This window comes from Saimiri boliviensis, chromosome 14, assembly GCF_048565385.1.
Source record: "Saimiri boliviensis isolate mSaiBol1 chromosome 14, mSaiBol1.pri, whole genome shotgun sequence".
Classification (NCBI taxonomy): domain Eukaryota; kingdom Metazoa; phylum Chordata; class Mammalia; order Primates; family Cebidae; genus Saimiri; species Saimiri boliviensis.
Genome location: NC_133462.1, coordinates 59,791,988 through 60,360,822, shown reverse-complemented (window position 1 = coordinate 60,360,822; position 568,835 = coordinate 59,791,988). Strand labels below are relative to the sequence as shown.

The window sequence follows — 568,835 nt, the reverse complement described above, 5'->3', positions numbered from 1 at the left end:
TTTCATCTTTCTGTTTTACATTCTGGTACTCCAAAGTGTGTGGGTCACAGTTCTGCTCTCTGGTTAGAGAAATAGATGAGAATAACTCAAGAATCCATCCAACATCTTAATGAGCATGGAAGCAAACTGCTGTTCACTGTTTTCATTATCATGGGACCAGCAGAGTTCTGGGTCTTCAACCTTATACCCGGCACTAAGAGGGGAGCCTCCTGAAGGATGAGGTGCAGCCCCTACCCTCAGAGTGCCTCCAGTCTAATATGGACACCCAACACACACGAGAGAATGGGGCCTGGGACTTGTAAATCAAAGCATGTAAAAGAGTGTATGTCGATAAACATAGCGTGTGCTTACCGCTTCAAAGAGATCATAATTGGGAGGATTTTTAGTCCCTACTTAGCAGCCTCTGAGTTAATAGTGTTTGTGTGTCCGCCATCCACACCACACACATGTACACACACACACCCTTCCCCTTTCCAGAGAGTGGAATGATGCAAAAACTGGTCCCAAGGGTGAGAAAAATGCAAAGTAACACCATAAGGAGCCAGGCGGAGAGAAGAGCGCAGTGCTGAGGCCTGCACAGAATCAGTGTGTTGTTTTTAACAACGCAGTGGACCGCGGGCCTGGGGAGTGCACCAGAACTTTTTACTAACTTTAAACCATCCTCCTCTTCTCTGTGAAAGTCAAACCTAGAACCCTGGAGGCACTCTATTGCCTAACAGTGAAAAAGGCATCTTTTCTCAGTAAAAGCAACAATATGGCCCCGGTGAGCTCCAATGTGGGACAGAGAAGTTAGATGAATCTTGCCTCTGTCACTGCTTGACTGGGCTCCTGGCTTCACAACAGGCTGGGGATGCAGGGAAATTTGGGCAGGGGAGGACGTTTCTCTGTACGGGATCCGTACACCCCTGAGTTTTCCCTAAACTTCTTGTGGCTCCCCTCCCCCACCACCATCCATCCCCTCAAGAACTTGGACTTAGGGTGGCCCTACTATTAAATACCTGCTGCAGAACTACCATCCTCCAGCAAGAAAGCAAAGGAAGAGGACGGAAGCTACCAGGTGGTCTGTCTTGTTCACTATCATACTCACAGAACAGAGCACAGACCTGACCCACAACAGATGCCCTGTACGTATGCTCCGAATGAACAGATGATTGAACGAATGGAACTTGTGAACTACCCACCAGATGCCAGGCTCTGGAACATTTTCCCCTTTAGGCTTCTCATTCTCATAAGAGTTTTCCATTTTCTTAGTCCAAGATTCAGAGAGGTTAAGGGATTTACTTAAGACCGCACAGTTACGAAGTGGTAGAGCCAGAGAGGTCTGATTCCAGACTGCACATTACACAGGCTCTTGTCACTGCACAATACTACCTTTCCTTGGCTCTAGAACCATTGAATACGTGGAAGTCCACCCCAGAAATGGGTCCTTCCTCTTGTAACAAGCAGATCCTAAGGAGACACTCTTCCTCATTCACATATAGTCATATTTGTTCAATGCAATCGATATCTCTTCATCACTTGCTATAAGCATGACACAAGACTAGGTACATTAGGGACACAAAGGGGAGGAAAAAGCTAAGCCCTGAAGCTGCAGCTTTCCCAGGGTTTACAATCTAATGTCAATACCAAATCATTGTTCTATAAGGAAAAGACTCATCCCTTTTCTTGGGGGTACTTCTATCTCATTTTTATCACAAATACGGAATAATTTTGCCAAGCTGCATCAGTAAAACTCTCAGAGATCTGGGATCTTTGATTTGAGGGTAAAACCTGCATGATAAGACACTCAAGAGAATTTGGGGAAATGGGTGCTGCTGATTATCTGTGCTTGGTGTATTGACACCATGAGCTGCCAAACATCCCTGCTCAGCGAGTAAGCTGAAAGACAGAGGAGGCTTCCACCTACGTTGCGCTGGCTGCTAGAAGCTTAGAGCCAAATGTGCGGCCCACCAAAGCACGTGTTCAGAACTTTCTGCTGCATGTGATTGCAGTCATCTTATTCCTGGCTTTGCTTCTAGTCTCTGTCTCATTTATCTTGGTGCCTCAACCCTACCCCTTTCTAATTGCTAGGTTTCTTGTATCCGTGGCTAACAACATAGGCTTTGGATTCAGATTGCCTCGGGTTGAATTCCATCCTCAAGCTGAATGATCTAGGGCAAGTTATATAACCTTTCTGTGCATCAATTTCAACTCAATAAAATGAGGATAAAAATATGTATCTGATATCCAATAAGGTTTCTATATGGGTTAAGTAAGGTGATGTATGTAACGGACTAAGTATTACAATAGGTAAATGAGCAGGAGAGAAAATTAACCATACATCCTTCTTTTGCAGGTATCCCAGCAGGACCTACAGGCAGAAATTGATGAGCATCTCCATCTGACTGTGGGAAGAAGCTGAGTTAATAGACAGACGGTTCGGAGATGAAAGTTGGTACCTGAGAGTTAAGTCCTTAGGAGACCAGTCATGGATGCTGACCTAGGAAAATAGATGAATCAAGGCTTCACCCAGTGGCAGGACCAGCTATGAACCAGCCAGTTGATACGCTACAGGTAAGTGGGAAGTGGCAGACAACAGTGACGGAAGTAGATCAAGCCAAATTTCCATGTGCTAAGGCCACAGTGAGGACTCAGTTGGCTACAAGTGTCCGTCAATGGCCTCCTGAAAGCATGCCCAGGTCCAGGGTCTGAAAAGGATTTGGTGCTTACTAGGAAAGATGCTTCTTCACCCTGAGAGCCAATGGGCAGGTCTGGCCCACAGGCTGAGGACGAGGATAGTGGCCACAGAGGGGAGCAAAGAGGCTGGAGGCAGAGGGCATAGACCCCAGAAGGACCATTCCCAGCAAGAAGTCAAGGAAGTACAGTAGGAAGGGGGCTGGGGCACTCACCAGACCTGAGAGGGGGATCCACCTGTCTCCCCTTAGGGAGGAGTCTGGGCACCTTCCTTCCCAGCTGGTTTCAGATAAATGTATCAGTCAGGGTTTTCTAGAGAAAGTGTGTGTGTGTGTGTGTGTGTGTGTGTGTGTGTGTGTGTAGGAGGTGGAGATTTTAAGGAATTGTCTCGTGCAACTGTGGGAGCTAACAAGTCCGAAATCTGCAGATCAGGCTGTCTGTCTAAAAATTCCAGCAGAAGTTAATGATGCAGTCTTGAGCCCAAAAGCATTCTGGAAGGAGAATATCTTCTCCTTGGGAAACTTCAGTCCTTTTCCTTAAGGCCTTCAACTGTTGATGAGGCCCAGTCACATTATGGAGGCTGAATGGCTTTACTCAAAGTCTACTGATTATAAATATTAATCACATCTAAAAAAATACCTTCATAGCAACATCTAGACTGGTACTTGATCAAAAAACTGGGTGCTATCATCTAACCAAGTTGATACATAAAATTAACCATCACAGTGAAGAAAAGACAAGTCAGTTCATTCATCAAACACTGAAACTAAATGAGGTTCCTGTGAGCCGTGAATCTATTCACTTCGGCGATTTCTTGTCTGGTTTCTTTTACCCTTTGTCTCCGAGTAAAAGATGCTTTTGAGAGATCCTGACCATTACTGGGTAGCCAAAGAAGAAGAACAGACATCAACAGGTATGGAGGGCCCTAGAGAGGCAGGGAGGGTTCTGGCTTCAGATCAGGGAAGTGGATGACTCTTGGACTCATCATGGGAAATAATAAGAGGGAAAATCTGGAAGCCATCCCCTGTCTGGTTTTGTTCCCAAAGTCATTAACGTCTGAATTATCCTAGCCCATTTAGAAAAGCCCCCACCTAAGAAGCAAACACCATAAAACCAGTAAACAACAAAAACATATGGCTGGTTATTGAATCCTCCCAAATCAGGCAGTATTCCAGTCTTCCTGATCCATCTCCCCAGCTCCTCTCTCTTTGGTTCTCCCATCTTCATGTGGCTCCATTTTGCAGCCTCTGATGGCCATCACAGGTGCCCCTAACTTTGATGGCCCATTTTAGAAAAGCTCACCTGGAATTCTCTTTTTGCCTCAATCGTTATCATCATCCTCTAGTATGCCGCAGCATCGCAAAGTACCCCCAGCCCCACATAAGAGTCTGCAGTGTCACGTGCTGGAGGATAGGAAGGGAGCCTCCCCAGCCTCAAGTACCTGACTTCTCCTCTGCCTGGCACTGACTCTGAGTGACTTTAAAGGCCACAGGATCTTTTCAGAACTGAGACCCAAGTGACTCCAGTGAACCCTGAGCTTTGGGGGTTGCGGGAACCCAGCTCAAGCCTCTCCTCATGTGAGGCAGCCCTTGCTTGTCATTTCAAATCCATTTCCCTATTTGAAGGGTACAGATGCCGAGGGAGAATGGAAGCACACATTGTCACTCCTCTCGGCCATTTCCCCCCAAAATTTTTCTTCCACCTTAAGGAGTATCCCTAGTTATTTGTTCACTTAACTAAATCTTTAGCAAGTCACTTATATGCTCTGCTCTGTGCTAAGCAGAAAGGTCCAGGACGACCTCTTACTCTTGTGAGCCTCCCCGGCTGCGATGTTCATCTGGTAGCAATGATTTAGTGTGTCTATCGCACTTTTACTGTGTATCCAGCACCGTGGTTGGCAGACATGACTCCTATGAAAGATAGAGGAAACAGCTAGCATTCACTCCCATTTTAGAGATGGGGAAACTGAGGCTCGGAGAGATTATATAACAAATCCGAAATCACAAAGAAGTCAGTGACATCCTGAGGATTTGACCAGATCTTCACAAGCTGTGGCGTCAGTGGCCGTGAAGAAAGGCCCATTGCTCTTTGGGGATCGGGATAGGGCTGTCCGCTGTTTCATCACACAGTGCTCAAAGCAGAATGGCCCTTACTGCTCACAGCCAGCCTGTGACAGCAGCACTAGCCCTCAGACCTCTCCCAGCCAGAGCTAGGACAAGACAGAAATCCACGAGACTCTTGGAGAGGTGGGTCCTGCTGCTGAGTCAATGTCCTCAGCCGTCGGCCCCTGCCACCGGGCCTGTCTCCTCCTAAGGCCCTATCTGCTCATAAACCACTTGAGTGGCCTTGGCAAACTCTTTTTCTTTGCTCAATTTCAGCTTTCTCCTTCATAAATTGAAGAGACTTAGAAAAGATCAGTAGTTTCCAACTTTTTATCAAATGAAGGCTCATACAGAATCCAGCTCCGAGTGCAGTTGCTCTGGTGGAAACAGAGACAGGAAGGCAAGGCCTTACTCTCTCCACCTCCCCTGCCCACACCCCTACTCCCTGTGATGGGCCCTGTTTGCCTCTGCCCAGCCCTACGGCTCCACGGAATCCTACTGGCGCTCTAAAGTCCCACCTGGTTCTGAAAGGCTACCACCCTCCCTGTTAGGCAGGGGCCTCTGACCACGGCTGGGGTGTAGGCCACATTGAGAGAAGTGCCCAGGTCAAACTGGATTCAGTGTCCTAGGGTGCCAAGCCCCACCCTGCCCCAGTTACCCTTGCCCCATGTGCCTGTGCCTTGGTTCACTTTGAGCCTTCTGTGACCTGAGACAGAAATAGAGCAATACGGTGAGATAACTATGACAGTCCCTACAGTACACAGACTCTGCCAGAGCAGAATAACAATGCAGTGACGGTTCTGGCCTGTTCCAAGGGCAACTGGAAGGAAGGGTCAGCTCCAAGAGATGGAAACGGTAACGACATGAGGCAGGAGTTCTGTGCGAAACAGGACAGCCTTGAGGCTCAGGGGGTCCCCCCATGGCTCCTCCCCACCCATAAAATGAGGCCAAATAAGCCCCAGGGAGCATCCAGAAGCAGAGGCATGTGGCAACTCCCTAGATGGAAAGATACCCTGAGGGTTCAAAGTTGGATGGGCATGGGTCCTAATGAAGTTTTTCTTTGGGCCCTTCTTCAGAGGACCAAACCCTCCATCTCTGACCTGATTCTCTAGAACTAGGAAGCTAGTGGAGGTGATGTCCGCAGAGACACTGGCTGACTCCGTGACCTTGGGCAAGTCACTCAGCCTCTGGGGAGCCCTCCATCTCTGTGCTTTTGTGACTCCTATGATTATCAGAACATTACAAATACAATTTGCGAACCTGAGAGAGAAAGCTTCTCACAAAGAAACTCAAAGTAAGCAAAAGAAAAAGTCAAAGTCAGAAGCAGGTGCCTAGATCCCTAGCCCAAGGTTCTGCCTGCATCGATGGAAGAATTTAAGAATAATACTTTGTGTGATTTCATTTCCCATGCTCACCAAAATGATCAACCCCCCCACAAAGCAGATCTGCCTTATACTCCCACCAGACCCTTCCCTATGAATCTGTTCATGTGTTGCCCCTTTCAGACAACATTTAAAATGTGTTTTCTTAACTGGTGAATTATCAACATGATGGAACACCATAGACCATTAAAAACTGAGTGGGACAACCGTGTCAACATGTGAACATGTGAGTTTGGGGTAACTTCAAGGGGAAAAGTGGAGATGCCGCCATACTCAGTAACAGTGATTACATGGGTAGAGAAGCAACTGTGCGCACACTGTTTATTGACCAAAATTAGAAACAAATTGAGATTGTGGTTTTTATTAGTAGATATTCATGGAGTGCTCATTATTTTCAGATTCTGGCTGTCTCAGCCCTCTCAGCCACTGTTTTGATAGAAGGTGTCCAGGTCCACAGAACCCTTTTTAAAGCAAGGAGCTTCTGCCTGTCTTCCTCCTACCACTTTGCCCTCCCTTACCTTGCTTCACACACACGCGCAGGCTGTCTCCCCTACACCACCATGCAACCTGGCACCCTCAGGTAACAAGGCAAACTTGCCTGCCTGACTGGGACGAGGAAGATGCGGTTGTCCAGGGAGAGGAAGGGAGGCAGAGCTTCTACCCCCACCAAGGGTGGTATGGACCCCACCAGCCTGGGTAGAGAGGTGACCACTGAGCTCTCGCTTAGGTGACCAGCTTCAACCTCTGTCCTCACATTGCCAGATTCTGTTACGGCGGGAGCTGGAGTTGCAGACAAGTAAAGCTCAGCAGGCCTAAACCATTTTCTCCAGGGGAGGGGCTGTGGTGGTAGTTCTGGCTGAGTCAACTACCAGTGGCTCAGAAGTCATGATTGCGGGTTTTGGAATTGGACACAACTGGGATGAAAAATAAGCCGCTTTGTTGTTGGATGATATGTGGTAAGTTTCTTACTCCCTCTGAGCATCTTCTAATGTGGAAAATGTGGTTAGCATTAGCTCAGGCACTTATGGTAAAAATTAGAACTAAGGTATGTAATGTCCTAATCACAGCACAAACCAGGCAGTTGGGAAATGCAGAGACTTGTAGTGTAGCATTATGATCTCGTACACCTCTCTGAAACTTTCTGGGCCCTCACTCTTGCCTGGGGAGTCTGGAGTCTGGCAATCCCTTTCAGCCAGCATCTGGTCATGCTGAATTGAGAGGGGAGTTGCTGAATTGAGAGGATCTGGACTCAGTCTCCATTGGCCTGGGTATTTTCCGAACTAAAACCCAAGCCCTGGCATCAGCCTGCTCCACTGGAGTCCCCTGAGGCACGAGAAAGCTTCCGAGCAGAGGCTCTGACCAAGAAGCTGACTCTGCATTCGGGAAATGAATCCTGGTTTCGGAGAAAGCAGGTAGTGACTCGGAGAGCCATCTGGAGGAGTGGTACTTTCCTCTAGTACTAGGAAAGACAGGCAGTAATCAGCTCAATGGGATTAAATAGACGGCCTAGAAACAGACCCTTCTTTATACAAGGACTTAATAAATAATAAAAGAAACATTATAAGTCATTGGAGAAGGTATGAGTTATGCAAAAATTGGAGTTTGGGAAAGTTGACTAATTAAAGGGAATTAATGTTGATTTTCATCTCAGTATACACTAAAATCTCATTTAGATCAAAGAGTTAAAGCTGAAAACAACATAAGGGGGGAAAAGTAGCACGCTATTTTCCCAAATGGTAGGACTGAATAGTATAAAGATGCAAATGCTTCATGAATTAAGATATATATTTAATCCAATCCTTTTCAGAATCCCAAATGAGACTTTTTTTTCTGTAGACAGCATGGCGCTAAAATTTATCTGGAAAATACATGAACAGAAGTAGTCTTTTTTCCCCCTAAAAAACAGAGTAACTATGGTAGATTTTTCTGCCAGATATTAACATACTATATTTCCTACACCAATACGTTGTATTTTAAGTATGTGAATGAATAAATATACAATAATTAAAACAGTGTGATTGTGATAGAAGAACCAACTGAACAGAATAAGACAGCTCAGAACAGTCTGCTGTGTATATATTGAGCCAAAGGCAGCATCCAAGCCAATGGGGAAAGAAAACTTTTTTTTTGAGACAGGGTCTCACTCAGTGGCCCAGGCTGGAGTGCAGTGGTCCCATCTCAGCTCACTGCAACCTCCGCCTCTCAGGCTCAAGTGATCCTCCCTCCTCAGCCTCCCAAGTAGCTGGAACTACAGAGTGCACAAAACCACACCCAACTAATTTTTGTATTTATTGTAGAGATGGGGTTTTACTATGTTGCCCAGGCTGGTCTCAATTTCTTGAGTTCAAGCCCCCCACCTGCTTTGGCTTCCCAAAGTATTGCAATTGTAGGCATGAGCCACCATGCCCAGCCAAAAGCATTCTTTTTTGTTTTGTTTTGTTTGTTTTTGAGACAGAGTCTTGCTCCATCACCAGCCTGAAGCACAGTGGCACAATCTTGGTTCACTGCAAACCTCTGCTTCCCATGTTCAAGCAATTCCCCTGCCTCAGCCTCCTGAGTAGTTGGGACCACAGGTGCCCACCACCATACCCGGCTAATTTTTTGTATTTTTTCATTTTTACTAGAGACAGGATTTCACCATGTTGGCCAGGATGATCTTGATCTCCTGACCTTGTGATCCACCCGTCTTGGCCTCCCAAAGTGCTGGGATTACAGGCTTAAGCCAACACTCCCAGCCAAAAGCATTCTTTAATAAATGATTCAGGGATAAGTGGCTATTTGGGGAGATATCAATCTAAATCCTTAGCATGCAACATAGAACAAAATAAATTCCAAATTAACTAAAAAGTTAAATGTAAAAAAAATCAAACCTGACTGGGCAGTGGAGTCATTCACACCTATAATCCCAGCATTTTGAGAGGCTGAGGTAGGAGAATCACTTGAGCCCAGGAATTTGAGACCAGCCTGGGCAACATAGGGAGATATCACCTCTACAAAAAAAAAAAAAAAAAAAAAAATTCTAAAGTTAGCCAGGGATGGTGGTGTGGGCCTGTAGTCCCAGCTACTCCAGAGGCTGAAGTGGGAAGATCACTTGAGCTGTGGGGGTGAAGGCTGCAGTGAAATATGATTGCCCCACTGCACTCTAACCTGAGTGACAGAGCAAGACTCTGTCCCCTGATCTCAAAAGAAAAAAAATCATAAAATATGCAGAATAAAATATTAGCATGTTTATCTCAGTGTGGAGATGGAATTTCTAAGCATAAAAGCAATTGGAGAAATCACAAAGGAAGAAGAGATATATTTGGCTGCATAAAAATTCAAACCATATCTATGAAAAAAAGTCATAGAAAGCAAAAGTGAACAGCAAAATCAACCTGAGAAAAATGTCTTCAACAAAAACATCAAAAAGTTAATGTTCTTCAAATACAAAATAGCACTTATACACATAAAAAGCCCCACTAACCCCAAAAGAAAAATGTGCAAACGACAAGAATAGGCTATTCACTGAAGAAATACAGATGATTATTTAGACATACAAATAATACTGAAGCTCACTAGCAATCAATATATGTGAGGAAAAGACAATAAGGAAATACAATTTTCGCCCTGTTAAATTAGCAAATACTTGTAAAAGTCAATGAGGATTATTGATGAAGGAAGGTGTAGTATGATAATGGGCCCTCTCACACATCGTTAGAAATTTGTACAATATTTCTAGAACACAAGGTGGCAGTAAGTCTCAAAGGCCTTTAAAATATTCGTTCTCTTTGTGGTAATCATTTCACTTCCATTTTGAGCAAGTAAAAACAAGGACAAACATATATGTACATGTCTTTTATTTAAAGTAATAGGTAGAAACAAATTAAATATCTGCCAATATGGGAAAGTTAAACAAATTACAGTATGTTTACAGGATGAAATATTATATTCTGATTTAAAATTATGCCCACAAAGAATGTTTAATGATTTGGAAACCTGTTCACAGCATGTCACAGTGTGGTCTGAATAGGGCAGTGGGATTGGGTGAGAATTTTATTTCTTACTTATTCTGTTTCCCAGTCACCCTCCAAAATATCTACAACGGTAATTTTAAAAATGACTGTATTCCCAAACTCCTCATCATCCACAGTTACTTGCATAGAACAGGAGAAGGTTCTCTCCCGTTCCCTCTTCTCAGGGAAGTTCCACCCCACCTCCCAGATCCTAAACTAAATTGGTGACATCTTTTTCTCCTCTGAACTGCCCAGTGAGGAAGGTGGATGGTGACTCACAGTGTGGGCTTTGTAGGAGGCCACAAGAGCCACAAAACCCAGCACTCAAGAGAAGGAAAAGCAATCCCTAGGCTTTGCCACTGGAGAACCTACCTGGTTTCCTATCTTCGCCCGGCCAAGTACACACATGGGTCAGTGACCTTGGGACTACCTCCACATTGAGCAGGAATGTAGGCTCCAGGAGGGCAGGTTCTGTCTTGTCCACCACTGTGTCTCCGAGGCCTATCTTAGGATAGGGGATTCCACAAATATTGAATGAATGGATGCACAAGTTCATTCTTCTGTGCAGTGGATGAGATAAATCTATTTCACAGAGTGGTTTAATGTCTGTAAACAGTCAGGCCACAGTAGATGCCCCACAGAGGTTGGTACCCATGCCACGCCTAGTCGGCCACAGCAGAGGTCTCAGTGTCCTGGCTCTCCTAAAGTTAGACAGATATGCCGGAGGTAGAAACGGTTTAGCCCTGTCTCTGAGTTCTCTCAGATGGCCTGAGACACGTGGCTTTTTTTCCCTTTTCCTTCTGGTTTCCTCTGAATCGATTCTGCCACTGGTGAAGGGCAGTAAATTAATAAATAGATTCCTGCTCCCCCCGCCCGCCCCAGGACAACAAGCCCAACAACTAATTGGCTCGATATCTCCCTGTTGCTGTAACACTTTGGGATTTTTCTGGGTGAGATATAAATAAGCCAATTCTATTAATAAGCCATTTGGCCAAGGGAAGAAAATACACTTCCGAGATCCCAAGGGGCCTGGGGAAGCCGCTCAGTGGCCCATGGAGCGAAAGACTTGATTACAGGAATGAACTATTCCGCCTCTGTGTCCTCCTTCCTGCAAATCTGTACTCCCGGCAGACTCCTCTCAGGCCTGGGCAGGGAGGGGGAAGTGAAGCTTTGTTAAGTTTAAAAATTATAATTTAGATAAATCTGTGCATTCATTGGTCTGAGAGTGTCGCTGGAAAATAATAGTTAGCAGGGTAGAACCTGGTGCATTTCAGGGGCTTTATTGTCTCCTTATAATTAAGTCCTACACAGAAATCTAATTACAAATGTTCTCAATCGCCCTCCAGCTAAGTGCTAACAGAGAGGGGAGGAAGGCTCCTGGACTTAAATAACTGGATAAAAATTAATATCATGGCCGCGTGGGCTAATTAAAAGTGCCGCCTCTATTAGCGCACCTTTATGTTAATAAATGAGACTATTATTATCATATCCAAGAACTAGGGTCCTTAGCAAGTCTACTTTGTCAGCCCCGCTCTTGAAAGCCTGAGTTCATGGCCCCGGGTCTGGGCTTCTGTGGGAGCAGAGGGGCCGGCTCAATCCTCACCAGCTGTTCACTGAGGTGGGCGCATTAGCACTCGCCGTCTGGGGCGATCCTCGCACCAGCCCTGTTTGGTGTGTGTTGTGGTTCCTGCTTCACAGCTGAGCAAACTAAGACTTAGCTATTGAGTGACTCTTCCCTATAAGAGGCAGAGCTCGAATTCAAACCTGCAACCCCAGGACCCTGGGTGTAGCACGCATTCTCTTACATCAGCCCATTGGCCTGACTGTGGATGGGTTGGATGGATGGCAGTTTTTACTACGGACTGTCTTCAACATTTTTTTGTTGGCCAATTATGTATTTACTAATCCCCTCCAGTGAGTCAGGCACTGTTGTAGGTGCTGGATATGATGGTCAGCCCTGCTCTCAAGAAAGCAGGCAGATGTTTACAATGACAGAGCAAGTGCAGGGTGCTACAGAAGCGCATCAAGGAATAGCCAATCTGGGTTTGGGAAGTAGGAAAGATTTCTCAGGAGAGATGGCACCTGAGTTTGGAAGAACAAAGACAAGAAACCCAGGCCAAGAGGGGCACTGAGGGAAAGAGTTCCAGGTAAGGAAATTCGGTGTGCAAAGACACCAGAGAGAGAGTAGCTGTAAGCAGTTCACTGTGTCTGAAATATAAAATTCAAGGTATGTTGTGAAAAAAATTATACAGCTGGAGAGATAAAAAGAGCCAGATTACAGGAGGCAGGACTGTGGCTATGCTCACAGCTTGGGCAGCTTACCCCAGGGGTGACCAAGCATCTCTGAGTGGTTTTCGGCTGAATAATGTGAACAGAAGCACTTTTTGTGTGCATCTCTCTGGCAGGAGTGTAAAGGATAGACTGGCCAGAGGCCACCCTCGAAGCCAACAGCCAGTTAGGAGTCATGCAGGAGAGGTGAGAATGGCAGTGGGGATGGGGAGATGTGACCCCTTCCAGAGACAGGCAAGAGACAGAACCTACCGAACTCAGCGATTGACCACAAGTACAATGTGAGGGAGAGGGGAGCTACGTCTGACCCTGTTTTTCTGGCTGGAGCAAAGTGTAGAGATTTTAGAAGGTGGCAAAGCAAGGATGGGAAGCAGCTGTGAGTGAAAGATAGTAAGTTCAATTTTGACATAAAGAGCTTTCAGTTTCTTAGGCACATTCAATGTCTGGTGTCCAGTGAGTGGTTAGACTCATGAGTCCAGAGCTCCAGAGAAGTAATGACCTGGAGATGATGCTTTGGAAATTATCAGGACACAGATGATAACTGAAGTAGGGTCATAGATTAAATCATCCAGGAAGGGTGGATGGAGCAGCCGCACAGGACTCGATCCTTGTTTATCATTTCAGTCCTCACGTGCCATGCGTCTCCTATAGGCAAAGCACTCATCTCTCGTCACCAAGCATTTTCATCTATTAGTATAATATTTCCTTAGTGACAATACATGAGGAATGTCATGTCCCATTTCCAACCAACGCAAGACACCCTCCAACCCACAAAGAAACACGGAATTTAATGTGAGTCATCAGTATCTGTTGGCGATCGAGTGAACATGAATTGAAACCTTGGCTTGACCTCCAATTTACTTCAATGCCTGACCTATCATGAAACCAGGGAGACTGAGAAAAAGTAGCCAAGTACTTCAGTTTCACAGAATATTTACCCTAAGTCACCAGAGCCTGGTAATGAAATCCAGACTCAATCATTTTAATGTCTAAATTCCAAAAATAATGATAATAATGAATGAAATGCTGACTGGACTTAAAGAATGAAAGCATTTAAGTGAGGCAAGGGTGGAAGAAGAGGAAGGAAAGAAAAATATCTGAAAACAACATCTTGTTTTTACAAAGTAATGGGCCCACTATTTGCCATCCATCAGCTAACAAATGCAGGAAAGTCCTGATTGATAAGCACACTAAGAGATTGGGGTGAAAGTTACAATGCAATGAATTTTCTCATGATAAGGAGGTTATTTCAGCTTTCACTGAAAACCTTGCCAGAGTGTCTGGTTAAGCTTTCTTGCTCTAGTAAGATGGCTTATTTTCTGATCCTGCTTCTGGGTCAGACCTGGGGCAGGTGAGAGGCAAGCTGGGCCAAGGTAGAGTTCAGGAGGTAGTTCCCTTTTTTAAATTTCCTTTTCTTTTTTAGAGACAGGGTCTCTGTGTGTCATCCAGACTGGAGTGCAGTGTTAAGATCACAGCTGAGCTCAAGAGATCCTCCTGCTTTAGCTGCAAGACTAGCAAGGACTACAGGCACACACAACCAGGCGTGGCTAATTTTTAATTTTTTTTCATAGAAGTAGGGGCTCTCTATGTTGCACAGGTGAGTTTTGAACTCCTGACCTCAAGCAATCCTCCAGCCTTAACCTCCCAAAGTGCTGGGATTACAGATATAAGCTACAGCACCTCTAGTGGCCATCAAGACCACTAGAGGAGGGAGCCTAAAGGAGGCTACAGAAGGGGTGGAGACAGTCAGGAAGCTGGAGGAAAGGATGTAGGAACAGCAGTGGTGAATAGGAAGGAGACTGAAAGATCCCCAGTGATCAAGAATTGGCAACATCTGGGTATATTCATTATCCATTACTACACAACAAATTACACCAAAATTTCATGACCTGAAGCAACCAACATTCACTATCTGGCAGTTTTTGTGGTTGGGGAATCTGGGCATGTCTTGGCTGGATGTCAATTGCTCAGAGCCTCTCCTGAGAATTAAGTCAAGGTGGAGACTGGAGCTCTGCCTCCTCTAAAACCACACTGAGGGGTGGATGAGGGAGAATCCATGTCGAAGCTCACTTAGATTGAGGAAGGCCTCAATTCCTCATCCAGTGGGCCTCCCCAAAGGCTGCCCAAGGGTCCTCAAACATGGGAGCTGGTGATTGGAGAAAGAGGGAAAGGAAGAAACTGTGAGAGAAAAACTGGAAGAGAGCAAGTACCCCAGGTGGGAGCCGCAGTCTTCTTATAACCTAATATTGGAAGTGACATGAGATCACTTCTGTCTCATTTCATTCATTAGAAGAAAATCCATACGTCCAACCCACACCAAGGGGGAAGAGATTACACAAGTGAGTGAACACCAAGGGGCAGAACATGCTGAGGGCCACCCTAAAGGCTGCTGGCCACACTGGGGTTTATTTTCAAGATCCAAAGGTGGGACTGAGTGCCAGGTCTATTAAAAAGGCTATCAGGCCAGGTGCGGTGGCTCACTCCTGTAACCCCAGCACTATGGGAGACCTAGGAGGGTGGATTCCCTGAGGTCAGGAGTTCAAGACCAGCCTGGCCAACATGGTCAAACCTTGTCTCTACTAAAAACACAAAAATTAGCTGGGTGTGGTGGTATATACCTGTAGTCCCAGCTACTCAGGAGGCTGAGGCAGGAGAATTGCTTGAACCTGAGAGGCAGAGGTTGCAGTGAGCCGAGCCTGTGCCACTGTACTTCAGCCTGCTCCACAAGAGCGAAATTCTATCTCAAAACAAAACAAAACAAAAAACGGCTATCACAGGTTGGACAGCAGAATGTAGCACAAAATTCCTTTTTGATGGTTAAGAGTCTTGCAGAATTTCTGGACCACATCAGTTACTATTTTCCATGGCAGCAGGTGTCAAGATAGAAGGTATAGACAGCTAGTGTAACTACATATTGATTCTCAGATATTCTGTAGAAGTTGACTTTTTGAGCAAATCGTCGATGGAATCCTGACACCGGCCCTCCTTTACCCACTGACCTTTCTTTTTAAAAAATTTTTAGGCCACGCCCAGTGGGTGACACCTGTAATCCCAGTACTTTCCAAGCTGAGTGGATAACCTGAGGGCAAGAGTTTGAGACCAGCCTGGCCAACATGGTGAAAGCTCATTTCTACTAAAAATACACACACACACACACACACACACACACACACAAATTAGCCAGACGTGGGGGGGAGTGTCTGTAATCCCATGTACTTGGGAGGCTGAGGCAAGAGAATCACTTGAACCCGGGAGATGGAGGTTGCAGTGAGCCAAGATCATGCCATTGCACTCTGGCCTGGGCAATAGGGCAAGACTGTCTCAAAAAAAAAATATATATATATGTATTATTCATTTTTGTGCTATAAATTAACCTTTCCTATAAAGGGCAACAGGGCAAGACTGTCTAAAAAAAATATATATATATATATACTATTCATTTTTGTGCTATAAATTAGCCTTTCCTATAAAGGGCAACAGGGCAAGGCTGTCTCAAAAAATATATATATTTATATCTACTATTCATTTTTGTGCTATAAATTAGCCTCTCCTATAAAAGGCTACCTTCGAGTTGTCTGCATATTCTCAAAGAGCTACCTTGATTGAGAATCTTCTGGGAACAGAGCTGCAACTCTGAGAGCACAGTCAGACACGTTAGGAAAATCGAGTTGATTTCTCATGGTGGCTTGTGAAAGGCCTTTACTCTCTGAAGGAATTTGAAGAATCAGCAAGCCTAGGAGGAACGTGGGTGTGCTGTATGGTCAGGGGGACCACACACCAAGTCAGGTCTTATCCCGGGCTGCCTAGCCTGCCCTGTGGAGGAGACTGACTCAGTCCTCTCAGAATGCCTTGCGGAGACCATGGGGAGGGGGGATCCTGGGAAGGTCCATGAAAGGAACACACTGGGACCCTGGCCACATATTTCCATATTGGGATTAGGACTTTTGGGAGATTCCCAGTGGAGGATGCATGCTATAAATACATCTGCCCGTATGGCTAAGAATAACCAGTGACCAGGCCAGATTTATGGAGAGGAAATAGAGAAAGCGGGAAAGGAAAAAACGGAGGGTAGTAGAAGACAAAGAAGGGAGAGGATACAAGAAGAAAGAGAAACCAGATGGAGGAGCCCACGGCAGCCATTCCACCCAGCTCAGGGCTCAGCGACTTTACGGAGTTCCTACTATGGCCTAGGCCCGGAAGATACAATGATGAACAAAATAGACTTAGTTGCTGTTCCGTCCAAGTTCACCATGGTGAGAGTAACAGACATGGAATTGGTGCAATAAAGCTTGCAGGGGAGATGGCAGGTCATGAGGATAAAATTGTAGAGCTAAAGATATTGAGGCCAAGCCACCAGCAGAGCAGGGCGTGGCCTGCAGCCCTTCTGCAAGGGGACATGGAGGGCGAAATGAACCCCCAGCCTTCCTCACACCAAACCTGAGCCCTGGCTTTGGGCAACAGCCCACGAGTCTCATGTCAACTGCTGCCCTGCTCGCAGACCCTCCTCTCTCTTGACCTCTCACTGTGCTGTCCATCTCTCAGGACCTTGGTATTCTTTATCTTGTCCTTACGTCTTCCTCTGTCCATTCAGACTCTTTGGAAATGTCAAGGATATGACAAAAAGCCAACAGCTGGTGTTTGCCGTGGGTTTGGAAAAGAACAGTATCCTCTATTATCTAGTCTTGCAGACAGAAAGAAGAAGGAGATGTGTCCAACAGATCTCTACGTGGAAGATGTAGAGGGGCATTTGGCCTAAGATAGACAGACCCAGTGTCTGCTCCCACCTTACACATCTCTTAATGGCGCTGTCTCCCATTAAACCATGGGGGCTGACTCTCTGGGCCAGCTGCAGGGAAGTCTCTCAGCAAAGGAAGAAAATGGTAGCTGGGGAGTCTGTAGCTCAAAGGTGGGCATTGACCTCAAGCCTGCCCAGAGAACCCTACCTGTGTTAGGTTGGTGAGCTCCTTCCCAGCCTGCAGGGAGGCCAGCTATCAGCTCCTCTCCTTCTGACACTCCAAAGTTCCGCATGGACCGCTGAGGCAACTCTCTCTCCTTTCTTCCAGCCTCAACCTACTTTTATGTGTGAGAGTATCTTCCCTATGTCTGCCCTAGATCCCTCCTGCTGTTATTTCTTTTTATAATTATAAGCAGAGAGCTCGAGTCCGTCAAATGTCACAGATTCCGGAAACTGCAGCACACTGTACCCACGTGCCTGAGGGCGTCCACTGATCACACTGGTCAGTGGAGAGTAAGGCATCTCAGGTAGGGCTGGGAAGGACAGAGGGGAACCAGGGTGTGGAGGGGTCCCCAGAGGCCCGGGTGCCCCAAGAGTCAAGGGATGTATCCCAGCAGACACGTCTCCCACAGCCGAGCTCCAGTGACAGGTCTTATTAATGCACTCCCAGATGGAAAGGAGTGCGCCCTACCCCGGGAAGATGCCCGCAGTCCCAGCCCCACCAGTGGTTGACACGGAGCCACTCTCCGGAGGCCTGGTGTTGTGACTTCCCTGGCTCTTGCCCACCCACTTCCACCCGGAGCGTCAGCATGCATGTGGAGTCGTATTTTAATTTTCTGCTTGGCTCGGTAGATTGCAGATGCTCTCTCCCCAGAGCTCTGCGCCTATGCACAGCTTCCATTTGCATGTGGCTGGGATGCTCCCTTCTCTCCACTTTTCCCTGCTCAGCGAGCACCAACCTCCAACCTCCCCATCAAATGAGCTTCCAGACACTCAGAGGCTGTGTCTTCCCTACTCCTCTGCCCTCCTAATCCCAAGGCTCCCTCCTAAACCCTCAACCCTGAGACTCAGCAAGGGAACAGCTCCTCAATCCAGAAGGGGTGGAGAGGGAAAAGGCAGGGAGAGGCTGGGAAATCAAAGCCGCGGCCCTCTCCACATCCGCCTCCGCAATCACAGCACCCTCCTGCCCAGAGCTGACAAAAGCCCTTGTTAGAACCAGTGGCTCCAATGCCAGCCCAGCCTTTTGGAGCAAAGGCAGCCATGTGCTATGTTTGCCTAATTCTGCAGCTGGGCTAATTACTGTGGTTCCCGAGCTTGGGGTCCAGCCCCAAACCAAACAAATTAGGACAAAAACCACAGGCTTCTTCATTCCCCTCATTCCCAGCCAGCAATTGCGGCAGGACCCCTGTAATTGATAACCATGCAGTAAAAAGCCCACCACCTGTCCTTTATCCCGAGGACTTGGCAGCCTGGCCGACAGCTCAGCACATCCTTCAGTGGCCACAGCCACATGGAGTTCAGCACCACAGCATCCCTAAATCCCGCATCACTCCAGCGACAACCTGAGACCTGTCGTATTCCAAGACATGGCCCAGACTGGAAGAAGTGCCGCAGCTGAATGCCTGGATGGGCAGCCTAAGAGCAGGGAGGACCTGGGGCCAGAAGTGCCCACCGTGCTGGGCCAGCCAGTGGAGACTGAGCTGGTGCTGGTGCTGAGGACTGTGCAGCCAGCAGGTGTGCAGGGGTGTGGTGGGGAGAGCGGCAGGAGCTGGAAGCCCAGGCCCTCCAGATGCACCTGGGAGGAGGCCGCAAGAAACATCACAGTGGCCAGGATCACCTCCCAGCAGGCTCTGTTCAGAAATGTGGGGAAGCAGGAGTTGGGTAGCAATCAAGTCTGGCCATCTGTAGGGCCCTGTAGCACTCTGTTCAGGAGCAGAAATTAAAACAAAGATCCAGGTCTGGGCGCAAGGGAGGACCCACATACCTAGAAGGAGAAAGAGGCAAGGAAAAAGGCCCAGTAGGGACAGAGAACCGGACTCTGAGCCCAGGTGATGTGGACCTATTCTCCTCCAGCTGGAGTCTGAATTGAGAGGAAGCAGGTGCTTTGGCAGCTCTGGCCAGGAAACAGCAGGCACCCCAGTGCCAACGCTGGACAAGAGGGACAGAGCAACAGCCCAAGGTCACCTCAGGATGCCAGGATCGGTCAAGTCCAGTTAAAGGAAACAGAGAACACATTGGAACTGGATCCAAAGTGAGAGTCCCACCATGGCCACAGGAGCAGTTTTTCAGGAAGGTGCCAGAAGAGTTCACTTAAAGCAGTGGCACCAGGACCAGTGGCACCAGTGGCATCGCATCACCCAGTAACATGTTAGAAATGCAGAAGATCAAGCCTCATCCCAGTCCACTTGAATCGGAAACGCAGGCTGGGGCCAGCAATCTGTGTTTTATCAGCATTCTAGGCGAGTTTGACTCTAAAGCTTGAAAACAAAGTGCCAGGTCTCAAGGAAGGCATTCTTTTATTCAAGCAGTTGTTCTCAAACTCTACCTGGAGGATTTTCTAAAACCCAGATTGCAGATCCCAGCCCAATCCCTGATTCAGGGGGCCTGGGAATGGTGGGGGTGAGACCGAGAATTTGTATTTATGACAAGTTCCCAGGTGAAGCTGATGCTGCTGGTCTGAGGATCACACTTGCCACCAATTTAAATATCTGGAAACAAGATCTAATCCTCAGGCTGAAAGACAGCTGATCTCAAACCAGATTTCTGGGCCCAGGGGGCAAGAGGAAGCCCAAGAAGGAACCACTCCAACGAGGCAGTTGTCTTAGTCTCTTCGCTGCTATCACCGAATACCACAGCCTGCGTGGCTCAACAACAGAATTTATTCCTCATGGTTCTGGAGGCTGGGAAGTCCAAGAGCAAGATGTCAGCAGATTTGCTGTATGATGAGGGCCACTTCCTACTCCACTGTAACCTCACATGGCAGAAGGGATGAGGGAGCTCCTCTGGTCACTTTGATAAGGACACTGATCCCATTCATGAAGGCTCTACCCTCATGACCTAATCACCTCCCAAAGACCTCTGTTTCCTAATACTATCATATTCATCAACATATGAATTGGGGGTGGGGACACAAACATTCAATCTATAGAAGTAGTGCTATGGACTAAAAGTTCATGTCCTTCCAAATATAATGTATTAAGAGACAGGACCTGTGAGGAAGTAATAAAAGTTAAATTAGGCTGTAGGTTGTGGCCCTACTCCTATCGGGGTGATGCCTGTATAAGAAGAGAAAGAGATACCAGAGGCCTCTCTTTGCCACCTGAGGACACAGCAGGAAGGCTGCTGTCTGCCAGCCAAGAAGAGAGCCCTTGCCAGGAACCATACAGGTTGACAGCTTGACCTTGGGCTTCCCAGCCTTCAGAACTGTGAAAAATAAATTTGTGTTGTTTAAGCCACACTGTCTGAGGTATTTTGTTGTTGCAGCCTATGCTAACTAAGACAGCAGACTCAGAGACCAAACAACCTGATTAAATAGTGAAATTAAAATAATAGTATTAATAGAGAGATCTTCATGTATACCCCCCAAGGGGGCAACACAGATGACTCCCTTCTGGCCCCCAGCTCTTTCAGACCCACCCTCACTTTCTAACTGATACTTCTTCGTTTTCATGCCCAGACAATCCTAAGGAGGCTGCCTTGAAAATCTCTTTCTGATCCCTGCTCTTCTCTCTGTTTCTCCCACCCAGCCCCACCCAGCTCCATCACAGGCCTCCATCTCACACTCAGGTTACTGCCTGAGCCTTTCAGTAGCCCCTCTCCCTCTGCATCCATCTCCTCTCACCTCTGCCTTCAGCCCTGGCCTGGATTCGTCATCCTAAACCATAGTTAGGAGAAGCAGCTGTTGAGCAGATGAGGAGAGGATTGGCCCAGCCAGTGAGTCCCTGCAGAGACAGCAGCCACAGGTCAGGGAGGCTCAAAGATTTATTGGCTACTAAACTAGGCCAGAGAGGGTGGGCCAAGAAGGCAGCGCATAATCAAAGTGATGCTTTATGTTGCTTCATCTCTGGAAAATAATTGTTCCACTGGAACATCATTACACTATCATTTTTCTACTCCTGTGCCACTTACAGGGAAATAGAAACTCACTTTCTTCTTCATAATAAGCTGCAATTTCAATAACTCAAAAGGCCTTTTCTGAGATGGAGCCACTCTCCTACCCCCACCCTATCCTCTGATGATGCAGGGGAAGACGGGTGCCGCTTCCAAACACTAGGCAGAGAGAAAAGACTCACTGGCTCCTGAGCACAGATGTCCCTTCTTAGTGTTCTTCATGCCTGCCACTCATGTGACCAACAATCCCAGTTGTGTCCCAGGAGGCTGTACTTTTCAGTGCTAAAACCAGGTTAATACAGGGAAAACCAGGACAGTTGGTCACCTGATCTGCCACCAGCTGGGGACAAGGGAGCAGCCCATCATTCGTGTATTTAACAAGGATTTGTTAAATACCCACAGTGTTCAGGCATTTTCAGGTGCTAGGAAGTAGCAGGTTACAAAGCAGACCAAAACGTCACCATTGCTAGGTTTGGTGGTTCATGCCTTGTAATCCCAGTGCTTTGGGAGGCAGAGACAGGAGGATCTCTTGAGGTCTGGAGTTCAGGACCAGCCTGGACAACATAATGAGATCCCAGTCTCCAAAAAGTTTAAAAAAAATTAGCCAGGCATGGTGGCTTGCACCTGTAGTCCCAGCTGCTTGAAGTGGAAAGATCCCTTGTGACCAGGAAGTCCAGACCACAGTGAGTTATGGTCATACCACTGCCATGCAGCTGTGGTGATAACGTGAGACCCTGTCTCTTAAAAAAAAAAAAAAAGAAGTTTGCCCTTAGGGACCTTACATTCTAGTGGAGGGAGCAAACAATACACATGATAAATAAGGGCATTACATAATGTACTGGAAAATGACCAGTGTTGTGAAGAAACATGAAATGGACAAGGAAGGTTGGTAATGAAGGGCAGGGGATGTAATTTTTTTTTTTTTTGAGATGGAGTTTTGCTCTTGTTACCCAGGCTGGAGTGCAATGGTGCGATCTCAGCTCACCATGACCTCCGCCTCCTGGGTTCAGGCAATTCTCCTGCCTCAGCCTCCTGAGTAGCTGGGATTACAGGCACGCATCACCATGCCCAGCTAATTTTTTTTTTTTTTTTTTTTTTTTTTTTTTTTTTTTTGTAGAAACAGGGTTTCACCATTTTGACCAGGATGGTCTTGATCTCTTGACCTTATGATCCACCCGCCTCGGCCTCCCAAAGTGCCGGGATTACAGGTGTGAGCCACCGCGCCCGGCCCAAAGGGATGTAATTTTAAATAGGATGGTCAGGATAGGCCTCACTAAGAAGGTGACATTTGAGCAGAAGTGTGAGGGAGGAGAAGGAACAAGTCGTGAGGATACCTGGGCAAAGGGCATTCCAGCAGAGTCCTCCACCAGTGCCTGGGTTCAGAGGAAGAGCTTGACTTGCATATTCAAAGAGCCCCCCGACTTTCAAGGGGCTGGAACACAGTGAGCAAAGAGCAAGCAAAGAGGAGAAAAGTGGCAAGGTAGTCAGGGAGGCCACGTTGTGTGGAGGCTCTGCGGACCACTGTCGGGTCATTTGATGGTTTTTTTTTTACCTGGAATGAGATGGAGAGAGGGACATGATCCAATTTATGTCCTAACAGGGTGACTGTGGCTGCTGTGCTCAGAATAGACGATGTGGGAAGAGAGGGAGAGTACAGAGGCTGGAAGAGCTGCCACTAGCAAGGGCACAAATAAGCACGGATGGCCCCACAGGCCACGATGGTCACAGTGTAGGGAGCAGCGAAAGCTGGATTCTGGTAGAGCTGACTGGCTTTCCTGATGGTGTTTGGGTATAAGGCCTGAGAAAAATAAGAAGAATCAGCATGGCTTCCAGTACTTGAACCCAGAGAGGCCAGTGTTAAATGCTCAGAATAAATTACATCCATTTCTAAGGCCCATGCTACCCCAAAGGACATGCACTTGAGATATTCCTGGATTTAAGTTAGAGACTAAGATGCACTTCAAATAGGATCAATAAGACTCTGGAGTGTGGTCTGTACATACAGAATAGATTTTCATTCATTCCTGAGCCTGGAGTGGGTAGATAACATGGCCACACAGGTCAGCTCTCTAGCCTGCTGACTCCAGATAGCCTATTAGTTAAGAAGGTCAAACCTGCGCTTAAATTCTATGGAACTCAGTTTTCTCATCCAGTGATTGGTGTGAGAATTAAACAGGATTATCCTCATAAAACACTCAGCACAGAGCCAAAACCTTAGAAAGCGCCCCGTTCTTGGTGGAGCTCACACAGCCGCTGGTTACACTCTTAGAACGCAAGGTGTTGAATCTGACAGTGACCAGCAGAGGGCACCATCAGCAGGAGCCGGTGGAGCTGCACTGCTGGGGAGACCGGCTTACCTGCCTTGGGTCCAACCAGCTTCACCCAGATGAGGAATTGGGATTCAAGGTTTTCCTCCTCATCTCTCTCCCCACTCCTTTTTTGCTGAATTTTAAATCTCCTCTGGATTTACCTCCTCATTGCAGCGATCTCCTCCTGTGCAAAATGGGTCTTCTGGTTTGAGGTTTCCTCGGCTCAAAACAGCCCCAAAGCCTTGGCATTAGAGGAACATAACGTAAATGTCTCCAGCATCAGTCAGCTCATCCCTCCGCCCCAAAGCCCTGCAGGATACCCAGAGACTGGATGACTCTTCCAATACCCTGGGCATGGAGGAATGGAGACGAGCGAAGACAAGGTTTGTCCCGTTTGTTCTGGTCCCGGGAAATTCTGCTTCTTATCTCCTTTCCCATTGCCAAAATTACCTCCATAATATATTTTTTAATTTAAGAATTCATTTTCACTTGAAGAAAGAGGAACACTGCAGCCAGATAAGAAACTCCATCTGTCTTCAAGAAAAAGGGTCGTGGATTTGGGTGTCACGCATCCCGTAATATCTTAAATTAAGGTGCCACTTCCGAATGCTTTCTTCGTATTTATGAAATGATTATTCTACAGAGGTGCATTTAATATTGTTAAAATAATGATCATGCATGTTTAATACATCAATTTAAGTTATTATCTCCCATGCTATAAAATGCAGGATAATTTCATAAATAATTATAAAGCATTTGCAAATGGTGTCTTAATGCAAAGCGTTCTTTCTAATCCTCTATCTTTCGCAAACACAGAAATAACAATTAGATTCCTAGAATGAAAAAGGGAGGTTATGTTCTGGAATGTGTCACCTCCTCACTGAATGCAAATAAGAAGGCAGAGAGAGAGAGAGAGAGAGAGAGAGAGAGAGAGAGAGAGAGAGAGAGCAAGCTGCATGGAAACAGTGTTTCTTTCCTCCTTCTTGACAGATGGAAGATTCCTATCCACAGTATCATTATTCCAGGCCCAGGGCCCCTTCCTCTGCAGAGACTGGGGATGGAGCATTGACTCAGATAAGGAGAATTCTTTGAACTTCTGTTGTCTTTTGTGAAATGAAGAAGCTACAGGACAGAGGCCTGGCCATGTGGTTAGACTAAGAAGCACTTTTCTCCACGCACCTCCCATGCTCACAACACATACACAGGCAAAGGGCGGGCAGGGTAACCCTAGATTCCTGGCAGCATGATCCAGATCTTCAACCCTTCCAGAAGATGAATGGTCTTCTAAGTCACTAGCAGTCAAAAAAGACTTTTTTAAAAAAGCGCCATGCATATTCATCCTTCAGTCTGCCTGTAAATAACAGAATTAGAAAGATAAGAGCTCACACAGTAGGTGGGGAGTCTGAACGTTCACATTTGAAACAATTTGGTAATACTTACAGGACAAGATAGAACTGCAGTTAAATTAGCTGTTACAATTAAGCTGATGTAAAATTAATCAAGAAAGGCTTCTTGGAAGAGGTCAAATGGAGCCAGGTCAGATCAATGAAATAAAATAGATCAAAGAGAGGCTGAAGATACTGAGACAATACACGGTTCCCTTCGCACACACACACGCACACACACACATGCACACACACACGCACACATGCACACACACACACATATGCAGGGACCACCTGCTGTGTGCCTAAAGCAACTAGTGATTCCAGCAAAAGAGGTTCCTAACCAGCTCATGGGTCACCTTGAAGCTGATCCAAACCTAGCTCTGCAAAAACAAACAGCTTCCTAATTCCAGCGACTGTGTTTAAAGCCAAGGTATGGAAAAACAAAACAGGAGGGGAAAAACCTCAAAGGTTCCAACGCTGGTATATCAGCTCCTCGTCACAGTCTATTGCCACTATTCACACACCAGCAGGTCCAAAGTGAATCCCAGCTGTTGACGGACGCTTCAAATCTAGGGAAGAGGTGCATCAGGGGGAGTCAATCAAGAACAGACCCCACATCAGCGGACCAGCAAGTTGGGCTGTGTCGCGCTGCGGCCCTGAAGAGGAAGCTGCTTGCAGTCCTTGAGCTGGCAGGTGGCAGGTGCCCACTACAGATCAGAAGTGAGGCCCTCAAAGAAGTCACAGGGCTTCTCCTTCAGCCCTATCAGTCCCATAGCACAGCAGGGAAAGCCATGGGACAAGGCAGCCCGAATCCTTAGAGCTGACCAAGTTCCTGACCCTTCCGCTGCAAACGACGGCCAGGAATTTATCACTAGGAACCAATGCTAATCACACCTTACTCCTCCCATACCTGCACCCCGCCTGTCCCACCAGCCCCATAGCTTCCTCTCTTTAGGGCCTTGCCAGGTTCTCAACACTCAGTTCTAGTCCCAGTCCTGGGAACAAGTTGCTAGGTGATAGGCCATAGGCAAACAAAGTTAACTTCTCCGGCTCTCACACATGTCTCTCATCCTGTCTCTGTGGCTCCCTCGGAAATACGTCCTCTGTCTTGTCATCACGGTAAAATCAACTTTCCTAATAATGAACCCACAAAAGTAGGACATTTACATAGGCTCAAAGCATCTCCTCTCAAAATAGATATTAACTCCTTGGTGGTTTTAACATATCTCCATAAATTCTTTACTACTCTTTCCTCCAAGAGTGGGAGTTTAACTTCCATCCCCCTGAGGATGGACTGGACTTAGTGACTGGCATCTAAACAAACAGAATAAGGAAAAGGAAAATAGTAACTTTTCAGAAGAGAATCCAGACATGGTAAAGCATGCAGCTTTTCTTTCTTTTTCTTTTAAATTTTAAGTTCTGGGATACATGTACAGAATGTGTGGGTTTTCTACATAGGTATACACATGACATGGTGGTTTGCTGCACCTATCAACCCATCATCTAGGTTTTAAGGCCCACACGCATTAGGTATTTGACCTAATGCTCTCCCTCTCCTTGGCCTCCACCCCCCAACAGGCCCCGGTGTGTGATGTTCCTCTCCCCGTGTCCATGTGTTCTCATTGTTCAACTCCCACTTATGAGCGAGAGCATGCAATGTTTGGTTTTCTGTTCTTGCGTTAGGTTGCTGAGAATGATGGCTGCCAGCTTCATCCATGTCCCTGCAGAGGACAGAATCTCATTCTTTTTTATGGCTGAAATATGCAGCTTTTCTGAAGCAAGAAATCTTTTCTAGTTTATCTAGGTAATAAAGTACATCTCAGGCAGGAATTTTAGATTATTCTGGAAAATTAGGCTGAATCTATCCCAAGAGAGAACCACGCAGAGGTGGCTTCTGCAGGAATGTCACACGGATGTCATGTGCCTCCTGATATGACAGAATGAGAAGGACACTTCACCTCTGTCATATTCTTCCTAAAAACTCATCACCTCACTCAAATTATAAGAAGACATCGGACAAACCCAAACAGGGACAATCTACAAACTATCTGATTGGTACTCCTCTAAACTGTGAAAATCATGAAAAACAAGGCGAAGCTAAGAACTGTCACAGACCAGAGGAGGTGAAGGATGACTAAATGTAACATGGCATCCTGAATTACATCCTGGAACAGGAAAAAAAATTAGTGGGAGTAACATAAAGAAAAACTAGAGAAATTAGCATAAAGTCTAGAGTTTAATAATGGTATTGCACCAATGTTAATTTCTTCATTTTGATAAATGTATCGTGGTTCTGCAAGATGGTAACCTCAGAGGAAGCTGGATGAAGGGTACATTGGAAGTCTGTCTTTGCAACTTTCTGTAAATCTAAAATTATTTCAAAATAAGTTTTTGGTTTTTAAAAAAGAACTCATTGTTTTGCTCCCTCCTCATCAAAATTAAAAATGAAAAAAAACCTCCCCACCCTAACATCATTGTTTATGCTGCTTTATTTCACAAAGTCAGCACTTGAAGTTATTTCCTCTTCCCCAACACACGAGGCTCCTGTGTCCTCCGGAGCTGAGCTCCTCCTGGCCCTCTGAGCTGCCCTCCTGTTGACCCCACTCTGCCAGCCTTTTGAGGCCCGCCCCAGGCTCACCTCAGTAGCTCTCCCACACACCACACTCCCGTGGTCGGCTCTCTGGGCATTTGTTGTCCACATTACTCATTTGGATCTCAATAACCAGAGAGTCTTTTGCAGGATTAACCCCCAACTTGGAAACATCTACCACACACCCTGCCTGCTGCTTGCCCCAACAACCCCTCAAAAGTTGCTCACCCCCAGCCCTGAGCTAAAACAGTGCAGCGGTGCCTCCTGGTGACTGATCTGGAAAACTGTCTAACCCAGTGTCTCCTCCACATTCCCTAAACTCCCTTCGGAGCCTGGGCATCCAGTCCTCTGCCCCACTCTCCTTCTCAGCAGTCACCCCTCATGGCTCAGTTAATTTCGCCTTGGACAACCTCATTCCCACAGAAACATACATCCTTGTCTGTGCTGGTTTTCTTCCCGCTCTCTCTCCTGTCCAAACACCCCACCATGTCTTTAGCCTTTTTGTTACATGTGTGAACAAACTAACACCCTTAACAGACCAATAAGAACTGACCTCTCTCCAGCAAAAAGAGGGTGGGAGGAGCAGCCGTAAGTTCTGAGCAGAACTTAGATCAAATAGAGAATCAGTCCCATCGACTTCTAAAACCCTGGAAAACACTCAGAAATTCCATTCCAATTTTCCATTAGTCTCTCTCTACTTGTTCATCCTTTTGTAACCATTTTTCTTCAGAACTCCAATATTCTAAATGAAAAATTTTACCTATTTTTTGTTCAATACTATCATACTTCTCTTCTAATTACTAGCCTTGCAGGAGTATTGTTTTCTACTATTTTTCATGACAAATGCACAATGTTTAATCTATACTATGGGTTAAATAGGTTTCTGGAAGCCAGCCCGGGAGCCTTGCCAGCACTGATATCCTTGTTGTTATGGGAAAAAGCTTCAGACAACTAACTCAAATGAATTTTTGGAACTAAACCTATTTATAAGTCAGGAACTGCCTGTGCTGCCTTGGATGGTTATTTGATTGGTGCCGGGATGTAGGTCTTTCATGTTTCCCAGATGAATTCATTCCACATGCAACAAATACATATTAAGGCCTATTATGAGCAGGCCCTACATGAGGCGCAGGGGATGCGGTGGGACACAGGACCCGGTTTCATTTCTGTCCTCACATAAGGAGATGGTCAAGAAAGCAGGTAAGTCCACAACCAGATGCAATGGGATGTGGATCCACTGGGGTTCATCAGAGACATGGAATAAATACAGATGGATAGATCTTAAGAAACTTGCCCATGAAATTGTCAGGGCTGACAAGTCTCAACTCTGTAGGCCAGGCCAGCAGTCAGAAACTCAGGTACGACTTCTGTGTTTCAGTATTGATCCAGAATTCCTTCTTCAGGAAACCTCAGTCTTTGCTCTTAAGACCTTCAACAGATGAGGCCCACCCACATTACGGAGGGTAATCTGCTTTTTTCAGTCTTGATTGCCAATCTAAAAATAATCTTCACAGGCCAGGTGCAGTGGCTCATACTTGTAATCCCAGCACCTTGAGAGGCCAAGGCAGGTGGATCACCTGAAGTCAGGAGTTCGAGACCAGCCTGACCAACATGGTGAAATGCTGTCTCTACTAAAAATTAGTCAGGTGTGGTGGTGCACACCTGTAATAGCTACATGGGAGGCTGAGGCAGGAGAATTGCTCGAACCCAGGAGGCAGAAGTTGCCGTAAGCCAAGGTCACATCGCTGCACTCCAGGCTAGGCAACAGAGAGAGACTCTGCCTCAAAAAATAAAAATAACAATAAAAATAATCTTCACTCAATATCTAGACTTGCATTTGACTAAACAACTGGGTATCGTAGCCTAGCCAAGTTAACACATAAAATTAACCATCACATGGTAGAAGCTCAGCAAGCCTCCGAGCACAGAGAAGGGGACTCCTAACCCAGTGTGTGTGTATGTGTGTGTGCGTGCCTGTGTGTGCGTGTGTGCATGTGTGTGTGCACGTGTGTGTGCCTGTGTGCGTGCGTGTGGGTGTGTGCATGTGTGCGTGTGCATGTGTGCCTGTGTGTGCACGTGTGCGTGTGTGTGTGCATGTGTGTGTGCCTGTGTGTGCATGTGTGCATGTGTGTGCCTGTGTGTGCATGTGTGCGTGTGTGCGTGTATGTGCATGCGTGTGTGTTGGGGAATGGGGTGTAATGTATAAGCTGGAGCCTGAAATAGGCTTTAGCCAGTGAATGGTAGCAGGGAGACCTAGCACATCCTTTCACATCCCCCGGTGGCCTGTTGTGTGACAGGCTCATAGAATCCTACGGTGATTTTACTCAGTCCCACTCTGCAACGCAAACATGCCCCCCAGCTGCCTCGAGATCCCAGGAGAGGTCGCAGCCTACCTGTCTGCTCTGATTGCTGTCGGCAAGTTCAGCCTTGATCCCTGGGTTGTCTGCATCAGGCCAACCACCCAACTGGACAGCAGAGAAATGAACATCTTCCCCCTTTCTCTCCTTCCAGTGGGGCTGGGGGCTCCTTCCTGGCATCCACTTCACATTCACATTCAAGAATGTGAACCTCTCCATTTGACCCCTTATGAACCCAGCCCAGACAGGCCCCATGTGCCCCAGCCTGCCTGGTGGACCCCTGGCTGCCTCCTGGCCCCGAGAACCCCTCCCCACCTGCCCCTGGCAGAGGGTGTGTGTGAGCATCTGGCGCTGCTGCCTGAGCAGTCCATCAGCCTTCACACCGCTGTCACCAGGAGACGTGCTGGAACGAAAACAAAAGACGTGACAAATTTGTCCTTTTCTCTTTATAATTAACCAAAATATCACAGCATGTAGCAAAGCACGGCTCCTAATTAACAGACAGGCAAGAGGCGATTAAGAAAAAAAGGCGCAGTCCCTTCTCATCACCCCTCCCACATGCGCTCCCCCCTCCCCATGTGGCAGCCCACCCCCCAGCCACCGTACACCCCTCCCGCCTCCCCTACCCAGTAATTATATTTGCAGGAGAGAATGATATTCTGGTCAGACACGACAGACAGAAAGAGCCCAGTCCCCAGTGAGGCAATTAATATTTCACACCTGCCAAGGCAAAGTGGCAACTGCAAGGGGAGGGAGAGACGCTGGAAGGCGACGCGCATTGTCACCAGGCCGGGGTTTGCAAAAGCCAAGTAAGGACGGTCCTTCTGTTGGGCTGCGGGAATGGGCAGGCCAGGCTGGCACAGAAAACAACTCTTTAGGGTCTGCGTAGAGAGGGGGTTGGGGAGGTCATTGAACAGAACAAAGAATCTGCGACTGTACGCGCTCCTACTTTGTTCACTAACTCCCAGATCACACTCTGCACACATTCCCAGCCCTACTGAGAGTGCAGCACGTGTAACCCTAAGGGAATGGGGCGCAAGTGAATGCAGAGCAAGTGGGCACAAAACACCCACCTGCACCCCCACCCAAGCCCCCACTCCCACGGATTCATATGCCACTCGTCCTGCCTACCACCCACAGACCCTCACGCCCTCTCCAGAGCTCCCTATGGGGCACGCATGTGTGCACACACACACTCATACTTCCACACTCACATATAACCATCTCCAAGTCCAACAATCAAGTAAGAGTTACTGGCTGCTTATTAGGGTCAAGTTCTTGGAACTGAGACCTTGAGAATCTAGCATTAGCTCTGGAAATAGAACTGCCTGAGATTTCACACAGAAGAACTAACGATGCAGAGCCTGACTGGCAAGCGACGTGTGTGTGACCTAGCAGCTTCCTAGCATGCTTCGAGCACTTACCAATTGTCAGCCACGCCCACCAGCCACTTCTCATGCCTATGGAACGGAAATCGTAAAGGGCAGATCAGACTGTTGTGGTTTACGTCTAAGAAAACTGAGACTCCTGAGAATTAGGCATCTTACCCAAGTTAGAAAGTTAACAAAGCTGGGATGTAAACTCAGTTCTGTCTGATGCGAAATGTGTGTTACTTATTCCCAGCAGCCGAAAGGTGGAACGACCCAAGTATTCCACCATAGATGGGTGAATAGATGAACCAAATGGGGCATATACACACAATGGAATATTGCTCAGCCAGGCAAAGCAAAGAAATTATCACACATACTACGGCAGAGATGAACAGGGCATTATACCAAGCCAGTTGCAAAAGGATAAAGGCTGCATAGCGCTGTCTACTGCTTAGATGTGGTACCTGGAGTAGCAAATTCATAAATACAAAGTCGAATGGTGGTTACCAGTGGCTGCCAGGAGAGGATGGGGAGTTACTGTTTAATGAGTGTAGAGACACAGTTTTGCAAAATGAAGAGTTCTAGAGATGGATAGTGGTGATGGCTACACAACAGTGTCAGTGTATTTCATGCCACAGAACTATACACTTATAAATGGTGAAGATGGCAAATTGTATGTGTTTTGTTACAATGTTTAACAAAAACTTGTGTTGTTAAGTATCACGCCATGGCTAGAATCTCAGTGTGCCCCTTCCCACAGTGAGGCCATGAGATCAGTACTTAATAAGCCTCACTGATCTGTATAATGGTTATCATTCCTTCATTTTTTCACTTCTTCCATTTGTTCATTCATTCATTCAAAAGTAAACATTGAGCAGATCCCATGAGCCAGACATTGTGCTAGGCTCTGGAGACAGAGTGCTGAACATGGCATACAGGGTCTATCCTCACAGAGCTTAAATTCTAGTGGGTGGGAGGCTGGAAGAGAGACTCAAAAGAGGCCGTGCTGTAGCAGAGGCAGGAGAGGACAGTGGCTTGGATTAGGGTGGTGGTTATGGAGATAGAGAGAATAAATGTAAGTTATGTATTGGAGGAAGAATCAACAGGGCTTGCTGATAGATTGGATGTTAGAACCAGAGGAAAAGATGGGGAGAGAAGAGTAACTCTTAGGAGAATTAGAAGGGTTGGGTGAAGTGGCTCACACCTGTAATCCAAACACTTTGGGGGACCGAGGTGGGAGGATCACTTGAGCCCAGGAGTTCAAGACTTGTCTGGGCAAGACCTAGAACGAGGAGTTCAAGACCTTGTCTCTAATTAAAAAGAAAAAAAAAAGTTAAGAGAATTAGAAGCAACACACGTAAGGTGGGCAGCATAGTGCCTAGCACATAGTGGTGTTCAAAGATGGCTGCTTCACGTGTTATGAACACTGAGGGAATTCGAGATTAATCAGAGAAAGGTTTCTACAGGGGAGGACAGAGGGAAAGAGTCGTGGAGAAAGATTTCTGGAAGATGTGAATTCTCAGCCAAGTTTAAAGCAGGGGAGGGAAGTAGATTGACATGGGGGTGGAAGAGGAGGGAGTCAGGAATTTCGGGTGGGAGGCAGGAAGGAATAGACCAAACATAGGCTTGCAGTGGAACTGTGAGTCATCAGACTTAAGAATTAATTAGGGTTGTGTGTTTGAAGATTCTGCTTATAAACACGTACAGTTGACCCTTGAACAATGAGGGGTTTAGGGGCACCAACCTCCCCCCCACAATTCAAAATCCATGGAAAAGACTACACGTTGGGTACAGCGTACACTGCTTGGGTGATGCATGCAGCGAAGTCTCAGAAATCACCACTAGAGAACTTATTCATGTACCCAAACACCACTTGTTCCCCAAAAACTTATTGAAATTTAAAAAATCCATATATACCTTTTGACTCCTCAGAAATTTAACCACTAATAGTCTACTGTTGACCAGAAGCCTTACCAATAGTCTATTAATACATATTTTGTATGTTATATGTATGACATACTGCATTCTTAAATTAAGCTAGAGAAAAGAAAATGTTACTAAGAAAATCATGAGGAAGAGAAAATGCATTTACTGTTCCTTAGGCAGAGGTGGATCATCATAGAGGTCTTCATGCTGAGTAAGCACAGGAGGAGGAGGAAGAGAAGGGATTGGTCTTGCTGTCTCAGGGTGGCAGAGATGGGAAAAGTCCTTGAATAAGTGGACATGGGCAGTTCAAACCTGTGTTGTTCAAGGTCAGCTGGAATATATATGTAAGATTTTAAATGAAAATAGAACTGAATCCAGATCCTAAAACTAATTCCTGTCTCCTCTTCAGATCCACAAGCCTAGATTGGGAGATGACTTCCTCCACTCAGAGTCCCCCTTTCTGTGCACCTAAAGGAGGAAATGAAAGTTCCAAGAGGCTGAGGGGTGAAGGCCCTGGACCAGGTGGGCGGGGCTGGCACCCTGAGCCACCTCAGCATACCTGCAGCCTGCCGCCTCCAGAGTATCTTCTAAGAAAATAGCCCCCAACCCAGTGTCCATCCTGGGTTTCTCTTCTAGCAACTGCTGCCCCAGACAATCTCCCCTTCATTTTCAGCCCCCACTCTCCACTGAGGCTGTGTCCTCCAACCTGCACAGACTTCAGATGAGTGGCCTGACCCCTGGCACTCACAGCATCCCCAAACCCAACACTGGCCCACCCCCTGCATGCTGCAGTCTGTGTGGGCAGCAAAAGCTGGAAGCAGCTACGCCAGCAGGTGGGCCCTGCCGTCCCCAGCCCCATGCCATCTACTCCTGATATTCTCAGTGTGGCTGCAGACTCCTAGGGTTCCCCGAGACACTTTCAGGGACCACAAGGTCAAAATATGTTTATAATAATATTAAGACATGATTCATCCTTTTCAGGGTGCTAACATTTGCACTGGGGGTGCAAAGGCATTGGTGGGTGAAACTGTTGACACCTGCATCAACCAAGCGAGAGTGCAAAGTCTAATAATAGTCATTTTATTTTCTCCTCACCAGCCGTTTTTATTTATGAATATTCTTTATGAAGCAATAGAAATCACTAATTTTATTTCATCTCAACCCTTGAGTACACGTGTTTTTAATATTCTGTGTGACTCCCTTGGAAGAATACATACGGCATTTCTGCTGATACGCGATGCTCGTCTCACGGAAGAAACACTTGTGCAATTGTTCACGCTTTGGGCCGAGCCAGCCACTCTTTCACAGAACACCATTCTTATTTGAAAAAAACAACGGACACACTATGGTTATTAGGACTTCTGTTTTTGGTAGAAACGGGCTTGAAAATGAACAAAGTGAGCCTGTCACTTTAAGGAAAACAATTGACAGATTTGTGGCTGATGATGAAATTTGAGGTCTCATATGAAAATTAGAATTTTGGAAAATATGTGTTCCCCACCATCAACTTGATAGCTTACCAATACTAAAAATCTTTCCTGATGAGGTCAGTGGTAATAGTAACAAATCTGTTTTGGCTTTAAAAAAAATTGTATAATGAAATGTGTCAACATTTGGAAAATCTACATAATTCAGCGAATTAATAGTTTCCAAATGTCCAATGCATGATTTATATGATTATGCATGGATAAAAGAATTGCTGGAAGCTGTAGAACCACCAGTGTATTTTCGTGCATTTCATATGGTACATAAAACAAAGTGTAAAAGGTTCGTCAATAGGGTTTCAAATTCCACATTATAAATAATCTTTAAGAAACCACCACTTATTGAGTTTAAGTGTAATATCAAAGATGAATAGCCACAATTATCTGAAACAACTATTAAAAACTTCTACCTTTTGAAGCTACATATCTGGATGAGGCCAGATTTTCTTCCCATATTTCAACCAAAACAACATATTCCAACAGATTGATGGTAAAAGCAGGTGGTGGGAAAATTCTGCCAGACATTAGAGAGATTTGTAAAGACATATAACAATGCCATTCATCTCTCTGATGTTCTTTTGTTTTGGAAAGTGTTACTTTTCATAAAAATATGTTATTTATATTAATATGCAATACATTTATTATTTTATTTTTCAGACAGCATTTCACTGTGTCATCCAGGCTGGAGTGCAATGGTGCAATCACCACCCACTGCAGTCTTAGCTTCCTGGGCTCAAGCAATTCTCCCACCTCAACTTCCCGAGTAGCTGGGACTATAGGTGCATGCCACCAGGCCCAGCTAATTTTTGTAATTTTTGTGATTTTTTTAAAGATGAGGTCTCACCATGTTGCCCAGGCTTGTTTCGAATTCCTGGGCTCACATGATTCTTTCACCTCGGCCTCCTGAAGTGCTGGGATTAGAGGCATAAGCCACTGTGCCTAGCAATTTTACTTTTTTTTTTTTTTTTTTTTTTTTTTTTTTAAGTGACGGTATTGCTCTATCAATCACCCAAGCTGAAGTTCACTGGCAAGATCATGGCTCACTGCAACCTCAAACTCTGGGACCCAAGCGATTCTCCTGCCTCAGACTCCCAAGTACCTGGGACTACAAACATGCTCCACCATGACTAGCTTTTTCCTTTTTTTTTTTTCTATTTTTTTATTGCATTTTAGGTTTTGGGGTACATGTGAAGAACGTGCAAGATTGTTGCATAAGTACACACATGGCAGTGTGATTTGCTGCCTTCCTCTCCTTCACCTATATCTGGCATTTCTCTCCATGTTCTCTCTCTCTTTCCTTTTTTTGTGGAGACCAGGTCTTACTATGTTGCCCAGGCTGGTCTCGAGCTCCTGGCCTCCCATGATCCTCCTGTCTTGGCCTGTTATTTTTAAATTAATTGAAAATCGGTATTTAAATGTTTTTTTTTTTATCTTTATGTCTAATACAGGAAATACTTTGTTTGAAATTCAACCCAATTAACAAAAGCTCTTTGGAGTCCTTGATAATTTTTAAGACTGTAAAGGGCTCTTGAAACCAAGAGTGTGGGAGCCCCTGCTCTGGCTCACTGTTCCTCACCTCTATCTCCTTTTCTTGGGGCTGGGGCCCTAATGTTTCTCCTGTGTCCAGTCCCAGGATTAAGTTTCTGACCCACAATGCCTGGCCCAGATGACCGCAGCCGCCTCCAGAGATTCCATTTTGGGGTGGCCCATGAAAGCCCCAGTCTGCTGCATGTCCCACTGTCTTCATTAACTGCCGCTGCCCCACCCCCCCACCGCCCCACCACACATACGCACATACACGTAGAACAATTGATTGTATATGGAGCGAAAATCAAAAGTCTTCCTAGTGGCAGCATTTTCATCCGGGTAAATCAATCTTTTAGGCCTTATCTTCCTCACCACTAATACATGGTTATTAATACCAAAGTCATCCTCGTTGGGCTGTTGTGAGATTTAAATGAGGCATTGCATGTGTCCTAGATATTCTGCATCTGCTGATCTCTCCTCCCTTCCCCACCCTGCTCTGTACCCCTGGAGGCTTCCAGATGGGTCTGCCAGGGGCTCCAGAGGAAGAAGGTTAGAGGACTGATCACCCACTGCATGCATGCATGTGTACACCATGTGTGCACACATACATACACACATGCACACACACATACACACATGCACACACAGACGCATATGCACACACAGTTTGGCAATGCCTCTAAGGGCTGGACAGCCCTGGTCTCGTGCAGAGTAACTCCTCCTTCCCTGGTCCCTGCATGCCCAGGGATGGAACTTTGCTCTCCCCAAGGTGCCTTACCCCATTTGTGGCTTTCCTTTTATAGCCACGCCTTTGTAAATAGCGCTCCCTTAAATTCTCCTAAGTGGACTTGTCTGGGTATGTCATTTATTTCCTGCAGTGACCGTGACTGATATAGGGTGGGGAATATTGTAATCTTGGATGTGTCTGTACCAAAGAAAGACCTGTTTCTTTCTGAATTAACGTCTTCTATGACCACTGGGCACCCCCACTTCTGAGGGGTACAGGAGGAAAGAGGGATTTTATTCTTCCAGTGCAGTTTACTCTCAGCACGACTTATGCTCCAGGAACTATTCAGAGGGTTTGCAAAAGATGCCCAAGGAATAAATCCTGCCCTGAAAGGGAACAAATGAATATCCTGCACTTTCCCATCTTTGTGCCTTTGCTCACGGTGTTCCCCTCACCCTGCATGTTCTCTTTCCATCAGTCTAAACCCGCCACTATTACCTTCACTGTTCCATATCGCCAAACTATAAATAAACTCTTTCTCCCCCAAACACTTCTTTAAAAGCTCTTATCTCTTTTTTACTTGTATTATTCAATTTGGTTCAACACACATGTATCTGGTGATTATTTTATGCCAAGCCCTAGGCCAGATGCTGAGAAGTGTAAGAAAAAATATTACACAGTATCCACTCTAAGGGAGCTCACCCTCTAGCTGGGGAGACAGAAGCATGAATACTTATGAAGCAAAGGGAGAGAGGTCATAAAAGAAGTTTGTACAGAACTCTATAGGTTTTAGTTAAAGGAAACACTATGGAAGACTATATATAGACATGGGGTGATCAAGAATATTAGAAGGATGGCACTAAGCTATCAGGTGTAGGTTAGGGAAGGCTGGAAGCTTCAGCCTAATTAAAGTCCAGCACACAGGCACATCCAACATGGCACAGAGCATGCAAGCAGCCATTGTGAGGGTGCTGGCTGCATAAGTGAGCATGAGGCTATACTCATTTCCCTGCTACATCTACTGATGGCCTGCAGGGATGGTATAGATCCACCCCATGCCCTGGTGCCTCGTGGGCCAGTGGACCAGCTGAAGCATGATGTCTGATGAAAGGGCTCTAGCTGCTTTCCATCTAGAGCCACAGAGCAGGCTATAAACTGTGACAGTGGTGCCAGCATAATGCCCCAAACAGCCAGACCTCCAGGGGTCATGTGGCTGGGCACAAGCCCAGACAAGCCATTCTGCAGGAGAAAGCTGGGAAATTTGAAATGATGTAAATTCAAGATATCCTTCTCTCCACAGCTGCACAAAGTCTTGTAAACTCACTACCACAATGAAGAGGAGCAAGGAGAGGGAGAAGACATTTCAAAGACTGAGCATCTATCCCCAAAAAGAATGAGTCATTGTTTTCTGACAAGATGCTCAGTGAGCATAGGGTATTGGCGCCCACCTCCAAAATTAATCTTGGGGAAACCACAGCAGAGAAAACATGCCATGGATCTGATGATCCAAAGATAAAATGGTGAGAAGTTCCAGGAAGACCAAAGGCTTCCGAAAACTGAGAACCAGTGTGTGTGGAGGGAATGGGTGGGTGGATGAATGGGAATAGAAAAGGAGAAGTCCTAGTGGAGTATTAGTTGCTCTAAAGCTGTGGTCTTGTACCCCATCTACACACACACACACACACACACACACACACACACACACACACACACGCATACACGCAAGGTGAGCACTGTCTATCTAGAACAAGCAGCATCATAGCCAAGTCCTCAGAGATCCAAGACTATAATCACAGAAAACGAAAAGTCCTATTAGGATAAGAGCGAATGGGATCAGAAATGGACTTCTGTCTGCCCTTGGGTATTTGTTCAGCCATCCTACACCCTCTGCTGCCCCTTTAACTCTGAAGGCTGCTGGATCTGCTAAGGGAATGGCCACCTCCCAAGTCTGCTTCTTTGAAAGGAAAATGCTGGATGGAGGGTTGCACAGTAAGACAGTAGCATCTAAAAGGGATCCTAAATTGGGAAGGGGGATAGTAGGTTGCTGAAACATATCAAGAGGGTTTCTGTAGAACCAGGAGTTCTCTGGCTTGGAGCTCATTCCCTCCCCTCTTATTTAAATTCATCAGGAAGTAATAGACAAAGATTTCAGATGCTCCTTCACTACACATTACTGCCCAGAATAACTGACAGCCCCAAGGGAACCTAAGTTTACAGGCCAAATTAATTTGACCTCAAGGAATAAAACCACTTTAAAAGAAAGGCAGCAAACTGAACAATATGCATCCCATGACCAGGATAATTGAGACACATACACCAAGATTTTAAATAAGCATAATAAATAGTCTTAACAAAAGAGATGATACTAAAATATGGCACAGGTAGCATAAATTATAAAAAACAAATAGAAATATTGTATATGAATGATTTGAAACAAACAGAAGGGATAAATAACTAGGTGGACATCCCTGAAAGCAGAATTTCTAAGCTGAAAGATCATGTTGAGATGTTCTCCCATAGGGCAGCAACAGCAGGAGAACAGATAGAAAATATGAAAGCAAGGCTAACAATGTTGTGGCTTACATTTACTTACGATATGGCTATATGTAAACTGAGGTGCTAATATCCAAACAACAAGATTCCTAGGAGGAGAGGAAAAACATGGAGGGGAGGAAACATTTAAAGAAATAAAAATAAAAGACAAAAGATCTCAAGTTGAAAGGACGTACACAATGCCAAGTAGAATAAAGAAAAATCCACACCTAGAATATTTCAGTGAAACTAAGAGTATTAAACCATCAGAAGAACCCTAGGAGCAGTGGCTCATGCCTGTAATCCCAAAACTTTGGGAGGCTGAGGTAGGCAGATTGCTTGGGGACAGGAGTTCAAGATCAGTCTGGCCAACATAGTGAAATCCCATCTCTACTAAAAGTACAAAAAGTTAGGTAGGTGTGGTAGCACATGCCTGTAATCCCAGGTACTTAGGAGGTAGAGGCATGAGAAGGAGGTTGCAGTAAACCAAAATTGAGCCACCACACTCCAGCCTGGGCAACAGAGCAAGACTCTGCCTCAAAAAAAAAAAAAAAAAAAAAAAAAAAAAAAAAAAAAAATCAGAATAAAATTCTAAAAGTTGTCAGAAAGATAAAACAGTCACCTAAAAAAGGGAAGAATCATAATTTATCAGATTTCTGAAGAGTACATTGCACATAGGAAAACATTGAGAAATAAATATGTTCAAAGTATTAAAGGAAAAAGAACATTGAATCTGTAATATCTTATCCAGTCAAATTGTCACTTACATGCAAGAATGCCATCAACATATTCCAGGAATATGAGGCCTTAGAAAGTTTGCCACACAAAAATCCCATTTTGAAAACACTTTTGGAAGAATATCCCATAAAAATAGAAATAAATTCAGGACAGTGCCGAGAGATAAATATGATGGAATAAGGGTCAAATTACTTGGTAAAAATTATTGTGTAAAAAAAAAGCAATGATCCAACAAAACATAATTAAAAAGCATATCCAGATAACAAAAAGAAAAAAAAAGAAACAGAAAAAAGAATATCTATAACCCCTCACAACCAAAATTGTGGACATTATCAAGACAAATAAATATAATTAGAGGTTTTGGATTAAAGGTAGTTACCATAATAATAAAAGTAGAAGATACAACTTTTAAATAAGCATAAGAAAATTTGATCTATCCAATAGAAACCATAAAGAAAAAAATTAAAATAACCCTAGAATAAAAAGAAAATGTAAAATAACATAGCAGAAATAACTCCTCGATTAGTGGAATCACAATAGCCACACGGGGATTTAGTGCACCAATTAAAATACAGAGGCTCTGTCCAAACTTAAACAGTGTGGTCCTGCTGCACTAATAGGCAGACTAATAACGTCAGAGATAAAGAAATAGACTGAGTCCGTAAGAAACGTATTGTATGAGAAAGGTATCATATCAAATCACTGGAGAAAAGATGAACTTTAAAATAAATAATGCTAAGGCAATTGGATAACTATTTGGAAAAGGATACAATTGGAACCATACCTCACACCCTATAGAAGAATAAACTGCAAATAGATTAGATGTGTGATGCATACATGAAACCACACAAGATTAAAGGAAAACGGGCTGCTATGGTTTGGATATTTGACCCCTCCAAATTTCATGTTAAAATCTAATCCTCAATGTTGGAGCAGGGGCCTACTGTGAAGTCTTTGAGTCACAGGGACAGATCTCTTATGAATGGCTTGATGCCTTCTCACTGTAATGAGTTATCACTCTATTAGTTCCTGAGACACTGGTTGTTAACAAGAGCCTGGCACCTTCCCACTCTGTTGCTGCTTCTCTCTCTTGCCATTCTCATCATGTGATTTTTGCATAGGATGGCTCACCTCTGCCTTCTGCCATGCGTGGACACAGCCTGAAGCTCTCACCAGAAGTAGATGCTGGCATCATACTTCTCCTAAAAAGTCTGCAGAATCGTGAATGAAATAAACCTCTTTTCTTTATAAATTACCCAGCCTTGGTATTCCTTTACGGTAACACAAACAAACAAAGACACAGATGAGTTATCTTATAATCTGGCTTGTTAAAGTCTCATTATGACTCACAATTCAGAATCAATAAAAGACAATATTGATTAATACAACTATATTTTAAAAACCTTTACATAGCTGAAAACATAAACACAGTCAAAAGACACACTAGGAAAATATTAGCAATTAGCAATGTATATCACAGATAAAGGGTTCACATCCCTATAACACCAGCAACCCATAAAAATCAAGGGAACAAAAAATAATATACAAATCGTCCTTAAATATACAACAAGACAACCAGAATAAGAGAAATGCTAAATTAAAACCACATAGATACCATCTTGTAACCGCAAGATTGGCAGCATTTCAAAAGCTTCACAAAGCGTTCTGTTGACAGGATATGGAAAAATTGGTGCTCAATTTCAATGCTGGTGGGAATGCAAAATGGTAGAACTCTACAGAAGGGATTTGACAACATTTAACACAATATCTAATATTTGGCAGTATCTAACACAACTATGTATGGATTTAACCTTTCATCCAGTAAATAATAATAATTTGCTTTGAAGATCCATGTCCTAAAATACAAAACAAAATATGTACAAAATCATTCATGTTACACGTTGAATATCCCTTAGTTGAAATGCTTGGGAAAGAAGTGTTTCCAATTTCAGATATTTTTTGAATTTTGTAATATTTGCATACAAACAATGAACTATCTTGGGTGTCAGACTCAAGTCTAAAAACAAAATTCATTTATGTTTTACATATACCATATACATGTAGCCTGAAGGTAACTTAATATTTCTAATAATTTTGTGCATTAAACAAGGTTTTTCTTTTGGAGTATGAACAGCTTTAATACATGCATATATTTAATAATGAAACAATTCATCAACAGCAAAAAGAAAGTAGAAAAATTCATGAGACCTCAGAGCTGTGGAAGAGAATGGGACATCAAGCAAAAAAGATATATGTAGCAACTGACCCAGAAGGCTGCATGATGAGTGAAGCAAAGGCAAATTTGTCTAAGATAGTATTAAGTGCTCTGAAAAGAGAATGGCTGGATAGACACGCACATATCTGACTGCTTGGTAGCAGGCAGCCTTACCGTATGCTGCATGGCACGGAGGCGAAGAGACAAGGAAAGGTGGGAGAAGTGGGAGAGGGGAAGGAAAAGAACAGTATAGAACCCCAGGGTAAACAAATGAGAGGGGCAGAATTACAAAGAGATGACTCTAAAATCTTTCGATTCCTTTAAAGTGAAAAACAAACCTTAAGTTTTTAAGTATGTCAGTCAAATTCAATGAACACATAACGAGTAGCACTAGGTACGGGAATGGTGGAGACTGCGTTTTGACTGTGACCCATGATACAAAGTCTGGTGTGAGACTTTCCACTTGTGGCATCATGTTGGCACTCAAAAAGTTTTGCATTTTGGAGCATTTTGAATTTCAGGTGTTTTAATTAAGAGTCTCAACTTGGGCCGGGCACGGTGGCTCAAGCCTGTAATCCCAGCACTTTGGGAGGCCGAGGCGGGTGGATCACGAGGTCAAGAGATCGAGACCATCCTGGTCAACATGGTGAAACCCCATCTCTACTAAAATACAAAAAATTAGCTGGGCGTGGTGGTGCGTGCCTGTAATCACAGCTACTCAGGAGGCTGAGGCAGGAGAATTGCCTGAACCCAGGAGGTGGAGGTTGCAGTGAGCCGAGATTGCGCCATTGCACTCCAGCCTGGGTAACAAGAGTGAAACTCCGTCTCAAAAAAAAAAAAAAAAAAAAGAGTCTCAACTTGTAGTATTATTTATAAGTATAAAACATTGGGAACAATCTGTTATGCTTATATGAATGATAGATTAGTAGAATAGGTCATTGCATATCCATTCAATGGTATAATTTGGAGCTATATAAATTAGAAAAATCTCCAGAAATTGATTCACATCAATCACATCAGTGATTGCCAAGATATTTTAAAGTAAAAATTATAGTATGTCATATTTTTGTATGAAAGAAAGTAAAATAAGAATATATGCCTATTTTTGCAAAAGAAACATAGGAAGGATAAACCAGAAGCCAGGGAAATTAGATTTTGGCAGGGAGTGAGTTGAAACAAGAAGATGCTGAGAAAGGGAAACAGTTCTCTAAATATGCCTTTAGTTTTGTTTTACTTTTTGACCCACTAAATATTTTACTATACATGAAAATAAAAATCATTAAACGTGAGGAAAAGACCCTAAAGCTGTATAAACAGAAACAAATAAATTGACCTATATACCTTTGGTAGTTGACAAGGTGTCTATACAGAAGGAAAACATCAATCCAAGTAACTTTTGGCATAGTATTTGAACTGTACATCCTCAGGGGCATATATTCTATATAAAATAAGAACTGCAAAGAAATTTTGAACTCTGTTTTGGTAACGATATACAATAGCAGTTCCCAAACTATTCTGGCAAATGACTATATATGCTGATGTTTTTGAGAAGGCTGAGGGAGGCTAAGAACCTTTTGGAGAGAATCAGATATATTGGAAGAACAAGATACAAATAAGGAAAGGAAAAAGTAAAGGAAAAATCCTGTAGTATTAGATTGAAGTTAGAAGTGTCGGTAAGTGCACATTAATTTTTTTAGGCGTTTATTTTTCTCCATTCTTATTGAGTTACAACTAAAGTACACTAAAACTCCATATTTAAAATGTAATATTTGCTGAGTTTTAACCAGTGTATATTCAAAAAAAAAATCGCCACAATAAAGACAAAAAAATTTCCATCACTTCCAAAAACGTATTTGTGTTTTTCAAACCTGCCTGGCTCCATCTCCATTTCTAAGCAACCACTGATCTACTTTCTGTCATTATAAATTAGTGTGCATTTTCCAGAATTTTATCTAAATGAAATTATATGATATGTGCTATTTATTGCCTGGCTTTTTTCACTAAATATAATGATTTCAGATTCATCTAGGTTAGGTACAAAAGTTCATTCCTTTTTATTGTTTTTATTTCCAGGGTTGGAATGGCTCTGTTACTAGGTTCATATACATTTATAATTGCTATGTCTTCTGAATGAATTGTCCCTTTTATCATTATGAAATGTTCCTCTTTATCTCTAGTGATACTCTTTGTCTTGAAACCTATTTTAGCAGATTAAAAAATAGCCATTCTAGCCTTCTTATGCTTATTATTTGCATGGTATATATTTACTTTAAATCTATCTGTGCCTTTGCATTTAAAGTGTGCCATTTGATGGCAGCATATAGTAATGACTTGCCTTTTTATTCACTCTGTCAATCCTGGTCTTTTAATTGAAGGGTTTAGACCCTTCAATTAAAGGGTTTAGCATTTAATGTACTTATTCATATTGTTGGATTTCGTTCTACCACTTTACTCTTTGATTTCCACTTGTCCTTTCTACTTTTTTTTTTATTTTTTTGAGACAGGGTCTTGCTCTGTCACCTGGACTGAAGTGCAATGTCACCATCATAGCTCACTATAGCCTCAAACTCCTGGGCTCAAGTGATCTTCCCCTCTCAGCCTCCTGAATAGCTTGGACTACAAGTATGTGCCATCAGGCCTGGCTAATTATTTGTTTAATTTTTTGCAGAGATGGAGTCTCCCTGCGTTGACCAGGCTGGTCTCAAACTCCTGGGCTCAAGCAGTCCTCCTCCCTTGGACTACCAAAGTGCTGGGATTACAGGCAGGAACCACTGCGCCCAGCCTCCCTCTATTTTTGTTCCCCTGTGCCCCCTTTCCAACCTTCTTGTGGATTGCTTAAATCATTTTTAGTACTCTGCTTAAAATTATCATTAGCATTGCGGCTAAACCTGTTTGTATTATTTTTTAGTGGTTACTTTAGAGATTTGTGTGTGTGTGTGTGTGTGTGTGTGTACTTTCACATTCAAGTAAAATATAAAAGCTTTGCAACCATATAAAAGTCCTTTAACACTCCCTTCAAATGATCTATATGTTTTAATTGTCATTTGATGTACACTTACACATTAAAACCTCCACCAGCTAATGTTATAAATTTTGCTTCCAATGGTCATATGTGTTTTTCAAACTTTTATTAAATGTCTTATGTTTACCCAGATATTCACCACTTCTGTTACTCTTCCTTCCATTCCTGAAAACCCAACTTTCTTTTGTTATCATTGTGTTTTAGCCTCTGATGAATTTATTTTATCATTAATTGCAGAAAATGTATTCTGGTAACAAATTGACTCTGTTTTCCTTCATCTGAAAGTAGCTTTATTTTGACTTTACACCTGCAGGCTATTTCTGCTGGATGTAGAATTCTGAGTTGACAGTTCCTTCTTTCAGCACTTTAAAGATGTTGATCCTGTCTTCTGACCTTCATGGGACAAGAAGAAATCTATAGCCCTCAGAACTTGCGTTCCCCTTTATGTAATGCGTAGCATTTCCTCTAGCAGCTTTAAAGAGTCTTTCTTTGCTTTGATTTTCATCATTTTGACTAGTATAGGTGAGGTTTTCCTTGAGTTTACCCTGTTTGTAGTTTACTGAGCTTCTTGAATCTTAAATCTACAAACATGGAGTAATATTAAAATGCAAGAAGATGTTAATAGAAGCATGGAGCAGGTACAGTGAGGGCCCAAAGGAGGAGCAGTCGCTTCTACCAAGGAGGTGAATGGGGAGGGATGCCAAGAATGTATGAGACATAGAGTATGGGGCAGGCAGTCCAGGCACAGGGGACAATGTGAGAAAAACTATGAGATACGACAAATACAAAACCCAGTTCCTCAGTCTCCAGTTCTCTCTCATGTCACATCACTTTTTTTTTTTTTTTTTTTAACAGCTAGTTTTGTTTTGCTAAGTTCTTAATGACATCTTCGGGACAGGCACATTTTCTAACTCTGTCTTGTATTTTTAAGGACAAAAATAGCATTTCTCACTTTCCTTCTGTCTTTTGAGGATATCTAACACAGGCTTTTCAAATTTAAAGAAACAAAAAAACCAACAACCTGCTCTTTGGACAGCGTGTGGGAGGCCAGTGCTGCTTGTGGCTCTGTGAAGATGAAGTAATAGAACCAGGAAACTCAGGTTTCACTGTTAAAAGAGCACAAAAGCTGCCTCTTTAGACAGAACAAGTTAATTGATTGAAGCAGTTTGAGATTCTCAAATAATAGTAAAAAATCTCATTTTATTACACCTATTAAAATTAACCCTCCAAACCTTAGATGTTCATCCAGAATTAATTACTACATTTAAGGGGCTAAAATCGAGTGCTCTGTTGGTTTCTCTAGATAATTTACATATCATTACTTTACAATTCATGTTGTAACAATTTTTATTAAAATTAGTAAATGAAAAAGAAACGATATTACATCCAAGCTTATAGAACCCTAGAATCAGAGTCGCTAATCTTTTTTCTTCTTTAAAATTATAATTGTCAGTTTAAAATATATACATATGTAGAACTTAATCATTTCTTTTTAAAAAGAAAAGCATGAAACCAAAATGAGTTGGTATTTATGTTCTCATTGAGGTTGTATCAAACCCACAATCAATGCTGTAGAACGTAGAGAGCAAGAGGAAAAACAAAAACAATAAAACCCGAAAGAAGTGGAGAAAAATTAGCCAAAGTAGAGAAGAGATGGAAAGTAAAAAATACCACAAAACTAAGTCAGAGAAAGAAACACTGTTGACCTTTGTTAACCCAGCATCTTCGAAACTTACTCAGCTATGGAACCCAAAGAGCAGCCCAAGCACCAGCACTGCGCTAAGAGCTACAGGCTGGAGAACCTGGTTAGAGCCATCCTCAAACTTCAGCCGGGAGTAGCATGTGCCGTTGGTACCAAGAGCTGGGAGTTGCAAGACGCAGACTGGAACATTTGTTGGAAGTGCTCCTGCGTCCGCCAATTCCCAGCAGAGACAAGTGGCCCTGGGAGCCCACACTTCAGTCCATGGCGTTTCCTCCCACAGTCCACCTCTTTGGAAAAGCCTAAGCACAGGGAGTCTGCTGTCTCGGGGGAGGGTGGGTGCAAAGCGTTTGGTAAAACACAATCCACCTGTGAGAGTCCTGCTATTTACTCAGTCCCTAGGCATTCAGTGCACCTCCACACAAAATAGTTGGGGGGTGCATCACAAATGTGCCTTACTTGTTAGGAGGCCAGCACCCTTCTCTCCCCTGGAGGAAACAGCACAGTAGTGGATAAGGGAACAGAGATCCCGAGACCCCAGAACATGCCCATCCATGCTGGAGGCGGGAACCGTGAGCTCTTGCCATAGACTTCTGTATTTCTTTTATTCCATCTTTCATCATCCCTTTTTCCTGGCCCCTCAGCATTTCCCAGTGGTCTCCTCTGCCTGTCTTCCTGCCCCATCGTCATTTTTGTTTTCTATTTCTCTCATTGGGATCCTTCTGGTGAGCAAGGTTCCTCTGCCAGATGGGGCTCTTCCAGGACTTTCCCTGGCTCTCTCTCCCACTCTAGATAAATCCACGCACCCGCCACACTCCCTTTATCTCCTCCTCAAGCCGTCCCAAGCACAGTGACTGGAGGAGCCTTAGGAAATCCTCCAAACAGACAGGCAGTGGGTCAGTGTTTGTGTGTCCCTGTCAGTATTACCTCTGAGTTGGGAGGAGACAGGCAATTCTGGAACAGAGTCTACCAGAAACCTGGCTCCATCGCACCCCTCCACAGGCAGGAACCGGCCCTTGGGACCTTTTCTGACAGCTCTGACAGGCCTCAAGGAGGTAATTAATCCCTCGCAGCTGCCTCTAATAGAGAAGGAGCTGGAAGCAGGGGGAACAGGGAGGGGAAAGTGTAAATTTACAAAACATTATAAAGCCAAAGGAGACAGCAGATAGGGAATTCGATGAGAATCTTATTGAACAAATTTTGCTTGGAATCTCCTCAAGGGCTGGTCTGAGGAAACCAAAGTCTAGCTTAGGAATCACTGCAGAGCTGGGCTTGTGGACGTCTCTGCAACGGACATAACTCTGGAAAGAAGACAAAAGGCCAGGTGCAGTGGCTCACACCTGTAATCCCAGCACTTTGGGAGGCCAAGGCAGGCGGATCACCTGAGGTCAGGAGTTCGAGACCAGCCTGACCAACATGGAGAAACCCCATCTCTACTAAAAATAAAAAATTAGCTAGGTGTGGTGGTGCATGCCTGTAATCCCAGCTACTTGGGAGGCTGAGGCAGGAGAATTGCTTGAACCTGGGAGGCGGAGGTTGCAGTGAGCTGAGATCGCTCTATTGCACTGCACTTCAGCCTGGGCAACAAGAGCAAAACTCTGTCTCAAAAATAAATAAATAAATAAGACAAAAGCTGGAGAGAGGCATAGTCTCTGTCCCTGGCCTGGAATCCTGTGATATGGGGCTTTGAACCTTGCTTGCTAGTTCCCAAGTAGGGCCGAGGGGCTGTCTAAGATTGCAGGTGCCCAGTTTCTGGGGCCAGGGAGGGAGAGGGCAGCTTCTGAAAAAGTGGTTTCTGACAAAAAGGCAGACACACAGACAGAGAGATGGACGGGTCTCCTTCTTTCCCAGACATCCCCACAACTGTCTGGGCAGACAGATGGGCTTTTCCTCTGGGCTTTATAGATTAATGCATCCTTCTTATCAATTATGGAGACAAGAAAGTGTAATTTTCTCCCCATGTTTATACTGTTCAGGATTAATCTGCCTGTAAATGGATAATCTGTCAGCTTTCTGTGACGCTGAAGTGGGGAGGGGGTGGGGCAGGAAACAGGGAAGAGATTTACCAGCGGGTAATGCCATCTGCTTTATTAGGTTGTTTTATAAACCTGACATTCAATTTGTTCTGGAGGACTTGGTGACGGATTATTCTGTAAATTCCCAAATAATTACAATAACCAGAGAACGGGAGAAAAGGGGAGAGGGAGGTGAGTCTGGGGGAGTAGGGGCGTGCAGCACGATTGTGAGTAATGATTCCAAGGGCAACATCAACATCCGTCCTCAGCCATTACCAAGGGTGGCCGAGAAAGGCTGGGCCTTAGAGGCAGGGGATTGCCGAGAAGGGCCCGACGCCCTTCCACTCTGACTCTCATATAATGTCCCTTTGTTTTCAAACCTTCAGACACCTTGCTCTCCCCAAGATGGTGAATTCAGGTGAGCAGGGATTGCGTTATCATACTTTCAGACTTAACGATGTATATCATACTCTCTCTCCTGTCCCTGGGTCTGAATCCTGCTCCTCTCCTTACTAGCACATGAACTTGGGTAAGTTACTTAAACTCTGCCTTGGTTTCTTTGTCAAATTAAGACAATAACACAACGTACTTTCTGTGGCTGCTGTGAGGATCAAATTAGTTTTCAAACGTAAAGCATTTAAAATACTACTGGGCACACACTGAATGCTGAATACGCTATTTGCTATATCCTCATTATTTGTATGTTGATTGCACGGTGTGAGTCCAGTGCTGATGAGACAGACAGTACACTGTCAGCAGGTCTCTGATGGTTGGATCTGAAAAATCATAATGGTAGAATCAGAATCTCAGAGCTGATGGGCGCTTGGCAATCACAGGGCCTACCTCTCTCCTCCATCCTCGGCTTAAACAAGGGGCTCCCTCTAACCCCAGCACCTCGTTCCATCATCGGCCTTTCCCACCACTCCTCAGATAGTCCGCCCAAAGCCAAAGCCTGCCTTTCTCTAGCACAGACCTCCCAAAGGGTTAAAGCTGCTGGCCTCCTGGGGTTGCAAAGGGAGCCGGGAAGAGCCCCTCCACTAAAGCATAGCCTCAATTATGAGCTCCGAGAGATCATTTTTCAGCAGAATGCTATTCAATTACCCTGGGCAGGTTTATCTTTTAAATTTCTGAATGCTGCCTTCTGCGGCTTTGTGTAATCTTATTTGTGCTTGTATTGGGATGGGGGTAGGTGGGGAAAATAAGACCACAAAGCACATGTCCCAAGAGCCACCTACTTGGCACCTGTCTTCATGTCCTCAGGGACCATCCTCTGAGCTACGAGCATGTGATCATGGCATCCCATGCAGGGAGAAAGAAGGAGCGGGCTTGACAATCTCTACTGCCTGCTTTTTTTCCTTTTTTTCAGACAGTGTCCTGCTCTGTCACCAGGCTGGAGGGCAGTGGAGCTACCTGGGTTCACTGCAATCTCCGCCTCCTAGGTTCAAGCTATTCTCCTGCCTCAGCCTCCCAAGTAGCTGGGACTACAGGTGTGTGCCACCACAACCAGCTAATGTTTTGTGTTTGTAGTAGAGATGGGGTTTCACCATGTTGGCCAGGACAGTCTCGATCTCTTGACCTCATGATCCACCTGCCTCGGCCTCCCAAAGTGCTGGGATTACAGGTGTGAAGCACCGTGCCCAGCCTGCCTGCTCTTTCTGGTCAGCTCTGTGCCTTTCCAAGGACAGTAATCTGTTATCCCAGTTGGCTACTGGGTATTGAGATTCAGAGAATGAAGCCTCTTACTCTGTGGCTTCCTACAAAGAAAATGTCTGTGCCATGGGCTCCAGTTGAATAGCATACCCCCTAACATCTCAGAGTGCATTCTTGACCGTCCGTTTCACGCTATGCATTGTGTAAATATGACATAAATCAAAACTATGACTCCTCTTTCAGACGGAGAAGGGTAGATAATGAGGAAAGTCATTTGCTTCATAGAGTCCTACACGGAGTTAAGGCTTAGACGGTGTCACAGGCTGCAACTGTGTTGTCTGTCCAGACCTGATCTCCCCACTTCTTCTGGTAAAAGAACCCTCATTTCTGTGGGGAATCCATTGCCAGTGGTCTGGATGGCATGGCCACAGCCCCTCTTCAGGGATGTGCACCCTGGCATGGCCAATCAGGATTCCTCATGCCCTTGGCCACAGTAATTGGGTTGGGGTGGTCATGTGACCCAAACCCAGATAATCAGATCTTCCTGTAGGACTTTTCTGCCAAAGCTATCAAGGAAGGAGCTTTATTCTTGCTGGGGTTGGTTGTTAATCTGGTAGGATGTGAGCCTTAGGCTACTACCCAGCCATGCCTAAAGCCAGACCTACGCTCTGGACTTTCCGCTTAGATGAGCCAAAATATTCCTTTTGTGCTTGGTGATATGAGGCTATAACTATTTAATTTATAGCCTTATTAATATAGGCTATAATTATCATCTCTTTCCCATCTTCAGACTTCATCTCACAAATTCAAGGTGCTTATCAAGGAAGGACTAGGAGCCGGGGCGGTCTCCTGCATCTCAGCCAAGGCTGGATTGTACAGCTTTGTTGGACCCGCCCAGTTTCCCGATGCCTCCCTTATATGAAAACCCCCTTTTCTATTAGTATCACTGTGTGTGCTGACAGGTGTGTTTGCAAAGTTTCTCCCACCCCCCACCCCCATCCCCCACAAAAACTTTTGTTTCTATCAGTAATTGTAAACTCCTGAGGGGAGAGCAAGCAGTCATTCCTAGGTCATCTTTGTCTCTGGCAATTCCTGGTCCAAGGCTCTCAAGTCTCTCATATGACTTCTGGTGGTTTGAGGGTATTGGAGTGTTTATGTGTATGAGTGTGTAACTGGGGAGATAAGGGGATGAAGAGGAAAGGACTGCCCAAAAGCATAAATACTGAGAGAGAGAGAGAAGAAAGAAAGAGAACGAGAGAGAGAGAGAGAAAGAAAGAGAAAGGAAGGAAGAAGGAAAGAGAAGAAAGAAAGAAGGAAAGAAGAAAGAAAGAGAGAAAGAAAAGGAATAAAGATCTGAGCACAGAGGACTCCTTGACTCTGCAGTGTCTGGGAGGCTCCGCTCAGTAAGTTCTGCTGGCTTTATATCATCATTTATTCAGGCCCCACCTTCTACCAAGAGAGAACTGAAGGAATGCATAACTATGGCTACTAAGATACAGATAAGGCTGACATAAATTCAGTGTTTACTTTCTTAATTGTGTGTCCTAAATTTTCCTCCCCAGGAAAATTTGGCAGCGGGGGGAGGTTTTTGGTTTTGTTTTTTATTTTTTGTTTTAAGAGATAGTGTCTCACTGTGTGGCCCAGGCTGGACTAGAACTCCCAGGCCCAAGTCATCCTCCCGCCTCAGCCTCCCGAGTAGCAGGGGTTACAGGTGCCTGCCACCAGGCCCGGCTTCCCAGGAGAATGCGCCTGCTGCTGCCCCATCTGCACACTCCTGCCATGGCTGGCCCATGGAGCAACATTTCCCACAACAGCACGGGCCTTGGCAGCTTAGAAGCGGACAAGGGCAAAAAACTGAATAGTATTTCCCAAGGTTGGAAACAAGGCTCGGATGTCTGCCATTTAAAAATATACATATTTAATATACAACTGAGGTTCTACCTAGTGCAACCAGGCAAGAACAGGAGGTGAAAAGCACAAGTTTTGGAAAAGAAGAAGTACTGTTGTGTATATTCTCAGATGTTGTGATTTGTGTACATAGAAAATTCTAAGAAATCTAGAAGAACATGACTAATGCATGAATTTAGCAAGCATACAGGATACAAAACCAAAATGTAAAAGTCAATTGTATTTCTATATGCTCACAAAAAACAATTGGCAACTGAAATTTAAAAAACGTTTTAAAAATCATTTTAATTTTATTTATTTATTTATTTATTTTTGAGACAAAAATCTCGCTCTTGTCCCCCAGGCTGGAGCGTAATGGTGCGATTGCAGCTCACTGCCACCTCTGCCTCCTGGGTTCAAGCAATTCTCTTGCCTCAGCCTCCTGAGTAGCCTGGGATTGCAGGCACCCGCCACCACGCCCAGCTAATTTCTATATTTTTAGTAGAGATGGGGTTTCACTGTGTTGGCCAGGATGGTCTTGAATTCCCGACCTCAGGTGATCCTCCCACTTCAGCCTCCCAAAGTGCTGGGATTACAGGTGTGAGCCACCACGCCAGGCCAAAAACCATTTTTAAATTTCAAATATTTTAAGAAAACACTGAAACATTTTATGTAAATCATGACCACACTGACCCAATTACTGTGACCAAGGGCGTGAGGTGTTCTCATTGGCCAGGCCAGGGTCTTGTGCACATCCCTGAAGAGGGGCAGTGGCCATGCCATCCAGACCACTGGCAGTGGATTCCCCACAGAAATGAGGGTTCCTTTACCAAAGGCCCTGTGCACCCTGGGTGTGGGCCTGACCCGTCCATCCTTCCTACCCAGCTATCTTAGTTTTTAGGGCTACCATCCTATAGCACCATGAGCTGAGTAGGAGACAACAGAAATGTATTCTCTTACGCTTCTGGAGCCAGAAGTCCAAAACCAAGGTGTTACAGAGCCACACCTCCTCCAAAGCCTTCAGGGGAAGGATCCTTGTTTCTTTTAGCTACTGGGAGCCCCAGGAGTTCCTTCCCTTGTGGGCCACAGAACTCCAATCTCTGCCTCCATTTCCTGGTAGCCATCTTCCTTCTGTCTCTGTGTCCAGATTCCTCTCTTCTTTCAAGGACACCGGACACATTGAATTAGGGCTGCTCCACCCTATTCCAGTATGACTTACTCTCAAAGTCTCACTCGATACTCCAGGCCGGACTGCAGTGATGCAATCTAAGCTTACTGCAACCTCCGCCTCCCCAGTTTAAGCAATCCTCCTGCCTCAGCCTCCTGAGTAGCTGGGACTACAGGCGTACACCACCACACTCAGCTGATTTTTGTATTTTTAGTAGAGACGAGGTTTCACCGTGTTAGTCAAGCTAGTCTCAAACTCCTGACCTCATGATCTGCCCGCCTTGGCCTCCCAAAGTGTTGGGATTACAGGCGTAGCCACCGTGCGCAGCCCTTGACTTACTCTGAACCGCTTTACATCCACAAAAACCCTATTTCCAAATAAGGCCTCAGTCACATGTACTAGAAGATGCGACTTGAGCATATGTTTTGTGGGAGGACAGTCTAACCCATAACACCAGGTGTCCACCCTCCACTCAAGTGTATCTGTGAGGATGTTTAGCTGCACACGTGTCCAGGTTTGCCATCACACAGGTATGTGCAGTGTCCCTGCCACGCACACCTCCATGCTCTGTCTGTGTGGACCTGTGCACTGGGTTTATTTCAAACACGGAGGTTTCTTTCATGCTAATCTGGTTTGCTCTCCTCTCTGTTCTAAGACTCCTCACCTGCCTACAGGGTGCTGTGCTCATACACAAAAGCAAGGGTTTTCAATGACTTTCCACAAGTAAAGGAGTTATTTCCTGACACATTTTTTTCCTCCAATTATATATTTACCTCCGCCAGTGGGTTACTCTCAGGACTCAGGCTGACTCAGGGCATGCACACACGTGTGCACACACACACACACACTTTCACAAGGACCCCACAGTTTGTCTTGAGTGAGATAAATATATGCAAAATGCCTCACAGCATCACAACCACTAGGGTCTTCTACTCTAGAACTGCATGTACATTTAAAGGCATCAACATTAACATCTGAACATATTCTTTGCAGATTAAAAACCCCAATAATAACTCGCCCCCTATCCCCCCAAAATTACTCTAAGGGTGCCACTGACCTCCCCACTGGCAATTGGGAGCAAGTAGGAGGCAGGACTAGTATAGCCTTCTTGCCTGTCCGAATCCCAACTCCCCCAAGAAATAGGGGTTCACAGACTGAGTTTGAGGACCCGGAATTGTCCGGGCAATCATTCTGCCTGACCTAGAAGTAATCAGACAGGAATCTGAAAAGCAACAGGTCATCTCTGCCTCTTATTGGTGAAATACAGTTTATCAAAGTGGTCAGAAGGTTTGAGGCCATACATCAACCTTCCCATTTTACAGATGGTGAGACTGAGGTCATTCAACATGCCTACGCTCACGAATCCAGTGCCTCCTGCCTCCTGGTCTGGTATTCTTTTCCCATCCCTTCCTGTGTCGCTCCCTGCCCCCATCTTTTTAGACTTGGGGAACAGCAGTGGTAAAGAGGGAGGATAGAGGGAAGAGTATTCCATGTCCAAGGAAGGCTAACAGGAGAGAGCCTGTAAGGTACTCAAATCCAGCTCAGGCTTCCTCCACAACCCAGACTTCTCCCCCAAAAAGTTCCATGACATCCACTGGCTGCCCAGCCCCTCTGCTGATCTATTTAACCCAGAGACTCTGTGATTGCTCATGCGCTTTGATCCTGCAGGCGCCAGCAGCTTTTTGTTCTATTATTCACTGCAGGGCGGATGCTGAGTTGTCTCTCCTTATTACAGGCAGTGGTTGGGCTGTCCACTGCCTCCCCAAGGCCACTGGGTGATAGCCATCAATAAGTCAGTAGTGGCGTCTGGCTTTCCCTTTTGGGAAAGGGTTTTGTACCATTTCAGAATCATCATTTTCTACAAGTGTCCTTTTTTGGGAGAGATCTGGAGAAAAAAAAAAACAATCAGCATAACAATTACAGAAATCCATGTAAAGATGCTAAGAGCCATACCTTATCTGCCCAGCTGGGTGGCGGCTTTTGAAGGCGGACCCTGCCTGTATATCTGTGTGCCCTGCACAGCATCTGGCACATAGTGAGACATCCTCTAATGTTTATTTAATGACCGAATGTGTGAGTGAACATCTCCCAAGCCTCAAACCCATTCCCTTCAAAAACAAGAGGAGAAGAGGCACTGAGTATCATCAAAACTTTTAACCACCTGGCATTCTGGATAAATCTGTTTGTTTATCCACAATCTCCCCACATGCACACTACAAGACACAAGCTCTATACAGGCACTTTGTGTATTCCCAGCACCTAGAACAGTGCCTAGCATACAGTAAATCCTTGGAAACGTGCAAAAAATGAATGAACTGGGTGTCAGAAGACCTGGGAATGAATTCCAGCTCAGTCACCAGCTGGCTGAGTGACCTGGGCCAGTCACTTCTCTCTGGATCTCAATTTGCCCCGCTGTGTGGCAAGAGCACTGTGCCAGATCTCCAATAGAATCAGTCACCTAGTCTAGACACTTCTTGAAGAACATGGGACATTGTGTCACCTGACCAAGTCCATGCTGCAAGCCTTCCAGACCCATGTTCTGTCCCGGACTTCTTCCTCCACAGTCATGAGGTGCTTTGATAATCTATGCAAACGCCATATGAGCGAGTCACACAGTAAAATCCCAGGGGCCTGCAGCGAGAGGGAATGTGTGGAGGCTACAGAAAGGACTATCCTTGAACGGAATGCATGACTTCTGCAAAAGTCATAGCTTCGTTTCTGCACTTGCTCTCCTCCACCAAGAATCCAGGCACAGAAACTCTCCCCCACCCTCCTCCCCCGGCGGGTACAGGATAATGTCCATCAGTGGGATGTAGTCTGGAACTGAGAAGGGCATGAAAAAGAGCGGAGCCCTGAAGAAGCCAGCTCCTTAGCAAACCATCCTGGGGCATGCAGGTGGAAAGGCCGAGCCGGCAACGCGCACTTCCGCAAGAGCAGGGTGATGTTTTTCGTGACTCATCTTCAAACCTCGGACGAGGAAACATTCCAAGGCGACTTCTTGACACAAGAACAGGGTGGGGCGCAAAAAGCTGAAGGACAAACGCACAATCAGGAGATAGGAGAAGACTCAGGCACACCCGGCTGGTGACGATGAATCTAAAGAGAACTGTATGTACTGTGGCTCCCGGCGTGGAACGGGACCACGATTCCCACGCCAGCCTGTGCGCTCACCCCTCTCACCTAAACCTTCCCTTGTGGGATGTGCCCTTCAGATAGTTATGCTTGGGAGGGCCCTGAGCAACCCCTCCACTCCCACCCCCGCCCTGCAGAAAGCTGGCCTTTCTGGAATGGTGACTCGTCGGGGCGTAGGATGCCTCCGTGGGGTGGGCAGAAAGGGTCAGGGCCAAGGCCGGGGAGGGCCGGCGGAGGGGGCGGGCGGTGGTTCCCAGCACTGCCCTCACCTGGTGTTTACTTTCCAGGCTGCTAGCTCCTAAACAATACAGTGCATGCCGATTTGCAGGATACCTTCCGTCTAGTTTCCCAGTAAACCACTCCCACCAGGCAAACGCGCAGGGTTCCCCTGGCCCGCGCGGACCTGGAAAAACACAGCGTCTGGCTGGCCTCCCGGCCGGCCCGCCCCACCGCCTCCCGTCAGCCGCCGGCTCCCGCCCGCCGCCGGCTTCCGCGGCGTGGAAGCGGCCGTGCCATGGCGCCTTGCGGCCACGAGAGGGCAGCCGCGGGCCGCAGAAACCCGGCTGCGCTGGCCCGGCCTGCGCCTGCGCAGACCCGAAGTTGCCGCTGGCCCCGCTCCTGGCCCGCGCTTCCGGCTGCCGAGGCTGCCGCCCTTGGTGAGCTGTGGCTCTGACGTCCCGGGAGGTAACAAAGGGCGGATTTCAGGCCTCCGGGCCGGGCAGTTTCCCTCTGAGGCCTTAGAGATGCGATAGAGGCGGCGAGATGCGGCTGCGGCTGGGGACGCGTTCCCCGGCCGGCGGGAAGGCCGCGAGCCCGGAGCCCCTGTCGCACCCGCAGCCGAAGGCCCCTCCGCCGGGTCACGTCCCTCCGCCTCCTGCAGCCTGAGCAAGGTCGCCTTCCTCCTTGACAGACAGAAGTCCCCCTACCCGGAGGCCCGGGGCCTGGGAGACGGCCGTGGGAACGGCGCTGTGGACTGCGTCCTCTCACTGCTTGAAGTTTCAGGCCCAGAGCAGAAAACGACTCCAGAGCTCGGCCAGGCACCGATGAGAAGAAAAAAACACCAGGCACGGATGAGAAGGAAAAAACGGGAGAAGCGCATTGCCCAGGGCCACGGAACTTGCCAGTGAAGAGCAAACCAGGCCACGCTGGGCCCCTGCTTGGGACCCTGTCCTGGCATCCCAGCTCTTGGAGAAAAGTCAGCGCTCCCAAGGCCTCCAGGCCCACCAGCATCGTCTGGCCCTGATTGCTCTCCACCATGCTCCACGCTCCTTGCAGCTCTTCCCCAAGTCCCGGCTGCACACGTCTGGCTCCACGATCCCAGCCTCGCCCAGCCTCGCTCAGCCTCTCTCTCTGCCCAGCGAACTCTTGCTTGTCTTCTAGGTGTTGGCTTAGAAATCATTCTCTTTGCAAAGTTTTCTAGGCCTTCCCTGCACCTCTCACACAACCCTGTGCAACACTGCATTCCAGGATAGCCCACACAGAACCTCACCGGCTTGTTCACTAAACTGATCCAGAACACGAAAAGGCCCACATTAGGTCTTAATCAACACGTCCCCTACATCTGAATCCGTCCATGATAGGGACTCCATAAATATGTAATGAATGGATCCGAGCTGCCCCATGCAGTCCCCAATTTCTGGGTCCATGTAATTTTCACCGTCTTGCCCACTGGCTCTTTCACTACTGTAACTAAAATAAGCAGATGCATGGCCTAAAAGAGTCTATGTTGCGTAGCAGAGGTGAGGAAACCAAGTGTCAGAACAAGAGCTTGCTCTTTTCCAATTCCTGGGAGAATATTATGACGTTTCTTGCTTCTGAAGCCTGGAGAATTTCCAACATGACAGTCTCCCTACTTCTGTGGTCCAGAGGGTACTTTCTAACTTGAGTTATTCTCATTAGTCCACTCAGAGAAGTTAACTGCAAAACAGGTTTTAAACCATGCGGTAGGATTTACAGAGGTTGAGGGACTCCATGAGTCCACTTGAACCAGAGCAGCACGATTTTATTTTTTATGATGCAGGAATTTCTTTTGGGGAAAGAAAAGGAGCCAAGAATTCTATTAATGCTTTAAAAATGTTTCAAGTGGGAGGAGGATGTAGGGACAGGGAACTCTACTTTCTGCTGAATTTTGCTGTGAACCTAAAATTGTTCTAAAAAATACTGTTTATTGATTTCTTTTAAAAATGTTTTAGACGTCTACAGCACCAAAGGATTATAAAGTAGAGCAGCTGAAGAGCTGTGGACAATTGTTAACAACAAATATTTCCAAGGGCTGTACCTACATCCCAGTGAGGCACATATTAGGACTTCCCAACCTAGGGAGCCTTTCCCTTTCCTTTTATGTGGAGGCTATTTAGCATCACCCATTGTTTCTTCTTCCCTGACACCAGGGAGTCTGGTTTTTTAGGGAGGTAGTTAGGAACTGAAAAATGGTGGGGTTTTTTCAGAATTTGTTAGTCATAGAAAAAGTTGCTATGTTACCTATTTGAAGAAGAGGAAGAGTTGAACACTTTATATTTCTTGAGATGGGGAGAAAAGAGTGTCAGGCAGAGAAGGAGATGTGTCCACAAAAGCAGAGGTGGCAGTGATTCCATGGGAGAAAGACTCAACTGGTCATGGATAGCTTTGAAGATGGAGAAGGGGCCACAGACCAAGGGATGCAGATGGCTTCGAAAATCTGGAAAAGGCAAGGCAACAGAATCTTCCCCGGAGCCTCCTAAAGGAACAGCCCTGCTGACACCTTGATTTTAGACACACTTTGGACTTCTTACATCCAGAACTGTAAGATAACAAATGTGTGTTGTAAGCCACTACGTGTGTGGTTATCTATCACAGCAGCAATAGGGAACTAATACAAACACACCCTGAAGGAAAAAAAAAAATTCCTGCCATAGATCACTCAAGTGGTAGGAAGGAGGCTCACTGGAGAGAGGAGACAGATTGGCTAGAGCTACTGCGAAGAAAAGGCATTCTTGCAAGAGTAATAGAGGTTACTCAGATCGAACTGTATATATTCTTTGTTGTTACAAAATCAGTATGAGTCTACACCACGTGGACATATTGGTAGAGCATTTGCATGCCGTTTTACATTTTAACTGTTTGTATAGCCAATTGTATTTCCCCTGCTAGCCTGAAAGATTCCAAGATGGCATTCATCTCTGTATTCCTGTTGCCCGCTGTGGCTTCCATGAATAATACCACCTTAGGCACTTCCCACTTCCCAGAGCACTTGTGTGGCCATTATCTGTTTTGAATCTTACCACAACTCTTGTGAGGTCAAGCAGGACTGGTGGTGGCATTATCAATAGATTCCATCTTACAATAGACTGGCACCCAAATTTCTCTGACACTCAGGCTCTCCTCTCCCCAAGAGTCCACCCATTTTCTCTGCAGAGTGAATTCTAAACACATCAGAAGAAGTTGAGGCACTGCTGGCTTCCTAAGAGTCCAAACTGGGTGCTGGGGTCTTCTTCCCACTCTGAGCAGAGGAGAAAATCCTTTGTGCAACTGATAGTGGGGGAGAAAGGCCACACAACAGTGAAACCACCTTTGGTTTCACTCAAGGACATTGAGTAGTGTGGCCTAGAAATGAGGATGGAGAGGGTCCAGGTGGGGGAGTGTGGCCAAGCTGACCCAGGAGTGCCCCATCCCAGACCCTGCCTCTTGCACTATGACCCTCCTAGGGAAGTGTGGCTGAGGAGGGAGGGAGAAAGAAAGGTCATGCTTTCAGCCTGAACTTCAGGACCTGGCCTGAGGACAGATCAGAAGAGAATGGTATCCGTCACCATCTTACAGTTTTAAAATTCTTTGTACGGTGTCATGTTCTCACTTACAGAGACAGTACAGTCTCGGGAGTTAGAGACAGGTTCAAGTCATAGGTCTCCACTTACAAGTGGTGTAACCTTGGCAAGTCACTTTCCCTGGATAAGATCCCATTTCCCCATCAGCAGAATATGGCCTGCAAAATAGTTGGAAAGATAAAAATAACATATGTAAAGTACATGGAAAATAATAAGCACTCAAATGGTAGCCATAGTTATTTATAACCAAGAAAACAGAGAGGAGGAGTGGATTTCTCCGGGTTGGACAGCTGATAATTGGTGGAACCAAGATTCCAGACTGACCCCCAGAAGCTTCAGTTCCTTATCCAAAGGCCCCTCTGCTCACCGGACACGAAGTCTTATACTTCTGTAGCCAGGTGCCACCCTCCAAGGCAAATCCCTGCCCACCGACTCACAGAGAGGGAGCCCCCACCATGAACACGCTGGAAGCCGGGCGCCACACAGCTGCACACATCAGGAACCTCACGCGGCTGGAGCCTGGGGGGCCAACACGTCTCCTTTCTTCGGCCCCTGTCCCTGACTCCCGTCCCAGTGCAGAGGGGTAGTGCGGGGGTAGGGGGCAGTAGGGCTGGGGCTCCGGCCTTGCTGGTGAAGCCCCAGAACCCGTTCGATTGGGGTGAGGGCGCGGGGTGCGGCACGCGGAGCGCAGGGCGCCCCGAGTCCCAGGCTCAGACCCAACTGCGGACCCCGCCGTGCAGCCCTGGCGTTGCAAGCATGGACCGTGGGCTCGAGGCCCCGGAGGGAGGCCTTCGGCGCGGCTGCTGCCGGGTCTGCAGGGTCCTGGCGTCAGGAGAGGGTCCTGGCGCGGCGGCTCTCGGCCCGCCCTGGCCCGCGGCCCGCAGGGTTCAGACGGGGCCGAGGCAGCCAAGCCCCGCTCGCTCGCGCCAGGCGCTGGAGCCAAGGCTGACGCGCGGTTCTGAATCATGTTTGCAGGAGCTGAGCGGCCCCCAGGGCTCCGCGGAGACGTTGTGCAGGGCAGCCCGGGCCCTCCTTCCGCGACGGGGCCCAGCAGAAAACTCCGAGTCCGGGGCTCTGCCAGGCGCCGGCACTGGAGCGGGGGAGATGCCGGCTTCCCCGGCTCATCACCTCGGGATTCCACGGCACTTACGTGGGATGGGGACCGCGGACGGAAAGGAACGGCGGTTTCATTCCCCGCAAAAGAAATCCTCAAGCGCCCACGTGCACCCCCTGCTCAGGCAGGCCTCTAGCAGAGGCCCCAGGTGGGGTGTGCAGAAAGAACTTCGGAAAGCGGGCACCTGCTTTAGGAGACTGGCAAGCACAGGGAGCCCCCAACCACCTGTGCCGTGCCCCCAAGAGGGCCTTCCTACTGCCCTGATGTGCCCCTTACTGCGATTAAGGCTGTTGCGAGTCCTAAGGAGCTTTGAGTTATGCAGGGCCCTTTCAACCAACCATTCCTCTATGTACCCCAACCTGTGAAACTGGCAGGACCGGCACCTTTATTCGTTTTATAGGTGAGAAAACAAAGGGGTGGGAAAGCCGTAGGGTTCTGTGCCCGGCTGCCTAGTCAGGCTCTGCCAACCAAAGATTGAGGTCCCTTCTCCTTTCCCTTTCCTGCCAGGAGCGAAGAAGTATCCACTGTCTCTACTGAGAGGCCTCCACTTTGAGAAGTAAGCCGGTCAGCCACTGCTGTGTGAAGGGGTGTTGACAGCAAGTGACAAGGAAACAAATCTTCACAGCAGGAAAACTTACTTAAGTGGACTCCTTAGCAGCTTCCCTTCCATTTGGAATGAAGATTAGCACCACCCCTAGGCTTCTCAAAGTGTGGTGCCCAAACGAGCAGCAGAAGCATCACCGGGGAACCAGCTGGAAATACATATTAGCTGCCCCCTCCTAGGCCTACTGGATCAGCTTTGAGGGTAGAGCCCAGCAATTTTTTTTTTTTTTTGCTTGTCATATATATATAGATAGATATAGATGGATAGATATAGATATAGATATAGATATGTAAATCCTGAATGGATCAAACAGAACAATCATCACGGATGTAGGTGCCGGACATGGGGCAGAAGGTAGCTGGAAACGTATGCCTTAGGGAAGTTAAAGACCCTAGCCTCATTCTTATCTTGTTTCAATAGCTGGACCTAACATCAATAGCTTACTTTCCCATTGTTCTAGTTTCCTCTGCCCCATCTACAAACTTGGCACAGCCCACTTGCCTTGCAAGGCCTCAGTTGAAGGACGCCATGTACACACAGGCCAGTACAGCAATACTAGGCTAACTAAAAGAATCTCCTCCCCACATATGATCTTGTTTCAAGTCTGTGGCCGACTACCTTCATTGTTGTGTGCGAGGTGGTTTCATCCCATGAAAATATGGCTGCTTCAGCATAAAATAGTTAAATCTTTATAATGATCAAATATCTCATCCTACCCAATTTTACATGCAGCTGAAAAATGGCAGGCGAGGGACATAGGACATTGAGAACTTTATACTGTTAGAATTGCCACCCATTAAATGACCACTAACTAATTGTCACTAAATTTACAAATTAATGAAATTACCTACAGAATACAGCAGAATCACAGTAAAAGGACTGAAGTTTGCCCATTTCTGCTCAGGAAGTCCCTAACCTTCATATGTTGTCCTTTTGAGCCCAGTAATTTTTAAGGAGCCCTCCAAGAGATTGTCTGATACATGAAGGAGTTTTGAAAACCACTGTTCCAGAAAAGCCTACATATCGGCTAGAAGCAAGCCCTGTATTGAAAGACTGAATGTCATCACTGCTTAGGAGGGCTGAGGAGGCAAGAAATGAACCAGGAAGCCCAGAGTTAGCAGCAGCGTGGCAGGTTCATCCCTTGCAGTCTCTGTTGTGTTTGAGGCCCCATAAAATATTAGAAAGTGATGGAAACTTTAGGACTCTACATAATATTATAGTTACATACCCACTCAGCTCTCAACTGTTGTCTGACAGTACCTACTGAAGAACAGGTCTTCAACTTGCTAAGATCGATCTGGGCATTAGCTGATTCTCTGAATTGAAGGAAACAGATGTTACCAGGTCATCTCATCAAATGGAGCGCTATTGTTTGGTAGATGATGTAGTAAGTGGAGCAGACAGTGCTGTTTGCTTTCTCCTTGGCTAACAGAGGGCTGACATTGACTGGGGTAAGGGATAGAGCTACCCTGTGCTTCAGGTGGCTCCTCCCTGCTGGCCCCAGTGATTTAGGGATGGGCAGAGGGTGCAATTCTGACCAATGAGATGTGGGAGAAGCTTGCTGGGGAGCTGGTAGAGTATTTTCCTTTCTCTTTAAAAGGGGCACAGGAAAGGTACACTCCTTTATTCCCTTTTTCATCTCTGGATGTCATCGTCTGGAACTGTTGCAGGCTTCTGATACTATGAGAGAAAGCAGGCTAGAAGGACAAGTAAAATAGAGGGTGTTGGGAGGACACAGGAAACACCTGGAGCCTTCATGACATTGTTGAGCCGCTAAATTAGCCAACCCAAGGAGCCAGGGAAGTGCTTAGGATTGTCTTATGGAGTGAGATGACTTATTTTTCTCATGAAGACTGCTTTTAGTTGGGTTCTGTGTTACTTGCAGCCAAAAGCATCCTAATTGATATAATTAAAGAGACTAAAATCTCACTGTAATACCAGAGTAGAGACAGAAATCCAGCCAGGTGTCAGAGAGAGGTATCAGGAAGGCGTTCGGGATCCCTGGCCACTCTAAGCATGGGGCTGCCTCATCTTCCTCACCCATCTCAGGAGTTCCCAGTTCCGAGCTTTCACCATGAATGTGGTCCCACTACTCTCCCGTTGTCTCACTTTTTGCATCTGCTGTTTTCTCTTTCTGCCAGCTGCCTGGTTCTCTCTGTAATTTCCAATTTAAATTTCCAAGAATGAGAACTTGATTGGTCTAGTTAAACACACTGCTCCTGATAGGAAAGAGATTCCATGCCTGGCCACCTTACAGGTTGCTGGTCAGTCTACGGACCTGCTGCCCTTGGATCAGTTCCCTCCTTCTTGTCTAAGATGAGAAGAATGGATACAGGGCCTGGCCGGCCCCACTCTGCCTGAGGCCCTAGCCGAGGCCAGGGGCTGGGAAGATTCCCCTAGAAGGAAACAGTGCTCTTGGCAGGTGCTAAGACTGACTTGCCAGCAGAGTCTTTCTTAGGAAAAATGAAGTGGCAGTGCTGAGTCTACCAAGGTCAGAGCAAAGGAATCCACTCCTGCCACAGCCCCTTTCTGTTGTAGATCTGTTCTACACCCAAGAGTAAGGGGTGTCGGGCCAACATGTTTGCCTAGGTACCTAAAGCTACCCCCAAACACAGCTACCCCCATGCATCCACACAGGAAGCAGACACTGTGCCACTGCACAGAATGTGCACACCACACATGATGTTTGCATATGGCATTTTATGGGAAACTTTTTAAGAGTTGTTTTGCTGTTTGAGTCCCTGTGAAATCCTTCACAGTGCAGCACTTTGCTGGGATGTGCAAGTGGCAGCCACAGCGATGGAACAGGATACAGAGTGCAGAAATGACTGCTGCAGAACGTTTCCTAAAACAAAGGTTTTAAAAGAACATGGGACACAGCGCTGAGACGCCCAAGTATGAGAGCCTCACACTGCTCTCGCTGTGTTCTCGGCATTCTCATAGTGTGTGTGTGATTCTCTAAGAACAAGTAGTCACAGGAGTGGAAGAGGTGGGAACTGCGCTGCTTCTGTCACTTATTCGTTCTGTATCCTTAGACAAGTGGTTTGAACTTCCTGAGCCTCAATTTCTTCATTGGCAAAATGTGTCTAAGAATACTTCCCTGGTTGTATTGCCATAATCCTTGCATACGATAAGTCAGTGAAGAAAATGGTGGGCACATAATATAACATGTTAAAGCTTTCATTTTAAAAGATCCCTTCCTTGAGGCAGGCACGCTACCTTATTATTTAGAGAGAATCATGGTCAGAAGCAGCAGACTGTGGTATTGATCAGATCCTGTGATGTCTGTCACCCAGCTCAACAAATGAGGTTTCAGTGAGGTTTCAATGAGAATTCACTGAGGCCCTCATCAGAAATGAAAAATAGCTGGGAGGTGCCTTAGTGGGTGGTGGGCAGTTGGGAGGACAACACTTTCATTAATGTTAATCTGCCCAGGATATGGAGAGAAAATCACAGTAACTTCCAGAGCCCAAGGATAATGCAGTATCTTATGCTACACAGAAAGTGGGATAGGACCCAGGCCACTCAAGTTCCCCATGGAGCAGAGACCACTGTTATCAGTTAGTGATTGCTACTGAGGCAAGCCACCCAGAGCAGAAAGAGATGGGTCAGGAATGAGAATAGAATTTTCAAGATTTGGGAGCCAAAGGACCTTTGGCAGCATGGAGAAAGAGAGATTTAAGAATTCTTAGGGCTAGAGTCAGGAATGGTCTATTAGACATCTGAGAGCAACTGAAAGTCCAGTGTGGTTGTCTGAAGCCACACTCAGAGAGGGAATCAACATTCGTGTTGGAGAGGTTTTAGGGATCCCTACAGGCCTTATACGAGGGTTACTACAGCCTGTGGTGTTACTTAAGATGATGGACAAAAGCAGAGCCTGTGTTCTTCAAATAGTTATTTTCTCCAGAAGACAGAATTCTAAGATGTCCCTGCCACCCCACCCCTACCCCGCTGCTTCCCACACTGACCCTGGTATACACACCCTGCGTAATCCCCAGGACTATAAATATGATGGATTTTTCTCCTATCATTAGGTTATATTAATTCAGCACAGTTGGCCTTAAGATAAATTATCTGGGGGAGCTGGACCTAATCATCTGAGCTCTTCAAAAGCAGGCAGTTTCTTCTGGCTTGTTGTAGAAGGGGAAGTTGAAGATTTGAAGCATGAGAGGGATTTGAGGCTCCCTTGCTAGCTTGAAGATGGAGGAGACCACCTGATAAGAAATGTGGGTGGCTCTAGCAATTGAAAGCAGCCTCTAGCTGACAGCCAGCAAGAAAACAGGAATCTCAGTCCTACAACCACAAGGAACTGAATTTTGCCAAGAATAAGAATAAGCTTGAAATAGAGTCTTCCTCAGAGCTTCCAGAGAAGAGGCCAGCCTGGTTAACAGGCTTGATTTTAGTCTTGTGATACCCTGAGCAGAGAACTCAGCTATGCCATGCCAGATTCAAAACCTGCCTGGCCCGCAGACCTGTGAGCTAATAAGTGCCTGTTATTTTAAGCTTCTACGTTTGTGGTGATTTCTTATGCAGTAAAAGAAAGTGAATACAAATCAGTGAAGAACTATGTGGTTCAGAGTTAGGGCTAGAAATTTATCTGTCTTCATCAGATTTAAACTTTGGTTTTTCCCACATTTATTTCCTTTTTATTTTCTGTTAGCTTCCTTAGGCATATTTTTTGAAAACTTACAGTCTGATTACTAGGAACCAGAAAGAATTTGACTATAGCCAAGTACTAAAAAAATAAATAAATAAATAAGAAAATATGAGAAAAAGATAAGGTCTTCATCCTGCATCTTCCACTTAGTTCGTATGGTTTTGGGAAAATGACTTCACCTCCTTACATCTTAGTTTCTAATCTATAAAATAGAGATAATAATGTTTACCTACTAAGTAAACATTGTCAAATATCAAACAGATATTTGTACAGCAGTGTTCATTGCAGCATATTTTACAATAGCCGAAAGTCAGACTCAAGTCAGATAATGTATTTCAACGTGCCTTATAAAATAGACACCTGTATATATTAATAAATAAATGTGAGCTACTCTTTTTATTCAGATGGAATAACCAGCAACATGCTCAGGGCAGCAGGTGACTCAGTGGCAGTGAAAGTTTCAGCTTGAACGCCTAGAAACCGGATAGAGAGAAAAAAATGAGTAAGTACAGCCCCTGAGAGAAGGCACTGGGGAGTCGCTGCAGGGGCTATTTCTCCTCTTGAGTGTGCTTTCATTATGCAAGTAAAAATGAAAAAGCAGACTGAGAAACATGCTAGACTAATTCTCAGCCTCACTGAGAACAGAGTTTAAAATCCTTAGCAGAAAAAAAGTAATATGACCCCCAAAATGGCCAACTAAATTGCTTAGAGAGCAAAAGAAAAAAGAAAGCTGCAACAGAACACATTATGTAATGAGGACATTACACAGAACAAATGAATGGAATCAAACACCCATAAAGCAGAGGAGAAGCAGAAGTCTTGCAGGAGATGTTATCATTGGCTCAAGATTAAATGTGCCTGTGCTTAAACAATGGTGTGTGAAACATCTTAAACAGGAAAGGAATCCTTGGAAAGAAAGACTGTCAGCACTGCAAATCGGCATTTGGAAATTCACTCTATAATATAACAAAGAAAATTGGACAAGAGATGAGTGATAAGCACACCCAAGAAGGACAAAAAGATGTAACAGTCAGATGAGTTCTCTTAACTACCAACAGCATTCCAATTAAGAGGTCAGATTACAGTAGCTATACAGAGAAACACCTTGGAGAAAATTCAGAAAAGAGAAAACCAGCACCAGTACCCAATAACAACAAAGTGTTTGTTTCCTGCCTGTTCCATTGTTCATTGACAATGAAGGGGCATTTTTAAAATGTGAACCCAGGTAATAAGAAAAAAACACAAACTCAGAACTAAAAATAGTAAAATGCCAAATATAGTTGAAGAACTAATTAAACGCTTTCACAAGTACACACCATTTTGTACTCCATCTATAGATGGACAAAACTGAGAATCATTTCCAGCATGTAAGACCAGGTATCCCCAAGCCACAGCAGATCTACATTTAGGGTCTTGAGTTAACTTGACAATAGTCACAGGCCTGAGTACAAAGCTCAGCTCCTCCATTTGCCATGTGTGAAATGCTGGGCATGTTATCTAGCCTCTCTGAGCATCAGTTTATTGATCTATAAAACTAAGATAATGAGCACATCATACGGTTTTGGAGAGGATTAAATAGGATAAGGTACATAATATGGCTACTATATATAATCAGAGCTCAAAAATTGTAATTAATTTAAAAATTAATTATCTCCTCAGTTGTATAGTAAAGGAGCTAACAAAATTCTTCTCCAGAATCCTTTCTATCTCTAAAGTTTTTTGGTTTTGCCAATATTAAGTTTGGTGATTCCTCAAAAAGCTGTACAGAGAATCGCCATATAACCCAGCAATTCCACTTCTAGGTAGTTATGCAAAAGACTTGAAAGCAGGGACTCAGGCAGATATTTGTACACCAGTGTTCATTACAGCATTCTTTAGAACAGCCAAAAGGTGGAAAATACCCAAGTCTCCATTAACAGATGAATGAATAAACAAAATGTGGTATGTGCATACAATGAACTCAGACATAAATTAAAGGAAGTTGTAATACATGCTACAACAGGAATAGACCTTAATAACATCATGCCGAGCAAAGCAGCCAAACACAGAAGGATAAATATTGTGCAATTCCGGTTACATGAAATATCTAGAATAGGCAAATTCACAGAGACAGAAAGTAGAGGTTACCATGGGCTAGGGAAGGAAGAAGAGGGAGTTATTGCTTACCGGGTATCAAGTCTCTGGGCTGCTGGAAAAGTTTTGGAGACAGACAGTGGCAATAGCTGCACAACAGTATGAATGTCATCAATGCCACTGAGTTTTGCAGTTAAAAATTGTTAAATGGCATATTTAATGTTTTATATATATAAAACATATGGTTTTATATATATAAAATATATATATATAACCACATGTATATATATATATATAAAACCACACACAAAAAATCTTGTAGTTCTATCTCAGATTTTTCCCGGCAATATGGTAACATCCAGATTAGAGAAATGAATGCTACTTGCATTTTTTTTTTTTGAGATGAAATCTTGCTCTGTTGCCCAAGCTGGAGTGCAGTGGTGTGATGTCGACTGACTGCAACCTCCGTCTCCCAGGTTCAAGAGATTCTCCTGCCTCAGCCTCCCAAGTAGCCAGGACTACAGGCTCATGTCACCACGCCTGGCTAAATTTTTTTGTATTTTTAGTAGAGACAGGGTTTCACCATGTTAGCCAGGATGGTCTCGATCTCCTGACCTCGTGATCCACCCTCTTCAGCCTCCCAAAATGCTGGGATTATAGGCATGAGCCACCGTGCCGGGCCAACTACTTACATTTTTATACCTCCTGTAGTCATGAATGTAGGCTCTAGGATCAGTTTACCTGGGTTCAGATTTTCCCTCTGTCACTTACTACCGGTGCCTCCTGGAGCAAGGTACTCAAAGTGTTTGAGCCTAGTTGCCTCATGTGTGAAATAGATATAATAATAACTACAACACAGAGTTGTTAAGAAGCACCTTACATTGTGTCTGGTATGAAGCAAGGGCTTACAAAAGACAGGTTATCGCTATTCCTTGAAAAGCATGCTCAAGTGGTAGTGGAAGGTAGAGACGCTGGGGCCAAAGTTTCTATCACCCTTGACTCTGAGTTCCTAAGATGCTCCCACTGACATGATCCGAAGATCTTGATGCTCTGACTGTAGTCCCACATGACCATGAGACAACAAAATACTCCCTTAAACTCTACCCAAGCCCACACCATCCTTCCAACTTAAGGCAGAGATATGGCTCTAAGCCTATAGTAAACAGCACACACTGCTCCTAGAATCAAGTCCAAACACTTGAATAAGGAAGGGTGCTTTATGATCTGGCCTGTTTACCTCTTTCACCCAAACTCTCACCACACCTCACCTCACCCTTTATGCTCCAACCTTGCTGACTGCTTACAGCTCTGCCTGGAAGGCTCCTGCCTCACCACTTCACCTGGCCGTCCCTTCTCCATCCTTCAGGTCATCACTTGGACTTCACCTCTTCCAGGTAGGTTTCTCTGACTCACCTGAGCTGAATTAGATGCTCCTATGTGCTTGCATAATATTCTGTCTTCTATTCCCTGACATTGCATACTGGTGTTACTGCCCATCTTCATGTGTCTCTCCAATAAGACTATAAGCAACTTGCATTATTAACTATTTCATCCCTAGTATCTAGCCTACAGTGCCTGCTTCATAGAAACACGTTAGTTGCGTATGAATAAACATGAATGGATGGAATAATAGTTGGATGAATGACCTGGTATTGGTTCTATAAATTGAATCAAGTTTTGAGATGGCAGTGTCAGCTCTTTTGCCTCCTTCAGACCTTTATCAGACTGTTAGGGAACTCCTGACATTGTGTCAATATTAATGGGGAATAGTAACTGACAGCATGGGTCCCAAACAAGGAAGGCAGGGTGTTTGTTAATTTTTTAGGACCTTTGCTGAACCCAACCATCCACTTTCAAATAGATTGATATACATGGTTCCTTACCCTCTACCATCCAAACCTACCTGGTTCTTACCTTTCCTACTTCTGCTGATTACAGCATCATCTGAGCTGCTGAAATTTAAAATCCCTCTCCTTTTTTGCCTCTTTCCATAGCCCCCAATCACTATGGTCCCTCAGTTCAGTAATTTGACTTCCTATCTACGTCCACTTTTCTATTCCTACTGCTACTATTACAAAATGCCTTGTATAGGAACAAAGCTTTATTAAAGAATAAGTTTCCTCCACATTGTGAAATCACCAAGGACACCTGGGTAACATAACATCATTTAATACATCATACAGACCCAGGCTAGCCTCTTGTTTTCTTTAGCATCTCTAAGAAACCAGCAATGTCAGAATAGTCAGATTCTCATAGCAGATACAGGACCAATTTTAAATGGCCTTGCATGGGGCATTGACTTAAGCACTGCTTCTTTTTAGATATTTCCAGTACTAAGAAAACGAATTTTGCTGGTACATGTGCCTCCCTCCATAGGAAACAGGAAAGCCAGCCTTTCTCCTTTGAACCAGGGACATTGTTCTATTGTCTTGGTCAAGAGAGGTCTTAAGGAGCAATTGAATTTGCAGTTCAGCTATTGCCAGAAAGAACATTAATAATGTTAATTATGCCATAATTAAATCATAGGAACAAGTAATCATTCATCCAAATTTAAAAGGTCAGTTTTAGACAATCTTCTGCAACTAGTTAAATTGAATTATTCTGCTATTTAAATCACTTTTTCACACTTTTACTTATTTATGGCATCTAATAAATGCCTTCATCAGAAAACAAAACAAAACAAAACAAAAAAACAACAGAGAAGTTCTCTTTAAGGAGGTGTACACAGGTGGGAACGTCAAGCTCAATGACTCGTCAGACAAAAGTCACACTTTCCCAAGTAGCGTGGACTAGAGTTCTTAAGTCTCTCTGGGTATCAGTATCATGCTCTCGGAGCAGTGGCTTTGAAGTCAGGCTGCTTGGATAGGACCTTTAATTTTTCTAAGCCTCTGTTTTCTCACCTGAAAAATGTGGATAACATTTTCAGACAGTGCCTAGCATATTCCAACTTCATCCAGCTAGGGGTGTTTTATGTAGATGCATATCACATGGGTGTATGACCTGAAATGGTCAGTCTGTCTGGTCAGGGTTATAAATTGAGGTCTTAACATTCCAACACACAATGACACATTCATTTCTTTGCTATCTTGTATCTAAAGCTTACAGCTCTCATTTTAATAAACACCGGAAAAATCTGTATTGTTTAGAGGATTTGCACATTATTTACAGGTATTTAGCATGTGACCAGCGATTGTTAAAGAACCTGGTATTTGAAGAGAATTGCACATAAATTACTCATCAGAGATTCTCCAAGTTCTAATCATGATTTCAGGTCTTAAAGGAAGCACAGAATTATGATTTTTTCAGCCTTATAGAGACGATTTAACAAGTTATCAGGTTGGTATGCAAGGGCATCTGCTCTTATTTAAGAACAATATGACAACCAAGTTTGTGAATGACTCTTCTGTGTCTCGTAAAACCAAGGTTAGATATTTTCCATGTTGTTGTTCAATTCCCTTTATTAAAGGCTCATGTAATCAATTTCTACTTAAGTTGTCTGCAGCTGAATTTTATCCATCTTATTGTCAGGAAAAAAAGCTATGCAGTCCAACATGTTTAGCTTTTGCTTTGGCTGCCAGAAAGTTTACAGTCAGTTTATTGCCCATGTGTGCCAATCAGTTTAATTTCAGTGCCTCATTGCCTACTCTCTCATGTTGCTTCAGCTGTAGTCTGCAGAACTTTACTGCTAATTATCTTATCTTGCCCTATGTCTTAATCTTGAGTCCTTTCTAAAGTAGGAGGCAGGACAATTTTCAAACCTTAAATGAAGAAAGTTAAATTAATTAAACAATAGCAGCAACAACAAAAATATTGGACCAGCATTCTAAGCAAATATAAGTAAATCATTGTATAGATATTTAAGATTTCTGTTCAAAAAGGCTTAAAAGTAATAATAATAATAATAATAGGATTTTGTTTTGAGACAGTCTTGTTCTGTTGTTCAGGTTGGAGCACGGTGCCATGATCACTGCTCACTGCAGCCTCGACCTCCCAGGCTCAAGTGATCCTCCCACCTCAGCCTCCCGAGTAGCTGAGATTATAGATGCATGCCACCACGCCCTGCTAATTTTTAGAGAGATAGGGTTTTGCCACGTTGCCCAAGCTGGTTTTGAACTTCTGGGCTCAAGAAATCCACCCATCTTAGCCTCCCAAATTTCAAGGATTACAGGCATGAGCCACCGTGCCCAGCTAGGGATATTTTATATAGATACATATCAAATGTGTGTATAAGAACAAAGAAATCAATCTAGGGTCAAGACTGTCTAAGTCTGAATCCTAACTCCACTCTTTACTAGTTGTATGTCCTTGGGAAAGTTACTTATCTTCTTACTGCCTTTGGTTCATCATCCCAAACTGCAGATAAAAACAACGTCAATTAATGTTGCTATGAGGATTCACGAGATATTTAGTACACGGTAAGCTCTCAATAAATACCGACTTTTACTCTTAAAACTTCCTTTTCTTCATTTATGATAACAATGTATCCCAACAATGTTTACAAGTCCAGTATTCAAGAGTTGAATAGTAGGCTTACCTATTTTAAGATGGGATGAGGTACCCTCCCCAAATGCAATATATTGGAAAATCCTTAATTTTGCTTCCCATAGAGACAACCTTCAGTAACCTAGAGCATATAAAAATCTTTTAAAGGCACAACTAGCCAGGGTAGAAACTGCTGCGATCATGGGAGAAGGGCTCAAGGCTTCTCCTTAAGGTAAGGGCCCAAGGTAATCCTTAGGACCAGGGGAGTAAAGCCATGCAGCCCCTCCCCTGATTCTCTGCAGGACATTCTGATACACAGGGATTGGGAGCAGAGGAGGTTGGTCTCCCTTTCTTACTTCTGAAAAAAAAAAAAAAAAACTAATGAAAGCTTAGTCTGCTCTTCCCCACAAGCTTACCCTTAAGAAAGGGCCTCCACTCAGTGGCCAGCTTTCTCTAGATACGTGGTCAGAGAAGAGGGGCCCAGCAGGAGGACAGCAGCTTGAGATGCTGACCCAGTGTGGTGAGCAAGCCACAGACATCCTGGCAGTCAAGAGATGGGTTTATGGGCTGGGGGAGGGGTTGAGGGTGGAGATATCTGCTGTCTCAGAAGTCCAGTCTTGGCTCTCAACCATCAGTCACCTTTGGCAGCATCAATCCCCTCATCCCCAGCAGCAGTAACAAATGGACAGCAGCACCACCCTCTTTTGGCTCAAAATCATCAGCAATCAGATGACATGGGGAAGAAACAAACAAGCAAGCATGTGACTTCTTACGTTTCAGACATTGTGCTTAATAGTTTACATGGAAATCTTATTTAATATACTATGTTATAAACAAAACTGAAAGTATGAAAGCTAAATTTCTGCAAGTTGAGATATTTTATTCTTAGTTTACATTGTGATTTTATTACATCCTTATTTAGAGCAGTCACAATAAATTATAGTTTAATTATATTTTAAAAATATCTGTTCCTGTGTTTTTAAATATTCACTCAAGAAAATGGAATCAAAATCCCTTTAAAAAGGGCTTTTTAGACTGAGCTAGGAGTCTAACAGCTCTAGTTACCACATAATTCGAGGCTGCAGTATCCACTATGTTAAATACTAGCTACCATATGGCTACTGAGCACTTGAAATATGTCTAGTGCCATGGTGGTACTAATTTTTTTATTTGACGTAATTGTAATTAATTTATATTTAAAAGCCAAAACATTTTTCCAATAACAAAGCTTGATCCCTTTGTAAGATAACATTTCACTTTATTTCTCACATAAGATGTTATGATATTGTAGTGTATCTGTAGAGCACATGCATCGTTTCTAGCATTACATGTAAACGCATCATTAATCTAGTTGATGTCCACATATTGATTCAGTTTAAATAATTTTTTGGCTATATACTGATGTAGCACTGCAATATGTTTGAGTATTTTATGCAGACAGCACAAGTTAGAGTGACACCTCTATAAATCAGAGAAGGTAATGAAATGAAAATATTATTACCATAATTATAACATATGTTAATTAATTTTCTAGTTAAAAATAAGTATGTATACATTTTAAAATTCAAAATGAAGGCATATTATTTATTCAGAATTGCATAGAGGTGCAGAAACTAGTACTACGATGGGAACAGAAAAAAAGAGAGAGAAAGAGAGAGAGACTGGAAAAAGTGTATTGCAAATTTCATAATGAATAGCATTGCAATTTGCTAATGTGCAAAACGAGAAAGTTGTTGTATAAAATTTGTTTAAGTGTAATAAAGTAAAAAAAATTGAGATGTTTTTGGCAACTACATAGGGGACTTGATGAATTTTCTCTCAACATTCAAAAAAGAACTAAATATTTTTTACAGGATCCCAGCTTGTCATTTTGGCCAAATATTATTTTGCTTTGATTCTTACACACCACACAAACACACACACACACACACACACACACACACACACACACACACACATTTTTAGATAGAAGGATAATAAAAGAAACTATTTCAGTTATAAAATTTTTAAAGAAAATTATGAGGTAAAGACAAAAAAGATATCTCACAAAAGAAATTCAATTAAGACACCAAAAAATTGCTTATAAAATACAAGATCTTTTTAACTACAACAGAGATAAGCTGATTCAAAATCTGAAAAACGGCAAGTTTTGTGGTTGTTGTTTTTAGCTTTTGATAAATCATAAGATATAAAATATACTGCCCTATTAGTGCTTTGGGCATATTTTGTCCCTAATAACTTATTAATTTACTAATAATTATTGTCTATTCATGACCTAAAATATTGAACTCACGGCATGAGTATTTTTCAATATTTTATATCCACTGAAGAATTTCAGCTCATTATTAAAAAATTAGCTTCTAACACAACAAACAGTTTTCCATCTAAGTTAAGCTAAAAATCAGGCTTATTGGAATTGTTTAAAAAGGATTGATGTTTTCTTTATTTCTTTGTTTCACTGTATGATACATCTTAAAAACATTTATGTTCCTTTTCTGAAGCAAACTCCATGAAATGTGTCCTGGATACATTGTTAAAATCATTCAGTGCATAAATGCAAGTACAATGAATCATTACAAGTTTATAGAGCTGCTGAAAGAAATAGAAGACAATGAGTTCAATGACCTCATGCCTTCTTTGACCATGCTCTTTGGTTGGGTCATGAAAGTTTTACAAAGATTTACTGTACTGCTAATTCCAGTTCAATATCTTTTGGAAAATAAAGAAAAATTGCCAAATATTAAAAAAATCAAAGACAAAAAATGGCAGTGCAATTTAAGTTTTCACACTGATATCACACTGCATATAAATGAGCTAACCTTGAAAGTCCAAAAAAAGGTAATGCTCATCTGTGGCTTCTCTGGACAGATACAAGATTTTAAGTTGAAATGAAAACTTTTCATAGTTTAATCGATAATAATGATCTTTATCATTTTCTTATATGAGTCAATATGCAGAAGATTTTAATTGTAATGGATAGCATTACTTAAATTGGCTACCAAAACTGCAAGAAAAAGTGGGAAGAACTCATTGTAGATACTTAGAAATAGGTGCTTTTCAATCTATCAACACCATTTGGAAGTCGATATTAATAATACTGAGTTCACACAAGAGTTAGTGAATTAACTTTGATAGTTTTTAAATGGATACCTTTTGCTTTAAATGGACTTTAAAGCAATTATGATTAAAAGAAAAAAGCTGAACCAGTTTGTACATATGGATGCAAATATTAAAGAATGATTTTTCAGTTAATGGAAAACATTTTAAGTATATTTGGAACACCTTAGGTATGTGAATATAGTTTTCCAACTGTAAATTTTATAAAATCATACACTTCAACTCAATGATTTCCCATAAAAATTGAGCATCTGCATTTGGTGAGCTGTAAGTGTACATTAGTAAGAAGAAATAAATCTAAAATATCTAAATATTTTTAGATTAATTACATATTGAAAGATAGTATTTGGAGTGTATTAAGTTATTTAAAGTTATATTATTAAAATTAATTTGTCTTTAACTTTTTTTTTTTTTTGAGACAGGGTTTCACTCTGAGACTCTGAGACAGAGCCGCCCAGGCCGGAGTGCAGTGGCAATGATCTCGGCACACTGCAACCTCCACCTCCCAGGTTCAAGTGATTCCTTCACCTCAGCCTTCTGTACCTGAGTAGCTGGGATTAAACGCAAGCCAACAGCCGGGTGAATTTTTGTATTTTTAGTCGAGACAGGGTTTCTCTTTGTTGACCAGGCTGGTCTCCAACTCCTGACCTCAAGTTACACACCCGGCTTGGCCTCCTAAAGTGCTAGGATTACAGGCATGAGCCACCGCGCTCGGCCTCTACCATCCCCCACAACCCACTCTTTTTTGGTAACTTTTAAAATGCGGTTACTAGTAAGTTTTAAATGACAAATGTGACATGATATATTTCCAGGGAGCACTGGTCTGGGGGAGTCTATATATACATACAAATTGTCTCCTCAATAAATACTGCACTTAAGGGCTTTAAAAGGCAAGAAGGGGCCGGCTGCGGCGGCGCTCAGGCCTGTAATCCCTGCACTTTGGGAGACCGAGGCGGGCCAGATCCGCTTGAGCTCACGAGGTCGAGACCAGTCTGTGCAACACGGCGAAACCCCGCCTTTACTTAAAAATACACAAATTAGCCGGGCGTGGTGGCACACCTCTGTAATCTCAGCTACTCAGGAGGCTGAGGCAGGAGCATGGCTTGAACTCAGGAGGCGGAGGTTGCAGTGAGCCGAGATTGCGCCAACATAATGTAGCCTGGGTCACTCTATCTCAGAGTCTCAGAGGGAGACTTTGTCACAAGGGCAAGGAAGGGAAGAAGCCAGTCTGGGTGAGTAACAGATACGCTGACTACTGCAAGAAAGCTTTGCCCTGAGTGCGTCTGTAAGTGCTTATCGGCGCTTGCCATTGTCTTCCTGCTCTTTCCTTTTTTTTTTTTTTTTTTTTTTTTTTTTTTGAGATGGAGTCTTGCTGTCTCCCCCAGGCCGCCGGAGTGCGGTGGCGAGATCTTGGCTCACTGCAACCTCCGCCTCCCAGGTTCAAGGGATTCTCCTGCCTCAGCCTCCCCAGTAGCTGGGACTACAGGCATGCGCCACCACGCTCGGCTTATTTTTGTATTTTTAGTGGAGGCGGGGTTTGGCCATGTTCCCCAGGCTGCTCTCAAACTCCTGAGCTCAAGCGGATCCGGCCTGCCTCGGTCTCCCGAAGTGCTGGGATTACAGGCATGAGTCACAGAGCCTGGCCTCCTCTTCTAACTATGAAAGAAAAAGAAAGAGGAAGGTCACTTCTGAGCTTAAAGCCAGATTTCCTCTGAAAGTCTAGCTGGCGAGTTAAAATGCATCAGAGTCTATTCAGGGCAGCAAAGAGTAAAATAGAAAGCCCTTTCTCTAGTAAGTGTAAGTAAATAACTACGGGCTTTTGACCCAAGAACTATCAGAAGTCCTGAAGCAGAGAAAGAAAGAGACTCTAGTTTCTGAAACTCCGAAAAGCTAGGACTTTGTGGCACTGGACACTTAAAAGATTGTTTTTACGAAGAAAAACCCGGTTAGGTAAAGAAATGGTTAGAACTACAGTTGAAGTTTAATCGGAGATAGGTACTCAATTTGCCCTTCCGTGTTTTTATTTCTTTAAATTTCGCTCTAAAATATATAAGCATTATAAACAACGATAAGTCATTAATAACGACCTAACAATTTATGCTCTTATTTTGATGACCACGTTTGGGGTGTATATCAACATGAATATGACCAGATTGCTATTTTCTTCGTGGTTATGGCTGGGAAAAGCTTTTGTTTGGAGAGGGGAGTGGTGTGGAGAAATAACCCAGTTACCTAGTCACAGATACAAGGCATCCAGACGTGGAAACTGGGAGGGAACAAACACATTCTGGAGGGAGCTTACAAGCCCAGCCTTGGTGCTCTGTCTGCGTCATAAGTGGCTCTCTGCCTCCACTGCCTGGCGCCATGCCTGGCACCATGTGGGCGGCCAGCATCATTTGTTGGACTGAATTGTAAAATGAGGTCATTTCCACAAAGGGATTTGTTTTCTGATCAGAAGACTGAATGCAAACCATAAGAAAATGAATACAATGGTTTGTCTTCCTTTTTGTGTTTTTTGTATTTTGTTTGTATATATTTTGTTAATTAAAATTTTTTTTCACCTAGTTTTTTTAGAGAAGACAGTGGATGCAAAGAACACAGTATAGACACCCCTCACTACCTGAATTCTCACTCTGCAAATATTCCCTTTAATGGCTTGCATCCACCTTTACCCCACATGCAGTACCCTAATTGAAAACCTGCTATAAAATATCTGCATGCTGGGGCCAGTGAAAACTTATCATTTGAACACAAGTTTGGGCAGGAGGGTGTAGGGTGCCCTGCAATTGGATCTAGCTGCTTTGCCTGTAAGATGGCTTCTCTCTTGCTTGCATTGCCTGTTGCACTGTTTAAACGTGTGTGTTATCATCATCGTCTTCTCCACATTATTAAGTGAAAATACTTTCTCAGTAAGTGGGAAAGCCTGAGAAGATAGCGTATGAACCAAAAAGCCCAATCACTAAAAAGAAAGTTGAGAGTGAAAAAGCATTTTAAGAAAGGATAATAAAATTTAAAATGTGTATAAGCAGGTAAAAGGACAACCTAATTTGTACCGGATTTTTTTAAATGATATTTTTTAACACAGTATTTGTATCTACTCACTAATGAGAATTAAATGTAATTGGCATTTTAAATCCTTTATACCTTTCAGAAATCTTTATGGATTATTACATAGATTTCTGAGACTGTTTTAGTGATATTTGGGGAAATTTGTTGGGTGTTTTTAATTTTTCTTATTTGTAATAATGATGGCTTCTTTGATTTTCTTGTGTTAAAATTAAAAAGAATATATATATTTTTAAAAATAATGAAATATAGGCTCTAGCTATCTGAAATTTCAAAATCTAAAATATTTTCCAGAATAAATTGGATTTGGATGTCTCAGGATGCCTGAGGTCACAGACTGAAAGCAGAATTAAATGGTGTTATGAGCAAATCTTTTTCACATCTAGAAAAACCTTTTAACTACAAAGAATTTAATTTTGTTGTTGTTGCTACTTAGAAATATTTGGCAAGCAAATGACTCTAGATAATGTTTCTAAGAGAACTTCAAAGAGTCCTCTGATATTGAAGTAAATTGGAATCCTAAATCAAATTTTTGAAAAACCAAAACACACATTTGAAATAGTTGAGACCTTTATAAATTCTCTTTCCCTGAAAAAGAAAAGAAAAAAAAGAGTGTGAAAGCCACAGTTGGCAAATGGACTATTGTGGTTGTCCTCAGCTGGTTTCTCTGTCTCTAGTCGTCCCCACCCTGCCTTGTCTCTGTGGTCAGTATATAAAGCTCTCAGAATTCTCTGGTGAAACACTATTTGATCTAACAGCTTCAGGTTCAGGAAACATTAACTCTCCATTGTGTGTGTGTGTGTGTGTGTGTGTGTGTGTATGTATGTGTGTGTGTGAAATTAAAATGTCTCCTTCCAATAATCCAATTCCTGCCATGTTTCCAAGCCTCCATTGAGCCTTACCTGTGAGTGTGCCCCTCCTTATATGTTACTTCGTGGTTCTCTCCAACCTCTGGGGTTGACAGACTCTCTTGTGCTCAGTTAGGGATGCTGCTCAAAGCTGCTTTATTCTGCTCAGTTCTCTAGTCACCTTGGGCACATGTACAATAGGGACATATTCCTTATTTTCAAGCACAGGGTATACATAGGGCTGAATACTGCTTGTGAAATGAATGGATAAATATGACGTTGTTTACCTAAGTAAACATCGCCAGTCCTGAGAGACTAAAAATCCAAAGAGGAGTTCTATCCTCAGTCATAGGATGGACTAGATACCCTTAAATATCTTACTGTAGAAAATAAAATATAAGTGACATCCTTTTAAATACAAAGCTGAGCTCACAAAAAAAAGTAAAAGAAATCTCTAAAGGAACAAGAAGTCCAATTTATAAATCTGTGCTCCATGCCTGGCTGTCCAGAGGAATTTTTTCAATTGGTCAAATAGAGGTTTTGATTTAAAGTATAATAAAGAGGGAAAGAAATAATTCCTTTTTTCTGTGGGACCTGAACCCAGACCTCTGGAGAGCACTATCGGTGGAAACATAGGGCCATACTTACTCACTGAAGAAGAATCATAAAAAAAAAAAATACATACTACTTCTGGATATATACAGCAGATTATTTTATTATTTACTGTTGTCCCTTTCTCAAATCCCACTAAAATGGGAGCAAAGAACATTTTAAATCCACAGGAATAAATAGGTACAGGAGAGAATCAGTAATGGTAAAATATTGGAAGCTTAAAAACATATGGAAGAACAGTAACTGACTTAGAAGATCTGTAGAAGGCTAAATCCTAATGTACTGGGGAAAGCTAAAAAATAAGACTTTTAATTGCAAAATCTCCCAAAAGCTTAGAACTGGCAAGAGGAACCTCTAAGAAATGGCGGTAAAGTTAAAGTTAAAAGAGAAGTAATTGATTGCAGGTCACTTTAAGAAGCAGTTAATCTCCACATTTCCACCTTCTCACCCTTGTCTCTTCTCCCATACCATAAGTAACTGTCCCTTCCCAAATGCAGCAAAACGACTAGAGATTTAGTTACTGAAGGATTTAAGACAATCACTAGACTGCCAGACATCAGCCCCTGCTGAGGACAGGCGCATAATTCTGAAAACAGACCATCAGTTGAATGCTGAGATCCTTAGCCCGTTTTCTCGCTAGTTCCCAGGACATATACAGCTAGCACTAAACACCCCAGACAGGAGAATGGAAAACTTCCTGGGGCCCCTGACAAACACAAGAGGAAGATCCAAAACTACTGATGCCAAGGGGTTCCCCAAGATGTGTCTCAGCCACAACCCAAACCCTCTCTCTCAGGGCTTCCAATCAGGTCACTGGTGTTCCCATAGCCAGAAAATATGAGCAGACACTCAAGGGCCATTAAATGTCAAAGAAAGCCTCTACCATGATACATATAAACCAAACAAAAATTATGTAAATAGTGTGGTAAAGCAATTTAGAAAAATTGGGGACTATGCAAGAAGAAAAATAATTTTAAGAACTATCATTAGTATTCTCACAGAGATGTGGAAAGATATTAATACCTTTTCTCAGAGGGATAAGAGAAGAAAAGATATCACACACACACAAAAAGCTCGGAATGCTAAAATCAAAACAAAAAAAAACAAAAAAAGAAAAGAAACCACATTCAGAAAACAGAACATAATAAGAGTTGAAAATCACCCAGGATAGAGTAAAACACAAGACGGAAAATACTCTTGAAAAGATAAGAAAGCCAGAGGGCTAGTTCACAAAGTCTACTACCCAGACAACAAAATAGTTCAAGATATTTTCCCCTGTTAAGTTCAATTAAATTTGGCCTAAGCTGCCTCTGTACTTTGAATTCTTAAACAGAAAACTGCAACCTCAGTGTGTATACAAATGGCAACCTACCTCAAGAGTGTATTCTTGTAACAAATAACAGACACAGGCTGCCAGCTAATCAGACCATGTTCAAATAAGGCAAATGCAGAGCGGAATCCAAGCACGCTATCTCTTGTTTTACTTCCTCCTTCTGTCTATAAATTCTGCTGCCCACTTTGCTGACTGGAGCTCTCTGAACCTCTATTGATTCTAGCTACTGCCTGATTCATGAATTGCTCTTGCTTAACTAAACTCTGCTAAATTGAATTTGTCTAAAGTTTTTCTTTTAACACCACCAAATGGGCAGATATGTGTTTGCAGAGACAAAAGACTTAACAAGCACTCAGGTGTACATGAACAAAACCCACACCAAGTAAAAACTCAAGACTATGTTTATTAGCAGGGAAAATAAAAAAAATAGTTCAAAAAAGGCAAAAAAAAAGTTACTTTGTTCACCTATAGAGTTTGTATAATTTTAAAATAGTAAATGTGAAATAAAGATTATCCACATCAGTATTAGTATACGACTGTGCAAACGAACCACGTATTGCCATTCCTGGAATTAACCTTACGAGGGCAGGAGAGTGAATGGTATAATGGAGGAGGTAAAGTGAAAAGCTGAACTTTGTTTGCCAAACTTGGGAATGTACTTGTAATGACCAAAATAAAAAATCAGAAAGTAGTAATGTAAGCATGTTTTTAAAATAAATATGGAGGTAAATGCCAAAAGAATTTGTGAAAAGAGAGGAATGTGGCTGATGTAGAGAATGGAAATAAGGAGAAGGTAATGCTTTTTTTTTCTTTTTCTGTTTTGTTTTGTTTTTTTTTCTTTCATTTTATTTTCGATAATCAGCTTTGTGAAAAATAGGAGTCTTTAAACTACACGGGGATATATTTTTACAAAATCCGTGTGTATTTATATGCATACATGAATATACACACATGTGCATATATATATATTTGTATGTTTATTTCCACTTTTATTTCTGTGTGTGTTTATATGCATACATGGATATGCACATATACACATAGTATATATATATATATATATATATATATATATATGTATGTTTATTTCTACTTCTATTTCTGTCAGTTTATATACAAAGTTAAGTCACGAGAAAATTTTTCTATTTGCATCTGGACTTTGGGGTTGGGGAGGAGCAGAGACAAAAAAAGTTCCCCTAGAACTCTTAACTATAGGCTGACCTCATAAGGGTGTGGGTTAGAACGCTTATTTTGGGAGATTTTGTTTACTGATGTTTTGTGTGCTACTATCACAGTGTTGTAATATAGCAAGCACTCAGTAATATTTGCTGATGAAAGTGAATAAAAATAGATTTTAATTAATGGTATATAATAGCATGTAAGACAAAAGGGGAAAATCCTAGAATGTTTGAAAAAAAGAAGGAGGTATTAATTTTGGACTTTGTTAAGATTAATATACTGCTAAAAGTTTAAGTTTAACCTCTCAAATAATTGAAATAGAACACTAAGCTTCCAAATTAATATGAGGGGAAAAAAATCGAATTAAGAAAAATGACCTGTCTAAAAGAATGAAAATAAAGAAAAAAGAATTTTAAAAGTAGGACAAATATGAAACATGAAATATAACGGCAGAAATAAATCTAAATGGCTTTCTTTGCAGAATCACCATGGCGGCTGATAACCTGTACAAGTATCCTGAAAACCGGAGGGCCTTCAAGGCCCTCATCGCTGCTCAGTACAGCGGGGCTCAGGTCCACGTGCTCTCCGTACCACCCCACTTCCACTTTGGCCAAACCAACCGCACCCCTGAGTTTCTCCGCCAATTTCCTGCCGGCAAGGTTCCAGCATTTGAGGGTGACGATGGATTCTGCGTGTTTGAGTGCAATGCCATTGCCTACTGTGTGAGCAATGAGGAGCTGCGGGGAAGTACTCCAGAGGCAGCAGCCCAGGTGGTGTAGTGGGTGAGCTTTGCTGATAGCGACATAGTACCCACAGCCAGTACCTGGGTGTTCCCCACCCTGGGCATCATGCACCACAACAAACAGGCCACTGAGAATGCAAAGGAGGAAGTGAGGAGAATTCTGGGGCTGCTGAATGCTCACTTGAAGACAAGGACTTTTCTGGTGGGCGAACGAGTAACATTGGCTGACATCACAGTTGTCTGCACTTTGTTGTGACTTTATAAACAGGTCCTAGAGCCTTCTTTCCGCCAGGCCTTTCCCAATACCAATCGCTGGTTCCTCACCTGCATTCACCAGCCCCAGTTCCGGGCTGTCTTGGGGAAAGTGAAACTGTATGAGAAGATGGCCCAGTGTGATGCTAAAAAGTTTGCAGAGAGCCAACCTAAAAGGGACACACCACGGAAAGAGAAGGGTTCACGGGAAGAGAAGCAGAAGCCCCAGGCTGAGTGGAAGGAGGAGAAAAAGGCGGCTGCCCCTGCTCCTGAGGAGGAGATGGATGAATGTGAGCAGGCGCTGGCTGCTGAGCCTAAGGCCAAAAACCCCTTTGCTCACCTGTCCAAGAGTACCTTTGTGTTGGATGAATTTAAGCACAAGTACTCCAACGTGGACACACTCTCTGTGGCACTGCCATGTTTCTGGGAGCACTTTGATAAGGACGGCTGGTCCCTGTGGTACTCAGAGTATCGCTTCCCTGAAGAACTCACTCAGACCTTCATGAGCTGCAATCTCATCACTGGAATGTTCCAGCGACTGGACAAGCTGAGGAAGAATGCCTTTGCCAGTGTCACCCTCTTTGGAACCAACAATAGCAGCTCCATTTCTGGAGTCTGGGTCTTCCGAGGCCAGGAGCTTGCCTTTCCGCTGAGTCCAGATTGGCAGGTGGACTACGAGTCATACACATGGCGGAAACTGGATCCTGGCAGCGAGGAGGCCCAGACGCTGGCTCGAGAGTACGTCTCCTGGGAGGGGGCCTTCCAGCATGTGGGCAAAGCCTTCAATCAGGGCAAGATCTTCAAGTGAACATCTCTTGCCATCGCCTTGCTGCCTGCACCTGCCCTTCAGGGAGATGGGGGTCATTAAAGGAAACTGAACATTGAAAAAAAAAAAAGGAAGAAAGAAATCTAAATGAATAAATAATTATAATAAATGTAAATAGGCTAAAAACTTACCAATTAAAGGATATAGATGATTAAAATAAAAAGTCAGCTTTATACTGTTTACAAAAGACACATCTTACATGTAAAGACACAGATGTAGAAATGTCAAAAGACAACATTGTCAAAATGCAGAAAGGTCAAAAGAGGCAAGTTAGTAATTTCAGGCAAATACTAATAGAAAAAAAGCTCATGTATCTATATTGACATTGAACAAGATAGACTTTAATGCAAGAAGCTTACTGAAGATTAAGATCATTAAATATTAAGTTTTAATTCCTATCTTTATCTAATAATGTAGTTTCAAACATATGAAGCAAAAATTGATAGAACTATGAAAAGAAAACAAAAATCTACATACTTAGTGAAAGATTTTAATGCAATCAATCACAATATTAAAATTATTGATAAAGCAGTCAATCAGCTACCAGTAGATTTAAATGACATAATTAACCTTTATTCCAGTAGCCATATTTAGCACTTTGCATCTACCAGTTGGCAAGTGTACATCTGTTCAAGCATATATGGAACACTTATGAACATACATTATTAGGTCATTACCAAGTCTTTGTAAGTTGGAAAGCTCTCATATCATAGACACTATCTATTCTGACCAAAATGGAACTAAGTCGTATTTTTTTAAAAAATGACAGACCCAACATTTTTGACAATTTAAAAAGACTTCTAAAAATCCATGTAATGAAGAATAAATCAAGATGGAAATTGGAAAAAACATAAGCTTAAATTATAATAAAATACTACATATTCAAATATGTGTAACACAGAAAAGGTGATATTAGTGGCAAGTTTATAGACTTCAACATTTATATTAGAAAATAAGCAAGAATGGAAATTAATGAGTTAAATTTCTTAAGAAATTATGAAAAGAACAACAGAATACTGACAGAGAAAAAAGCCAACAGTTGATGTTTTGAAAATTTAAAGACTAGCACCTTGTAACTAGATTGATATTCTTAAAAAAGAAAGAAGGAAAACAATAAATATTGGAATTGAAAAATCACTCATAACTATGGATATCAAAGATAGTTTTAAATATCAAGACTAGTAAGAACAATTACATACTTTAAAGTTTGAAAATTTAGATCAAAGAGAAAATATTGCACATCTAAACTGACTCAAAAAGAAATAGAACATCTGCATATTTCTATAATTATTAAATAAGTTGAAGAAATGGATAAAAATTTACCCACACAGATACATTCTCACCCAAGACTCAGACATTTTAGTGGTGCATTCTATTAAACAGTCGAGGAATAAGTAATTCCAATTTATATAAATAGCTCCAGATAATAGAAAAGAAGAAATACTGACCACTTATTTTACCAGAGTAATAGAACTTTAAAGCAAAAGCATGCTGGGACAGTAAGAGAAAGAAAAATCACATACCAACCCATTAATAAGCAGAGATACAGAATTCAAGACAAAATACTAAAATACTAAAAAATCGGCCAGGCTCAGTGGCTCATGCCTGTAATCCCAGTATTTTGGGAGGCCAAGGTGGGCAGATCACCTGAGGCCAGGAGTTCAAGACCAGCCTGGCCAACATGGTGAGACCCTGTCTCTACTAAAAAGGCAAAAGTTAGCCAGGTGTGGTGGTGCTCACCTGTAGCACCAGCTACTTGGGAGGCTGAGGCAGGAGAATCACTTGAAACCCAGGAGGTGGAGGTTACAGTGAGCTGAGATGGTGCCACTGCACTCCAGCCTGGACAACAGAGAGATTCTGTCTACACACACACACACACACACACACACACACACACACACACACACAAAATACTAGAAAGCCAAAGCCAGCCAGCAATATTTTAGGTCTCTCTCTCTCTCTCTCCTCCCTCTCTCACACACACAAAATTGAAAAAATGTATTAACACTATTTTCTATACTAACCAATTAAAGAAAAAAATTATGATTACCACTATAGATTCTGGAAAAAAATATTAACAAAGGTTAAAACTGCTTTATGTTAAAAAGACTGTTGTGTTAATTAGGATTGGAATCATCTGCACATAACAGAAATCCCCTTCAAATATCAAGAGGAAAAATCATTTCTCTCTCATGCATGTGGCATTCAAAGACAAACACCAGTGATGGTATAGTGACTCTGTGGCATCTTCAGGGACCTAGACTTCTCTCTACTTTGCCATCACAGTGCTTGGCTTCAATTTCATGGTCCAAGACAGCCATGGTACATCTGCTTCCCATCCCTCGTGTGGTAGTTCCTATTTTCCAACTATGGCCACAGCAATATCTCTCATCCCAAATGTTCTTTTGCAATGTGACCTTTCCATTCTCCCACCAAATAATGGAGTTATTTCTCCACTCCCATGAATATGGAAGAATTTTCTGCTTTGACCAGTAAAATGTGGCAGAAATGACACTGCACCATTCCAGGCATCTCCTTTAACTGGACTCATGGCTACTGCTTCTTTTCTCCTAGCAGCCAGGCTCAAGGTGACTATTCTGAGACCACCATGCTGTGAGAAAAGCCCAAGCCCCATAGAGAAACGCCGGAGGAAGAGAAGTCATATGAAAAGAGATCAAGGAACATACAGGTGGCAGACATAAGCGTGAAGAAATCGAAGTGGATGCTCCAGCCGCAGCTATCTCAGCTGATACCATGTGGATCAGATAAGCCATCCAGCCAGACCCTTTCTGATCCTGATCTATGAAACTGCGAACAAACTAAAATGTTTGTCTTAAGCCTCTGAGATTCTGCAGTTTCCTTCACAGCAATATATAACCTGAACATCTCTCTTTTAAGGAGTCTTCCCAGACATCTCACACAACACTTGGCTTTAATTTTCTTAGCCAAAACTTAGTCACATGACAACACCTGACTATAAGTAAGTCTGGGAATTGTAGTCTTTCCTCTGGGCTGCAATGTTCTCAACTAAAAATCAGAGTTCTATTACCAAGGGGGAAGGGAAGGGTAGATAAGAGAATTGAAAACAGCAGTCAGTCTCTGACAAAAATTAGGTGTCATTCAGTGAGTCTCAAAATGTGGTCCTGGGCCAGCAGCATCAGTAGCACCTGGAAACTTGTTAGAAATGAAAATTCTCCAATTCCACCTTAGACCTAGACCTACTGAATCAGGAATCCTGGGGCTGGGATCCTGCAGTCTGTGATTGTTGTGACTGACTGCTCAAGGAAATTCTGATACACACAGAAGTTTGAGAACCATTGGTCTAAACTTAAAGAAAATGATTCTTCCTGGTGAAATGTCAAAATATTTTCTTTAAAGTCAAAAACAGAGCAAAGATGTCCAGATTCATTGCTTCTACTTAACATCATACTTTCTGTTCTGGCCAGTGCAGCAAAAAAAGAAAAATAAATAAATAAATGTAAAAGAAGAGATAAAACTGTCGTATTCACAGTTCATTTGTTTATATTTAAAATAAATCCAAGTTGCAAGTTGCTGATTGTATGAATGTACAAAAAATTGGTTTCTTCCTATACAACAAAACACATTATTTAGATATCATTGGTAATGGCAAGTATTAGTTACCCAGGAATGAATCTAACAGCAAAAGTACATTAATTTGAGGTAGAAAATTATTAAATGTTTTGAGACATTAAAAAAAGACAAACAGGCTGGACCCTTTGGCTCATGCCTGTAATCCCTGCACTTTGGGAGGCTGAGGTGGGCAGGTCACCAGAGGTCAGGAGTTTGAGACCAGCCTGACCAACATGGTGATACCCCTTCTCTACTAAAAATACAAAAATTAGATGGGCATGGTAGCCCATGCCAGTGGTCTCAGCTACTGGGGAGGCTGAGGTAGGAGAATAGCTTGAAGTATAGTGAGCCAAGATGGCACCGCTGCACTCTAGCGTGGATGACAGAGCATGACTTCATCTCAAAAAAAAAAAAAAAAAAGACTTAAATAATTAGCTGTATGATTTTCATGTATAGCTAGACAGAGTTAATATCAAAAACTCTCCCATGTCCCCAGTTTATTCTTTTTATTTGCCATAATTACAATTTTTTAAAGCCAGAATGGTTTTTCTGGGTAAGCTGATTCTAAAATTTATATGAAAGAGTGACAGTTCAATGATGGTCCAGATATTTTTGAAGAAAAAGGATGGAGTCGAGGGTATTGCTCCTACTATCTATATATCAAAGATTTATTTTGAAGCTATGGTAATTGAGATAGTGAGGTCTTGACACAGGATAGAGATATAAATGAAGGAATAGACTACAGCATCCAGAAATATACATACATGGAAAATTTATCCAACATTGAAATGACATTTAAGATTGATAAAGAAAAGACTGACTCTGATAGGTACACCTCACTATATTGTGTTTCTCCATATTGTGCTTGCAGATATTAAGTTTTGTTTTTTGTTTTTTTTTACAATTTGAAGGTTTATGGCAACCTTGCATCCAGCAAGTTCGTTGGCACCATTGTTGAGCAGCATGTGCTCACTCTTTGCCCATGTCACATTTTGAAAATTCTTGCAATATTTCAACCTTTATTATTATTATTATTATTATTATTATTATGTCTGTTGTGGTGATCTGTAATAAGTCATCTCTGATGTTACTAATGTCATTTTGGGGGGATATGATATCATGAACTGTGCCTATAAAAGACAGAGGACTTAATGGATACAGCTTTTGTGTTCTCTAGCCATTCTCCCTTCTCTCTCCCTCTCCCCAAGCCTGCCTATTTACTGAGACATGACAATATTGAAATTAGGCCAGTTAATTACCCTATAATGGCCTGTACATGTTTAAGTACAAAGGAAGAGTCACACACATCTCACATTAAATAAAAAGCTAGAAATAATTAAGCTTAGAGAGGAAGGCATGTTGAAAACTGAAAAATGCCAAAAGCGAGGCCTTTTGCATGAAACAGCCAAGTTGTAAATGCAAAGGAAAAGTTCTTGAAGGAAATAAAAGTGTTATTCCAATGAACACACAGATGATAAAAAAGCGAAACAGCTTTATTGCTCATATAAACGTTTAGTGGTTTGAATAGAAGATTAAACCAGCCACAACATTCCCTGAAGCCAAAGCTTAATCCAGAACAAGACTATAACTTTCTTCAAATCTGTGAAGGCTGAGAAAGGTGAGGAAGCAGCGGAAGAGAAGTTGGAAACCAGCAGAGGTAATAAGGTATGAGGAAAGAAGCCATCTCCATAGCATGAATATTCAAAGTGAAGCAGCAAGCGCTGATGTAGAAGCCACAGCAAGTTATCCAGAAGATCTGGGCAAGATCATTGATGAAGGTGGCCACACTAAACAATGTATTTTCAATGTAGATGAAAGAGCCATTCATTGAAAGAAAATGCCATCTACTGTTTTTATAGCTAAGTAGAAGTCAATATCTGACTTCAGAGCTTCAAAGGACAGGCTGACTCTTGTTAGGGGCTAATGCAGCTGATGATTTTAAGCTGGAGTCAATGCTTCTTTACCATTTTGAAAAGCCTAGGGCCCTTCTACAGTAAATTTACTCTGCCTGTGCTCTACAAATTGAAAAGTAAAACCAAAATTTGACAGCAGATATATTTACATGATGCTTTACTGAATATTTTAAACCCACTGTTGAGACCCACTGCTCAGGAAAAAAAAAATTCCTTTCAAAATATTACTGCTTATTGACAATGTACCTAGTCACCCAAGGCCTCTGATGGAGAGGTACAAGAAAATGAATGTTGTTTTCATGCCTGTTAACATAAGATCTATTCTGCCACCTATGAATCAAGGAGTAATTTTGACTTCAAGTCATTATTTCATGACTTGTAATTTTGTAAGCCTATAGCTGCCTGTAAATTTTGTAAGCTTATAGCTGCCACAAATTGTGATTCCCCTGAGGGATCTGGGCAAAGTGAATTGAAAATCTTCTGGAAATGATTCACCATTCTAGATGCCATTAAGAATGTTTGTGATTCATGGGAGAAGGTCAAAATATCAACATTACCAGGAGTTTGGAAGAAGTTGATCCTAATCCTCATGGATAACGTTGAAGGGTTCAAGACTTTAGTGGAGGAAGTAACTGCAGATGTGATGGAAATAACAAGAGAACTAGAATTAGAAGTGAAGACTAAAGATGGGACTGAAATTTCTGTGATCTCATGCTCAAACTTTAACAGACAATGAGTTGAGTTGCTTCTTGTGGATAAGCAAAGAAGGCGGTTCCTTGAGATGGAATCTACTCCTTGTGAACATGCTGTGAACACTGTTGAAATGATGACAAAAAATTTAGAATATTACATAAACTTAGTTGACAAAGCAGTGGCAGGGTTTGAGAGCAGTGACTCCAGTTTTGAAAGGAGGTCTATTGTGAGTAAAATGTTGTCAAACAGCATCTTATGCTCCAGACAAATCTTTCATGAAAGCAAGAGTTAATCAATCTGGTGAACTTCACTGTTGTCTTATTTTAAGAAATTGCCACAGCCACCCTAATCTTCAGCAACCACCACCCTGATAAGTCATCAGCCATCAACATCAAGGCAAGAGCCTCCATCAGCAAGATTACTACTCACTGAAGACTCAGGTGATCATTAGCATCTTTTAGCAGTAAAATATTTTAAAATTAAGGTATGTACATTGTTTTTATAGACATTATGCTATTGCACATTTAATAGACTATAATATAGGGTAAACGTAACTTTTATATGCACTGGGAAACCAAAAAAATTGTGTCACTTGATTTATTGAGCTATGTGCTTTATTTCAGTAGTCTGAAATTAAATCTGCAATGTCTCTGAGGTATGCCTGTAACTAATTAATGCTGGACCAATGAGCCTCATGTAAAATAGTAATACTGAATACCAATATCATTACAAAATCAATATCAATTCCAACAGAATTAAAGATAAAATGTAAAAAATTTAAGCTTTTTGGATAAAATTCTAGGATGATATCTTTAAGATTACAACATAGAAAAAAACTTATACAAGATACCAAAGGCACAAATTATAAAGGAAGAGATTGATGAATTAGACTACATTAAAGTTTAAAACTTCTGTAGGGCAAAAGAAATCATGTTTAAAAAGGACAAGTGACAGACTGGGAGAAGATATTACAACATATAACTGATAAATAATCTGTACCCTAAAAATATAAACATCTCTTGGAGCAATCCAGTTTTGGAATACTCTACCTGTGTGATGTATTCTGTAACATAAAAGATCAAAGATTAGAATTAAAATACATGATTTAAAATAAAGTGCAACTGAAGAAATAGTTAGTTGAATTAGTAAATGGTAAAATAGATAATACACTTGCTCCTAACCAAAAGGTGAAGAAGTGATAAAACATTAAAACAGAAATGAAGACCAGGCACAGTGGCTCATGCCTGTAACGCCAGCACTTTGGGATGCTGAGGCAGGTGGATCACATGAGGTCAGAGGTCTGAGACCAGCCTGGCCAACATGACATAATTCATCTCTACTAAATATGTAAAAATTACCCGGGCATGGTGGTGCATGCCTGTAAACTCAGCTACTCAGGAGGCTGAGGCACAAGAATCACTTGAACCCAGTAGGCTGAAGTTGCAGTGAACCAAGATTATGCCATGGCACTCCAGCCTGGGGGACGGAATGGGACTCTGACTCAGAAACAAAAAATTGAAATTAAAAAATTGCTAAAATGCAGCTCAGATATTCGAGAGGTAGAAAATATAAAAGAGAAGTCAAGAGATATAGAGGATATATTGAGAAGTTCTGATCAGTATTCAATCGGAGCTCCAGAAAGAAAGGACAGAGGAAATGTTTACAGAGACAATTGCTGAGACTTTTCCAGACCTGATAAATAGGAATAACCAGACCAAAGAACAATTTGTGAATTTAGCTTTACTGGAGCTGAGCATTTTCACTTGTCAACAACTCAGCAATCTTACCTCTAGGTATGTATATACCATAAATAATTTCTTGCATATGTGTACATGGTAACATGCACAAGAATGTTTATTGTGTCAGTGTTTTGACACAATAAAAATACTGGAAATATCAATAGGTGAGAAGATAAATTATGTTATATCCATATAATGGAATGCCACGCATTAGTAAAAATTAATAAACTGGAGTTACATGTGTCAGCAAAAATCAATCTCACAAAAATATTGAGGAAGAAAACCAAGTTGCAGAACACACAGTATAATGCCATTTATTTAAAATATGCAAAAGTGTAAAACCATATATATATACCCCTTAGAGATGAGTTCAAATAGACATTTTCTATAAAGAAATGCTCAGGAATAATAAACAGCAAACTCCGGATGAGGATTTCCTTTGAAGATATTGGGAAGGGGAGAAGTCATGATCAGAAATGAGAGCCACAGGACTCTTCACTTGTTTTGGTAATGTTGTATTTCTTAAGGTGAATGGAGGGTTCATAAGTTCCTTACATTGCTCTTTATAGCCTTTTTTATGTCTGAAGTATATCAAAATACATTTTTAAAGCAGCTAAAAGACCTTTGAGACATAACTAAGAATGTCCAAGCATTGAGGCTATTTTAACTGACATGTTATTATAATAGTTTCTGGAGACATTTAAAGATACATAAAATTCAGTTTATCCACCTGTTACTCTTGACTCTTAATCTTCCTCTCTCTCTCCTGGAATACACTGAATTTCCTCTGGACTAGCAATATAATGCATCTTCAATGACATGTATTTTCTTTTTCCTCTCAACTTTCATCTTCTCCTCAGCTTAGAAACATACTCAAGTTTCTGCTAGCCTTAATAAATAAATAAGGAATACCTGTTCCTTATACACTTGTGAATTTTTTTGCCTCCAGTCTCACCCAGGCTGTTCTTGGAGGAACAGCCCAGGCTTCCTATTTCTAACTCTTCACTTCTAATCAGTCTGCAAAACACTATAATTTGACTCCTGTCCACTTGACTGGAAAAGCCCATCTTAAGGTGTTAACATCGTATTGCAAGTCAATTTCAAAGTGACTTTTCAGTCAACCCCTGCTGTATTTGACACTGTTGATCTCTCCTTCCTTCTTGAAGTTCCTCATCCCTTGGGTTCTGTGACACTCTTTTCCTCTCTGCACACCTGCCTATTACTCTTCTGTATCCTCATCATCTCTGAGTTGTCACCTTTGACATAAATCATGTGACCAAACACAGATAAGTTTGTTTCTGACTTTCTTCTGTTCCATTCATCCGTTTTTCTATCCTCATTCCAAAACCACACTACTTTAGTTACTACCTCTGTGATAGATCTTGATTTATGAAAATATAAGACCTCTAGCTTTGTTCTCTTCAAGATTGGCTTGGCTATTATTGGCCCTTTGAATTTATATAAAATTTTAGAAAATTGCTTTTTGTTTTTGTAAAAGAGATGGTGTCTCACTATAGTGCCCAGGCTGGTCTTGAGCTCCTGGACTCAAGCCATTCAACTGCCTTGGCCTCCCAGTGCTGGGATTACAGGTATGAGCCACTGTATCCAGACTAGAAAATTTACTTTTTTAAAAGTATTTTTCCCTGGATTATTTGTCTCTAACATTTTTGGAAATTTAAAAAATTCTAAAGTCTGAGAATATCTAACCTAGTTTTTCTTACTCATTTTGAGACTCAATTTAGGGGTGGCTTCCTCAGAAACCTCTCTGTCTGCTCATGACAGGTTGCTTAGGTTCCCACCCTATAATTACCACTACGGTCCTTGTAATTACCTTATAATTACCACTGTACATTTTCCTTGAGAATTCTTTCTAGAAATAATAACAATAATTATTATTACTTATGTGCTATAATTACTTTTATTCAATATCTTCCACAGGCCCTATGCAATAGATATTACTAAACTATTCAATAGATTAGAATACTGAGGTACAGACAGATAAACCACTTGAGATAGATCACACAACTGAGTAAATTTTAAAGTTAGGATTCAAACCCAGTTCTGTCTGATTCCAAAGCCTGATTTTTTTTCCCCCACTGTGTACTCTCCCTCTGCTAATGATGTAATGCTTAATCATGGAATTTAAATTTAATTTGTTAGATTTAATGTTTACTTTTCTTTTTGAGATAGGATCTTGCCCTGTCACCCAGGCTGGAGTGCAGTGGCCTGCTCATAGCTCACCGTAGCCTCAATCTCGGCCAATTTTATTTTTGTAGAGACAGGGTCTCACTATGTTTCCCAGGCTGGTCTTGAACTCCTGGCCTCAAGGAATCCTCCTGCCTTGGCCTCCCAAGGTTCTGAGATGATGAGCATGAGCCACTAGGTACAGCTCTTGATGTTTACTTTTAAAAGCCTAATAGAATATTAATTATATAACAAATAAATAATATTTAATAATATGTATAATATTTAATGTCTGTAAATAAGGCTTCAAGATAAACTTTAATTTTTATTTTTTAAATATTTTTTGAGACCAAATTTCACTCTTGTTGCCCAGACTGGAGTGCAGTGGCGCCATCTTGGCTCACTGCAACCTCCATGTCCCGGGTTCAAGCGATTCTCCTGCCTCAGCCTCAAAGTAGCTGGAATTACAGGCAATGCCACCATGCCCGGCTAATTTTGAATAAACTTTTAATTTTTAAATACCATATTTAAAACAAATTTTCCATACAGATTCTGCTTAAGTGCCATATTTATTTTTTATGCTAAATAAAAAAATAATGCTTATGTTTGAATTATTTGTTGCTGAGGAACAAATTACTCGCTCTATGCCAGAATCTACTGGCTTTGAACAAGCATTTTATTCTCTTCATGAAGTGTGTGGGTCAGAGCACAGCAGGAAGGGCTTGTCCCTGCTCCACCACGCCTGGGGCCTCAGCTGGGAAAGCTGGAACGGCTGGGGGTAACTTGAACAACTGGGAGGTGGAAGCATCTGGCAACTCCTTCGTTTACATGCCCAGTGCCTGCCCTGGGATTACTGGAAGGCTGGGCTCAGCTGAGGCTGTCAACCAGAGCGCCTAGGCACGGCCTCTCATGTGGCATGTGGCAGCTGGGGTCCAAGACAGGGAGTGTGTCAGGAGAGCAAGCATTCCAAAGGAAACACGAGGAAGCTGCAGCGCGCGTTCTGCTCTGGTCTCAGAAGTCACACAGCAGCACCGCCATGATACTCAGCTGAAGCAGTCACACACTAGCTCAGATTTCAGGGAGGAGACCTGGAGCCTGCCTCTCAAAAATAAGGATGTCAGCAAATTTGAGACCATACCTTAAAACCACCAAAGCTTACGAAAATATGTGGATTTTAGTCGTGTTTTGGATATCTGCACTTTACCGTTAGTGTTTACTGTTCATATTGGGTCTGAGAGTGGTGCCTTCACAGCATCCACATTCAGCAGGAGAGATGTCACACCTCATCAAGAGTTCCCATCACTCCTCACATCAGGAGGATTTGGGGGCCATAAAGTTACCGCTGAACTATGTGGCATGAGAAATACATTCTGAGTCTTCTATTCCTCTCTTCTGGTATTCTCCCAATGTCATGGACAATGAAAAGAACTGGCCTGATATAGTACCCTAGAGATGTGACAGGGAGTGTTTCCCTGACTTAAGACATTTTCTTTTAACTTATGATAATATGGGGAGATATTTGAATGAAGATAAATGACCATTTTTCACATTCTTATTTGAGTAGTAATCAGGTACATTTATTGGGCACTAAACTTATGTGCTAGATGTGTGTTCAGCACCTAGTTGATCTTTCAACATCATATGACCTTGCTGCTCAAAGTGTGGTTCTCAGATCAGCAGCAACAGCAGCAGTACCTGGCAGCTTGTTAAAAATGCAGAACCCCAGGCCCTAGGCCAGACCTGCTGAGTCAGAATCTGCATTTCCACGAGATTCCCAGGTGATTTGTTCATACGTTAAAATGCAGAGGTACTGCTTTATGAAGTGGGTGCTATTACTATCTACCTCTTACAGAGTGGGCAACTCTGAAGGGTTAAGAAACTTTCTGATCACATTCTGAGAGAATGGAAAAAAGAAACGATGAAGAGGACACAGTTTGTGAGTTAAAAGAGCTAAAATTCAAAATCAGGTCTCACTGACTCCAAAATGTATGTTCCTCACAAATATTCCATTGTGCCTCTCAGTAAATTTCACTGCATTAGCAAATGTGTTTCTATATAGACAGTTATCTGTTTTAAAGGGTGGTTGTGAAAGTATCCAATAATCTGAAAAAGAGGCTCTAGAACAGGCATCACCACCAAAACAGCATTGTTCCATCACTTCTCAAATTGTTTAGCCCTCTGCCTCCCCTTGCTCAACTGTGAGTTCCTTAAAAGACAGAACTATTGCCCTGTTTGTTGTTAAATCTGCAGAAATATACCCAGAATCTGACACATAACAGAGTATCTGCCCCTTACAAACTCCTTAATATACGTTAGGCTTGTTTGTTCAAGTGAGTTGTATAGACTGCGGGCAGTTAACTGGGTGCTAAGATTATTCTGCTGTAAAATCATACCACATCTTCTGCTGTAAAAGAGGATGCAGGGGTGCTCTCTGGGGTTTCCTGCAGGTCAGAAAACCACCAAGGCTGCTGCCAACCTGTCCTGTGGGCACGGCTTATCTCTCTGTCCAGGCAGCCCCCAGCCCAGCCCAGCAATGGGACTTCCTGAGAAAGGTTCTTCTTTCTTTCCTAGCCCTGGAGCACAGCTCCTCTTCGGCTATAATTAACTTCCTTTAACTTGATTTATGCAGAAGGACAGGACCTGTGAAATGCAGGGAAGCTTGGTTATAATCCCTGGACTTCTGTGGTGCCTCAATTTCTAAAGCTCTTTTTCAATTGATTGCATCTCATGTCTTCTTATTGAGAAATCTATGGAGAGAGGAACATGGACACTCTGCAATGTATAGTGGTTAGAGTAAGCAGAAGTCCTGGTTTTCCCCGGACAGGACGAGCCTCATCTATGCACACAGACCTGGTCTGAGTGTTAACCGTCTTTGTTCATGGTCAAATGCACCCTGTTTGGGTGATAAATTATATGGTCATCTTAGTGGTGTGCCTGATGTCACCTCAGGAGTCAGAACGGGGACAGTCCCTAATGCAGAGATTTGCTTTCTGGACTAGTGAACCATCTGTCCTTAGGGCATTTTTCCTAGTGTAGTCTTCAGGCCACCTGCTTCAGAGCCAGCTATGAGCTGGGTGTCCACACAGGTGCCCAGGCTCGCCTTGGTTCTACTCAGACAGAACCAGAACTCCTTTCCCTCTGAGCTCCTTTCCCTCAGTCTGATGCTCCCTCCTCTGACCTACCTTAAAGTCCCCGATGACTTTCTTTTCCCTAGGCACCCATTCTCCAACCCTTAGCACTGGGAGCCCTTTGATTTCACTTTGAAGGCCTCCCCCTCCCCACCCCTTAGAGGATGGCCTGAATACCACTCTGCTCTGTACCCCCACAGCACTATTATTAGGTGGGAGCGTCAGAAGCTAGAACTGAAATCCCTGGCAGCCCTTTGTCCCCAGAGCGGAGGAGAGAATCGCCGGAAGGGACAGCCTAGCCTGAGGTTAGACAGTCCAGTTCTCTTTCCTCTGGGCTCCGGAGGACTGCAGGCCAGCAGGAAAGAGCTGAGCTATTCTTAGCTGAGGTGTGGGAGCCTGGCAGGGGCTGCAGGCGCTGCCCTGAGGGTCAGAGACAGGAATTGGCCACCCACTCCGGCTGCTTCCCCTCTCTCCCTTGGCTGCCCCTTACACAAAGAAATCACCACCCTACACCCTGCAACCAGCAGCAGTGAATGGCTCAGACATGGGTCACCCGTAGTCCCCTCAGTAGAAAGCACAGCTCTGCCGCTATATTACAGTTCGTGGGTATGTTTGGAGCTGAGCGGGGCCTCAGCAACCATCTCAGTTTCTTCATAGAACCCTAGCATCCTGCATAGGTCAGGGCTGAGCCCCATGAAGGGGAAGTGATCTGTCCAGGGCCACATGGACATTCAGAGTCACTGAGAACTCTCCCAGGGCCAGGTGGGGTCACAGCATGTACAAGCTGTAAGTTTGGGCTAAGGTTTCCAAATGTCAGTCAGCAGACAAGGCTATTTGTGCCAACATGTTCGCAGGTCCTCAGTGAAACGAAGGCCACTTGTATCATATTACCAACTGTGCTTTCATGGAGAGGGTTTTTTTTTTTTTCCTGAATTTATGCTCTTCTTATATTGAGGTTATAAAAAAGACCTTGCTTTATGAAATGACCTAGGTCAGTCTCTAACATTAAACCTTTTTTTTTAACCAATGCGTGAAATAAAAATATATATTTAGGAAGCAATAGAGTGGAGAATATTCAAAAGAAAATAAAACATACACTTTATTCATTCATTTAATAAATGTTGAATGTCTGGTTTCAGCGTACACTGCACCAGAGCACAAAATACACCTGGTTTCTACCCCCATGTTGCTTACAGTCAAATGGGAAAGACAAGTAATAAACAAGTGAATGTCACCGTAAAATGTGAGAAGGGCGATGAATGAGCTTCTAAAAGAAAGTACTGTGAGAGAGTAAAAAGGGACTGGTGAGGTGCGTATTTTCAGTTGGGTGGTTAGGGAAGACCAGAAGAGGACGGGGAGCCGCTTTGCAGAAAGTGAGCAGGGAAGAGAAGCAATTCCGCAAAGAGACAGCTTGAGTAAAGGCTTGAGGTTGGAAAAGAGCTTGGGGAGTTTTAGGAGCTGGAGCAAGGGGGAGGGCCTACCAGATGAGGTAAGAGAAGCAGGTAGGAGTCCAGCCCCTTCAGGTCTTATACAACATGGAGAAGAGTTTTCGATTTTATTTTAGAAGAAAAGGAAGCCGTTGAAGGGTTTTTAACAGGGGAATGAGATGGTCCAGTTTTTAATTTTAAATACAGGGGATTGGTTCCAAGAGTCCCTCCCCACACTGTGGGTACCAAAATCTGCAAATGCTCAAGTTCCTGATATAAAATGGCATAGTATTTGTATATAACCTATGCATATCCTCCTGGATATTTTAAATCATCTCTAGATTACTTATAAAACCTAATGCAATGCAAATGCTATGTAAATAGATACTATATTGTATTGCTTTGGGAAAGACAAGAAAAAGTCTACACATGTTTAATACAGATGCAATTTTGAGAGGAGTATTATTTAATACACAAATATTACTTAACCCACAGAAACGGAGGGCCAGCTGTGCTTTTCTCTACCTGCTGTGTGAAGAATGGACAGGAGCAACTCAAAGAGTTTTCCTAGGAAGACCAGAGTAGAGGCCAGTGATATTCCAGGCAAGAAGTGGTAGGTTCAAGACCTTCCTAGAGAACGCAATCTTCTACTTGTTAAGAAAACACACACACACACATGATAAATGAGTCAGGTCATCTGGCGAATGTAGTAAAGTCATATGTTTGGACACAGAGTTTTGGAGAGGAGAGCTAAGAACATACCAGGACCTTCCCAATTCCTCTCTAGCTTCAATCCTTTACCCTGGGGTTTTCAGCTGGTCTCTAGGCTTGTTCCCCCTAAGTTAATACATCCTCAGAGAAACCTCCCAGGCCCTGTCCCAAATGTCCCCAACCAATCCTCCCAAAGCTCCCCAGTTTGGATATGACCATTTCTGCAGATGACACATATCTGGGAAGCAGCTGCCTGGCCACTCTCACAAAATCATCTCCCTGTAATCCAGTTAAAGCTGGAGTAGACAGGAGGCATGGGGGACTAAGGAAAAACGTGAGGTCTGCCCAAGATAGGATCTGGGTAGATGTCAGGGGTACCACCCCAGATTTTTGGAGACAGGCCTCCAGGGTAGCCACTGGGATTTCAACTGGCCTCTGTGTCTTCGTCTGATCCCTGCAAGACCAGTTGTGTCCCACAGCTGTGCACCATCTGCTATCCTCCATGCCAGAGGAAGCTACAGTTTAGAGCTTAAAGAAGTGAAGGGGAAGACAGTAAGTTCTCCCTTGACTATAGAGAGTTAATTGTGGGAATAAGGAGTCTAGACTTCCCATGAAGTGGGCAAATGGCTTGGTATTAATCTGCACAGTGGCTCCCCAAAATTGTCCTGACATGGGAAAAAATTTCAAAGGAAACTCAATGTCCCAGGGTTTTTAAACTCCCCACTGTTTCACAGACTCTAGCTTACAAACTTCATCTTTCCTGTTTGCTCTGCTCTGTATGCCTCTTCTTTCCTCCCTACCCCAAACACTGGCACCCCGAGTTCCCAATCTGGATCATCAAAAGCCTAATAGCATCTAGTCAAGCTGACATCTAATCCTCCCCAGAGGAAGGGAAATGCACTCCCATCCAGCAGATGATGTTATTGGCCCCTCCCTGAGCTCAGAGGCTTGGTGCAGCCCAGACATATGGATCTTTTTAGAGACTTTTGCAATTTGGCAACCCTGTTTCACACCCTCCAAGCCCTGCTGCTCAGACACTGCTCTGCAGAGTGCACCCGGAGAGGGAGGGAGTGATCCATGCATGCTCTTTTACTCTTATTCTTTCCTTGTCATTTCTCCTGGCAACTCTCTACTCAGTTTGAAAAACAAAAAGTAAAGTGTTCTTCTCCCAGCCCAGTCTTTGACTGAAAACAGGAAAGAGAAAAAAAAGAAAGAAGGAAAGAATGAAATAAAGAAAGAAAGAAAGGAAGGAAGGAAGAAAGAAAGAAAGATAGATCACATAAAAAGAAGAAAAAGAGGAAGAGAAAATGAGAAAAAGAACACAGAACTGCACCACGAATATTCTGGTCAATTCTCCAACACAAAGACTGAAAACCCCTTGGCCAACAACGCACTGTCTTGCTTCTCCTCCTTTTCTCTATCTCCTATCTATGTGAATAGATATAGATTCCAGTCTATGTGAATCTCCTGGATTTATGCAGTGCACAACCTGAGCACCATCTGCTGCAACCCTACCTCCTCCAACACTTAATTCATCCTGAGCCTCTGATGTGTGGATTTGGCCTTGCTCTGTGTGCCCAGGAATGATGTATAGTGTTTCTACTGAGGCAAAAATGTCTCTGACACTCCGCAGGCTCACAGTTGCCCCTTTTCCCCCTAGCCAGACATGCAGGAGACTGGTATGTCTTTGAAAAATAAGGAACTTTCTTGCTGTCCAGGGAAGAAAGAATGGTTTCTTCGCTTAGGAATCAACAGCCAGAACTGCCAAGGAAATTCTGTAGACTCCCTAGTCAGGAGTCCCCAGAGGTCTGGTGCTAGGAATGTAAGACCTTCTAAGGTCCCAAGACCTTATTTCCAAATTGAGACCTTAGCACCAAGACCTTAGAAGGTTTTATTCTCCTAGCACTAGACCTCTGGTGACTCCTGACTGGGGAGTCTGCAAAATGTGAAACTTAATGGGTGGGGCCATTTTGGATGAAGATGCTAAACTAGAAGGGGTCCATAAAATTCACAGGAATTGGGTTGTCCTTAAGCCATCCCCCGACGCTCTGCCTCTGAGGTGGTCTCTTTCAAGCCACAGGCCCAACTCAGAAGGCAAGAAGTGGGAGAAATGAAGCGTAGGAAAGCTTTGCCATTTTCTTCCAGAGCCAGGCCTGGACCAAACACCTGATTTTACATTTGACCGTTTCATGATAGATGGGACCTCTATATAAAGCTCTTGAGAATAGTTTGGGACAGATGTTTCCTTTCCAGCCACATTTTCCTGCCTCAAGTTAAAAATAGCCAGCCTCTTTTCTTTGGCTTCTGTAAGATGTACGCCATTAAAACCCTCTATTTGGATTTACAGAGACAAAGGCTGTTAAGTCCCTGGCTTTCACAGCTTGTTGGGCCATGAACTGATGCAATATTGGGTTCAGGAAGATTCAGCCCCTTGAGGCAGTTTCCTGGACACTTTAGTGAGAGAAACTGCTTTCCTATACCTACCGTTAGGTAGCACCAGAAAGACAATTTCCAAGTGAGGAAGGACATTTTGCAAAGTAGTTCTATTTTTGCTTTCCTGAATAAATCCTTCATTATGGAGTTTTCTTGAATCAATGACACTCTCACCCCCAGGGTAGCCTGAACCCCCTTTGATATCTGGCTTTAATGGAAGCATAAATGCTGTCTGGTTGCATTCACAAGCAATACTGAGTTAGGCCTACACCATCAGGAAGATTACTTGAAAGTCTAGACACTACAGAGGGAAATGCGCAGAGACAATATCAGAATTACAGACACAAATCCACAAACAATGGATTTCTGACCCTTTTCCTGAAAGCTGCTTCCTAAGATGTAAGGAATCTTTACTCAAGTTGCCCTTATCACTGACACATGCGCCCTTTGGCCAAAGCTGTTTCCTCTGTCACCTGATGGCTCCTGTAGACGAAACAGAACCTGACAAATCCAAAGAAAAGAACTTTAGTCATGTATAATTAGCACGCCTTTTTCTTTTCACAACAAAAATGGCTTTACGTATTTTTGTTTGTAAAAGTAGCACATGGTTATCGTGAAAAATCAATGTATGTGTTACATACTGGAGTGAGGACGAAAGTGAAAATTACCCACAATTCCAACACTGAGATGAATCATTGTGTGTGCATATGAGACAGGTACCACGCTGACACTGACTTTTTACCTCTCCCAAAACAAAATAGCATCATACTGTGACATGCTTTTTTTTCCCCACTTACATGTCAGATCACCAGGTCTTTTTTTTTAGACTTTGGCTGGAGTGTAGTGGCATGATCTCAGCTCACTGCCTCCGTCTCCAGGGTTCAAATGATTCTCTCACCTCAGCCTCCCAAGTAGCTGGGACTACGGGCATGTACCACCACACCCAGCTAATTTTTGTAATTTTAGTAGAGATGAGGTCTTGCCATGTTGGCCAGGCTGGTTTTGAACTCTTGACCTCAAGTAGTCCACCCACCTCGGCCTCCCAGCGTGCTGAGATTATATGCGTGAGCCACCGCACTTGGCCTCAGGTCACCAGGTCTTAATAGCTGCAGCAGTGACAAGAAAGCTGTGGATTATGTACTAGTCTAGCTGAAACACCACCACATCTTTCTCTCTCACTCACCAGCTTGTCCCTTAGGAGGCAAAACTGGGACACAAGGCATTGCATTTTACAGCTCTGTTCTGAACATCACTACATTTCTGCTTTTGCTAACATCCCAAGGGGCCTATGACACAGGCCAACAGATTACCTCGGTGCCTACACCGGTTGATCAGCCCAAGCTCACTCCCTTCTAAGAAACAGCCCCACCTAATCAAATGCAAGAGAAGGGTGTTTTCACAACATAGGAATCACCTCCAACCCATTGGAGGTAACATATATTTAACATATGTAATTATGCATGTAAGCAATTTGAAGACTTTTATAATTTAAATGTCTGTAACAAATTAAGACAAATTATTCACAAACAACTAATAGCACAAATTAAAAAGGGAACACACTCCACATAAAATACAGATTAACAAGCAAATAGGAATTTTATCACCAACAATTTGAAAGATTTGATAAATACTCAGTTTCCTAAGAAAATAACAAAATTTACCCAAGAAGAAATTTTTTTTAAATCTGAGAACTGATAACATTTATAAAAATACAAGGAGTATTGTTAAATAATCCCACATTAAATACGAGGTCCAAATGATCTTCCAGGCAAGTTCCAACACATTTTAAAAGGAAGTGATCATCCCAGTCTTATAAAAACTTTTCCTAAGAATAGGAAAACAGGGAAATACTCTACAATGCATTTTATAAAAACTCCGTAACCGCAATACCAAAACCGGACAATGCAAAAAGAGAAGGAAAAATTACAGAGTCGTTTCATTTACGACCATAGAAGCAAAAATAAAAAATAGAAAATTGTGCTAACAAATTAAATTCTAATTGCGCATAAAAAAGATAATAAATTGGCAAAGTTGGGTTTAACTCAAATATGCAGTCGGATTAATGTTAGAAAAATCCATAAATATAATTCACCACGCTACCATATTAAAAGAGAAAAACCACAAGTAGTTTTAATAGGTATAGAAAAGGCATTTGAAAAAAATCATCATTAGTTTATTATTAAAGAAAAAATCTTTTAATAAATTAGGAATAGAGGAGAATCAAGTTAACATGATAAAAAGCACATATAGGCCAGCTGCAGCATCTCACTCCTGTAATACCAGCACTTTGAGAAGCCAAGGTGAGAGAATCACGGGAGGCCATTGAGACTTGGTCTCTAAAATAAAACAATAATTTAAAAATAATAAACAAATAAATACAAAACACATTTAAAAATTAAGCAAATGGGGAAACATTAGAAGTTTACACTTCAGAATCTGGAATGAGGCAAGGATGTGCATGATCATCACACCCTTTTATCCTTGGATGTTCTTGCCAATATATTAACTTAAATAAAACAAGTCAGTGGCAGAAGGATTGGGAAGGAAACATATTATCACTATTTGTTTGTGATATAATCATTTACATATACAACCCAAAAATAAATATTTCAATATAATAAGAGAATGTAATAATGTAGCTCAAGGAAAGATTAATATAAAACAACAAATTGCAATTTCATACACCAGCAACAAAAACAATTAAAAAGAAGATAGTATTTGTTTGCCATAGTCTTAGAGAACATAAATTACCTAGGAATAAATCTAACAATGAATTAAATGAATTTATCATTTAACAATAATAAATGAATAAAAATCATTTATTATTAACTTTAATGAAGGGAAAATTATTAACTTTAATGAAGACTCAAACAATGGAGATATACACCAAGTTCTCTAAATGAAAGATTCCGTTCTCCCCAGGTTAGTCTATGGAGCAATTTTGATCAAAATCCAAAAGGCTGTTTTGGAAGTAAATCCGATAAAGATTTGTAAAATTATATGTTATTATTATTTGGAAGAATAAAGAGCCAAGAATAGTCAGGATATTTCTGAAGAAAATTTGGGAGAGGAAAACTTGCCCTACAGATATCTGAACTTATTTAATCCTACAGTAAATAAGGCAATGGTGAAGGTACTGTGGTGTCCATATTGACCAATGTTAGAGAGCCAAGAGCCAGACCCACATATGTATGAAATGTGAACACGTGAAAGAAATAGCATGTCGGATCAGCAGGGAAAGAGGAGACTACTCAGTAAATGCAACTAGGAAAATGGTTATCTGTGTGAAAAATACATAAAACTGGATTTCTGCTAGTTATTTATCTTGTCTCTTTCAACCCCAACCTCATTCCTCTGTAGTATTCTCTATCATACTGGCTATAATGTGTGTTTGCTCTATTATGTGAGAATATTCAGTTTCGTACAGAGGACAAGACAAGCAGGTGGATGAAACTCATCAGATGTATTAACTATAGATACAAAGTAAGCAAGTCATTTGTGAGACACAGGCAGAGTTCAGAAGATGTGCTAAAAATACAGGTTGAGTATCCCTTATCTGGGATGCTTTTGGGATTTTGGAATACTTGCATTACACTCCTATGTTGAGCACCCCATTCCAGAAATCTGGAATCTATAATGCCTCAACTAGCATTTCCTTTGAGTGTCATGTCACTGCTCCAAACGTTTCAGAATTTGGAGCATTTCAAATTTCAGATTTGGGATTCTCAATCTATATTAAGTTAGTAACCTGCAAGACATGTAAAATAGAATAAATGGAATGGACTACACAAGGATGGAACAAACAAGAGTTCTACTTAAAGGCAGAAAAGGATAGAAACAAAACAAAACAAATCATAAGCCATGAAGTATAGATTATGCCACCTTCATGCTGGTGTCTATGTCATCCCTAAATTGACTACCTACTGGTCGCACCTTCTGGCCCCCTATAATCTCTGCCCAAGAAATGCTGGCAAAAAGGATGGCTGCCCAAAACACTGACAAAGACCTGTGGCCAAGCCTAGCTGCCCTTAAACATCTCTCGATAGAATGAGTATGCCCTGGTTCCAAGGATCTTCAACATGCTGATCCCCTTACTCAATCTCAGTTCTGGTCCTCACAACTATACCATGCAGGGCAAAACACAGGATTGAGGCTGTGAGACTGTGCGGGACTTTTGCCCTGCTTGCATCCCCCAGTGTGTCAGCCTCATGTAAACCTGTCCCCTTGGTTCTAGCTCTGTGCTTTAAATAGATTCAATAACCTTTGTGATTTGATCATCATAATTTGGTCTGAGCCTTTCTGATCTGTGGGCTCTGGAATAGCCTGCCTATCATGAAGGCAAACATTGCATCATGGTGACTTCCCACAGGACACTGTTCCCAGACGCCCTTGTCAGCTGATTTCTGGTTAGATTCTGCCAAGAGGAGGTGCTGGAGGGAGACGAGAAGGTGGAAAGAGGAGAAAAGGGACTCACAGGCTGCCACTGCGTCGGTCCAGTGTCTGAACACTTCTACCACCAAAGATTCCTCTCTGCCAAACTGGAAAAAAAAAAAAAAAAGTTTGCAATGTGGGAAAGAAGTCTTGGCTCCAAAATACAAAATTGGAAAATCAAAATTCATAAATTTTTCATTAAATGCCGACAAAATGTCAACTCAGTCAACTTGTAAACTGCAATTCAACTCTTTAATAGTTTCATGTAAACAAGCTATTAAAGGTTGAATTATAAGAACAAAATGAAGAACATATTTTAAAATTCAGAATTATAACAACTATTTTCCTTACTTTTTAACATGAAAGGTATTATATTTGACATGGAATGAGGGTCCATTTTAGGTTGATTGACATGATGTGTGTGTATTTTGGGGAGAGGTGGGGTAGCGGATGTTTAATAGTTAAGAGTAGTCATGGCCTCCAAGGGTCTGTAAAGGGACAAAGACAGGCTCTGACTCAGTTTATTCCTGTTGTATCCTCCACTTTGCGCAGTGTAGCCAACATCTTCTAGCAACAGCTTATGAAGCAGGAGAGCAGAGAATTGAGGAGCAGCCCAGAAAGGCTAGAACTTTGAAAGAACTAGACAGCTCAACTCAATCTGGCCTGTGAGGAAATGTAAGGCTGGGCTCCCTGGGTGCCCTTGTGTACTTGTGTTTGGGGGTGGCTGGGCCAAGGTATGTGTGCTTGGGGTGATGAGTCTCGGTGACCCTGGAAAATATGAAGAGTGGCCACTCATTGTCTAGCTTCATAGTTCTGGGGCCATTCATAGCTTTGCAAGCCAGAGGAGAAACAGCTCTGGTCTCTCAGAGGAAGGGATCAACCAGCCTCCCATGCCCCCTACTTCTGTTTTTCCTCCTTGAAGACTGACATCCACTTCGCCCTCACGCCTTGCACCTAGCATGTGTTCTTTCTAAACCAGGGATTCCTGAACCTCAGTGTGCATGAGTCATGGAGAATACTTATTCAGAGTACAAATTCTGGTCCTCACCTTTGGTTCTCTGTAGATCGTGCTTTGAGAAAACTCTGCTCCATAGAATCATTCTCTCTCTGCTCCCAAAGCTAGTTAAGATCAGGTACTAAAGAAAGACAAGTTCTTTCCCCTCTTTCCCATGGTCCAGCTACAGGAGACAAATGGTATTTAAAGTAACCAGGAAAAAAAAAAATCTAGAAATGGAAGTTAAAGTGGACAAAATTAGCTTTTACATCTAGCATGAATTACAACCCCACGTTTTTTCACAACCGCACACTGGGTGTCTGCAGCAGACCCAACCTCTGGAGCTGAGGAAGTTGAGGGGAGCAGGGGGCCCGGCAATGTTGGAACTAACTCCTTTTCCCTGTTAACTGGGAGTCCCAAGGACCAATGCCTAATTTTAAAATGCATTTTTGCCACTCTCTGTCCCCAGGCCCTTGCCATCACTATGTGATCAGTTCTGAATCATCATTTGCACTTTGAAACAGATTCATACCGCACTATTGTCTTCAATCAAATTTGCATATCAGGCTTTTGCTCTGATTGTGTGATGAAATACTTTGTTCCCTGTTTAAAAGAATGCTGGGCAACAAGACCAGAATAACATTTTGGTTTTGTTTTTAGACCTGGATCCTTCTCCTGTGCAACCCAGTGCATAGTAGGTTTGAGACAGACCATAAAGATAAAACTACTTTTATAATGCTAAGAGAAATCAGAGAGGACCACAGAGTGCTGGTCTGGCTTCCTTTTCTTCCCTTTAGGCTATGTGGCACAGAATTCACGGAAGAGGCTGAACTGAGTATAATTCCATGATTCCACTCTGGATATCAGAACAGCCTCTCCCAGGTTATGCCTTGTCTGATTCCCCGCCTGGTGCCATCATCTGCTCAGCCTGGCTTCTCTCTTCTCCAGTCTTTACAACCCCATTTCAAGACTAGGCTGCCTACTCTGCTAAGAGTTTCTGCCGTTCAGTTCACCAACACTCAGAAGAACCGGTGAGGAACAGGAAGCTCAAGCATCTATCATGTGGTGGAGGATAGAGTCACAGAAAGTCTTTTTTCTGATGGGAGAGCAAGGTGAAAGCCCTAGTGGTTTAGACCCAGGTCTGGAGAGGGGATAACTGGGGAGAAGCTCCCAGGGAAGTCCTTTTTCTTTAGGATGATGGTGATGGGGAACTAAGTGGAGAACTACGGAAGGTCATAGGAAAAGTTAACACAAGTTAACAAAAAGTTAACACAAAAAGATCTTGCAGAAAAAAAAAGTGAAAGAAAAAGTCTACACGAGTGGTTTGGATAACTAAAATGAATACTTAATAGTCATGTATGTGCGCTACTCACTCCTGCTGCTTCACTCACACACAGCACAGATCCGGTGGTCACACGGTGGTCAAGTTTTACCTGATTAACGAAATGCTCATACATCCAAACTGAGGTCCTCACAGTAGATTCCTTTTGCAAGATGGTTACTGGCTTACAGCTTTCAAATAAAGGAAAACCAAAAGGAAAGAAAAGGGGGAAAAATCACAGGAAACTTGCCCCTGCCCTGGCCACCGGCAAGGCTGCCACAAAGGGGTTAAAAGTTAAGTGGAAGTGGAGCTTGAAGAAGTGGGATGGGGCCTCTTCGGAAAGCTGAACGAGGCATCTGGAGCCTGAACAAACCTCCACCTTTTTTGGCCTCGACGGCGGCAACCCAGCCTCCTTCCTAACGCCCTCCGCCTTTGGGACTAACCAGGGGAGCTCAAGTTAGTAGCAGCCAAGGAGAGGGGCTGCCTTGCCAAGACTAAAGAGGGAGGGGAGAAGAGAGGGAAAAAGCAAGAATCCCCCACCCCTCTCCAGGGCGGAGGGGGCAGGAGGAGCGCGTCCTGGCCACGCCAAGCAGCGTCTTCCACTTGGTGCGTCTCTCTGGGAGCGGCACGAGAAGGATGCTGGTCCGCAGGGGCGCGCGCGCGGGGCCCGGGATGCCGCGGGGCTGGACCGCGCTCTGCTTGCTGAGTTTGCTGCGTGAGTATGAGTACCGCCTGCGCGCCGCGGCCGCTTGGCTTCGCCGCTGGGAGGGTGGAGGCTCTCCGAGGCTCTCCGAGAGGCTGAACGGCAGAGCAGAGTTGCGCAGAGGGAAGAGACCCCGGCCCAACCCACGCACTGACGCCCATGGCTGCTCCCGCCGGCGCCAGCGCCTCACCTGGGAGCCGACAGGGGTGGGAGGGGAAGGGATGGCCACCGCCCCGCGGGTGTGCGTTAGCCGAGGTGCGAACCGGTCAGCACAACTGGCTCCAATGGACTGAGATAAAGCGCTTTGGAGATGCCAGGGTCTCTTCTGGTTGCCAAAAGTGCGGAGTGCGAAGTTGCAGCAAGAACCGGGAGACCGCGGAGGAGAGAAGCAGGAAAGTTTTGTGGCTCTTGGTTGATTCAGAAAGCAGAGCTCCGGAGCGGACTGCTGGGAAGGGGCCGGGGTGCCCACCTTGCACTGGGACTAGGGGAGCCAGAAGTGGACAGTAAGGAATTCGAGGGGAGCGAATCAGGGATGAGGTTCCAGGTCTCAGGCCAGGAGAGTTCGGAATGAACAGTCCGTGAAAAGAAAAACAAAACCTATCAAACAAACAAAGCCTTGCATGAAAGACTGGGAAGCTGAGTTTGCAGTCACACTTGAGCAACCTCACTGCGGAGGAGGCAGAGGTAGACAGAATTTGCTCTGCACCCAGCCTCGCTCGCCTTACCACAAACCCTCACCCCTGCACAAACTTAAAACTTGTCATCTTTTGGAGTTTTCTTCCTCTGACCCCACTCCAAGTTCTAAAGCTAGTGGATGGGTTAGAACACTCCCCCACTCACCTACACATACCCTTACTTCTTAAGGTATTCCTTCACTTTAGTTTAAAAAAAAAAAAGAAAGAAAGAAAAGAAAAAAGGCATCCAGTAAATATTTATGCTTGATTACTTTCCTTGGGGAATGACATTCTCCACCTCATCTCTTTGCACTTGGAAGGTTTGAAACTTTGTACAGTGCTCTCCCTGTTGCTTGCAGCACTCATGGGCTCCCAATTCCATCCTCTCACTACATCCTAAAGGCCATCCCCTACGGTCCTGCAGAGTGACCTGGACTAGACCTCTTTACTCCCAGTCTTCTCCGTGGTTCCCCTTTGGGTCTGCCCAGCTGGGGAGAGCTGCCCCTGGGCTGGAAGAAGCTCTGGGTGAGGTTTTGGGTTGCCCTGTTTGGCAGTCCTGGACATATGCTTTGGGGCAGGGAAAAGCTGTCGCTGAGGTTTCGAAACCCTAGAGTGGGTGCTAGACTAGGCCTTCACAACAGGGGTGAGTTGGCCAGTGGTGCAGATTCCAATCAGATGCTCCACTCTCCTTTGGCTACACAGCTTGCAATGACCTGGTCCTCAGCCGAGTGAGGTCCACCCTCTGCTTATTTCCTCAGCTGGTCTGTGTCAGTCTCGCCTTGGCCTGCCGAGGTTGGGGTCAGGGGAGCAACACAACCTCTGCAAAACTTTGGGCTGACATGCTGAGAATTCGATAGCCCAGCTTTGGGTGGGGACGGATGGGGCATAGGGCCCTATTCTCAACCTTGCCAAACTACTTGAGCCAATTGTAGCTTTATGCCCTTCCCCAGAGCTTTCTAGGGTTTTTGCTTGATTATTTTGTTTTGTTAATACTAGGAGTCATTTTCTGTCCTGGGATACATTGTGAGATAAAAGAGATGACTGAATGTACCGTGAAATGCTACCATAGAGCCATTGCAGAAATTCTATGATTATTGCAAAATTTAGGGTGGAAGGGTTTTCTTTGGTCTGTTTTCTCATCATTTACCCCAACAAAGAGTTTGGTCTGGGAAAGTCTTTTTTCTGTCCCTTTGAGAAGGTAGCATGTGTATAGGCACTTCAGCTAGCCAGAAGTGGGCTGTCTTTGTTGGAGGTAGGGTAGATCACACACCAGAGTCAGGGTGAGGGGCTAAGGGGTCGCCAGGCAGCACTGCCAGTGCACTGGCTGGAACAGGAAGCCTTTCAGGTAATTAGGGAACCCCTTTGTCAGGCTCAGGGTATCTATTTCCTCTAAGCTTTCCAAGGCCTGTCCCTCTCCTCACTCTAACAACACCCCCAGGCCCTTCCTGTCACATTCCTGGTCTTCCTTTGGGTCCTTCGTGCCTGCTGACCCCACACCCATATCCTGTCTGGGGCTACATGTAAAAGGGGAAAAAGAAAAGAGAAAAGAATTTTATCGGATATTTTCCAGAGGGGAGACAACTCCACCCTTTGAATCTCTGCCATATGGCGACCAAGGAGGAGCAGCCTTGGGGACCTCTGACTAATTCAGTGGTCCCCAGTGCTCCCCGCTTGTAGACCCAATCCAGCTGGCGTCACCTTTGCAGATTCATGTCTTCAGCAGCATTCCTGTTAGGCTGATCAAACACGCAGGGGCCTTGGGCCTCTTTTTCTTATCCCTTTGGCTCCACCTCCTGGGCCTCCTCATTCCCTCGTCCTCATCTCCTTCCTTTGCAATCTTTGTCTCATAAAGCTCATGGCAAGAAGTGCCAAACTGCAGCAGATAAACTCAGCTTCAGAGTCCTACAAAAACAAATAAAAATGAGGAACAAATTCCGCTCCTTACGGTTGGTCTCATTGCCTGATTTCCTGTAGACCCTGAGCTGGAGGACCTACATTTGCTTTCAGGGCTGGAAGGTTACCCAGCTCCCCCCTCAGGATACTTGGGCCTCCCTCTCGCATTGACTTTGGTTGATCTAACTAAATGGCTTGCAGTGTGGAGAACTAAAAATGTGAAGATATGGAAAAAGAACACAACACCACCCTCCAAAAGAAAATGCTCGCAGTTGCCAGGGCTGTGAGAATTCCATATTTTTCTGGGCTTTGACTTCTCTAATGAGAACATTCTCTTCCCTCCTTAGCTAGTAAATGAAAACATATTATCTTTGACTTTTAGTCCCAGAGCTGGACTTTGTGCTAAGGAGAGAGATGCATGCATGTTGGAAAGATGGAGAGACAAACAAATAGGGATGCCTACAAAGGTGTACTTCCTGGCATCTGTGCTCTCAGAGCCCAGGGAAGGAATCACTTCCCCGCAGATGCAACGGAAAAGGCCTCTGGGCTTAATTGGGAAATAGGCTTCTTCCTGATTTGGAAAAATAAAATCAAAACTGATACTTCTTAGAGAGGCATGGCATGTGTAGGCAGCTGATTTAAGAAAATGTCTTAAGGGGGCTTTGGGTGACAAAGCCTAGAACCCAGGACCACCCTGGATGGGCAAAGGGAGGTTGGAGGCTGAATTGCTGAGTGTGATAACATAAAGTGAAGCCTCATGTTTGGGTGGGTCCAAGAGACACAAGGTTAAAAGGACTCCAGAGTCCAGGAAGAGCATATAAAGGGAGGGGAGGTGCCTGGACAGTGATGGGTGGAGGATAGAAAAGACCTGGGAGGTATTTTTTTTTTTTTCTACATTAGCCCAGTAATGTCTAATATTTCAAGCTTATGCCATTGTCTCCTCTGGGCTGCCCTGTAATCTGGTTCCATGCTCTCAGCCTGTCAGTAAGTATTGGCCACACACACTAGCCTTTGTTAGTGGCTGTCTTGGGAGAGTAAAGGAATGAGTGCTTGGCTAGCTTGTGGTGAAGTGGTATACTGATGAGGACAGGGAACCATTGAGCCATGGAGCTGCAACCCAGGCGTCTGTGGTGCTGAGAAAATGGCAGAAGAGGTGACAGGGAGAAATGAACTCCAGACATTCAAGATAATCAGGGTTCCACAGTAAGTGGATGGGATCCAAGACATACTGTTTGTTTGTTTGTTTGTTTGTTTGTTTGTTTGTTTGTTTTTTGAGACGAAGTTTTGCTCTTGTTGCTCAGGCTGGAGTGCAATGACACAATCCCAGCTCACTGCAACTGTCACCTCCCAGGTTCAAACTATTCTCCTGCCTCAGCCTCCTGAGTAGCTGGGATTGCAGGCATGCACCACCACGCCCAGCTAATTTTTGTATTTTTAGTAGAGATGGGGTTTCTCCATGTTGGTCAGGCTGGTCTCAAACTCCTGACCTCAGGTGATCCACCTGCCTTGGCTTCTTAAAGTGCTGGGATTACAGGCATGAGCCACCGCACCCAGCTAAGACATGCTGTTTGAATGTAAAATGGAAATATCAGTACTCTGGGAACCCTCACGCCACAGACCCTTGGTTTATATATGCTCACACCTCAGTTTAGCCTTTGAAGCTTAAGAAGGCATTAGTTCAGTCCTTTGCTCTAGTCTAGGATGACTCAAATTCATGGTAGGACTCAGAGTTGGAAGGGCCCCCTAACGAAGATGCTTCCTGAATGTTTGCAAGAAGCATGGATTGCTCACTGATCTCTGAAAGTGGCTTATTTCATTCTTATAAGTAGCTGCATCATTTTAAACCTTTTCCTTGGATTGCAGTGAAACTGGCCTTCCCATAACTTCTAATCATTCGTTCTAATTCTATTCTTCGGGCTGGCACAGATTTAATCTGGTCCTTCATGATAATACCTAAAGACCTTTCTAGTGGGCCCTACTAGTTTATAAACACCTTGAGGGATTGATTTAAATGACAATGACACTAACACCTGATGGAGGAAAGAGATCCCGCTCTTATTTTATACTCTCCACAGCACTGAGAGAGATCCTTTGCACATCGCCAGGGCTGTAGAAAAATGAGAATGAATATACAGGTTAAGTATCCCTTATCCAAAATGCTTAGGACAAAAAGTGTTTCAGATTTCAGATTTTTTCAGATTTTGGAATATTTACGTAGACATAATGAGATATCTTAAGAATGGGACCCAAGTCTAAGCATGAAATTTGTGTTTCATATATACCTTATACACATAGCCTGAAGATAATTTTAGACAATATTTTTAATACATTTGTGCATGGAACAAAGTTTCGACTGTGACCTGTCACATGTGGTCAGGTGTGGAATTTTCCACTTGTGGTGTCATGTTGGCACTCAAAAAGTTTCATATTTTGGAGTATTTTAGGATTTCTGATTTTCAGATTAGGGGTGCTCAACTGGTATAAATAACATGAATCTTAAAGATTATTTATCCTTCCTCCCCAAATTCTTCTTTTCCATATCAGGGGTGAGCAAACTTTTTCTGTAAAGGGCCAGAGAGTAAATATTTTAGGCTTTAGGGCCCATATGTGGTTTCTGATGCATGTTCCACTTTGTCTTATCTTACGACACTTTAGAAATGCAAAAGCCATCCAGGTGTGGTGGCTCATGCCTGTAATCCTAGCACTTTGGGAGGCTGAGGCGGGCAGATCACCTGAGGTCAGGAGCTTGAGAACAGCCTGGCCAACATGGCTAAACCCCATCTCTACTAAAAATACAAAAATTAGCCGGGCCTGGTGGCAGGCACCCCTGCAATCCCAACTATTCAGGAGGCTGAGGCCGGAGAATGGCTTGAACCTGGGAGGCAGCAGTTGCAGTGAGCTGAGATCGCGCCGCTGCCCTCCAGCCTGGGCGACAGAGTGAGACTCCTTCTCGAGATTTAAAAAAAAATGTAAAAGCCAGTCTTTACTGACTGACCATACCAAAACATCCTGTGAGTCAGGTTAGGTTCACTGGCCACAGTTTGCCAACCCCGATCTAGATGAAATAACACTAGACCCTCAACAATATACTTGGTTTCTAGAACTCTTCTAATCCTGGTTATCTTCACATCAACACTCCCAATTTAATTAATTACCCCTTAAAATATAACATCAGAGCGAGACCGCTGTGGCTAGAGGTAACTGGTAGGAACACACCTGCTGCAGCTGTCCTGCAATCCTATTGCTTTTTCCAAATCCCAAGGATTGTGCTAAGCACCGGAAGTAAAACACGTAAGAATAAGAATGGCTCCAGCACTTGAGAAATTTGTATTCTAACTGAGGTGACAGTTAGACCTATCCTGAGGAAGCACTGTATATGGTTTTTGTGGCAGATGATTCATAGAGATAAGTGTCTGCCCTCCGAGAAGCAGAAGGAAGGGACCTAAAACAAACAATATCCACTGTTTCTTGAGCTTTTACGGGACTGGATAACTGCTTCCACTTCTTAGCTCCTTTATTCCTTATAACAGCTAAGACATAGGGGCTACTTTTATCTCTGTTTTACAGGTGAGGTTTACAGGGTTGAAGTAACTGTCCAAACCACTCAGCTAAAACATGGTAAAGAAGACTTTGAATGGGTGGTGTGTCTGGCTGCAGAGCCTGAACTCTTCATCTATAGGCTACACTGCCTTCCTGGCAACAGTCTGTGGCTCCCAACAGCCTATTTCCTGGCAGAGGCTGGATGTCCCTTCATCCTAGTTCTGTAACTCTATGGACTAAGATTCCCAGAAACTCCTTCAAGATACTCCTCTGGATCCAGGTGCTAGAACATGAAAGGATGGACAAAATAAGACTGGTAGGCTAGGAGATCAGGAAACAGGACCATGGAAAAACTATAACTAAGGAGGGCTGTGAAAGGCAAGACCAAGTATAGGAAACTAGTCTCTTCAAGTACGGGGGTTTAGTTATTTTAGGTAGCAGGGCTTTCCGGATCTCTGAGGATTTGCAAACACACTTTAAAGACCAAAAGAATTTTCAGTTTACTAACAACAGGTAGAAATATTTTCAAAATGTATTGCACATGTCTTTGCTTTCTTAGAATACTCTCCAAAAGGGATTTTATGACTCAGATGTGTCACAAAAATGATGTGGCTATGTTGCAACTCAGTGACATCATCAATGCTTATAAAGTAGATATAGCTGATCGATTTACGCCTACCATAAATGATTCCAGAAAACTGGTGCGAGTTTTGATACTTGTGTCTGCTTTTCATTTATTTTTGTTTCTTCGTTTTCAGCTGTTGCTTCTCCTTATTATTTGCTTCTAATAGGCTCTTCCTACGTTTCATCATTAGCTGGGATATCAGATAACCAGGCTTATTAGAATTATGTATAAAAGAAGAATAATTGCCTCTGAAGAAGTACCTGAAAGTTCAGTGCATGACTTTTACTACATGAATTTTGTGACGTCTATTTAGCTTCTTAGAATCCTCATTTCACTTATTTCTTGAGAGCTTCTCTCCTCCCTTGCTCCAAGTTAATGAGCTGAGATCAAATGGGGTAACTAAGGGTCAAATGGAGTCCCTAAGGAGACACAGTTAATAAGGATTGACTGAGAAGTAAACCACAGAAGAGAGCTTTTTATTCAACTTTAAACTGTACTATAATTCTTGTAGCCTTGTGGGTAGGGGCTGTTCCTCCCATTTAGGATGAAAAGGAGGGAGCGGAGGTTTCATCAATTGTCTCTTAGGATCTGACAAGCTCTCACTGACTGGTAGGCTCCTGCTAGCCCCCCTACAGAGTTGAGAGTCACAAGGTCACATAAAGAAAGGTCAGTGTTTGGTGGCTTAATGCCATGGATGTGCGTGGGAAGACAGGATTAAAAAGGGATCTGTGGTCAGTCTTGACTCTCATAAATGTCGTTCCTCCAGGGCTCTAGAAACTGTGAGCCTAAGAGATGCACTCACCCCACTGTGCTGCAGCATTTATGCCAGGATTGGCTCCAGGCCCCTGACCAACCTGTTCCCTTGCTCTGCACCAGCTCAGGCATTCCTGATCACTCCATTTTGCCTTTCTGCCCTCTCACGTGTCCTGTCCGCCTGGTGTCTCAGAGGGTGCTCTGCTCATCCTGGGCTCAGAGCCCTGACTCTGAAACTGGGGTCCCCTTCTCATTTGCAGGTGGATCCCACTACTTATTCCATGGTACTTGCTCTGGTGGTAGGTGGAGGGGTTGCTGCAGCTGAGATCCCAGCCCCAGTGGGTCAGTAGCTGGCCTGGGTTCAGAGTTGCTTTGCTCTTCTGGAACAAGCACCTCTGTCCTCAAAACTAGCAGCAGGTCTCGCTCCACATCTGGAAAAGTTCAAAAGTGTTTGTCTGGGTGAAGGAGGCCCTTCGGGGGAGGGGTTCAAAAGCATGACATCATCGCAGTCAGGCCCAGCTTCCTCTGGAGATAGAAAAGGGCTAGGCCAGGGTGGATCAGATGGGATTCCCAGGAATTGGCATGCTGGGGGAGAGGAGAGAAAGGGCAGGCAAGATGAGGAGTCTTGGGGTGGTGCCTTGAGAGCGTGATCCTGTAATTCAGTGTCTGAATGCTGACTCTTTCGATGAATTCAGATGAATCTGACCTTAAAGTCTGACTGGCGAGAGGGTCCCATCTAAACAGGAAAGAAGCCTGATTGACTTCTGCATCAATTTTATTTTGATCAACCCACCTCCTGTTCAAGCCAGATGGGAGCCCGTCCTTTTTTCTCTGGAGATGTGGGAGATGAATTCAGATTTTTGACAGTTTAGCCCCAGCCTAACCTCCTTGCTGCATCTACTTAAGAGTCTGCTAAACCTCAGTGTTCCACACCTTGGTGATTTAGGATCACCATCTCTAAGATGGAGATAGTGATATCCTTCTTCCCACTGCTTACCTGACACATCATAGTAAGACATGATTGCTGCACTCGCCATTAATAGCAATCTACTTGTGGCAGGTTGCAGAAGGAAGTAGATAGGAGACAGTGAAAACCTTGTCATCACCTTTAGGAAAAGCATTCTTGGCCCCAGGTTGATGGCCATGAAGCAAAAAGTCTAACTTCCCTCGATCCTGAGGGAAACAAGAGATGTCATTCTACCTTGCTGTTTACTTGGACATTGCTGAAAAATACAGATCCAGATCCCAATCAGGAAAATGTAGAGACAAACTTTAGGGAGGCCTGGGACCATCAGGAGCTTCCTTGAAGATAGAACTTCGGGTGTGAACTCTGGACACCAAGTTCACCCTTAACATTTACAAAGCTCAGGGCAAGAGTACAATAGCGGCCTACATACTGTATGTCTAAACATTTCAGTTATAAGCCAGGCCAACTAACTGATAAAGTATCTTCTATCTTCTTACCTTCATGATCACCTGGAAAGCCAGGTCTGAATTTGGGATGCTCATATACTTGGAATTCAATGACAGGGAAAGATGGTTCCTGGCCCCAGCCCACTCCCCTTTTCAGCTTCCTACCCATGACTCCAGCTCACATTGCAGGGAAATGGCATGTGTGCCTTGGACACCCTACCCATGTGCTTAAGCACTAAGCACTAACTCTTCTGCCCTCAAGCGTCATCATTTGGCCACCACTGGGCCTTGGGGGTATATGCCCTCATGCTGCAGTTCCCCTTAGCAGGATGGAATGGGAGAAGAGCCCCATTGTGGATGTGAGCAAAGTGCCATTTAAGCAAGAAGTGCTAGGACTTCTGGTCCCCACAGTATGATCTAGAAGAGAGGGTACATGCTGATTGGTCCTCACAGGAAGGAGGACAGGGTGTGGGCCCTCAGAGGCACAGGGTTCTGGCAGGAAGCTTCTCCTTCCTGTGTCTAAGGATGGTACTGACTGGGCATGGCAGGTCACACCTGTAATCACAGAGCTTTGGGAGGCCAAGGCAGGAGGATCACTTGAGGCCAGAGTTTAAGGTTACAGTGAGCTATGATCTCACCACTGCATTCCAGCCTGGGTGCAGTGGTGATGAAGCCAGACCCTGTCTTAAAAAAAAGAAAAAGGATGTATCCCAGAATATGTGGAAGAGATGTGCAAGGACACTCATGAGGATCTTCTGAGAATAATGAAATCCAAAATATTATACTACAATAATTTAGCCTTTGTTATCTCATTGATTCTCCCAACAATCCGTGTAAGGTAGCCAGAAAAGACCCTTATGTAAGAGGTAAAAGAATGGAGATACATACATGTATTAAATTACATGGTTAGTTATTGGCAGAGCCAGAACTAAGTTGTCTCCTTCCCACTACATTGTTGAGAAACCAGGCCTTGTGTTCTCTGGTTCATTAGCTGAACTCCGAGGTCAGAGCATCCTAAAAACTGAGTTCCTTAACAAAAGGAAAGGTGAATGGGTTTGAAGACCATGAGCAAAAGGATGAGAGGAATTTGGAAATGGGGAAGTCTGAGAAGCATAGATTTTTTGTTACTGTTTTTGTTGTTTTTTGAGATGGAGTCTTGCTCTGTCACCCAGGCTAGAGTGCAATGGCACACTCTAGGCTCACTGCAACCTCCGCCTCCTGGGTTCAAGCGATTCTCCTGCCTCAACCTCTCGAGTAGCTGGGATTACAGGCACCTGCCACCATGCCAGGCTAATTTTTTGTGTTTTTGATAGAGGCAGGGTTTCACCATCTTGGTCAGGCTGGTCTCAAACTCCTGACCTTAAGTGATCCACCTGCCTCAGCTTTCCAAAGTGCTGGGATTACAGGTGTGAGCCACCATGCCTGGCCAAGAAGAATAGATTTTTAAGGGGATTGCATAGAGACAGTGTGAGTCTAGTGATGATTCCAAGAGATAGTATACTGGATGGAGAGTGACCAAAAAAGAGGATACAGTGAAAAGGAAACAGAAGCATGACCTCTTTCACATTTTAGATCTTTGCAATATTTATGCGGGCGTAATCTTATATTTTAGTATGTAACTAAACATATTATGAACATTGCCTCATATTTCCATGTTGCTACAGTTTTTATAATTTTTTCTTTCTAATGACCATGTATATGATGATGTAACAATTATGGTATATTAAGTGTATGTATCACTTGTCCTATTGTAATTCATTTAATTGCTCACAACGTTTCCCTCCTATAAATAATACTCTATGAGACATTTGTATGTATATAAACCTTTCCTTTCCTATGTCCTCAGGGCAAATCTGGTAGTGGGAAATTAGTCTACTGTCCAGGAGTATATTCTTGTGGCAGCCTCATTGCCAGGGGCAGCAGGGAATGTTCTAGACGGATTCTACCTGAAGTCAGGAAATTGCATCAGGTGCTATCACGAGGCTGATATCTTTAGGTTCTGATTCTTATTCTTCCTCGTTTCCCTATAGCCTCCGGATTCACGAGTCCTGACAACGACAACGTTACTATCACCCCACAGTCACCTACCCTGGGAATATTTCCAAGTGTTTCTACAAATGCATCCAACCAAGAAACTGCAATCCCTACTACCCTCGGAATTACCAGCCACTACCCTGTGTCTCAGAATGGCACTGAGGGCCCATCAACCATCATAGGTAAAAAGAGCATTTGTGTCATGTCCCAGAGAGGTGCTGCTAATGCTTGGGTAAAGTATTTAGGATGTTTTCAGGCTGCTCCCCTCACCACAGAGGAAGTTATACAAGCCCCTAGTATTAACGGTTTGAGTATCATGCTTAGGGCACCCAGAAGGAAGTTCCAGATAATTCTTCCTTGAGTGGCAGTTTTCTCAGGCCCATGTCTTGGCAGCTGATCCTGATCAGTAATGCCTTCATACCCCTTCTCTCATGCTGAGTTCAGCTTAGTGATGAAATAAGAATCAGATGACTCCATAGAGATGTCCGATCTCTTCTAAAGGAAAGAAGGTATGTACAGGTCCAAACTGGGGGAGTCTTTGGCTTCTCTAAGGTAGACCAGCATCTATTTCAGTTTCAGCATCTATTTTCGTTTCAGGGCACTTCTAATACATTCTAGATTCCAGTTCTGGTTTCAAAAGCTTGAGATGAGTTTGGTCAGGGATGCGACATGAACTAACTGTTAACTCCTCAAACTCCCCGTTCTGTGTTTCGACTGTGTGTATGTCTGAGCACATGCACACCCAGGTTTTGGTCTCTTTCAGAAACTGCAGTCAATTCCACATCTACCTCTGTGATCACCCCAGTTTATGGACCCACAAACTCTTCTGTTCAGTCACAGACCTCTGTAATCACCACAGCATTCACTACCCCAGCCAACTTTTCAACTCCAGAGACAAGACTGAAGACCAGCCTGTCACCTGGAAATGTTTCAGACCTTTTAACCCCTAGCACTAGCCTTGCAACATCTCCCACTGAACCCTATACATCATCTTCTCCTATCCCAAGAATCATCAAGGTGGGTGAATTTGGGCCAAAAATGGCAGATTGCCCCTCACTTCATATGTATGCAGACAAACTGTCTCTTTCCCTCCACCTCTTACCTCATCCCTCCCAATGGGATTCGGGTCATGTGGGAATCAGCATGGAAATATACAGTGTAAATATTGCCGGGAGAAGTAGGAAGATGGGGAAAGAGGTACAGTTAGGTAGTAAGGCCCATCTGGGCTTTGGATATTGTATTTTAGAGAGTAGAGAGTAAACGGGATTCTCAGAGATCCATCCATTCCTCTGGTTCTTTCTAGTATCTATCGGTGGGACTTTGCCCAGGGCACCATTTCCGTTTGGGAATATTTGCAAACTATTGTTCATTTACTGGGGCTGCTTCTCCCGAGATGATTAGGACAAATAACATTTCCTCTACACAAGGGGGTTTGGTGGTTGTGCCAGGTCTAGAGAGGCAGTGAAGGGGGGCACTGGCAATGGCAGGAACTGGGCAAACCAGGGATGGTGGGCTCAGCCTGGCCCTCTCGGCCTTAGGGCCTACGGCTGTCAACAGCTTTCAGCAGACAGGACAGAAAATATGAGAGCCTCAGCCATGAGATATGCCCGAGGGATCTCCCTGCTTTTTGTTTTCAAAGAAGCCAGGGCTGGGCATGGTGCCTCATGCCTATAATCCCAGCACTTTGGGAGGCTAGGTGGGTGGATCACTTAAGGTCCAGAGTTCGAAACCAGCCTGGGCAACATGGCAAAACCCCATCTCTGCCCAAAAATACAAAAATTAGCTGGGCGTGGTCATGCACTGTAGTCTTAGCTACTAGGGAGGCCGAGGCAGGAGAATCACTTGAACCTGGGAGGCAGAGAGTTTATAGTGAGCCGAGATCACACCGCTGTACTTCAACCTGGTCAAGACTCCATTAAAAAAAAAAAAAAAAAAAAAAAAAAAAAGAGCCAAAATGGGAATCTGAAGAGTCCTGGAGGCCAGGAGGGAACTAGGTGCATCTTCTGATCCACCCCATTATCCCTGTTTGCCTGTATGGCCTTCCTGCAAGTTTGTGGTTGACTGGAGAGAAAACAGCCTAAATGGGAAAAGATCGTCCCCTCTCACATTCCTGCACCACCAAGCCAGTGTTTACCAGGATTGCAAATAGCTACTTGCCATAAGCCCAGGCTAGTAACAAAAGTTTTGTCATCTGATGAGGATTCAAGTAAAATAAGAGAGAGTATGACTATTAGAAATCTCTAGTCCCCTGACAAATTTTCAATTTCCTTAAAACCTCCTAAAAGAGCACCTCACAGAAAGCAAACTGGAAAAAGTTTGGAAAGAAATCAGGAGCAAAGGTGCTGGTTTACTTACTTGGGTTTTGTTTTGTTTTTATTTTAATACAGACAGAAATCACATGTTCAGGCATCAAAGAAGTGAAATTGCCTCAGGGCATCTGCCTGGAGCAAAATGAGACCTCCAGCTGTGTAAGTCAACCCCTACCCAACCTCTTCCTCCTGTCCCCTTCCTCAATCCCTTCTGAATATCCTTAAACCTTCTTGGATAAGACTGGATTTGGGTAGGGGCTGGGGGAGTTCAGCCTGGTCAGGCTGCTTTTTATACTGAACTTTCTGTTTAGGGAGTAAGAGGCCCCATCTGGTGGGCAAAAAAGGCAAAACCAGTTTTCATTATTAATAGATTTTGTTCTATTCCTCTTCTCCTCCATAGTACTTTTTTCCCTTCTCTATAGTACTATTTTTATTTTCCCCGTCTCTCTGGTCCTTTTAAATTGGAGAGAGTCAGATGCAAATTGCTTTTTGGTTAAGAAAGTCCTTCTCACTCAACAGATATAAATTAGTCACCTAAAATGTCAGTTCCTTTATCATTTCATTTGTTATTATTAAATATTTACACATAACTCTTTAATCCATACAGAATTTATTTTGCTCTAACCATTTTTTCTAACATTATTTATTGAATGACTCCCTCTTTTGTTGTATGGGATGTTTCCTTTAGCTTATATTAAGTTTTTGGCTTTTTGTTCTGTTTTTTGAGACAGAGTTTAGCTCTGTTGCCCAAGCTGGAGTGCAGTAGCGTGGTCTCAGCTCACTGCAACCTCCACCTCCTGGGTTCAAGAGATTCACCTGCCTCAGCCTCCTGAGTAGCTGGGCTTGCAGGCACCTGCCACCACACACAGCTAATTTTTTTTTTTTTTTTTTTTTTTTTTTTTTTTTTGTATTTTTAGTAGAGACGGGATTTCACCATGTTGGCCAGGCTGGTCTCAAACTCCACGAACTCATGGCCTTGTGATCTCCCCACCTTGGTCTCCCAAAGCGCTGGGATTACAGGCGTGAGCCACCATGCCTGGCAGCTTATATTAAGTTTGTATGTCTCGGGGCATACTCTTCAGACATCTTTTATTTGTTCAGTTTGTCTATACGTTTGCCTATTTTAAATTTTCAAAATTATTGTATGTTTTTACTACAGTATTTTTCATATCCAGTCAGGCAAGGCAGGTCTTTTTTTACTACACTGTAAAAAATGTAAAGTATTTTTTTCTTTTAGAAAAGAATGCAAAAAAAAGCTTTAAAATTTGAATTGTAACTGCTCTAAAATTTCTTTATTTTTTCTGTTTTGTGTGTGTGTGTGTCTCTCAACATCTTGGTTTTTTGGCTTTATTTTTTCTCTAGATTTGATGGATTTCTTAGGCTTATTTATCACATAGATGTCCCAAGTTGAATATATTCACTCTCCAAATTTGAATATATTCAAATTAATTATCACCAATAGGTTAGAAAGTTAATGGAATTTTGGGTAATTATTTTGGGTTTGGCCAGTTTCTTGAACTTGCCTGAGTCTATAAGCTTTTTAGTTGATTCCTTTCAGTTTTAAGGTAAGTTACCTTATTATCCACAACAATATCTTGTTTTTCTCCTTCTGTTTAGTAGTTATGCCTCTTGTTTCAGTTTCATGTGTTACTGCATTGGAAAGAATGTACAGAGCATTGTGTTATTTTAAATGATTCTGGCAGACCTTGCTTTGTTTCAGTAAATCTAATTTCCTAACGGTAACTCAGCTCTGGAGGAAGGATGAGGTGATAGCAAGAGTTGTATTTACTTACAGAAGAAAACATATTCTTACGAGTTGGAGATCCATTTAAGGGAAACACATATGTGATGTGTTGGCATGCATAGATTGGAAAGATCACAGTCTGTAGAGGGCATCAGTTACTTACTTTGTGCATTCTAACTCGGTAGTTTTACTACAACCATCAGTTGGGTCTCTCTGACTTACAGATTTGTAAAAATTATACCTGAAAGAATTTAACTTAGGACATCTAAAAACAACAGAAATAGTGAGGACATGACTGTGCATAGTGAAATGACTAAATACAGTCTGCAAACTAGTTCACTTAAACGTGGACATACAATGTGCAAATAATATGCAGCGTGTTTCTGATGCTGATTTTTAACTCAACTCATTAGAAAAAACAATTGTCAAGTTCTTTGCTAATTGTAGCCACGGAAAATGACCATCTTCCCCCCCCACCCCATCAACCTGGTGGAGCATTTATTTTTCTGTGTATCACGCAGGTATGTGCTAATTCTTTGTGCCTGGAATTTAGAATTAACTACAGAACCTTTGGCTGTCTGTTGCTCTTCAAAGTTCACACGTAACTTGGGTCACTGTACGAGAAAGGTGCCAGAAACTTACTGCTCTTTTAGAAATAATTCCTCTTAACTCTGCTGTGCTCTTTGCTGTCTGGCCTACTTCGTGCCACGGCTGAGAAGGTCTCTGCATGTTCCTCTGAGAGTGAGGTAGGATCTGTGGGCAGGGATGTGGAAAGACAGCAGGTCCTCTCCAGCTCCTCTGCTAAAGAAGACTTCCATCCACACTGCCCCTTCAAGAAGCAGCTCTGTGGCAGCTCATATGTGGTGCTGTTGTTGCTGTGGTCTGTCCACCAGTGTTGATCCTTTTTTTCCTGAGGGCTCCTCATCCCCAGCCCGCACACGGTAGGGCCGCCTCCTACTCCCCAAGGTAATTTATCCTCAGCCAGCCGTTCTGTTCCAAAATGTTTAGCCACAGCTCCCGATTGTGTCCAAGATGCCCTTTTTGGGGGCCATACTCCCTGCTTTTCTGATCAACAGTCTGCTCCAAAGGCTGTGAGTGCTGCAGGGCCTCCGAATTTTCCTTAGGTTGCATTTGTACTTTTGGTGTCAGAAGGCCTTAAGGTATTGGTTCTAATGCTGGGAGCCTCAGCCCCTACCTACCTAATATCCTCGTGAAGAGCAGGAAGGATTTAGTTTCCCTGAGCATCACATCCTTGACTACTTAAGTATGTTGGTATGCTCCTGCATCTAGTATAACCCATAACAGGAATATGTGTGCATGAGTCTCAGCTATCCACACACTCGTTCTGCACTGAGTGAGTGCGGATATGTTAGCTCTAGTGAGTACCAATACGTTAGCTCTCCCGACGTGGGTTCTGTAGGTGTGTCTTCTGTACGTGAATCCGATAGGCATGTCTATCTCTATCACTTTCCATTTGCTCCCGAGCCATCACTCCTAGGCAGCCAGAGGAAGGGAAGGTGATACCACTCTCATCTCAAACACCTGTTGCCATATCTCGGCACCCTCCTTAGCAGGACGTGTCTTTCCAAGTCTACTTAGTTTAGATTTCATGGTTGTGGTTCCCCAAATAGTTTCCAAAATGAAAGATGACTTTATACTTTTATGCTACACCCATTTGTCCAGAGGAATCCACCAAAATATTTCTTGATCGTGGCAAAACACACATGACATAAGTTATGACCTTAACCACTTTTAAGGGTACCATTGAATAGTTTTAAGTACGTTGACATTATTGTACAAGCAATCTCTAGAACTTTCTGCCTCTTCCAAAACTGAAACTGGGTACCCATGAAACAACTCCCTACTCTTTCCAGACCCTGGCAATCACCATTCTACTTTCTGTTCCTATGAATTTGGCTACTCTAAGTACCTCATGTGAGTAGAATCATAGTGTTTGTCTTGTTGTGACTGGCCAATTTCACTCAGCGTAATGATTTTAAGATCGATCTATGCTGTTGCACATGTCAGAATTTCCTACCTTTTTAAGGCTGAGTAATATTCCATTGTATGTGTAAACCTCATTTTGTTTCTTTATTCACCCATTGACAGACACTTGAGTTTTTTCCTCTTTAGGCCGATGCGAATAATAGTGCTTTTAACATGAGTATACAGGTATCTCCTTGACACCCTGATTTGAGTCCTTTTGGGAACTTATCCAAAAGTGAAATGGCTGGGCCACATGATAACTCTATTTTTGAATTTTTGAGGAACCATCAGACTGTTTTTCATAGTAGTCACACCATTTTACATTCCCACCAGTCGTGTACGAGGGTTCCAATTCCTTCTCATCCTCATCAACACATGTCATTTTCTGGGTTTTTGAAATAGCAGCCATCCTAATGGGTATGAGGTGGTATCTCACGGCAGTTTTGATTTACAGTTTCCTGATGGTTAGTGATGCTGGGCCTGTTTCATGTGCCTATTGACCACTTGCAGATCTTCTTTGGGGAAAAGTCTAGTCAAGTCCTTTGCCTGCCAATTTGTTCTTTAAAACTACCTGACCAGGTGCAGTGGCTCACGCCTATAATCCCAACACTTTGGAAGGCTGAGGCGGGCAGGTCACGAGGTCAGGGATTTGAGACCAGCCTGGCCAATATGGTAAAACCCCCGCTCTACTAAAAATATAAAAAGTAGCCAGGCATGGTGGTGCATGCCTATAGTCCCAGCTACTTGGGAGGCTGAGGTGGAAGAATCACTTGAACCCAGGAGACAGAAGTTGCAGTGAGCCTGGATCGTACTACTGCACTCTCACCTGGGTGACAGAGCAAAACTCCATCTCAGAAAAGAAAAAACAAAAGAATTACCTATCGTTAGTACCACATCTGTTTATATGCAGAGTTTGTAATTACTCAGCTAGCTCACTTTATCCTTATGCACATTGACTTCATCTGAGGCAGGCTGCCTCCAGCATCCACTAAAGGTCAGTTTCCATGCAGAAAACATAAGTTACAGATGAAGGATTTATGAAGATGTGTGTCTACTGGAAAGAGCCTGCAATCTGGAGACGATCTTGCTTCTCATCCTTGGTTAGCTGCCCACTTGTTAGGTGACTTGAAACAGGTCCCTTCGTTATTCCAGTTCCTATGTAAAAATAGGGTTTTCACCTGCATTGTCAAACTCACACCAAAAGAGATAAAATGATTTTAAAAGGGGTGGGGGGGGGGGGGAGATGATTGATCCTAGCATTTCAGGGTTGGAAAATACCTTAAAGGTCATTAGAAAAATACCTGTTCCTCCTCCACCCCCACATCACCATCCCCATCCCAATGCTCGATGTCTTTGCAAAGTTTGAGAATGCTACTCAGAGGGGCTAGACGGGTTTATTATGTTTGCAAAGAAACATGCGTGAGCCGATGAGGTTAGGAGCTTGTAAATCTGATTTTCATGAACGAAGCGGTGAGGCTGTGTCTTCCTCCTGCCCACTCTCCTGTGATGTTTGCCCGCAGCCTCTTGGGGGAGGATGTTTATTCCCAGCATCCGGAGAAGCACTGTGCTTTGTTCAGGATCCACCTGTTCCTCTTGGGGCCCAAACACAATTCACTGATGCGGTTGGATTCCAGAGTGGGAGGCTGGCCGCTATTATTCCCTTGAATCTAGTCCAAGAAACTGTGCAAGGGGTGGAGGGACCCTGTGTGGAGGCTAACCGGTTGGGATGTTAAGTTGAACAACATTCCCTGAGTTCTTATGTTTGTTTGCTGCTATGGTTTGTGCAGTCTGGGTTGTAAATGCTATAACGTACACACCCCGCCCCCCGGCAACACACACACTTGGGAGTCTTACAGTCTAGTCAGAGAAAAATAACAATAACAATAGGCAGAATATGATCAATATATAGACTCTAGATGATATGTTATAGAAGGTATTACTATTATTAATAACCATAGTAACAGCTATCATTAATCTAGTTCCCACTAGATTCTCAACACGACATTGAACACTTTTTTTGGGGAGACAGTGTCTTGCTCTGTTGCCCAGGCTGGAGTGCAGAGTGCAGTGGTGTGATCTCGATTCACTGCAACCTCTGTCTCCTGGGTTCAAGTGATTCTCATACCTCAGCCCCTTGAATAGATGGGATTACAGATGCCCACCACCATGCCCAGCTAATTTTTGCATTTTTTAGTAGAGACGCAGTTTCACCATGTTGGCCAGGCTGGTCTCAAACTCCTGGCCTCATCTAATCTGTCTATCTGTGCCTCCCAAAGTGCTAGGATTACAGGCATGAGTTGCCACGCCTGGTTGACATCTGTTATTTTAATTGTTGTACATGCTAACTGAAAGCTTTGACCAGGTGCAATTCATAGATACCTCCCAATCCCCACCCCCACTACATGTGACCCATGAATACAACACACACATACATAACACATGGGCAGAGGATTTCACACAGTGTCCTATATTCAGGGCTTGACAAATTGTCAAGGTGTGGCTTCTTGCACTCAGCAGGTGGAGGAAGGTGACATTTGCTTTGGCGAGTTTATGACCTGCAGGAGCCCTGTCCCCCACCTCTCTGGGGAAGCAGACCTATTTCAACTGGAGACACTTCAGAAGCCCAGAGTCATCTAGACAAGAACCTTCCTCATCCTCATCCAGACTCGTGATGTTGGGGAGTGTGGGTACTCAAGGGGAAGCCATGTAAGGCTCTCCAACTGGATTTAGAGAGGTGGAGACTGTCGATCGGTTTGGTGTGGCATCCGGGCTACTTAGCGCAAATGCTGTTCAGAAAAACAAACATTTCCAAAGGCAGAGCATCTATCCAAGGACATACTGGGAGAGCTGCAGAATTGCTCCTTTTCCTGAAGGAGGAAGCAGCAGCGGCCTGAGAACTCATTTCTCTGTAGCCACGTTTCCAGGGGAATTTTTGAGGCTCCAATTGGGCTCGTGTCTCTGTGACCTGGAGTCTGGCTAACCACACTCTCCTGGCCTCATCCAAGCCCAGTTATTTTCCCTCAGCTGCTTCAAATTCCAGCTGGGTCCTGAGGCCAATCTTGACTTTGCTTTGTGTAGGAGCAAAGGAGCCTGGGTTTTCCTGCCTTGGGTCACATCAGTGGGAAAATACCCAGGCTCCATTCCAGCTGGGAGGACCCGGGGGCCTTGTTGCAAGCAGAGCCCTGCCCGCAAACAGGAAGCTCTCTCCTCCTCGGAGGCCCGGTTCTGATGATGGTCACACGCCACCCCAGCAGTTTTTCCCTAACAGGAAAGTTGTCAGGGCTGCTCAGGCATTTCCTTCTCTGCCATCTGCCATCCGGACTGAAGAGAAAGTCTTAGTTTCGATTCCTTTCCTGTGCAGGGGAGGTCACTCTGATTGGAGGCTGCTGGAATAAATTCTGACTCACTGTTGAAGAATTATCAGAGCTTTTCTTCCAAGTCTGAGTTCCTGGGTCTGATAGACCAGTTAGCAACCTGGAGAAAAATCTATGAACTTCATTAAAACTGAGATCCATGCTTTTAATGGAAAATGGGGGATGGAAAACCAGACAAAAAGACCATGTCAGTTTGAGCAATGCGCTTCAAGAGGCTCCTTTAGGTAATAAGAGGGAGGAGGCCACTGAGGTTTCCACTGAGTGTATATTATAGATTTGTTCTCTACTCCTCACCTCCAGTGGCTTTTCTTCCATCACTGGGGGCTGCTGTAATCTTGAAACAGAATATTTTCGTTTAGTTATTATTGCATCATTACTATTTTCTGTTGTTGGCCATTTCTTTTGAGTTTAATTTGCATATGTATACACAGGCAATGCTTCAATGAGACCATTTTTTTAAGTTTGTTCTCTGACATCTTAGGTCAGGCGTCCCCAAAATTTTTACACAGGGGGCCAGTTCACTGTCCCTCAGACCGTTGGAGGGCTGCCACATACTGTGCTCCGCTCACTGACCACCAATGAAAGAGGTGCCCCTTCCTGAAGTGCGGCGGCAGGGGGCGGGATAAATGGCCTCAGGGGGCCGCATGTGGCCCACAGGCCGTAGTCTGGGGACGCCTGTCTTAGATATTAGTAGATATGCATTTTGGTCCTAGGAGATTATTTAGGTTTTTTCCAATAAGAAAAAATAATGTTGCACATATACAGTTAGCAGTATTTTTTTTTTTTTTCCGTTGGAATTTTAGAAAGAAGAATCCTTCTTGTGAACGGGGTAAGAGTGTGGCTTTAATCAGAATTACTGCCTGAGATTCTGGGTGCAATTTAGGGTAGAGCAGTAATTTCATCTCTTGATCTTCATTTTTCTCTGTCTTCCCAGGTGGAGTTTAGGGAGGCCAAGGGAGACGACCTGGGCCAAGTGCTGTGTGGGGAGGAGAAGGCTGAGGCTGGGGCTGGGGCCCGGGTGTGCTCCCTGCTCCTTGCCCAGTCTGAGGTGAGGCCTCAGTGCCTGCTGCTGGTCTTGGCCAACAGAACAGGTAAGGTGCACCTCTGTCTGGGGAAACTGGGAAGGAGTAGGGCTGAGGTTAGAGAATCCTGAGTGGAGACGGGGCATCTCAGATCCAGAGAGACCACAGGTGCTGGAGAGAAGAGCCTGGCTGATTTGGGGAGAGGCCCTCCGAAGTTGGACCACCTTGGCCATTTACAGCATGAGCTAGAATAACATGGGAGGGTGGAGCAGGATAAGCTGGTTTCCCTTCCAGATTTAGCAACCTCTGTTTGTAATTCTAGAAATTTCCAGCAAACTCCAACTTATGAAAAAGCACCAGTCTGACCTGAGAAAGGTAAGTTCTCTGAGATGATGGGTCTCAGAGGGAATGCCGAGGCAGGGGAGCTCCCTGGAGTAAGTGGGGGAGTCATTATTTTCTCCAGTTCTACCTACCGTCCTTCTCTGAGTCTTCTCCTTTCTAGTCTTGAACCAGAAATGGTGCGCTGTGGCTGAACTAAGAGATGTCAGTCTCAAATCCCATTTCAAAAATGCCTGAGGTCAACGCCCTCAAGCATCTGTGCACTGTTGAGTCACACACAGGGGGCTAGAGTGGGCTGGGCTCCACCTTTGGCAAGTGACAGGCTGTATCTTTGGTGTTGCTTTTCAAGCTGGGGATCCTAGGTTTCACAGTGGAAGATGTTGCGAGCCACCAGAGTTATTCCCGGAAGACTCTGATCGCGCTGGTCACCGCCGGAATCCTGCTGGCCGTCTTGGGCATCACAGGTTATTTCCTGATGAATCGCCGCAGCTGGAGCCCCACAGGAGAAAGACTGGTCAGTTCTGGGGGCCAGGGCAAAGGAAATGAGGAAGATAGTAGGTTTCCGGGGAGTTCAGTGGATGTCATGGAGCAGGAGGGGAAATACCAGAAAAAGCCCTTCTGTGAGCTTACAAAAAGATATGCATGTGTGCACATATAGTATCAGTGGAAAATTCAAAATATTATGGAGCGAATTGGGGAAGGGACAGTAATGGTGCCAGCCCACCTACTCGGTGTAGTAGCGGACGATCCATGTCATCTATTCACTATGTTTTCTGGGGTAGTTCAGTTTGGTGCCACCAGAACAGGCTAAGTCAGCCACACTGTGTTTGCAACCATGTTAAATGTCCAGTGGGTGTCCCTTTGCTCTAAAGGAGACACACAGAAGGAGAATCTCCTTTTGCTGTTCTGGATGAGGGAGGACAAAGCAACAAGGCTGAGGTCTGACTCCTGGCCTCTGGCCTGTCCCCTACCCTGGGGAGGTCATCCCACCCTTCTTGGGACTGCCCGTGTCCTAGCGGGAGCTGGCTGCTGCAATGCTGTGGCATGGTGTGGTGCCTCTCCTATGTCCTTTCTCCTCTAGGAGCTGGAACCCTGATCACTCTTCAGGAAGAAAGGAGTCTGCACATGCAGCTGCACCCTCCCTCCGATCCTCCCTCCCACCTCCCGCACCCACCCCCATCCCTCCTTCCACCCCCTGCCCGCACTTCCTATTTGGGCCCCTCCCCTATCTAGTGTCTCACACCCCTGCTTACCAGATAATGCTACTTTATTTATACACTGTCTAGGGCGAAGACCCTTATTACTCGGAGAGCGGTGGAGGCCAGGGCTATAGCTCAGGACCTGGGACCTCCCCTGAGGCTCAGGGAAAGGCCAGTGTGAACCGAGGGGCTCAGGAAAACGGGACCGGCCAGGCCACCTCCAGAAATGGCCATTCAGCAAGACAACACGTGGTGGCTGATACCGAATTGTGACTCGGCTAGGTGGGGCAAGGCTGGGCAGTGTCCGAGAGAGTGCCCCTCTCTGCATCTGACCAAGTGCTGCCTCCAGGCTGGAGGTGACATCCCTTACGCCCAACCCTTCCCCACTGCATACACCTCAGAGGCTGTTCTTGGGGTCCTACACCTTGGGGAAGAGCAGGTAAACTCCTGCCCTTTACACATTTGGCTCCCTGGAGCCAGACTCTGGTCTTCTCTGGATAACCATGTGATGGAGGAAAGCCAAGGTCCAGAGAAGCTCCCAGGAATGATCGATGGCCTTGCAGCACTCACACACGACCCCTTCCCCTTCCCCCCTCCTCTCTGCCTCACCACAGGAACCTCCCAGGGGAAGGATGGGCTTTTCTAGGCTACAGTGTTCTCCCAAGAGGCTTTGATTTTTACTGTTTCTTCCTTATATTTTCTTTCTCTACTTTGGGGAAACCAAAGTAACCCTTTGCACCTGCTCTCTTGTAATGATAGAACCAGAAAAACGCGTTGCCCGGAACCACTTCCCTTATCCCTCCTCCAAGACACTGTGGACTTGGCCTCCAGCTCCTCCCTTGTTCTCTAAGTTCCGCGGAGCTCCGTGTGCTCCCCCACCCTCCCCACCATTTGCAGAGGCCTGCACAGTTTTCTGGCTGGAGCCTAGAATGGAGCTCCCAAGTTTCAGGACTAATAGCTCAGTCCTAGTCTCTCTGGGGCCACACAGAAACTCTGGGCTCCTTTTTCTCCCTCTGGTTCCAAGTAGACCGGATCATGGGGTCAGGTCTTGGAGCTGAGCCTGTCACCCTGTACTCTTCCTCTGAGGCTGGGTCCTGGCCTTACCCTGTGATCTCCGTGGCTTCCTCCTCCCTCCTGTTGACTCCTGGGTTGAGCTGTGGCCTCAGTCCCCCAGCAGATGCTTTTCTGTCTCTGCCTTCCTCATCCTGAACCCCTTCACTGCTCTGCACTCCCACGTGGTCAAAGCCCCACATCAGCTCCTAACCCTCATCACCAGCTGCCTCTTCTGTGGGTGGCCCAGATCCTTGTTTGCTGTTGATTTCTTTCCAGAGGGGTTGAGCAGGGATCCTGGTTTCAATGACAGTTGGAAATAGAAATTTCCAGAGAAGAGAGGATTGGGGAGATATTTTTTTCTGAATAAAAAGTGGTGTGTTTAAGTACTGCAATTAAAGTGATACTGAAACACATCTGTTACATGACTCTGTCTTCGCTGGGTATGTCTGAGTGCAAGAACGGCATCCTCCATTAGACCTAGCTAGACTGTGCAGTGATGTTGGGGGGAAGACTAGCCAGGGAAGAGGTTGGGCCACCAGCAGACGCAGGCACCAGCCAGGAGGCTAAGGCCCTTTAGCCAAGTCTGCCAACTACTCTCCATGGGGAGAGGAAACGCAGAAAGGCAGGACCGAATGCACCAGGGAGCTTCAGAATGGAGGGTGGTGTGCTGGGGTCTTAGGTACCCTTCATGAACAGCCTTCTGAGAAGAGGAACATACTGATGGTTGCTGGCAAAACAAAGGGAAGGAGCAACGCCCCGTGCACCCTCTATTATCAGGCCATCCCCTCCCCAGCCCCCCAGGTCAGAGCAGACACGGTGAAGGACTACGTGGGGATTGTTGTTTAGAGATCTGGCAGCCAGCTTAGGGAGGGGACTGCTTTCTGCCTTCAAGATTAAGACAGCAGCCTAATTAAAAGAAAAAAAACCCCTAAGTTTGTCTCCCCACCCCAGCTTTCAGAACAACCCCCACCCCACCCCTACCAGGCCCTGCCGTCGGAAGTCGGGGAGGGACTGCTGCCGGACCCTGCTGAGGAGCTCCAGGAAACACTCCCAAGTGTGTCAACAGTGGCAGAGGCAGTTGGGGCCAAACAAAGGTTGATTCTTCCATTCTTATCTCCACAAAGCCAGACCTTTCCCTTCAGCACTCCTCCACCCCCACCTCCTTCTTGCTTTTCTCCAACCCCTCTAACCAGAGGTTCCTCTCCAGGACTCAGGGGAGGCGAAATGAGGAGGTTCAGAGACTTCCCTCGAAGGCCATGGCTGCCTTGAGGGTTGGAGCAAAGGACGATGGTCATCAGCAGGGAAGTGCAGCCGGCCTGCATCGAGTTGCACATCTTGCCTTGAGCGTGATCCCGTGAGGGTCCATCCCGGCTAGCACATCAGATACAGGGTTCAAAGTCCTAGGAAACATGGGAGGAGGAGAAAAGGCACCCAAGTCTTGGAACCACCTCCAGCCTCAGGCCTAGCAACCTGCAGTGCAAGTCACCCTGTTTGTTGCAATGTGTACGTAGGCTTTGGGAGGAAGGGGTATGTGTGTGTTGGGGGTGGGGTGGGGCGACTGGTTCCCTCTGAAGGCTGGACAGCTTGCCCTGAAGAATTTGCCTGCTTTCTGGAAAAATCCAATTTTCCCACCGTGGGCCTGAGCATCCTGGTACAGCAATGGCGCCACCTGCTGGCCTTATTGAGCTACTGCTCAGCCTCCGCTCAGTCGCCTCCACCGTGGGCTTCTCTCCCCGGCTGTCCCAGCCTCTGGTCCAATTTTTCTTGTGCGCAAACCTCATGTAACTATAGAACGTCACTGCTGAAGAGGACTTTAAAGATACATTTAATTCAACTCCTTTATGGTATAAAGACAAACAAAGACTCAGAGACGGGAGGCGGCTTACCCAATCACCTGGAATTCGGAAGTCCTGAATCCGCAGCTTTTCCTTCCATCATATCACCCTGCTTTTCTGCTGAGGCCTCCTCCGGGTTCCTCCAGTTGGAGGTCATGAAGTCAGTGTGGCAGTGTGAAGATAGGTTTGGGACCTCGCTTCTGGAGCATTTCATCGACACAAGCTATCCTAGGTCTGTCCAGCCAAGCAGGTCCCGGAGGAGCCCCGGGACAAAGGTCCCTGGAGGCCATGAGACTCAGCTGCCTCAAGGCCCACAGTGAGCCCAGGAGAATTAGCTGTAGGGCATTACGTTGTTCGCTATGGAGAACATATCTGGAATTACCTTCAGCCAGATTTTCATCCGAACGGATAAATAAAAATGCCATCTAAGTCCAGATAAATCGATCGATTCCATGCCATCCCCTCTAGGTAGATTAATCCCACACCTCTTTTTTTCACAAAAGTAGTAATACGTCAGTGATTTTGTGCAACAGGATGCTGCTTCTCTTCCTGAAGCCCCCACAGAAGAGGTTCCAAGACACCATTCAATCATTCATCAAGCCTTATGATGTGCACTGTGCCAAATGTGCCAGACACTGTTCTTGAGACTGGGGATAGAGCAAACACTCATGAAGCTTATAATTCTAGCAGAAGAGAAGGACAGTAAACTATGTCATCTCAGTAAGTATATACATATGTTTTCAGGTCATATTGAGAGCTGTGAAAAATATACAATATATTGAGAATAATGGTTGGTATTTTACATATGGTGGTTACTTTCAGAAAAATAACAGTGGAGCGCACAGGTTCAGTTGAATGAAGTAGAGAAGCAGGTTGTATGCCAAGCTGGGAGAGATTATCCCACACGGGGTAAAGGACAAGTGCAAAGCCCAACGATGAAAAGCCACCACGTGCAGAAAGCCTCATATGATGGGGCAAGATGGCCATAAGGTTGTGTCAGTGATTGGGGGTGGAGAGAGACAGGAGGTCAGACTACATGAGGCCTTTTCGTTGTAGATTGGGAAGCCACTGGAGGGTTTGGAGCAGAGAAGTCATATGCTCCGCTTTATGTTTTAAAAGGATCATGCTGGCTGCTGAGTATAGAATAGAGGCTGAGGGATAAGAAAATAGAAGGAGACTGTAGCAAGCAGAATGATCATGGCTGGGAGCAGGTAATCATATCGGCAGTGATGAGATCAAGCAGAATTCAAAAAGTGTTTTGAAGGTAGAGCTTACGGGACTTGCTCAGTCCATTTATTTCTTCAAATAATAATCACACTAACAATGATAGTAGCTAACATTTTTGACTCCTTACTGTATGAAAATTGAGACACTGTGCCAATATTTAAATAGCATACTTGACTTAATATTCACAGAAATCCTGTGAAGTAGACTCTGTTATCTCAGAAAAAGAAACTGAAACTCAGAGAATAACAAGGGACTGTGCTAGGTGCTCAGTGGCAGAGGCAAAGATGAATAAGATGTGAGTTTATTTGAACGCCAAATGTTTAAGTCTTGGGGAGAATAGGACACACATTCAAACAAACAAGCAAGAAAAATACACAGCAGAAAAATGAGAAGTACAAGGAAAGACTAAATGAAGTGCTGTGTATCTAGACGTGGGCAGGACTCTTTCCAGCTGGGAAGATCTGAGACTGGCTCATGGACAGGTGGTTTCTGAGTGGGTCCTCTAAAAATGAATACGATTTTGATGATAGTAATAAGTGAGGACATTTGAAACTAATAGGAGAGTACATACAATATGTAACGATGGGGAAAGATAAGGTGATTTCAAAGGACAGTGTGTTTCCTGGTATGACAGAGAAGTAGAATGTGTTAAGGGAAGCTGAGTACCAGAAAGATCTGGGTGTCATGGTTTGGGTAGGGTGTTTAAAGCTAAACCACAGAGTTTAATTTTATTCAATAGAAGAGGAGCTACAGAAGAGTTTCCATTTATTCATTAGAATGTATTCATTTATTCAAAAAATATTTCTTGAGTGCTTATTATAAGCCAGGTACTGTGCCAGGCACCTGGAATAAGTCCCTTCTGTCAAGTCTTTACATTGGGTGAATGTGGGAGGGACAGATGCAGAACAATATGCATTGAGTGTAATGCATATGCTGTGGTGCAGGAAGCTCTGATTGGGAGGGGCATGGAAGCCATGGAAGACCATGGAAAGCTTCCCAGGAGAAGTGATGTCTGGGCCGACCCTTTGGTCAAGCAGGAGTTAAAGAGGAGAAAAGGTGAGAGATATGGGTGTTCCAGAGAGAGGAAGAAGTCTTGGCCCAGGAGCAAAGTGAGGGTGATTGTTCCAGAAATGTGAGTGATCCTTTTAAGGCCCAAGCAAAGCATATTATTCTTTTTTACACCTTCTATTTCTTTGCTGAATCTTTCTGTTCTTTTGTTTCAAGTATGCTGCAATTGCTCATTAAAACGTTTTTATGACGGCTGTCTGTTTCAAAGTTCTTGTCAGATGGTTTCAACATTTTTATCATCTCAATGTTGGCATCTGTTAATGTTTTTTTTTTTTCTCTCTCTCTCTCAATCAAATAGAGATTTTCCTGGTTCTTGGTATTACCAGTGATTTTTAATTGTATCTGGAAATTTGGGGTTTATGCTGAAAGACTGGATCTTATTTAAATCTTCTGTTTTAGCATATCTCCTTCGATACCACACTGGTGGGTCCAGGCTCCCCATTCAGCTGTTGACACCTGTTGGGCAGAGGGGTGGGATGGAGTGAAGGGGGTACCTCATTATTGCTGGGTCAGGGTAGAAGTTCAGGCTCGCCAGTAGATCTTTGTTGATACCATCCTGCTGCCATGACATTCCTTGAGTTCAAAAGTCCCTCCCAATTCTGCCTTCTTCTATCAGAGTCTCCTTATGTTTGATTTATACATAATATCCAGGGTTTTTAGAGGTACTTAACAGGAGGCATAAGAAAAAGCGTGTCTACTCCCCCTTGTCTGGAACTGGAAGTGCAAGTCAAAAATAAGAGAGAGGAAAGGAAATCACAAGCCACGAGACTGGAGAGTTAGGCAGGTTCTGTACCAGCTGTTCTCAAAGCCCCCTTACACTCTTAAAAAGTTAGAACTTCAAAGAGCTTCTGATTTTGAAGGTTACATCTATTAATAATTACGGTTTCAAAAATTAAAATTGAAAAAAATTATTTATTACTTTGTTTAAAAATAATAATTATCTCATTACATGATAATGTAAGTAATCCTTTTCTTAATGAAAAATAATAATTTTCAAAAACAAAAACAGGAAAAAGAGTGTCATTGATTTAGACTTTGGTAAATCTCTCTGATATCTGGCCGAAGAGAAGAATGCTGATTCTTTTATCTGCTTCTGAATTCAGTCTGTTGTGATATTATAATGTCTGGTAGCCTCTGAAACACTCCACTGTACACTTGTGAGAGAATTAATGTGAAAAAGGAAAATAGAATTTTAGAATTGTTATGAAAATAATTCTGACCTAAGAGACCACTGGGAAATGAACCCCTAGAGGACCCTGGATCACACTTTAAGAACCATTGCTCTAGGCGTGTCACGACTTCAGCAGTAACTGGGTACATGTGGCTGCTGAACATTTGAAATGTGGCTAGTGCCAATAAGAGACAGAACTTCCACTTGTATGTAATTTAATAAACTCAAATGTAAAAACTAAAACAGTACAAAATGTTTGTTGTTGTTGTTAAAGATGACCGTATAGTTTTGGTAGGAATACATTTAACTTTAACCCTTCAAAATTTAGCATCTGAATTGAGACATGCTGTACATGTTAAATACATGACAGATTTTGAGGACTTAGAAAAAAAGAATGTAAGATGTTTCAGATTTTTTATATTGAGTATGTTTTGCTATGACAGTATTTTTGATATGTCGGGTTAAATAAAATGTATTTTTAAATAAATTTAGGCTGTATTTGTTAAAAAAAATCTTTAAAATGTGGATACTTGAACATTTAGAATGACATATGTGGTTCACATTTTATTTCTCCTGGGCCGTGCTGCTCTAGATGAATTTAGATGATGAAGATTTTATGTGCCATGGAAAGCTTATTCTTTTCTTGAAGGCACTGTGGAGCCATTGAAAAGTCTGAAGTAGACAGAGGAGTGACATATCAGATTTGCATTTTAGAAGACTTACTTTGGCTTCAGTGTGGAGCATAGACTGAAGGAGAAACCAGTTAGGGTTAGGAGGTGATTGCATTATTGAAGGGTAGACAGTGGCCTGAAGGAAGGTGGCTAAACTGGAGACCTATGGCTGGGCACGGTGGCTCCCGCCTGTAATCCCAGCATTCTGGGAGGCCGAGGCAGGCGGCTCACTTGAGGTCAGGAGTTCGAGACCAGCCTGACCAACATGGTGAAAACTGTCTCCACTAAAAATACAAAAGTGGCTGGGCATGGTGGCGCATGCCTGTAATCCCATCTACTTGGGAGGTCAAGGCACAAGAAACTGTGTGAGAGAATCCAGGTTGTTTTAAGCTTTTGAATTTTGGGATAATTTGTTATTCAGCAACAGATAATGAACTCAACTAAGCCTCAAAGGAGACTTAGAAGGGAATACGTCAGGATATGAGAACCATGAGCCTGGGATCATGAGAATATTTCCTGGAAGACAGCCTGGAATATGGTGGCAAATACTACCGAATGGCAGAGGACTGGAATTTTCCACAAAGAGGTGATTGATAACCTTGGTGAAAGCAGTCAGTAGAGTGGGGGAGGGCAGAGACCAGGTTATCATAGGCCAAAGAGTAAATAATAAGAAAAGCTGTAATTTTTCTATTATCACATTTATTGGGGGGACAAGTACCATAAGTATCATAATCCCCGTTTAAGGTATGAGAAAGCCAAAGTCACATTGCTAATATATGGCAAAATCCTCCTGACCCTTCCACCAGTGATACATTGAAGAATTCTCTCCGCTAGCATGGTGGCTCATGCCTGTAATCTCAGCACTTTGGGAGGCTGAGGCAGGAGGATTGCTTGAGGCCAGGAGTTTAAGACCAGCCTACGCAACATAATAAGATCTGTCTCTATGCAAATAAAATAAAATAAAAATAAATTAGCCAGGTGTGATGGCAGATACCTGTAGTCTCAGCTAATCAGGAGGCTGAGGCAGGAGGATCACTTGACACAGGAAAGAGGTCAAGGCTGCTGTGAGCCATGATCACACCATGGCACTCCAGCCTTGGGAACACAGTGAGACCCTGTCTTTAAAAAAGACATTCACCTACATTCATTACTTTTTCTGAAAAGAGTTCTGATAAATTCAGTTTTTGATACTTCATTCCATTTCCAGTGATATTCTTGAATCCCTTATGATTGTGGTGCTCCAGCCGGCTTCCCAGCAGGGATGCTCCTTCATTTGTTTCTGCCTAACTCACCTCACCCCCCACTGCCTTGGGTAAGGCCTTAGAAAGAGAACTGACAAATTAAAGTGAGACATTCTTTCATTCATTCCCTAGCTATTTACTGAGCTTCTTATAAGAGCTTCAGCTACCTGGTCAGCATTCTTAGACGTCAATGGACAACCAACTTGTCATGGTAGTTTTACATGTGAAGTCAGCACTCCACAAGCAAAAGAAAATCTACCTTAGCTTCCTAGAGACAGGGGAGCCCTACCCAAGGTCGAATAGAGCACAGTAAAATCCAGCAACTGCAGCATCAACAAATGAGGCAATCAGAGTAATCACTGAGCAGTGATTAATAGCAACATCTCTTCTTGAGTCTCAGACATGAAGCTATAGATAGGTAGCTATTCCTAGCTCTAACTCTATTTTAATGTATTTGGCCTTCAGTCAATCAATTCACCTTCCTCTGACAGACTCCCGTGCAGAAGTTTCTTGGGTAGGGTTTGCCCTGGGGGTGCAACCCACTTCAGACCTGCTTGAGCTGCACAGAGTGGCCACATGGTGTCGTAGTCACTCTCTGGCTTTGGAGTCAGACAGCCTGCATGTGGAGCTCAGCTCTGATGTTAACTACGTGAATTGGAGCAGATTAGTTTTTTAACCTTTTCCACCCTCGGTTTCCTCATCTGAAAAAAAAAGGCAAGGGATAATATCTACCTCGTAGTATTACCGTAAGTATAACAGGAAGAAAAAGATGCAATGCAAAAAATGACTCCCGTATTTCTTCATTCTAGGGTGGAGCAGGATTTATCACAGAGGCGCTTCAGTCATTTGTTGAGAAACAAACACTTTGTTTAACTTTTTTGGTTAAGAAATGCAGCTGAGGATCCAATTATCAGCTCCTACTCTGATCTCAGAGTGAGAATACCCCAGAACGGAGATTTTTGCTCAAAAGAGTTAAATTTCCTTTTTGTCATAAAATAACAGTAATCAGATATTTTCAGGGAGAGGTAGAGGGAAGTAGAGAGAGGGAGAGGAAGAATTGGGGAAACGGAGAAATGGCTGCAGGCAGGGCTCTGGGAGGTGGAGCAGCCAGGGAAAACATTCTGGGCATGCTAGTGTGATGATTCTCCAAGTGATGCTGTAACGATCCTATGTTGCCCTGACCTTTAGTAAAAGGAAGCATGCAAAATGACCTTATGTCCTGGGAGTCTTTGGGGAAACAAGAAAGGAAGGGGCCTGCTTGCTGTGAATGAGAGTGATGGGATAAGAGCACAACATTGTCAGGAGGCAGGTGAAAGTGCCTGAGTTCAGCTGGAGCAGGAATTCATAAGGAAAAGTGATCACATAAGGAAGAGTTCATCCCTCAAGAGTTTTTGGAAATCTTGGGCTTGGTGTGGTGGCTCACACTTGTAATCCTATAACTTTAAGAGGCCAAGGCAGAAGGATCACTTGAAGCTCAGAGTTCGAGATCATCCCGAACAATAAAGCAAGACATCATCAAAAAAAAAAAAAAAAAAAAAAAAAAAAAAAAAAAAAAGGAAGGAAGAAAGAAAGGAAGGAAAGAAAGAAAAGAAAAGAAAAAGAAAGAAAGAAAGAAAGAAAGAAAGAAAGAAAGAAAGAAAGAAAGAAAGAAAGAAAGAAAGAAAGAAAAGAAAAGAAAGGCAAAGAAAAGAAATTAGCTAGGCATGGTGGCTTGCACCTCTCACCCAGCTACTCAGGTGGCTGAGGTGGGGGGATCACTGGGACCCAGGAGTTTGAGGCTGCAGTGAGCTATGATTGGACAATAGAGCAAGACTCTGTCTCAAAGGAAAAAAAAAAAAAGGCTATCGTGAGAAAACATGGACTTTCCAGACTTGGGTTGTTAATGAAACGTGATTCAAGAAGGCTGGTAAAAATTAAGTTACGGCTGGGCATGGTGGCTCACACCTGTAATCCCAGCACTTTGGGAGGCCGAGGCAGGTGGATCACAAGGTCAGAAGTTTGAGACTAGCCTGGCCAAGATGGTGAAACCCCGTCTCTACTAAAAATACAAAATTTAGCTGGGCGTGGTGGCAGGTGCCTATAATCCCAACTACTTGGGAGGCTGAGGCAGGAGAATTGCCTGAACCTGGGAGACAGAGGTTGCAGTGAGCCGAGATCATGCCACTGCGCTCTAGCCTGGGTGACAGAGCAAGATTCCACCTCGAGAAAAAAAAAAATTAAGTTACATAAAGATTAAATGAGAGAATGTACATAAAGCAATTAGTTCAGAGCCCAGTTATTAATAAGCATTCAACTTAAAGTAGCCCTTATTATTATGACTTAGGATTCAATTTCCTCTTTTCTTCACTCCTTTTTCTTCAAGGGCTCACAATCTACTTAAAAAATTTGATATAGTCATTCATTTATTCTACAAACATTTATCAAATTATTTTGATGTGTTAGGTAAGTGAAATAATTTCAGGCAGTAGTAATTGTCATAGCTAATGTTTCTGAGGGCTTAGTACATACTAGGTACTATGCTAAGTGCCTACATAGTTTTTTAAATTTAATCCCCAACGGTCCTAGGGAGAAACAATTATATTTCACTTTACAGATGAGGTTAGAAAATAAGGCACAGCGAGGTCAAGAGACTTGCCGCAGATCACACAGCTAGCCAGTGGGAGAGCCAGGGTTTGAACCCAGGCTGTTAGATTTCAGTGCATGCTTTTAAGCTCCACACTACATTATTTTTTATTAAATTTTTTTTTCTTTTTGTGTCTTCTCTTGCTTGTTTCCCAGCTATATTATTTTTTAATGCAACTGACAATGTGTGTGAGTTATGGTACACAGAGCCAGAGGGATCATGAGGGAAGGACCATCATGGGGACGTAGTCCTAGAATGAGCGGGGTTTTCTTGCCTTCTTTCCCTTCGAACCTCATATTTCCTTTCCAGCTCTAAGCTCTCAAGATGGAGTGGCAGTAGGATCCTAACACTTTTTTCTGTCCAGAACTGTTCCTCAGCTGGCTTGGGTTCTTCCATTCTGCCTGTGTCTACCCTTAGCAAGGGGAAGAACAAGATGGAAGCGAACGGAAAGGCCTGATTGAACCAGCCAATAGATAATTAGAAGCTGACTATTTCGCAATAATGCAGCACAACAGCGATAAATAAATCAATCACTTGGGGGGTGGGGAATGACTTTCCTATAATCAGCTATTAAAGTCTTGTACCACTAATTAGTCTATTAATTAGAACTGTTCTCTTCCTTTCACACGTTATCAGCCTGCCAAGGCAGAGAAAACTCATCCCCGGGGGCAGGAGATAAGAGAAGGAAGACACATCGAAGTGGCAAATTCAAACAGCTGGGCTTGTGTGTGTTTTAAAAGCACAGTTCTTAGTGCCCGGGGCATATCCACCTGCTAGCAGGAAAAGAACGTTTATCAAAAACCAAAGGGCTGTTGTCTTTGTTGAGCAGAAAGGGGAAAAAAAGATTTAATCTTTAAAGAGAAAAACCACTCTAACCACACTCGGGGATCTGTGAAGGGCAGTTCCACTGGGTGTTCCCTAGAGCACAGGACACAGTGAGAAACAAACATGCTTAGTGCCAAGGCAGCATAATCAGAAGACCCGGGGGCAGAGGCGCTCTGCTCCTACTATGTGCCTGGCACCGCCTCCGTTCTTTATGTTTGTAATATCTTGTCTGATGATTTCATCTATGTTCTCAGATGCCCTTGAGTTATTTCTGGGAGTTCCCAAAAAGGGACCTCATATGAGCCCTCACAGCTGTGGTCACTGAAAGATGCTCTGCTCTGCCTCTCCTGTTGTGGCTCTCAGTGGGTCGTGCTCCCTGCCCACCAAGAGCTTGGGAAAACCTCTCATCACCATGTCTGACCTTGTTTTGCAAGCTCAAAGGGCTCTGCCTGGGCCCAGAAACTTACAAGTCATTCTTGAAGGGTTCCAACAAGGTCTGAGCCCCACAGCCATCTCCATATCCCTAACAAATACACACAGAGAAATACCACAACCTTCATACTCCTTTACTGACTTTTCCAGCTCCTCCAATCTGCTCTGTCCTCCTCTAGTTACTAAGTGGACATTCCCCTGCACTCCCATGAAAAATAGCAGACATGGGGTGCAGTGTTGGGGCAGGTGTCTCCATGGGCAACAGCTGTTAGGTTATCTTGCTTTATCCTCGCCAACAGCCATGAGACGGGCTATCAATTCCATTTTGCAGATTGGGGCAACTGTGGCTCAGAGAGGTTAAGTAACTTCGCCAGGCTTCCCTGGGCTGTGACAAAGCTCTTGGTAAGAGCTCAGTAAACATTTGCTGATGGACAGAAGTGAAAATATGGAGGAAATGGAAGCTCTCCAGCTTCTGAGAAGCTCAGAGCCCGTGGGGGTCCTGTCAGTCGAGATGGCCCCATTCCAGTAAAAGAAGGGGCACAGGGAGGAGTACAGGGTCAGATCCAAGGTCAGTTTTACCCCACTCCATTCTTTCCTATCCTGATAACTGTTGTATACAGTCCATTTTCTACCAGCAACTCACTCTGTACCCTGTGCCCCAACAAGCACACACACACACACACACAAAAAAAACACTTCAGAAGTGGTCAGGGTGACATTTATGAGCTGCATGATCCTCAGGATGTCAACATGTACATGTCCCAACATTAATACCTAATTTGGGGATGGAGAAAGGAGCAGTGGTGATGTGGCTGAGAGAGTCTGGGCTTGGAACCCAGTGTCAGGCCTCTGTTCCTTGGTGACCTGCGGGGTGACCTTAGGCAAATTGCTTTACCATGTCTGTCTTCAGTTTCCTTATATGCAAAGTGGGAAATGTCAGATATCTATTCCAAATGTTATTGTGAGGATCTAGTGAAGTAATACAATACTTCACACACACACACACACACGTAGAGAGAGAGAGAACTTTACAAAATACTTTTTTACACATATTATCTCTGGCCACCTTCAGAGCAACCCTAATTATTCTTATTTTCATTTTTCAGATAAGGAAATAAAAATCTCAGAAAGACTGAAATTCACTTGAAAACAGTGAGTTGCGCTATTATTAAAAAGCTGCAGGCCGGGCGCGGTGGCTCAAGCCTATAATCCCAGCACTTTGGGAGGCCGAGGCAGGTGGATCACTGGTCAAGAGATCGAGACCATCCTGGTCAACATGGTGAAACCCCGCCTCTACTAAAAATACAAAACATTAGCTGGGCATGATGGCGCGTGCCTGTAATCCCAGCTACTCAGGAGGCTGAGGCAGGAGAATTGCCTGAACCCAGGAGGCGGAGGTTGCGGTGAGCCGAGATCGTGCCATTGCACTCCAGCCTGGGTAACCAAAGTGAAACTCCGTCTCAAAAAAAAAAAAAAAAGCAGCAGGCCCGTCCCACCCTATCTGACTTTTAGATTACGAAGCACTGCTGCATTTACCCCAGAGTCTCTCATCTGGGGTATGTGTCATATTCAAAGCTTTAATTCATTTAATAAATATTTATGTGTTCCCATTTGGCACCAGGTATTGTGCTAGGCATTAAGGATACTATCGCTCAGGTACTAGTGTGGCAAGGAAAGCAGACCTCATATAAGAACAATAACAATATTGTGTTTTTCATATTATAGCAGAGGAAGGGCCAGGTGGTGCAGGAGGAGACAGTCGGGAGACCTGAGGAATAGGGAGAACAGTCTCAAAAAGCCGGGGAGGGCCAGGCTCGGCGACTGACGCCTACAATCCCAGCACTATGGGAGTCTGAGGCAGGCAGATCGCTTGAGCTTAGGAGTTGGAGACTAGCCTGGGTAACACGGCAAAACCCTGTCTCTGCAAGAAATACAAAAATATTTGCTGGGCATGGTGGCGCACGCCTGTAGTCTCAGCTACTCAGGGGGCTGAGTTTGGAGAATCACTTGAGCTGGGGAGGTCGAAGCTGCAGTGAGCTGATACCACACCACTGCACCCCCAGTAACACTGACAAAGTGAGACTCCGTCTCAAAAAAAAAATGGGGGAGAATTTTTATGAAGGTGGAGAGAGACATGGCGTTTAGTATGAGTGAAGCATACAGGTAAGAGTGGAGGCTATGCCAAGAGAAGAGGCTGGAGAGTCAGTTTGGCCAAGATCTAGGAGGCTTTGTGAGCCAGGTGAAAGAGTTTGGACCTCATCTTTAGACCAGAATGAAGTTACATAAGAGTTTTACATAGGGAAGGGATTGATATGTTTTGGAGATCCTTCTAAATGGGGTATTGTCTTAGTCCAACCTGCTATAACAGAGTGGTTTAACAACATTTATTTCTCACCATTGTGGAGGCAAGGAAGTCTAAGGCATCAGCAGATCTGTGTCTAGAGAAGGTCTGCTCCCTGGTTCGCAGTTGGCCATCTTCTCACCATATCCTCCCATGGTGGAAAGCAGGGAGAAAGAGAGGGAGAGAGAGAGGACACAAGCTTCAGGGAGGTGCAGACATTCAGTCCACAGCAGATGTGGAGACTGGATCTGGGCCTAGTGAGGCTGGAGGCAGGTAGGCAAGTTAGGCTAGAGACAAATGCAGAAATCCCAGCAAGAAATCATGGTGGAATGAGCTAGGAATAGAGAGAGGGCCAATCTTTGAGATTTCGGATTTAGGAGGTAAAATCAGGATGTGGTGATTGATTGGCGTATGTGCAAGGAAGGAGGGAAGTGAGATGGAAAAGTCAAGAATGATGTCTGCGTTGCTTGTGCACCTGGCAGGTGGGGACACCCCTCGCTGGACTAGGAGACACTGGTGGTAGAATATCTGCTATTTGGTATGGGTGTCCTGCACAAACTTGTCTTGCAACTTCATCCAGGAATCCCTAAATTATGGCTGCTTTGCCTAGAGGAGGAGGAATAAAGGAGAAGAGCCTGTCAACTTGAGGATTCTGTTTTCCAGACGTCTAGTGGTGCATGTGGTGGAGCATCGGGAAAGGAGGAGAGGTGTGGATAGAGCAAAGGCATTCATCTCCCTGGGCCTCTCTGGACCTCCTACTCTCTCGACGGTTTGTCAAGGGCATATCATGTAAGGCCCTTAGAAGTAGCAGAGGGAGAAACTAATCTTAAAAGAGTTTACAATCTAGGAGATACGAAAACCAACCGCAGAAATAACTACAGGTGTATGTATAACATGTTAACAGCCATAAAAGACATGTTCTCAGAAAACTGAGGTCATAAATGGCATTGCTGATTAGGAAAATCAGAGAGCAAGAAGTTTTAGAGTTGGCCTAAAGGACAGGTGGAATTTCTACAGGCAGAAATGTAAGATCTGGGGTCCAGTGGAGATATTCCTGAAGGAGGAAGAAGCATGAAAAAAGATGGCAGCGTGCAGGTAATCACCAGCTCGCTCTTTCTGTTTAGGATATCTGCAGAGAGTGAGATATTAAGCTGGGATCCACGGAGCTTTGAGGAGTTTCAGAATTCCTTGAAATATTGTTCAAAATTATATATCTGTATGCATGCACAGTTTTTAGGAGAGAGGGTCCATAGCTCTTCTGCAATTCTCAGAAGGGTGTAGATACAAGAAAAGGCTAAAGACAGTACTTGAAATTTCCGAATTAGAATTTACAGGTAGGCTGGGGCATCTGTGCATGTGTGTTCTAACAAGCTCAGGAAGTGACTCAGTGCACACCTTGGAGCTCTAGACGGACCATGGAGGCCTTGAGATGCCAGCCTCAAGAGTTTCCCACCCTTTCCCACCCCTCGATTCTCCACCCCCATTTTACAAATAGTCATCAGTCTCCCCACAGTTTCCACTGCCCTGGGAGAAATAAGGCTTGGCAAGGTCAGAGAAACAGGAGGGAAATCAGAATATCATGCAGAGACTCTGGAGTCTCCTTCAGAGACAGGGTGGGTGGGAGCTGCTTTGCCCCAAGGTTAGCGAAGTCCGCACGGCCTGTCAGGTCCTCCGCCCCGCCGCAAGCCTATGGTCAAATTCTGGGAATTTCCGAAATCAGTCGGCCGGCCGGGCTGCGGTAGATTTTCCCGGACGCGAGCGTGCGGTGCCCGACGAGGCCGCTGGGTGGCGCCGCGCGGGACGCCGAGCGTGGGAAGCGCGGGCGCGCGGGCAGGCTGAGCTCACACGCCCGGGAAGCGGCCGCCGCGGAGCCGGCGTCCGCAGCGGCTGCGCATCTCGGGCCTGCAGCGGGGCGCTTGGGGGTGGCAGCGAGCAGGTTTGCGCAGTACCCCCGGAGGGAGGAAGGCCGCCGTGGTAAGAGCTGGGACCCGGGCAGGTGGGAGTGGGCACCTTGGGCCGGGCCTGCAGGGCGGTCCCCGAGCGTCCCGGGGTAGGGTGGGCTCCCTGGGGACGATGCCGGGGGGGCCCGGCCGCGCTCCGGTCGCGCCCCACCCCGGCTGCAGCGCGGCCTCTGAGCGCTGCTGGCCTCGCCGCGGGGGTGGGAGCGGTCGCGGCCTGGAGCAGCTCCCGGCGGGCCCCGGGCTTCTGGGGCCAGGGCCGGCTGGGCGCGGGGGTGAGTGAGCAGCCCCCGGCCCCTCAAGTGAGCCCCTGCCCCCTCCCCACCTTGCATTTCTCCTCTCCGCAGTGGGCGTGGTGCCCCTTTGCTGCAGAGGGGGCGCCAGGAGTTGAGGAAGGCTGCGGGGGAGAGCGCAGAGACAGGTGGTTGAGGGGGCGAGGGCTGGTGCGCCAAGGCTCGAGATATTAATGCGTATTTCTTTTTGCCCCCTTCTTCAGGGGGTGCGGAGGTCGGTGTGGAGGAGGCGGGGAGGCCAGAGGCATAGCTCGGGAGAGGGCAGGTGCTGCCGGAGATCACTTGGCTCTGTCTCTGTTCAGCTCCCCCCACCCCTCCCAAATTAATAAAGTGGGTGTGGTGATGACGGTGGAGGAGACTGATGAAGACCTGGGCCAAACTGCCCAGAACTGCCCCAGGCCGGCCGCCTAGTCCCTTGTGTATATCCGGGAGCCGCAGACTCTGAGCACCCTGCAGAGGGAGGGAGGGGGACTACCCCAGACGGAAGGAAGGAGGCACAGCCACTGAGGCAGCGCCAGAAATAGGGGCTGCGGGGCAGTCTCCAGGCTCACAGCCCAAGTTCATAGATGGTGAACTGGCCAGGAATGGTGGGAGATAGGGCCTGCAGGGAAATAGGGTAATTTCCTTAGGACCCCTTCCTTCCAGCTTTGCGACCATAGACCAAAATTTGGGATCTGGCATTTGTCAAATGTGCTTAATTCTTTTTTCTTTCCCTTTCGGTTTGTTTCGTTTTTTTTTTTTTTTTTTTTTTAGAGGAACAGCAAGTGACCGAGCAGAGGAGCGGCTGGCCCAGCCAATCCTGGAGCTGCGGCTGCAGCACTTGTTCCCCAAACAAGTGCTCCTTCATTCTGGTAGGAGGACAGAGAGGAGGGGGCTACCGGCCCACACCCCTCCTCTGCCCAGGACCCCTAGGCTGCTTCCCTGCGGGAAGGGCAGCTAGGCTGCCTCGGGCTGGAGGGGCAGAGGCTGCCATGGGCCAGGGTGGTGGTGGTTTTGCGGCCTCTCCCTGCTGCCCAGCGTGGGAAGAAGAGCACAGAGCCAGGCAAGTTTCTCTCTGTGTCCTCTGGGCTGGAAGGAGCAGGTACAGACAGGGCCGAGGCAGCCAGGGCCTGGTGCTGCTTTGGCATTGGTGGCAGGAGGGCTGAACCTCCAGCCCCTTGGGTTTGGTTCCACCCCTGGCCTGTCCCTGGCATTCAACAACTGCTCCTGTGTGCTTATTGGTGCCACCATGTTATATAACACTTATATAATCTTCCAGGGCGAGCACTGTGTCTCCGCTCTCAGGTCACGCAGACACGGTGTCCGTGTGGGAGGCAGGATCTGTGGAAGCCTGTGGGTGAACCTACTCCCCCCACCCCCAACCTGGCTCCTTCTCCTGATCTCAAGCATAGGAGGGGGGCTGGGAGAGCCAGGTGCCTCTCCACACCAGCTGTGTGGGGTGAGAAAGCGGTTGGCTGGGCAGTTTTCCTCACCTTCCTGTCTCACTAGTCCCAGTTGCCCTGTCTGGTAGAGCAGATGCCATCCTTGTGCTTTGAGACCAGCTCTTTGTTTTTGGGGACCCCTGGCATGGCAGGTGGTATGGCGAGATGACCCCCAGAATGTTGCCATGGAAGAACACGTGGTACTTAGGGTTGGATACAGAGAGACAGAAATTAGTTCTGCCTTTGAGGTTTTGAGCAAGGGTAACTAGAAGGATGGTGGTGGCATTATAAGAGATTTGGAGCAGGCCTAGAGGGTAGGGGATGGTCAAGGAAGGGTGTACAGGGAAGTAGATCAGACAGCAAAGATAAACATGGTGTTCTTTTACTGTACTCTCCACTGGGCTGTCCCTGGTTACCAGGGCAACAGAAGCAGTGATGAAAATCATGCCTTTCGTTCAGTGGAAAAATCTGGCTCCTCCTCCTGGTTCTTCCTTCTCTAAATCGCCTGTGACCCATTGGGAGGGTGATGTGTCCAAGGATCAGAGAGAGACCCTAGCATATTTTCGTCATGCTCCCCTTTCCCCAGTCTTTTCTACCATCTCCCCTCTTCCTGCATCCCCTGTCTCCCCTCAGGGCTCAGCAGTTGGCAGTTGCGTAGGAGTTGGAGTAGATGCAGGGGGAAGGGCATGGACGTCATCACAGGGCAGGGTGAGCAGAGCGTGGGCAGAGACATGGATGCCGGAATGCCTGGCACATGAGGAGGGTCCAGCATTGATGAGCTTGATGGAGCCAAGAGCCTGTTTTTGGGCTGGTAGGAGCTGAGGTGGGCCTGCGAGATGATGGAGGTCCTGCAGAGTTCAGCAGTCTCCGTTCGAGGGAGTAGGGAACTAGGAAGGGCCTGAGGTTTCTTGTGCAGTCGTCTTGTGATGAAAAATACCAAACCATACCTCTTTCTGAAGTTAAGGTTTTTGTTTAAGTTTTATCTTTCATCTTGTGATGAAAACTATGATTAATTCATTCAGCATTTATTGTGTGTCCTCCATATTAGGTGGGATTCTGGGAACCGGGAAGCCAAGGTGAATAGTGGTGGGCCTTGACCTTGAAGAGTGGTGAATAGAAGAAAGATGAGTTTATTGGGGAAGATCTGGCATCGTTGCAAGCCTGGAATATGGGGTCCCCAGCAGGAGACTAGCACCATACCAGACTGGAGGTGGTAGGTTAGGGTAGAGCCTGTGAAAATGAAGAAGAAGAGATCATTTGGAGTGCTGCTTTGGCTTGAGGACAAGACGTGGGGAAGAGAAAGTGCTGAAATTTTGAACCTTAGTGATTTATAGAAATAGAAACATTAGAGTTCAAACTTGTTTGGGGGAGTTGTGTTTGATTTTCTTTTAGACATGTTGCCTTCCAGATGATGACAGGGTATCCAAATAAAAATGTTTATGGTCAGACAAGTAAAGTATGCAGTGGAAGTCAGTTCTGGGAAAAGATTTGAAGGATATTGGATTATGAAGCTTGAAGGTGGGTAGAGATAAATCCCAGGGCCTGGGGCATTACCTGGAATTGAGTGAGGTTGTATTCCTTGTACTGGTTTATTATCCTAGGGCTTGCCCACACCCTGGACATTTCTGCCAATAAACACCCACATCTTCTACCAAACCATATCCCTTTTTGAAGTTAAGATTTTTGCTTAAGTTTTCCTATCCCTGGTAACTATGTCCAGGTATACCTGGAAACACACACATACACACACACACACACACACACACACACATATGCATACACACATACACGCACTTATATGCACTCATTTCCCCAAGTTCTTGTACCATTTGCTTATAGCTTGGGGATGTGCTGTAGAAATGTGCCACAAGTCTTTGGCCTCTGCCAGCATGCTGTTTATCACCTTGGAGGAGTAAGAGCACTGGACAGAGAGTCAGGCGACTTTTGCTAGCTACATGATCTTGGACATATCACCTCCTTTTCTAGGCCTAAGTGTCTATTCTAAGGGATCTAGCTTCTTCTAGCTCTGAAGCCCTCTGATTTGATGTCTGGAAAGCTTTATCCATCTTTGCCCAGGTTTCTGATGCAGACCAGTCTTTGTGAACAAATAGCCTAGATTTCTTAATGACTTGTGGGAGGCACTGGTAGGGATAGAGGCCTAGTCCTCAGAGTGGGTCCCTGTCTTCAGTGTGGATAGGAGCTCTCCAGGTGGATAGTGGCCTCTGTTCCTCTTTGAAGCATGGAAATACTGGAAGAGCAGGTTTTCCCAATGACCAGGGGTTGCAAACTGTGGCCATTGGGCTGGATTCCTGTTTTTGTAAATAAAATGTTACGGAAAGAGAGATATGCCCATTGTTTGTATATTGTGTGAGGCTGGTTTCATGCTACAATGGCATAGTTGAGTAATTGCAAGGGAAGGCCATATGCCCTGTAAGCCTAAAATATTTACTATCTTGCCCTTTAGTTTAAATATAAAAGCTTGCCAACCTCTGCTGTAGACTACCAGAAAAGTGCTTGGCCTTTTACTGTGGATGCTTATGATGGCTATTTCAGATTTCTAGGGTTCTTAAAGATTTTGCATTGGGCCTGCCTTTGTGATCCCATGAGAGGATGATCTGGTAGTTGAAATAGTAGATTATTAGAGTCAGCTCAAAAATAGTCATTCTGTATCTAGGAAAGTGCTTTCATTTTCAGCCTTTTCCCTGGAACCTGGAGGTCTGAGCCCCTCAGCAAGGCTGAGTTGTGGCCTTGGTTTGACAAGCTACTGTCCCTTTCTTTCTGATTTCCCAGGGCAGTGCAGAGGACACTGGACTGACCTAAGCCCAGTGTTGGGTGAGGAGAAGGGAGACTCATTGGTTCCGCCTGTCCTGTAGGATCTTTCCCCTGATACCCTGATATCTCTGTTGTTTCTGACCTCACTGGCACCTTTAGTGCCAAGGCCCTGGAGATGCCACTACAGAGAGAGCCTGCAACACAGCCTGAAATGTCTGCTTGAACTTGGCACTTAACCCTCTCTGTTGGAATAAGGCCCTGGGCTTGGCATTTGTGGGATGTGTGCCTGTGTTGGCTTGGGACCGGAATCAGCATTCATTATTCCTGCAGCCAACCTTTATGGAGTTTTTCTGTGTCCCAGTTTCTACCTTTTTGACCTGGTCCTCAATCTGGAGTCTTGCTGAAACTCCCAGCTAGAAACAGGGCTAAAGTTCTCACTGCCGTAGAATAGCAGCAGCCCAGCAGTTGGGGTAGTTCTGCACGGAGCTGAGATAGGAAGTGAGACACGTCAGTAGCAGGAGGAAACCACGTGCTGGAAGTAGCAGGGGAGAATGGAGGTGACTGAGGTTGATTGTCGTTGCAGTTGGTAGAGAGGAGGCCAGCAGTGGGAGGAGGGAGCAGACAATCCGTAATAGCAAAGAAGAGAGAAACCAAGCACACCTAGAGATGCTTTTAGCTGGTAATGGTAACTTTGGATCTAGGAGCATTCCTTCATAACTCCCTGACACAATTTCCCCAGAGGCTGTTAGGAAAGAAATTCCCTCTTAAATACCTTTTCATTTGTAGGGTTCAGAGTGACCCATACTATATAGTCTTAAACGTTGAGACGAGTGCACTGACTTGGAGAAATAAATATCATTTACCAGATATTTATTAAAGATCTGTTATACGTTGGGCACTGTGTGAAGTTCTGAGGATACAGAGGTAAATAAAAAATTTGGAGTTTGATCTGGAAGGTTTATGTGCAGTTGAACCAATTTTAATTATTTCTTCACTGGATCACATACTTGAAGAGAACATGTCTGTATCTGTCTTGTTCTTTGCTGTCACCCCAGTGCTGAGTACCGAGCTTGGCACACGATAGGCACTCAGGTATTTGTTGGTTGACCCATCCTTGTTTGATCTGTCCTGGAAGTGTGCTGGAGGGATTTGAGTGGTTAAATGGAGGAGGAGAGGTGCTTAACGCAGCAAGTGTGACAAATTTGGGGGAAGATGGTTGTACCCGGATATATGATGACGTGACTGCCTTTAAGGAAGAGAGAAGGGTTAAAGCTGTGTGAGCCTGGCAGAATTCATTGGTATTAGGGCCATGAGAAAGAACAAATATGACCTGGCTACAAAGGTGTGTTAGAGGTAGTCAGGATCATTGGATAAAGCAGAGGGCCCCCAGAATAGTGAAGAACTAACAAGCGGTAGAGAAGGGAAGAGTGGAAGGAGAGGAAACAGGGAGACCTCTCAGGCCTAGGATGAAAGCAGAAATGACACGAGTGAGTCTCAGATGAACACGATGGCAGGGATAAAGAAAATATGGGACTCTCAGCTCTGTTCTGCTGGTCTCCTCAGAAATGACCGTGTCCATGTATGACTAAAAATGCCTCTCAGTTATTTTCCAACACCGCAGCAAATACGAGGAAATTAACTGTGGTTTGACATTATGGTTACTCTTTTTTTTTCTTTCAAATTTGTCAATGGAAATTTTCATAGGTATGCAAAGATAGAGTTGGCATAATACACCTCAGTGTTCTGATCCCCTGGTTTTTCAGCATGTAATCAACACGTGGCTTTTCTCTTTTCTTTTATACCTTTGCCCATCTTTTCCTTACCCCCTTCTTGGATTATTTTGTAGCAAGTCCAAGTCCTAGATATTGTATTATTTTATCCATATATACTTTTTAATGGATCTCTAAAAGATAATATGTTTTAAAAATATTATTTAAATACATTATTTAATACAATACATTAAATATTTTAAAATATTATTTAGAAACATAATGTATTTAAAAACAACCCTAGCGGTATTATTACACCTTGGAAAAGCATAGTCATTCCTAAATATCACCTATCATCCAAATGGTGTTTAAATTTCCTTCATTGTCTCAATTTCTTTCTTCCTTTTTTTTTTTTTTTTTTTTTTTTTTAATAAAAAACAACGGGCTGGTTTGAGTCAGGCTCCGAACAAGATCTCCATGTTTCATTTAGTTGATAACAAATCTCCAAGGTTCTGCTAATAAAGATTATGGCCATTCTTAAAAAAATTTATGTTTTGCAATTCTACCTTTTAGATTTACTTAGCTGCCCACCATTCTTCCCAGTCAGTTGCCATCCATAGCTTCCCGGGTTTTGTTAGACGATTTTTATGATTTTGAGCATTTTCCATAATCCCTCTTGCCTTTATGGTTTAATGTTGCTAGTCATTTTTCCCTTCCTTCAATAGATATTTCTTGTGAGCCTGCTCTGTTCCAGGTGCTGTACTGGACACTGGGCCTAACACCTGTGAAAAGGACAGACAGGGCCCCACTCCTGGAGCTTACAGTTCGACCACAGGAGAGCTGCTGCTTGGCAGTTTGCCCTGTGCATTCACCCCAGCTGAGCGGTGTGACCATGACTGTCACTTCTGTGCAGGCAGACCTGCCATTTTAGAGCTTGGGGTTCATGCTCTCATGCTGTCATTTTATGTGGTTGATAAAGGTGCCCCTAGAATGTTCAAAAAGCCAGGCATGGCTTCTGTGGCAGGCCTCTGTCTCATAGCCCTCATAGCCTTGCGACCCAGCGTTCTAACTGGTGCTGCTTGGGCTTTGCGTGTATCCATGTAACACTTTTGGGCTTGAGTGTGTGTATCTCTGAAAGTTAAGATGGAGAACTTCCTGAATTGATGGATTGTAGAGAGGCTAAACGAACACGTTGAAAGCGGGGTGGGGGTGGGGCTCTGAATTGTTACAGGGCTTGGCAAACGCCAAGTGTTGCTAATATGTTTGAGCAAATTGGATGTTTCTGTGGCTTTGCAGACTACAGGTTGATTTGGGGCTTTTGCATGTTCCAATTAGGCTACCTGCCAGCCTTTCAAATGACAGGCCCACTTTCTTGATTTGCTGTTCGTTGCTGAGCAGTATATATTGAGTATTGGGTAGCCAGTCTGCCTCTCTAGCCAAATATGATGGTATAATCCAGGTGTGTCTTGCTGATACAACTTTTAACTGATTTATATTTCTTTATGTAAGTAAATAATCAGACTCTGATCCCTGTGATGCTCTGATTTTGAGAATGGTCCATGATTATTCTTATATTTTTGCATTTTCAGTTCAAATGCAACTGTGTTGTAGTTCCGAGATTATAGTATCTCAGCCTTTAAAAAAAATCTTAGTTATTAAAAGTGTATTTTCAGATACAAAACCTAGTATGCTTATGTTGCATATCTCCTTTTCACTGAAGGCTACATGTTCAGCATCTGATGATATGTTTTGTTTTCTTCCAGTTAAGTGGTCTTTAATTACTTTGAATGTGTGCCCACCGTATCAATTAAAACTTTTGAGCAGTTCCCCTTGTTTGTATGTGTATTTATCATTTATAAAAAGCAGTAGTATGCTAAAATTCATAATAGCAGTATAAAACACAAAACAAAAAACTTCAAATGGCTAGGCTATGTTGTATTCCTTACTTTCTTCCTAAAGGAACTCTTCATGGCCCTGCCCAAGGGCAGCCTTCTACTTTGCCCTAAATTTCAGCTCCTCTTACATATTCATCATGGCCCAGCCTGTCCCCTCCTCCTTGAATCTCCACTCTTTCCCTCTACTGGATGGTTTCCATAAGCTATCTTTCTCATTTTGAAAAAGTCTTCTTTGGTCACCTCTTCAAGTTACTGCCCCATCATCTGTCCCTTCATATTTTCAGTCCTTGCTGTCTTCACATCCTCCCTTGACTCATGCCTCTCTGATGAAAGTACTCCTGACAAGGTCTGTGGTGACTCCTGTGATCCTGACTCTAGTGGTCACTTCTTCGTCTTCCTCCCAGGAGCTCTTCAGCAGGTTGACACAGCTGGTTATACACTTTCCCTGGACGCTCTTTCTTCACTTGGCTGCCAGGGTGTGTATTTCTGGCTTTCTGTCTGCCTAACTGGCCGTTCCTTCTCAGCTTCTCATCTCCCTGACCTCTAAATATTAAAGGCCTTGGGCACCTCCTCTCTATCTTCTCTCATTCTGTCTATGATCCTCTCCTGTCACATGGCTTTTAATACCATCTATATGAGTGATGTCCAGAGTTTGCTTCAGTATAATCCTGGGAGATCAGTAAGACTGACCACGAGCTGATCGTTGTTGAAGCTGGGTGATGGATACCTGAGGGTTTATTATACTGTATTCTCTAGTTTTATTTATGTTAGAAAGTTTCTATAATGGAAAGTTTAAAAATCTATATGTTGATGACCCTTAATCATTTGTCTGCAGCCCAAGCTCTCTTCTGAATGGTAGACCTGTGTATTCATCTACCTGTTTAATAAATTCAGCTTTGATAACAGATACTTCACTAAACATGTCCAAAATGGAACTTCTGGTTTTCCTCCCCATATGTTCTTCCTTCAATCTCTCCATCCCAGTTATAGGAATGCCATTCTTCTAGTTGCTTATCTAAAACACTTGTGGTCATGCTTGATTTCCCTTTCTCATCTGTCCTTCATCCAGTCCATCAGTAAGTCTTGTTGACTCTATTTGTAAAATATATCCAAAATCTCATCTATCAGAACTACTTCTACTGCCACCACCTTGGTCCAAGCCACCATCCTCTCCCACATGCTTCTTTATTGCCTCTTGTAGGCTGTAGTCCTCCCCACAGCCAAAACAATCCTGTGAAATGCCCTGCTGTACCCAAACCCTGCAGTAGCTTCTCTTCTCTCTCAGTAAAAGCCATCATCCTTACTGTGATTCATAAGATCCCATACCTTATATCATCACTCCCCAGTATAAATATAATGTGAGCTACACATGAGAGTCATGTATATAATTTAAAATTTTTCGATGAAGGAAAAAATGAATGGAAAATGAACCAGTTGAAATTAATTTTGATAATGTGTTAATATTTTCACTTCTGAGATATGTTCTTTTGTTTGTTTGTTGTACCAAGTAATGGTCATAGCACATCTCCGTCTGGACTGCTGCATTTCATTTGCTCCATAGCCTCACATGGCTAGTGGCTGCCATCTTGCAGAATACAGGTCTGTACGACCTGACCCTGCCTTATCACGTTTCTGCTGTGTCTATCTCCTGTTACTGTTTTCAGCTTGCACTTTGCTCCAGCATCACTGGCCTCCTGCTGTTGTTCAGGCATACTAGGCATTTCCTGTTTTAGGGCCTTTGCACCTCCAGTTCCCTCTGTTTGGAATGCTTTTCCCTAGATAGCCCTGTGGTTAAATCTCTTACTTCCTTTGGTTCTGTGCTCAGATGTTACCTTCCCAGTGTGTCTCCCAAGCCTCCAACATTCTCTAGTCTTCCTTGCATCCCTTTCATGTAGTGTTTTTTCACCAGTTTGCATACTATTTATTTCTATTAATATATTTTCACTCTCTCCCACTCTCAAGAGAAGGGATTTTTGTGAATTTTGTCCCCTGCTATATTTCAGATCATGGAACAGTGCCTGACATATGTATATAAGAGATGGATATTTGTTGAAGAATTAAATTAAATTATCTATTAAGAATGATTCCTTTTCAGTAAGAACATTGCAACCGAGTATGATTATTGTTTCAGAATAGCTTGGTGTCATTTGAAGCTAGAAGTTCTGTTTTGAGTCAGGATATTTTAAGAGAGACCTCACAATGATATGCAGATGTCCATGACGGAAATGCATCCTGGATTTTACTTATGAAATTCTGATACTTGTTTTTTAGTCACATCCATCATTTCCTGCAAAGGTTTTTGTTGAAATCCAGCTAATATATATTTCAGTCATTCTTGATATGAGTCAGTTCTTACAAACTTATTGGAAGAGTTAATACTTTTATATGTTGAATTTAATAAATGGGTTCAAGACCCCTGAAATACTTAGTTTTGGGAGATTTTAAAACAAGTTTTGATGTTCTGTTTTGAGTGTGTGCAGATAATGAGATTTTAGAGATGACATCCTTTCATTGAAATTGGCAACATTATCACATAGAAATGATATCCAAGTGCCTGTTTGAAAAATACTACTTCAGGCCGGGCGCGATGGCTCGCCCCTGTAATCCCAGCACTTTGGGAGGCCAAAGCAGGTGGATCACGAGGTCAGACGTTTGAGACCAGCCTAGCCAATATGGTGAAACCTCGTTTCTACTAAAAATACAAATATTAGCTGGGTGTGCTGTTGTGTGCCTGTAGTCCCAGCTACTTGGGAGGCTGAAGCAGAAGAATTGCTTGAACCCGGGAGGCAGAGGTTGCAGTGAGTGGAGAGAGATCACGCCACTGCACTCCAGCCTGGGCAACAGAGCAAGACTCTATCTCAAAACAATAAAAAAACTTCAAAGAAGAATGGCTTTCTTACCCATTAAAAAAAATTCTACCTTCACCCTAAAGACACAGATTAAGTATTTCTTTGTTTTTATTTAAAAATATCCACTAAGTAGCATTCTACTTACAGGCACTCATTATAGAAGAGGTCAGCAAATTTTAGAACTCTTGTTTTCTGGTTTAAAAAATGTATAATTTCTTTCTTTCTTTTTTTCTTTTTTTTTTTTTTTTTAGGCAGAGATTTACTCTTTTGCACAGCCTACCTAGAGTGCAGTGGCACAATTATAGCTCACTGCAGCCTCAAACTCCTGGGCTCAAGCAATACTTAACCCCCCTACCAGTGAAACTACAAGATGTGCTCCATGATGCCCCGCTGATTTTTAAATTGTTGAGGAGATGGGGGTCTTGCTGTGTTTCTCAGGCTAGTCTTGAGCTCCTGGTCTCAAGAGATCCTCCTGTGTTTGACCTCCCAAAGCACTGGGACTACAGGCATGAGTCACCATACCTGGCCTGGTTCTTCTCTAAGTTAAGCAACTCTTTTAGATATTTTTACCATGAGACAATTAGTGACAGTGTGATCAGATGACTTTCACGTCTCACCATCTTATTACAAAGGACTGCTGTTTATTGTATTGAAAATGATGTCTTTAACTTTACTTCATTGGGCAGATGTAAACTGTGCTAAATTAACAGGCGACTGGGGGTACCACTGTTCACCCTTCTGAATTTGGATCTCCTACCAGACACAAGGATGCCTCTGGTACCTTAAATGACAGCAACCACCCAACACACAAATTGAAGGCGTGTCCCAGTATCAATTCCCATATTAAATAATAGTGAAGTTTAATTTTTTATATTTTGATAAAAAAGTATAAACATTCTGATATGTTCTTCTTCATCCTAGTGGATCTTCTTATACATACCACATTAGAGATGACTGCTCTGATTGTTTCTTCTCTAGTAACCTTGCCTCCCTAACAATCGTTACTTGACATAAAGGTTGAGTATTGTCTTTTCTGTTGACTGAATAGTGCTGAGGAGTATCCCATTCTCTGACCTCAGTACCATAAGGTCATATTTCCTGGACAACAAAGTCCAGTAGCAGATTTCTTTGGTGCTGTTAGGGCCATTTTGTTAACAGTATTGAAAGCTTTTGTGATATTAAAGAAACAGCTTTGTGGTTCTGTTGCTGTTGGCTGTACATCCTTCTGATAGAAGATAGAAACAGATAGAAAGGATGGTGGCAGCTTTAATCAGTGTCATGTTGTGATTTAGGAAGTAGATGGCTGTGTTCAGACGCTCTGGAAGTGAGCTGGCAGAGATTGCTAGAAGAGTTGGCCATGGTGTCTAGAGCAGCCAGCTCTCTTCTTCATGGGAAGGGTCTATGTCTTTGATGCATTGTTTCATGTCTTCCATCAGTTTATATGCTGAAAATGTTGGTGCAGATACCTGAGCTATATATTTCTCCTCTACCTGGATAGTCCAGGAGGTAGGACAGCCGGATACATCCACTTGGCATTGTTCTTCTAACTGTCCTGACTGGATGCACAATTTGAAAGATGAGCTGCTGGAATGAGAACTGCAGGCTGTGGCTGAGGAACAGAGGCCCCGTGCTCTCTTTGCTGCAACAGAGACATCTTCCAAGGTCCCCAGGACCTGCTTTGCTGAGTCAGGCTTGCCCTGGTATGCTAGGCTTGCTGCTTGGACCACTGGTGAGCACATCAATTTTCATTGCTTGATGTGCATTGCCTAGGAAGGCCTCTGTGAAAGATTCTGTGTCTGTTTCTCTAGATGGAATTGGGTGGGGACAGAGTAAAAGGAGTAAGTGAGGGAGACATACCTTCACCTAAAATAGACTGTCAGTGTGACACAAATGAAGTGTAAGAAAGTGTTGTATTAGCCATAATGGGGCTGGGAACTGTAGGATGTCTCCAGGAACACAAGGACGATCTCATCCATTTTGTTCATGGCTGTATCCTCAGAGCCTAGCACGATGCTTGGCCCTACCAAATGCTCAGTAAATAGGTGTTTGTTAATAAGTGGATGTTCAAGGTTGAGAGGACTTCACCTGAAAGTTCAGTGCCAGACCACAAAGATGAAGGAGGAAATGGCTTGTTGTCAGAAGGAGCTTGGGGTGCTCGGAGAGAGTGTATGTGGCAGAGGAGGGGCTGTGTATCAGAGAGCTAGAGGCAGTATCAGGAGGCCCTTGATCATCTTTCTAAGAATTTGGTTTTGATGGCTCTTAACTTATTTTCCTGCCAGTTCTTATTAGAAATTGGATGGAAGCTATAGTCTCTCCAGAAGAAAAAAATAAGAGCCCATGATTTGGCATACACCGTCAGAGGATTCACAGATCCCAAGTTATAAAAACCTGCTATAGGGGCCAGGTTAGCTGGATGTGGTGGCACATGCCTGTAGTCCCAGCTACTGGGGAGGCCGAGGCAGGGGAATTGCTTGAGCCCAGGAGGCAGAAGTTGCAGTGAGCTGAGATCGCGCCATTGCAAGAAAGGAAAGAGGGAGGGAAGGAGGGAAGGAAGGAGGGAGGGAGGGAGGAGGCTGCTAGAAGGAAGGAAGGAAGGAAGAAGGAAGGGAAGGGAAAGGAAGGAAAGGGAGGAAGGAAGGAAGAAAGAAGGGAAGGGAAAGGAAGGGAGGAAGGAAGGAAGGAGAGAAGGAGGGAAGGAGGGAAGGAAGGAAGGAAGGAATCTAGGAACCTGCTATAGGTTGGTAAGCCGTCAAATGCTCACTATGCTCTTATGATAGTGATAAGATGCTTTTTCTCCTAGAGTCTATGGGGCTTCCCAAAGTGCATTCAATGGGCATTCTAGGTTTGGAGGGTGCTGATAATCAGCAGGCATGATGGTGGTCCTGAGGAGCTTGGGAAAGCAGTGGGGAATGGGAGTCTGCACACTGACACAAATGGAGAGGTCCAGTGTTTGCTCCACTTAGCAGGGGATAAAAATACCTGTTCTATTACTTGGAAAAAAATAGAAAAAAAATTAACCTTTACAGCATACTGATTCGAAATATTGAATGCTTCTTCTAACTTTTTTCTTCTGTGACATGATTTCCAACTCAGATACCCACCCAAGTCATAATGATGGATACAGAGAGGCAGCATGTTACATTTAAGGGAATGGTGAGTGTGGAAAGAAGTCATTAGAATTTTATATTACCATGGCATAGGGTTTAGAAAATTCCTTAGCTGTCCTGATCCATCAGGGAGGGCTGTCTGGAGGAGGAGGCAGTGAGATTTCACAGGCCTCTTGGAAAAGCAGAAAGACTGGGCTGAAGAAGGTTTAACATTGGATTGTTTTTGTTCCTGACATTAAAAAGGTTCCCATAAAATGTGTCTCTGAATCATCAGTTAAAAGAACAAAAGCAAACTTTCCATCCTCCAGGCTTTTGTAGTGCATCTGATATATACTGATATATAGACAGGCTGTTTGGAGGGGGGAAGAAGCCAATGTGGGCAGCACAGTGTTGGCATATTTCTGCCTTTGAGGGTTATAGGTAAGTTCCTTCAGTGGAGGGTGAGGTTGAGGGACAGTGAGGCAATGCTTGATTCCAGTGAATGATGGTGACAGTCCACCCTGCACTGGCTTGTGCTTAGGGGCTAGGCCAGCACCAGGAGGCATCACTGTGGGTGTGGGGGGAGCTCCTGCGCCTTGAGAGAGGTGGGGCAGATGGGGCTCTCTGAGGCAGCCCTGGTTTATACATATTACAGAGAAAGGACTGGGCAACTGAGGTTCCAGTTTTCTCACGCCACTCATGGGCTTAGCAGGAATTTGCTTTGTGGGGAGGTTAGTCTGTGAGGGAATTTTGAAAGTTCTTTCAAGGAGAAGAGCGTCTTCCATTTCCTGCAGAATGATGTTTAACCTGCAGGTCCAGGGGCCATAATGGATGAGATCAATTTAGCGGGTTGAGACCAGCATTTTATATATATATATATATATATATATATATATATATATATATATAATATATATATATATAACATATATATTATATATAAATATATAGATATAATATATATTTATGTAATATATATAAATAATTGTATATATTATATATAGTTATATAATATATATAAATATATTTATATAATATATATATAAAATAGAAAATATTAGATTGCACAGTATGTAGTACAGATGAGTATTATTTCATGAAACTTTATTTCGGTTATATATAGTGAGTGATACATATAGATAGTGCACATATATGTGTGTGCTGGGCTACTGTATAACATTGATTTCCTCCTATGGATCAGGGTCTAGAAAGTTTGAGCAGCATTGTCCTGGAAGGATTTCTCTGCTCTTAGTGTAGACAGTGGGTTCCAGCCACTTCCCCAGAGGCCATCTCTATGGACACAGATGTGACAAGAGGGCTTTTTATGAAGAGCAGACAGAGTCAGCCTCTGGCAGAGTGATCATAGGCTTGTCTGCATCTGCTCACCCGCGCCTGGTGTTTCTGCTGCAGAGAAGCTAGAGAGAAAGACCGGGAAAACCTCAGCCATGGTTTAGGAGCAAAGGTTGCCCTCCCTGTCTTGTCACCAGGGTTTGATTCCCTAGAATGCAGCATATCCAGCCCCTTCCCTCTTCTCTTGGTTTCTGGCTTTATTAACTCTTCTTTGCTTTAAAAATAATTATCTTTCAGCAGCAAATTTCCTTCTTCCCCGCATACCAAGGCCATAGCAGGAAGAGGAAGGCCATCCCAACTGTGGTTTTGTCCTTATGTTCTCTGTTTCTCAGCTTCATTGCCTAGAGAGGGTGGAGTCCTAACAATCTGGGCAGGGGTGGGATTCATGGTGGATCAGAATGAACTTGCTCTCACCTCAGTGATTCCACTTTAGATCCATGATTCTCTGGCTCCACCTTTCCCCGGAAGGAGTGGAGCCTTTCCTGGGTCATAGCTGCCTTTCCTTCCACCAGCTGCACTGACCGGCCTGCAGAGTGTTGACCCACTTGTCGTACCTCAAATAGAGGTTTAAATTAGGACCTGTAATCTGTAAGAGGCTTACCGCTTGTTGGGTGGCCAGCTGCTCTGGACTCCCATGTAGGCAGAGCTGGGTTTTTCCTGGCTCTTTTGGGGTTTAGGGAAACATGGGGGTCAGTGGCTTTGTGGCAAGAGTCACAGGCCCTGGGACTAGGTGGGTGGGGTCTCTTGTTATGGAGTTGGATGGTGGTACGTCCTCGTAATGATGGAATGGAGAGCTGGGCCAGCAACTTGAGTGCTGGGCCTGCTTCTCTTGGACACTGAGCCTGGATTCTTGCTGATGTGCAGTTAGCTCTGCTGGCTGAACATGTGTTTTCATTTCACAGGTATTCATTAATCTAGAGTTGTGTGCCCAGAATGGTGCTAGGTGTCACAGGGAACACACAGAAGCAGGAGAATCAGGCCCTTCTCCCAAGTTGCTTATTGTCCTTTGAGGTTACAGGGCTTGTCCATATCAAAGCATTCATTCATCCCACAGACAGGCAGGCATGGAGGGGACGTATTATTGGGAAAGATTTGAGGGCTTTTTCACTTTTCTCACTTGAGAAGGGAGAGAGCCATGGGGTGGTCAGAGCTGGGCCCTGAATGGTCAGATTCAGGAAGATGGGAAGAGGAGATGGCATGGAAGATAAGAGGAACAGCATGAACAGCAGCAGGGGGAATGGGGGAATGTCCTCCTGAGTGGACTGTGGTGATGGCCGTGGAGCCTCTTCTCACCTACTTCCTCAGATAGTTGCAGTTCAGTGCTAGAGATTCATTCCGTGGGCAACGTAGACCCAGCTCTATGGGTTTCCTGTTTTTTTCTTCTCTTCCTCCTCATTATTATAACACCAGATAACAATCACGATTCCTAGCCTTCAGGGAGCACATGTTGTATACCACGTTCTGTGTGTGTTACATGGATTGTCTCATTACAGCTTCACAGCAACCTTAGAGGTAGATGTTCTGTATCCTACTGTGCGCCTTACAGTTGGTGCAGCTGAGGCATAGAGAGGTTAAATAACTTGTCCTTGGTGAGTGACATAGGAAGGCAGTGGTTGGGTGAGAAGTCTACCAGAGCAGCCGGAAAGGCAGAACTCAGTGACAGCAGAAGTGCATGCTTTTAACCCACTGCTTCCCACGCTTGTCTGAATATTAGAATCACCTGGGAATCTTTCAGAATTTCCAAAGCCCAGGCCAGTTATATTAAAGTCTCTTGGGGTGCTAAGACATAGGCATCAGTTTTTGAAACTTCCCAGGTGATTCCAATGTGCAGCCAGGTTTAAGGATCACTACCTTAATCTTCTGTGTTTCAGAGCCTCTGAATATTTGACTGAATACATTTTTTATCTCCAAGATACTCCAAAGCACTGCAGAAGGTCCTTCCTCCAGTTCTATCCTGAGGATGTATCTCTGTCCACCCACCATGCCATATAGGATCTGAGGGAGTGGGACCCCTGCCACCCACAGTATCTGCGACTCCCAAAGAGTGAAACCTAGGTGGGGTAGGGTGATCTTCCCGGGATCAGTGGCCCTTCTCACTCTGCATGCCACCTTGAGGGCAGAGCTTTCTTCATAGCCCTGGAGACCTCCACCTGGTTTCTCACATCTGCTCCCCAGGGCCCCTGACTTCAGCGGGGAAGGGAGAGGGTCACGTGAGGGCATATCTTTTCTGGACAAGTCCCATTCCTCTCTGTCTGTCCCCAACTGAACTTGAAATGGACACGAAGAGCAGAGTCGTTTGGGTGGCTGGGAACAGCACTAAATTTAGCAAAACTGTAGCTGGTGGGGGGCCAGCCCAGAGTGAGCAAAACCCAGCCCCAAGTGGACTAGATTTATAGTTGGTAACACAGTCAGCATCATCTCTGCTTGGGAAGGTCTGTGCTTACACAGGATCTTTTGGTTTCCAAAGCTGGAAAGCTTGTCAGCCTGTCCTGCAGGCCTCTCTGGCTCTGCCCCTTTGAAGACTTGGCTCCACCCACCACCAATGCTGTCCCTTGGGCTTAGTCTTCCATCCATCCGTCTGTCTCTTCCTTGTGTGTCTGGAATTTCCACTTCAGTACCTTCACCTTCTTTTATGCCTCTTGGCCAATGCTGCCAACCTTGACTCCCAAGGCCCTGGAGGGCAAAACTCGAGCATTGGTAGATTTTCTTTAGGGTATCTGGCACCAAGAATACCTTTCAGTCAAGGTGGACAAGTGGAGGAGAGCGAGGAGCTGGGATGGTTAGTTGAGCAAGTGTTGAGGGACTGAGATGTACTTTCCCTTCTCCCAGAAACTTAGCCAGGTAGACAGTGTTTGTATACCCAACACCTGAAGTGAATTACAATAGGGACAGAGTGGCTGTGAGACTCTTGGACAGTTGGGAGTTTCTCTTTGGTTGGCTGAGTCTCTGCCTTGGTGTCGACGTATCTTGGAAGAGGTGGGTCTTGTGGGATTAGAGAGTGGAGGTCGTGGGTGGCAGGGCATCTTCCCTGCTGGCTTCCTCTCCCACTCCTCAGATCTGATGGTGGTTCCTTGTCTGGAGGAGCTTCTGTTTCCTTAATGCCCTGGGAGATAATGACCAAGCTAAATTTACTCAACTCTTTCCAAAGTGGATGATTACGCTGTGAGGCCAGGACTGGGATCATGCCTATCAGAGTGAAGGCTTCGGGGCTCTGGCAGCCACTGGAAATTTAAGCCTTGGATTTTGCTGATTAAAAACCGTCTCATCTCCTCGGTCTTCCTGGTTTTCACTCCCTTTACCCACGACTGAGATCAAGCATAATTTGTTAGTATAGCACAGTGGTTCTTAACCAGGGGCAATTCTGTTCTCCCTAGCCCTGGCTCCCAGGGGACATTTGGCAATGTCCAGAGACATTTTTGATTGTCATAACTGGAGAGCAGGAAAGGTGTTACTGGCATCTAGTGTTAGAAAACAGGTATCCTGCTGAATATTATGCAATGTCCAGAGCAATCATCCCTATAACAGAGTTGTTGGTCTGAAATATCAATTGTGCTGAGGTTGAGAAACCTTGGTATGGGGGACAGTTTTGTAGAATTGGCCATGAGAGGTTGTTTCATCCATTTCTCTGCTTCTATTGGAAATAACTTGAAACCAGGAACTATCGGGCCAGTGCCTTCTCCCTTCGTCTCCTGCTTTCCTCTCTCCTCAGTAGATAGGGGGCAACTTGGTAGTGAAATACTTCAGCATCTAACAATATTGTCTTCAAGCCATCGCTAAAGCTCCTGTAGTACAGTTTCCCATAGACTCCCCCATAAGCACACATGTATCCCAGGTCATGTGGGTGGCTTTGTGCAGCTGTGTCCCTGGTGCACCTAAATAAGCCTATGATTTAGGTGTTGGTACCTTTAAGATGAACTTTAATGGCAACCAGGAAGCCATTCCAAGTAGGCATCATGTGGGAATGATCAGAGTCTAGCCTGGAGCTGTTTTTCTTCTCTTTCTGTAGCTAAATGTTTGTTCTGCCTTGCAGAACTGAGTTCCGCTTGCTAAAGTTCTCTTAAATTCAGGAAACACATACTCATTGCCCTGGAGAACATGATGTTATTTCCCAGGTAAAAGACCCAACCTGTGGCCAGATGCCTGAGCAGCCTGGTGCATCTCTTATCTGCCCACACTACTCTGCAGTTGGCAGTGCTGCTTTAAGGCCAGAACAGGGAAACGAAAAGTCTCCCAAAGTGAGGACCTTTGCTTGCTCTACATAGTGAAGGGAGGGTCACTCTGTGTGGATTCTAGAATGTGCTGACTTTTAAAAATTCACCACAGGTTTCAAGGTTCCTTCCATGTGACCTCACTACCTGGACTGTCTAATCGTCATGTCAGAGGGTGAAGGTGTGAGTGGCACTTTATGATTTGGGGAAAGAAGAGGTGGTAGGAGCGGTGGTCGAAGAGATTGGCAGGGAGATGGACAGATATTCTCGTTGGGTGCATTTGACATCCTTGCTTCCAGTTTGCTTCTCAGCATCGTTCCCCTGTCCCCAAAACACTCACTCAAAAGTCCCTCTGTTTGGGGAGGCAAATATATATAAATATATATAAATAAGTCTGTGTGTGTGTGTGTGTGTGTGTTTGTTAAGCCCAAACAGTTTAGGAAGGTCATTCTACTTAGGAGGAGAGTAAATAACATTTTATAAATGACTTTGGGGTTGCCTGGGATTTTTTTCTTTTTGAAAATGTCTCCCTTTGCTTGTGAAAGTCATTGGGGAATAGATGATATGGCAAGCCCTCGCTGTTCTTGGAGTTCAGGTTCACTACTTCCCTTCTCATGCAAGGGACTGAGGTGGTGCTTGTGGGCTCAGGAGCCAGGTTCTAGATTACTGCTGTCTTAGCTAGCAACTAGGGCAGTCGAAACCAAAAGCCTCAGAAGTCCTGTTCAGTGAGGGTAAATATTTGAATGGATTGAACAGATGAGTGTGTGTATATTTAGAAACTCACACCCAATAGAGAAAGAACCTCCGGGTAAGCCTGGCTTGCTCATCCCTGCTGCAGGTCAGAGCACACCCAAGGTTACATCCTCTTATTCCATGATCGGCTGAAGTCACTTCCTTATGTACCCAAGGCTGCCCACACCCAGCCACTGTTTCCTGAGCCAGGTCGGTAAGTGCAGATCACTCCTCTCATAACCTCTTGGTAGCTTATAGTCATCATCTAACAGTATTCTGGATTCTTTTGCCTGTCTCAGAGTCTCCACAGTTCAGCCACCATCTTGCTCCCAGATCCTGAGCTCGTCTTCGAGTCTGTGACTTCTGCTTGGACTTCCTGGCTTTCAGGCCCAGAGTTACTTCAGGGCTCCGGCAGCCACTGGAAATTCAGGCCTTGGATTTTGCTGATTGGGAACTGTCTCATCTCCTTGGCCTTCTTGGTTTTCACTCCCTTCACTCCTGGCCTCACCACTTCTGTCTCATTAACAATCTTGTTTCTCATAAAAATTATTCTATATTTCAGCATGCGTTTATCAAACCCGAAGACATTTTCAGACGCAGTCTCACAGAACATAAAGCTTGACAAATTAATATGGAGTTTTGAAAACATGTTTATTTTTTATGGTGTTGAAACTTTGTAGAGTAACATCCCTGCTGTTTATTAAAATGCAATAGGAAAATGCTCAGAAATGTGTGTGTCCTGTAGATTTTGTGAGCAGAGATAGTAGGCACTAAAATTTATTGGTGTTGAGACAACAACCAATTTGGATAAAAGTCCGTTTTCTCCTGGTTTCTTTCTCATTAGCATTTTTTTTATTAGTAGTACTAATTTTTTTTAAGAGACAGGGTCTGGCCCTGCTGTACAGGCTGGAGTGCCATTATAGTTCACTGTGGCCTCCAGTTCCTGGACTCCAGTGATCCTCTTGCCTCCGCCTCCTGAGTAGCTGAGACTATAGGCACACACCATTGCACCTGGATAATTTTTGTTTTTTAATAGAGACAGGCTCTCTGTGTTGCCCAGACTGATCTTGAACTGCTGGCCTTAAGCAGTCCTCCCACCCCAACCTCCCAGAGCACTGGGATTACAGCTGTGAGCCATTGCGCCTGGCTCTTTTTAAAAAAAAAAAAAAATATTGTTTTTGATGTATAACATGCATGCACAAAAGTGAATGAATCATAAGTGTTCAGCACAAAGTGTACATAATCCTGTCACCAGTGCCCAGATCAGGAAAAGAAACAGAACATTACCAAACCAAACCCCACAGAAAATACTTTGTGTTTTTTTCTAGTTACAAACCATCCTTCCAAGGATAACCACTATTTTGAATGCTACAATCACAGATTAGTTTTGCCTGCTCTTCATCTTCATCTAAATGAAACCACACAGTATATTCTCTTTTGGAGTCCGGCTTCTTTTACTCATCATTTTGCTTGTGGTATTCATCCATGTTCTGTGCCATTGTAGTTTTCCATTCTCATGACTGTGTAGTGTTCCATATTATTAATAGACCACAGTTTATTATTTGTATACCATTGATGGATATTTGGGCCGTGTGCAAATTTTGGCTATTACAAACAATGCTACTGCGAGTATGAATGTCTTGGTGAATGGATATATATACACGTATACATACCTAAATGTATGCATGCATACATATACATGCATATGTATGTGTACATACATACATGTATGTACATATATATTTTTGTTGAGTGATAACTTAGAAGTGGAGTTGCTGGCTGGATCAGAGTTATTTTTTGTTTGTTGGTTGGTTTGTTTTTTGAGGTGCAGTCTCACTTTGTCACCCAGACTGGAGTGCAGTGGAGCGATCTCGGCTCGCTGCAACCCCTGCCTCCCAGGTTTAAGCAATTCTCTTGCCTCAGCCTCCTGAGTATCTGGGATTACAGGTGCCCACCACCATGCCTGGCTAATTTTTGTATTTTTGGTAGAGACGGTGTTTCGCCGTGTTGGCCAGGATGGTTTGGAACTCCTGAACTCAGGTGATCTGCCCACCTCGGCCTCTCAAAGTGCTGGGATTACAGGCGTGAGCCACCACTCCCAACTGGATCATAGTTTTAAGAGTAGTCCCAAAGCAGTTGTACCAGTTATATTCACACCAGCAAAGTAGGCAAGTTCTGGTTGCTCCAAATTTTTGCCAATATTTGATACTATCTTCCTTTTTCATTGTACTTCTTTTAGTGGGTGTGTAGTAATATTGTACTGTAGTCTGAAAGTGCTTTTTGATGCTGCTAGCCATTTGTGTATCCTCTTTGCAAAATGCTTCTTCAGATCATTTGCCCATTTTTCTTTTGGGTTGCCTGTCTTAACGGGTTTTAGGAAGTACTTTATATATTGTTAGACATGTGTATTGCAAAGATTTTCACTCCTCCTCGGTAGCTTTGGGTATCCATTTCTTTAGTGATATTCCTAACTTTAATCCATGTGAAAATATTAGAGTTGTATATAGTGCTTTGCACAGGAGTCTTTTATTCTTTGCTAGCTATGTCGAAGTTGGAGCTATATGCTATCACTACTTATCTACAAAGGTACTCTGGTTATTGTTTATGTAGGCTGAAGTTCTTGGCATATTAAGTACTGGCATCTGTGGGGTTACATCAAAATAAAAATTGCTAATATCCAAGGGTTTACTGTGTGCTATGTAGTGTTCTAAGCATTTTACATGGGCTAGCTCATTTATTCCTCATGTAAGCTTATCAGTTAAGTGCTATTATTCCCATTTTCAGGTAAGGAAACTGAGGCTCGGAGAAATCTTATAATTGCCCAGGATCACACAACTGAGATTCCAGTTTCAGAGGCCATACTCTTAACCATTGTACCATGTAGAAAGTTGCATTTCCCCAAACTGCTGTTTTATTATAGTGCTGGATTAGTGGCTGGCACATAGTAATTGCTCAGTGAATACCTGTTACATGAAAGAGTTTGACAGTGGTGAGTTACATTTGACAGTGGTGAGTTACATAGGTGTTCATTAAGTGTGGAAATTTGCCCTGGCAATGGGATATATTGATATTGGAAGCAGTTGTGTTTCATCCTCGTGTATGTCTTAACCTGAAGCAGTGCCTGTCTTGGAGTAGGTGTCATGGTAAACATTTTGCAATGAATGAATCAATCGCAGGCAGATTATGGACCCTGTCTAGCAGATGGAGTGAGCTCAGAGGACACTACAGGAACCAGGGTCAAGGCAGGGCCATGGTCAGGGCCATGGTCAGGGCCAATTCTCAGTTTGGCTAGCAGCATCCTGGTTATACAGCCACAAGGCAGCCCAGTTTGTAGTAGCAGAATAGGGTCCAATGTCAGCAGGCAAGGCTGTCCCAGTTACAGGCAGTCAGGTCAGAAGAGGTCCCAGCAGGAGTGCAGGGCTGGCAGGATTCAAGGTCAGGTAATCCAAAGTCACAAGGTTGCAAGCAGTAAAAGTTCAGGCTGGCTGGCGAGAGAGCCAAGGAACTCCTGGAGGGAGCTGTTGCCCAGGCTGGGCTCCCCTCCTGAATGAGGCCTTTCTTCTCAGGCCGCTCAGAGTGCCTGAGAGGAATACACCAGACCTCAGGCCGGGCTAAGGAGGGTGAACCGGAGACTTATCCTGGGCCAGAGCCAGAAGGAGCCTTCACGAATGTCTTGTCAAACTCTTCGTTTGGTGGGCGAGGAAATCAAAGTTTAAATGAGAGGTCATTCAGCAAGTGGTAGAGCCAACGCTGGAATCAGAGACTGTGGAGTTTTTCCTGCTTCCTCATATTTTCTATCAAAAATGAAGAGGTGATAGGAATTGTGGTACTTGGAAGGAGCAAGCACTGAGGTGCAAGCCTTAGGGAGGAATGATGGAGAGCACTTGCATGTGGAGGAAAAGGAGGAATTCCATGAGGACTGCACAGTCCTGAAGACTGGCAGTACGGGTGATGGGAATTTGAAGGAAACTGCTGAGATGATGGCTGAGATACTGCCTCTGGAATGTAAATTCCATAATGACAAAATCTTTCTCATTTTAATTGAAGCATAACATACAGAAAAGTGCACAGAGGGCAAGGACTTAATATTTTTTTATTGTGCTAAAAAACACATAGTGTATAGTTCATCATCTTACCCATTTCTAATTGTACAATTCCATTGTATTAAGTTCCTTCATAGTGTTGTGCAACCATCACCACCGTCTGTCTCCAGAAATCTCTTCATCTTACATAACTGAATTCCCTACCCATTAAACTGCCTTTTCTTCTCCCCACAGCCCCTGGTAACCACCATTCTGTTTTCGGTCTTTATGAATTTGACTACTCTTAAAACTGCATGTAAGTGGAATTATACAGTATTTGTCTTTTTGTGACCAGTTTATTCCACTCAGCATGATGTCCTCAAGGTTCACGTGTGTTGTAGCATGTGTCAGAATTTCCTCCCTCTCAAGGATGAATAATATTCCACTTTATTTTGTTCATCACTTCATCTGTTAAGGACTTTTACATGGCTTGCTCACCAGAGATGAGAACAGATCCTCAGGGATTGAACAATAGGAGCAGGGGCCGAGGGCTAGCATAGGTGGGGCCAGAGTTATGACAGATGCAGAAAAGGTGGTTTCAGGACAGTGGTACAGGCCAGAACACGAGATCAGGGGAAATGGACCCAGTACAGCCAGAGCTATTAAGTGCTAGGCAGTAGGCAGGGCACTAGGACTAGCAACATGTGCGAGGCAGAAGTAAAGATTCATCAGCACCAGTCATTCCAAGGCCTCGTGGAAGTGAATGTCTTGAACTTGAGCACAGACTTGAAATACAGTTGGACTTGGCACTATGAAGAGGAGAAAGAAGGACACCGTAAGTGAGAAAGCATTGAGAAAAAGAGCTTGGTGGAAAGAATGGGAGTGTACAGGGGACAAAAGGAGGCCAGAATGATGTGGCAGTGGACTTGCGGGGTGGTGGGAGACAGGGTCGGCACTCCTTTTATTTCTTTCCCTTTAAAGTTGATCAAGAGTTAGCAGTTGGGAAGCTTGAGTAATCTACATCTAGATTTATACTGCATCTAATGTAACTCATGCTTAAAATTACTAGACACCAAAGAATCCCCAGGTGAGCTTGTTGCCCTGTGTGTATGGTAGAATATTCTAATGTGGACAGCGGTAGTTGTAAAGACCTGGTTGCACGTGACAGATGCATTTGGCTCAGATATGAGACTGGCAGTTTCTCAGCCACATGCTAGAATATCAAGAAGCTCTAGTCAATTTAACCAGTATTCACTGGACTAAAGCCAAGAGCGCTGCTTAGCACTAGATGCTGGGATAGAAAGAGAAAAAGGTGAGGTTGAGAAGTAAGAGTTGAGTCTGGGCTGTATCTAGACTTACCTGAGTTTTAGAGACCTTCTTTTCTACAGATATTGGGCTGAAGACAGAAAGTGTGTGCCTCATCTGCTCCCATCTTACTCTCTGCAGCATCCGACACAATTGCTGGGCCCCCAGTGGTCTGCTCTGGGACCAGGCAAAAGTCTGTATTCTCATGCATACTCACTTATGAAAAAGTGGCTTGGTAACTTCTTAGGTGCATCTACAAGGTTGGTCCCAGATCTAAAGGATATCCTCAGAAATTACTCTGAAAGATAATATCCAGCTAACTCCCTCAAATTCAGGAAGCTTAGAAGCTATTTATCTCTAGGAGAATGCCTAGAGTATTCCTACAGGATGTAAATGAAGGATGTAAGCACGTGGAGCATGAATATTCTATATAGGGAACCAGTCAGATGCCAGCCACCAGTGCCAAAACAAAGAGGGCATAAGGCCGGAGAGGCCAGAGACCCTGCCTGCTTCTGAATAACAGGGTGTCCCTGCCTGAGCTAGGAAGTGTGAGGCATCACCCTACCAGCCTCCAGCTCTGAAGTGCTGAAAGGGAAGCCAGAACCCTAAAGGGAGCTTTGAGTCTCTGGGCTTCTGCCTGTTGTAAATCTGGCATTACTGTTTAGCTCTGTTGCACAATAGGTTACCTTAGTATCCAGTTTAGACCAGGTTTCAGGGAGCCTTATGTGTAAACAGTGTATTGATGATGCTAACTTTATTAAGTGTTTAGTCTGTCCTAGGTGCTGTTCCATTTTCTATGTATTAACTCATTTAAATCTCACAGTAACTCTGAGATAATTGTTATATTTGACAGATGAGGAAACTGAGTCACGGAGAGATATAGTAGCTTTCCTGAGATCACTCAGCTAGTAATAGGCAGAGACAGAAATTGGACCAGTCCTGCTCCAGAGACTGCATTCTTAGGGAAACACCTCCAGTGGGATGTGCAGGAGCCACCAGAGGCCAGAGCAGAGAGGTCAGCTGCTGACCAATCACACTTCTAGATCCGGTTTCTCCCTGTCAGAGCCAGCTGCCCTTGCTGTTTCAGGGAGGGGACTATGGCCCTGTTGTTTTACCCAGGTTTGCCAGGAGGATAAGCCTCTTCCTCATGTCAAAACAAGCCACCAGGGGAAAAAAAACAACAAACAACTCATGACTTGCAGCAGAAAAAGCCCTGCAGTCTCTTCAGCAGGAGGGGAGACCTCAGCTGTGGGGGCCCGAAGGTCTCAGCAATATATGCGAAGACCTGGTCTTAGGCATATATTGCTGAGAAAGGCCCCAAGGTTGCCTTGTTTCCCAGTCAGGATGCTGAAGCCTGGCTCACCGTAGTGCCCAGTCTCCATAGCAGCCTGCCTTTTCTGTTCTCCTGCTATACCCTGTGAAACTGAATAGGGCCCCAGGCTGCTTATGGGAAGCCCAGAGGCCTGCAGTCTTTCTCCCAGTTCTGATATGAGCTAGCTCTGAGACCTTGGGCCACTCCAGTTTTCCGAATGTAGGAAAACAAGCGTGAATCTGAGCAGTAGTTTCCAAATAGATATATTGCAGTGGAACACTTTCTTCAAATAGTGTATTAAGGATAGGTACAGAATGTGAAACAGTTAAAAGCGGAAGTGTACGTTTTCCAAAAAATGGAAAAAGGGGAAACAGCCTTAGGGCAGTCAGACTACTCTGTGAATTCCTCCCAGAGCCTGCATGGTTCCGCTACCTGCACTCCTGTCCCTTGGGTTGCTGTTCTCATCGAAAGCTTTACGTTTTTCAGAGCCATCCTCAGCTTTCACCTCCTTTTTGAAGCCTTTGCCTGCAGGAATTTCTGGCCCTTTCTGTTCCCATTACATTTATTAGCTATTTCAATTAGCTATTTTTTAAGCCCTATACTGCCTAGTGATGGGCTTAAAAATTTTATACACGTACAATATTTACATATGTTAGCATATGCTTATATATTTACATGTGTGTATGTATGTATATATGTACCACACATGCATACACACACAGCCTTTAAAGAGAGACCATGTCTATATGTCCCCCAATGCCTGGAACATAATAGATCCCTAATAAAAAATTTTTAAAAAATTTTTATTTGCTCACATGTTCTTGCTCAAATAATAAAGGTTTTTAATCACAGGGATTATCTTCCATGTCCTCCCACATATTTTGCCATGTCAGTACTCTGTAAGTATTAGTGTGAGATGATTGTACAATATGGTTTATTTTATATCCAGGAAGTCCTGGATTTGGATTTCGGTTCTGCCATACACTAGCTTTATGTCTATGGGAAATAATTTTTTTTATTTATAAGGTAGAATATATTTCTTATTTATAAGGTAGAAACGATAATATATCTATTTCACCAGTATTGCACCATTCTAGGAGCCCTGTTTTATAAATAGGCAGAAGTTCCTGTCCTCACAGAGCTTATATTCCAGGCAGTTTTCAGGAAGAGCAGCACAGTGTTGCTGGAAGAAGAGGAGAAGGAATGAGTCACACTGCTTGGTCAGTGGTGGAACTGCAACCTGGCTGGAGGCTGCCCTTGGTGACCTGTGTGGGGCCCAGGGATTCCCTGGGTAGGGTAGGGTTTCTACTGTAAGATGAAGAGAAGAGGAGAAAAGGCCCCTTGGGTTGGACTGAAGGGACAGTGAGCTCCTCTGAGCCATATTGCTGTGCCTGACCCTGAGGCTGTACAGTATCCCAGCCCCCGCAGTGGGAAGGAGGAACAGCACCAGGTGGAGATGCCCCTGTCTAGAGACTGGGTCACAATGCCCCATGCCCTCCTGTAACATGAATGTGCCAGCATCCTGCTCCTGTTCCCCTGTGGTATAGTGAAGGCTTGAACATAGAGGCATCCTGGGCTGTCAGGGATACATGGAATCTTCTAGCCATGCTGACACTTACAGCCATGCAGGGAAAGAAAGAAGAACCCATTCCAGACACCTCAGAGATCCCTTCCCCAGCTTGTGCTAGAGGCAGGACGGAGCTGCTGAGCCCTCAATAATATAGAGTTAAGTTCTCTGACTCAGTGGCCTGGGGGAAACATGGGTGTTGATTGTATCTGCTGTGACTTTGAGTTTCCACCCCCTCACACTGTGACACTTGACTGTTACTCGTGCAACAGCCCTTCTGCTTGCCTCTTTCATAGAAGGAGAGAGGGAAGCCTTGGGTGATATATTTTGTTGTTGCTGTTGTTGTTGTTGTTGTTGTTTGAGACAGAGTCTTGCTCTGTCACCCAGGCTGGAGTGTAGTGACACGATCTCGGCTCACTGCAACCTTTGCCTCTCAGGTTCAAGCGATTCTCCTGCCTTAGCCTTCTGGGTAGCTGGGATTACAGGTGCCCGCAACCATGCCCAGCTAATTTTTGTTTTTTTAGTACAGATGAGGTTTCACCATGTTGGTCAACAAGCTGGTCTCGAACTCCTGACCTCAGGTGATCTGCCTGCCTTGGCCTCCCAGAGTGCTGGGATTTACCTCCTGCTTTAAGTATATCTTCCATCTAGGAAGCATTTGCTTCCAGGATGGGCTCTTGGGGAAATAGAGAGAAGGTGCCTTGGCCATCCTGGCTTTGGCTTCATCTATGGCTGTGGCCACCTCTGACTGCCCTGCTGGACCCCACTCCCGGAGATGCTCACTGTCCATAGAAGCCTATTGCTTAGGGTGATTCTGAGGAAATTTTACTGGACCTTTGCTATGCTTCAGTTTCCTCATCTGTAAAATTGGGGCTGATAATAATTGTACTGACCTGATAGGGTTTTTGAAAGGATGAAAGTAAGCATGTAAAAGGCTGAAAAAAGTGTCTTGCTGATAGGAAGTGCTCTGTATCTGTTGTTCCTGTATTACTTTCACATTTGTATAGCATTGCTGAGCTTGTTTGATTTGCCCCATGACCACAAGCTCATTGTGGGCAGGATATGTTTTAAGTATTTCTGTAGTCTCAGTGCCCAGCCCAGTGCCTGGTACATGGTAGGTATTCAGAAAATATGTGTCGAAAGAGCTGTAACCTCTAGATTTAGGCTGAGCTGAGAGGGAGGACTCACCATATGCAGAAGCACATAGAACAGAGGCGTATAGAAGGGGCAGTGAGGCAGGATCAGAAGGTACAGATGTGGGAGGATAGCGAATCCTGAGGTTGAAGGGGCAGATTGGAACCAGATGCTACGGATGCTGAGGCTAGGTGCTGGGGAGCCATGGGCAGCTTCAGAGCAGGAGAGGGACATGATGGTTCAGAATTTCAGATAAGATGCTGATGGCAATATGTAGACAGGATTGGAGAAGAGAGCCTGAAGCTAGCAGAGTGGCCAGTTGGGAAGGCTGTTGGGAACACACAGCTGGGAGTCACAAGCTGCGTGGGCAGCAGCGTCCTATCTGCTGTCCTCTCCACCCTCCTCAGCTCGCACAAGGAACCAGGCCAGCACGTTGTGACCTTCCCCCGTCCAGCCCTGACTGTTCCCAGCCCTGGTACTTGTCTATTTGCATCCTACTCATTCTGACACACCTTTCGTAGGTTGCCAGGTTACAGCAGCCCTGTGCTGTGTGAGTCCTTGTGTCTCAGCTTCTACACCACTTAATTCCCCCCTCACTCTCCGCCCTCTGTGTGTGTGTGTGTGTGTGTGTGTGTGTTTATTATTTTCATCTCAAAGTGGGAAACAGGGAGGCTGCTGGAAGTAGGCCATGCACTTTTATGTAGTCTTACCAAAGACATGCATGTTTCCAAGCCCCGGGAGCAGAGACCCAGAGCCCTGGGGAGGAGGAGTTGTTGATACAGAATGTGGAGAAAACACAGATCTTTGCCCTTGGGAGCCACAGCTGTGCTCAGGCTGGCACAGGGCATGGGCTGGTGGCCATTTCATTCGTGTCTAGAGACTGCAGTTCCGAGCTTTCCTCTTTCTTTTGAGTCCTAGAATGTGTTTCTCAAGGGTGGACACTGCTTCCTTCTAGTTGCTGTGGTTGGGAGCCTGGCCTCGGCCTCCCCAGTTCACACGTCCTGGCCCTTGTGAACCTGTGTGGCAGTCAGACCCTGCCTGTGGCACTGGACTTATTCTTGGCTGTGTCCTGTGGTTCTTGGCTACAGCTGTTTGTGAGGTACAGTGGCTGGAATATAAGGAAGTTGCTCCTAGACAACCTGCATTAAGTACCTACTACAGTTTTGTATCTCATGTCCACTATAATATGCACACAGAGTTAAGGCGATGCTATAGTCCCTGCCTGGACAATGGAGACTAATAAAAATCATGGCCACTTATTGAGTGTTTACTATGTGTTTGGCATCATGCTAAGCATTTTGCATACGTTATCTTATTTAATCCCCACAGTAACCATGTGTCACGGTTGTTAGTAGCACTGTTTTACTGATACAAGATGATGTTAATTAACTTGCCTCAGGTCACACAGCCAGTGTGAGTCTTTCTGACTCCCATGCCCCAACTCTCAAAGCCAATGCTGTGTTTTAACTGGTAGGTACTCAGAAGACAGGGCTTAGCCTGTGGGAGTCCTGGGTTCAGTTTGTTACTCTGCTGCTTACTGGCTGAGTGATCCTGGCTGGGTCATGTGCTCCTCCGTAAAATGGGAATAATTGCATATACTTCACTAGGCTTTGATGGGAAATAAAATAAGTTAATTTGTTACAAAAGCACTTTGTAAACTAGAAGGAGTTAGCCATACATTGCACCTCATTTAAATGAGTCAGTAGTAAAAACTCGTTTAAAAAATACTTATGTACAGAAAAGTCACATGTGTGTTGGACCTTTTTATTTTCTTAGGGAAACCTGGTTAGCCCCACCTTTTATGCCAGGGATTGTCAAGTGTGACAATGGAGGGTAGTTCATCTGCCAAGGACAGGCATTGGGAGGAGGTCTCATCAGAGGGGCAGGGATGTCATCTGCATGTACAGTACAGCGGTTAAGAGACAGGGCTCTGAGTCTAGTTACCAGCTGTGCCTCCTCAGATAGGCTTCCCAGTTCCCAAACGTGGAGTGGAGGCGATAACAGTGCCAGCTTCATCCTACTGTTGTGGAATGCTGAATGAGCCGTGAGACAGCATGGGGCCAACCACCAGCCCTCACGTGGCAGATGCCCAGCGAATGTGGAAGTTGATGTTCGTGATGAGGAGGATGCTACTTGAGCAGATAAAAGGCCAGGGGCTAACTGGGGGCCTTGGCCTTATTCAAAGACTCTCCCAGAGGAGGACAAGAAGAACATACAGGTCTGGTGGGCCTGAGGGCTGAGATCCCAGGGCAGCCTTGGGAGGAAGCCAGAGCCCTGTAAATGGGCTCTTAGCCAGATGGAGTCTGGTTCTATTCCTCATCTCCCAAAGCTGGGGGTCGGTGGTGGTCAGGGCTGTGGGGCCCAACTAGGATTGCAGGGAGTAGCCTCTGTCCCTGGTCCTTCTGCAGGCCCCAGGGAGATGGCTGAGTCCTGGAGGTCAGCTGGCCAGCTTCCATTTCATGCCTGAGCAGGTTACAAATCACCGGAAGGAGGGACGCATTCCACGGTGAAGCTCAGCTTTGTCATCTTGGCCAAGGAGCAAAGTTTACTCAGAGAGAGTTCCTGCCATTTTTTAACTTGTTCCTTGGTTCTGCATGTGAGAGAAAGGAGACAGGGGAGCCAAGTGTTGGGATGGGTGTGGGAAGGAGGTTAAATGTTGAGCATGGCTTGCCGGGACACGTTTCTTACACAAAGGTGATATATGATGACTCTGGGGGTAGCCTACAGGTAGGCAGGAAGTAGCCAGTCAGTTGTCTCTCAGCACTGTATGATTCCAGAAATGAGGGATAAGCTTGGTATTTCGAATGTTTAGAAGTGGGCCCCACAGAAGTTGTGCTGTGTTTCCTTCCAGTGTTCCTTGGCCTGTTTGCCCAGTGGCCAGTTACTGGACATGAAGGTGCACCATGCAGCGGTGTAAAGGGCTGTAAGACGCAGTCCAGACCCACGAGAAGCTTCCTAGCAGTGAGGCTGTTTTATAACTGTTCCCAAATCATGTTAGCTCTGGAAGCTATTTCAGGAACGCCTTTGGTTATGAACCATATCTTATATTTAATTTTGATTCTCTTTTCCCTCCTGTCCTGGATTCAGTAGCAGCATCCACACTGTGTGCCTGGCTGTGTCGTAGGTGTTGGAAGTACTTAGAAGAATTAGGAGGTACTTGGTAAAAGCTTGTTAGTTAACCAGAGTGGGGACCTAGAACCATCTCCAAAGAGCTTTAGGCCTTCTCTTGTGCAGTCAAGACTTTTCATGTCTTAAAAGAACCCTGAGCTTCTGTCTGGAGTGCGTCAGAATCTGTGAAATACCTGGAGATAGGCCATAAAGTAGAGGGTTTGTCCCCTCTTTTCCTTGGTTGGTGTATGTTCTTTTTTTTTGAGATGGAGTCTCGCTCTGAAGCCAAGGCTGGAGTGCAGTGGTGTTTTCTCAGCTCACTGCAACCTCCACCTCCGAGGTTCAAGCAATGCTCCTGCCTTAGCCGTCCAAGTAACTGGGACTGTAGGTGCCTGCCACTACGCCTGGCTAATTTTTTGTATTTTTAGTAAGAGACGGGGTTTCACTGTGTTAGCCAGGGTGGCCTTGATCTGACCTCGTGATCTGCCCACTTCAGCCTCCCAAAGTGCTGGGATTATAGGTGTGAGCCACCGTGCCCAGCCCGTGTATGTTCTTAATAACGGTAAGAGTTTCAGCCCACCCCAGGAGGCGCCTGAAGGCATATAAAGCTCCACCTCTCCACCTACCTCCTACGGCCTTAGGTGGCACTCCTCTGTTCCTTTCTATTCTTCTTCTGTTACCGTATCAGGTAAGGCCACTTTCTACTCTTAGTTGAAATCTACAGTTGGTAGCCACGGGGAACCATTAGAGTCTCTGGTCTTTGATTCCCTGGGAGAGGGTGGGTCTGACAGTGGCCTTCCCACCTGTGTGATGAGGACAGCTGATTTCTGTCTCCTTTGTTCTCAGCCTCACATGGGGTCACAGGGAAGAGGAAAACACATAAAAGATCCCCAGGGCTCAGATTTGGGGTTGCACTGTTTTTAGTCCAGAGCCAGCTGTCCTTAGCATTTGTCAGCCAGAGGGTGAGGTGACTGCCGGTGTTTGTGACACCACAGGTTGAGTGTCCCTTTGATATTTGCTTGGGGACCCTCTCCAGAAGCTGCAGTTAGAAGAGCACATACTTGTTTGATATGTTTAGATCAAAGGAAGGAGAGAGTAGGAGAAACCTCAGAGGACCTGTGTGGGTGGGCAGGGAAGGGATTCACATCAAGTGAGCCCATTTCCATTGTGTTTGTCGGGGCCTTAGGGGTCGACAAGTTGACAGGCCTAATCTGGTCCAATCAGCCAATCAGCAAGTATTGATTGAGTGATGCTAGAAGCATAGCTTTGGGAAGAATGAAAGAAAGAATTTTGAAGCTTGCTTGGACCCTTCCTTTGAAAAGTTCAGACTCTAAATAGAGGCACCAGATGAGCCACGTGTGACATGACATGACAGCATATTATCACAGCTGTAAATTATACCAAGGGTTAAAGTGTTGGCATTTGGAGAAGGAAAAACAATCGTTGTAGCAAATGTGGGGCCTGCAGGATTGCTGTCTACCTCTTCTGGGAAAGAGTGAATGATACAGGTAGACAATTGCTTAGTCTAGTAGAGACTATGGGTTTTGGACTCTTGTCCAATGTCAAGAGTGTCAAAGCAACTTCTCCTTGCTGGAGTTTGGCCAGGTGGAAAGAATCCATCAAGCTAGCTCTCAGAAAAGGAGCAGGTGAGCGTTGGGATTGATTCCCAGCTAAGGGAAATTGAGCACATTAATGGAGATAATATATGTGAAATGACTTCGTGTGTGTCATACAGAAATAATTCAACAAAGGCTTATTGGCAGATTCTTAAGATAAAGACTGAAGAAGGCACACAGCAAGGTTTTAAGCAGGGTGTGTGTAGGAGGGCTGGGTTGGGAGTGAAGGGGCAGCTGCAGGGGTGGACTAAGCAAGACAGGGAGTGAGGACTCCTGAGGGAGGAAGAAGGTTCTGTGGGAGGTCACAGCTGGCTGTCCTTTGACCTGCTCAGGCCACTTTTGGAGGGCTGCTCCAGTTCCTCATCCCAATTAGGAGGGAAAATGTCAAACTAGTTCAGATACAGAGGAGAGCTACTGGCACATGAAGAGTGGTTAAAAACATGAGACGGTGCTCCAGAGAGGTAGAAGTTTTGGTGAGAGGGGGTTTGCTAGGTACAGTATTGTGTCAGGTTATGTGGGTGTCAGCTATACCCTGTGCTACCTCAGGGGGCAGCCCTGGGGCCAGTGGGCATCTATGGCAGGGAGGCAGATGTTGGTGCTTGGAGCTGGATTCCTGTCTTGCTTTATGAGCTGTGAGGGATGTGAGGGAGGAAAGATGGGTGACCCTCTCAGGTCGCCAGCTCCTTTCGTGGGCCATTAGTGTTTACACAAGAGCGAATGGCTGCCACGCAGAGATGCTAATGATGAAAACGGTAGCCATAAATCCCCTTACTGAATATGTGTTAGGTTACCAACAAGTATTACCAGGCACTGTTGCTAAGTGCTTTACTTGTGTAAGACTCTCGTCTTTACAGCAACACTGTGAAGGGGTATGATGAGCTTATCAGTCCTATTTTATCGATGAGAGAATTTAGGCAGGACATGGAATAACCCACCCAAGATCCCACAACCTTGGATTCTAACCCAAGGCTGACTCTTGTCTTTGTGGAAGGTGAGGCCGGATGATATTGAGGGTGTCTTACACCCCCAGGATTCTAAGGCCCTGTTCCGTGGCTCATCCTGGGCTATTTGGATGGGGTTGACAGAGACTGTGGGTTTGGAGCAGGAATGGTGGTTATGACTCGGGATGACTTGACTGCGGATGCTGCTGCTGCCCTCGAGGTCAGTGGTAGGGCTCTGTGAGCAGGGTTCTCCTGCTGGTTGTTAGGAAAGGGAAGTAAGCTGGGGCATCCCAGCTTATCTCAGCATCTCAGCTCCTCCTGTCCTCCTTCCTCTACCCTTATGGTGACTTAGGGCTCTCAGAAGTTCCAGTGGGTAATTTTTTCAGGTCAGCATACCCAGAATTTTTTTTTTTTTTTTTTGAGACAGAGTCTTGCTCTGTCACTTAGGCTGGAGTGCAGGGGCGCAATCTTGGCTCACTGCAACCTCTGCCTCCCGTGTTCAGGGGATTCTTGTGCCTCAGCCTCCCGAGTAGCTGGGATTATAGGTGCATGCCACCACATTCAGCTAACTTTTATATTTTTAGTAGAGATGGGATTTCACCATGTTGGCCAGGCTGGTCTTGAACTCCTGGTCTCAAGTGATTTGCTCACCTTGGCTTCTTTTGGATTCCCAAAGTGCTGGAATTACAGGCATGAGCCACCGCATGTGGCCCCAGAAACTTCTTGATTGTCTCATGAGCAGACTCGGCCTGTAGGTCCCTCCTCAACCCTCACTTAGCTCTGCTAACCCAGAAAGGCATAGAGCAAATGATGTCCAAGTGCCTGGGCCTCTAGGGCTGGCAGCACTTGAGCTGTCTTGTTTGGGGGTTCAGGGTAGGATTAAGGAACCAGCTGTCCTCCTAGCATCGTGCTTTCCTAGTTCACCAACCTTTGCTGACTGAGGGAGTTCCTGCCAGCCAAGGGTGGAGCTCCTTAAAGAGTGCCTCCCACTGACACATGGGCCCAAACGCATTTTTTGGGAATAAATCAGTGGCTGTTCTTTCAGTAGTACCCGCCTGCTTTCTAAGTGTTCACCCTGGCCTCTGAAGGTTTCAAAGTTTCTGGAGGGAGACTGATGGGCTGTTCCTCTCACCTCCAAAGTGTGTTGCGTTGGAGAAATCTTCTAAGTGTAATCTTCTGTCTCTTAAAGTAGAGCTGTTGTTGCTGTGCTTTTGGAAAAAGAACATTGGCCTCAGGGGCCTATGTCAGATCCTAGCCTGAGAATAATGGCTGTCCCGTGGTCCCAGAGGGCTTCAGAAGCTGGACCCTCTAAAAGAGTCTAATTCCAATACCTACCTTAGGTAAATAAATCAACCACGGGACTATCTCCCATCCCCAAAGATTCTGGACAGCACCCCCTCCCAGTGCAGAGGAAGTATTCACATCATCAGTTTTTACGGAACTTTACTTTTGGTATGGTTTCATATTGTGAAAACAATATGAAAATGTATCCCAAATAGTACCCAAAATTATGATATTAACTGTTACGTTTTAGACAGTCCCCAGCTCCTCTCCCACTCCTGGCTGAGAGCCTCAGCCCTGGAAGTTTTGTCCCTGCTCCTGGCAAGGCTGGCACTTTGCTGAAGGCTCGGGCCTGTGCCCAGGCCATGCACAGTGGCCCCGGTCTCTTTCCTCCTCTGTCCTAGGGCGCAGGTACAGACGTGCCCCTGAATTGGGTATAAGGCGGTATGGAAATGAAAGTTCAAGTCAAAAGTGTTTGGGGACTCCCCTGTCCCACTTTTGTTTATGATTCCTGCTTTCTAGATCTGACTCAGTTAAGCAGAGCAGAAGTTGGTTCTGAGGCAGGAAAGAAGCTACATTTTTAAGTCACATAGTGCTAAACCCATGTGGTCACATAGAGGTCAGCACAGCCCCATGAGTCATCAGAGGCCTAGGTTCTTCCTACCCTAGAGACATTTTCTCCTGCCCACAAGAGCAACACAGCAGCATCTGAGGGCACCAGCCTGTGCCTGGAGGGAGTCTGGCCAAGACCCTCCAACCCAGGCCTCATCTGGCCTGTGGCACAGGCTACAGGTTCTGCTGTTGAGGAATGGGGTAATGTTCTCCTCACGTCCCTCTCACGTGGCCCAACCACACTCCATCTCTCTGGAAATTATTTCCATCCATTGGCAAGGCCAAGACTTTGAGCAGCCAGCCAAGAGGTGCATTGGGTTACTTCCTGCATCCCAAGAAGACTTTGTCCCCGTGTTTTCGGCAGCAGGAAATGTGACCAGTAGCTATGGGAGTGGCCATGTTCACTCAGCCCCAGCCCATGGTCAGGATGGTAGGTGCCAGTGCCATTGCCAGGCTGGGTTCTGATTATGGCTGAGTTGTGACCCCTCTGGGGTGGAAGCTTAGATTTAATGATTAGCGGCCTAAGACAAGATAGATGTTTTGGCCTATTTTACTTTCCCAGGAGGTGATGGGAGCCAGCTTGGGCAGGACACTTTGGAGCCTGAATTTTTGGCCTGAAAGACAGACTGACTGAGTCTGTCCAGGAAAAAGCATCTACTTACAGAGCATCCTAGTCACAATATCTGCCATTGCAGGCCTGACCCATGCAAACATGCCCCTCACTGTTCAGCTTTTGGGCTTATTTCACACAGGCTCACTTCCACTTGTGCTGTGAACTCAAGCACTCAACTTCGCCTTTGCTTGTCTTCCTTTACTCTGCAGTCCTGGGGAGCCCCGCGTTCCTGGCCAGCATCTGCTAGGCCACTCACTCTCTGCCGCCTGGCTCTGGCTCCCTGTCTGTGGCGGCATTCTGAGTCTGCGTCTGCATTTCACCTCCGCCAGCACCTACCCTCCAGCACAGGCTGTCCCCAGCCCTTGCCTCTCAGATTTTCACTTGGCACCTGGCACTGCATTATGTCCTTGGAGTGTTTGTTGTCACTGCTGGGCCCTGTTTTGCTTCAGCTCAGTGACCCAAGTGGAAGTGTCACAGTCTCTTGGGTTGAGGGAAAGCTCCTCAGCGGCTCTGGGGTAGTTCCTCCGGGAGACTGGCATGGTGTGGTCTTCAGGACTGAAGGCTGACCACACCATGATTGCTACTGTTGGTCTGCAACTATTAATGGCACTGCTCCTTAGGAGTCTTCTCCCCACGAATGCCATCAGACTTCTACTCTACGAGTACCATTTCTGTCCCCACCCCAACACCCAGCACATTCTCATACTTTTTGTAACTATATATACTTAGATTTTCTGTGTTTTTGTTTCTTCTGGAAGTTGCCCAGTGTTAGGAATTCATCTCTTCCTTATCAGGTATTGAACTATCCCAGTAATTTAGCTTTTACTTGGCTTCTCCAACCTTTCTTTTTTCCAAGCTCCTCATTTGTCTTGGGCCTACCACTTGAACACACTTGATTTTGTGTACTTATCTCATCAATATGCAGCTAGGTATGGTTGTGCCTGATTGCTATTTGGATGGAAGACCTGAGAATATTAGGTGTTCTAAGTTTTTTGAGATGTTAGGCTTTTTCTTCTACCAAATGCAAAATCTTTATGTCACTGTTATTGTGATCCTCATCATCATAGTGATAGCTGGGATTAACTGAGCACTTATTTTGTGTTGGGCCTAGTGCTGAATTGTTTCTGTATCTCATATCTTCTCCAAGAAAATCCCTATGAAGTATGGATGAAGGTGAAACTAGAAACTTTGAAATGTTAAGTAAGTTGTTCAAATTTATATAATTAGTCAAGAGGCTGCACTAAAATTCAGATTCAAAGCTATCTCATTTTCAAGTTACAGTTTTTAACCACTTTATGTAATATTTTTGTTTGTTAGTTAAGTACTCTGTAAATGTTGGTTGAATGGCAGTATTGCTCTAACAGTCCAACTGTTCTCCATGGTGTCACTAATGATGATGATGATAGCATACAGCATTTTTTGAATGCTTGCAGTGCTAAGCTCTGTACTAAATGATATGATCAGTTAACCCACTTAGAGCTCAATGAGAAAGATTATCCCCATTTTGCTGATTAGGAGACTGAGGCTCAAAAAGGCCAAGGTAACTTGCCCAAGGTTACACAGCTAAATAGTATTAGGGGATTTGGATGCAAGCTGTCTCCTAAATTGTATGAGTCTGTACTCTTAATCACTATGTTGCTGTCCACACACACACACACAAAAGGACTGATTTTTTACTTTTCTATGCCTTACTTCTTGCCGTCCCCTTCCTTAGCTTGTGATGCCATTTCTTTGTCAATTCTTGCTCATCCTATTTATTCTGAGAAGCCCAGGCTGGAGTTCTCTTCTCAGACTATGCTTGTGTATCACAATTGGCCCCTCAGTCTATATTTTCTTAAACTTTACTTGTAGACTAATATATTAAAGTCACCTGATTTGCAATTAGTGATCTACACTGTAATAACAGACCTATTTGTCTGTCTTATTTCTAACCAAAGAAATGGAACAGGGAGCTCAGAAACAGACCCATATGTATCTGGACACTTGATTTATGACTTAAGAGGGCACTGCTGGGCAGTAGGGAATGGATGGTTATTTTAATAAACAGTACTGGTTCAACTGGATATCCGCAGGAAAGAAATGCATCTTGTCTGTATACAAAAATAAATTCCAGAGCGATCATCAATCTATCTTTATAACTTTGGGGTAGCCATACATTTCTTAAGGAAGACACAGAAAGCACTAACTCTAAGGGAAAAGATTGATAAGGTGGATGTCATTAAAATGAGGAACTTCTGATCATCAAATGACACCAATAAAGGAGTGTGAAGGCAAGCAGAGAGGAGAAGATACACTCAGTGCCTACAACTGGCAAGTGGATTCATATCCAGAATATATAAATAACTCCAACAAATCCATCAGAGAAAGAATCCCTTCCCCCAGCTGGACAGAAAAATGTTCCATACTTACAATTGTTGAGTTGTATACAGTTTCCTTCTCCCAGTGCCAGGTTCTTACCAATATGTCCTGGATCATTGGCACAGCCTGGTGGCTGGCCCTGGGAACTGTCTGATCGAGTGGCTCTTGGCGTTTTCTTCATGTGCGGACTGTGGGCCCCTCCTTTCCCACGTGCTGCTTCACTTGCTGTCGATTTGGCCACAAGAGGCTCCTTTCTCATGAATGCCTGTGTCTCTTCCTCTTTTCCTTTGGCTTGTTAACTTTTGATGAGCTATTTCAAGAATATTTCTGGCTTCTTCCCCCCACCCTTCCTTTTTAATTTCCCTTTTTGTATCTTCTTGTTTAGCCTAAAGACTTGTGGTTGTAAAAAACTATCCCAAAATGTCTCAAAAGTCTTTGTGGGAGTAGGCTTGTTCCCTGAGGCTCCAGAGGCAGAGTAGAGATCTGAAGGCTATTATTTCCCTGCAGAGAGACTTCATCTCAGTTACGTTCCACTTGTCTGAGCCCTCCAAAGGTGTGGTGGGAATTACTGAATCAAGTGGGGGCTAGACGATGACTTGGTCACGGTGGTGTTTGTGGAGGGCCCTGTGCCTTGGCTGGGCAGCTGGATTATGATAAGCCCTTCCAATCGTATCACCAAAGCCCTGGAGGGACCTTTTGTGGATGTCCAGAGGAGCGCTCTCAACTGGGAGACAGAGCCAGTATATCGGCATGACTTTTCTGCCTGGCTGGCAGGTCAGGATGGGGCACACATATTATTAGTACTTCAATGAAATCACATATACTTGGAGGTCATTTCAATACACCTCTCCATCTACAGCCCTCAGGGTAGAGCTACTTGACAGCCATTGACCAGAAGGTTTAAATTTTCCTCATTTTCCTCTATGCTTATTATTTTCCTCAAATAGCCCATCTGTGAGGTAAAGTTTTCCTTTTTGGTCATGTCCTTTATTTTATTTAATTCCTCACTCTGGCAATGCTTGCTCTTTTTTTCTTTTTTTTCATTGCAAATGTATTGTATCTTGTATACATTACAACCAGGAGAACAAACTGAAAGCTCTGTAGGTATGTTCTGACAGTTAAAATATCTTGACAGTGTTAAAAAAAAAAAAAAATCAGGAGTTTAAGATAAAGCTAGTTCCACCTTGTCCTGAAAACCTGGATGATCTGGACTCTTTGGGTCTCTGTTCCCAGATGGTCCCCAGCAGGTAGGCCCAGGAGGGTGGCCCATCAGGAGTGGCACGATCCTTCCACTGGGCACGTCCCCTCCGCAGCCCACTGCACTTTCATTATCTGCCTGGCCTCTGAAGACGTTGGAGTTGATGACTTCCTGGAATGGATAAATGGGCTTTTGTGAGCTAGCCTGGGAACCAAGCAGTATGCTTGATATAATTTCATTGCAAAAGTGGTTCTCAGCTTTTAAAGTAAGCAGATGTTTTAAATATCAGCCATACAAATTTGGGAATACTTAGCTTCAGCTAGAATGTGTGTGTTCTCCATGATGGCCTGTGTCTCATGCTTTTCCTGTGCTGTATATTGGGTTAGCACTTAGTAGGTACTTATAAATCATGTACCTCAGAGGGTAACCAAGTACCTATTGTCCACCAGCTCCCAGGCAGTGAACAGAAATGCCATCTCGCTGTGGATTGGGCCTGTCAGTTCTGCCTGAGACCATATCACTGCCAGATTTATCTAGAACATCCACTCTAGCTCTAGATGACAGAGATTGGAATCTGTCCCTTTCACAGCTCCCCTATCCGAAAAGCGAGGTAAAGACCTAGACCCTGTTGAGTTGGCCCTAAAGAAGAAACAGGACAGGGAGGTCGGTGTGAAGCCTGCTTTCCCGGCTGTTGCTTGCCGAACTGGAGTTTGTGGCCGGTACACAGTGCTTGCATTCCACACCCTGAACAAGGGCGGGTCAAAGTTCAGCTCATTCCCTTTAAAGAAAAAAAATTCTTTGTCTTTGGCATTTCGAAGTTTTGACCCAAATCAGTCAGAGGTCACGGAATGCTCATGAAGTCTGGAGAGTTTGTTTAGTTCCTGAGGCCGGTAGCTGCTGAGAAGCCAAAGAGAGCCAGCGACCTGTTGGGCTTGAGTTGAAGCCCTGTCTTTTCAAGTGTGCGCTGGCCTGGCCTCCCCAGGCCTCCGAGGGTGAGCAGAAGGAGCCAGTACCTTTTCCTCACTCCCAAGTTATCTTTGCTCCCTGAAATCAAACACTGTATGCAGCACCCTGTAAAACTGCTTCCTTGTAGGCTTGAGCGTGCTTGCTAAGTAAACATCCTCCCATGTTTTTGGAACTGAATTCATTTCTGCTTCCTGGTCATCCCATTCGGGTTTTTCTGTTCTCAGCGCCTCGTAGAATCAGGTTAATAGAAGGAAGACCTAGAATTGGACAGAGGCACCTAAAATGACTGTTTTAATCCTGCCTCCTCCAGCCTCCTCATATAACTGGCCGTTTTCTGCACACTCAAGTTTCCGTCTTTCAGCTTAAAGCCCCCTTCCCTCCGTCTCTGTACAGGAAAAGCCTCTTCCCTCTGTCTTGCCTATTAAATTCTCCACTCCTTAAAATGACTCCACATATGCCTGGGCCATTTTATTCAAACCACCGCAAAACCAAAAACCCTAGTTTTCCTCTAGTCATCAAAGCCGTTATCAGCGGGATCATGGGAAGGAAAAGATTTAGAGGGAAAATGAAACAAAGCCTTGCTGAACTTAGTAATGTTGGCATAGTGCTTTTTAAGTCACAGTTGGTCCTTGCTGCACCCCTGAGATGGGGACTTATCTTTGCAGGGACTCAGCTCAATTTTGCTGCAGTCATAGACTACAGTCGGCCTCTCTGAATTCTGTTGCTATGTAGGTTCCTTCTCTGACCCTGCCTGGCTTTCGCTCTGTCTCTCATGACTTATTTGCCTCTTCTCTCACTTCCACCCACCCGTAACATCCCCATCGCCATGGCAGTAAGCAGCCACGTCACTCACCAAGTTCATGGGGTGATGGGCCAGCTCTGTACCAAGCCTACTTCCCTCTAGTTCTCCCTCCTGAAGGAGGAGGCTCCCTGGCAGAGCTCAGAGCCCTTTGTTTATTTGATCCTGGGCTCTTGGATAAATCAGGAATGTCCTGACATGAACTTAGGCATGTTTTTCTTCCATGGAGAAGGAAACTACGGCAGATGAGATTTAAGTAAGCAGAGGACCATTCTGGGGGACTTGCTTTAGTGCCATCAAGTCCACGTTGCTTTGGTCATCAGACAAGTAGGCGACTTCTTTATTGGCATGCTCAACCCTGGAGCCCAGAAGGTGTGAATCTGAAGCACTTTCCCCCCTGCTGGGAGCCTGGCACAGATACTCTAGTCTTCTTTTAAAACTGTGTAGTGTCATGCTTGTCTTCCAAGTGGTCCTCCTTTCTGCTGGATGAAACTTTGGCCCAGAGTAGTTGCTTGAAGAAGGCTGCCTGGGAAGCGGATATGGGATTAGGTGGCTGCCTGGCCTCACATTCTCATTCATCTTCCTGAAAAGTGCAAGGTTCTTGATGTGATACACTTCATGAGTCACCTGACCCAGGACCTGAATGTATCACTCACTTCTGGTCAAGTCTAGGCTCATATGGTACAACTGGTTGTCAGGAACCTTTCTGCATTCTTTTGATGTAGCATTGTGGGAACCCGACACTCCCTCGGTCTGTCTGGGTATGCAGGGTCTAGTGGCTTAGCATCTCGGTGGTTCCTGGAAGCATTTTTGGGTCTGTGGGGAGGGGCAGGAAAATGTTGGGAGCTCTTTGCTTGCCGCAGTGGAGACCTGTGAGTATCCGAAAACAACCCCACTCTAGCTCCAGAGTATTGGTGAGCCGCCCCTCCCTGGAAGAGTTTCCAGGAGTGTCGACATCCATGCATGAACATTGTGGAGGGGTTTGGAGTCGGCTGGTGGATGCTTATCTTGCTTTACTGCCCATGCTGGAGAGGAGAACACAGTCATTGGCTACTTCAGGTCCAGACTTGGCTGTTGTTCTGTTTTGCTGCTTTTCATGTTGTCAGAAAGATCTTCTTGGGAACAAATGACTCAGCAACCTGAATCTCTGAGACTGTATGGCCTAAGTACCTTTTGAAGAATAATTGAACGTATCTAACAAGGCCCTAAAATCTTCGAGCCCAGGAAGAATGGAGATCCAGATTGGTTTTACTTGGATTCTTCAGGCTGAAGTTCAATTTGGTTTTTCAAATTCCTGCCCTGATAGAAGGATCTCATTTGTGGGGCAGGCAGGCAATGTTTTAATTATGCTTTTTGTCCTTAGGAAATTCCAGGGATAAAAAGGTCCTGGTTTGTGGCCAAAAAAAAAAAAAAAAAAAAAAAAAAAAATCAGAAGTCAGCTATGGCTGTAATCCTGGACTTGTCTGTGGCACAAAGAGTTAATGGGACAGTGGTCAGGGTGAGGAACATTTTTTCTCAGGGCTGGAGAAGCCCATATGGCTCAAGAAAAGATGTTGCAACATTTAGTATGGGGCAGCCCTGTCTGGGCGCTGTGGGCTGCCACTCAAAGAGTTAAGCTAGTCTTATGCCTGGGAAGCCCTCAGGGAAGGAGTGAGCCTGCAAGGACAGGGACCTCTATGCCCCAGAGCAGTGAGGTGCAGGAGGGGTGAGGTGGAAGGGGGCGAGCTGAAAAGTGTGGCCAAGGAAGCAGAGTGTAGGCCCAACTTTTTTTGCCTTGTTTGACCAGCCTTGGCACTGCCCTCCGACTCTCCAGGGGAAAAGCTGCAGTTCTGCTCTTGCAACACAAGGAGCAGACTGGAGAATTTAGATCTGCGTCACAGAGCTCAGAGAGAGAGAGAGAGAGAGAGAGAGAGAGAGTGAGAGAGAGAGAGGGAGAGAGAGAGCAAGCAAGCTCCGTCGATAGGTCTGCTAGCAACAGCCGTGCTGCAGCAGAGAGAGAGAGAGAAATCAAGAAACAAGTCATAGCAACACCGGCACCAGGTTCTGCCAGCTCACTTGGTGAGCGTTGAGATCTGTCGGGGCCAGAGGCCTCTGGGTAGCCTAGGCTAGGAGATGACACGCAAGGTGGCACGGGCGGTTCCCGCGGGGAGGAGGTGGGGTGGTGGTGGGGGGCAGGGGTGGGAGCAAGAGGTTGCGGGGCAACAGTGGAAGATTTGATGGGACCAAATTCTGGAACATTCGGGACTGCGGCACCTTACAGCGGGACCGAGATTTGGGTCTGCGCAGGCGACGATGGGTGGTCCGACGGGCTTCAGGACTTGATGGCGTAACCCCCTTCTTCCCCCACGTATGTATTTGCTGGGATCAGGGACACTGTCTCTGTGTATGTGGGTGCTCTGTCTTTCTCACCTTCTTTCTCGATTTTTGCTATTTATTTCTCTGAGGGAGGGTTTTTTCCCACTTTAATTTCTTTCCCTTAGTGTCAGCTGTTCAAGCCTGACCGGGGTAGAGAAGAGAGGAGTGAACCATCCCCTGCTTCCCACCTGACCTCTCAGCCTTTACCCTATTTCCTTCTAGTGGACAGATAGACTGGTTCTCCAGGTTGTTTGGGTGTCAGCGTCCATCTGTCTGTCCGTGCAGGTCTTACGTGTAAGGTAGGGGAGTGAGAAGTGCCGAAAAGACAGAGGGACAGTTTTTTCCCAGGGGTTGCCTTATTGAAAGGTCTGGCCCTGGGAGTCTGAGGCTTGTGGGGAGCCGAGTGGCCAGGGTGGGGTGTGGGCTGGGAGAAGTGGGGTAAAGCTGGTAGGTTTGTCACTGCGTAGTTGGGAAAAGTGGGGAATGGTGACGCAGTCACTGTTGCATCTGGTTAGGAGCTCTTGGGGGACAGGTAGTGAAGCTCCTGGGGCCTCTGCGGCCAGCTGAGAGGGGTTAAGGATGAGCTGAGAAGGGAAGCTAGCATTTAGAGATTAAATGTCATCCTTTTGGCGTTGGAAAGTTGTTTACCTTGCGCTCTCTGTGTCTCCATGTTGGCTCCCTTCCAGTTCACATGTGATGGCCTTCCCTGTACTGCTGCATCATTAACTAAGTGACTGAGCTGGCCTTCCATTGGCCAGGGGAGGGCTCTCCCTCCAGACACTTCCTCTGATTGGTGGGTGGGCCAATGGCAGGTGAAAAGCTTTTTGTGATTGGCTCAGGGCAGGGTATCAAATCCGAATTTGCATTTCACTTGCTTAAAGGGGAGGGGGGAGAAGCCCAGCAGCTTTCTAAAATCTCTTTAGGGGTGTGCGTAGGCTCCTGTGTCTATGCCTGCTTTTGACTGCCCAGTTGAAGCCTCTTCCTATGCCTTTTAAAATTTCGTGCACTATAAGGAAGAAGAGCTCAGGGCTCCCAAAACTTTATTTAGAGGGAAGAATGCTAGGGAGATGGGTGTGCAGAGGGTTGACCAAATTGGAAGAAAATATTTATCCTGTAGTTTGGTGTTGAAAAAGGAAATTTTCCAATCAGCCACACCTCAGTGTTGCGGCAAAATAATTCTCGGCTCCCCTGGAAACGCATGGGCAAGGTAGGGCAGAGCTGCTGCTGCTGATACTGCCACCACCCTGGGCTTCCTGCTGACTCTGGGCTACTCCCTGGGGACAGGAGATTTGCATTGACGTCCGGGGCTGTCCAGAGGCCCATAGGAGCCAGTTGTGAGCTGAGCCCACTATGGAAAAGATCTACCTTCTGGAAGCTACTGCTACTTGGTGCTTGGAAAGGTGAGGATGGGGGACTGACCCCAGGAAATTGCTTGGAAACTGCGTATTTGGTGGGATTTCCAGAAAAGTCAGTGGGAGTTGGGTGGTTTGGATGCCCCGGGTTAGAAAGGTTTGTCAGTCTAGGGAATGAGGAGAGTCAGAGTAAAACTAGGGCAGCAGGCTGTTCACCTCTGGTTGGGGGAGGGAGGCCTCGAAAAATCAGGGTCCCTGCTCTCTAACCTGTCCTCGTCGCGGGTCTCACGTTTGTGGGGAGGGGGTTTACCAAGCGCTGCGCCATGCGCAGTGGCCCCCACCCATGACTGCGCATCTGGGAGCGCAGTGCGCCCTGGGTCTCTGGCCTAGGACGAGCACCGCCCTTCTTATTACATAACTCAGGGCATGGCACGCGCCTTCTCGGCCCTTCCTTGCAACCCTACCTTCTCGATCCCCAGGGCCCACAGAGCTGGGAAGGGTCTGACTCGGGAGCAGTGGAGGATTGCAATCCCTGGGAGGGCTAACTCTTGTCCAGTTAATGGCAGGAGCTAAGCTTGAGGACAAAAGTGGTTTTCTAGACCCATCTTGGTGAAGGGGCTGCAGAACTTTCTCTTCTGAATACCCCGTATGCCACTATGGCCCCTAGGGCCTCTCTGGTGGAGGGGGTGGCACCCTTCTTTCACTCATGTCCCATCTGATTTTTGAGAGGATGTTTCTGAAGGAAAGGATGTTTTGATTATGGGGGGCTTGGTTGGGAGGCAGTTTTGACAGTTTACGCCCCTTGTCCCTGGCTTCCCCTCCTTTTCCTGAGTGGGTTTATGATCTTTCTGGACTCCTCTGATGAGCTGCCATTTTGGAGCCATTTCTGCTGGTCTCCGACATGGTGGCGTTGGTTTTTCTGTCCTGCTGTGCCAGTTCCGCAGAGTGGGCGGGGGGCGGGGGCTATGACGGAGGAGGGGAAGGGGGGGCAAAAGCACAGCAGAGGCGGGCGCAGTGGTGGCTGCCGCAGTGAAGGTGGCTCCAGGGGCAGAGCCGCCCAGTCCCACTCTTGGACACAGTCCTGGGTGGGGATTCAGGTGGAAGGTGTCTGGGTAGGGGCTCACTATCTGGGCCCAGCTTTGCCAGAGTGTGGGTTTCCCATGTCCACATCAGCCTGAGGCTTGGAGTAGTTAGGAAAAGCTGAGTGTCTGGGTGAGAGTGGAGGCAGAGGCTCGGCAGCTCATCTCAGACGTGTGAGACCCGTGGTTTGTGTTCCCCAAATAGGCTCTGTCTCCAGCCCCCTCCCCGTGGGGACAGGGAAGTAAGGTCCATGGCAGCATTGAGGATCTGTTCGGATGGTCCTGCCTGCTTACTGTTTTTCTTCTCTGTTTCTCCTCCATGCCCCCTGCCAGTGCCATGGTTCCAGCTGTAGTCCTCTTGTGAGGCTCCCCGCTGCCCATTCCCCCTCTCTCCGGGCCCTTCTGCGTGCAGCGGCCATCTTGTCTTTCTTTTGCTCAGAAAGTTAAAATGGTTTCTCATCATTCCCAGAGTAAAATTCCTTTCCTTTAGCGTGAGGTTCAATGCTATCCGTAACTGGCCTTAGCTTTCCTGTACAGTCTTACCTCTCTCAGCTTCTCTTGGTGGACCACAGGTTCCAACAAAACCAGGCAGCTTCCTTTTTCTTGCTTTTCCTATGTGTTTTCACGAATGATGTTTTCCACGCCTTCTCTCCTCTGCGTCCACCTGTGGCAGTCTCACTTTCTCCATGGACCTCTCCTGATTGCCTTTGCAAGCAGCAGTTCTCATAACACCCCCGCCCATTCGGCAGAACTTGCACACGGTCTGTCCCTTTTTATGGTACTCTTGTTTTGTTATGATTCTCTGTGTATAAGTCTTATGTCACCTATTAGATTAGGAGCTCTAGGAGGGAGGCTAAAGAAAGGAGAGGGAAAACAAATACCTATTTGGTGCCTTCTGTTTGACAGATACCATGTTAGGCACTTTTCCTCCAGTTATTTCATTTCTTTCTTTCCATAGCCCTGTGCGGAGCGTCCCTGGTCTTCCAACGTCTTTACATTTTTCTTCTCTGAACTCTTGTTTACAAGATGCCTGTTATGAAGTAGATCCCCAAAATGAGTCTATTTAAGGAATTTTGTAAGTCCCTAATGCTCTGTGGGAGTTTGGGTGGTCAATCTTATGTCCATGGTCTGGGTAACCTAGCTGTTCCTTGACACTGTCGTTCACTTTCTCCTCTTCCTTTGTGGTCAGGTTCATTCAAGATGATGGGTGCTTTTTTTTTTTTTAATTTTATTTTTATTTTGTAGCTGAAATTGATGGGTTAACTGACTCAGTTATCCTGGTTGCCTTCCTCCTCCAAGAAGAGGGAGAGGTGGAGTGGGGTATAGCAACTTCAAAGCCAGAATAAGCTCCAGAATTAGAGAGCAGGGAGCAGAGACACTGGACTTGGATAGACCTAGGTTTTCATTGTGATCCTGCCTCTTCTAAGCTGGGTCACTTTAGACAAGTCATATGATTTCTCTAAGTTTTCGTGTCCTCGGTCAGTGAGTTGGAGCCACTACAACTGTTATACAGAAATGCCTAATATATTGGCAGCAAATAGGTTCCCATCCCTGCCTAGTGGTTTATCAGGGACTTCAAAAGGGAGTGTAGAGGGGGCTAGAGAAGCAATGGGGGTGATGGGAGCTCCTGTGCCCTAAGTGGTGTCACAGCAAGGGCAGGGAGGAGGTAACTTAGGCATTATGCACCTGAACCCTGCAAGGCGGTGCCGTCTCCCACCCGGCGTAAATACCCCTTTACTTCTGCATCAGGAACACGCTGTGGGCACGGAGTTGTGGGGGTTGGTGACGGCAGAGGGAGGGTCAGTGAGCCTTCCTCGGAGTCTTCTGGTGGCAGGTTAGTTTCCCTTCCTTCCGAATCTCAGCAGTGGCTGCTTGCTTCCTGGTGCTGCTGAGTCCCACGGGAGGGGAGCTGGGCACCCTGAAGCCCCTCGTCACCAATTCGGGGGCCGCGGAGCAGAGAGTGACGACAGCCAGTGAGTCGTCAGTCGACGGCAATGGGGACCCTGGTGACGGCTGCTTTGTTGTTTTTTTCCTCTTTGGAAGATGACTCAGTGTATCGGGAGCCGGGAGATGGAGCTCTCAGCAGAGTGGCCAGGATGTTCTGTCAACATGAAAGCTGCAAAAACAGCTTGGGGCTCTGAGCTGATCCTTAGCCTGGGGTCATTTTCAGGGAGGACTGGACAGCGAAGGCACCCGCTGCCCGGGCATCGGGATGGGGGCGACACCAGGTAGCTCAGCAGGGCTCTGTGAACTCCTGCATTTAGAGTCTGAAAAGAAAATTACAGCTGTGTGTGCTGTTAGGTCTGAGTTTGGCAAATAGGGTCATTTTTTGAGTTCTTGAGTCCCAGAAGACAGACGTCTCCCCAAGAAAGCCCTTTGGGATTTCTCACTGGGGTTGTTTGTGACAGTCTTGGTGGTCACTGCCTTGAACCAAGGGCCAGTCGCCTCTCAGGGTGGGCGCGGGACAGAACGACCTCAGGGCACGCGGGCGCGCGCGGACCCCGGAGAAGCCGGCCGCGGTGGGGCTGCGGCGTCTTCAGCGTCCTCTGCCGCGCGGCCCTTCAAGATGGCGGAACCGCCCCGCCGTCGGTGCGCCAGAGGCCGGCTCTCGGGCAGCCTGCGTCAGCCTCCCCGCTCCTTACTGACCCAAAGCAGAGCTTCTCTTCTCCCCTTCATCTTCCTCATTGTCCTCTTGGGTGAAACAGTGGGCCTTGCGCACTTGACCCTCTTAATTTCGTTTGCGTCATCATGGCGGCCGCGGGTTCTCGGCGTTTCTCGATGCCGCAGCCCTGCGCTGGAGGCGCGTGATCCCCGCCCCGCCCGGCCCCGCCCGGCCCCGCCCCGCCCTTTTGCGGCCCAGGAAGAAGATGCGCCTCCACCGCCGAGGAATCCCGGCCAAACCGTCCTCTCCTGTCTTTCCTCTACCTCCTCAGCCAGAGTGTGGGGCAGAGGGGCAGGCGATTGCGTATAGGGACGAGGGACAACCTGGCCGAAGCCCCCTCCCTCCTTTCGCCGGGTACTGTTTTTCAGTCTCCTGCTTTCCCGCTGATGATGCTAGCAATGACATTTGTCACTGAGCACCTCCTCTTCTCTCCAAGGACCTCCCAGCGTGACTCATTTGGGATCTCTGGTAGGAGTGGCTCCTGGGCCTTGGGAGCCAGAGCAGGACACGGAGATGTGACCGGGTCACATGAGAGAGTTTAAGCAGGACAGGGGATGGGAGCCAGCCGTCCCCACCCAGAGCGCAAAGGCAGACCCAGCCCCTTCGTGCCATGTTTTGCACCCAAGTAGAGAGCAGCTTGACCTGAAAATATTGTGTGTATTTGGACATTGGAACCTTTCCTGTCTCTTTTTTTTTTTGTCCGAAGCTGTGTATATGATAAGAGCCTGGATTTTGAGCTTCAGGCAGCTCTGTGGTCTCTCAGGATCGTTTTCTGAAAGAGGTGGTAGGCAGGCCCTCCTTCATCAGACTTTGTATCCTCTATTACTGCCCTTTGTCCAGAACATAGGACCCATGCCATTTTGCCCAACATTGTCTTGTTTCTGTCATTGGGTGGTGGACAACACCTGAGGGTCATCATCCCACAGCCACATACTAACCCTAGATGGGACCCTGGTTGGGATCTGCTCCATTCATTGCTTGGTTGGCTCTGTGAGCTGAGCCCACCTGTCTTCCTTTCTTTCTTCTTCCTCACAGAGAACTCAGGAGAATGCAGCTTGCTTTGTGAGTGGGTGACAACCTCTTGGCGACTCAGGCTCAGCTGAGGATGGTGCCAGTGTGCCGGAGACAGCCGTCATACTGCCGGATAGAGTGGCTCACTTGCATGTATTTGGAACAAAAAAAGGAGATGCCTGGCAGCCCCACACTCTGCAGTAAGTATTCGTCTGCATTCTTTTACATTCCTTTATTTCTTCGAACATCAGAAATGGATAGATGTTTATTGAGCCCAGCCACCTGCTATGCCTTCTTCAGTCTTCTCCCACACACCCCGCCCTTAGTCCTCCAGAAGAGAGGACTAGATTGATATTCTCAGGCTACTGGATAGCTGCAGAGAGGCTAGAATTTGCTGTTCAGCCCCCACACATCCCCCTCACATTTAGGAGAAGTTGATTTTCCCTAAAACGGAGCCAACAGCCTGTGTCCCTCAGTGAGGAGCGTTAATGGGCTGCCTGGAAGGACCCTGCGTGCCCTCACAGCCCCCGGCCGGGAAGTGAGGCTTCCCATTGGCTGGCAGCGGGAGGATGGTCCTTGCCAGCACCTAGCATGGTTCTCTGCCAAGTTCTAGCTCCACATCTCCAGGCTGGTAGGAACCTAGACTATATATAGCATCGTGCTAAGCAATTCTTATCAGACGTGTCTGCCCTCCCCTGTGGGAGTGGAGCACTTCTATCAGAGAACCAGAACCTAGAGAGCGTGAGCCATCTCCAAGGGCCCTTTAATCTGGGAAGGGGTGTGTGTGTGTGTGTGTGTGTGTGTGTGTGTGTGTGTGTGTCTGTCTGTCTGTCTGTCTGATTCAGGGCTGCTTACTTCCCTCCTGTATTTCAGATGCTGATAGATTGAAAGGTCATGCTAGATGAGAGTGCTGATGTGGGATGAGGTGCAGGAGGTGCTGATAGCTCTCCAGTGGATATTGAGCTTGAAGGGAGAGAAGCTAGGGGCATGTGATGTAGCTGAAGGTACAGTTGTGGCCTGTGTCAAAGACCAGCCCCTGCTTTCTCTTCCTGCTTTCCTGTTTGCCATGCTTTACCCAAGCATGTCTTTTGACCTCCCTTTTCCTTTTTTTGGACCTCTTGCATTCTCTGCCTTCCTCTACCACTTCCTCCTCCCTTTGATTTTCTTTAGGATATATGAGGGCAAACTCAGTGACTGGCATCCTGGATCTGTGTCTGCTCTCCATCCTTACCCCTGTTTGGGGTTTCTGGAGTTCTGGCTGCAGTTGGGCAGAGAGGGCTCAGCTGTCCTTGGAAGGAGTTTTGGTGGTGGGAGAGCATGTTGGGTTGGCTGGTTCAGGGCAAGATGGGTTGGCTATTCCCCTTTCCTCTCATAGGTGCTGTTGAGCCACCAATTTTTGTGGTTTTGTAACCACAAGTGCGCTGAGTGATGTGACATGACCTCAGTCTTGTCAGTGAATCATCACCAAGTTGCTTATTGGAAACCAGACGCAGCAAGCAAATAGGATTTAACCGCTCGACTACCTGCCTCCCAGGTAAGTCCAGCCTGGGCTGCTCCCTCTCGCCTTCCCCCAGCCTCATTCCTTCCCATGAACACCGTTTTTCTTATTCTGCGGGGGAACCTCAGACGTCTCCATTCAGAATCTCCCAAACAATTGTTCTCTTTTCTGCATTCTCCTCCTTCTGGCTTTTCTGTGAATGGGGTTAGTAATGAGCACAGGACTGGGGGCAGGATGGGCAGCTGAAGTGGTCGGGCTGTGCGGATGTGTGGGAGATGGCTGGTAGCATTGCTAGGTGTGGCAGCTGGCAGAGCATTTGGGCCTCCCACAGTAAGTGAATAGAAACTCTCCTTAGCTCCAGCATCCAGCAGGAGGTTCTGGATTTAACCCCTCAGTAATCCTGGGAGTCTTCCTGGGGCCTGGGGATTCTCTTCCCTGTGTAGTCTGAGAGGATGGGCTGTCTCACTCCAGATACATTTTGCCTTGGTCGGGCTTAGTCTAGGTTGGTGATCTGGAGTTTGAACTGGGCTGAGCAGTGAGCTTTAGGACTCTTTTTCTACTTTGGGGGTTTCTTTCAATGAGCCGCTTTCTGCCTCCAGGACTTCATTACCTTTGCCTTAAAAAACAAAATCTCTGGTCTAGTAAGCCATTGCAGAGCATCTCTAGACATTTGACAAATGCTTTTTGTCTGCCTCACTTGTTGCTGGTCATAATAATAGCAGTGGTGATTAAAAATGAAAAATGATGACGGCCTGCAGAATGGGGAGGTCAGTTGTGTCACTGATACAATTCACAAAGCAGATTCCTGGTGCCTGCCCATCACCAGGAAGTCTCTCTCCTATTGAGTAGATGACTACAGCATTCTTGGCCAGTAGAGCCAGCTGGAACTAGCCAACAGCAGATTGGTCTGGGCCCTAAAGAGAAAAGGAATGATGTTGGGTAATTTTCGGAGGCACCTACGGGATCCTACCTCTGGCCACACAGTGGTCACCTCTCTCTGTTCATGTGTCACATTGCGGGTGGAGGTTCCTCTTCCCCATGCTGCTCCCGTCGCTATCCAGGGAAGACTGGCCAATTCTGCTTCCTGTTATCTTCATCTTCTTCTCTGTGCATTTGAGATGAGTCTCTAGGTTGGCTATGAGCAGCCTGAAGGATCCAGGGCTATTTGAAAGAGTCTGGTGTCTCTTCTTTTAAGGGCTCTGACAGGTCTCAGCCCTCCAGTAGTACTGCAGTGATGGATGGCAGGGGGTGTTAGAATGGAGAGATACCGACTTGGGTGCTGCTGGGGAGACTTAAGAGGAGTGAGCCAAGGCCCTCAAGTAGTATTGGCTAGAGTCTGGCCAGCGCTGGCTGTAGGGCCGGAGCCAGACGTAGCTCCTGGCTGTGCTTGGGAGTCTCAGCCCTCACATGTGCGGTGCGTCCATGGGCATAGTTCTTGGTGACCCCCACTCCCATGAATAGCCCTGTCCTTGGTTAGATTGGGAAAACCAGGGTGGGAAGTAAAGGCGAGGTTGGTTTTGCTCCTGGTCATGCAGTTGTCTCTGTGGCCTCTGATGTTTCCAGAATTGGGATTGGTGTTTCCCTGCTGATTTTCCTATTTTTGTCCCTCATCTGCTTCTGTTCCTCCTTGCTCACAAGCCTGGGTTCTATAGACACGACGTGGGGCATTGTGTGTTGCCAATGAGGCTAGCAGAACAGTTGGTATCCCCTGAGAGAGGGGCCAACATATCTGGCACTTTTTTCCTTACCTTTGAATTTCTGAGGTCTGGGAGCCAGGAGGCAGTGTGGGGCCTCTCCATCCCAGATCTAGCAGAGGTTAACAGAGCTAGTGGCTCTGGAGCCGAGGTGGTGTGGCTTGGCTGGGAGTTGTGGGGGAGAGGCCCTGCCAGGGGCCCTGATTGGTCAGCACCTTCTCTATTCCATTGAATCCTGGTCCGATCAGTGCTTTGAATTGTTTAATGCATATCTTGGCGCTGTCCCCTGGCTTGAGTGTCCCTGAGGTTGCAGCCACAGCTTTAGAGAGGATCTGTACCTTGTGCTGGTCACTTTTTTGGGCATGTTGCCTCCCTCTGATATATGTAAGAGATACCACCCTTTCCCACCAGCCGGCTGTCTGTGGGAGGCCCTCATTTTGCTTTGCTTTTCTGAGACTTGGAGTGACTGTGAGGGAAGCACAGACTGAGTTTGCTTTCTTACTGGCTCCTTCCACAAGAGCTTCTCATGGGCTGATAAAGCCAGAGAACACCTCCAGGGCCCCACGGCCTATGCAGAGCTCAGTGCCATAGTGTCAAGCCTGTCGGGGTGGAGTGGGGACACAGGGGCAGATAGAGCCATGTGGGGAGGAGATATCTGTGGTTAGCTCACAGGAGCAAGCCCAGGAGGGTGTGGGAGGACAAGTCCAGTGCTTAGCCGGGACTGCCTGTCGTGGCCCAGGATGGATGTGTGCATCTCCCGTGAAGGATTTGCATCTGAGTGCCTGGTGCTGAAGGCAGGATGGTGCCCCGATCAGGGTCTGTAATGAGGCCTGAAAGTATGAGATGGGCATCAGAGTTGTTGGTCCCTAAAGGGAAACTGACCTTTTTTAAGGGCCCTCCTATCCTTATCTGATTTCATCCTCAGAACAACCCTATGACGTAGGAGTCACTTCCCTTTTATGGTTAAAGAAACTGATTATTAAGTGACTTAACCCAAGGTTATACATTTGGTAAGTGAGGTTGTTGAGATTTAAATCCATGTACTGTTTATTCCAAAGCCTCTACTTTCTCTTTACTCTTTTGGGCTGAAGTCAGACATTTTTTGTGAGCTAAAATTCTCAGAGGACTGATGTGAACGATAGTGAAAGGCAGACACCCAGAGGAACTTGCCAGTCACTGGGGATGGTTGTGCCACATTTCCTTTGGGGTAGGCAGGGCAGATGCAAATGTCCTTTGGTAGCCATGGACTGGCAGAGCTGCAGTACATGGCATCCGCTGCTGTGTACGGAGCCTCTGCTGTATGCCCGGGACTGTGCTAGGTGCTGGAGATGCAGAACTCGACAAAGCCAAGTTTCCACTGTTGTGGGGCATACGTTCTAGTGTGAGGAGACATTATTCATAGTGATTCTTTAAAAGAATTCAGATATGTACAGGATAGACATATATGGAGAAGATAGACATATATGGAGATTGGGGAGGGTCCAGATGATGGTCAGAGGGATCTAGAGACTCAGGACTTCAGACACCTGAGGCCACATCAGTTACGCTTTCCTCCAGAGAGTTAGGACTAACACAGACTAACCCCCTCTTTTTTCCTAATAACTAGGGAAATCTGTCCAGGGTCCCCATAATAGCTTACAGGAGCTTGTCGTGAGTCAGGGATCAAGGTGGAGTAGATGTCAAGCCCTTTGGTCTCCAGAAGTCTGGTTTTCTCCTGTCTGCCACGGTTGCCCTTGGCCTTCTGCCTCACGCCCTCCCAGGCACCAGCTGACTTCTTTCCTCAGCCTGGTCACTGTGCCCCATTCTTGTCCATGCAGCACAGGGAAATGTGCAGGTTAAGTCTTTGCCAAGCCACTGGTCAAACATTCCTGCAGGAGGCTGGTTCTGAACTTAGCCTGTCCTGCGAGAATGAGCCATCCCCAGAGCTAATGATCATGCGATAGGGAAGGGATGGGCAGCAGGCAGAGAAGTGGCCTGTGCCGGATGCTTGGTTGAGCTCTGTGTCTTGAGTGGTGGAGGCAGGTTGGTGGTGCTGGGACAGGGCAGGCATGTGTCATGTGTTCAGCGCATGGGCTCCAGGGCTCGGGACTTGTTTACTTGGTGGAAGAGGCGGTGGCCCTATGGAGTCAGGCCATGTGATTCTTTGCTCCTTGGCTGATCGTGGACAACTGACCACCGGGACTGCACACACTGCCATCTGCTGCCAGGGGTCTGAAGTTGCACGGGAATGAGATAGTATAGTTAGGGGTGCTCAGGGAGGAGGAGGGTCAGGAAAGTGGGGTTTATGTTGCTCCATGCTGAGGAGTCAGTAGACCTCGATTCTTGTCCTAGCTCACTTTCCTCCTTTGAGCTCCAGTTTCATTATCTATGAAATGAGGCGATGGAACCAGAATCTCTTTGGAGGTTCCAGCTATATCCTGGGACCTCCCTGGATGTTCATGGAAATGTTTCTTAGCCAACAATTCAGGATGAGGAAAACTAGGCCCAGGTTTCCACAAGAGAAGGCGAGGGATCTTGATGACCTATCTCAGAGCAGCTGAAGAGGCACTGTGGGAATTAGTGTGGGTAGGTGGGTGGAAGGAGGTGGTTTTTGAAGAATCTCCCAGAAGTGGAAGCAGAGGGCTGGAGGTTTCGTGAAGGTGTCGATGAAGATCCACCAGGTGGCTGTGGGCTTTCCCTGGGGGGCTTGTTGGAGATAGGGCATGTGGGAGCTGCTGGGACCTCTTGCTGTCCTGCAGGGGGCTAACCCGAGAGACCCTGCTCTAGAAAAGAAGCTCTGTCCTGTCTGGCTCTAACCCTGGAGAGAGAATGCTGCTGTGCAGATTGAGGAAGGGCAGCTGTTAGAGGGTCTGTGCCCCTCGCTGTCAGGAAGTTTTCCTTTATATTTAACCTTTTCTTTTCACGTGTTTTTTGAGGCCCTCAACTAAAGTATTAAATTTTAAAAATGACAATGACAAAAAAAAAGAAAAAAAAATACCTCGGAGTCACTGGTTCCATTTTGGCTTTTTAGTCTTGAGTCACTCTTAAAAAGATAGCAAAATAAAACACATGTGGGAAAGCCCAAGGTCTCAGGCCCAGCCAGGCTGGGGCTAGGAGTGGCTGGGACTCTGGCCTGGCTTCCCCATGGCAGTGTTAGTTCCAGATGTCCACCACTGCTCCAAGGCTGTGTGGGTAGGAGCCCCTGGGGCTGAGGGGGCACGTTGTGCAATCTGCTGAGCAGAATATAGAGTTTTAAAATAGCTACATTTCTCCAAGACACTATCTGCTTGCTGCTTTGTGGGATGTTTACCTGGGATTAATAATAGCTGAGTGCCACCCCACTGCCAGTATGGAATAGCAAACAGCCATCTGGGCTGGGACTCAGACAGGAGAGGAATGGAGTCATAACCATCGTATCAGCTCACATAATTCTCACACTTGCTTGCTCATCTGGTCCTCACACAACCCTGAGAGGATAGGTGGTCTTATCCTTGTCGTTGGCGAAACTGAGCCGGAGAATCAGTTCTGCCAAGATCTAACTGGTCGCAGCTTGTTCTCGTGGATCTCCCACCCAGGTCTTCTGACTTCAGCTGTCATTTCCCTGGGTTCTGATTAGTGGACCAGGGATAGGAGTAGGGGAGTGGAGTCTTCAGCAGTTTCCTTAATTTCTGAAGGCCTTAGAGGGCCTTTCTGTATGTTGATAGGGAAACGAAATATCAGCATGTCCAGGTCTCCAACTCTTCGATTCTTTAGACTTTTTGGAGCTCTTGTGAGAACTGGCTTGCACTTCTTGGCTGGGAAGCCAGCCACTCACCATGTATTCTTGGAGAGATTTCCTGCATTTGGAAGCTTCTAGAATATGTAATGCATCAAACCACTGTGACATATCTGTATGGCACCTCACGCCTGTGCACACAGGCATGCTTCTGCTGAGTCTAACTCACTTAGAGATGAGGCCCAGTGTGGGGTCTTTGAGATTTTTCCAACACATTTGTAAGAGATGCCCTGAGCCTTGCCCAGCGTGCATGTTGTGTGTATGCTACCTGTTTGTTGACTAATGTACAGTACCTGCTGGAAGCCTTGGCTAATGTACAATGTAAAGTAAGGGACTAGAAACAGTGGCTTCAGCTCTGAGTGTCTGCCTCATGATTGGCTTGAAAAAGCATGGCTTACTCACAGAAAGAAAGGTGGGTAAGCCCTACTGACTCACGGGTGTCAGTTTTCCTTAAAGACAGAGCATAACTCCCACTCTTAATAAGGGCTGCTGAGGCAGAGTACTAGACAGCAGGACTTCTTGGCCACTTAGACCTCTGAGTGACCTTTATTTGAATAGACCCAGAACTCATATGAAGGTGGAAATAATGGTTTATCTTTATTTACAGCTAATTTAGCCACGATGGTTTAGGCTTTTTTGGGGGGTCTTCCTTTAGAACGATTGAGGCTGGACAAGGGCAGTGTAAGTATGTGTGTCTGAATGTCTGTCCTTTTGCATTTCCTGGACACATCCTTGGTTCATATAGAAGTGTTGGGGAATCCACAGCAGAATTGTTTGAGTGAGTGAAGCCTTCTGTAGCTTCATGTGTGAAGATTTGTCATGTTGGACCCAGTTCATTCTGTTCACCTGAAGGATGAAAAAGAGAATGGGCAGAACTTACAGCAAGGAAGGTAATTTGGGCTGGACTTCTGGGAGAACTGTGCATCACCTCTGCTGAGGGTTCCTGAGGAAACATGAAGCCTCTTTATTTGAGGTAGGAGACTGGGTGTGCTCCACAGGATCCTCCCAGTCCTGAGTCTGTGGCACTTCGAGATGGTCCCTGGTTCAGCATGAGGTGTGGGTGCCAGGATCTAGAGGAGGTATCTCTCTCCATTTTTGCCTTCTGCCTTCAAGGCAAGCCCAAGCTGGGTGGAATTGAGGAGATGCATGGGCAGGGTGCACTAATATGGGCACTGAACCTGGAACTTTGACCTCATTTCCCTTTGCAGAGAGAACTTCTGGCACCAATCTTACAGGAACTGGTATTATTTGCATATAAAAAAAGAGAAAGACACGTTGTCCCTCATGTTTTCCAGCAAAGAGCCCTGAGCTGCTCTAATCCTATGGCAGAGAGGGAAGAGGGCCGTGTGGAGGACACAGGGCCAGACATGGTTTGCCGGGAGGAAGGTAGGAGGTGGGAGAGGAACATCTCAGGGCAGGCCCTCAACTCTGGGAGCCACAGGCATTGCCTGCTATACTAAAGGCACAGGGATGTGTTCAAATGGGCATACTATTTAGAGGTAATCCACAGTCTGAAATAAATCAGTTAATGGCTAAATGAGAGTTGTATTAAATATGGAAAATCATATATTCTTTTGTGTCATCACCACCTACAGATTTAGCATCAAAAGGCCTGACAGGCTGAGGACAGTGAAATGGGTCCTGTCTATAGGATGATGCTTATTTATAGTGACTTTTTTCTCTTTTCATTTCTATTTCCCACTCTTTGTTATTGCTTAGGTCTACTTGAATATTTATGCAGTTGTGCTGTTATTTCCTTGGGGTACCATTCTTCCAGTGTCATTGGCATCAATCAATGTGTGACTTTGATTTCAAGTGTAAACAAACCACTGGCTCACACAGGGATGAGCCATCTCTAAGACAAGGTCCCCAGCAGCTGCCTGGAGATGCCCTTCCCCCGTAGACCTGGACTGTTTCTCAGCCAGATGCCTGAGATGAGAGTCAAGGGTGTCCTTGCAGGGACCTGCTCAACCCCACATCATGTGTCCTGCTGTGAGGGGTGGTGCTCACACATGCATCTTCCAACCTTATTAGCTGGTGCTGCTTTTCAGCTTGACCCGAGGAGTGGTGTTGGAAGTGAGAGACTGTTCATCCCCTGCTAGGTAAGAAGGGTGCCAGAGAGGAGAGGCGCTGACAGAGAAGAAGGGAGCACAGGCTTCTGCCTGCTAGCCTGTCTCCAAGACAGATTAACTTTGTGTTAAGAAGCAAACTCATTTAATCTTTTGGCCCTAATAGAAGTTATTTGTATTTTCTCTCCTTCTCTCTTTTCCCTCCTCTCTCTCACTCCCTCTCCCTCAACTCCCCAGCCTCCAAAGAATTTAATCTGCTGGACAACAAACAATACTGTTATAAAACTTTGAAAACAAGAGGGCGCGGCCTCCCTGACAAGGAGAAGAGCATGCCGGGTAATGGCCTGAGGGAGCGTGCCAGGCCTGAGATGGAGCCGGGCGAGAGCCCAGTTGGCTGGGTACCTGGGTGCCTGCCCCTGCATAGCCCACTAGCCGTGCCATCCCCAGGCCAGAGGGGAAGGAACTGAAACAAAAGCGAGGGCAGAGAAGAGCTTGAAAGGGGAAGTTGTGCATGTCCCCCTCTCTGTGATCTGATGGGAATGCAGTAGACTGTGAAACTTCCTCCTCCACCTCTTCTCCCTTGCCCCTCCCACCCTGCCACCCTCCTTCCTCCTCTCTCCTCCTTCCTCCCTCCTTTGTCCTCCCTCCTCTTGCTACTCACTGTTCTTGAGCCTGGCAGACAGAGGTCCTGATAACAGAATGAGGCTGGACTAGCACTGTAGGTGCAGCTATCCGCTGGGCCAGTCAAAGTGGAAGGAGAGAAAGTGGGCTCACAGTTGGCTTTGGACTCAGACCAACCCTCTGTCTGGCCCAGCCTCCCTCCCTTCTGTTAGGGAACTGGAACCACGTCACATCACAGGGTGTGCCCAGTCCATGTGTGTGGACCAGGTGAGTGCCCAGGTCCTGGGGAGAACTGCCACTTGGAGGTTAGTTCAGGAAGCACCCTGGGCTTCCTGGTGCCCACCTTGGGCTGTGCTCTGTGGAGGGTGTTTGATGTTGAAGTGCTCTCTCCTTTGAGATGCTGTGCTCTATCTCCAGGGAGGAGCAGAGGCTGTGCTGCAGAGGCTGGGGCATGCCTCTGGAAGAGCTCTTGGGAACAGGAACATGCTTCTCCCAGCCAGAGCAGGCATGCCATCTTGTGAGTGTGGTGCTTGGTAGGATACTGCATCTGTTAGTTACTTCTCTGTAGCTGAAGGAGGAGGTCATCCAGCTCTGCCTGGGGGAGGTGAGGAAGCTGGGCTTTGGGGCGTCTCACCATAGTTTCAGTTTAACCTGAAACTATGTGCTTTTTAGTCCATTTCCACTGAGTCAAGCAGATGATTTAGGAATGACCAGGGAGCAGTGTTGGTGGTTTGCCTTTGGATCTGCATTAGTTTGGACCCATGAACTGTGTGGTGGGCATTGTGTTTGTGTAATAGACCATTGGCATAATTTTTCTTCTTGCAGAAAGCACTAGCTTCCTTGAAAGCAGTTCAGCCATGCCCATCTTCCTCCACCAGAGCTAAGCCCTTCTCCTGGGGGAACACGGAGACATCCGGGCTTCAGTCTTTATTCCATTCCTCTTCCTTCCCTTTGCCCTCCACTATCTCCTCCTGTCCCCCCAGCTCATCCCAGGGGCAGGGTAGCCTTGGTACATCCTTCCATCCAGCCAGCAGCCCTGACCCAGGACCCCCATGCTGGGACTGAGGCTGGGTTTCTTGTCAGTAGTGTTAAGGGAGGGACAGAAAACTGAACTTTTAGGAGTGCGGCTGCCTAGGAACCTAGATCTCTCCATACCTCTGACCCAGGGGAAGCCAGAAGAACTGATGCTGGGTCCACGTAGGCTTAGAAGCCTGTTACTTATTGCCTTGTTACATGAGTAGCAATTTGAGGGGCACCATGGGTTTGGAGGATGTGATTCCCACACTGGGACTCAGGGCCTGGGAAATGCAGTGGTCTCTGGGTTCTGAGTCCTCCTTTGAAGGCCAACCTGCCAGGCAGGAAGAGCCCGATGGAGGTTTCTGGGGACTTTGGGCCAGCCAGTAACTCCATGCTCCCTCCCCTTCACCCTTGGCCCCTCATGCATATACCCTTCCTTTTATCACCCTTCCCTCTGATTCATTAACCACAGCCCCCATCCTGATAGCTAAAGACACAATGTCCAGGCTGCTGCCTAGAATGACAGGAAGCTGGGCTGGCCTTTCAGTTTATACATGCAATGGCCTGGGACTGTCTGGAGGGCAAGACATTCTCCTTTTTCAAAAGAGCCTTCCCCAGGCCCCTCTCTCACCAAGATGAGCTCTTCCTCACTGCCAGGATCCCTGAAATCAACATTCCCAGAGGGAAGAAGATGGCCATCTGGGCTTGGCTTCCGGCTCCCCCCATCTGGCTGGAACACACGTCAGTCACGTAAGTAGCTGTGACTCAGCACCCAGCGCTGCCTTGGCAGAACCTCCCCACGTTCTGGATTTGCACACACCGTGGTAGCGCAGCACAAGCTAGCAGGTTTAGGCATCTGGGGGCCAGGGTCTGTGTGTTCAGTGGCTTTGCTTACAGGATTTCATAAGCAAGGATTCCCTCACCTTCCCATTTTCCTCCCATTGTTATTTTTTAGGTACCATGCTAGGCTTTAAAGACAAAGCATCATTTATAGAATGAAGTAGAAGCTATCTTTGCAATCTCCAAACTGTGTTAACCAACAGCTATAGATTACATTTAACCCTTTGATGTGTTTGGCCTGCACTGGTGGTTGTTTTTGTTTTGAGACAGGGTGTCACTCCGTAGCCCGGGCTGGAGTGCAGTGGCACAGTGCCAACCAACCTCTGCTTCCCGGGCTCGGGCAGTTCAAGTACCTCAGCCTCCTGAGTAGCTGGGATTGCGGGTGCCTGACACCATGCCTGCTAGAGTTATTTTAATGTATCTTTTACATGCATTTACACAAAATATGGCCTCTCTAGGACACTGTATTTCTGCTGCATGCTGTTGCTGCTTTTCTGTCTCAGGTTTCCTGCCCGACTCTGAGCATTTGAATGAGCTGTGAGCAGTCTACTTCAGCCTCCTCTCCTTACACATGAAGACGCTGAGGCCCATTCAGGGCAAGTGGCAGGTCCCTGTTCTCAGAATTAGGGCCGAGCAGGTATTAAAACCTGTGTGTTCTCATTCACTGTGTGCCCAGGGAGATGAAAACGCCCTGGCGTGAGAGGAAGCCTCCGGGTAGAATGTGGGCACAGAAATGGACCAGGATGGAGTATAGCTCCACACCTTTTCCCTGAATGGCAGCACTCACAAGACTGACATGCCCACCCTTCTGGATGGGTGGTTTTTCTCCCCAGGCAGCCCTGCTAAACCTTTCACTTTCAGCCAGTTTGTTTAGAGTCCTTAGGCTGAGGCAGATAAAACCCATCACCCTCCTTGGATGGCAGAGCTCTCAGCAGGCTGGGGTTTTCATGGGCTGCCTTTTTACAGGTCTAGGTGGCCTTCTGGCATGGTGCCAGTGAGAGCAAGCCTCTTCCAGCCCTTATCAAACTAACCGGCTGCTTCCTAGTAGGGAACAGCCACCAGCTTGTTTCAGAGAAGAATCATTGCTCTGCTGACTCCGAGAGGAGAAAACTGGTTCTGTTGGGAAGGCTTAGACCTTTATCCAGTGGAACTGGAAAGGCAAAGGATTTCAGTACTAACATGACTTTTTCTCCACTTCTTCCTTTGGAGTGTTTAATTAAAGTCATGCATTGTTAATGGCTTCTCATCTCTTCCAGAGAGTTAAGAGTTAAATTTTAGAATCCAGGAGTGGGGACCCAGACTCTGGCTTCTGTTAGCTCCCTCAGTGGCAGTGGTCTCCTCTGCTATGTGCAGCCCCTCTGCTTGACTCCGGATGGTCCCTTATGGGCTGCAGGAGAGACATTAACTAATGACACTGACGACCAAGCGAGGTAAGTGGCCTCAAGAACTGGAGGCTGGCAAGGACAACTTAACCTTCTAGCAAGCTGGGCTAGACCTAGGGAAGCTTTCCTGAGCTGAGGGCAGGTTGACTGGGGTTCCCTGGAGTGGCGGTGGGTAGAGGCGGGGCCGAGGGGCGGTAGCTATGGGAGGGTGAGAGAGAGTATTCCAGAAGAGATAACAGCTTAAGCAGGGCCTCTCGATTGTGGAAGGTGGTGTCTGGATCACTGCGGGACACCTGTGTGAGGGCTCATAGGGAGGGGTTTGTGGATGCTGGCAAGTAGAAGTTGATAAGGAAAAGTGTGGCCGAAATGAAAAGCAGAAAAGAGAATCTCATCGAATCCCCTCAATTTACAGGATTTGGACTCCTAGTAATAACTGTCCTTAAACACTCACTCCTGACCTTACAGCCCTCGCTGTTTCCTGGTTAACAGGGCCCAGGTGTTGGCTACACGTGTCATCACTGACAGGCCTTGTGTGCAGATCTGCCCCCAGCTCTGCCACCTGTGACTGAGGCTGGTCAGTCCCACGGTGGGCCACAGAGCCTGGCGCTGGTGTCAGAGTCACTTGCTGCAGGCTCATGTTCAGCGTCTTTCCCACGCCACAGCCATGCTGGAGAAAAACGGCAGAGGCGCTAGAGGAGGAGAACAAAGCAAGCTGCCCCAGACCACCTGGCCTTCGCGGAACCCAGATCACACTCCCCTCTCTGCCCAAGTATAACCTGTTGTGTAGTCAGTATGATCCCCCTTCAGTGCAGAAGTATTGCCTAGGAATTCCCTGCCCCACCCACCCTGTTTTGTTCTTAATGAAGTTCAAGAACAAAATGAGATGATAATCAAGTTATGGAGCAGGCTGCAGTGGGTACAGGGGCAGGAACACAGTCTTTGGAGTTAGATCTGAGATCTGCATTTATTGGTTGTGTGACTGCAGACAAGTTATTTAGCCTCATTAAGGATGAGTTTCTTCTGCAAAAATTGGAATAATTCCTGCTCCATACGACTGCTGTGAGAATGAAATACCACAACTTTTGATGTTCAAATTCTATTTTTTACTTCTCCTTCTAGTGACACATACTGTTATTGCCAGGAACCATAAAAATTATAAGCCTGTGTCTAGAGGCCTGAAGAATTGGTAGGGAACCTAAAAGATACATTTTCTATTCTGTCTCTTTTTCTCTTGGTTATGGTGTCAGAGGAAATACACATATTTTTCTTAGTTTCAAACAACCAAAAAAGATGATGCAGTAAGGAGATGGGAAATCTAATTTCAAATACAGTATGCAAATCTTATTTTCAAGCAGATTTTGAAAACAAAACACAATTCTTTTATGTTAGAGGATTATCTCCTTGATACAATTATAGGGTACCGGTTTTTAAAGTCACATCAGAGTTTAAATAAGATTGCAAATTAGTAGGGTCATATTTGAATGTTCTGATACTTACATGGGGGGTAGGAAGGAGGTACACATGCTCTTCTGGAATGAGACACATCGAAGAGTTGCCCTAGCCAGGTGAGGCTCACCTTTGTGCAGGCTGGAGCTTCATTCCACCCACAGGCAGGTAGGGTGCTTGTGACCTGATAAAGTAAGGTAATATATCTGGAAACACTTCGTATACTGTGAAATACTGTGCAAATGCAAGGTAGTACAAATGTAAATATTAATGCATTTTCGTAATTTTGGCTATTTCATATATATAATAATTTGTAGTGACTGGCTGTGGATTTAAATAGAATTAACCTAGAATTAATGAGTTTTGTATTTCTCTCATCTACTTGAAGCATCAACTGTGACTTTCATGTTACTTTGCACAGCCCTGTGTAACCTCCTCTATGCCTTTCCCATGGAGCACTGTGTCATATCACAAGTAGAACGGGAAGAAGACATTTCTCCTCAGGGCAGAGGCTGGGTCTTCCGATTGAATCACCCATCTTTTCTTCAGTGAGATCCTCTTCTTCTGGAAGCTGGTTTCACATGGTGGCTTAGATTTTTCCATCTTTGTATCTAGCACCATTTGAAATCAGTGTTTTAGGAGTAAGAATTGCAGCACAGCCAAGGGTGGACTGCAGAGGAACTGCTGCTCGTGGGACTGGCTCCTCCTCTCCTGCCACTTGAGTCTGTTCAAGAAGTCCAGGGAAGAACTTGAAGAGCAAAATACACTCTTGAGTTTGTTGGGTTTTGGGAGGGGTGACAGTAGGGGAGGGGGTTGTGTTTAAAATAAACACAGTGGTTTGCGCAGGGGCAGAGGTTGTGATGCTATTTCTTTTGACTCCTAGCAGCCGTCACCAGCACGAATGTGTTGGTAGGGCCTTTGGGTGTGTTGATTGTCATATTCCGTTGGGTAACAATGTATTGAGTATTGTCACGGGGCAGAGGAGAGGGCAGTACACCTGGAGGACCGTTTCGTCCGCGTCGGCACTGTCAGCCCACTCAGAGGATGCTCTGGAGTATTCAGCATCCATTGCAGGGCACCCGAAATCAGACTTGCCACCTGTACTGTCGAGGTGCAGACCCTGGGAGCACCACTGGCCCATCTCTTACACAGGCTGACCGATTTCTCCTGGTGTTCAGAGTCTGTTTTTGTCTAGCACCATTTGAAATCGGTTATGATGTAGGGGGAAAAGCAGCAGCCTCGAAGCCTCATGCCAAGTCTGGCCAGCAGCAGCCTGTGGTTTCCTGGAAGATGGATGGGCACACAATGGGGAAGGAAGATCACGCTTTTCCCTACTAATTTCTTTAACTGCATGTATGATACATTATTGCAGAGGTAAGAGATAGTTTAATGGATTTTTAAAAACAAATTACTATCATTTATCTGATGTTCTCAGTTGCATTTTGCTGAAATGTAGTACTGCTATAAATTCTATAAATTGGTTGCTGTTGAATTACCTTTCTATTGAGAAGTCTGTTCATGCATCCTGACCTTAATAAATACTATGTTCAGTTTATCATGTCTGTGTTTTTCATCTATTATTTTTCATTCATAATTCTGTGACTATGATAAGTGGGTCCTAATTCGCTATGCAGATCTTGCCTACTTCATAAAGAATTCGAAGTAGGGTACAGCAAGCCAGACATTAAAAATGAAGCCCATTAAGACAAGAATGAAATTCTATGAGCCAAGAAATAAAATGAGAGAAAAGATTAGGGAAGAGAAGAAATGATGAAGATGGAGAGGCTGAGGGATGCTCCCTATTGAATGGGAAAGCTGTCCTTGGTTCCACATGGCTGTAGACACTGCCTTCTGCCAGCAACTGCTGCTGCAAGGAACTTGTGCTCAACTGAACATACTGTCTTGTCACGTGGTTCCTTGAAGGGGCGCAGCACTGATTTCACTTGCGTTATAAAAGACTGAATGGTGCTTTTGACTGTTAGTTTATGTCAACACTTGAAAACAAGGCGAGCCACTTTTGTAAAGCTATTCAGAGATTAGCCAGATTTGGCTTGATAGAGGGGATCAAGCTTGTAAGATCTTCAGGAAGGCAGGCTGTGGCCCCTTGATCAGGCTTTTTGCACAGGAGGTGCATGGCTATCTGAACTACCTGCAGTACAACTCTCAACCCAGTGGCTTGCAATAAAGGATGGCAAGTCAGCCACCTAGGAAGCCTTTTCTAAGCCCAACCCCCTGCCACAGTTTTCCCCCAGATGGCTGCCCTGCCCAGTGGGCTGAGAGCAGGGGGCGGAAGTAGCATTTGCTGGGAAGACTTGCCAGTGCGTGTGCTGCACCCCCTCACTGCAGCTGCAGTGCTATTTCAGGCTGTTGATGGAAGAATCCATGTTCTAATCCCCAGGATGTGGTGGTGGGAAGGCCCTAAGTGCTGGTGTTAAGACCTTTAGTTGTATTGTTTTATTCACTTTCCCCTGAGATAGGCTACAATTGTATTAAATACCTACAGGTCTGACATCTTTGGGTCTGTTGTACTCCCTACTGATTAAACAGTTTTTGATCCACCCACCATGCTCAAAGCTCCAGCCTAGGTGTTGCAAACACAAACAAGACATGGGTTTTGCTCTCAGGAGGCCCTGGTTCCAGTCCTCAGATGAGTAAGTACTAAATCAAGTTCAGCATCAAAGCACAAAAACAATGATTTGCAATGTCTTTTCTGTAAAATAAGTTTGTGGCACTCACTGAATGCTTAAATAGTGCTACATTGCTAGGTCATGAGAAGCAAAATGTCACTGGGGTGCCTCTCAAGCAGGATTGTTTTCTTCATCTGGATATGGACAGCTTTTTACCTAAAATTGCCATTCTGTGGTGGTTTTGCACAATAAATTGGTAATTATGTAGAATGTTTCTTCTGGACACAACATCTTGAATGAGGTTTAAGAAGCCATGCCGTCGACCTAGGTAGAAAATGCTTTGTAGGGCATGGGTCCTGCTTACCTAAATTTCATCAGATATTTTAGCTGTAAATTTATAAGTGGGTCTTGGTTAACAGATAATGAAAAAAAAAAAGGTAAGTTGGGAGCCTTATTAAACTGATTAGCACCCTCAAGCCTCATGCAAGTTGGTCTGGCACATCCCACCTATGGAAGTAAACACTGATGAATCCTTAATAAATATGGATGGGACAAGTCAAATCTTTGGCCAATTTAGGTGAAACAGAAATAAGTCTAGAACTGGATAATTCTTTGTGTAAGATACTGGTCCAGACGTTCACTTTGAGAAGCTGGTGTAGTTTCAGGAGAGTATCTGGCAGACTAGTGTGTCCGTACTTTGATGGAGCTTGATCAGCACTGTTCAACTTTTCCTTGAACACAAAAGTTTATTCTAATGTGTTGGTGCCCTACTCTATCTTTCTATTCAGTTCAGCCAAAGAGCCTCTGAGTTAGTGATCCCTGGGTCCCATCCCTGCAATCTCTGGTTTTGCTAGTCTGGGAATGGGCCTAGACATCACTTTGGTTTTTAAAGCTGAGAGCCACTCTTCTGTTCCTAAAACGCTTTACTACTCAGTGTGGTATGAGGGCCCCCAGCACTGGTCTGTTAGTTTCCTGTGAGTGCCCTAAAAAATTACTACAAACTTGGTGTCTTAACACAAATTTATTCTTACGGTTAAAGATGCCAGAAGCCCGAAATCAGCTCACTGGACTGCAAGGGCCCCTCCTTCTCAGAAGTGCCGGGCAAGAACAGGTTTCCTTGCCTTCTCCAGCTGCTAGAGCTGCGTTCTTTGGTTTGCACGCCCTCCCTCTGTCTTTCAAGCCAGCAGGGCAGCCTTTTGCTTCAGTGGCCACAATGTTTTCTGCCACAGTTAAATTTCCCTCTGCCTCCCTCTTGGACCCTTGTGATTACATTTAGAGCCCCACCTGGATAATCCAGGATAATCTCCAGTTCTCTTAATCTCATCTGCAAAGACCCTTTTGCCATATAAAGTAACATTCACAGGTTCCAGGTATTAATTAGGACTTGGATATCTTTGGAGGCCATTATACAGCCCACACAAATTGCAATCCTTAGGAACTCAGAAATGCAGAAGCTCAGGCCCTAACCGATACCTTTTGAATCCAAATTTTCTTTTTAAGGAGATCACCATGTTACTCACTAGCACACTAAAACTTGAGAAGCATGATGCGGTGGGTTCCTAACCAAATAATTCTCTAATCATTGAGTCCCAACTTAAATACAAATTTACAGAGTATTTTTCCTAGGAACCCTTTCAGGTGAAGAAGGTTAATCGGTGATAGGTAATTTTCCCAAACACCATTCCAATGTGCTTCTGTAAGCATTTGTTCCTGGAATTCTCTCTCAATGAAGCCACAAGCACCAAGCACCAGGATACTGGGGCTCCTGTTTACAGTAGTTTGGCACAGGGTTTGCCACTGCAGCATATAATAATAGTGTTTTTAAAAGCTACATGAGGGAGGTAAATCTATAAATGGAGGTGGAGTCTTCTAACGTCAGTTTTACTACTTCTGTACAGGTTTCCTTGGGCTATGCATTATCAAGTCAGGAATCAGGACAGGTGGCTTTTTCAAATGTTATCTGTACTTGTTGCAATTTGTTCACATTTTGCTGGTATGTGAGAAGGAAGGAAAAAATTGTTTATTGACCACAGATCCACAATATTATACTTCTCCAATATTTAAAGCAATAAGGGACAGCATTTAAAACCCTTTTAAAAATGTTAATCTTGGCACAGTGGCTCATGCCTGTAACCCCAGTAATTTGGAACACTGAGGCAGGTGGATTGCTTAAGGCCAGGAGTTCGAGGTTAGCTTGGGCAACATGAGAAAGCCTGTCTCTACAGAAAAATACAAAAATTATTCAGGCATGGTGGCGCACACCTGTACTCCCAGCTGCTGGAGAAGCTAAGCTGCGAGGATTCCTTGAACCCAGGACGTTGAGGCTGCAGTGAGCTGTGATCGTACCACTGAGCCCCAGCCTGGGTGACAGGAGATCCTGTGTCAAACAAAAAACACCGATCTCACAGAAGAAGCAGAAGAGGGTTAGTCTTATACCAGATCGCAAATTAAATTTAAAATGTCTTCTGGGAATCACAGCAATGACTGAAACTTCTGAATAGTGACTCAGTTTGAGCTGGTAAGGAAGGGATTGTCAAATGCCCTAACAGTCCACAGGAGGGCAGCAGTGCTCCAATTTACGAAGGATTAGTCATCATATTGGTGTAATCTTTTCTGAGCCTAGAAATTTTGATGAAAACAGTGTAGTCCAGGAAAAAAAAAAAATCCGTACGTAAGATCGCTCAATTTTGAATCATTTCTGGAAGTTATTAGACTCCGCGTTAAATCCTACTCGAGTACGAGTATGCAAAATTTAAAAATATGCAGAAAAGCTCCTTGGTTAAAATGTTAGCTGAAAGACATTACTAAGTTTTAGAATACCAGAGTGGCCTATTTCCCACAAACCCTTAAATCCACTTTAACACCACAAATTCATATTACTTCTAATTTCAAGTACCTTCAAGCATTCTTACAGAGTTGTTAGTTACTTTACAAAGTAACTCTCCCCATGTATTTTATGCCAATCTAAAAAATACATTAGTTTCAAGGTCACATAAGATTTTCCAAAATGCTCTGTTCATAGTCAATATAATTTTCACCCAATAATTTTTTTTTTTTTTTTTTGAGAAGAGTTTTACTCTGTTGCCCAGGCTGAAGTGCAGTGGCGCTATCTCAGCTGTCTCAGCACACTGCAACCTCTGCCTCCCACATTCAAATTATTCTCCTGCCTCAGTCTCCCAAGTATATGGGACTACAGGTGCATACCACCACGCCCAGCTAATTTTTTGTATTTTTAGTAGAGACAGGGTTTCACCGTGTTAGCCAGGATGGTCTCAATCTCCGGACCTCATGATCTGCCCGCCTTGGCCTCCCCAAGTGCTGGGATTACAGGCATGAGCCACCATGCCCAGCTGACCCAGTATTAAGGAGAAAAACTGCTTCTGTATTTTTATATTTATGTGTTTATTTTGAGACAGTGCTTCTGTTTTTAAAACCACAGATAGCCTTGTTAGCCAAACAACAAAACCTTAATTCAAGTCTTTGGTGAAATTTTCTGATTTAATAGGCTTAATTAAGAAAGCCGTAATTTTCTTGTATAAATATACTTTATCTTCCATTTTTACAAGTTTATATAAAAAAACTGACTGTGGGGCTTGAGATTTACTAATCCATGGGTTTTCAACCTTAGCTGCACATTGGAATCATTTAGGACACTTAGAAATCCCTATACCCAAACCACATCCCAGATCAATTACACTAGGAATCTCTAGGGGTGGCTAGGGGTGGGACCCAGGTGTCTGTGAATCTCCCCAGGTGATTCCAATATACAGCCCTGGTTGAGAAACACTGAAGCTTGCTCTGAGAAATTTAGCAATCTGACCTAGTTCAAGTCTGCAGAGAGAGCAACGATTTTTGCAGAAACAACCAAATCCTACTAGTTACATACATTAAATTTTATACTTTGTTTGGACTTGGGTTTTTATTTAGCTCTATGTATGTGTTCAATGGGATGCAGAAGATATATCTTCTACTGGACATGTATACATAGATGCTTAAATTGTGGCTAACATAAGGTTAGGTAATAATAAAGACTATAAAAGCTGGGCAAAAATCAGGCAGTTTCATGAAGGGTAATATCTGAGCTGGGCCTTGGAAGATGGGTAGGATGTGAACAGGACAACAGGTGTTTCAAGCAACAGTGAACTGGGAATACAGCAGAAAGCACAGGGGAAATGGCCAGTCTTGACTGAGAGGAGGTTATTTGAAGAAGTGCAATAGAAAGAAAAGGCTTGGGGAAGAAAGTTGGGATTCAATTGTAAAAGGTCTTCAAGTATCAGGCTAAGCAATGTGGACTTCATCCAGTAGGTAATGTGATGTCACTGGATGCCTCTGTGCAGTGCCTGTGACGGGCTGCGAGTGGAGAACACTGGGGATACTCAAGGGTTTGAGCTAGGAGGGACAGGAGGAACGGCCGTGAGACAGGAATGGCCAGAAGATGGGCCCCAACTAGAAACATACTTCAATTTGAGAGGAAACCCACTAGAAATAAACACATCATCATGAAACTTCTCCACATGTACAATTTTACTGTGACAGATTGAAGAGTCAATCTTCAAAACAAAAATGAACAATAAAGAACCACTGTGAGACTTCTCATTTTATAGCAAATACATTTTTGTGGCCTAAAATATTTTCTTCATATAGGCTTCTTCCTGTCACTTAAACAAACTTCCAGAGAAAACTGGTCTCCATAGATTTAAGTAACAAATTATTTGACCAAACACACATTTATACAAATATAGATCTATAGTATAAATATTGAAATTGAAAAAATCAAATAGGAAACAAACTGCTATAAGAGTATATTTATTTTATACATGAAAGTAGTTGATTGAATATTAGGTTTAAAAAAACATTCTTGGCCAGGCGCGGTGGCTCAAGCCTGTAATCCCAGCACTTTGGGAGGCCGAGGTGGGTGGATCACGAGGTCAAGAGATCGAGACCATCCTGGTCAACATGGTGAAACTCCGTCTCTACTAAAAATATAAAAAAAATTAGCTGGGCATGGTGGCGCGTGCCTGTAATCCCAGCTACTCAGGAGGCTGAGGCAGGAGAATTGCCTGAACCCAGGAGGCGGAGGTTGCGGTGAGCCGAGATTGCGCCATTGCACTCCAGCCTGGGTAACAAGAGCGAAACTCCGCCTCAAAAACAAAACAAAACAAAACAAAACAAAAAACATTCTTTGCTTCTAAGCAATTGTGACATTCTTGAAAAGCATAGAAAATGGGTATAAACTTAAACTCTGTGCTTAATTCAGAATTCCTGTTTATTCTCCTCAAACTTATCTTCCTAAAGCATCTCACCAGAGATTACAAAGGAAAGGAATATTACAGGGCACTATAAACATGTCTTTAGACATTAAAATATTTATTCTTCTATACTCCTGATTTTCCAGTCATATCTTTCTCAAGGCAACGTTTCTTTGGCCCAATTTGTGCAATTAAATATAAAATTTCAAAACACACTTTTTTTTTTTTTTTTTTTTGAGATGGAGTCTCACTCTGTTGCCCAGGCTGGAGTGCAGTGGCAGGATCTCAGCTCACTGCAACCTCCGCCTCCTGGGTTCAAGTGATTCTCCTGCCTCAGCCTCCCAAGTAGCTGGGACTACAGGCGGGTGCCACCATGCCTGGCTAATTTTTTGTATTTTTGGTAGAGATGGGGTTTCACCATGTAAGCCAGGATGGTGATCTCCTGACCCTGTGATCCACCTGACTCAGCCTCCCAGAGTGCTGGCATTAGAGGCGTGAGCCACCATGCCCAGTCCTCAAGACATACGTTTTAACAGTGTAATTTGAATTGGACTGGCAGTCCCTTTTTGCCCACTGGCTTCTTTGAAAGAGACTGCTTGGCTAAGGGACTCAGCACAGGGCCAAGATCTGCTATGTGAGCTATATTTACCTTTTTTTTTTTTTTTTTTTTTTAAGACAGTCTTGCTCTGTTGCCAGGCTGGAGTGCAGTGGCACGATCTTGACTCACTGCAACCTCCAACTCCCTGGTTCTCCCTGATTCTCCTGCCTCAGCCTCCCGAGTAGCTGGGATTACAGGTGCCCACCACCACACCCAGCTAATTTTTGTATTTTCAGTAGAGAGGGGGTTCACATATTGGCCAGGATGGTCTTGATCTCTTGACCTTGTGATCCACCTGCCTCGGCCCCCCAAAGTGCTGGGATTACAGGCATGAGCCACCACACCCAGCCGCTATATTTACTCTTTCCATCCTTTGGTACAATCAATAGCAAATAGACAAAGTGAAGTTACCTTCTTGAGCTACATGGCTTACTCTGTACTCTTTCTTTTAGGAGATGAGGTAAGACAAATACATAGATAGGTAAGAGACTTCTACTAGCCAAGACATGTAAGTGGACTAAGAGTCTCACGCGAATTGAGGTTGTCTGATGAATTTAATTCTCTTTAGAAGGCATGTTTAAAGTAACACCTCTGTTTAAGGAAGGAAACGTGTAATCCGAATTCAGAGTGGGTTACTCAACATAAGAGAGTTCTCGTTGGGAAAATCACAAGGCCACAGCGTTCACTCCACACTGTGAAGTGGCATTCCTGTTACGGGTGTCAGAGTCCTCTTACTTTTTAAGAAAGTATGCATCTGATTCCGAAATTCCTGATGTATTTGATCAGTTAGGGATGTTTTAAAAAGTGAAACCAAAAGCCACACATCAACTTTCTAGTTTTGAAATCACCAAACACATTTAAAAATTGAGAATTTATGCTAGTAACTTTTAGAGGATTTTCCAATAATATTTTTAGTTAAGGAAGTCAAGCTTGTGTATATTCCCAATTTTCAGTTTTCTTGTTTTTAATGCACAAGAGCCAAAGTAGCATACACAGATTTGTGAGGCTTTTCATAATGAACATTAGATAAAATAAACTCGACAGTTGGTGAAAGAATGAATTTTAAGAGTTGGCATTAATCTTTGAACAAAAAAAGATTTCAAAGCCACTTTCTTTACAAAGAAAATATAATTTCATTTTGAACTATATTTCTCTAATTTTGCCAATTTTATAAAATAAAGCACTTCCCCCACTTTAATACAACCAGGCATGCTGTGCCGACTGGTCCAATAAATCTGAGTGTTATTTAAAGGAAAACAGGCAATATGTTCATACCCAAATTGATAACAAGTTTCAAAGAACCATCAAAGCTACATTCAAGCCACAATGGAATGTTAGGTAAGCTGCAGTTGCACTCATGAGAGTGAAACTAGAGAGTAACTACTGGATATGAACAGATTTTAATAGAATCAAAGGATGAACTGGCCAACCAAGTCGTGGGATCCATTCAGCTTTTCTGCTCTGCCAAAGTGGCTGATTTACTGTGGTAAGTGGCATATTCAGCTGTATCATCTGGTTTCCTGCAAAGCAAGGTATAAAGATTGTGTCAAAGATAAATGTAATTAAGTACAGAAATTCAATTCCAGAAGACTATTCAGAAAATGAACAATTAAAAAATATAGAACTGAGCTGCCAACTTGAGAAATAAATTATTCTTTTAAAATAATTTCAAATGTTCAACTGGTCTCACTGCTAAAAAAAACAAAAAACAAAAAACACCTTCCTTTATCTCTGACTTATATTTTGGATCCCCTCTAAAACAAGAAACAGAGCGGCAGCATACAAAGCACTTAGTAACTATGTCCTCATTTCGATTTAGGGTCAATGGGAAAGACCAGGGACAAACGCATGCTTTCCTGATCCTCCATTTTGAAGCTGTAGCTCTGGTATAGAACCTTTGAAAAGATAGTAGTTCTAACTGTTCAAATATGTGATGTCTCATCTACCCCTCACTGCCAAGAAAATCGTGTATTCCATTAAGAGAATCTCCGAAATAACTAAACTTTACATCACACTCTTAGTATAACAATAGACATCTTTGTAAAATCTATTATTCTAGTCTAGTGCTGGCCAAAGACAGCTGATGCCAGTCACATGTATAATTTAAAATTTTCTAGAAGCCCTTTTAAAAACATAAATAGGCAAAAATAATTTTATTTTCTTTAACCCAGTATAACCAAAATATCAACATGTATTTTACATATTTTGTGCTTAGTGTTTGACACTTGGAGCATACCTGAAATGGGCCAGTCACTCTGGAAGTCCTTAGCAGCCACACATGGCTATTGAGTATTGAATTGGACACCACAGCTCTGGGCTCTCCCTGCCTTAGTAAATTGACTTTAGTAGACAAATGAAAACTAAATTTGGAGCAGTCCCTATTTACCATTTTATGTGCCACAGCAAACACTCCAGGGATGTCTTCCCAGTGTCACAGCTAAGCACGTTAATTTTGCATACTTTAATAACCCATTTATGCCTAGTGTTCCATTATTGGAACACTAAGCATGTGGGAGTTATTTGTATCTTACTACTCAAGGTCATTGCCAGGGTCTGATTGCAAAAATTCAAAAAATTGCAACCTCGGGCATCAATGGGTTTGTTTCTCTTTGTCGGGGAGGCCGTCATTATGGTTCTCCATTGTGTTACTACTATACTTAATAATATTGCAGTTCCCTAAGGACTATTGTGATGACTGACTTGGCCTTTCACTGAATTCTCCAAGACCACTATATTTTTCTCTTTGTTTTTTGTTTTTGTTTTTTGAGACAGAGTCTTGCTCTGTCACCCAGGCTGGAGTGCAATAGTGTCATCTTGGCTCACTGCAACCTCCTCCTCCTGGAGTCAAGAAATTCTTATGCCTCAGCCTCCTGAGTAGCTGGGGTTACAGGCATGTACCACCATGCCAGGGTTTCACCATGTTGGCCAAGCTGGTCCTGAACCTTAAGAGATCCACCTGCCTCGGCCTCCCAAAGTGCTGGGATTACAGTTGTAAGCCAACGTGCCCGGCCACCACTATATTTTTCTAAGTAAATACTTTTTTCCCATAGTAGTAGAATCTCTTTCCTTTAAATAAAGTTTTAAATAGAAATCCAATCTATGCCAAAGATTAAAAACCATTAACATAAATTTAGAAAAATATATTTATTGGCTATAACAATGAAGCTATTTTGAAAAACAGCAAAAATTTGAAACTGGATTACTAATTGCAATTATCTTATATTAACTACAGCATTCATTAAATTATCTTAAAATGTTTACAGACACACTGAAGCTCAGAGAGAGTCTAGAAATTATTTTCCTAGTTGGCTTTAGCCTTGAAAGTATCCTAAGAGATTAAGAAGATACAGTAGTCTTCTCTTATTCACAGTTTGACTTGCACAGTTTCAGTAACCCACAGTAAAATACAGTCAAAAAATACTAAATGGAAAATTACAGAAAGAATAAGTTTTAGATTGTGTACCATTCTGAGTATCATGATACCTCACGCTGTCCCACTCTGCCCCTCCTGGGATACAAATCATCCCTTTGTCCAGCATCCCCATGCTGTGGACGCTATGTGCCTGTTACTCAATAGGTGTCTTGGTTATCACAGTACCTGTGGTTAGGTAATCCTTATTTTACTTAATGGCTCCAGAGCACAAGAGCGGTGATGCTGGCATACTGATATAATTGTTTTATATTATTATTACTTATTGCTGTTAATCTCTTACTGTGCCTCATTTATAAATTAAAATTTATCATAGGTATATACGTATAAGAGAAAACAGTATATATATATATATATATATGTTTAGTACTATCCGAGGTCTTGGAATGTCTCCCTCGTGGATAAGGAAGAACTAGCGTATACAGGACTGGATAGGCTCTGACTGCCAATTCTGGTGGGTATGTTCTGTCTTTCTCTTTCCCCCTGTGATCAAAGACACCACTTTGCTTTTCCTAAGAAATGCTCTTTCCAGCTGGACTTTGTAGATCCTGCTCCCAAACTTTTGATACCTAGGGTAGGGCCTGACATTATAGGAGGTGGGATACGTATCTTCTTCTCTTCCCAGCTCTGCAGATAACACATTCTAGCATAGAGGAATAGTTCTAATTAAATTCAAAGACAGAAGGTGGAAAGGGTCAAAGGGTTTAGGGCAATGCAATCCATTACTCTTCAAAATCTGAGGACTTTTTTGTTTTCCTTTAATATGCTAAAAATATCCCAGCCCAGGGAAACTGATAAAATGTATTTACAGAGTTATTTATACACTGCAACTGAATGAATTTACAAAATTAAGTAAAATTTATTTTGGTTTCTACAAAAGGGCATTTTTCCTCCTTGCACTTAAAATGAGTTGATTCTGTGGTTATTTCCCCCTGGGCTCACAAATTCTTACTTTTGGATTCACAGCTGTTTTACAAGGTAGAAGTCAGGTAGTCTGATGGGGGAACATAACTCTATTTAAAGCCTACGTCAAAGCAAAAGCCTGTCAGTACACAATATGTTTTCAAAAGGAATAATTTAGCAAAGGCACAGGAACGTAAATTGCCTCTTTGATATTTACTCCCAGTATCTCTTTACTCAGATTATTGGTATCTATATATCCACTGAATATTTTTCAAAAGAAAGGACATCTGAAAAGAAACAACAGAAAGCAGATACCTTTTAATGATAAAAGCAACCCTTTCTCTCATCTCTTCTTCTCAGAGAGAAGTAAAATTTACTTCTCTGTGGGTTTCACCAGTTAGGTATGTGCTGAACAGAGGACGGGAAAAGGGCTGAACAAAACAGTGACTTCAAACCAAAAAGAAGCAAGAGTAGCATAACAAGTGGGATTAACATCCGCAATGGGCGAGAATGGCAGGAAAGCTGAGAATTAGGTTCATGACTTAAGACTTTCTCATTCTCACTGAAGGACTGGAAACATGAATTTTGTGTTAGAAGCTACTTGAACTTTGAAGTCATACAGATCATCCAGCAGATAAACAGACTGGAAATTCCTGTTTAATATATTTATCTTTGAAACCATTTTGTAAGAAGTGAGTCATGTCAAAATATTTTCAAGGAATAAAACATAGTTGAGGAGAAATGATACTGGTCTCTAGCACCCATGAATTTTTGTTGTTGTTGTTGAGACAGAGTCTCACTCTGTCGCCCAGGCTGGAGTGCAGTGGCGCGATCTCAGCTCACTGCAATCTCTGCCTTCCAGGTTCAAGCGATTCTCCTGCCTCAGCCTCCTGAGTAGCTGGGATTACAGGTGCACATCACCACACTAGATTAATTTTTGTATTTTTAGTAGAGACGGGGTTTCACCATGTTGGTCAGGTTGGTCTTGAACTCCTGATATTATGATCCACTCACCTCGGCCTCTCAAAGTGCTAGGATTACAAGTGTGAGCCACCACGCCCAACTAGATTTTTTTTTTTTTTTTAAAAAAAGACAGCATCTCACTATGTGCCCGGGCTGGTTTCAAACTCCTGAGCTCAATCCATCTGCCCGCCTTGGCCTCACAAAGTGCTGGGATTACAGGTATGAGCCACCAAACCTGGCCTAACCCCCTCAATTTTGAGGGAATACATTGAGTATCTATTAAATCCATGTAATATTATCTTAGAATCAACTTTACGACATCATGTATTTTCAGATGTCTCTGGAGTTCTGCACTGAGAAGTTTCTTCCTGTGGCTCATCTGTTTTCAATCTGAGGGGACATCATTGCATCGCTGAAACAGTTTTGAAAGGTCAAATGCTAAAGAATTTGAGGGCCAACTAGAAAAACATGTAAGTTAATTTGATCCTCTTTTGCCCCATGTCACTATATGCCCCAATTACCTGAACTGACCACTTTTTATTTTTTGGGGGACTGAGTTTTGCTCTTGTTTCCCAGGCTGGAGTGCAGTGGCATGATCTCAGCTTACTGCAACCTCTGCCTCCCAGGTTCAAGCAATTCTCTGCCTCAGCCTCTCAAGTAGCTGGGATTATAGGTGTATGCCACCACACTCAGCTAATTTTTGTATTTTTAGTAGACATGGGGTTTCGCCATGTTGGCCAAGCTGGTCTCAAACTACTGACCTCAGGTGATCTGCCTGTCTCAGCCTCCAAAAGTGCTGGGATTACAGATGTGAGCCACGGAGCCCAGCCTGACCACTATTTTTAACAAAGTAATTGGGTCAGTCAATATTAATGTAACATTAAAAGTCAGTTTAGGTTATACAAAATAACAAATACCCTAATGGAAAAAAGGAAAAACAATTTGTCACAGGTAATAAATATATAAATTATGCAAATAACTTTACTAACTTAGCCAAACTGTCACATGTTCAGGGACAACTTAACTAGAGGTAAAAAATCATTAAAAGTAATGAAAATATTATGTGAACAAAAATCATCTGTTCAGAAGCACAGTCATGCCATGTAATACAGAACTCAAGCAGTAGCAAAGACAGGGCTGTGGCTTCCAAGACTAGAAAGTATGGTAGAAAAATTAGTAAAGAAAGGAAATGGGAGGGGAAGAGGAGGGAGCATGTGGATGGGAGCCATTTTGGACCAATTGGTATCCTATCCTGTTCTTAGCTGAGGGCTACGAAAGCAGAATCCTTTAACCTTTTGGCCATCTTTCATCAAGTAATGTAAATGATGTTGGATGATCTTAAAATGACTACTTACGCTATTTTTGTACTTTGAGATGAAGGCTGCAGAAGGGTAATTATGTTCCCAAATCATCATAAATACCAGTTTACATCAAATATATTTTGTGCCAGGCTTTAACAGCAATTTGCGATTATTTGTGCCTGCTAGCCTGCTTCCAGTTACCCCTGGAAGTAGAGAAGTAACTCCAGACATTTTTAAAATCTTTATAAGAAGATTCTAAGGCCAAAACAGCCAATCTGGGGGGACAAGATTATGGACATTAAACAGTGCAAAGAAAATAACAGAAATCTTTATGTTTTTAAAGAGTTAAAAAAAAAAAAAAAAAAAAGAGGATGAAAAGCCAAGTACCATTACCCCAGAGCCTTTTTTTAAGGATACACATGGATGGGGAATCATAAAAACTCCAATTATCTTAAACATTAGAAAAATTTGCCAATAAGCTTGATAGTGTTTCTTCAGATCTGAACCACATGGGCACATCAGCAGCGGCCGATACCCTGGTCAGTGCCGCCCAGGCCCAGCAGCAGCATCAGTGCTGGAAGCTCACTAGACAGGCAGGGTCTCAGGCTCCACCCCAAACCTAATGAATGAGATCCTGTACTTTAACAGATTTCCAGGTAATTAATGTGCACATTAAAGTCAGAGAAGCATTTGCTCTAGACTCTGAAGAAAGATAAACCCTCTCACATTCAATTCAGCTATCAAAATAAACAGGAACTACAAAATAATAGATCCATAAAGAGAGCCTAGCTTTGGATTCAGCCATACATATTATGCTGAATTTCCAATCGAGTATGCTCCTGTCATAAAAAGGGCAACATCTATTCTAAAAGATTCCCATGCAGTTTATATTTTAAAATTCAAAGGCAATTATGAGTTTCCTCTCTCACACTATTTTTTGGATGATTTTTCCTCAAGTTGTGCTACTATTTACAGAATTACTTACGTTGCATTGGCTAAAGATATAACACCTTCCCAAAATACTTTAAAATTTTAATAATAGCAATTGTCTGTTGGACCCTATGCTGTAAAATATGGGCTTTGGAAAAAAATCACCAAATTAATTTTGCAATCTCAGTTCACTATTGCTATTGAACCTTTAATTTGGGAGTACAATAGTCAGATAACTGTTCAGTTTTAAAAGATCCATTAAGGCCGGGTGTGGTGGCTCATCCCTGTAATCCCAGCACTTTGGAAGGCCGAGGCAGGTAGATTACCTGAGGTTGGGAGTTTAAGACCAGCCTGACCAACATGGTGAAACCTGGTCTTTAGTACAGGTACAACAAATTAGCCGGGGGTGGTATTGCAAGTTTGTAATCTCAACTACTTGGAAGGCTGAGGCAGGGGAATCTGAGGTTGTGCCATTGTACTCCAACCTGGGCGACAGGGTAATGATATTCCATCTCAAAACAAACAAACAAACAAAAGAGATCCATTAACTGCTAGCTAGAGAGAGTTTGATTAATACTTGTTAAGTAACCTTTAAAAATTCTAATGCAGTGATATTTTAAACAAAGAAGGAAAATGAGCAGAATGTGACTTTGTTTTGCTTTTCTTAGAGGTTTTTTCTACACAAATCTTATGAACTTGTACAAATATTCCATTATTAGTACTTTGTACTCACATTGCTGTAGATAAGTAACTTTTAAAACATACAACTGATAGATAAATCAAATATGCATAACACATTCCATAAATACAAGATTTAAGATTCAAGTGAAGGGATTATGGGTATTTAAAAAGATAACCAAGTAATATGAAAAAAGTTTGAGTTTCTTGTGAGTAAAGAATGTACTTTTATGACTTAGCCCAAACCTGATAATCAGTATAAAAGGAATATATATATCATAAAATCGTAAGTACCAAAAATCTTAAAATAATTAGGTTTGATTTCAAAGCTATTTCTAAAACTATATGGGGCAACATTTTTTAAAAAAATCAATAAACATGAATGTATATTATCTTTCAGAAATTTTAAAGTACCTAATCTTAGTTTATGTTCCAGGATTCATTCTAAGTATTCTGTTAAATTGTAAGCTCTCTAACTAAAATTTGAGTTTGATGTTTAAAAAACCTATTTTTGTTAGAAGATATGGACTTGTACAATTTTATTCTATTCTAAGCCCACTCAATTTTTACATTTTTATAGATTAAAAGACACATAAAAGTTAATTGAGGTATCTTATAAATCTAACCCCTTTCAGCAAGTTTAACCCCATCAGTTTTACTGCAATCTGGTAAATTCAGAGGGCATAAGAGGGAAATCAGATAGTATTGTTTTGAATCCCCCAGTTTAACATGTATAAATAACAACTCTAAATGAAAATACATCAAATTGGGTATTTAAATGAGATGCCTACATAGCTTCTTACAACTAGCTAAGCTATAGAGACAAGTGGAAACTTTCATTATAAAAATTCTAGTGCATACAACTGTCAAAGTCTCCACAGTGAAATATTTTAGATTTAATTTTGGCCACCAGGGCAATTTAAGAAACAGGGAATAGTTAAGGTAGAGAAAGCGTCATAGTGGTCACGATTTGTTAAATAACTTAAACCTCAAATTCCAGAGAAGTTTCCTTAAAGTCATAATAGCTGTAGTAACTTGCACAGATTTTTTTATGTTGTAGTGATGTTAAAAGCTGAAAATATTTTTAGTAAAGAAATGCAATTGGTAGGACACACTAATGCAGGCACATTTTTTAAAAAAGAGAGCATGCAATACTTAAGATTACAAGCTTAAACTGCACAAAAGCATGTCAAGGATAAGAAAGACGAAGAAGTTAGAAAAAACATGCTTTGATTTACCCTTTCTTCTTCCTTCTTTGAAGATATCTGTGCAGGCCAACAGAAATTATTGCAACTCCAACAACTACAAGAAACCAGGAAACAAATGACATGTAATTCTGAAAACTAATTACCAAGATTAAAAATCTAGCAGAAGAAATAAATGTTGGTTACATTTCAGTGGTCAAATGTTATTTTATTTAAGCACCTACACATTTATATTACATCCAGACTCTGCTATCTAAATCCAACTCCCCATAATCACTTACACAATGCAAAGTAAGTCAGAGAAAAGTCCTTGCTTTAATCCAGAAAAATATCAAAAGCACATTTGGGAAGCCAACTCCTATTACTGATCATCTTGAGAAAATATGTATTACTTAGGCTTTGTTACTAAGTGGATACATAGAATATAACAGAATATAAAATCACTAACACAAGGCAGGTAGTAAGTATATCAAATAAAAGGTCAGGTTTTCCTAAACTGGCTTAATTAACCAACCAATTTACAAGCTATAAAAACTATAGAAACTGAAAAACTATTTTTAAAATGCATGCCTTCACAATAATGTTTTGACTTAAGTGGTGTCAAAATTTGTGATACTTACGTATAGCAATAACAATCAGAGCAATGGCCCATTCATCTGAGAAAGAAAGCAGTTCAAAGATGTTGAACACACAGATCTCCAGATAGGATTTGTTTCAATCAGATCATCTAAACACTTGATATGTTTTGGCTATGTCCCCACCCAAACCTCATCTTGAATTGTAGTTCCCACAATCCCCACGTCATGGGAGGGACCCCATGAGAGGTAACTGAATCATGGAGGCAGTTTCCCTATGCTGTTCTCATGATAGTAAGTTCTCATGAGATCTGATGGTTTTACAAGGGGCTTCCTCCTTTACTCAGCTCTCATACTTCTCCTTTGTGTTTGCTTCCCCTTCCTCCATGACTGTAAGATTCCTGAGGCCTCCTCAGCCCTGCAGAACTATGAGTCAGTTAAACCTCTTTCCTTTAAAAATTATTCAGTCTCAGAAAGTTCCTTACAACAGCGTAAGAATGGACTAATACAACACTACAGACTGCTAGTGCATCCAGGTCATTTTGATCACAGAATCCTTCTAATCAGTTTCCAGGTTAAGGGTTCCACTTGTGAAACTCTTAATGGGAACCTCACTTTTCATTGTTTTTCTCCATAGCTACTACATCAGGTTATTTAGCAGTAAAGTTATTAACATAACTGTCATTTCTCATGATTTTGGTAGATATTTAACTTGTATTTTTTCCTCCAAAAGTGGATCTGTAGAGTGAGTCATAAATAAATTTCTATTATTCTATCACCTAGATGGTATTTACAGAGTCTTCACAAATAATACTTTATCTTATCAATCCCCTTCCTATCCTCTCTACTTCCCTACTCTGCCCTGCCCCAAAATTAAGACATGGTCCTAAATACCAATAGGATTCCCTTTATAAATGAAACACCACGGCACACATGGATAAAAAATATTCAGAGAAACTTGAGCATACATTTTTGACTATCTAGAGAACATGAAATAATCCTATAAAATCTTAATTTTTAGAAGTGTTTCTGTCCATAATACCTTTGTTTCTAAACTGACATTACTTTTGCTATAAATCAAATTGCTATAAGTTAAAGCATAAAGTGCCATGTTTAACTCTGCTTTTCTCATCTCATAAACAGTTATCAAGTGTTTAATGGTTGCAGATGGAAATAGATTTACTGGCACAATGACACTTGGACCACAGATTTTGGAGGTAAGGCAAACACTAAAAAACATGCCTAAGGTGCATTATGTAAAATGATTAACATTACTAAACTAGTCTAAGAAACGAAAAGTAATAGATTGTTGTCTTTTTTTTTTTACTTATTAAGAAATCTTTATATTTCATTGGCCTTTATCACAACTATATGTCATCATTTTCTTTAATATGTATTGTGTGAACTGTGTGAGCCTCCATCAAGTGTGTTAAACCAGTTTGTTACATAGAAAATGAACTCAACTTAGATTACTTTAACGTTCATGTATATAAGGTATGAATAGAAAGAAAATTTATCTATGGATTGCCATCATAAAATAACAATATAATGTGGAAAGAAAATAGTGTTTTATATATTTTAACCTACCTACAAACACAGCATTTAAGAAAGCTATCTTACCCTACTAGGGATCCTATGTTGGGGCACCTCATGGTAACTGTAATTATCTATATGTTTCTACACATACTACCACTTATATTAGTCATGGTAGCTATACCAACCTAAACCATCAAGCATTCCTTCATCAGGATTGGGATATCCTAGAAAAAAGAAGAAATATAGATTAAATTAAGAAAAAAAAAATAAAACAAAATCCTTTATATTCATAGGGTGATTTTTTTTCACCTTTGTAGAATATCCCTTAAAATGTCGTTTTCCTTATAAACTATATTGTTTCTCATTTAAAGTAATATAAAAATTTATAAATGTATATTTAATGTCATCATCTTTTTTCTTCCTGCCCACTCACATTTCCTCTGACAATATTCTGTGGTACAACATGTAAATTTATCTTTAATATATTCTCAAAATTAGTCTATAAATCCAATGTCATTCTAATTAAAATTAAAAGATAGAGGGATTAATAAATGCTTTAGAGTTGACCTGAAATGGAAGGAAACTTCCTCAACATAATAAAGGCCATAAATTAAAAACCAACAGCTAACATCATACTCAATGTTAAATGAATGTTTATAACAGCATTACTCAAAAGAGCCAAAAGATAAAAACAAACCAACCCAAGTGTCTAGCAACAATGAATGAATAAATGAAATATAGTATATACATATAATGGACTATTATTCAGCCATAAAAAGGATTAAAGTTCTGACTCATGTCACAAGATAGATCTAGACGAACCTTAAAAACCTTATGCTAAGTGAAATAAGCCAGACACAAAAAGACAAATACTGGGATTCCATAAGTGGACTCCACTTATTATATCTAAATTATATGAATTTACCTAGAATAGGCAAATTTACAGAGACAAAAAGTAGAAAGTAGTTATAATCAGGTGCTAGAGATAGGGAGGAATGGAGAGTTACTGTTGAAGTAGTTTCAGTGTGGGATGATTCTATTCTGTTCTAGAGATAGATGGTACTGATGGTTATATAACAACATCAGTGTACTTAATGCCACTGAATTGTAAACTTAAAATGGTCAAATGATAAATAAAATAAAAAGTTGATTTGGAAAAATTAACATGAGAGTACCTTAGAAATTTCTGAAAAGAAGTGTTCTGGAAGTTATTAAAACATATAGTACTACAGTTTAAAAAAAACTTGCTTCTGGTACAAGAATGGAAGAATAGACAAAGCCCAAAGGAGAAAGGAAGATGGAACCCCTATGAATGCAATGTATGATACAAATTGGCATTTCAAATCAGTTGGGGAGAAGACAACTTATTCAAAAAATGGTTCTGTTTAGCTATTGGATGGTGGTGGGTGGGATGGGGAAAGGTTGAACCATATATCCCATTATATACACCAGAATGAATTTCGGATGTACCAACGATTTAAGCACAAAGACCAAAGTCAGAACACATGGTTGAAATCTTTATATAATTTCAGCATATGGAAGACCTAAAGTTTTAGTAAGAAAGACACCAAAGGTTATACATCCAACTACCTATTAATGTAAAACGTCTGAACATATAAATGACCACTGATAGGAGGACAGTTAAATGAAATATGGTATATATTTAAGTCACCATTAGAAAAGATGAGAATAAATCTAAACACAAACCCAATCTAAGAGTGTAAGTGGAAAAAGTTCAAGTTGCAGAAAAACATGTACAGCATGACATCATTTTTAACAAAAGACAAAACACCAAACTACAGTATAACTACACTTAAAAATATGTTGATGGTCCTAGCCAAAGCAATCAGGCAAGAGAAAGAAACAAAGCGTATCCAAACAGGAAGAGAAGAAGTCAAACTACCTCTGTCTGCAGATGACATGATTCTATATCTAGGAAACCCCTTAGTCTGGCCTAAAAGCTGTTCCAGATGATGAACAACTTCAGCAAAGTTGCAGGATACAAAATCAATGTACAAAACTCACTAGCATTCCTATACACTAACAACCACCAAACTGAGAGCCCAATCAGAGAAGCAATCCCATTCACAAAAAGAATAAAATACCTAAAAGAATACAGCTAACCAGGGAGGTGAAACATCTCTACAATGAGAATTATAAAATACTGCTCAGAGAAATCAGAGAAGACATAAACAAATGAAAAAACATCCCATGCTCATTGATGGGAGAATCAATATCATTAAAATGGCTAAACTGCCCAAAGCAATTTACAATTCAATGCTATTCCTATCAAATTACCACCAACATTCTTCACAGAACTAGAAAAAAATGATTTTAAAATTCATATGGAACCAAAAAGACCCTGAATAGTCAAGAAAATCTTAAGCAAAAAGAACAAAGCTGGAGGCATCACATTACCTGACTTCAAACAAGGCTAAACTAACCAAAACAGCATGGGGATACTGGTACAAAAACAGGTATATACACCAATGGAACAGAATGGAGAGCCCAGAAATAAGGCTACATATCTATGACCATCTGATCTTCCACAGAACTGACAAAAGCAATGGGGAAAAGATTCCCTGTTCAGTAAATGGTGCTGGGATAACTGGCTAGCCATATGTATAAGACTGAAACTGGACCCCTTCCTTATACCATACACAAAAATCAACTCAAGATGGATTAAAGACTTACATGTAGAACCCAAGACTATAATAACCCTGGAAGACAATGCAGGCAATATCATTCTGGACATAAGAACAGGCAAATATTTCATGGCAAAAATGCCAAAAACAATCGCAACACAAGCAAAAATTGACAAGTCGGATTGAATTGAAGAGCTTCTGCACAGCAAAAGAAACTGTCAACAGAGTAAACAGACAACCTACAGAATGGAAGAAAATTTTTGCAAACTATGCATCTGACAAAGGTCTAATATCGAGCATTTATAAGAACTTAAACAGATTTACAAGAGAAAAACAACGCTATTAAAAAGTGGGCAAAGGACATGAACAGACACTTCTCAAAAGAAGACCTATATGTGGCCAACAAACATATGGAAAAAGAGCTCAACATCACTGATCATTAGAGAAATGCATATCAAAACCACAATGAGATACCATTTCACACCAGTCAGAATAGCTATTATTAAAAAGTCAAAAAATAAGTTACCGGCAAGGTTGTAAAGAAAAGGGAACACTTATACAGTGTTGGTGGGAGTGTAATTTAGTTCAACTATGTGGAAAGCAGTATGGTGATTACTCAGAGAGCTAAAGGCAGAACTACCATTCAACCCAGCAGTCCCATTACTGGGTATATGTCCAGAGAAATATATATCATCCTGCCAGAAAGACACACACTTGAATGTTCACTGCAGCACTATGCCCAATAGCAAAGACATGGAATCGACCTAAATGCCCATTAATGACAGATTGGATAAAGAAAATATGGTACATACACACATGGAATACTATGCAGCCATAAAAAAGAATGAGTTCATGTCTTCAGCAGGAACTTGGGTGAAGCTGGAGGCTATTATCTTTATCAAACAAATGCAGAAACAGAAAACCAAATACCGCATGCCTTCACTTGTAAGTAGGAGCTAAATGGTTAAGAACTTATGAATGCAAAGAAGGAAACAACAGACACTGGGGTCTACTTGAGCGAGAGAGTGGGAGGAGGGAGAGGAGCAGAAAAGATAACTACTGGGTACTAGGCTTAATACCTGGGTGATGAAATAATACGTACAACAAATCCCTGTGACACATTTACCTATGTAACAAACCTTCACATGTACCCCCAAACTAAAATAAAACTTTCCAAAAAAAGATCTTGATGCACAAAAATAGATTTAAAAAGAAACTCTGAACTATTAACAGTAATTAACTTGGATAATAAGTTGGAAAGAAAACTAATCTTTTACTCTATATACTTTTGTAAGTTTGAAATTCTACAAAAATATATTCAAATACAACTCATGTAATTAAAAGTTATAAAAAGTAATCTATATCCAATAGTATAACAAGCTTAAAACTGACAAAACAAAAAAACCTGGAAAACACTGTTTGCTTCATATTAAAAGGGCTTTAATTCATAATGAGCTCTCAAAAATCACTAAGAAAAATATTTTAGAAACCTAATAGAAAAATAGACAAAGTACATAAATAAACAAATGTAGATCAAAAAAAGTTCAGATTCACTGATAATTTAGGAAATGCAAATTGGTCAGGCACGGTGGCTCACACCTATAATTCTAGCACTTTGGGAGGCTAAGGCAGGAGGATCGCTTGAGCCCAGGAGTTAGAGACCAGCCTGGGCAACATGGCAAAACTCTGTCTCTACAAAAAAATACAGAAAAAATTAGCTGGATGTGGTGGCATGTGCCTGTAGTTCCAGCTACTTGGGAGGCTGAGGTGGGAGAATCACCTGAGCCCAGGAGGTTGAGGCTGAAGTGAGCTGTGGTCGCACCACTGTACTCCAGCCTGGGATAACAGAGTGAGACCCTGTCTCAAACAAACAAACAAAAAAACTAAAAACTAACAACCAAGAAATGCAAATTAAAATAAGATGTTACTTTTCACCTATCATTTAAAAATTCTTAACATTTTTTTAGATACGTCTAAAGTTTTTAATTTAAAAAAATTTTAAGTAAAAAAAATTCTTAACAATATCAGTAGGGCTAACCAACCTGGATAACGTGAAACTGGAGGCTTGTACGTAGGCCTAGGACCTAGAAAAATAAGTTTGATTTTATAAATTCATCAGGGCCTTGTCAATATACAATTATGGCTTTAATTTTGATATTGATTTTTAAAGATTATTTATCAAAATGAAGACTACACATACTTTACAAACTTTGCAATTCTACAGATTAGAATTTACCTACATATATAGCTGCACAGGTATGTAAGGATGTAGGTACAAGAATGCTCATTATATTCTGTATTTTATAATGGAAATCCTAGAAGATAACCAATAATAAATCACAAAAGTAATGTGTGGCCGGGCTTGGTGGCTCATGCCTGTAATCCCAGCACTTTGGGATGCTGAGGCGGGTGAATCACTTGAGGTCAGGAGTTCAAGACCAGCATGGCCAACATGGAGAAACCCTGTCTCTACTAAAAATACAAAAATTAGCTGGGTATAGTGGTGGGCGCCCGTAATCCCAGCTACTTGGGAATCTGAAGCAGCAGGAGAACTGCTTGAACCCAGGAGGTGGAGGTTGCAGTGAGCTGAGACCATGCCACTGCACACCAGCCTGGGTGACAGAGAAAGACTCTGTCTCAAAAAAAAAAAAAAAAAAAAAAAAAAGGAATGTATCTTTTTTTAAAACTGTAAATGGTATCATATTACATAATTTACATAATTTACATCTTCCTCTTTTCCACTTAGGATTCTTGGCTATTTTTTCATGTTAGTAATTGAGATCTACCTTAACATAATTACGTTGCTATTTAGTTGTCCTCTGATGATGAAAAATGACTGACAACCCCATGAGGAATTTGGTTTTTTAAAAAAATACCCTTGTAGTTTCTCTTTTTTATAAACTTTTTCTCACAAGCAATTCTCTCCTCTGTTCTCAAGCACTAAGCTAGATCAGTGTTTTATAAATACTTTATGAAATGCTTATTGACAACTCTTTCAAAAGACTGTATCAACAAACTTAGTGCATATACCCACTATGAGCATGTGAGTAAGCATGGATGCCTCATTGAGTAGAAATTTCACACGCAATTTTGTTTTGCTCACATATCAGTCCACCAAAAAGCCCATCTCTTCCTGCCCTCAAACCCTACAGCACTCAATTCAAGAGGCTACCAGTTACCAATTACATATTAACAAACATACATGGATCTATCTCTTCCTTAATATTAAATTAAGTGTTGAATACGTCATATTAGCTAGCTCTAAGAGCTTTCTATACACCGGGCACTCACACCTTACTTATAAACAAAAATACAAGGTATTTTTCTTTTTTTTTTGAGATGGAGTCTCACTCTGTCACCCAGGCTGAAGTGCAGTGGCTCCATCTTCACTCACTGTACCCTCCGTGCCTCCCCCACCAGGTTCAAGCGATTCTCCTGCCTCAGCCTCCCAAGTAGATGGGATTACAGGTGCCTGCCATCATGCCTGGCTAAGTTTTGTATTTTTGGTAGAGACAGGGTTTCACCATCATGGACAGGCGGGTCTTGAACTCATGACCTTGTGATGTACCCACCTCAGCCTCCCAAAGTGCTGGGATTACAGGAGTGAGCCACTGCGCCCAGCCTATAAGAAGGTATTTTAATTGCTATGTTAACATGCATAATTCCCCTCAATCCTTTAAAATATTAGGGAGATAGGAAATATATAATCGAATTAGAAGCCAGTGATTGAGATTTCAGTTCGACACCCACATTAAACTAAAGGGAAATGGAAGACCATAGAAATGATGTTTCTTTCCAGGCTAATGCTCTTCCCACAATGACTACTGTCTCTTGCTTCTGCTGCAAGCAAAGTGAAACCAGAGACAGCAGTGTTGAAATCAGGATGATAATTCCTTCCGTCATATCAAAATGATCTCTCCAGTCATAAGCACAGTGGTTGACCAGAAGTCCCTGCAAAAAGTCTTCTATTTCATTTCAGTAAGTAAGAAAATTTCCTGCCTTTCGGTTGCTATAAAATTTACTTGCTATGGCCAGATAAAACTGCCCAGTAAAGAGGAAAAAAAAAATAACATTATGAGATGTGGAAGAGGGGCAGGTAGGGAAGAGGCAGAAATATAGGTCGTGCTCTGGAGACAGCAGAAATTTCCCTGTTTAAATGTGTCACATCAGAAGACTCAAACTCGTTGCATTCCAGAGCATGAAAAATTCCTGGAATAGGAACATTCTCAGCAAAAGTGTCAACAGATCACTTCTGAAAAGAATAAAACAGTAAAGTTGATGACACAAAACATACATATTAACCAACAAACATACATATTAACACATATACATATTTACAAACATACATGGATGTTTCTATTCCCTAACATTAATTTAAGTGTTGCTTTCTACATACCAGGTACTATGCTAAGTGCATTAAATGCATCCCACTTGTATCTTACTAATAAAAAGGAAGGTCCTAATTTAATTTTTATATATATATATATATATATATATATATATATATATATATATATATATAAAATTATATCCCCAGATTATGGCAAATAATTTTAGAATCACTATGTATAACAACTAAAATGGCTAGACAAATGTCCTCTCTCCTTTCATTACTAAAAATGATGAATGAGTGGACATCACCAGAAATTTGAAGGATTTTTGAAAAAATCACCAAGAATTTAAAGGATTTTTGAAAAAATATAAGCAGGAAGTTACTAAACCTGAGACACTGGAAGTTAGAGATGTTGTAGCGAGAGAAGTTGACACTGGAAAACAATAATGTAGACTGGATCAAACACTTGGGAGTTATTACTGGCATTTTCTCCAGGAATTTAGAAGATTTTTGAGAAATACAAGGAAGAAGATACCAAACCTGAGTGACTCAAGGTTGGAGGTTTTGTACTGGAAGGAGGCAGCTCTAGGAAATAAAATAACGTTATTAGATCAACCACCTGGGAGTTATTGCTGCCATTTCATTTATATGAATTATGCCCTTCTTGACTGACTTAGATAAAAATGCCTGTGTTTTAATTCACTCCAAAAAGTGGTTGTAACCTACTTTTTATACATAAAATTATTGAACCAGAGAAAGTATATACCCATGCAATGTACATAACATGCTGAGAACCCTGGAAAATAACATGCTGAGAACCCTGGAAAAGCACAGCAAATCACAACAGCAGAATTTTATGTGAATTTCATGTCATACATCTGGCATAGAAATGAATACAAAACAGAGTTAAATACTAAAATTGTTTCTTTTCAGTTATTCTGTATGACTGATAGTTAATATCAAAGAAATAATGTCTAAAATGAACAGCAACAACAACAAACGAAGACAGAAAAAAGAAAACCTTTGTACCTTTAACACACTTTGGAACTGGGGGATCCCAAGTGCTGTTACTGTTACAGACAATTGTGTCACTGCCAATGATGTGAAAACCCTCATAACATTCAAACATAACTGCTGCGTTGTAGTAAAATTTTTTTCCAAATCCTGCTGTCTGTCTTCCATTTTCGATTACTGGAAATCGACATTTGACCACTGGAAAAGGAGAAAAACCCCAGAATTAATGGAAATCTGCTTTAACAGAAAAAGTAGTACCAAGTAGTAATTTCCAGTGGAAACAGAGACAAGGAATGGAATGCAAGATGTTAAAAACATTTCTAAAAAGTCTGTAAATGTTAAACGTTTAAATATAAAGCATTTTAAATGATACATTCTCCTTAATGATATTTTTAAAGGTTAGTTTATTGCATATAATTTACATACAGTCAAATTCACCTTTCAAGTGTACAGCTACATGAGTTTTGACAAATGCAAATAATCATGTAAATACCAGTAGAGTAAAGAAAAGTTCCATTACTCTCCAAAATTTCCTCATGCCCTTTTGTGAGTTACCCTTCTTTTCCCTCACCACCCACCCCGCCTTCTACAACCAGCCAACCACTGATCTGCTTTTATCCCTATAGTGGGACGTTTTCAGAATGTCACATAAATAGGATCACAGCCTTTGTGTGTCGATTTATTTTTTTGGTTCTTTCAAACAAAAACTTCTAACTCATGCAGATACACAGTAGTTCACACTGTTAAAAATAAAATGCCAAGAACACGTGAAGGTGAGAAATAGGGAACTCTGTAGCTAGAACTGTTTTTTGACTTGAACTGACCTGTATTAAAATATATTAGAAATCAATCATACAGGAGGAGGAAGTGCATACACCTGCTTTGTTCAGTTACAGATAAGACTATTTACAAAATTATTCCAGGGTATGTACAAATGAAGAAGGAAATATACTGAAAGATTACCTTTACACTCTGGAGGATCACCACTCCATCCTAAACTGTCACGACAGTAAATCGTGCTCTCTCCAACAAGTGAAAATGGATCTGGTCCAGGCGCAGGATCACAACTATAAGTTACTGCATCAAGATACTCAAATACGTCTACCTCACTAAAGGTGTGTTTTCCATTTTTTATTGTTGGAGGTGGTTTACACAAAATCTCTTAAAAATGTGGAAAAAGAGGGAAGGAAGTATAAAAGATTAAGACAGCATTAGTAAAATTTCTATGTTTTCAATACATTGATCAATATACGGTTTCTACAAGCTGGTTGTGAATTCAATATTGATTTAAAAGAAGATTTCTATGAGCAAATATCCCAAATTCAAACCATTAATGTATTGACTAACTTTCAGAGAAAAATCTCATTTTCTTAAAGTGTAAATACCCATCGATATGGTCTGCATCTGGGGTCCCCACCAAATCTCATGTCAAATTACAGTCCACAATGTTGGAGGTATGGCCTGGTGGGAGGTGGTTGGATCATGTGGGTAGATTTCTCATGAATGGTTTAGCACCCACCACACCCCTGGTGCTGTTCTCATGATACTGAGTTCTTGGGAGATCTGGTTGTTTAAAAGTGTGCCACACCTCCTGTCCTCCCCACCTTGCGCCTGCTCCTGCCATGTGAGATACCTTCTTCCCCTTTTGCCTTTTTCAATGGTTAAGTTTCCTGAAGCCTCCCCAAACTCACAGCTGTTGCCAGCATCATGCTTCCTGTACAGCTTGCAGAACCATGAGCCAATTAAACCTCTTTTCTTTATCAATTACCCAGTCTCAGGTATTTCTTTATAGCAATATGAAAACGGACTAATATACCTATATTTCTTTGCAAGGCCATACTAAGTTTTGTTCTAGTCATCACAAGAAATGCTGACAGTTTAATGAGAAAATATGCTTAATGGAGTGGGTGGTTGATCCTTTGCAATTTATAAATATATCCATTTTCTAAATCAGTGTTTCACAGCACCACCAAAATAGTATTGTCTTTTATCACTGTCATCCTTACAAGTGTATAGAGATTTTTTTCCAAAGACTACATATTGTGTGATAACACAGCAGGCCAAATCTGATCTTACTTTAAGCCAGATGTTGAAGAGACCTGCAAAAAAGTGTGAAAAATGCCACTATTCCTACTAGTCTTATTTTGTTTTGGAAAATTGTTATTTTTCATTTAAAAAAGTTACATATGTTAATATGTACTGTGTCTATTCTCACAATTCATCAGGCAGGGTGTGGTGGCTCACATTTGTAATGCCAGCACTTTGGGAGGCCCACAGGGGCAGATGGCTTGAACACAGGAGTTCAAGACCAGCCAGGGCAAGATGGCAAAACCCTGTCTCTTCAAAAATTACAAAAAGCCAGGTATAGTGGCACATGCCTGTAGTCCCAGCTACTGAAGAGGTTGAGGTTGCAATGAGCTGAGATTGTGCCACTGCACTCCAGCCTGGGAAAGAGAGTGAGACCCTGTCTTAGGAAAAACAAAACTGAAAAGAATCAATAATTATTTTTTAAACCTCTCAATTTGAATTCCAATATGATAAATACCAACAGATAAACCCACATAAAAGAAAGCTCTTTGGGATCTTTGTTAATCTTAAACTGTAAAGGGTGCCCTGAGGCAAAAAACTTTGAGAACTACTGGTCTAAATTTAAAAAAAAAGAGAATTTACTTACTTTGACATATTGGGGGCCTACCACTCCAAACTGCATCAGATCCTTTAAGTTCACAATATAGAATTGCTTTACCAATTAAATAATAGCTAAATGAGAAAAGAAAGGGTTACTGTTTTGTATAGCAATTAATAAGACACACATAATAATGAAGGAACTTTTTATATGGTTGCTTTTCTACACTGCAGTAATTTGAGGGGGTGGTTTCTAAAACATCATACTATATAATGAAAGTGCTAAGTCAGTCTGCATTTTAATCAAATAAAGAATTTCTCCATTTGAACATATATTGGCCAAGAGCAAAGATGTCTAACTAAATCTGCTGTGCCTGTCTGCCCAGCATCTTTGCTATCTCCTGCAATCACATTACACATTCATTTCTGTGCCTTTGCTCACACCACTCTGCTGAGTAAGGACAAGGACTGTGTAGAGAGATCAGGTCCTAGAGCTGGAATGCCAGGATTTGAGTCCCTGCTCCTCAACTTACTAGTTTCTTGAGCTTGGGCAAGTCACTTAAAGTTCCTCTCACTCAGTTTCCTAGTTGATTAAAAGGGGTAACAGTACATACCTCATGCAGTTGTTTAGAGGATTAGATAAGTTAGCATTTGGCACATAGTGATACGTGAGTTTTAGCTCTTATTAATATTATTTAGAACAGAATGTCTTTCTAGGAATAGCTTATTGAGTATAGAATACTTTCATTGAGTATATCCATATACTTGAAATCTTCTCTGATTTAAATTCACAGGACTCTCTTTTCCTTCTGGACTTTTAGTGTAATTCTCATGAATAATTCTATTTATTTAGCATTTCTCTTTTTTGCTTTGATAGCTCTCAGTACATATTGTTTCTCAATAATGTTACAATTTCTTTTAGGGGTATCCATGTCTTAAACTTTTGGTATCCCTCAGAGGGCCTAGCAAGCTCTGTGTAACTTTTTTTTTTTTTTTGAGGCAGAGTCTTGCTCTGTTGCCATGCTGGAGTACAGTGGCCAGTCTCAGCTCACTGCAACCTCTGCCTCCCGGGTTCAAGTGATTCCTCCCCCTCAGCCTCCTGAGTAGCTGGGACTACAGGCATGTGCCAAACGCCAGGCTAATTTTTATATTTTTAGTAGAGACGAAGTCTCACCATGCTGGCCAGGATGGTCTCGATCTTTTGACCTCATGATCCACCCACCTCAGCCTCCCAAAGTGCTGGGATTACAGGCGTGAGCCAGCGTGCCCAGCCGCTCTATGTAACTATTAACTGAATATTCCAATATTTCTACTTAACCAAATTTTTAAAACTGTCAGAGAAACATGCCTTACATAGTCACAGGTGATTTTTCCTCCAAGATTCACTTATTTTATCTTTTTTTTTTTTTTTTTGAGATAGAGTCTTGCTCTGTCACTCAGGCTGGAATACAGTGGCATAATCTCAGCTCACTGCAACTTCCATCTCCCGGGTTCAAATGATTCTCCTGCCTCAGCCTTTTGAGTAGCTAGGATTATAGGCACGTGCTACCACATCCAGCTAATTTTTGTATTTTTAGTAAAGACAGGGTTTCACCATGTTGGTCAGGCTGGTCTTGAACTCCTGACCTTCTGATCTGCCCGCCTTGACCTCCCAGAGTGCTGGGATTCAGATGTGAGCCACTACACCCGGCCATTATTTTTTTCTGTATTATGGTGTATTACTGCTATTGCTTGAATCTGGTTTGTCTCTATCGAAACTCATGTTGAAATTTAATTGCCAGTGTAACAGCATTAAGAGGTGGTGGGGCCTCTGGGAAATAATTAGGTCATTAAGAGGGATAATGCCTTTCTAGAGAGTCTTCATTAATTCTTGTGGGAGTGAATTCTCATTTTTGTAGGCTTGGATTCATTACCATAAGAGCAGGTTGTTAGGAAGTAAGAATCCCCTCCCTTGTGCTTTGACTTTTTTACACATGCTAAATTTCCCTTTCACTTTCCAGCATGTTATGATGCAGCGGGAAAGCCCTTGCCAAATACTACTGCCATGCCCTTGAACTTCCCAGCCTCCAGAAATATAAGCCTAATAAATTTTTCTTTATAAATCACCTAACCTCAAGTATTCTGTTACAGCAACAGAAAATGGACAGAAAATTACATTTACTCTCTAAATGCACATTTCTCTTAAATGTCCAGTATTCCCAATATATACGACTTCAAAAGGCCTACAAAACAAAGACTATTACTGAGTGCTCAGTGCCTGTTCTTGAGATGCTTCATATTGTAGCAGTCTCAAAAATAAGGTTTTTCAACTGAGAGATTTTGATCAACATGATGGTTAAAGGCTAATTGGGTCAGTTTTGGTTGGGTAACACCTTACAGAGTCACCTGGATACAAGTGTATCTTTAGTTGGCAATTCTACTTCTCACAGAAATGAGAGTAATAGCTCTCATTTCTGTGAGCTCTACTTCAAGTCTAAGAGTTGGCAGATTTCAATTGGGGACACTCAGTTGTGAAGGATAAATTTTCATGATTACTACATTCTTAATGCTTACAACAGGCTTATTGTCAGATACAGCAAGTAGTTTTGCTTTCCTTCAATATCAATTTCTTTCTATTTACTATACATATTGCCTATCCCCATAAAGTATCCATGAGTTGTTTGGCTAGAAGTATAACTTGTCACATAGAAAGCAAAATGAAATATACATGAATGCTTAAGAAGAAAGGCAAAACAAAAATAAAATTACTAACATTTCCCTAATTTTCTCTAAGGAGCAACTTACCCGTCATTACAAATGAAGTGCAGCTGATTTCCAAATGAGTAAGTCCCATTTGCAAGGATTGCTTGGCCATGTGCAGGATTAGGTATATAGTGACACACTTTTTCTAAGAAAAAAAAATTGAGATTTTTTTTCAATCCAGTTATTAAAGATTTGAATCAAAATCAAAATTCTGCATTGCTCTTTTGAAGGCATGGGAATATTATTTTCTTTATTTACCTATTATAAAGGTAAACTTAAGATTCATGTGCACCTAGGCAATCTATTGCCAAGAAAAAGATTTCTTGGAGATTTCAGTTTCTCAAAGCCTGCAAAAAAGCACTGCTATCTTAAACCTCATTTCACAAGAAAAAAAAATAATCACCATAATGAAATATGTACCCTAAAATGTGTGCAAATCTCTAGAGAAAAAAGAAAACAAAAACAAAAAACAAACAAACAAAAAATCTCCAGAGCCATCAGGAAAAAGAAAAAATAAAATAAAATAAAATAAAAAAAGAAAGAAATCTCTAGAGCCAATAAGAAAAAAAAAAAAAAAAAAAAAAGCCTTGTTTACTTACTAACACAGGGCGCATCTGAGATCGGTAGCCATGTGTGATTCCGATCACAAACAGTATGGGTGAGGAAAGGAGCAAAGTGGTGGTATCCTTTCTTACAGTCATATTCCACTTGTTCCCCAACCTTATAATAGGGTTTTGGTCTGCTAGTGAGCTCCATAGCTACAAATGTTGGTGGCGGCCCACATGCATCTAGGAATAAGAGAATAACAACATGAAGATCGTATCACTTTAACCAGCCGTGTACTGTGGTCTGGCAGCAGGTGGTATACAAAAAATAGAAAGGCTGTCGGCAGGTCAGGCGTGGTGGCTCACGCCTGTAATCCCAACACTTTGGGATTTCAAGGCAGGCGGATCACCTGAGATCGAGATTTCAAGACCAACCTGACCAACGTGGAGAAACCCGGTCTCTACAAAAAATACAAAAATTGGATGGGTGTGGTGGTGCATGCCTGTAATCCCAGCTACTCAGGAGGCTGAGGCAGGAGAATTGCTTGAAACCCAGGAGGTGGAGGTTGCAATGAGCCGAGATCCAGCCGTGGCACTCCAGCCTAAGCCACAAGAGCCAGACTTCATCTCAAGGGGAAAAAAAAAGCTGTTGGCAAGATTTCAAATGTTTGTTCCATGCGTTTACAGGAGTGTTGGTAATGAAGAAGGAAATGGAACTGGCATGTTTTAAATAACATGCTATTAGCTTTTGTTTTTTTTGGAAATAAACATTCCACAGTAAACTTGAAGAAAGAGCATTAATGTTTTTGGTCTTAAAATATATGTGGATGCATCTTTCCCCATATTATTCTAAATTCATTTCAAAACTAACTTCTCCACTAAGAAGTCTTCTTCAGTACCATAGCACTCTACTCAGATTGTTCTTCCATAGTTTAAAACACTGACTTCTGACAGCTTGTCACTTCAGGCTGTCTTCTCTTAGAAGGCACGTTCCTGGGGGTCAAGGACCATGTTCTTCTTTTTCTACTACACTCTACCCACTCTGCGGGTGCTCAAAAAATGCTGACACTGTCAAATTCTATCTCCAGTTAGGTACTCAAGAAACTGCTGCTACTGTGCCTGCGGAAATGAAAACAACCCAAGTTTGGATTCATGTTGTGCTAAGTCAAACAAAAGACTCAAGCTGCCCTAAAAGGACAGGAAATAACATGAAAGTCTGAATTTATGATGGTGATTATTTATTCCTGAAGAGCCTGTTGCTTTTCAGAATCACTCACCCTGTGATTTAGTCCTCTCCCTTCTTTCTTGCCTCCTTTGCCCTACTCTGCCACACTGAGTAGCTTGGCAGGCCACTGGTGTCACATCTTGGTCCTTTGCTCACATTGCTTCCTCTGCTCTGAATACCCTTCCTTCCTGATCAGTAGCTACGACTCTTGCTCAAGTCTTGTCTTCCTTAATCCACCCATCGTCTCCTCCAGAAAGCGTTTTCTGCCTCCCCCTACAAAGCATTGATCAGTCACCTTCCCCTGGACGGTGGAGAGATGCACTTAACAGGAGAAATCCCCTGCATGGATCTCTCAGGTAACTATCACCTGCTTTTGTGTTTAATAGTTAACATGGCTGACTCCTTTCATCCACGTGACCACAACACCCAGCACAATATGTCCCTCATAGTAGCTATTAAAAAAAAATTTGGTACTCAAAGTCCACTGCTGTCAAACACAAAACAATGTGAAGAATATAGTGTAACAATTTCATATTGAAAATAATCATTCTACCGCACAATGGAGAAAGAAGATTTAGCCATTTCTTGTGTTGCCTATCTCTCTCGGTCTTTTGGTATCCTGGCAGGTGATCAGATAAGGACTGCTCTCTTTGCATTGTAGTATGCTGAGTAAGGAAACTAAGACGCTACTCTTAAGCACTTACTGATCTTGGCTTCTTCCACTGGAAATAAGGAAAACATCTAAAACAGAGAGAAGAGACCACGCACAACAGGAGACTGGGGGTTTTGTCCAAAAAAGCAGCTTCTCTTCTGGAGGAATCAGACTGGCCTGAAATTTGATATGTGTTTCCTTCTGCTGTCTTGAACCCTTTGGCAACTACCTTTGAGAGAGCAGGTATCCGACACGCAGCATTGTCTGCTTATGAAACCTTCTCCTTGTGAGAGTGAGTTGCTCCAAAAATTGAATGTTTATTTTAATCCATGTATTCTCCCTGCCTGGCATCATGAGTTCTCATTTTTACTTTCTCTAGGTTTCATACTTGTTTTGATTTAACCTTACCAACCTCAAACTTAACAAAACTAAGAATGAAGAGAAGGAAAAACAAGGTTATCTTCCATGTTGCACCCTATTTTATTTTTCTATGTTTCTCTGTTTCAAATCACTTTCATTATCTTCTTCAACTTCCAGTTTCGTTTTTGTGTGTATGCGTTTTTTCCTTTTCTTTTTTTCCTGGAAACAGGGTCTCGCTCTGTCACCCAAGCTAGAGTGCAGCGGTACCATCAGGGCTCACTGCAGCCTTGACTTGCAGCCTTGACCGTGGGAGCTCCAGTGATCCTCCTCACTCAGCCTCCCAAGTAGCTGGGACTACAGGCAGGCAATGAACACCACACATGGCTTTTTTTTTTTTTTTTTTTTTTTTTTACATTTTTTGTAGAGGTGGTATCTCCTTATGTTGCCCAGCCTGAACTCCTAGTACTGTCTGTTCTAAACACTAATCTTAAAAGAAAATAAAAGGCCTTTCATTTTCTTCTTATCACCACTGCTCCCTCCTCCCATCACCCTCCTTCAAAATGAACGTTTTAATGATCACTGAGATGCAAGACTTGAGTACTGGAAGCCCTACAGTCAACACAAACAGGGGACGCAGCTCCTTTCTGGCCCTCAGCTGCCCCTGCCCTGGCTTTTTAGGTACCACAGAAAGACCACCCTGAGCATAGCTCTTTAAAGAACCTTCTTCCTGGAGGCAGGAGGAACTTTTTCCTAGGCTCTAGGCCCCAGCCAAATAGTATATTTAATTTTCTGGTATTTAACAGATGTCTATATAGATACTGAGTCAGTATTGATATGGAGGCAAACAAATTGGGCTTTTGGAACCACAAATGTGACAAGACAGAAGATCCCTGCATTCTGATGGGGAGAGACAAAGAATAGAAAAGGTCATTTTAAAAGGGTGATTACAAGTGAAGAGGGACTTGAACTGGGTTGTATGTGTTCAACCTGAGACGAGGGGTCACAGAAGGTCTCTGAGGGGGTAACATACTAGCTGAGTTTGCAGAAGAAAAGAGCCCGTTTATGCAGCAGTTCAGGAGGAGAATGTGCCAGGGCTGAGAACAGCAAGCACAGATGCCCCAAAGAGGCAGAGTTTTGTCTGTTTGATGAGCAGAAAAGCCTTCCCTGCCTCTAGTCCATTTGTTAAATGCTGTCAGAAAATTATTCTCCCTTTCTCCAGAGCATTTCCCTTGGTTCATAATGTATTTGTTACTATTACGTTTAGTTAATGTCTGCCACTCCCAATACATTTTAGCAAATACTTATTATTTACTGTGTTCCCAGCACTGAGCTTGTAGCAGTGAGCAAAACAAAGTCCCTGCTTATCTTCCTGCATGTACATGTGTGTAAACAAATAGTGAAAAAAGGATCAAGAAAATAGGAACGGATTGTGATTGCCTCCCAGTGTAATAGCACCAGACATTCAAGACTGATATTCGTTGAATGAATGTTCTTAAGGAAAGAAACGCAACGTACAAACTGTACACATAATAGGATCCTAACTATAATTTTGGACATAGACCTGAAGTGCATATAAAGTCAGAAGGAAATAGTCCAAAATGTTAAAAATAGTTGTCCTTTGATTCTGTTCGTTTTGTTCAATAAGCATGTATTTCTTTTCTTTTTTTTCTAGATAGGGTCTCACTCTGTCACCCAGGCTGGAGCGCAGTGGCATGATCACGGCTCACTGCAGTCTTCAGCTCCTAAGCTCAAGCGATCCTCTCACCTCAGCCTCCAGAGTAGCTGGGACCACAGGCATACACCACCATGCCCATCTAATTTTTGTATTTTTGGTAGACATGGGGTTTTGCTTGCCCAACTCCTGGGCTCAAGCAATCACCCAACTTGGGCCTCCCAAAGTGCTGGGATCACAGGCATGAGCCACTGAGCCTGGCCTAGTATGCATTTTTAATAGTATTATTCTATTCAATGAAATACAAAACAAATTTAGTGGGATGGGCTTCAGCTTTAGTTTATGAGCTGTAGGGGAAAACTAGATTAACATAATTTCCTTTCCTTTGTTAGGATACTAATTTCTCAATAGGTTTGGTTACCAGTGTTTTTTATGTTTCTTCACATCTCTCAAATATGACTCAAAGTAATGAAAAGAAGGAAAACGATGTCAAAAAGCCATTAGGTAACGGAATCAGATAGTGTCTATATTGGTTGGGAACAGGAAGATGACTTCATGACCCACCCAAGTCCCAAAAAAGCAGCTAGTTAAAAATCAAGACCAATGGGATCTCGGGCACCACGGAGACTGTTCACAGAAGGCACAAAACGCATGGTGCGCCCTTACCACCCTCTCTAACTCCAGGCACTGAGGACCTGCTCTCACCCAGCATGCCCCCCCAGCCCCAGAGTCCACGCTCACTCCATTCAAAGCAAACAGTGAGCTGCCTTGTCCACCGTGAACTCTGAAGGGCAGGCCACTTGCACACAGCACGCTCCCAACACCACCAGGCCAGGCTCCTGTTCGCCCAGCACAGCCCATGCCAGCCCAGCCCATGGGGCACAGCGGACGGACGCACTGCTGCACTTTTCGCGGATACCGCCGAAGCGCTAAGGAACACCCAGTTCACCAAGGCACCAACCGCTCCGCCCAGGGAACACAGGTTAAACCCTCACCACCTGCACAGCACGGGCCCTAGCAACACTCCCATGCACTCCAAAGCAAGCCCTTACCAGGGGCACCCAGTCAGCGCTCCCCTTGCCGACTGGACTCAATCCCGAAAACACGGTGCACGCTTTTGCTGGGGGCGCAGCCAGATCCTCAGTAAATGCGGGCTGCGCATATCACTCCAGCAAACAAGCTTCACCTCGGGCTCTAAGTGGTCCCCGCATCCTCCGCCACACACCCCAGAGATCTGCGCACAGCGCCCCTCGGAGAACCCTGGCCTCGCCCTCTACCCCAAGCAGGCAGGACCTACGGTCAGCCCGCCCCGCGCCTCCTGCCCAGCTGATCCAGCAGAGTTCCAGCTTCACCGCTGACGCGCGAACCCGCCCCGGGATCCTACCAGAGCGGGAGGACAGCAGCAACGCCAGGGCCGCCAGAAATAACCCAGGAAAACGCCGGGAAGGAAAGGGACACTCGCGGCGGCTGGGAGGAGCCATGCGCGTCGCGAAAGACGCCGCAATTTATCCGGAGGTGAGCCGAGAAACTGGGAGCCTGCCGAGCAGGGAAGTCCCTTCTGAGTCCGCTTGCGGGACGCAATAATCCCCAAACTCACAAAGTGCCCACCGCCGCACAGCGGGTGGGCGTGGCCTGAGCCGCGCCCGAGGCGGAAGTGAGTAGAGGCACAGGGGCGGTGGGGCCAATCGGCGGCCCGCTGGGCGGGACCTTGGCGCTCAGGGGCAGCCCGTTGGCCTCCTGGAGTTGGGGCGTGGCCATGGCGGGGCCTAACCCTGCAGGCTCCCCAGGACCCGCCTCTTTTCTTACTAAACCCTGGGCCCACGGTTCTGGAAACCTTAGGCGGTCTGCGAGGAAGGGCTGGGTCACCGCCATGCTTGTGACCCAGGTAGGGTGGAAAGAAAACTAAGCTGCCGTAGTACTGTTTCCGGGAACTCAGGATTCAAGAATAAAGCCCTTCGACCTAAAAATAGAGATCCAGAGGCCAGGGTGGGCATCACTCTGGGCCAACACCGCTCAGGGTTGGTTTCATCCTGGGGCACTGCAGGCTGTCCGGACTGCCTGGGCCCTTACAAGGTATTTGCCATTAGACATTATTAGGAACAATATTTGAGTTTTTCTTGCTTGAATGCCTGCTACTGAATCGTCTCTTGCCCTCTTGTTTTCAGTCTGAAAGGTTTGGCTCCTGCACTTCCAGCCCCTAAGGCAATTTGCTCTTTGCTCTCCTCCCTGGAGAGGTCCCCCGTTGGAATCTAAATTATTAAGCGACACCAGGCCTTTGGCATATTGGGACTCTATGGGGCCCTTGTCCTTGAGCGACTAAATGTTTTATTGAAGACGAAATACACATGCATGAACAATGTAAGGACAAGGGTGTCCTAAGTGCCAAATTCCTGGAAGCAATAAATGCAGGAGGATTGGGATGGGTGGAAATTGTTAGGTCAAGTGGATAAGGGGGAGAACTTTCTATTTTTGTGAAACAGTCTCAGGAACAATGCTGGAAAATTAAGAATGAGCAGGATTGATCTGTAGAGTTGTGAGTAAACCAGTGTGACTGGGAAAAGGGGAAAAAAGAGATGTGACTGGAAAGAATTGACATTTCTTCCTCTAGAGAATTAAAACGTCAGCCAATGTGAGTGAATGTGTTGCAGGGGGACCAGCACTCTGGTTTTAACATAACTTTTCAGCAAGTTAAAAGTCTTAAAGTGGACTTGACTTCTGTTAGGCTGTCAGTTCCCAGAGAAATCATCAGAGCTGTGATCAAAGATTTATAATTTTGGAAAAAATGTAAACCCTAAGTGTCTAGCAAAGTAATAAGGAATTTCTGGTAGTTACCTTTGTGTGATGGAATTCTATGCAGCAAGTATTGCAAAAGAATACCAAATATGAGAAACTATGATAAAATTGTCAGTGGAAAAAGCAGAGTCCGAATTGGCATGTACCTTTTGGCATTTCTTTTATTTAAAAAATGTACTATATTGATATATATATATGTGTGTGTGTGTGTGTGTGTGTGCGTGTGTGTGTGTGTGTATAGCAGCTAGGAATGCAACAAAATTAACAATGGTTGAAAAGATTATAGATATTTCACTTTCCTTGTGCTTTTCAGTTTTCTGCTTTCTATGTTGACCTTATGTTACATTTAGAATAAGGTAAAGTAAATTTATTTAAAAAATCAAACCTAAGTATCAAGGGTTGTTTTGTTCATAGAATTACGGGAGTAGAACTTGTATTACCCAGGGTTAACATATGAGAGAGAGGAGGATGAGGAACTGGATGCTCAGTGTATACACCTAAAATGGGTCTTATAGAATTATAGAGTTTAAATGTATTTAACACAGTTCTGTAACCAAGATATACTGAAGACTCTCTGGGTTCACCAAACCATGGAATTTCCTCTTCCTGTCAGACCAACAAAAATTTTAAAATTCTTGGCAGAGATTATAAGACACTAAGTGTGGTGGTATGTCAAATCAACATCTTAGTATCTTGGATTATAAAATTCAGACACTCCGTGACTGCAAGTAAAAGAGGTATAATTGAAGAGATAGTAAATAGGGAACCCAATGAGGGTAAATTATTACTTCTGTTAATGTATGGTGTGAAAGAGTGATATGACAGACATGTTCTGTGGCTCAGTGCCAGTACTCATTTGTGAGAGTGCATATTTATTGTTCTTTGCAATAATAAATATTAAAAATTCTCCATCTATTTTCAGGCTTTGAAGAAAGATGTCTTTTTTTTCTCATGAGAAGTTTTATTATAAAATATATAGGGAACAATAGTGTTTGATCTCCTAGTTTCAGGTGTCAGATTAGATTCAAAGACTGGTATTTTATTGAAACTTTCTTCTAATCAGTAAAATTTGTATCCCTTGGGTTAATTAAGCCATTATTAACATACTGGAAAACTTCCACATTAAATATTTAAAACTTGTTTTTATTTGAATCAACTGAGCCTTCGAGTGGTTCTGAGACTGGTTCCCTACTTTTTGGATAATTTTCATGAGTCAGGGATAGAGTTTTCTTATATCTACAATGCCAAAATCTGTAATAGGTGCACAATGAATAGCTGGTAAATATTGGATGAAATAAATGGTTCTTGTGGTCAAGTGCATTTAACATGTCTCTGCCAGTTCTCCCCCAGCATGAATTTACTAAATGCCCAGAAAGTTCTTAGAGATTTTGATTTAAATAATTGCAGACCCGAGGAAACAAATCCAGATCTCTCTGTAAAAGGGATGAGCTACAACTGTCTGCACAGCAAACTTTCCTAAATCAGGTGTTGCAGGCTTACTTGTGAAGTGGACCTGTGGTCTATCCCTTAGCCTTGAGATAATTTTAGTGACTGAGTTCAAATGGAGGGTATGGACAATGAACTTCCTGAGGCCTTAACAGGGGTAAAAATGAAGTAGGAGATTAAACACTAGTGTTTTCTCCAACTGCCCCTAAAGATTTTGTCAAACTGCCTAAGAGGAGAAAAGGAGAGAATGGAGGATATGTGTGTTTGTGGACAGGTTTAGAACTATGTGATCTCCTTTAAGGACCTTATGAAGGGCAGTGTGGGTGGAGGTTGTTGTGCGGGGATATCATTAAACTGTGGCCAACTCTTTTAAAATTTTATGTTAGATGGTTCTTTGCCTCCTAATTAGCATACTGTACTTAAGGTATGCTTTTCAGGAGCAGGTGTAGCAGCATGAATGGGCCTCTATTTACACCTGCTAAGCACCTGCCAACTGACCTTTATATTTAGCTGTGTCTGATTCTCTTAACTGTTACCATCCAGAGCATTTCTATGGCGTTACACACCAACACAGGAATTGTGAAAACACTCAGGTACAGAAAGAAGTGCATTTCTCAGAAGGAATGGAAAGTATTTTGTTTCCTCTTGGCTTTCGAAGGCTTTTAAAACCCAAGTATATTACAAACGATATTCTCTAAGTAGATTTGGAAAATAAGGTATTTTATTCCTTTCTCATTGTAATAAGACAGAAAATTTTATTTAAGCATCATAAACTTTACACACTTAAGCAAGCTAAAAAAACAAACAAAACAAAGAATGTTAGGACTAGGAATAGCTTCAGAGAGCAGTTAGTGTCCAGCCCCTTCTGATAAGGCTCTGATGTGTGGAGGAACACCAGGTCCTTTGCCTCGCATCGAGTTGGATAAAATGACAGGGGCACATGTGGAGTGGTTTCAAGGAGTGCAGAGTTTAATAGGCAAGACAGGAGGGAGAAGAAAGAAGGAAGAAGCTCCCCTGTACAGAGATGGAAGGAGAGCAACTCCAGAGCTGAGAGAGGAGACCTCAAGTGGGGCAGAAACCAGCCAGGTATATGTAGAGCCTGGAGGATGTGGTGCCTGATTTGCATAGGGCTTAACATATTTGTTTCACTAGACATGTCATTTACCCAGCTGGTGAAAAAACTGGCCTTCCCACTCTATATGCAAATGCAGGGCACCATGATGTTCTATGTGGGGTCCTGTTGCCAGGCACATGTGGAGTAAGGGCAAGAGGACAAGGATGGGAATCAACATGTTGGGTAGAACCAGTTTCTAATGGCCTGTATTTGCATATCAAATGTTGCCCACCTGGCTCTAAGGGTAGGGTCTTTCCTTCTAGACAAGAAATATATCTGGAGCTGCTTTAAAAGAAACAAAAACTTTCCAAGGACACCTCTTCCTCTCTATCTGCCTAAAATAGTTTCTTGGCCAGGCCGGGTGGCTTACACCTGTAATCCCAGCACTTTGGGAGGCCGAGGCAGGCAGATCGCCTGAGGTCAGAAGTTCAAGACCAGACTGGCCAATATGGTGAAACCCCATCCCTAATAAAAATACAAAAATTAGCAGGGCGTGGTGGCGGGTATTGGTAATCCCAGCTACTCGGGAGGCTGAGATAGGAGAATGGCCTGAATCCAGGAGGCAGAGGTTGCAGTGAACCGAGATCACACCATTGCATTGCAGCTTGGGCAACAAGAGTGAAACTCTGTCTCAAAAAATAAAAAGAAAAACTTTCTGAAAAAAAAAACCAACTTTTTTTTTCCTCTCTGTCTAAAAGAATTTCTTAATAACTCCTATCACATTTACCCCCTGTGGAGATATCAACCTAACTACTGTTAGGGAGTTTTTGGGTGACGACTTTTCCTGGCTGCTTTCTGCTGAAAGGGGCATCAAATGGGAAACACCAGCTGGGGCTCCTCCTGGGGTCAATCTAAGGGTTCTCGGAAACAGGACTGTCCACTCATGGTCCAGTTTGTAGCATCATTTGGAGTTTGATTGTTTCTAGGTGACAAGAAACAATTTGAATTACAGTACTGAGTATACAGTTTTCAAATATTAATACAAGACATACAAGCAAGAGAGGCGTTAATACAGCATTTAACCAATTCCATAAAGAAGACTAGAATTCATTCAAGAGGGATTATAGCCACACAGGACTGAAGTCTGCATTTTTCCTGAGCTTGTTAATGATTTTGATCTGATATTTAAATACCTGTAGATTTTTCTGTACTTTAGTAGAGGTGTTAATCCAGAAGCAGCATGTTTTATTTAAAAGTGCATCACTAAACCCAATAAAAAGTCCTAGAGACTCAGTGATAGTAAAACTTTCATACTTCCTTTTTGTCAGTAACTATTATCCCTGCCATAAGGATAATAATTAAGCAAAATATACAGCAATGGAAACTCTCTGTCCAATATTTCAGTTAGAAGGTGCTTCCATGTATAATCCTATTGCAAGAAGTAGAGTGAGAGTATAGCAATCCCCACAAGTAGTCGACAATCCCCATCATGTAGTCGATAATTTCCATCTAAAATTTTACTTTCTAATACATAGAATTTCCCTTTGGGGGCTTATGAAGTTCCTTAGTTTTATTTTCCTAAACAAAGAAACCTCCAGATTATGGGCACCTTGCTCATTTTCATTACCTGGCAGAATTTGCAGGATAATTGCCCAGAACTAATATATTGATCCTGATTTTTACATTACTCATCCAGTTTCTTCCAACCTGCAGGAGATCACCACTTGATTCCCAGGAATAAGCAGGATTGGTTTAAAATGTAGGCCAAAAGCTTAAAAACAATTAATGAGACTAGGATTTAATGACAAATGTATGATAAGCTTTGGAGCATAATTTGTCTCTCCAGTCCTCATTTTTGGTAAGAGCAAATTATGATAACACTGTGTTTTGTTCATAGAATAAACTTTAGTCTTATACTTGGCCTGGTTATTTGTATAAAGTGCAACAAGAATGGTTATTTCTACATAAACTTTTTGGATTGGCTTTGATGAAACTCTGTTCTATAAGGAATTCCAGATAAGGCCTTTAAAGCCAAGCCCATCATAAGTTTGTATCCTCAAATACCTGTGAGTTGGGTGATCCTCTCCTCTTGAGATCCCAAGATAAACTCTGAGTTCCCAGACCTGTTAGAAAGTGACATTATTTACTGACCACAGGTTAGGAACCCAGGACATGGACTGTGTAGACAAGGTATGAGGCCAGTTTTCCCCAAGGGGCTTTTATTGACTCTGCATGTCAAGCTTGATTCCTTAAAGGGAAACATACCCTTTCAGTCAAAGCCTTGGTAAAATAACCATTTTTTCCTGTTGTGTCCTGTTGACAAAGAAAAATGAATTCTTATTGCACTGATGCAAACAACTATATTTCCGTAAGTTAAGAGTACTCACAGATGGTCTCCAAATTCTAGAGGAACCAGGCAGAGAAAAATAAACATGCTCCAAATTTTGTTCATGGTAGTATATCTTACTCAATTATTAAAGACCATAAATAGCTTAAAATAAGTTTCCTTGACTCTGAAAAATGAAACAAGGATCAGCAATATTCCAAGCAAAAGTTAAAAAGGTTGCTTTAACTTTCTGAGTGCAGTCCATTTAGTTAACTCTTGTTTTGCTTGGTATTTGTGAGCATGTCAGTTCTTCATGAGTCCTGTACATCCTTTCTCTATTCCAATGTTACAATCTTCATAGCTATTAAAAACCTGCATTTGAGAAGACCTGTTAAAGTCCTTAATATAGAAGGCGAGGAAGGCAGCAAATCACATTGCCATGTGTGTACCTATGCAACAATCTTGCATGTTCTTCACATGTACCCCAAAACCTAAAATGCAATTTAAAAAAAAGTTTAGGATGCATTCTCATGGCATTAACTAATAGAACTGCAGATTTGGCATGCATTTATGTTTAGTGAATTGTAATAGATGATAGAATAAAAAAATGTTAAATTATTAAAAAAAAAAAAAGATTTTGGAATGTGAAATGACCGTGGGACTGGGGGCACCATGATCTTTTTGTCTCCATTTCCATTTTCATAAGATCACAGAATGTCAGAGATGAAAAGTATCTTAGAACTAAATCTTAGAAATCAATCTGCAATAAAGCCTGTCCTAAAAAAAAAAAAGAAATTAACCATCTTTATCTCACTCATTAGTCCCCTTCTTTACTCATTCTTCTTATCCATTGCTAATTCATTATCCCATAAAACCACTGTCAAAAATAAAAAGACAAGATGTGGTTCCTGGTTTAATTAGGAACATGAAAAAAAAAATAAAGTCCTTAATATAGCTTGATTATAAACAATGTTTTGAGAAGGAAGAAAGCAAGACATTTGTCTGTGAATGGCAAAATTTCCAGGATAGTTACAGTTAAAAACATGACTGACAAAGAAGTTTATCTACATGGCTTTCAATAACGTTACCCTTAATTATAATTCATAGCATGTACTTAAGACAATAGAATTTTGGAAATCCCATACAATTTTGGAACATATATTGGTCATCAAAATATAACTTAAAGAAGATTGGACATCATTTTGGCAATCTCATGTGACTAAACAGGTCAAATAATTTTGTTTACCTCTTTTCTGAATGTTTCAGGGGCCCTTGGAACCATCCAAAAAGCCAGGCATCAGAAAAGACAATTTCAAAACTTGAAGTTTGATTTTGGGATGCCTGTTAAATGTTAGAGGTTTAAAACACTTGATGTTATGAAATAGAATTCCAGATTGCCATAAATTATTTTGCCAAAATGGTGACTCAAAAGGCAAAAACATTTTATTAGCCTTTACTATGACATAAAAATCCTATTCAAAGCCAAATTTTACCCTTGCATTAGTTTGTTAACGTTAACCCCAATTTGTTTGAATGAAACCTCATAGATTATTCCATCTAATCTTATCTAATTTGACCATGAGGTGAAATCTTTACAAACGTTTTATAACCTTATTACTAAAGGGTAGATTAATGTTTTAAGACCTCCTTGCTATGCCTTTATTTCAATGCTCAATTTATGAAAAGACCATATAGATCTTATGGGAGAAGACAGTGTAGTGCTTCTATGATGCATTTCATTGCAAAGCATCCCAAAGCCACTCGGCTTATTTTATAATTAGCACATCCTCCATGGGAGTCTCATCTCTTAGTTAGGGGTGGGGTGGGATGGAGATGTTTCCATATCTTTCAGGTGGCCAAGAGCATCCTACTCTGATTTATAACTACTATTAGCCATCCCTTAAAGTATATTCCCTATCTATTTGTTTTACATCAGATCTCTCTCATAATGCAAAGTCGTTTCTAACACCCCCAAAATCCAAAACTGTCAGGTAACACAATGCAAAACAGAATACAGCCTTTGATTTTGTGAGGGATCTATCTACTTTTAATTCCTAGAGTTTGGTGAAGAAAACAGAGGTTTTCCCAAAATGGGTCTGTGGCGCCTCCTCTGTTTTTCCCAAGGAGTCCCATGCTACCAGAAGTTGTCTTAGGGCCTCTCATGCTTGCATTAAGAGTGGTAAGACAGGCCAGGCATGGTGGCTTAGGCCTGTAATCCCAGCAGTTTGGGAGGCCTAGGTGGGCAGATAATGAGATCAGGAGATTGAGAGCATCCTGGCTAACACGGTGAAACCCTGTCTCTACTAAAAATACAAAAAATTACCTGGGCGTGGTGGCATGCACCTGTAGTTCCAGCTACTCTGGAAGCTGAGGCAGGAGAATCACTTGAACCCAGGAGGCAGAGGTTGCAGTGAGCCAAGATCGCAGCACTACTACACTCCAGCCTAGGTGACAGAGCGAGACTCCCTCTCCCACCGCCAAAAAAAAAAAAAAAAAAAGTGATAAGACAAAAAACGGAGAAAAATAATTCAACTGAGAAGAAAATAGCCTTTTTTTCCAGAAAAACTTTTAAATATACCTATAACTTGAATATCCACTTTTAATTAAACTGACCACTCTTTAAGAATGTGTTTTTAAATTCCTTGTTACTTGACTTTAGCCATGCCAAGCAGTTAAGATTTTTGGCTTTTGAACCTTACGAAAAGTAACCTCACAGGTGAAACTGACCAGCCTTAATCAGGTTATGATTTAAGCAGGAGTGCACACGGCATTTTTTAAGGGGTGATAGGCAGCTATTGAAACTATCATTGCAAAGCCGTGACTGAGACGGTGGAAGAGATCCAACCCAAACAACTCCATTTTGTTTACAGCCCCCAAGCTGTTCTTGCCCATCCCTGGGCATAAGTTGAGCCAACTTTGTCAGGAGCCTGGTTTGCAGTTTATAGTTTAAAACAAAGAGGATAACAGCCCCTTCTGAAGATATACTTCCTTCTTGCCTGGGGACCAGACCAAGAAACTAGCCATAAGATTACAAGCCATGGCTGAGGGGTCACGCAGCTGGAGGCTACAAGATTTTTCCTCTCCGTAAACTGCTCTAAAGATCAGTGCTTAAGATATTTTGTAAACCCTGCTTTTGATGGATTAGCTGGCACCACCCTGACTGACAAACTGGTTTATCTGACTTTGTGACCCTCACCCAGAAACTGACTTAGCACAAGAAGACAGCCACCATTGTAAAATGGCTGAGACTGAAACAAGGTATTGCCATGAGCTTACAGGTTATGTTCCCAAAGACAAGATGGAGGTCTGTAGCCAAGTTACTGACCATTTTGTTGGGCTGGCTTTAACAGCAGGCTTATGAGGTCCTGGGCCTACATCCTAACCTAAGATATCCTTTCTTTGATGAAACCATACAGAAAGACATGTAAAGCACATCAGATTGTCTACAGCTTAAGACCAACCTCACAAATCCTTTTTCATTAATTATAAATTTACCGAGAATATAAATTGTGATCCTTATTATTCCTTTTACTGGTTTGCAGGGAGAGAGAAGCCAAAAGCCCGACTGGTAAGAAATTTTTACGCTTTTGCTAGCCTATCAGGCTTCTGAGTTTCCTTCCCCCTAGCTCAACTCTAAGCAAAGCATTTTAAGGTTTAGAAAATTAACCTTTCCCTGGTTGGAAGAACATTATAAAAGAGATAGAATCCATTTTAAACTGCAAAAGAAGAAACAACGCCTTAGAAAGAAGTTCCAGTTAGGGTTGTTAAGAGATATTAGCTCTTCCTATTGGGAATGGTGTTTCCCCTATTTCTTTGCCTTCCATATTTCTTTTTCTCCTTTTGGCTTACTGTAGGAGACATACTGCTCACCTCCAAAATTCTCTTCTGCTTGCAGAGCTGCCTGTTTTAGCTATAGTTAGGGTTTGGCTTAGGAGCAGCATAACATTCCTCTATGAGAGGTCAAATACCTGAGTTAAAATTTAAGCTTCTGTATACCTCTCAGGGTTGTCAGAAAATCGGCCTAAGACTCCTTTTACTTGTCTAAGGTTCTGCAATGAGAAGGGAACTTGAAGGGGCCCCAGATAAGGGGGACACTCAGATGGTTCCCCGGAACTTGTTTCTTTAATTTAGGGGAATTAAAAAGGCCATTCCCTTGTGCAAAAGAAAATAAGCCATTTTTTCTTCAAAGTTTCAGGGTTGAAGGAGTTCCAGTGCTTTAAAATTCACTCCAGGGGAGTGCATGTTAAAAGACAGTTTGTTACCCATCTAGAAAGAGAAATGAGAATAAAAGCATCCTTTTAGTCTCTTCCTTTAGGTATGTGATCCAGATGGAGACAAAATAGTAGAGGGCATCCACCCAGCTATATTCTCTCTGGGGTTCCTGGATTCCTGGCATGCATTTAAATGTACCGCCCATGACCGCACGCGTGACCCTCCAAGCCCTGGCACTAGAGGAACTAAACTTTTGGGCCTTAGTTGCACTGTCCCCAAGCTATCTTACTCCTCTGCCTTTTATTTCCCTTTGACCTAGACTTCTGTGGCTTGTGTGCCTGCCTAAATGGATATCAAGAAAAATCACGTAATTGGGCAAGGCTCCTTTAAGGGAGGGGTCATGCTAGATTGAGCTCTATATCCTTCTATTATAGCAGATGCTAAAGCATTTACCCATTGAAAAATAGTTCAGGTTAACTTCCGGACTTAAAATGCCGTTACTAACTTGGACAGGGCTGAGTGGTGAAAAAAAAAATTAAGAAAATCCCCTCACTAATTAAGTACTGTCTTAATGGGAGACAGAATAGATACCTTAAAGGAATATAGGAATTGAATGGTCATTTTCCTGCCAGTGGGACAATATTGAGACTAAAATTTGGCTACAGAAGGCATCTTACTCTTAACTGTTAAAACCAGAGCTTTCCCGTCCACAGAAGTAGCAGTAGAAAAGTGCAAAATGGAAAAGTTGTGAAGCTGCAATGTGTCTCATGAAGAGGATTTTTATTTCCGCTAGGTAGCTTAGAAATACCAAGTGCTCACTAGAGAAACCATAGAGACAGAGATGTTTATTGAGTTACTACTGCCTGCTGCAATTCTTTTCTAGCAGACCTGTGTTCCTGAACTGAAAAGATTCCTGCACATTAGACACACACAGAGAAAGTAAGAGACCAGGGATAGAAAGAGGAAGTTTGGCAACAGTGTACTTGGAAGAGAGCCTTGAGATTAAAGGACAGATTTTAAAGTTGAGATCCACTCCATAGTTACCAGTCTGATGAATGAATTTCCTTTCCTGGCCCTTGCACCAAAATGATTTGGCCCTGAGAAGTAGAGGAACACCAGGTTCTTCGTTTCATGTCAAATTGGAAAAAACAACACAGACACACATGAAGTGGTTGTAAGAAGCAGAGAATTTAATAGGTAAGAAAGAAGGGAGAAAACAGGAAGAAGCTCCCCTGTAAAGAGACAGATGGAGGAGGCACGAGAGCCAAGAGAGGTGACCCCAAGTGAGGCGGAAACCAGCCAGGTATATGTAGAGGCTGGCGGTATCAGTGTCTGATTTGAATGGGGCTCAGGTGATTGGTTTGACTAGGCATGTCATTCACATAACCCATGAAAAACTGGCCTTCCCACCCTAGCCTTTTAATATGCAAACGTAGGGCACCATGATGTTCTACACACCTGGAGATATGTGGGGGCAGCCATGTTGCCAGACACATGTTGGATAGCAGTGGGAATCACCATGTTGGGTGGCCCAGTTTCTAAAGGCTTGTATTTGCATATTAAAGGTTGCTGGCCCAGTTTTTAGAGCCAGGGCTTTCCAGCTAGACAAGAAACATTTCTGGAGCTGCTTTAAAAGAAACAAAAGGTTCCAGAGACTACTTTTCCCCTCTATCTGCCTAAAATAATTTCTTAATAACTTCTATCACACAGCTTTTCAGATGAAAATGTAAGGTCAAAGGTCAGCAGAAGGGCTTAATAATACAAGTTAGGCAGTATAGTATTTTACTTGCAGTATATACAGTATTTCCCATTACAACTGATATAATCGAAAAAAATATTTTGGCTTTCTTGCAATTAAAAAGTCACAGGTGAGGTTGCAGTGAGCCTAGACTGAGCCACTGCACTCCAGCCCCAGGGCAAGACTGTCTCCAAAACAGAAGTCACAGGCATTGCATATTTATTAATCAAATTGCCAATGACCTACTCCATTCTGGAAAATAAAGAACATGGGATTTTTTTTCTTGTGATGAGAAATTTTAATTCTAAAAAAGGCCAATTCCCACTTCGTTTTTAGTCCTCTTTTAAAAGATACTTCTTCAAAATCCCAAGAAATAAAAGAAATTTGCTAAAGATCCAGTTAACTAAAAGTCCTACTGCGTACCTTTACACTGCCTGCTTGCCCTTCTTTTCTTGGTGACCTAGCTGTATGTGCTTTGCCCATTTTTGTGGGTTAGAGAGAAGTTTGGTCTTTGAATTTTTAAGTACTCTCTAAATAGTAAAGCAATGACCCTTTGTGATATAAGTCATATTTTTTTCTTGTGCTTTATCAGTTGATTTTGCTTATGCTGGGTTTTTTTCCTGTCTTGCAGAATTTTAAATTGAAATTCAAGTTCATATCTATCTCACTCCTTATATCGCTGTCAAAGTAAATGTGGTAGAATTCACCTTTAAAGCAACTATTAAACAGAATTACACAGACATGAGCAATAGTCATATATAAAGCTCTCCTTAATGAGCCGATTCCAAATTATAAATATTTTTAAAAAGAAAAACAATCAACTTGTAAACCAGAAAATCCAGGCAACATATTATTCCTTTAAGTAATCCAAACTATTTTCTAATCCTAAATGCAATCTTTTCCCCTGAGTAGATAGTGTGTGCTTTTAGCATGAGGCAGAAGGGTGGGGGTTTCACAGTGATGCACACAGCAAGGGAGGAGCTTTGCTAGGTCCTGGGGAAGCCGCAGCATCTTCAAGTGCACATGTCTGCATCTCTGTGAAGTCACTTCAAAGACTTTTTGAAGCTCAGATCTTATTCTGTTGAAATCAATTGGCTCCTTTCAAGCCAAAATTTTATTCGAGATGTTCTTCAGCTTTATGGTACTTTGTCAAGGAAGGACACTGAAATAACAGGATGTTTTCATTTAGTTAACAGTATGGTCGACAATTGAATTACCCAGAATTTATAGACTGATAATCATGATGCTGGCATTCCATATAAATTACAAGGTCACTGGAAGTGTTTATTGCCCTCTATGATGGCTGCCATGTAGGGCATAAGAAAGTATGGCATAAATGGAGACGTTGAGTAGATAAGAGAGAGATTAATGAGTAACTTGACTTTTTCCTTTTTTAATTTTGTCCAAAGAAAAAGTGTTCTCAGAGTTGTGCTACTAAATAAGGAAATAAGGAGCCTCATTCCATTCTAAAAAACGTACAGGTCACTCATAACACAAGAAGTGTTTTTTTGAGTCTCTTGTTTTAAACCATGGTGATAGCAGGGGCAGAAATACGAACTTTTTCTGGAGGGGGTCATCTTGGAGGGGGTCAGCTTCAGAAAACAGTCCTCCTCTTCTAATTACAGTCAAGAATGAGCTACAGTAGTGGATTTGGTACAAGTGCTTCCCCAGGCATACAGGAACCTCTCCTTTTAAGGCCAGGAATGGTGTCCTTCCACCAATGGACAGACCTCCTGATGAGGCCCTCCAGCTCATTTGCTCCTCAGTTATTACTGCCACCAGATTCTTCATCATCATTCTCCTTTCATTACACTATTTTTAGTAGAGACAGGGTTTTATCATGTTGGCCAGGCTGGTCTTGAACTCCTGTCCTCTGGTGATCCACCCACCTTGGCCTCCCAAAGTTCAGGGATTTTAAGCCTGAGCCACCACACCCAGCCTCACTTTAGTTGCTTAGTAAGTCTTCAGACTGATTATGCAGTTTCTGAATTGTCTCCAGTGTTTGAGGAAGGTTTCAGCCTGCATCTATCCAGGCCTGGTGTGATTGTGGCTCTCCCATAGAGCAGGCCATTTTGTTCTACACTGTTCTATCACTGTCAGTCTTTTTTAGCTCCAGGATAAACGGCTCTTCTGACTTGATGACCACTATGATACTCTCCACTTATACTCTGTGTTTCTCACAAGCTTCCTTCTTCTTTACTGTGAGGCCGTTTATGCCCTTGTCTTTCTGTGAGGAAAGCTTGAGCTCCAAATAAGGAGTAATCAGCCCTCCTCATGTAGCCACAAGACTTAGCTTATTGGCCACACCTACTCAAAGAGGAATGACTGCATCATTAGTCAGTCCATCTCCTTCTAAGATAAGGCACCTCTGCCTTCTGATTATTTAAGTTTATTACTTTTTCTTCCTAATTTTAGCTATGTGTTATTTCTAACATGAGAATCAATGTTGTTTGGTTATACTAATGCACTCACTATCCTGAAACCACCTTTGCAAAGATTATGAGAATGAAAGAAATCTAACATGGCTGACTCCATCTTGCTTCGAGCCTCACAGGCAGGCTGGCTTCACTCGTTCCTGGTTGTAGGCCAAGGTAACCATGAAAGGAATTTAGTTTATAATTTAACTTTGGAGCAAGGATAATAATAGTCTCTACCTAAAACTAGCCTCTCCTTGCTCAGGCCTGAAAACTTTTAAAAGGCCAAAAGATTAGGATTATGAGAGGGACCTGAACTCTGCTAAAATACAGGCATAGTTTTTGTAATCCATTACTGCTCATCAGGAGTCAGGTGGCCAGAAGTCAGAAGATTTGTGACTTCCCTAATTGCTCCTATAGATAACATCACTATTGTAGAGTGTTCGAGTGGTCTTCTGAGATGTTTTTCAGATTTTTGCATTTGGCAACTGACTGACTCTACCTGGACCTGTGACTCATGACTCAGCTGGTCCTGTGGCTTCTACCTAGAGGTGGACACAGCACATGAGGACTGTTTCCCACACCCCCATCCCCAACCAATCAGTAGTACCCTTTCCCTAGCTCCCTTCCTACCAGATTCTCTGTAAAAATCCTAGCCTCTGTGTTCTTGGGGTGACTGAGTTGAGTGATAACTCCAGTTCTTCCATGTGGCTGGCCTTTGTTAATTCAACTCTTTCTTTACTGCAATGTACCATGATCTCAGTGAATTGATTTTATCTGTACAACAGGCAGGAAGAAGCTGTCAGACAGTTACAATCCCAGGAAGTGAAACAGGCCAAAAATGAAAGTTTAGGAAATGTTTAAAATTTTTCCTGGATTACACATATAGAATAGGTTTTAGTGTGGGTTACATAGATGTTTGAGAGGTTTGCCTCCCTGACCTTTAAGTCTAACAAGGATCATGATCTTTCTGCCACATCCCTGGTACCCCTGGTCAGAGAGAGAATAGTTGTTCCATGGACATTCAAGTATCTTGAATATTTTCAAAAGGAAGAAATAATCATTTTCCCTATGTGATTTTAATTAGAGACTGGTATAGATACTGAAAATTAGAGCCCCAACTTCTTTAAATCAGACTTAATAATTTTTTTTTAAATTAACTCTCAATTATAACAGTACTTAATAAGAAACTTTAAGAGGAAAAATGTATTGACACAGAACATTGTTAAGGTAAAGGGACCAGCTACTTACCTTTTGTTTTTCTAAAGAAAAAGAGCAAAGAATATTTATATGTCAAGCCATAAAATATAGAGAACATTAGGAAGGATAATGATTTAAATTTAAATCTTGACTAATTCAATATTTCCCATGAAATTGACTAGGTTGTTTACAGCAAGATCTACTATGACAAACTACTTTTTAAAATGTATATTGGCATCTCTGTGAAATATGAAAACTTCAATTTCTGTAAAGCTTGTTGTAGGAAACTACACTTGTTTAGATTATTTGCTATAGAAAACTGTTCACTTAAAAGTTACAAATTCAGTTTTTTATGGGTTTAGACTTTGCTCATCAACCTTATAACATTGCTAATATTGATTCCGGCCTCATTAATGTTGTTATAGTTAAATCAACCAGTACAAAAGCTGTATACTCTTCCCTGTCAATAAAGACATTTCTTTATTCAGATCTTAATTTTTGGAAGTTTTTTTTTTTTTTTTTTTTTTTTTAAGTTTAAAAAGTTAATGGTGGCCTGGTACAATGACCCACACCTTTAATCCCAGCACTTTGGGAAGCCAAGGCGTACAAATCACTTGAGACCAGGAGCTCGAGACCAGCCTGGGCAATGTGGCAGAACCCTGTCTCTACTGAAACTACAAAAATTAAACAGGCATAGTGGCACATGCCTGTAGTCCCAGCTACTTGGGAGCCTGATACTTGAGAATTGCTTTTATCCAGAGGTGGAGGTTACCATGAGCCTAGATCATGCCACTGCACTCCAGCCTAAGTGACAGAGTAAGGCTCTGTCTCAAAAAAAGAAAAAGTTAATGGTGTTTACAAAATATTTATTGATATGTTAAAATATTAAAAGTCTCAATTCTTCCCCACTGGCAGCCTATGTATGCCATATGATCTGTGTACCATAAGAGACCCAATCTAACTTCTAGTGCTATGATAGGATAGAGGTCAGTGTCTGCAATGTCTTAGCAAAACTAGGATATCAACAGCCTCATGAACACCTTTTTAAAAACTCCTTCTGCCTACTTTCTCTTTCTGTAAAACTCAATTTCTTCTTAACATGCAGTGTGTGTGTGTGTGTGTGTGTGTGTGTGTGTGTGTGTATGTGCTTGTGTGTGTGTTTGTGTTTTGAAATAGAGTCTCACTCTTGGCGCAACAGTGCAATCTCGGCTCACTGTAGCCTCTGCCTCCCAGGTTCAAGCAATTCTCGTGCTTCAGCCTCCCAAGTAGCTGGGTTTACAGGTATGTGCCACCTCGCCTGGTAATGTTTTGTATGTTTAGTAGAGATGGGGTTTTACCATGTTGCCCAGGCTGGTATCGAATTCCTGGCCACAAGTGATCTGCCCACCTTGGCCTCCCATAGTGCTTGCTGAAATTAGAGGCATGTGTCACCGTACCTGGCCAAAATGCTGGTTTTTAAAAAAATGTTCTTAGTATCCTATATATTTCCTTTAGTGTGAATACCTCTTTGTCTAGACTGTGTGTCAAGGGCCTTCTTTATAAGAATTACCACATCTGTTTATGTAGCAACAGGTTTGTTTGTCTTTTACTTTCTTTTGACTTCCAAGAGGGAGTAAGTACAGTTTATGTTTCTTGGGATAATATGGGTATACTTACTCTTTTCTGCACTATAGAATTATCCAAAAGAGGAAAATGGTGAATAAAATAAGGAAGATTGTCCCAGATAAAGTGCCTAGGCAATAAAACAAGGCAATTAAATGCATGAAGACTGTAACTCATAGGTTTTAAACGCTATCTTAGTATTCATTTTCACTACAGATTGCCAATGCTTTTTTTTTTTTTTTTTTTTTTTTTTTTAAGGTGTGACTATACGTTCTGCTTTGCTCTGGGTTTCTGTAGCATTAGTCTTACTCCCACAGAGTTATTATAGTTAAGGGGTGAGCTGAGCTGTTTCGTAACCTTTAGTCCAACATCAGCCTTTCCACAAGTAAGTGAGAACCAGGATGGTGCAGCTGCCCACCAGCTCTCCATTGCCCTGCCCATGTCTCTTGCCTAAGACTTAACACACAGGCATTTCATTATGACAATACGGGAATTTTCTCTCTTGCTGAATTAAATATTGAGGTCCTTTGTCCATTTATTGATTGTTGAAGTGCACAGTCTCCACAGATAGGTAGATTGCCTGGTTAGACCCAGGCTACCCCATTCTGTGGTCTTGGGCAAGTTACATAAACCTCTGTGTCTCAGTGTCCACATGTGTAAAAAGGGATGTAAGAATATTATGCCACAGAGGAAGCAAACTCTATTACAAAACTATTCTTCTGATAGAGGCAGATCACAGATATGGGCTCAGAAGACTGGTCTGTGGCTACTGGTGCGAATGGACACTATCACCATTTGGAAGCATACTCCAGGTTATAACCCAAGAAAGAAGTTGCATTCTCCTACCACATTCAGATAAAGAATTTTCGACACGGATGAATGACTATTCATTTGTAATGGTTCAAAGACAGTAAAGAACCTTTGATGAAGGTTACTCAGTATGCATATGATGGTGCTGGTTTCACCATATCCTGGCCTAAACTTGTCATTATTTTCTTTCTAGTTGAATTTATAACCCAAGATATTTTGATCTCTCTTTTTACATTTCATTCATTATAGATAGGTACTCACTGTTAAAGATGCCAGAATTCCTCAGCAAACCCTTCATAAAACTTACCAACTATGAGAGCATTATGTGCACCTAAAAAGAAGACAAAAGTTACAAAAACGTTACTTTGGCATGCAACATGATTGAATGGGACCTCTCAGCCTGTGACAAGTCATCCTGATTTTTCTTTAGGACTCAGTCTAATATTTTTTCTAGTGCAAAAAGGCATTGTTTTCACTGACATCCTCTCATTTTACCCTTTGCACTGAGAACCCTTTTTTTTTTTTTTTTTTTTTTTTTTTTTTTTTTTTTTTTTTTTTTTGAGATGAAGTCTAGCTTGTCCATAAGCTGGAGTTCAGTGGCACAATCATAGCTCGCTGCAACCTCTGCCTCCTGTGATCCAGTGATTCTTCTGCCTGAGCCTCCCGAGTAGCTGGGATTACAAGCATGTGCCACCACACCCAGCTAAGTTTTGTATTTTTAGTAGAGATGGGGTTTCATCATGTTGACCAGGATGGTCTCGATCTCCTGACCTCAAGTGATTCCTCCGCCTCAGCCTTCCAAAGTGATCAGATTATAGGTGTGAACCACCACGCCTGGCTGAGAAGACTTTTTAAAAATAACTACTTTGGTCATAAAAGCAATACAATTACAGAAGCAAAGAAAAAAATCACCCCAAACCCTAGTACCCAAAAAATGTTTTGATACATTCTCTTCTGGCACATTTTTTCATATGTGTGTTTTCACATATTTATATACTAGAAATAAAGTTAAAACAATGGCAAAGTAATATAATCTAGTAGATGCATCATAGTTTATTCAATAACTTCTGTTGTGCATTTACATTATTTCTAGTTTTTTTTTTTTCATAAAACCCTCAATAAAATGCATAAAATATTTTTATATTTTACATTGTTTCCTTAGATTGACTTTTAGGTGGGCTAACTGACAGGAATAGTTGTACTATTATCCACATACATTGCGTAATTGTTTTTCATAAGCGATTTTGCCAATTTACCATAGTACTTTCAACATACAACAACATCAGTTTCATCACATACTCACTTTTTATTGGTTGTTCTCGTAAAAACCTTTCTGTCATTAATTTAGTGGAAAATTAAAAACATAGTACCTTGTGATTTTGCATTTCTTTAGTTCTAGTGAGGTTAAACAGTTTCTATGTATTTATGTGCCAAGGCAGAAGGATATTTACACCATTTCTCTAAATCTTGCATCCTAAGGTAGTTTCTGCATTTCCCTGCAGAGACATTCAGGGCTGTGTTGCGTTGAACTATGCAGAATTGAAGAAACTCCATTTACCTTAGAAATGTCATGGAGACATTTTGTGAACTAAGAAGGTCCAGAAGGTGGGGATAATATTGAGAGAGTCTGGGCGGAACTGAGAGAAGCTAGGTTCTAGGAAAGCAGTTGCTTTAATGAATGGGATGCTGGGTAATGGAAATGGGTAAAGAGGATTTGGGGACATTTTAATGAGTGTCATATAGTGTAATTTTTCCTTAAGCCTCTCAAAGACATTCAAGTAAACACTGCTTTTAGGTTTTACCTATCTTCTGGAGTTGAACTTACTTGTCTAGCATGCAATACCATGCTAATTAGTCTTGAGACAATGTACATATGGGTTATATGTCTTAATTCTGGCTTTAAAGAGGACCTGGAGATTACCCCTTCCTCTGAGGAAGATGTTGAAATGAATCAGGCCTCTGATATAAGTGGCCCATTGAAATGAGGAGACAGGGCATCTGAGTATCCCAAGAAATTCTTCCTTCTATGATGCTTGTACCCAGAGGTTCCTTTTTCTCTTTGGATTGCTATTCTGTTTCAAAACTGTCTATGGCGTGTCACTCCAAGCCTGGACCACCGTCCCAGATTACTTCCTCATCTTTCATTTTAGACTGGTATCTTAAGCAATCTATCCCAAGCCTTAGGGGAAAATACTGGGTTTTATTTCTTCTCTCTGTTTCTGTGGTCTCTAAGATCATGAAACTTTCTTTGCCTCTTCTTACTACAATGCAGTAAGATGTCAAAGGCCAAGACTAGATAGGGTAAAGAGACTAGGAAAAAGAAGGCAAAGGGGACTGCTTTTAGTCTGAGTGTTAATTGAGAGAGACAAAAGGAGTTTCTCTGTGGTCCAGCTCAATTCATGAGGAGTCTGCACTAAAGTCTGAGTTCCAAGAACCTACTGGTTAACAGTTATTTAGCCCATTCTGATTCATTTTATGTATCTTCATTCATCTAAAGAATTGCCTGTTATCCGGTGTTTGGGACCTTGGCCCATTAGCTTTCCATTTCATTATGACAAGATTTAAATATTCTCTCTTGTTGAATTATATATTGAGATCCTTTGTCCATTTTTTTTATTGTTAAAGTGCACAGTCTCTACAGATGAGTAGATTGCCTAGCTGAACCCAGGCTATCCCATTCTGTGTTCTTGTGCAAGTTACCTAAACTCTCCGTGTCTTAGTTTCTACACCTATAAAATGGGATAACAAGAATACTACCCTCCCCGTAGGTTGTTGTGCAATTAAATTAGAAGCTATATTTTATTTTTATTTTTTATTTTTTGAGACAGAGTCTTGCTCATCATCCAGGCTGAAGTGCAGTTTTGTGATCTCAGCTCACTGCAGCCTCGACCTCCCAGGCTCAGGGGATTCTCACACCCGAGCTCCTGAGGAGCTGAGACTACAAGCATGCACTACAATGCCTGGCTAATTTTTTATATTTTGTAGAGACAGAGCTTCACTATACTGCCCAGGTTGCTCTTAAACTCCTGGGCTCAAGTGATCCTCTCATTTTGGCCTCCCAAAGTGCTGGTATTACAGATGTAAGCCACCATGTCCGGCTTATCTATCTTTTAACAGTGGTACTAAGTATTCATTATATGTTAACTTTTACAACTAGTACCACAACCACTACTATTGCTACCTGTATGATAACACTACTAATTCTTCGCTGTGTTTCCCATGTATTTGTCATCTATCTCCTGGCTTAGTTATTTTTCAACATACGGAAGTTTTGCCACATTGGCCAATAGGTCAAAAAAGTCAACACGGTGTTCATGCCTGTAATCCCAGCATTTTGGGAAGTTGAGGAGGGTTGATTACCTGAGGTCAGGAGTTAGAGACTGTCCTGGCCAACATTGTGAAACCCTGTCTCTACTAAAGAATACAAAAGTTAGCCAGGTGTGATGGTGAGCGCCTGTAATCCCAGCTACTCAGGAGGCTGAGGCAGGAGAATTGCGTGAACCCAGGAGTTGGAGGTTGCAGTGAGCCAAGATTGCACAATTGCACTCCAGCCTGGGCAACAGTGTGAGACTCCATCTAAAAAAAAAAAAAATTAAAATGTCAACACCTTTTATGACTTAATGGTGTTCTGTTCTTCCTGGAGTATGGACCTGGTGTGGGCAGTCACAGCCACAAATGCGCCTACGGTAGTCAGGTACTGTCGTTTAAAGCCAAACATACATCAAAAGAATGAGCTATGGAGGTTAAGAGTACAATCTTAAACTCTGCTCTTCCAAGGCCTCCTGAGTTCCCTTTGTTAATGGTGAGGTGAAGCACCAACCAAACATAGTCAGTGGCTTGAAAAAACACCTAGATACAACATAAAAACTATAAATCCCTACATCTGAGTTTCTGAAATTTATAGCGTTATCAGTTCTGAAGTAAATGACATCATCATTGTGTACTTTTTGTGCAGCACATCCATCTATCCAGGATACAGACAACTCATAGTGCAGAGGAGGAATCAAAGAATATTTTCTTTAGCATTTGCTTTCAGTACTTTGAAAATATTCTCTGCAAAATGTGGACCTTACCAGTTCTCTTCACTGTCCACCCCCTTCTCTCCTTACCATCCCTCACTCCTCACCCCACACGAAGGGCCATCAGAATATCAACAATTGAGACACAGTGCGCCTATCTAGAACCCATTTTTCACTCACTTGGGATGGATGTAGTTTTTTCTCTGACAGTCATAGCAAAACCATTTTCACAAGCAAAAATGACTGTCTCTATAGAAATCTAAAAGTTGTCACCTAGATATTCTGAACCCATTTAGGATATGTGGAAGCAGATACTGACCAGCAGGAGCAGAAAGTTCACAGCGAGGGGCGGGGCTGCTCCAAACCCCATTCCCTTGAGGGTCACTTGTGCAGCGGATGGTGCTCTCCCCAATGAGGTCGAAGGTCATCCCTCTGTCTGGGTGGGGGTAGCATGTGTAAGATACTTCTTTTCCATAGGGAATATCTCCAAGGGGAGTTTCTGTGTGTCTTCCATTAAGGATAGGTGGAGGATTTGGACAAAAGATTTCTAGAAAGAAAACAAGAGCTTTAAATTCTATTAGAGTTTAAATTAAGTTGACTGAAATCATGGTGACCTGTGACTGTGCTCTGAATAAATCTTTTACTTTTAGAAAAAAATATAACTAAGGTGGATGAAATGTAAATCTGTAAGGCTTTTGTTGAGAAGGAACTAACTGATGTGAGACCTTAATTACAATTTATTGCAAAAGCCCAACGATGGTGTTTCTGTACCATTTAGGTAGCTATGTTCATAATGAAATTGGAAAGTAATTATTTTTATTTTTAACAACACCCATTTAGTTGCCTACTTTATATCAGGCATAGAGAGATTCCTGGGTTGACAATGAGGTTCAAGACAGACAAAGTGTTGGCCACCAGAAACCGTAAGTTCCAAGGAAATCTATGAACTTTAATAAACATGCATGAACATCTTTAGCAATGTAAATGTTTCTTGGTGATTCAAGATCATTATCATCAGTACCAATACCAAATATCCAATGATCTCATCAGGACACATTGATAAGGCTCTTTTTACCTAGATTAAGTGGTGCCAAAGAGCCTCTTTTTTCTTTATTCCAAATTATTAGCCATCATTTTTTCTTCCTTTCAGTGTGGTTGAAACAGTTCCTTCCCTAAAACCAATTGATGCTTCTAACTTGGTATGAATTCAGGAAAATATACCCAAGTTTATCAGAATTATATGTATATAAAAGACTTGGTATATCAAGCAATGTTTGACTTCTCATGTTTGAATATTATTTGTTTCTGTTTTTCCTAAGTTTACTTATAGATTTATTTTCAGTTCTATGTGTCTCTGTAAGGTTAAGTTTGTTGGATACTTGAGTTTCCTCAGGTATTGAATTTTTTCACCATAGTACTCACCATAAGGTATCCAAATAGATATCTGTAAGTTATTTTAATATAGTACAAATTAAAATAAACATTTTTCAATCAGGAAAAAAAGGTTTAAAAAATTCTTGCCTTGCTTTAGTAGACAGAATAGGATAAATCAGTAATGCCTTGGTATATAAAACATGTACTTTTATCTGTTAGTTTCTGAATTTTGACATTTTATTTATGCACATGGTTTGGAAATGTAGAACACCTCATAATTTCAGACACTGATGCATTCTCCTAGTCCTTCCACCATACTAACTTATCATATAACTCTGTTTTATTTTCTCTATAATATATCCCTATTTACCATTTTATATATTATAATTTTAGAATTTTGTTTACTTATTTCTTTTTTGGTTCATAGTTTGCTTCTCAACAAGAATATATACTCCAGGGAAGTAGGGAGGCATCTTCACTATTCATTCACTGTTAATTGCTTTTTCTACACGTGGAAAGTCCTGATAAATGGGAAGCCCTATGTCATTAAATATTACAGGCTAAATAACAGGCTGACTAAATCATTTATGATGTATAAGAAGATAAAAGAACATCAAAATTTGGCTGAGCATGGTGGCTCACACTTGTAATTCTGGGACTTTGGGAGGCCAAAGTGGGAGGATACCTTGACCTCGGGAGTTTGAGACCAGCCTAGACAATATGGCAAGATTCCACCTCTACAAAAAGTACAAAAAATAGCAAAGTGTGGTGCCAAGCACCTGTAGTCCCAACTATTGGGAGGCTGAGGTAGGAGGATTGCTTGAGTCCAGGAAGTTGAGGCTGTAGTGAGCTGTGATTGCACCACTGAACTCTGTCCTGGGTGACTCTTGTCTCAAAAAAGAAAAAACAAGAAAACAAAAATTTTAAAAAAGATTACTCCTTGGTAAGGAAACTAAAAAATAAATGACTGAATAAAACTTGCTGCACCTTTATGTCATCTAGTTTCTTGCCACACATTTCCCACAAAATTAAACACTGTCATTAAACTAAGTGATTTATAGATTAGTAACAAAAACACGTGTTGTAGAAGACCTACATGACACCTGTCTGGAAATTCTTCCAACAAAGAAGTATTTTTATCAGCAATTTAGTTAAGTAAAGATCCATACAACAGGTGATTCCATGCAGAAAAATACACTAGAAAACAAAAATAAGGAGAGCTATCCAAACTGCATAGTTGTTCTTCCTACTCACGTTCACACACTGGAACACTGCTATTCCAATGGGCTTTCATTCCAGCCAAAACACAATGACTAGCAGACCTGCCTTTTAATCGGAACCTAAAAAAAAAAAAAGTGGTAGCAAATGTGTGAGCAATTCCCATCTCTCCCTTGATTTCTTCACTCATAGATGCTCAGCTTCCCACTACCATTTCCTCCTTGACTAGCACTTGGTTCTTAGGTTCGGGCCCAGCTAAAAGTCTTAGTTCATTAGGGATCTGAATTCTTCAGTAGCTGGCAGAAACTCAAAGGCCAATTTATTCTAAAGAATCATGATACCCTGTGACTGGCAAAGCAATTAGAGCTGATGTTGATAATTGCCATATAAAATTCGTAGCCCAGCATCAGCTACAGAATGCATGAACCAGACTTCTCCATGTGCACAAGAGCCATAACCTTCAGGTGTCATCTTTCACTGATGACTCTCTGACATCCCACTTATTTTCATTAATGGGTCATGAAGCAGAACAGCTCTCAATTCGTTAAGCAAAGCAAGGAACATCTAGAAAGAGAATGGGCATTGTTCTTGCCACTGTAATTGTAACGGGCCAAAAGGAGGCTCATAGAAGCATTCTGAACCACGTGCTCTAAGAAAAACAGACAGATTGGGGAAGGAGTCTTTGCTACCCTGAAATGCCCAACTTATTATTGAATCCCACTTCCCTTCTGAAATCTGAAATCATTCTGAAATTGGAAATTATTATTGGGTGATGGACTTTGTAAATGCCAAAGATTCCTTGGAAATTGTTAAAACTAACTGCTTAATTGCCCAATCTAGTTATCCTCCTAGACTCATAGTACACCACCAAGAGTAATGGATACACATAAACAACTAGTAATACCACTTGAAACTGATAGAAGCAGGAGGCAGACAAATCCTAGGCAGACATGATTAGGTTCCCAGTGAAACCCGACCTTCAAGCCGAAGACAGTTTAAAGTTTGGCTACAAGTTCCAGGTAAATCCATGGACTAGATTCAGAACCTCTCCTCTTGTTTGGCATACTTTCCTCTGATTCCCACCCTTCATCTATTTTACATATACCTGCCCTTCCCTAATTGGGTTTTTACACTGTTGTGCCCACCTTTGAGTGGTGGCTTTGTTTTAGCTGCTTTTGCATACTCACAAACCAATCAACACACACTTCCCATTCTGAGTCCATAAAAGCTCCAGACCCAGCCACACTGAGAGAATGCCCCCCTGACTTCATCTAAGGAACCACCCTCATATCTTCTCTCTGCTGAGAAACTGTTTTGTCATCCAATAAAACTCTTCTCCACCCTCCTCACTCTTCGGTGTCAGTATAACATTCTTCTTGAATGTAGGACAAGAACTCAGGACCCGCCAAACACAGGTACAAAGGCTATAACACAGAGGCATCCTTTGCTGGAGGAGGGCAGCTGCTCCATGTGACAGGAAGCAGCATCAGACCAAGGCATCCCTGAAGATGCAGGCCAGAGCAGGGCCATGGGACTGGCAGAGCTGTTAACACAGTGCTATCTGTTGGGTTGCAGGCATTATCAAATGCTAAGAGCTATTAGCATGCTTTAACACCCCCTCGGGGCTTCAGGGTTGTGAGCACTCCTATTTGGGCACTACCATGTTTCCTTCAGTGCAACATGCCTGGTTCAGCCGCAAGCCCTGATGGAGCCCACTCCTGTGCCAGTGCTTAGAGCAGCCAGCCAGACCCCACACTCACTCACTCACTCACACACCCCCTCCCACCAGGGGCTGAGCATGCAGTCGTGGCGGTCGTGGGATCCACGTCAGAGCACAAGCCAGGCATGGCCCAGTGGGCCAGGTAGACAGGATGTCTCCTGTGGTGAACCTGGGCCAGAGCAAGGCCTGGGCAAGGGCGTTACTGGCCAGAGGTCACAGGCTGGCAAACTGGCTGAGAAAAATCCTGCATCAAAACAATTACAGTGGCCATTCCTGACATGAAGATATGTAGTTGGGTTAAAACATACTATCTATACACTATTATAGATTCCACTACTGATTGGTTTTCAGTTTCCTAAAACCACCTTTGCCTTACTTATTAAGAGGCAAACAATTTTTGTCCTATTCGTCAATTTTTTTCTAGTGTAACTTTTATAAAATTGTGTTCTTTTGCCTCCAAATAAATACGTACCCATTCATTTCAAGTTCCAACCATGTACTCAAGTTCTGTGACTGTATGTAGGTTTATACTTGATACTGAGTTGTATATGCCCTTTCTCATTGTCTTCTGAAAGTGGTGCCAGTGGGCTGAGCACTGTGGCTCACGCCTGTAATCCTACCACTTTGGGAGGCCGAGGTGGGTGTATCACCTGAGGTCAGGAGTTCAAGACCAGCCTGGCCATCATGGTGAAACTCCATCTTTTTTTTTTTTTTTTTTAAAGTGGTGCCAGTTGGTCCCTACCCTTATTTGAAAACCACCTTTCAATTAATCAATCACTCTGGGTACTTCTTATCTACTAGGTCAGCCCTTTTTTGGGATTAACCCCTGAATTCAAGAGAGTCATTCTTCACACTGAGTCCTTGCTCTCAACTCTGGGTCTCACTCACCCTTCATCACAAGCAAAGGACACTTTTGCTCCAAGCTGGAGATTAAGTGGAAACAGCACATGGCCATGAGGGAGGTAGCCCAGGAAGTCATCACAGGATTTCACTAGAAGAAAAATTAAAAAACAGGAGTAAGACCTCCATGTGAAAGGTACAGAGAACAATCTGGAAACCAGAGAGTCGAGGCACCTGCACATCCGGGGGCTTCAGGGCTCCAGTCTCCCTGGGGTGTGCAGTGCAGAGAAGCAGCCCCTCTGAGGTCATAGCCTGGCTCACAGCTGTAGAACACTTCCTCTCCAGGTGAAAAGTGGTCCTGATCACCTGGGGTATGCTCACCATGCAGGATTTTTGGAGGTGACTGACACACTGTGGGGACAGTTCCAGAGTACTTGTTAGTTATGGGGGAATTTCTTTTGCTATATCCTATGCTGGCTGAAGACCTCATAGCTAGTAAGTGGTAGAGAAATAGAACCCAATTTTACCTAGCACAAGACCTCAAATTTGCTTGTAAATATACAGGGCATGAGTTTTTTCCCCAGCTCTGGCTATGCATATGGAGTTATTAGTATTTGTGGATTCTTCATCTACATATTTTGTAGGAATACAATCCCAATTTTCACCCCTGTTATTCAGGTAATGAGACTGTCTCCTGAGCCCAAACCTGTTTTACAGATTTTCCCCCCATTTCTCTGATTACACACCTATGACTAAAGTACAGTCATACTGTTTCAGGACAGGCAAGCCCCCAAATTGTAGCGTACTCTGGAAGAGTTCTTGCCTCACCCAGGAAAGAATTCAAGGATAATCCAGTGGTGCTAGATAGCAATCTTCTGGTGAAAGACACTGCCCCTTGCAGAGCATGGCTAACTCACAGGCAGTGTGTCCAGAGTCAGCAACATATGGGCTCCTAGCAGGCAACTGTATTCATATTCCTGTAAACCTATTACATGTAAATTATTATTTTTTTATTTTTATTTTTATTTTTTGTGGGGTTTTTTTTTTTTTTTTTTTTTGAGATGGAGTCTCACTCTGTTGCCCAGGCTGAAGCACAGTAGCTTGATCTTGGCTCACTGTACCCTCTGCCTCCTGGGTTCAAGTGATTTTCCTGCCTTAGCCTCCTGAGTAGCTGGAATTACAGGCATGGACCACCATACCCAGATAATTTTTGTGTTTTTAGTAGAGATGGGGGTTTGGCCATGTTGGCCAGGCTGGTCTCGAACTCCTGACCTTAGGTGATCTTCTACCTTGGGCTCCCAAAGTGCTGGGATTACAGGCATTAGCCACCTGGCCAATTACATGTAAATTAAGGGGCAGATCAATGCAAAGTGAGGGGCAGGTCATTTAGAACTTTTTAGGAAAGGGGCAGTAATTTCCAGGTCATTGCCATGTCCTTTGTAAACTGTCATTGTGCTGATGGGAATGTGAGGGCAGCTAGGGATTGCTTTCATCGCCATCTGCTGGTTCCTGCTAGGGATTGTTTTTGTCGCCATCTGCTGGTTGCTGCTGTTTCTTCACTTCATCCTGTCGAAGCCAGATCCTGTTTTGGTCAGCAGGATTGTGAACACGACACAAGCCCTGCCCATCTCCTACCTCAATACATCCGACTTCGTATGTCTTTATCTGTTCATCTTCCCAGCTCAGTGGTTGCACAAGGCTCACACGGGTTGGTAGAAGAATTGTAAGCTTCTTCTCTGTCCCTACATATCAGCCATTACACCTCCCACTCCACTGCTAAACCCGCTATTGTGACACCAGCAGACAAGATGAGCTACCAAAAACAAAAGCCCTTAAATAAGCCAGCCCTTTGTCATGAGAGGACCTATTATTTGGAGAGTGTTTGACTCAACGTCTGCCTTTATTTACAGTCCTGTTCATCCATGCTTAGGTCATCAGAACCCATTTAACATCAACGTAATCTGTACCTCATTCAAGATGAATTTAAAAATCTTAACTGGCTTAGAGCAAGTTACTTTCACTCTTAGATTCCCAGGGATAAAATGTAGGAGGTGGATGGCTTGAGCCCAGGAGTTTGAGGCTGCAGTGAGCCATGACTGTATCACTGTATCATTGATCAGCCTGGGCAACAGAGATGGACCTCAACCCTAATAAACAGGTTTTTAATAAAATAAAATAACAGAATAAAATGTAGGAGACAGACCATTATAGACAAACTCTGAAGTCTTTGTCTCTATTCTGATGCTGTGATTTCTGGTCTTTGTAAACCAGTCTCTTTCAGTCACCAATGGATGCTGGTAGAAGTACGGCAAGAGCCAGAGCATTCAGACTCTGGGGTCTGAGACCCTTGCCTTTTAAAATCCTAGGTATCTCACTTAGAGCATGTGACTTGGCCAGTTTACTTAACCTCTGAAAGACCAAGCTGACTTCACTATTAAATTGATATTACAATAGCACAATTTCCAAGTGTTGTTTCTCATTTATTAAAATGAGAAAATGTATATAAAGTGCTAGTGCACAGCTGACTATAAAGTCCATGTAATTTTTCAATATATTTGAGAGATACTGTAGCTGGTACTTTGCTCTGAGAATGGATTAATAGGTGCATCCAGAATAAATTTTGTCTTGGCTAATTAAGGTCTTGCTTTTCACAGTGAAGACACATATGCATAGGTGCATGCACACCCCGATTCTTAATTTCATGCTTCTTTTTCCCAAACTTGCTCTCCCACACTGCTCACCACACATCCCTCCCTCTGAACAAATACTAATCTCCTGATCTAACAGCAACTCATGTCATTTTCAGGGCCCTTCTAGGCCTCAGTCAAACTCACCCCTGGAGCATCTTGGTAACTCTGGCTTCCATTTGTTGAGGGCCTGACATTGCACACGGGGGTATCCTTTCATGACAAAGCCAGGCTGACACCTATACTCCACGACTTCGTTTAAGGAAAATAAGCTTCTGTTGTCAGACACCATTATTCCATTTTCAACATTTCGAGGCATGCATTTGTTAGGTATAATGCACTGAGGGGCTGGGCCACTCCAGACACCCTCTTGATCCTCATTGCTGGTGCAGTATATGGAGCGCTCACCCACGAGCTCAAACACATTTCTCCCTCCGCTTCCAGGATTGCAGTGGTAGGTCACCACTGATCCATAGTGAAAATACTCCCTGTTGGTGCTAGTGAAATATCCATTGGCGATGGTGGGGGGTAGCCCACAAGATATTCCTGGAAAAAAAAGACAGCAAGTTAACCAAAACAAAACCTTGGGACAGCGTCTTGCTCTTTCACCCCACACTGTGCTGTGTCACCCACAGCACTCAGGCTGGAGTGGTGTGGCACGATCACGGCTCACTACAACCTTTGCTTCCCAGGTCAAGCAACCCTCCCACCTCAACCTCTTGAGTAGCTGGGATTACAGGCATGCATCACTATGTCTGACTTATTTTTGTATTTTTAGTAGAGATAGGTGTTGGCCATGCTGTTCTTGAACTCCTGACCTCAAGTGATCTGCCTGCCTCGGCTTCCCAATGTGTTGGGATTACAGGCGTGAGCCACTGTGCCTGGTCAATAGTCCATGTTTACATTTCCCCTGCTAAATGAAAATTTAACTATGTTATTTCACCATTATTAATTTAGTTCTCTCTATATATAGAAGGCATTTGCCTTTATTCTATTGGTTATTAATATAGTAAAGCTTATAGCATAGTATTTTTTGTGGTTTTTTTTTTTTTTTTTTTTTTTTTTTTTTTTTTTTTTTTTTTTTTTTTTTTTGCAACGGGGTTTTGCTCTGCTGCCCAGGCTGGAATGAAGTGGCAGGATCATGGGATCATGGCTCCTTGCCTCAACTTCTCTAACTCAAGGAATCTTCCCACCTCTCAGCCTCCCATGTAGTTGGGACTATAAGCATGTGCCACCATGCCTATTTAATTTTGTATTTTTTGCAGAGACAGGGTTTCACCAAGTTATACAGGCTGATCTCAAACTCCTGGGCTCAAGTGATTTGCTCACCAAGGCTTCCCAAAATGCTGGCATTACAGGTGTAAGTCACCACACCTGGTCCAGTATAGCATCTTTATTAAATAATAAAAGCAAAAAGCTCTGGCAGAACTAGTAAAGGCAAAGCAAAAATACACAGTATTACAAATAATAAACACAATACTTGCAGATTCAGAAGTAATAAAAAGAACTGAATACTGATCTACAGCCATACCACCCTGAATGTGCCCATCTCATATGACCTTGGAAGAACTGAATACTGTGTCCTACTCTACAGTAGAACAGTGCCCAGCCAGTATATCACCCTTCCACAAAGTTTGCGCCCACTTTTCCTCCTATCAGTTGTGTTCTAAATTGCTCATTTCCTCATACCATCACCAAACCCAGGATTATATCCATTTTATGTTCCTTGTTAGCTTGCAATTGCTCATTCCTCTTTGCGCCCCAAAATGAAGAAAGCTCATCTTCCAAACAACTGACAGGGAAGATGGCATGCCCCTGTTTAGACAAAAAATAAAAAGGAAGAAAGGGCTGCATTGCTTGACTATCTGATGTGATACTAAGAGCCTGCAGAGAGGATATAGAGTTTCTTTCACTGACTTCATATTTGTTGACTTCACTAAAGAAAATGCTCTTCAAACTGGGAGGTGTTCAGCCAACAGAAGAGGAAATTGGGAGCTATTTAAATGAGTTCAAGACTAGTTTAAAATAAATTACAACTCAAGATAAGAAAAAAAAAGCATTTCTAGGTGAAGGTGGAAGTTTGGAATGCTGTGAGTAATTTTTAGGATATGACTGGGATATGATTGCATTTTTCAAATATCAGAAGGATCCCATTTCCAAGAGGGATGAAATTCATTCTTTGTAATTCTAGGAGGACAACTCTAGGATTCATTGGTGAGGTAAGTGGGGAAAGAGATTTCAACTCACCTTGACAAATTGGTGGCTTTGTACTCCAGTGGGCAGTATTGCCTGAGATGATACATTCAGCAGATGACTGACCAATGAGGCGGTACCTAAAGGCAAAAAATGGAAACTAATTGTGCCGTGCATACCTCGTCAGCTTCCTCACAGCATGCATATGTGGCAAACCAGAAGGATTACAATGCAGAAGTCTACGGCCCAGCCTAAACTTCAAGTGTCTTCCCAACTTTTCTCGCTTCTCTTTCCTATTCTCTCACCATTGTAAGAGATATTTCTGCTCTAACTTCTCCTGGCCCTCTTTGCTTCTTAATATCTTGGATTCATTGTGGACTGCACCTGGCACCAAAATCACACAATTATTTTGCAGACCTGTTTGACAATTATTTTCATAAGTTCTGTCTTGTCTCACATCATTTCTGCCATTTTTGTTTGCATTTTCCCTTAATGTGTGTGTGTGTATAATACTATGACATTTTATCTGAGGCATGGTTTTTATAAATACAAGATTTGTTGCTTTTGATCCTGTTTAGGAGACTTTGTTTTTTGACAAGAAGATTAAACCAAATGTATCGAAATAAATTATATATTTGATTTGCTTTTTGTTTGTTTGCTTGTTTGTTTAGATGGAGTCTTGCTCTGTTGCCCAGGCTGGACTGCAATGGCACGATCTTGGCTCACTGCAACCTCTGCCTCACCTGTTCAAGTGATTCTCCTGACTCATCCTTCTGAGTACATGGGATTACAGGCACACGCCACCACACCCAGCTAATTTTTGTATTTTTAGTAGAGATGGGGTTTCACCATGTTGGCCAGGCTGGTCTTGAATTCCTGACCTGAGGTGATCCTTCCGCCTTGGCCTCCCAAAGTGTCGGGATTACAGGAGTGAGCCACTGTGCCTGCCTGTTTCTCTTTTTCATCTTTTCCTACTGCATTCAGGAAAATTTGGTTAACTCTTCTCTTTGCTTTAATTGTCTGCAACATTCAGTGTGTTTGCTATATATACACACACATATATGACACATGTATGAAATGAAATATGTAAACGCACTGAATGCATATATGCATCCATGTACAAACTTCCTGGCTAGTTTCACAGAAGTATTTGTACAACTGAATCTTGCTAAAAATATGAAAAGGAGAGAGTTTTGAAAGTTTCCCTGGTTTCTTGGCAGTAAATCTCTTCTGCAGGAGGAAATTTCTCCTGATTTTTCAACTTGGTCTCTTTTACATGTATTCTTGTTTCTTGTCATAAGCTCAGTGATTTTCTGCTTTATGCCATAGAGAGGTTCACACTTATTCAGCAATGCAAGATGAGGAGGGTACAGTCAGGAAATTTATCAATTGTATTTTTAAAATGCTCAAAAAAACCAAAGAGAAAAGAAGAAATAGGATTTATTCTAAATTTACCTTGTCAGATTCTAGATACTGTGGTCTGTGAGACCGAGTCTGGAGTCTGGCAAATGTGCTGGACACCACAAGCTTCCTTTCAGTGTTTGTTGGGGTGGCAGAAACATAGCTCCTACTCACTACCTGGCTTAGCTGTTCCTATGAAAAGTGAAATTGAGGCAGAGCCTCCACTGCGTGCTGAGCAAGGGTGAGCACCAACAGCTGGACTGTGCGCTGTGAGCACTTGACGCTTGACATTTTCAAAGGGTTGAATTCTGTTATAGGTTGAATGATGTCTCCCCCAAATATGCTGAAGTCTTGACCCCCAGTCCCTGTGGATGTGATCTTACTTGGAAATACAATCTGCAGATGCAATCAAGTTAAGAGGGGGCCCATTAAGGTAGGCCCTAATCCAATATGACTGACGTTCTTATCAAACGAGAGAACTTTGGGCACACACGTGCACAGAGAGGAGAACCGCATGTGAGGACACAGACCCAGAGGGAAGGCAGCCACGTGAGGACAGAGACAGAAATTGGAGTTCTGTTGCAACATGCCAAGGAAGCTTCTGGGGCTCCAGAAGCTGGAAGATGAAATGAAGGATCCTCCCCTGCAGGATTCAGAGGGAGCATGTCCCTCCTACCAACACCTTGATTTTGGACTTCCAGCCTCCAGAACAGACCTCCAAAAACTTCTGTTGTATTAAGCTGGCCATTTTATGTTACAGACATACCACAAAGGTATTGCAGGTTCAGTTCCAGACCACCACAATAAAACAAATAGCACAACAAATGAGTCATATGAACTTATTGATTTCTCATTCTAAAAGTTGTTTTTTATACTATAGTCTATTAAGTGTGAAATAGCATTATGTCTTTAAAAAGTCATACTTTTTTTTTTTTTTTTTTTGAGGCAGAGTCTTGCTGTGTCGCCAGGCACCAGGCTGGAGTGCAGTGGCACAATCTCAGCTCACTGCAATCTCCGCCTCCTGGGTTCAAGCAATTCTCCTGCCTTAGCCTCCTGAGTAGCTGGGACTACAGGCGTGCGCCACCACGCCCAGCTAATTTTTGTATTTTTTTAGTAGAGACGGGGCTTCACCATGCTGGCCAGGATGGTCTCGATCCCTTGACCTTGTGATCCGCCCACCTCAGCCTCCCAAAGTGCTGGGATTACAGGCGTGAGCCACCACACCCAGCCAAAAAAGTCATTTTAAAAAAATGGTTTATTGATGAAAAATGCTAAAGATTATCTGACCTTGAATAAGTCATCATCTTTTTGCTGGTGGAGGGTCTTGCCTCAAGGTTGATGGCTGCTGACTGATCAGGGTGGTGGTTGCTGAAGGCTGGGATGGCTGTGGCAATTTCTTAAGCTAAGACAATAAAATTTGCCACATTGACTCTTTCTTTGGCAAAAGATTTTCCTGTAGTGTGCAATGCTCTTTGATAACATTTTACCCTCTGAACTGCTTTCACAATTGGAGTCAATCCTACCAGATACTGCTGCTGCTTTATCAATTGAGTTTATGTCATATTCTAAATCATTTGTGGTCATTTCAACAATGCCTATGTCATCTTCACCAGGAAGAGACTCCATCTCAAAAAAAACACTTTCTCTGCTCATTCATAAGAAGCAACTCTTCATCTGTTCAAGTTGGATCATGAGATTGTAGCAATTCAGTTACATCTTCAGGCTCCACTTCTAATTGTAGTTCTCTTGTTATTTCCACCACATTTGCAGTTATTTTCTCCATTGAAGTCTTGAACCTCACAGTTATCCATGAAGATTGGAATCAACTTCTACCAAACTCCTGTTAATGCTGATATTTTAACCTCTTCCCATGAATAATGAATGTTCTTAATGGTATGTAGAATGATGAATTCTTTCCTGCAGTTTTCAACTTACTTTGTTCAGATCCATCAGAGGAATTACTGTCTGTGGGAACTATAGCCTTACGAAATGTATTTCTTAAATATTGAAACTTGGAAGTCAAAATTACTACTTCAGCCATGGACTGCAGAATAGCTGCTGCTGTCATCAGGCAGGAAAACTACATTCATCTCCTTGTCCCTCTCCATCAGAGGCCTTGGCTGATGAGGTACAATGTCAATGAGCAATAATATTTTGAAAGGAATCTGTTTTTCTGAGCACTAGAGCTCAGCTGTGGGCTTAAAATATTCAGTAAGCCACGCTGCAAACATACCTCTGTCATCAGGCTTTGTTGTTCCATTTATAGAGTACAGGCAAGGTACATTTAGCATAATTCATGAGGGCTCTAGGATTTTTAGAATGGTCAGTGAGCATTGACTTCAACTCAAAGTCACCAATGGCATTAGCTCCTAAAAAGTCAGCCTATCCTTTGAAGCATTGAAGCCAGGCATTGACTTGTCCTCTCTAGCTATGAAAGTCCAATAGATAGTTGTTTTGTCTACTCGGAAAGTCTGCTATTTAGTGTAACACCTTCATCAATGATCTTAGTTAGATCTTCTGAACAACTTGCCACAACTTCCACATCAGCTCTTGTTGCTTTACCTTGCACCTCTATGTTATGGAGATGGCTTCTTTCTTTAAACCTCAGGAGCCAACCTCTGCTAGCTTCTACCTTTTTTTTTTTTTTCTGAGATGGGGGTCTCACTCTGTGGTCCAGCCTGGAGTGCAGTGGCACAATCTGGGCGCACTGCAACCTCTGCCTCCCGGATTTAAGCTATTCTCATATCTCAGATTCCCAAAGAGCTGGAACTACAGGCACCTGGAACGACTCTTGCTAATTTTTGCATTTTTAGTAGAAACAAGGTTTCCCCGTATTGGTCAGGCTGGTATTGAACTCCTGAACTCAGGTGATCCACCTGCCTTAGCCTCCCAAATTGCTGGAATTACAGGCATGAGACACTGTGCCTGGCTGCTTCCAGCATTTTTTTTTTTTTTCAGCTTCCTGACCTCTGTCAGTCTTCACAGAATTGAAGAGAGTTAGGGGCTTGTTCATGATTTCCTTAGGCTTTGGCTTAAGGAAATGTGTCTGGTTTGATCTTGTATTCAGACCACTAAAGCTTCTTCTGTGTCAGCAATAAGGCTGTTTCACCTTCTTGTCATTCATCCATTTCCTGGAATAGCATTTTAAATTTCCTTCAAGTACTTTTGCTTTGCATTTACAGATCCCTAGCTGTTTGGCACACGAGGCCTGGCTTTTGGCCTGTGTTGGCTTTCAACATGTCTTCCTCACTAAGCTTCACCATCTCTAGCTTTTGATTTGAAATAAGAGATGTATGACTCCTCCCTTCATGTGAACACTTAAAGGCCATTGTGGGGCTAGTAATTGCCCTAATTTTAGTATTATTGTGTCTCAGGGATTAGGAAGTCCTGAAGAGAGGGAGAGAGAAGGGGAGTGTCTAGTTCATGGAGCAATCAAAGCATGCACATTTATTAAATTTTCTGTCTCATATGGGTGCAGTTCGTAGTGACCCCAAACAGTGACAATAGTCACATCAAAGATCCCTGATCACAGATCACTGTCACAGACATGATAATAATGAAAAAGTTTGGGATATTGTGAAAATAATCAAAATGCTACACAAAGACATGAAGTGAACACACGCTGTTGGAAAAATGATGCCAACAGACGTGCTTGTCACAGGGTTGGCACATGCCTTCGATTGTAAAAAGCATAACGTCTGCGAAGTGCAATAAAACGAGGAAGGCCTGAACTTGTTGATGGCAGCCCTAAGAAGCAATCATGCTGTTACCAGTAAGATTTGTTCTCTCACACAGATGCTATATGGCCTTCTCTTTCTTCCAGCAATGGGCTGGGCTAGGGTTGTTTGTGTGCTTTGACTATTACACTCTTTCCTGATTTATTTTCCTTCCCATCCAGTGAGTGCCATACTTTTTATATGTGCACTGCTAGTTTCCAGCAAGGATACAGATTTTCCCCCAATCTTCTCCAATCTTTGTTCATTTCAATCAGGCGTTAACACCTGTGTTTAAGCCTCTTAAGAGCAGGTGGCAATAGCCCAGTTTCCTTCCTGAGATGTGGCTAGAAGGTGTATGGCTGTGCCAGAACTCTTGAACCAAGAGATGTTGCTGCCAACTCACCCTGTAATACAAGAATAGTTGATTCTGGATCCAACCTGGATGTTTGTGATCACATGCACCACGCCATTCACTGGACCTGAAGGAGTTTTACATGATTTACCTATGGGAAAGAAACAGTATTTTGGAGCTAGGTAAAGTAATCTGAACTCTCTTCAGTACATAAGGTATCAACCTGCATGTACCTTCCTGAAGAAAACATACAGTTCTGATGGTTCCACAGATTTTGCCACCTTGAGAAAACTCCTCAGAGCACCTCAGGATTAGCCAACAACTAAGCCCCACTTTCAAAAAGACCTTCCCTCCAGATCTATCTAGATCTAGATTTAGATCTGTGTAGAGACCTTGCATCCCCTATCAAAATGCAAAAGTCATTTATGGCATTATGTACCACGAATATATTTCAATGTTTTCAAAGGATTTCTTCCCACCTAGTTGTTCAAACAGAATTTGTCTTCCTACGCAATTTTCCCCCCGATTCAGAGTCATTTGTTATTTACTTTCCCTAGGGAATGAAGATTTTCTCTACAAATATTCCCTGAAACATTCTCATGAAGTGAGCATTTCAAGCAATAATCAAGGATAACCTACAAGAATAACTCTTACATCCACCTATCTGAACACTTTTGAAAAGAGGTTTCTTATATCCCACATTTGAAAAAATTCAGTAAGAAGCTTTGGCAGACATGGGAAAGATCCTATTTAATTTTTACATTTTTTAGGAAGCCAGAAAGAATGTCTTGCCAAGGTTTCCACCTTTGTTGTTTGAGTTCCTTGTACTTTAGGCCATCAAAACTCCAGTAAGAGGCTGAAAAGCATGGGCGGGGAATTTGAGACAGTTCCTGGTGGAAGGAGCCACCGATTTTCTAGGTCAGATTTCTAAGCCAGCCATTTCAGTAAGGAGATTCACAGGCTTCTGTTTTTAATACCTATAATTCTTTTTTTTTTTTTTTTTTTTTTTTTGAGACGGAGTTTCGCTCTTGTTACCCAGGCTGGAGTGCAATGGTGCGATCTTGGCTCACCGCAACCTCCGCCTCCTGGGTTCAGGCAATTCTCCTGCCTTAGCCTCCTGAGTAGCTGGGATTACAGGCACGCGCCACCATGCCCAGCTATTTTTTTTGGATTTTTTTTTTAGTAGAGACGGGGTTTCACCATGTTGACCAGGATGGTCTCGATCTCTTGACCTCGTGATCCACCCGCCTTGGCATCCCAAAGTGCTGGGATTACAGGCTTGAGCCACCGCACCCAGCCAATACCTATAATTCTAATGAAGAACTTTCCCACCACTCACCACTTCCCTCCCTTTTCACCAGCCCTTTTAGCTGCAAAGGTCTTCAGGATCTTACGTGCTGGCCTACCTTAGAATGATTTATCATTGGTTTGGCATTCCACTGTGGCAAATGCACAAATATATACCACCCTGTAATTATGGAAATATGGAGGGCCTGGGTTAGATATTCTGAACCCATTTTGGATATGGAGAAATGAACACTAACCCAGACTTCTACAGTGAGGAGCAGGGCTGCTCCAAACCCCATTCCCTTGAGGGTCACTTGTGCATCGGATGGTGCTCTCCCCAACGAGGTCAAAGGTCTTCCTGCTGTCTGGGTGGGGGTCGCATGTGTAATTTACTGCTTTTCCAAAGGGAAAGACTTCCAGAGGTTTTCCTGTGTGTCTCCCGTTAGGTATATCTGGAGGACTTGGACAAAAGATTTCTGGAAAAAAGGCAAAAGCTCTTAAGTTTCATCCAGGAGTTTCACCAGAGGTATTCTGCAATTATAAGGTGCTATGATTGTTTTTATTTAAAATATGCTAAGGAGATGACAGTAGACATTAGGACTTCTAAGATTTGGATTAAATGAGATGTCAATGAAAGTGTATTGTGAAGTATAAAAGAGATTTGTCTATCCTGAATCTTTCAGATAGTAACAGTTCCTGGACAATAGAAACTTTACAACTTTAATGAAATATCAAAACATTTGAAGAATAAAAACAACCACTTTGAAGGGTAATTCATTCACTTAGTCAACATATATTAACTGAGCACATATCCTGTGTCAGCTACTCATCAGGATCCTGGGGACACAGTGCTGATGAAGGAGCCTACATTCTTGTGAAATATTTCTCAAGTGTATATATGTGTGCTAACCACCTTAAATAGGCAAAAGATTTCACTGATTACTTATTGATATTGATCATAAATCTCAGTGATAACAATAGCACTGTCACAGTGAATTAAAATTTAGTTAGGCCATTACAAAAAACTCCAAATGGATTCAGATTGCTTTGCTTTTTAAAATATCTAGGTCTGTTGATGACTTATTTTCTCTTTACCTTCTGGGTCAGGTTTCCAGTTGTTACTCCTTTCTAGCATCTGCTGATTTGTTTAGAACAGTCTCTTCCTCATTCTAGTTGGTGTTTTTCATTAGAATTGGAATTTGGGAGAAGCTACTTCAACTAGCAAAGGTTGTGAAAAATAAGAGAAAGCTTGAGTAGTCCAATCAATAACTGAGCTTTCATGGCAGGAGAATAGACACTTGTCATGTTGCTTCAAGGAGCACTGGATTTCTTAGACAGCAAGAATCTCTATATAAATTATGGTCTTTTAAAATTTTACTCTAAAAAGCACTGTAAGATGTCAAAGTAGATTTCTAACAACATAAACATTTCAGTAAAATTTCATGGGTTTTTTTTTTTTTTTTTTTTTTTTGAGACAGAGTCTTGTTCTGTCACCAGGCTGGAGTGCAGTGGGGCAATCTCGGTGCACTGCAATCTCTGCCTCTGGGTTCAAGCGATTCTTCCGCCTCAGCCTACCAAGTAGCTGGAACTATTGGTGCGTGCCACCACACCTGGCTAATTTTTGTATTTTTAGTAGAGACGGGGTTTCATCATGGCCAAGATGGTCTCGATCTCTTGACCTTGTGACGCCCACCTTGGCTTTTTAAAGAAACATGTTTTCCAATCTTTAGAATCAAGAAATGAAGCAAAGTTCTCTCTTCTACTGGGGAAATTATAAATGGGTAGACTAGGTGAAATCAGCAGTCTACACATTTAGACTGCTAAATGTGATTACTGAACACATGACTCTCATTTTTAAAAAACTGAATTATTATTTATGAATCTCTCAGCATAAATTATTTAGGTGCATGTTTTGAGAATTTAAGGAGTCTCAAACTGCTCACCCTGTCTAATGTTATTTTCCACTTTTCCCTCATTCCTCATTACTTTAATCTATTATCTCTGTAGCGTTTAATTAATCTATTTTTTTCTTGTCCTTCTCCCCACCTGAGTAAAAACAACATGGGGACAGGAATTTCACTCATCTTGTTCATTGCTATAACTCCAGTGGCTAGACAAACGTGAGGCACAAAGTATGTGATCGATAATTGATCGAATAAAGGCATGTTTAATATTTGTGTATTAGTGAATAGATACAAAAATTGTGGACTGACTGCACCTTGATAGGAAAACAAAATGAAAAAGAAGGAAGGAAAGAGAGGTAGGGAGGGAGGGGAAGGGGAGAGAAGGAGGGAAGAAAGAACTAAAGGAAAGAAGAGAAAAAATGGAGAGAAAGAAAGCAAATTGTTAAAGCTTCACATTATCTAATCTCTCCTGACCTAGAAGCACACTACCATAGGATTTATCACAATAGAACACAGGATACTAAGGGCAGAGACAGATCAGATGGTTCCAAAGACAAGCGATGTACACATTAACTCACAACACACATTATTAAAATAAGCAATTTTCAAATCAATAATTCAGACTAGAAAATTGAAGAACCACATTAGAGGAAGCCATGGGTCAAATACCGAAGAGATAAAGGGGAGACATTGGCCTGAAATGTTACTCCTATTACTCACGTTCACACACTGGAACACTGCTATTCCAAAGGCTTTCCATTCCAACCAAGACACAATAACTAGCAGAGCTGCCTTTTAATTGAAATCTAAAGAAGAAAATAGTAGTGAATAGTGGGCCAAGAGGCCAGTTAGTTTGCAATCTAAGGCCCTGCCCCAAATTTCAGGATTTTGAGGATCTGAGACCAGGAGGTGGCAGAGTTACAGAAGCTACATTATTCTTGAAAAATCACAGCATCCAGAAGGGAGCAATATAGAATGGCAAAATGCAGTAGCTTGGTCACATGACAGTCCTGCTTGAATTGAAGAAGGTGGTCATGACATAGGCACCATCCCCTTGACCCTGGACCCAGGCTTGGAGTTTCACTGATTACTCCATGATAACCTGATAAATCACTCATTGTCATTATTAGAAGCCCAGTCCTTAATGCAACGCCTTCCTGACTCTGACCCGGAAACAGCAAGTAAAACAGCTTCCAGTTTGGACTGGAAAAGTGGGAACTAGCTGGTGAGAGAACAGAAATGGTCCTTTTGTCTCCACATCTGTGGTGGAATGAGGAAGGCTTACAATGGCAGTTTGGGCTCCTGAAGAGTAAGCCTGAATATTCTAGGGTCAAAAAGAAAGAAGAGATGACATGACTTTTGTATGCAATCATCGAAAATTCTCAATGTCCTGATGCCCTCCTAAATCTTACTGGGTGCTGGCATTTGGAGGCTGCCAAGATCCTGTGGAACATTTTGGGATCAGGTGCTTTGTTGCCCATGCTGGTCAGCTATCATGTAGAGATGCACACCCTGTGAGGACCACTAGTTGGACATAAACGAGTTAATGACCTTGCCGGAAATATTAACAGCAGCCATCAGGACCCCATCTCAGAGCCCAAAGCCCATGACTTGCCAGATGATATATGACTGAATTTTTTTAAAATGCATGTTCAGTCCTATTACAAATTTCACCATTGATAGTTTAAACAATTTACTGGAATGATTCTTAAATGATTCTAGCTATTTAGAATAAGTGTTTTGTTACTTGCAATTTTTTCTGAAACTCTCTAAATTATTCATATCTTTTTTGGTTTGGAAAATAGAATTTTTTTTTTTTTTTTTTTTGAGACGGAGTTTCGCTCTTGTTACCCAGGCTGGAGTGCAATGGCGCGATCTTGGCTCACCGCAACCTCTGCCTCCTGGGTTCAGGCAATTCTCCTGCCTCAGCCTCCTGAGTAGCTGGAATTACAGGCACGTGCCACCATGCCCAGCTAATTTTTTGTATTTTTAGTAGAGACGGGATTTCACCATATTGACCAGGAAGGTCTCGATCTCTTGACCTCGTGATCCACCCGCCTTAGCCTCCCAAAGTGCTGGGATTACAGGCTTGAGCCACCGCGCCCGGCCGGAAAATAGAATTTTTTAACTTAATGTGCTACCTACATATTCATAACAAGTAGTTATACTTGTCCTTGAACTTTCCAGTTAATATTGGCCCACTTTTCTCTTCATATCTCATGATGTTAGTTCTATATGTTTCTTTCTTCCTATATATACTTTCAAAAGTTCATGACTTTGAGTGTGTGTGTGTGTGTGTGTGTGTGTGTGTGTCTTTTTTTAAAAACTACACCAATCTCCCCTTTTTTGGACTAATTCCTAGCCCAATTTCAATGTCCAGCAGATCAGGCAAGCTTATACTCACCCTTCATCACAAACAAAGTCCACTTTTGCTCCAAGCTGGAGATTAAATGGAAGTAGTACATGGCCATTAGGAAATTGGCCCAGGAAGTCATCGCAGGATTTCACTGGAGAAAAAGAAAAACAAACAGAAATAACTGGCTTGTGGAGAATAAAGACACAGGCTAAAAATATCAAGCCAGGTAAGAGTCTAGGCACCTTCACATCTGGGGACTGCAGGGCTCCAATCTCCCTGGGGTGTACAGCGCAGGGAAGGAGCCCCTCTGAGGTCATAGCCAGGTTCACAGCTGTAGAACACTTCCTGGCCAGGCCAAAAGTTGTCCTTGTCCCTTTGGGTACGCTCACCATGCAGGATATCTGGAGGCGGCTGACATACTGGGGGAGAGAGAAACGAAGTCCTGCTAATTGTGTCAAAATAACTTTTTCTTCACACTGATAAACTGGCCAAGGGAATAATAATTATAAGTCTATATATAATAAAAAGGTACAATAAAAGCCTTATTATACTGATAAACTAAAGACGCAGAGCAAGGAAGATGTCTCGCCATCAGTCATAGAACCGACACTTGCAGAACTGTGACCAAAACGGAGGTATCCCCAATTCATTGTTTTTCATCTAAAAAGTATGCACCTAAGATTTCACAATGGACAGTTCCTTCTAGAATGCTTCCAATTACTATTCACCCAGTACAAAATTAGGAGGAATGATGGATTTTTACATCTTCACACTTCCTTTCTAGAAGGACGTCAACAATTTAGTCTTGCATTTTAGGCAATAGAGCAGTGCCCATGCACATGTCTCATCTGCTAGGTCCCTCCATCCCCTATCACACTGGTGCAACAAACAAGGTCCATACACCTATTCTCATCTCCTTTCATGTCTCTCTTAGCAGCCACCTGACATAGGGTGTTAGAGAACGATGGGTCTCCTCTCTTCATGCTATGTAGCAAGGTGCTGCCTAGTCATTCATTTCACTGCAGTGAGAAGGTTGGCAACTGTTGAACAAAATCTAAAAGACCTACTGTCACCATAATAAGGATGTATATTTCACGCAACATATTATAATGACGTCTCTGGTTGTCTTTTAATCTAGTTCATCTGAACTCAGGAAATCAGAACACATTCGGGTCTCAACTAAATTATATAAAACTGTTATAAAATGGAAAAGATAATTTCAGTTGGGCTTTGAGTAGATCAGTTCCCTTTTCTGGACTTCAGCTTTCTCAAGCATCAAATAGGGGATTGGACTAGAAAAATTACTTCTTTAAGGAGTTCGTAAATACTCTGATGCTGTAATGTCAGTTTTCAGGGCTCATCACCCAGTGTTTCCCTTGACTACTCAATGCCTGGTGATATAATATTGAGGTGGTGTGTTTGTTAAATTTATGTTGGCCCCTGGCCTCACACTTCTGCACTGTCTTTTGACTGCTAGCAATGGAGGCCTTAAAACTCCAATCCTTTGTCTTCCTTGATAGGTGGGCTGTGGTTAGGTTCTGTCAACTGGAGGCATATATGCCAAATAAAAAGGCAGGATGATGGCAGAATCTGTTCTACTTCTAGAGGTGGCTCAGGCAGTGACAGTATAGATGGCTTCAGTGAGCAGCCACAGCTTCAATTCTAGCAATGCCAACGACTTTTGCTCCAGCAATATCAGCTACATTCTGGCAGCAGTGGTGGCTCCTGCAGCATTAGCAGCTTTCAGGAAGACACCTGCTCAGTGGCAGGAGCTGACCATTTCAGCATCAGTACAGGCTCCTGTGTTTTAGACTGGAAGCCACAGTAGCTCCCTGATCTCTGGTAAATCTACCTTGTTCCTATTGCTTTTCCTGCCCTTCTAACATCTTTCTGACCTATTAGCTGTGATATGGTTTGGCTCTGTGTCCCCTCCCAAATCTCATGTCAAATTGTAATTCCCAGTGTTGGAGGAGGAGCCTGGCGGGAGGTGACTGGGTCATGGAGGTGATTTCTAATGGTTTAGCATCATCACCCTAGTGCTGTCTTGTGATAGAGTTCTATTGAGATCTGCTTGTTTAAAAGTGTACAGCACCTCCCTATTTGCTCTCTCTCTCTCTCCTGCCAGGCATATGAAGATATGCCTGCTTCCCTTCTGCCTTCTACCATGATTGTAAGTTTCCTGAGGAGTCCCCAGCCATGCCTACTGTACAGCCTGCAGAACAGTGAGTCAATTAAACCTTTTTTGTTTATAAATTACCTAGTCTCAGGTAGTTCTTTATAGCAATGTGAGAACAGACTAATATCACCTGCATGAAATCCCTCACTCCTTGAAAGTATCTAGAGTAAGTTTTGATTTCCTGACTGGATGCTGATTAGCAAAGCCAAGGCTCTGGAGTCAGGCAGACTTGCATTCCAGTCTTCAGTCTGGAAGTTAGTATCTTAGAAAGTTATCTGACCTCTCTAAGGTACAACTTCTCTGCCAAACATAAAGGCTGGGCATGGTGGCTCATGCCTATAATCCCAGAACTTTGGGAGGCTGAGGTGAGTGGGTCACTTGAGCACAAGTGTTTCAGACAAGCTTGGGCAACATGGTGAGACTCCATCTCTACAAAAAATATAAAAAATTTAATCAGGCCTGGTGGCATGCCCATGTAGTCCCATCTGCTTGGGAGACTCAGGCTGGAAAATTACTTGAGCCAGGGAGGTGGCAGTTGCAGTAAGCCACGATCTGACGTCTGCAGTCCAACTTCAGTAACAGATTAAGAATTCTCAAGCAAACAAAACAGACAAACATAGAAAAACTGGTAACTACCTAATAACTTTGTTTTAAGAATTAAAATTCACACTGTCTGGTATCTGACCAGAAAACTCACTCATTTCCTATAAGCAATTATTATATTTAAAGGTAATTGATAGATCTGTTTATAAGAACCCCAAAGAAACATCACATTCCTTGCCCAAGTTTAGCTTTGCTTCTCGATTTCAGCACATGTGCGCGTGCACACACACACACGCACATATACACACATCTTCTGAATTTCATGTTCACTACCTAGAAAATGTGCTCCCCAACCCTGCTGACCACACATCCCTCCCCTTGAACAAATACTAATCTCCTGATCCAGCAGCAACTCATGTCATTTGCAGAGCCCTTCTAGGCCTCAGTCAGACTCACCCCTGGAGCAGCTTGGTAACTCTGGTTTCCACTTGTTCAGTGGCTGGCACTGCACACGGGGGGATCCTTTCATGACAAAGCCAGGCTGACACCTGAACTCAGCAACTTCATTTAAGGAAAATAAGCTTCTGTTGTCAGATACTATTATTCCATTTTCAACATTTGGAGGTGTGCATTTGTTAGGTATAATGCACTGAGGGGCCGGGCCGCTCCAGATGCCCACTTGATCGTCTTTGGTGGTGCAATATATGGAGGGCTCACCCACGAGCTCAAACACATTTCTCCCTCTGCTTCCAGGATTGCAGCGGTAGGTCACCACCGATCCATAGTGAAAATCCTCTCTGTTGATGCTAATGAAATCACCATTGGCAATGGTCGGGGGTAGCCCACAGGGAATTACTGGGAAAAGAAACAACAGGTTAAATAATAGTCAATTTAAATAATGAGTAACAAAAATTCACCAGTCACTAAACTGTAACTATTTTTACATTTATTATTTGCTTTTAAGTTTTGCTAACATGTAGGTACATTTTTACAAAATTGTAACTTCAGTGGGCATAATGTTATGTGTCCTGCCTTTCTTACTTATATTATTTCCTATAATATTTGCATGCATTTATTAACTCAATCTATATTCTTTTTAAGTAGCCCTTTGATCATAGTATTATAGAGTTTATATAGTTTTCTCCTACTCTTTTTCATTTGCTTTCTTAATGTCCATTTTTGTTATTAACTGAGGTTAGCTTTTATAGAGAAGTAAAATATAAAAACCTTTGTTAAAAGACAAATTATAAGGGAAGAGTGAAAACAGAAATATACACAGCATGAAAAAGAATTGAAACATTTTTTATGAATATGATAATATTTGTAAAACTGTAAACTACTGGGGATTAATATTTTGAAAATCTAAATGATATAAATGGAAATATAAATTGCCGATATTCATTCAAAAAGATGTAAAAAGCTAGAATTGTCCAAAAAATATGTAAGCATGGAAAAAAGTCAAAGATAAGTTCTAGCAAACTTTCAAGTAGCCTGTACTTCCAAATAATATTTCAATGTCTCACAAATACAAAAGATATAAAAGTTAACAACTCATTTAATCAAATCTAAGTCTGATATCATAACAAGATATTTGTGTAAAAGTGATCATATATTAGTCCACAAAAACCCCTAAATACATGTTAAATATACAGACTAAAGACATAGAAGAATAAAGCCCAGCATGTTTAAGTGAAGTCCTACAATGAGAGGAGAGATATAACAGAGCATAAGCAACATTTGAAGAAGTAGTAACTGAGAATTTTCTATGATTAATGCAAGACATCATTAAATTACAGATCCAAAAAGCTAGGTGGCAGATCCAAGATGGCCGAATAGGAGCAGCTCTGGAGTGCAGTTCCCAAGGAGAGCAATGCAGAGGGTGAGTTATCACTGCATTTCCAAACGAGATACCAGGTGCATCTCAATGGGACTGTTTGCAAAGTGAGTGTACCCTAAGAAGGGTAAGCCAAGGCAAGGTAGGGTGCTGCCTCACCCAGGAAGTGCAGTCCCTGGAGGACCCCCCTCCCTACCCAATCAAGAGCAAAATCCCACTCACAATTGCTACAAAGAGAATAAAATACCTAGGAATACAACTAACAAAGATGTAAAGGACCTCTTCAAGGAGAACTACAAACCACTGCTCAAGGAAATAAGAGAGAACACAAACAGATGGAAAAACATTCCATGCTCATGGTTAGGAAGAATCATTATTGTGAAAATGGCCATACTGTCCAAAGTAATTTATAGATTCAATGCTATCCCTATCAAGCTACCAATGACCTTCACAGAACTGGAAAAAACCATCTTAAACTTCATATGGAACCGAAACAGAGCCTGCTTGGCCAAGGCAATCCTAAGCAAAAAGAACAAAGCTGGAGGCGTCTCACTACCTGACTTCAAACTATACTACAAGTCTACAGTAATCAAAACAGCATGGTACTGGTACAAAAACAGAGATATAGACCAATGGAACAGAACAGAGGCCTTGGAAGTAATGCCGCACATCTACAACCATCTGATCTTTGACTAACCTGACAAAAACAAGCAACGGGGAAAGGATTCTCTGTTTACTAAATGGTGTTGGGAAAACTGGCTAACCATGTGCAGAAAGCAGAAACTGGACCCCTTCCTCACACCTTACACTAAAATTAACTCCAGATGGATTAAAGACTTAAACATAAGACCTAACGCCATAAAAATCCTAGAAGAAAACCTAGGCAAAACCATTCAGGACATAGGCAGAGGAAGAGAGTTCATGACTAAAACACCAAAAGCATTGGCAACAAAAGCCAAAATGGGCAAATGGAATCTGATTAAACTCCAGAGCTTCTGTACAGCAAAAGAAACAATCATTTGAGTGAACCAGCAACCAACAGAATGGGAAAAGTTTTTTGTAATCTACCCATCTGACAAAGGGCTTAATATTCAGAATCTACAAAGAACTAAAACAGATTTACAAGAAAAAAACAAACTCATTCAAAAGTGGGCAAAGAATATGAGCAGACACTTTTCAAAACAAGACATATATGAGGCCAACAAACATATGAAAAAATGCTCATCATAACTGGTCATTAGAGAAATGCAAATAAAAACCACATTGAGATACCATCTCATGCCGTTTGGAATGGTGATCATTAAAAAATCTGGAGACAACACATGCTGGAGAGGATGTGGAGAAATAGAAACACTTTGACACTGTTGGTGGGAGTGTAAATTAGATTAGCCCTTGTGGAAGACAGTTTGGTGATTCCTCAAGGATCTAGAAATAGAAATTCCATTTGACCCAGCAATCCCATTACTGGGCATATACCCAAATGATTATAAATCACCCTATTATAAAGGCATATGCACATGTATTTTCACTGTGGCACTGTTTACAATAGCAAAGACCTGGAACCAACCCAAATGCCCATTGATGATAGACTGGACAAGGAAACTGTGGCACATATACACCATGGAATACTATGCAGCCATAAAAAATGATGAGTTTGTGTCCTTTGCAGGGTCATGGATGAATCTAGAAACCATCATTCTCAGCAAACTGATACTAAGAACAGAAAATCAAATATGGAATGTTCTCACTCACAGGCAGGTGTTGAACAATGAGAACAAGTGGACACAGGGAGGGGAGCATCACACACGGGTATGTTGGCAGTGGGGTAGGGGAGGGGCAGTGGGGTTGGGAAGGTTGGGGAGAGATAAGATAGGGAGAAATGCCTGATGTGGGTGATGAGGGGATGGAGGCAGCAAACCACCTTGCCATATATGTAGCTATGCAACAATCCTGCATGATCTACACATGTACCCCATAACCTAAGGCACAATTTAAAAAGAAAGTTATACAGTCCTGTCGCAGTGGCTCATGCCTGTAATCCCAGCACTTTGGGTGACCAAGGTGGGCAGATCACCTGACGTCAGGCGTTTGAGACCAGCCTGGCCAATGTGGCAAAACACCCTCTCTACTAAAAATTCCAAAATTAGCCCAGCATGTTGGTGCAGGCCTGTAATCCCAGTTACTCAGATGGCTGAGGTGGGAGGATTGCTTGAATCTGGGAGGTGAAGGTTGCAGGAAGAAAGACTGAATAAAACAACAAAACCTTACTATATAATGTTTATAAAATACAAGCTTTAAATGTAAGACAAGGACTGAAAGTAAAAGATTTAAAACATACATAATATAAATACAAGAAAGAAAGCTGATATAGCTATATTAATGTACAAAGTAGATTTTAAGGCAAGAATTAGTATGAGAGGTAGAGAGAGAATTTCAGTATGAGAAAATAGTCAATTCAACAGAAAGATAGAATAGACCAAAAATTTCATACGTTTAATAACATGTTTAAAATTCATGATATAAAAATTGCTAGAACAAAGATGAAGACAGACAAATTCATAGCTATGGTTGGGAATTGTAATGGGTTGAATAACCACTGTCCTCCTTAAAAAATATCTGTGTCCTGCCCTCTGAAACCTGTGAACGTGACCCAATTTGGAGAGTCTTTGTAGATACAATCAAGTTAATGATCTTGAGCTGAGACCCTCCTGGATTGCCAGGGTGGCCTCTAAGTCCGTGTCCAGTGTCTTTATAGGAGACAGAAGAGCAAAGGAAACACACAGAGGAGAAGGCAATGAAGATGGAGGCAGAGAAGAAATGATGCATCTACAAGCCAGGGAACATCACAGACGGCAGCAGCCACTGGAAGGAAGCCCGGAGACAGGCACAGAACAGCTTCCGGATGGAACCAATCCTGTCGGCATCTTAACTGTGGGTTCTGGCCTCCAAACTCTTAAGAGAGTAAGTTTCTCTTGTTTGAAGCCACCAAGTTTGTGGTCATTTGTTACAGCAGCTCTGAGAAACTAATACAGATATTTTACACATGCCTTCGAATAACTGAGAGAACAAGTGAAAAAGACTGTTCTAAATCATTTTCCTAAATGACATTTCTAGAAAGTGAAACAAAATAACTGTACATTCTTTTCAAGTGCATACATAACAGTTTACCAAAATCATCTATTTTCTAGGCCATAAACCATGCTTCAAATGATTAAATTAATAAAAGAATGACTAGAAAATATCTAAATATTTAGAAATTAAGCAATGTCCTTCTAAATAGCATATGGGTCAAAGAAGACATTAAAAGGGAAATTAAAAAACTTTTATGTACCGTGATAATAAAAATATAAAGATTGTGGAAAGTAAATAAAACAGTTATAGAGAAAAAATTATAGGTTAAATGTATATCTTAGAAAAATAAAGGTTGAAAACAAATTATCTAATCAATATCAAGAAATTAGGAGTGTAGGAACGAACACACAAGCTTAAAGAAAGTAGAAGAAAGATAATAAAGCAGAAATTAATAAAAAAGAAAATAGCCATACATTAAAGAACAAAACAAGAAAAAGTCATTTATTTGAAAAGTTTAGTAAAATTGATAAAGCCCCAGTTAAACGAATCAAGGAAAAAGAAGCAAAAAGATATTACCAATATTGGAAATTAATTAACATGGGGGTATCACTACAGAACTTACAGACATCCAAAGGTAATAATGAGGATTTAATAAACAGCATTATGCTGATAACATAGAAAATTTAAATAAAATGAGTAAATTCCTTGGAAAATATAACTTACCCAAACTAATTCAATAAAATATATAATAATTAATAGTTTTATAGCTGTTAAAGAAACTAAATCAGTAATTTAAAACTGAATAACAACAACAACAACAACAAAACCCCTCAGGTGCAGATTGCTTCCCTGCTGAATTTTTCCAAACATAAAAGGAAAAATAATATTAATGTTACACAAATTATTCCAGAGACTAGAAAAGCATAAATAATTTTTAACACATTTTATGAGGCCAACATAATCTTGTTTCCCAAACCTAATAAGGACAATTAAAAGAAAAGCAAATTATAACCCAAGATCTCTTGAGAACATAAATGCAAATTTTCTAAGCAAAATATTAGGAAATTGAATCAAGCAATATTTTCAAGAGATGATACAATGATCAAAGTGAGGTTTACCTTGACTGATTTTGAATATTAAATCAATGTTACAGTGTTGCATTAAAAATATGAGCAATCCTGCACACACACATAGACATACACACACAAACACACCTCACACATAGGATAATCATCTGCAACACATCACAAGCAACATAGGTTGATTTTAGGAGTTCAGAGTTTGTTCGCCTTTTAAAGATCAATCAATGTAATATATTACATTAACAGAGTGAAAGAGAAACATGATAATTTCAATACATGCGGAGTGATAAATTAGAATGAACATTTATGATAAATCTTTTAGCAATTAGAAATAAAGGGGAGTTTCCTTAATCTAATAAAGGTTATCATACAAAAAACTGTAGCATATATCATGATTTATGACTATTAAAAGCCTTGTATCATCTCTTTTATCCAATATTGTACTGAAGGTTCTAGCCAATGCAATAAAGTAAGAAAAATAAACAAAAGACATAAGAAAGAAAAAGATTTAAAAACTTTGCCAGATTCATAGATGACATAATTATGCAGCAAATTCAGAAGAATATACAGACAAACTATTCAATTTATAAGTAAATTTAACAAAACTGCTGGAGCTGGGATGAAACAGGTACATATCTAAGAAGTAAATAATTAGAGAATCAAATTTTAAAAATAATACATAGGAATAAAGATAATGAAAGATGGACATGACTTCTATAAGTTAACAAATATTATTAAAAGAAATTAAAGACTTCAAAAATGGGAGGATATATCATATTCATAAATTTAAACTTCAAAACTGTAAATTTGTTAATGGCCACAAATTGATCTACTGAATCAATAGAAACTCAATACAAATTCAAGAAGGATTCTTTTTGTGGAAATTGACAACTGATTCTAAATTTTATATGGTAATGCAAAGGGCCAAGAATCACCAAGTAAATCTTGAAGAAGTACTACATAGTTAAAAGATATATGCCAGCCAGGTGTGGTGGCTCATGTGTGTAATACCTGCACTTTGGGAGGCCGAGGCAGGCAGATTATGAGGTCAGGAGCTCAAGACCAGCCTGGCCAACATGGTAAAACCCCATCTCTACTAAAAATACAAAAATTAGACAGGTGTGGTGGCGCACACCTGTAGTCCCAGCTACTCAGGACGTTGAGGTAGGAGAATCGCTTGAACCTGGGAGGTGGTGGTTGCCATGAGCTGAGATTGGCCACTGCACTCCAGCCTTGGTGACAGAGCAAGACTCCATCTCAAAACAAAACAAACAAAAAAAGCCGGGTGCAGTGGCTCACCCCTGTAATCCCAGCACTTTTAGAGGCCAAGGCAAGTGGATCATGAGGTCAGGATTTCAAAACCAGCCTAGCCAACATGGTGAAACCCTGTCTCCACTAAAGATACAAAAATTAGCTGGGCCCAGTGGTGGGTGCCTGTAATCCCAGCTACTTTGGAGGCTGAGGCAGGAGAATTGCTTGCATCCAGGAGGCAGAGGTTGCAGAGAGCCAAGATAGCACCACTGCATTCCAGCCTGCGTGACAGAGCAAGCCTCCATAAAAATAAATAAATAAATAAATAAATAAATATATCTATATATGTATATATAGATATGCCAAAAGATATAAAATCTTAATGTAATGCTATAGTAATTAACATCTTAATGTAATGCTATAGTTTATTTGCCATTATAATATGGAAAAAAACAACAACAACTAATGTATGGCAAATAAACCAATGGAATAGAACTTCTCTGGAATGAGATCCACATATAAGGTCACCAGACTTATGGGCATGGTGCTATTGCATTGCAGTATGCAAGGAATAGTCTTTTTAATAAAAGTTATTAGATCAATTGCCTATCCATAAGAAGTAGTCCCCTCTGTCACCTGGGCTGCAGTGCAGTGGCACCATCATAACTCACCGCAGCCTTGAACCCCTGCGCTCAAGGGATCCTCCGACCTCATCCTCCCAAGTAGCTGGGACTACAGGCATGTGCCACACTGAGCCCAGCTAATTTTATTTTATTTTTGTAGAGACAGGGTCTCGCTTTGTTGCCCAGGCTGGTCTCGAACTCTTGGCTTCAAGCAGTCCTCATGCCTTGGCCTCCCAAAGTGCTGGAATTATAGATGTGAGCCACCTCTCCTGGCTCAATTGCTTAAGTAGAATAAAAAAAGCAGTAACTGAAAAAAAAATCCATAAATTGATTATTATTAAAATGCAGAACTTCCTCAACAAAAGACATCATTAAGAAGGGAAAAGAAAAACCATAGTCTGAAAGAAAATATTTGTGTTATATTTATTAGAAAATATGAGAATATTTAAAGAATTCCTACAAAACAGTAAAGCAATAGACAAACTAGTAAATAATAAGCAAAAGTTTGGAATAGGCACTTCACAAACATATGAAAAGGTACTCAAGATAATCAGTGAAATCCAATATAATAATAAAAAAGACCTAACAATCCGTGCAGCAACAAAAGTGACTCTTCCAAATGTAACACTGAGCAGAAGCTGGACACAAAAGAGTACCTATTTTTTTATTCCTTTAATATAAAATTTAGGAAGCAGCAAAACTATTAGTGTTATAAATCAGAATAATGGTTACTTTGGGAAGATAAGTGGGAAAGAGTATCGGGAAGGCTTCTGGGTTGTTGATGTTCTGTATCTTTTTTTTTTTTTTTTTTTTTTTTTTTTTTTTTTTTTTTTTTTTTTTGAGACGAAGTTTCGCTCTTGTTACCCAGGCTGGAGTGCAATGGCGTGATCTCGGTTCACCACAACCTCCACCTCCTGGGTTCAGGCAATTCTCCTGCCTCAGCATTCTGAGTAGCTGGGATTACAGGCACGCACCACCATGCCAGCTAATTTTTTTCGTATTTTTAGTAGAGACGGGGTTTATCCATGTTGACCAGGATGGTCTCGATCTCTCGACCTCGTGATCCACCCACCTCGGCCTCCCAAAGTGCTGGGATTACAGGCTTGAGCCACCGCGCCCGGCGATGTTCTATATCTTAATCTGAGTGCCATGTACATGGATGCATTTACTTTGTAAAAATTCACTGAACTGCCTAATTCAGATTGGTGCACTTTACTATATATATGTTATACTTATGCAAAAAATCTACATGGTATAGAAAAATAGTTGGAGAAAAAAAAGACCTCCCAACAAAGTAAACTCCAGGCCATAGGGTGTTTCAAGCATTTAAAGAAGAAATAATACCAATCTTACATAAACCCTTCCAAGGAAACAAATACATGAAACACTACCAGCTGGCTTTATAAGACTGTCATAAGTTTGATACTTTATGACAGTCTTATAAAGCCAGCTGGTAGTATTTCATAACGTCCTTAAAATCTCATAAGGACATTACAAGAAAGAAAATTACAGTCTAATCTCTAAAATAGGAATGGGATGATGAAAGTGTTCTGTAATTAATTAGCGGTCCTGGTTGCCTAATGTTTTAGTCTATTTGGGCTGCTATAACAAAACACTATAAACTGGTTTTATAGTATTGTACACAACATAAATTTATTTCTCATAGTTGTGGAGGCTGGGGAGTTCACAACCAATGTTCTGGCAGAGTCAGCATTTCCTCCCTGGCAGGAGGAGCAAAGGAGCTCTTCTGGGCCTTTTTTATTAGGACGCTAATCCCATTTGTGAGGGCCCTGCTCTCATGACCTAATCACCTTCCAAAGGCCTCGCCTCCTCATGTTATAACCTTATGGGTAAGGATTTCAGCATATGGGTTTGGGGTAGACGCAAAGATTCAGACCACAACACATAAATTTGTGAATATACTAAACACCACCGAATTGTGTAATTTAAAAAAAGCAACTTTTATGATGCATGAATTGTACTTTAATAGAAACATCCAAAATGTATTATAAAAGCATATTTGCCATATATAAAAGTGAAACTCCATCTCAAAAAAAAGTGATTAAATATTACGACCAAGTTGATTTATTTTAAGAATGTAAACTTAAAATTCAAAATCATTTGCCTTTCAAAAATGTACTCAAAACAATTTGTTACATTAACAGAAAAAAGAGAAACAGATGTGGTTACACTGATATATGTAACTAAAGTGTTTGATAACCTTTAACATGATTCAAAGACCAAAAATTTTTAATAATGAAGAATATATGAGAATGTCCTTAATTTAAAAATGGTTATCTACAAAAAGCCTACAGTAAACACCAGATTAACGGTGAAATGTTTTCATCTTTCTCTTTGAGATGTGGAACAAGTCAAGGATGGCATCTCTTGCTACCAAAGTTCAATGTTATACTGGTGGTCCTAGCCAGTGTGGTAAAGAAGAAAGGAAAAGGAAGGAAGGGAGGGAGGGAGGGAGGGAGGGAGGCAGAAAGGAAGGAGGGAAGGAAACAAAGAGAAGACCAAGAGTTAAATACAATTATAATTATCTGGTGGTTTGGTAAAGTGTCAACCAGGCTAATCTGGAATTAAGTTTTCCAAACTAGTCTGGAATTAAGTTTTCTCTGTATGGTGCTGGACTAGGGTTACAGCATGAGAAATTAGCCTGATATTTGACAGGTAGAAGTTAAACAACAGCCGTTCCACTTTGAAAGTCATCCTTGGATAGAGTTGGTGAGGCACAGTGCAGGAGTGGAGGGTTCAGAGGATAGACCTTTTACCTGAGGCTTGAGAAATGTATTCACATGGGAAGTTTCAGCATCCTCTGTGACAGCTCATTCTCTGAAGACTGGGAATGATAGTGGGAAATGTTGCCATTGAACTGGGTTCTCTGAATTCTCTTGGGGATTGAAGGACCTCAGGGTGGCAGAGTCCAGGTGGCAGCACTTAATTGTCACAGACAATGGGGATTCTCGTAATGGGTATTAGAGTTGAAACAGCAATCAGAATGATTTGACTGAAGAGAACTTTGTTACTGGCTAATTGATCATGGAGTCTCTAAAACCGAAGTAGATGAATAGCCGACTAAAGTGTTATTTGATTTGTATGAGTAGAAGAGATTTAGGTCAAGTGAATAGAATTCTGACTTGAATCATTCATTGCAAAAGAAGTTCATTGTACATCAACAATTCCTAGACTTGAATAGTTTATAGACTCAGAGCAGCATGAATGGATGGGAGACTGGATCCTTTTGAGGAAGCACCATGCTACACAGTCGAAAGCATGTGTTGTAAATCTTCCCCTAGCCTTCGCCAAGAAGACTTCAAGCCATTTACTAGCGTTTGGATATAGAGAGTTTACAGAACTAGAAACAGAGAATATAGGTATAGGTATAGGTATGAGTATAGGTTTAGGTGTATTATTTTGTTTGTTTTCTCTATTTTACTAATAATATTTTCTCATATCTCCAAGAAAATTCATACTTATTACACATTTCAAATAAGATGAAAGTTTCCCAATTTGTTTTACAAAATAGCAAAACTATTTCTTAAACTGGATAAACAGCAATAAATATGTGACCAGTGTCATTCATAAACTTAGATTCTGAAGGTCATAAACTTTATAGTAAAAGTAACAACATTTTTAAATAAGAAGAAAAGAAAAGAAGTCTCCAAGTTATCCAAAGAGAACAGTAAGATGTTATACACTGTATTTCTCTCAGCCTCAGCCTGGCCCTCCAGGGCCAGGTGTACTATTTTTTAATAAAATGAGATCTTGCTATACATGCCACTCATCTGATTCTTTTTCCGCATAAAACACATTTCTTTCTAGCCATTAAGTACTTCTTTATGCATTTTTATGGCTGAATAAGATGCCAGTGTATGGATATACTTTTTTTATTCTGCAAAGCTATTTCATGTTTCTTAGGGAATTCTTTATAGTGATCACTTTGAACACACCTTTCTTTCTAGTAGATCATTTCCAAACCATAGTTTAAAATATTTAGGTTACTCTAACATTTTAACTAATATAAATAATGCTATTTAACTAATATAAATAATGAAAAGTTTACACCAAACTGCTTTAAGAAGTTTGTGTTTATTTCCTAAGTATCAATTCTAAGAAGCAGGTTAAAATACACGCCCACTTCTGAGGTTTGCAGTGTATGGTGCCTTTCAAGAGGACGTGTTGATCTCGTGGTACATGGGAGTCCAGGTTCTTCTGAAGCTTCACTAACCTTGAAGAGCATCAGTTTTAAAAATCTTTACTGATTTTCCAAGCAGGATGATTATTATACTGGAGGTGGCAGAACCAACATAATTTCAAATTTATTGAAGTAAAATTAAGTATGAAGGCTTTTATGTACTTAAGCCCCCAGAATTAGAAAAGACACATCCCAGGATAAGGAAGAACTTAAGGGAAGAGTTACCAGGAACCCCACGGGAATATTCGAGAACATTACAGCTGTCTTCAGCTATATGAAGGACAAATTGCACAGAAGGAATTCGGTTAAGATTTTTATTATTCCAGAGAAAAATTAGAATGGATTGGTAAAAGAAATAGGAAGGGATATTTCAACTCACTGTCACAAATAGGTGCTTTATTATCCCAAATGACAGTATTGCCTGAGATGATGCATGTGGCAGATGAGGAACCAATGAGTCGGTATCTAGAGGAAAAGAATGAGGAATGTTAGGTTCTAAAGAGGTCAGATCAACTTCCCCCTGAAATCACTACTTCCAGAGATTGCACTCTTGTAGAATTCAGAGGAACATTTTCCTCTTGTCAAAGAACTGTCTTTTACCTACCCAAATTTCACATTCTTCTTGGGACTTTTTGATTTTCTTTTCCATGTCTTCTCAGTTGGATAAGCTGTCTTTTCTTTATTATGACACATTTTTATATAAATCAAAGATGAATTACAGTTTTTCCTATAAGTTTCATTTTTTAAAAAAAGATTACACAAGCTTCTTGAGAGCAGGGAAGCTGTCATATATATACTGATGTATGTGTGCATGTAGTCCTGTTGCATGTCTTTCTATGCTTTGCAAGTATTAATGTATGGATGCATAGATGGGCTTTTATCAGTAAGTTTCATCAAAGTAGGCATTTCACAGTGCCTCATGCCTATAATCCCAGCACTTTGGGAGGCTGAGGCAGGAGGATTGCTTGAGCTCAGGAGTTCAAGGCCAGCCTGGGTAACATAGTGAGACCCTATCTCTACAAAAAATATATTTAAAAAGCAAGGCATGATGGCACATTCCTGTAGTCCTAGCTACTCAGGAGGCCGAGGCAGGAAGATCACTTGAGCTGGGAGGCTGAGGCTACAGTGATCATTGATCATGCCACTGCACTCCAGCCTGGACAACAAAGCAAGACCTTGTGTCAAAAAAAAAAAAAAAAAAGAAAGAAAGAAAGAAAGAAAAAGAGAGACAGGCAGAAAGAAAAGAAAAAGAAAGAAAGAAAGAGACAAAGATAGAAAGGAAAGAAGGAAAGAAAGAGAAAGAAGAAAATGATTCATAACTAGAACCAAAGGAAATCTAAGCTGACCAAAAAGAATTGAACACTTATTTTGTATTTGAAATGTTAAAGTCAGCAATTCTCAATTAGTATGTGTCAAACTGTTCAAAGTGTGCCATGCATTTGGAAGAATTCATGACATTTGCTTTACTTCACCTGAGATTCTCTGTTGTGATGGATGGTTGGGTATAACTGGCCACAGTGAGGGTTGGATCAAACTTGGTAGTACTACACATGAAGGAAGGAAGCAATGTCAAATAACAGTCATGGTTATAGGTAGAGCTGAGAACTTTGCTTTATGAATATGTAGGAAAACCTGGCCGCATAAAGCTTTATTCAAGCAACAAAACAGTGCCAGATGGAGATCACATGAATAGCGAGAGAACAGTGAGTGTTTTTGAAGACACTTGACACGCTGTTAACATTATAATAGTGATTATGTTGTGATTATTAATGACTTCAATATCATTTTTACTTTTTTGTTATTATTTTTGAGATGGAGTTTCACTCTCGTCACCCAGGCTGGAGTGCAATGGCACGAGATCAGCTTATTGCAACTTCCACCTCCCAGGTTCAAGCAATTCTCCTGCCTCAGCCTCCCAAGTTGCTGGGATTACAGGCACATGTCACCACGCCCGGTTAATTTTTGTATTTTCAGTAAAGACAGGGTTTCACCGTGTTGATCAGGTTGGTCTTGAACTCCTAACCTCAGGTGATCTGCCTGTCTCCCCCTCCCAAAGTGCTGGGATTACAGGCATGAGCCACCACACTGGCCTCATTTTGCTTTCTAACACTTCCTAGTATAACACCAAAATGAAAGCATTCTCAGTTGCACTGCCAACAGAAATACATACAAGGATGGAGGATATGAAAAAATGAAGTGAAGAAGGGCTGCAATCCTATACGTGTACCCGCTTCTGCCTGTTTTTCTTAGGAACAAGGGATCCTGGAGCCTCCTCTGGCTTTTGACCTCACTGAGGTTATTTCTCAAAATGTTCTTTTGATTTTCTAATCATGGGGGTGGGGATAGGAATGGTGAAGCAGGTTCAAACTGAGGTTGGCATCTTTTCCTCCATACTATTGTTCAGTGTTGCAGTACTGAACATATTAAATATGAGTCAAAAGATAACTTTATGTTCACTGATCAAGGGGAACAGATAAAAGAATATTTTAATTTATTGAACTTGTCTGCCAAAGTAGATTACAAAATTGAACAAATAATGGTTTGAACTTTTCTCATTCAGGATGTTTATGAGGAAGTAAGGCAGAGAGATAAAACCTATGATACTTATTTTAAAGGGAGCCAGGGACTTTCATATTCATTTGAACAGATTGAAGCCTTTACATCCTACCCTATCTTTTTCAATCTCCTGGGGAAAAGAGAGTTGTGGGTTCATAAAGTTAAGCCATAGTTCAGGAGAAGCCATGATCATTTCATCACCAGAAACCACATATGGCATATGGATAACTATGTCTAGACTTTTGGGAGTCTTCTCCCCAGGGCCCAGAGTGGGACAGTGTTCCCCTCACCCCTGAAATATATAGACATCCTAATCCCTAGTTCCTGTTAGTGTGACCTTATTTGGAAATATGGTCTTTGCAGAGGCAGTCAAGTTCAGATGAGGTTGTTAGTGTGGTCCCTAATCCAATCTGACTGATGTCCTTACTGAAAGAGAGAACTTGGGACACAGACACGCACAGACAGGCGAACAGCACGTGCAGACACAGACTCAGAGGGAAGACGGCCATGTGAGGACAGAGACAGGAATTGGAGTTCTGCTGCCACACGCCAAGGAAGGCCTGGGGCTCCTGAAGCTGACAAAGCAAAGAGGGATCCATCTCTACAGGTTTTGTAGCGAGCATGGCTCTGCCAACACCTTGATTTTGGACTTCCAGGCTCCAAAACAGAACTTCAAAAACTTCATCTGTATTAAGCTGCCGGGTTTGGAGTACTCGGTTACAGCAGTCCTAGCAAACTACTTGTGCTATGACCATTAAGATTTCTCTCACACAGCTGCTCAATGGCCTGCTCTTTCTTCCAGCCCTGGGTTAGGGTTGTTTGTGTGCTTTGCCTGTAATCTTCCCCCATGTTCTTCCTTCCCACCCAATGAATGCCACCCTTTTCATATATGCACTGCCTTGGTTTCCAGCAAGGATACGGATGATTTCCCCCAATCTTGTCATGCCTTTGTTCATTTCAGTTAGGAGCTAAACATTTGTGTTCAACCCTTTGAAGAGAAGATGTTAATAGCTTAGTTGTCCTTTCTGAGATGTGACTAGAAGGCAGTATGGCTGTCCTAGAACTCTTGAACCAAGAGATGTTGCTGCCAACTCACCCTTTATTACAAGAATAATTAATTTGGGATCCAAATTTAATGTCTTTGATCACATGCACCATGCCATTCACAGGTTCTGAAGGATTACGACATGATCTACCTACAGGAAGAAACAGAATTTTGGAGCCAAGTAGAGTAAACTGAAATATTTGTTTTAGTATATAAGGCCTCAACCTGCCTATAGCTTACTGAAGAATACATGCAGTTCTGATGGTTCAATAGATTTTGCCACATTGAGGAAACTCACCAGACTGCTTCAGGATCAGCTCTCTTTCAAAAAACTTCCTGTTCATATCTATTTCATCTCCATATTATGCCTCCCAGAAAAATAAACTGTTATTATCTGTAATTAACTTCAATTGGCATAATCCAAAGATCTCAAAGCCCAAGATTGTCTCATCTTCTGGTTATTTAATCCACTTCTCTTTCTTGTCCCAAGTCATTCATTACTTAATTTTAGTCATGAAAATGGGAGACCCCCAGTGGATGGGATTTTCCCTCAGTCATGTCCTGCGATGACTGTTTCTCATGAAATAAACCTGTAATGAAGGCACCAGGAACTCAAAGCCATTTAACAAGGTATGATCTGCAAGAATAATTTTCATATGTATTGCACCTTGGTAAACTAGTTGTCATATGTAACTCAGTTACAAAATTTGAACAAACTGAATCAGATCTTACAGATGTGTGACTAACAGAGGGGTTCCCACTCCAGAGTTACTTACGTCTGCACTTGTCGTTAGCACTTGTCCAGCCTGACTTTTTTTGGCAGATGATAGAAAACGGTCTTCCATAATAACCAGGGAGGCATTTGTAGTTTAAATATGTCCCAATGGGAAACGGAGTCTCAACAGTTAGGTTGATAGGCTTGGCAAATGGAAACTTGTCAGGGTCATTGCATTGACCTGGAGATCAAGACCACAGCAGCATCGAAGTCAATGGAGAAAATACCATTTTTTTTTTTTTTCAACGAAGTCTGGCTCTGTCACCCAGGCTGAAGTGCAGTGACACGATGTCGGCTCACTGCAACCTCTGCCTCACAGGTTCAAGCAGTTCTCCCCTCCTCAGCCTCCTGTGTAGATAAGATTACAGGCACCTGCCACCATGTCCAGCTAATTTTCATATTTTTAGTAGAGATTGGGTTTCCCATGTTGGCCAGTATGGTCTCAAACTCCTGACCTCAGGTGATCTGCCCAGCTCAGCCTCCCAAAGTGCTGAGATTACAGGTATAAACCACTGTGCCATGTCAAAGTTCTCATTCTGCTTCCTCTTTCTCTCCAATATACTTCATAGATGTGATCATAAAAGAAGAATAATACTTCAATAGTAGCCAAGGGAACCGGGTGTGGTGGCTCATGCCTGTAATTCCAGCACTTTGGGAAGCTGAGGTGGGTGAATCACCTGAGGTCAGGAATTTGAGATCAGTCTGGCCAAAATGGTGAAACCCCATTCCTACTAAAAATACAAAAAGTTAGTAGAGCATGGTGGCATGTGCCTGTGGTCGCAGCTACTCAGGAGGCTGAGGCAGGAGAATTGCCTGAACCCAGGAAGCAGAGGTTGTGGTGAGCCAAGATCATGCCATTGCACTCCAGCCTCGGTAACAAGAGTGAAACTCTGTCTCAAAAAAAAAAAAAAAAAAAAAAAAAAAAAGAAAGAAAAGAAAAAGCAGGAATGTCTGGAGCAAGGGGCCTTAGGAAAGGAAAGGAAGAAGAAGCTGTGTTCAACCTGGCAGAAGGGTTGCTGGACTGATGGGGACCAGGCTTTTCCGCCCCCAAGGAGCCCATGGTCAGGATGACAGTAGGAGCCAGAGACATTGAGTTCCTTGTCAATTCTGGAGCTGAGCATTTGGTGGTAACTCAGCCAAGAGCCCCTTTGTCCAGCAAGACAATAGATATAATTGGAGCAACTAGAGTTTCAGAGAAACAGGCCTTCTGCTTACCACAAACCTACTCTGTAGGGGGCCATGAAATTATGCATCAGTTCTTGAACATGCCAGACTGCCCACTGCCTCTGTTGGGAAGGGACCTGTTAAGCAAACTAAGAGCCACCATCACTTTTACAAACCAGGGTTCCTTACAGTTAAAATTGCCTCAAACAGTGATCGTAATGGCTCTCGTAGTCCCACGGGAAGAATGGAGGCTTTTCTTAACTGAACCTGGCCAGGGGATAGAACCTGCCGTGGCCAAGCAATGGCCACAGGTCTGGGCAGAAGACAACCCTCTGGGACTAGCTGTGAACCAGACTCCGGTGGTTATCAAAGTGAAGCCAGAGGCACAGCCAGTTAGACAAGACAGACGGCACCCAGTTCCAAGGGAGGCCCTCGAGGGAATCCAAGTCCATCTCAGATGCTTGAAAGCATTTGGAATCATAGTTTCTTGCCAGTCTCCTTGGAATACACCTCTCCTGCCCATCCCCAAACCAGGTACCAAGGACTATTGGCTGGTGCAAGATTTGCGTCTGGTCAACAAGGTGACAGTGACTTTACACCCCGTGGTTCCTAACCTCTATAGGTTGCTAGGACTGCTACCAGCTGAGGCTAGCTGGTTCACTTGCTTGAACTTAAAAGATGCTTTCTTCAGTATCTGGCTAGCCCCTGAGAGCCAGAAACTGTTTGCCTTCTAGTGGGAAGATCCAGAGTCAGGTGTAACCATGCAGTACACTTGGACTTGACTTCCCCAGGGGTTTAAGAACTCCCCAACCATTTTCGGGGAAGCACCAGGACCTTCAAAGGTTTTCTGCCAAGGACATAGGCTGTGTTCTGCTTCAGTACGTGGATGAACTTTTGCTGGGACACCCAGCAGCAGTCGGGTGTATCCGGGGAACTGACTCATTGTTCAGAAACCTGGAGAGTTGTGGATACATGGTCTCCAAGAAAAGGGCCCAGATCTGCCAACAACAGGTATGTTTTCTGGGATTTACTATCCAGCAAGGACAGCACAGCCTGGGACCAGAGAGAAAACAAGTCATCAGCAGCTTGCTGATACTGAAGACCCGGACACAGGTTTGAGAATTCTTGGGGGCCGTGGGATTTTGCAAACTGTCCTAACTTTGCAGTTCTAGCCAAACCTCTGTATGAGGCCACAGAGCCATTCAGGTGGAACCCAGAGCAACAACAGGCCTTCTCCCTCTGATGTCCGCCTCGGCCCTTGTGCTCCCAGACTTAACAAAGCCTTTCACTCTGTATGTGTCTGCATGAGAAAAGATGGCAGTGGGGATCCTCACCCAGGCCATAGGCCCATGGCCTCTACCAGTGGCGTACCTTGTCCAAACAACTGGACGAGGTTTCTAAAGGGTGGCCCCTGCCTACGGGTGGTAGTGGCTACCGCTCTGCTGGCACAGGATGCAGACAAGCTAACGTTAGGACAAAATTTAAATAAAAGTCCCCCATGCTGTGGTCACCTTGATGAACACAAAGGGCCACCATTGGCTTACAAATGGCAGGCTAACCACGTACCAGGGCTTGTTGTGCAAAAACCCACGCATAACCATAGAAGTTTGTAATACCCTAAACCCGGCCACCCTACTCCCTGTGTCGGAGGACTGGGTGACACATGATTGTATAGAGGTGCTGGACTCCATCTACTCTAGTCAGCCAGACCTGCGGGACCAACTGTGGACACAGGCAGACTGGGGACTGTATATGGATGGGAGCAGCTCTGTCAGCCCCCGAGGAGAACGATGCACTGGATATATGCTGGTAACTCTAGACACAACTATAGAGGCCAAGCCACTACCTCAGGGTACCTCTGCACAATGAACAGAGTTAATGGCCCTAATGTGTGCCCTAGAACTGAGTGAAGGAAAATTTGTTAACATCTTTACTGAGTCTTGGTATGCATTCCTCACTCTCTAAGTGTATGGAGCGTTGTACAAGGAAAAGGGTGTGTTTAACTCTGGGGGTAAAGAAATAAAATATCAACAGGAAATTTTGCAGCTATTGGAAGTAGCATGGAAGCCCCAGAAGGTGGTGGTCGTACACTGCCGGGGACACTAGCGAAATTCCACTGCAGTAGCACAGGGAAATGCTCGTACAGATGCAGAGGCCCGAAAAGCAGCATCCATTCCCTACTGGGCTCAGTCACAGCTCCCCTACTGCCCCAGGCTCCTGTCCTGGTGCCAGTCTACTCTCAGGAAGAAAAAAGCTTCTTCCAAAAGGAAGGTGGAAAAGAAATGGAGGGAAGATGGATATGCCTATCAGATGGACGGGCTGCAGTACCACATCTGCTGGGACCTGCAGTGGTATTGGCTGTCCACGAAACCTCCCAACTTGGTCAAGAGTCCCTTGAAAAACTGTTAGGCTGAGATTTTTACATCTCTCATTTGTCTGCACTAGCCAAAACAGTAATCCAGTGGTGTGTGACGGGCAGGCAGCATAATGCCAGACAAGGACCAATGGTCCCAACAGGAATTCAGGCTTGTGGAAGTGTTCCCTTTAAAGACTCGCAGGTAGACTTCACCAAGATGCCCAAGCATGGAGGTAATTGGTATCTGCTGGTTCTGGTATGTACCTACTCTGGATAGGTAGAAGCCTACCTGACACAAACTAAAAAAGCCCATGAAGTAACTCGTGTGCTTTTAAGAGACATCATTCCTAGATTTGGACTGCCCCTGCGAGTCAGCTCAGATAACGGGCCCACCTTTGTAGCTAACCTGGTACAGAACACAGCAAAAATACTGGCAATCAGCTGGAAGTTACATGCTGCCTACCAGTCTCAGAGTTCAAGCAAAGGGGAGCAAATGAATCGGACTATTAAAAATAGCTTAGGGAAAGTGTGTCAGGAAACAGGATTAAATGTCCAGGTCCTCCCTATGCTTTTGTTTAAGACTAGCTGCACTCCTAAGAAAACTGGGTATTCCCCTTATGAAATCCTCTACCATAGGCCTCTCCCCATCCTTCAAGGATTCCCAGGAACCCCCCAGGAACTCGGAGAGACTGAACTCCATTGGCAATTATGGGCCTTGGGGAAAGTAGCAGAAAAAGTGTCATTATGGGTTAATGAAAATGTCCTGTCAGCTTATTCTCCCCAGTTCACCCTTTCTCACCAGGTGACTGAGTTTGGATCGAGGACTGGAACGTGGCTCCCCTATGGCCAAGGTGGAAGGACCCCAGACTGTCAACCACTCCAACCTCCGGAAAGGTTGAGGGAATTCCTGCATGGATCCATCACAGCTGTGTGAAACCTGCAGCACCTGAAACCTGGGAAGTAAAGCCAGATCTCCATGACACGTGCAAAATCACCTTAAGGAGAGCTGAGACAACAAGTTCTGCTCCAGTCACACCCCGGGAGCTGACTGGTCTGTGCATGGCCGGAGCATGAGGATTTCCAGCATGGGACAGGTACTTCCTTCTTTTGAACTGTGGACTTGTGTCCTTACTACCTTAATTAATGTAAATCTCCAATCCAAAGATTGCTCCCAGTGTATACAGAAGGTCGCTAAGGTGGGACAAAAGATTACAAAGGTCCTCTTGTTTATGTTTATTATGAATGCACTGAAATTCTAAAAGGAACTTGTTTATATAATGCTACCCAATACAGGGTGTGCAGCCCGGGGAATGGGCAACTTGATGTTTGTTATAACCCATCTGAGCCTTCGGTGTCCACATATTCGAAATAAGGTTAAGGACCAGCCCCTTTCTAAATGATACAAGTAAAGTAATTACTAAGACTGAGGAAAAGGGAATTCCTAAGCAGATTACCTTAAAATTTAATGCCTGTGCAGCCATTAATAGCAACAAGCTGGGGTTAGGATGTGGCTCTCTTAGTTGGGAAAGAAGCTATACAGCAGAACATAAGTATATCTATTGTGAGCTAGGATTATGCAGACATTGTGATTACTGGTCATGTGTTATTTGGGCCACTTGGAAAAAAGAAAAAAACAACCCAGTCCACCTCCAAAAAGGAAAAAGTAACTCCTCCTGCACCTCTGGCCATTAAAATCCTTTAGAACTAATAATCACCAACCCCCTAGACCCTTGTTGGAGAAAAGGGGAATATGTGTCCATGGGAATTGACGGGAAAGGGCTGGATCCTCAAGTTATCATTTTAATCTAGGGAGAAATCCAGAGGCAATCTCCCCAACTGATGTTTCAGACTTTTTATGATGTACTTCCAGAACTTTCTAAGAGAGAAAAGAACTTGTTTTTCCAATTGGCTGAAAATGTGGCCAAAACTTTAAAAGGACACTCTTGTTATGTATGTGGACAGACCACTACGGGAGACCAGTGGCTGTGGGAGGCACACGAGCTTGTGCCGGCAGACCCAGCTGCTGATGTAACTTCTGGACAAAAAACTAAAAGTAACAACTTCTGGGTCTTAAAGACTTCCATTATTGGGCAATACCGCCTAGCCAGAACAGGAAAAGGCATGACAGTCCTGGTGGGAAAACTAGACTGTTTAGGACAAAAACTATACAGTGGATCCAGTGGAACAACTACTTGGTGGAGTTTAAACTGAACTGAAGTTAACCCCTTTCAAAAGTTTCCCAGTAGCCGGGCGCAGTGGCTCATGCCTGTAATCCCAGCACTTCGGGAGGCTGAGGTGGGTGGATCACGAGGTCAAGAGATCGAGACCATCCTGGTCAACATGGTGAAACCCCGTCCCTACTAAAAATACAAAAAATCAGCTGGGCATGGTGGTGCGTGCCTGTAATCCCAGCTACTCAGGAGGCTGAGGCAGGAGAATTGCCTGAACCCAGGAGGAGGAGGTTGTGGTGAGCCGAGATCACACCATTGCACTCCAGCCTGGGTAACAAGAGGGAAACTCCATTTCAAAAAAAAAAAAGTTGCCCAGTTTGCAGGCTGATTGGACTCACCTAGAACTTCATAGGGACTGGGTAGCACCTCCTGGCTTATACTGGATATGTAGGCATAGAGCTACACCAAACTGCCAGAACAGTGGACAGGTAGTTGTATTATTGGTACTATTGAGCCCTCCTTCTTTTTACTACCCATCAAGACTGGAGAGATTTTGGGGTTTCCTGTCTACACCTCACAAGATAAATGAAGCCTGGTTATAGGCAATTGGAAAGATGATGAATAGCCCCCTGAAAGAATAATCCAGTACTATGGGCCTGCTGCCTGGGCAGAAGATAGTTCGTGGGGTTATCGTACTCCAATTTACATGCTTAACCGAATCATTTGATTACAAGCTGTTATGGAAAAGCTAACCAACAAAAGTAGCCAGGCTCTAACCATCCTGGCCTGGCAGGAAACCCAGATGAGAAACGCCATCTACCACAATAGACTGGCTTTAGATTATCTGCTGCCAGGTGAAGGAGGGGTGTGTGGAAAGTTCAGCCTAACCAACTGCTGCCTACAGATAGATGACCAGGGTCAGGTAGTTAAAAGCATTGTAAGGGACATGATAAAACTAGCACATGTACTCCTGTACATTTGGCATGGGTTTGGCCCTGGGTCTATGTTTGGGCAGGGGTTTCTGGCTATAGAAGGATTCAAAACCATTGCTATAGGCATACTGCTGGTAATAGGAGCATGCTTATTGCTCCCTTGTTTATTGCTCTTGTTTCTTCAGTTGGTAAAAGGCTTTACTACCACTTTGGTCCAGGGGAAAACCTCAGCACAAGTTTATTAGGTGAATCACTACCGACCAGTCTCACAAGAAGACTCTGACAGTGAGAATGAAGGTGAGCACTCCCACTAAAAAAGTAAAATAGTGAGAGTTTCAAAGTGGGGAAATGAGATGAAATGTAGCGGGGGAGCCATTTATTTACTGCCTGCTGTTTGCTGGTAAAAGAAGTAAAATAGCAAAAAACTGAAGTCAGTAGTCAGGCGAGATGCTGACCTCACTGGCCTGGCCATGGCAGGGCCCAAGGGCTGAGAGAATAACTCCGTTCTCTGTAACTGGTACCTGTGTTTTCTATCAGCCTTAAAAATGTTGCAAAAGAATATTTTTCCTGTGGCCCAAGGACCTTCCCTGAGTCTTGTACCCCATGTTTGCATAAACCAGACCTCCCATCAGGAACGGCTCTGACACTAAGTAATTTACTGCCTTTGTTTAACTTTTGTAGCTCTTCCCCTTTCCCCCTTCCCCCAGGCACTAAATGTAAATTAGCAAATCAATGAAAGCCATAGACTGTAAGGTCAGATGTCCAGCCAATGGGTAATGACACAGGTTTACCTCTGCTCCCCCTTGGGTTGCATGTCTTTAAAAAGAGAAAGAAACTGTTTTTTGGGGAGCTTGGCTTTTTTGGACACAAGTCAATGGATGCTCCATAACTAGCTGAATAAAGTCTCTTCCTTCCTCTCTACAGTGTCCGAGGGGTTCTGTCTAAGGCTCGTCCTGCAACACTATGGCAATTCATCTTCTTGAAATTATCTGTGGGCTTGTAAAATAAGATGATGGAGACATCAAGTAAAAGCCTAAAGGGCCAAAAGAATGCAGAAGCCTCTTCTATTGGGGAAGGAACAAAGAAGATAGATCTATTTTGGTCTCTGAGGAGCACGTTTTTTCATATTCCCTAGATCTTGGTCCTACCTCAGATTGAGAGAGACTGGTCAAGAAAATTCTAATCATGTGAAATATTTCATTTCATGTCATATTCTAAATTCTAAAATTCTCTATACATTGTCCAACATTTTATTTATATATCATGTCTTGCAGTGCATCTATAGGCAATACGTTGAAAACATGGAAACATATGTCAGATGTTTTCCTTAAAAACCTATTGCCTATACCCAGGAGGCTGAGGTTGCAATGAGCCAAGATGGTGCCACTGCACTCCAGCCTGGGTGACAGAGTGAGACTTCATTTCAAAAAAAAAAAAAAATTATTCTCTTGCTCAGAACACTGGATTTTCTTCCTATGGAGATTTGCAAATTAAACATGCCTACCTCCAAAAAACAGTATCTTGACTTATTTTTTCTAGCTATTTTATAATTAATATTAAGCCATACTTTTTAAATAATATTAAGCTATACTTTAACAGTAGATGGCATTATATCATAAGATAGGTACAGTCAGAAAATTCTCCAAAGTTCCAGGTGAGTTTCAGTAAAGTGAATTGATTATCTATACTGGATCCACTGAACTGCTCAATTTCTGTACATTCACACCTGCTTGCAAAAAATTAACTCTAATGTACATGCATACCCACAGCCCTGCCCAGATTGGCATTACCAGAAATTCATGGTATCTGACTACAACTGAAACTGCAATAAAACCTGACCATCTTGCTCCTTCTCCCACTATCCAATCTATTTAAAACCTTTTTTACTTCCATAAAACATAGACTCTGACATGTACATATTTCAATTTCATGTCTCACTTCTCACTCATTTCTAGGTCTACAAAAATCACTTTAACTACTTTCCGAGTCATTAAATGGCCTCCTCCTTGTTAAATGCCTCCTAAAAGTCTCTTCTTCAATAGTTTTAGTTGCCCTCTTGATAACATGAGAACCATTGATCACTCTGTCCTCACTCTCTTCTGCTGAAAAGTTCTCTCTCCTTGGCTTTTAGGAGAGCACATCACTCTGGTTTGCAGCTTGTCCTCTGGCTCATATCAAGTTAATATCCCTGGTGAGTCTATTTGAGGACTTCCTGTGATTCCATTCTGTGGGTCCCCCTGGGTGAATGTATACACTCCTGTGACTTCATTACCACTGCCTCCCAGCTGGGTATCTCTCCATCCCAGATCTCTAGCTGGGTTGCCAAAATTACATATTCAATTGCCTCCCCACACAGCTCTACTTGGGTGTCACACTATCTCAAACAACACAGTGAGGCCCAAGTGCCACTTCTAATTCTTTACACACACACACCCAACAAACAAGTTATGTTTTCACAACTGAAATGCTCGTTCAGTCTGCGTAGTTCTATCCTTTACTTGTCATTCAAGCCACTGTCATTTTTTATCTGGATTACCATGACATAACTGAATAGGTCTCCATACCTATCTTGTCACCTTTCATTCAATTCATTTTTTCACATTGATACCAGAGCAATATTTATGTGACAGAGTAATCAAGGCTTTTCCAAGATAGATACCTTTCAATAGCTCTCCAATGACCTCAGGATAATGTCTAAGGCTTCCTAACATAGCTTAGAGACTTTTCCAGCCCATCACAATCAGAACCCAAGAATACATTCCAGTCAGGTGACAGACCTAGGAGGCAGGCCAATCAACCAGGCTCCCAGAGCCACACTGCTGAACCACTACCAAACTGCTTCCCATAATTGCCACTCACGTGGAGCTCCCACATGCTGACACCGATAAACTCTGTCTGCAATTATGTCCTCAAGAAATCATCTGCTACTGTGCCTGGGGAAATTTAAACAACCCTAGTTTGGGTTCATGTTGTGTTAAGTCAAACAAAAGGTTCAAGCTGCCCTAAAAGGACAGGTACTAATGCCTAAGTCTGAATTTATGATGATGGTGACTGTTTATTCCAGAAGAGCCTGTTGCTTTTCAGAATCACTCACCCTGTGATTTAGTCCTCTCCCTTCTTTCTTGCCTCCTTTGCCCTACTCTGCCACACTGAGTAGCTTGGCAGGCCACTGGTGTCGTTTGCTCACATTGCTTCCTCTGCTCTGAATACTCTTCCTTCGTGGCCAGTAGCTACTACTCCTGCTCAACTCTTGTCTTCCTTAATCCACCCAACAGCTCCTCTGGAAAGAATTTTCTGCCTCCCCGCAGTGATCAGTCACCTTCCCCTGGAATCTCCCCTGCGTGGACCTCCCAGGTAACTCTCACCTGCTTTTGTGTTTAATAGTTAACATGGCCAACTCCTTTCATCCACGTGACCACAACGCCCAGCACAATATGTCTCTCATAGTAGCTATTTGAAAAATTTGGTGCTCAAAGTCCACTGCTGTCCAACACAAAACAGTGTGAAGAATATATTGTAACAAATTTCATATTGAAAATAATCATTCTACCACACAATGGAGGAAGATTTAGCCTAGTATGCATTTTTAAAAGTATTGATTCCATTCAATGAAATACAAAACAAATTTAGCAGGATGGGCCTTCAGCTTTAGTTTATGAGTTGCAGGGGAAAACCAGATTAACATAATTTGCCTTCCTTTGTTAGGATACTAATTTCTCACTAGGTTTGGTTACCAGCGTTTTTTGGGTTGCTTCACATCTCTCAAACATTACTCAAACTAATGAAAAGAAGGAAAATGGTGTCAAAAAGCCATGAGGTAATGGAATCAGATAGTGTCTATATTGGCTGGGAACAGGAAGATGACTCGATGATCCACCCACCCCCCAAAAAAAGCAGCCCCTTAAAAATCAAAACCAATACGATCTCAGGAAACACAGAGACTGTTCACAGAAGGCGCAAATCGCATGGCACGCCCTTACCACCCTCTCTAACCCCAGGCACTGAGAACCTGCTCTCACCCAACATGCCCCCACTAGATCCAGAGTCCACGGTCACTCCATTCAAAGCAAACAGCTGTCTTGCCCACCGTGACCTCTACAGGGCAGGCCACTTGCACACAACACGCTCTCAACACCAGGCCAAGCCCTGGTCGCCCAGCACAGCCCATGCCAGCCCAGCCCCTGGGGCACAGCGGACGGACCCACTGCAGCACTTTTCGCCGATACCGCCGAAGCGCTAAGGAGCATCCCGCTCAGCAAGGCACCAACCGCCCCGCCCAGTGAACACAGGTTAAACTCTCACCACCTGCACAGCACGGGCCCTAGCAACACTCCTACGCATCCGTGCACGCCAAAGCAAGCCCTTACTAGGGGCGACCAGTCCGCGCTCTGCTTGCGGACTATGCTCAATCCCGAAAACCCGGTGCACGCTTTTGTTGGGGGTGCAGCCAGACCCTGCGCACCTGTGCGCACAGGCCGGCAGCGCACATCACCCCAGCAAACAAAGCTTCACCTCGGGCTCTAAGTGGTCCCCGCATCCCCCGCCACACACCCCAGGGATCTGCGCACTGCAACCCTGGCCTCGAGAACCCTGGCCTCTCCCTCTACCCCAAGCAGGCAGGACCTACGGTCAGCCCCGTCCCGCGCCTCCTGCCCGACTGACTGAGCAGAGTTCCAGCCTGTCGGCTGACGCGCGAACCCGCCCCGGGATCCTACCGGAGCAGGAGGACAGCAGCAACACTAGGGCCGCCAGAGGCAACCCAGGAAAGCGCCGGAAAGGAGAGGGACGCTCGCGGCGGCCGGGAGGCGCCATGCACGGCATGGGAAACGCCGTAATGTATCCGGAGGTGATCAGAGAAACCTGGAGCCTGCCGAGCAGGGAAGTCCCTTCTGAGTCTGGTTATTGGACACAACATTCCCCAAACCGTAAAAGTGTCCAGGGCCGCTTGACAGGTGGGCGTGGCCTGGGCAATCCCGGGACGGAATTGAGTCCCGGCATAGGGGCGGTGGGGCCAATCGGCGGACGACTGGGCGGGGCCTCGGTGAGCAGGGGCAGCCCGTTGGCTTTCGAGGAGATAGGGCGTGTCCAGAGCCCAGGGTGGGCATCACTGTGGGCCAGCAGCCCTCAGGGTTGGTTTCATCCTGGGGCACTGCAGGCTGTCCGGACTGCCTGGGCCCTTACAAGGTATTTGCCATTAGACATAATTAGGAACAATATTTGAGTTTTTCTTGCTTGAATGCCTGCTACTGAATCGTCTCTTGCCCTCTTGTTTTCAGTCTCAAAGGTTTGGCTCCTGCACTCCCAGCCCCTAAGGTAATTTGCTCTTTGCTCTCCTCCCTGGAGAGGTCCCCCGTTGGAATCTAAATTACTAAGTGACATCAGGCCCTTGGCATATTGGGACTCTGTGGGGCCCTTGTCCTTGAGCGACTAAATGTTTTATTGAAGACGAAATATACATGCATGAACAATGTAAGGACAAGGGTGTCCTAAGTGCCAAATTCCTGGAAGCAATAAATGCAGGAGGATTGGGATGGGTGGAAATTGTTAGGTCAAGTGGATAAGGGGGAGAACTTTCTATTTTTGTGAAACAGTCTCAGGAACAATGCTGGAAAATTAAGAATGAGCAGGATTGATCTGTAGAGTTGTGAGTAAACCAGTGTGACTGGGAAAAGGGGAAAAAAGAGATGTGACTGGCATTAAAAGATTAAACAAAAAGAGTTGACATTTCTTCCTCTCAGACTGGCAGAGAATTAAAACGTCAGCCAATGTGAGTGAATGTGTTGCAGGGGGACCAGCACTCTGGTTTTAACATAACTTTTCAGTAAGTTAAAAGTCTTAAAGTGGACATGACTTCTGTTAGGCTGTCAGTTCCCAGAGAAATCATCAGAGCTCTGATCAAAGATTTATAATTTTGGAAAAAATGTAAACCCTAAGTGTCTAGCAAAGTAATAAGAAATTTCTGGTAGTTACCTTTGTGTGATGGAATTCTATGCAGCAAGTATTGCAAAAGAATACCAAATATGAGAAACTATGATATAATTGTCAGTGGAAAAAGTGGAGTCCAAATTGGCATGTGCCTTCTGGCATTCCTTTTATTAATACAAACACTATATATATAAACAAACTAGGCCAGGTGGGGTGACTCACACCTGTAATCCCAGCACTTTGTGAGGCCGAGGCAGGTGGATCAGGAGATAAGGAGTTTGAGACCAGCCTGACCAACATGGTGAAACCCTGTCTCTACTGAAAACACAAAAATTAGCTGGGCATGGTGGTGGGCACCTGTGATCCCAGCTACTCAAGAGCCTGAGGCAGAAATCTTTTAAAACCAGGAGGCAGAGATTGCAGAGCCGAGATCGCGCTACTGCACTCCAACCTTGGCAACGGAGTGAGATGCTGTCTCACAAAAAAAAGAAAGAAAAAAAGAAAGAAAGAAAGAAAAAGAAACTAGTTAGAAATACAGCAAAACTAACAATGGTTGAAAAGATTATAGATATTTCACTTTCCTTGTGCTTTTCAGTTTTCTGTTTTCTGTGTTGACCCTGTGTTGCATTTAGAGTAAGATAAATAAAAATTTATTTTTAAAAATCAAACTTGTATCAAGAGCTGTTTTGTTTATAGAATTATGAGAGTAGAATTTGTGTTACCCAGAGTTAGCACATGAGAGGACGGTGAGGAACTGGATGCTCAGTGTATACCCCTAAAAATGGGTCTTATAGAACTATAGAGTTTAAATGTTTTTAACACAATTCTATCACCGAGACATATTGAAGACTTTCTGAGTTCATCAAACCATGAAATTTCATCTTCCTGTGAGACCAACAAAAATTTTATTTTTTTTTTTTGGCTGAGAATACAAGACATTAATTGTGGTGGTATGTCAAATAAACATCTTAGTATCTTGGATTATAAAATTCAGACACTCCATGACTGCAATTAAAGGAGGTATAATTTAGGAGATAGTAAATAGGAAACTCATTAGGGGAAATTATTATTTCTGTTAACGTATGGTACGAAAGAGTGACATGACAGACATGTTCTGTGGCTCAATGACAGCACTCATTTCTGAAAGCAGATAGTCTTATTTATTGTTCTCCATAGCAATAGATATTAAAAATTCTCCATTTATTTTCAGGCATGGAAGAAAAATATATTTTTTCTCATGAGAAAAATTATTATAAACTATAGAAGAAACATGTGGCTAGTGTTTGATTTCTTAGTTTTAGGTGTCAGATTAGATTCAAAGATTGGTATTTTATTGAAATTTCCTTCTAATCAGTAAAATTTCTGTCTCCGGGGTTAATGAAGGCATTCTTAACATACTCGAAGATTTTCACATTAAATTTATAAAACTTATTTTTATTTGAGTCAACTGAAGCTTCATTTGAATGGTTTTGAATCTTGTTCCCTATTGTATTGGATAAGTTCCCCAAGTTAGGGATAGAGTTTTCTTATAATATCTCCAGTGCCAAAATCTATAGTAGGTGTATAATGAATAGCTGGTAAATATTGAATGAAATAAATGGTTCTTGTGGTCAAGTGCGTTTAACATGTCTCTGTCAGTTCTCCCCCAGCATGAGTTTACTAAATGCCCTGAAAATTCTTAGAGATTTCGATTTAAATAATTTTAGACCCTAGGAAACAAATAGAAATCTGTCTGTAAAAGGGATGAGCTACTGCAGTCTGCACAGCAAACTTTCCTAAATCAGGTGTTGTAAGCTTACTTGTGAAGTATACCTGTGGTCTGTTCCTTAGCCTTGAGATCATTTTAGTCAGAGTTCAAATGGGGGGGAGGGTGTCAGCAATGAACTTCCTGAGGCCTTAACAGGGGTAAAAATGAAGTAGGAGATTAAACACTAGTGTTTTCTCCAACTGCCCCTAAAGATTTTGTCAAACTGCCTAAGAGGAGAAAAGGAGAGAATGGAGGATATGTGTGTTTGTGGACAGGTTTAGAACTATGTGATCTCCTTTAAGGACCTTATGAAGGGCAGTGTGGGTGGAGGCTGGTGTGCGGGGATATCATTAAACTGTGGCCAACTCTTTTAAAATTTGATGTTAGGTGGTTTTTTGCCCCCTAAGTTAGCATACTGTATTTAAATTATGCTTTTCAGGAGCAGGCGTAGCAGCATGAATGGGCCTCTATTTACACCTGCTAAGCACCTGCAACCAACTGACCTTTATGTTTAGCTGTGTCTGATTCTCTTTCCTGTTACCATCAAGAGCATTTCATGGCATTACACACCAACACAGGGATTGTGAAAACACTCAGGTACAGAAAGAAGTGCATTTCTCAGAAGGAATGGGTAGTATTTTGTTTCCTCTTGGCTTTTGAAGGCTTTGAAGCCATAAGCATATTACAAACTATATTCCTTAAGTAGATTTGCAAAATAAAATATTTTATTCTTTTCTCATTAAAAGGGTAGAGACAGCAAGTTTCATTTAATCATCATAAACTTTACACTACACACTTAAGTGTACCAAGAAAGCAAACAAAACAAAGAACGTCAGGACTAGGAATAGCTTCAGAGAGCAATTGGTATCCAGCCCCTGCTTTTCAGATGAAGATATAAAGTCAAAGTCTGCAGAATTGCTTAATAATACAAGTTAGGTAATATAGTATTTTTCTCATAGCATATACAATATATCGCATTATAACTGACGTAATGGAAAAAAAATCTTGTGGTTTTCTTGCAATTAAAAAGTTACAGATGAGGTTGCAGTGTGCTTAGATAGCACCACTGCACTCCATCCTGGGTGACAGAGTAAGACCCTGTCTCCAAAACAAAACAAAACAAAAGTCACAGGCATTTCATTAATCCCATTGCTCACTGACCTACTCCATTCTGGACCAAAAAAAAAAAAAAAAAAAAAAAAAAAAACCCAAAAAACAAAAAACAAGAACACAGGATTTTTTTTCTTGTGATGGGGAATTTTAATTCTAAAAAAGATTAATTCCCAAGCATTTAGTTTCTAGTCCTCCTTTAAAAGTTACTTATTCAAAATCCCAAGAAATAAGAGATTTTCTAAAGATCCAACTAAGCAAAATCTTATCAAGTATCTTTACATATATTCACTGGTTACTTGCCCTTCTTTCTTGGTGACCTAGCTGTATGTCCTTTGCCCATTCTTGTGGGGTGGAGAGAAGTTTGGTCTTTGAATTTTTCAGTACTCTCTAAATAATAAAGCATTAATTCTTTGTGATGTAAGTTGCATTTTTTTCTTGCAGTTTATCAGTGGAGTTTTCTTATTCTGGTTTAATTTTAAATTGAAATTCAGGTTCATGTCTCTTTCGCTTCTTATATTGCTGTCAAAGTAAATGTGGCAGAATTCACCTTTAAAGCAACTATTAAAAAGAATTACACAGAAGTGAGTAGCAGTCATATATAAAGCTATTAGTCAGTATCTAGAAATATTCTGATGTTTTCTAGAGGTCATTAGCATGGCCCATAATATCATAACAAATTTTTGATCTCTAAAGATGTGGACTAAAGAGCACAGTGTCCGTTCTTTTAAAACTGTCAGAAGATGGTTATTATTTCGATAAATTTTTTAAAAGTTGTGCTTTTAAAAGTTAATTTAGTACATTCTGAATCCATACAAAAGTAAGCTAGTTACATTTATAATTACAATTATTCTTTCATTTCCATTTTTAGTATATTTTTATATAGAACATAGTACAAAGTACTTTTGAAATAAAGCTTAGAAAATACCCAAAGCTTATTTTCCAAATATTTCTCTTGAGTAGTCTTAATCACTCTTCCCATAATCACTTAATGTCTTTTTAGTAAATTAATTTTTCTCCCTAGAGAAAATATGTTGCATATATTTCACTCCAAGCTGTTTAAAAGAATAGGTTTATGTTCTATAAAATAAAAGGAAACTGAGGGGGGGAAGTATGCGTGCAAACAAGCACATATTTTTTGTGAAAAAAGATAGGCAGAAAATGAATCAAAATATTAGGAGTGGTTATCTCTAGGTAGCATAATTATATGTGACTTACTTATTTTTCATAACTCTTCATTTTCCAAGCTCTCCTTAATGAGCTCATTCTATATTATAAATATTTTTAAAAAGAAAAACGACCAGCATATAAACCAGAAATTCCAGGCAACATATTATTCCTTTAAGTAATCCAAACTATTTTCTAATCCTAAATGCAGTCTTTTCCCCTGAGTAGACAGTATGTGCTTTTAGCACGAGGCAGAAGGGTGAGGGTTTCACAGTGATGCACACAGAGAGGGAGGAGCTTTGCTAGGTCCTGGGGAAGCGGCAGTATCTTCAAGTGCACATGTCTGTGTCTCTGTGAAGTCACTTCAAAGACTTTATGAAGCTCAGATCTTATTCTGTTGAAATCAATTGGCTCCTTTCCAACCAAAATTTTATTCGAGATGTTCTTCATCTTTACGGTACTTTGTCAAAAAACGTTCACTGAAATAACAGGATGTTTTCATTTAGTTAACAGTATGGTCGACAATTGAATTACCCAGACTTTATAGACTGATAATCACAATGCTAGCATTCCATATAAATTACAAGGTTATTAGAGATGTTTATTGCCCTCTGTGATGACTGCTATGTAGGGCACAAGAAAGTATGGTGTAAATGGAGACACTGAGGGATAAGAGAGAGATTGATGAGTAACTTGACTTTTCCCTTTTAAATTTTGTCCAAAGAAAAAATGTTCTCAGAGTAGTGCTACTAAATAAATAAGGAGCCTTATTCCATTCTAGAAAATGTACAGGTCACTCATAACACCACAAGTGTTTTTTGAGTCACTTGCTCTAAACCATGGTGGTAGCCGGGGCAGAAATAGGAACTGGTCATCTTGGAGGTGTCATCCTCAGAAAGCATGTCCTTCTCTTCTACTTACAGTCAAGAATGAGCTACAGTAGTGGATTTGGTACAAGTGCTTCCCCAGTCACACAGGAGCCTCTCCTTTTAAGGCCAGGAATGGTATCCTTCCACCAATGGACAGACCTCCTGATGAGGCCCTCCAGCTCCTCAGTTATTACTGCCACCAGATTCTTCATCATCATTCTCATTCCATTTCATAGGACTTCCCAGCATCACCTGCTACCAGTATTTCTCCAAACACTCTCATGTCCAAAACACAGCTATGACTTTGAGCCTGCCTCTTTACTCTGCCCCAGAAGCTGGGTGCACAGGTCTTAACGCTTGGCACAGATTCTAACTCACATCTTGTCTACTGTATTTTGACACAGGTGATTCACTTTGTTCCGGTGGAACACTGTGGTCCAAATTCCAATCTTAAAGGGAAAGTTGAAACAAAATTTTTAAGGACTTTCTACCTACTAAAATGTGATCAGTAGTCAGGGCACACAACTTGAGGTGTACTCTGATGTAAAAGAATATTTTCAAAAAGATGAGGATAAATGAAATTTTCATAAATTCATTTCTCAATTGATTAACATGCTCAATTGATTACTGAACATTTCTCATTTGATTATCTATACTCAGAGATTTGGGGAGATTTAAAAAAACATTGTCTCTATTAATCAGAAGGTAATTTAGCATGGTAAAGAAAACACACATAAGCACAATGTATGGTATATTGTAAATGGCTAAGAATTTGAAGAGTGAATGAGCAAGTAAATGAATGCAATAGCATTAACAGGCAAAAAGCAACACATCAAATGCCAATGACTATAGATTATGTACTGTTATAATGATGGGAGAAATGTTTGCCATTTGGTGAAAAAAGCAGGATTCAATATTGTACAATCAATATAATCTCAAGGTGTACGTGCAAATGTAAAATAATATGCAAAGAAGCTTAAGAATACTACTAAGTAGAGGTTATTGCAGATAACTTTTACATATTTTATATTTTTCCCTATTTCTTGTTTTTAGTAATGATGATATGTCACTCTTAAAATTGTTTATTTTTTAAATGGTGTAGTCATGAAATGTGAGTTTCAAAGAGAGGCATCATTTTGAACTAGAGTTGTTTGGGAGAGCATCTTGATTGTGTGAATTCTGAGCTGGGTAAGAGAATTTAGAAAGAAAGAAAGGTGGAAAAGTGTTACAGGTGGGTAATCTGACAGAAATAAGGCTAAATCAAATAATTTAGCATTGTGGAATGTTTTTTAAAAGTCTCGTAAAAGTCATTGTTGTTCTTACAGTCTGCAGTTCTTTTGTCTGTTTGTAAATTAGTGCCTGAGCAGCTAGCCCTGAATCAGTTCCACCTGGCTTTTCCCCCAGCACTCTGATAGTAAAGGAAAATGAATGCCTCACCCAAGAACTTTGAAGACATAACTTAAAGCATTCCTGAGAGCACAATATTTTCTGTCTTCTTTTATCTTAAGCTTCCTGCATTATTTATTTGTTGTTTGTTCCCTTGTAAATGTGTCTGTGTTAGTGTTGAAATAATACTATTTTTACTTTGAACTACTGGATTAACATTAACAAAATATATTTTCTAGGAAAGCATGCCATTTTCATCTTACGATTTTTACATCCCCTTGGTACATTAGCCATGTATCCCCCAGCGTGTGCTCTTTTGAGAAGGATCAGGCTAGACCAACACTAAAGCTTCAAAAAGTAAAATATCAATTCTGAATTTAAAAAAAGAAACAATGTATATTTCATTTGTTTTTAAACAGTAATGACAAATAAGCTGGAAGCAAAGTGACTAGGAAGACAGATAAGAAACAGGACATTGCAAATTCATGTCTATTATAGGAGAAAATAGGATGTAATCTGTAACTTTGTGTTTAGAAAACTTTGAATTGCTTCTACTTATATTTTCGTTAACCATAAAATACCTTTCCCACTTCCTTTCCTTTTCTTGTGGCCCCTTCCACTGTCATCTGTTGCAATTAGGATTTCTGATGTGCGTAGATGTAACATGCCAGGTTGAGCTTAATACACATGTATATGAGAAAGAGGTAGGACATAAAGAAAGGAAATTTAGTAATGACTTTGATGCTTTTGCTTCTGCTTTCTACAGGACGGGTCTAATTCTGTTCTAGGGCACATGATGATCTTGTTCCTGAAAATGCCCCTAACACCTATGGATAGGACATTTTAGGATTCCTGGGTGTAGTCAAAGTAAGCCAGAGCCAAATAAATTGCTCTATATGTTAAAGAAAAATGGAGTTTTGAATTTGCAAGAAGCCCAAGAGTCTAAATGCCAGTATTTACTGCATACCCTGAGAATGCAGTAAAGATTTGAACAAAGAGAAGAATATCAGAGAGGCCTGGGAAGAGGATGGAAAGCTCAGGCTAAAAGGGGAAGTAGCCAGTGAGAAATTTCTCATAGTAAGATATAGTCCAGGGGTTAGCAAAGTCTTCCACTAAAAGGCCAGATAGTAAACGTTTTTGTCTTTTGGGGTCTCTGTTGCAACTACTCAGCTCTGCTGTTACAGTATAAAAGGAAGCCAGAAACAGTAGACAAATGAATGGGTGTGGCTGTGCCCCAGTAAAACTGGAATTGGCTCACAGGTGGTAGTTTTCAGGTCCCTGCTATACTAGTTACTTTTTAGTTCAGTGATTTCTAATATTGATATATGCTACTTTTTATGGTATAATTTCCCTTTTCACCCCAAACCTTAAGCTATGTACTACACAACAGCTTGCAGTAAGCCTGCTTTGAGTAGGTAGAATGAAAGGCTAGGCATTTAATAAGCCCAACTGACGCCTGTCATCCCAGCAATTTGGGAGGCCGAGGCGGGCGGATCATGAGGTCAAGAAATTGAGACCATTCTGGCTAACATGGTGAAACCCCGTCTCTACTAAAAATACAAAAATTAGCTGAGCGTGGTGGCGCACACCTGTAGTCCCAGCTACTTAGGAGGCTAAGGCCGGAGAATTGCTTGAACCTGGAAGGTGGAGGTTGCAGTGAGCCGAGATCGTGCCGCTGCACTCCAGCCTGGTGACAGAGCAAAACACCATCTCAAAAAAAACAAAAAAACAAAAAAACAAAAAAAACCCAGCTGAATGAAGAGTGAAAGAAGGAGCAGTCATAAGAGGCCAAATGAAGTAGAGAATTCAGTGAAGGTCAGAAATCAAGGGAGTCGGAGGCTGGGGAGGTAAAGTGAAAGTCTCCAGAGGACATTGAAGTGACTGTGCACTTAAGAGAAGCTGGAAGACTTGGAGGTATACATAAGCAGCCAATTAGTGCTTGGGTTCCACAAGAAGAAGAAAAACATATTACTTCTCAAAGTTCCATAGCATAAATACACGAAATTATAGGAATGCTTTGGAAAAGTGAGGACTGTGACTGCATAGACTTAGAGTCATCACCCTAAATCAGTGGAAATGGCAATAATAATCCAATAAAAAAAAAAAAAAAGAAGCTTCCAGCTCCTGAAGTACTTCCTAACTTCTTCGGCATCAATGACTTACCTAGCGCAATATCATATTCAAATCCTGTTTCCACTTTTAATATTTGAGTTGTTGAAAACATTTTGAATTCTGCTATTTTCTTCATTTGTTTGCAGAGTTTGGGGATGAACTCCTCTGCCTCCTTGAGAATGTAAATGGAGGGCAACTTCTTTAGGTTTGTCACGTGTATTATTTCTAATTGGCAGAGGAAAAAAAAAAAACAGAAAACCTGTCTTAATTGTTTAAGTTTCTGTTTTGAAACAAATTAGTACTTTGCATTTTGAAATGTAAGGTATAATTTGCCTTAAGTTCCTGATACCTTTGCAAGATGTCTGAAAGGAAAATCATAACCATATCTCATCTTTTAATACTAAGCAAAAACTTAGATTAGAAAATAATACTAAAACCAACTTATATTTTGTGTCAGAATACTCTAAGTTGTTTATAGGCAGATGTCCATGCCTTAACACATTTTACTATTTCTGACATAATTTTAATTAGCAGATAGTGTTTACATTGAGATTCTGACACTTAAGCTGCTCAACATAAATGACTTTGCATTGAAATGTTACATGAAGCTTCCCTTTTCTCCTATAGTGAAGATACATGTTCTGTTTTCTGTACAAGCAATACTCACAGTTAGGGGAGCAGCAGTAGCTATCATGAAGGTATTTAAGAACTGACAGTGAGCCGAGCATGATGGCTCACGTCTGTAATCCCAGCACTTTGGGAGGCCGAGACAGGTGGATCACCTGAGGTCAGGAGTTCGAGACCAGACTGGCTGAGATGGTGAAACCCTGTCTCAACTAAAAATAAAGAAAGTAGCTGGGGTGGTGGCATATGCCTGTAATCCCAGCTACTTGGGAGGCTGAGGCAGGAGAATTGCTGGAACCCGGGAGGCAGAGGTTGCAATGAGCCGAGATCTTGCCATTGCATTCCAGCCTGGGCAGCAATAGCTGTCTCAGAAAAAGAACTGACAGTAAAAAGAAATATTTACTCACTTTTTAATATCAGTAATAACAATCATGTATAAATAATAGCTAACAGTTTCCGGCATGCTTCATAAGTGAGGCACTTTGTTAAGTAAGGTAAGAACTATTATCTCCATTTTACAGGCAAGGTAAATGAAGTTTACTGAGGATAAGTATCTTTGCTCAGGGTCTCACGGAAAGTGAGTGACTGTGAACGTGGGCCTCAGTGGTTGCAAAGCCCTCGCTCTCACTTGGTATGGTGCACTGCCTCTTTGGGGGTTAATAAACACTTCATCTTTTATTGATAAAATGATGAAACAGTACCAGTACCTGCAGATTTTATGTATGAGTTGTATTAGGGATTTAAGAATGGAAGCTTGAAGTTAACTCACTTCAATACTTATCACTGTTTCTTCATCACTCAGTTACTCTTTACCCTCTCATGGAAATTAGAATAACAGTATCATTTGAGACAAAGAGGCACACTGCTTCAGCGGCCAGAGTTTTCACAGGATAGGGAAGGCACACTTGAGATCCATGGGTGAGGAGGAGTGGAGGGGTATATAGCCAGGTAGTGTGAACTTCCAAGGAGTGGTGATCAAGTGGTAAGATGAGTAATATTCTGAAAGTGGTCTTGGGTGATGAGTGGTACTTGGGGTTTGGGAGAATATGATCTCAATGAGTATGTGTTGAATGAAGAGCTACGTTAATTGGTGGTTAATGTGAACAATAGGAAAATTCAAGGAGCCTTTACAGAGGATGGCCTTAAGAGTTTTGTCACTCTAAGCATCACAACAATGGAAACTTTGAAATTTTGACTGTGGACAAGGCTGTTTTGTGTAGAAATGGGAGTGGGTATGAGGCCGTAACAAGAGGCAGTAATAGGCTGTGAAATGAAAAGGTCTAACCGGTATTATTCCTCAGTGATCGGTGCATGACCTATCTTATTTAACATTTATCACAAACTACTGTTGTTGTAAATACACAGTGAAATATCAAAACGTGCAGACAGCATTTTTTTAAGTAGTGAAATACCAAGCCAGTGAGATTAAATCACAAGAAGAACTTGCCAAGTCTGTGTGATAGGGCAGGAAATACCAATATGGAAAGATGCCCTTAAAGAAATACTTTAATTTTTTGTTGCCTAATAACTCAGAATATAGAATAAAAAAGTGAGAGATTATATACTGTTCTCTAGAAAAATACTGGTTCAATATACCAGAGTAGCTAAAACAAATTGAGTAAAATATAGGAACAAAAAGATTATTGGGAGAAAAAGAATATTGAAAGAAAAGAGGAAAATAAGTTTGAACTATATACATTTCTGGATATTGAATTTCAGTAACATAGAATCAGATTCAGAAATGACAATCAACATTGTCAAAATACCAGCATGAAGAGTTTAAGATTTTGAATTAAATAATCTGGACTAAAGGCCTAATTCCTAACAACTTCCTACTGTTTTGTTTGTTTGTTTGTTTGTTTTTTTGAGATGGGGTTTCGCTCTTGTTACCCAGGCTGGAGTGCAATGGCACGATCTCGGCTCACCACAACCTCCGCCTCCTGGGTTCAAGCAATTCTCCTGCCTCAGCCTCCCTAGTAGCTGGGACTACAGGCACGTGCCACCATGCCCAGCTAATTTTTTTTTGTATTTTTAGTAGAGACGGGGTTTCACCATGTTGACCAGGATGGTCTCGATCGCTTGACCTCGTGATCCACCCGCCTCGGCCTCCCAAAGTACTGGGATTACAGGCTTGAGCCACCGCGCCCGGCCAACTTCCTACTGGTTTTAAACAAGCCACTGAATTTCTCTGCACCTGGAGTCTCCTCTGCTTTGGGATAACAATTTTATTGGGCCTACCTACCTCACAGGTTTGCTTTGAGAACCAAAGAACATAATAAATGGTAAATAAACCTATAAAATAAACATGTTAACTGTTTTCATAAATACATTAACCATTGCCACTCTTATTATTAATCTTGACTACTGTACAAGTAGAGATTTAAAAATAGTCCCTGCTCACAGGGGCTCATAGTTCAGGGAGCAGGGATGGTGAGGAGTATAGTAGGGACCAAGAAGGCAAGAGAGAGTGGTAATAGAGAGTGGAGAGGCCAAGGTGGAGGGTGCAGAGGAAATGGGCAGAGCAATTAGGTATTCTTAATCAGGGAAAGCTGAGGGCTGAGAAGGCACACGAAGTCAACAAGTGTGATATCATTTAAGCACATGTGCTTACCAAATTCAGTGGTGGTACAATGGACTGAATGTTTGAATCCTTCAGAATTTATATGTTGAAAATTTATAGGATCTAATTACTATAGGATCTCAAAAGGTGGGACCTTTGAGAAATCATGAGATCATGAGGATAGAGCCCTTGTGAATGGGACTAGTGCCCTTAGAAAAGGGACCCCCGAGAGCTCCCTCACTTCTTTTCTCTGATATGAGGACACAGAGAAGAGACTGAAGTCTATTAACTAGAGAGCGAGCCCCACCAGACACTGAATTTGCAGTTGCCTTGATCTTGGACTTTTTACCCACCAGAACTATGAGGAATAAATGCTTGGTTTTTAGAAATTAGATAATGTTTTTAAGAGACAGAGTCTTGCCATATTGCCCAGGCTGGCCTTAAACACATGGTTCAAGCAGTACTCCTGCTTCAGCCTCTGGAGTAGCTGGGAGGCTACACTACGCCCTGCTTAAATGCTTATTCAAACTGCCCAGTCTACGGAGTTTTTGTTACAGCTGCCCAACTATATATACCAAGAGACTGAGACAGTTGGTATATGAGAACAAGGAGCAGCCTTGAGACCTGAAGTAAGTTTAGGACAAGTCAAAGATGCACTATGTAACTTGGTAGAGAATTACGGCAGAAATTTCCCCTTGTGGTAACACACTTAGTGGTGTTTAGCTCACTCTTTCATTTAATAAATATTTTGAGAATCTCTTTGTTCCAGGGACAGTTTAGATTTGTTGTGTATCCATTGATGAAAATCCGTTGTATCCATTGGGCAAAAATCCCTGACTTCACGGAGGGAGAGAGACAATAAACAGGGAATTTAATCATTTAATTGATTGGAATAAAAGAAGATAAGTCTACAAAAAAAAAAAATAAAGCAGGATAAGAGAGATCGGGAATGTGGGGATGAGAGTGATACCATCTTTACTAGGATAAAGTAGGCCTCCTTGAGGAGCATTTTAACGAAGGTGTGATGATTTCTGTGTGTGTATTCCTTCTATTTCTGCCCCATTTTAGTTGCTTAGTAAGTCTTCAGACTGATTATGCAGTTTCTGAATTGTCTCCAGTGTTTGAGGAAGGTTTCAGCCTGCACCTATCCAGGCCTGGTATGATTGTGGCTTTCCCACAGAGCAGGCCATCTTGTTCTACACTGTTCTATCGCTGTCAGTCTTTTTTAGCTCCAGGATAAACGGCTCTTCTGACTTGATGACCACTACGGTACTCTTCACTTATATTCTGTGTTTCTCACAAGCTTCCTTCTTCTTTACTGTGAGGCCGTTTATGCCCTTGTCTTTCTGTGAGGAAAGCTTGAGCTCCAGATAAGGAATAATCAGCCCTCCTCACGTAGCCACAAGACTTAGCTATTGGCCACACCCACTCAAGGAGGTATGACTGCATGATTGATTAATCAGCCCAACTCCTTTCAAGTTAAGGCACCTCTGCCTTCTGATTATTTAAGTTTATTACCTTTTCTTCCTAATTTTAGCTATGTGTTATTTCTAACATGAAAATCAATGGTGTTTGGTTATACTAATGCGCTCACTATTCTGAAACCACCTTTGCAAAGATTATGAGAATGAAAGAAATCTAACATGGCTGACTCCATCTTGCTTCAAGCCTCACAGTTGGGTTGACTTCACTCATTCCTGGATGTAGGCCAAGGTAACCATGAAAGGAATTTAGTTTATAGTTTAACTTTGGAGCAAGGTTAATAATAGTCTCTACCTAAAAGTAGCTCCCTCCTTGCTCAGGGCCTGAAAACTTACGAAAGGCCAAAAGATTAGGATTATGAGAGGGACCTGAACTCTGCTAAAATACAGGCATAGTTTTTGTAATCCATTACTGCTCATCAGGAGTCAGGTGGCCAGAGGTCAGAAGATTTGTGACTTCCCTAATTGCTCCTATAGATAACATCACTATTGTAGAGTGTTCGAGTGGTCTTCTGAGATGTTTTTCAGATTTTTGCATTTGGCAACTGACTGACTCTACCTGGACCGTGACTCATGACTCAGCTGGTCCTGTGGCTTCTACCTAGAGGTGGACACAGCACATGAGGACTGTTTCCCACACCCCCATCCCCAACCAATCAGTAGTACCCTTTCCCTAGCTCCCTTCCTACCAGATTCTCTGTAAAAACCCTAGCCTCTGTGTTCTTGGGGTGACTGAGTTGAGTGATAACTCCAGTTCTTCCATGTGGCTGGCCTTTGTTAATTCAACTCTTTCTTTACTGCAATGTACCATGATCTCAGTGAATTGATTTTATCTGTACAACAGGCAGGAAGAAGCTGTCAGACAGTTACAATCCCAAGAAGTGAAACAGGCCCAAAATGAAAGTTTAGGAAATGTTTAAAATTTTTCCTGGATTACACATATAGAATAGGTTTTAGTTTGGGTTACATAGATGTTTGAGAGGTTTGCCTCCCTGACCTTTAAGTCTAACAAGGATCATGATCTTTCTTTCTGCCGTATCCCTAGTACCCTGATCAGAGAGAGAATGGTTGTGCCATGGACATTACACTTTAAAAGAATATGAAAAAATTAGGCATGTTTTACAGGATGAACACATAAAGAAATAGTATATGCTCTGAGGTTGCTTACATTATACAAGATACTAATTTCTAAATAAATAATTTTATGAAATGGTTATTGAGTCATGTTTATACCTGAAGATGATTAATATGAGGAAATGATCTTAAATTATGTGTGTCAAACAAATCAATAGTTAGGCTTGGGAATCTGACCCTCTAGTTGATTAGCAAGACCTAGTTAGAAGGGTGGAGATATTCAAATATCTTCAAGATATTAAGGTATCTTGAATATTTTCAAGAGGAAGAAATAATCATTTTCCCTTTATGGTTTTAACTAGAGACTGGCATAGATACTGAAAATTAGAAGCCCCCACTTATTTAATTCAGACTTAGTAATTTTTTTCAAACTAACTCACAAATTATAGTGGTATTTAATGAGAAACTTTAAGAAGAAAAATGTATTGACACACATACTTTGTTAAGGTAAAGCACCCAACTACTTACCTTTTCTTTTTGTAATGAAAAAGAGCAAAGAATATTTATATGTCAAGCCATAACATATAGAGAACATTAGTTAGGAAGGAGGAAAATTTTAATCTTGACTAATTCAGTATTTCCCATGAAATTGTATAGATTGTTTACAGCAAGATCTGCTATGACAAGCTACTTTTTAAAAAGTGTATTGGCATCATTGTGAAATACCAAAACTTCAATTTTTGTAAATCTTGTTATAGGAAACTGCACTTTTTAGATTATTTTCTATAGAAAATTCCTCACATAAAAGTTACAAATTCAGTTTTTAATGGGTATAGAATTTGCTCATCAACCTTATAACATTGATATTATTGATTCTGGCCTCACTGATGTTATAATTCAATCAACCAGTACAAAAGCTGTGTACTCTTCCCTGTCAATGACACTTTTTTAGATTCAGTTCATAATCTTTGGAAGTTTTTTTTGTTGTTGTTTAAAAAGTTAATGGTGGCCAGGCACAGTGGTTCACACCTGTAATCTCAGCACTTTGGGAGGCTGTGACGAGCGATCACTTGAGGTCAGGAGTTTGAGACTAGCCTGGCCAATATGGCAAAACCCTGTCTCTACTAAATATACAAAAATTGGCCAGGCGCAGTGGCACATGCCTGTAGTCTGTGCTACTTGGGAGGCAGAGGCATGAGAATCTCTTGAACCTGGGAGGCAGAGATTGCAGTGAGCTGAGATCACACCACTGCACTCCAGCCTGGGTGACAGAGAGATACTCTGTCTCAAAAAAAAAAAAAAAAAAAAAAAAAAAAAAAAAAAAGCAGTTAATGGTGTTTACAAAATATTTGTTTATATATTAAAATATCCAAGGGAAAGTCTCAATTCTTCCCCACTGGCAGCCTATGTATGCCATATGATCTCTGTGCCATAAGAGAGCCAATCTAACTTCTAGCGCTATGATAGGATCTGGGCTTAGAGGTCAGTGTCTGCAATGTCTTAGTAAAACTAGGATATCAACAACCTGATGAACACCTTTTTAAAAACTCCTTCTGCCTACTTTTTGTAAAACTCAATTCCTTTTTAAAATGCTGTGTGTGTTTGTGTGTGTGTGTATGTGTGTGTGTGTGTGTGTGTGTGTGTGTGTGTGTGTGTGTGTTTCGAGATGGAGTCTCACTCTGTTGCCCAGGCTGGAGTGCAGTGGCAGAATCTTGATTCACAACAACCTCCACCTCCCAGGTTCAAGCAATTCTCATGCTTCTGCCTCCAAAGTTGCTGGGATTACAGGCATGTGCCAACTTATCAGGCAAATTTTTTGTATGTTTAGTAGAGATGGGGTTTTATGACATTGCCCAGGCTGGTCTCAAACTCCTGGCCTCAAGTGATCTGCCCACCTTGGCCTCTCAACATGCTGAAATTATGGGCATGAGTCACCATACCTGGCCAAAATGCTGGTTTTTTAAACAATTGTTTTTATTATCCTATATATTGCCTTTAGTGTGAATACCTCTTTGTCTAGACTGTTTGTCAAGGGCTTTATAAGAATTACCACATCCATTTATGTAGCAAGGGGTTTGTTTGTCTTTTACTTTCTTTTGACTTCCAAGAGGGGGTAAGTACAGTTTACATTTCTTGGAATAATATGGGTATACTTACCCTTTTCTGCACTTTATAATTATACAAGAGACGACAATGGTGAGAAAAATAAGGAAGATTGTCCCAGATAAAGTGCCTAGGCAATAAAACAAGATAATTAAATGCATGAAGACTGTAACTCATAGGTTTTAAACCCTATCTTAGTATTCATTCTCACTACAGATTGCCAACACTTTTTCTTTTTAAGGTGTAACTATACATTCTGCTTTGCTCTGGGTTTCTGTAGCATTAGTCTTACTCCCAGAGTTATTATAGTTAAGGGGTGAGCTGAGCTGTTTTGTAACCTTTAGTCCAACATCAGCCTTTCCACAAGTAAGTGAGAACCAGGATGGTGCAGCTGCCCACCAGCTCTCCATTGCCCTGCCCATGTCTCTTGCCTAAGACTTAACACACAGGCATTTCATTATGACAATACGGGAATTTTCTCTCTTGTTGAGTTATATATTGAGGTCCTTTGTCCATTTATTGATTGTTGAAGTGCACAGTCTCCACAGATATGTAGAGATTGCCTGGTTAGACCCAGGCTACCCCATTCTGTGGTCTTGGGCAAGTTACGTAAACCTCTGTGTCTCAGTGTCCACATGTATAAAAAGGGATGTAAGAATACTATGCCACAGAGATTCCCTTGGAAACAAACTCTATTACAAAACTGTTATTCTGATACAGGCAGATCACAGATATGGGCTCAGAAGACTGGTCTGTGGCTATATGTGCGAATGGGCATGATCACCATTTGGAAGCATACTCCAGGTTACAACCCAAAGAAGTTGCATTCTCCTACTACATTCAAATAAAGAATTTTTGACACTGATGAATGACTATTGATTTGTAATGGTTCAAAGACAGTAAGAACCTTTGATGAAGGTTACTCAGTCTGCATATGACGACGCTAGTTTCACCATATCCTGGCCTAAACTCGTCGTTATTTTCTTTCTAGTTGAATTTACAACTCAAGATATTTTGATCTCTCTTTTTACATTTCATTTATTATAGGTAAGTACTCACTGTTAAAGATGTCAGAATTCCTCAGCAAACCCTTTATAAAACTTACCAGCTATGGGAACATTATATTCACCTAAAAGGAAGATAAAAGCCACAAAAACATCACTGGTATGCAACATGAATGAACAGGCCTCTCAGCCAGTGACAAGTCATCCTGAATTTTCTTCAGCACTCAGTCTAATACTTTTTTTAATGCAAAAAGCCATTGGTTTCATTCACATACTCTCATTTTACCTTCTGCACTCAGAGAAGTCTTTTAAAAATTTAATACAATTACAGAAGAAAATTTATAGTACAGAACTAAAGAAAAAAAGTCACCCTAAATCCTAGTACCCAAAAAATGTTTTCATACATTTTGTTTGGTGCATTTTCTCATATGTGTGTTTTCAGATAATTATATAGTAGAAAAATAAGTTGCAATAAAGGCAAAGTAGTATAATCTAGTAGATGCATCAGAGTGTATTCAGTTACTTCGATTGTGCATTTCAGTTGCTTCTAGTTTTCCATGAAACCCTTAAGAAAATGCACAAAATATTTTTATATAATACATCATTTCCTTAGATTAGATTTCTAGGAGGGCTGACTGGCAGGAATCGTTGTATTATTGTCCACATATATTGCATAATTGTTTTTCATTAGAGTTTTTGCAAATTTACAACAGCACCTTCAACACACAACAATATCCATTTCATCACATCCTTGATTTTTATTGGGTGTTCACCTAAAAACCGTTTTGTTGTTAATTTAATTGACAATTAAAAAACAATGTTTTGTTCTTGTTGCCCAGACTGGAGTGCAATGGCACAATCTCGGCTCACTGCAACCTCTACTTCCCCCATTCAAGAGATTCTCCTGCCTCAGCCTCCCTAGTAACTGAGAGGATTACAGGCACCTGTCACCATGCCTGCCTAGTTTTTGTATTTTTTTAGTAGAAAGGGGTTTCACCAATGTTGGCCAGGTTGGTCTCGAGCTCTTGACCTCAGGAGATCCATCTGCCTCAGCCTCCCAAAAGTGCTGGGATTACAGGTATGAGCCACCATATCCTGCCCCTTTATTTTATTAATATCAGTTTTGTCCCACTTGTTTACATGTTTCTTCTTGTGCTGGTGCCAAGTAATTTTTGTATTATTGGCTTGTGTTTTGTTCTAATATTTGATAGGGTTAGTTCTCCAACCACCTGAATTTTCTGTCAGTCCCAGCCAGAGTTTCAGAATACTCTAAATCCAGTTAGTAAGTTATCCAGTGAGATTTTTGCCAAAAAAGTGAATATAATTTGATTTTAAGGAAATGTCAAGCTGATAATTGAGAAATATTATCTGCGAGCCATATTGGTTAGCACATTTACAGGATTAAATGTAAAAATGGATCTTGAACAATCTTAGTGTAGAACCATGTATTAGAAGAGTCATAAGAGAGGGGGAGAGGAGAAAGTATAGCAGTAATTCAGATTAAGAAAGGCTGTTCAGGCCGGGTGCGGTGGCTCACGCCTGTAATCCCAGCACTTTGGGAGGCCGAGGTGGGTGGATCATGAGGTCAAGAGATCGAGACCATCCTGGTCAACATGGTGAAACCCCGTCTCTACTAAAAATACAAAAAATTAGCTGGGCATGGTGGTGCATGCCTGTAATCCCAGCTACTCAGGAGGCTGAGGCAGGAGAATTGCCTGAACCCAGGAGGTGGAGGTTGCGGTGAGCCGAGATCGCGCCATTGCACTCCAGCCTGGGTAACAAAAGGGAAACTCCGTCTCAAAAAAAAAAAAAAAGCTATTCATTATTAATTTTGCTCATCTGTTCCTTGATGTGGGTAGAATTTTCTATCTTACAGTACCCTCCAGTTGCCAGCAGTGGGCTCAATGACACATGTTACAGAGCTCAATGATACAAGATTTCTGAATCTGCTCTATCCAGCGGTGCTAGCTTAAAATCCTGTCGCCTATAATGGTGTGAGACAGGCTGGCTGCTCTCTGCAGTTTGGAAGGTGCTCCCTAACTCATGCTGAAAACATTTCTTTTAAGGCTTGTAGGCTGTAAATAAATCATTACTGTGTGGCTCATGCAACCACAGAGTGATATACACAAAAAAGGTGCAGAGCTGGAGTGAGAAGTGTGAGACGAGAAAGTCTGGCCTTACTCTCACTAGGGGATTTTTGGATGAGGTGGATGCACATATCATACTCCTTAGCTTGTAGCATACACCGTAAATATCACACCATACTCGATGCCAATATGGATCAAGTTAATGTGACCATGACTGGGGAACCATGACCGGGAAGGGCCCACGTTCCTTGCACTTGCACTTACGAGAGGTACATATGGCCAGAGGAGGGTTCCATCTGTCATCCGCCTGGCACTGGCTCCGGGGACTGCCTTCCAGAGTATACCCATCTTCACACTCCAAAGTTACATATTCTCCATAGTGATACACTTTTCTCATTTCTAAATTCTTTGGGATTCCATTCATAAACTGTGGGAAGCTACAATTTACCTCTGAAATGAGACAAATCATAAGGAAACTGATATTTTATTGTTGATTGTTGGTTTTATCTACCAGGATAGAAGGCTCTATGACTCCAAAACCCATTTTGCCTTGGCCAAGAGGAAGCATATTTTTAATCAGGAATTACTAATCTTACTCCTCCAAAAAACTTATAATTTAACATTTTCTGACTCCAATTTCTTAATGTAAAGTAAGAGACTATGGAATGTACTGTGCATCTACTTTTGATTAACAACTCTGCAACTGGAAAGCTGTGGTAAGATTAGGAATTAAGCTAACTGTGTTCTAGGCCTGGAGCCACTTGGGTCACGCTGTAAGGAAAAGGGAGTACCATGTTAACTCTAGCTTCACAACAAATACTGGTACTCTGCTCTTTATTAAATGCATTATTCTGGCCCATTTCTGCACATAGAACAAAGAAGTTAGTAAATCATGATTCTGAATTGAAAATACCCCTCCCCTCCCTTCCTCTCCCTATCTCCCTCCCCTCCTCTCCCTTCCCTTCCCCTCCCTTTCTTTCTTTTTCTTGCTCTGTCACCCAGGTAAGAATGCAGTGGTACTATCTGGGCTCACTGCAACCTCCAACTCCTGGGTTCAGCCAATTCTCCTGCTTCAGCCTCTCGAGTAGCTGGGACTACATGCATGCACCACCACACCCAGATAATTTTTGTATTTTGGTGGAATGGGGTTTCACCACGTTGTCCAGGCTGGTCTCAAATTTCTAACCTAAGGTGATCTGCCCTTGGCCTCCCAAAGTGCTGGGATTACAAGCCTGAACCACTGTGCCCGGCCTGAATTTAAAATACATCTTTCTGATTAATTTGCTTTAGTCCATTTAACTCATTATTTGTTTTACTTTCTTTTTCTGCCCAGCCATCAGTATGTCCTTCATCTTCAAGCACATACTTCTTTTCAGTTGTAATAGTCTCAAAATTAGCCTACAGTATTTTTTTCCTCTATACAAACCAAGAAGGCAAAGTGGTATTTCCTAAAGTGTGGTCTGTGGTCTTTCTACGTCAGAACATTCTGATGACTTTGTTAAAAACAGACTTTTGACCCCACTTCAAAACAGAATCAGAGTCTATGGAATGGAGTTTGAGGATGTGTCCTTTTAACAAGGTTTCCAGCTTATTTTGCTAATACTCTGGATGGAGAAACACTGCTATCAACCATGCAAAGAAAACAGTTAATAAAATGAAATGAAAGCTGCCAAGAAGACAAAATATTACCCTTTTCATTATAATCATTTCAATAGTCTCTCAGCCTTACAAGCCTCATGCATCAATTTTCCATATAACCCAGCAAGAATAAGAAATACCGAGAAATGAGTCACCTTTGCAATAATGATCCAGTTGGCTCCAGGTTCCCTGGACTGTACAGAAAATGAAGGCCTTTCCCACTAACAGGTAGCCGGGGTCACAAATGTAGTTGATTATCATACCAGGTAGATATGGAGGTACGTGTCCTCCAATGTAATGCCCGTTTTGGATCTTGGGTAGATGTGGGCAGGCTAAACAAGTTCCCACACAAACACAAGGAAAAACACTCAGTTTAACATAGATATATGAACACATCAACACATCCAATAATATCTCTGGCTATTAGAGGTACATGAAGACCTGAGCCAACCAAGTTATAAGCCACTCACTTTTATTTGATTGGTTTCTCTAAACCTCAACCTCAAGGCATTTAAACAGTATCCTCTACAGTCTCTACCTGCAAACTGTGTCATATGGGGGAGTACCACAGGGATTGACAAGCTACTGATTCAGTGCTGTTCTGTCCTTACAGGAGGATGGAGCTGGTGCGGGCAGTCACAGCCACAAATGCGCCTACAATTGCCGGGTACTGTCGTTTAAAGCCAGACTACTATATTAAAGAATGGAGCTATGGAGGCCAAGAGTATAATCTTAAACTCTGCTTCTGCAGGGCCTCCTGAGTTTCCTTTTTTAATGGTGAGGTGAAGGGGTCAGTGCCTTGAACAAACACTTGGAAATAACATAAAAAGTATAAATCCCTACATCTGAGTTTCTTAAATTACTTTATAGCGTTATAGGTTCTGAAGTAAATTACATCATCAACGTGTACTTTTTGTGCAGCACATCCATCTCTCCAGGATACAGACAACTCATAGTAGTACAGGAAGAATCAAACAAATTTCTTTAGCATTTGTTTTCAGTACTTTGAAAATATTCTCTGCAAAATCTGGACCTCACCAATTCTCTTCACTGTCCACCCTCTTCTCTTCTTACCATCCCACACTCCTCACCCCATAGGAAGGGTCATCAGAATACCCACAATTGAAACACAGCCTGCCAATCTAGAACCCATTTGTCATTCTCTTGGGATGTAGTTCTGTCTCTGACAGTCATAGTAAAGCAAAATTTTCATAAGCAAAAATGACTGTCTCAATAGAAATGTAGAGGTTGTCGCCTAGATATTCTGAACCCATTTAGGATATGTGGAAGCAGATACTGACCAGCAGGAGCAGAAAGTTCACAGTGAGGGGCGGGGCTGCTCCAAACCCCATTCCCTTGAGGGTCACTTGTGCAGCGGATGGTGCTCTCCCCTATGAGGTCGAAGGTCATCCCTCTGTCTGGGTGGGGGTCGCATGTGTAAGATACTTCTTTTCCATAGGGAATATCTCCAAGGGGAGTTTCTGTGTGACTCCCATTAAGGATAGCTGGAGGATTTGGACAAAAGATTTCTAGAAAGAAAACAAGAGCTTTAAGTTCTATTAGAGTTTCAAATAGATGACTGAAATCATAGTGACCTGTGACTGTGCTCTGAATAAATTGTTTTTCTTTTAGAAAGAATATAACTAAGGTGGATGAAATGTAAATCTGTAAGGCTTTTGTTGAGAAGGAACTAACTGATGGGAGACCTAAATTACGGTTTCTTGCAAAAGCCCAAAGATGGTGTTCCTTGACCAACCAGGTAGCTACATTCATGATGAATTTGGAAAGTAATTACTTCTATTTTTAACAACACCCATTTGGTTGCCTACTTTAAATCAGGCATAGAGAGATTCTTGGGTTCACAATGAGGTCAAAGACAGACAAAGTTTGGGCCATCAGAGACCATAAGTTCCAAGGAAATCTATGAACTTTAATAAACATGTACTATCATCTTTAGCAATGTAAATGTTTCCTGGTGATTCAAGACCATTATCATTAGTACCAATATCAACTATCTAGTGATGTCCTCAGACTATACTGGTAAGGCTCTTTTTACCAAGATTAAATGGTGGCAAAGGGCCTTTTTTTTCTTTCTTCCAAATTTTTAGCCATCATTTCTTCCTCCTTTTAGTCTGCTTAGAACAGTTCCTTCCCTAAAATCAACTGATGCTTCTAAATGAATATAGAAAGAGATGCCCAAGTATATCAGAATTATGTGTGTATAAAAGACTTAGCATATCAAACAATGATTAAATTCTCATGCTTGAATTTTACTTGTTTGTGTTTTTCCTAAGTTTATTTATATATTTATTTTTAGCTCTATGGGTCTCTGTAAGGTTGAATTTATTGAATACTTGAATTTCCTCAGGTATTGAATGTTCTTCACCATAATACTCCCCATAAGGTATCCGAATTAATTTCTATAAGTTATTTTAACAATACAAATTAAAATAAACATTTTTCAATCATCAAGAAAAAAAGGTTTAAAAAATTCTTGCCTTGCTGTAGTAGACAGAATAGGATAAATCAGTAATGTCTTGGTATATAAAACATACTTTTATCTACCAATTTCTGCATTTTGGCATTTTTTATTTAAGCAGATGGTTTGGAAACGTAGGACATCTCTTCACTTCAGACACTGATTCATCATCCTAGCTCCTTCCACCATACCAATGTACCATATAACTCTGTTTTATCTTCTCTACAACATATCCCTATTTAACTATCATTTTATGTATTATAATTTTGGCATATTTAATTTAAGCACATGGTTTGGAAATGTAGGACATCTCATTATGCTAGACACTGATGCATTATCCCAGCTCCTTCCACTATACTAATCTACCATGTAACTCTGTTTTATTTTCTCTATAACATATCCCTATTTACCATTTTATATGTTATAATTTGTAGAATTTTATTTACTTATTTATTTTCTTGTTCATAGTCTGCTTCCCAACAAGAAAATACACTCCAGGAAAATAGGGAGGTGTCTTCACTATTCATTCACTGTTCATTGCTTTTTCTACACATGGAAAGTCATGGCACATGCGAAACCCTATGTCATTAAATACTGCAGGCTAAATAACAGGCTGACTAAATTGTTTATGATGTATGAGAAGATACAAGAACATCAAAATTTGGCTGGGCATGGTGGCTAACACTTGTAATTCTAGCACTTTGGGAAGCCGCAAGGTGGGAGGATAGCTTGAGCCCAGGAGTTTGAGATCAGCCGGGACAAAATGACAAGACTCCATCTCTACAGAAAGTACAAAAAATAGCCAGGTGTGGTGCTATGCGCCTGGAGTCCCAACTACTGAGAGACTGAGCTGGGAGGATTGCTTGAGTCCAGGAAGTTGAGGCTGCAGTGAGCTGTGATTGCACCACTGCATTCTGTCCTGGGTTACCTCTTGTCTCAAAGAAGAAAAAAAATTTTTAAGATTACTCCTTGATAAGGAAACTGAAATATCAATGACTGGATAAAACTTGCTGCACCTTATGTCATTTAGTTTCTGGCCACACATTCCCCACAAAATTAAACACTGTCATTAAACTAAGTGATTTACAGATTACTAACAAAAACACATATCACAGAAGACCTATAAGGCCTTTCTTGAAATTCTTCCAACAAAGGAGTATTTTTATCAGCAATTTAGTTAAGTAAAGATCCATACAATGGGTGATTCCATGCAGAATAACACACTGGAAAACAAAAATAAGGAGAGCTATCCAAAGTGCATAGTTGTTCTTCCTACTCACGTTCACACACTGGAACACTGCTATTCCAATGGGCTTTCATTCCAGCCAAAACACAATGACTAGCAGACCTGCCTTCTAATCGAAACCTAAAAAAAAAAGTGGTAGCAAATGTGTGAGCAATTCCCGTCTCTTCCTTGATTTCTTCACTCATAGATGCTCAGCTTCCCACTACCATTTCCTCCTTGACTAGCACTTGGTTCTTAGGTTCGGGCCCAGCTAAAAGTCTTAGTTCATTAGGGATCTGAATTCTTCAGTAGCTGTCAGAAACTCAAAGGCCAATTTATTCTAAAGAATCATGGTACCCTGTGACTGGCAAAGCAATTAGAGCTGATGTTCATTATTGCCATATAAACTTCATAGCCCAGCATCACCTACAGAATGCATGAACACAAAACCAGACTTCTCCAAGTGCACCAGAGCCATAACCTTCAGGTTTCATCTTTCACTGATGGCTCTCTGACATCTCACTTATTCTCCTTAGTTGGTCATGAGGCAGAACAGCTCTTGATTTGGTAAGCCAAGCAAGTAACATCTAGAAAGATAATGGGCATTGTTCTTCTTGACACAACAACTGTAACGAGCCAGAGGAGGCTCACAGAAGCATGCTGAACCACATGCTTTAAGAAATAAAGAAGGATCGGGGAAGAGTCTTTGCTGCCCCAAAATGCCCAACTTATTATTGAATCCCACTTCTCTTCTGAAATCTGAAATCATTCTGAAATTGGAAATCATTTTTGGGTGATAAACTTTGTAAATGCCAAGAATTCCTTGGAAATCATTAAAATTAACTGCTTAATGGTCCAATCTAGCCTCAGACTCATAGGGCACACCAAAAAGAGTAATAGATACACATAAACAACTAATAGTACCACTTGAAACTGATACAAGCAGGAGGCAGACAAATTTGAAGCAGATAGGGGCAGGTCCACAGTGAAACTTGGCCTTCAAGCCAAAGACAGTTTAAAGCCTACCTGCAAGTTCCAGGTAAACCCATGGACTGGATGGAGAACCTCTCTTCCCATTTGGCATGCTTTCCTCTGATTGATCCCCACCCATCACCTATTTTACATATACCTGCCCTTCTCTAAATTGTTTTTTACACTGTTGTGCCCAACTTTGAGTGATGGCTTTGTTTTAGCCTTTTTTGCATACTCACAAACCACTCAGCACACACTCCCCATTCTAAATCCATAAAAGCCCCAGAACCAGCCACACTGAGAGAGAGAGACCCACTGACTTCATCCAGGGGACCACAATTGTGTCTCTTCTCCACTGAGAAGTTGTTTTGTTGCTCAGTAACAACGTTCTTCTCCACCCTCCTCATCCTTTGTCAGCATAACCTTATTCTTCTTGGATGCAGGACAAGAACTCAGGACCCACCAAATGCAGTTACAAAGAAGGCTGTAACACAGTGACTTTCCACCCTCTGCTAGAGGAGGGCAGCTGCTCCATGTGACAGGAAGCAGCAGTGGGCCAAGCCCACTCTGGAGACGTAGGCCTGAGCAGGGTCATGGGACTGACAGAGCTGTTAGCACACCAACATCTGTTGGGCTGCAGGCATTATCAAATGCTAAGAGCTATTAGCATGCTGTAGCACCCTCTCTGGGGCTTTGCAGTCATGGGCACCCCTGTTTGGGCACTACCATGTTCCCTTCAGTGTGACATGCCTGGTCCAGCCACAAAACCCATGTGAAGCCCACTCCTGTGCCATTGCTTAGAGTGGCCAGCCAGACCCCACACTCGCTCATTCACACACCCCCTCCCACCAGGGGCTGATCATGCAGTTGTGACAGCCATGCCATCCATGTCAGAGCACAAGCCAGGCATGGCATGGTGGGTTGAGTAGATGTGGTGTCTCCTGCAGTGAGCCCAGGTCGAGCAAGGCCTGATGGGGGCATCATTGGTTGGAGGTCACTGGCTGGCAAAATGGCTGAGAAAAGTCCTGCATCAAAACGATTACACTGGCCATTCCTGACATGAAGATATGTAATTGGATTAAAACATACTTATCCATACGCTATTACAGATTCCAGTATCAACTGGCTTTAAGCTTCCTAAAACAACCTTTGCCTTATTATGGGGCAACCAATTTTTTATCTTACTTATCAATTTTTTTCTAGCATAACTTTTATAAAATTATATCCTTTTGCCTCCAAATAAATATGTACCCATTCATTTTAAGTTCCAACCGTGTACTCAAGTTCAGTGACTATATTTAGGTTTGTAACCGACATAGAGTTGTATGTGCCATTTCTCGTCATCTTCTGAAAGTGATGCCACTTACTTCCTACCCTTATTTCAAAACTACCCTTCCATAAATTAATCTCTCTGGGTAATTCTTATCTACTAGGTCAGCTTCTTTTTTGGATTAACCCCTGAACTCAGAAGAGTCATTCTCCACACTGAGTCCGTGGTCTCAACTCTGGGTCACACTCACCCTTCATCACAAATAAAGGACACTTTTGCTCCAAGCTGGAGATTAAGTGGAAACAGCACATGGCCATGAGGGAGTTGGCCCAGGAAGTCATCACAGGATTTCACTAGAAAAAAAGGAAAAAAATAGGAGTTAGACCTCCATGTGAGGGGTACAGAGAGCAATCTGGAAGCCAGAGAGTTGAGGCACCTGCACATCTGGGGGCTTCAGGGCTCCAGTCTCCCTGGGGTGTGCAGTGCAGAGAAGCAGCCCCTCTGAGGTCATAGCCCGGCTCACAGCTGTAGAACACTTCCTGTCCAGGTGAAAAGTGGTCCTGATCACTTGGGGTATGCTCACCATGCAGAATTTTTGGAGGTGGCTGACACACTGTGGGAGGGACAATTCCAGAGTACTTGTTAGTTATGGGGGAATTTCTTTTGCTAGATCTTATGCTTGCCAGAGAGCATAAAAACTGTCATTGCAGGGCGCAGATATTCAAAGAGAACCTCAGTAGTTCAGTAGTCACGTTTCACTAACGAGGAAACAGGATACCAAGCGGAGCTGTGACTACAATCAAGGTCTCTCCAACACCTTGTCTGTGTTTTTTCTACTGAAACACATTCCTAAGACTACAAGGTAGCATATTCCTCTTGCTTTCAACACTGGTTATGCAGCACAGAGTCGTGAGTGCAGGTGGCGTGGCCACTCTTCCACTTCATCGAGAGGCTGTCTTTCAAGCTCAGTGATAAGGCAACTGCAAGGGGTACTATTGCCAAGGTCTCGTCTAACAGACCCCTTCACCTAGTCTTCATTGTCCGTCTCTGTCCCTCTTTCAGTCAGCACAAAGTTGAACTGTTAGCTTTCTTTCTGTCTCTGTGGACCTGTTCTAATTCTTCCCACTCCATGTTAAGCCAGTCATTTCAACAAAGGAAAGACGGGGCATCAAGAACAAAATCCCCCGGGGCTGGGGGAAGGTGGGAACAGTTAGTGGGTACAAAAAATAAAAAAAAAGAATGAATAAGTAAGACCTAGTATTTAATAGCACAACAGGATGACTATAGTTAGTAATAACTTAATTGTACATTTGAGAACAAAAGGGTGTGATTGGATTATTTGTAACACAAAGGATAATGCTTAAGGGCATGGATACCTCATTCTCCATGATTATTTTTACATTGCATACCTGTATCAAAACATTTCATGTACCCCAGAAATATATATACCTACTGTGTACTCACAAATATTAAAAATTAATAAATTAAAAATAAAAAAGAACAACCCCCCCAAAGAAAAAAAAACTCTACAGACTTTTTGGTGAGAGAACATATTCCGTAGAACACATTTTGACCCAAATTTTGGCCGCCTCCATGCACAGCACAACTGGTGTGTTCTCAGGGCATCAGAATGCATTTAAAACCAGGCATGGTGGCTCGGGCCTGTAATCCCAGTACTTTGGGAGGCTGAGGCAGGAGCACTGCTTGAGGGCAGGAGCTCAACATCAGCCTGGGCAACATAGCAAGACTATCTAAAAATAAATAAAAATTAACCAGGTGTGGCTGTGTGTACCTGTAGGCAGGAGGATTACATGAGCCCAGGAGTTACAGGCTTTGGTAAACTGTGATTGTACAACTGTACTGCAGCCTGGGCAACAGAGCTGGAGTACAGTTGTCTCTGAAAAACAAACACACAAATAAGAAAACCCCAAAGAATCAATTTGAGCCTTAATCTGAACCATCTATACTTAAAGAAAAATTAGTATATATCAAAGATATATATAATATATATATGTGCTTGGATTTGAGCAAAGCACTTTTTCTGAGCTTTAGTCTTTTCAGTTACAATGTGAAAGAATTGAAGTCCAAGGCCGTTTTGATTTGATGCTCTCATTTTGGTCCTCATGGCTCACTTGCCACACTCCAGGAATAGAGATATTATCATCACTATTACACATTATTGTTCATTATACATTTGACCATAGATTATCATTAGGCTCTGGAGTCAGAGCCTTGGAAAAGCGCTTTAACGTTACTAAGACTCAGTTCTCCCGAAGTAAAATGGGGATACAAATAGTAGCTACCTCATATATTTGCTGTCAATATTCAATTTTAAAATGCATATAAAATATGGCTACTATAAATGAAAGAAAGAAACTTTCAGACAATTGCTTTCAGGCAATTATTAACAGAGATAACAGTGAAGCTACTATTATGTTTAGAGTGTTTATGCCAACTTCATAGTTCTTACACATTTCCTTAATTTCAGCAACTCCTATCATCTAAAGGTACCCTCACACCCAGCAAAGCCTTTATGGGTCACACTCACCCCTGGAGCAGTGTGGCAGCTTGGGTCCCCATCTGTTGTTGATCTGGCACCGCACGATGGGCAACCCTACCATGACAAAGCCAGCCTGACATCTAAATCTCACGATCTCATTGAGGAAATATAAATTCCTATTTCCTGTCACTCTAATTCCATTTTCAACTTCTGGAGCTGTGCATTTATTAATAGAAATACACTGAGGTGGAGGGCTGCTCCAAACACCAACTTGATCATCTTTGCTGGTGCAGTATATTGACTGTTCTCCCACGAGCTCAAACAGCTGTTCTCCATCTGGTCCAGTGTGGCACTGGTAAGTTACCACTGTTCCATTGTGAAAAGAAGTTCTATTGTTGCTGTAGAAGTCTCCATTGGATATGGTTGGAGGTGGCTCACAAGATATAACTGAGAAAAGGAAGAGTGTGGTAAAACAGCTTTTTTAAAATTACGAATTATTTTACTATGAATTTAAATACCAAATGCAACTAATTCAATGATTTTCTAAATGGAATCACCATACTGTTATTTTCTTAAAGTATTTGCTAATAATCAGACATTTTTACCTGGTTGAAATTAGGTGTGTGTGATATGGGTTCTGCTCATAATAAATATTGAACATAAAAATCCATGTTTTTAATGGTGTACATACTTATAATTTTAAGTGGATGATACATGTGATTTTATCACAGATTGTTAAGGTACTTATCTACTGCTGGACTATTTTTCCTGTAGGTTATTAAAGAGGTTAAATATACCACTTCTGGCATTATTTATCAAGAACAAGAGAAAAAAGGAAATACAAAAGACAAAGCATGAAAAAATGAAATAATGATGGACTTAGGGGCAATAAAGTGATAAATAAATACTGTGTTCTATCATAAGATAATAATGTTGACATATTGGCTAAGTGACTACATACACATACACACATAACCACTATTGACTTATTTAAATAATTACTGACCTATAAAAGTAGAAGTGGAAGTATTTTTTATAAAAGATAACCCCCTACAAAAGGTGCCATGCTTAGAAAACTTCATATAGTAAACTGATAATTCTTATAAATATAATTTGAATTATTGCATAGAATTTTAAGTTCTTGGTAGGTAGAGGAGGCAACTTACATACATTCTCATTCACTTAATCTTTAAAAGTCAATGTTATTTTTTGAGGGGAGGAATATTTGTGAATACAATGAACACATTCATTGTAGCAAGTTTATAAAATATGAACAAACAGAAAGAAGAAAAAATGGTTCAAAGACAACTATTTGTAATAATTTAATATATATACTCTTAAATACATATGTGGATACATGCATATGTATGGATGGATATATTTTCTATAATACCATTTTTGGTGGCTAAATAATAATCAGACATGTAGCTATACAGATATACTATCTATTCCCACTTGGATGAGGTATCACAACCTTTAATTCATCATGGTGCACTTTTTTACCTTTCTTAAAAACTTATAGCCATTAAAATACGCCTTATTTCTTCTATTAGCTATTTTCAAACCATGCTGAACATTCAGGTTGTTTTTCCCTATCACAAATATTATTGCATTGAGAATCTCTGGACCAAAACCATGGGAATATTTCACGATTATTTTCTTGGAATAAATTCTGGGAAATGGAATTGTGGGTCAGAGGGTATTTATTATCAGGCTTTTGTTCATATTGGTCATTAGCCTTCTGGAAGTCTGTGCCTACTTTCGCTGCCATCAACTCTGTGTGCAATGCTGATTTCTTCACAGCTGTAACACTTTGCCAATTTGCAATCATTCTTCCATGTTCTCAAAGTTTTGGAGATTAATTTAAAAATATCTTATGGGGGCCGGGTGCAGTGGCTCATGCCTATAATCCCAGCACTTTGGGAGGCTGAGGCGGGTGGATCACGAGGTCAAGAGATCGAGACCATCCTGGTCAACATGGTGAAACCCTGTCTCTACTAAAAATACAAAAATTAGCTGGGCATGGTGGCACATGCCTGTAGTCCCAGCTACTCTCGGCAGGCTGAGGCAAGAGAATTGCTTGGACCCAGGAGGCAGAGGTTGTGGTGAGCAGAGATCACTCTATTGCACTCCAGCCTGAGTAACAAGAGTAAAACTCCATCTCAAAAAAAAAAAAATACATACATATATATATATATATATATATATATATATATATATATATATCTTATGGAGAAAATGGAGGGTCAGCTAACCAAGAACAAATACAACCAAAGACATGAGCCTGGTTTTCCATTCTTGTGTCAGTTTGATGAGAATGATGGCTTCCAGTTTCATCCATGTCCCTGGAAAGGACATGAAATCATCTTTTTGATGGCTGCATAGTATTCCACGGTGTGTATGTGCCACATTTTCTTTTTCCAGTCTATCATTGATGGGCATTTGGGTTGGTTCCAAGTGTTTGCTATTGTGAACAGTGCCTCAATAAACACACGTGTGCATTCATCTTTGTAATACAATGATTTCTCCTTTGAAAGAATTGAAGTAGAATTAGAACTCAAAATAATCAGAGAGTTAGGAAAATTGCTAAGAACTGTAAGAAGAATTCTTTTTATTGTTTGGATTAGAATAACAAGAAAGTGAGTAGCCTACTTCCTGGAATTGTAACTTGATAGTAAGAGTTGGCAAAGACAGATCTAATTTTGTCTAATGCCTTTAAAATTTACTCATTAAGGACAACACTCTCTATACTGGAAAGGTTTACTATTACAATAGGAAAGTAGGGCTATTTGCCTGGGTTCAAGCCCATAGCATCAGATAAATCACCTTTTAAGATAAAGAAAAGCCAGGAAGACCATGTAACATCTGACTCGTATTTTCAAATATGTCAGAGACTACTTTGTGCAAGGATTAGATATATTCTTCGTAGTCCAGGGGCAAGTCAGGATCACATGGAGGAATTTGTGGAGAAAAATATTTCAACTTACTCTCACAAATAGGTGCCTCCTTATCCCATGCGACATTATTGCCTGAGATGAGACAAGTAGTGGATGGGGAACCAATCAGTCGAAACCTAAAGCAAAGGATAAAAAATAATTATACTCTACACATTTTTCCCACTTAACTCACCATTTAGAAAATAATAGCAGGTAAACATTAGACATTACAGGACAAATCACACCATGGCAGAACTCGGAAGGAAAAAACCCCATCTCCCTCTGCAAAGTAGTCCTTTCTTTTTAAGGACAAGCTTACATTTTAACCTCGCCAATTCATTTTTATTCCTAGTCCCTCATAACTGAATGAGATATTTCCTTTATGTGACATGGGACATTTTTAAACTTAAGTTGTTAGGAAACTTCACAGTTATTTTATCCATGTGTACGTCCAGCAAGGAAATGATAAGCTCCTGGATTAAGCAGGGAAGATCTCCTACTGAAATACATAGCACTGTAGCACCTAGCTTAGCGACTTTCAAGCTTTGGGCGCTCAGATAATTTCTTGCATAAAGAAAAGAATGGTGGATTTACCCAGAAAAGTCAGTAAATGGGAGCCAGAGTAGACAGCTAAACACCCCTACACTTGAAATGTGAAAGGCAGGGATACTCACCCACTTTGCCGTAAAACCTTCCAGAGTAGTCCACAAAACATAGAACATTTTGTCTTTTAAAAAATTTATTAGGTATCTATAATTTTACTATGAGAAAGGTCACAAAGAATGCTGAGCAAAGCTATTCATATGTTCTGGTGTACAGCAGAACTAAACTTGACCTAGTAAAAATTACAGGGTAAAATGGAATGCCATATAAACATGAGGCAGAACTGCAAGAGTTAAGAAGTTTTCCACTTGATTACGTAAGAAATGTGATCAGGGCAGTAACCATTCGTAGTCAAGACTACTGGTGCCATCCGCAGTATCCACTTTCCTCTCCTTCATTAGTAATGGAAACCTCTATTTTTAACTGGGCCATTGGCCACCTGCAATAAAGTTTTCGCGTCTCACCTTTCCTTACAGCCAGGTACAGCCATGTTACTAACTTCTGGCCAGAGGATGTAAGTGGAGTCTCTTGTGCAACTTTTGGAAAGCGCCTTTAAAGGAATTGACCTTCCCTTCTTCCCTGTGTCCTCTATACTGGCTGAAGTTTGGATCACGAGAAAAGATGGACTCTCATTTTGAGAAGGTCAGAGTAGCAAAATGGAAGGAACCCAGGTTTCTGTGGATTATGGAGTCATTGCATAAACCCTGGACTGCCTACCTTAGTGATTTTTAACCTGACAGAGAAGTAAACTACTATCTATGTTTGGGATCCAGTTATTTTATTTCTTCTGTCTTTTACAGTTGGATCTAATTTTAATTGACATACCAGCTCTTCCCAAAACAGTGACATAAAGCTAAAGAGAACTGTGTGACTATGGCAATGACAATGTTTTTGTAGACACAGTGAGTCTCTTATGTTTTAGGTAGTGATTGAATTTTGCTTATTGCTAGTCTGATAGGTTGTGCTATAAAATCTTTTCAAGTGTGCCAAGGAAAAATCTTAAAAATTGCTGCAAATAAACAAGTTGAGAACCACTGGAGTAAGCAAAGAAGATGATAATCCCATGATTACCCGTGTTTTCCTCTGCCTGTCTCCTATCATACATTTAAAAGTTGTCTAAGAGTGCAGGATCATGGGTGTCCTCTGAATTTTGGCCTCCTAGAGCAGGCGTCTCCAAACTTTTTACACAGGGGGCCAGTTCACTGTCCCTCAGACCATTGGAGGGTCGCCACATACTGTGCTCCTCTCACTGACCACCAATGAAAGAGGTGCCCCTTCCTGAAGTGCAGCGGTGGGCCGGATAGATGGCCTCAGGGGGCCGCATGTGGCCCACAGGCCGTAGTTTGGGGATGCTTGTCCTGGAGGTTGTTTTTGATGTGCTCGCTGTGACTAAGCTAGTGTGTTAGAGCCAAAACGTGAAGCAGTTTCCAGCCTAGGTATGGCTGCAAAAACACAGTAAATATTTTTTAAAATTTGATTTTATTTTTAATTAGCAAATAATAATTGTATAATTTATAGGGTAAAACGTGGTGTTTTGCTGTACATTTCTGTTGTAAATGATTAAATTAACTTACATGTCCTCATGTACTTTATTTTTGTGGTGAGAACATTTAAAATCTACTCTTTAAGCAATGTTTTCTTGTTCTTTTTCTTTTCTTCTTTCTTTCCTTCCTTCCTTCCTTCCTTCCTTCTTTTCTCTCTCTCTCTCTCTCGAGGTATAATCTCCATCTAGAAGTCTGATTGCTTGCTTTTAAAGTAAAGGTAGCAATAGTTTAGTTTGTCTATCTGAGACTGGATCAGAAGTTGGCTCTGCTGTTCTGGAACTAATATTCAAGAGATGGTATTTTCAACTCACCCTTCATTACAAGAATAATTAATTGTTGATCCAACTTGGGTGTCAGTGTTTACATGAACCATTCCATTGAAGGGTTTTGGAGGAGTTCCACATGATTTTCCTAGGAGGAAGAAGCAGAATTTGAGATTAAGTGTAGAGTTCAATTTACCTTTGTTTGCAAGGTTCAAACTGGAGTGTGGCATACTGAACAGCATATACAGTTCTGATTGTTTCAACAGAATTGACTACGTTGAGGAAACTTGGCAGACAACCTCAGAACCACATAATCTTTAAACCACCTTAAAAAAGACTACCTTGCATCTCCTAATAAAGATTATTTATGGGCTGGGTGAAGTGGTTCATGCCTGTAATCTTAACACCTCGGGAGGCCAAGGCAGGTGGATCACCTGAGGTAGGGAGTTCAAGACCAACCTGGCCAACAAGGTGAAACCCTATCTCTACTAAAAATGCAAAAATTAGCTGGGCATGGTGGCACATGCCTGTAGTCCCAGCTACTCGGGAGGCTGAGGCAGGATAATCACTTGAACCCAGGAGGTGGACTTTGCAGTGAGCCAAGATCACGCCACTGCACTCCACCCTGGCGACAGAGTGAGAATCCATCTCCAAAAAAACAAAAACAAACAAAAAATTTACTGGTACCAGTAAATTTTAAAATAAAATAAGAAATTTTAAAATAAATAAAAAAATTTATCTGAAGGGTACCACTCAGTTGGAGGATAAAGATCAAAGAAAGGTTAAATGTCTTTCATCAGGTTTAAATGCCTTTTCACTTTGGATTGCTCTTCTCTCTCAGGGTTTCCCTGTGGATAGTGGAATATTCCAAGGCTGGTGCCACATCTCCAATCTACTCCAGCTTCTGTTCTGGAAAAGGCCAAACGTTTGCCCTAACTTCTCCCTTCCTTAGGAAGAAACAGCCTCTTCCTTTTCATACTCTTTTCTTTGGGCTGCTCATTTCCTTGCTTCTTATCCCTGAGTGGAACAGTTCAAGTACAAAGATGAAGTTGGCCTGGAGGCAAGCTGACAACTGGACAAACTTTTAGTCAAGACAAAGAGTCTTTTTGGCTAGCCCATGCAGCAAAACACTAGTTAAAACCTTAGCTAAATAATATCCACATTTCCAGTTCTGAACATTTCATGCCCATGTGCATCTCATGAACTTACGGAGCGTGTCTGTCAATTATACTGATACTGGCTAGTGTTCATAGGCAGTTGTTTTCGTGTCCTCTCCAGTGAATACATTTTTCTTCCTAGCTTCGTCTTGGTGCCTTCCCTCCACCACTCCCTTCAGTCCCCTTACCCCACCCTTCTCCACTCCACCAGCAAGGAGAGTTCTGCTCATCTTATCAATCCAAACACACCTTGGCACTGCTGAAACCCCTATTTTAGCTACAGTATGTCATTTTGACATTTCCACTTATGACAAAGTTAATCTCACAAACAGATACCATGCTTTTATTATAGAGACATGAAGAATTGGGTCCAGATATTCTGAACCCATTTAGGATATGTGGAAGCAGATACTGACCAGCAGGAGCAGAAAGTTCACAGTGAGGGGCGGGGCTGCTCCAAACCCCATTCCCTTGAGGGTCACTTGTGCAGCGGATGGTGCTCTCCCCTATGAGGTCGAAGGTCATCCCTCTGTCTGGGTGGGGGTCGCATGTGTAAGATACTTCTTTTCCATAGGGAATATCTCCAAGGGGAGTTTCTGTGTGTCTCCCATTAAGGATAGCTGGAGGATTTGGACAAAAGATTTCTAGAAAGAAAACAAGAGCTCTCATTTCCATCTAAAATTTTAAATTCAAATCCAAGGTGATTCCACAGTTCTCATACGGTGACTGTGTCACTAATTAAGCATACTTTTTTCTTAAGGAAAGTAGAAACTGCATAATAAAGGTATTAGGCTTCTGCTAAGATGGAGCTAAATGAAATGACAACTAAATCAATGTTTATTACAAAAGTCTTCCCCAAATTAAGCATCCTATATTTTTCAGATAGTTAAGATTTCTGAATAATAAACAGTATATTCCTTTAAAGTGAATAAAAATCTTCATAGCCACATTAAAGGGAAATCATCCATTAATTCAGTAAGCATTTTTTGAGTACCTGCTGTATGTCAAGTACCATTTTAAGCCCAAGATAAATATGATCTTTGACATCAAGAATCTGCATCCTGGAGACATCATTCTAAAATATATTATGCATTTAGTATTTGTATATCAGTGATTTAATTTTTCTTTATGATGCCAGGCAATGATTTTCAAAATAAATATGAAAGATTACAGTAATGCTGTCATAATGAAGTAAAATATACTGTGTACTCTTGTATGTGTTTCAAAAGGCTCAAGATTGTTAGGCTTTTTTGAGATACTCATTGGTTTTTAAAGGATTTTTTGTTGTTGTTAAATAAACACATTTATTCTTTGGAATGCCTCTATTTGGAGACACTCCTTTCCCTTTCTAATTTGCTTTGAATTTGGGAAGAGGATATTACAGCTTAAAAAAAATTATAGATAAACTAATCAAAGGCTAAAATAGCTTAACCAATGTTTACACTCTAGTCAGTGATTTCAGGTATATGTTGACTTCATGAGGGTATTTTCTTTTTTTTTTTTCTTTCATACTTCTTAACTATTTCAGGGAAATAGTTGACTTCCCCTTGGTCAAATAGCTGACTTCCACCTATGCAAGATGAAACTATCATGTTTCATCATATAAATCAGTACAAGACATTGAAATAATTTTTTAAAAAGTATTCATTTGAGCAAAATTCTATTGTAAACATGTATTTTTAATAGCTATGCTTAGAAGGGGAAGCAATATCACTGATTGATTTAGTGAAGAAGTAAATGAACATATTGGACATAATAGTGTTTCTGTTTTTTATACACTATTTTCTGCCCTCTTAAAAAAGCAACCCCCTTGTTGCCATTTCTTCCTCCAGCTATAGTCCTACTTCTACTCTCTTTACATGAAAACTCCTCTAAAATATTGTCTATGATCTGTTACAATTCCTCCCATTCATTCTCCCAAGAATTTATTCGAGTCAGTGTTTGCCAGCACTCTGCTGAAACTGCCACTTGTTACCTCTAAGTTGCTAAACCCAAAGATCAGTTTTCGGTGCCCACTGAATTTGACCTTTCTATAGCATTTGACACAGCTGGTTAGTCTAATCTCCTTAATAGAATTTCCCCACTTGGCTTCCAGGGCACCTCACCCGCCTGTGTTTTCTCTTACTGCAGTGGCTGCCTCATCATAATCCCCTTCATCCTAATTCCTTCTCACCTTTTCAACTCTTAATCCTGGACATCCTGGCTGAGTCCAAGCATCTGTTCTTGAGCAGCACTCACTCTCTAGGTGAGGATCTCTTTCAGTCCTGATTTTAAGCATAGCAGACACAATGATGGCTTTTACCTACCTATGGGCAGCCTGGGACTCTCCAAGATACCCATCTGGATATTAAGAGGAATACGAAACTTATGGCCTAAGCTTAACTTTTGATTTCACCCATTGCCATACTTCATGCAGTTCCCTGCATTTCAGCTAAGGGAAATTCTACCCTGGCAGTCATTCTGGCCAAAAACCTGGAAACTGTCTATGATTCTTCTCTTTCTTTCACATAAGCAAACCATCAGCAAATGCACTTTGAAAATATATCCAGAATTTGATCACTTCTCATCATCACCTTTCCCAACAGCTATCCTAGGCCAACATCTCTGATTAAATTGCTGCAACAGCCTCCCAGTTTGAACCCTCAGCTATACCTAGAGGTATGCTTGTCTTTGGAGTCCTCAGCTACTTTCTCAACTGAGAGCACTGAATCAATTAAGAGCATTTTCTTAATAACCCCTAGTATTATTTGAACATTTCTATTCATATTTTTGTTTTGTCTTTATTCTCGCACAAAAATATAAACATGGACGTATCTGTCCTGTTTATAGGCATATTCCCAGTTCCCAGAAGATTGCTTGGCACTAATAGGTGCTCAAATAATTTTGTGTTAAAAGAATGAGTAGATGACTAAATGGATAACTGAGGGAAGAACTGAAAAGTTGAAGTGTGGCTATTACTTCTGACAGGAAAGAAGAGAAAAATTTAGCATAGCATCTTGCTGTACATTTATTTCTATGAAGCATTTCTCTCTTTTTATAGCAAAGACTCTCCTCATAAATATTTATAGGATGTTACCCAAAACAACATGATGCTCAGGTTTATTTTCCCCCAAAACATTGCTTGTATCTATTCCAACAAAAAACAATTTCTATTAAAAATGGACATAAATACCGGTACAAACAATAGATCATCTCATGGGGCAAACCACAATCAGAAAAAAAACAAAGAAAAAGATCCAGACTGAAGAATTATTTCATCTACTCACGTTCACACACAGGAACACTGCTACTCCAAAGGCTTCTTATTCCATCCAAGACACAATGACTAACGGAACTGCCGTTCAAGCGAAACCTAAACAACAAAGCAGTAGTGTCTGGATGAATGCACCATTTCTCTCTTCCCTTTATTGACAGATCTCAGCCTCCTCCCTGAGAATTACTAACTTAATCAACATCTCACTGCTCAGCTAAAGCACAGGTAAAAACACTCAGTTCACTTGGTTTCTCACTGACAGGCTCAGAAGACAAATCATGTTAGAGAAAGTGTAGCTTTCAGTGAGGACAAAGCAAACAGCTGGCAAAGCTGTCAATCATATGTAATTGGATTTTAAAGTATTTTTACTTACTCTTTCATTCTTACGACAAATTCCACTATTTATTTGTTTAAAATTTTGTGAAATAATCTTTGCATGTTATTTATCTTATACACAACTTTCTCTTACATGACTTTTCTTAACAACCCCTTAGAATATTTATCTCTTCATGTATGCAAATTATTATTTGTTCGTACATCTAACGTCCCATATATATACGCACACACACATATAAATATATATAAATATATATATATATATATATATATACACTTTTTTTTCCAAGATCTGTTGCATTTCTGTTGCTGTTTCTGCTTTGTCCCTGCATGTTTTCCAAAATAATTTGATTTCTGAGCCTCTATCAGTGAGAAATCAAATGAGTTGAGCTTTTTTCCTTTTTTAAACCTCTGTTCATGGATCCATCTGGTTCATACTGCACTTCCCAATCATTGTTTCCGACATTATTCTCCTCCAGTACTTCTTTGCGCTAGGTCAGTCTCCTTTTCTGGACTGCTGGCTGTATTTCTGTTTGTACTTGACACGAGTTGTATGTGCCATTTTTTCTTTGTCTCTTTACCTCCTGATAGTACTGCCACTTAGCCCCTACCCTTTTTTAAAACCACACTTCCAGAAGTTAATCTCCCTGTATTCTTCTTTTCCTAGGTCAGCCCTCTTTTTGAATTGATCCTTGAGCTCAAGAGTCACTCTCCAGAGCTGAGTTGCTGATCTTAATTCTGGGTCACACTCACCCTTCATCACAAATAAAAGACACTTTTGCCCCAAGCTGGAGATTAAGTGGAAGCAGCACACGGCCATGTGGGAGTTGACCCAAGAAATCACAGGATTTCACTAGAATAAAAAAAAAAAAATAGGAGTAAGACTTCCATGTGAGGGTTACAGAGAGCAATCTAGAAGCCAGAGAGTCGAGGCACCTGCACATCTGGGGGCTTCAGGGCTCCAGTCTCCCTGGGGAGTGCAGTGCAGAGAAGCAGCCCCTCTGAGGTCATAGCCGGGCTCACAGCTGTAGAACACTTCCTGCCCAGGTGAAAAGTTGACCTGATTGCTTTGGGTATGCTCACCATGCAGAATTTCTGGAGGTAGCTGACACACTGTGGAAAGGACAGTTCCAGAGTACTTGTTAGTTATGGAGGAATTTCCTTTGCTATAGCTTATGCTTGCTGAAGCCCTCATAACTAGTCAGAGGTAGAGAAATAGAACCCAATTCTTCCTAGCACAAGACCTCAAATTCACTTGTAAGTCTACAAGGCATGAGGTTTTTTCACCTAGCTCTTGCTATCTGGTATGGAATTGTTAGTATTGGTGGATTCTCCATTTACATGCTTCCTAGGAAGGCAATCCCAGTTTTCACCTGTTATTCAGGTAATGAGACTGTCACCTAAGCCCAAGCCTGTTTTACAGATTCCCCCCCCATTTCTTTGATTGCACACCTATGACTAAAGTACAGTCATACTGTTTCAGGACAGGCAAGCCCCCAAATTGGGGCTTATTCTGAAGGGTTCTTGCCTCACCCAGGAAAGAATTTGAAGATGAGCCAGTGGTGCTAGATAGCAATCTTTTGGTGAAAGACACTGCCCCTTGCAGAGCACGGCTAACTCACAGGCAGTGTGTCCAGAGTCAGCAACATACGGGCTCCTAGCAGGCAACTCTATTTATACTCCTGTAAACCTGCTTCAATTACATGTAAATTAAGGACTGATCAATGCAAATTAAGAGGTGAGTTATTTAGAACTTTCCAGGAAAGGGGCGGTAACTTCCAGGTCATTGCCATGGCCCTTTGTAAACTGTCATGGTGCTGATGGGAATGTGAGGGCAGCTAGGGATTGCTTTCATCGCCATCTGCTGGTTCCTGCTAGGGATTGCTTTTGTCGCCATCTGCTGGTTCCTGCTGTTTCTTCACTTCATCCTGTCTAAGCCAGATCCTGTTTTGGTCAGCAGGATTGTGAACACGACACAAGCCCTGCCCATCTCCTACCTCAATACATCCGACTTCGTATGTCTTTATCTGTTCATCTTCCCAGCTCAGTGGTTGCACAAGGCTCACACGGGTTGGTAGAAGAATTGTAAGCTTCTTCTCTGTCCCTACGTATCAGCCATTACACCTCCCACTCCACTGCTAAACCAGCTATTGTGACACCAGCAGACAAGATGAGCTACCAAAAACAAAAGCCCTTAAATAAGCCAGCCCTTTGTCATGAGAGGACCTATTATTTGGAGAGTGTTTGACTCAACGTCTGCCTTTATTTACAGTCCTGTTCGTCCATGCTTAGGGCATCAGAACCCATTTAACATCAATCTAATCTGTACCTCATTCAAGATGAATTTAAAAATCTTAACTGGCTTAGGGCAAGTTACTTTCACTCTTAGATTCCCAGGGATAAAATGTAGGAGGTGGATGGCTTGAGCCCAGGAGTTTGAGGCTACAGTGAGCCATGACTGTATCACTGTATCATTGATCAGCCTGGGCAACAGAGACGGACCTCAACCCTAATAAACAGGTTTTTAATAAAATAAAATAACAGAATAAAATGTAGGAGACAGACCATTATAGACAAACTCTAAAGTCTTTGTCTCTATTCTGATGCTGTGATTTCTGGTCTTTGTAAACCAGTCTCTTTCAGTCACCAATGGATGCTGAGAGAAGTATGGCAAGAGCCAGAGCATTCAGACTCTGGGGTCTGAGACCCTTGCCTTTTAAAATCTTGGGTGTCCGAGCTAGAGCATGTGACTTGGCCAATTGACCTAACCTCTGAAAGGCCAAGCTGACTTCACTATTAACTGGATATTACAACAACACAATTTCAAAGTGTTATTATAAATAATGAGAAAATATATATAAAGTGCTTAGTGCACAGCTGACCATAAAGAAAGTCCATATGATTTTTCAATATAATTGAGAGATAGTGCAGCTGGTACTTTGCCCTGATAGCCGATTAATAGGTGGGTCCAAAATCTTTTTTCTTTGCTAATTAAGGTCTTGCTTTTCACAGTGAAGACACATATGCATAGGGGCATGCACACCCCGATTCTTAATTTCATGCTTCTTTTTCCCAAAGTTGCTCTCCCACACTGCTCACCACACATCCCTCCCTCTGAACAAATACTAATCTCCTGATCCAACAGCAACTCATGTCATTTGCAGGGCCCTTCTAGGCCTCAGTCAGACTCACCCCTGGAGCAGCTTGGTAACTCTGGCTTCCATTTGTTCAGGGCCTGACATTGCACACGGGGGGATCCTTTCATGACAAAGCCAGGCTGACACCTAAACTCCACAACTTCGTTTAAGGAAAATAAACTTCTGTTGTCAGACACCATTATTCCATTTTCAACATTTGGAGGCATGCATTTGTTAGGTATAATACACTGAGGGGCTGGGCCGCTCCAGACACCCTCTTGATCCTCATTGCTGGTGCAGTATATGGAGCGCTCACCCACGAGCTCAAACACATTTCTCCCTCTGCTTCCAGGATTGCAGTGGTAGGTCACCACCGATCCATAGTGAAAATACTCCCTGTTGGTGCTAGTGAAATATCCATGGGCGATGGTGGGGGGTAGCCCACAAGGAATTTCTGGGAAAAGAGACAGCAAGTTAACCAAAACAATACCTTGGGACAGAGTCTTGAGTGCTGTGGCAGGATCACGGCTCACTGCAACCTTTGCTTCCCAGGTCAAGCAATCCTCCCACCTCAGTCTCCCGAGTAGCTGGATTATAGGCATGCATCATCATGTCTGATTAATTTTTGCATTTTTATTAGAGATAGGGTTTGGCCAGGCTAGTCTTGAACTCCTGGCCTCAAGCAATCTGCCTGCCTCGGCCTTTCAAAATGCTGGCATTACAGGTGAGAGCCACCACCCTTGGCCTGGTTTCTTGAAGTTATAGTTTAGTGTAAATTTTGCTAACAGTTTTTTTAAAATCCAAGATTACCAGAAGTAAATATTCATGATATTATTCTCATGTAATATTTGCTAATGTACAGACATATTCTTACAGTTTTATAATATTATGAGTTCTGCTCTTCTCAGTTAACATTACTTCACGAAATGTGTCCATATATTATTATAGTCCACTTTTTTTTTTTTTTTTTTTTTTTTTTTTTTGAGAACAGAGTCTCACTCCGTCACCCAGGCTGTAGTGCAGTGGCGTGATCTTTGCTCACTGCAACCCATGCCTTCCAGGTTCAAGAGATTCTCCTGCCTCAGCCTCCTGAGTAGCTGGAATTACAGGCATGCTCCACCACATTGGGCTAACTTTTGTATTTTTAGTGGAGATAGGTTTCACCATGTTGGCCAGGCTAGTCTTGAACTCCTGACCTCAAGTGATCTGCCTGTCCCGGCCTCCCAATGTGCTGGGATTAAAGGTGTGAGCCACTGTGCCTGGCCTATAGTATATGTTTATATTTCTCCTGCTAAATGAGAATTCAACTATGTTATCTCACCATTATTAATTTAGTTCTCTCTCTATATAGAAGGCATTTGGCTTTATTCTATTGGTTATTAATATAATAAAGCATATAGCATAGTATTTTTTTTTGAGACAGGGTCTTGCTCTGCTGCCCAGGCTGGTGTGCAGTGGCACAATCATGTCTCATTGCAGCCTTGATCTCTCTGGTTCAAGAAATCCTCCTACCTCTCAACCCCCTGAATAGTTCTGACTATAAACGTGTGCCACCATGCCTGTTTGATCTTTGTATTTTTGTAGAGACAGGGTTTCATCATGTCGTATAGGCTGGTCTTGAATTCCAGAGATCAATTGATCTGCTCACCTAGGCCTCCCAAAGTGCTGGGATTACAGTATGAGCCACCATACCTTGCCCAGTATAGCATCTTTATTAAATAACAAAAACAAAATCTCTGGCAGAACTAATAAAGACAAAGCAAAAATATGCAATATGACACAAAGCACAAGTATACAATATTACATGTAATAAACACAATATTTGCAGATTCAGAAGTAATAAAAAGAACTGAATACTGATCTACAGCCATACCACCCTGAATTCCCCCAATCTTGTCTGATCTTGAAAAAACTGAATAGTGTGTCCTACTCTAGCCAGATCAGCCTTCCACAAAGTTTGCGTCCACTTGTTCTCCCACCGGTGTATTCGAAATTGCTGATTTCCTCACACCATCACCAAACCCAGGATTATATCCATTTTATGTTCCTTGTTAGCTTGCAATTGCTCATTCCTCTTTGCTCCCCCAAATCTAGGAAGCTCATCTTCCAAACAACTGACAGGGAAGATGGCATGCCCCTGTTTAGACAAATAATAAAAAGGAAGAAAGGGCTGCATTGCTTGAATAGCTGATGTGATACTAAGAGCCTGCAGAGAGGATATAGGGTTTCTTTCACCAAGTTTGTATTTGTTGACTTCACTAAAGAAAATGCTCTTCAAACTGGGAAGAGGGAATTGGGGGCTGTTTAAATGAGCTCAAGACTAGTTTAAAATGAATTACCCCTTAAGATAAGGGGGGAAAAAAAGCATTTCTAGATGAAGGTGGAAGGCAATGCTGTCAGCCATTTTAAGGATATGACTAGGATATGACTGCATTCTTCAAATATCAAAAGGATACCATTTCAAGAGGGATGAGATTCATTCTTTATAATTCTAGGAAGGTCATGCTAGAATTAAATGATGGGTTGAATGGGGAAAAAGATTTCAACTCACCTTGACAAATTGGTGGCTTTGTGCTCCAGTGGGCAATATTGCCTGAGATGATACATTCAGCAGATGACCGACCAATGAGGCGGTACCTAAAGGCAAAAAATGGAAACTAATTGTGCCGTGCATACCTTGTCAGCTTCCTCACAGCATGCATATGTGGCAAACCAGAAGGATTACAATGCAGAAGTCTATGGCCCAGCCTAAACTTCAAGTGTGTTCCCAACTTTTCTCACTTCTCTTTCCTATTCTCTCACCATTGTAAGAGATATTTCTGCTCTAACTTCTCCTGGCCCTCTTTGCTTCTTAATATCTTGGCTTCATTGTGGACTGCACCTGGCACCAAAATCACACAATTATTTTGCAGACCTGTTTGACTTTATTTTTCTTAAATTCTATCTTTTCTCATATTATTTCTGCCATTGTTTGTTTGCATTGTCCCTTGATGTGTGTGTGTGTGTATAATACTATGACATTTTACTTGAGACGTGTTTTTTTTTTTTTTTTTTTTTTTTTTTTTTTTTTTTTATAAATACAAGATTTGTTGCCTTTGATCCTTTCTAGGAGACTTTGCCTTTCAACAAGAAGATTAAGCCAAATGTATTGAGATAAATGCTACAGTTGATTGGCTTTTGTCATCATTCTTTCACTGCCTTTTTCATTGATTGCCTGATGTCCAATGATGAGAATGAGGAGAAAGCAATGAATAAAATGACCTGACCTAAGCCTGAGTGGGCTTCTTTTTGGTGGAAGAGACAAATGCATTCCTTGCTGTTCCTTTTCCTTCCCTCCCACTTGCTATATGGAACAGATAGATTCAGCTGTTTTAGTTATTCTAATAATTTGGTAATTAAACTTAATATTTTTCCAATGAGGAATTTCATTTTATATGTGTGCATGTGTATTATGCATATATACATGACATACATTTAAATCTATTTTCTCATTTTTAGAGTCAAACTGTATAGCCAGTCTACACATCTTTCCTGAAATGTAGGTGTAGACTACCTTTTCTTGTTTTCTCACATTTTCTAGTTTTATTAATATGTTTTGTGATTTTAGAGACATTATTACTAAATCATGATTACATTGCCAAGTTTCTGTGTGTATGGTTTTATTTTTTTTGTTGTTGTTGGTTCTTACCCATTCTCGATCTCATTGATATTTCTCTTGGAATTCATCATTCTCCTTTTTAAAAATTTGCTTATGAATTGCCTGGGAAACATACTTAAATGTTATATTTTTTATGTCTTTGCTTATCCCTTAATGTGTATCTGGAGCCTCTAGGTGTGAATATTAGCTTGGCTCAATAGAACTGCTATCTTATACAATTTAGTGTTGTGTAGAATCAAGGTGGGGCCAATAAATTTATTTCTTTTGTGGGTATCGTATTTTCACATTTTATTTCTGGAAACTGAGCTTTTTTGTCTATCCCTGAAACAGAGAATTTTCCCTAGTGATGGCTAGGTATGGGCTTATTTGTTTATCCTTTTTGAATTTTTGTTACATTTATTTTGAATCGTAACATTGTCTTACATATGTCTTCTCTCTTTGTTATTTTTGAGATAGGGTCTCATTCTGTCATCCAGGCTGGAGTGCAGGGGTGCCATCACGGCTCACTGAAGCCTCAGCATCCTGGGCTCAGGTGATCCTTCCACCTCACTCTCCTGCATAGCTGTGACTACAGGTGCGTGCCACCATGCCCAGCTAATTTTTATACTTTTTTTGTAGAAATGGGATTTTGCCTTGTTGCTTCGGATGGTCTCGAGCTCCTGGGCTCAAGTGGTCCTCTTGTCTTGACCTCTCAAAGTGTTGGGATTACAGGTGTGAGCCACTGTGCCTGCCAGTCTGTCTTTTTCATCTTTTCCCACTGCATTCAGGAAAATTTAGTTAACTCTTCTTACTCTTTGCTTTAATTTTCTGCAATATTCAGTGTGTTTGTTATATATTTGTATGTATATATATATGACTCATGTATGAAATGAAATGTATAAACACACTGAAAACATATATTTATTCATGTACAAACTTCCTGGTTAGTTTCACAGAAGTATTTGTACAACTGAATCTTTTAAAAAACTAAGAAAAGAAGAATGTTCTGAAAGTTTCCCTGGTTTCTTGGCAGTAAATCTCTTCTGTAGGAGGAAATTTCTCCTGATATTTCAATTTGGTCTTTTTTACAATTATTTCCTGTTTCTCGTCATAAGCTCAATGATTTTCTGCTTTATGCCATAGAGAGGTTCACACTTATTCAGCAATGCAAGATGAGGAGGGTACAGTCAGGAAATTTATCAATTGTATTTTTAAAATGCTCAAAAAAAAAAAAAGAAAAGAAGTTAGATTTATTTTATTTTTACCTTTTTAGATTCTAGGTGCTATGGTCTGTGAGGCCAAGGCTGGCAAATATGCTGCTGGGCATCACAAGCTGCCTTGCGGTGTCTGTTGCAGTGGCACAAATGTAGCCCCTACTCACTACCGGGCTTAGCTGTTCCCATGAAGAGTGAGATTGAGGCAGAGCCTCCACTGTGTGCTGGGGAAAGTTGAGCACGAACAGCTGGACCGTGTGCCAAGAGCATTTGACATTTGACATTTTCAAAGGGGCTCTGTTATCGATCGAATTGTGTCTCTCCCAAATATGTTGAAGTCTTAACCCCCAGTCCCGGTGGATGTGATCTTATTTGGAAATACAACCTGCAGATCCAGTCAAGTCAAGAGGAGGCCATTAAGGTAGGCCCTAATATGACTGACGTTCTTATCAAACGAGAGAACTTTGGGCACACACGTGCACAGAGAGGAGAACCGCGTGTGAGGACACAGACCCAGAGGGAAGGCAGCCACGTGAGGACAGAGACAGAAATTGGAGTTCTGTTGCAACATGCCAAGGAAGCTTCTGGGGCTCCAGAAGCTGGAAGATGCAATGAAGGATCCTCCCCTACAGGATTCAGAGGGAGCATGTCCCTGCCAACACCTTGATTTTGGACTTCCAGCCTCCAGAACAGACCTCCAAAAACTTCTGTTGTATTAAGTTGGCCATTTTATGTTACAGACATACCACAAAGGTATTGCAGGTTCAGTTCCAGACCACCACAATACAACAAATAGCACAACAAATGAGTCATATGAACTTATTGATTTCTCAGTGAGTCTAAAAGTTGTTTTTATACTATACTGTAGTCTATTAAGTGTGAAATAGCATTATGTCTAAAAATTGTCATACTTTTAAAATGGTTTATTGATAAAAAATGCTAAAGATTATCTGACCCTCAATTAGTCATCATCTTTTTGCTGGTGGAGGGTCTTGCCTCAAGACTGATGGCTGCTGACTGATCAGGGTGGTGGTTGCTGAAGGCTGGGGTGGCTGTGGCAATTTCTTAAGCTAAGACAACAATAAAATTTGCCTATTGATTGACTCTTCCTTTCACAAAAGATTTTTCTAGCATGCAAGGCTCTTTGATAACATTTTACCCTCTGAACTGCTTTCACAATTGGAGTCAATCCTCCCAGACACTGCTGCTGCTTTATCAACTAAGTTTATGTCATATTTTAAATCGTTTGTGGTCATTTTAAACAATGCTCACATCATCTTCACCAGGCAGAGACTCCATCTCAAAAAAACCACTTTCTCTGCTCATTCATAAGAAGCAACTCCTCATCTGTTCAAGTTGGATCATGAGATTGTAGCAATTCAGTCACATCTTCAGGCTCCACTTCTAATTGTAGTTCTCTTGCTATTTCCACCACATTTGCAGTTATTTTCTCCACTGAAGTCTTGAACCTCACAAAGTTATCCATGAAGATTGGAATCAACTTCTACCAAACTCCTATTAATGTTGATATTTTAACCTCTTCCCATGAATCACGAATGTTCTTAATGGTATGTAGAATGATGAATTCTTTCCTGCAGTTTTCAACTTACTTTGTTCAGATCTATCAGAGGAATTACTGTCTGTGGGAACTATAGCCTTATGAAATATATTTCTTAAATATTGAAACTTGGAAGTCAAAATTACTACTTCAGCCATGGACTGCAGAATAGCTGCTGCTGTCATCAGGCAGGAAAACTACATTCATCTCCTTGTCCCTCTCCATCAGAGGCCTTGGCTGATGAGGTACAATGTCAATGAGAAATAATATTTTGAAAGGAATCTGTTTTTCTGAGCACTAGAGCTCAGCTGTGGGCTTAAAATATTTTTTCAGTAAGCCACGCTGCAAACATACCTCTGTCATCAGGCTTTGTTGTTCCATTTATAGAGTACGGGCAAGGTACATTTAGCATAATTCATGAGGGCTCTAGGATTTTTAGAATGGTCAGTGAGCATTGACTTCAACTCAAAGTCACCAATGGCATTAGCTCCTAAAAAGTCAGCCTATCCTTTGAAGCATTGAAGCCAGGCATTGACTTGTCCTCTCTAGCTATGAAAGTCCAATAGATAGCTGTTTTGTCTACTTGGAAAATCTGCTATTTAGTGTAACACCTTCATCAATGATCTTAGTTAGATCTTCCAGGCAAATTGTGCAGCTTCTACATCAGCACTTCTTGCTTCACCTTGCACCTTTATGTTATGGAGATGCCTTCTTTCCTTAAACCTCGGGAACCAACCTCTGCTAGCTTCCAGCCCCCCCTTTTTTTTTCTGCAGCTTCCTACCTCTGTCAGTTTTCACTGAATTGAAGCGAGTCAGGGCCTTGCTCAGGATTAGGCTTTGACTTAAGGAAGTGTCTGTTTTGATTTTCTATCTGACAGCTAAAACTTCTGCATTAGCAATAAGGCTGTTTCACCGTCTTATCATTCATGTGTTTACTGGAATATCACTTTAAATTTCCTGAAGTACTTTTGCTTTGCCTTTACAACTCACTAGCTGTTTGGCACACAAGGTCTGTCTTTTGGCCTGTCTTGGCTTTCAACATATCTTCCTCACTAGGCTTAATCATCTCTAGCTTTTGACTTAAAGTAAGAGATGCATGACTCATCCCTTCATGTGATCACTTAAAGGCCATTGTGGGGCTATTAATTGTCCTAGTTTTAGTATTATTGTGTCTCAGGAATTAGGGAGTCCAGAAGAGAGGGAGAGAGAAGGGGAGTGTCTAGTTTATGAAGCAGTCAAAGCATGCACATTTATTAAATTTTCTGTCTTACATGGTGCAGTTCGTAGTGACCACAATTATAAGAGTCACATCAAAGATCCCCAATCACAGATCACTGTCACAGACATGATAATAATGAAAAGGTTTGATATCGTGAAAATAATCAAAACACAGAGACACGAAGTGAACACACGCTGTTGGAAAAATGATGCCAACAGACGTGCTTGTCGCAGGGTTGGCACAAGCCTTCAATGTAAAAAGCATAACATCTGCGAAGTGCAATAAAACAAGGAAGGCCTGAACTTGGTGATGGCAGCCCTAGGAAGCAATCATGCTGTTACCAGTAAGATTTGTTCTCTCACACAGATGCTATATGGCATTTTTCTTCCCACAATGTCTATTCTGGGCTGGGGTTGTGTGCTTTGAGTATTATACTCTTTCCTAATTTATTTTCCTTCCCATCCAGTGAATGCCATACTCTTTATATGTGCACTTCAATCAGGCATTAACACCTGTGTTCAAGCCTCTTAAAAGCAGGTGGCAATAGCCCAGTTTCCTTCCTGAGATGTGGCTAGAAGGTGTATGACTGTGCTAGAACTCTTGAACCAAGAGATGTTGCTGCCAACTCACCCTGTACTACAAGAATAGTTGATTCTGGATCCAACCTGGATGTTTGTGATCACATGCACCATGCCATTCATTGGATCTGCAGGAGTTTTACATGATTTACCTATGGGAAAGAAAGTATTTTGGAGCTAGGTAATCTGAACTCTCTTCAGTACATAAGATATCAATCTGCATGTACCTTCCTGAAGAAAATACATAGTTTTGATGGTTCCACAGATTTTCCCACCTTGAGAAAACTCCTCAGAGCACCTCAGGATTGGCCAACTACTAAGCCCCACTTTCAAAAAGACCTTCCCTCCAGATCTATCTAGATCTAGATTTAGATCTGTGTAGAGACCTGGCATCCCCTATCAAAATGTAAAAGTCATTCTTGGCATTATGTACCGCCAATATATTTCAAACTTTTCAGAGGATTTTTTTCCCACCTAGTTATTCAAACAGAATTTGTCTTCCTACACAATTTCCCCCCTGATCTACAGTCATTTGTTTTTTACTTTCCCATTGGGAATATTTTCTTTATAAATATTTCTTGAAACATTCTCATGAAGTAAGCATTTCAAACAATAATCAAGGATGACCTGCAAGAATAACTCTTACATCTATCTACCCGAACACTTTTGAAAAAAGGTTTCTCATATCCCACATTTGAAAAAATTCAGTAAGAAGCTTTGGCAGACATGGAAAAGATCCAGTGTAAGTTACTCACGTTTGCAGACGTTTCCGGGATTTGACCAGACCAGGTTATCTAGACACGTGATAGAGAATGGCATCCCGTAATACTCAGGACGGCATTCGTACTTTAAAGATGTCCCAGTGGGAAAGTCAGATGCATTGGTTTGGGTTTTCAGCTTAGCAAACGGAAAATGATCTGGGTCTTTACAGTGACCTAGAGACCAAGATATCAAGAACATCTGAGTTAATAGAAAGATATCCAATGTGCTTTCTCTTTTCTCTTCCTTGTTAGATTTGATGCCGGAAGAAAAGAAAATTAGTTTTGAAAAACAAGAAAAAAACTTCCCAGTAATGTTGGAAGGGAAAGTTTTATCAGCATAGGCTTATAAGGCAATACATTATCTGGAAGGCTAGTCTGCTATCTGATCTTCCTACTCATATAATTTATTTGTTTATTTTTATTTATTTTTTTCCATTTTTAGTAGAGTTGGAGCTGCACCATGTTGGTCAGGCTAGCCTCAAACTCCTGACCTCAAGTGATCCACCCACCTCAGCCTCCCAGAGTTCTGGGATTACAGGTGTGAGCCACTGTGACCAGGCTATTTTTGTTTTTCATTTTTGAGATAGGTTGTCACTCTGTGACCCAGGCTGAAGTTTAGTGGCACAATCTTGCCTCACAGAAACCTCTGCCTCCCAGGCTTAAGTGATCCTCCCATCTCAGCTTCCTGAGTAGCTGCGATCACAGGCGACTGCCACCTCAGTTGGCTAATGCCCATATAACTTAAGGTACAGATAGCTCCGATTAATTTTTCACAATTTTAGGAAGACATCAGAAGAGTCTATGCCCAGGTTACACCTTTGCTGTCTGGTTTCCTTGTACTTCAAAGCATCAAAACTCCAGTGAGAGGCTGACAAGCATGGGGTGGGGGAACTCAAGACATTTCCTGGCAGAAGGAGCCACCGATTTTCTAGGTCAGATTTCTAAGCCAACCATTTCAATGAGGACATTGGCAGGCATTTGTTTTTAATACCTATGATTCTAATGAAGAACTTTATCACCACTCACCACTTCCCTCCCTTTTCTTTCTTTTTTTCTTTTTTTTTTTTTTTAGACGGAGTTTCGCTCTTGTGACCCAGGCTGGAGTGCAATGGCACGATCTCAGCTCACTGCAACCTCTACCTCCTGGGTTCAGGCAATTCTCCTGCCTCAGCTTCCTGAGTAGCTGGGGTTACAGGCACGCACCACCATGCCCAGCTAATTTTTTTGTATTTTTAGTAGAGACGGGGTTTCACCATGTTGACCGGGATGGTCTCGATCTCTTGACCTCATGATCCACCCGCCTCTGCCTCCCAAAGTGCTGGGATTACAGGCTTGAGCCACTGCGCCCGGCCTTCCCTCCCTTTTCACCAGCCCTTCCAGCTGCAAAGGTTGTCAGGATCTTATGTGTTCCCCTATCTTAGAACTATTTATCATTGGTTTGGCATTCCATTGTGGCAAATGCACAAATACCACCCTGTAACTATGGAAATATGGAGGGCCTGGTTAAGATATTCTGAATCCATTTGGGATGTAGGGAAATGAACACTAACCCAGAATTCCACAGCGAGGGGCAGGGCTGCTCCAAACCCCATTTCCTTGGGGGTCACTTGTGCAGTAGATAGTGCTTTCCCCAACAAGGTCAAAAGTCTTCCCGCTGTCTGGGTGGGGGTCGCATGTGTAATTTACTGCTTTTCCAAAGGGAAAGACTTCCAGAGGTTTTCCTGTGTGTCTCCCGTTAGGTATATCTGGAGGACTTGGACAAAAGATTTCTGGAAAAAAGGCAAAAGCTCTAAGTTTCATCCAGGAATTTTACCAGAGGTATTCTGCAATTATAAGGTGCTATGATTGTTTTTATTTAAAATATGCTAAGGAGATAACAGTAGACATTAGGACTTCTAAGATTTGGATTAAATGAGATGTCAATGAAAGTGTATTGTAAAGTACAAAAGAGATTTGTCTATCCTGAATCTTCCAGATAGTAACAGTTCCTGGACAATAGAAACTTTACAACTTTAATGAAGTATCAAAACATTTGAAGAAGAAAAACAACCACTTTGAAAGGTAATTCATTCACTTAGTCAACATATATTAACTGAGCACATATCCTGTGTCAGTCACTCATCAGGATCCTGGGGACACAGTGCTGATGAAGGAGCCTACATTCTTGTGAAATATTTCTCAAGTGTATATATGTGTGCTAATCACTTTAAATAGATGAAACCTTTCATTGATTACTTATTGATATTGTTCATCAGTCTCAATAATAACAATAGCATTGTCACAGTGAATTGAAATGTAGTCAGGCCATTGTTAAAAACTCCAAATGGATTCAGATTGCTTTGATTTTTAAAATGTCTAGGTCTGTTGATTTATTTTCTCTTTACTTTCTGGGTCAGGTTTCCAGTTGTTACTCCTTTCTCGCATCTGCTGATTTGTTTAGAACAGTCTCTTTCTCATTTCTAATTGGCATTTTTTATTAGAATTGGAATTTGGAAGAAGCTACTTCAACTAGCAAACGTTGTGAAAAATAAGAGAAAACTTGAGTAGTCTGATCAATAACTGAGCTTTCATGCACGACAGTAGAACAGGCATTTGTCATGTTGCTCCAAGGAGCATTGGATTTGTTAGACAGCCAAGAATCACTATATAAATTATGTTCTTATACAATTTTACTCTAAAAAGCACTGTAAGATGTCCGGGTAGATTTCTAACAACATAACCATTTTAGTAAAATTTCATGTTTTTTTTTTTTTTTAAAGAAGCATGCTTTCCAATCTTTAGAATCAAGAAATAAAGCAAAGTTCTATCTTCTATTGGGGAAATTATAAATGGGTAGACTAGGAGAAATTAGTAGTCTACTGATTACTAAACATATGAGGCTCATTTTTAAAAAATAGATTTATTATTTATGAATCTCTCAGTATAAATTATTTAGCTGCACATTTTGAGAATTTAAGGAGTCTCAAACTGCTCACCCTGTCTGATGTTACTCCCCACCTTTCCCTAATTCCTCATTGCTTTGATCTATTATCTTCATAGCATTTAATTTAGTTTTTTCTTGTCCCTCTCCCCACCTGAGTAAAAATAACATGGGGACAGGGAATTCACTCGTCTTGTTCATTGCTAGAAGTCAAGTGGCTAGAGGAACATCTGGCACAAAGTATGTGATCAATAAATATTGATTAAATAAAGGCACGTTTGATATTTGTGTATTATCAGATAGATACAAAAATTGCAGCCTGACTGCAGTTTGATGGGAGAACAAAATAAAAAGAAAGGAGGGAAGGAAGGAAGGAAAGAAGGAAGGAAGGGAGAAGGAGAGAAGAAAGGAAGAAAGAAATGAAGGAATAAAAAGAAGAAAGAAAAGAAAGAGAGAAAGCAAAGTGTTAAAGCTTCACATTGTCTAATCTCTCCTGACCTAGAAGCACACTACCATAGGATTTATCACAATAGAACACAGGATACTAAGGGCAGAGACAGATCAGATGGTTCCAAAGACAAGCGATGTACACATTAACTCACAACACACATTATTAAAATAAGCAATTTTCAAATCAATAATTCAGACTAGAAAATTGAAGAACCACATTAGAGGAAGCCATGGGTCAAATACCGAAGAGATAAAGGGGAGACATTGGCCTGAAATGTTACTCCTATTACTCACGTTCACACACTGGAACACTGCTATTCCAAAGGCTTTCCATTTCAACCAAGACACAATAACTAGCAGAGCTGCCTTTTAATTGAAATCTAAAGAAGAAAATAGAAGTGAATAGTGAGCTGTTTCAGCCAAGAGACCAGTCACTTAGTCCACAGTCTAAGGCCCTGCCCCAAATCTCAGAATTTTGAGGACCTGAGGCCAGCAGGTGGCAGAGTTGCAGAGACTACATTATTCTGGAAAAAGCACCGCATCCAGAAGGGAGCAATATAGAATGGCAAAATGCAGTAGCTTGGTCACATGATAGTCCAACTTGAATTGAAGAAGGTGGTCATGACATAGCCACCATCCCCTTGACCCTGGACCCAGGCTTGGAGTTTCACTGATTACTCCATGATAACCTGATAAATCACTCATTGTCATTATTAGAAGCCTAGTCCTTAATGCAACGCCTTCCTGACTCTGACCCGGAAACAGCAAGTAAAACAGCTTCCAGTTTGGACTGGAAAAGTGGGAACTAGCTGGTGAGAGAACAGAAATGGTCCTTTTGTCTCCACATCTGCGATGGCATGAAAAAGGCTCACAACAGCAGTTTGAGCTGCTGAAGAGTAAGTGTGAATATTCTAGGGGAAAAAGGAAAGAAGAGAGGACATGATTTTTGTATGCAATCATAAAAAATTCTTAATGTCTGTTGGACCCTGATGCCCTCCTAAATCTTACTGGGTGCTGGCATTTAGAGCCTGCCAATATTCTGTGGAAGGTTTTGGGGTCAGGTGCTTTGTTACTCATGCTGGTCAGCTCCCAAGTAGAGATGCACACCCTATGAAGACCACTAGATGGACATAAACAAGTTAATGACCTTGCCAGAAATATTAACAGCAGCCATCAGGACCCCATCTCAGAGCCCAAAGCCCATGACTTGCCAGATGATATATGACTGAATTTTCAAAAAGTGCTTATTTTTACATGTTCAGTCCTATTACAAATTTTAATATTGCTGGTTTGAACAATTTACTGAAATGATGCTTTATATTAATTAATTAATTATTATCTTTGAAATGGAGTCTTGCTCTGTCCCCCAGGCTGGAGTGCAGTGGCATGATCTCGGCTCACTGCAACCTCCGCCTCCCTGGTTCAAGTGATTCTCCTGCCTCAGCCTCCCAAGTAGGTGGGATTACAGGCACCTGCCACCAAGCCCACTAATTTATTTTCTGTATTTAGTAGAGATGGGGTTTCATCATGTTAGCCAGGCTGGTCTTGAATGCCTAACCTCAGATGATTTGCCCACCTCGGCCTCCAAAGTGCTGGGATTACAGGTGTTAGCCACCATGCCTGGCTGAAATGATTCTTAAATGATCCTAGCTTTTTAGAATACACTTTTTGTTACTTAACAATTTTTTTCTGGGACTCTCTAAATTAATCATATTCCTTAATGTGTTACCTATATATTCATAACCAGCAGTTATATTTGCTTTTGAACATGCCAGATGTATGGCCCAGTTTCCTCTTCATATCTCATGTAATTAGTTCTATATGTTTATCTCCTTTCTTCCTATATATACTTTCAAAAGTTCATATCTGTGAGTGTGTGTGTGTGTGTGTGTGTGTGTGTGTGTGTGTGTGTCCTTCTTTTAAGCCACACCAAATCTCCCCTTTTTGGACTAATTCCCAACCGCAATTTTAATGTCCAGCAGGTCAGGCAAGCTCATACTCACCCTTCATCACAAACAAAGTCCACTTTTGCTCCAAGCTGGAGATTAAATGGAAATAGTACACGGCCATTAGGAAGTTGGCCCAGAGAGTCATCGCAGGATTTCACTGGAGGAAAAGAAAAACAAACAGAAATAACTGGCATGTGGAGAATTAAGACACAAGCTAATAATATCAAGCCAGGTAAGAGTCTAGGCACCTTCACATCTGGGGACTGCGGGGCTCCAGTCTCCCTGGGGTGTACAGCGCAGGGAAGGAGCCCCTCTGAGGTCATAGCCAGGTTCACAGCTGTAGAACACTTCCTGGCCAGGCCAAAAGTTGTCCTTGTCCCTTTGGGTACGCTCACCATGCAGGATATCTGGAGGCGGCTGACATACTGGGGGAGAGAGAAACAAAGTCCTGCTAATTGTGTCAAAATAACTTTTTCTTCACACTGATAAACTGGCCAAGGGAATAATAATTATAAATCTATATGTAATAAAAAGGTACAATAAAAGCCTTACTATATTGATAAACTAAATACGCAGAGCAAGGAAGATGTCTCGCCATCAGTCATAGAACCAACACTTGCAGAACTGTGACCAAAACGGAGGTATCCCCAATTCATTGTTTTTCATGTAAAAAGTATGCACCTAAGATTTCACGATGGACAGTTCCTTCTAGAATGCTTCCAATTACTGTTCACCCAGTACAAAATTGGTAGGAATGAAGGATTTTTATATCTTCACACTTCCTTTCTAGAGAGGCATCATCAATTTACAGTCTTGCATTTTAGGCAGTAAAGCAGTGCCCACGCACATGTCTCATGTAATAGCTCCCTCCATCGCCTATCAAAATGGTGCAAGAGATGACGTCCATACACCTTATTCTCACCTCCTTTCACATCTTCCCTCAGCGGCCACCTGACACAGGGTGATAGAGCACAATGGGTCTCTTCTCTTCATGTTATGTAGTAAGGTGCTGCCTAGTCATTCATTTTACTCCAGTGAGAAGGTGGGCAACTGTTGAACAAAATCTAAAAGACCTACTGTCAGCGTAATGAGAAAGTATATTTCACACAGCTTATGGTAACAGCATCTCTGGCTGTCTCTTAATATAGTTGGTCTGAACTCAGGAAATCAGAACACATTTGGGTCTCAACTAAGTTATATAAAACTGTTATAAAATGAAAAACAAATAATTTCAGTTTGGCTTTGAGTAGATCAGCTCCCTTTTCTGGACTTCAGCTTTCTCAAGCATCAAATGAAGGATTGGACTAGAAAAATTACTTCTTTAAGGAGTCTGTAAATACTCTGATGCTGTAATGTCAGTTTTCAGGGCTCATCACCCAGTGTTTCCCTTGACTACTCAATGCCTGGTGATGTAATATTGAGGTGGTGTGTTTGTTAAATTTATGTTGGCCCCTGGCCTCACACTTCTGCATTGTCTTTTGACTGCTAGCAATGGAGGCCTTAAAACTCCAATCCTTTGTCTTCCTTGATAGGTGGGCTGTGGTTAGGTTCTGTCAATTGGAGGCATATATGCCAAATAAAAAGGCAGGATGATGGCAGAATCTGTTCTACTTCTAGAGGTGGCTCAGGCAGTGACAGTATAGATGGCTTCAGTGAGCAGCCACAGCCTCAATTCTAGCAATGCCAACGACTTTTGCTCCAGCAATATCAGCTACATTCTGGCAGCAGTGGTGGCTCCTGCAGCATTAGCAGCTTTCAGGAAGACACCTGCTCAGTGGCAGGAGCTGACCATTTCAGCATCAGTACAGGCTCCTGTGCTTTAGACTGGAAGCCACAGTAGCTCCCTGATCTCTGGTAAATCTACCTTGTTCCTATTGCTTTTCCTGCCCTTCTAACATCTTTCTAACCTATTAGCTGTGATATGGTTTGGCTCTGTGTCCCCTCCCAAATCTCATGTCAAATTGTAATTCCCAGTGTTGGAGGAGGAGCCTGGTGGGAGGTGACTGGGTCATGGAGGTGGTTTCTAATGGTTTAGCATCATCACCCTAGTGCTGTCCTGTGATAGAGTTCTATTGAGATCTGCTTGTTTAAAAGTGTACAGCACCTCCCTATTTGCCCTCTCTCTCTCCTGCCAGGCATATGAAGATATGCCTGCTTCCCTTCTGCCTTCTACCATGATTGTAAGTTTCCTGAGGAGTCCCCAGCCATGCCTTCTGTACAATCTGCAGAACAGTGAGTCAATTAAACCTCTTTTGTTTATAAATTACCTAGTCTCAGGTACTTCTTTATAGCAATGTGAGAACAGACTAATATCACCTGCATGAAACCCCTCACTCCTTGAAAGTATCTAGAGTAAGTTTTGATTTCCTGACTGGATGCTGATTAGCAAAGCCAAGGCTCTGGAGTCAGGCAGACTTGCATTCCAGTCTTCAGTCTGGAAGTTAGTATCTTAGAAAGTTATCTGACCTCTCTAAGGTACAACTTCTCTGCCAAACATAAAGGCTGGGCATGGTGGCTCATGCCTATAATCCCAGCACTTTGGGAGGCTGAGGTGAGTGGGTCACTTGAGCACAGGTGTTTCAGACAAGCCTGGGCAACATGGTGAGACTCCATCTCTACAAAAAATATAAAAAATTTAATCAGGCATGGTGGCATGCCCCTGTAGTCCCATCTGCTAGGGAGACTGAGTCTGAAGAATTACTTGAGCCAGGGAGGTGGCAGTTGCAGTAAGCCACGATCTGATGTCTGCAGTCCAACTTCAGTGACAGATTAAGAACCTCTCTCAAGCAAACAAAACAGACAAACATAGAAAAACTGGTAACCACCTAATAACTTTGTTTTAAGAATTAAAATTCACACATTGTCTGGTATCTGACCAGAAAACTCACTCATTTCCTATAAGCAATTATTATATTTAAAGGTAATTGATAGATCTGTTTATAAGAACCACAAAGAAACATCACATTCCTTGCTCAGGTTTAGCTTTGCTTCTCGATTTCAGCACATGTGCGCGTGCACACACACACACATACACACACACGCACACACACGCACACGCACGCACATATACACACATCTTCTGAATTTCATGTTCACTACCTAGAAAATGTGCTCCCCAACCCTGCTGATGACACATCCCTCCCCCTGAACAAATACTAATCTCCTGATCCAGCAGCAACTCATGTCATTTGCAGAGCCCTTCTAGGCCTCAGTCAGACTCACCCCTGGAGCAGCTTGGTAACTCTGGTTTCCACTTGTTCAGGGGCTGGCACTGCACACGGGGGGATCCTTTCATGACAAAGCCAGGCTGACACCTGAACTCAGCAACTTCATTTAAGGAAAATAAGCTTCTGTTGTCAGATACTATTATTCCATTTTCAACATTTGGAGGTGTGCATTTGTTAGGTATAATGCACTGAGGGGCCGGGCCGCTCCAGATGCCCACTTGATTGTCTTTGGTGGTGCAGTATATGGAGGGCTCACCCACGAGCTCAAACACATTTCTCCCTCTGCTTCCAGGATTGCAGCGGTAGGTCACCACCGATCCATAGTGAAAATCCTCTCTGTTGGTGCTAATGAAATCACCATTGGCGATGGTGGGGGGTAGCCCACAGGGAATTCCTGGGAAAAGAAAGAGCAGGTTAAATAACAGTCCATTTAAATAATGAATGACAAAAATCTCATGAGTCACTACACTGTAACTATTTTTACATTCATTATTTGCTTTTAATCTTTGCTAACACATAGGTAAATTTTTACAAATTGTAACTGCAGTGAGCATATCATGTGTCCTGCCTGTCTTACTTATATGATTTTCTGTAATATTTGCATGCATTTATTAACTCAATCCACATTCTTTTCATTTTAAATAGCTCTTTGATTATAGTATTATAGAGTTTATTCAGTTTTCTCCTGCTCTTTTTCATCGGCTTTCTTAATTTCCATTTTTGTTATTGAAGTTACCTTTTTTAAAAAAATAAAATACAAAAACATTTGCTAATTGATAAAGTATAAAGGATGAGAGAAAACGTAAATATATATAGTAGGAAAAAGAATTTAAACAAATTTTTATGTATATGACAATATTTATAAAACTGTAGACTATTGGGGGTTAAATATTTTGAAAATCTAAATGATAGAAATGGAAATATAGACTACTAAAATTCATTCAAAAAGATACAGAAAGTTAGAAACATGTAAGAATGGAAAAAAATGAAAAATAAAAAAATAAAAAATATGTTCTATCAAACTTTCAAGTGACAATTATTTCCAAATATAATTTCAAGGTTTCACAACATATAAAAGATATAAAGCTTACCAACTCATTTCTTCAAATCTAAGTTTGATATCATTACATGATATCTGTGTAAAAGTTATCAACTATTAGTCCACAAAAGTCCCCAAATACATTAAAAAACATAGCAGTAATACATCGTATACTGTATTGCTATAAACCAGAATTAAATTACTTCAGTCCAAATCCCAAAACATTTGAAATTAAAAATGAGTGAATTTAGTTGAATACATTTTTAAATGAATGAATTCATTAAAATTAAAAATAAAAATTTTTCAGGCTCTACTTCTAGTAATAGTAATCTCAACAATTCAAATCAAATATTGCTTCAACCATCCATCCTCAAGAAAGGCTAAAAATGCTAGAGAATTGAAAAAAAATTATATATATATATATATATATTTAAGAATATACATATTTAAGACATCAAACAGCTAACAAACTAGTGAACTATTCCTGGAACATGATCTAGGAGAAGATGAAAATCAAGCTGAGAGCTGGGTATTGGGCTGGGAAACCGGGTTGCTTATTGTTTGGAAATGGGCAGCTGAATCCGATGGGGCAACTGAGAGGCCGGGCAGACTTTTGATTGCCTCATGAAGTTAAGGGACAAAAATGGAAATCCAAGGCCTGTCCAAAGTGGAAGGAAGGCCTGGTAATACCTCCTGATGTGTCCTGAGGCCTCAAGAAACTAGGCTCTAGTAATCAGGGTTAATTGAAAATAAATCTGCTTGTCCCAGAGACAGGAACTGGTACTACAAGTTCCGGTACTGTCGGTGACGAGGGAAAATCACAGATCCTGAGATTGAATTAGAGTGGTCCTAGATTGCTAATGTCCCCAGATGCCTGCAGAAACAACGACAAAAATTCTCTCCAGAACAACATAGGTCATCTAAGGTTTTGAAATTATTTCTACAGACACATTTTCAAATATAATTCCTGAAACACAATCAAAGATAACCAGATACTTGGAGATAAGATAACACACAATTACTGATGACAGAAACTGACCCATTAGAACTACAGACCTGTTCAAGGATATAATTGAAACTTGTAAGAACTAGAAACTATACAGAGAACAGGCTGGGTGTGGTGGCTCATGTATGTAATCCCAACACTTTGGGAAGCTGAGGTGAATGGATCGCTTGAGCTCAGGAGTTCAAGACCAGCCTGGGCAACATGGCGAAACCCTGTCTCTACAAAACAACAAACAAACAAAAAACAATTAGCCAGCTGTGCAGCTGTGGTTGTGCACACCTGCATTCCCAGCTACTCAGGAGACTGAGGTGGGAGAATTGATTGAGGCTGTGAAGGCTAAGGCTGCAGTGAGCTGTGATTGTGCCACTGTGCTCCAACCTGGGCAACTGAATGAGACCCTGTTTCAGTAAATAGATAAATTACTTAATTAATTAAATAACAGGACAGATTTGGAAAATAAAAGTATAGAATTATAAAAGTAAACTGTGATTACCAAAATTAAGAATTTGGGTGGGATTAATAGCAGTTTAGAGTCTGTTAAAGAAAATCAATGAACTGAAGCTAGGACGAAAGAACATGCTCAGAACACAGCACCAATAAACAAAAAGATAAAAAATATAAAGACATAGAAGAATAAAGCCTAGCATGTTTAAGTCCCTCAATGAGAGGAGAGAGATAAGAGAGCATAAACAACATTTGAAGAAGTAATAACTAAAAATTTTCCAAGACTGATGTAAGACATCATTAAATTACACTCAGAAGGCTATACAAGCCAGGTGGGGTGGCTCACACCTGTAATTTCAGCAGTTTAGGAGGCCAAGGTGGGCAGATGACCTGAGGTCAGGGGCTCAAGATCAGCCTGGTCAACATGGTCAAACCCCACCTCTACTAAAAGTACAAAAAGTAGCTGTGTGTACAGGCACAGGCCTGTAATCTCAGCTACTTGGGAGGCTGAGGTGGGAGGATAACTTGAACCCAGGAGGTAGAGGTTGCTGTGAGCTCTACCTCTGAAATTGCACCATTGCACTCCAGCCTGGGTAACAAGAGTGAAACTCAGTTTAAAAAAAAAAAAAAAGGGGAGAGATCCAAGATGGCTGATCACTAGCAGCTCCGGATTGTAGCTCCCAGTGAAAGCACAAAGAAGAGAGGACGCCACACCTTCACATGAATTCTTGTTGCTCACGCACCAGGAGATTCCCAGCGGAGGAGCCCCACGGGTCGCCAGCGCGACTCTTGTGACCGGCGAGGCGGTTTTGCCGGTGCCTCGGAGCATCGGTTCTTGGTGCAGAGTCAGAAAAGCACCATCAATCTTAACGCCACTGATTTGGTCGGCGCAGTGGGTTGCTCAGATTTCGGCAATGAGAATCAATAAGTTGGACGTCCACTCGGAAACCCAATTACAAAGACGGTAACTATAAAGACCACAGATGGGTAAATTTACAACGAAGGGAAGAAAACAGCCAAAAAAGGCTGAGAATACCCAAGATCAGAACGCCTCTCCCTCAGCAGGGGATCACAGTTCCTCATCAGCAACGAAAGGCCTGATGGAGAACGAGTGTGTTCCAATTACAGAAGCAAGCTTCAAAACGTGGATAATAAGAAACTTCTGTGAATTAAAAGAACTTGTTCAAACCCAATCTAAAGAAACTAAGCACTTTGAAAAAAGGTTTGATTAAATGTTAACAAGAATACACAATTTAGAGAGGAATATAAGTGAATTGATGGAGCTGAAAAACACAATACGAGAACTACGTGAAGTATGCACGAGTTTTAACAGCCGAATTGATCAAGCAGAAGAAAGGATATCAGAGGTCGAAGACCAACTCAATTAAATAAAACAAGAAGACAAGATTAGAGAAAAAAGGATAAAAAGGAAAGAGCAAAGTCTCCAAGAAATATGGGACTATGTGAAAAGACCTAATCTACGCTTGATAGGTGTACCTGAATGTGACGAAGAGAATGAATCCAAGCTGGAAAATACGCTTCAGGACATTATTCGGGAAAATTTTCCCAACCTAGTAAGGCAGGATAATATACAAGTCCAGGTAATACAGAGAACACCACAAAGATATTCCTTAAGAAGAGCAACTCCAAGGCACATAATCGTCAGATTCACCAGGGTTGAAATGAAGGAGAAAATACTAAGGGCAGCCAGAGAGAAAGGTCAAGTTACCCACAAAGGGAAGCCTATTACACTTACAGCAGATCTCTCAGCAGAAACCCTACAAGCCAGAAGAGAGTGGGGACCAATATTCAACATCCTTAAAGAAAAGAACTTTCAACGTAGAATTTCACATCCAGCCAAACTAAGCTTCATAAGTGAAGGAAAAATAAAGTTTTTTTGTGAACAAGCAAGCACTCAGAGATTTCATCACCACCAGGCCTGCTTTACAAGAGCTTCTGAAAGAACCACTACACATAGAAAGGAACAAACAGTATCAGCCTTTCTAAAAAATACCAAAAAGAGCATCAATATAATGAAGAATTTACATCAACTAATGGGCAAAATAGCCAGCTAATATTAAATGGCAGTATTAAACTCACATATATCATTATTAATTCTAAATTTAAATTGACTAAATCCCCCAATCCTAAGACAGACAGGCAATTTGAATAAAAAACTAAAACCCATCAGTATGCTGCATCCAGACCCATCTCATATTCAAGGATACACAAAGACTCAAAACAAGGGATGGAGAAGAATTTACCAATCAAACAGAGAGCTAAAATATATAAATAAAAAGCAGAAGTTACCATTTTTGCCTCTGATAAAATAGTCGTTAAAGCAACAAAGATCAAAAGAAGCAAAGAAGGACATTATATAATGATAAAAGGATCAATGCAACAACAAGAAGAGCTAAAGATCCTAAATATATATGCACCCAATACAGGAATACCCAGACATAGAAGACTAATAAAGAGACTTAGACTCCCACACAATAATAGTGGGAGACTTCAACATTAATATTAGACAGATCAATGAGACAGAAAATTAACAATGATATCCAGGACTTTAACTCAGATCTGGAACAAGTAAACGTAATTAACATTTATAGAACTCTCCACTTTTAATATACAAAATATACACTCTTATCAGTACCACATCATATCAACTTAGAACTTTAAATGAAATGTTGGTTGGCTCCTTGTTTGTTATTCTCTTCCCTCATTTTCTTTTGTGTCTCCATTATTAAGGACAATTACAGGCATACCCATATTTAGACTGCATTCTAGCCTGGGCAATAAAGCAATACCCCCATCCTCTCTCCCTCTTCCTCTTTCTCTTTCTTCCTCTTCTTTATTTTATATATATATATATATATATATATATATATATATATATATATATGCTATACAAACTCAAGCAACACAAAGAAATTCTTACCTAGACACAAAATAGTAATATTGTAAAAAATCTATATTAAAGTGTAATCCATTTTAAAAGCAGCCAGGAAACATAGACAATAACCTTTGAAGGAACCAGAAAGATGTTTAAAGAATTTATTGTCAGAAGATCTACAATACAAGTCGGCCAAAGAGACTTTTTCAGATTGAAGGAAAATAGTTTCACATGGAATTGATAGAATTGTAATAAGAAGGAAACACACCAGAAAGAGCTCATATGTGGGTATGTTTTCATTTAGGACCTTTAAGATAGAGGACCTTTTACAGTGATTAGAAGAAACACAAGTTGGAAGTAAAGATTTTAGTTGGTCTGTGTGAGGAAACGAGAGAGAGGGAGAGAGAGAGAGAGAGAGAGAGAGAGAGAGAGAGAGAGAGAGAGAGAGAGGCGGCGGGGGTAGGGGGGAGGTGAGAGAGAGAGAGAGAGAGAGAGAGAGAGAGAGGCGGCGGGGGTAGGGGGGAGGTGGCAGGGAGGGACTCATTAACCAACCAACGCCTTTACTAGGGACCAGAGTATGACCCCAGCAGGTTTTCCATGGGGAGTTCTAATTGGTGAGTTGAAAGAAAGCAGGCACATGTTCCGGAAAGTCATGCTGTGACTGAGAGGTAGTCACGGCAGCATATCTGTGAAGTCCATGCAGGGCACAGAGGTCAGGGATGCTAGTCAAGTAAGTTTCATCTAGCTGTCCCATAAAGAGGTGGTCACTAGGAGGTAGTCGTATATGGCAGATATCTGGCTCAACTACGTTGAAAAATTAGGAGGTGTTATAGAACTAACAGAACTAGAAAGTGCGTTAAGGGTAACTAAGCCCTGTTTCTGGCATGAGAAAGCTAAACATATTCAAAATGGATGCTGAGGCATCATAAAATGATAAGAATTTACTACACTGTAAATATAAGTAAATATTGTTTTTATAAAGACAACAATTATGTTTTTGAGACATAGAATATGTGTAAATTGTTAAATCAAGTTTAGCCTAAGGCCTTACATAGTTTACGCTCAGCCTAAAGGTTTCTCTCTACACTGTGAACTATAACAAGTGAAGACATAAACAGACCATAGCCTACTCTTACGCCAATCACTGAGTTTTGGCCAGTCAAAAGTGGCCAATGGTTTGAACTGTCTCCAAATACGGCAAACGCTGAGCTATAACCAATCTGGCCATTTCTAACCTCACTTCTGTTTTTTGTACATCACTTTCCTTTCTCCGTTCATAAATCTTCTTCCATCACGCAGCTGGGCTGGAGTCTCTGAGCCTGCTCCAGCACGGGAGGCTGCCTGGTTTGTGAATCATTCATTGTTCGGTTAAACTCTTTTACATTTAATTCAGCTGAAGTTTTTCTTTTTACAAAATGTATGACAACAACAGGAAAAGACAGGAGGATGTAAATGGAATTAAATATTAATAGTTTGAATACTTGCATTGTTTGGAGAGTGGTAAAGGCACACTTTTAGTAGACGTTAGTAGATCAAGGATGTCTATCTCTAGAGTAGTAATTTAAAGAATAAAAATGGAATATAACTTAAAAGTTATTGGGGAAAAATAAAATAATACAAATACTTAATGAATTAAAAGTGTGAGAAATGAGGAATAAACACACAAAACAAATAAAAACATAACCAAGAGTTAGACTTATCAGTAACTATATCAGTAACTCTATTAAATGTATTTTTAAATTTTAATTTGTATTATTAAATTTAAATGTTCCAAACACACCAATGAACAACTAAGAAAGACTGAATGAAACAACAAAACATTACTATATGAGGTTTATAAGAGACAGCTTTAAATATAAGACAAAGAAGGGCTGAAAGTAAAAGATTTAAAACACACATAATATAAAAACAAGAAAGAAAGCTGATTAGCTATATTAATGTACAAAGTAGATTTTAAGGCAAGAAGTATGAGAGGTAAAAAGAGACATTTCATTATGACAAAATTGTCCATTCAGCAGAAAGATAGAATAAACCAAACATTTCATGCATTTAATAACACGTTTAAAATACATAAAGTAAAAATCCCTAGAACGAAGATGAAGACAGACAAATTCCTAGCTATAGTTGGGGATTGTAATGGGTTGAATAACCACTGTCCTCCTTAAAAAGTATCTGTGTCCTGCCCTCTGAAACCTGTGAACGTGACCCAATTTGGAGAGTCTTTGTAGATACAATCAAGTTAATGATCTTGAGCTGAGACCCTCCTGGATTGCCAGGGTGGCCTCTAAGTCCGTGTCCAGTGTCTTTATAGGAGACAGAAGAGCAAAGGAAACACACAGAGGAGAAGGCAATGAAGATGGAGGCAGAGAAGAAATGATGCATCTACAAGCCAGGGAACATCACAGACGGCAGCAGCCACTGGAAGGAAGCCCGGAGACAGGCACAGAACAGCTTCCAGATGGAACCAATCCTGTCGGCATCTTAACTGTGGGTTTCTGCCCTCCAAACTCTTAAGAGAGTAAGTTTCTCTTGTTTGAAGCCACCAAGTTTGTGGTCATTTGTTACAGCAGCTCTGAGAAACTAATACAGATATTTTACACATGCCTCTCGAATAACTGAGAGAACAAGTGAAAAAGACTGTTCTAAATCTGTACATTCTTTTTAAGTGCATACATAACATTTTACCAAAATCATCCATATTCTGAGCCATAAAACATCTCAAGAAGTTGTAAATGCTTACATTAATAGAATAATGATAACTAGAAGATCTCTAAATATTTAGAAATTAAGCAATGCTCTTCTAAATAGCCTATGGGTCGAAGACGATATCAAAAGAGGAAGGAAGGAAGGAGGGAGGGAGGGTGGGAAGAAAGGAAGGAAGGAGGGACGGAGGGAAGGAAAAAAGGAAGGAGGGAAGGAAGGGAGGGAAAAAAGAAAGGTTAGGAAGAAAGGAAGGGAGTTTAGGAAGGAAGAGAAGGAATGAAGGAAGGAAGGGAGGGAGGGAGGGAAAGAGGGAGGGAAAGAAAGATAAGAAAACGGAGTTAAATAAAATTATTATCTGGTGGTTTGGTACAGTGTCAGCCAGGCCAATTTAGAATTACGTTTTCCAGACTTAGTTTCTCTGTATGGTTCTGGACTAGGGTTACAGCATGAGAAACTAGTCTGATATTTGAGAGGCAAATGTCAAGTAATAGCCATTCCACTCTGAAGGTCATCCTTGGATAGAGTTGGTGAGGCACAGTGCAGGAGTGGAGGGTTCAGGGGATAGACCTTTTACCTGAGGCTTGAGAAATACATTGGGTTCACATGGGAAATTTCAGCATCCTCTGTGACAGCTCATTCTCTCTCTGTAGGCTGGGAATGATAGTGGGAAATGTTGCCATTGAACTGGGTTCTCTGAATTCTCTTGGGGATTGAAGGACCTCAGCGTGGCAGAATCCAAATGGCAGCACTTAATTGTTACAGACAATGGGGGTTCTCATAGTGGGTATTAGAGTTGAAACAGCAATCAGAATGATTTGACTGAAGAGAACTTTGTTACTGGCTAATTGATCATGGAGTCTCTAAAACCGAAGTAGATGGATAGCCGACTAAAGTGTTATTTGATTTGTATGAGTAGAAGAGATTTAGGTCAAGTGAATAGAATTCTGACTTGAATCATTGCAAAAGAAGTTCATTGTACATCAACAATTCCTAGACAGACTTGAATAGTCTATAGACTCAGAGCAGTATGAATGGATGGGAGACTGGATCCTTTTGAGGAAGCACCATGCTACACAGTCAAAAGCATATGTTGTAAATCCCCTAGCCTTCGCCAAGAAGACTTCAAGCCATTTACTAGTGTTTGGATATAGAGAGTTTACAGAACTATAAACAGAGATAAAAATACAGGTATAAGTATAGGTGTATTATTTTGTTTGTTTTCTCTATTTTACTGATAATATTTTGTTCATATTTCTAAGAAAATTCCTATTCCAATTCCATGTTATCTTTTTACAGATTATAAATAAGATGGAAAGTTTCTCGATTTGTTTTACAAAATACTGAAACTGTTTCTTAAACTGGATAAAAAGCAATAAATGTGTGACCAATGTCATTTATAAACTTAGATTCTGAAGCTCATAAACTTTCTAGTAAAAGTAACAACATTTTAAAATAACAAGAAGAAAAGAAAAGAAGTCCCCAAGTTATCCAAAGAGAACAGTAAGACAAAGATGTTATACACTGTATTTCTCTCAGCCTCAGCCTGGCCCTCCACTACATCGGTGTATAATTTTTTAATAAAATGAGATCTTGCCATGCATGCTGTTCATCTGACTTTTTTTCCACATAAAACATCTCTTTCTTATCATTAAGTGCTTCTTTATGCAATCTTTTTAAAATTATTATACTTTAAGTTCTGGTGTACATGTGCAGAATGTGCAGGGTTGTTACATAGGTATACATGTGCCATGGTGGTTTGCTGCATCCATCACCCCGTCATCTACATTAGGTATTTCTCCTAATGCTATTATTTTTTTATGGCTGAATAAGATGCCAGTGTATGGATATACTTTTTTTTATTCTGCAAAGCTATTTTATGTTTCTTAGGGAATTCTTTACAGTGGTCATTTGAACACATCTCTTTCTTTCTAGTAGATCATTTCCAAACCATAGGTTAAAATATTTAGGTTACTCTAACATTTTAACTAATATAAATAATGCTGCAATGAAAAGTTTACACCAAACTGCTTTAAGAAGTTTGTGTTTATTTCCTAAGTATCAATTCTAAGAAGCAGGTTAAAATACACGCCCACTTCTGAGGTTTGCAGTGTATGGTGCCTTTCAAGAGGACGTGTTGATCTCGTGGTACATGGGAGTCCAGGTTCTTCTGAAGCTTCACTAACCTTGAAGAGCATCAGTTTTAAAAATCTTTACTGATTTTCCAAGCAGGATGATTATTATACTGGAGGTGGCAGAACCAACATAATTTCAAATTTATTGAAGTAAAATCAAGTTTGAAGGCTTTTATGTACTTAAGCCCCCAGAATTAGAAAAGACACATCCCAGGATAAGGAAGAACTTAAGGAAATAGTTACCAGGAACCCCACGGGAATATTCGAGAACTTTACAGCTGTCTTCAGCTATATGAAGGACAAATTTCACAGAAGGAATTCGGTTAAGATTTTTATTATTCCAGAGAAAAATTAGAATGGATTGGTAAAAGAAATAGGAAGGGATATTTCAACTCACTGTCACAAATAGGTGCTTTATTATCCCAAATGACAGTATTGCCTGAGATGATGCATGTGGCAGATGAGGAACCAATGAGTCGGTACCTAGAGGCAAAGAATGAGGAATGTTAGGTTCTAAAGACACAGGTTAACTACCCACTTACATCACTACTTCTAGAAATTGCACTGTTACAGAATTCAGAGGAACATTCTCCACTTGTCAAAGGACTATCTATCACCTTCCCAAGTTTCACATTCTTCTCGGGACTTTTTGATTTTCTTTTCCATGTCTTCTCAGTTGGATGGGCTTTCTCTTCTTTATTACCTTATGACACATTTTTTAATGGAAATCTAAGATGAATTATAGTTTTTCCTATAAACTTCATTTTTTAAAAAGGTTCACAAACTTCTTGAGTGCAGGGAAGCTGTCATATATATACATGTATGTGTGTATATAGTCCTGTTGTATGTATTACTATGCCTTACAAGTATTAGTATATGGGTGCATGGATGGGCTTTTATCAGTAAGATGCATCAAAGTAGTCCATTCACAGTGGCTCATGCCTGTAATCCCAGCATTTTGGGAGTCTGAGGCAAGAGGATTGCTTGAGCTCAGGAGTTCGAGGCCAGCCTGAGCAATATAGTGAGACCCTGTCGCTACAAAAAATTTATTTAAAAAGCAAGGCATGGTGGCACATTTCTGTTGTCCTAGCTACTCAGGAGGCTGAGGCAGGAGGATTGCATGAGCCTGGGAGGCTGAGGCTACAGTGAGCATTGATCATGCCACTGCACTCCAGCCTCCAGGCTGGGCAAGAAAGCAAGACCTTGTCTCAAAAAATTAAGAAAGCATGAATAAATAAGGAACAAAAGAAAGAAAGAAAAAAGGAAAGAAAATGATTAATAACTAGAACCAGAGGAAATCCAAGCTGACCAAAGAGAATTGAACACTTATTTTATACTTGAAATGTTAAAGTCAGCAATTCTCAATTATTATGTGTCAAACTGTTCAAAGTGTGCCATGCATTTGGAAGAATTCATGACATTTGCTTTACTTCACCTGAGACTCTCTGTTGTGATGGATGGTTGGGTGTAACTGGCCACAGTGAGGGTTGGATCAAACTTGGTAGTACTACACATGGAGGAAGGAAGCAATGTCAAATAACAGTCATGGTTATAGGTAGAGCTGAGAACTTTGCTTTATGAATATGTAGGAAAACCTGGCCGCATAAAGCTTTATTCAAGCAACAAAACAGTGCCAGATGGAGATCAAATGAATAGCAAGAGAACAGTGGGTGTTTTTGAAGACACTTGACGCACTGTTAGAGTAGTGATTATGTTGTAATTATTAATGGCTTCGATATTATTTTGTGTTTTCTTTATTATTATGCTTTTGAGATGGACTTTTACTCTTGTCGCCCAGGCTGAAGTGCTATGGCATGATCACAGCTCACTTCAACCTTCACCTCCCAGATTCAAGAGATTCTCCTTTCTTAGCCTCTTGAGTAGCTGGGGCTACAGGCACCTGCCACCACACCCAGCTAATTTTTGCATTTTTAGTAGAGACAGGTTTCACCGTATTGACCAGGATGGTCTGGAACTGCTGACCTCAGGTGATCCACCCACCTCAGCCTCCAAAAGCGCTGGGATTACAGGCATGAGCCGTCACATCCCACCTGATTTTGCTTTCTAATGCCTTCTAGTATGACACCAAAAATGAAAGCATTCTCAGTTGCACTGCCAACAGACATACATACAAGCATGAAGGATGTGAACAAATGAAATGAAGAAGGGCTGCAATCCTATACGTGTACCCGCTTCTGCCTGTTTGTCTTAGGAGCAAGGCATCCTGGAACCTCCTCTGGTTTTTGACCTCACTGAGGTTATTTCCCAAAGTGATCTTTTTGATTTTCTAATCATGGGGGTTGGGACAGGAATGGTGAAGCAGGTTCAAACTGAAGTTGGCATCTTTTCCTCCATACTATTGTTCAGTGTTGCAGTACTGAACATATTAAATATGAGTCAAAAGGTAACTTCATGTTCACTGATAAAGGGAAACGGATAGAAGAATATTTTAATTTATTAAACTTGTCTCCTAAAGTAGATTACATAATTGGACAAATAATGATTTAAGCTCTTCTCATTCAGAATGTTTATGAGGAAGTAAGGCAGAGAGATAAAACCCATGATACTTATTTTAAAGGGAGCCAGGGACTTTCATATTCATTTGAACAGATTGAAGCCTTTACATCCTACCCTATCTTTTTCAATCTCCTGGGGAAAAGAGAGTTGTGGGTTCATAAAGTTAAGCCATAGTTCAGGAGAAGCCATGATCATTTCATCACCAGAAACCACATACGGCATATGGATAACTATGTCTAGACTTTTGGGAGTCTTCTCCCCAGGGCCCAGAATGGGACAGTGTTCCCCTCACCCCTGAAATATATAGACGTCTTAATCCCTAGTTCCTGTTAGTGTGAACTTATTTGGAAATATGGTCTTTGCAGAGGCAGTCAAGTTCAGATGAGGTTGTTAGTGTGGTCCCTAATCCAATCTGACTGATGTCCTTACTGAAAGAGAGAACTTGGGACACAGACACGCACAGACAGGCGAACAGCACGTGCAGACACAGACTCAGAGGGAAGACGGCCATGTGAGGACAGAGACAGGAATTGGAGTTCTGCTGCCACACGCCAAGGAAGGCCTGGGGCTCCTGAAGCTGACAAAGCAGAGAGGGATCCATCTCTACAGGTTTTGGAGCGAGCATGGCTCTGCCAAACACCTTGATTTTGGACTTCCAGCCTCCAGAACAGAACTTCAAAACCTTCATCTGTATTAAGCTGCCGGTTTTGGAGTACTCGGTTACAGCAGTCCTAGCAAACTACTTGTGCTATGACCATTAAGATTTCTCTCACACAGCTGCTCAATGGCCTGCCCTTTCTTCCAGCCCTGGGTTAGGGCTGTTTGTGTGCTTTGACTGTAATCTTCCCCCATGTTCTTCCTTCCCACCCAACGAATGCCACCCTTTTCATATATGCACTGCCTTGGTTTCCAGCAAGGATACGGATGATTTCCCCCCCGATCTTGTCATACCTTTGTTCATTTCAGTTAGGAGCTAAACACTTGTGTTCAAGTCTTTGAAGAGAAGATGTTAATAGCTTAGTTGTCCTTTCTGAGATGTGACTAGAAGACAGTATGGCTGTGCTAGAACTCTTGAACCAAGAGGTGTTGCTGCCAACTCACCCTTTATTACAAGAATAATTAATTTGGGATCCAAACTTGATGTCTTTGATCACATGCACCATGCCATTCACAGGTTCTGGAGGATTACGACATGATCTACCTACAAGAAGAAACAGAATTTTGGAGCCAAGCACAGTAAACTGACTATTTTTTTAGTATATAAAGTCTCAACCTGCCTGTAGCTTATTGATGAATACACACAGTTCTGATGGTTCCGTAGATTTTGCCACCTTGAGGAAACTCACCAGACTGCCTTCAGGATCAGCTCCCTTTAAAAAAAAACTTCCCTTCAGATCTGTTTCATCCCCATATTATGCCTCCCAGAAAAATGTAAATTTTATTTGTTACCATTTGCAATTCAATTCAACTGGTATAATCCAAAGATCTCAAAACCCAAGGTTGTCTCATCTTTTGGTTATTTAATCCACTTCTCTTTCTTGTCCCAAGTCATTCATTACTTAATTTTAGTCATGAAAATGGGAGAACCCCAGTGGATGGGGATTTTCCCTTTGATCATATCCTTCGATGGCTGTTTCTCATGAAATAAACTTGTAATGAAGGTGCCAGGAACTCAAAGCAGTAACAAGGTGTGATCTACAACAATTATTTTCATATGTATTGCACCTTGGTAAACTAATTGTCATATGTAACTCAGTTACAAAATTTGAACAAACTGAATCAGATCTTACAGATGTGTGACTAACAGAGGGGTTCCCACTCCAGAGTTACTTACGTCTGCACTTGTCGTTAGCACTTGTCCAGCCTGACTTTTTTAGGCAGACGATAGAAAACGGTCTTCCATAATAACCAGGGAGGCATTTGTAGTTTAAATATGTCCCAATGGGAAACGGAGCCTCAACAGTTAGGTTGATAGGCTTGGCAAATGGAAACTTGTCAGGGTCATTGCATTGACCTGGAGATCAAGACCACAGCAGCATCGAAGTTAGTGGAGAAATCATCATACTTTTTTTCTTTTTTGAGATGGAGGCTGGTTCTATCACCTAGGCTGGAGTGCAGTGATGTGATCTTGGATCACTGAAACCTCCACCTGCTGGGTTCAAGCAATTCTCCCTGCCTCAGCTTCCCGAGTAGGTGGGATTACAGGTGCCCACCACCACACCTGGCTAATTTTTGTATTTTTAGTAGAAACAGGGTTTTACCATGTTGGCCAGGCTTGTCTTAACTCCTGACCTCAGGTGATTCCTGAGGTCAGAGCCTCCCAAAGTGTTGGAGTGAGCCACAATTCTCTGTCAAAATTCCCATTCTGTTTCTTCTTTTTCTCCAATATACTTCATAGATGTGATCAAAAAAGAAAAAGAACACTTCAGTAATAGCCAGTGGGGCTGGGCCTGGTGGCTCATGCTTGTAATTCCAGCACTTGGGAGGCCAAGGTAGGTGAATCACTTGAGGTCAGGAGTTAAAGCCCACCTGATCAACATGGTGAAACCCTATCTCTACTAAAAATACAACAAATTAGCAGAGCATGATTGTGCGTGCCTGTTGTCCCAGCTACTTGAAAGGCTGAGGCAGGAGAATCGCTTGAACCCAGGGGGCAGAGGTTGCAGTGAGCCAAAATTGTGCCACTGTACTCCAGTCTGGGTGACAGAGCAAGACTCCATCTTAGCAATAATAATAATAGCAAAGAGATTGATTTCTTTAGAACAGTGGTCCCCAACCTTTTTGGCACTTGGGACTCGTTTTGTGGAAGACAATTTTTCCATGAATGGAGGGTGCAGGGAAATGGATTTCAAACTGTTATACTCAGATCATTAGGCATTAGATTCTCATAGGGAGCACGCAACCTAGATCCCTCTTATGCACAGTTCACAGTATGGTTTGCACTCCTATAAGAATCGAACACTGCCGCTGATCTGACAGGAGGTGGAGCTCAGGCAGTAATGTTTGGCCACTCACCTCATACCCTGCTGCCCAGTTCCTAACAGGCCACAGGCCACTACTGGTCCATGGCCCAGGGGTTGAGGACCCCTGCTTTAAAAGGTACCTTACAAATGGGTTCTTTTAAAAAAATACCAGCATCCCTCCATTTAAAAAGTCTCTGCTAGTTTGAAGGCAACTAAGCCATTTATATCATCTTTCACTAAAGGGGTAGCAGCAATTTCACAGCTTCAAATTTTAATTAATCAGTAAGTACTTGTGCTGTGGATTTGACTCTCCCATCCTCATTTCTCATACTTTCTTGTAACAAGAGGCACTCATGCATTTTACCATCCACCCTCACGCTCAGTGGGCACTCAGATCCAGTGGGACTACACGCCTCCTCTTTGGCCCTCAGCAGCAGTCACCAGTGTTGGAAATCTGTTGCCAAGTCAGTCCTCAGCACAAAGAGTGAACAAACAAAGCTCAACAATTAAAGCTATACTTTACCATAAAGAAGCATGTATTTTCTCAAAGACATTTCAAATTAAATACTAGATTCAGGTAGGCCACTTACAGCCTTGTAGATTTAACTTAAAGCAACAAAAATAGCATTTAGAGTCAAACAGTATGTAATCAAGAAGATATATCTGTTGAAAAAAATAGCATTTTACTTTAATTTTGGAAATCTCTTCTTTGTTTGTTTTGTTTTGTTGTTACTTCTGTTCCTTCCAAAATCTTCTGCTCATTAATTCAAATTATGAAGAGTAGATTGAGGCCAGAGATCAATTTTATTAGACTTAAAAGAACCAACCTTTGGTTTTATTTTGCTCTTATTTTTACTTGATTGTTACTGCTGTTTTCTTTAAATTTACTTGCTGTTCAGTCCTTTAAAAAATAATTTCTTAAGATGATTACTGAGATTTAAGCAATTTTTCGTCTTGTCATTGTTCTAAAATAAGCATCAGATTATTATTTTTATTCTAAGCATAGATTTAGCTGCATGTTATAAGTTTTAATGTGTTGTATTTTCTTTTTTTAGTTTAAAATATTTGATAGTTTCTATTGTGATTTTTTTCATTGACTCATGGTTTATTTAGAAGTGTTTTTCATAATTTACAAACCTTTGAGGAATTTCGGCTGTATATTTATTATCCATTTTTGTTTTGAAATTGAGCATGGCTTGTTTTACAGCACAGCATGTGGCCAACTGTAGTAACAGTAGCATGTGCACTTGTAAAATATGTGTGTACCGCAGTAGTAGTATAGTGCTGTGGGTATGTCAGTGTATTAGTCAATTCTTGCACTGCTATAAAGAACTACTGGAGACTGGATACTTTATAAAGAAAAGCGATTTAATTGACTCACAGTTCTGAAGGCCATACAGAAAGCATGACTAGGGAGGCCTCAGGAAACTTACAGTCATGGGAATGTGAAGGGGAAACAAGCATGGTCTTAACATGGCCAAAGCAGAGGAGAAGAGTGAAGGGGAAGGTGCTACATACTTTTAAACAACCAGATCTGGTGGGAACTCTATCACCAGATGGCACAAGGTGGGTGGTGCAAAAATATTGGAAGCCACGCCCTTGATCCAGGCCCCTCCTGGGAGGCCCTGCCTCAAACACTGAGGATTATAATTCAACATCAGATTTGGGTGGGGACAGAAAGCCAAACATATCTGTCAGTGAATCCAATCAGTTTGTATTTATTCAGATCTTCTAGATATTTACTGCTTTTGGGGGGACTACTTGTTTTACCAGATACTAGGTGAGTTGTGTTAAAATATTTTATTCATTGTGCATTTGTCTATTTCTTTTTATAATGTTGTCCATCTTTTACTTTATGTATTTTGAGGTTGTTGGGATTATAAAACTTTAAATTGCTATATTTTATAGTAGAGCAACCTTCTTTTTCATAATAGAATATATCTATTTCTAGAAATGAATCTTGCCTAAAACTTTACTTTGTTTGCTTTATTTGTGGGACAAATAAAAAAGCAATAATAAGATGGGAGATTCAATCTCCAATATATAAACGCTGATTTTAAATGTGCAGTAGTCACCCCCTTATCTGTGGGGGACATGTCCCAAGACATTAGTGGATACCTGAAACCTCAGACAGTACCAAACCTGATAACTATCAATTAGAACACATTTCTGTTCACATCTTCCGCCCACAAATTTAATGCCTTTCCCCTCTTAACTAAGCATTTAGCATGCACTGTGGTTGTAACTTTTGCAGTTTGAAGTGTGACGGCAAAACTAGCACAAATTTCTTTTTCCTTCTTCACAATTTCATTGACAGAAGATTCCTTCTTACCTTAGATCTTAGCAACTTCAATATACAATTTTTTTTTCTTTATTAAGTGGACAACTTTCACCTTTTCTCTTAAAGGAAGCACTTGCTACTCAACGGGACCTTAATGGTAATGAACTCCCTCACTAGGCTCGGCTAAAACTTTGAGACTCTATGTGGAAACGTGTGGGAGGCTGAGTAATAACTTCTCAAAGATATCCATGTTCTGAACCCTGAAGCCCATGAATGTTGCCTCTAAGGGTAAAATGGCTTTGCAGATGTGATTAAGAATCTTGAGATGGGCAGATTATCTTGGGTTATCTAGGTGGGCCTTAAATGTAATCACAAGGGTCCTTATAAAAGGGAGGCAAGAGGGTTAAAGCAGACAGAAGAAGAAGATTTGAAAATGTTATGCTGTTGGCCTGGAAGGTAGAGGAAGGAGGTCATGAGCCAAAGGATGGAGGCAGCCCCTGGAAGCTGGAAAGAAAAAGAAAACCCCTGCTCCCCTGGAGCCTCCAGAAGGAACACAGTCCTATGGATCTATTTTAGGTCTTGGCCTCCAGAACTGTAAGAGAATACATTTTTGTTGTCTTAAGTCACTCAGTTTGTGGAAATTTGTTACAGCAGCAATAGAAAACTAATACAAAAAGAGAATGATATACAGTGTTAAAAATGTTGGGTTCCAAATGCCCAACAATGATAGACTGGATAGGGAAAATGTGGTACATATACACCATGGAATATTATGCAGCCATCAAAAACGATGAGTTCGTGTCCTTTGTAGGGACAAGGATGAACCTGGAAACCATCATTCTCAGCAAACTGACACAAGAGCAGAAAATCAAACACTGCATGTTCTCACTCATAGACGGGTGATGAACAATGAGAACACATGGACACAGGGAGGGGAGCACTACACACAGGGGTCCGTTGGGGGGAAATGAGGGAGGGATGGGGGGTGGGGAGGTGGAAAGAGATAGCATGGGGAGAAATGACAGATACAGGCGAGGGGACGGAAGGCAGAAAACCACACTGCCATGTGTGTACCTATGCAACAATCTTGCATGTTCTTCACATGTACCCCAAAACCTAAAATGCAATAAAAAAAATTTTAAAAAATGTTGGGTTCATGGATGCCTGGCCTTGAACCCAATGTTGACTACTTAGTGGCTATGAGATCTTATGCAACCTGCTTAATTTTGCTGAGCCTCCGTTTCATCTTCACAAAGGAAATTATAATATTTTTCTAGCAGATTTGCAGGGAAGGTCAAAGATAGTATATGCTCTCATATACACAGAAGGCACTTCATAAATTGTAGTTATGATTATTACTTTTAGAAAAGAAGGGGAATGCTAAGAGTTAAATTCAATTATTCTGCTAAAGTGGGTGTGCTTGCTTTGCTTCCAAGAGTTTATTTTCTGCTCATTTGCAGAGCTACTTCAGAATGAGCCTATTTTGTGGGAATGCACTGGATGACCTCAGTGACTGGTGACCTCATAGCTCTCTGAAGGGAATGTGCCCCCGATTCAGCCTAGCACTTGCTGTCTGCATCTCGTGAGCTCCATCATAGTGCCCACGGGACCCCTGACAGAGGTTTCCTAAGGTTGCCTTTTCCCTGTTGACAATGGCTTTTGTCAGAATTGGAAGCCTACTCTGTGCTTTCTACTGAAGCAAAGGATGATGCTCCGAGAAAGCTCCTATTTCTTACTTATTTTTCCCTCAGACAGCCTGTATCTGTCATTGCACATTTGCTTTCTTAAGCCAGCAGTTGCTAAGCAAGGATGCCTTTGTCTATGTTTCTTGCTTCATGTAGTGCCACTCAGTCCCCTCACCAAGGTGTGGCCCTTTCCCCCTTTTCAGTTTCCTGAAGACACGCATGTTCCCCTGTCTATGACATTCCTTTATGTGTGATGCACTTTTATCTTCACTCTGACTTCTATTTTTCCTCCAAGTGTCTGCTAAAATACCGCTTTCTTATCAAAGCCTTCCCTGGCCTGCCTATGGCCATGCCACCCTGAATGCGCCCAATCTTGTCTGAAGCCTTCCCCGACCTTCTCAGGGATTTGGAATCTAAACTACTTCCCTCTACCCCACCCTATAATAATTTCTAGTCAGACCCTTTGCTTTTCCTTTCATATCAGTTGTTTGTTATTACAATTTGTGCTTCTTTAACTTTGTGTACTTTTAGAAGTTTGTATTTTTCTCAATAGATATATGCATGATTTAAGGGCAAGAGATGACACATTTATTGCACCTCTAAATTAATACCTAGTCCAGTTACTTAACACTCAATTATAAGCACTTAATGCATATTTGTTATAATGAATAATCAATGAAGAATTATGTATAAATCTAAAAATAAAAAAAAAAAAGAATCCAAGCTATGTCACCAGAATCTCTGATTTAGTGGGTCTGTGTTAGAACCCAGGAGTCTATATTTTTAAAATTTTTCACAGTTGATTTTGATAGATAACAGCACTTTGAGGACCACTGGGATAAAAAAGAAACACTGAATAGAATAGTTCCTGTGATTTTCAGTGGTATGCATGCATTCACCTTTCTTAGAGTTGACATGTGGGATGAAATACAGTTTTGACATTTGCCTTATCCATTGATGATGGACAAAGGAAGAGATTCCAAGTGGAGCTCCTGGTTCCAAAAGTTGTATTGAGAAAGGGTAAACATCACAGCAAAGCTCACAACAAGAGGATAGAACAAGATCTAAAGCAACAAAACAAACTGGATGAACCATTCTTGGAAAGAAATTTCTTCCCTTTAATTAACTTACATTCTTACTCGCATAGTAGTAAAAGAACAGTATAGGTAATAATAAAATGTAAAGTTATATAACAGCTCAAAAAAGGAATATATGAGACTTCAACAAAGAAAGCTTGATCAAGTTTCCTTTCCCTCCTTTATTCCCAATCCCTCAATTGGCGGCTAGTTCCTATGATAAATATATTCATATAAACTCCATAAACTCAAGACCTACCACGATTCTAAAAAGTTTTTATAGTTTTATTAAGATATATCACATACAATGATTGATGAGTATCTAAGTGTACAATACGATTACTTATAACATACATATATACTGTGAAACCATCATCAAAATGAAGACAACAAACATTTCCATTATACTTTTCACCTCCACAGAATTCCCTCATGCCCTTCTGTAATCCATCCAAATGTCCACTTCTTTCTCTAGGCAACCTTCATCCTATTTTTCTTACTACAGATTGATTTAACTTTCTAAAATTTCGTATAACCTAAATCACTTTCTTTATATCCTATCGTATAAATGAAATAACTCAGGTGGTTTTTTTATGGTTTAGCTTTCACACAGTATAATTAGAGATGCATCTAGGTTGCTGCATGTATAGAAATGGTTTCCTTTTGTTGCTGAGTAATATTCAATTGTATAAATATATTTTAATTTAGCTTATCAATTCACTTGTTGAGGGACATTTGGATCGTTTCCACTGTTAATGATTACAAACTAAACTGCTATGAAAATTCATGTACAAGTCTTTGTGTGGATATATGACTTATTTCTCTTGGGTAAAAACCTAAGAGTAAAATGCTGAGTAATATGACAGGTGTGTGTCAAAGGTTTTAAGAAACTGTTGAATTACTTCCTAAAGGTAATATTATAATTTTACCTGCCAAATAGCAGTATATTATAATTCCAATCACTCCACCTTATCACCAACACTTGGCTTGGTCAATCTTTTCCATTGTAGCCTTTTTAATGGGTTTATATTGTTATCTCATTTCGGGCTTTGTTGTGTATGACTCAGCCCACTTTCATGCATTCCGGTTTCAGATCTTTCATTCAAAGCAAGTTAATTTATTCTGTGCTATATGCACGATTAACACATCATCACTTTCATATTTGTTCAAATATGAGCTGTCAACTCGAACTACACTCTGCTCTCCATTCTGCATATTCTTTAAGAAATGAACTTGCTGGTGAAACCCCGTCTCTACTAAAAACACAAAACATTAGCTGGGCATGGTGGCACGTGCCTGTAATCCCAGCACTTTGGGAGGCCGAGGCAGGTGGATCATGAGGTCAAGAGATCGAGACCATCCTGGTCAACATGGTGAAACCCCGTCTCTACTAAAAATACAAAAAAAAAAAAATTAGCTGGGCATGGTGGCACGTGCCTGTAATCCCAGCTACTCAGGAGGCTGAGGCAGGAGAATTGCCTGAACCCAGGAGGCGGAGGTTGCGGTGAGCCGAGATCGCGCCATTGCACTCCTGCCTGGGTAACAAGAGTGAAACTCCTCCGTCTCAAAAAAAAAAAAAAACTTGCTTTGCTTAGGCGCCTCTATCAGTCTAAAAAAAGAGCATGCACAGCCAGACCGGTGGCTCACGCCTGTAATCCCAGCACTTTGGGAGGCCGAGGCAAGAGGATCACGAGGTCAGGAGATCGATCAAGACCATCCTGCCCAAAATGGTGACACCTCGTCTCTACTAAAAGTACCAAAACTTAGCCGGGCGTGGTGGTGTGTGCCTGTTGTCCCAGCTACTCGGGAGGCTGAGGCAGGAGAATCGCTTGAAACCAGAAAACGGAAGTTGCAGTGAGGGGGATTGCGCCACTACACTCCAGCCTGGCGATAGAGCAAGACTCTGCCTTAAAAAAAAAAAAAAAAAAAAAGAAAGGAAAAAAGAGAGCACGCACTTTCAAAAAATATAGTTATAAATTTATATGTACATAAATATATAAATTATATGCCTCAATATAAATTTTTGAAATATAATAAACATTCTAAATGCTTTGTTAATCATCTTGACAACACAATCATTAACTAACATCTAAAGGGACAAGGAACAGTCACAGAGTTTCTCTGTTCACAATAGTGAATGTAAAGCTTATTTCAACTGTCTTCATGATACTTTCTAGATTTTTTGGTTTTGTCAAGTTTTGATCGGTTGTGATTAGATCGACAGCATTTCTTCCTCTTAATGCCTCTGACAAAAAATGTGTATACATGTGTCTTTGCAGGGAGGGTGAGAGGGATTGTCAACTCTGCCATTTTCTTGTTTTCTGGAGTTGGTTTTATTATAGTGATCTCCACCCAGTATTTCAGTGTAGGACATTTTTAATGTTACCTATTCAAATGTGAAGGTTAGTTTAGATAAAAACAGATAATACAAATAAAACATCCATTCATCTGAGCACATGTAAACCAAAATACATCACAAAGCAGAGAAAGCAAGTTGGAACTTCCCTTCTATCTTGCTCCTTTAGCAGTGATAACCAAACAAGACCCTACATGAGGACCAGGTGAGGGCGCCAGAGTCCACCCTATGTTAAACACTACCTGGTAAAGCTTAGTGTACTATTTTTAATGGCTCAGAATGCGGTCTATCCACATGAATGTGAGCTGGAGAATATGTCTTCTGCTGTTGTTGGATGAAGTCATCTATATACGTCAATTATATCCAAGTGGATTGACGGTGCCGTTGAGTTCAAGTATGTCCTTACTGATTTTCTGCCTGCTGAATCTGCCCATTTTTGATAAACTCCGGCTCCTTTATCTTTTCTGATATCAGAAAGATATCATAGAACTTGACAAAACCAAAACATCTAGATGTAGAACTATGATTCGCAAATTTATCTATTTCTCCTTGAAGTTCTATGGGTTTTGCCTCACATATTTTGTTTCTTTGTCAGGTGCAAACATATTAGATATTGTTAGGTTTTCTTGCAGAATTGGCCCCTTTATCATTATATGATGCCCCTCTTTATCCCTAATAATTTTCCTTAATCTAACGTCTGCTGTGCTTGAAATAAACACAGCTATTCCTGCTTTCTGTGACTAGCATTAGCGTCATATATCTTTGTCTACCCGTTTACTTTAAATATATATTGGCTATATTTAAAATGGGCTTGTTGTATACAATATATAGTTGGGTCTTGTTTCTTAATTCACTCTGATGATCTGTTTCAATTGGTGCATTTAGGTCATTGACACTCAAAATGATTGCTGATATGGTTGGTTTAATATTTGTTACTGATTTCTATTTGTTGACTTTGTTCTCTTGTTCTCTGTTCCTATTTTTTTGTCTTTCATTCTTTTCCTGTCCTTTATTTATTTATTTTTGTTTTCTTTCTTTCTTTCTTTTGAGATAGAGTCTTGTTCTGTTGCTGAGGCTGGAGTGCAATGGCATTATCTCAGCCTACTACAACATCTGCCTCCCAGGTTCAAGTGATTCTCCTGTCTCAGCCTCCTGAGTAGCTGGGATTAGAGGCACCTGCCATCATGCCTGGTTAACTTTTGTATTTTTGTAGAGACAGGATTTCACTATGTTGGTCTGGCTGGTCTTGAACTCCTGACCTCAGGTGATCCTCCCATTTCAGCTTTCCAAAGTGCTGGGGATTATGGGTGTGAGCCACCATACCTGGCCCTCTTATTATTTTAACTGAGCACTTTATATTATGCAATTCTCTCTTCCTTAGCAGCATACAAATTATACTTTTTTCCCACCTTTTTCATTGGTTGTCTCACATTTGCGATATCTATTTGCAGCTAATCTAAATCCTCTTTCAAATAGCACTATACCTCTTCATGAGTAGCATAACTTATAATAACAAAACTATCCTAATTCCTCTGCTATTTTTGTACAGAAATAAATATCCCCAATGAACTGTCCTTTGCAACTTGATTCTGGATTCACTCTTTAAATACTAGTAAAGCCATATGCCTTTCCCTCACCGTTTCCTTATCGTAGGAGCTGAGATTTCTCCCTTTTCAGTGATCCTGCGGTCTTGCATGACTTCTTAGTCATCGCTTCTCAGACACGCATGGGGTTTTCAGATTACAAAACACTGTCACATGTGCTCCCCACCTGATTTTCACAATATCCCTCTCAGATATCAGGATGTCAGTTATGCTCATTTTATACACACGGACACTGAAAGTCAGTCATGTGACTTAATTTGCTGGGTCCAAGATTTCAGTTGGTAAGTAACAGAGTCTGGAAAACTAGCACGTTGGCTTCCTAATAAGTAGATTTCATAAAACTCCACACCTATTTCTGTATGGATACACATTGGGCGCATGGCTCTTTCTCTTACACTTCTTTTAAATTGCAAAGGTCATGCACGATGGAAGCATCCATCAGCATTTTAAAATTTAAATTACTTCAACAACAAAATTTCTAGGTAGTTTAGGCTGTTTCACATCTGGAGGTTATTGTGATAGCCTCAGTAAATTTTTTTGTTTGCAATTAACAGTGTCTGGGATTGTTTATAATGGTAACTTAATCAACATAAGCAAACTGAAACAACATTCTAGTAAGAAGAGGGCCAGTCCTCACAAGGATGACACGAATTCCTAAGCATTCACAACCGATTGCTTAACTTACTGGGCATGTTTCTCTCCTAAAAATAAAACTGTAAGTTTTATCATATCTCTTCACCTGACAGGGTACTTTCTGGTGTCTAAGGAGATCAAATATTAATAACAACTCTTGTGGAAAATTTGGCTTTCTTTTTTCCTTACTCTTTTAGAGAAGAAGGAACACTCAAATAATAAATGCAAAATGTCTAGTGGCAGAGAAGGGTGAATGCTCAATTGTCAGGAAGAGACTAGACAAAAACAAACAATACCGTCCCTTCAAATGACATGTTTCCAGTGAGGCTAGGCAACCAAGAAGACTTCTGGGGAGCCCCCAAAATAACAATAGAAGGCTTCGAATTGAAGATGTTTACCTACTTGAAGTTAAGAAAAAGGAAGAGATGTGGTTTCAGAATTTCCATAGTAGTTATAATAGGCTTTATTTTGTACTAAACACATCACTAAAAATGTAAACTGTAAACATATCTATTGTTCCTTTCTACCTGCAGCTGTTACATTGTGTGTTCCGGGGCTTCCCTTGCCCTTCTAACTCCCAAGTGCCTGGCTTGGCTCTGTCTTAAAGTAGGCTGTCAGTCAGGTGCATGGTGATGTTGGCGGTGGTGGGTTGGGGTGAGTGACAAAGACAGTCCCATGCAGGCCACTTTTCAGGTAATACCTGTATCCCTAGGACCCCTTGTCTGAACACCATTGGAAGCAAAGTGAAGAGGTAATGGTCTGAGGATAGAAATGGACTCGGGCAAGGCCCTGAGTTAGACACTCGAAAGGCTTTATGTCATTGAGGCAGCAACTCCGCAATGCAGAGATATCAGTGTCCCCATTTTACAGAAGAGCAAACAGGCTTAGGTGTGCTAACCTGCCGCACAGTTTTCTAGGACCAGAACTCAGGTTTGTCGGATCCCCACCTCCCCTTTCGCTAGGATCAACGCCATCCTCGGCTATAACCAGCCTAGACTGTGAATATGCAAAGGCAAGGACCTCCGTGCGGCACCCGCTCAGCATCTGCGCCTTCCTCGGCGCTGGGCACGACTTAAGCCCCTGCACATGGGAACTCCACGCTTACCCAGAAGCAGCGAGTCTCCAGTGCGCAGAAGGATCCCAGACCCGCCGCCCTACCGGGTCGCGCGCTCAGCCCACCCATCTCTCTGCCTTCGGACTACGGCGCGCAGCGCAGAGCGCGAGTTCCCCGTGGCGCTCCGGGTGCCTGGTCCGCCCGGGCGCCTCCCCATGCCCGCCCGCTTCTCACCCCAGGCCACCGGCAGCGCGAGCAGCACCACAACCGTCAGCGGGGTTCCTCCGCAGCAGAAGGGGAGACGGGGCGTCGGCGGCTCCACAGGCTCTGGGCTTCTCGGAGAAGAGGCCCCCATCCTCCCCAAGCACATCTAGAAAGCAGATTTGATCTCGAAGAAAATTGAAATAGGAAAAGCGCAGCGAAAATAGGAGTGACCAATCGCTGTGCTCCGCGCCCAGAATATGGGGAGGACTGCGGGTTCCGGGACAAAATGCTTTTAACCACAGCTTCCCCTCAATGGGCGAGGTCATGTTTACTCCCATTTGCATTGTTTCTAGCGAGTCTCGCTCACAGAGCCCACCTTGCGGACCCAGGTGCGACCGCAGAGCTGGACACTGCTTGGGCTCCCGACGGGTCCCACGTGCGAAGCCCTGCGCTTCCAAACAAAGGCGGTGGGTGACGGCAGCTGTTAGTTACATCGTGTAACAGTTCCAAACACCCTGCTTGACGTTTTCTCTTTGCAAGAATGTGTGTGGGACGGTCAGCTAATGAAATGCCTACTCTCTCTCTGTGTCGAAGAAATTGCAGGCGATGTGTACAGCGAACAGGGAATGTGAAGAACTCATTTTCTTATCTTGAATTGAGATGTTATGCCACTGTAAGATTTTTAAAAAGGGAATGACAATCACATTTTAAACATATAAATCTGTGTATAGTATGGAGACTAGATTAGGGCAATAATGGACAGGGGAGACTAGTCAGGGGGTTTTTGCTGACATCCAAGTGAGGTTTGATGACGGCCCTGAATGAATTGATAAAGTGGACAATCAACAAAGATATTGGAGACGGAATGAATAGTCGCTCGTGTGTTGGATTTTGGTTTCTTCCTTTCTTAAGGTTGGTGGTGAGAAGAAAGCAATCAAGAGTTAGCCCCAGGATTAGAAATGAATGGCGGTGCTACTTATTGTAATAAGAAATACGGATGGAGGAGTGACAGATTTAGGGTAGAGGGTTAAAATGAAGGATGAGTTTATTCCTCCTGTCTCTCTGTGTCCTGTTCCCTTTAACTAATCTCTCTCCATCTCCCGTTGTCCCTCCCTTCCCCAGCCTCTAGTAACCAGTATTCTACTCTCCACTTCCATGAGATGAGCTTTTTTGGATTCCACATATGATTGCTATCATACAAGATTTGCCTTTCTGTGCACATTGGTTTCCATTAGGCTTTCTCCCAAATATTCTATTGGAAGAAACATCTACTTTGATCATATCACTTATCACACTTTTTAATACATCCAGTGCCATTCTTTAAGGGATTTGCTATCATCCTTTCAAGTTATTGTCGACAGATTAATGGGAGAAGAAGCCAGATTGTAGCAGGCTGAGGAAAAGAGAATAAGAGAAGGCTCAGTTCCCTAGTTTTACATCACATGCTATCAGAACGTGTCAATCCTTACCACTTCTGCTGGTATCCATCTTCTAGTATCTACTCTCTCCCCTTATTCCTTGAAGGTTTTAGCTCCCAGCTCATGTCCACCTTCTCCACTATTACTCCTGCCACAGTTCCTGGTCATTTCAATATTCACAGCAATAGTATTTTCAAATCCCTGGCCTTCCAGTGCCTTGACCTCTTCTCTGTCTATGGTCTTGTCCTCCCCTCTCCTCCGACACTAATGCTCATGTGCATGCTCTGAAACTTGTCACCTTCACTGCAACCCTCGATAATTTCAATGATCCCACTGTCTAACCACCAATCCTACTCTTGTCTTTTACCCCAGTGCCATTAAACTGAATCCAGCAATCTTTGTCTTTCTCAGTGCCTGCAGACCATTGAGCCTACTGCTCTTCTCTCTCAGCCTCTCATCCCCTTTGTGTCTTCAATTTCATCCCTACCAGGTTAAATCCCATACTTTCTCATAATCACCATCTTACATCCACGGTCAGCTCCCTCACCCCTCTCGTGCTTTATTATAGACATTAGACAAAACAATCGTGGTTAGAATAAATTCTCCATTATTTTGCTTCCTTACCCGTGAAACTGAATGTGGCTGGAGAAGACATATATCCACCATGACTAGCCTTACTTTAGTGACAAATAATTTCAAATGGACCATTATACTTCTGCCTGATATTCCCACTATTGTTTGTCTAATCTCATTTTTTCTCCCCTTCTCCTAAATGCCTATTTCATATTTTATGTTGATATCTATTTCTGACACCCTCTCCAACATTCTTAATCTCTGTGAATAGCTTTGCTTTTTTTAATTGAGAAAATAGAAACCATCAAAGGGCTCTCCAATTTTCTACCATCACTCCACCCAAATTCTTGTATTTGGCCTATGTACCCTCCTTCTCTCCTGTTAGTAGATACTGTTTACAGTCATGTCTAAGGCTGATCTCTCCACTTGTGCCCTGGATTCAATTTGCTTTCACTCACTCAAGGAAATCAGCGATTCTCACTTTCTCCAGGATTATTATACCCTTCTTTCTGCTGGATTTTACCATCAGCATGCAAACAAATTATTTCTCCAAGCATAGCAGGTATATTTTTCTCTTCAGTTTTCCCCTCCCATTTAATATTCCTTTTGCTTAGAATGCTGTTTGCGTAGGTATCTCTCTGCTTGGGTACTACCTCTTCTTGATTCTTTGGCTCAAATGAGACCTTCTTGAAGGAGCCTTCCTTGGCCACTATTTAAAATTGCAATTACTTCACTACTTCCTTTCCTTTTTGCCTATTTTATATAGATGAAAAATTATACTTATCATTTTTTCATTTTATTACCATCTGAAAATCTGCTTATTGCGTGTTTCTCCCACCAGAATAAAAGCTGCACGAGGACATATCAGTTCATCACTGCCAAATCTCATGACCTAAATCAATGTTTAGCACAGAGAAGGGATTCCATAATTACTTCTTGAATGAATGACTACAATGGTTGAGACAGCTAAGGTCAACCCACTCTTTCAGAAAATTTGGTGGTAGAGAGACAGTTTAAAAGAGAAACATAGGTGGTTTCGGGGAAGATTTGTTTTTAGACAGAGGGGAAGGTGCATTATCTGTTGCTCTAAATGGGTCCATTCTTCTGGGATTTGCCCCTAGATTTTTCCATTGGGAAATTCCCTCTTTCCTATAGTTCAATGTGATTCAGAAAGACTGTGGTTTCTCAACCTCAATATTATTGACATCCTGGACCAGATAATTCTTTGTTCTGGAGGGCTGTCTTGTGCCTTGGGGGATGTTCAGCAGTATCCCCGGCCCCTACCCACTAGAGGCCAGTAGCACTCCCCTTCTCCAGTTGTAGTAACCAAAAATGTCTCTAGACACTGCCAGATGTCGTTGGGAGGGCAAAATCATCCCACCTGAGAGCCACTGAGGTAGTCCAACCCTACACCCATCTCCAAGGCTGGGAGGCAACTCAGGCCTTGCCCTCTGTTTATTTCACTGTCCTACTCCTAGTTATTAGTTCCTTTGGGTACATGTGGCCCTATTTGGACAATGAGAGCTACTGAAGGGACTTTTGAGTCACTTATTGGACAAGAGGCACTCTTTGTACTGGGATTCTAAGCTGATGAGATGTGCACTTGGTATTGTCAGCAAATATTTTGCCAGTTTTTTAGGGAGTTTCTTCCAGAGAATGAAGCCAGCAAGGCAAAGCAGAAGAAGATATTCCTGAAGCCCTGCTTTGACTATTCCTGTTTCGACAAAAGCCCACTACACCCTTGGCCTTTTCTGTCATGTGATATAGTAAAATTCATTTTTGGTTTAAGCCAGTGTGAGATGGATTTTTATCATATGCAGCTCAGCAGGTCTTGGCTTCAGGATGTTTGTAGGTGGAAAGAAGAAGCCAGTGATGAGAGAGGGTCTAACTGAAGGGACAATTGTCCCGAAAGAGACAGAAAGGGATGAGAAGAGAAAGACATAGGCTGTAAAAAGTGGAAGATGGAAATGAAGGTAAGGGTGAGTGGATGCAGGTATAATGGAAGGTGCGGGGCGAGAGGAAGTTGAGAGAATTACCCCCAGATGTTTTCATCATGCCCTAATGGAATAAGGGATGAATGTAGAATAGAGTAGATGGTTTGAGGTGAGTGAAGAGACAATGTGGGGAAATGAAAGTGTTGCTGACTGTACATGAATAAAAGATGCTGGACAGCATCCCACTTCTAAATATGGATCCAAAAGAATTGAAAACCATGTCTGAAAAGGTATCTGCACACCCATGTTCATAGTAGCACTATTCACAATAGTAAAGAGGTGGAAACAAGCTGGTATGGTTTGGATCTGTCCCCTCACCAAATCTCATGTCGAATTGTAATCTCCAGCAGTGGAGAGGGGCCAGTGGGAGGTGATTGGATCATGAAGGTGGATTTCTCACCAAAGGTTTAGCTTGGTACTGTATAGGGAGTGAGTTCTCACCAAATCTAGTAGTTTAAAAGTGTGTAGCGCCTGCCCCCTCTCTCTCTTCCTCCTGCTCCCACTGTATGAGATGCCTTGCTCCCCGTTTGCTTCCCTCCATGGTTGTGAGTTTCCAAAGTCCTCCCCAGAAGGTGGGCAGAAGTCAGCATCATGCTTCCTGTACAGATCCTGGAACCATAAGCCAATTAAAACGCTTTATAAATTTCCCAGCCTCAGGTATTCCTTTAGAGCAATGTGGAAAGAAACGAATACAGAACATTGGTACCCAGGAGTGAGTCATTGTTATAAAGAGACATGAACATGTGGAAACAACTTTGGAATTGGGTAACGGGCAGAGGTTGAAAAAATATGGAGGGCTCAGAAGAACGCTGTGTTCCCATCCAAATCTCACGTCGAATTGCAATCCGCAGTTTGGAGGTGGAACCTGGTGGGAGGTGATCGGATCATAGGGGTGGATCCTGCATGAATGGTTTAGCACTGTCACCTTGGTGCTGTTCTAGTGTGTGGCACCTCCCCTCTCCCTCCCTTGCTCCTGCTCTGCCATCTAAAACATGCCTGGCTTCCCCCTTCACTTTCTGCCATAACTGCCAGTTTCCTGGGGGCCTCCCCAGAAGCTGAGCAGATGCTAATATCATGCTTCTTGTACAGCCTGTGGAATCATGAGCCAATTAAAACTTTTTTATAATAAATTACTCAGTCTCAGTTATTTCTATATTGCAATGTAAGTACAAACGAATACATAACCCAATGTCTATTGACAGATAAATGGATAAACAAAATGGATAAACAAAATTGCATATATGCACAATGAACTATTAACCTTAAAAAAAAATTCTGACACATGCTACAACGTGAATGAACCTTGAAGACATTGTTAAGTGAATAAGTCAGGCACAAAAGGACATATATATGCAATTTCACTTATTTGAGGTTCTGAGAGTACTCAAATTCATCGCAACAGAAAACAGAATGGTGTTTGCCAGGGTCTGAAGGGATGGGGGAATGCAGAATTATTATATAATGGATATAGAGTCTTGGCTTTATAAATGAAAAAGAGTTGTGAAGATCTGCTTTACAACAATGTGAATCTATCTAATGCTACTGAACTGTACACTTAAAATGGTGAAGATGGTAAATTTTATGTTGTGTTTTTAATCAGAATTTTAAAAAATAGGAATAAAAAAAGACGCTGAACAGCATAACTAGTCTAGGGGAAGGTAGAGAGAGTAAAATGTGTGGTCACCAGTGAGCAACGTTTTATTTTCTCAATAGTTTAAATGTTGGAACAGAGAAAATTAACAGCTATATCTATATCAAGGGTGTCGTGGGAGAGGATGAGTGTGCCGGAAAAGGTATTGGCTGGACAAATATAAGAGAAAGTCTTGAAGGTGAGGAAACTGAATTTGTGGGTTGAAAGTTTGGCTAAAATGACCAAGTGATGGGATCCTGAATGAGTAACTTTTAAATTATGAACTCTAAGATCCCTAAGACTGTTATTCAAGATTTCAAATAAGGCAAGTGTTGTGTGTGTGTGTTTTTTACAATTACAATTTATTTGAATGGCTAATGTACACATTATTAAGGGAAAATTTACAGGCAAGTAGAGCTTATCACAGAACTGCTAAGGAAACATCCAAAGCTTGAATTGTACACCACATCTTTAGGATTAAAACTTGATTCTTAAAATTAAAAAAAAAAAAAAAAAAACCTGTGCAAATTGGAATCACTGAGTGATTATGGAAAGGCAAAGTATATACAGTATTGTGAGAAAAACTCAAACCAAGTGAGGATAACAATGAAATGGTTAACAACACCATAGAATAAAGATACTATCAAAATAACACCATACTTCCCAATAAAGGTACACCCATCATAACCCCAGGAAATGTTTCATCGTTTACTTGGATAATTAAAACCACATTACAACCAAAAGCATATAGTAACATTGAGTATGCTGTTTACAAAATGATGGGTCTAGATACCAGGACAGCTCTTTTTATGCCTTCCTTAAAAAGGGTGAAACTTTTAGAGCCATGTATTTGTTTATAGCCATGGTCTGGCTTCAGGCATCTCACAAGCGAGGCTTCAGAAAGTCCCTGAAGAGCATATGGCAGTGGAACTGGGCTCCCTTCTTTACCATAAAGATGTTCTTCTTGAGAATAAGTGCATATAGGAAATGACAGCTTACAAAATCATTCATTGATCTTGAGACCATATAAAGAGGCTTGCTGACAATAGAGAAGTTTCTTCCTAATCAATGTTCCATTGAATTCCAAGCAACAAGGCACACTGAAAATAGATCATTTCTGTTTAGGAGGCAGCATGAATAGCAGCAGTACAACTCAAAGTTTAAATAATGCTAGCATTCTTTTTATATACCAGTTACAACTGTTATAACCAACAAAGCATCAAGTCTATTAGAATATATTCTATTGAAAGGTCTTTTTTCATATAACGTGATCTGGAACAAGTAACTACATTTTACGTACATTCATATAAACATGAATTAAACTACATGAGAAATGAAAGTAATAATTTTTCTCATTCATGTATTCATTCAACAAATATTTATATACTAGCTGTACTCTGTACCCCCACTGGTTTGGATTTAGAGGTCACTAGCATGGTCCTCCTGATTTATCTTTTTCATGACTCACCAGTAGCTACCTTTTCTTCCTCAACTGCCATAACAGATTTTCTATACCTTGTTTATGGTACATGTTACCTATGATATGTATGGTTCTTATTTCTTATTAAAATAAGTTCTAAGAGGACAGAGGTGGTACCTTTATTTTATAGACTATGTAGGAGAAAGCAGTTTAAAGTCAGACGTGAGCTTGCATTCCCCCTTTGCCAATGACTGGTCCTGAGACCTTGCCTAAGAGAATCTTTTAGCCTAGGTTTTCTTGGATGTTATTTCTTCATCTTGGTATTATCCTGAGAGAACACTCACCTTTCAAAGTGGTACCGATGGCTAAATAAGAGAGGGCATGAAAGTCCATCGCAATCATCAGAAGAGAACTTCCCCACATTCACTCCCTGCCACAGCTCCCAATCTGCTTTCATCCACACCTGCAGATTCTGCCCTTGCTCCTGTTACTAAGCCCACACAACTAAGGTCAGCTCCTCCTAGCTTACCCAGACCTTGCTCCAGCAATTCTTCCCTCTCTTTCCTGCCATCACGCTTTCCCTTTCTACTAGATCATTCCTATCCACCCGCTGAAATAGAGCATAGCTACTATTTCTCCAATCTTAAAAAATATTTCTGTAGACTTTACATTTTGCTTTTGCTAGCACTTTATTTGCTCCTCTTTATAGAAAAAGTCCCGGAAAAGTTGTAGTTGATAGCTGCAATTTCTCTCCTTTCATTCTCTCTTAAGCTCAGTCCAGTCAGGCTCCTGTCTCCCTCTTCTCTTCCAAAACTGTCTTGCCAAGTTCACCAGCAAACTTTGGGCTGCTCACCTATAATCCCAGCTACTTAAGAGGCCGAGGCATAAGAATCACTTGAACCTGGAAGGTAGAGGCTGCAGTGAGCCAAGATCACATCACTGCACTCCAGCCTGGGTGATAGAGCGAGACCCTGTCTTAAATACATATGTATATTTGAGACAAGACCCTGTCTCATTATATGTGTGTGTGTGTGTGTGTACATACATACATAATATATATATATATATATATATATATATATATATATATATATATGCTGAATTTCAATGGTCAGTTTTCAGGGCTCATCTTTCTTGGTCTACCAGCAGCACTGGACAGAGTTGATCACTCCCTCCTCCCTAAAATTCTTTCTTCACCTGACCTTGAGATTCTTCTCTGGATAGTATTAGAGGCTACTTTCTGGAATGCTTCTCCCTTGTATGGCCGCATGGCTGGCTTTTTCTTTTTCTTTTTCTTTCTTTCTTTTTTTTTTTTTTTTTTTTTTTGAGAGGTAGTCTTGCTCTGTTGTCCAGGCTGAGGTTCTGTGGCACAGTCTTGGCTCACTGCAACCTTCACATCCTAGGCTCAAATGATCCTTCTGCCTCAGCCTCCTCAGTAGCTGGGACCACAAGTGCACACCACCATACCTGGCTACTTTTTGTATTTTCAGTAGAGACAGGGTTTCACTGTGTTAGACAGGCTGGTCTCAAACTCCTGACCTCAAGTGATCTGCCCTCCTCAGCCTGCCAAAGTGCTGGGATTTCAGGCATGAACCACCATGCCCGGCCCTGGCTCTTTACTTTCTTGAGTCTTTGCTCAAATGCCATTCTCTTAGTGAGGACTTCCCTTGCAACCACCCTGTTATCTTTATCCCTCTTGCCTACTTCATTATTTCTCTTTATAATGCTTATCATCTTATTTATTTTATTCTTAGTTGTTTTGCTATTTAGTATTTGTTCAATGGATGAATAGATTTAAAAAACGATGAACATTAGTTGGCAATATGAAGTAGGTAAATGAACAACTGCTACGCATGACTAATAAAGACTTGTGCAATAGTAAGAACCATACACACACACACACACACACACACCATGAGTGCTATGCTTATTGATAAACACAAGTTGAAGGAAATTTTACATGTAAATTAATAAGAATATTTCCATTTCATTACATACCACCAGTTTGTCTTCTGATCAGCTCGCTGGATTGTATGGATCAATAGAATATACTTCTCGTGTTTCTAAATGAAAAGATTCTTTCTGGTTTGTATTTGTATAATAATTGCTAAACAGAAGGGAGAAAAAAGTAATATCTTTACCACTGACCATGATTCAACGTGGCAGTTGTTTGCTTTCAATAATTCCCAACATGTGGTAAGTACAGTTTGTGGATGATTTTATTTTTTTTATTATTATACTTTAGCTTCTGGGATACATGTACAGAACGTGCAGGTTTGTTACATAGGTATACATGTGCCATGGTGGTTTGCTGCACCAATCAATCTGTCATCTACATGAGGTAATTCTAATGCTATCCCTCTCCTTGCCCCTTGTCCTGACAGGCCCCAGTGTGTGATGTTCCCCTCCCTATGCCTCTATGTTCTCATTGTTTAACTCCCACTTATGAGTGCGAACATGCAGTGTTTGGTTTTCTGTGATGATTCCATTTTTACTGCCTTTATCTCATGAAGTGTAAACAATGTGACTGCACTTTTTGGATAGGCACATAAAAAAAAATAATGTTGTAGGCTTGTAAGTGACCTAGTCAGAGGCTGACACGAGGCAGCTTTACCCTAGATCCAGGATGCTTAATGACTAACAACTGCAACTTCCAAATTGAAGAAAAGAAGTTTTTATTTTAGAATATGGTCATAACTTTACGCTTTTGGGAACCAATCTTTTAGTTCAACTGAAAAGCTTTAATCGAGTTTCAAGAGAATGTTTTTACTTTCTTTCTCTGAAAGCACACACATTTCATTGTGCTTCTAAAACCACTTTGCAGAATTAGTAAAAGACAATAGAATGTGATTAATCTATGACATAGAGTTCTGAAATAAGGTATTACAAAATCACCAGGGGAGAAAGAATACTGCTAAGGTCACTGACAGCAGGTCACTCACTACAATATTGAAGAGTTCCACATATAGGAGATATGTTAAGATTACAAAACAGTAATTTTTAGGTCAATGTGAGATTTAAGCTTTGTTAAAATATCTTAGATGACTAGAAAAGAATAGCATAGTCCTTTCAAATATTTGGACAGCTTTTAAAAATATTGAATTTTGTCACTAGACATTCATTTTTAAATGATTACTCATCTCACTTACAAAAAGCATTTAAGGCAGTTCAAATGTCTATACCAATTATTGGAAAATCAATTGAGGTGAGTTAGCAAATGGAAATAAAACAAATGAATGCCACCTAGGAATCCAGTTAAACAGATACGTTTGGTTCATATTAGCTGAGGCACTTAAATATAATGTATGATATAATCATGCTAATAAATAATAATCATCAGACTGGAACATAATAAATTATTTGCACTTGTAAGCATTCCCCAAATTTGCAAATTTTTATACACATGCAATGCTCTGATAGCAAACTTAATAGCATGAAGGAAAGAGAGATAATATTTTCCATGTATTTATATTTCTAATTACTCTTGGCTGAAATTATCTTCTGACTTCCTACGAGGAAGGCCCTGCAAATGACATCCCTATTTTTTTTTCTTGAGACGCTTTTCTCCTTGAATTCTGTGACACTACTCTCTTCTAGTTTTCCTCTTGCCTCTCTTCCTTTACTTTCTGCTCTTTGAATATTACTATTCCTCTGAGGTCTCTTCTCATCTCAATGTTTATCTATTCCATTCTTTTTGGTCCCACAGCTTCCATTGTGATTTAACTGTCACCCACCTGAGTCCAGCCCCATCTTCCAAGTTGTAAATCATGAGTACTTCAAAGCAACAGGTGAGAAGGGGACTCCTCATCTTGCCCAAAAAACCTGCCCCTCTCCACTTTTAGTGAGTCAGGGAGTCCACCTCATTGCCCTCCTGTGAGCCATTCTATGTGCCTCCTTCTCCCCACATCCAGCATGTCACCAAGTTATGGAAATCCTGTCCTCTTGATAGCAAAGAACCACTTATTAAATATTCACATGGCCTTTGTGAATCTCCACAAGAAAAAAATACAGTGTGCAGTATGTCCAAATCTTATTTGGCCATAGAACAGACTTTTTCCTGAAGTCATTCATGAAAACAGGGTTTGTGGCACACTCTCTGGTAAACTCTACACTCTAAGTATATGCCAACTGTACAGCACAGCCAGAACCCCATAGGCAGCCCCCACCCTCCCGCCCCCAGCCTAGAACAAACTGCCCAGGTTCATAGATACCCTCAGTATATAGTTTCAGTGCAATCCCTTCATGTCTGAGCCTAGGCTAGACATTATATAACTGAGCCATGGCATCAGATGGCACTGGTGGCAGGGTAAATGATAGATCCAGGGGACTTGGCACACTAAGGAAATTTTTCTGGAGCTTTTTGGTAGCATGTTTTAGATGGCATGACTTGGTCATCCCCCTACTCAGAGTTACCTGGAGTTGGTAAGACTCCATTGGATTATCTGCCCTAACACTAGCATGTACAAAGACTCATGAACCTACACACACATGATATTCTACTCACATTACTGCTCAAATGTTTTAAAAGCCAACACCTGACAGATGCTTTGCTAAAAATGTATCCTTTACACATATCAGTATTCTGTAGCTTCCACAAGATTTATGTGTCAGGGTTTTGTTTTTTTTTTTAATGGCATGCCTCCTCCTAAAGCTATGCCACTTTCGCCCTCAGTCCCCATCACACACACAGTTTCCTAGCCATTTCAAACAGGCTATGTAGTTCTCACAATACATAATGGAAAGTCAAGCCTCTGGGCCTTTATTCAAACTGTTCTGTCTGGAATGCCTTTGTCTCTTAGTTTATACTGTCTGGAGGCTCACCTGAAACATCTCTTCCACTTTGAAACTTTTCCCGATTAAAACTCCCAAATATTGACCATTTGCTTTGCATCCCCACCAAATATCATATAATCCACCGGGCAACATTATTTTATGGTACTTGTTTAGTGACATGCTTGTCCTCCTTTACCAGGCTGTGATCTCCTTAATGACAGAGGCCACATGCTACTAGGCTCTGTGATTCTAGCCTAGTATAGTGCTAAGACATAGTAGGCACTCAGCGGTTATTGCATAAGAAAAGAATGAATGGACATGGTCATTAACTCTTTTCACATGACTGACTTCTATTTCTCTAACATTACTGCCCAAATGTTTTAAAAGCTATCCATGTAAATACTAGATAGAGCGACATATGAAAGCAAATTTCTTACATCCATCAACTTAATATGTTGGGATTGAAGGCAGCAGCAGTTAGGCAGTGGAAGAGACTATTCGGTTTCTTTATAAACTGTTTAATTTGTTACAACAAGCATATTTACTTTTGTATTTTAAAAACATAAAAACACTTATAGTGATAAAAAGATATATTTATAAAAGGGAAACAAGATTTTTCAGTGATTTTAAATAGGGCAAAACAACTTTTGTGACTAGAAATATACTTCTTTTGTGACTTAGAAAAAAGGATGCATTATCATTTTAAATGATAAAACGCAACAGGCTTTATATTAAAAATAAAGGTTAAAATATGCCAATATTCCCTAATTTTATTGAAGATTTTCCTTAAAATTCTTCTCAGTAAAATGAGACAAAACCAAATAAAAATGTATAATCATTAGAAATGAGGTACCATAATAATAATAATTGGTAGAAAATACAATGTTTCACTTAGATGATTGGGTAACTTACTGAAAAGCTATTAGGAACAAACAGAAGAGAATAGAGAGAAAAGTCCTATAAAACTGTTGTGTGAATTCTTGCCCTACCAGATATTATAAGAACATAAAGCTATTAATTAAACACAAAGTAGGTTGTAATGAAAGAATAGGCAAATTAATGAAGCACGAAAAAAGGATGAGAAACAGGACATATTCAGGTACATTAACTATTACTAAGAACAAACTTTCTGGCTATTCACCTAACACTAATTATTAAGTATATTAAATGCTCATGCACTTATCCTTGGTAATTCTAGAAATCTAAGGAAATAAGTGGCTATGGAAAAAAGTTTAGCCAAAGGTGTTACTCATATCTTTCTATTATCAATGTAAATTCAGAAGCAACTTAAGACACATAAATACATATATAAATACATAGAGTAGAATATTATGCTATTTAGTAACTAAAAGGAAAACATGATTTAAAGACACAAAAATATGAACATGAGTCTAAATGAAAAAAAAATCAAGACAGAAAATGAAAATGACAAAATTTCAGTTTAAAGAGAGAAAAAAAATATAAGAAAAAGATCACGTAGGAATATATCAAAATATTTGCAGTTGTTCCCACTGGAATTTTTTCCTGTTCTCTAGATTTTTTTTTTTACAATGTACTATCTGAATAAACATCATTCAATAAAATCAGCTAAGCGCTTGATAACTTTTAAGTCCCCCATAAAGGGCTTCCTTTTGTATGGCACAAGATACTTCATTTAGTTACCACATTGCAGTATTTATTTTACATAACTTGTGCTTCTATGTTTACTTTCAGACAAGAAGCCAAAACCATTTGTGCATATTGGTCAAGCATGTATTTGCATTTGAACTTACCGTTCTTTGTGTTTTGATATTATGCATGAGGTAACAACAATCAAGAAGATAAGAAATATCGAACCTGCAGCAATACCTAGAAGAAAAATCCAGCAAGTATCAAATGCCAGAAGACTATCACCTACATTGTTCTGCACTGATCGTGGGGCCTATTGCTAGTGGTGGGGAAAATGTTATGTGACTCATTCTTGGCCATAAACACTGAATTCCTGAATAATCATAGTTGAGCTTCAGGTTTTTCTGATTTGATCCAGTTAACATTTAATCTAAAGCACTAATCACGTGACCACAAAGTTCCAGTCAACTTTTCACTGAGTTTTTCTGTTCCTTTTAGTTTTATTAGTAACAATCTTGTCACTGAGGTGACAAGAGAGAAATCTCAGGAATAGAAATTAGGAGCACAGGACACTAGCTTCTTATAATTTTGCATAACATTTAACTCTCAGCTGTGAAATATATTTTGCTACAGCAGAAGCCAGCCTATTTCAATCGACCAAATCAAGCTAAAGACCAAGAATTCATGAAAACTAAAACATCAATTTAAAAAGAAGAAAGAGCTGGCTGTTCAAATAATTTATTCAACTCTATCTCAAAGTGACAATTTGTAATGTGACATGTACATTGAAATATCCTTAAAACACCAAAAAAGATCATTTCCTGAGTTAAATATCATCATCAGATAGGTTACAGGACCTCTAGCATTACATATTTTTATAAAACATTATAAGAGCTTGTCTTTAAGTATTTAAAAAGACTTACCACAAAGGACAGGAGTAAGTGAATCTAAAGAGAATACAAAATCATGAAAATATCACTTTAGGGTCATAATTCAATATAGTCCCACATCTCACGGCAATGTCCCAGAAATCAACACTCAGCTCCCTTCCAAGTCCATTTAAAAGATGTACTGGGGCAAGGGACAGTGGTGCACACCTATAATACTAGCACTTTGAGAGGCCAAGGTGGGAGAATCACCTGAGCTTAGGAGTTTGAGACCAACCTGGGAAACATAGTGAGAACTTGTCTCTACTTTTACAAAAAGTGAACAGCTAGAAAAGATGTATTGGAACCTTGTTATTATCACTTGTTTCTTATGTAACATCTCACCGGTCTTTTTCTTCACTTTAAGTAGGTTGGGGGAGTTCACCAATGACAAATCAATATGTTCAACTTTATAATCAGAGATTTCTCAGGTTAGAATGCAAATATTAACAGTAACAACTAGTTATTTAATCTATTTCTGGAGTTCCCTGTCAAACTGGTAAGCACTTAAAAACCAAGATTCAGCAAGTTGGTGTGGTCTATGCAGCAACTCTTTTCAAAATGTCAGGTTGTTTTACATTTTTGCTCCTTTTAAATTAGTATTTCTATTTTCTTTTCTTTACTTTTCCCTTCCTCAGAAAGCTGTATTTTTTTCTTTTCCTTTTTCTTTGTTTTTGTTTTTGTTTTTGTTTTCAGACAGGGTCTAACTTTGTTGCCCAGGCTAGAGTACAGTGGCTCAATAATGGCTCACTGCAGCCTTGACCTCCTAGGCTCAAGTGATCCTCCCACCCCAGCTACCTGAGTACCTGAGACTATAGGTACACACTTCCATGCCTGGCTAATTAATTTTCTTTTAAGAGATCAGGTCTCGCTACCTTGCCTAGGCTGGTCTTAAACTCCTAGGCTCAAGAAATCCCCCTGCCTCAGCCTCCCAAAGTTCTGATATTATGGGTATGAGTTGCACACCCAGCCAACATGTACTTTTTCTAGAATAGACCACTGACTTCAAGTTCATCTGTAATTACACCGCTGGTCACAAACATATGTCAATTTAAAACCCAAGACCCTTACTTTCTTCTCTCCATTGGACAGTTACAAGTGTCAGTGAAGCCCTTGGTACATACGAGATCTGCAAACTGCCAGGGGAGGGTCCCATTGGTGATCTCCCTGGCACTGGCTCTGGGGACTGCCTTCCAGCGTATACCCATCTTCACACTCCAGAATTACAACAGCTCCATACTGATACATTTTCCTTGGCTCCAACCCCTTCTGGATTCCATCCATATCTTCTGGTGAGTCACAATTTACCTCTGAAATTAAAGAAATCGAATTCAAGCACAGTCATATTTTGGCCTTTTACCAAGTAAGCAGAAATTTCCTCTGTTTCACTCTCAGTAAAGAAAGCTGCACTGAAATAGAATAAGACAATATCCTAGATCCAATTCTTTTACTGTCAGCCCTCTATCTCTATTACTTCTGGGTAATTTAAACCAGATTATGCTTTTATTTTTTTTGCTTCAGTTTCTGTGCTAACAGTGATGTATAATTTTAATGTATTCTTGGAGAAATGGTGAAAGCTGAATGGGTATTAAGTATTCTGAATTTTTTTTCCTGCTTCTAGTTTTGCTAATTCTTCATACACATGCATGCTTTCTTCTTACTTCTTTCATCTTTTCAGTGTAGTCATCAACACTGTAAGTGATATGATTTGGCTGTTTCACCATCCAGATCTCATGCTGAACTGTAGCTCCCATAATCCCCACGTGTCATGGGAGGGACCTGGTGAGAGGTCATTGGATCATAGGGGTGGGTTTTCCTGTGCTGTTTTTTTGATAGTTAATACGTCTCATGTGATCTGATGGCTTATAAAGGACCATTCTTCTGCACATGCTCTCTTGCCTGCCACCTTGTAAGATATGCCTTTGTTCCTCGTTTGCTGTCTGCCATGATCGTGAGGCCTCCTCACCCATGTGGAACTATGAATCAATTAAACCTCTTTCTTTATAAATTACCCAGTTTCAGGTATGTCTTTATTAGCAGTGTGAGAATGGACTAACACAGTGAGATTTTGGATCTGAAGCCTGGCCCTAGTACTTCCTAGATGCGTGACTTTCGGTAAGTTACAAATTTCTCCATGCTACAGGAACCTCATCTATAAAACAGGAATAATCATGGCACCAACCTCGTGTGGCTCTTATGAAGACTAAATGAAATAATGCATGTAAGGTGCTGTGCAGAGTGTCTGGCATAGAGTAAAAAGTGTTAACAAATACTAGATATTACTTTACTGGTCATATTTCATATGCACTGCTTATGATAATGAAAATGACTTTCTGAAACTTTTACAAAAATGTACCCATAATCCCACAACCCTCAGTATATATTCTTGAAAGATTGCTGTGCTTTTTATTGGTACTTTATCAAATACACACTTATCATAACTGTAGCCCCAGTGTGTAAATACAGTCTGTGCTTTCGCTGTTTAATTTACAGACATACGCCAACTTTCTATATGTAAATAAGTAGTCATTCACCCGATACACTACAGCCTGAGACATTTTTCTTATTTTGAGATATTTAATGAATGCATTAATGTAAGTAAAGCATTTAATTTAATGAGTCAATTAATGCATTTCTTTGGCTATTTTAAGTCGAAAGTACCCAACTGAATATTTCTATTTGGCATAAATTTGATATAAAAATAAGAACAAAAAATAGACAAAGCACCTTTACAATGAGGGGCGGGTTGGTTCCAGGTTCCCTCATGTGTGCAAAGAAGGAGTGCCTCTCCCACCAGCAGGTAGCCTTGGTCACAGCTGTACAGGACTGACATTCCGGGTGAAAACCGAGTTATGCTTCCACCAGTATGGCTCCCATTGGAGGTCTCAGGCGGAGGCTGACACCCTAAGAAGGCTTAGACAGCAATAAGAAAGGGTATTTAACTCAGCACAGAGGAATACATAGCCTGCACTATCTCTGGGTCACAGTGATACAGGAAGGCAACAAGCCAACTAACTGGTGTCCAGAAACCCTCATTCATTTCACCCCGACCAGCAACACTGGATGGAGATCTGAATTTCCTATGTTGATATGATTTGAAAAAAAGTATCAAAAAGTAAAATAAGGAAACATTAATGAATACAGTTTACAATAGTCATCCATCAGCCAACGGCTTTCTTTTCCCTTTAAATAGCAGACAGGATCACACCTTCAAATGTCTACAGGATCTAGGAAGTGAAGCCACCAGATATGACAGGTCAGAGAGCCCCTGTCCTAAGCGTCAGCCACTGCTCAGCTCAAGTTACTAGTGCCTATCTGGGAAGTAAAGGGGGCTCTCATGGTTCACAATTTCACTGTTTATTTTAAACTGAAGATGGGTTTCACTTAAGATTACTGTGCTGGCCAAAGACAACCGTTCTGTGGAGCTGAATTCCAGTTATTGGGTCACCAATCAGCAGCCTCTGCTGTAGATAGTCATGGACAGGAATAAGGCTGCCAAATGATAACTACGATCACAAGAAAGACAACTCAATGGGTTGGAGGGCCAATTAATTCTCCAGAACACCCGAAGTTCTCTTTCTGGCTGGCAGCATAGCCTTAAATATCAAATTATTAGCAATATTACTGCCAAAAATGTATGTGTGCTTTTCTTACTCTCAATTCATAACAATTTTGGAGACTCCATCCATTTGGAAGTTAGCCATTATCCTTTCATGTACTATTTATTGCTCAATACACTGAGAAAGGAAAGAGAAAACAATCAAGTGAGAAGATAAGAAAAGGCAGATATCTTGTAAAACAATATAATTGCTTTAGCTTTTCTTTAGGCAGACTGTCAAGTACAGATGCAAAACTCTTTTTCTTTATCCTGTGCAACATCTTGTAATTCATCCCTTCAAGTATCTTACCCTTTTTGATACAAGTTGGCACACCTGGCACCCACGTGTTATCAGTATGACACCTAATCACACGACTACCATTCATGATGAAGCCGGAATTGCAGGCAACATGTACTATGTCATTGTGGGAATAAGCAGAATGCGTCTTATTGAGCTTGTATCCATGTTTGACTTCTGGGTTAGGGCAGTGAGTCACAGGAGCAGATTGTAAGCACTGTGGAGGAGACCCACTCCATGATCCATGACTTCGGCACTGCAGTTTTTTCTCTCCCAGGAGATAGAATCCTGGGTTACATTCATAAGAGACTTCACTTCCATATAGAAAGTTTTCTGCCATCATGCCTGTGTGCTTCCCATTGACAATCACTGGTGGAGGGTGACAGCGAATAACTGCAGAAGAGATTTAGTGAGTTCTACTTTAGCTAGAACCTCAAGGTAAGCGGTCCTCATTCAGGTACAAATGACGATATACAACTGTGCATATAGTTCACATAACCAGAAAATAACTTAAAGTTTGGAATATGGATTACACTTTTTTTAAAAATCAGCTTTATCAAGTGTGATGATATGAGTACTATATACTCCATAAAAATTCAGAAAATATAGTAAAGTATTAAGGAAGAAATACAGCTATGATCCCCATGACTCAGGAATATGGACTATATATTTTGTTATTGTTAGCAACATTACCAGATGCATGGAAAATAGTTCCTACTTGACAATGTTGTTTCTCAGTGTCAGCACTGACCAACACCATGATATTTCTTATCTAACCACCATGGACAGAGACCCCCTAAGACTGCAGAAGCAGCGGTAGGCTAGTTCTTCAGTGGCCTGCCCTGTCCAGCTCTCCTTTACCACTGTCAGGCTTTTTTTTTTTTTTTCTAACTTACCTTTACAAAGTGGAATCTTTTTGAACCAAATTCCATTCTCAGCATCTTGACATGTCTGATAAGCGTATCCAGTCATCTGGTACCTACAGAGAGACAGGTTATAATGCATTTCCTGTTCCCAATATCACATCTCTTCAAACTGCACACACAAAAGAACTTCTAAATAACTTTGGCATAGAGGAGTTGAAAATCTTGGTCCTCCAAGCAAAAAAAAAAAAAAGAAAAGTACTTTAGAGTTAAGCAAAGCCCTTTTCATGTCAAGAGAGGACTGAAGAGTCAGAGTTGCTAGTTAGGCCATTGGAACCTCACACTCTCTGTGCACATGACAATTAGGAGCCTCTAAAGGGCACCATTAAGACCAGCAGAAGGTCTAGTTAAAGCACAAAACAAGATGGAGACCTTTTCTCAGAACAGACCATTTCATACTCACCCATCTTGGCAGGACGTATTAACTAGCTCCACACGTGAACCAACTGGAAGTTTTTGAAGATCGTTTCTCACAGGCTGGCATGTTTCTGGAGGAGCAAGGATAGAATTACAGTATTTATACATGTCTCATACCAAAGGGAAGGACAAGTCAGGAACTAAAAGTACCTTCACACCGTGGGGCAGAAGGACTCCAATTTCCTGAAGGCATACAGTGAATGGATTTGTTTCCCACAAGCAAGTAGCCAGGGTCACAAGTGTAGTCTACAGTCATCCCAGACACAAAGAGGACCATATTTCCACCTGTATGCTGACCATGGCGGAGCCCAGGAGGTGGCTGGCAGCCTGAAGAGAAAACTCCCTACATGAATACCAACACAGAGGAATTTCTACTCAAGAACACTGAGTGTACAGCACTGGACAGTAGACAATCTGAAACTCTGACACCAAAGATCATGAAGTTTAAATTCACCACTGAATGTTGTTTGCTCTTTAAAAAAGGCTCTCTCTTTATCTACCCTGAATAGATCCCAGATGCAAGGGGGCATTTGCATGAACACACATAACACAGAGAACATCTGTTACAGGATGGATGAAATGGAAAGTAATCTGTGCCCTTCTTGCCTCTTTCCATGATGGGGTTTTTGGTGGGAGATAATAAACAAGAATAATTAACTAAATCTCTCCTTTTTTTCCCCCCTTATTGGGTTTTTACCTTTTTCACAAACTGGTATTTCAGGATCCCAGGTGTTGTCAGCTTTGCAACGAATCTGACTACTGCCCTTCAAAGTAAATCCATTATTACACTTGAATGTCACACTGTCATTGTAGAAATATGGGGCGTCCTTGCCAGATATCTTGTATCCGTTTGCCACGTGGACATATGAACACTGGACAGCAGGGAGGGAAAGTTTACATAGGGGAGGAGGGCCACTCCAGATGCCTCTTTCTTGATCATTGCTCAAACAACGGATGGTGCTCTCTCCAATGAGGCTGAATTCCACTCCTCTTTCTGGCCCAGGGTTACATCTGTAAGTGATCGTGGTTCCATATGGAAAATCTTCTAAGGAACTCCCAGTGTGTGCCCCATTGTAGATAACAGGGGGTGGTGGGCAGGTGATTTCTAGAGAGATGGAAAGATACTGTAGAATTGAGTTCCTGTATTAGACACCAAACAAAAGAAATGAAGCTGGTTATGACCCTGTTGTTTCCTGGATGGCATGGGTACATTTTCATGATGTGAGTTATGTGAAAGCTCATTAAGTATGTAAAATTCAATTTAAACACATTTCATAGGAAAGAAAATTTTTATTAAAAGTAAATGTGGTTGATCAATATCACATTATGAGTTAGTTAGACCCAGTAGTAAATTGCTAATTAAAAGAAGAATCCTTTTAAACTAGGCAATAGGCGAATAAAAGGGGAATAGAATTGTGCTTTTTTGAGTACTCTCTGTGCTGAGGTGATTTGATAATTTATACAGTTAGCTGAGAAAACTTATTGTTGAATGAACACCTACTTTGTGATAGGCAGTTTCCTCATCTAGAAAGCAGCAATAGTACAATTTAATTTGAATAATTTGAAGTCGGTAGTCTTTTTTAAATTTCTAAATTCTTAAAATTTCTTTTTACTTTTTATTTACATTCTCTGGACTTCCTAGTCTGTAGTCTTATGCAAACTTTACAGAAGACAGGCTAGGGTTTCAGAAGAGTTGTCCAATGGTCCAAGTTCTCACACTATTAAGCAGTAGAGACGAAATGTGAGTTCAGATCTGACACCAATCCCTTAATCTTTCCATTAAACTATGGTATACCCAAAATTAAGATGGTGGTTCACGTACTCACTGCTGTCATTATTCCCATAATCATAAATCACAAAATAGAATCAGTAACCAAGTACATTTAACTTGTTGATGAAGAAAAAGTTAGCAAAAGAAAGACATGGCAAAACTGTGCAACTGTAATCTAATACTCTAATTACCATAACATGTCCCCAAACAGAAATATCCCAGGAAATATATAGATCTCACATTATTTCAGCTTCTATGTCATTTTTGCTACTCACCTTTACAAAGACGAATCTCCATAAACCAAGGAATTGTGCCTTGACACTCCTGATAAACACTCTCACTTAACTTGTACCTAGAGACAGAGTCAAGCATGTCATTTTGCCATCAGGTGACCAATAAGCTAAGCAAGAGCCATGGACACTCAAGCAGACTCACTACTTTCAGGCCAAGAAGCAACAGGAACAAAAATGTAGCCAACATCAGCACCAACCTCTCATTGCACAGGCATAATTTCCATGTATAGAAATATAGTATGATAGACACTTCCATGAATGTGTGACAGGCAAGCACTTATGAGACAAACTCTTACACAGAGCTTGCAGTGTGTGCTGATACGCTAGACTTGAGTCAGACTGAGTCAGCCTTCACTCACCCTTCATCACAAGAAGAATTAACATCTGGTCTAACAAATTGGTGCTGGGGTTTTATCAAGAGTTGCTTTTCTGTAGCTTCACACTCTGCCACTAAGAAAAGAGATTAGAATGATAATTTAATTAAGGCAATTTTAAAATCAACAAAACATCTACATTTGAGGCCTGGCACCTTTGCATCGGGGTGCAGGCGTCGTCCACACCCCCTCAGAGGTACAACGTATGGATTCTTCTCCCACCAGCACATAGCCAGGGTTACAGCTGTATTTTATGGATGTTCCAGGGTCAAAGCGGACCAGGTGTCTATCTTCCTTTTGCCCATTGAGGATGTTAGGAGGGGCCTGGCATTCTAAATGAAAGGACAAAGACAAAACAAAACATAACTTCTTAAGTCAACAACCACAGAAAGAAACTGCGCCAAAGAAATTGACATTCATGCTACAGTTCCACTCTGGTGGCAGCTGTATGCTACAGAAGGCACATATGTTGCAGAGCAGCTCTGGGTAATTTTAGATCACCACTCCCCAATCTTCTGCTGCTGTTGTTGTTTTCTGCACTTAGGCTCCTGCACTTGTTGCTCAGTTCCCACTGGGTGCTGCAACTCCTCTCCTGTCTCTTCCCTTCATAAAGAATTGTCTCGTATGTTTTTATGGTAGATTCTGATACAGCCCTAGGATGAGGGCTTGAACGACTTCTCTTTTAAGAAGTCACTAATAAGAAAAACAAGCATTTTTATCCTTATTTTTTCCTCTAAAGAAATGGAAAACTTAGTGATTCCTAACATTTTTTTTCCAAAGCATATTCCCACAAAATAAAACAATGGTGGGGTGATGGTGATAAGAACGCCCTCTTTAAAATTTATATTGATTACATTTAGTAGAGTTGAGGGGAGATAAACTGGACAAGGAACTACTTAAAGCCTGTAACGCCTTCTTCTACTTTTTCAAGAAAATGAATCAGTAGTACCTTTTCTGAGTACTAGAACACTCACCCTTTTCACAGACTGGTGCGGATGGTTCCCATGTGCCTTGGGCACTGCATCGGATTTGCTTGCTGCCCTTCAAGGTGAAACCAAACATGCAAGCAAATATCACAGTGTCATTATAGGTATATTGATCTTTCTGCACCGACAACATTCGGCCTCTTAGGATCTGGGGATGTGGACACTGAACTGCAGAAGTAGAAAGTTCACAGCGTGGGGCAGGGCCACTCCAGGTCCCAGTCTTCTGATTATCAGCTGTACAACGGAGAGTGTTCTCCCCAATAAGGATGAATTTCACTCCTTCCTCTGGGTCTGGGTCACAAGTGTAAGTCACTATGCTTCCATATGAGACACTTGCTAGAGAGTTGCCTGTATGTCTTCCATTGAGAATAGGAGGAGGTGATGGGCAAAAAATTTCTAGGGAAATTGCAGAAAGAAATGACAAGATCATAGGTGTACTGAAAACAAAGAATGCCCAGATGCTGCATGACACCACTATCCTAGGACAGTGATATCTGTATCTATAATGAATCAATCAAGGCAACCAAAACAACATAATTTAAAAGTACTCTTCTTAAGCTTCATTCCTGAGTATATGTACTCTGCTGATCCTTTGATTTCTTTTACCAAATATACAATCTTCTTTACGTACATGGTCTGGTTACCTACTTAGAAGGTCTACATAGCTTTCAGAGGAGGGAAAGCCTAGGAACCTCATTTTACTTGAGGAAACAAAACATAAGGATGCTTCAGTGAAGACCATATTCTTAAGATCTCTAGGAGTTCTATGTTCTGTAATAGTCTTCAAGATAATGTCTGAACCAAAAGCTTTTAGTTAAACTGAGAATGCAGTGCTGTCAGACCATAGTTGCCTAACCTACCTTCACATACTGGCATTTTGGTCCAAGCAGCTCCCTGTCCAGCAATTACACATTGACTAGAAGGTAGGCCTTGCAATCGATACCTGGAGACAGAAGATTGTCATTCAGAACTATTAGGCAATTTGTGCTGAAGAACAGCAGCCTCTATTTACAATCTAAGACAAGTTCATTTAATTGGTGTGCACCTGCTCCTTTTATCAGCATTACCTCTCACAACTCTACCCAGAGATCCTCACAGAGATCCTCACAGAAGAACCTTCTGCAGGTTTCACAGTCCACCCCATGCACACAACAAGCCAAATGAATTAAATCTCATAGATCATCCTGACACTCACCCTTCATCACAGAAAAAGTTTGCAGTTACACCAACCCGGAGAATTGGAGGCTCCTTTACCTTTCCATTGGGAAATCGTCCTAGAGGTTTACAGCGTGCCTCTAAAAAACAAACCAAAGATGAGAAATGCATGGCAAATAACAGAACAGGCCAGATTCTTAAAATAGATTGTAAATTTAGGGTACCTTCACATGTTGGGGGTACAGCACTCCATTCTCCCGAAGACAAACAGTTAATGGTCTTTTCTCCAACAAGGATGTAACCAGATTCACAGCTGTAGGTCACAGACAATCCTGGAGCAATGGAGCGGACATTCTCACGTGTGTGATGTCCATTGTGGATCATGGGAAGTGCTGGGCACTCCAGAGGGAAATCTTTACACACACAGACCAGGAAAAAAGCCATCAGATGATGTATCCTTCACAATCTAGAATCAAGGGGGTCCAATCTTTTGGCTTCCTTGAGCCACACTGGAAGACGAAAAATTGTCTTTGGACACACATAAAATACATTAAGACTGATGATAGCTGATGAGCTAAAAAAAAATTGCCAAAAAAAAAAAATCTCATAATGGTTTAGGAAAGTTTAGGAATTTGTGTTGGGCCACATTCAAAGCCATCCTGGGCCACATGCTGTCCACAGGTTGTGAGCTGGGCAAGCTTGATCTAGATGCTAATCTAGGATATAGATCCAAATAAACAACACGAGATCTATGGTAGCCAGTTGTTATTAACTTTTGATCAAGTCTTTTAAAGATCAAACAGGTATGGTTTAAGTGTATCCATTTTATGCCACAAATAGCCACAAATAGTACATTATTTTTCATTTTTAGTTACACTACATGAATTACAACTGCCTTGTAAAAAATTTCAATTACCAAAAAAAAAAAAAAGTCAGTTTTCACCTGTATTCTCACCCTATCCTTAAACTTATTCTTTGTTCCAAAATTAGCATGTTATCATTTCAAGGGTTATCCTGGTAGATATTAGTAATATAGTTTATTGGGATCCTATATATGATACATATATACACCTATATTATGTATGTGTGTATAACTAATATTCTATGCTTTGCTTCCTCTACTTAGCAACGTCTATGATATCCTTCCATGTCCATACATTTGTGTCTGTCTAGATTTTTACAAAAGCTTGTTTTCAACAGCCATTACATTTTGTGACTATCATAAGATCACTTTCTTCCAAGACTATTTATCAATCCATCAATAAATAAATAGAATCTCATTTTATACTAATTTAATAGCTTTGTCAGCTTTTAATCTGCTTAAAATTTGTCAACATTGTTCTTTATTAAGAAAAGAAATACCTAATTTGACAGTATAATTTTTGTCAAATATTGCCAATTCTTGTAATTGTGGAATTGAAATTCAGATTTAGATTTCAGCAGCAACATAAACCAAGCCAAAAGAAAAGGAATGAAGATTTTACATAGGTCCCTATTTTCAAAGGCTTTATTTGAAATGTGATGGCTCAGAAGATAACTTTGGTAAATAGTGGATAACTTCAAAATACGTTTAAAGAGACCACAGAGAGCAGGGTATCACCTCTGCCAAACTGTATTAGCAGCTACTTATACATTAATTTCAAAACCATTGGGTGTATTTTTTCCATTAAATCCCACTTTCCTTCTCATTTTAATAGTAGCCCAGTTGTACAGTTTAAAACCATCCCATTCCCACGTCCCCAACTAACTGGCCTCAAAAAATTTACCTCACTCAATGATTAGGTATGTTCAATTATATTTTTCCATTCTACTTTAAACTCCTTTGCTCAACTGATTTTTTTTTTAATGAGCAGTTATATTCCTCTGTGAAGAAAAACCAGGAAGCCGTAACTTTTCCCTTTTCCCTTCGCTTCCTTCTTTCACCACCGTCATTATACGTTCACATTGTTCGTCCTTCAGAAGGGTACAAAACGTGGTCTGCACAGAAAGGCAAGACCCCAACCTCCCATTTCAGCTTTCTTTTCATACTCACCACTCTCACAGGTAGGCAGTCGTGTCGGCCCCCACTTTTTATTCGCTTGACACCAAACAGTTTTGTTTCCATTCATGGAGAAGTTGGCTTTACAGGTGAATGTCACAAAATCACCATGGTGGTAGGATGGTCTAGGGCTTCTAGTTTGGTATCCTCCTGGTACTATGGGCTCAGGGCAAGTAGAATGTTTATTGTAATATTCACATATAGGAGCAGGTTTATGCCAGGTTCCAGTCACATTGTCTTTAGTTATACAAAACAGAGTTTTTTCCCCAATGAGGCGGAAGGCAGAAGTTGAACAAGTATACCTTACCACAGTACCAACAGGGATAGGGGTAGAATGAGCACTAATCCGGCCATTTCTGATAGGAGGAGGAGGGCCACAATAAATCCCTGAAAAGTAGAAGAGGAACTCTGTAGGCATACTGATCATGGCAATAAAATATTCGAATGTAGGTAAAATATCCAAATATAGATCACATAACTTTTTCAGAAACAGACTTAGAAATTTGTATAGTTTGTTTCTTCCCTGCTTACTCCCAAGCTCCTAAATTCTTACCTTTCTCTTGATCCTCAGCAAACAGATCAACATACATTACCTCAATTAAACAATAATAATGTAAACAATGTATCCAAAAGTTCTGAGGTTCGGGAGGGATAACATGGGGAGAAATGCCAGATATAGATGTTGGGGAGATGGAGGCAGCAAACCACATTGCCATGTATGTACCTATGCAACAATCCTGCATGATCTGCAAATGTACCCCAGAACCTAAAGTGCAATAAAATGTATATGTTTTAAAAGTTCTGAGTCTAATCAATTTTAATAATGAAACAATAGCACGTGAAAATAACATATTAGTGGCACACTACTTACATATGAGGAGGTACCATGGATTAGGGAAATTTGAGCTCAGCAAACCTAGTTTAAAATCCCCACTGCCATTCAATAGCTGTGTGACCTCAGGCAAGTCTTACCCTCTTTAAGCTTCAGTTTCCTAGTCTAAAGTATAAAGCAAACTACTTCATAAGGTGTAGTGAGAATCCAGGGCTAAAAGTACTTAAACAGAGAAAGTATAATACCTGGAATATACTAATAATTCAATGGCTGTTTCAAACACACAACTGGGGGTACAGCCTGGCATGACCACATTTGGTCCTGCTGCTAAAGATACTAGAGGCTCACTACAGGTGATTTGTCATGCCTTGATGCTGGAACACTTAGAAAAAGCCACAGGAAATGAACAGAGGTTTTGAATAATGGCCTCACGTTCTTCATTTACTTGTCTTAATAACCATGAAAGATATTGTTTACAGTTACTTTGTATATGCACATCTTTTCTGAGGGAGTCTCAGAATAAAAGGAAAATTGCCAGCCTCTAGAACTTCCAGTTCACTTCCCTTTGGCTCGAAGAGGAGGTCTTCAGTGAGAGGAACTGGTTTCAGTAAGGGTAACTTTAGAGAATTGTTATCTTTATACATCTAGAAGCTGCAATATGATATATACTCAACTGAATCAATTTGTCATCTTTGGTCCACATTGCAGAACACAGAGGAGAGTGGCATATATGTGTTCAAAGTACATGTGTAGATAAGATGCGATAATTGATATATGTGTGGGAACACACCCCAAATCAAAAGGCAAGATCCATACTTGGTTGTTTTTGTTGTACGCCTCCCAGACAGGAAACTTATTATTCCAGATTGTTGTCACTCCTTCTGGGACACACTGACTAGTGCCATTTAACTGGAACATTAAACAATAAAGGGTAACAAATCATCACCAGAACGAACAAATTCTAAGTCAAATTGATCACTTCTCTCAAGTTGATGGTATTAATGGGATCTATATTTTTAAGAGTTCTGGCTTCAGCGAAAAAGTCTAAGGTTAATTGTGACTCAGCCCAACTACATGATAACTTCACACTAGGTAAAAACATACAGAAAAAAGAATCCTAAAAATAACATTCCTTTTAACATTCTTCCTCTCCTCTTTTGCATCCAAATGTCAAGATTCTTGTGACCATCTAGAAGAAAAAAGCCTCCTTTTCTAGTGAAGGAAACATCAAAAACCTTGTTCCACGAGTTTATCCCAGACAGTCCCTCTTATTGAACCCTGAATCATCTCTTCATTCTCCATATTTGGCGCCTTAACTTCTAACCCAAAGCTTTGCTCTTTCAACTGCTGAAAGGACAATTCCCAGCTTTGGCTAGCCATGCATAATACATACATTTGGAGACAAGCAAGAGGGCTTGGTTAATGACAGGTTTTAGTCATAAAGGGTAAAGAACAAGAGAGAAAAAGAGAATAAAATAACTGTCTTTAGAGATCACACTTTGCAGTGTTTAACTATGGGTTCTAGGTCTCAGTTCAGGCCCCATCACCTCACACTCACCCTTCAACAGAGGAAACCTCTGCCCCATGTTAAAGATTAGGAGAAGGAGCTACATAATCATTGAGAAGTTGGTTTAGAATGGTATCCCATTATTTCACTCGGAAAAAAAGAGACAAGCAAAGGACAGTTGAGTTTTCTTTAAATGGAGTAGAGCTTTGGACACCTGCACATTTTGGTGCTACATGCCTCCAGGTTTCCAAGGACATACATTGCACAGGGTTAGTTCCAATGGGAGTGTAGCCAGGCTTACATCTGTAGGACACTTTCTTATCTTTTTTGTTATAATTATCATGGTAGGTATGAGGAGAAGGCAGACTCCCTGAGAAAAGAGTAAAACCAGAGAGCGTTTTATTTCTAAAATAAGAGCATTCTTCTCTGCTGCATAGAGAATCCCTTTCTAATGCTTTTTATAAAAGAAGGGCAGTCTTCTCCACCACCAGCTTGGGGTTAGTAGGTATGGGATGAAGTGTTTACATAAGCTCTCTTAAATGTAAAGCAGAGTCCTTTGGGTGAGATAGAGCAGAGCTGAAATGCATTATTTTTTTTTCAGAAATGATGAGCTTCGCAACTATCTGTTTTCTTTATCTTGATTTATGCCAGGAAACATTACCCAACTCATCATTTTCCATTTCATTCAATTCAAAGGGTCTGAGCCATTCTCTCACCAATATTGCAGTCAGTGAAACCAAACTTCCGCAACACAATTTCACCACCAAAATCTACCTCTTCCTTCCTGCTCCAAAAACAAGGCTGATGCGGTTTCTGAGCTTTGGGGACAAAGCTTCCAATGTTGTCAGGTTTGTAGAGTCAGACACTTCTCAGTAAAAGTAGAGGAGAAGGGAAGGATGGAGGGTGCGGACTCAACCTGATTACCAGCCTTCTTTCATAAAGGGCTCATTTTTCAGTATGAAAATGTATAATGTCCACAATATATATTTTTTTAATTTTGGGTCTGTGACACAGCCTCAGGAAGTCCTGAGACATGTGCCCACCTACAGTATTTTAAATGAAATTCTGATTTCAGCCAGTTTCCCCCCATTGGTGTGGCCAATGGGATTGAGAGTTCAGCCAATGGAATTAAGAGTTCATCTTATCTTCATTTAAATAAAATCTAGTCATATATATATATATATATATATATATATATATATATTCTAGTATATATATATTTATATATATAATCTAGTATATATACACTAGACTTTATATATTTATTTATATATTTATAGATTTTATTTATATATTTATATATGTTTAAATAAAATCTAGGCATATATATATATGTGTGTGTGTGTATATATATATATATCTTCATTTAAATAAAATCTAGCCATATATATATATATATATATATATATATATATGTTGGAAAAAAATCTCTAATCATTCACTTTGGTGCTATCTGCTTTTTTAAAAAGGTATCTTTTAATTCTCCTACATTAACACAGATCTAGCACTGCCCCAAAATACATTTAAAAAATTCTACATCTGCAACATTTATATATTACTTTCAAAGTTTACTTTTAAACTCTTTAACTAGACCAGGTGTGATGGCTCACATCTGCAATCCCAGCACTTTGGGAGGCCGAGGCGGGTGGATCACCTGAGGTCAGGAGGTCAAGACCAGACTGGCCAACATGGTGAAACCCCATCTCTACAAAAATATAAAAATTAGCCAGGCATGATGGCAGGTGCCTGTAATCCCAGCTACTCTGGAGGCTGAGACAGGAGAATCTCCTGAACCTGGGAGGTGGAGATTGCAGTAAGCCGAGATCACATCATTGCACTCCAGCCTGGGCAACTGAGCAAGACTCCAACTTGAAAAAACAAAAACAAAAAACCACCACACAACAACAAAAAAACCTCTTTAACTAGAAAACTCAACCACATATACTATCTTCCTTCTACTCTTCCCATAGGTAGCATATATATGTTTTCCAAAAAACCTCATTTTATTTCTAGATCCTGAAGTTTCAACCTAACTCACTCCTAAAACACTTTGGCAGTAGAGGATTCTGTTTGCTGTTTAGTTGACAACATATTACATTACTGCCTTTCATGGTAAAACAAGCTTATACTTAAATATCACTTATCATTTTTTAAAAGTTAGCATAATCCAGATTCCACAATTCCATTGTCAACTTCTGTAATTGGGCATTCAAGTAAGAGTAATACACTAAAGGGAAGGCTTGCTCCAGATGCCAACTTGATTATCTTTGCTGGTACAATGCATTGACTTCTCGCCCAAGAGGTCAAACAGCTTTTCCCTATTATACCCAATATGGCACTGATGATTTCATAGCAAACCCTCTCTGCTGCTGTTGTCAAAGTTTCATTGGGGATGGCTGGGAGTGACTTAGAAGAAATAGCTTTTTGAGGAGCAGGTGGGGAAATAGAGAATATTATACTTTCTGAGAATTTTGTGTTCATTCTTATAACCCAAACTGCAAATCAGCCTACAATTTACCCTTTTTGTTGAAATTCTGCATCCTGATCTCAAAGATGATTCTAAATAGGAAGTAGCAAGGTTGAAAGATATATGGAACTAGCTGATAAAAACTGAAAAGCTATGAGCTGGTCACCAGTCCCCATCCCAGACCACAGATAAATTTTTACAGAAGGCACCTAGGGTGGCTTACTTTTTGCATGGAATAAAGTTGTGAGTAATCTGGAATGTTTTAGATATAAGCATTCATTCACTATGAAATAACTTACAATCAAAGGACAGTAACCAAATGGAAGTATGGTAGGACTGGGAGCCATGAGGAAGACGCGTAAGTCATAGCTGTGTGCCCAGAGCTACTCAAACCAAGTGTAACCCTCCCAGGTATTCACTTTGATGTGCAGATGCCCAATTTCCCTCTGGAAGTGGACAAGAGGAATTAAATAGGGTGCAATAAAGAGATTATTTTACTTTACGTTTGTAAAAAGCTATGTCATTACAATATTGTCTGAGATAATACATGTAGCAGATGAGTCACCAAAAAGTGGATATCTAAAGACAAAGAGATGAGAGATCTCATGGTATACATTTACTTATGTAAGAAACCTGCACATCCTGCACGTGTACCCCAGAACGTAAAATAAAAATTTAAAAAAAAAAGAGATGAGTGATCATTTCCCAGGTAGACTTACATTTTAGAAAAGCTTAGTTCTTTCTCTATTGAAAGACTAGCAAAGAACAGAATATCATTTATGACAAGTAGGGGTGATAGATTAAGGACTCACACAATTTAAAGCCAAATGGGCCAGGCACGGTGGCTCACACCTGTAACCCAGCACTTTGGGAAGCTGAGGCGGGTGGATCATGAGGTCAGGAGATCAAGACCATCCTAGCTAACACAGTGAAACCTCGTCTCTACCAAAAATTACAAAAAATTAGCCGGGTGTGGTGGCACATGTCTGTAGTCCCAGCTACTCAGGAGGCTGAGGCAGGAGAATTGCTTGAACCTGGGAGGCGGAGGTTGCAGTGAGACAAGACTGCGTCACTGCACTTCAGTCTGGGCAACAGAGCGAGACTCTGTCTAAAAAAAAAAAAAAAAAAAAAAAAATGCCAAATGAAATTCAACCTCCAGGTCAATAGCACTGGAGATTTAAAATTAAAAGAGAGTAGCCAAAACTTTTTTATCTTCTAAGGTTCCTCTCTAGCTGGTAATCTTGAAGCAATGTTTCTGGAGTGGATCAGGGAAGTGATTCCTGTTTGCTTATTTATTTTAAAAAGTAGGTAGCAATTACTCACATCTCTTTTGGAAGAGTAATGGTTTCTGGCTGGAACTGCTGTTCTAGTATCCATGTACTCTGGAGATGTCTCCTGCCAACTCACTCTTTATTACAAGAATATTTAATTGTTGACCCAAATGCAATACCATGGGTGTAATCACAGAGTCCTGAAGGTGTTCTCTATGATTCATACATGATTTACCTACAAAAGAAAACCAAACCAAACAGAATTTGGGGCTGGGATTCAGGCGACTTTTTGGAGACTTTTGGTGTTTCATATTAAATCCCAGCCTGACTGGACTTGCTGACAGGCCTGCTCATGTTTACTCAAATAAATCTTTACATTTACAAAACTTTCCAAAGGATCAGTCAACACTATTTGTTTAATGCACATAGTCTGTATTTCTGTGTATGAACACCAACTTTATTTGTGGCCAGTTATAACTTATAATCTTCATTTCCATTTTTATATATATTCTGTTAATTGATGGTATTACCTACCAAGTCTTCTGCCTTAAAAAACCTCACAGTGACCATTTCTTTTTTTTGTAATTCATATTCTACTCTCTGCTCTTCATTCAATAAGTTACCAAAGTTTAGTGACCGTATTCCAGAAATCTCTCTACAAACCATTTTGTCACTGCAGTAGTCTCTCATTGCATCGAGTGACATAATTTACCTTTCTAATTGTTGATACATCTTTTCTAATTGAGTTGATACATCTTCTATACTGTTGCACAAATCATTCTAAAGCACAAATGTTGTCATGCTACTCCACACATTAAAAAACTTACTATTGCTTGCCATTTTTTATAGGCAAAAATGTACAGATATTTACAAGTAAGCTCCAATCCATTTAATCAATTACCCTTCCTCATACTCCAACAACGATTTTTTCCAAAGACATCATGTTCTTGTACATTTATGCTTTTGCAAATGCCCCAAAAGCCTCTGCTCCAAATGCCTATGTTTCTTTAATTCATCTAGGTAGCATTTATGATTTATTTCTCTATGACCTCATAGCACGTCATAAATAAGAGAACTACATCATAGTACCATATATATTTAAGAGTCAGTCTTTATTACTAGTGCAGGAGTTTATCAAAGGCAAAGACTATCAGATTAATTTTTATGTCACTCCCAGGCCCCCAATGTCTGGTCTAGAGCTTCATATCTAGTAGTTACTCAGAATTATTTTTTAAATTGAATGGGATGATGGTGAGGTAAAGTTAAGATTCCTTGTACTCTTAACTTTTCACCTCTCCCTGACACAGCATGGAGACCATAAATCAAAGTCATAAATATCACAGGATAAATAGGTTCAGCCAGGTATTATGACTTAACCCTCATTCCCAGTGCCCCAGTAGTAAAAGGAAGCATGGAGCACCCAGGAGTCCCCTACACTTGTGACAACATGCAAATTTACTGGTCTTTTATGTTAAACATAACAGTTTATCTCAACCAGATACAGCGATAGACCCAAAGATAGCTCTATTACAGGTCATGTTTACAGAACTGCTGAGCATCTGATCACTTGAAGATCTCTAGGGAGGTGATAAAGAATGCCTCTTCATATACCCAATAAAGCATTTTATTTGCAAGACATCCCAAGAGCAAACTTAAGACTGGCTACTCTGAATTTCAGGCTTAGCCAAAGGATACCTTGGCAGAAACTTACCCTGACCTAGAGACAAAGGCCACAGGAACATCAAAACTAAGAGAGGCTAAAACCTCTCCTCTGCTCTGTCTTGTTACCAATTATCCTGAAAACTCTGATCTTTAGAATGCAAGTCTAAAATGGGGCACTATTTTGTGGAATGAAGAACGTGTATCATTGCAGTATGGACGAATATACACAGAAATAAGCTCAGAGGTTCAGAGAATTTTTAGGGTAGACTTCAGTGGAAGAGAAGGAGAAAATAATTTCTCATAAAATTTCAGAAAACCTCAGAATTGTTCCATCTCCTTCCCCTTTACAAGTAAACATTAGTGGTTTTAGTTTGTTTGCTTGTTTTTTCACAGTGAGGTCAAAGTCTGGGGAAATCAGGAAAGGCACGTGCAAGGGCCTTGAAGGATGAGTACATATGTTTTGGTTTTTTTAATGAAGGTAATAGGGGGAATGGATGGTAATATTTTTCCTAGCTTCATTGGGGTATAATTTGTACGCAAACAACTGCACGTAACTAATGTATACCATTTGGTGAGTTTGTGAAACAAAAAAAGTAAAAAAAAATTTTGAATAAAAACTTTCCCAGGATAGCATAAGAAACTAAAGTATATAAGAGATCTTGTAAAACCTCAGTACATATATGATCCTGTAAAATTACTTTAATAAATTTACATAATGATCTTAGCTATTAAAACTTGAATGCCTAGAGAGAGGAAAATATGTTTATTATTCTTCATCATTTTATTCTGTTAGTCTAGCAAAGTAATATGCCCCCAAAGAGAACTTAGTAAATACTTTCTGATGGGAACTAGATAAAGGGATACAGTCATTTCAAGACAGTTTCCTGTGACTTAAAATAACAACATTATTCTTAATAATGGAACAGATGTTATACAAGGAGAGAGGTAAGAATATAGCAATGATACACTTAGGGATATACCTGGGAAAGTCATTTTTCTAGGCATGAGAATGAGCTCAAGTTTCAACTCCCTAAACTGACAAGCAGAGAAGAAGTTAACTCTTCTTCCGGATCAGATGATAGTCCAGGCAAAAAAAGTGCCCAGCTGTGAGGCCCTCCTAGAATAGCAGTATATTTAAATATCAAATTTATAGATCTCCTTCTTTCTCAAACAGGTCTTCTTTCTCAATATCAGGTACAGGTGAAAGTCAAAGCATAAACATGGACCAACTGACACAAGGTCACACACAGAGCTCCCAAGATACAGCCAGGCCTTACCTATGACCCCACAATGCTACTGGAGAAGTCACAAAGACTGGTTCTAAGAATAGGCATCATTATTGGGACCCAGATATAACTATAGGTACCCTTCAATTTATTTCCTCAGTTAGTTTTCTCCATTAAAACTACAAAAGTCTCCAAGTGCTTACTCTGTGCAAAATAGCAAGATTCTATAAGGAATACCAAGGTTTGACCTCAATAAAGACAAATTTCATGATCCTGATACTGCTTATACTAGTGACTCTAGTCAAGTGGCTTAATCTGTAATTATCAAATGTAAATAAGGACAATATCAAATTATCCTCCACAAGCTGGAAGACTAATTGAAATTTACAAGATTTAATCAGTAGCAATGATATGGACCAAGATGGAATGAAGATCTGGAAACAGCAAAAGCAGAAGTGTGCTTCATAGCATAACTTTCCATGGTGAAAGGAGACCAGGATCACACTTTTTGGATGAGAAAAAATGGGAAAATCTCATTTCCAATAAGGAGACTTAAGGGCTGTCTTCCTTTGGGAACATTAATTCTCGTTAGTAATGAAAGCCAAAATCCCAGGCCACAAGTCAGAATTTCTCTTCCATATCAGAAAAGGGAAGGTTAATCCATGGGCCATCAAAAACTATGAATTTTCTTGAGGGTCATGGTACCCTCTTCACATCTTTCTGTAACCAGGAGTAAAAATCAGAGATCATGACTGGATGAAAAATGGAAGCTGGTGACTTGACATTCAGACACACATTCTGCAAACCATGTTAAAAATTATCAGGCAAAGCAGTTTCTGAGTTAAAACAACAGGGATATATTTAATTACTTGGGCCCAGAGACTTTACCTGGAATGGCTTGGAAATCCATTTGAAGTGAATGAAAAACAAACACATAGGATAATAAAAATAAAACTGAAATTTTAGTCAGAAAGCAGGTAGGATGGGAAATCAGTATCGAAAATGATAATTCATAGAATGAAATACCTTAATACTGGGTTTCCTGGCTATTTGAGAAACAAGTTTTGAATGATGGTGTGAAAGTTGTCAGAATCAAAATAGTTGTCACTAATGTAAAAAAAAAAAATACACACTTTGAAAAATAAAGCCAGGGAAGGTTATGAAAACAGCATTCTCATGCTTGTATGCCTGTTAACCCAAACTATCATAAAAGGCTAAAAAAACCACAAGTGTGCACAAAGCCCACTGCAGCCCTACAAGAACATCCTTCTAGCATCTGCCTGTATAACCTCAAACTAGCATCACTCTTGTTATTGCTCTTTGTAGCCAAGGCTAATTATTCTAAAACAATTATATAATCCTCATATTTTTCCTTTAAAAACCTTTGTCTTCTTTTACTTCCTTGAATATACACACAGTTTAGGATCTCACATGTATTCCCATTGCAATGTTCTATTCCCAAACAAATATCTTTTTCTTTTAGAGAGTCTTTCTGTTTGTTAATAGTTTAACAGGCATATTAACCAAGGTATAGTCCTAAGCACAGGAGATGTATCTGTGATAGAGACAAAGTTCCCACCCTCATAGAATTTATAATGCAGTAGAAAAAGACAGACTGTAAATACAAACCAGGAAATAAATAAAAAGGTGCTGAACAGGAAATAGAGTGATATGTCACAATGTAATGCACTGGAAGGAGATGGGACAGGGTGGCATACAACTTCAGTTACGATGGTTAAGGAAGGCTGTGAAAGGCAACATTTAAGTTGTGACTGAAGGACAAGCAGGAAGAAGGAAGCAGCCAGGCAAATTGCTGGGTACAAGTATTTTAGGCAGAGGCCCAACAGGAGAAATGGATTTGGTATGCTCCAGGGACAGACAGAAGGCAAGTGTGGCTGGGATGCAATGAGCAAAGCAGAATGGCACGTGATCAAGTCAGAACACTCAGTGGGAGGGATCATGCAGGGCTTCTTAGGCCACAGATGTGTGTAAATTATCCTGAGTGGAAGTCATTGAGAGAGAGTTCAAGCAGGAGAATTACATGGCCTGATTTACTTTTTTAACAGAATAGTCTGGTAATTGGGTGGAGAGTGGATCAAACTGCTACTTTGAGAAGCAAAGAGCAGTTTATGGCCAAAAAAAAAAAAAAAAAAAAAAAAAGAAGAGGCTTGGACCAAAGGAGTGAGCAGTGGATATATTTTAGAAATTGGCAAATTGATTTATTTAGAAATATATATTTAGAATTGGCAAGACTTTTTGTTGTTTTACATGTGGGGCTGAGGAAACGGGAGGATTCATGACTTCTAAACTTCTGACTTGAGCTACACAATTGATGGAATTACCTTGTACTGAGGATGGAAAGCTTGAAAAAGGAACGTGTGTGTGTGTGTGTGTGTGTGTGTGTGTGTGTGTGTGTTTGTGTGTGTGTTGTGGCCTTGGGGTAGGGAATTGTGTTCAGAATTATTTCCATTCAGACTTGGTATATCTAATACACTTACTAGGCATCCACATGAAGATGCCAAGCAGGCAGTTGGATGTACAAGTCTGCAGCTCAGGAGAGAGGACAGAACTATAGATAATAAATATGAGTCATCAACATATAAATAGTATTCAAAGTCATGGGATAAAATGAGATGAGGTTAAAGAAGAATGAGTTCATGTCCTTTGCAGGGACATGGATGAAGCTGGAAACCATCATTCTCAGCAAACTAACACAAGAACCGAAAACCAAACACCACATGTTCTCACTTATAAGTGGGGGTTGAACAATGAGAACACATGGACACAGGGAGGGGAACATCACACCCTGAGGCCTTTTGGTGGGTGGAGGACTAGGGGAAGGATAGCATTAGGAGAAACACCTAATGTAGATGATGGGGTGATGGATGCAGAAAACCACCATGGCACATATATACCTATGTAACAAACCTGCACATTCTGCACATGTACCCCAGAACTTAAAGTATATATATATTTAAAACATGAGGTGAGGTATTTTAGGAAGAAGAAATGAAGAAAGACAGAAGAGGCTCAGGGCTGAGCTCCAAGACGCTCTAATATTTAGAGATAGAACAAAAAAGACTAAGCATCACCAAAGAAGTATGGAGAAAACAGGTAAGATTGTCCTGATTTGGAAGATGAGAACGAAAACAGTTTCAAGAGAAAGGAAATAGTTAGCTTTTGCTGAAACACTGAGAAAGAATAAGATAGAAAAATGACCATTGAATTTATCAGCTTAAGGGTCAGTAGTGACGTTTCAAGAAGCAGCTTCAGGAGACTGGTAGGGAAGAAACTGGTCTGAAGTGGAGAAGGACATAAGGAAATCTGAGCAAGTAGTCAATGAGAAGTTTTGCTGAGAAGGACAAGAAGAGGGACAGGAAAATGGAGTTCCAGTGAGTCATGAGAAGGTTCATAAAGGATTTCCTGTGGTATACTTAAATGTTAGTGGGGATGATTGTTTAAAAAAAGGCACATGCATGATACAAGGCAGGAGATTCTGCAGAAGTAAAGTCCTTGTAAAGGCAAGAGGGGATGGAACATGATCATGAATACAGGAAGAGGAACTGGATTTGTCAGCAGAAAGGATATTTCTTTCATTGTTATAGGAGGAAACATACCAATCTTTCAATTCATAATTACTGAATCACAAGTTACAGGATATTGATAGGAACTCAAATCAGGAAATAAGACAGATTAAGGTCTTGCACTCATAGAACTTGTATTCTAGTGAGGGAACAAACAACAAACAGGTGACTAAATAAGCAAGAAGGTTTCAGATGGTGATAGGTCATCTGTAGAAAGTAGAACATGATTTCGTATTGGAGAGGGCCCTGGGATGCGAATATTTCAGACAAGAGCCAGAGAAGCACAACAGGGGGCTGAGCCTTGAATGTCAAGAAGGAGCTGGACAAGGAATAGTTTGTAGGAAGAGCATTTCAAAAGAGAGAATACCTAGTGCAACTGTGCTCAAAGAATAAAAAGAAGGCCAGTGTGGCTGGAGCAGAGAGAGTGAGCAGGGTGTACAGAATGTCAGGGAGAGGGAGAAGGCCTCAGATCGGACACTAAGGGGCATGGATTTTATTCTAATGTGATGAGAAGTCGTCAGTAGGTTTTCTGCAGTGGAGAACAGGACCTGATCCCAGAGGGAAGTAAGTTTGTAAGTTGGTAGATTTGTAGCTGATTAGAAAATGAGAGCATTCCTGTTTCATGGTTTTGTTTTCTCAGCACAGGAAAAAGTTAGGTGGCCAGTGAAGGCTTGAGTAAAATCTAGAAGTGTAGGAAATTTGAATCTATGTATGCATATAGACAAAAGGAAAAGATGGGAAAACACTAAAAAGGAAATTTGCTTCCCATTGACTTTGCCTATAGCAGTGTGCCCTATAGATATTTGCTGCAGAATCTTCTAGAGTGATTGTTAAACCTCAGCTTTCCTGTGCTAACTCCAAACCTATGAAGCTCTGGAGAGGGACATTGAACCAGGAACCTACATTTTATAAAGGTACTGTAATAGCTTCTTAATCACACTCAAGTGCAGGAACTGGCCAAAAGCCAAGAGATAATCTGTGGAGAGCACACAGCAGCAGTAGAAGTCAGCAGGGGAAGTGGGCAAGACATGGGCCATGGGAGACAGATGGGGAAGATGATGAGCAGTGCATACATGATGGGGAGCAGGAGAAATTAGGGGGTGCGAACTTCAGTGAGATCCCCTTCCAAAGGGTTAGGAAGGCTGAATAGATTAGATTTTCTTCCACTGGAGCCTTTTAGATTTTTGAACAAGGGAGTAATGAAAAATATATATTTCTTAAAGTTTTGTTTTCATAATTGGAAAGTGATCTATAGGTCACTCTTTAACCTTTCCAATCACAAGAACCAAAATCTCTTAAAAGAGATGAGGTTGTTACACAAGTAATTACAATGCTTAGGATGGAAATACTGGTACAAGAATGATAAATGGCCAAACAACGGAAGCACAGTAGCTTGGAAGGTTGGCAGATAAGTAGACCTGGTTTTCCACGGGTCTCCAGTTAAGTGACCTAGATGATACTGCTGCTGTGGGACTGGGTTGGCAGGACTGGTGAAGAATTTGATTTTCAGTTGACAACATCCTCTCCGAAATTTAGAAATATGTGAGAAGCCAGGGACTGCACTCTGCTCTTAGAAAAAGTGAATGGGCATTCATTCAAAGGAAGTTAATATGTAGAAAAAGCAAAGCGAGATGAAGATAAAGGTTTTGATAAAGGTTTAAGGGTCAGGAGACAGTAAAATGTCAGGAAAGCAAACAGTAAGTCGTAATAAACCAAAAGGTGCAATAATTCCAGACACCTTAACAAGCTAGGTGTCCATCAAAACAAGTGGACACCCAGCTTATTAGCTTAAATGCTGGCTCCATAAAGACAAGTCTATACAGAAGACTTATTACTGATATTTAGTAGTAACGACTAACATCTAGCTTTCTTTGCTTAGTTTCATCTGTACCCAGGGCAGCTCAGTGAGGTGGAAGGCCAGTTTATTACTAGTTTCATTTTACAGATGAAGAAACTGAAGATCAGGTAGCTAAATGACTTGCCAAAAGTCACCCAGTTATTGAGGGCTGCATGCAGTGAACATCTTATAAACTAGGAATGCACTGTACCCTGGAGATATTAGAAGCTTAGACCCATCCTGTAGCCAGGAAACTCTAATCTTAACAAATTATATTTCCTTAAAATCAAGCCAATCTGGAGGAAAAAAAGATACAATAAACGCCGAATGAGGCCTTTGTGGACGTCCACACTATTAAAGGAGGTTAATAACAGGAAGAAAACAATAATTTTAATCCACGCCTCAACTTATAAAAATAACTACAGATGGTTAACGTTTAGGATTTTTTTTTTACCAGTATCACATTAGAGTTCAGAAAATCTGAGACCCATGCTTGGGAACCAGGTCTTACTCTTATTTAGGGAAGGGAGCCGAGGCTCTACCGCTTTTTCGGGGCAGGAGCGCAGTTCGAGGGTACAGAAACAGCCTCGCGCGGGGATCTGGCGCCCCATGCAGTGGGTAGGTTTCCGGTGGCGAGCGGCGGCGCCCGCATGCCTCCAGCCCGAGCGGTGCGCACCTGCCGAATCCCGGAGACCGCGCGCGCCAGCACCCGCCCGCCACAGCAGGCCGACCAGACAGCGCCCCTCTGTGGCGCAGCCTCCAGTGCCGGAGGTCCCCGCTCCCGGAGGAGCCAGTGGGGACAATCAGGACCAGGCGGCTAAGTGCAGGGATCCCTCAAAGCTGGCGGGAGGCGGCCAAGCGTCGAGCGCTGCCTCCACCGTCTCGCTTTTGGTCCCCTGCTTTGCATCGTGGCACAGAAGCCTTCCCTGCCCGGGACGTGTCCCCACCGCCGTGCTCCCTCTCCCAGCTCACCGAGGACCCCCGGTGCGACGAAAGCCAAGAAAACCCAGAGCAGGCCCGCGGCGCCCATGCCACGGCCGCAACCCCCCGCGGCGAGATGCTTTCCAAGACCCGCGAGAGTCTGGCAGCTCCGGGAGGGCACGGCTGGAGCAGCAGCAGCTGCGGGCCAGGAGAGGCGGGCCCTTAAATAGTGTCGGGCACATGTGCTCGTTTTCCGCGCACACCTGCAGGCGTTCTGGGGGCGGATGCGGCGCCGGAGAGAGAGAGAGAGAGACCGGCGAGAGGGGCGACCCGGCACGAGGTGGGCGGGGAGCTCGGAATCACTCTTTGGCTGACTCGCCTCTGGGTGCGGTGGCTTCCCCATTCTTTTGACCACGCAACCCACTACACTCGCTTGTTTCTCTTTCTAGAGCTTAAAACTTTCACAAAATAGTACTCACCTTAGTAATCTACACTGTTTGTCTCCTGTGCTATGTTGTGTTACGCTATGCTAGGCTAGGCTCTCCTATTCTTATTAGAAATTCCTGTTAGAAATCCACCAAACTTATTTCAAAACCTATTAGTGGATTCATCCCCCAGTTTGAAAAAACAGTGTAAGTTTACTTAGGAAATTTAGGAACAGCAGCCACTTCTGCAATCGAGTTCTCTTTATTTTGAAGTGATTTCTACAGAAAAGTTTCGAGGATACTGCAAAGAATTCCTATATTTTTGTCATCCAGATTCTCTGCATGTTAACATGTTAGCATTTTACTGTATTTTCTTTACCATTCTCTCTTCTTTCTCTATAGACATATACATGTGCATAATGTGATTATATAATTATAATAATGTAATTATTACTTTGGAACCATCTGGCATTTATCCCTCCTCTAAATGCTTCACTGTGTAGTTCCTAAAAGCAGGGACTTTCTGTTCTATAACTAGAGTACAATGATCAAAAATAAGAACTTAACATTAACACAATGTTATTTTATTTTACTTTATTTTTTAATTTTTTTATACTTTAGGTTTTGGGGTACATGTGCAGAGCATGCAGGTTTCTTACATAGGCATACACATGCCTTGGCAGTTAGCTACATCCATCCTCCCCTACCCCCCTTCCGCCCCATTATCTACATTAGATCTTTCTCCTAATTTTATCCCTCCACAATCCCCTACCCTCTGCTGTCTGTCCCCTAGCCCCCCTACCCTCTGACAGGACCCCGTGTGTGATGTTCCCCTCCCTCTGTCCGTGTGCTCTCATCATCCAACACCCACCTATGAGTGAGAACATGCAGTGTTTGGTTTTCTGTTCTTCTATCAGTTTGCTGAGAATAATGGTTTCCAGCTTCATCCATTTCCCTGCAAAGGACATGAACTCATCCTTTTTTATGGTTGTGTAGTATTCCGTGGTGTATATGTGCCACATTTTCCTTATCCAGTCTATCTTAGAAGGTCATTTGGGTTGGTTCCAAGTCTTTGCTACTGTGAACAGTGCCTCAGTAAACATATGTGTGTATGTATCTTTATAATAGAATGATTTATAATCCTTTGGATATATATCCAGTAATGGAATTGCTGGGTCAAATGGAATTTCTATTTCTAGGTCCTTGAGGAATCGCCACTTTGTCTTCCACAATGGTTGAACTAATTTACACTCCCACCAACACTGTAAAAGTGTTCCTATTTCTCCACATCCTCTCCAGCATTTGTTGTTTCCTGATTTTTTAATGATTGCCAGACACAATGCTATTTTATAAGCTACCATCTGTATTCAAATTTTGAGAATCATCTCGATAATCTGTGTTATAGTAAAAACAATAACAATAAAAACTATCCTTTGTTTTTTTCTGGTCCAGAATCATTTCAGGATCATGGATTGTGTTTGATCATCGTGTCTTTTCCCCCGCTTCTTTCGTCTGGTGAAATGTCCTCAGCCTGTTTTGTATTGCATGACTTTGACATTTTTGAAGAATATACAGCAATTATTTTTGGAGAATGACTTTTAAGTCCATTATCTATTATAAAAACAAATTTCCCTGAATTTAGTGGTGTAAAGCAAGAAGAAACATAAATGATCTCAGAGTTTCTGTGGGTTGGTTAGGTGGTTCTGGCTTGGTATCTCTCAGAAGATCGAAGTTAAGACATCAACTAGAGGTGCATCTGAAGGGTTAACTGGGACAGGTGAATCCATATCTAAGATGGCTCACTTACCAGGCCTGTGGCTGGATGCTTCATTCTTCACCACGTGGATTTTTCCATAGGGCTTGCTGCTTGTGTGTTGAGTGTCCTTGTGATATGGCAGCTAGCTTCCCGAGAACAAGAAAGGCAGAAGCCACAATGTCCTTTGTTCTCAGAAATCACAATATATTATCTCCAGAATATCCTATTGACTATACAGATCAGCCCTTTTAAATGTAGGAGGGCAGTATACGTGGATGGGAATATCAGGAGACAGAATCACACCACACAATTTTTGTCTATCATTTCTCCATGATAGATTCAGGTTATCAAATCTAATTATTTGACAGAAATACCAGAAACGGATGTTGTATCCTTATGGAGAGGCATATGTTGTCTAATTGTCCTATTATGGTGGTAACTTTGATCACTCAGTTAAGATGGTGTCTGCCATGTTTCTTAGTGTAGACTCAGTATTTTTCTCTTTGTAATTAATAAGCATTTTGTAGGGAGATACTTTAAAACTATGTAAATTCCTCATTTTTTCATCAAATTTTTACCCCAAAATTTTAGTATCCATTGATGATCCTTTCTTGACTTAATTTTTACTATGATGGTTGTCAAAGGATGTTTTTTCTAATTTAATAATTGCTTTTATATTCATCCATTGGCATATTAATGTAAATAAAAGTTTTACCTTCTTCCCTATTTATTCATTCATATCAGCATAAACAATCTATATCAATATGAATTTTATTTAGTTACTCAGTGGGTCATAATTCATGACTACCATTATTTATTTTTATGCTCAAATTCTCCCTGATTGGGCCAGTGGGAGCCCTCAGAAATAGTTCCTGTGTCATTTCGACTTGTTCTTATTGTTCTTGTTCTTTGAGCACTTCCTTACTTTCTGGCAAAAAAAAAAAAAAAAAAAAAAAAAAAAGATGCTCTAGACTCATCTTGTACTTTTCTAGACCTGACACTGGAATTTCATTTCTCCAAGGAATGCTGGTTCCTTCTGGCACACAATGGCATTTAGTTGCTAGGATTGGATGCTAAGTGTGTTCATTTTCATTGGAGTATCATTGCTTCCGCACCCCCTCAGCAGACACTGCAAGCATATGTATTATATGTATGTATATCCATTCCCATATCTATATTTATCTATGCCATGAATTCATAGCAATTCTTCCAATTTCAGTTTGTTAGCATAGAGTGCATTCTCTCCCTCCCTATTTTCATATGCATTAACTCCCTTCATCAACAATGAGACACCTAGATCTACAATATATTTACTTATTGGCTCAATCCTAGAAAGTACAGAAAGAAGTTTAAAATTGCTAACTCTATACCATGGTGGAAATAAAATCTACTCATTTTTAAAGTTTTATTGTGTTTAAATAATAAAGTTTTATTTTGTTTTATGCCTAAAAGCATAAAAACAGCATTGCTGTGTTCAAAAGTTACTCAGATTAATTATTCTTCCTCTTGAGTATGATTATTTATTCCAAATACCGTTAATTTCTTTCTCTTTGTATTCTATTTTAGTTTCACCCCCACTGCTTTTGATTTTTTTTTTTTTGCTTAAGTGAAACATTAACAGTTCCAAATGTCAGATTGATATAAAAAGATACAATAAAAGAGAAATGTCACTTCTCTCCATCACTTCTATCCTCCTCACCATAGGTACTCAATTTCAGTAGTTTCTGGTTTGTCTTTAATTTTGCTCAAATGAGCTGCTACACTCATCTTCTTAGTTCTCCTTTTTATTACATTTTAAAAAGCATGCTATAGATACTCTTTTAACTTAACAAATATGCTGGAATCCTGTCCTCCATACAAATTCAAATATTCCTCATTCATTTTTATAGTTGCATGCTACTTCATTGTGTGGTTACACCATAGTTAATTCAACCATCTCCTTATGTATGGACAGTTTGGTTGTTTTTAATGCTCTAAAGAGTAACCTTGTGCATTTTATTTTTCTGTTGTTGAACGCATGTCTTCAGTTCAAATTCCTAGAAGTGGGATTGTTGGGTCAAATGGTAAACACATATGTAGGTTTGCTAGATATTGCCAAGTTTCCTCAATAAGAGTTGTACCATTTACATTCCTACAAGACTGTGTAAAAGCACCTCATTAATCTAATGTGCTGTCATCGCGGTTTTAAATTTTAGTCAATCTAATAAACGAGACGTTTTATCTCAGTGTATTTTTAATATGTATTGCTTATTATGAATAAGTCTGAACATTTCTAAAATATATTTTCTATAATGATATTTGTCTTTTCCTCTCTCGATGTTTGAGACTTATTGATATATATTAGGATTGTTATTCTGGATGCATTTTGCAAATATTTCCTTCCAGTTTGTCAGTTGTCTTTTGACTTTGTTTATAGAATTGTAAACATTGTAGAGGACCTCTTCAAGGAGAACTACAAACCACTGCTCAAAGAAATAAGAGAGGACACAAACAGATGGTAAAACATTCCATGCTCATGGTTAGGAAGAATCAATACCATGAAAATGGTCACAATGCCCAAAGTAATTTATAGGTTCAATGCTATCCCCATCAAGCTACCACTGACTTTCTTCACAGAATTGGAAAAAACCACCTAAACTTCATATGGAACCAAAAAAGAGCCTGCATAGCTAAGACAAAAACAAAACAAACAAACAAACAAAAACCAAAGCTGCATCGTGCTACCTGACTTAAAACTATACTACAAGTCTACAATAATCAAAACAGCAAGGTACTGGTACCAAAACAGAGATGTAGACCAATGGAACAGAACAGAGGCCTCAGAAATAATGCCACACATCTCCAACCATCTGATCTTTGACTAACCTGATGAAAACAAGCAACGGGGAAAGGATTCCCTATTTAATAAATGGTGTTGGGAAAACTGGCTAGCCATATGCAGAAAGCTGAAACTGGATCCCTTCCTTACACCTTATACAAAAATTAACTACAGATTGACTAAAGATTTAAACATAAGACTGAACACGATAAAAACCCTAGAAAAAAACATAGGCAATGTTATTCAGGATATAAGCATGGGCAATGACTTCATGACTAAAACACCAAAAGCAATGGCAACAAAAACCAAAATAGACAAATGGGATCTAAACTAAAGAGCTTCTGCGCAGCAAAAGAAACTATCATTAGAGTGAATTTGCAACCAACAGAATGGGAAAAAATTTGCAATCTACCCATCTGACAAAGGGCAAATATCCAGAATCTACAAAGAATGTAAGCAAATTTACAAGAAAAAAACAACCCCATCCAAAAGTGGACAAAGGGTATGAACATGGTTGGCTATCTTTTTTTAATTGTACTTTAAGTTCTGGGGTACATCTGCAGATCATGAAGGATTGTTGCATAGGTACACACATGGCAATGTGGTTTGCTGCCTCCATCCCCCCATCACCTGCATCTGGCATTTCTCCCCATGTTATCCCTCCCCGACCTGCCCACCCTCCCATTGTCCCTCCCTTGGCCCTCCCCAACAGACCCCAGTGTGTGATGCTCCCTTCCTGTGTCCATGTGTTCTCATTGTTCATCACATGTCTATGAGTGAGAACATGTGGTGTTTTATTTTCTGTTCTTGTGTCAGTTTGCTGAGAATTATGGTTTCCAGATTCATCCATGTCCCTACAGAGGACAAAAACTCATCATTTTTTATGGCTGCATAATACTCCATGGTGTATATGTGCAACATTTTTCTTGTCCAGTCTATCATTGATGGGCATTTGGGTTGGTTCCAGGTCTTTGCTATTGTAAACAGTGTCACAATGAACATACGTATGCATGTGTCTTTATAACAGAATGGTTTATAATCCTTTGCATATATACCCAGTAATGGGATTGCTGGGTCAAATGGAATTTCTATTTCTAGATCCTTGAGGAAGTGCCACACTGTCTTCCACAATGGTTGAACTAGTTTACATTCCCACCAACAGTGTAAAAGTGTTCCTATTTCTCCACATCCTCTCCCGCATCTGTTGTCTCCAGATTTTTTAATGATCACCATTCTAACTGGAGTTAGGTGGTGTCTTAATGCAGTTTTGATTTGCATTTCTCTAACAATCAGTGACGATGAGCATTTTTTCATATGTTTCTTGACCTCATATATGTCTTCTTTTGCAAAGTGTCTGTTCATATCCTTCACTGACTTTTGGATGGATTTGTTTGTTGTCGTTGTTGTTTTTTTTCTTGTAAATCTGTTTTAGTTCTTGGTAGATTCTGGATATTAGTCCTTTGTCAGATGGGCAGATTCGAAAAATTTTTTCCCATTCTGTTGGTTGCAGGTTCACTCTAATGATTGTTTCTTTTGCTGTACAAAAGCTTTGGAGTTTAACTGGGTCCCATTTGTCTATTTTGGTTTTTGTTGCCAATGCTTTTGGTGTTTTAATCATGAAGTCCTTGCCTAAGCCTATGTCCTGAATGGTTTTGCCTAGGTTTTCTTCTAGGGTTTTCATGGTGTTAGGTCTTATGTTTAAGTCTTTAATCCATCTGGAGTTAATTTTAGTATAAGGTGTCAGGAAGGGGTCCAGTTTCTGCTTTCTGCACATGGTTAGCCAGTTTCCCCAACACCATTTAGTAAACAGATAATTCTTCCCCCATTGCTTGTTTTTGTCAGGTTAGTCAAAGATCAGATGGTTGTAGATGTGTGGCATTACTTCCGAGGCCTCTGTTCTGTTCCATTGGACTATATCTCTGTTTTTGTACCAGTACCATGCTGTTTTGGTTACTGTAGACTTGTAGTATAGTTTTAAGTCAGGTAGTGTGATGCCTCCAGCTTTGTTCTTTTTGTCTAGGATTGTCTTGGCTATTCGGACTCTCTTTTGGTTCCATGTGAAGTTTAAGGTGGTTTTTTTTCAGTTTGGTGAAGAAAGTCATTGGTAGCTTGATGGGGATAGTGTTGAATCTATAAATTACTTTGGGCAGTATGGCCATTTTTATGATATTGATTCTTCCTAACCATGAGCATGGAATGTTTTACCATCTGTTTGTGTCCTCTCTTATTTCCTTGAGCAGTGGTTTGTAGTTCTCCTTGAAGAAGTCCTTTACATTCTTTATTAGTTGTATTCCTAGGTATTTTATTCTCTTTGTACCAATTGTGAATGGGAGTTTGCTCATGATTTGGCTCTCTGTTAGTCTGTTATTAGTATATAGAAATGCTTGTGATTTCTGCACATTGATTTTGTATCCTGAGAGTTTGCTGAAGTTGCTTATGAGTTTAAGGAGATTCGGGGCTGACACAATGGGGTCTTCTAAATATACAATCATGTCGTCTGCAAATAGAGACAACTTGACTTCCCCTTTTCCTAATTGAATACTCTTTCTTTTTTCCTTGCCTAATTGCTCTGGCTAGAACTTCGAATACTATATTGAATAGGAGTGGTGACAGAGGGCATCCTTGTCTAGTGCCAGATTTCAAAGGGAATGCTTCCAGTTTTTGCCCATTCAGTATGACATTGGCTGTAGGTTTGTTGTAAATAGCATTTATTGTTTTGAGATATGTTCCTTTGATACCTAGCGTATTGAGAGTTTTTAGCATAAAGTGCTGTTGAATTTTGTTGAAGACCTTCTCTGTGTCTATTGAGATAATCATGTGGTTTTTGTCTTTGGTTCTATTTATGTGGTGGATTACATTTATAGATTTATATATGTTGAACCTAGCCTTGCATCCCCGAGATGAAGACTACTTGATTGTGATGGATAACCTTTTTGATGTGCTGTTGCAATCGGGTTGCCAGTATTTTATTGAAGATTTTTGCACCTATGTTCATATGAATATTGGCCTGAAGTTTTTTTGTTGTTGTTGAGTGTCTGCCTGGTTTTGGTATCAGGATGATGTTGGTCTCATAAAATGATTTGGGAAGGATTCCCTCTTTTTGTATTGTTTGGTGTAGTTTCAGAAGGAATGTTACCAGCTCCTCTTTGTACGTCCAGTAGAATTCAGCTGTGAACCCATCTGGACCTGGACTTTTTTTGCTTGGTAAGCTATTAATTGCTGCCTGAACTTCAGCCCTTGTTATTGGCCTATTCAAGGTTTCAACTTCTTCCTGGTTTAGGCTTGGGAGGGTGCAAGTATCCAGGAATTTATTCATTTCTTCCAGGTTTACTCATTTATGTCCATAGAGTTGTCTGTAGTAATCTCTGATTGTAGTTTGTATTTTTGTGGAATCATTGGTGATATCCCCTTTATCATATTTTATTGCATCTATTTGATTCTTCGCCCTTTTTCATTTTTTATTAATCTGGCTAGCCATCTGTCTATTTTGTTGATCTTTTTAAAAAAAACAGCTCCTGGATTTGTTGATTTTTTGAAGGGTTTTTTGTGTTTCTATCTACTCTGTTCTGCTCTGATCTTAGTTATTTCTTGTCTTCTGCTAGCTTTTGAGTTTTTTTGATCTTGCACCTCTAGCTCTTTCAATTTTGACAACAGGGTGTCGATTTTAGATCTTTCTTCACTTCTCATGTGGGCATTTATTGCTACAAATTTCCCTCTAGACACTGCTTTAAATGTGTCCCAGAGATTCTGGTATGTTGTGTCTTCATTCTCATTGGTTTCAAAGAACATCTTTGTTTCTGCCTTCATTTCATTGTTTATCTGGTCGACATTCAGGAACCAGTTGTTCAGTTTCCATGAAGCTGTGCAGTTCTGACTTAGTTTCTTAATTCTGAGTTCTAATTTGATTTCCCTGTGGTCTGAGAGACTGTTTGTTATAATTTCCGTTCTTTTGCATTTGCTGAGGAGTGATTTACTTCCCATTATGTGGTCAATTTTAGAGTAGGTGCAATGTGGTGCTGAGAAGAATGTATATTCTTTGGATTTAGGGTGGAGATTTCTGTAAACGTCTATTAGGTCCACTTGGTCCAGATCTGAGTTCAAGTCCTGGATATCCTTATGAATTTTCTGTCTTATTGATCTGTCTAATATTGACAGTGGAGTGTTAAAGTCTCCCACTATTATTGTGTGGGAGTCTGTCTCTTTGTATATTATTAAGAACTTGCTTTATGTACCTGGATGTTCCTGTATTGGGTGTGTATATACTTAAGATCGTTAGCTCTTCTTGATACATTGATCCCTTTACCATTATGTAATGCCCTTCTTTGTCTCTTTTGATCTTTCTTGGTTCAAAGTCCATTTTATCAGAGACTAGGATTGCAACTCCTGCTTTTTTTTTTTTTTTTTTTTTTTTTTTCTCTCCATTTGCTTGATAAATCTTCCTCCATCCCTTTATTTTGAGTCTATGTGTGTCCTTGCACATGAGATGGATTTCCTGAATATAGCACATCAATGGGTCCTGACTTTTTATCCAATTTGCCAATTTGTGTCTTTTGATTATGGCATTTAGCCCATTTACATTTAATGTTAATATTGTTATGTGTGAATATGTTCCTGCCTTTTTGATGCTAGCTGGATGTTTTGCCCATTAGTTGATGCATTTTTTTCATTGTGTCAGTGGTCTTTACCATTTGGTATGTTTTTGGAGTGGCTAGTACTGGTTGTTCCTTTTCTTATTTAGTGCTTCTTTCAGAAGCTCTTGTAAGGCAGGCCTGCTGGTGATGAAATCTCTCAGCAATTTTTTGTCCGTAAAGGATTTTCTTTCTCCTTCACTTATGAAGCTTAGCTTGACTGGATATGAAATTCTAGGTTGAAAGTTATTTTCTTTAAGGATGTTGAATATTGGCCCCCACTCTCTTCTGGCTTGTAGAGAGATCTGCTGTTAGTCTGATGGCTTCCCTTTGTGGGTAACCCGATCTTTCTCTCTGGCTGCCCTTAGCATTTTCTCCTTCATTTCAACCCTGGTGAATCTGACAATTATGTGCCTTGGGGTTGCTCTTCTTGTGGAATATCTTTGTGGTGTTCTCTGTATTTCCTGGACTTGAATGTTGGCCTGCCTTGCTAGGTTGGGGAAGTTCTCTTAGATAATATCCTGAAGAGTGTTTTCAAGCTTGGATTCATTCTCTCCGTCACATTCAGGTACACCTATCAAATGTAGATTAGGTCTTTTCACATAATCCCATATTTCTTGGAGGCTTTGTTCATTTCTTTTCACTCTTTTTTCTCTATTATTGCCTTGTTTTATTTCATTGAGTTGATTTTCAATCTTTGATATCCTTTCTTCTGTTTGGTCAATTTGGCTATGGAAACTTGTGTATGCTTCATGAAGTTCTTGTGCTGTGTTTTTCAGCTCCATCAAGTTGTTTATATTCTTCTCTAAGTTGTTTATTCTAGTTAGCATCTCATCTAACCCTTTTTCTAGGTTCTTAGTTTCTTTGCATTGGGTTAGCATATGTTCTTTTAGCTCTAAGAAGTTTGTTATTACCCACCTTCTGAAGCCTGTTTCTGTCAATTCATCAGATTCATTTTCTCCATCCATCTTTGATCCCTAGCTGGTGAGGAGTTGTGATCCTTTGAAGGAGGTGAGGCGTTCTGGATTTTGGTGTTTTCATACTTTTTGCACTGGTTTCTTCCTATCTTAGTGGTTTTATCTACCTGTGGTCTTTGTAGTTGGTGACTTTTGGATGGGGTCTCTGAGTGGACATCCTTTTTGTTGATGATGAAGTTATTTCTTTTGGTTTCTTAGTTTTTCTTCTAATGGTGAGGCCCGTCTACTGCAGGACTACTGGAGGTCCATTCCAGACCCTGCTTGCCTGTGGATCACCCATGGGGGCTGCAGAACTGTAAGTGTTGCTGCCAGTTTCTTCTTCTGTTATCTTCTTCCCAGAAGGGTATCTGCCACATGTTGGCCTGAGCTCTCCTTTATGAGGTGTCTCTTTGGGTATACGGGGTCTGGGAGCTGCTTGAGGAGATGGTCTGTCCCTTACAGGAGCTCAAGTGCTGTGCTGGGAGCTCTGTTGTTCCATGCAGAGCTGCTGGGAAGGTACTTTTAAGTCTGCTGCAGCAGAACTCATAACTGTCTCTTTTCCCAGGTGCTCTGTCCTAGGAAGGTTGGCTTTATTTATAAGCTCTTGTCATGCTGCTGCCTTTTTTCATAGATGCCCTGCCCTGCACGGAGTAGTCTAGTCACAGTCTGCCAGCAGGGGCTTTGCTGAGCTGCTGCAGGCTCTGCCCAGCTGCTGTGTGAACAGCCTCGGTAGTGGTGGTCACCCTTTTCCCCACTGAGCTGGACCATCCTGGGTCCAGCTGTGCTGCAAAACTCTCAATCCAGAGTGTTTCAGATTGCTTGTTTTGTGGGGGTGTTACCTGCCAAGCCAGGTCACCTGGCTCCCTGTACTGCCCCCTCCCTTTCAGTTGAAGGGGCGGCTCTGTCTCCCAGGCGTTCCAGGTGCCAGTTGAAATGGCTGCCCAGATTTGTGTGAGTTTCTGTGCACCAACCTGGCACTGGCTGAAACCACCACGCTGAAAACTCATGGTGCTTTTTGGCCTGAGAATTTCCTGGTCTGTGGGCAGTGAAAATTTGTTTGGAAATGCAGTGGGCACTCACTCTCTGCATTGTTCTTGCTGGGAACTGTACTCTGGAGCTGTTCCTATTTGGCCATCTTGGATCCTCCCCCACCTCCTGTTGGTTGGCTATTTTTAAAGATTTCTGTAGAGACAGGGTTTCACTTGTTTCCCAGACTGGTCTCAAACTCCTGATCTCAAGCAGTCCTCCTGCCATGGCCTCCCAAAGTGCTGGGACTAAAAACACAGATTTTTCACAGATTAAAATCTACCACAAACATAAACTCACAAAAGATTTAATAAAATTTAGTCCATTTTTAAAAGCCCTTTTAACTAAAGAGAAATAGAAAAGAGCACCCTTAGCCTTATAAAGATATTTGCAAAAAAAAATACCTATAGCAAATACCTTTCTTAATGGTAAAATATTAGAAGCATTCTATTTTAAACTGAGCTCATTCTTTTGATTTTTTTAAAATTATACTTTAAGTTCTGGGGTACATGTGCAGAACATGCAGGTTTGTTGTGTAGGTATGCATGTGCCATGGTGGTTTACTGCAGCCATCATCCTGTCATCTACATTAGGTATTTCTGCTAATGCTATCCCCCCCTTATTCTCCCACTCTCTGCTATCTCTCCCCTAGCCCCCTATCTCCCAACAGGCCCTGGTGTGTGATGTTCCCCTCCCTGTGTCCATGTGTTCTCATTGTTCAACACCCACTTATGAGTGAGAACGTTCAGTGTTTGGTTTTCCGTTCTTGTGTCAGTTTGCTGAGAATGGTTTTCAGTTTCATACATGTCCCTGAAAAGGACATGAACTCATCTTTTTAATGGCTGTGTAGTACTCCATGGTGTATTTTCTTTATCTAGTCAATCATTGATGGGCATTTGGGTTGATTCCAAGTCTTTGCTATTGTGAACAGCCACAATAAGCATACATGTACATGTTTCTTTATAATAGAATGACTTATAATCCTTTGGATTGAGCTCATTTTAAATCTGAAAAAGATAGGATGCTTACTTACAATGTGTAATAGGAATAAATCTAACAAAATAATTGAGGAATCTTTATGGAGAAAATTATAACATTTTATTCAGATAAACTGAATATGACCTAAGAAAATGAATAAATAAGCACATTTATTTATAGGATGACTTGATTCAAAAATATATGAGCTCTCTACAAACTGATCAAATGTAATTTTAGTCAAAATTTAATAATGTTTTTAAAGGAACCTGACAATGTCATTCTAAAATACACCATAGCAAAGGGACACAAACAGGCAAAGTGACACTTGGTGATACTTGTTCTAGTAGATATAAAAACCTAAATTCTTAATATTTAGGATAGTGTGGTGTTGATGAATGAGTAGAAAAATAAATTAATAAGAAAAAAGGGAAAGATTTCATACATAGAAACTAACTTCACAGCATAGGTAGCGCTGAAGATTGCTGGTGAAAGATGCGACTATTCAACAAATAATTTGGGGACAATTCATTACATATAATGGAATAATAAAATCAATCCCAACTTCATACATATGAATTCTATTCCCAATGGATGATGGCTTAAATATGAAAGGTAAGACATTTAAAAATGTAGAAAAACCTATGTAAGAGTATTTTTATGACCTTGGGTAAGGAAATATTTCTTATAATAGGCATAAAAATGCAAATGATAAAGGAAAATATTGATGAATCCAAGTATATTAACATGAAAAACTTCATTTGTTAAAATATATTATTGCAAGGGCACAACCACATAACCTGCATAAGACATAAGTCATCTGCAACATATAAAACTAAAAAAGAGATTGTTATGTAGAACATGGAAATAACTACTACATATCAATAGGAATGATAAACCAATTAAAATTGGCAAAAGAATGGAATTCTATTTTCACTAATATAGAATTATATACTAGGTTAACTGGATGAATTATTCCACTGAAAACAACCGTAAGGGCTGAAGTGTGTGTGTGTGTGTGTGTGTGTGTGTGTGTTTTGGATCTGTCTATGCATCTATGTATCTATCTAATGTATCTATCTATCCATCCTGCCTATCTATCATCTATTATCTATCTAGATAGCCCTATAAATATATATAATCAGAAATGTATACATGTAATTATTAGAGTAACATAAAAGAGAAAGTGGAAATCCACTAGGGCATTTTAGAGGTATGTGAGAACTTGAGCTTTGATTCTTGTAGAATTTTAGGCCACTATCCCAGCACTTTGGGAGGCCGAGGCAGGTGGATCACGAGGTCCAGAGATCGAGACCATCCTGGTCAACATGGTGAAACCCCGTCTCTACTAAAAATACAAAAAATTAGCTGGGCATGGTGGCGTGTGCCTGTAATCCCAGCTACTCAGGAGGCTGAGGCAGGAGAATTGCCTGAACCCAGGAGGCGGAGGTTGTGATGAGCCGAGATCGCGCCATTGCACTCCAGCCTGGGTAACAAGAGCGAAACTCCGTCTCAAAAAAAAAAAAAAAAAAAAAAAAAAAAAAAAAAAAAATTTTAGGCCACTAGAAACAGAGATCAAAGCTCACTAGGATAACTAAAATTAAACAATCAGATAATAAAAAGTGCTGATGAGGATGTAGCAAAATAGGAACACTCGTACACTGCTGATGGGAATGTCAAATGGTGCAGGTACTTTGGAAAGCAATCGGATAGTTTCTTAAATGATTAAACCCATCAATTCCTCTCCTAGGTATATACCCAAGAGAAATGAAAGCATATGTTTACCCAAAAACTTGTACGTAAGTGTTCATAGCAGCATTATTTATAATAGCCAAAAGTAGAGATGACTCAAATGTCGATCAACTGATCGATGAATAAACCAAGTGTGGTACATCCATATAACAAAAACAATCATAAAAAGGAATAATGTACTGATATGTTACAACTTGGATGATCCATGAAAACATTATGCTATGTGGAGGAAGCCAGTCACAAAAATCCACACATTATATGATTCCATTCATGTGAAAGTCCGCAACAGGAAAATCTATAGAGACAGGAAATAGATCAGTGATTGCTTAGCAGTGGAGGAAGGATAATGGGAGAATGGATAATAGGGAGTGAATAGGGGGTGACACTAAAAAGTAGTCTTCAGGTGATGAAAATGTTTTAAAATTGACTCTGGTGATGGCTAAATGTATTTGTAAATATACTAAAAGCCATTGAATTGTATACTTTAAATGGATGAATTGTATGGTGTATGAATTATGATTTAATATAATTGTATTAAAAACCCTAAAGATACAGAAAATTTGAAAATCAGTAATGGAAAAAGATATATTATGTAAACAGTAGTAAAAGATATATGTAATTATATTGATTGTTGACAAAATAGAATTTAAGAACAATTCACTCAGATGATACAATAATTCTTCTTCTGCATATAACAGCACATCTTCAAACCATTTAAGGCAAGTTCAACAGAACTACAAGAAGACACAGACAAATCTACAATGCAAATTTAAATTCACAGACACATTTTAATTTATCTGTTGATAACTGATAGAATAAGTTGACAAAATTAGCAAATAAATTGAGAATTTGTACAACATGATTAACGTGCAAGGCATAGGGAGCTTAAAAAACACTGTAGCTGATAAATGCAGAAGACACCTTTTCTTCAGGTACAGAAAGCTAATGTACAAAAATTGATTGCAAGCTAAGTCATAAGGCAAGTCTCAAAAAACTTCAAAGATTGAAATCATGCAGAATATGTTCTCTGATCTCAATGCCATTGAGCTAGAAATTAATAATTAATAGATACTTTAAAAATCTGTATGTTTCAAAATTAAGATAGATGTGTCTAAATTATACATAAGCCAGAAACAAAATCATAATAGAAATGAACATATATTAGTGTGTTTTTCAAATTGAGCCATCAGAGAAAATAACATTAAAATTTGTGGGATACAGCTAATGCAGGTTTTAGAAAGAGATATTAGATTATTTGAAAAAAAGAAAATCTGAAAAGCACTTGTCTTAAGAGGTCAGAAAAGAAAATCCAAAGAAAGTAGAAGAAAGGAGATACTAAAAACGAAAAATCAGTGAAATCGAAAACAAACAAGAGCCAAGTTGGGTTCTTAAAAAATCTAATTCATTTGACAAATGACTAGTGAGAATAATCAAGAATAAAGAGAAGAATAAAAATAAAAGTAATGATGACTATTAGAAAGGTATAAGGGGTCATTACTGCAGATGGATCAAGAAGACATGATATGTTTGCCGTCAACAGCAACCAGAATGAACCAACCAGAAGTCCTTAGTCAAATGTTTCCCAGTCTGATTTATCCAAAGATACTGGCTGTTGCTATGATCAGTTTTGGAACTTCCTAGCTTCTGGTGAATTATAAAGGAGATTGATATCAAGCCATCCTAAACTATCTCTTTTTAGTCCTCCTGCCTTATAGCAGAATTCTGTTTATCCACAGGTTACTCTTAGACCATAGGTTGCGGATGGGATCCTTGCTCCAGCACAAAGCAATTACCATTGTGTAAATGTAGTGAACACATCTGCAAGGTGCGGTTCTCAATGTTGATGAGCTATTGCCTGAACCTCCTGGTGTATTGCCAAGAACACGCAGCAGGTGTAGCGGGATGGTAGAGACCATGCAGGTGGCTGCAAGAGAAGGGAATCACTCTCCCTGAGACTTAATTTTTCCCAATTCAAGTATTGTAAAAACCAGTTACAGTTTCCTGTCATGACACTAACATGGAATTTTAAAACAGTTGCAATGTTTTGCAATGTAATTAAACTTATCTTACTTAGAATGTGGGTATCTTGAATACAACACAAAGGTCATATGTAAACAAACAAAATTAATTCTAGGGATTTCCTGGAAAAAAAATCTGGTCAGTTATCCAAAAAGCAGAAGAGGAACTGCTCCCTTTGGGGAGTTTCCGCCCTGGCCTGGGGTGTGTGGGCTGTTGGGCCCTCAGTAGTGAAAGAAGTTCATTCAGGAGTCACATAAGAAGGGATGTTCTTTCTCCTTTGCAAAGCAGAATTAATGTGGTATCAGAATGAGTAGAATCAGTGTCTGGATCCCAGCTAGGATAATTCCCTTCCCTTCCAAACAACTTGACTGACTTCGTTGAAAACCAGACCCTCTACAGTAAGCAGTAAGCGGCCTCAGGATGCTTCTGCCACATAATGCTAATCAATGAACAGTCTACAAAAGTGGTCAAACATCTACGTGACCTGGTAGCGTTGTAGTGGTGACAATGGTGTGGGGTGGTCTGGAGGATGGGCTACAAGGACATTTGCAGGGACTTTCCAGACTGCTTAATGCTTTGCAGGCATTTCATCACCATTTCTGTTTTCATTCCTTCCAGTCAAAGCAGAAAGAGATTTTCCTGCCATTTGGACCTGCCTTCCTGCAAACTCACGGATTTGCATATCATCTTTAACTGTATTTTACCTACTTCCAATCTTATGTTTATGAGGCATTGAAACAAAGGCTTGACCCATCACAATTTTCGGGGATGCAGAATCCCCTGTGGGAACAGAGACTAATTGCTGTCATTGGGCATCCTATGTCTGCCTCCAGAAGTGGCCATGATTCTGAAGTACAGTGAGGGGCCAGTAAGTAGTGGAAGAGGGTGTCCTTTCACACTCCTTCCAGACTTCCCTACCTTTTTTTAATAGCTCTTCTGTTTCTCTAGGAGTTTATACAAATCTTCATTTAAACAAGTATATTTGGCTTCAAGAAGACACAGGATGAGTCATGTCTCATGATCTTTATTTCTACTTCTCCCTGACATGTGGAGAAGTCCTATAGTTGATCTTCTTTACCTAGAATTCAGTTTAAAAACAACTTTAATAAACTAATTTACTTTAGTGATATAATTTAATTTAATTTAGTGATGACACTAAACTCAATATGAAACACTTAGAATAGTATTTTATTAAAAATAAATTACTTTCCCTTCCCTGATTTATCATCAGTCAAGTTTTTAAAAATGTTTTTACTGAAGGTTTGAAGATTGATAAAAGACACTGCCAAGATATACAGATAATTGGTAGTTAACTGAAGTATACATACAAGTTTACCAAGTGAAATTTTACAATTTTACAAAGTCAAATTTTATCTTATTATTTTTTTGATTAATTTAATTTTTTTAGAGACAGGATCTTGCAATATTGTTTAGACTGATCTCAAACTCATGCCATCATGCCCAGTCCAAAGTGGGAACTTGAAAAAGTATTTTTAAAGCACAAGAATGTTTGGTATTTTGATAGGAGGCAAAATGATTTTCATATGTTGGAGTTCAATTTGGGAATTAAAAGGTATTAGAAATAATTATTCTCAATATTGGAAATAAGAGTGTAATCAAGGGAAGTACTTTTGAATTTTTTCAAAATTAATAAGCTGTGAAGTTAGTTATTAATATGTGACAAATAACACAACTAACCAAGCTAAAAATATAGTTTGTTTGTTACAGGATTAACAATATACTTTGAAAGTTGATAAACTTATTAAAACAAGTTTAACACATTGGGAAAGGCTCCAAATGAGTATGTTCACTTTGGCTTACATGATTTGAAGATTAAAAAAATTTTTTTTCTAAACTTAAAAGCAATAAAAACAACACAACAATATACCTAATAAAACCTTTGTTTTACCAACAGTTCCAAAGATTCCCCTTGCAAACTTTCTAGATCACTGGTAACACAAAACACTTTCCAATTTTGATTTCTCTCTCTCTCTCTCTCTCTCTCTCTCTCTCTGTGTGTGTGTGTGTGTGTGTGTGCCATTTATATAAAAATACCATATATATGGTAGAAGTAGAACAGTAACAGCTAATATTTGGATATATAGCAAATATATGAAAAGGTCAAAGTTCAGAAAGGTCTGTAACTTATAGTCACAACAGTGAATCAATATACTGAAATGCGTTTACACACATTTAATCTCGCTTTTAATTCCAGTTAATAGTGAGCAAAGATACATAAAATCAGCTGCATTCTCCAACTGTTAACCTCCCAGAAAGTCTATAAATTCTTACCAGATAACCTGTAATTTGAAGTGGTAATTAGTAGTAATTCCAAGTTCCTCTACCAGTATATAGCCAATCAAAGGAAAGAAAATCTTTCTTCCTTCATAAGTGTTAAACAGTTTATACATCAAAGATTAATAATGCATGAAAATGATAAGAAACCATTGTATCTAAAGATATTAACTACTTCTATTAGTAACTATTTCTCTTTTAACACAGTAAATGTTTTCAGCCCTCCTAAATTACAGGTAATAATTCTCCAGTATATTGTCTATTATACATCCTGACAATTTAATTTTTCCAAAGTATTTTGTATAAGAAGTAATATAACTAATAAAATGTGGATTTGCTCAAAATAGTTAGACATGTAATTTTTTTCTAGGATATTTACAATTCATTGCTATTTCTTTGTCTGGTGGTTTTGAAAGTTTAATAGCAGTTATGAAAATTTGTCAATGTACTTTGTAGCACCTTGCAATAACTTCTAGAACAGGGCCCCAACTCCAGGCAGAAAGAGGCCAGTACTGGGAAACCTAATTTGCATCGGACTTCAGTCTCTACTTTAGCTTTTGGGCAAAACAAAAGGGCATAATCACACAAAGAACTCAGGGCTCAGTAAAATATTTTATTGTTGTTGTTTGTTTATTTCTCTCTTCTTTATTATTATTTATTCTCACATCGTATCACTCTGATTTCAGTTTAATTTTAAACTGAAAATTCATTAAATTGTCAGTAAATTTTGTCATAATTCTTCCACTTCTCTTTGCTGAAGTCTGTTTCAAAAAAATAAGGTTGCTTCCACTGAGTTGAAAGACAGTTTCCAGTTTCAACATGCAATAGCATATTACACCATTTGTCCTAGCATAACATCTTCTTTAATGGCTAACTTACTTTTAGTCCCTTTCCTCATCTCAATATTGCGTCTGTATATGCTGCTTTATAAACGATTTCTGCCAGCATTCACATATTGTAGAAAGGAAAGTCTTGCAGAATTTTGAGAATTATCAAGGAGTTTCATAAAATTGGAACTACTTTGGAAAATCATTTGTTCATATCTAGTAAAGTTAAAGATGTATATCTGTATTGACCCAATTATACTTCTATACACACTCAAGAGAAATTCAAGCATTTATACAGTTTTTAATGATTTATATATCAGAGTTAAAGCTACATATATTAGCATGGAGATCAAAGGCATACTGATGCAAAGATGGCAAATTGTAAGATACATAAAGGATGGTGCCATTTATATAAAAATCACAACTATACAAAGCAGTACTGTTTTGCAAACATTTTTTTAACAAAATACATTTGTTTTAAAATGTATCTGTTTTTGGTAAAAGGATCAAACACTCATAGAAAGGATAAATGCCACTTTATGGAGAGTGCTTACCTCTAAGTGTAGAAGGAGGGAACTTGGATTGGACAAGGGGCTTTATGGCTGTTATTTTAAAAATTCAGAGCAAATGTCCGAAATAGTGAGTTATGGCAAAATTTGGTATTGGGCTTATAGTCGGTCATTGTTCTTCTGATTTTCCCGTATATTTGAAATATTTTATATATAAAAAATGTTTCAATAAAATAGAGGTGGTTTGCAACAGAAACTAGAAAACCTGGGGCCAGAAACAAGAAAGCTGGCATTGTGTATCCAGGCTGGCTAGTCACCCACACAAGATTTCTCAAGGTTAACATATGTGTCCCCATGTTCCAAGCCTCATCCCTGACTTCACAGTTTCAGAAAGTGGTTTCCATCAGCATAAGGACCATAGATTGTTTTCTGGTGGAGAGACTCATAGAAATAGAACTCCCAAGTAATCGTTTTTATAAACAGTATGGCTGTTCCAGTGACCAGGACATTCATGTCCTCTACCTGGAGCCTCTCCTCTCTTTTCCTAATCAGTGTCTAGACATCAGAAGACTACCTCTCAAATTGGAATCAAAGAAAAGATACAAGGAAAGTCTGTTGAGAGAGATTTTGCCCCATGTCATGAAAGGCTATTACTCTTAACCCTGACTGTACATTAGAATCACTTGGGGAGCTTTTTATTTTTATTTATTTATTTTTAATTTTTTTATTTTTATTGCATTTTAGGTTTTGAGGTACATGTGAAGAACATGCAAGATTGTTGCATAGGTACACACATGGCAGTGTGATTTGCTGCCTTCCTCCGCTTCACCTATATCTGGCATTTCTTCCCATGCTATCTCTCCCCACCTCCCACCCCCGGTCCCTTAAAGTTACCGATTCCCCACTGAGACCAATTACCAGGTTGGTGCAAAAGTAATTGAGGTTTTAATTAAAAGTAACTGCATAAACCGCAATTACTTTTGCACCAACCTGATAGATCAGAATGTCTGAGAGTGAGCCTCAGTTTATTTTTGTAAGCTTCCTTCATGATTCTAATGCTTCGCCACTGATCTGGGCCCTGGTGTAACCTGGGGTTTTGCTGGTGAGATCAGTGGCTTTCTATGTATTAGTAGCCTTTCTATGAATGTACTCAATATACTTTCCTTGTATCTTTTCTTTCCAATTTGAGAAGTAGTCTTCTGATCTCTAGATGCTGGTTAGGAAAGGAGAGGAGACGCTCCATGTAGGAGACATGAATGTCCTGGTCACTGGAAAAGCCATACAGTTTATAAAAACGGTTGCTTGGGAGTTCTCTTTCTGTGAATCTCTCCACTAGAGAACAATCCATGGTCCTTATGCTGATGGAAACCACTTTCTGAAACTGTGAAGTCAGGAATGAGGCTTGGAACATGGGGGCACATATGTTAACCTTGAGAAATCTTGTGTGGGCGACTAGCCAGCCTGGTTTTCTCACCATCTTACCCTTTCTTCTACCTAATCCCATCACTCCATGTACCCCAAATATCGTAACATGACCTGCAGGACTAATGATCAGGATCGTTCAGCTTCACTCATCCTCCCTGCCGAAGTACTGATTTTCTTGCATTATCACCTGGACTTGCCAAGTCTCCGAGCTTTCATCCTTGAATGAGTTGTTTCCTTGCCTGGGATAGTCTTCTGCCTCCTTTTCTGCTACTACCATCACCACTGCTCTTTTGGACAGATTCTGAATTCATCAGGTTTCAATTTGGATCTCACATTTCCTGGGGATCCTTCTCTACTCCCCAAGGCTAGATTAGTGCTTTTACTACTTAACTGACTGAAATGTTATTGGAGCTAGAAGGGAGTGCACAGTGGCTGCTACGAGTATGCAGTCACGTTTCTATCTATCGGACTGGATATTTCTCCTCTACTGCATTATTCAGTCCAGATGAAAAGTCATCCATTTCCTATCCATACAAGAGTGTTTCTAAGGCCAGGCACAGTGGCTTATGCCTGTTATCACGGCACTTTGGGAGGCTGAGGGGGCCAGATCACTTGAGGTCAGGAGTTCAAGACCATCCTGGCCAACATGGAGAAACTCTGTCTCTACTAAAAATATAAAATTAGCCAGCCATCATGGCTAGCACCCGTGGTCCCAGCTACTCGGGAGGCTGAGGAGGGAGAATTGCTTGAACCCGGAAGGCGGAGATTGCAGTCAGCCAACATCGCACCATTGCACTCCAGCTTGGGCGACAGAGGGATAAACAAAGTGCTTCTATTTGCCAAAATGCAAAATGCTTCCTTTCAAAAATTTGAGTCTCACATCTATTTTTTTCTCTGTCCAAAATGTTTTTTCCTCGTTCATGCATTTGCCAAACATTAATTGAGAACTTAGTCTGCTCTGAGCCCTGTGTTAAGTCTTGGGAAGATAACCTCGGTAAAGATCATTAGTTTCTGTTTATCCTTTGGGTCTCACTCTCGCCTTCTTTTTTAAAAAAGTTCAGTAGCTTTTGGGGTACAAATAGTCAAGTGTTTTTGTTACATGGATGAATTATATAGTGGTGGATTCTGAGATTTTAGTGCACCTGTTACTCAAATAGCACATATTTATCTAATGTGTAGTTTTTCATCCCTGGCCCCCTTTCCACTCTCTCCCTTCTGAGTCTCCAAAGTTCATGATATTACTCTGTATGCCTTTGCATACTCATAGCTTAGATCCACTTATAAGTGGGAACATATGATTTTTGGTTTTCTCCTCCTTTGTTATTTCCCTTAGAATAATGGCCTCCAGCTCCATCCAAGTTGCTGCAAAAGACATTATTTCTTTCCTTTCAATGGCTGAGTAGTATTTTACGGTGTATACATACTACATTACCTTTATTCGTTCATTAGTCAAAGGTCACTTAGGTTGGTTCCACATATTTGCAGTTGCGAACTGTGGGCCTCACCTCTTTCAAGAAGCTTTCCTGAATCCTCACGCACAGGTCTAACAGGCCCTTCCACTGTCTCCCATAGCACTTTGGCCTGTCTCACATCCCAGGGCTTTTTGCTTGAGAATTACCTACTTATTTGCCTGTATTTCTGCATTTGCCTTCAGATGTTAAAATCTGTGAGGGCAAATTTAGTTTATTGATTTGCGCATCCCTACTACCTTGGCAATGCCTGGCATCCTAGTTTATCACCCTGGCATTATTTTATCACTCATGCTCAACATATATTTGTGGAATGGTGGAAATTTTCCTATAACAATGAAAAAGGATTTGGGATTTTGAAGGTTGACATTGAGATATCCAAGTGGACTTACGCTGTTGACAACCAGGAATGTGAAAACAGTTTAGGGAGAAAACAGAATATGAGATATAGACTAAAACTTTTCAGCACAGAGAAGCTAAATGAAGTGATAGGTAATACAATGACTTCTCCTGATAAATGCACAGAGAGAAAAACAGAAGGACAGAGACTGTGCCTGGGCACATATCCTTTGGTCTCTATGAAAGGAGCTGTGTTGAAGATGGTACAGATAGCTATAAAGTCTCCTTGGCATTCACCTCTACACACCCATCTCTGGCTGTTTATGTCAAACTCCGGGACCCTCTGCCTCACCATGGGAGCATGTTGGGCCAGTACAGGACAAGTCAGAACTTCTGGAGTGTCATGCTCCCATAAGCAGTTCTCAACTAATGACAAGTGGGAAGTTGGTGGCAAATATTCCCACTTTGCTGCTCCTTTGCAATAAATTTGAGGTGGATTCTTCACTGTCCCTCAGAGGTCCCCAGTAAGGTGGAATGCCAGCAGTTGTGGACAGCGGTTTAACTAGTCTGATCATGCACACTTCGTCGGTTCCTTTCTTTTCCGTGTCTCACTTTTGCATGCCCGTACCAGTACTTCCTGGCATCACGTTCCCTATAGACTACTTGCACTCAAATCTGCCTCTGGGAGAGCCCAAAGCAAGAAAAGAGCTCATGAAACATGCTTGTAGAGGGTAATTTAGAAACTTGGAACGTTGAGATGTCTGTGACTTAAAGAAGCATTATTAAAAAGGAGAATGTCCTTACTCATGTTTAAACTGCATAGGGTTTTTGTAGTGGGATCAAGACAACCCAAAAACATCTGTGTGGTGTTTTTTTTTTTTTAATTTAACTTTTATTTTAAGTTTATGGGTTCATGCACAGGTTTGTTATATAGGTAAACTTGTGTCATGGTTTGTTGTACAGATTGTTTTATCACCCAGGTATTAAATCTAGTGCCCATTAGCTATTTTTCATAATCCTCTCCCTCCTCCTACCCTCCACCCTTCAATAGGTCTAGTAGTATGTGTTGTTGCCCTCTATGTGTTCATGTGTTCTCATTGTTTAGCTACCACTTATAAGTGAGAACATGCAGTATTTGGTTTTCTGTTCCTGCATTAGTTTGCTAAGGACAATGGACTCCAGCTCCATTCATGTTTCTGCAAAGAACACGATCTTGTTCTTTTTTATGAATGTATAGTATTCCATAGTATATATGTATCACATTTTCTTTTTTTGGTCTACCATCGATGGGCATTTAGATTGATTCCATGCCTTTGCTATTATGAACAGTGCTACAGTGAACATTCGTGTGCATGTGTCTTTATGGCAGAATGATTTATATTCCTTTGGGTATATACCCAGTAATGAGCTTGCTGGATTGAAGGGTAGTTCTGTTTTCAGATCTTCAAGGAATTGCCACACTGTCTTCCATAATAGTTGAACCAATTTACACTCCTACCAACAGTGTATAAGTGTTCTTTCTTCTCTGCCAGCCCGCCAGCATCTGTTATTTTTTGACTTTTTAATAATCGCCATTCTGACTGGCATGAGATGGTATCTCACTGTGGCTTCGATTTTCATTTCTCTAATGATCAGTGATGTTGAGCTTTTTTGCATATGATTGTTAGCTGCATGTATGCCTTTTGCAAAGTGTCTGTTGATGTCCTTTGCCCACTTTTTAATGGGGTTGTCTTTCTTTTTATAAATTTTATTGTTTCTTATAAATTCTGAATATTAATTTGCATTTATCAGATACACGGTTTGCAAAAATTTCCTCCCATTTTGTCTGTTAACTTTGTTGATAGTTTATTTTGCTGCGCAGAAGCTCTTAAGTTTAATTAAATCTCATTTGCCAGTTTTTGCTTTTTTGCAATTGTTTTGGCATCTTTGCCCATTCCTCTGTCCAGAATGGTATTACCTAGGTTACCTACCATGGTTTTTATAGTTTTGGGTTTTACACTTAAGTCTTTAATCCACCTGGAGTTAATTTTTGTGTAAGGTGTGAGAAAGGGATCCAGTTTCAATCTTCTTCTGCTTATGGCTAGCCAGTTATCCCAGCACCAAGCAACCCTAAGCAAAAATCATAAAGCTGGAGTCATAATACTACCTGACTTCAAACTATACTACAGAAACACAGTAACCAAAATAGCATGGTATTGGTACAAAAACAGACACATGAACCAATGGAACAGAATAGAGAGCCCAGAAATAAGGCTACACATTTACAACTATCTGATCTTTAACAAAGCTGTAAAAACAAGCAATGGGGAAAGGACTCCCTATTTAAAAACTTCTGTCTGAGCACTCGCTGTGATAGAACTCTGAGAAAACAAGGAAGTCTTCTTTCCGCCAAACTGAGCATGCACATGCATGAATTTCTTCCCTTGTGATTTTGATCACCTGATTTTGGAAGTTGCCATTTATCTCATACAAAACTCATATTCTACATCTTGTCACTTTTCTGAGTCTTCTCAAACTAATTTGGAGTTTGGGAATCTACTTTGTTTTCCCAGTCAAGTGCTCCCTAATCTTTTTTCTGTACTTTAAAGAAGTTTCACTTGGCCGGGCGCGGTGGCTCACGCGTGTAATCTCAGCACTTTGGGAGGCCGAGGCAGGTGGATCAGGAGGTCAAGAGATCGAGACCATCCTGGCCAACATGGTGGAACCCCGTCTCTACTAAAAATACAAAAAAATTAGCTGGGTATGGTAGCGCGTGCCTGTAGTCCCAGCTACTCAGGAGGCTGAGGCAGGAGAATTGCTTGAACCCGGGAGGCGGAGGTTGCAGTGAGCTGAGGTCATGCCACTGCACTTCAGCCTGGTGCCTGGTGACTGAGTGAGACTCTGTCTCAAAAAAAAAAAAGAAGTTTCACTTAAAAAATTCCACAGTTTCATAACTTTCTATAAGCCCATTACACAATTACAGTCTATGTTTTTCCTATGTATTTCCTATTCATAAACAACCATCTTTCTGAAGATTTTATGGTAATGTCGTATTTTATTCATTAGGCTCTGTCTACCAAACCCTTGAAGTTTACATTATATATGGGTTCTCAGTTTTGGCCAAGAATCTGATTTAACTATATTTTTAAATGCCCATTATTTGAACTACTTTATAAAAATTTAGGCCCATAAACCACTCTTCTTAAAACAACAGCTACATGTATTCTGTGACTTTAATCTTTATTCTTTGATTCTTAACCTTCATCCAAATGCAAAAATAATTTTTCTATAGTTATAATAACTTACATTGTGTCATTTTATTGTTTAAAATTATTTCCATATCAATTATTTATCAAAATAACCCTGTGATGCAACCTCTTTTTTCACTTATCTTAGGTAATACATTTTCTTTGACGTATTTCCATCATATGTGTCATTTTAATAATCACATAATATTCTGCTAAACTAAATTTACTTAATCATTTACCCAGCTTAACTATGACTCCAGGCTCCTATTAGAAAAAAATCGAATGACAGCTAGTTAAATTTTAGCTTTATATTATTTTCATAAAGTTTTATTTTGCAATACCTGGTTCATTTCCAATTTGGTAGGTGGACCAAAGTCCCAATTCCCTTCTTGTGTACACCATAATATTTCCTCCTGGACACGAGGACTCTTCTAACATTTATCCTAACTTAAAAATTCTTCTATGACTTTAAATTATTTTAGTGCCAATAGTGTGATACCAGGGTGGTGTTAGAGGGGAAGCCATTGATTTCTATCTAGGTGTTATCTTTTCCTCTGCAGTTTCACCTAAATCCACAGCATGTTCTATGTATCTAAATCTCTTTCTTTGCAATATTGTCTTCTTTTTATGCTGTTTCTTTTTCTTTTTCTAGTTCTTATTTTCTATTTATAATATAAACAGCATCTCAGGAAATACTAATCTAGATATCCCAGGTTAATTTTTATCTCCATAACCTGAATTTAGCCTTTAGTTCTTTTCTCACATTTTCTTTCTTACATATCCACTGCTTTGCTCTTGAATTACCATCATCATTGATTCTCTACCACTGTCATCCGACGCACATACTTTCTACATGAAGAGCAAATTGCAATCCAGTTCTCACTGTCAGCACAGGCTAAATGAACTGATAATTACATCTCCCATCACCACTGTCTCCCTTCACTTTGATGGGGTTACCTTTCCTGAGAGTGGCGTCGAGGTCAATACTTTTGGAATTACTTCTACTACTTGCCTGAGAATGGAGGCTCAAATTCTAGTCACAGTTCCATCACTAAGGGAAGGACTTTGGTCAATTTGCATTCCTTCTCTGGACTTTGTTTCCTCATTTATAAAAGGAGGGGTTGAACTCTAAAATCCTTAAGGGCTGTTTCAGCTCTTGTGTCTTATGATTTTTTAAAGTCTCTTCCTTAGCACTTTCAAGACTCATCTATTGAAAACGGGCCTACAGCCTCATCTATAGAAACTCTGCCTTTTTCTTGCTTTTTCAGTTCAGCAGTCCTTGCTTGAAGGAGACAAATTACTCTTCAAAATCCAGTGCCACATGTTTGAGTATACACAGTGAAAGAAGAATCCAGAACTAGATCATGGATATCACAGAAACAATTCTTGAGTGTTACTGGCTAATATTCATGCTGACTGAAGACTTTTGTGCTTTGTGAAACTTTTAATCATATGCAATGTTCTTTCTAATATGTTTTTTAAATGAGTGCTCATCAGACAGAACAGCTGGGTATCTGGACAAAAGATCCTTTTCTCCTTTTTGGAAAATCCCTCTAATCAAACCAAGAAAGACCGGTGCTTTTTGCAGGATGGTAAAGGGGTATTAGATTTGACCCCAGGACTTCCATGACTTCTGACAAACATCAGTGTTCTTAGTCAATCTAGTGAAATAACTAGACAATAAACAAACTAGTGTGTGTTCTTGTTTCTTCATGCGTCAAAATTCTCTTTCAGGTGATATTTTTAGGATATTCTTATAAAGTAAGTATGACAAAATAAATATATCAAATCTTGACCTCACTGAATATTTCTTAGGCCATTTGGCCAATAGCATAATCTTTCATAAGCATTTCGAATTACAGGATTTATATTGGAATAGAATTTTAGATACAATATGATTCAGTGATTTCTGAACATGACTTGTCATGACAATCACCCAGCAACATGTTAAGGATAGATTCTGTGTCAGAACCCAGGCCAAATCACTTAGAAGCTCCAGATAAAGAATCTAGAATGTGTTTTTGATGATTTTCCAGGTGGTAATTTTGATATGGTGAGCTTGGCACCCATATTTGAAAATGTTGGGGGCCTCTGAACATTTAATTCTTGTGCTTTATGCAATAGACTCTCTTTTATTTTATTTTTGAGACCAGTACACTCTGTTTTAACATTACCTGCAAAGAGCTTTATTAGTCCCCTTTTGATATGAAATTTGTTAAGGCATTCTCTCCTTACCTGTTTTGGCATGGAGACGAAATTTGCCTACCTGCTATTTTCAACCACTAGCCTTATTGAATCCTGCCTTTTGCTACTTCCCATATCTGACACCAGCTATCATGTCCTTCTATAGGCCAAGCATTTTACTCCTTTTATTAATTATATTATGGATTCAAGTTCCTGTATCATTTACATCACTTGCTGTTGGAAACAACATATTTTGATCACTCTCCTTCTTAAATGTGGGGGACAGAGCCAACCTCAATATTGTACAGTGTAATCAGCAACGAAAAGTATGAGATTATCATATCTTTTTTCCTGAACACTAGGCTTTTAATAATGTGGTCCAAGATGACAGAAATGATTTAGACAGTTCTATCACATTATTGACTCAGATTTAGTTAATTCCATCATGAAGTTGTTTTCACATGTGCTGTTCTTAAGCCATCTTGATATCCATATTGAATTTATGCATTTGAACATTTGAAGGTTTTTATAAAATTAATAATGCAACAGGACTTATGTTAACAAATATGGTAGATTTTATGTAAAGCTTTCCTAGGTCAATATTATTTTGGTTGCTTATCCTTTTAACCAGCTCTGGCTATTCATCCCTACCTCACCTCAATCACAAATTTAACACACACATGTCATCAAACATTTGTCCAGGTCAGTGAGAAGGCCAAAGTCAGGCTTCTTTTTGGAGGAAACTGTCAATTGCTAGGAAGAATTATTTTGCAAGATTAAAGTAAAAGTAAAATGAAAGCACACACTTGTGGATCATGCACAGGCTCCAGTACTGTTTTTGTAGTTGAACTGTATTTCTAAACATATGGCCTTGAAAAGGGTTTAATTTCCTTCACCTAGAGTTGTTGAATTTTGTAACTATTTTAATATAGCTATTCTTTGGTTTGTCTGTGTTACATAATTGAATTCACTTCCTCCCTTCCCCCATGGGTTTTGTCTTAAACTCTCATAAGAGTTCCCATAGGAAATAGGAACCAAGGTACATTGCACTTGCCTTTCGATTCTTCTTTTAGGTTAAAGTGTGTTTGTTACAACTGCAAATTTGAAAGTTGGTTTTAAGTCTCTATTTTTTGGTTAAAGAATAAGCTAATATTAGGAATAATCATATAATTTGAAATAAGACTAAGTATATTGTCATTAAACCAAAATTAAAAAGCCTTCTACTTTGTGGCACTTAAAGATGTGATTAATAGAAAGTTAGTTTTCCAACTCCTATAGAAATGTGAAGTTATTATCCTGATCCCAACTTTTTTCTATCCTATCTTATAAACCACTTACAACACTTTTATCTGTTTTGGGTCCATTCTGATATTTTTGTAGTTTTCACCATCATCCTTCTATTCTACAATAGCTTCCCAAGTTCTCTCTCTTTTTTTTCAGTTTCCAAAACTCAGATATAGGAGCATAGATAAAAAAATAAGAAAATTTGGCAATTGGCATCATACATAAATATGTCATTTTTAAAGTAAAGTCTATCACACAATTATAATAGCTTTGCAATAAAATTGTCATCTAAGTGTTACTCTTATAAAACATAAATCATGAAATAGGTGGCCTTATTATTTTAAAGTTATTCAAAATTCATAAATTAGCCCTAAAACTGTAAATTTTGGCTCCATTAGTTTAGAGTTTGTGGTTTCTTCTTCCAGCACTCAAGCTGGTTCCTTTGGGATGTGTAGCTCCAGAAATTTGTATTGAGGAATTGAGAAGTCAGTGGCAGATCAACTGAGGAATACTTATCTATCTCTGAGGGCAATGGTTGTCATCCCTGACCAATTGTCAGAATCACCTGAGAAGCTTTTTTTAAAATTTACAGATTCTCATGCCCCACCTGGGAACTACTGAATCAGGTTCACTGTTCACTGAATCAGAACAGGCTGAGAATTTATGAATTTTAAAACTTCCCCAGTGATTCTGATGACCAACCAAGGTTATGAACCACAGTTTTAGGAAATTCTGGTAAATGGGTAAAAAATTTTAATGTCATCAAGAGGAAGTATGCAACCCTAAATATAAATTGTTACAGTTGCTATCAGTTGAAGACATGTAAATGCAATTTGTGGGAATGAATTTAGAGACTGAATATGCAAATTTATCCCTATTGGATTTATTTATTTTTGATAGCATAAATGCCAATGCCAGGGCTAAAAATTATAACTGTAATTATACTGACCTTGGAGAGTGAGGTTCATATTTAGCATGATTTCAAGTAGATACTTCCAACAAAATACCTCCCTGGTAACACCCTAGACTTTGTCATGTCCTAGTATGGCATCACTTCCAAAATCACTAATTCAGACATCCTGCTATTATACAACCTACTCTGCATTCAGCTTACCCATTCAAAGGCCGAACTATCTGAACTATCTGACCTTTGTTTGACTTCATTAGGACTTTCTGTCCTCTTTCCCCTATTCTAATCTACTTGCCTACTCTTTCTTCAGTTTCTTCCTTAGTCAGTCTAGAGTCTACACCACAAGTTCATCTTGCCAACAGCAAGCTCCTTTGGCTGTTTCCTTATTGCAAATGTTTAGAAAATCCCAAACCTCAATCAATGTCACTTTCTGCTTCTTTACCTAAGCACTGAGATAGAGTCGCATGGAAGGTTATGCTGGTGGATGAATTCAGGATAACCAATTTCAAATAGACTCTCAACCTTGCGTGGCAACCTTACCATTGTTTTCCTGTTTTTAATTCACTTTATTAATGATTGCTTTGTACCTTTTTTATACTCCTCACCCTTCCAACCATTAATGAGCCTTTTCTGCCTGCCTTCTCACCTTCTTCACTGAGAAACCCGCGGAGATCTAGTCTCCCAATTTCCTGCCAGCAACTCCAGGGACCTCCACCTGCATTCTTTTCTTTCTTCCATCCTATCTCTTCTCTTACCAAAGGTCAGTTCTTTCACATGAAGTCTTGGATTCTACTCTTAACTGATTTTTCAGAACCATTTAACTATCAAACAATTTTACTCGTGCCTGTATTTTGAACTGCATTCTAAAATTGGATTATTCCTACCACCATTTAAAAGAGCTAAAAAATGTCTCAAAAGGCTTTCTTCCCCCAAATTCTTCTCCTTAGACTCTGTTCTAGCTAACCCTTTCTTCTCACTTTCAGAGCCAAATTTCTTAATGTCTTGAAAGAGTTACAGATGGCCTGTCCTTTTCAACACGTAGTAATGTTCAACCTACTTGATTTAGCGTCTGTCTCTCTTGTTAACAATCATTTTCATATTGCCAAAGCCAATGAACACTTTTCAGTTCTCAGTAGAATTTGACATTAACCATTCTTTTCTTCTTGAAACAATTCGTTCGGCTGTCTTCCCCAGATATCATTATCTACTGGTTTTCTGCTTAGCTCTCTCGTCATCCTTCTTCTCTCTATATGTATGTACCTTTTTTTCCAGATTTATTCTCCTCTCCCTGGTGATTAAATGTTGGAGTTTCTCAAGGCTGAATCCAGGGCTCTTTTCACATCCTATTATATTTCTACAGACAAATATATCTATTACCATACATTATGTATATGACTTGAAAAATTCTAATTTGAGTTCACACCTGTCTTCTAAGCTTAAGACCCTGTATGTCTCATTTTGCCTCTCCGTGTGGATACTTCAATATCAATATGTCAAACACCAAACTCACAGTCCTCCCTGACAGAGCAGGAGCACCATTATCTTGGACAAACACCACTCTTTAAGTTTCAGCTCCCTTTCTAGCCTCATGCATTTCAAGGAAATCATTTCTTTTCTAACTACAAGCAGCCAGAAAGAGCAGACAGTAAAACACAGATAAGAGAGCTGGGGCACAGAGGGAGGTGGTGGGGAAGTCTGTTGTTTAACTGCACCCTCATACAATGGGCACAAGTAAAACAGCAGGCCTTAATAACCACATTCCTTTCCCTTCAGGTACATTAAGATAGAGAAGCTAAAAGCTGACTTGGGGGTATGCCTGCAGCTGTAGGAAGACGTATGGAAACATACAAAGCTCTCCCTCCCAGATAAGCACAACAAAGAAACACAGGAGCAGTCCAAGACTCCGATAAACTCTCCTACCCTAAATCCTCAAAAACTCAGTCTATAAGAAAGTGGATTCTAACCAGAAGCCCCTCTTATGTTTGTTTTCTCTAAAATAAACCTGTCCTTAACTGTCAAGCCACGTTTTATGTTTCTTTCTTCTTTCTTTAATTTTTACACTCCCTTCAAACTTATTGGTTCCTGCCAATGTTTCTAATATCATTGAATAGCACCATCATACATCCATACCTAATTTACAAATCTCAGGCTCATCCATGATATCTCATGCTTTTCATTCTCCAATATCTAGTCCACCTTTGAGATCCATCTATTTTTTGTTCTAAATACCTCTTTATCCATTCATACTTTCCATATCTTCTGCCAGCATATTCCAAGCTACCACCATCTCTCACTTAAATTAATACACTCATTTTTTAATTGATTTCCCTTCCATTTTTGTGCCTCCCATTTGAATTCATTTTTGACATCACACAGAGTGATATCTTCAAAATGCAAATTTCATTTTGTTCTACTTGATAGAATAAATTCCTCCCTGCTATTGAAACAAAAAAATAAGTCACCACCCCTCCCCATGCACACACAATTTTACCTATCCCTGAAGCTTTCAAATGCATTAAAGACTTTCCATTGTTTTTAAGCTATGGATCAACATCCTTAACATCCTCAAAGTTCTTGGTTCCAAGAAGTTGCATTGTCTGGCCCTTGATGATCCTCATAGCTCTCCTTACACCACTGTCTTCCTGGGCTTCTCTCTGCCCTAGTCATGCCATAGGGCTTTAATATTCTTTGGAATGAAGAGGTGAACAAGATCCCTATAGGTAGTTTAAGACAGATGGTTAAAGAATTGATATAACCCTAAGTAGAACAGAAAAGATGTGCTAATAACCAGGCCAGGTGAAAAGAAACTCTGTTGTATCTTATTAACAGGTTAAGAGAAAAATATTTTCTGAATCAATAGCTGCATTGCAGGTAGAAGAGGATGTGCTGATTGGCCCTATCAATTGGAGTCAGGCTTTCTTTGAATTAAATCAATATTTTCATGACTGTTTCTTTTATACATTGGCCAAGCAGGTGAGTTGAATGAATATGCTGTAGAAATCATAAGTGATGGTTACATTAATCTGTGCTATTTCTACAAGAAAGTAATATTGCTTTTGGTTTACTCTTTTGGTAAGTAGAGGAAGTTCTAAAGGTTTCCATTGTTCTTCCCTACCAGGAAAATAAACTGATTAGGAAAACAATATTTGTAGTCTGCAAGTTATTGAGCATACGTATGCTCAATATGCATCTGGCTATTTTTTACTTTTGTTTTTATTTTTATGTAGATATAGGGTGTTAGCATGTTTCCCAGGCCAGTCTGGAATTCCTGACCTCAAGCAATCAGCCTGCCTCAGCCTCCCTAAGTGCTGAGATTACACGCATGAGCAACCTCACCCAGCCAAAGATGCCTTCCAATGACAGAATTTCCCACTGTAATTTCTGGGCTGCAAAGGAGATCTAATATAGAAGACTTAAAGAATGCTGGAAATTCCTCTCACTGATGTATTTCTCAAATGCTTGGGAAGATTGTAGGCTCTGGATTCCATGGGGCAAAATTAGGTAGCAGGTGTAGCTTGAACATATTTCATTTCAGAATTTCAATATCCCTTAGTGTTTGAATAATAATTTTTAAAAAGCCTGATATGTTTATCTATGTAGTTACCATTTCTGGTGCTCTTCATTTCTTTGGATAGGTCAATATTTCCATCTGGTATTTTCTTTCTTCCTAAAAAAAAATTCTTTACTATTAATATTATCTTGTAAGGTAAATCTGCTGGTGATTAATTCAGTTTTTGACTATCCAGAAAAATTCTTTATTTTGTTCTCATCTTTCAAAGATAATTTCTCTTGAATTCTAGATAAACAGCTCCCCCCACCTTTTAGTATTTTAAAGATATCTGCCACACTGTCTTCTTGCTTGCATTGTGATATGGTTTGGTTGTATGCCCACCTAAAATCTCATCTTGAATTGTAATCCCCATAATCCCCATGTGTTAAGGGTGGGACCAGGTGGAGGTAATTGGATCATGGGGCAGTTTCTCCCATGCGGTTCTCATGATAGTGAGTGAGTCTCATGAGATCTGATGATTTTATAAGCATTTGGCATTTCCTCTGCTTGCACTCACTCTGTTCTGCTGCCCAGTGCAGAAGGATATAGCTCCATGAATGTGCTTTGGTCAACAAATAGGCCGAGGTGGATATCCAGGCCTGAATGACTCAGTGAGTTTGGTGCTCCAGCGCACACCTTCACTTGTTATATAACCTGTTTGTGTAAGTTAATACTTGGCTCTGAGCCACTACTGCCTGTAAAAGGTATAATTGCCCTGCTAACACAGTAGAGGGACTCTTGGGGCTCAGCTTGGCTCAACATAGCTTGACACAATAGGCACACTTACATCCAGAGAGTCAGAGTTGTGGACAGGAGGCAGCCAGGATACAGCTTGGCCCACTAGTGCCCAGAGACAGAAAGAGTTAAGCTGTTGAGCCTAAATCAGGGGAGAGCCAGCCACGAAGCTGTATGTGGGAGCCACTGACTTAAGCAGCTGAGACAGGTTGGGCAGCATAAAGAGATAGTTTGAGAAAGCTGTTAATGAAAGTTTCTACTGAATAAAATTATTTTCACCTGCCTACAGCCCCCTGCGTGTGACATTTGGCATAGTTGTGGACCCGACATTTGGCCACTGCAGCAGGATGAGGTGAGTGGGTGTTCAGCCCCTGAGGGCTCCCAGGTCAGCTATGCAGCCACAGCATGGGCTGTGGCACCTGGTGGTGGAGGTGCTGCTTGGATAAGCCCTAGTAGAAATGAGGGAGGCAGTGGACAGGTCTCCCTCCAGTGTGGAGAAAGCAGTAAGCAGCTGGAAGCATGTTGCACCAAGAAGGAATGCACCTTCGTCGGCAGAATCAGATGGGCGTTTCTGACTGCACTGAGGGAAGTACATGCTCAGTCCCACAGATAAGGGACCTCCCAGTACAAGCCCCATGTCTGGGTGCCCAAGTGCACAGTCTGAAGCAAGACCTGGGTGGGGGCGGGGGTGTGCAAACGAGGCACTTGGAGGCTCAAACAGCCTGAAGCATGACTTGGAAACAGCTGTCAACTTGACCTTGAGCCTGTCCTCTTGGCTGGAGACTCACGTTCAGTCTGATGCTGAGAGGGAGAAGGCTCCTGCATCACTATGTGCTCACCCTGTAATCAGTCAGAAGGTAGAACATAAGCAGCTGATGGGACCCCAGTGGAGAACCCAGGGACCCTCCTCGCCCACCAAAGTGGTGGGACACTCTTTTTTTTTTTTTTTTTTTTTTTTTTTTTTGAGACAGAGTTTTGCTCTTATCACCCAGGCTGGGGAGCAGTGGTGCAATCTCAGCTCACTGCAACCTCTGCCTCCCAGGCTCAAATGACTCCTCCTGCCAAGTAGCTGGTATTACAGGTGCCTGCCACCATGCCTAGCTCATTTTTGTATTTTTACTTGAGACAGGGTTTCACCACGTTATCCAGGCTAGTCTTGAACTCTTGACTTCAGGTGATCTGCCCAACTCAAGTCTCCCAAAGTGCTGGGATTACAGGCATGAGCCACCCCTGAACATATCTTTTATTGAGCTTAAACTCCCACTGATTTGTGGGAGTTAGGTAAACAGTGCTGACAGTGTCGGAAGGAACTAATAGCATTTCTTGCACCAACTCCAGGAAGGAGAAGCTGGTTTCTATCACAACTCACCCTCCCTTCATCAGTGGCTACAGCTGTGTCGGCAGTTGACACAGGGTCAAGATGACCACACCTTAATCAAGTGACTAACGGCAGCCATATGAACTGTTTAGAACAATGCTGGAGAGATACCAAAAACTGTGAGTAAATGGTAATCACGTACTGATTTAGTGCAGATACTCTGGGAGATGCGGCAGGCTACATTTGATCTGAATACACAGAGGCCAAATAATGAACACTTTACCTCCCACGTGAGGGTTCTTGTGCTGGGCTCAGTGCGCCCAGTGCTTTCGGATCTTTATCTGCTATTCTCACCCCGTGTGTGGGGTGCTGCATACATGAAGTGACTTCTGCTATGGCAGCCCTTGGGAAGGCAGAAGGCTGTCGGTGGAACCGGAAAGTCCATGCCATAAAGAAGGGGAAGGTGCCCGCTCTGCAGGTAGCCACCCCACAAGATGAAAGGGGGCCCCAGTGGATGGTCTGCATGCAAGTGTGGATTGATTTAATTGCAGCTGGGGTTGCTTGGGAGAAAACTGAGAGGTGAACCAATGGAATGCTGTTGGCGCTGTGGAGGCAAATGTCTCAGAAGAAACAATTCCAGAGAATGCCCAAGAGGGGGCAAAACAATTTTGTTCAACACTCCAGCTTGAACGCTGCAACTCAAGGACTGTTTGCAGAGAGGCAGAGATACAGGGCCTTTCCTGTTTGATTAGAGAACTGGCCGAGGTGCCCAGCCAAAGTAGGGGCCTGACGACCAGGGTCTATATGTGGAGCTGGTAATCTACCGGTCCCCCACTAATGTGTAGTGGGTCCTATCAGTGGTAGTTACTAGTGCAGACCACAGTCTTGTTTATGGGAACTCAGATACATTTCTGGGCAAAGCTGCTTTCACTGATGGTTATGGGGGCCAGTCCATGAAGGTGAAATTGGCGTTTCTGCATCTTGGCATTGGCTGCTTGGCTCTCATCTGTATGCTGTGTATGTCTCTCCCATACCTGAATAAATTCTAGGGGTGGACATTTTGCATGGTCTGGTGTTGAGGAACGTTAAGTTTACCCTGCCCCCATGTTTCCCTTGTGGAAGATACTTATAGTTTGTAAAAAGTAAATTAGTGGTAGGTAGGTAATACCTGACTACTTGGTATGTTCTTGAGTTATGTGTATATGTAGAACACCTGTGTGTTAATGCGAATCACCTGTCAAAGAGTAAATAAACACGTGAATGAAAATCTGCTCAGGGCCTTCAGTCTGGAGAGCTGTCAGCCCCACAGGGTCTCAGGTTGTTGGTCCCCAGGATAGATCCACTCTGTTGTGCTATCTGGGTGTCTGCCTCTCAAATACCCGACCAAGTGGTGCCCAATGTCAGGCTTCGAACCCAGGACAAAGAGTTGCCTGAGCAATGAAGAAAGGAGCGGCTAAGCTGAAGGTATCCTGAGTACATTTGGAAAGAATCCCTGGGGCAAGTTGGGGAGCTTGGAAAGTATCCGGGAACATTTGAAAAGAATCCCCCAGGTGAGATGGGGGAGCCTGGAGGACCAAGCGGAGACTCCCAGGTGAGTTAGGGAGAATCCAGAGTTAGACCGAGAAAGTTTAGGAGGAAAAAAAAAAGAAGAAATCTCCCAGGGTTGGTTGGGGGAGCTTACAGTTAGCCCGCGAACTTTAGAGAAAAAATATCCCAGAGTGAGCTGGGGAAGCTCGGAGTTAGCCCGAGAATGTTTGAAAAAATTTTCCAGGGTGGCAGCTGGGGGAGCTCGGTCATATTGGGGTAACATGGGACAAAAATCAAGTAAACACTTGGCTTATTTGGTGTGGGCTATTTGGGTTTTGGTGTTTTTGCCCTGGAGCTATTTCAGACCAATGAGGAGGAAGATGATTCAGAAGATTCAGGAGAGGAGAATGAGTGTAATGAAGTATGTAAAGAAATTATAGAGCAAAAAGATGAAAAGTCAAATGAGGAAAAGGTGTGCAGGTCAGCCGCCCACCGCCCCTCCCCACCCCGACCCCAGTATCTTGTTAAGGGATGCCCAGGTTCTCCCAATATTTCTACCTCTGCTTCTGTTGGTGTTTGTATTCCTGGATCTATGGTAACCATTTCAGGTGTTTGTATTCCTAGAATTACAGTAACTGGTTTTACCCAAGTCAGAATTCAACAAGTGAGAAAAGAGGGAAATTTAGAGGCATGGCGATTTCCAGTTGTTGTACACCCTCAAGATCAGCAAGGGCAAGTAGGGGTTGCTTTTGAACCCTTTCCCTTCAAACTGTTGAAGGAATTTAAATAGGCAGTATGGGCCTGAGTCTCTGAGTCTCCGTTTGTGTTAGGATTATTAAAGAGCGCAGCTATTTCTTACTGGCTAATTCCAATAGATCTGATTTCAGGAAATGGGTAGATGGTCCCACCTCGGGCCCCATTCCAAACCGGGGCCTATCCAGTGTGAGCTATTCCATCATCCCTATTCAGTGCTTGTTCACCGTCACAGCTGGGAGCACAGCAGATTTGTGCAGCTCTCGAAGGGTAAGCATTTTACCGGGAGAGTGACCACAGAAAATAGGAGTCTGTGGTCTTTTACCCCCCAGAACCGTGGGCTTACTTCTAGGAAGAGGTAGGCTTACTTCTAGGAAGAGGTAGGCTTACTGCTCAAGGAGATAAATTTCATACAGGAGTTATTGATGTGGACTTTATAGGGGAAATTCAAATTGTAGTGTCTTCTTCTGTTCCTTGGAATGCTGAGCCTGGGGAACACATAGCACAGCTTTTAGTTATAACATATGAAAAAACAGGAAAAAGTGAAACTAAAAGAGAGGACTTGGAGGTACAAATGAGACAGAACAGCATATTGTATAAATCAAAGTACTGGTAAATGTCCTATATGTGAGATTATGATTCAAGGAAAGAAATTTACAGGATTGGAAGATGCTGGAGCGGTTGTTTCTATTATTTCTTTCGAACACTGGACACTTTCTTGGCCGGTGGAAAATGCTCAGTTCAATGTACTTGGAGTAGGGCAGGCCTCTGAAGTGTATTAAAGTAGTCCCCAGAGAGGCAGGAACAGTTTGTCTTCATAGAAGGATGACAATGGACTTTCACAGTGTTGCTGCAGGGCTATATGCATAGCCCCACCATATATCATGGCCTTATTAATGATGTTATGCTAATCTCTGATTCTCTTGCAGATTTAGAAGTGGCAACAGCCCTCTTGTGATTGGATCATGTGGCTGAGACAGTCTTTCTGGCATGTAGGTTATTCAACAGGTACCAGCTCTATGGGTAGTTGACTATAGGTGCCCGTTTAAACTAGATGTGCATATGACCACAGGTAGTTTCACATGGAGTGCCTGAGTATGCCAATAGGCTTTTGGTCCAACTATGGAAGGGAACTGAGCTCTAGCATTACTTGACAGAGAAGCAGTTAGTAATAGCAGGATGGGTGACCACCCCTGAACTAGGAAAACACTTAGTAACTGCACGTGCTGCCCTTCAAGCTCATAAAAGCATGGCAGAACAGGTTATAGTCATCGTATGGATGATTATCTAGTAGCAGGATGGGTGTGTGCGTGGGGAACAACCCCTGACAGGGATGGCACAGACATCTACTTTAGTGAAGTGGGGTGCCTGCTTGGAGCAGCAAAGTATGCTAAGTACAAGTCCCTTAGCAGCAAAATTGCAAAAAGACTTGTGACCTGTAGTCCTAATGCAAAATAAGGCCACTGGGCTTAAGGAACCCCTAGACCCTAAGCCTTCACTGTTAGGAAGAGCATCCCCCCATTGCTAATAGGGCATAGAATACAGATGGGTCTAGCCAAGGTGCTACTGCTTCCTGGACTGTTGTTGCAGTCCATCCTAGTACTGATACCATGTGGTTTAAAACCAGGTGGAGGCCAAGTGGCTAATGAGCTAAACTCAGGGCAATGTAAAAGGTAATCACCAAGAAGGTAACACCTATGGTAATCCATGCCAATAGCTGGGCAGTTTATCAAAGCTTATGTATGTGTCAAGCCTGTGTACATACATAGGGGCTGTGTGCCCAGTATTATGGGTCAGGCTTATGTATCAAGCCTATGTGTATGTATTGGGTCCGCATGCCCAAACTTTATATATCAGGTCTGTGTGCCAAACCTGTGTATCAAACCTTGTGTCCAAAGCCTATGTTGTGCAGGCACAAACCTCCACTTGTTACATAACCCGTTTATGTAAGTTCATTCTTGGCTTGGAGCCACTATTGCCTGTAAAAGGTATAATTGCCCTGCTAATGCTGTACAGGAGCTCTTGGGGCTCAGCTTGGCTCAACATGTCAGGCACACTTGTGACCAGAGAAAGAGAGAGTTAGAGCTATCCATTTTGCTGATGAACAGGAGGGAACCAGGACACTGCATGGCTGGCTTGTGCCCAGAGAGAGAAAGAGTTAAGCTGTTAACCATGAAAGCAGGGAAGAGCTGGCTGTGTAGCTATGTGGGAGCCGCCAGCTCAAGCAGCTGAGACAGGGAAGACAGTGTAAAGAGCTAGTGTGAGAAAGTTGTTAATGAAAGTTGCTGCTGAATAAAACCATATTCACCTGCCTAAGGCCCCCTGAGTGTTCTTTCCGTCCATCTATCTACTTCCCTCAGACTTCAGCATGGGCTAGACCCAGACCCCGGGCTCTGACAAAGGTTCTCCTTTGCCTTTTGCCATGATTGTCAGTTTCCTGAGGTCTCCTCAGGTATGTGGAACTGAATCGATTAAGACTCTCTCTCTTTTTTTTATTATATTACTCTGTCTCAGATATTTCTTCATAGAAGTGTGAGAACAGACTAATACATGTTGTTTCTGACAATAAATGTGCTCTCACTCATACAATTCTTCCTCTGTATGTATTTATTTCTGATTATGTTTACAATTTTTAAAATTGGTTTTGGGTAATTTGATTAAAATGTGACTTGGTGAATTTCCTTTCATATTTCTTATGCCTGTGATTTGTTCAATTTGTTTGGTCTCTGTGTTACAGTTTCCAACAAATTAGTAAAATATTTGGCCATTGTTTCTTTAGTTTTTTTTCTGTCCTCCCTTCTCATTCCTTATCTTTGAGTACTCCAATTCCATATATATTAGACCACTCGAAATTATCTCACAGCTCACTGATGCTCTGTCCTTCTTTTCTGTTCTGTTTCATTTTGTATAGTTTCTATTACTATCTCTTCATGTTCATTTTTTCCCCTACAATGTCTAATCTATTTGTCTAGTGTATTTTTCATTTTGGATGTTGTAGTTTTTAATTCCAAAAGTTCAACTTAGGTCTTTTGTTTTTTTATACTTTCTATGCCTTTACTTATCTTTGAGAATATATAACATAGGTCATAACTGTGTAGTGCCCTCATCTGTTCATTCTAACATCTGCGCCAGTCTGAGTAGGTTTCAAGTTATGGATTTATTCCTAACTGTGGACTGTTTTTTCTTGCTTCTGTACATGGCTGCTATTTTTTTTTATTGGATATTAGAGTTTGTGAGTTTTACCTTATTGGATGCTGAATATTTTTGTACTTCTGTAAACATTCTTTCTCTTTATGCTTTTGTACAGTTTACTTAGAAAATGTGATCTTTTTGGGTCTTGATTTTAAGAATTTTAAGTGAGGCCAGAGCAGTGATCAATCTGGAGACAATTACTTCAAATCCAGAGCCAAAATCTTCTGCCATGCTACATAATGCCCTATATTAGATTTTCTGTCAAGCTGGTGAGAACAGGCTTTGTTTCTGCCTATGTTAGGGGCTGTTCTTGCATTGCCATAAAGAAATATTTGAGAGTGGATATCTTATAAAGAAGACAGGTTTAGGCTGGGCACAGTGGCTCAACCTGTAATTGCTGCACTTTGGGAGGGTGTGATAGGTAGATTGTTTGAGCACACTTCAAAACTAGCCTTGGCAACATGGTAAAACCTTGTATCTACAAAAAATACAAAAGAAATTAGCTGGGCATGGTGGAGCACCTGTAGTCCCAGCTACTCAGGAGGCTGAGATAGGATAATCACCTGCTCCTGGGAAGTTGAGGCTGCAGTGAGCTGTGACCATACCATTGCACTCCAGCCTGAGCAATGGGAGTGAGACCCTGTCTGAAAAGAAAGGAAAAAGAGGTATAACTGGCTCATGCAGGATTTACAGAAGCATAGTGTTGGCATCTGCTTGGCTTCTGGCAAAGCCTCAGGGAGCTCTCAATTACAGTGAAAGGCAAAGGGAGAAGCTGATGTCTTATATGGCCAGAGCAGGAGCAAGAGAGAGACTTGGGGGCAGGGGATTGCCACAAACTCTTACAAAACCAGTTCTCACAAGAACTTGCTCATCACCAAGGGAATGGGCTAAACCATGCATGAGGGCTACAGACCCATGATCCAAATACCTCCTACCAGGCCCCATCTCCAACACTAGAGACTACGTTTCAACATGAGATTTGGAAGGGACACATATTCAAATCATTTCACTGCCCTGTTGTGAGTGGAAAGCACTGTCACAGCCAATCCTTTTCCCTAACCATGAATATTTTTCCTCACACGAATGCATTGATTGGTATCAGCTAAATACATAAGTGCACCTTGTGCAGGTCTCCAAAGCTCTTTTTCTGCAGTTCTGTCTCTTCATGTCTCTGTCCTGTGAACTCCACCTTCCTACATTCCTTGATCTCTCAGTATCATCTCAACTTAGGTAGTTCACTGCCCTCCACTCTGACTCCCCTTCCCAGTGCAGCAGCCTGGAGATTCTTTCAAGACAGTCAAGTAGGGCAATCATAAGTCTTACATCATTTGTTTCCCTTCTCACAGGGATTGCTGTCCTTCATTCTCTGATGTCCAATGTCTTTCAAATCATTGTTTCCTAAATTTTATCCATTTTTCTGTTATGCAGGGAGAAGGGTAAACCCAGTTGCTCTTTTCTGCCTTTACTGGAAGCAGAAATTTCCTTTATGGTTAGATACCTTCCTCTAAAATATACCTAGAAAGCTCTGACATCTCTCTTCTATTCAGCATAGGTAACCTTAGAGTTTAGGTTTTAATCAACCAGTGGAGCAGACTTTTAGAGCCACTCCTAGTTGTCTAACCTAATGCATCAAACCTAGAATCTTTTGTTAGTGCTCTCATGTTAAAAATGCAGTCATACTAGCACTCACCTGGTAAATATATGACATCAGTTGGGTGTGATGGCTCATGTCTGTAATCCCAGCACTTTGGGACACCGAGGCAGGTGGATGACGAGGTCAGGAGTTCAAGATCAGCCTGGCCAAGATGGTGAAACCATGTCTCTATTTAAAAATACAAAAAATTAGCCGGGTGTTGTGGCACATGCCTGTAATCCCAGCTACTCGGGACGTTGAGGCAGAGAATTGCTTAAACCCAGGAGGTGGAGGTTGCAGTAAGCCAAGATTTCTCCACTGCACTTCAGCCTGGGTGATAGAGTGAGACTCTGTCTCAAAAAAAAAAAAAAAAAAAAAAAAGGCATATTTCTTTTATTCTGACCTAACATGTTTAAGATCCACTTGCATTTATATTTCTTAGATTTCTATGGACATAAATAAAAATCTGGAAATTCTTTCCATGCATGTAATATTTCCTCCAAGGTCACACATACAATCAAGCCTGGGGAACTGAGAGAACTTAATTATAGATCTAGAAGCAAAGAGAGCTGCTGGAGGTGGGTCTTGATGAGGATCAGCATTCCTGACTTCTCTGGAATAACTTCTTTGGAATAACTTCTTTGGAAACTTCATTAAAGCCTCTTCAAAATAAACATTTCTCATTGTAAGTCTGCTACCCACAGGATATAACTTAAGTTCTTTTTTGGTTTTGTTTTTCTTTTCAGAAATGTTTACCCATTGGCTACATAAAATAACTTTTGGGGGGGCCTTCAAAAAATTTCTTGTTATTTGTTTAAACTTGAACTGAGAATTTAAAGTCTTGAGCACATAATTTTCTTTCTCCAAGTTCTCTGATTCAGAATTGGTCATATAGTCCTTATGTTCTCTTCATTTCCATTAAAATTAGCTTTATAGGCTGATGTGAAGATGAGAACCACATTTATTTTCCTCACAGTTGTATGGGTTGCAATGTTGTGCTTGTTCGTAGAACTCCTAAACATGGAATTATTACCTTTGCCCACTGTATGCTAAGTAGGTAGGGTCTGTAGCTAAGTTATTTAGGTATCTTCCTGTGGATCGTTACTATCATGTTTCAACAGTAAAGCCATTCAACAGAGTCTTGCACTGTTGCCCAGGCTGGAGTGTGATGGCATGATCATAGCTCACTGCAAACCACACTCAACCATAAAAGATAGTTAAGTAAAGTAGAGTGTATCTATGGAATATTATTACAAAACATAATAAAATATTTATGAAACACTGAGAAGAAAAAAAAAAGCATGAAACAAGAAGAAAAAGTCATTTATAAAACCAAATTTTCCAGTGGCTGCTTCAGCATTTTAGAAGAATGACAGAATAGCAAAACTCTTTTTGGGAAAAACTGTTCTTTTGTTTAGGAAAACTTGATGAAGGAAGTTCTTTTGCTCTGGGAGGCAAGGCCACAAGCCAGTCTAGATAGAGAGAGGTTTCAAAAAATCAGGAGCCAAATTCTTCAGCATGTCAGAGTAACAAGAGTTTTTAGTTTTTACGCTGATGGCCTAAAAGATAGAATACTGGAACACTTGATCAGGAAAGAGAGGCAGCACAAAGGTCAATTAGATTGTGTCAGGCTAGGGATCAGGGAAAGGTTGTTTCTGTAATGACAATAAACATCTACTAATTGCATGAGAATACCTGCTCTGGATTTTTTAACTTTATACTCTACTTACTTATATAATGTTTTTAATTAGAAGAAAAGAGCATGATAGATATTCCAAGTCAGGTAATGAGTGGACAAAAAAAAGCTATTATCTTACCTATCAGTTGCTGAACTGAGGCCCAATTGGTTAGTTGATTGAATTTATACACTGGGTCAGTGCAGGTTAGCAAATTTGTGCAACATTGACACCTGCTATTTGTTTTTAAATTGTTTTTCTGTTTTCTTTCTTTCTTTCTTTCTTTCTTTCTTTCTTTCTTTCTTTCTTAATAATATGCTTCTGCTATTGCTAAACCTTTGTAAAACACTTTTTAAAGAATATATCCAGCGGCAATATATTATTAGTTTGGGAAATACAGGAGTGGGAGCTAGATGATAAGAGGAAATGAAAGCAGGTACAGAGGAGGAGTCAGAGTGAGTCAATGTCAGCTAGAACACACTGTTTAATAGACCTTTCTGCAACGATGAAGTGTTCTAGATTTGCACTGTCTAATACAATAGCCACTAGCCATATTTGCCTACTGAATACTTAAAATGTGACTCTGTGACTGGGAGCTGAAGTTTTCATTTTATTTGGACTTGTCTAGCTCAAATATAAACAGCCATATGCAGCTTATGGCTTGGTGTCAGAGGGCATAGAACATCTATAGAAAATCAAAAGCAGTGAGTAAAAACATGAGGAATCAGAAGAAGAGAAACATGTTCTCTTTCATTCAGAAAACTCAGAACTAGTAGAAATGGTACCAGGCTTCTGGAAATCACATAAAATAGAAGTTTAAAATATTTAATCACTTAAGAAAGGGTAACTCTAACATGTTGAAAGACCAGCAACATATATTGTATGAATCTTTTTAATTAAATTTTTTTGAGGTAGGCTCTTGTTCAGTTGTCCAGGCTGGAGTGGCATGATCATAGCTCACTGCAAATTCAAACTTCAGGGCCCAAGCAATCCTCCTGCCTTATCCTCCTGAGTAGCTGAGACTACAGGCATGTGCCAAGTATACCTGGCTAATTTTTAAATTTTCTTTGGAGATAGAGTCTTGCTATATTGCCTGGCTGGTCTCAAACTCCTGGCCTTAAGCCATTCTCCCACCTTGGTTGCTCAAAGTGCTAGGATTACAGATGTGCGTCATCACACCTGGCCTGAACTTAAAGTTTTAAGGCACATCTCTGTTCTTAGAGAAAATATTGGAAGACTACATATCAAAATGTTAATTTTAGGTAGTGTAATTGTATATAATTTCTATTTTTCTTTGTACTTGCTACATTTCTTAAATTTCCTCCCAGAGCATGTCTAAGTGTATTTGCTTAAAATCTGATTATTTGTCTAGATATTTTGAGTATAATGACCTCCTTACTCCTCACCTACCCTTTCCCCCATTTCCTTCCTCATTCAATTGATCACTGTGACTGCACTTCATTAGCTTCTGGGAAGGTGTAAGGTTGGTAAGAAAGCAGAAGTTATCTGCAAGATTTCCGGTCTTTTATTTGTGAGTATAAATGTTTGCAAAATTTTTAAGAAAAATTGGGAGTTTGAAAGAAATAGGAGGGGGTCAGTGAAACTCCCTCCAAAGAATGAAATGATTCCTAGGGTTGAGAGACTGACAGACTTGTGAATTTCAGAGTAGAGGGGACCTGGGATTGACTTTCTGGTGGTGATGGGTCTTGCATGACCTCAGAGGGAAATGGCAGCATGCTACAGCTGGAGAGTAGAATTGACAGGTCCCAGGTGCCTCTGCCTTATGAGAATGTACCGAGTCTCACATGTGGTGTAGAAGCCACAGAAACCTGCCAACCCTCAAAGTGTCAGACAGCAGCAAAGGACATTTCAATGATAACTTTGGTGGACCTGAGGGCTCAAGCCCCAACACTCTGTGTGAGTCCCTTGGAATTTGACACACCCTTTGGTTGTAGTGGAGGGCACAAGAAGAAATGAAGTGGAATTTTTTTACCATCTGGACAGGAAAAATTTAAACACTTAACTTGCATTTTTTAAAAGGATGTGGAGAAATTGAAACGCTTATAAACTGCTGATAGAAATTAAAAGTGGTGCACATGCTGTGGAAAACAGTTGGGCAGTTCCTTAAAAAGTTAGACACAGAACTAACATATAATTCAGCAATTCCACTTCTAGGTATATACTCAAAAGGATTGAAAGAGGAACTCTAAGAGATGCTTGGACACCAATGTTCATAGCAACGTTATTCACAATAGCCAAAAAGTGTATTTTATGTGTGGCTCAAGACAATTCTTCCAATGTGGTCCAGGGAAGCCAAAAGATTGAACATCCCTGGTCTAGAGTCAACATAGCCTCAGTACTAAGACAATACCCCTTGCATTTTCTACCTGTTGCCCCATGTGCTATAAGGCCTTTCCACTCTAGCTAGTGAGAACATCAATTATTCCCAGTCTAGTTGAGCTTCAAGAGTTTTCTGCCTATGTCTTCCTGGTAATGGTGTCTCTGGCCTCAGGTAACTTCCTATACATATGTAGATATACTCAGCTAAAGACTTGAGAGTACCCCTCTGTAGGTCTCTGTACAGCACCTCCCTCTCTGGTCTGCCCTGCAAATTCTAGCCACCTTGTCCAACAAACCCCAGCCTCTGTCCCCTCAACTCCACAAGACTGCTGGTTCTCTGGGCTGTAACTTGGTAACTGTCTCCAGGTAACAAGTTTTTCCTGTGATGCATGCAGCTTACCTTGTTGATTTTCCTTCTATGGATCACAGCCCTGTGCTGCCTCTTGCATAATGACTTGAAGTGGCCCTCAGACAGATTTCTGCAGCTCTTTCTGTCTTTGGCCCTATTATGTACTTTCCCCAGAAAAGTCCTGCCACCTCACACGGCTGAACCTTGATCTCTATCTCTTAAAGTCTAGGAGCCCGCTGAGCTCTTCTTGGGCCTTGCCTGTCTCTTTTGTGGTCCAAAACGCATCTCTATGCAGAAAGCAGGGCAGTTGTCGGGGTCAGCAAATTTGTTTCCTTTCTCAGGAATTGTAGTTCTATTCTAGCTGTTATTTAATGTATGAAAAATAATCATTTCATATTTTATGCAGTTTACTTGTTTATGATAGCAAGGAAAGTCTGATACTAATTATGCTGTCTGGATGTGGAAGTGTGAATTTATTTTTCACTTTTAGAATTTCTGTTGTATTCTTCAATAAGTCTGGTCCTTTTTATTATGTCTGTCTATTATGATTTCTCCTTCTTTCCTCTCTTTGAATATTATAGATATCCTTAATTTAAAGCATTTTGATATTTTTCTATTCTATTTCTTCAGATGTGGTTTCTCTAATTCACTGCATCCCATATATCTCTCTTCCCTAGTTCTTTCTCTCCTCTTGAGGATTGTACATTTTTTCTAGGAACTCATCTTCAATGGAAGTTTTTTCCACATGCATCAAGTGTACTGGCTTGTGGAAGTTTCCTGTGGCAAGGGGCACATTTGATTCTACCAAAGCCCCAGGAGTTTCAATTTATATAAAAATTTCTCGGTTGGGGTTTTCCACATAAACAGGATAATGCAAATTCATACAGTAGTATTAGCAAGGTTCAGAGATGTGCTTCCTGTATCTTTTTTCCTCCCATAGCACAGAGTAGCTGGCTGGCTTCTTCGCTGCTTCATTGGCTTAGTGGTCAGGGTGTTCTAATTTTCTTTTTATGGACTGATTGTCAGATTTATTAAAGAGCCCATTTCTAGGTGCCAGTGTTGCATGGGACTTTAGACTCAAATCCAGAACCCTGGTATGTGCTAAAATTGTGGGACCTCCCACACCAGGGATTTATCTCATTCTGTTTCCTCCATAGGTGACTGGGTTTAGCTCTTACTCACTGCGTTGATTTTGAATATTGTATTTATTTCCTTTACCTGAAGATCTCTCTCTCTCTCTCTCTCTCTCTCTCTCTCTCTCTCTCTCTCTCTTTCTGTGTGTGTGTGTGTGTGTGTAAGACACACACACACACACACACACACACATACACATACACACATCTCACCCTGTCTCACAGGCTGGAGTGCAGTGGCCTGATCTTGGCTCACTGCAGGCTTGACCACATAGGCTCAAGCAATCCTTCTACCTCAGCCTTCCAAGTAGCTGAGACCACCGGCATGTGCCACGCCCTGCTAATTTTTTGTGTTTTTTTCTTTGTAAAGATGGGATTTCACCACGTTGCTCAGGTTGGTCTTGAACTCTGCCTGCCTTGGCTTCCCAAAGTGCTGGGAGTACAGGTGTGAGCCACCACATGTGGCTCAAAATTTCTCTTTTTTTTTTTTTTTTTTTTTTTTTTGAGACGGAGTTTCGCTCTTGTTACCCAGGCTGGAGTGCAGTGGCGCGATCTCAGCTCACCGCAACCTCCGCCTCCTGGGTTCAGGCAATTCTCCTGCCTCAGCCTCCTGAGTAGCTGGGATTACAGGCACGCACCACCATGCCCAGCTAATTTTTTGTATTTTTAGTAGAGACGGGGTTTCACCATGTTGACCAGGATGGTCTCGATCTCTTGACCTCATGATCCACCCGCCTCGGCCTCCCAAAGTGCTGGGATTACAGGCTTGAGCCACCGCGCCCGGCCTCAAAATTTATCTTTCTTAATTTCAATCTCAGTTATTTATTTTTAAATTTATAATTGACACATAATTCTACATATTTCAGTGATACATTCACAAATTAATTGGGTTCATTGTATCCGTTTTTCTAGTTATTTTGTGTGGGATGAGATGGCTTTGAAAGTCAGCCTTGTCATCATGTTGCCTTGATGTGTATGGATATGTGATGTTAAGTAAAACGTATTACCTCTCAAGTCCTACATTTTCCTGAATTGTAGATAGTCTTTAACGTACTTTTTTTATGCTTAATGGTTACACTCTTTTTTCTTTTTTACAATTAATTTTAACTTTTATCTTAGATTCAAGAGATGTGAAGTTTTGTTGCGTGGGTATATTGCAGAATGCTTAGATTTGAATGATCGCATCACCCAGAGAGCATGATACTCAACAGTTAGTTTTTCAACCCTTACCTCCTTCCCCCTTCTGTTAGTTCCCTGTGTCTGTTAATGCCATCTTTATGTTCACGAGTATTCAATGTTTAGCTCCCACTTATATGTGAGAACATTGCAGTATTTGGTTTTCTGTTCCTGCATCAATTTGCTTAGTATAATGGCTTCCAGCTGCATCTGTGTTGTTGCAAAGAACATGATTTCATTCTCTTTAATGGCTGTGTAGTATTCCATGGTGTATATGCACCACATTTCCTTTATCAAATACACCATTGATAAGCACTTAGGTTGATTCCATATCTTTGCTATTGTGAATAGCATGGTGGTAAATAGGTAAGTTCATTTGTCTTTTGGTAGAATGATTTATTTTCTTTTGGATATATACCTAGTAATGGGGTTGCTGGGTCAGATGATTTATTTTCTTTTGGATATACACCTAGTAATGGGATTGCTGGGTCAGATGGTAGTTCTGTTCTAAATTTTTTGAGAAATCTTCAAATTGCTTTCCACAGTGGGTAAAATAATTTACATTCCCACCAAAAATGTATAAGATTTCCCTTTTCTCCACATCCTTGCCAGCATCTGTTGTTTTCTGACTTTTTCATAATAGTCATTCTGACAGGTCTGGGATGGTATCTCACTGTGGTTTTGATGTTCATTTCTCTGGTGATTAGTGATGTTGAGCATTGTTTCATATGTTTGTTGACCACTTGTATGTCTTCTTTTGAGTAGAATCTGTTCTCCTTTGCTCACTTTTTAATGGGATTATTTGGGTTTTTTTGCTTGTTTCACTGTTTAAGTTCCTTATAGATTCTGGATACTAGAACTTTGTTGGATGCATAGTTTGCAAGTACTTTCTCCCATTAGTCTTTAACTTTTCATGAATATATTATTTATTTTATGCTTTGTTTCCTGAATAAATTTCAAGTGCTAGAATAGGAATTTATTATCTCCTTATTTGATTGTGAAGTACTGGCATGAAGCATGCTATTTTAATTTGTGCGCTTCCAGAGCTCCTAATGGAATGCCAGCTTAATGCAGTGATGAATAAATATGTGTTGAAAAGAACACAAGAAGCTTTTGTAAAATTTTATTAAGAAATGATATTAATTTCTTTATAATGAGATTTAAGAAAAAAAATTACATTTTTGGCTCAAGAGAATTGTTAAATATTCAAATGTGTAAATGATCTCTCAACTAGCAGCTATTTTTTATTTTCTCTGCTAATCCGGTTAGAAACACAGCATTAGAAAAACTCAATAAGAAGTAATACCACCTCAAAGAAGCAACGCTTTCACTAGGTAGTGTGAAAAATTGTAAAATGTTTCCAATCCTTTTCCATTTTACTGGTTAAGTAATTCAGATAGACAAAGATGTATAGAGACTGATATAATAAACATCTAACAACCAGCAAAATAAAAACTTGGGAATGGCAATGGAGGAGAAATGAATGGTGGTACTCTCAGGTGCCTGTTATGGGACCACCCAGGGACAGTATCAGAATTTGGAGCCACAGCAGAGTGGGATGCAGGGGCAGGAAGACCCTTCTGTGAGAAGGAGGTGGGAGCTGATGAGTGCTCTAAAACCTTTTCACACTTGCTTATGGCTCCAGAAGGTGTGGGTGTCTCCCAGAGGGCTCGTGCAGTATGGTACTGAAAGGGTCTCTGGTTGGCCTCATAGTTGGAAACTTCAGGAGCAGTTGGAAGCACTTCATAACTCTTTGCTTTAAGAAAATCCCTAGATATTTCTAGCTGGAAATTTATGCAATTGGATTGCCCCAGATTTCCCTGAAGAAGACGGGACTTCTTGGGGTCTTCTGCAAAGGAATAAATCATTTGGAAACCATGGCACTCTGGATATTGTTTCTGAGAAATTTTGTAAAAGTTGGGGGGACAAAAATGTGGGTATAAGAGAGAATTACATTAACTTGGGACACAGCAGGGAAATGACTGACCCAGATGCCTGATTCCTCTATTGGGCTCTTAGAAGAGCCTCTCTCCAGAAAGATCCAGGATCACTGGAGGGGCAAGTAGCAAGGCATGAAGGCAGGTTTTGGGAGCAAGATGACCTTAGCCCTGAACTGGGCAGCCTTGGCGGGCCTTGTTGGCTAACTGAGGACAGAGGACAACATTCTATCCACAGGCAACTCCTCTTTCAGAGAGAGAGGGCCCAGAAGAGTACCTTAAAGAAAAAAACTCAAATTGCATATTGAAAAAAAAAAAACCTGAAAGAACCCAAATATCTATTTCTGTGAAATTTAAAAATCTAGATTATTTATCAAGAAAAAGGAAAAGGAAAACCAGCAATGATAACTGTGATTCTCCAAAGGCAGAAAAAACACCTCTGAAGTTGAATGCTTATCCTTTTGGCTCCAACCAAAGATTAACTATGTTAAATGACATGCTAAACGTAAGAGAAAGGTGGGATCCACACTTGGAAGAGTTTTTAACAAGCTTGCTTCAGTTATCTTCACAGCAGGTTCTTCTGCAAGGATCGCTCATGGAATCAATTCATTTCACTACTAGGGACTATGAAGGAAAGATCAGCAATTCATTTCCAGTTCTTGTTTAAAGTATAGAATCGGCTTGCTCATGTTAGGAGACAGCTTGAGATTCTCTACTTTAACCCCTTAAATTCTCAAGAGAGGGAATTAAGGTCCTGAGAGGCAAATGACTCATGCAGGAGCATAGCCGCCAATAACAGCTGGAGCTGGAATTGAATTTCCTGACACACCACCTAATGTCTTTTCTAAGTACAACTCAAAATTTCCTGCGGTTTGGAGAATATGTTAAACATTAGCCTATCTGTGAAATATGATTAAGATAATATTGACCGCAGGTTAGGAAATCACTTGTCCAGATGTAATAAAACCTTTTCAGGGGCAGTAAAAGATGTACACCAGCCCACGTTTGTGTATTGCCTGTCATGGGAAGGGAAGATAGACGATGTTTCCAAAGTCAATTTTAGGCCTTGTATTCATCCTAAAAGACACATCTGTGATTATTAGGAACACAGGTAATTGTAGTCCTCTTCTGTTTTCTGTAGCAGCAGAGAAGGAAGAGAGCAAGTATGAGATTAGTTCTTTGGGTTTTGCTGCTGCTTTTTGTTTTTCTTCTTCTTCTTCTTCTTCTTATTATTATTATTATGATTATGATTATTATTATTATTATTCTAGAGACAGGGTCTCTGTTGCCCAGGCTGGAGTGTAGTTGCACAACTCATTTTAACCTCGAACTCCCAGGCTCAAGCAATCCTCCTACCTAAGCCTCCCCAGTAGCTGGGACTACATATGTGCACTACCAAGCCTGGCTAGTTAAAAAAAAAAAAAATCAACTTATTGTAGTGGTGTGGTGGGTGTGGGGGACAGTCTTGCTGTGTTGCCCAGGCTGGTCTTGAACTCCTGGCCTCAAGAGATTCTCCCGCCTTGGTCTCCCAAAGTGCTGGAATTACAGGCATGAGCCACTATGCCTGGCCTGACTCTGTCATTTGTAAAGATGTTCATGGATTGGGTGGGGAGGAAGTGGTCAGGAGGCAGAAGTTAGGAGAAATTGAGGTTGCAATTCAGCTTCCCTTTTACATAGAGCATATGCCCAAAATCTGCTTTTCTACAAAGATATACAACAGGTACTTAAAAGTATCACGGAATCCAGTAGACTGGAAGACTGCTTGTTCAGATGTTATATGCAGATGTCATGAAACAGAAGCAAAAAAAAAGTTGACTTAGTTTTTATCTTCCTTTTCCATTCCCGTGGTTCTGTTGTTTTATGCAAGTCAGAATCCCTTTGACAGGAATAGAGTGAAATGGGAAAGGGAAGCAGTGGAGGAGGGGAAACAAAAACTTCAAGGGAAAGAATCTGATATTGCTGTTTTTACAGCAGACTGCAGCCCCAACATACACACTTCTTACATACAGCACGTTACATATACAACCAACACATACAGGCGTTTAGTTAGTTTGGATTTGTTGTTGTTGTTTACTGTTATAGACATACATTTGTTGAATCATGTAGCTTTTTCTCTTGTGGTTCATCTAATTTATAGAAGAAAACTTAGCAATAATTCACTTAGTAATGTTTTAAGAAGATGACCACAGAGAGTGGGAAGATAGAAAAACACATATTTGAATACATTGGATAGGCTTCACATTTCTGGAGAATTTTCATTTTGAGGGTCAGCTAAATTCAACCTGATGTATATGCTTTTTATGAAGGATTCTCTGTTTGATCGCCTCATAAGTATCTCACATTCAGGGACATCATTATCATCTTTATCATGTAATTTTACAATAATTTATGATTATATTGGACTTGAACATTTATGCAAACATTAGCTCCCTCAATCATCATAGCTATAAATGGGGCAAATCTTACAAAAAAACATTGAACTTGGAATAAAAAAATCTAATAGACATTTCTAGCTCTGCCATTTGCCTATTTATCAAGTTTGGATGAGTTATAAGATCTCTTTGAACCACATTTTCCTCATCATAAGACAGAGACAGTAAACACTTTTTCTATCCCCCTCAGGGGGTGGTGGGAAGGACTACATGAGACAATGTGTGTAAGTGCAGAAAGTATTGTAGGTTTGTGAAGTGTTGATTGACATTGCTGCAGATGACAGAACGAAGGTTCAAAATGTTCAGTTAGTAAATGGAGAGTCATCACAAAGGCATATAAATGTTATCCCTGGGACTTCATATTTTAAAAGGTCTGAAGGCTGTTAATAAGTGTGGATAAGAGGTCTTGGCTCTGAAGTTCAGGAAGAACTTATAAGAAGCCCGTGTAGCTAACTAATTCATAAATAAGGGCCACTAGTGTCTTTAACATATATTTAAAATTTTGAATTTTAGTTAATGGGAAAAGATTTTGTGAATACCTCAAAAACTTGATGTAACTAATTTGCAGGTAGGAATTTAAATGAAAGTTATCAGCAGAAAATATTATTTTCTTCCTGTATAAAAACAAAATAAACTGTGGTGACCCTGATAATGGTCACCCAAAAACAACTACAGAATTCCTATGTATTCAACACTTCAGATGTTTCAGTGTGACAATGGCCTCACTTCTTGTGCAAATGCTTAGAGTACTTTCCTACCACTAGATGGAGACATAACCATAACTGATGAAAGTCCACTTAGCTGTTTAAAAGAAAAAAATAATAATAATACATTACCTTCCAATAACCGCACATGAAAAAGGACATATTCATTAGTAATACAATGTGATAACTTTATTTGATATTTTGATATGCTTGCTTGAATTTTCAACATTTCAGAAATGTGAAATATTGTCACCTGTGAAGTTTCCAAGTACTTTCTAGATGGAGTTTTTTTTACCTCAAAGCTCTGGAATTGGGTAGCAGAAGACAGTTATAAAAGCAAAATAATGTAAAATACTATATATATGGTTTTTATAATACTGTGAAGAATGTATTTTCTATTAAGTAACATTAAAAGATCTAATAAACATAATAACAGAAAACTTCTCTAAAGCAATGTTCTCCCTCTGAATTCAGAGATTTTTTTTTTTCCAGAATAATCCTAGGTAGATGCAGTTGCTTTATGGACTCTGCCTGGAAGTCTGTGACCCTATTCACTCTATAGATTCAAGGTTATCTTGAAACTAGGGACAATTTCCTTTATTATTTATATATTTATTGCCTACAATGAAAATGTTTTATATATGTGATTGTATACTTATATATGTACTATGTTAGGTCTACATCATTCTTTCATTGCTCTAAAGAAATACCTGATACTGGGCAATTTATCAGAAAAGAGGTTGAATTGGCTTATGGTTCGACAGGCTGTACAAGAGGCGTAGTGGTATCTGCTTCTGGAGAGGCCTCAGGAAGCTTCCAATCATGGCAGAAGGCAAATGGGAGAAAAGGTATGTCACATGGTGAAAGAAGGAGCAAGAGGGAGAGTGCGGGAGGGGGCGGTGCCAGGCTCTTTTAAACAGACAGATGTCATGAAAACTCCCTCACCATCATGAGAACACTACAAAGTGGATGGTGCTGAACCATGCGTGAGAAATCTGGCCCTGTGATTCAATCACCTCCCTCCGGGTCCCACCTCCAACATCAGAGATTATCATTCAACATGTGATTTGGGTGGGGACAAATATCCAAACTATATCATGCATATATGTATATCTAAATTTATATGTATCTATATTTTTATAGAATGTATATTATAAAAGTGAGATTTATAGGTTAAGCCTTATATATACTTAAATGTTACCAGAAACTGCCAGATTGCTTTCCAATTACCTTTTCAGTGTAGAAACTCATACTTCTATCACTGATGTATACTTTTGCTTTACCAAAATCTTTTCAAGTTTTGCCAATCTGATAAAGACTAATTTATAAGTTTCTATTTGCACATCTCTAAATGCCTGTGAGGTTGAATTCTTTCCATATATTTGTTAGCTATAGGCAATTTCCCCTCTGTAATTGTCTATTGCTTCATTTTTGTCCAATTTTTTGTCAATTCAGTTTGTAGAATTCATAATATATTGACTATTAATCAGTTGCAAATATTTTCTCTCTGGCTTACATTTACTTTTGCCACATAATTTTTAATGTAATTAAATCTATTTCTTTAGTTTTCGGAGTTTTGTTATGTTGAAGTTTATCCAATTGTTATTCTCAGTTTTTACAGTGTGTGTATATCACACGTACACAATAGAGAATAAAATCATTTATGTGTATTTAAGCTTTAGTATATACTCCACCTGGATTTTCCTTATACAACTGATGTGTGCAACCATCTTTCTTCCAGAACTGTATGCATTTATGCTGGCCTCATTTTTAAAATACAACATCAATTTCTAATAGACTGAGATGTCTATTAGACATCTAAATTAAATTTTTATATTGCATTGTATCTGTTTTGTATTATATTATTTCACTTTATTGGCTTATCTATTATAAAATACATATTAGTACCCTTTATGCTTAATTTGATTTTACAGTTTGAGACATCTTGTTTTAAGGAATTACAGATATAAAACAATAACTAGTCTCAAAAATTCATGACAGTACTCTCAAATTTAGTAAGACTCCTGCACTTCGGTTAGTAAAGATGAACAATTATTACTTGTTCCCCTTTCTGAGGCATCAAAAGTTATAAATCAAGGCAATTGCTATTTTTCCTGGAACCTAAATACAACACAGAGCTTTTTGTTTTAATAATTTTTCCACAATGAATAGTTCTATTGTTTTGATTCGAATTTTTTCTCTACAATAAATCATTGTTTTCTTGGTAGCAGAAATGAGCATATTGCCTCATTGCAAATTACCTAAACTTAGCTTAAAGGCCTTTTTCTCTGAGTGGGACTTCCAGTACGGGAAAGCCGGCAGTGGCTGCTTACCTGTATGCTAGCCTGGTTAAAATGTGTTTCTCCCCATTCCTCCTACAAACACTCAGAACGACTATTGTGTAAAAGTCATCCTGTAGTTAGGAACATGTCCGCTGAAAACATTGGTTTCTGATTGGTAGTTTTAGTACTTTTAGCCCTAGATAAAATATTTAAATTCACATGTCTGTTTCATCAAAGATAAAAATTCTTGTGAGTCTTACATTTAAGGAAGAGCTTTAGATTTTTCTTTCTTATTTTCAAAGGATAAAATAAGACCCCGTGCGGTGGCTCACGCCTGTAATCTCAGCACTTTGGGAGGCTGAGGCAGGAGGATTGCTTGAGATCAGGAGTTTGAGACCAGCCTGGCCAACATGGTGAAACCCTGTCTCTACTGAAAATACAAAAATTAGTTGGGTGTGGTGGCAGGCATCTCTGGTCCCAGCTACTCAGAAGGCTGAGGCAGCAGAATCACTTGAATCTGGGAGGCTGAGGTTGCAGTGAGCCGAGATTGTGCCATGGCACTCCCACCTAGGTGACAGAGTGAGACTTTGTCTCAAAACAAGCCAAAAGGATAAAATAAAACGTATAACTTTGTTGGATTCTTATTCGGAAAATTAAAGATTCCTTGTCTCTTTTAAATTAACAGTTGTCTGGAGACTACACAATTCAGCTCTGATGGAGATATACAATGACAAAGGTAAGGTTAACCTCCGTGTGTCGCTCAGGGGGAGGAGTGCCCCCTGCCACCTGTCCCTAACCTGCTCAAAAGAACATTGGCAGGAGCTGTCCTTGCTTGAGACCATCTGCAGAGCCATCAGGATAAAGAGAACTTCATGTATGTGTGGCTGTTGCTGGTTGTTACCAACCAGTTGGATCTTTAGGACCCAGGTTTTCTTTTTTAATGACAGGAGGAAGTCTGCACACCTTCAAACTTAAGAAAGAGTGGTCTGCATTTCTGGTTTGATAGTTCACTAGGTTAGAACCCAAGTCTGATTAAAGGCAGGCAATGGTTTCCTTCTGGGTGCAAACTGAGGGCCCAGTAGAGGGCAGTCTGGGTTCTGCAGTATAGGTGGCCAGCAGCACAGCTCTGCAGCTCTGTAGGCAAACCTCTGACCTCCCCAGATTCTTCCATCGGTAGTAGGGCATGGCACCCCCTGGTGGATAAATACAAAGCCATGTTCTAGCTCCTCAAAGCTCACTCGCGGAAGTGAGGGAGCTCTGGGTGGGTCAGTCCCCAAGGCCAGTCTCTGTCTGCTGTGGCTCACCTTCCTATCTGATACGGTTAGACTTTGTGTCCCTGCCTACATTTCATCTTGAATTGTAATCCCCAGGTGTTAAGGGAGAGACTGGTCGGGAGGTGATTGGATCGTGGGGACAGTTTTTTCCATGCAGTTCTTGTAAAAGTGAGGGAGTTATCATGATTTCTGATGGTTTTATAAATGGCAGTTTCACCTGGATTTTTCCTTCTCTCTCCTGCTGCCATGTAGGATGTGGTTGCTTCCCCTGCCACTGTGACTGTAAGTTTTCTGAGGCCTCTCCAGCCATGCGGAACTGAGCTAATTAAATCTTTTTCCCTTATAAATTATCCAGTCTTGAGTATTTCTTTATAGCAGTGTGAGGACAGACTAATAATACACTATCTCTTTCCTTTATTTTCCTTGTACAAAAAAACGGCTATAACCTCCTTTGCTCAAGCATTGGATGCTTCACTTTTAGTGAATTTCTCTCACTAAAGACAATCAGTTCTTCTCTGCTAAATAAAAGCCCATGAGTTAAAACATGGGAAAGGGGGAGTCCAAGTGAAATCCAGGCATCCTCAACAGGGACTGTAGCTTTTTAGGCACAGAGGCAGTTTGGCATCTCCATATTTTCCGAGACAGGAAATAAGTATATGGATAATAACCCTGATATATTCTGAGCAGAACCCAGTTTCTGTGGAGAAAAAGTTGATGAAGATCAGTTTGCATATTTAATTCTTAAATACAAAGGCAATAATGTCTCTCAAATGCAATGCCATTTCCATAGTATTAGTATAGTATAAAAAGACCACTAACTGCTTATATCAATCTGGGAGGACTTTCAAAGATTTGGACAAAATAAAGATAAGATTCCTAATGTTCAAAATGCTCTATCTGAAACAAAACCAAACCAGTGAAATAACAACAACAAAACTTGTGTAGGTTAAGGGAAAGTAGAAGTACACGTCTTGCAATTACTGTGTTTGCAAAGATAACCATTATTTATATAAGACAAAGAAATAAATATTCAGAGGAACAAGTTTTCTCTACTTGAAAAATGTTGTCTTCTAGATAAAAATGCCAATGTATTAAATTGTGTTATAACATCATTGGTTAAAGATAACCAGTGACAAAAGGAAAAATAAAATACATACACATAGGTGTGTAGGAAAATCTAAGTTATTAATGAATGCTTTTCTTTCTTAGTATAAATGCATTCTATTCTTTAGGAAGCTTTTGGATGAGGAAAAGGGAAACTAACTGACATAAAGTCCTCAGTATCACTGATGAATTACAGGGCAGAGAAAAATATGTAAATTAACAACCCAGTAATTAATAGTATGGAAAAGGAGAAAAGCTAACACCAGAGACGTTAGATCCAAACTGTTTTCTCTTGTCAAAAATAATATTTAAACTGATAATATACACATAAAAGATAGTTAAAAGGTGCTTTACTTTTATTTGTGTATATTTAATATAATAAACACATAGCTTACTACATGCCAGGCACTATTCTAGGTACCCTACAGCTATTGGCAGAGAGTCTGGCTTGCGGACGGCCGTCTTCTTGTTGTGTGTTCACATGGAGGGGGGAGTGGAGAGAGAGAGAGAGAGAGAGAGAGAGAGAGAGAGAGGTCTTAGTACTCTTCTTATAAGGGCATTAATCCCATCAGGAGGACTGCACCCTCATGAACTCAGCTAAGCCTCATCACCTCCCAACGTCCTCACCTCCAAATACTATCACACTGAGTATTCAGGATTCAACATAAGAATTTTGCAGGGGCAGGATTCAGTCTGTCATGGCCATCTTATAAGTGATATTTTGACATGTGAAGAAATGACCCTACTCCATTTGGCAGCTCCTCCTGAATCCACCAAGGTCCAATAATTTGGGGTATAGTTTTTATGAAATGTATTTCTTTTTATATACTGTATTAAAGCAACTGAGATTCTCTCTCTCTTTTTGTTGTTGTTAGATTTACTAGAGATTATTACATCTTTCCTGTTCAGCACTCTGGGATACCAACTGTCCATTCCCAACTCTAGGGTTTGCAAATATGTGTGGTCCTTTGTGACAGCCCTTGCCTGGTGTTCCAACTGTGATGACACATCTGGCACCTCTGGAATATGGCCCGTGAGGATGGGGAGGATTGTAACAGATGTCCTTTTAACTGTGTGCCCCTACTATGGCACCCAGGGCAGTCACCGCATTTTCCAGCCTCCCACCCCCACCCCCACCACTGGCTCCAGCACATGTATCAGGCTGTTCTCTCCCTAAAGCTTTCTAAAACACCAATGGACCCTTCCTTTCAATGCCGTTTCCAACACATGTAGAAATGGGGCACTTTCCTGGGTTCATCTTAAGCCATTCCAGGGAAGGACATTTCTTGTGGGGATGGAGCTGCTCTATCACTCCTCACAAGATTTGACCTCCCACTCGTGTCTGAAACAGTGGTTCTCACACTTGGCTATATGTGAGTCATCTGTGATCTTTTACAAATTATGGGCTTTATTTTTCCTACTGGAAAATCTGACTCAGCTGATTTGGATCTATGACTAATGTCAAAGTCAAGTAAAACTAGAGATGAATCTCTAAATTTAAAATGTTTTATTTGGGAAGCAAGACTTATAATTTGGGGCATACACACAGACTGGGTGGTCCACGGTATGTCTGTAAAACAAAGAGGTTAGAGGTTTCATAAAAAAAAAAAAAAGATAAATGTTGCATATTATTTTGTAAGAAAGTTTATGGGCACTAGTAAGGTTTGGGGGAGCTGGCAACTTCTGATTGGTGGGTGACAGATTTGGGTAAAAGTAGTGTTAGAGTCACAGTAGGTTGTTTCAGTAATTAGATAAAGCTAATTTCAGTTTGCAGAGGCAGTTTCAGCAACAAGGCTTGTATAGAATTGCATTCTTTGATCAACGTTAGGTGTCCTGAGTGCCTTCTCCCTCTGGCCGATGGACTCTGTTTTAGCTGCATTATGATAAAAATGGCCCAGTTCATATGATCAACTTTTATGCCAGGCATCTATATGTCTGAAGAAGTGACACTGATACACAGCCCAACTTAGGGAATCACTCCCTATTTTATAGAATCCTTTGCCTTGATCCAATAATTTTGTAAATATAAAAGCATTAGGTATAAAAGGAAATGACTAGCAGTTGATTCTATTTGGATTTATTAAGTATAAAGCATAATGGGTATATGACCTCTGCCTTTTTTATCCCAGGACATTTAAAGGAAATATGTTTTAAAGCTGGAAAAGTATGATCAGGTAAATGAGGGTTAGAGATAAAACCTCCACAGAAGTTGCAAATGGGTTTTGAATGTTCTTATTGTGTTGAATTCTTTAAAATATAATTTATAATGGAAAAGTAATCTCAGTGATATTTTTAATAAGAACTATTTCTTTCTTTCAAATAATGTTTTAATTTTTATGGATATATAATAGTTGTACATATTTATGGTGTACATGTCATTTTGATAAAAGCACACAATGTATAATTATCAAAGCAGGGTCATTGATATATCCATCACCTCAAACATTTATCATTTCTTTGTGTTGGGAATATTCCAAATCCAGTTCTCTAGTTATTTTTAAATATACAATAAATTATTTTCCCTATTGTGTTACTGAATTCTACATCTGATTCCTTCTATATAACCATGTTTTTATACTCATTGAACAATCTCTTTATCATCCCGCCCCAATACCCTTCCCAGCCTCTGGTGACTATCATTCTACTCTCTACCTCCATTAGATCATTTTTTTATTTTTAGCTTTGATAAATGAGCGAGAACATGCAATATTTTTTTCTATCCCTGGTTTACTTTATTTAACACAATGACCTTCAGTACCGTCCATGTTGTTGCAAACGAGAGTATGTCATTCATTTTTATGAATGAATAATATTCTATTGTGTATGTGTGCTACATTTTCTTTATCCATTCATCTGTTGATGGATACTTAGGTTGATTCTTTACCTTGGCTATTGTGAAAAGTGCTGCAATAAACATGGGAGTGCAGATATCTCTTTGATATGCTGATTTTCTTTCTTTTGAATATATTCCCAGTAGTGGCATTGCTGGATCATATGGTAGTTCTATTTTTCATTTTTTTTTCCATGCTGAACCTCTGTACTGATTTCCATAAATGGCTGTACTAATTTACATTCTCACCAACAGTGTATCAGCATTCCTTTCTCTGCATACTTGCCAGTATCCTTTATTTTTTGTCTTTTTGATGAAAGCCATTTAAACTGAGGTAAGATGATATCTCATTGTGATTTTGATTTGCATTTCCATGATAATTAGTGATGTTGAGCACTTTTCAGATATCTGTTTTTTTTGTTGTTGTTGTTGTTGTTTTTTTTTTTTTTTTTTTTTTTTTCGAGACGGAGTTTCGCTCTTGCTACCCAGGCTAGAGTGCAATGGCAAGATCTCGGCTCACCGCAACCTCCACCTCCTGGGTTCAGGCAATTCTCCTGCCTCAGCCTCCTGAGTAGCTGGGATTACAGGCACGCGCCACCATGCCCAGCTAGTTTTTGTATTTTTAGTAGATATGGGGTTTCACCATGTTGACCAGGATGGTCTCGATCTCTTGACCTCATGATCCACCCGCCTCGGCCTCCCAAAGTGCTGGGATTACAGGCTTGAGCCACCGCGCCCGGCCTTTCAGATATTTGTTGACCATTTGTATGTCTTCCCTTGAGAATTATCTATTCAGTTCTCTTGCCCATTTTTAAATCCAGTTATTTGATTTTTGCTATTGAGTTGTTAGAGTTTCTTACGTAGTCTGGTTATTAATCTTGTCAGTGCAATAGTTTGCCAATATTTTCTCCCATTCTGTGGGTTGTCTTTTCATTTTGTTGATTGTTTCCTTTGCTGTGAAGAAGCTTTTTAGCTTTATGTGATCCTACTTGTCCTCAGCTTTCATTGCCTGTGCTTTTGAGCTCTTACTGAAGAAATCTTCACTTCACTTAATGTCCTAAAGCATTTCCTCAATATTTTCTTCTAGTAGTTTTACAATTTCAGGTCTTAGATTTAAGTATTTAATCTATTTTAATTTGATTTTTGTATATGAGAAGAGACAGGGGTCTGGTTTCATTCTTTTGCGTATGGATATTGAGTTTTCCTAGCATCGTTTTCTGAAGAGACTGTCTTTTCCATGATGTATATTTTTGGTACCTTTTTTTGAAAATAAATTAACTGTAAATGCAGGATTTATTTCTGGATTCTCTATTTTGTTCCATTGCTTGACAAGTCTGATATTATGCCAATACCATGCTGTTTGGGTTACTATAGCTTTGAAATATAATTTGAAGCCAACTAATGGGATGCCTCCAGCTTTGTTCTTTTTGCTCAGGATAGCTTTGTCTATTCTGGACCTTTTGTGATTTCCTATTTCTGTGGATTGTATTCTGTAGGATTGTAATTTCTATTTCTGTGAAGAATATTATTGATATTTTATAGGAATTGCATTGATTCTGTAGATTGCTTTGGGTAGTATGGATATTTTAACAATATTGATTCTTCTAATGCATGAACATGGAATACCTTTCATGTTATGTCTTTTTCAATTTCCTGAATCAGTGTTTTATAGTTTTCATTGTAGAGATATTTTACTTCTTTGATTATGTAGATTTCTAAGGTTTTTTTTTTTTTTGTAGCTATGGTAAATAGAATTTCTTTCTCTCTCTCTCTTTTTTTTTAAGATTGTTTGCTGTTGGCATATAGAAATGCTACTGATTTTTGTGTATTGATTTTGTATCCTGCACATTTACTGCATTTGTTTATTAGTTAAAATAGTTTTTTAGTGAAGTTTTTAGGTTTTTCTAACTATAAGATAATGTCTGCAAGCAAGAATAAATTTCTTTCTTTCTATTTAAATGCCATTTCTTTCCTTCTCTTGCCTAATTGCTCTGACTAGGACTTCAGTACAATGTTGAATAGAAGTGGTAAAAGTGGGAATCTTTGTCTTGTTATCAATGTTATTTTTTTAAAGACAACTTTTTATTTCATTGATTTTCACTATTTTTGTTTTCTATTTTAATTTTTACATTTACTTTTATTTCTTTTCTCTCTTAATGTGAAAATTAATTTTTATTTCCCTCCTACTTGATTTTCTTTAGGTTTACACTCTGGAAGAGGTATTTGGTAGAGTGTTGCTCAAGTTGTCTTTTTTCTGATACTTTCTCATATTTTGATTCAGATTATGATTTTTGGCAGCAATACCACAGAAATGACAGAGTTCTCAATATATCCTATCAGGAGGAACTAAATATTATTTATTCCATTATCAGTGATGTTTATTTTGATCACTTGGTTAAAATAGTGTCTGTTAGGTTTTTGCTCTGCAAAGTTATTATTTGCAATTAAAAAGTATTTTGTGGGGAAAAAAGTTGAAGACTATGTAATGATCTACTTCCCATCAGACTTTTACTAATTTAGCATCCATTGATTCTTGCCTGAAATAATTATACTGTGATGGCTGCCAAATGCTGACTTTCTAATTACATGATTTGTTCTATATGTAGGTCATTGAAATCTTGCTATAAAGAAGGTGACTTTCTTTTCTTATTTATTCATTTATACCAGTATGGACTCAAATTCTTATTTTATTCTATGTGCTATGATCCACTGCCATCATTATCTGTTTATTTGCTGTAATTGTTTCAGATTTGGTCAGTGGGAGCTTGTTCATGTTGCCTTCTGAATCCATTTGACATGTCACTATCATTTTTTTCTGTGCTTATTTTTAAAACACTCAATTCGTGATATCACAAGATGTTCCAGGCTCATCTTTTACTGTCCCTACCCCAGCCTGGAGATCAGCCATTTCTTCCAGGAGCCCTATTTTTTTTTTTTCAATACTCTAATATGCAATGAATAAAAAGGCAGAAAACTCAGAATTATAATAAACGTTAGGCTATTTCAGAACACCAGTTTTTCACACCTATTTTCTTAGCATACAGCAGCTCAAAAACCATACATTAAGCATAGTTTGAATTGTCCTGAAGTTATATTCTGAAGGGATTGTAACACTTAAGAACTGACTATTAAAAAGGCAAAAGCATTATAACTCAGCACACAAGACTTCATCTACAACATGTGAGAATGTCAATGTTTTATTTGCTACAAGGATAAGGAGGGACACATCAGCAAAACAAATTTGATCATATGATTTACACTTCATTACAACTGATTTTTCTAAACCCACAACTGTCACATTTGGCTGAGTGAAACAAAAAAAAAAAAAAACGACAAAAATCGGAACTTTCACTAGTTTTCAATAGGCCAACTCACATAATCCCTCCAAATGAGAGCGTTTAAATGAGAATGGTACATTTTTCTAGCTGGGAGAATATTTTCCTTAATTAAGTGAGTTTAAATAATTTACCCATAGTGATGAATAAGGCCTTGGGCTAGGCTCTGGAGAGATATTAAAGTCGTACTGGAAATTTGTGAAGTCTAAATGAACCCTTTCTCTCCAGCTTCAGACTTAGATAAGGTGTGAAGTGTCAGGGGTGTGCATGGAACCTTCAAAAACTGACACTTGCATCCGTGTTCTTCCCGTTTTCATCTCCTGCGAGACAAAATATACGGAGATACAAGTGCTTGGTACTATAGGATTTTGAGGCTTAAAAGCCCAATAATAAGCACGCTGTATCCGTTGTCGAAGGGGATGACTTTCTAAATAAACATCACCAGAAGAATCCCTTCAAAGAAGAATGAAGTCACTCTTCCTCCCCAGAGGCTATGAGGGAAAAGGGAGACACATATTTCCCCTATTTGCACGTGGGATCTCCCTTTCTCTGCCTTGGGAGGTGGCTGGGAGAAAAGGCAACGCTCAGTCCTCCACGGCAAAGTCTTTGGTCTCCTCCTGTTTGTAGCGCAGCAGCACGCGCAGGCGACGGGGGTTGTCCCGGGAAGGCAGCCGCGTGATCTCTCCCGAAGCGTCGGTGTCTTGCTCCACTTGCACCGGCTTGTTCAGGTAGAGGAGCGCCTGTTTCCAGCGCGTGACCAGGTGAAAAGGCGAGGTGGACAGCGCCAGGAGTTTCCCGACTCCCCTCCAGGGAAGGTCACCTGGAACCAGATGGCAAAGTCGTGCATGCACGCCGAGCCACAGCAGCTCCCGAGCCAGGCCCGCGGGGGCAGCGCTCCAGCTGAGCAACGCGCGGCGGCCGGGCCGGCAGGTCCTCGCCGGACGGTCCCTGCACCACGACCTCCGAGAGGCCCGTGAGGCGGCGCGTGGCGAAGCCCTGCAGGCAGCTCACGTCCACACCACAGTGCTGCTTCTTCTCCGGGCTCCAGAAGCCCAGGCGCCATTCCAGCATCGGGTCGCTGACAGGGGCCATCAAGAGCTCGGCGGAGGCCGCAGAAGAAGCCCATCTTCCTTCAACCACTTGGTTCGCGCGTGGAGAACGGAGCTCACAGGGACTCGTGCAGGAGTCCGTAGCCCGTCCACTCGCTCACGATGGCAGCCACCTGCTCCGGTAACTCCGCAGTCTCCACCGGGCCCGGCAGGACGTGCACCCGGTCCTCCAGCCCGTGGAAGCGCACCACCTCCCGGGCCTGTTGCCAGATGGCGCTGGCCCTTACGCGGCGGGCGCCGGCCTGGGCACACAAGGTGCTCAGAATGCCGGTGTTCGCGCCCACGCCCAGTACAGTGTTGCCTCGCAGTGCTGCGCAGTTCCGCAGGATGCCCAGGAGGAAGGCATCGGTGCGGACGCGGTCTGCGATCATCTCCTCGTGGACGCAAACGTCCGAGTAGCACTCGTAGTACAGCTGGCCCCGCTCCCGCTTAGTCCTCCCGGGTCGCTCCAGGGCCGCCTCCCACTCAGCGGCATCTTCCTCTTCAGTTCCCTCCCCTCCTTCGCCGCGCACCCCCCGCGCCCAGCCCCCCAACTCAAGCTTTCCTTTCTTGGGCTGTGACATCTTGGCCGCTCCGGCCTCCTATTTTTTTTTTTTTAACTGGAGGAAGATATTTAGAAATCTGGATCCGAATACAAAAATTATCCAGGTGTAGTGGTGTGTGCCTGTAATCCCAGCTACTCCCACGGCTGAGGCTGGAGAATTGCTTGAACCCAGGAGGCAGAGATTACAGTGAGCCAAGATCATGCTACCACACTCCTGCCTGGGTGATAAAGTGAGACTGTCTCAAAAAAAAAAAATAAAAAAAAAAAAAAATCTGAATCTGGGATCTGTTTGTAGGCTTTTCCAAGAGGACATATTTTATATATATAATATATATATTTATATAAGTATATGCAAAAAGTATGTAACATATACATATAGTATATAGAATATACATAACACAAAACATAAGTATATAATTTATATATTACATATATTTATATAATGTATATTAATATATTTTACATTATATTAATATATAACATGCAAAATATATTGAAATAGTTTATATATAATGTATATGTATGTGTATATACATACACAGCCACAACATAAATATACACACACATGAATATATATACACACATATATATGCACACCTGCAAATACATATATATGTAAACACACAGATGTTGTGATAGCTAATTTTACGTGTCAGCCTGACTGGGTTAAGTGACAGGCCCATGGCTGGTAGAACATTATTTCTGGGTGTGTCTGTGAAGGTGTTTGCAGAAGAGATAAGCACATAAGTCAGTGGATTGAGTAAAGATGACCAGCCCTCGCAGTGTGGGTGAGCATCATTCAGTCCATGGAGGGCTCACCTGAATAGAACAAAAAACTGGAGGAAGGACGAATTCTTACCTTCTCTTCTCGAGCTGGAAAGTCCATCTTCTACTGCCCTCAGACATCAGAACTCCTGCCTCTCAATCCTTTGAACTCCAGGACTTGTATCTGCACACCAGCAGCTCCTGGTCCTTGGGCCTTAAGTCCTAGATTGGGAGTTACACCATTGACTCCCCTGGTTCTCAAGACTTCAATCTCAGAATTGCACCACCAGCTTTCCTGGGATTCCAGCTTGAAGATGGCATACCATGGGACTTCTAGGTCTCCATAATTGCATGAGCCAATTTCCATAATCTCTTCATATATCTCTCTATATATCTTATTGGTTCTGTTTCTTTGGAGAACCTAATACAGATATGCACACTCATGTGTGTGTGTGTGTGTGTGTGTGTGTGTGTTTCTCTGTGTATCAGTTATGATTTGTGATGTGTAACAGTTTTTATGTATCAGTTTTTATTCAAAATCATGAGTTTATACTGGTAACTCAAATTACAAATACCGCAGGCTCCGTGCTAGTGTTCCCTTATTTGTAATTCCCTTCAACAGTGAGAAACCTGACTCATTATTTGCAATATATTTGCTTATCTACCCCAACTTCGAATGCAGTGTTGAAATTGCTAACCTATATTACTATGACAAACGAACCTACTAGACAGAATCCAACATTTGTTCATATTATTATTATCTTTAGTCCTTGGTTGTATAATCAAAATACTGCGTTCCAAGGTTAATTCGATTCTACTTCACAGCTCCCTCTTAACTGTGGTCAAGTTATTCATTTGAAATACAATAAGAGGCCAGGTGTGGTGGCCCACGCCTTCAAAATCCAACACGTTGGCAGCCGAGGCAGGTAGAATACTTGAGGTCAGGAGTTTGAGACCAGCTTGGTCAACATGGTGAAACCCCATCTCTACTAAAAATACAAAATACAAAAATACTAAAAAAACAAAAACAAAAATTAGCTGGATATGGGGGCACTTGCCTGTAATCCCAGCTACTCGAGAGGCTGAGGCAGGAGAATTGCTTGAACCTGGGAGGTGGAGGTTGTGGTGTGTTGAGATTGTACCACTGCACTCCAGCCTGGACAACAGAGTGAGACTCCATCTCAAAAAAATAATAATAGTAATAACAAGGTTCATTTGTTGTGTTTGTATTCTGTTGTAATTTCTTCTCTCCCCTCCCTTCCTATTCTCATTCCTTATATTTACTTGGCTTTGTAATATGTGAGACAACGCTTTTAAAGTTTTGAGACAAAACAAAAATTAAAAAGAATTCCCATCTTCCCCACTGTTTCCACTCGTACCTTGTATATAACTATCTCATTGTTTCCAGTTTATGCTTCCTATGTTTCTTTTTGTACAAATGAGGACATGTATTTATTTCTTTTTTACGTGAGAAGTAGCATACCATAGTCTTTTGTACTTGACTTTTTTCACTTAATAATTTATACTAAATCCTTAGACTGGGCGTGGTGGCTCATGCCTGTAATCCCAGCACTTTGGGAGGCTGAGGCTGGCAGATCACCTGAGGTTGGAAGTTCAAGACCAGCCTGACCAACATGGAGAAACCCCATCTCTACTAAAATAAATAAATAAATAAATAATATATACTAGAAATATTTCATAATACTTTATAGTAATCCCCATTCTTTTTCATAGCTGCATAGTACTCCACTGTTTGGATATAACATAGCTTATTCAGCAAGTTCTACATATGAGCATTTAGATGGTTTCCAGTCTTTTGCTATGATAAACAATGTTCTGATGAGTAATCTTATACCTGTATATTTTCATATTATTGGAGGTATAGCTTCAGAGTTCATTTCTAGATGTGAGATTGGTAGATCAAAGGGTAAATGCATATGTATATTTTTTTAGATATTGGAAAATTCCCTTATAAAATGGCTGTACCAGTTTGCATTCCCATCAATAACATATAAAAACATCCAGTTTTCTACAGCCACACCAATAGAAAGTGTGGTCATACAAAAACCACACTCTCAACATAACTAGAAGACAAAGCGCCAACTTCAAATTGCCTATAAGAAAACAAACAAAACAAAAACAACCCAGCAGTCTTTCACACTGCTCCTAGAAGCCTCTGTGGTCAGCAAGGGTAGTCTATGGAAAGACTTTATGAAAGAGAAAAAAGCTGTTCTAACAGAGTCCTCAAATTGCTCCAGAACCATTACCAGAAAGTAAGAGTCTTCTGTAACCATGAAAATGCTGAAAAGGTGCCCTTGCAGACCAGAGCACTAACTACATGCACTACCTTTAGGAAAGGGGCATAAATATAATGTGATCTGAGTTGATAGGCTTTGAAAGTGTAGCTTCTGAAAGAGGAGGCAAAAAGGAAGAAGAGCCATCCTTTGACAATAGAATGGCAGGAAAAAAAAGTTGTGGAGTGTTTTGAGACAAAACAAGAATTGGAAGGAATGCAACTCCTCTCCCCTCTGCAGCTTCCAATATAGGTCAGCCTCAGGTCACAGCAAGTTGGGGTATGCTAGAGTGTGGTTCTGGATGAGAAAACAAAATATCTATCACTGTAGGAGACTTATAAATAGGAAGAAAGTGGAGAGTTGATGAACAAACTGGGGTAACTAAACTAAAAAGCTGAAAAGATTATACTGAGCCAAAAAATATGCCTGAATTGTGATTTAAGGAGGTTCCATGGTGATGAGTGACTCAGGTAAAGTGAAGGAGGTTATTAGAAATCAAAAGGTCAATAAGACCAGAGGCATGAGTGTGTTATAAGGAGTAATCCTTGTCAATGTGAAGTAATTATGAATAATACCAGATTGTAGGATGGTTGGGAGACACTGAGCCAGGTTCCAAAGCCCTCAACAGACAGAGAGAAAGTAGGGGGATTGCAATAACAAGGAGTGAAAGATCATACAGTGGGTTTGAATGTCCAAACAAATCTCTGGTAGGCAAAAATCTCTCTCACTGCTCTTTCACACCATATACTACCAGGCATATAGGTAAAGTTGGTGCCCTATTTGATTTATCATTGCTATTTGCAGGCCAACCCCCCTTCCTTTCCACAAAACCTTTCCTTTGAGTCAGTCACATGTCATCAGAATGTAGCACCTGCTACTTTCTTGTTTGCAGTCATCTTCAGATGTACAAACCATTCTATCTCATTTCTTGAAGATTTTAGCTCCTGGCAAGTAACTCTCTAACATTAATTCCCATGCTTCTTGATTTCAGTATCAATTAAGATGTTCCATGGCCTCCTCTACCCCAATACTTTTGTCCACCATTTTACTTCAACTTCTCATACCATAGTTCTGTCTAAATCCTTGCATCATCAAAATCTAGAAGGCTTGTTTTAGTTTAATGTCAACTACAATAACATAGCACATCAATCTCCAAAATGTTAGAACTCATACATGACAGTTTATTTCTTCTTCGCCTGAAGTTTAAAGTGGGTGGTCCTGATTAGCAGACAGCTCTCCTTAAAGCAATGACTCAAGCCCCTTCCTTTTTGTGGTTCTGTTAACTTTAGCATGTGAATTATTAGGTTGCTGCACTCACCTTCATCAATTCAGTGTAGGGAAAGAGGCAAGGAGGATTGCATATGGGAATGTTTTAGGGACAGACTTAGAAATGCCACGCATCTCTGATCATGTTCCTTTGGCCAGAACTCAGTCCTATGTCCACACTTAACTGCATGGGTGCCAGGAAATGTGTCTAACTTTGTGCCCAAAATGAAGGGGAACTGTATTTGTGGACAGCTTTGTCCTCTGGTCACCAATTCGGTTTTACTCTCAATTGAGGCATTCTTATTTCTCACTACTGCATATTACCATTCCAGTTCACTCTAAATAGCCCCCCAAGTGTAACGATGACATGATTCCATTAAGGCCTACAAAATACTGATCGTGTTACTCATCATTTCTCACCACTCATACGTCTTCACTTCCCTTCTCACATAGCTTAAATTCTATGGTCCATCATTTTAATCACTCCCTTGTGCACATGCTCAACTCATGTCATCAAATTCACCTGGGAACACTCACTCATGATTAAATCTGAGCAACTGCTTTTTTCTGAGACTGTATCTAGAAAGCGAAATGACTGCAGAAAAACTCAGAACCAAGCTTGTTGATTGCACTCTAAATTCAAGAGCACTTACTCAACTGGGCCTTTAACATTGCCTGCTAATTTACTAAATGTCGCTAGTCCTTTCCTTCTCTTCCTCTCTTCAAACATAACACCTCCTCATGTATCATCATTTTCATAATGACCTTGATGTATACGTTCCCGAGAAAACAGAAGAAATGTGAAGAAAACTTCCAAAATCTACCACCATGGGCATCTCCAACTCACCTGCAATAGTTCCCTCCGTATCTACAGAAGCCCTACATGCTTCCATCTAAGGCCAATCTCTCCACCCGTGCATTAAAAAGAGCTAAAACTTACTAGGCACTTACTCCGTGGCTGGCACTATTCTAAGATCTATGTGTATTAACTTAATTCTCGTTGCAACTGTACGAGGCTGGTACTGATTTTGGGCCCACATTACACATAGATAACTAAGGTACATTGACAAGAAACATTCCTCGACTCCTGAAGCTGAGAAATGCCAGGGCTCCGATTTTTCTCCAGAATCCACGCTCTTCACCAAGGAGTATTATAGGGAAAACATTTGACATTTTAGTAAATTACCCTACCAGAGTGGACAGTTACTCTTTTTAAAGGGTTGTGTGGGAGGACTGAGATGGAAGACATGACAATGAGAAACAAGGAAAACACCTTCACCACCTCTTAACAATTGAGTCATGTGTATAAAAATAAACCAACCACTGGAATAGGCTGCAAAGGAAGCAGTACCTTCAGGAAAGTGGTTGTTTTTAGTTTCGACAAGGAGGAAAAGACACTCAGGACAGGTGGGAAGAAAATGAGGCATTTGCACATTGGGCATTAACCAAAGCAAACAGGGATAGGGTGTGGTAAGACAAAAACTATTCATGTTCAAGTGTTCCTAGAATAGTGACAGTGATAGTGGGCTAAACATTATAACACTCAAACTTCTATGGTGAGCAGGTATAATAACTTGCTGTAACAAATACACATCAGTCTCAAGAGGAAATGCACTACAACTTTTGCAGTCAAAGTAAAATCTTATAGGAGAGCTTACCTTGAGCAAAAATAAAACCACTCAACCTCATAAAGGATACACAGTAAATATAAATCCTGTAAGAAAGTGTCTTTACCCTCAGCAAGCCTACTGTGCATATTTTCTTCAAGGTAAATGACTGTTAAATAGTATTTCTGCTTTTACCCTTATCTAAATAAGATAGCAAGTTCTCGCTATTATAAACCTATTTTATGCTCATTGATTCTAATTTGATCAAGCAGAATAGTCTAGAGCTTATAACTCTCACTTCTACACAGAACACATGACATAGTCTAGCCTGTACTGCAAGCCTTTCATACTACGACCTTCCTGACATTACAATCTCATCTATTAGTGCTCTCTCAATCCCTTCCTGTCTTGAATGCCTCACTCCCTGCCACTCAGCTGCTTAACGAACACAGCTTAAGCACTCCTTATATTCAGGGTTGTAACACTTATAACTTTACCTTCTTTCTCTCAATAAATATATAGTTTGGGCTTCCTGTAGTAAACTATAAGCAACTTGAGGGCAGACACTTGTAGTTATCTTGGTAAGCTCACATTTAGGATATGGCAACTTACACATAAGAGGTGCTCAGCTTTTTTTCTGAATAGCTGAGCCAGTGTTACCATTACTACCCCAGGAAGCACCAGGTTACTAAAGAGCAGAGTAGGCCCTCATATTTAACAAATGAATGAATGAATAGGTGGATATGTGCCTACTCTTAGAACTTTTAGGAAAGTTCAAAGAATTTCCTAATATTAGAAACTATTACAAAATTATTGTTAGTACTGCTAGTTGTGATGACTGTGGTCAAGGAGAACAAAAATTATTTTGAGAAATACAAATTAAAGTCTTTTCAGTGAAATGCCATGAAACCTATGAAATTTAAAGTACTTCAACAGCAAAACAGATAAAGCAAAATGACAAAATAAACATTGCTAAAATAAACCTGGTTATATTCTGTACAACTAGTACAACTTAGTCTAGTCTAACATTTAAAATGCAATTGGCAAGATAACACGAATATGGTAAGAACCTAGAAATGAGTCAGATTGCCTTCAGGTGAATCAGTAACAAGTAACATGGGCACTCTAATAGGAAAGGATATGACATGCTTGAGAAGGTACAATATAGTATAATTTTAAAGTAACTGAAAACTATTCACACTAGTACAACCAAGGGACAGCATTCTGAACTGCCTGTAGGAGGCAGGTAGGGAATCTCCTATTTAGAAATAAAGTAGTCACGTTTAAGAATAAATTTCAAATATTAAGTAAGACCAAAAAATGGGATTATTTATTTCTATTTAGGGAAAATAAATTTTTCTTTATTTTCTTTCAACTTGTATTTTACATTTAAAATCAGTGTCATAAATATAAATAAATGTTACAAAAGAATAAGATTTACAAGTTTGACAACTCACGTCAGAAATAAGAAATAATCTTTTCTTATGTTAATATTTTAATATCTTTGGATACTTTTAAAAATATTAAGTCAATTAGCTGGGCATAGTGGTGCATGCCTGTAATCCCAGCTACTCGGGAGGCTAAGGCAGGAGAATTGCCTGAACCCAGGAGGCGGAGGCTGCGGTGAGCCGAGATCGCGCCATTGCACTCCAGCCTGGGTAACAAGAGTGAAACTCCGTCTCAAAAAAAAAAAAAAGAAAAGAAAAGAAAAAAAAAAATTAAGTCAAAGAAGACACCTTTCACAGTCTTCCAAACTGTATTTATGCAATAAAGGAAGACTCAGTCTTTCATTCTATATCCCTCCCTTGAGCTCCTGGTTCACTAGCATGTTTTACCTTTAAAATATTTTGCCAACCCATAAGAAAAGATGAAAATGCCTTGCAGCCAAGGATTACTTTATTATGTGGTTCATCTCTCTTTAGCAGTTTTGCTTAGAAGAGACTGAATTGGGTTTTTATTTGCTTTTGATATCCAAATCATGTTTTTCATTTTTTATTTCTTTTATAAGTATAAATAACATTACAGATCTTGTGGGAATAAAAAGCACTTTTCTTTTCCTTGTGCTCCCATTCTAAATATGAACAAATCTCTATGCTTTCCTACACTTTTAGGAATGGAATCACTCTCAATTCTGCAAGTTGTTCTATTTTCAAGAGGCTTAGGTGTGCTAAGAATGTGAATCCAAGACTGCGTCTTTTCTCTTTGCTTTGTTGACATTCTTAACACACCTGAAAGACAATGAAATCATCCTAAATGGAGAGCACGGCTGCATTTATTGTGTGCAATCTGCAAATAGGTCTAAGAAATTAGAAACAGTCTGTGTACTTGTGGGTATTTTCTTCTTTACTCTTCTTTGGCTATGTCAGCCAGCCCATGGTTACTAGCGTCCCAAGCAAAACTGTCAATGTGAAACACGTGTGGCCTGAAAATTTAAAAAAACAAAAAGTTAAAATCAAAATGATTTTATTTACTAGTGATAAACATTAGTTTTTAGTTACTATGTGATAAGTCACCAAAAAGAATCCATTACTTTGGGGTGCAAAAAGAGATTAACAAGTAATAAAGTATGGATGACATTCTACAGGTGAGGTTTATAAGCTACAGCAACAACTAAAATATGACATGGAGATTTTAGTTTCTTGAGATGAATAGTGGCTAAGCTAGAATGAATTAAGGTATGCTCAGATCAAAAGTGAATGGATTCCTAAGTTTGGGAGATGTTAAAAAATATATTAAAATAAATGAAAATGTCAAAGTCAATAAAAACGCCTGAATACTACATGTGGAAGAGAAGATTAAGAGATGCAGACACTCAGAAAGTTTTACAGATACATTTCTACCAAGTTATTTTTGTGTGATAATTTTATATGAGGATATAAGAGATGTCTCTGACATAGGGAGGGAAGTATCACACAATGGGGTCTGTGGCAGGGGGTACTAGGGGAGGGACAGCAGGGGATGGGGAGTTGGGGAGGGATAACATGGGGAGAAATCCCAGATATAGGTGATGGGGAGGAAGGCAGCAAACCACACTGCCACGTGTGTACCTATGCAACAATCTTGCATGTTCTTCACATGTACCCCTAAACCTAAAATGCAATAAAATATATATATATGTATGTGTGTGTATATATATATATATATATATATATATATATAAAGTATTTGTGATATAAAAAAATCTATAAACATGGCCCATAAAAGGTTATCTTAGTACATATTATAATTTATCTTAAACATTGAAAACTCAAAAAGCCACCAAGCAAAAGGAGAAATAAATACAATACAAGGTAGGTCAATTATCTCATGATGCAAATTATCATAATGAAGGCATTCTCTTTAACTCCTACTATGTCATCCCTTCCTCCCAAATATTTGCGGTATTACAGCATCTAAGCATTACAATAAACTGAGTGAAAACACAAGATGAGATGATGAGCATACTGCTACCAAGTCCAGAACTGATGATGTGTCATAGAAATGAGAGAGTCAATGTGTTAGTCATTTAATGAACAAAGAAAAAACAACTCTAGTGACAGTAGAGACTTAACCCTCTATTATCCTTTAAAAGTCATGGAGACCCCCCTAGACAAAGGTGTTAATGGATATTTTGCAAGATTCAGAAATGTGATTTTATTAAGCCATTTATACCTTTCATAATTTACCAGAAAATCTTATTTCTGAGGTACCACCAGTCACACTTAAATGGTGATACACCACACTGAGTGCTTTGTTGCGTTTGTGTGCATTATAAGAGCTGAGTAGTAGAGAAGGGAAAAACGATTGAATTGAATTATATAATTGTCATTTCAATCCAAAAACAAAATCAGGCATTTGCTTACTCTCATCCCTAAACTAAAGTTTATCATACAGACTTAGCTCTTCTAAAAGAAAGACATAAATCCTTTGATAGGTAAACATGAAGAATCATTAAATGAAACCACATTATCACTTGCACATTAACTATATCCCCTGTCTTAATTAAGATCAAATATTTAATTAAATCAGTATAAAATCAGGAGGCTAGCCAAACATACATAAAGCTAACTCTTACCCTCGTTAGCTTATACTTCCAAAATAAGGCAAGTGAAGTTTATGTGCGCACAAAAAAGGCAAATTCTTTCTTAGGAGTTTGCATGAATTTCCCTCTAATTCAGAAAATGAGCAATTAAGTTTCCTGCAAAACCCCAAAATACAATTCTAAACAAATACCATAGTCTCCTTATCTGTGGTTTCAGTTATCCTTAGTCAACTACAATCTGAAAATAGGTGAGTACAATACAATAAGACATTTTGAGAGAGAGACAGAGAGAGACCCCATTCACATAACTTTTGCTACAATAAATTGCTCGAATTGTTCTACTTTATTACTAGTTGGTGCTAATCTCTTACTGTGCCTTATTTATAAATTAAACCTTATCTCATAGGTAGGTCCATACAGGAAAAAAAACCAGCATATATAGGATTAGGTACTATCTGTGATTTCAGGCATTCACTGGGGGGTCCTGAAACATACCCCCAAGGATAAGCAGAAATTACTGTATTCCCTCCTTCTATGTTCCAGCACTTTGTGTCCTTAATAGAACATACAAGTATCACAGCCAATCACTTTACCAAAGTATGTAAAAAAACTGATGAAAGCCAAGAGACAGCATCTGGTAAACTTAGCACATGCTGCTACCCCCTGCCCCCCAACCAATCCCCACTCCCACCAATCCAGGGAGCCTCAAAGCAGCTTTGGTAAACTGATAATACTCTCTACATTGATAATTTATAACTTGATAAATTGATAATAGTATTTCAAAAGGAGATTTGGAACAAATACAAGATAATACATAAGATTGGTGGTTTAATTTTTTTCAGAGCAGCTTTGCTGAAGCTTTCATACCAGCTCACTTTAGATGACTTAGAACTAACTCTGTGAGTTTTTGCTAGGCTCTAAATCACATTCCTAAAAAGTTTTTAATATATCTGGAGAAAAAGTTATGTTTGACTATATTTGCTATTGTGATAGCTAGAATATTTTGATGATATTAAACAAATGCCTGTAAAAATTATTAATCACTCCCCTGGACCTAATAGTCAAATATTTTTCTAAAAGACTGACTCATTTAGTGAGTTAAAGAATATTTACATACTTTAACTTATAATATGCTTAAGTAATATTTTTAATTTAAGAAGAAAGGAAAGTTGTGGAGGGTAAAAAGTAGGTCAAATCATGCAAATAATTAAATCAGACAATTTAATAACAGCATTAAAATACAGTTTTCTTATTCGTTAACAGGCATTAGGGCAGCTTAGAAATAACTCAAGTTTGCATAAACTCCACAACTAGTTTTCTGAACAGTTAAATCTACAAAACAGAAGAGGGTAGATTTAAATCATCCTCTGTCTACAGGACACATCAGAGCCAATCCTAACATTTATACTTAATGTTATGTGTATTCAATGGAGATTAGATATTTTAAATAACACTGATGTGTGTGTGTGTGTGCTGTTGCTGTTTTAACATCTGAGTGCTCACTATGTGCCAAGCAATGTTCTAAGCACTTGACAGGTGGCTCATTTGATCCTTACTATAATCACATGAGGTAGGTACTGTATTTCCCCCATTTTACAAATAAGAAAACTGAGGCATAGAGAGGTTAAATTACTCAGTCAGATAACTCCTAAATGGTAGACTCAGGATTCAAACTGAGCCATTGGGCTCCAGAGCCTGCTGTCTTAACCACTGGGCTGCTTTAAGCTGGACTGGCATCTATCCACAAATATAATTGAGAAAAAGGCCTAATCACAGGCAATTTCACAGTATGTTTGAGGCTGACTTTTCCTAGATTTCCCTGCTTCTGTACAATACAGAGACACTACTGTAAATTATACTGAGTGGAAAAAAGGGTGAGTGGATCAATAGATCACAAAATGAGACTTCAATTCACTTTCCTTTGAAATGTGCCTTTGAACATATTGAGAAAAAAGAAACATGAAGTCTGCTCATCCAGGATAGCAGTTATAGACAAAATGAATAAAAAAATGCCAAAAATTAAATAAAGCTAAGAGAGTTATCGACTGATACAGTACCAAATTTTACTGAAAAGGAACTAGGAATAAATTTTAAAAATCATCAGAATTTCTGCTCACCCTGATTTTCCAAAGTCCAATGACTAGAATTAGGGTACCACTTAATAGAGTACCAGCAAGAAATCCTTGAAGGGGAAAAAATACGGTAACACAGTTAATAGAAACATGAGTAATTACAGATTACATTATGCTTCACAATGGCATACATACTGGTTATGAAGTGAGTTAAAAAATAGGAGACATTAATTGCATTTTATATATGGCTTCCTTATGTCACAAGTTTTTGACCTATAGGTGTTTTATTTGTCCTGTTTTCTTTGAAAGAAAAAGGAAGAAAGATATTTAGAGTATCACAATGCTCAAATAAAATTTTCTGGGCAGGTTTGAGGGGATTCTAAAGTGTTTCAACCCAACCATGCTTGCTTTTACATGTTTAATTCATTGAGCATTCAAATATGGTGACAGAATTATGTTATTTTAGAGCTAGAAAGTATCTTAGAGTTCACTTTTATTTTTTAGATGAGTAAACTGAGTCTCAGAAAGAAGGAAGTTACATATTAACATATGTGGTTAATGGGAAGGACATTTACTTCCTTTATAGTAGAGATAACAGATATGCAGGCATTTCTCCATCACAGGAAATATGTCTGTACAATTATCAGCTGCGATTAAAGGGCAAAATAGCTTTGCTTTGCCTACATAATATGCTTTTCAGTGTTCAGTCTATTGTAGATTAAATTTCATTTAAAAAAGTTATATTCACTTTTAAGATTAAATGTACTGTTTTGAGCTGAACAGCAAATAATTGGTCAAGGAAGTTGGTCAACATCAAATCACTTTTATAGCTTACACAATCTTTCTTCTCAAATGCACCCATTTGCCCATTTCTCTAACTATCCTCGTTCTCCCTTTCCTCACCAACACTGCCCTCCACCCCTACTATCAACAACTCTGCCCTATGTCCCTGGACTCAACTCTGTAGGTCTGTACTACAAAGGAAATGATAGATGAGGCTGGAAAAGCAACTGAAGCTAATGTGACTAATGAGTGTGTTTGACTTCAAATCAGCAAAATGGAGACACTGTACAATTGCACTGCCATATGGAAATGTTATTTTAAAAAAACAGCTCATTCTACCACAGGTAAGTTTTTACAGTATTTTACTTTATAAGTTTATTTAACTGGTACTTTAGCATTGTATCATTAACTTAAAAAGCCTATCCATGAAATAAACCACAGCTCCTAAAAAATTTTGGGTTTCTCTTCCCATCACCAGTTCCCACTAATTCCATCATTTTCAATATCTTATTTTTTATTTGAATGATAAATCAAGATAGAAAATTCAGAGTGATCTAGAACATCTGGATGAAAGAAGTAAAAGGCTATTCCTAGAACAATGATCAACACATATACGTAGTTCTAGAAGAAAGTGTAGAGGCTGATAGTTTAAAAGAAAACCAGGGCAAAACACAGAAATATGAAAAATAAAATTCTACATATCTTTTCAGTAAATTAATAAGAGCATATTATCTCCCAAATTAGAAACAAACAAAACTTTCAGGTTCAAAGGCAACTGTTTATAAATTTCAAAATCACTTGATATCTACAGAAAACCAAAAGTGAATCAGTGTTAAGGTTTCTGCAACTTGGGATAAATGAAAATATGAAATAACAGGGCTGGGCACGGTGGCTCAAGCCTGTAATCCCAGCACTTTGGGAGGCCGAGGTGAGTGGATCACGAGGTCGAGAGATCGAGACCATCCTGGTCAACATGGTGAAATCCCATCTACTAAAAATACAAAACATTAGCTGGGCATGGTGGCTCGTGCCTGTAATCCCAGCTACTCAGGAGGCTGAGGCAGGAGAATTGCCTAAACCCAGGAGGCGGAGGTTGCGGTGAGCCAAGAGCGCGCCATTGCACTCCAGCCTGGGTAACAAGAGCGAAACTCCGTCTCAAAAAAAAAAAAAAAAAAAAAAGAAAATATGAAATAACAAATGAAATAATAATTATGATCCCAATGTTCCCAAGATTAAACTGAAGAGCTCTTAGATAGGAAAACTACATGTTAGAAAAAGCTTTTCTCCCCAAAAAAGGGAGTATTTTAGTAAGGTTCCCCATCATGTAGAACTGTATTTCCATAGTGTTTAAAACATTGCAAAGCAGTTTGCCACCTATTATCTCATTTGATCACCTCTCATTATTAGCACAGTGCATGGCAACCAGTAGAAAATGTTTAATAAATTTAGTTAATAAATTTAAATATTTATTAAATTGCACTGAATATCTTGTTTCCAGAGAAGAAAACTGAGACCAGGAAAGGATAAGTCAAACAGTTTACTGCCAGAGAAAAACTTACTTCTAGCCCCAGATTTAGGCCACAATTATAACTGTTTGTAATATTTTCAATAAAAATACTTGATACTCTTCAAGTAAAATTTACATTAGGCAGATACTACATTAATATAGACAGTATCATCTCCTCTCCCAAAGGACCCAAGTTAGAATTCTACCTACCTACCCACAACAACTGGAGTTACCTAGATGATGCACATTCTTTTAAAAGAAATGTGGGATGACCCAGCTACTTTAAAAGATCTAACTTGTTTATCTAACAAAGTGGAAATGCAATCCATGTGCTATGAAAAACAAAGTTGTGGATAGGTTTTGTTCTTGCTAATATCATACTTAGTATAACAGAATAAAGGGGCTGTGGGCAAGTGAAGTCACCCTGGGAAGAGATTTTTGTAGATGATTTAAAAAACAGTATGCTTGAGTAACCCTTAAATTTTCCCTTAAATCATCACTGGATTTTCTGTACCTCTGTATTTCTTCAAGTTTTTTTTAATAAGGGAAATTCACATACTTTCTTTTCCAGACTAAACATATCACAGAAAGATGATATAATTATATTATCTGACTTAAACCTGAGTAACAGGCAGAAAACTAAAGTCACTTTATAATGCGACTTAATTTTGTCATGTATGGGGCATGTAATGAGACATAATAAAGACCCCTGTAACCACATCTTACTAATTTCAAAGAGCTACTTAAGACTCAAGACTCTCGGCCAGGTGCGGTGGCTCATGCCTGTAATCCCAGCACTTTGGGAGGCCCAGGTGGGTGGATCACAAGGTCAGGAGTTCAAGACCAGCCTGACAAACATGGTGAAACCCCTGTCTCTACTAAAAATGCAAAAATTAGCAGGGCGTGGTGGCGGGTGCCTGTAATCCCAATTACTCAGGAGGCTGAGCCAGGAGAATTGCTTGAACCCAGGAGGCGGAGGTTGCAGTGAGCCCAGATGGCGCCACTGCACTCCAGCCTGGGCAACAGAGTGAGACTCCATCACAAAAATGAAAAAAAAAAAAGATTCAAGATTCTTGAAAGTACACTTAGATTTGGGCTAGTCTGTAATATATACTTTATTCCAGTAGATGTATAAAGGTTAAATAAGTACAGAATTGTTAGAGAATACTGAAAAAATATTTTCTATATTTCATTATTTCCTGACTTATTATTTATTATTCTTTAAACTGATCTATTAATCCCCATGATGGATTTATGAATGCTTCAATATAGGACTTCAGCAACAGAGGGGAATAAAGCAATACTTGCAGGATATCAGGGCAGCTTAATTGTCCAGTTTGGTCTGTTACTAAGATGAGCATCTGTCTGTCTTTTAAAGTACCAGGGGAGGATCACTTGGGCCTGGGGACACAGAGGTTGCAACCAGATGAAATCGCACCACTACACACCGGCCTGGCAACAGAGTGAAATCCTGTCTCAAAAACAAACAAAAAACCTAGTAGTAGGAAACTAATCATCTTCCTCTATATACTGCCTACTAGTTCTGTGAAGGGCAAGTTACAAATCTTGCAAAACCTCAGTTCTTTCAGCTGAAAATTGGGTATAAATGCTACATTATAAGATTGTTGTGAGAAGAATATGAAATAATACACTTAAAAAATCTCAGTACAGTACTTGCCACAGAAAAACATGTAAGTATTACCTGAATAAAAGACTGTTCTTATTCTTTGATGTGACCAGAGAGAGTGATAAAATTATCAGAAATCCATCTTAGGAAAATAATAGTGATTGCATGCAATAACTTCTTTAAGCTAATATTTATTCAACTTTTAGGACTGCTAGGAGTTTTCATATCCACTAATCACATTAAGCTTCAAATACTTCACATAGGAATCATAATCTCTATCTCTTAAATGAGAAATTGAGCTTCAGAGAGATTAAGTTAATCAATTGGGTTGGATAATTACTAAGTGAATAAAACAGAATTCAAAACAACATCTGACTCATTTGACTCCAGAGGTTAGTTCTTTCTTCTATATGACTTGTCTTTAAAAATAAAAATAAAGACAAAAACCAACAGAAAGCATGCATTCTCAATGGGGATGATACCTGATGAAAGTGAAAAACAATTTTCCTTTTTTGGAAATGTAGAGTACAGATATATATGTGATACATAAACAGATTTACAGTACATGTGTGGTGAACAATGATCAAGAAAAAATCTCTAAAAAGGTCTTTGATGAGAAGAGAGCAAGAATTAACCACGCCCCACCGAAAAACAGGGAAATGCTTATACAGAGCCAATGGAAGAACAGATTTAAAGTTCACAACAAGCTTCATTTGCTATGGAAATTCCATCAATAACAGGCTAGATCAAGCAGAAGAATGAATCTCAGAACTTGAAGACAGGTCTTTTGAAATAACACAGTCAGATAAGAATCAGGAAAAAAGAATAAAAACGAATGTGTAAACCTTACATGACATAAGGGACAACCTAAAGTGATCAACTATTCAAATTTTAGGAGTCTCAGAAGGTGATGAAAAAGTGAATGGATTAGAAAATCTATTACTAAAACAACAGAGGAAAGTTTCTCAAGTCTAACAAGAGATTTAGACATGCAGACACGAGAGGCTCAGAGATCACCAAGTAAACACAATTTTAAAAGGTCTCTGGCCAGGCATGGTGGCTCACACCTGTACTCCCAGCACTTTGGGAGGCCGAGGTGGGCAGAGGTCAGAAGTTCGAGACCAGCCTGGCCAACATGGTAAAACCCTGTCTCTATTAAAAATAGAAAAATTAGCCGGGTATGGTAACACATGCCTATAATCACAGCTACTACTTGGAAGACTGAGGTGGGAGAATCATTTGAACTCAGGAGGCGGAGGTGGCAGTGAGCCAAGATTGTGTACTTCAGGCTGGGTGACAGAATGAGACTCTGTCTCAAAACAAAGGAAAAAAAAAAGATCTTCTCCATGGCAAGTTATAGTCAAACTGTCAAAAGTCAAAAATAGAGAGTTCTAAAAATAGCAAGAGAAAAGCATCTAGTCACTTATAAAGGAATCCCCATCAGATTAACAACAGATTTCTCAGCAGAAACCTTACAGATTAGGAGAGAATGGGATGATATACTCAAAGTGTTGAAAGAAAAAGACTACCAGTCAAAGATACTAAACTTAGGAAGTTATCCTTCATAAATGAAGGTGAAATAACATCTTTCCCAGACAAAAGAAAGCTGATGGAATTCATCACCATGAGATGGTTTACGAGAAATTGCTTAAGGGAGTGCTATACCCAGAAGAGAAAGAATAATATCTACAATCGTGAAAACAAAGCAGAAATTTTTAAAAACCACTGGTAGATCAAACACACAAAGAAGAAAAGATTAAAATGTTATGGCAGAAAAGCTCCACATCACAATAATAAGAGAGAACAAAAGGAACAAAACAAACAGAAATCAATTAATAAAATGACAGGAATAATCCCTCACCTATTAACAATAACCCTGAATGTAAACAGATTAAACTTTCCTCTTAAAAGGTGTATACTGGCTGAATGGATTAAAAAAAACACACAATCCAACTATATGTTTCTTTCAAGAAACTCATCTCATGGGTAAAAACACATTGCGACAGAAAGTAAAGAGAGAGCAGAAGATACTCCATGCTAACACAAACCAAACACAAACAGGATTAGCTACATTTATATCAGATAAAACAGAGTTTAGGCCAAACACAGTAAAAAGAGACAAACAAGGTCATTACATAATTGATAGAGATCAATTCAGCAATAGGATATAACAATTTCAAACACGTAGGTACCCAATCCTGGAGCACCTAACCACATAAAGCAAATATTGTCAGAGGTAAAGGGACAGACTCCAATACAATAATTGTTCAGAACTTCAACATCCCACTGTCAGCATTAGCTCATTTGAACAAAAAGTTAATAAAGAAACATTGGATTTAAACTGCATATTAGACCAAATGGACCTACACAAACAGAAGAGTTCACCCCATAGCTACAGAATTTTCTCAATGGTATATGAAACAATCTCCAGAATAGAACACATGTTAGGATACCAAACAAGTCTCAATAAATTTGAAAAAGTCAAAAACCGTATCAAGTATCTTCTCAAACCATAATGGAATTAAACTAGAAATTAATAACAACAGAAACTTTGGAAACTGTACAAATAAATGGAAATTAAACAACACGTTTCTGAATGACCATTAGGTCAAGGGAGAAATTAAGGATGAAATGAAAAAATTCTTGAAAAACTAGAAATGGAAACAGTGTAGCAAAACTTATTGGACACAGCAAAATCAGTGCTAACAGGGAAGTTTACAGCAATAAAGATTACATCAAAAAAGTAAAAAGATTTCAAATAAACAAGCATTTGTATCTTAAGGAAATAGAGAAGGAAGAACAAATCAACTCCAAAATTAGGAGAAGGAAAGAAATCAGAAAAATCAGAGCAAAACTAAACAAAATAGAGACTAAAAAACAATAAAATGAAAACTCGCTTTTTTGAAAAGATAAACAAAATTGATAAACCAATTGCTAGACTAACCAAGACAAAAAGAGAGAAGACCCAAATAAAATCAGAAATGAAAAAAGAGACATTTTGACTATTACCACAAAAATACAAAATATCAGATACTATTATGAACAACTATACATTGATAAACTGGAAAACCTAGAGGAAATGAATACATTCTTGGAGACATGGCCCTATCAATATTGAGCCAGGAAGAAACAGAAAATCTGAACAGACCAGTAACAAGCAGTAAGACTAAATCATAATAAAAAGTATCCAACAAAGAAAAGCCCAGGATTGGATGGATTCAAAACTAAATGCTACCGAACATATCAAGGAGAATTAATACCAAACCTCCTGAAACTATTCAAAAAAAATTAAAGAGGAGAAAACTTTCCCTAACTCATTCTACAAGGCCGGCATTACCCTGATACAAAAACCAGACAGGAACATAACAAGAACAACAAAACCACAGGCCAATATCCTTGATAAATATAGACACAAAAATTCTCAACAAAATATTAGCAAACCAAATCCAACACCACATAAAAAAATTAGTACACCATGACCAAGTGGGATTTTGACCAGGGATGCAAGGATGATTCGACACATGCAAATCAATAAAACTCTCAACAAACTAGGCAAAGAAGGAACATGTTAACACAATAAAGGTCACACATGACAAACCCATAGCTAATATTCTATTGAATGGGGAAAAGCTGAAAGCCTTTCTTCTAAGAACTGGATCTAAGAGACGGATACCTATTTTCACCACTTCTATTCAACACAGTGCTGGAAGTCCTAGTTTTCATTTCATTGAAGAACCAAGTTTTCATCTGGCTCAGAGAGGACCAAGATTTCAATTTCATTAACTTGCAACCAGGCAAAAGAAAGAAAAAAAGACATCCAAACTGGAAAAGAGGAAGTCAAGTCGTCCCTCTTTGCTAAAGATATAATTTTATATGTTAAAAAAAAAAAAATCCCTAAAGACTTCACCAAAAACTCTTAGATCTGATAAATGCAGTACAGTTGCAAGATACAAAATCAACATACAAAAATAAACATTTCTATACAGTAATAAAAGAACCAAGAAAGAAATCAAGAAGGCAATCCCATTCACAATGACTAAATAAATAAATAAATGAAATACCTAGGAACAGATTTAACTGAGGAGGTTAAAGACCTCTACAAGGAAAACTACAAAACACAGATAAAAGGCATTGAAGAGGATACAAAGGGAAAGACATCCCATGCTCACAGACTGTAAGAATTATTATTGTTAAAATGACTATACTGCCCAAAGCAATCTAAAAATTCAATATGACCCCTATTAAGATATATCATTTTTCACAGAAATAGAAAAAAAAATCCTAAAATTATTGTGGAACCTGAGCAAAAACAACAAAGCTGGCAGCATCATACTATCTAACTTCAAAATACAAGGTTATAGTAACCAAAACAGCATAGCATTGTTATAAAAACAGGCACACAGAATAATGGAACAGAATAGAGAACCCAGAAATAAATTCACACATTTATAGCTAACTGACTTTATTTCACAAAGGTGCCAAGAACATATATTGGAAAAAAGATGTCTTCTTCAATAAATGGTGCTGGGAAAATTGAATATCCACATGCAGAAGAATGAAGCTGGACCTCTGCCTCACACCATATATAAAAATCAAATCAAGATGAATTAAAAACTTAAACGTAAGATCCACAACTATAAAATTACTAGAAAAAAACATCAGGAAAACTCTTTGGGACATTAGTCTAGGCAAAGGTTAAATGGCTAAGAACTCAAAAGCACAGAAAATAAAAACAAAAATAGATAAGTAGGACTATATTAAACTAAAAAGTTTGTATACAGCAAAGGAAACAATTAACAGAGTGAAGAGACAACCTGTTGAATGGAAGACAATATCTACAAACTATATATCTGTAAAGGAACTAATATCCAGAATATACAAGGAACTCAACTTACCAGCAAAAAATAAATAATCACACTAAAAAGTAGGCAAAAGACATGAACAGACATTTCTCAAAAGACAACATATAAATGGCCAACAGGTAGATGAAAAACTGCTCATCACTAATTATCATGGAAATGCACAAAAAGACCACAATGAGATTATCTGTTCTTACCCCCAGTTAGAATGGCCATTTTTAGACAAAAAATAACAAATGCTGGTAAGGATGTGAAGAAAAGGGAACTCCTATATACTGTTGGTGAGAATGTAAATTTGTACAGCCACTATGGAAAACAATATGGAGATTCCTGAAAAAAATTTAAAAAAATTATGTTATGATCCAGCAATCCCACTACTGGGTATTTATTGAAAGGAAAATAAATCAATACATCAAAAAGATATGTATATTCACATATTTATTGAAGCACTATTCACAAGAACAAAGATATGGAATCATCTTAAGTGTCCATCAATGTACAAATGGATAAAAAAAACGTGAGGCCAGGTGCAGTGGCTCACACTTAAAATCTCAATGTTTTGAGAGTCCAGAAGAATCTCGTACGGCCATGAGTTCGAATCCAGCGTGGGCAACATAGCAAAACCCTGTTTCTACAAAAAATAGATTTCAAAAACTTAGCTGGGCGTCCTGGCACATGCCTGTAGTACCAGATACCTGGGTAGCTGAAGTGGAAGAATCGCTTGTGCCCAGGAGTTCGAGACTGCAGTGAGCTACGATCACGCCACTGCACACCAGCCTGGGTGCCAGGCCAAGACCCTCTCTCTAAAAAAAAAAAAAAAAAAAGAAAGAAAGAAAAAAAGAAGAAAAAAAATCTAGCATATATATAGACTAGAATACATACAGCCATAAAAAGAATAAAATCTTATCATTTGCAGCAACATGAATGGAACTAGAGGCCATTGTATTCAATGAAATAAGCCAAGCAAGAAAGACAAATATCGCATGCTCTTCCTCACATGTGAGACCTAAAAAAGTTCTCATGGAGGTAGAGAGTACAATGTTAGATACCAGAGGCTGGAAAAGGGTATGAGTAGGAGGGAGGATGAAGAGACTTTAGCCAATGGGTATAAGCATACAGTTAGATAGAAGATTTACATTCCAATATTCGATAGCAGAGTAGGTGAGTATAGTTTGCAATAGTACACATTTTTCATAGTCACTAAAAGAAAGGACCTAAAATGTTACTAACACACAGAAATAAAACTCAAGATGATGAATACAGCAAATAATGACTTGAGAATCACACAGTCCATGCGTGTAACAAAATATCACATGTACCCCATAAACACATAAAACATTATGTATCAATTTAAAAATTTTAGGACAATCAGGGAAGTTTGGTTACTGAGTAAATATTTGCTGATATTAAGGAATTACTGGATTTTTTTAGGTATGCTATGTGGTTATGTTTTTATAAAGGTTACTTAGTGAAATGTTTATGAAGAAAATGATACGATGTCTGGTATTATCTTCCAAATAATCCAGGGAGTGTGGGGTAAGTGGGTATCCATGAGTTGAAAATTACTGAAACGGAGTGAGTATAAGAGGATTCACTGTACTATTTTCCCTACTTGAGTGATGTTTAAAGTTTTCCATACTAAAAAGTTTAAAAATAAATTGCAGGATAAATTTTTTAAAAGCAAGAAGACAATATTATATTCCAGGAATATGGATTGTATATCTCACAGTGAAAACAATTTATTTTAACTGTCTGAGAGCCAAACTTACCAGATAGAAGAACAGTAGTACCTACAGATGAAGGAAAAAAAAAGGATTAAAAATAAAAATTTGTTAAAGTCATTGATTTGCTAGCAATTTCATATACTTTCAATAAACTATACTTGAAAACTCAAAAGCAACTCAAATTTCCATAAATGAAATAATTATAAATTTATGAAAACAATTACATATTAACTTAATCAAGTATAATATAATTATTATATCTGTTCAACAGAATCAACACTGTAAATATAAACTATGATAAAGAGTTACTGAATACCAAAACAAACACCATTTAAATTTGGTTTTAAGACTTGAGGGCAAGAAACAGGTTTGAAAACTTAAACGGTAAATAATTACTGACCCAATCCTGCTATCAAGAAACCATAAGAAGCCTAAGTCCCTTTCAACAGACTATATCAAATCTCAAAACTGCCATATCACCTTATTATTTATATATTTGAGTGACTATGGGTGAAGCATTGCAAAAATAAATTTACTTTCATACAAGCATATTTATAACAATAAATAAGCTGTTCTCCTAAGTGAGGTGAACACACTTACTCAGAGTACCGTTTAGAACAGGCAATATACTCAGCCAAAAAAATGCAGGATGAAACTGTACATAAACTGTATGAATTAATCTCTAAGTCTCTAATTCCTCATCTAAAAAATCAAACTAAAGATACTCTGCAAGGTTGTAGTATAGATGAGTGGCATCAAATGGAACATGGAACATGTCATTATCTATTCAGTTAGTGGTCGCTACAATTTTGGTAAATGGAACATGTCATTATCTATTCAGTAAGTGGTAGCTACAATTTTTTTTTTCAATAAGAGTGGAATATGGCATATTATAGTGTGCCCTGAAAGAGTAAATTAACTGTATCTAAGAGTAAAATTTGATCCCAAGCATTGATATTTTTATTATTTTAATTGACTCATTTGGTTCAGTTTAAATTTGTTAAATTATCTTATACTTTTTACAGAAGGAAATATGTCAATAAACTTAGTTCTATAACAAATTTATAAGTGATGCTGATTTCTCTTTGTCTTACTCTATTAAAAACTGGATGTATTCAACCTAGAAATTTTAGACCAAGAGATGTCATAAAATTTTAAAGTAAAAATCCCCATAAAGAATTAAAATTAGTGAACTGAATCTAAATAAATCCATATAAGCCACAAAACCAATGCTGAGAGCTAAAAGTTAGATAATGAAACATATAACATACAGTGTCTGTAAATTATTTTTAAAATATGAAACAATATTATGTACTACTTATGGATACATATATGGAGTATAAAAATGAAAACTAGCCGGGCGCGGTGGCTCAAGCCTGTAATCCCAGCACTTTGGGAGGCTGAGGCGGGTGGATCACGAGGTCGAGAGATCGAGACCATCCTGGTCAACATGGTGAAACCCCGTCTCTACTAAAAATACAAAAAATTAGCTGGGCATGGTGGCGCGTGCCTGTAATCCCAGCTACTCAGGAGGCTGAGGCAGGAGAATTGCCTGAGCCCAGGAGGCGGAGGTTGCGGTGAGCCGAGATCGCGCCATTGCACTCCAGCCTGGGTAACAAGAGCGAAACTCCGTCTCAAAAAAAAAAAAAAAAAAAAAAAAAAAAAATGAAAACTGACAGGAAGTAAGCACATTAGCTTCAGGGTGGTAATTGCCTTAGAGGGAGAAAAATGGGCTGGGGAGATAAATGTATTAGGGAACTTTAACAGTAACATCCATGATGTAATTCTTAAAAATACCCAGCTGTTGGCAAAATAGGCTTCAAGGTAACAGTTATGAAATGTATAAAATCATTTTGAAGATATAGTCATAATGGGTAAAACTATAGATACAACACAATTATTTGGTGCCACTGGGAAGCTATCATTTATAGAGCCTTGTAATAATACAAACTATTTGAAAGAATCTCTGTATTTTCGATTACTTAGATGACACTATTGAGATGCTTTACCAAACCTGCAACTCTAGGGACTCTGGAAAGATTCCTTAGCATGCTTTGAGGGATGGGACTCTGCTAATGAACTAGACCCAGGACTCAACCTTAAAGACAGCACATATTTGCTTCTTTAGAGAAGTCCTGAAGTATTTGACGACTCCCTAAAACTACTACAGAAAACAGAATTTCTTTGCCAATCTTAATCTAGCATTTTTTAATGGGGCCACAGTCTTTTTCTCTATTATTGTAAATGTTTCTTTTTTTAAAGATTTGCCCTAGTAAAATCCAAGTCCACCTCCAAAGAAAGTAAAAAGTATTAGTATGAAAAACCCTGGCTATAATAAATGAGAGACCATTTAATCCTGCAATCTTGGTCAAGTTCATATTTCCACGATAGCACATTAGATCCTGAAGTGTCAACTGACCTGAACCGGCTCCACTTCCTTTACTTGGGGTTGTTTCATGAGAATGTTTGGTAGTCCTAGAAACAGGTGTACTCTGTGTTGCTGTAATATGAGCAGAAGAGAATCTTTGTGTACTCTTGAGACCTTTAGACACTGGGGAATGTACATTAGCGGACTTTTGTGTTGCTGGAAGACTCTGCGTAAATGGAACTTTTGCTGTGGTCAATCTTTGGGCTGTTAGTGTGGTCTGCGTAGCAGAAGCATTTGTCATTATGGGATTCTGAGCTGCAGGAGGGGTCCTTGTAGATAAGGTTTTTGATATGAGAGATATCTGAGCTGTTGCTGGGGCTCTGGTGGCTGAATCATTTGCTCTGCTGGGTTTTTGAGGAATTGGTGGGGTTCCTGTAGCTGAAACATTTACTGTGGTAGGTTTCTGAGGAATTGCTGAGACTTCTGTAGCTGAAACATTTACACTGGTGTTTTTTTGAGGTGTTGATGGGACTTCTGTAGCTGAAACATGTACTGTGGTGTGTCTTTGAGGTGTTGATGAGATTCCTGTACCTGGAACATTTACTGTGGTACGTTTCTGAGATACTGATGAAAATCCTGTAGCTGGAACATTTATTGTGGTGGGTTTCTGAAGTGCTGGTGTGACTACTGTAGCTGAGACATTTACTGTGGTGAATTTCTGAGTTGGTGGGGTTCTTATAGTGGAAACATTTACTGTGGTGTGTTTTTGAAGAACTGATGGAGTTTCTGTACCTTGAGCATTTGCTGTGGTAGTTTTCTGAGAAGTTGAAATTTTCTGAGAAGTTGAAGTTTCCTGAGAAGTTGATGAAGCTTCTGTAGTGGGAATATTTACTGTGGTAGATTTCTGAACTGTTGGTGGGGCCATGGAAGTTACAGATTTTCCTGTGAAGGAAAAGGTTAAGAAATAAGTTAGCTGAATACTGCTGGCCACGTTAAGATTCTTAGCCATTACTTGCTCTGTGACTATCCTCTCTCTCTCCCCACAAACACCTAGGTATGACTTTCAGGAAACCAAGTCTTAACTGTATATTTCTCAAGGAGCTAAAATGCTAAATTGCTTTTGCTTTGATATAAATTATACCTACGAGTGACTAAAGCAGACTTAATAACAAATAATGCTGAGGTGCTTAAGCTGCTTTTTGTGAAATAAATCAAAGTTAGAGTCACTCGTGATCTTATTCTGTGGCACGTCTCTATTTTCTCTCCCAAGTTATCTTTTGTGGCTAATACTAAAGCACAACAGGATGTAGTCACTAGGCCAACAGAGACAATCAAGCGTAGCTACCTTTTTCACAGCTTTTAGGAAACCTTAATAATCATGATAACTTGCTTTGTTTCACTTCTTTTTTAAAGTAATACTTGAGTCTGAATAAAAATAACTTCTTTTACTTCTCTTGTGATGGTTAGCAACATTCCATACATTAGTTCCTCTTTAGATTTCAGACTAGTTAACAAGTCTGATGAAACTTTCCTAAAAAACATATTCTGAAAAGCACAAATCTAACAGCAGAGCAACTTTTTAGGTCATCAGAGCCCATCTGCCATTGGGTTGCTTATACAAAGTCCCTGCTGAGGCAGTATTGAGTAGTGCCGATGCCTGATTACACCACATACTAGTGACTAACCCCTCTAAGCTATAGTTTCTTGTCTGCAAAATGAGAATAGAAGCCAAACAGACTGCATAATTATAAGAATTAAGGGAAATAACTGAGTAAGCTATTTCACAGTGTCTATCCGTAAAACAAGAGATTACATCATCCAGGATGACTGTTGACAGACCCATCACAAACAGGATGCCCTAGGAACTCAGATGGTATTGGTCATTTTTTTCTGCCTTCTTACCTATCTCATAGGCTGCTGTAAGGGATAAATCCTAGCAGGTAAAATGCCTATCAGGTAACCCAGAAGGTAACACAGGTGAAATGCCTAGCAGGTAACACGCATTTGGCAGGCACTCAAACTGATAATTATTATTAGGATAAGTTTTTGTATGAACCTTTCATTCTAAGGCCCTCCTATATAAAAATTATTCCTTGTTCTATCAAGTTCTCAGTTTTGACCCAGAGAATTTATATACTACCTTAGAGTTTAAATTTCCTAGAAATTAATTTATTAGTTATCTTTTCATTACTGATATCTAGTTTAATTGCACTGTGGCTAGGAGGTATGCTCTGAGTAACTTCAATCTTTTGCAATGTATTGTAGCTTAGAGCCCTGCATATGCTCAATTTTGGTAAATATCCCATGTGTGCTTGAAAACAAATACTGGCCACTGGTCCTAATGAGCTTCAATGCTCTTATATGTATCTATGCTTAATTGTTGCTCAGATCTTCGACATTACATTCACTGTTTGTAAACTCAGTATTCATTTACCCTTGCCAGTATTAATTTCATCTTTTGTTTTCATGTTTTATCTGGAATTACTTTCATTCTACTTGAAGAATTTCCTTTAGTTTTTCATTCTGTGCATGTTTGGTCTGCTAATGCAAAGTTTTCTTGGTTTTTGTCTGAATACATCCTTCTTTTGCATTCAGTTTTGAATGATATATTAATTGGGTATAGAATTCTGGGTGAGCAGTAATTTTCTTACAGTATTTTAAAGATTTTTTTCTTATTGTCTTGGCTTGCATCATTTTTTGCTGAGAAGTCAGTGATCAGTTTTACTGTTGCTTCTTTGAAGATTCTTTTTTGTTTTTGCTATGTGCCTTAAAGTGGTTTTCTTTTTATTCAGCTTAGTCAGAGACCTTCTTGAACATGTTGGCTAATGTATTTTATCAGTGTTGGAAAATTCTGAGTAAGTATCATTTAAAATATTTCTTCTGCTCCTATTTCTCTTCTCTTCTTCCTTCACCTCTTCCTTTTTGTCTCTCACTTTCTCTCTCTCTCCTTTTTCTAACATGTGTTAGAACAGTTTAACATGTCTCAAATTTTTACCTATATTTCGCGTTCCTTTTTCTCTTTGTGAATTGGTTTAGGTAGGTATTTTTAACCAATCTGTCTTCCAGTTCCTAACACTGTTTCCTGCTCTGTCTGAAACACTGCTAAACCTACCTATTGTGTTCTTAATTTCAGATATTTTCCAGTTGTAGAATATCAGATTCCAATTCTCTATTGAAGTTCTCTTTTGTTTTATCATCTTAAACATGTTAATTAGTTATTTTAAAGTCCTCATTTGCTAACTCAATTATCTGGATATTCTTTATTTGGTTTTGTTTTCTCTTGATTTGGCCATATTTTCTTTCTTCCTTCCATATCTAACAGTCTTTTTATTGTATGTCAAACATTATATAATAAAAAATCCAGATGATATGATATGCCTTCCTGATAAGCAGACTGCATTGAGGTAATCATATCTTTAACCTAGTAGGAATTGAACTGGGTTCCAGTTTCAGGAAGACTCTATCTACTCTGCTCTTGCCTCCATTCCTTGAGAGTGGCCCTTCTGGGCTTCTGACTGAAAGCCTCACGGATCTTTATTATTTCACCCTTGGAAGATGTCAGGAGATTCAGGTCTATCCGTCAGAGTTTCCCCAGTCCAGCCATCTAATGTCCTTCCCCTTGACAGTTTCAAAATGAGCACCAATGTGCTAACAGGGAGACCTGTGATATGCTATATAAAAGTCTGTTCCTCTGATAGGTATATGCTATCCAAATACCATCAAGTTCTGAGAGACATCATTTTATACTTTAGAAGCTTTGGGTCAAGCTTCCCAGCCTCATATGCAGCCCCCTACCCCCAAACCAAATTAGCAAATGGCCTTTAGGAAAAATTTGTTTTGCATTTGAGGACTTCAGTTTGCAGTGTATTACCCTATCCTTCCACAACCATTAAAGCTTTACTGGTTTCTCTTTCCTGGAAGTAGTCTTTTGTCTGGGTCAAAGTGGATCCTTAGTCCAGGTTCAGAATCAGCAAATGTCCCTAGGGAAAACTGGCTTACTTCAGAATGGGTTGCCTTCACCCCCAGGAATTTTAGTTCATTTTAGTTCATTCAGAACTTGTTGCTTCCACAGCTGTATCTTATGCCTTTAAAAATATAATTTTTTGGTAATATATTCAGATATTATAGTTGTTTTAATGGAAGCATTAGCCTGCCATGACCTACTTGGGTACTTCCATGAAAAAATCAATATGAACTGGATCAAATGGCCAAAATTTAAAAGCACACACACCAAACTTCATCATAATTAAATGAATTCAAATAATAAACATTTTACCACCTACACTGTCAAATCTCCATAACAATTATTATCATTAAAGGTGCAAACAGCACAATGATGTAATATTAGTGGGAGACTAATAGGTACAGTCTTTTAAAAAGCAATGTTACTAACAGCTATGAAAAATGTAATTCACATATCTTTGTTACAATTATACTGCAAGGAATTTATTGTACAAATGTACTTGCATACATGTGCAGTGAGAGATGTACAAGAATATTATAGCATCATTTGCAATAATAGCTCATAAAAGAAAACTACAGCAAAAAACCTAAATTGCCATCAATAGAGGAGTGGTTAGATAAATGAATGCCCACACTATTTACGTGATAAATAAAAAATATTTGTATGTTTATTTATATTCTAAAATAAAGCACAAGAATTTATAAAAAATGGTTATCTCTCAGAGCAGGACTAGTGATAGAGACTTTCACTTCTCATTTTGTACTCGTCTCCATGGCTTTAATATTGTCATTATGTCTATACATGACACTTATAATAAAAAAATATTTTAATAAGGAATTTTTAAAATTCATACTAATAACATTTCAATTATAATTATAAAAGTAAATACTCAAATGCTTCAGTCATGCTGGCATTCACCACTGCTTAAACAAATGCTACCAACTGATATTAGGCAATAAGTATTTAGTACAGCTTCACTGATCTCCTAAATATTTCTTTTAAAATATATTTAAAGAGCAGTTCTAAGGATTCTGAGAGTACCATCTGGATATAAAAAGACATTGAAAGACTAGAAGGATGAAAGAGAATGGATAATAATAGAAATTTTGGAGGCAGAATATAATTGAATGTTAACTCAGTGAAGTTAACAGATGGCAAGAGTTTCTCAGTTGTTGCAACACGTATGATCATTATCTAGAACCCTCAGTTCAATCTAAGATTCTCCCTTCAATTTAATAAACCACTTTATATGCTCTTTGTATAAACAAAGCACCTATATTAACTTACTGAAAGCAACATGGTATAAAACAGCAAATTCACCAAAAATATGAGGTCTATTTTATATATACACATCACATATACATATGTGTGTGTGAGTGTGTGTATACCAGCCAAAGACCTTTCTGAGAAGCTTTAGAAAAACTGTGTTCCCAAGAACAGAAAACCAAACACTACATGTTCTTACTCATAGGTGGGTGTTGAGCAATGAGAACACGTGGACTCAGGGAGAGGAGCATCACATACTGAGGGCAGATGGGAGGGGGTTAGGGGAGGGACAGCAGGGGGTGGGGAGGGATAACATGGGGAGAAATGCCTGATACAGATGAAGGGGGCATAGAGGCAGCAAACCACATGGTTATATATGTACCTATGCAACAACCTTGCATGACCTGCCCATGTACTCCAGAACCTAAATTTAAAAAAAAAAAAAATTGTGTCCCACAGAAAAACACAAGTATGCAGATATAAACGTTTTACAGTTTTTTCTTAGGGAGTTCATAGAATGTCTGCAACCCACATATATACCTAAGGGTAAAAATAAAGCAATTATCCAAACTGATTACCTGTGCATACAGGTGGTGGGCCACTCCATTCTCCTTCATCACCATTCACAGTACAATAAATAGAGTTGTGTCCAATCATGGTGAATCCTTTATTACATAAATACGTTACAGACTGTCTGTATCCATAATGCTCACGTTCCCCTTCAATTATTCCATTGTTAATTGTTGGTGGTGCTGAACAATAAATTTCTTAAAAAAACAATTCAAACATCTTTTAAATAAATAAAATTAGTATTTTTACAAATAAGGCGAAAACATGTTAAAGATTATATTTTTTAAAAGTCAAAATATAATTTTTCTAAATTCAGCAGTATCAACAAGAGATGCTTATAAATGCCTATTAAGTAACTGGTAGTATACTGAAACTGTGAATGCAAATGGTGTAGAAGACAAATGCTAACCCTGAGACCAATTCACAGAAATACTAAGATTCAGAACATGAATGTAAAAGAAAAATTATAAGATTTGAACATACCAAAATGATGCTAGGAAAAGTAAATGCTGCAGGAGTTTAGAGATTTTATCAGTGTAGTCAGAGAAGACTTTGGCAGGGAAATAGAATTTGAGTGTAAACCTAATAGGTACCATTCTTTTAAGAAAGAATAGAGAAGAGAGCATTGCTCTTCACTCTAAGAGGAAAATGATAGCAAATGCAAGGAGCTGAAAATTCAAGCAGCATGCTTAAGAACTAAGTACAGATCATTTTGGATAGAGCAAGTATCTTAAATGTGAGGATTACATTTTGATTTCTAAAGTAAAAAATTTTAGCACATATTGACTCACAGAGACTTTAATTCAAAATAATCTTACTGAGCAGCTGAACTTATAAAATAAATACAGGCAGAGTTTTTTTTTTAAGTTATACCGTAAAAAGGGACCACTCCATGGCAGCTACCCTGAGAAAAAAATTCAATAGTTCCACATACTCTAGAGGCATGAAGTTTTTTTTTTTTTTTAAAGAATGAAGGCAATTAAATATGTGTATATGTCAAATTATGTTACATCAAACATACTTAGGAACACAGAGAATAGCCAGCACATTTATAAATCAATCACTTTAGGTCTTGGATCAAAACAAGCAGCAAGAACAAGCTGTGCTGATTTACACTAACTTAGGGTGTGCAGGGACACATGTACCATCGGTTCAGTTCAAACATTTTCTGAGCACCTAACACAAGCAAGGCATTTTTCTGTAATTGGAAGTGCAAAGCTGAACAAGATATATAGCTCCTATGTCTTAAAAGCTAGTGGGAAAAGAGATTCGGAGATAATTTCAATACAAAATGCAAGGGTTATCATAGAATTAGCCAGCCTGGAAATCTTCCTGATGGACTAGAGAACTAATTATTATTAAGGAAAATATAGCTAAGTACAGATGGGCAGTCAGCTATGGTGGTTCACGCCTGTAATCCCAGCACTTTGGAAGCCCAAGGTGGGTGGACTGCTTGAGCCCAGGAGTATAAGACCAGCCTGGGCAACATGAAGAAGCTCTGTCTATGGAGAAAAAAAAAAAAGTAACGCACACACACAAACAAATTAGCTGGGCATGGTGGTGTGCACCTGTAGTCCCAGCTACAAGGGAGGCTGAGGTGGGAGGATCACTTGGGCTGAGGAGGTTGAGGCTGCAACCACTGCACTTCAGCCTGGGCAACAGAGAGAGACCCTGTCTCAATTTTAAAAAAGGAAAGAAAAGGAAAAAAGAGGTACATGGAAACCACAAGCAGTTTGCATGTATAAAGCATAAAACATGAGGGCAAGACATGAGTGTCAAGCAGTAGGTAGACCATGGCTGCCTTGTACACTATACTAAGGAGTTTGGGCTTTGTAAGTGATGGAAGATATGAATAAGCTCTAAGGAGGAAATAGACAAGTCACATCTGTGTTTCAGATTGCTCTGGATAAAATATGCATGAAACATTAATAGAGTAAAAGAATGGAGGCAGGAATCTTCAGTTTCCTGAGTTCAAGAGTGATACTGCTATCTTAAGATTCCTGCCTCAGACACCACACTTTAAAAGGCTGTGCTCTGGCCTTCCTCTGGATGTGTCTTTCCCCATTGGGAGGATGTCTGTAGGCTGAGAGAATATACTCAATGAGAGCCCGTCCTACCACCCCGCCTCCATTCTAGAACATGCTCCAGGAACTAGCACCCAGAAGTCCCTGCACTAACACACCTTCTAGGACCTGAGAGGTCCCTCCCCCGATCCATATTCTTGGGGGTGGTCTATTCTGCAGACATACTCACCTATAACTCAAAGGACAATGGAGGGTTGATACAAGTTATAGTGCATGTGGTGGACATGACTTGGCTATGTAGGCTAAACTGTCCACTTACGTGCACCAGAAAACACTTACAGCAGGGGAAGAGCTATTTGAAAGAAGGTAGGTCTCAGGCCAACGACCACCATTTACATTCTTGCCTGGGCCCTGGAAATGTTAGGGGTGGCCCTGATTCTAAGTCCACAGGAGGAATAATAAACTATGTTAGAAGTAGACAGATGGAGGGCAAAACACAAGTTTGAAAAACAGACTGAGGAGGTAAAGCACAATGATACCGTGATGAGATGTGACGAGTTAAGATAAAAAGAAGGGTCTGGGATGATAGTCATTACACACCAGGGATTGATCCTAGGTTAGCAGGTACCAGCAGTCGGCTAATACTTTGAAAAAGAAAACATTTGCAGAGAGATAAGCAAACAGGTCCTCTGACAGTGAGGCTCCATTAGAGATAAACTAGCATCCCCTGTTTTCTGTGTAACTGTAGACAATTAGTGAATGTGTCCACTGTTCTTTCCTTCTTCATATCCATATTCATGTATGGACATCAATGTAACCTCAAGTGTTTATCGGCTAGGGCTGCATACTTGAGGTGAAGCGGTATGTTGTTTAAGAATTTACTTTCCGCCGGGCGCGGTGGCTCAAGCCTGTAATCCCAGCACTTTGGGAGGCCGAGGCGGGTGGATCACGAGGTCAAGAGATCGAGACCATCCTGGTCAACATGGTGAAACCCCGTCTCTATTAAAAATACAAAAAATTAGCTGGGCATGGTGGCGCGTGCCTGTAATCCCAGCTACTCAGGAGGCTGAGGCAGGAGAATTGCCTGAACCCAGGAGGCGGAGGTTGCGGTGAGCCGAGATCGCGCCATTGCACTCCAGCCTGGGTAACAAGAGCGAAACTCCGACTCAAAAAAAAAAGAATTTACTTTCCATTCAATCTTTTTGGTATGGTCAAAACAAAACAAGTTATATGAAGAAATCAAAATGATCCTCAAAGCAGTAGGGCCTTACGGGGATAGCTGAATGCACTGGGATTGCTTAAGAACTGGGGCTCTTTCCTGCAGGATGCAGATGTCAGTGGTGGCTGAGTGGGAGAGAAGATAGAACAGCCAAGGAGGAAAACGTGAGCATTAGATTATTCAGTGTGGAGTTCAAGCCACCAAACAGGAAAGCAAGACTGTGGCCTAGTTGGTGAAAGCAGGAAGACAAAGTAGGTTTGCATTTCCGTCACGTTCATGACATAGCAGGTGCTTGTGAAAATACTGGCTTCAGATGGGAGACTTTGTCTGAACTTTGTGACATGTTGCCTGGGTCAAACAAAAGATACGGCTCAGCGTTTCCTTGTTTTCTGTTTTAATTTACAATCAGCTACAATGTCTCTTACTGGACAATGGAAATGGGAAAGGTGCTTCGGGGTAGTACTGATGAAAATTTAAAAACAATTACAATGAGAAAAAAATAGTAGTAGAACATCTCAAAAAGAAGAACACATGGTAGGTGTGACAGAGCAGGCTCCTTGCAGGCAAAGCTTCGTTTTATTTGTCTTTGTATCAGTTGACCCTACACATGGCCTACCATAGAGTGTCAATCGATAAATGTTTGATAAATTATGCTAAATCTACTCTAGTTTTCTTCCCCTAGTAACATACAAAAACTTGAACTTAATGATTTTGACAATAGGGACTTCAGAAGTCATTTGCAGGGCAAGTTGCGTGTAAGACAGAGAAGGATGGGAAGAAAGCAAGCCTACATTTTAAAATGTATGTATTTTATTTCTCTCAATTTCCAAGAGATACGTGTTTCTGACATAAATTTAACTGGATATATATCTATTTATAATATTTCTGTACCATATATTTGAGAAGATTCTCAAATGCAAAAACCGTATTTCTTCCTTATGATATAAGCTTATGCCTCTAATAATAAAGAAAAATCACACCTTAAAACCCTTCTAAATAATTATCTCAGTTAATCATTTTAATCTTAAGAAGAAGCCTGTAGGCACCGGGTTTTAGAAAAATGATGGGTTTGAAATAAGAGACCTGAGTCAAACGCCTTCCACTGCCACTTGTTTTCGGATATGTGATCAAGTCTTATAGACCCTCTGATTCACAGTACTTTCTTTCTTTTTTTTTTTTTTTTTGAGACGGAGTTTCACTCTTGTTGCCCAGGCTGGAGTGCAATGGCGCGATCTCGGCTCACCGCAACCTCCGCCTCCTGGGTTCAGGCAATTCTCCTGCCTCAGCCTCCTGAGTAGCTGGGATTACAGGCACACGCCACCATGCCCAGCTAATTTTTAGTATTTTTAGTAGAGATGGGGTTTCACCATGTTGACCAGGATGGTCTCGATCTCCTGACCTCGTGATCCACCCGCCTTGGCCTCCCAAAGTGCTGGGATTACAGGCTTGAGCCACCGAGCCCGGCCGTCACAGTACTTTCTTACGGAAAATTGTCGGGTGGAAATCTTTTACCTATCATACTTGACTTTAGAAGTAATGGTTAGACAACAAGTGACCAAGTCCAATACAAACCCTAAGTTTGTTTTTAATCCTCATTCTATAGTTCAGGAACTGGGACTCAGAAAACTTGATGGTTTATCTTCACAGCTAATAAATTGAGAAGCACCACTAGAAAAGGTCTTAAAATTAGCAAAGCACTCATATATTTAAAGGTGGGTTGGCTACAAATACACACTGTGCTAACTCTTAATGGGCAGAAATTAATTTATCATTGAGCACTCACCTGCATGTTTAGATTTTTTTAAATCTTACCTCTGCACTCTGGCAATGGGTCACTCCACTGAACAGAGTTGCCTGAGACAAGACAAATGCTAGAAGTCTCGCCATATAATTTGTACCTAAAGCAATAGGGGAAGAGAAATAGTTTGTTACATTCACACATATTTGACTTTCCTCAAATTCTCCAGGTTATTATCTTAAAATATTGACTATAGCAGTAGGTGAAGATAAAACAGTAGGTGATAAAAGTCCACACAGTAGTTTAAAGGAAAAAAATTAAGTTTAAAAAGGTGACATGCAAAGAGTAAAAACGGGTAAGACATGCACATTTTTTATGTGCATGGAGAAGGTGTTAGAATACACGAAGTGTTTTAAAACATTTTTAAATGACATAGATGATTGAACATTTTATAATTCTGAGTTCTAAACATAGGCTTCATAGAATATACTTATATTTAAAGAGTTTAAAGTAGTTCCCAGATTTTATAAAGAATAGGGACACATAGTAAAATAGAATAATTTACAGATATGACATGAAAAAATAAATGTAAAGTTTTCAACAGTATCTGAGACACTGATGGTACTCAATGAGTGAGTTCCTTTTCCCTATATAGAGAACTTATCAAAGAACTTAGTTTAGAATATTTTCACACTAGGAATGTCTTTAACTCATGCTGTTTTGTAACAGCTTGTTTGCATATAGATAAACTCATAAGCAAAGTCATTATTTAGGTCAATTAAAGACTGGTTTAGTATTTAACATTTGAAGAATTATTTCTGCAAGTAACATCATCTCAAATTTTTTATTAATCACATTTAAATGTTTTTATTGAATCATATATGTACTGAAATCAGAATTTAGAGAATTTGGTGGTATAAGAAATCTTTCTTTCTTGCCCCATTTTACTAAATTTAACTGTGAGGAGCTCATGATGAAGGGTCTTTCAGGAGAGGGATTGTTTGAGTTGCTACCAGCTGTGAATACCAGTCATGAAACTAACAATCTCATCTTAAATCCTAATTTGTTTTCTAATTTCCTAAACACAGGGTTTTAGTATGCCCAAACTTACCCTGGGTTACATGAGAAGGTGATGGAAGCACCAAATAATGTGCCATCTGGTATGTTAATGTTACCATTTAGTAGTTCTCCAGGATTACGGCACGATCGCTCTAGAATAGAATACACATAGATTTTTTTTAAATTAAATTATCAGGCATACAAACAAAGAAGGTAACTATGTGAGGTGGTGGATATATTAATTCACTTGACTGTGTTAATCATTTCACAATGTGGACATATATCAAAACATGTTGTACAACTAAAATTTGTTGATTATACTTCAATAAAGCTGGGGGAAATTTTGAAAAAATTATCAAGCACATATATGCAACTTCATCATCTGAACCATTGATATTTCTCACCCTTAGACTTCTTTTTTATATTATTATTATTTTTCAGATGGAGCTTCACTCTGTTGCTCAGGCTGGAGTGTGGTGACACAATTTTAGCTCACTGCAACCTCTGCCTCCTGGGTTCAAGGGATTCTCCTACCTCAGCCTCCCAAGAAGCTGGGATGACAGGTGTGCGCCACCACACCCAGCTAATTTTTGTATTTTGAGTAGTCAGGGTTTCATCACGTTGGCCAGGCTGGTCTCAATCCCCGGACCTCAAGTGGTCCACCTGCCTTGCCCTCCCAAAGTGCTGGGATTACAGACACGAGCCACCATGCCTGACCGTTAGTCTTCTTTAATTCAAATTTCACTTTATAATAAGTTTTGGAAAAGCGACATATTTAGAATATATATGTATTTTATTTTAGGTAACCTCAAACTAATTAAATGTGAAATTTTCGAGTGAATAAGTATTCCTACCACATAAGTAGTTTGTCTAATTCAAAATCAATTAACACTCATGGTCCTATCAAGAAATATCCTAAATAATAAATAGTATATACATACAGAGTTCTAGCATGAACGAGGGAAGGAATACTATTTCCCCCAAACACCAGATGGTTGGAAATGCTTTTTAAAAATTTTACTTACTTTTACAAAATTCAGGTGCTGTGGACCATTGCAAATTCTGAAGGCAAGTTACTTTTCTTGATAGAGAAGGGTCTCTTCTGTAACCTGGACGGCAGTCATATTGTATAACAGTACCGACTGGAAAATAATTCTGACTGATATGAGGCGGTGCGAGGGCTGCAAAACTTAGTCTGGGTGGTGCATTGCAGCTACCTGAAAGTATTAACAAAAGCAATAACAAAAAAAGTAGTATTTTGTTTTATAATCTATATTTAATTAATTGGACCCTAAATCACCCTTCTTTACTGCTTTGTACATACTTGGTATTTAACTATATTAATATCACCATGGCACTTGCAATCTACCAGATGCATTCACATGTATACTTTATTTCCTAGTTACCAGAGGTTTAGGAAGTAGAGTTGGCACACAGATATCACTATCTCCACTTTAAAAAAGTAACAATAATATTTAAGTTCTCTGGCACAGTTCTGGCATCCAAAAAATGTTAATTTCCTTATTGTGCCCTAAAGAACTACACAACACCATATAGTACAGGGATAGGGTATTTCCACACCCCTGGACTAATGTCCTGCACAACAATAACAATAGCAGCTAATATTGATTGAACACTTCTAAATGTTTTACACTTAAACTCATTTAATTCCCATAAGCCTTGGGGTCGAGAATCAGATGAGTCAATTGCATACGTAGAGTATTTACATCTATAAACAGCTGGGCAAATGTGAATCTAGAGAGGCATGGTCAAGTGGAAAGGTCATTGGATTTGTAGTCAGAGGGCCCGAGTTTACCCCTCGTTTTTGGGATAAAAGCTGCTGCTCTTGAGGAAGTTATTTAACTACAAGGACCTGTCTCCTTCACTACAAAATGAGGATAAGAGCCCCAACTTACCTCATGAGGTTTTTAAGGATTAAATAAAGTAATAACATGGGGAAAAGTTATCAATTCTAAACCATGATACGTGTGCAAAGACTATGTACTTGATCCTACTGCCTCTATCGTGGATAAAAATAAAAAGTTAAAGCCTATTTCACGCGTCGCTTCTGAGTATTTGTGGCAATTTCTGTATTTACTGTAGCTTCCATTGATCTAAGTTGTTCAAAGTCAGGTGATGGACTATCTTTACCCATATATCTAAATGCTGATACAGGGCTATGTAAATAACAGATTTTTTTCCTCCAAAATAATGCCAATATATATTTTATGAAACCAAAGGGCACATGAGGTGTGAATGACTGTATGTATATTCACCTAAAACAAGCAATCTTGATCTACTAGATAACTTAATATCAAACACAGTTACTGTGTTAGCCCCAAAACTTCACTGGGCCTTTTATTCATTTTTAGCTGGAGTGTGACGTGCCAACAAGGTAAACCTGGGGTTCAATCAATCAACCTATCTACATCCCAATTTATATATACATACATCCCTATATATATCCCAATTTATATATGTATATATATATCCATATATATATCCCAATTTATGTATATACACATATGTTTTCAAAGTAGCAAGAAGAGAAGATTTGGAATATTCTCCACACAAACGCTAAGTGTTTGAGGTGCTGGCTATCTCAATTACCATGATTGATCATGACACATCGTATGCATGTGTCAAAATATCACGCATACCCTATAAATATGTACAAGTAGATTTTGAAGTAAATATTGAGAGCTTTTAAAAATGCCACCACAGGGTTCTGTTTGGCAAGTCCTACTTTACAAAATGATATTTAAGAAAACAGATCACTTATGCTGTGTCTCAAGGCAATCGCCAAATACATTTTATATATTTACTCCCTAAACAATACCTATTGTTTACTACTGTTTCTCTACGAGTTCGTTCAAGAGGTATCCAGTGTTAGGAAGAAAAGCTCTTAATGAAGCAGCAGGATCTACTCAGGGAGGTGAATGCCTTTAATTAGCTGGAGTGTGACGTGCCAACAAGGTAAACCTGGGGTTTAAAAACGCTAGAAAACGATCAATTGCTGGTCACTCCAAAGACATATAAAAATAAATGAGATACATTCCATTCTCATAGCTTTTCTAAAAGGATGAAGAACTTACGATTGCAGAACTCTTCAATATCTGTCCACTGACCGTCCTGACGGCAGATCACGGAGTCCTTGGAGCCAGGGATTTTTACATAGCTTTCATTACATTGGTACGTCACGACGGCGTCCTCGGGAAAGCTTGTACGGTTTCCCAAAGCTGGCTGGGCATTAGGCACATCTGGGGGAAGGCCACAGTCACCTGGGGAGGCAAAAGCAGAACTGAAGGGAGGGACTATCGAGTGTCCTCACAGATGCTGTTTTTAAGACACATGCTCCCTTGAAATGCCACGCCTGAAGGTGACCGCAAGTTCACAGACCCGTGTGCTGCAGGCGGCTATGCTCCGTGTCGCGAGTGGGGAGCGGCCAGCGGTCTGGCCTCCCACCCTTTTAGACCAGCTTTTTCGGGGGTTCAGGATACTCTGTCGTTGAGCCCTCCCTTTCGATTTTCCCAGGTTAGGCGGCTCCGCAAACCCAGCCGGGGACTCTTTAACCCTCCGCGCCGACCCCTAAAGCCAAGTCAGCTGGGGGCCGACGCAGCAGGAGGTCCAAACGCTGGTGAGCGGTGAGAGCCACGACCGCGGGCCACGCGCTCCCCCTGCCGGGTCCCCGGCCCCTGTGCGCGTCTCGGAGACCGACCGAGACCGCCCACCCAGCCCAGGGTCTTCCCCGGCCGCCGGGTCCCCACTCACCCCGCACAGCCGGCAGGCACAGCAGCAGCAGCAGCAGCAGCCCCGGCAGCCCCCCGAAGAGGCGCAGCGCCGCGGGCACGCTCGGCTGCGCAACAGTCATGGCGCGCGGGGTCAGGGCCGGAGACGCCATCACTTCGCAGCACACCCAGCAGCGAGAGCAGGTTGCAGTGAGCAGCAGCAGCGCCTCCCGGCTCCGCAATACCAGCTAAATGAGCGCCGTGGGCGGGGGCGGGGTCGGGGCTCCGTATCATCAAGGGTGGGACAAAGAAGACGGGCGGAGTAGGGGTTTGTTGAGGTCAGAGGTGCGCGGCGTCCCCTGCCCCTGGGAGCCGCGGACTAGGGGACGAGAGCACTGGGACGGAGAAGGAGCTCTCCGGCAACCCCGGCTGAGACTCACCCTCTCCACTGCTGGGTGGGGCCTGCGATGACCTGCCTTCTGGAAACGTAAATACGGTATCTTCTTGCTCCGTAAACGCAGACGGGGTGGGAACGGGAGAGGGGGAGGGGTGCCCGCGTGTCGCAGGATAAAGATCGCTGGCCTTGCCGCCCCAACCAGAGTTCGTCTAAGCGGAGCATCCGCGGGCTTGGGTGCTGCCAAGTCGAGCTGCAGGTGCAGTGCCCTCCCGGCATCGTGGGCCTTCTCCTGGGAGGTCTATCAAAGGCCAGCACGAGGGTGGGGAAATAACTAGGGAGGCAGCGCGTTACCTCCTAGGACATTCTCTAACGTGAAAGCAGAGAAACAGGTTGAGTAACACAGCAGGGAGTGAGCATTGTTGACACCTTGTTCGGGTGGCAGTTAACTTTCTTCATCCGGCTTCTCCTTATTTATCAAAGACATCACTTTGGGATTACTCCAGCCTGACTGTAGAGAGAAATTCGTGTGTGTGTGTGTGTGTGTGTGTGTGTGTGTGTGTGTGTGTGGTGGGGGGGGAGTCGGGAATGGGTGAGGTAACAACAGACAGACCCCAAAAAGCTGAATGGTGGTGGGGTGGATTTTAAGAGGAAGGCTTGTTACAAACCCTTAAGAATAAATAGCCTAAGGTTTACAAGACGGGCCAGAAATAAGAATTACGTAGGGAGTTTTTGTTTGTTTGTTTGTTTGTTTTAAATCCAGAGGCCCAAACTGCACCTTAGACAAATTAAATCAGCATCTCTGAGGATGGGACTGGGTATCAGGATTAAAGTGCTGTACTGTGCAGCCAGGTTGAGAACTAGAGACCTGTATGGTACTGGTCAGAGTAAAGATCTAGCCAGCCCACGAACACCCCTGTTGCGGGAAGTAGAAAAGTTTCTTCTTAAAGTTTCCTTTCTTGTTAAAGAGTAAGTGTGCTAACAACTTTGTTAAGCCCTATCCTGTGTTAAACGTGCCATCCTTACAGGTACGTAGTACATTCTATGTCCTTGTACTTTAACCAAGATATCTGTGCTCACAGGCATGTCCCAGCTCTTCATTGCTTTTGCCTGTTTAGAAAAGTTTTAAGTTATTAGCCAATAGGGTTTTAGTTTAGATTGTGAGGTCTGGCTCCAGCCAACGGAGATCAGACACAGCAGTAAGGACAACTCCAAATGTGTAAGGAATGTGTCTGTTTTCCTTTGTTCATTGTACTCTTGTGGCATGTTGCCTAGCTAGCTAGGGTACTCTTCCTACAGTCCGGGAAGTAAAAATGCCTTGCGGAAAGATCCTTTGTCTCAGTGCTAATTTTTCTTTGCGGCACCGAGCATCCATTTCCAACACCTATCAAAAACAGAAAGGATATAGATGGCAAGGTGGATTTCCCATCTTCATAAAGAATAGCTTCAAAAACATGTTTGCCTATAGTAATTTATCTGTGTCTGGCTAGCAGAGCCCCAGACTAGATTTCTTTTTCCTTAAATGCCTTACCTGGC

At 41.4% G+C, this 568,835-nt stretch overlaps 5 protein-coding genes, 3 long non-coding RNA genes and 2 pseudogenes across 28 annotated transcripts; 4 read left to right on the top strand and 6 right to left on the bottom strand.

The window, feature by feature from the left end:
• Positions 1–84,387: 84,387 nt before the first annotated feature.
• On the top strand, positions 84,388–85,791 carry LOC101043122 (elongation factor 1-gamma-like; annotated as a pseudogene). Its single transcript, XR_012513531.1, has one exon. The product of XR_012513531.1 is annotated as an elongation factor 1-gamma-like (transcript).
• Positions 85,792–105,711: 19,920 nt separating this feature from the next.
• On the bottom strand, positions 105,712–111,629 carry LOC120361589 (uncharacterized). Its single transcript, XR_005577756.2, has 4 exons — positions 111,180–111,629; positions 109,020–111,084; positions 108,015–108,078; positions 105,712–105,876 (listed from the first exon to the last, which is right to left on the bottom strand). It is a non-coding gene; the product is annotated as an uncharacterized LOC120361589 (long non-coding RNA).
• CD34 (CD34 molecule) lies at positions 110,917–135,360 on the top strand. Of its 2 annotated transcripts, none has more exons than XM_003930410.4 (8): positions 110,917–111,001; positions 121,918–122,103; positions 122,685–122,938; positions 124,309–124,389; positions 132,269–132,425; positions 132,679–132,731; positions 133,045–133,209; positions 133,982–135,360. In XM_003930410.4, the coding sequence occupies exons 1-8, from the start codon at positions 110,923–110,925 to the stop codon at positions 134,165–134,167; spliced, it is 1,161 nt and encodes a 386-aa protein (XP_003930459.1). In that variant the 5' UTR covers positions 110,917–110,922; the 3' UTR covers positions 134,168–135,360. The 2 variants fall into 2 exon arrangements, with proteins under 2 accessions (XP_003930459.1, XP_003930460.1); XM_003930411.4 differs by having other exon boundaries at positions 133,777–135,360.
• A 14,877-nt stretch (positions 135,361–150,237) lies between these two features.
• LOC120361585 (uncharacterized) lies at positions 150,238–156,954 on the top strand. The gene is made up of 2 exons (XR_012513530.1): positions 150,238–150,355; positions 151,386–156,954. It is a non-coding gene; the product is annotated as an uncharacterized LOC120361585 (long non-coding RNA).
• Positions 156,955–192,907: 35,953 nt separating this feature from the next.
• LOC104651758 (uncharacterized) lies at positions 192,908–217,824 on the top strand. 5 transcript variants are annotated; one of them, XR_012513526.1, is made up of 5 exons: positions 192,908–195,544; positions 195,747–197,241; positions 201,970–202,145; positions 203,321–203,479; positions 213,256–217,824. It is a non-coding gene; the product is annotated as an uncharacterized LOC104651758 (long non-coding RNA). The 5 variants fall into 5 exon arrangements; XR_012513527.1 differs by lacking the exon at positions 192,908–195,544 and having other exon boundaries at positions 195,670–195,833; positions 197,126–197,241; XR_012513528.1 differs by lacking the exon at positions 192,908–195,544 and having other exon boundaries at positions 195,670–197,241; positions 213,256–214,868; positions 215,310–217,824.
• Positions 217,825–223,399: 5,575 nt separating this feature from the next.
• CD46 (CD46 molecule) lies at positions 223,400–255,717 on the bottom strand. 8 transcript variants are annotated; one of them, XM_010340990.2, is made up of 14 exons: positions 255,459–255,717; positions 250,220–250,408; positions 249,663–249,765; positions 246,928–247,013; positions 245,217–245,414; positions 244,269–244,451; positions 243,780–243,824; positions 243,628–243,672; positions 240,949–240,990; positions 236,447–236,485; positions 234,771–234,806; positions 234,184–234,247; positions 229,389–229,481; positions 226,193–226,260 (listed from the first exon to the last, which is right to left on the bottom strand). In XM_010340990.2, exons 1-13 carry the CDS (start codon positions 255,553–255,555, stop codon positions 229,430–229,432), a joined length of 1,179 nt encoding a protein of 392 aa, XP_010339292.1. In that variant the 5' UTR covers positions 255,556–255,717; the 3' UTR covers positions 226,193–226,260; positions 229,389–229,429. The 8 variants fall into 8 exon arrangements, with proteins under 8 accessions (XP_003930461.1, XP_010339293.1, XP_003930462.1 ...); XM_003930412.3 differs by lacking the exon at positions 229,389–229,481 and having other exon boundaries at positions 223,400–226,260; positions 255,459–255,716; XM_010340991.2 differs by lacking the exons at positions 229,389–229,481; positions 243,628–243,672 and having other exon boundaries at positions 223,400–226,260; positions 255,459–255,716.
• A 3,379-nt stretch (positions 255,718–259,096) lies between these two features.
• On the bottom strand, positions 259,097–417,442 carry CR1 (complement C3b/C4b receptor 1 (Knops blood group)). Of its 2 annotated transcripts, XM_074385115.1 has the most exons (42): positions 417,216–417,442; positions 405,164–405,343; positions 404,431–404,530; positions 401,210–401,295; positions 390,588–390,986; positions 387,614–387,790; positions 387,420–387,522; positions 385,711–385,796; positions 383,597–383,815; positions 382,041–382,220; positions 381,338–381,437; positions 375,631–375,716; positions 373,135–373,533; positions 370,879–371,055; positions 370,696–370,795; positions 369,620–369,705; positions 366,770–366,997; positions 365,245–365,344; positions 362,838–362,923; positions 359,899–360,297; positions 357,787–357,963; positions 357,601–357,703; positions 355,164–355,249; positions 352,706–352,933; positions 317,896–318,075; positions 317,171–317,270; positions 313,898–313,983; positions 301,912–302,310; positions 298,979–299,155; positions 298,785–298,887; positions 297,101–297,186; positions 294,734–294,952; positions 293,241–293,340; positions 287,775–287,860; positions 285,675–286,073; positions 283,075–283,251; positions 282,889–282,991; positions 280,317–280,402; positions 278,008–278,235; positions 273,977–274,000; positions 272,914–272,989; positions 259,097–268,805 (listed from the first exon to the last, which is right to left on the bottom strand). In XM_074385115.1, the coding sequence occupies exons 1-41, from the start codon at positions 417,349–417,351 to the stop codon at positions 272,925–272,927; spliced, it is 6,639 nt and encodes a 2,212-aa protein (XP_074241216.1). In that variant the 5' UTR covers positions 417,352–417,442; the 3' UTR covers positions 259,097–268,805; positions 272,914–272,924. The 2 variants fall into 2 exon arrangements, with proteins under 2 accessions (XP_074241216.1, XP_074241214.1); XM_074385113.1 differs by lacking the exons at positions 259,097–268,805; positions 272,914–272,989; positions 352,706–352,933; ... (21 more) ...; positions 405,164–405,343; positions 417,216–417,442 and adding an exon at positions 329,233–329,338 and having other exon boundaries at positions 273,064–274,000.
• A 5,701-nt stretch (positions 417,443–423,143) lies between these two features.
• On the bottom strand, positions 423,144–458,887 carry CR2 (complement C3d receptor 2). 2 transcript variants are annotated; one of them, XM_003930415.4, is made up of 20 exons: positions 458,739–458,887; positions 443,375–443,767; positions 441,567–441,755; positions 441,383–441,482; positions 441,048–441,130; positions 440,176–440,583; positions 439,357–439,533; positions 439,187–439,277; positions 438,810–438,886; positions 437,461–437,868; positions 436,914–437,090; positions 436,750–436,834; positions 436,320–436,402; positions 435,436–435,816; positions 434,255–434,440; positions 432,652–432,837; positions 431,525–431,548; positions 430,766–430,841; positions 426,219–426,327; positions 423,144–423,900 (listed from the first exon to the last, which is right to left on the bottom strand). In XM_003930415.4, exons 1-19 carry the CDS (start codon positions 458,794–458,796, stop codon positions 426,237–426,239), a joined length of 3,273 nt encoding a protein of 1,090 aa, XP_003930464.3. In that variant the 5' UTR covers positions 458,797–458,887; the 3' UTR covers positions 423,144–423,900; positions 426,219–426,236. The 2 variants fall into 2 exon arrangements, with proteins under 2 accessions (XP_003930464.3, XP_003930463.3); XM_003930414.4 differs by lacking the exon at positions 436,914–437,090.
• Positions 458,888–524,637: 65,750 nt separating this feature from the next.
• Positions 524,638–526,730, bottom strand: LOC101046005 (protein arginine N-methyltransferase 6-like; annotated as a pseudogene).
• Positions 526,731–527,007: 277 nt separating this feature from the next.
• CD55 (CD55 molecule (Cromer blood group)) lies at positions 527,008–567,339 on the bottom strand. 6 transcript variants are annotated; one of them, XM_039463477.2, is made up of 10 exons: positions 566,949–567,339; positions 566,273–566,458; positions 564,203–564,394; positions 563,230–563,329; positions 562,193–562,278; positions 557,146–557,334; positions 552,130–552,279; positions 551,389–551,469; positions 549,015–549,035; positions 527,008–527,431 (listed from the first exon to the last, which is right to left on the bottom strand). In XM_039463477.2, the coding sequence occupies exons 1-10, from the start codon at positions 567,076–567,078 to the stop codon at positions 527,343–527,345; spliced, it is 1,224 nt and encodes a 407-aa protein (XP_039319411.1). In that variant the 5' UTR covers positions 567,079–567,339; the 3' UTR covers positions 527,008–527,342. The 6 variants fall into 6 exon arrangements, with proteins under 6 accessions (XP_039319411.1, XP_010339302.1, XP_074241213.1 ...); XM_010341000.3 differs by lacking the exon at positions 527,008–527,431 and adding an exon at positions 527,438–534,798; XM_074385111.1 differs by lacking the exon at positions 527,008–527,431 and adding an exon at positions 534,805–547,575.
• Between the last annotated feature and the right edge of the window lie 1,496 nt (positions 567,340–568,835).

Excerpts from the sequence above, each read along its gene's own strand:
- CD34 (XM_003930410.4), top strand. The coding sequence starts at position 110,923 with ATGCTGGTCCGCAGGGGCGCGCGCGCGGGGCCCGGGATGCCGCGGGGC. Across the intron at positions 124,390-132,268 it reads AAAATGAGACCTCCAGCTGT|GTGGAGTTTAGGGAGGCCAA; the intron begins GTAAGTCAACCC and ends CTGTCTTCCCAG. Across the intron at positions 132,426-132,678 it reads GGTCTTGGCCAACAGAACAG|AAATTTCCAGCAAACTCCAA; the intron begins GTAAGGTGCACC and ends TTGTAATTCTAG.
- CD46 (XM_003930412.3), bottom strand. The coding sequence starts at position 255,555 with ATGGCTCCTCCCAGCCGCCGCGAGTGTCCCTTTCCTTCCCGGCGTTTT. Across the intron at positions 243,673-243,779 it reads TCCAACCTTGAGTCACTCAG|TGTCAACTTCTCTCGCTACA; the intron begins GTTTGGTATCTT and ends ATTGTTTTCCAG. Across the intron at positions 240,991-243,627 it reads TCTAACTTCCAGTGTCTCAG|GTCCTAGGCCTACGTACAAG; the intron begins GTTTAGTAACTT and ends TTATTTTTCTAG.
- CR1 (XM_074385115.1), bottom strand. The coding sequence starts at position 417,351 with ATGTGCTTGGGGAGGATGGGGGCCTCTTCTCCGAGAAGCCCAGAGCCT. Across the intron at positions 352,934-355,163 it reads CAGTGTTCCAGTGTGTGAAC|AAATCTTTTGTCCAAATCCT; the intron begins GTGAGTAGGAAG and ends TTTTCTTTCTAG. Across the intron at positions 287,861-293,240 it reads AACTATTCTTGTATTACAGG|GTACCGCCTCATTGGTCAGT; the intron begins GTGAGTTGGCAG and ends TTTTGCCTTTAG.
- CR2 (XM_003930415.4), bottom strand. The coding sequence starts at position 458,796 with ATGGGCGCCGCGGGCCTGCTCTGGGTTTTCTTGGCTTTCGTCGCACCG. Across the intron at positions 436,403-436,749 it reads AATACGTCCTGCCAAGATGG|GTACCAGATGACTGGATACG; the intron begins GTGAGTATGAAA and ends GTCTCTCTGTAG. Across the intron at positions 432,838-434,254 it reads ACCCGCCCCTCATTGTAAAG|AGGTAAATTGTGACTCACCA; the intron begins GTGCTTTGTCTA and ends CTTTAATTTCAG.
- CD55 (XM_074385109.1), bottom strand. The coding sequence starts at position 567,078 with ATGGCGTCTCCGGCCCTGACCCCGCGCGCCATGACTGTTGCGCAGCCG. Across the intron at positions 562,279-563,229 it reads ACCTTCTCATGTAACCCAGG|GTACAAATTATATGGCGAGA; the intron begins GTAAGTTTGGGC and ends CTATTGCTTTAG. Across the intron at positions 552,280-557,145 it reads CCCACCACCTGTATGCACAG|GAAAATCTGTAACTTCCATG; the intron begins GTAATCAGTTTG and ends TTTCCTTCACAG.